The 531,363-nt window shown below is 40.1% G+C and overlaps 2 protein-coding genes and 1 long non-coding RNA gene across 8 annotated transcripts in view; all 3 read right to left on the bottom strand.

Moving 5' to 3' along the window:
* LOC125899206 (uncharacterized) overlaps nucleotides 1–41,202 on the bottom strand; it is a 60,531-nt gene extending 19,329 nt beyond the window's left edge. The window contains exons 1-2 of the mRNA XM_049593306.1: nucleotides 40,973–41,202; nucleotides 33,124–33,226 (exon numbers count right to left, since the gene is read on the bottom strand). Of these exons, the coding sequence (XP_049449263.1) occupies nucleotides 33,124–33,226; nucleotides 40,973–41,202 (333 nt within the window). The remainder of the gene's footprint in view (nucleotides 1–33,123; nucleotides 33,227–40,972) is intronic.
* Nucleotides 41,203–49,561: 8,359 nt separating this feature from the next.
* On the bottom strand, nucleotides 49,562–382,235 carry lrp1bb (low density lipoprotein receptor-related protein 1Bb). 6 transcript variants are annotated; one of them, XM_049594030.1, is made up of 92 exons: nucleotides 381,958–382,235; nucleotides 293,366–293,488; nucleotides 266,942–267,079; nucleotides 236,605–236,724; nucleotides 235,848–235,976; nucleotides 233,743–234,000; nucleotides 232,552–232,714; nucleotides 220,835–221,057; nucleotides 219,134–219,326; nucleotides 218,836–218,979; nucleotides 217,367–217,603; nucleotides 216,531–216,711; nucleotides 212,676–212,895; nucleotides 210,090–210,279; nucleotides 208,734–208,856; nucleotides 208,260–208,403; nucleotides 205,600–205,725; nucleotides 204,581–204,694; nucleotides 198,752–198,832; nucleotides 198,435–198,605; nucleotides 196,545–196,727; nucleotides 190,811–191,011; nucleotides 187,099–187,344; nucleotides 182,899–183,096; nucleotides 181,965–182,169; nucleotides 176,260–176,424; nucleotides 175,664–175,908; nucleotides 165,245–165,376; nucleotides 164,794–165,021; nucleotides 164,230–164,404; nucleotides 163,828–163,922; nucleotides 160,618–160,767; nucleotides 151,885–152,025; nucleotides 151,644–151,769; nucleotides 151,306–151,437; nucleotides 147,110–147,244; nucleotides 146,642–146,771; nucleotides 145,347–145,473; nucleotides 145,035–145,186; nucleotides 144,198–144,322; nucleotides 143,592–143,963; nucleotides 137,524–137,713; nucleotides 134,216–134,420; nucleotides 131,767–131,956; nucleotides 128,314–128,439; nucleotides 126,779–126,907; nucleotides 126,472–126,591; nucleotides 125,463–125,576; nucleotides 125,117–125,266; nucleotides 124,783–124,905; nucleotides 120,648–120,767; nucleotides 119,599–119,727; nucleotides 119,059–119,181; nucleotides 117,507–117,647; nucleotides 117,083–117,270; nucleotides 115,472–115,655; nucleotides 115,294–115,379; nucleotides 109,097–109,219; nucleotides 104,962–105,143; nucleotides 104,519–104,718; nucleotides 103,387–103,575; nucleotides 103,098–103,246; nucleotides 102,777–102,870; nucleotides 102,394–102,510; nucleotides 101,590–101,709; nucleotides 100,640–100,759; nucleotides 95,442–95,558; nucleotides 94,225–94,331; nucleotides 90,592–90,724; nucleotides 89,533–89,639; nucleotides 89,271–89,403; nucleotides 88,711–88,833; nucleotides 88,403–88,525; nucleotides 84,857–84,997; nucleotides 84,431–84,565; nucleotides 82,463–82,582; nucleotides 82,029–82,270; nucleotides 81,435–81,658; nucleotides 80,556–80,662; nucleotides 76,833–76,949; nucleotides 76,374–76,547; nucleotides 72,450–72,575; nucleotides 71,442–71,606; nucleotides 64,469–64,630; nucleotides 63,714–63,888; nucleotides 63,241–63,345; nucleotides 60,385–60,498; nucleotides 58,334–58,410; nucleotides 56,427–56,517; nucleotides 55,926–56,076; nucleotides 52,454–52,528; nucleotides 49,562–50,772 (listed from the first exon to the last, which is right to left on the bottom strand). In XM_049594030.1, exons 1-92 carry the CDS (start codon nucleotides 382,046–382,048, stop codon nucleotides 50,632–50,634), a joined length of 13,929 nt encoding a protein of 4,642 aa, XP_049449987.1. In that variant the 5' UTR covers nucleotides 382,049–382,235; the 3' UTR covers nucleotides 49,562–50,631. The 6 variants fall into 6 exon arrangements, with proteins under 6 accessions (XP_049449987.1, XP_049449988.1, XP_049449989.1 ...); XM_049594031.1 differs by having other exon boundaries at nucleotides 89,533–89,636; XM_049594032.1 differs by lacking the exon at nucleotides 52,454–52,528.
* A 19,137-nt stretch (nucleotides 382,236–401,372) lies between these two features.
* LOC125899606 (uncharacterized) lies at nucleotides 401,373–401,976 on the bottom strand. Its single transcript, XR_007450739.1, has 3 exons — nucleotides 401,822–401,976; nucleotides 401,664–401,709; nucleotides 401,373–401,554 (listed from the first exon to the last, which is right to left on the bottom strand). It is a non-coding gene; the product is annotated as an uncharacterized LOC125899606 (long non-coding RNA).
* Nucleotides 401,977–531,363: the final 129,387 nt, after the last annotated feature.

Below are 531,363 nucleotides of genomic sequence, written 5' to 3'. Positions count from 1 at the left end.
CAGGTCCTCTGAAACTCTGCAGGACTTAAGCCTCCTTCACACAGAACTTTCGCGGCGCCCACCGCAGGGTATGGCACAGAGGACAGGATTTGGGGGAGTACAGGCTCGTTCAGGAGCTACAGCTCCATGGTGACCGTTTCTGGGTCTACTTCAGGCTCTTCTCTGCTATTGGACATGCAGCGCCCGAGGTGTCGTCACAGCGCGTTGCGGTGAAATTAAAAAAAATTCAATTTCATTTCAATTCGAACGCAGGCTGGCGGCGTACAGATGCCGCGACATGCGCCCCCCTCGCGCGCCTCTTGCACTGCAGTAACACATACACAATGAATGGGTTCGTCGGCGGAGGTCTGCGCTTTGCGCGCTCTGTGTGAAAAGCGCTTTATTTCCACCCTGCCCAGCAGCGGTACCGTGGCAAACGGTCCATAAAGGCCTCTACACATGATCAGCTGTAAAGCCGCTTTGCGCTGGCTGTCCCATTGTTTGTCTATGGAGAGGGCAGCAACGGCACCGCTACCCTTGGTGTCACGCACCGCTCTGATTATTTGAACTACGGGGAGAACGGAGCAGGCTTCCCCGGAGATCCACCCGGTCCATCTCCTCCACACTTTGACTTAGGCTATTTCCACGCTGCCGACAGTGGGACTTATATTCATTGTGCCGACAGTGGCTTGGAAAACCGCCCATAACTGTGTCACACGGGGAAGAGGGAAGGCGGCTGGAGTTTCTCCAACATTTGCAGTTAGATTATCCTACTTTTTTACTGACAAAAATATAAGCTGATTCGGCTGATTATTTCATGCGCACGTGTGCCTAAATATTTTTTACAGTTCATACACACCTATTTTTAGTCGCAAATGCGAGTGAAACACTCGCACTGTCGAGCCCTGACGTGACAACGCCTGAAGGCAACACAAACTCAGCACGAGTGCCGTGCTGCGCTGCTGTGCCAGCAGCTGTTTGTCTGTGCGTAACAGCAGTCTGTTGGTGATTATTTACACAGTGTCCATAACAATAACTTTGTCAGCTGACAAACTGCACCGGGCTCGGGGTCAGGTTTGGTCAGGAAAATGCGGCCCGAGCCGCTCTAGCATGCTCACCTGTGTGTGTGTGTGTGTGTGTGTGTGTGTGTGTGTGTGTGCTCTTACCAACATATCTAACAGTGGCCTTCCACGTCGTTACACACTCACAAACAGTGGACTTGACGGCCAACAGGGGACAATTTTTAAGTCCCCTTTTGGTCATGCTTTAAATCATGATAAAATCATGTCTAAACCCCTCTGGTAAATTTTTTTTAACTTTTGCCAAGAGGGGACCTGAAGGTGTGTGAGTGTTTAAGCGCATACTCAGCAGTGCCTCTGCTGGCTGGAGCCGGGATTTTAACGCCTCAGTCACACACGTCGCTTTTTAACACTCCCCATAGTGTGAATGGCTTGCAGCCACAGAAAGTCTATTAGTATGTAAATGGACTATTAAACTGGCAACTTGGTGAAGCAACTAGTCCCCTGAAACATGATTTTTTACATTATGTTTTTGTAACAAAATATAAAGGCTAAGCTTTTGGAAGTTTTATGCTCAACACTATTAAAATAAAGGGCTACCCAAAAGGCAGCACAATATTTATGAATCTAAAAAGGATGAAAAATAGAAAAACAAAACAAAACAAAACAAAAAACAACAAAACAATTATGTATGAAATGGCCAGTAGTAATCCTTTCATTTCACTTTTAATTAATAACTAAAACTAATTTGACATCACACTTTGACTAGACCTGTGAAGTTTAGTCCAAAAATATTCACCTGACCTCATTTTCACAGGCACTCAATGTCAATAATTTTTCAATACAATTGTACACCACTTTACATTATTTTCAATAATCACTAACTATTCAGTGGTAGAAAATTAAAAACTAAAAAAGAATGTGATGTAATTTTGTGCTCACTCTACACACATATGATTATACTTTATGAAACAACACAAGTCCACTATTTGCTGGCAAAGAATGACACAAGTTCCCTCTTGGATAGCATAGAGCGATAATCACACTCCAGCATGGATGAATTAATGAAATTAGTCAAATTAGTAATACTTATGAGAAAGATATAAAAATCTCTACATAATAGCCTCTTGAACCATGATATGTTTTAATTTTGTAACAAATCATGAAGGCCCAACTTTGGTGAATTTGTTTACTAACTAATTTCAAGGAACACAAAGAAACACACAAACACAAAGGAAAAACAACCACAATAGTCATAGAAATAAAATAGCCAGGCTTCAGACTTTTATCAGACTTTTAGTGGACATCAGAGGACATTTAAAACTTGTCAGTCAAAAAGGCCCGGGCTCCTCTTCCTAGTTTTCCCAAGCACTGGATGTCAATCAGCTCAATTTTTGAAAGTGACTTTGTGCTGACCTACAACCATAGGATAACAGAATAAATACTAAAAAATCAAAAGAAAGGAAAGTTTTTTTTAAAAGCAGTATTTATAAGAATACACTTTGTTTTGTATATTATTACTTTATGAAACAACAGGTCCACAACAAGTCCACTATTTGCTGGCACAGAATGACACAAGTTCCCTCTTGGATAGCATAGAGCGATAATCATACTCCAGCATGGATGAATTAAAAAGTCAAGTCAAATTAACAATACTTATAATACCCTCTTGAACCATGATATGTTTTATTTTTGTAGCAAATCATGAAGGCCCAACTTTGGTGAATATCCTTTACTAGCTTCAAGCTTTAGACTATATTAAACTGAAGGGCCATCCAGAGAGCAGCAGAATAATAATCAGAATAAAGAAAACAACTAGTATAACTTTTATCAGACTTTAAGTGGGCATCAGAGTGGTCATATAAAACTTTTCAGTCAAAAGGAAAACCTTCCTCTTCCTACTTTTCACAAGCACTGGATGTCAATTAGGTCATTTTTTGAAAGTGACTTTGTGCGTATCCCAAATCTATAGGATAATAGAATAAGTACTTAAAAATCTGAAGAAAGGGAGACTTAAAAAAAAGCTGTATTTATAGGAATACACTTTGATTTGTATTTGTATGTTTGTATTTGTATGAATTGTGTATACAATGAATTTTCTTGAAAATACACATTATATAGAAATCTTGCATTGCATGAATCTATCTTGAAGAGAAAAACTAATCTATTTGGGTATGAATCACAGATCCCATACTGTAGTCAAAATGTGATATTTACACTAACTGCTAATGCCTCTCTCAGATCCATCATAAAAAGACCTCATAGGGTGCTGAAATATTCAGTGTCTTGATGGAGTTAACCTTAATCCTCTCTCGGAATCAAAACAACAGGATGCAGACCTTTAAAGAAGACTTCATTTATGGAATCTTGTTTTGAAGTTTGACTCTATAACAAAAAAGATAGATTTTATATATTGACTCAAGTCCCCTTTTTTCTTGTACAAAATGACACAAGTCCCCGCTTAATATGATGCAGCGACATAGACACTTCTTCATGGATGTGAATAAAGTGTCTGGCTCCTGTGAACAATATTGAAGTTAAAATGAATGACTTAAGATGTAAGATTTGCAGGAAATGTCACCCAAGCCTGCATGACCATGCAAGTTCAAGTAGACCACAGACATTACATCAAATATCAACCTGGAAAACTTAGGTCTCTCATTTTGATAAAAGTCAACTCTTTTGCTCGAAATGACACTGACTTACAAAAAATACTGTCAAGTTCTTAAGTGTGTTTTCCATGCAATATCCCCACTTGAAAAGGAGAGAGGCATCTACCAGAGGTCTTAACTGGATTTCACTCAATGACCAGGCCGCTTTTCCTTTTCCTTCTTTTATTTTCAGGTGCAAGCATTTTATGCCATTTGTCATGTGTAGGTGGAAAACCTTTCAATCAAAGAACCACAAAACCAGAGAAAAAAGTTCGATCAGAATCACCAACAGAAAATAAGTATACAAAATACCAGAAAATAAACATTTAAATATTGTGAAACCCAATTATTTTTACATTAAATTACAAATCAAGTGCAAATAAAGTTACCCACTGCTGTAAATGGTTTAGCATAGTTTCAGGTAAGTATGAATTTCACTACTTTTAAATATTTATTGTTGTTTTAAATGTATATTTTAATGTGTTTTAACTTAAATTGTCTCAATTTCTGTATTTTACCATTAAATGTATTTTAACATGAATTACTTCTTAACCTTTCATTACAAATTTTACAGGCTTTTTAACCTTAATTTTGAAAGGATTTTAACATTAATTTTATGGTAAAATTTTATTAAAATGAAATTCCAAAATTACACTATCACAATTACAAAAATGCTTACAATTAAGAGTATGTAAGAGTATAAATGCTTGAATTGAAACTGTTGATATGAAATGATTCAAATCATGTTATATTCAAGTTGCTCTCCCAACCTACTACTAATTAATCCAGTGATACACCCAATACAATCAACATACATTCATAATTCACTAAATGTCGAAGTGAAATACTTTTAAGATGTGCTCAACACATACCAATTTAAATTTACACACATCACATTCAGTCAGGAGGGAGATTAACAAGCAATCAGCGCACACAGACAATCAATTACCAAGCCACGCGTTACTGGGCGTCCGACCCCATGGCTAAGCTAGCGTTAACACAACCAGTTAATCACAATGCACTACCTCCGTGCAAAAGTCTCCTCATTAAACAGTTCAGTGTCTTACCGGCTGCCTTTCTGGTGTTTAGATGCTCTCACTCTGCATTGGCATTGCGAAAGATGAGGGAACAGATATACGCCTGCTGCCTGTGTACCTTTGTTCGCTCTTTACCTGTGATGATGTGCGCCACATCAGGGTTCCTCCTTCCGGTTTATTGTGGAAGTGGATTCCTCGGTTTTGCTTGTCTTTTAGTTACTGTTCAGTTCTTTATTTTATTCCAGTTTGACCTGACAATTACTACTTAAAAGTTTTCATCTTACAACGTATCTAATACAAAGGATGGAAAAATATTATTGCAGCATGTCAGTAGAAGAAAAACAAAGTTCATTTTCTTAATTGAAGGACCGTGTCAATTAAATTGTGTTGTGCTTGAAATAATGAAATGGGCACTGAAATATTCAGTGTCTTGATGGAGTTAACCTTAATCCTCTCTCGGAATCAAAACAACAGGATGCAGACCTTTAAAGAAGACTTCATTTATGGAATCTTGTTTTGAAGTTTGACTCTATAACAAAAAAGATAGATTTTATATATTGACTCAAGTCCCCTTTTTGCTTGTACAAAATGACACAAGTCCCCGCTTGAATATGATGCAGCGACATACACACTCCTTCATGGATGTGAATAAAGTGTCTATGTTTTTTATTTGTTTTGAGGAAATGAAGAGGAGACACACCAAAGGGAGGGATGTCTCGATACACTAATACTGCATAGATTATTTTTTTTTCCGATTCACGTTCATTTTTTTTTTTTTTTACAGATAAAGGCTGTCTGAAGTGATGCACTCACATCTTACATTAAAGTCTGATGCATGAGTGAATCTTTACACTCTATTGACATTGACTGACAACAGTTACTTCTGATATCTTAGCGTATCTACTACCAAGGACAAAGAAATATTGTTGCAGTCTGTCATTATAAGAAACACAAACTTAATTTTCTAAATTCAGGCACTGTGTCATTTAACTTGTCTTGTGTTTGTGTTATGGTAATGATGAGCATTGAAAGGTTCAGTGTCTGTCATGATGGAGTTAACCATTGTATAGATGGACTGAAGTCCCCTCTTTGTTTGAACAAAACGACACAGGTCCACTGTTGATTACTATCGAGCGATATTCACACTCCCTCATGGATCTAGATCTGAAATATAACAGAGATGATTTTTTTTTTTTTTTAAATATATTTTTGGGGCATTTATGCCTTTAATGCACAGGACAGGTAAGTATGAAAAGGGGAGAGAGAGAGAGGGGATGACATGCAGCAAAGGGGCACAAGCTGGATTTGAACCCGGGCCGCTGCGGCAACAGCCTTGTACATGGGGCGCCTGCTCTACCACTAAGCCACCGACACCCCAACAGAGATGAATTTTATGAACATACTCCAAATTATCAGATATTTAAGTATATGTGTTTAATACCTAGCTGTCTACAGGTTTGATAGGCTACATTATGCTGTCAGAGAAAATGATGTTTTGCCATGGGAATATGGAAAATGTTTGGTCTTGTTTGCTATGAGCAAAATTTGCTAAAGTTTTTTTGTAATTAATTAATCAATTAATTGATCATTAATGTTACCAGTGTTCAATTGAGGAAAGTGCTTAAAATTGTCAACCCTAGTCAATAGCCTGCTACAGTGCATCTATGCATGTAGACTCTTTATTATATATTTACATTTATGATTACACATTTCATCCAGTAACATTCACACACTGCTTTTTAGGAAGTTACACATGTTTTAATTTCAGTTGATGATGTGAACATAAAACTGCCTCTGATCAGTGAATGGACTGGTGGGTGCTATTCTGTGACACTGAATCTCTGACAATCAGTATCAGACCTGGATTGTCTGCGTGTGGGGATGGTCTCCTGTTGTGAACGATGGTCATTAGAGTCTTTTCACCCTGGGCTTCAGGTTTGTTAGCTAAAATATTATTTATTCTCAGTTGCTCATTTGATGCTCAACAATGGGTATACTTCAAAGCGCTTTGGCCTTAAAACACTAGCCTCTCATAGACAAGATGTTGTTTCTGATTCAGAGTGACTAAGACATAGGCGATCAGGTGCATAAGGTGTCTTAGTTTAAGATATTGTCTAGGTGCTGTGGAAATTTAAGTCTCCAAACTTTGAAGACTTGGTTGACTTTAAAATGGTACAAATCATGTATGGAGCAGAAAAGAAAAAATAAAACAATCAAACAAACAAAACCAATCAGTTATTACATGGAAGCTTCAGGCCAAATCTAAAGTGTCTGTCCAAAAATGTATACACAGAAAGTCTCGAGTGCATATCCATATTAAATTCATCATTATATATTTGATCCTCACCACTGAGATGAGTAAATATATATACTTAAAATTTAAAACACCATTGTCGTGAGGAACTGAAAACATGTAGAACATTCCGTTTGTTTAAACAAAGGTTTAAAATAACATGCTGCATGGGTCGCCGGTGGCTTGGTGGTGGAGCAGGTGCCCCATGTGCAGGGCTGTTGCCACAGCGGTCTGGGTTCGACTCAGCCTGTGGCCCTTTGCTGCGTGTCACTCCATTTCTCTCTCCCTTCACACTTGTCTGTCCTATACATTAAAGGCTAAAAGCCCAAAAATATCTTAAAAAAATAACATGCTGCATAAATATGACAATAGATGATGAGAGAGTAACATTGGCATAGTGAGGGAAAGGGTACAGAAACTGCCAGGATGTATAGTGTCTTTTGTTTGTTATAGTTTTCAGTCACGTGACATGCGTGGTGACCTGGAGGGCAAAACAATGGGCCAACATAGCGGCTCAAACTGGAGTCTCCATAGGCACGCAGCTCAAGCCAGTACAATTTCCTTATGTTTCAAGCCACAAATATTTGAAGAAGGGCTGTGGCATATCATACCATCCACGATAACCATGGTATAAATTTTTATTTCATAGAAAAGCTAAATGGAATTTTAAAAAAGGCATGGACAAAAAAATTTCTCAACTTACACTGCTGCCAGGATGAAAGCATACAAAAGTATGGACAGTCATACGTATTTTCCTGGATGGATCAATTGTGCTGCTGTTTGGGAGTCAAAGGACAAGAAATTCTTCAGTGTTAAAGCAAAGGGAGTACTAATTAATTAATGTTAGCTATCTATCAGTAATCCAAGAATTATAGTTAATTTTAGAGACAGCTGCCACTGTTTGCCCTCCAGAGACAACATGGTATGTTTAATGGCATAAATCCACAATCTAGTCTTTCCTGAGTTTTCTTTGTTAGGCGGGATTCTGTAGAAACACATTGAGACTGTTTCATAAGCAACTGAAAACTCCTTGTAGTTGTAAAATATCCATAAAGGTAGAAGTTTGCAAAATCAGTACTCAAGCTAGTTTTTGAAGCTTACATGCTCCAATAAATACATTTAGTTATTTATATGCTACGTCAATATATATTATTACTATGTTTTCATTTTGCAGATCATTCAAGTTACACATGTTGTAATTTCAGTTGATGATGTGAACATAAAACTGCCTCTGATCAGTGAATGGACTGGTGGGTGCTATTCTGTGACACTGAATCTCTGACAATCAGTATCAGACCTGGATTGTCTGCGGTGTGGGGGATGGTCTCCTGTTGTGAACGATGGTCGTTAGAGTCTTTTCACCTTGGCCTTCAAGTTTGTTAGCTAAAATATTATTTATTCTCAGTTGCTCATTTGATGCTCAACAATGGGTATACGTCAAAGCGCTTTGGCCTTAAAACATGTTTGGACTTGTGTTGTTGCTGTGTGCACTGGAACACATTGCTATATCAGTGATATTGGAAGATGACACTTTTATGAAGTAAAATTTATACCAGGGTTATCATGGATGGTATGATATGCCACAGCCCTTCTTCAAATATTTGTGGCTTTAAACATAAGGAAATTGTACTGGCTTGAGCTGCGTGCCTACGGGGACTCCAGTTTGAGCCGCCATGTTGGCCCATTATTTTGCCTAAATGGAATTTTAAAAAAGGCATGGACAAAAAAATCCCTCAACTTACACTGCTGCCAGGATGAAAGCATACAAAGTATGGACAGTCATACGTATTTTCCTGGATGGATCAATTGTGCTGCTGTTTGGGAGTCAAAGGACAAGAAATTCTTCAGTGTTAAAGCAAAGGAGTACTAATTAATTAATGTTAGCTATCTATCAGTAATCCAAGAATTATAGTTAATTTTAGAGACAGCTGCCACTGTTTGCCCTCCAGAGACAACATGGTATGTTTAATGGCATAAATCCACAATCTAGTCTTTCCTGAGTTTTCTTTGTTAGTGGGATTCTGTAGAAACACATTGAGACTGTTTCATAAGCAACTGAAAACTCCTTGTAGTTGTAAAATATCCATAAAGGTAGAAGTTTGCAAAATCAGTACTCAAGCTAGTTTTGAAGCTTACATGCTCCAATAAATACATTTAGTTATTTATATGCTACGTCAATATATATTATTACTATGTTTTCATTTTGCAGATCATTCAAGTTACACATGTTGTAATTTCAGTTGATGATGTGAACATAAAACTGCCTCTGATGAGTGAATGGACTGGTGGGTGCTATTCTGTGACACTGAATCTCTGACAATCAGTATCAGACCTGGATTGTCTGCGGTGTGGGGGATGGTCTCCTGTTGTGAACGATGGTCGTTAGAGTCTTTTCACCTTGGCCTTCAAGTTTGTTAGCTAAAATATTATTTATTCTCAGTTGCTCATTTGATGCTCAACAATGGGTATACTTCAAAGCGCTTTGGCCTTAAAACATGTTTGGACTTGTGTTGTTGCTGTGTGCACTGCGGAACACATTGCTATATCAGTGATATTGGAAGATGACACTTTTATGAAGTAAAATTTATACCAGGGTTATCATGGATGGTATGATATGCCACAGCCCTTCTTCAAATATTTGTGGCTTGAAACATAAGGAAATTGTACTGGCTTGAGCTGCGTGCCTATGGAGACTCCAGTTTGAGCCGCCATGTTGGCCCATTGTTTTGCCCTCCAGGTCACCATGCATGTCACATGACTGAAAACTATGACAAACAAAAGACACTATACATCCTGGCAGTTCCTGTACCCTTTCCCTCACTATGCCAATGTTACTCTCTCATCATCTATTGTCATATTTATGCAGCATGTTATTTTTAAACCTTTGTTTAAACAAACAGAATGTTCTACATGTTTTCAGTTCCTCACAACAATGGTGTTTTAAATTTTAAATATATATATTTTCTCATCTCAGTGGTGAGGATCAAATATATAATGATGAATTTAATATGGATATGCACTAGAAAATTTCTGTGTATAAAATTTTTTTGGACAGACACTTTAGATTTGGCCTGAAGCTTCCATGTAATAACTGTGATTGGTTTTGTTTGTTTGATTGTTTTATTTTTTTCTTTTCTGCTCCATACATGATTTGTACCATTTTAAAGTCAACCAAGTCTTCAAAGTTTGGAGACTTAAATTTCCAACCTGAAGCCCAGGGTGAAAAGACTCCAACGACCATCGTTCACAACAGGAGACCATCCCCCACACCGCAGACAATCCAGGTCTGATACTGATTGTCAGAGATTCAGTGTCACAGAATTACACCCCCCCAGTCCATTCACTGATCAGAGGCAGTTTTATGTTCACATCATCAACTGAAATTAAAACATGTGTAACTTCCTAAAAAGCAGTGTGTGAATGTTACTGGATGAAATGTGTAATCATAAATGTAAATATATAATAAAGAGTCTACATGCATAGATGCACTGTAGCAGGCTATTGACTAGGGTTGACAATTTTAAGCACTTTCCTCAATTGAACACTGGTAACATTAATGATCAATTAATTGATTAATTAATTACAAAAAAACTTTAGCAAATTTTGCTCATAGCAAACAAGACCAAACATTTTCCATATTCCCATGGCAAAACATCATTTTCTCTGACAGCATAATGTAGCCTATCAAACCTGTAGACAGCTAGGTATTAAACACATATACTTAAATATCTGATAATTTGGAGTATGTTCATAAAATTCATCTCTGTTGGGGTGTCGGTGGCTTAGTGGTAGAGCAGGCGCCCATGTACAAGGCTGTTGCAGCGGCCCGGGTTCAAATCCAGCTTGTGCCCCTTTGCTGCATGTCATCCCCTCTCTCTCTCCCCTTTTCATACTTACCTGTCCTGTGCATTAAAGGCATAAATGCCCCAAAAATATATTTAAAAAAAAAAAAATCATCTCTGTTATATTTCAGATCTAGATCCATGAGGGAGTGTGAATATCGCTCGATAGTAATCAACAGTGGACCTGTGTTGTTTTGTTCAAACAAAGAGGGGACTTCAGTCCATCTATACAATGGTTAACTCCATCATGACAGACACTGAACCTTTCAATGCTCATCATTACCATAACACAAACACAAGACAAGTTAAATGACACAGTGCCTGAATTTAGAAAATTAAGTTTGTGTTTCTTATAATGACAGACTGCAACAATATTTCCTTGTCCTTGGTAGTAGATACGCTAAGATATCAGAAGTAACTGTTGTCAGTCAATGTCAATAGAGTGTAAAGATTCACTCATGCATCAGACTTTAATGTAAGATGTGAGTGCATCACTTCAGACAGCCTTTATCTGTAAAAAAAAAAAAATGAATGTGAATCGGGAAAAAAAATAATCTATGCAGTATTAGTGTATCGATACATCCCTCCCTTTGGTGTGTCTCCTCTTCATTTCCTCAAAACACCTAAAAACATAAAATCTATCTTTTTTGTTTGGTCATGCAGGCTTGGGTGACATTTCCTGCAAATCTTACATCTTAAATCATTCATTTTAACTTCAATAATGTTCACAGGAGCCAGACACTTTATTCACATCCATGAAGGAGTGTGTATGTCGCTGCATCATATTCAAGCGGGGACCTGTGTCATTTTGTACAAGCAAAAAGGGGACTTGAGTCAATATATAAAATCTACCTTTTTTTTTTGTTATAGAGTCAAACTTCAAAACAAGATTCCATAAATGAAGTCTTCTTTAAAGGTCTGCATCCTGTTGTTTTGTTTCTGAGAGAGGATTAAGGTTAACTCCATCAAGACACTGAATATTTCAGTGCCCATTTCATTATTTCAAGCACAACACAATTTAATTGACACGGTCCTTCAATTAAGAAAATGAACTTTGTTTTTCTTCTACTGACATGCTGCAATAATATTTTTCCATCCTTTGTATTAGATACATTGTAAGATAAAAACTTTTAAGCAGTAATTTTTGTAAGTCAGTGTCATTTCGAGCATAAGAGTTGACTTTTATCAACATGAGAGACCTAAGTTTTCCAGGTTGATATTTGATGTAATGTCTGTGGTCTACTTGAACTTGCATGGTCATGCAGGCTTGGGTGACATTTCCTGCAAATCTTACATCTTAAGTCATTCATTTTAACTTCAATATTGTTCACAGGAGCCAGACACTTTATTCACATCCATGAAGAAGTGTGTATGTCGCTGCATCATATTCAAGCGGGGACTTGTGTCATTTTGTACAAGCAAAAGGGGACTTGAGTCAATATATAAAATCTATCTTTTTTGTTATAGAGTCAAACTTCAAAACAAGATTCCATAAATGAAGTCTTCTTTAAAGGTCTGCATCCTGTTGTTTTGATTACGAGAGAGGATTAAGGTTTACTCCATCAAGACACTGAATATTTCAGCACCCTATGAGGTCTTTTATGATGGATCTGAGAGAGGCATTAGCAGTTAGTGTAAATATCACATTTTTGACTACAGTATGGGATCTGTGATTCATACCCAAATAGATTAGTTTTTCTCTTCAAGATAGATTCATGCAATGCAAGATTTCTACATAATGTGTATTTTCAAGAAAATTCATTGTATACTCACTACAGATTGTACTAGAGGGTCCCCTCTTGTACTGTCAAAACTGACAGAAGCCAACATTTACACGTAATTATTCATGAGTAAGAACACAAGAGCAAATCAGCACATTATCCTTAAAAAAAAAAAAAAATTTAGAATTTTTAGAATTTCATCTGACCTCATGAATGAGTCTGAAATGAATGCCCTGAAGATGCCTGAACAGCCACAGCAAAGTGTAGTAGATGCATGCTTCAAAACCTGTCTTAGATTGACAAATGTTTTTTCTCTACTTACATTATTTAAAGGATATACAAATAAGATATAAACCATAGGAGGAAGGGAGCTCTCTCTATAATCCATCACATACAGGTCATAAAAATGACCACAACACAGAAGAATATGAATTCCCCCAAGAAACATTTAGAAATTGAAATTAAAAAATGTCTTCATGATTGTTTTAATATGTGTATCACAGAGAAATGTGTAAATATTGATAACATTAAAGTGAAATCTGTTTTTGAAAGAAACAAAGAAAGTCTTTGCAGTAAACAAACACTGTGAAAGACTGAGCACAGACAGTTACAGTGAAGCATATGGAGGTCCCCTCTTTGAGAGGTAGACATCGCTCAAGGATAAAAGTCCCCTCTTGGCAATTTCTTTAAAAAAAATTAAAAAGCACATTTGCAGTAATATTATGGTAAAAGAGCTTAAAAGTTAATGTTCAATTCTATTTTTGTATTTTTAAAATGCCCAGAAACTGAAGTCCACTGTTGGCAAATGTAACTCGATAGTGCACTGTTGGTCAGGTTTGCTTGTATGTGTGTGTGTGTGTGTGTGTGTGTGTGTGTGGCGGAACTCTGCTGTGCGTGATACAGAGAGCAGAGGAGAATTGTTAACGCGTTACCATGTAGAGACAGAAATGACATGATGACTTAACACCATAAATAGTATATTGTTATGTTATTATATGAAGCGTCTGTCGTGCAAAATAATATCTATGGGGGCTGTGGGCAGGACATTGTTACACAGCTGTGCCTGTGACTTCAGGCAGAGAGACCGCTGCATCAGAGCAGAAGAACACGTTTTAAAATACATTTATTTTATCAATTAGTTATTAACTTCTACTGTTTTTAGCAACTTGCCTGATCGGGCAAGTGAGTTGTTAGTTTACATGCCCAACCTTGAGTTTTACTTGCCCCGGGCAATCGGACAATTGTTATTGTTGAGCCCTGTATACATATACGTGTATATATATATATATATTAGGGCTGTCAATCGATTAAAATATTTAATCGCGATTAATCGCATGATGGATCATAGTTAATCGCGATTAATCGCATATTTGTAATCTGTACATTAAATGGATTTTTTCAAATTGTAATACATGAGAATAGACAAATGCTTGCTTTATGCAAAAAAGCATGTTTATTGCTACAATGAGAAATACTCTCAGTTCAAGTAAGTAACATGTGCAAACTGCATAGTAATGTTTATTAACACAGTAGTGTGTTGAACTTAACATTCGATCTATTCATCCCCATTTAACACAAAAGAATGCCCCTCAATGCACTGCATAGCAATTTGCATCAAATTCAAAACAAACAGGGTGATGCACAAAATAACTTACTAATAAATAGTGTGCATGAAACATGTTATAGAACATGACTCAAATGATAGTAGTGGCTCGACTAGGCAGTTCGTATGTCCAGTCCTTGGATGCAATGCGGATTATTTCTCGCAGACCGTCGTCCTCCACAATACTTATCGGCCTGCACGCTGTAGCCACCCATTTGGCGACTGCTTTTGTAAGTTTGTGGCTTGTAGAGTCGTCCAGCTGTTTCCCTTTCAAATTATCCAGCGTGGTTTGCTTCATGCGAGGAGGGGGCGCCGGGCTCTCTGCATCCGCTGTGTGCTTGGCCGACAAGTGGTATTTGAGACTCGACGTACTCCGGTGATAAGTAAATTCACGGTGACAATAAATACAAATTACTTTTGTCCTGTCAAGAGAGCCATCTGGCAAGACTTTGTAGCTGAACTTGCCATTCAAAATACTATCTTTTTCCATTACTGTTCACGGGGTTGTAGTTTGTTTGCGGCATCGACCTCGGCGCATTGCTTCCTGTTTTTCCGAGCTACGGAGTGATCCGAGGTTCAAATGCTACTGCGTTAATCGCGCATTAAAAAAAATAGTGCCGGCATGTTGCGTTAACAACGCGTTAACTTTGACAGACTTAATATATATATATATATATATATATATATATACATACACACACACACACACACACGCGCACACACACGCACACACACACACACACACACACACACACACACACACACACACACACAAGTCAGTGCATGTCTCTGTTAAACCATATAATGCTGCAGCCATAAACTCCATTGCTACCTGTCTTTCGGCAATACGTAAAAGGATGAGCAACACTTTTAAAAAGTTAAAGAAAGACAAAACGGAAATCCTGTTAGTGGGCCCTAAAACAAAAACAGAAATGATGTTTAATAATCCGGGGAATTTAACTCCCTGGATTAAATCTGAGGCTACAAGTCTTGGTGTGATCCTATATTCAGATCTAAGCTTCAAGCCCCACATTAACAAGGTGACTAAAACATAATTTTTCGACCTCAAAAACATAGCTGAAGTACAAGCATTAAGCAGATGCTGAAAAAAATAATTTATGCCTTTATTTCAAGTTGACTCGACTACTGTAGTGCATTTTTTTTTTTTTTGAAAGACTTCAGCTCATTCAAAACTCTGCAGCTCAGCTTTTAACCAGAACCAAGAGGAGAGAGCACATCAGGCCGGTCTTAGCTGCTCTGCACTGGCTTCCTGTTACATGATTCCTGTTAAGAACTGATTTCAGGGTCCTCCTCCTTGTATACAAAACTCTAAATGTGCTAGGACCGTATACATTGCTAACTCCCTTGTTAACTATTTGCCTTTAAGAACACTGTGCTCACCTTCTTGTTATTCCCAGAAACAGCGAAAAGAAAATTGGGGATGCGGCCTTTGTCAGTTGCGCCCCGAAGCTATGGAACAGACTTCCTATAGATATCATGGGAGCAAGCTCACTAAATGTTTTTTAAAAGAAAGCTAAAAATGTATCTGTCCACTGTAACCTTTAACTAGCTCTGACTTTCCTGACAAAGGTCTGAAACTTATTCTTTTTACACTTCACACTGCTGCAGTTCTTTTAAAACTTTGTATGTTACTTGGTTTTATAATATACGATTTCATGACATTATGATTGAATTATTTTATGATTTTAAGATTCATGGTTTGCTATGATAAGTGTGTGGTGGATTTTAGGGACAAAGACTGTGGTGAGCTTTACTTGATCTACAGCACCACAACTGGTTGGTAGATTCTGGAGCAGCTGAGGGATGTACCTGACACAGACAATATCTGCAATGAGGTTTACTCTTGTAAAGGCAATCTGGGGTTAGCTGAAAGATGCTTATTTCGGTTAATAATTATTTGTTGGTGAGTCTGTGTCTGTCAGGAATTATGGGCTTTGATTGTTGCTGACATCGAAGGCATAGAAGGTGCTGAAATAAATTGTGCACACAAGCCAAAATACTTTATGAAATTTTGATTTATAGGATCTTAAATCGTCACCAGTGTAAATAAAATTGTTGTATCACTTCAGTTTTTATTTAAACTTTTTAAAAATGTCCTTTTATATTGAAATGCCTTGTTGGCCTGTTTTATGTTTACTCTGTCTACTTTTATGTGAACCAATCAGTACTTATAATGCCCTTACTGGAAAGCACTCTGTGCTATAAGCATTGATAAAATTCTAACAATACCCATCCCTACATGTAGAATGTTCAGGTTTCTCATAAACAAGATGAGGGCTTATCAAGGTTTCTGAAAACAGGAAATTGTGTTTACATGCTCAAACAACATTTATATTATTTATATTTGTTAAAATGCACTCACTCTATTATGCACATGGGCTATCTCTGAAAAGATTTTTGTTTCAGTCAAGCAACAGTATAATGCAACAGCAGCCCCCGATTTATAGCAATCTAGCTATGAACCTCTTAGGAACCCTTATTTTTAATGTGTGTTACTCCCATGTCTCGAAATGTGTAAATTTACATGATATTTCTTTTTCTGCAGCCTCAATTTTAACATGGTGGTCTACTGATCCTCAAAGGAGGATGGGATGAGATTCATCTATTTTAGCAAGAACTTAATTTTCAAGGTTATTGGCACATAACATTATGATCCAGCCGATTCACTCTTCAACAGTGCACTTTCTGGATAGTCATCTCCTTCCTGCAAATTAATGCCATCCAAGCATACTGTACCTTTTCAGTGCTTTGCTCTCTGAGGTACCAAATGCCCTTGATAATTAGTCTTCTCTTCAGACAGAACTGAATTTGAGGTTGGTATTCTAATACCAATGGGCTTTTAAGGTTCAGTTTCATCAAGTGGCCAGCAGATTCAGAAGAGGGCTGATGTGTGAATTGGATATGAGGTGTTAATGCTCAAAGGAGAATATGCCCCAAATTTTGAAGTTGCTTGCTAAAATAGTTACCACTGGTTTGTTTCAAGCAATAAACACCAGTGTAAAAACCACTGTGGAAGTGTAAGAAGTGCCAAATCTGCAGTGAAGTGTATTTCCATCCATCTCCACATTTTCAGTTTGTGCACAAACAGTCTAAGTGAATACAACATTGTAACCATTTTCTTAAAATCTGAACAGGATTTTTCTGTAAAATGCACTAAAATATTTTGAACGGTGCATACAGTATATTACTGTAAATAACAAAGCATTGTCGGAAAATACTGTGGGAAATTTCTCTACTGTAAATCAAGTTACAGCTCTTGGTGTTGTCCATGCTGGCTCATTGGAATAGCTTACTGGGAATGAGTCATTGTCAGTTTAATCAGTTTCACCTGCACATCTTACTAACATTTGTGTCAGTGGGTTGCAGTGCCTGTGCATTTCTCTTTCAGTGGCTCAGCACTCAGTCTTTGGTAACATCATCATATTACTGTGGCTAAAAAAAAAAAAATTATTATTAAAAATTATTTATTAAAATAAACAGTAAAAGTAGTGGAAATGGAAATACTGTAATGATACTGCAAATGAAAATACAAAGTTTCTGTAAATGAAAAGACAATAATGACACTGAATTAAAATACAGTAGTAATAATGTGAAAAAATTTACAGTAACATCCAGCTGCCAGTAATTTACTGTAAAATTTACAGCAACCTTTCTTGCAACCAGTTCTTTCTTGATGCAAGAAACCTTTTCAAGCACAAAGGTGCTAAAACCAAAGGTAATTTACAACCTCTGGTCCAAGCTACTTATTTCAATCACTCAAATTTTTATCCACTGAGCAAAAGAGGACACCTTTTATTTTCGGTACATTCTACGGCAAGGTCAACAAAAAGCTGGGAGCAGCTTGTCACAAAGCTTAAAAGTTGTATATTTCAGGGCGTCTCTGTTGCCTTGAAATATAGCTACAAATGCCTTCATCATTAGCTTGTATCTCAGAATCACAAAAAAGACAAAAAAAATTTTTTTATCACTGCTTTGTTTTTCTTAATTCATTATAAATCTGCAAAAACGGGGGGAAAAGACATTTTTCACTTTTGAACATTTAATAAAAAGGGACTCATTAGCTAGGAAAATGATCATGACTGCCTCACTGTCTCCTTCCCCTTCTTGTTTTTACTTTTATGTGATTTGACATTCTCAGACATTTCTTCATAAGGAAGTTTGAGGAAATAAATGACACTCAGGTAATTAAGACTGACAATTGAGATTTCCCTCATGATGCTGTCACTATGAGGTGCTTTTAACAAAATTCTCTTTCTTGAAACCGGACAGACTGTTAGCATCACGTTTACTGTGTTCACCATCTTAGTGTAGCATGTTAGCATGCTAACATGTGCAAATTAGCACAAAATAACAAGCACAGCTGAGGCTGATAGATAGTTTTTGAGCAAAAATATTTGGGTACCCTGGTGACCCACTGACTAACCAAAATTGCCACCATGGCTGAAAACTACTGATTAACAATGTGAAACCTGAGCAAATTGGCTAATTGGCTTGATTTCTTTCAAAAGCATGGGAAAAATGCAATGAGCATCAAAAGAGGAAATGACCAAAAACAATTAGCAAGAAATTAGAAAAAAAAAAAAAAAAAAAAAGAGGAAAAGAGAACATTAAAAACAAGATAATTAGTTTAAAAAAAAGAAAAGAAAAATAAAGTAAAAAATAAACAAACAAACAAAATGACATAGAGAAGGAGCTTAAAGTTATAGTTCTGTAACATAATTTTAAATATACAATAATGATAATTCTAAAAGTAGGTTTACCTTAGCTTTTTCACAGTTTTCTAAATCTATACATTTTATACAATATCTGGAACATTTCTTACCAGGTTGCTCATCATCTTTTTCCCCCTGCACAAATTTGCTCAGGGTTCAAAGGTGTGAATACTTGCGAAAGGTGTTTGAAAGCAGCACAAGAAAAGTGATGTTGCTCTGGGTTTCAAAGGGTTAAATTCTGATGAAACTTTGGTATGTAATGTACCTTATGTTATACATGCAGCTTCAGTATGTTCTGGCGGTTTCAGGATTACATTTAATGGAGGGCTACATTATTTGTTTGTTCCCACACAGTGATGCAGTGTCTCTCTCTTTAGTTTAACTTACAGTTTAGTTCTAATAGTTAAAGTGCAGAGTCAAAACAAAATGTCCTTATGAATTTCTCTGTGTGGGGATCATTTGTGTGGTGTTGTCTTTTGTCTTGAAGAAACAGCCAGCATTGGAGGTCTCATATCCAGACAAGATTTAAAGAGACTCTGTCAAGCCTTTGTTCCCAGCAGGGTGGACTATTCTAATAGTCTCTTGCCTGGTCTTCCCCAGAAGGTCATTAGACAACTCCACCTCAGTCAGAGCTGGAGGTCTAACAAGAACGTAGAGCACTGAGCACATTATTCCTGTTCTTTAAACACATAGAATAGATTTTAAAGTGCTGCTAGTTTATAATTCACTCAGAAATCTTGCACATAAAATACATTTCTGATCTCCTTGAAGAGTATAAACCAAGTAGGGCCCTTAGATCTTTTGGAAGCAGTCAACTGGTAGTGCCTTGAAGCAACACTAAAAAGGGTGATGTTCCTTTTAGCTACTGTATGCTGATGGAATCAACTTCCTGATGCAACTAAATGTGCCCCAACCCTAGCCACTTTCAGATCTAAATTAAAAACTCCGCTGTTCTCCTGTGCCTTTGATTGATTCGTTTCTCTACTGCACTTCTGTTTCTTTTCTTGAATGCAGGTCAACTTACAACATAACTACACTGTAACTGTGCTATTTCTGTATTTCTGTTCTTATTATTTCTGTTTGTATTTTGTTTACATTGTATGGCACCTTAATTTATTTTATTGACGTTTTCTTTGCTTAATGTTTTTGAATTCAAACATTTTTCTTTGCCTATGAGAAGCACTTCCTATTTTTGAAATGTGCAATATAAACCATAGACCGCGGAACCTGGGGGGTCCAGGGGGGCCATGGCCCGGGTAACTTTTGTACTCTGACATAGAGGGCTGCATTGGGACCCGGCAGGACCCAACGCAAATAGTAATAGTCATTTTGATCCACACTCCACCAGTTGGTGGCGGTAATGGGCCAATTCGCTGTTTGCCAACCGCCATTAAACCGTAGAAGAAGAAGGAAAACTAAGAAGATGTAGCCTAGCGACGGGATGTCAACACAGGAACTTGGTGCACATGCATGAGTGTTTCCACTCCATATTTATTCATAAATGGACGAATATGCCCTGAACCAGCTTTCATACCAATTTGCAGCTTGCTCCACCTGTCTGTCTGTCTGTCTGTCTGTCAGCTCCATCTGTCATGAGACAAACATGAAAGAAGACGTGCAGTTTATTGTGTTTCACCGACGACGAGCTCTCATTACACGTGACTATTACGCACGTCTGCGCGCTCTTTATAACTCACTGTGTGAACCTATGCTGCATAATAAAGATTTGCCCCCTCGTAATTTTTAACTGCTCCCTCAGTAACTTCATCCTGGTGCCAGGCTTGCCTTAACCTCAATCACTGCGTGATTATATAAAGGTAGAAAAATAAATAAATACAGAGGAGGAGAATAGAATATGAAACAGCCTTTATTTCATTAAAAACTAAATGAAAACAACGAAATAGGAGCGCTATTCTTGACCAGTGCGTCAAAAGACATGCAGACCAGGGAAATGAACAACCCCATGAATCTCTTTATTAATAGCCTATAAAATGACATGTTTTCTCCTGCGGGATGGGAGAAGACACAAAATCAATGCATCTCTATTATTGTGCAGGCATAAATTCTCAGAGTTTTGCGGGAGCGGGCGGGAGTGGACATAGCCTACACATTGCGGGAGCGGGCGGGAGTGTAACACACACGTTGCGGTTGTGGGCGGTAATGGTCAGAAATTCAGCGGAGCAGGCAGGAGCGTGATGAAGAAAACAGTCCCGCGCAGGGCTCTACTCAAACTATTTTATATGAATAAAAGCCTAAGTTGTAGCCTATCTGTGTTTTTACAAGCCAAGTCACCACACACCTTCACTCACTCTCACCAACTGCTGCCGATAAAAAAAACTCCCACTGACTGCTGCATACTGATTTGATATTAGAGTGCCTATCAAGTGCATTGTTTATCACTACGTCATGCATGAGCGTCGCGAGCTAACGGCAGGCACCTGCGATGGCTGCATCTGGGAAAATGAAGAGACTGACGTCGATATCTGATTTTCTTCAAGTAAACAGAAAAAACAAAATGATCAAATTACTCCAGCTTCCACTGTGGCCTCATCTGTGCCTTTATGTGTAAATAGGCTTGGCCTGTTGCGTGTGAATGTTAGAGTGGGATCAGAGGGGTTAATCTGAGCAAGCATGTGTTCGTGTTCATGCGTGTACTGTAGATGTGACTGTGCGGCGTCGGAATAAAAAAAAGTGCTCTGCAACGTTATTTAATACATCAGTAATATTGTCTGTTTCAATGCATATGCCCCCCCACCCCCTCCGCGTGACTTGAAATTATGGCCCCCCCTTGTTCAGATGCGTTCCGCAGTCCATGATATAAACAACACCTTCTTGCTTCCACCTCAAAAATTACGGCAGCTCCCTAGCTTTAACCTATGATGCTCTAGGTACCCCTCTTGTGAGAGTTTTGAATGTGTCAGTTCCAATGTCATTTTCTGTTCATTACATGCATAGTATCTCTTCAAAATAAACTTCTGAGCTTGCAGGAATTTTAGTAACATCAGTTTTGTCACCATAACTACAGTAGGTTTAGGCAACAAAAGTATTCGGTTAGAAAAAAAGATCATGGTTTGGATTAAAGTACGTTTTTTTATGCATATGTTGCATCAGGATGGTCTTACCAGGCTAGCTAAAGGGTGCCTCGTGCACCAGAATCAGATGCTAATGACCACTGACTAATCTGCCGTATTTGATGCTGTGGGAAAGAGAGCTAGTTGAAATAAAGCTGCTTGACCTTTGTCTCTTCCTTAACTTTAACTAGGGTGACCATATTTTGATTTCCAAAAAAGAGGACATTCGGCCGGCCACGACATAGCCTACTTAAATGATACTCGCAACTTACACATAGATGCCTTATCTTTTTAATATATTTAAAATTTATATGTATGGATAGAAAATTCAGTTATATTACAAAATAATATCTCTCAAAGACAGAAATTCAGATAGGCCCCAATAGGGGACACATACACACACTAGAGTGTGGCGATCTGAACCCGATGGTACCCGACGGGTCGGGCCGGGTTTGGTCAAAAATATAGCTATAAATTGTATTCGGGCTCGGGTCGGATTCGGTCAGCTTTCAGTGAAAATGTAGTGTAAAAATAAATAAAATCCTATTGTCTGTCCTGTTTATTGCTTGGGCACTGTAATTTACGTGACAACACCTGAACATAACACACACAGACACACATTGGCTGTTTGTTTCTACCTCTCCCCTCGCTGGAAGTCTCGGACCTCCAGCCACCCGCCTCCGCCTCGATTAAACGCTGAAAATAAAATAAAAGAGGGAGACAGGTTTTTCCTATTTTATCTTATTTTGTTTTATTTCTCCCTCTCGTCTCGCTGGAAGTGTTGGACCTTCCGCTGCCCGCTCCCATCTCAAACACGGGGGTCTCCCTCTCCGCTGAGCACGCCCGGCCTGTTAAATAGCCTGTAACCGTAACAACTGTGTGACACAAACTCAGTGCTTTGGTCATTAAATAATGTTGGGCTCGGTTCGGGTTTGGACAGAAATATGCGGCCCGTGCCGCACTCTAACACACACACACACACACACACACACACAAACACAAACACACGGAAAACCGGACATCATCATCAGTTTATAAAACCCCCCTGGACGGGACGTGAAAAGTGGACATGTCCGGGCAAAAGAGGACGTTTGGTCAGCCTACTTTAACTCAGCATAAAGTCCAAGTTTGTACAGAAATAATTCAAATACTGCATTAAGTTAATTGATGCACATGCAAGTAAAAAATGTACAATAATGTTCATTATAAAGGTAGGCCTAAATAAGGTCAGAGTATGTTAATTAGAAATGATGTTTTTGGATTCCTCAGATCAACCTTAAACATTAATTGCCAGTGCAAGTTTCAACATTTACATTAAAACTCTAATACTTGGGGCGTCGGTGCCTTGGTGGTGGAGCGGGCGCCCCATGTACAAGGCTGTTGCCGCAGCGGCCTGGGTTCGAGTCCAGCCTGTGGCCCTTTGCTGCACGTCATCCCCTCTCTCTATCCCCCTTTCGCACTTGGCTGTCCTGTCCATTAAGGGCAAAAAATGCCCAGAAAATATCTTTAAAAAAAAAAAAAAAAAAACTCTAATACTTTCAGTGTCAGGAAATATTAAAGAAAAAAAGCATACTTTACTATATATATCTGGACACCACTGTGCAGAATCTATAAAGTAGCTACAGGTTCTGTGTACAACCATACTTATGCAATTTAGTCATTAAAATCCAGCCTAATGCAGCAGAGCATTTTCCTTGGCTGAAAATGGCCATTTACTGTAGACAAGATAACACTCTTTTCACTGTCTGAGGAAATGACCAGTGAAAGAGACTTTTAATCATTTAGGTCCCTTGCAGCTTTTCTTTCCATCACTCATATTTCAGTTCATATTCCAGCTGATGAGTTCAGATTTAAATCCAGATTCTTGGATCTTACTGACTTGTGCTAGATGTGAGTACAATATAGTGCCAAGTCAAATACAAATACACAACAAAAGAAAAAGAGAAATCCAAGACCATTCATGTATCCCATATGGTGCCTGAGATGAAATATGCCATTTATCCAAATGATTGCCTAATGTCTCTTTGCCACCATATGCCTTGGTTGTCATGGCTGCTGAATTAATTGCACTAAGTGTTGCATGCTCTCCCTCTCTGTGGTAGGGTGTTAAGTTTTCTAACATGGATGAATGTTCGGTTTGGAAGTGGTGTCATAAATTAGCTCATATTATGATTAATTTGGGAGTTAAAGGTTAAACTCAAACATAATTAAAGGTTAAAGTCTGATAGAAAATTGTCTTCCTGGAAAGTAGTTCCCGTGACCTTCAACAGATGTTTGTTTCTTGGTTAAGTGGCTCCCCAGTTAAAGGGCTATTCATATTTTTTCCCCCCAAATCAAATTACCTTGTTTCTACCATTATAATGATTGATGAATAATGTTGAAAATTTCATCAATTCATTTACTGCTGATCTTGATGTATCATCAGTTTACCCAGAATGCAGCTGTGCAATAGTTTCAGTGTCCATCCTTAACATACACAGATTTTGACACGCAGAAAATAATCTGCTGTGGTTATCAGGTTGTTCATCCAGCAGAAAACACTACAATTACATTATTGTATTTTTTATGAATGTGAACAGTGTCCCACTAGAGAAAGTTATTCTGACTACAGTTATGGATGTGAACTGTTGTCCAGTCACAGGGACAGAGCACAGTGGGACTGTAGAGAAGAGGGCATAAGAGCAACTTTTCTATCTCAGTCAACTGGGAAAGTCTGGACTATGACTGCCTCACACCAAATCAGGCATTGCTGTGAAAAGACAACGTGGCCACAAGGGATGCAGGAACTAAAATGCAGCTGTGTGTGGAGAAAAATTGAACAGAATCAACTTCTAAAGTAACGCAACCTGGTATCACACTGCAGTGGCCAATCACCTAACCAGTAAACAGACCTTCCACAGGGAAGCGTTATTACAGTCTCTATCGATTGGTTAATATTTTGAGTAAAATAAATAATTTATTTATTAACAGCTTGGGTGCACTATCCTACAAAGGAGAGCACTTGCTTTGTTTTTGTGTACGCACATGTGTGTGTGAGTGTGTGTGTGTGTTATGTGGCAGTAAAAATTTACTCTAGATGCAAAAGTGCTTCAAACCAATTTTCAATGGAGTGCTTACTTTCAGCACCCGCGTTAACCAACTAGCCAGTTTCCACTGGACACGCCGTGTCTCTGTGATCTGTGGCTTGCAATGTGCTGTGATAGTATGGTGGTCTGGTTAATTTTCTCCACAAGACGCAACTGAATTTGGCAAGAAAAACACACTGATAAGTAGTGTAGTAGTGTGATAAGTAGTAAGTCCATTAACTCACCGTTCGGTTTAACACAATGTAGTGGTGTCACAGTTCGGTGCGTTTTCACTGAAGCAAAAAAACAGAAATGCCAGATAAATTTCCTTACTTTTGATCACTTTAAATGTATGAAAACTAACATAATTTGGGCTTTAATTTTCTTTTTCTGTTCAAAGCAGGAATTACCGTTTGGCTGAAATGGGCTTGTTAAAATCTGGGTAAAGGAAAATCAGTGATTTCTTTCTGAAGACATACATGTTAGAAAATACTTGTTGAAAACATGCGAAAGACTGTTTTTCGTCATTTCTGTGTCCAGGATTTTTTGGGTGGGCCTAAAATCATGCTCGATGATGCACTGGAACCATCTTTAACATAACCCCTTTTCCTGTTGTGTTGTTGTTATTGCCCACTGTGTGTCAGCGGTCAGTTTGTTACGTCCCACGAACTCCCTAAGCTCGTTCCGTCTAATAAAAACATGAAAAAACATCTCTGTTAAATGCCACAGTCATAAAACCACAAGCTAAACAGTCATTACTAATGTACGTTTTAGACTCTCTGGCCCAACCTGCTACCCTGCTCATTGCTGTGGCTGTGTGCTTTGTGCTAATGTTAGCTGCTAAACGAGGAGGTATAGCCACACAGCGGCTCTCATTCCCTGGTTCGGGATGTGTGTGTGCTGTGCAATCAAGTGTGCTGCTAGCTTTGCTGCTGAGAAAGACTGTTGCCGCAGAGTGGCTCGTCCTTCACCTCGGGGATCGTGTATGTTACTGTGCTACTGGGTTAGCTGCTACAGCGAGTCTGTTGCTGTGCGGTGGCTTGACCTTTGGCTCGGTGTATTTTTATTAACCACTCTCTCTCGCCATGACCCTCATAATTCACAGCGAAGCCTTTGTGGTTCCAAACTGCAGACCTGTACGTTATTGGAGGATCCTCTATGTCGAGACTGGTGATGCAACAAGCTAGCTTAGCGTAGTGTGCCTCCCAGTGTGTCTCACTGGAGCAGATTGTTTTGGTTTAGGGGTGGGAGGCAGTGTTGCCAGATCTCGCGAGACAAATAAGCAACCAGGCCTGTGAAAACAAGCCCAAAACAAGTGACTTTTTCTACGGAGCCTCCCTAGGTTCCGAGAGAAAATTAAATAAACTGTGAGCACGGTTTTACAATCCAGGGGACAGATTTTAAACTGTGGGTACAGATTGTCAATTTACATCCATGTGGACAGATAAGTATACTGTGCGCAGTTTTGCAAAACTGTACCCATGGTACACAGTTTATTTATTTTTCTCCCCCCTGAGCTTCAGGACAATGACTACAAGAGGGAGTTAAACCACCATTTAACATTATTTAACATTAGAAAACAGATGGGATATCAAATATAGACTGATGTACCAAGTACATTATATACACAGTAAACCTCTGATAATTAAAATTTGCACACACAAATAAATACCATCCTGAATTCACAAATTCTTCATTTATTATTGCTTTTTATGCACTCATCTAACTTTTTTCTTTTAGTTACAGGACTGATGTTTTCCTAACCAGAAAAAAAATACATTACCCTGCTCTGCCTCTGATTGGCTAAGTACTCGTTGCCATCAGGTTCAGAGCCAATTAGAAGCATGATGTGGGTGGGAAAAAACTCTGCTGTCTCCTGTGTGTATGGAGAAAGGGGAGGGACAGAGGGAACAGGCAAGACAAACTATTCTACGTTTAAATAACATATCGAAAATATCTGCTTGACAACTTATTATGGAGCTGGGAACAAGCCCAAATAAGCAACTACGCTTTAGAAACAAGCCCCCCCAAAAAAACGCGACGCGCAACTACCAATATTTGTAAGCGATTTTACAGAAAAACAAGCCCAAAGTCGCTTATAATAAGCGGACTTGGCAACACTGGTGGGAGGGGCAGACAGGATGTTGCCTGTTCCATTGTGTGGGCTGTCTTGTTGAGTGCAGTGGTACTGTGAACATTATGTTAAACACAGTTTCAGCTGCATATTTTTTTTCCCAAATGTATAATAGAATAGTTCAATGTATGGTTCCATTTGTAATGTGTACCAAACTGAAACCCTTGTACGGAAAAGCTCAATATGAATACGTGCATTGTTACACCCCTACTCATAAGCTATTATAGGCTAGATATTTAAGGTTATATTTGATATGATACAAATGATCTGATCTGTCAGTTATGTCGAAACAAGAGAGCGGAAGAGATGAGCACACACACACACACAAGCAAGCAGACAGACAAAGTGCTCACATTTGAAAAGCAGACAAACAGAATCGCTCGCTGATCAGCACGAAGACGTGTTTCTGATGTGACCAGCCAAGCGACTGCTCGTGCAACAATTTGTAAGGGGTGCCTCAGCGTCCAGTATGAACATGGCACAAAAGGAATTCTACCAATGTTTTAAGCCAACATAAACAGATTTATCAAAGACAAATACTCTGTTGCTGAGATGGGCAGATTGGCTTTCTATAATAGATTTCCACTTTTTAAAATGCCACACAACCTTGAGGCTAATCACCACAATGCCTGACTTGGTGTGAATACCCCCCCAGATCATCAGTGAAGAGTTCACTTTGTGTTATGGCAACCACACTGCTGTCAGCCAAGAAGTTTACTACAGAGTGCTGCAGATGAACCAGCACATCACTGAGTGTGAGCTTCTCTCCCTTTACAACATGTATACCAGCCATTGCTTGAGGAAGGCCCAGAAGTTCAAAGATTGCAGTCACCTGAGCTACAGACCTACAGGCTTCAGGTCAGCTGAATGCCTTACAGCTGTTTGGGGACCCGGTACAACAAAGACTCTTTGCATGACAAACATCCCAATTAATGCAATTTACTACTCATATTCACCACACCAACACAATTATCTAGCGTGTGAGATTAAATTCAGTCATTCTTTAATATTCCATTGTATTGCAACCATATTATACACCAGCACGGACTGGGATTTGCATCTTATTGAAAGGCGTATTTAAGAAGCACAGTATGTATACACTGTTCTATGCATAATGCCTATTTGTTCAGTACCCTGAGCCTCATCCATAGCAGATCAGCTGCACTGTCTGTAATTTGCATGTAAGACACACAGGGGGGCAAATGACACCACCCTCATTATGATGAACACTGGCCATTTGCTTTTCATTAGCACTTACAGATTTGATTTTTTGATTTCAGCTCTGCTTTTAATGCAGTGCAGATACGTTTCTGCAAAGCCTCCTGATCTGACCGCCCACAGCAGGTTTGCTGTAAAGATGTTAGATTTGAGGAGAACAAGGGTGCTTTTTATGAACATTATTATTCTGTTTACACAACTGCAAATACAAATACAGGATAAAGGATTCAAGTATGACAATGATGTGACTATAGTCGGTCCGTTCCATCAGAATGACAGCTGTATTTACTTTGTCAAGATCTCATTCACACTGTATGGAACTTAACAGTTTCAAGTATTTAGGAACATACACTGAACACAAACTACATCACAAACAAAAACAAAGCCTGTGAGATGTTAGAATGAGGTGAGACCAATACGATTCCTGCTCTAGTGGGACGATGCTGTTTATTATATTTATTTTTAACAGAATGATTCATTTAATAAAAACATACTGTACTTTCCACATGATGATCATATTGTTGTCAATGTTTCCAGTTATGGTTTTAACACAAAACTAGTGCTGCACGATTTGATAAAAATGTGTGATTGCGATTATAGTGGACAATATCGTGATTTGCGATTGCGATTACAATATAATTACAATATACAATATAATAAATAAATGGTATCATGAGTCTTTTTGCTTGATTCAGTGTTTCCCCTACATTATATTAGGGGGGCACTGACCTGACCTGACATAGTTATTGTTATGGACAGACAGTGTGTCAATGACCATCAACAGACTGAGCAAAGTCAAACACACTGCTCACACAGCAGCGCAGCACGGAACTGTACACACAGCAGAGCGAGCCTGTGTTGCGTTCAGGCGTTGTCCCATAAATGACAAATTCCCGCACGCCATAGCACAACACAGCAGCATGTCAAGTGGGCCGAAACAGAGCAAAATTGCTCAATTTTTCATTTGTTATGGAGTCCATGATTTCCCTGTGACACTTACAAATGTTTGCTTAACTGTGCTTGGATGTTGTTTTATGAGGCTCTGGCGGTTTTCAGTTGTCTCTTTAACGTTACACGGCTCGGCTTTCTCTCGCATGCACTCTTCCTACTTTTCCCTGTGCTGTCTCAAGTGTTGTTATAGATTGGTCGTGTTGCCACAGAACGTGGCGACTTTAACTTTTAAACTTTTACACAGCACGTCTTTCTGTCCAACGTCGCCATACCTGAATCCAAAGTATCGCCATGTAATAGACGTTGCGTTTTTTTCGCCACCAACTCAGGCTGTTCTAGGTCGTGCTCATGCTCTTCTTCAGCGTCTGTGTTGGTCACTGCTGCACACTGGCTGCACGCACCAGGATAGCTTGTGGGCGTGATGTCAACAAACTCCACACACTACAGGAGAGGCAGTCACATTCACAGGCACATTTATTTACATTAAATCACAAATCGCAGCCTTTTATGCGGTTATGTAATTGCACAGCCTGACATCGCGATTGCGATTAGATTAATCATGCAGCACTACACAAAACCCATAAAGGTTGTTACAGGGGTATATTCGCACCGGCCAACAGCTTCTGAGGTGACCTGTAGGTGGCCAGGAAGTCCAACAGTGGTGTGATTGTTAATCTTTCCCTTTTCACTCTATTCAACAGCTCTTTTCCTTCGAACGAATATGCAGAAGGAGCGAGTTCACACATTAACAGTCCTGAGTAGTCATGTCCTTAGGTGACTGACCAACAAGAACCCTAGGTAGATGGTATTTCTGTTTCATTGTGTTTAAGCTCCATTTTCTTATAGTACAGTAGTAAAAGTATGCTTTAGAGTACAATTTGTCAGCTGAGTTGAAATTTTGATCAGTTTTCAAGCAAAAAGAGAAGTGGATTTAAATTTGCTGTATATAATGCACACTTTAATGGAAAGTAGCATTTGAATTTGATTAATATGATAATACTGTTGCTCCTGAGGTTTTATGAATAATTTCTATTGATCTAATATCATAGGCTTCATATTGGGTTTACAAACATTATATGGAAATGGGAATTCTGTGAATAACTAATTCAACAAGAGAATTATGTCAGTTTAGTCACAAAAACACATACATTATGTTACAGGCGTAACATTTAACCATTTAAATATGGTGAGACAGTTTCAGTTTAAAGAGTTAGATGGCAAAAGTGAATAACACTGGACATGTGACTGCACTGACATGGAAAACTGTGAGTAAATTGTTGGATTAAAACTTCAATTTAAGGATTTTCGGCTTTAAATGTATTATTTAAAAACATTGCAACAGGATTATAATTTTTTTTTGATATCCAGATATGTCTGTTCAGTTACACCATGTATTAATCTACTCGGATGCTTTCTGTAGAGCTCATAAATTCTCCTTAAGAACCAAGTGTCCATCTGTCCATTTCAACCCATTAAACAAAGAAAAAAAAAAAAGGAAAGGAAAATCGAAACATCTTGAATCAAGGTTTTTTTCTGTCCAGGAGACTGCTGGATTGTGCAGGATTAATGCATTTAGCATCTTTCATACAGTGAACAGCAATGAAATCATGATGTATCACACTTTCTGAATCATTACTTGCCAACCCTGCCTGTCATTTTGGTCATTTTTCTTATTATAAATTTAGAATATCAAACCATGCACATCAAGCTCAGATAGCAAGGCTCAAAAGACACCAGACAAAACAGCATTGTTTCTAAGTGGCACTTCAGAAAGGATATCATCAGTGCACTATGCAGGTGGGCAAAAATAAAGCCATTATCCCTGTATGTGCAATTTGATATTCATTCTTTACAAACACAATGTGACCACTGAAACTTGTTTGTTGTATGCTCGGTTCATTTCCAGGGATCTAGAATGTGTACCCTATTTAGGGGTTGCAATAACAAAAACCATGCACACATTCACATACTGCAGATGAAAAAAAGCCAACACCATGAGTCCGGTGCACGTCACATCAGGCTGGCAGTCTCCTGCCTCCTACTGCATGTCAAAATGCCACTGCAAAAATGTGCAACTATTTAGGGAACATGTAATTAGCTTTTCCCTATAAATAATTACACATTTTTAAGCAGCACTTTATGGTAGATTATGCATAAGGTGGGAATGTTTGGGGAAATGCACAAAGTATAATGCATATAATGTAATCACTGCACTTATTTCTTTCTATGGCATATCAAGACTGAATAGCCAATATGAAGGTCAATGATTATTCCTGACATCTTCTTCACATGCAGAGCAGTTGCTATATATGCAAAGCTGTAAACTGACTTCAACAACTTTTTAAAGATTAATTTATATTTTCCATTCATTAACCAGTGGAAAAAAATAGAATATGCTGCACCAGTACAAAACTGTGCAGTGCTGTTGCTGTAATATGACAAGTAAAACTTCTTGTGAAACAACTCATAAGAGTGCAAAGTTAGTGCAGTTGTTTTTATAGACTACACTGACACTTACTCAACAATTAGCTGAAATCATGTTTTCAGTGATGCTACCAGAGGAAAAGTGAACATCTTTGGAGCAGTATGGTAACAAACCATACAGGCCATAATTTTGAAAATATCCGTTACATATTTATGCCAGGCAGGGGGGTGGATTTAAGGTGTAATACTGTGAATACACTTGAACTAAACCCACACGAGGTGCCCTGTGAGCATGATTAGTATTTGTTAGAATTGTGAAAAAAAATATCTCTTGCTGGCTTCTATTTGCATTATATGATTATGTGAGGATTATTCATATACAGTATTTACATAACGGTAGCACCAGTGCTACCAGTGTTAATGCTTGTGCTTATACAGTGAGCAAACTATATTGTGTCAGAATATTAAGACCTATAATTCTACACATTTCATAGAGGTAACTGTGGGATCCAGTACAGCAGGGTTTCAACTGTATAAGCAGCAAGCAATAAGCACAGGAGTACTCTATGTGCACGTTATACATGTACATTTGATTATAACTTATATGCAGCCACAAAAATTGACACAATTCAGGGCCCAGTTATACCAGAGCAACCCTGCTATACCTAAAATGAAGATTTTCTTTACTTAAAATGGAAAAAAAAGATTTTCTCTTTTGATTAAAAGGTGTCCTGTGGAGTTCCCATAGAACTTATACTTATATTCAGTACTTCTTATTACTTCTTATTTGAAATAATACAGCATATAAATGTAGCCCCCTCACTCAATTCCTAATTTTAACACAAACCTTGTGATTACACACTCTATACTTTAAACACTTTTTTGCATGAGAGAAGAATAGGTGATGGCTACAAATATAAAACTGGGAGTTGTGTACAAAAATATGATTCAAAACCAAGGTGCAAAGAGGCAAAGTTAGCTTATAATTAGGGGTGTAACGATACATTGATCCACATCGATTCATTGATTAACGATCCGATTATATCGATGCAAAATGAAAGCTGAAGGAAGAAGAAAAGCTCCGTCCACGTGCAGGAAGTCCCTGGCAGCGGCAAGTCCTGAGCACCTCTATTGCATCAGCATGAGTGGCAATGTCCGAAGCACACTAACATTAAAAGTCAAAACCTCAAATGAATATACTGTTGGAAAACCATAAATGTGCATAATTTTACAGGTCACAATATCTATACTCCCTCAGAAACTTGTAAATAAACCCAGGCTTCCCCACACGCAGCCTGACGCAGGTTGGCGCAGGCTGGTTAGCTAACTTTAACTCAGTTTCACGTGCTAACAGTATCAGCTAATTTAGCAACAGTACTCACTCGAACGTCTCCCAAGTACGGCTCACACTCCCGCCGGTTTAAGTTACACACAGTCACAATCCCGCTGGGTCTTACTTCTTGCAAAATACTGCATTTAAGATGACTAGAACAAACTTAAAATCGCATATCATCCTCTCTTGCTGTCCTCGGTGTCCCCTCGCTCCGTCTCGTCTTGTCTGAATTAAGTCCCGCCCTTCGCAGAATCCGACAGGTCACAATCCTCACCCTAACTTGATTGATTGACACCTGTCTATCCAATACACAAAATGGACATGAGAAGTTCAAGGTCTGCTCTAAATGTGGGATATTTGAACACCTCCAAATAAACAAAACAAACCTTAACAAAAATACACATTTTTCCATATTAATGCAGAAATCAAAAGAGATAAGTAATAAATGAGGTGGTATTTCACAAAATCAGCATAAGGATAGAACTACATCACAAATATCCTACTACAGTATGAACTAAAATTAGTAGGGCACTACATAAAGATATAGTATTAAACATTTTTTAAAAGTCTATCAGCTAGACCTATGTTACACATTTTCTTGAGCTGTGTTCTTACATCATCCCAAGTGTTTCTGACAATCTTCAAACCCGGAGAAATCTGTCATTTTCTCCATGAAATTATGTGTTTAATTTGGTTGCCTGTCAGTGGCATCTTATCCCCTTTAAACCATGGGATTAAAAAGGAAAATGCATACAGCAATAGAGGTTGGTCCCATTCACTCCTATGATAGCTGTTCAGTGGTGCATGAAGCCAAAAGACTTCCCAACATCCTTAGTTAGTTTAATAGAAGTTACATTTGTTACATACGGGACCTAGTTGTAAAGTGACGTAACATCATGTAAATACGTAAAGGACATCATTACTTAAAACTAGCTAGCTACTGTGAACAAGGTAAGCACCATGTGGTATGACTCACTCCGCGCCTAGGAGACTTCTTCACCGTGGAAAGTGCGCCGCAGCTCGTAAGGTAGTACTAGTACTCCAACATGTTCATATCGCCATAATTATTACATTCATCATTAAAGGACATAAGTACTTAAAGATAGCTAGCTAACTTTAGCTAGGTAGTGCACCATGTGGTCCCTCTGACTCACTCCCCTCCTAGGAGACTACTTTGCCGGTGGAAAGTGGGCCACAGCTCTGGAGACTGACCTTCAGTCCAGCTGTAGCAACTCGCATTCAGCCAGCGCAAACCCTAGTGCTGGGGGTTCACAGTGGGCTGGTCGTAAGTGACAGCACTGAGTCTGTAACCTGTGTAACGGCAGCAAAAGTAAGTTTGCTGACCTGGGAGGGAGTCAGAGCAATCTGGAATCAGATGTCCAGGTGCTGGGTTTGATTGGTTGAATTCGAGGTGCTTTAGGAAGCTAACTAAAGGTCTGTGTCCCCACCCTGGTCGACTATCATCAAAAATCTATTGGTTAACAAAGTTCCTTTTAGTATGATTGTTTTGACCGTAAAGAACAACACTTGGGTACTTCACTATTGAATTCACCACATAACTGTTGAAACGTTTGCTACAGTAGCTGTATGGGTAGTCGCTCATCTAATGCTAATGGTAAGTTAGCAAGTTAACCTTACGTTAGTTGCAGTTGTTTCAATAGAATGAAATGCCATAATGTGAATAAACACAACGTAAATAAAACTTAACTATTTCCTTGTCCATGAACATGATTTCTGCCTGAGTCATATCAGATGGATGTTTATCAGCAATGGTGGTTATTAAAAGACTAGTCCATACCCATTGAGTACAGCATACCATACCATGACTTAGTCATACCAAAAATTAGAAAAACAACAACATTCGGCCACAGGGGGAGCCACAGCGATCAGTCGCATTTTAGCCATTTTTAAGCATTTTTCTGTTGTTATAGCGCCACCCAGTTGCCAATTAGAGTTAAATTTCTCCAGTCACCTTGAGGCGTCCTGTTCTACATATCTACCAAGTTTAGTAAAAATCAATATGGCGGTTAGGCCTAGATTAGAAATTAGCTCTCTAGCGCCCCCATTTTGTTTGATCAGGTCAATAATGGAGGGGTCCCCTCAGATTATGTGTGGTCATATGCCTACAAAGTTGCGTGGTGATGGGTGAAACCCTTGAGATGTTATACACCTTTATGTGATGAGCCACGCCCTCCCCAATATTCCTTCCCTTATAGAAGCTCAGTTTTAGTAAGTTTTCCAACTTTTGCCAAGAGGCAACTTCAGATATTGGTCCCTAAATTATGTTCACAGAGTTTCATGCAAAACGGTCAAACTTCCTAGGAAGAGATCGATTTTAAGTGTTTTTCAAAATGGCGGAAAATCTATATAACCGGAGGTTATGGGTCATGGGTTATGGGTTATCGAGAGGAGCCAGTTGAGGTGGTTTTGGCATCAGGTATGGATGCCTTCCTGATGCCTCCCCTGGGAGGTGCTTCCGGCATGTTCAACCGGGAGGAGACCTCTGGGCCGCCCCAGGATACGCTGGAGGGATTACATCACCCACCTGGCCTGGGAATGCCTCGGGGTTCCCTCGGAAGAGCTGACAGAAGTGGCTGGGGAGAGGACTGTCTGGGCTTCTCTGCTGAGGCTGCTGCCCCCGCAACCTGGACCCAGATAAGCTGAGGACGACGAGTACGAGTTATGGGTCCTTGAGGCAAATTTGTTGCGCATGAGGAGAGGCATCTCTGTGCAAAGTTTCATGTCTCTACGATATACGGGGCATGAGATATGCCCATTCAAAGTTTGCGATTTCAGTCAGTTGCTATAGCGCCCTCCTTTGGCCAATTGATGTAATATTGCTTCATTCGCATCCTCCCATGACCCTCTACCACTGTGCCAAATTTCACATGGATTGACCAAGTCAGTGAGGAGAAAAACATGGAACAGACACACACACAGACACACACAGAGACAGAGTTTTTGTCATTATATAGTAAGATAAAGGCAACAACTCCCAGGATCCCATGCTACTTCACATCATCAGACTCTGTCTTTTGCTACTCTTTTAACTGAGAGACCCCTAGCAGCAGAGATTGAAGGAGTTTGTAGAAGAGTATTTGTGACACAATACAGAGGCAAATAAATTACTATATTGTCACAATACCACTCAAGTGTTTCCTGGACACAGCAGGTTGGTGACTCAAACCACACAAGTAGGCATGGATTCAGAATGGCCTCTCGACTGCTTAGCCCTGTTTGACACAGCAGTCACCACAAGTTGTTGTCCCACACCACACATGACAAATCAAATCATACCAAGCCACCAAGTCTTTCCAGTTGTCTACTGAAGTAGGTTGTGAGAGGCGAAGGTGAGTTTAGCCACTTCTCATAACCTCTACTTATTTTCAGGGTCCTAGTGCAAGATAATGTATTCTGTGCTTCCTCTCACATTTTTTCCTCCTTTATTTTTTTGTTTCTTTCTGTCTTTGAAGGGAGAAAATTAAAGGTGCTGTATGTAAGAATGTGGCCAAAACAGTTACTGCACTCAAATTCAAAGGCATCGCTGTGTCCTTGATCTGCGGTTTTCCAGCGGACCGTTCGAGCAAGTCCGGCTTCTCTGCTGCTAATGCTGCTGCCGGTATACAGCTCATGAGGAGCCGGCTGCTAATGCTATGTACCGGGACACTGCTAATGCTGCTTGCCGTGCTGCTGTAGCTTAGTCGTAACTGTAACTGATGCTGAGACTCTACTGACTGTGTGACTGGTAGACAGCGGTGGGTGGCGCAACAGGCCAAAACACAAATTCAAAACATAAACGTGATTTGCAGACCGTAAAAATGTTTTTTAAATGCAAATATTCTAGCTGTACTATTGTTGTTGGTGAGATCAGTATGTTATATGAACATTATTCCTTAGTCTCTGTGACATATTAGGAGGATTTTATGACTATTTGGTTTAGATTTCTTACATATAGCTCCTTTAAGGAATCTCTCTTTCAAGCTTGTAGCCATGACAATAAAGGCATCATACAGGAAACTACACGGTGAACAACCCCAAACAAGACAGACATCTAAACTCAGTGGGCTTTAAAATGAAAATGTGCACATTCACATCGACAGATCCCGAAAGATCAGAAGAAGAATCCTGAGTTTTACCTGTTCATTTAAGCCCAGAGCTCTAGAGACAGATACTACGTGCATTGAGTTCTATGAATTTGAGGAGTCATGGGCAGGAATCACAATTATCTAGTATCCACGCTGCCCCGCCACAAAATTGAGCTGAACTTCCTCTGACCGTCACCCCTCATTCCTCTCACAGCAGAAAGGGTCAGGGGCTCAGGAGCTTCCTACCATGCTGTGGGGTTCAAATAACACAGAAATGCCATGAAAAAAACGCTAACATATCATTTCCTCAACATCTGCCATCACAGCAGGTTTTTGCCTCCTGTAAGCTGGCAGGGCCTTGTGCGACTGACATGGAGTGGATTTAACCCAATAGTGCGATTATTGCTGCAGCCAGACAGAGCTGGGACTTGCCAACTGTGACTATAGCGCAGAGAGGCAGGCTGCTGTTTATGATCAACCAGACACTTCAGGCCACCGTACAAGGTTCCAGATCACGCCGCAGACAGGCAGACAGAAAACGACCAATTTGGCGCTGAGGAATGAATAGATAAAGGCGAGTCCTGAGCCACTTTTGCACGTTAACATGTTTTTTTTTTCTGTTTGGATGAATTTGTTTGTGGAGAACAGTACACCACATACTACAGTCTGCTAGTAAATATCCATCATGCGTAATGGTCCATGGAGGTGGTCAGTCTGTGACTAATAGGTCAGATGTGTCCACTATGAGTATAAACCCTCCAGCCATGCATATCTGGCTGTATCAGAACAAATAAGGTATACCGACTCCTCTGTTCCAGTCCACTTATTTCATTTCCCATCCACAGACTATATTGCTGAGGTAAGGAACAATTGTTCTGCTTCATACCCCCTCCTCTCTCCACTTTGCCTCTCTAATTCAGTACATCTGAGAGGTAGTCTACAGGGAGGAAGCGAATGAATAGAGAGGTGGAGACTGGGGCTATTTTCAAATGCACACCATGGCTAATGGCTGTGGTTAAGATTGCATTGGGATTAAGTTGGTGACATGAACCTTTCATATCTCTGTTGCCATAAATAGATAATATATATAATGTCTAACTAAGTGATCTGACACAGCAAGGTATCCTGAAAAGATAGAGGCAAAGTATTGTGTTACACAGAGTGTGGCCACTTACTCAACCACAAAAAGGGACAGCTCTGTTCAAACGTCCTTTCATTTCTAAAGTTTCTTTGTAGTCAGTTCATTCCAGACTAGTTTAATTTCACCACTCAGAATTGACTTGCGAAGTAGCATAGACATAAGCACTGTTGCTAGGGCTACCTGCAAATATTTATATAGTGCTCAGTGAAAACAGTGGTTAAACTGCTGACTACCATATGTTTAAAGTTTAAGAGACATCTGCCAGCAAATAAAATGATTTTTTTTATTCTGCCATAAAGAACAATCAAACAAAGGGGAAAAAATGGAACTGCAGATTGTCAAACTTTCCATTATTATGAGCACTTTTAGAACCTCTCGACTGACAAAAACATTCAAGGTTCACTTAGGCCCCAATCAACTCCCATTTTCCCATTGTCCAGTTGGATGATTTGAGAGGCGGGCCTTCTGTGGTGGTCACGACAAAATATTAACAGTTGGTAAACAATGGAGGAGAAACTGGTGGTAGAAGTTACTGGATACCCAGAGCTATGCAGCCTGCTGATAGACAACAGGTTGTCAGACTGCCCCTAAGTCATCCTAAAATATGCCTGGAAATGGCCATCATCGAGGCGAAGCTCCTGGACCAACTGGTGGTACTCCTCATGATCCACCCTCTTTTTAGGGGTCTCATGTACTAACACAGATCCCCACTTTCCTGGCATGTTCAAAAGACTGGTACAATAGAACGCTCCAGAACTGATGTCTCTTAGGCAGGCAGCGATTAAGGGCTCAGTTATGGTCAATGTTAAATATGTTTACAGACATAGACTGAGCCTTCTGTCCTTACTCTGTGTTAATTTTGTCCATATTTGTGCACATTTTCTGAAAGCTTACAGATACAGACAAAACAGGGCAATACCACCGAAAATTGTGGGGGCAGTGTAGCATAGTTCAAATGAGATAAGACAGTGGGAAATAACAAAGACATTTAAAAAATGGCAGAACAGAACGAATCAGTAATATAGTGACAACAATTCTCCTTCCACATGTTGCAATGTATTTAATGGCTACACAGACCAATGCCATCTACAACACTGCCTCAGTTAAAAGGTACATTATTGTCTGAAATTTTTGACTCTGCCTTCTAGTGCCATCAATGGGCTGTTTCTATGCCATCACAAAGGACATAGAGAGTATGAGAGCAATGGTGTCGAAACATTTAAAACAGATATCTGTTTTCGTACCTAAAGGGAGTATAAATGAGCCGTAAGAATGCAGAGGCCCCTGGGCCTACAGTGTGTGGCATTTGGCATACACAAGCACATACTGCCACCACCAGTACAGTTCTATGATTCAGATTCTTCCATCAATCAGACACACATGCACACACACATGCATACCCACACACAATAGGAATTAACAACCAGTATTCTTCTCTTCTATAGATTTACTCATCTTTTAAGGCTTAAACAGAATATAGACAGACAGGCAGACCTTATCTAAAGGGACAGATGCTTTAAAGCTGTGAAACGACAGGAAAGTGACGGGACAGAGAGAAACAGAGCTGCAAGCCGCTAACAACTGTTTTTACGCACTTCCCTCTGCTGATTTTGACTTGCCTGGCATCATACAGAGTTGTCAACTCATTACACTCTCTTTCCATCTTCAATCAGTCAACTTGAACTCAGTGGAGTGAGTGGATTCAAAGGTCTGGACCCAGGCAATATTTAGACAGAAAATCATTCATAAGTCCAAAAACATTAATTACTACTGCTCGTGCCTTGTTCTTATGTGAGAGCTGTGTTCTGATTAATAAATGTATTCTTTAATTTCAAATTAGCAGCCTTATGCTGTTATTTGGCCCTTCTGGGGCTATTTGGGTACTTCTAATGAATTATTTTATGAAAGAAAAAGCCCTTTCAGCATTGTAACAGCCCTCTTGGTCACCATTGGTGCCTGGCCTGAGTAGTTAGATAAAAAAGTGAGCATAGCATTAGTTCAGGAATGACACAATGTCAAACTCAGCTCACATCCCAGCTACATCAGTTGATCTCAAACAGCCCAATCAACTGAAGGAGCAGCTGATACATCACGATTCCTTTCTATGCAACCAATTGGTGAATCTCATTCAGGGCGCCCTATTTAAACTACTCTGGCCCGCTACTGGTGCTGCTGCTTCTTTTTTTTTTAAAGATTTTTTTAGGGCATTTTTGCCTTTAATTGATAGGACAGTCAAGCATGAAAGGGGGAGAGAGAGGGAGTGACATGCAGCAAAGGGCCACAGGCTGGAGTCGAGCCCGGACCTCTGCGGCAACAGCCTTGTACATGGGGCGCCTGCTCTATCCACAAAGCCACCAACGCCCCTGGCGCTGCTTCTTCTGCAAGCCGCTTTGCAACCTGTCTCCACCCCAGCTCCTCCTTTTCATGCTGTATCTTAGCTGCTGCTCTCTCTGCCTTAGGTTTTCCATGTAGGCGCATGGAAGAGGCTTTCTGTGTAGGCCTAGGAAAGACAGAGAGGCCCAGAACAGAGCCATACCACCAAATATAATACTGCAAACGGAAATAAAGTTTTGTTTGACTAAAGTGTTCCTGACTGAAGTATGATTAAAACAGATATGTAAACAGTAACAGATCTGGGTCTGCTAAACTTGCAGTCTACCCAGCGGCGCCACCAGGTCTTTGCCATCAGCTTTGGTGTCACCACCAGGCCGCTGGGTGGCCACCTCAGCTCGCTGTCAGACTCGGGTTCAGATGCAGGGGGTGAGGTAGTTGGCTGCTGCAGCCAGGCTGTGGTTCTCTGCCTCAGTGCCCTACTGATCCTCTTGGATGCTGTTGGTGGTTCATGTTGAAGTGGGACAGTGCCAGGCTCTTTACTAGAGAGCCCACAGTGAGTTTCTTCCATAGTACAATGTCTCTGCACTCCTTTTCTTTTTTAGCCTTTTGCCTTGCTGCTCCACTGCTCTGCCTCTTTTATCATTGGTTATTTGTTCTTGAATGCCTTCAATTCTGTCTTCAAACTTTTGCACTGTTTCCACAATCCAAATTCCCACAGTCACCTAAGTCATCCTTGTTATCATGATACAGACACAGCCAGTGAACCGATCATAATATCTATTATATGTACATATATATTAATTCAGATAAATTAACTCTGCATCATTGGCTCATATTCCACCAGACACACAGTATTATTAATTCATTTGATTTGATGAATGAAAAGAAGGAAAATTAAAGCGAAGACAGGATGAGGCCACAGTTGGTGGGGTTTTGGAGCCCCATGAGGTTGGAGGCCCCTGGGCACCGGCAAAGTCAGCCTGGTGGATGATCCCCACTTGTCCAAGGTATAGAAAGAACTGTCAAGTAAAACCTATGACACATGATCTCTTGTGGTTCTGTAAATAATATATCTTTAATCTGACTGGTAATACCTTTTTTAATGTATCTACAATACACAGCGATGCACATATGGTGTCCTCTGATTTGACCATTTTCACCTCTCACTTCCTGTTGCTGTTGTCGTGTAAATTCTAAACTTGTTTTTTTGTCTCTCACCAAGAGAATAAATGGACCTTTATGTACAGTTACTTTATTGAATGTTCCATAAGCTATATGGAAATTGGCAGAGAGAACGCAGTAACTTCTCCAGCTCTCATAATCATTATCACCACTTTTGCATAAAAGGTTCATTAATGCAAAGATTCTACGTAATGCCCAGGAAACACTGCCAACTGAGACATTCCTAATGTCCCTTATGCACCTACTCAGAAACCAATTGCCACTTTAATGTATCCAATTTGGGAATCCAGGGGAGAGCACTTTCTTTGGGCCCAAGTTACTTCAGTCCCATCTGATGTACCATGAAAAAAAAGAAAGATAGAAAAGAGTGTTGGTTATGCGATGCCCCGCGACACCACATTGGTTTAGTGCATATCAGTTGTTACCGTCCTTATCACAAGCTTTGTGACCAAGCACACAATCCTAAAATAGAATCCATATTGAAATTAAAATTGAAATTACAAACTTTATCTTGCTTGAGTAAATAACATCGGGTAGGGACACAATCAGTTGTTCTAGCAGCTTTACTGATGAACTGTGAACACACTAACAACCTATACATTCAGCTAGACCAGCCAACTGTTGTATCTTACATCTGTGTGCATGCCCATAAGTTTATCATCTCCGCCAGGCGTAAGCCCAAAGGGAATCATGCGTTCAGTCTTATGTGTGAATCTGTCTGCAGCCATGGAGCTATAGACTTAGAAGGCATAAAGATAGGTGGGTACTGGCACTGGATCTGTAATTGTGTTGAACATGTATGTCAATTCAAGGTTCTTATTATTCATATTACCGAGACCAGAGATATGTGTACATTTATATGTATGTATTCATATGTATCATAACACAGATATGTACAGTATGTGTACATTGTCTGTATAAATCTTTTCAAATTACTTTTTATATATATCTTTGTGTCTTCAGGAAATGAAACCAATATATCATATGTGTTATTGTCATGATTGTTTGTCATGTTTCTTGGGAAAAAATCCTTTGTATCCTGGGTATATAATAATATTGAGTCAACTCTCTAACATGTTTTTACATAAGAACACCTACAAGGCTGTGTGAGTATCAGGGAGTTACACAAGACATAAAAGAGGGTCCACAAAATTGAGTGTAACTACTTTTATGCAAATAGGCATGTTATTATTGCTGTGACATTTATGTGTTAAAATGATACTCGGAAGAATGGGTTGGCTTAGAGACTTGTTTGTCTTGTATAATCATGTCTTGTTTGTTTTCTGCTACTTTGTCTTTTGTCCCTTTTGTTTTGCTCTCAAAAAGCACTTTGTAATCTCTTTTATATAAAAGTGCTCTAAAGTCAATACACATGTCAAAGTGTCAGAATAAAGGGGAGAAAATGTGCAAGTACCCATCAGCATGCGGTCTTTAGCGCTGCAGGCTGCTGTGATCAGGGACAGAAGTGTTGCAGAAACACAAAAGCTGCCAAAGAAAGAGTGGACCCTCCCACAGATTTATTGGCCAAGCTTACTGAAAGTGCAGCTTTCACCGTGGGGATTACAATTCAGCCCCATTTCCACCCTTAATCCGGTCATTAGTCAAGGTTTGCGAGGACACGGAACATCCTCCACTTCGGGCCGTCTCTGCTGCATGTAAATACGGCGACTTGTTGACCAACATTTTGAGAACAAAAGACCCATTCTTTAGTAAACAGCCTTTAGAAATTAGATAGATGGGAGTGGGCTGTAAAGCTTACGAATGTATTTCACAGGTCGTTTTAGGACAAAGCTGACGCGTTCCAAAAAGCTTGGTAGTAAAACTGATTCATGAACGGTGTCAATGTTATAATTTGTTATCTGTGATTTCCAAATTATTTCTACAAGGTCAGCACAAACCCTCCACACCTAACCTCCTGATATACGATCTTAGCTAAATGTAACTCTTCTTACTGTTTGCTGTGTACTCTAATATTGAACATTATACAAGCTATAATGGCAACATTCATGGCCCTAGAAAACATTTGGGTTCCACAGCAATATCCATTATTGTTATTTTGTATAATAAAACAACATGAGGTTTGATAATTGTTGCTTGATATTACTGACATTAGCAGAAGTGCCAAAAGAAACACTGTGAACTTTCAGGCCACTTTTTTTTTAATTAAGCCTGAAGCTGGCTGAGGAATGTTTTCAATGAATATTTCCACTGAGCATCATTTTAGTCTGCAAATTTTCAAAGCTTTATAAATATTCTGACGCCTGAAACCTTGTCCCAACAATCAGCAGCTATGGGCTCCTCTAAACAGCTGCCTAGCCCTCTGAAAACTAAAATAACTGATGTCCACAAAGCAGGAGAAGGCTATAAGAAGACAGCAAAGTGTTTCAGGTAGCTGTTTTCTCAGTTTGTGAAGTTTGTGAAGGTCAAGTCTGGAAGACCAAGAACACTAAATGAGAGAGCTGCTCCTAGGATTGCTAGAAAGACAAATCAGACCCTCAGTTTGACTGCAAAAGACTTGCAGGAAGATTTATCAGTCTCTGGAGTGGTGGTGCACTGTTCTACTGTGCTGCAACACCTGTACAAATATGACCTTCATGAAAGAGTCATCAGAAGAAAACCTTTCCTGCGTCCTCACCACAAAATTCAGTGTCAGAAGCATGCAAAGGAACATCTAAACAAGTGAAATGCTTTTTGGAAAAAAATCCTGTGGACTGATTTGAGTTAAAATACAACATTTTGGACACAATGAGCAAAGGTATGTTTGGAGAGAAAAGGGTGCAGATTTTTGCAAAAAGAACACCTGTCCAACTGTTAAACAGGGATGTGGATCAAACATGCTTTGGGCTTGTGTTTCAACCAGTGGCACGGGGAACATTTCACAGGTAGAGGAAAGAATGGATTCAGTTAAATTCTGGAAGCAAACATCACACCATCTGTAAAAACGCTGAAGATGACGAGAGAATGGCTTCTACAACAGGACAATGATCCTAAACACAACTCAAAATCCACAATGGACTACCTCAAGAGGAGCAAGCTAAAGGTTTTGCCATGGATCTCACTTTCCCCCAACCTAAACATCATTGAAAATCTGTGGATAGACCTAAAAAGAGCAGCACATGAAGACAGCCCAAGAATCTCACAGATCTTGAAGCCTTCTGCAGGAAGAATGAGCGCAAATCTCCCAAACAAGAATTGAAAGACTCTTAGCTGGCTGCAAAAAGTGTTTAGAAGCTGTGATGCTTGCCAAGGGGGGCACGACTGAGTACTGACGATGCAGGGTGCTCGGATTTTTGCTGCAGGCTGTTTTCCTTTTTGTTATTTTGAAACTGTAAAAGACTGAAATAAAAACAATAAATCTTGTTTAAGAGATTGAAGAAAAGTGTCATCTATAACTTTTTGCCTTTTGGAGATCAGGTCATCTTTTACTTGCTTAGCTAGTCACAGTGAAGGTGATTTTGACCAGGGGTGGACAAACATTTGTATGCAGCTGTATGTGCTGTTGTCAGTCAGGTGTCTGCACATGACAATCACACATCAGCCATCTCTTCCCATAAAAATCATCACAAAAGAGTGTGTGTCATGTTCTTCACTGTCTAACAGTGAGAAGTTCATCAGATTCATCATCAAATCATCAGTAAAAGATGTTGTAGCTACATTAGCTGGGGGTTTGTAGTTGTTTCCATCACTCCTTTCTTCCTCTCTTAGTTCCTGTTACAGTCTCCCCCCCTCTCACCCCACACGGAGGAATGAGCAGCTTTCCTTGGTGCAGGCTGTAGCATGAGTATGCAGGAGCTGTTGTTTATAATGTGAATACGACTCCTGCTGTTATTGATTCTGTCCGAGAGATGAGCCCTCTGGGTTTTTCTGATGTTTATGCAGGAGAATGGTGATGCTTGCTAAGTGGAAAAGAGACAATAAATCAATAGGCAAGGTGAGGGGAGGGGAGAGCCAGGCATCTCTTAGTTCAGAACGAGTTTTCAAATTTCAGTTTTTCTTTTCTTTTGATACACTTTAGGAGCTGAGTGAGTGGGCAGCAGCCCTTTCCTCATTTCTCCCAGCGCAGCTGTATTCTATCAATGCTGAGCTAGAGGTCTCAATTAGTTGAAGACTGTTATATGAAGAAAGCCTGTGGTGAATTACAATTGACTCTACATTGCAGAACACCTTCTCTCATTTACTCTGCATATTTAATAATTTTGATTTTTTTTTTGACTACCAGTGTTAATAATTAACACAAAAAATGCAAAGCTGATGAGAAAAGAACAGTCACAGAGTCATCTGAAATTTTTACAATACAATGCAGTTTCCAACATCTTTAAAAAAAAAAAAAAAAAAAAAAGATGGTGGTTGAATTCAGCCTCAAGATTTCATTATTCAGTGATCATTCTTGACGTTCTTGACATTTTTGAAGTTTTTTGGAGCTTTATCATCAATTGTTATCAAACAATTTCAATTTGAATAAATTTTGCTGCACAAGAGCAGATAACATTGAACGGGCCTCGTGCAACAACATTTTGGGATCCTTATCCAAACTTCCTTTGAGGTTTACTTGCTGAGTGATTACTGAACAGGTCTACTGTGCACAGGCCCAGGGGCCTAAAGTGTCAGGGGGCCCACCTGGCCTTCACCTGTGTCACTCAAATTAACACGTACCGACCAGGAAGAGGCTCAAAATGACCATAAAGACACACAAACAGACCACAAACAGACGCAAAGGAACTGCAAAGAGACAAATAAAATGAGCAAAACAACCACAAAATGACCACAGAGATGCAAAATGACCAAAAAGGGGTGCCCATTAGCTCAGTGGTTAGAGTGGGCATCCAATGTACAAAGGCATTGTCCTTACCGCAGCAGCCGTGGGCTCAATGTGGCCCTTTGCTGCATGTCATCCCCTCTCTCTCCCCCTTTCACACTTCAGTCTGTCCTGTCTAATAAAGGCAAAAGCCAAAAAAAAATCTTAAAAAGAAAAAAAAGAAGACACAAAATGACCTCAAAGAAACAAAACAAACACAAAACTACTGCGAGGATACACAAGATGACCTCAAAGACACCCAGAACAACTTCAAAAAGGCACAAAACGACTACAAAAATACACAAAATACTGTATATAGAGACAAAACCCAGCCAGAAAAGGATTTAAAAACAATCAAAGAGAAACTAAACGACTTCAAGGGTACACAAGACGATCTCAAAGAGAAACAAAATGACAGCTGTACAAAAGACACCAAACATTGGCCCATTGTCCACCCATGTCACAGTCAGATTCCCTAGACTCTTTTAACTGCACAAACTTGTTGTAAAATCATTCATTAATATTTACACAAATATTACCAAATTGTATATAGAGGAACTTTACACCATGGAGCTTCAAGTCCAGCTGTTGGAAATCAACAGACAACAAACATATTTAGCAGTGTCAGTAGTCGTATTGGGAAACAGGCAGTTAAAATATTAATACAGCTGCCAGTGTCACATCATCAAAACAGAGCTGTGATAGACACAAGGAGCGAATGGTTTGATGTTAAGGTAGATGCTTAAAAACTTGATAAAACAAAGTGGTCCAACAGTCAAAAAATATTATATAGCAAGCAAGGTTAGACTTATTGTGGAGAGGATGTTCTCGCAAGAGTGAGCTCTAAATTAACCATTAGATGCACTATCAATTAAAAGAATCAATTTTCCTGATAAATATAATCTACAATTTTAACTGCCATCTATCAGTGACCAGTAGGAAACATACCGTCTCTGGCAATGTCCTGTAATTTGCACCAATTAAAGGCATAAATTATGGACTCAAATCAAATCACGTTTATGATAGTAAAAAGTGAGAGTGGTTATTATTCTAATCATTAGTATCAATAACTCCTCTACAGGCAATCATTTTATGTTTGGGGAAATGAAAAAAATTATGAAGTGCACCTTTCCTTGACCTATTCCAGTATCAATAGAATACAATAGAACTGCTAATCATTTTTAAAAGGCTCTCGGGTCTGTATTAGAGGATGAGGTATTTAAGAACTAGCAGGAAACAAAGACATCTGAAAACTTTGAGTTTGAAGATGCTCTTTGCTTCTGCAGCCATATGTTCTTTACCATTTTCACATCACATATTTAATGCTTTCAGTTGAGTTATGTTGATATGAAGGATTTTGTTAAAAAGAGGATGGATTCAGAGAACTTGCAAAAGAGCAGTGAAACATGACTATAGTATCTACAGTATACTGCTAAAGTCATTAGTTATACAACACTACATTCATGTTTCATCATCCTGTGCTGCATGACTGCAGTTCTAATATGTTTCATGGTTTGCAGACACTCACGGATGAAATTCTCTAGGTATGAACTCTTGATCATGTCAATGGGCACTTTGCTGTGTTTACATCATTGATGTTAACTTAAAGTTTTGTTGTTAGTTTATGTCATAACAATCTGTTATAATTTTTTCAATGTTGTTTGCATGTTTCTTTTTATCAGGTTGTTGTGGCAGATGATTGAATACTATAACCATCAGGCTTGTTGTCATGGAACAGAATTCAACAGAACAGTATTTTAAGCCCTGTGAAGGGATTTTTCTCACAGATATGCTCTTGGGGAAGTTGTAGTTGACTTTTCTCCTTGTGTTTTTATGAACAAAGGCTTGTACTCTGGGCATTTTTAAAAGAAAACCAGATATTTTCCAATGGAGTAGCTCATCTTTTGTGCTGACAATTTAACCAGGGGAGTCTCATGTCAATCCAAGCCTTGGAAATGCACCAAATACCCACAATCCTACACTGGTTGTTTTGTCAATTTGTTTCCTCCAGAACTCCACGTCCATAAAAAAACTGGACGTGGGACAGGTGTCATCTGGTTGCCCTTGTGTCCCTTGTGACAAACCGCAAGTTACCCCCATAGACCACTTTTATAAAAAAAGTGGAGATATACATTTTGCAACAAGCTCTCCACACAGAAACACAAGAAAGCTCAATCAAATCAAACATTCAATTACTTTGACTCAATTCAGTGCATTTCATTTCTTAGCTGCAGTTGTAGCAAAGCTTTTCGCAGCGCTGCAGAGATTCCTCATTCTCTTAGCACATCAGTGAGTCTTTATCAGAGACATACATGTCCAATTACAGCAACAAAAGCTTTTAATTTGTAGAAAATGGGCTTATCTATTAAAAAAATAATATGGACATTTAACATTTTGGAAATGTCCTGTGTCATCACAGCAGATTTAATAGGCATCCTCATCGCTACAAAGGTTTACTGTGGAGGACAATTAAGGAAGCTGGAAACGGTGGCATCTATTTGTATCATCATCAAAATGTGGTGGGCTGGGTGTGCTGGCAGATCCAGCTGATAGTACAGACAGATGGAGAAAGGGCAGGAGTGCCGCTGCCTCCTCTGGTTGCCATGGTGAGGGAGAAGGTGAAGTGTGTGGAGAGACAGCCATTGTAAGTAAGGTAAAAGGAGACTGAATTATCATTCAGCAGGTGGCACAGACACTGTGTCACCACCACCACCAGGTAATGAATGGTGTTGGCCTTCCTGCACACACAGGGAGGGCAATAATCTCCCATCAGCCACCTTCCTCTGCGCGGCAAGAGAAAGACCTCACGCTGCTGATTGACTTGTCAGGTCAGTGGCCATGTGAACCGTAGAAATATAACAACTCTGCCAGTTTGATCAGGGGTTGAATATGCTGTGTTGTGATCTGCTGTGGCCTCAGAAATGGACACAAAGTGGAAATAAGCCCCCTTTATTCAATATCGATTTACATTTTATATAAAAATTACTTACATTTAATACATTTCTTCAAAATACAAGCAGCCAAACAACATACAAATCAAATACAAAATTATAAAATTTCTTATATTTATCATCTTCCTTTTCTGAAGTAACAGATGTGTTTATAATAACTCTTAATAACCTTTTTGTAGCTGTGGTAAATCTCTTCCTTGTCTACATCTTTCATCCATCTGTTGATATATGAGACCTAGAAAAATATGGTATTCACTATCTGTCTTTTCAGTGTACAGTACAGGATCTGGGAATCTGATCGGAGAACATTCAAGGTGGGCTTCAATCTCTTTCATCAAAGGATAGGTGCGTGTGGTATAATACTGTAGAAAACAGGGCGGATGGAGCTGAGAATCCACGGAAATGGAAAAGACACAAGACCTATGGAATAACATATTGTGTGAGAAAAGATAATGTTGATAGTATGGCCTTCACTGGAAATCCAGTCAGTAGATCCATCAGGTACCGAGGAGAAAAAAAAGAGACAAAACCTCAAAAATATCAAGCCTCGCTGCTCAGTTGTGAAGCTTTGTGGCCTGCACATCTTATGAAATGTTTAAAAAAAAGAAAAAGCCTTAGAAACAACCCACTTAACTCTTCTCTAAGATACTTACATTTGTTCAGAAAAATTGAGCCAACCTTCTTTCATTACCCTCACAAAATGACACACTGCCCGTATTCCACTGAAACTAGAAACAGATATGGGTACAAATTTTAGCACTGCATTTTAAGGTTTAAACTGTGCACAAGTGTGGCTTATGGTGTTAATAAAGTTTTTGCAAATCAGCAGCTTTACTTCAGTGTCATACAGTATACAGTATAGCGCTGTATAACTTATGTTTGACAAACATTAGAAAGCAAACAGTAAATGGAAAATAAATCTCTTCAGCACACCAACAAGGACATTATGCTGATGCTAAACCGGTAAAACCTAAGAGCCTCATAGGAAATAGAAAACTTCTTCTTTCCTCCTTCATATTATACATTGTACACTGTGGTAAAAAAAAGAAGTACAAAGTGTAAAGTTAGGCTATGCGGCGGTTTCATGAATTGTCCCCTCTAGTTTCTTTGGGAGTAGCTCTCTCCTCTCGTCGATACTGATGACTGGCTTCCGGCAGTTTTGCCCGTCGATATAGATCTTTGCATACACTGGGTTGGAGTAGTTCATGGGCTGCACAGGAAGGAAAGAAGATGGAGAAAAATTAGTATGTATTGATATAAATGACTATAGAACAGTGGGAGTCTTGAAGCTGCATTAATAGTTTTTTGTTGTTGTTTTGGAACAAGCTGAGAACACCTCTATTGGATTGTCTTACGTCGTTGTTGATGCAAAAATGTCACCAAATATTTTAATAAAAGCCAGCAGATATGAACAGTATTAGCGTTCATCTGAGGTCACATTTTGTACTGATGAATGTTGAGTCAAATATTCGCTCTTCTTTAAGCTCTGTTTTGGTCTCCACCAACTTATGAGAAAAACACCTAGCCATTTAGCTGCTAAATGCTTCACTATGTTGACCACTATAGTTAGCTGCTAACTTTATCCATTTGCTAGTGGCCGGCAGTTAGTGTACAGCTGCTTTACCAGCTGCTGCATCTGCAGAAAAGGTTGATTAGGGCAGAGTTTTCGCAAAAACAAAACATAACAACAAACTAAAAGAGACTAAAAATCTCTGCATAGCTGAAGGGAACTGCAGAGTTGGGTAATACTTCTCTGTGGGTTCATCACTACAAGCAACTTCCTGTTTCACACTACACAGGGCCATGTAAGAAAAATATAAATTAGTGCAGCTTTAAGGAAAGTCCACTGTGATTATCAAAGTTTGACAAAATGGGTTACACATCTAAGTTCAGCTTTATCCAAAGCAGTACAAAGAAAAGCACACGACAAGACTCATGCATATTGTATTAGTAGATTGTTATTCAGCAAGCAACAATTCAGTAGCTAGGGGTGTCACGATTCTGATTCTAAATCGATTAAAATGAGCTCAAGATTTTGCATCACTGAAGTCAAAAGCAAGATCTGCGATTCCCCTGGATTCACTGTGAGTTATGGAAACAATCAATGTGTTTTTAGGAAAAACTACAGTTTCTAGGACACGCTAGTGACGTGAAAGTGGCTTTTTGCAGGTGAGGGAACTCAAGTTGTTGTGGTTGAGTACCCATCTGCCATCTGGTGGTGGCTGTTTTTGCGTTTAATAGTTTGTTCAACTGTCTATTATTAAACTTTAAATAAATTATTTGAAAGTTACTATATGGTCTTAGTGTGGTACATTCCAGAAAAAATTTGGCAGTTACACCACACCATGTACCATGTTGCCTATCTTTTTAAAGAACAATTTGAAAATGTAAATGAGAGTTGTTAGGGCATAAACCACACAATCTGTTGATCATTACAAATCAATACCTGATGGTGTAACAATGGCACAGCCTTTGATGCTGACAAAAAAAAAAGAAAAAGTTTAAATTGAAAATTTAATCAATCATCATTTAATCATCAATTCTAACCGTGGATATGGAGAATCGTGACACTCCTGCTGGAAACAGACAGCAACATGCAGGAATCACAAAGCCATGCAGTCTCACTGTCTACATTATAAAGTATAGAACAGTAGGAGCTCTGATTTTTTTGGACATTATGATATATGACCTTAGGTGCTGATGTAGGAAACAGCTATAGATGACTGTGGATGTTACCATGACTCACTCTGGCCTGATTTACATTTGGTACAGGTAATCGTATCAGCCTGTTGAAAATGTTTGCCAGGTAACTACACAGTGCACACTGTTTGCCTACATGAGTGGATTTATTTTTCGGAGGGAAAACACGAACTGAGGTTTGGAAAATTCACCTGTCCAGGGATTACCTCCTTGGGCACAGAATTGATGCCCAAGGTGTGAGGGTCACTGGATTTTACACACCAGCCCTGCAACACAACAAGTACCACGTCTGTTCACACTGCAAAGTTAAGTTCACTAATACAGCTCACAGTTTGAAGCATATTACAATGCATGGCCATTTACTCTTTTATCCATCTTCAAATTTTATAACCATTTCAGCTGTTGGGTTATTTTATGTTTGTTTAACTCAGAATAAAACAGCACTGAATTAAAGAAGTAGGGAATTGTAGGGGACCAAGAGAGTGTAGCAGAATACAGAAGCTAGTTGAGATTCAAGCCAGAGAGCCTTTGCTGAAAATACAGCCAGATTGGACTGACAATAGCAGATGTCAAAGTTGGCAGGGCAAGAAGCAATAGCATTAGGCTTGAAGCTCTAGCAGGTAAGTTAGATAACAACATCAGTGAAGGTGTTATGATTCATTTGATATGCCGAGTGTTAGTGTGAGGTTGAGGGCCATGAACAGAATAAATCACTGGCCAGATAAAAAGTCCCCCCGGTTCATGGCACATGTACATTCTGCACACTACTGCAGACAGCTTTTACTAAACCTCTGCGAAACCTGAAGTAATTCCATTTGATTTATACCGACACCAGGCATCACATTATCACAGTTATTGGAGCAGAGACAAAGAACACAACACCAAATTATTTTTTATAAAGTTGGACAATATTTGGTTGGAGTTGGTGGTTGGCATCCTCACTCCGTTCTGTAATTAAACACAAAGTTAGACTTTTCTTTCAGGTGACACAAAGTTAGTTGCTTATACCCCTGGACCTGCATTCTTAGATACAGATGTAATGAGTTGAAGCAAAGGCAATTATGCAGGTTCAGTTGGGTGTGATCAACAGGGTATCACTGTTGTCGTGACTTTAGATGCTGGTGCAGCAGTGACACTTCTGCAACAACATAAATAATTAGCAGGTGTGATAGGGATTGGCATCGACCAAGGCCAATCACAGCTCCTCTTCTCTTCCTTTCCAAGCACTGCATTATTTATCAGGGATGTGTTAGAGGGGTAGAGACTTAGACAATATAGATTGAGTAATGTTTTGCCTTTATTCCTAAGACGTGACTAAAAAGGATGTAACTTGCTTCAAACTCAACAAATATTGCAATATTTTCTCCAGGTCTCTCTAGCACATTGGGTAGGTTTTATGGTAGTGTTTTGCTGCCACTTGGACAAACAATATATTCTTGTTAGAACATTTTAAAAAACTCTCAATTTAGACCCATCTTATAAAACAACTTCACATTTGAGTTTGACATAAGTCTGGCATTCAGTCAATACCTAAACAGACATAGTAGCTTCAATCCATCATATACAGTAACATGAACTGTCACATAGATTGATAGATCATATACAGTGGTGGAAAAAAGTTTTCGGACACCCCATGCATTTGTGAAATATTGCATTAAGAATCACTCTTAGGTCTTCAAGTGCAATTTCTTTTAGTACAGTCACAGCCAAAATACTAAATAAATCCTAAAAAAGCCATTAAAAACTTAAAATTGATTGGTTCCATAAAAATACATAAGAAATTCTGAGTATTGGGTCATTTTGGTACCAGTGATGAAGGTCGTTGTTTTTATTAAAAGACACAATTTTTGTTGCCAAGCTTCGTGTCTACATAAAGCCAGCACATTTGAAAGTTCTTCAGACACAAAAATGGCTAAAACAAGGAACCTAACGCAGGAAACACGCCTGAAGATAAAGATTCTCAGCCAGGAAGGGTACAGCTGCCGCCAGATAGCCAGGAAGTGCAGATGCAGTCCTTCAGCAGTTGGATACACTCTGCAGAAATACAGACGAACCAACAGCTTGGAAGACAAACCAAGATCTGGGCGTCCAAGGGTTTCTTCAGCAAGAAATGACCGCATCCTGATCCGCATGTGCAGGCAAAACCGCCGAATGACATCACAGGAGCTTCAGCAGCAGTGGTCAAACCAAACTGGTGTCCAGTGTTCCACCTGCACTGTACGTGGCCGACTTTTAGATCATGGCTTAAGGTCCTACAAGGCTATCAAGAAGCCCCTGATCAATGAGAGACAGAGGTTAGCCCGGTCAGATGAGTCCAGTTTCCAGCTTTATCTTCCTCCTACTAATGTGAGGGTACGCAGAAGGCCAGGCGAAGCATTATATCCAGCATGTACAGTACCTACTGTCAAGCATGGTGGAGGCAGTATCATGGTTTGGGGATGCATGAGTGCTGCTGGTGTTGGTCATCTCACTGTCTGTGATGGCACATTGAACTCTACCAAGTATTGTACCATTCTACAAACCCACATGCTCCCTTCTGCGCGTGCACTGTTCTGTCGAGGTAAAAACTGGATGTTTCAACAAGATAATGCCCCTTGCCACACATCCAAGGCCAGTAGAACTTGGCTGCAGGAGCACAGTATCCAGGTCTTAGAGTGGCTAGCTCAATCCCCAGACATGAGCCCCATTGAAAATCTGTGGTGGATTATCAAAAGGTCTGTTTCAAAGCATAAACCAAAGAATTTAGAAGAATTAAAAGCAGTAATTCAAGAAGAACGGGACAAGATTACCCCTCAACAGTGTGAAAGGCTCGTGGGGAACATGCCAGCCAGGATTAGAGCTCTACTACGTGCCAATGGCAGGACTACTAAATATTAATTTGATGATGTGATGGTTTATTTATTTTTTGTTCAGTTTTGAACACATTCTCTGTTATTTGTTGACTTTGATACCGACAATGTTGAGAACTGACATATTGAAACTGTCAAGAATTTAGTTTTGTTAGTTTTTCTTGTAAACAATAAACAAAAAAATATAATTTGTATTTGTTTGTATCTGTCTAATGCAGCCACACCTTTTGAAACACAAAAAAGATTTTTCCACAAATATTTCATGATAATATTTGAGACTGTGTAAAATTTTAAGGGTGTCTGAAAACTTTTTTCCACCACTGTCGATAGATCAATCAGTTCTAACACAAGATTGATCAATCATAGCATTGACCGAGTCATGTGGAAGGGTGTCTTTTTTAATATATTATAGCTGTGAGCTGTTTTCGTATTGTTTTATAAACCTCTGCATAATCACTGTGTGTGGATTTAATGTCAGTGTAGATTAATTATCGTAAAAGACCAAGCTTACAGTATTCTAAGATATAACGAGATGAAAATATATGTTATGAGCAGAAAAACTTCTTGTTAACAAACAATAATTTGACAGGTAGTAATGGTGGAAACATGAAAAAGATCCTGTTATATCATGACAAGGATCTTGTAAAGACAAGAAACTTTTCTAGAAAAAAAATGAGAAACTGAGCATGTATTTTTTGTCATTATAGCAGCAATATGCAGCTGTTCGTTGCACTGTAAGAGCTAAGACAAAACCTAAAGCTTTAGTTTTTTGTTGGCACTGTGGTTGATTCAATGTAGAGCTCTCAATTCCAACCTTGTGAGGGTCCAGCGTGAAGTTGGGTCTCAGCAGGCTGCCTGCATCAGCGTGGTTGTCATGGTCCACTTCATACATGTTGTATGACGGGTTCCCAATCTCCACGTTTATCCCTCCGTTTGTCATGGGCTGCCTCTGAACACGTTTTCCCCTGAGGTGATGCGGAGCCAGGAGTCATTAACATGATACACAACATGCAGGTCAACATGCTGTACAGCTTCGCACGACTCCACACAACAAATCACATCAAACTACTTGGCACACTTGGAGTATATAGCTTTGCTGGGCGAAGCTAAAAGCTGAATTATAATCAGAGGCTCAGTGCAGAGATCAGGTGTCCTGCTGAACACGTTGGAACAAACAAAAGCAAAGATATTCATTTATAAAGCAAAGATATTCATTCATTTTCAAAGCTGGGTAGTGTTGGATCTCTCATCATCTGTTGCTGCTTACAAGCCTCTTTGTTATTTATATTTTTTATTTCTTTATTTATTGACTTACCTTTGCCTCCGTCTGCAGATGTAAACACCTGCTACCACCATCACAATCAAGATTACCAGCAGGACCAGAGGCACAATGATAGCTATGCTCCCTGAGAGACAGACAGAGGAGAGATGGTGTGGAGAGATGAGTAACGATTTAAAGGCCCTGAGATGGACTCAGATAGCGACACATTGTGTGTCACCATGCCTGACTGTCACCTCAAAAAAGGCCATGTTTTTTTCCCCTTGGGCTTGACTGAGTGCACACTTTATTCTATTTACAGAATAGCTGTCTGTTACGTTTGGACAGTCATATTTATATAAATTCGCAGATTCTATAAATAATAATAAATAATTTTAAACACCTGCAAAGATTTTAGTTACAAATAAAGACTAGAAGAAGTCCCACAGGTAACAGAGCTCAGAATCAGAATGAATTAATTCTTTTTCTTTTACTTACTGAGATTTGACTGTATTACTTAAAATGAATTTGAAGACAGAACAGTCACATAACCAAACTGCGATGGGCTGACAACAGCAGCTCCTCTAATTCAAAAGAGGTAAACCTGCTAAGGGAAGGCTTTTCTGTTCAAATACTGCAAACTGGCTGGGTTGGATGGTGTTCAGTAATTGTTTCGTTAGGGTGCCAATCAGGACACAGTCCAATTGTGCGGCACGGGTTGGATTAAGAATAAACCTGTCTGAAAAAATGTGTGGATGTTTAAAAGTGTGATCATTTCGATAAATTTGACTGAAAAGGAATAGGGACACTGTAGAAATTCCATATATGCTATTATTCCAGCCAATTCTTATTCCCAGGGCATCAAATACGGCAGCTTGGTCATCAGGTCTAATTCCAAAACAACAGGCACCCCTCGGCGTCTGCACAAGACTTACCAGGCTTTCAACTAACTCCAATGTAAATCCATCTGTGGTAATGACATAGCATAAAGAGCAAGAGAGTCTGAGTAGAGGGGGAGGTCAGGGTGGTGGATGGGTCAAACAAATGCAGGACTGTCACCCAGGAGACAGCTGCTCCTGTCCTCTGTGAAACGTTGAGGTTTTTTTTAACTACCTTATATGTTTAATGTCACATGACATACATGTCATGAGACATACATCAAATACATCATTTGACATGTACGTTAAGTTACTTGAGTTATGCAACATCAGTACTTACTTAACCTAAACCACAATCTTTTTTTCTAAACCTTACCATGTAGTTTTGTGGCTTTAACCTTAAGTAGTTTTGGTGAAAAATTATGTTTCCTGTGAACATGGAAGTTTGTTTTTAAAAGAGAGAATATGCTTGTATTAGTGGTAATAGACACACTGTTCCTGAGCGTCTAAAACTGATGCTAGAGCGGTATTTAGAACGTCACAGTGTACCAAGCTGGCACCAGATGACAATTTGACATCAGAGATGTTGGACTCTTAAGTTGGACAGACGTTAAATTTTTGGTGGAATGAAAATGGAGTTGATGATATTTTAAATGTCTTATGGTGTTAGAATTTGTGGAATTGTGTGGATGTTAACATTATGACGTTTTGCAAACATTGTGTTTTGGTTTCCATACCTCACAACTAAAAGTCATTATGCTACATCAAAATGACGTTGGAATGTGACATTTGGAAGACATTGGATGTTGTTCAATGGTTACCAACAAAATATCTACATCATCTATCCTTAGTATTCTATGTCAAGCTGACCTTGGCGTTAGACACTGCCCTGACAATGAATTTTGGTCACTCGATGTCACGACCTAAATTCAACCGACTATTAACGTCTAACAATGTTGGTGACCAGCTGGCGAAGGACCACTGACCAAGCTGCCATACTTGACCAGCCGGGAGTGAGAACGTGCTGAGTGTTCACGCAGGAGATTTCAAGGTTTTATAATAAGACTTGAATTTCCCAGAGCTCACCTCCACTGGTGTTGTCTGATCTGCTGCTTTTAGGGGCGGGTCTCTCACACTGTGTTCCTGCCCAATTGGCTGAACATCTGAAGAAGGTCAAAAGAGAGTAAAAATAAACTGTCATTAGAATATGTTTCTTTGCAGAAATAAAAACCGCTGAGAAAACACCTTTACAAAAATGAACTACATTATGATGTGACCGTGGCTTACATAAACAACACATTATGATTCAGTCTTGCTATGGAGTGCTTTGATCCAACACAAACAAAACACCACCTGGAGAGAGAGCACTATGTATATACATGTTGTGTCCATAAACAGTGTGAATTTACATGTTGAATATTCAGTGTAGAAAAATATCAAAAGGATGACAGCGGGACAACAAGTCGTCATCTCATTTGTGTTCCAATGGGATCCGATGGGTGTGATGTATGACCCTTGTTAGAGGAGGTGATATCTAATTTCACACGACTGACGCAGATGGGTCTGTAAAGCATGAGTGATCTGGTGGGTGCGACTGCATGATGACAGAATGAAATTACTCCAAATTACATGCACTCTAAGAATCAGAACATCAGGCTATCAAAAATAAGAATGCAGCCCCATACATACGGGAAATGAATCACGCCCTCGTTGAACGAAATGTCACAGCAACATGAATTTTAATGGGAAAATTGGAAAAAACAGGGAGTTTGATCTCCTTTGGGAGGCGTAAACCATGAAAAGACTAATTCCTTAAGAAACGAGGAAACTCTCTTAACCTCTGTTGAAGGCACTAAAGATAAACACTGATGAGAGGTTCAGCCTAGTAAGTTATATGCTTATACATAATGATTGGTCAGTAACAAACATATTCAACTTGCCATCATGCAAAGGTTGCAAATGCACAGACTGACGCCCACATCACACAGACAGTGTCATGTTTTAGTCCCCCCTTCACCGATTCCTGTGTGCTGGGTGACGACTGCATGAGATGGGTGGATGGGTGGCAGTGAGGGGCAGCAAAGGTACAGAGTCATGCAGCAACTGATAATGTAGTAAGTGCCACATCAGCTAATACCTGGACAAAATGTGATAAAACTTGTAAAAACAGAACTCCAAATAAAGTATGTTGCTTTAATATAACTGAAATGTCTTAACAGTGCCTATTTGCTGCAACTACTACCTCCACTAATACTGATTAAATTGATATAAAATAAACAGCTTGACATTTTGGGGAATAGGCTTATTTACTCTCTCCAATAGGTAGATAAGAAGATCAATACCACTCTCATGCATGTCTGTGCGGTAAATATGAAGCTACAGTTGGCAGATTGGAAATGGGGGAACACAGCTAGCCTGGCTCTGCCTAAAGGTGATAAATTCTGTCCACCAGCACCTTCAATACTCGCTAACATATCTCAGAAAATCCTGGTTCAATAAGGTTTCCTAAAAAAAATAATAACACGGACATAATTTGATAATAAAATTCAGTTACAAAACATCAGTCTTGAGGTAATATGTAATTTTACCTGAAATCAATATAATAGTATTACAGCAGATATAATAAGGGAGTGAGAAATCATTTTCTCTCCTGTTTACATGGAAAGTTGTGAGCAAAAGCTCCAAGGACAACACTGTTTGACAACAACTTTACAAGCTCGCTAATTAGTTTGTCAGCTAACCTGTCATCCTTGGAACCAGGCCAGTGTGACAAAACACATTTCAATCAAAATAGGAAGTTACTAAGGACACACTTCAGTCACATTCACGTAGCTATAAATGATTTAAATAAAGACACTGAGCTGTGCAAAAAGCATTAAATGTGATCATAAGGCTGTGGAAATAATAATGTCGTCATTATGTCTTTCAGTTCACCACATTATTTTCAACCTACTTTTTGACAAGTCTTTACTTTATCACACTTATTACATGATAAGTTGCTACAAGGCAGCACTGTGACAAAGAGCCCATATACTGGACTGAGGCTGAAATGGAGCCGGATGGAGTTGGGGTGGGGGGTGTGGACAAAAGGGGGTGAGTGGGCTCTGAATACAGCTGGAGAGGTGAGAAGGACCTACTTGCAGCGTGGTTTGTTAAGAGCTGTTAATGTGCACATCCCCTCATTCTGACAGAAGTAATCGCAGGGGTTGGCCAGCTCATCACAACGTTGGTTCTTGAACCCTGACGTGCAGCTGCAAAACATTGTGTTGGGAGTGATAAAAGGGCCCAAAGAATGTATATTGTTGAACTGTTTGCTGCTTGATGAATGGAGACTGACAGTCTAATCCCTTTCAGCAGTTTCAGTCATAAAATGGAGTAAGTCAATGTTGTGTCTGCATCAAGCAAATCAGCAAAATAAATAATATGAACACAAATCAATTTCACTGCTCACCAAGTGAAGTGGGGCATCTGCAAGAGAAGAGTCTGTTACACTGGTCACACCGCTGAGATGTGCATTTTTTGAGCAATAAGTGATTGTAATAAGAAGACTATTAACAAAGATCTTTGGTCAACTGATTACTAAAAAAACAAACAAAATAAATAATAAAACAACGCAAAAATTATTTCACTTAATTCCAGCATGATAACGACAATATATATATATATATAAGATATAAATATCCAAAATATCAAAATTTATGCAATTTTTCAAAAATAGTCATACATGTACATTGTAGAAGCTACAATACTTTCAATATAACATCCTTCCATAAACACAGAAAACAAACACAATCATGCTGTAATGTTGACAGTCAGTCAACATTTTCATACTTCTTTGTATTTCCAATATTTAATTACATGCCTCTGTATTAAATAAAATATGTGTTTATATAGAGAGCCGAAATGAAATAGGAACTTCCGGGTCCCGTTCCAGGGGTAAGAAAAGCTTATTCAAAAACAATTGGCATTAGTAACAATGCTAATAATAAAAAAAAAATCCCATCTTGGGAACAGAGCTCCGACAGTATGTTCTCTGGCTTGCTTCATATATTCAAATAAAGATAAAAAAAAATCATATTCAAATAAAGACCGTATCTTTTTTGAAAATCATTGTTCATTATTTCTGTTTTTCTTGGAATAAAAAAGCAACCCCCAGAGCATGCTTCACTTTTTTCCAGAAAGACAAATGAGAATGAGAAATTGCCTCACTGAGTAAGACAAACTTGTGGAGGTGAGGAGGCCTGCCCGGAAGTGATAGCATGACTTTGGCTCTCTATAATTGCTTTGCAGTTGACAACTGTTATTGAAAATGCTGCAACCTGACCCTTTGGAAACTTATCATTGTAGAAAGATTTGCAGTATTTCAAGGGGAGGATTGTAACAGTAAAATATAATCTATATCAGGAAAGAAGGAGCAAAATCCTTATTATCAGGATAACTCTAATCCAACTCTGATAATGAAGCATTAGTAATCAAATATAATGTCATTTAATTTGACCTGTTCAAACTGACGTATATTGGATCCTGTTTTGCCAAACCTGCAAAGACAATCTTAAAAAGTACTGTCGTAGCTCGTCTGGAAAGAATGTTATTTAGGAACAGAATGAGACAGAAAATCAAAATGACACATAAACACTGTGCCACGTCAAGAAAATCATTTCATCTGGGCGAAAAAAAAAAAAAAAAAAAAAAGTCCTGCTGTTGTGCACGCAAAATCTTAAACCAGCCTCACATCAGAGATAAGTTGTACTTCAGATGAATCTAACTACTGACGTGGTTTACTATTGACTAATGGAAATTTATTTATCTGACTGGCCAACATAATTGTTGAAGTAAGTGAGATTTTCTGCACTATGGGAAAGAGTGCTCTTGTATAGCTGAAATGCTTTTCAAGAAGAATATTTACATATCTCTCAGTGAATAACGTGGAGGGCTTGGATGTTTACCATGGCTGTCTTGACTCATGCATTTTGAAAATCTCTTTAACCTCTTTTTTAGTGTTTAATGCAAGAATTATCTTTGCAATTGAAGCAGTTCTGCCCCGCAAGGTTTTCGCTTTGGAAAGGCCTGATGAAATATGCATTTACTCAGAGTATTAAGGGCAAACATTATGATTTCTTGACACAGACATATCCATCATCTCACATAATCTCTGTTCTTTGCAGCAAATAATAAACCACATTATCAAGATCTGTTAACCTCATCGAATAAGATGGGATCATTTGCATAGAAATTGATTCTATCCCCTGGAATTTGTGAGTGATGACCGCAAATTTCAATTTAACTACAGTGGACAATGGGCAGTAAAAAAAACTGAGTTTGGCTTTTGAAATGGATTTCCAATTTCCTCCTTGGAGAGATTTTTAAAATAGCACTGCATGTGATTATAGTTGAGGTGGTATTAATCTATGGGCAGCGCTTTGAGTAGTCTTTCACAATAAGTCCCTCGTGTCTGCCAGTCAAGCTTTTGTCTGTTACAAGTTTGTGTCGTTGGATTTCATGGCATGTTCTACCGCTGACACGTACCTCAGCTTCCTTTTTTAGAACTTCTAAAACCTACTACTGAAGAGAGTCAGAGAGGCCTGACATCAGCTCTTAACTGCAAGGAGGAACAGTGTGATATGTTCAGAATGGCAAGCTTTGAAGGGGCTTTGAAACCATTTTTTATCTGCCTAAAAACCTTAAGCCACAGTGAGGTGTCACACAGCATAAGATGGTGTACTGGCACTCAGCCCCCTGCTGTGCTATGGCCTCCACATAGTGACATCAAACCTTCCCTCAACTTAAGGATTTCTTTTTCCAGAGGAAGACATCTATCTTGTTCTCAAGCAGAGAAATGGTACCCCTTGGTGAATTTCAGTGTTGCCTCTAAGGCCAGGTTTTCTGGGGCACAGAGCCAGCATTTGAATGGAAACAGTAAGAGTGTGAATAATAGTGGAGAACATTTAAAATTTTTTTCCCCCACTTCCTTCACCCATTAAGCAGTGACTTACTGACAGAAAGGCAGGTTGGTGTCGGGGTCCAGGTGACAGGTGCCTCCATTGTAGCAATATCCGTCACACAGCTGACAGCTTGGCGCTATTCTGCCATTTGTGCAACTGGAGGGTGAAGAAATAATGGATACTAGCGACAAGCAGAAAACTACACTTTTACAAGAAGCAAAAATGAGTCCGTGGTGGATTTGTCAAACACATGCATAATTCATATAAAGTGGGAGAGTTCACCTGGCTTCTAATTCACTGACATTACCAGAACCTAAATTGCTGTAGGGTGTGTGGCCCAATACATTTTTCAGATTTAATCAAATCAATTCATTCAGTGTGCAGCCTGCGGATACACCAACTGAGACCTGAGGACACACTGTAGAACTAATTCTCTTCCATAAATGCAGAGAACTACATAAAGTCCTAGCATTATAACAAAAAGCATGAGGGACAAAAGAAGTGAGCAGATACCAAGCACTCACTTGCAAACCACATCTCCTGTGTCCTCGTTAATGAGGCATGGAGCACCGTGGCATCGAAGACACTTGTCCACCTCACACTTGTTCCCTTCAAACCTGGCAGGACACACACATTCCACGTAGCCGCTACTGGATAGCGTGCAGGCCTTGGAGTTCACACAGTAGTGATGACAGATATCTGTTCCACAGACACAGAGAGATAAAGAGAGAGAGAGAGGGGTAGTGTGTAATGAGCAACAGGGAACATAGTTTAAGCTGGTTTGATTGGAATTGTACAGGGCTTTAATGGGACTTAATTATCCACATCAAATGACATCTTAGCCACAGATGAAAACACATCACCCCTTGGGCAAGCAACGGTAGGAAAATACTAATGATGTGCAGTTGAGATTGTTTTCCCACAACCCGTTATGACAAAGCAATGCAAAAGGAAATACATTATCACTTCAGCGCAGAAACACCCAAAGGTTGTTTGATGGCAGTATTTTGATTTTGTTTATCTGCAAATAGAGGCAAATGCTGTGTTTGTGGAAAGAAAATACTTCAGGGGATTGTTTTTGTTCCGCACTCTGCGTGTGAACTTTGAAATGCTCGCTTCTATAGATTTTATGCAGCATAACTGAATTCAAATCAATGCTTTGTTGTGACTGTTCTCACGGCTAGACTTGAAAGGCTAATGTCAATCACATGGAGGCCAACTGCTTGACGGTAATCATTTGCTGTGTTTGCCACCACCAAGCAATGTGTGCAGGACTCACGGTAAAGACAGCGGTCCCCAGTATATTCTGCCATACAGCGGCATACTGGCTGGTTCCCCTGAGTGACGTCGCATGTTCCTCCGTTTAAACAGTAGTTGTCACAAATCCTCCTCTCACAGAAAGGCCCTGAGAAACCCACAGGACAGCGGCAGGTAGGCTTACCTGGACAAAAACAAGAAAGGAACAATTAGAGAACACGAAGAGACCGAAACCAACAATGAATTGATCAGAGTCTCAAGTTTTGTATGTGTAGCATCAATGCAACACATCTATACTGTACATACACCTTTGCATTGAATGTCATGTAATACTTTGTGTCTACCTCAAATGCACTATCCTGCTGCTGTAAGTACTCTCTAACACTTAAGGCCAAAATAGTCCCCAGCAAATGCACTTCCTGTTTAAGTAAATCTACATGGCCCAGCTGCTTTGGAAAATTACTAAGTTCTAAAAAAAAAAAAAAAAAAAAAAAAAAAATCAATCAAAAAAACATCAAACTATGACGCTCTGGGTTTACCTCCACCATCAGTTTTGGACAGTATGTCTTGTTACATGCATTGTGACTTTTCAAAATAAAACTTCAATTTTCACAGGAAATATAATTTCTGCTTGTTAAATGCATGTTAAATGTCACTTTTCAAAATAAATTCAGAACATAGGTTAAAAAAAAAAAGGAAAATGTTTTTAGGTATACTGTCTTAGGATTAAACAACAAAAGTACGTGGTTAGGTTTAGGAAAATATACCATGGTTTAACTTAAAATAGGTACATTTGTTGCTGTTGTAATGTTTCGTCATGTCACTGTCACATACTAGCGCACTATGTGGTTATCAAAATAACTCAAAAGACTTTTGCTTTCACATTAGAAATGTACAGCAGAGTCCTGGGTGAAAGTCCAGGGTCTGTTTGACCCATGCACCTCCCCTCACACTTGCCCTATATGGACTCTCTTGCTCTTTATACTAAGGCAGTTGCTTGAAGCATCACAAAAAGTCAGTGACTGGTGCAACTCATCCTGCCACTAAAGGGTGCCTCCGTGCATTGGTATCTGACATTAAAGGCCACTGACTAAATGTCAGTATTTGACGAGCTGGGAGTGAGTCTGGGTTGCATTCTCGTGACTTGTTTAAAAAAAAAAAAAAAAAGAAACAAAAATCCCTAACTTACATCCCTTAAATACTTATATCCCTTTGCTTACATGCTTATGCTCGTGTTGGTTTAAATTACCCAACACTTGACAGTTTATTTCAGCTCCAGTGCTCAACTGGCCGTCAATCTGTCAATCATAAGTTGCATGGAAATGATACTCCCATGGTTGGCGAGACAGGTGCAAATATAGTAAAGGCAAAGATCTGTCCTCCCAGCCATCATTTCTACACACATATTCATGTATGGGTCAAGGGTACAGCAGATTGGCACCTATGGAGAGAAGCTAAGGTGCCCTTCGTATCAGTTATGTCCTCCAAGTCCATCTAGGGGATCTCAAATCCTTCACAGGCCAGACATAATATGCATATAATTCCTTCAGCGCGGTCTGTCCACACTTTTCTTCCTTGTCAGACATGTCTGGAATATCTCTAACAGGAAGGCGCTCATGAAGCATCCAAATCAGAGTGGCTTCAGCATGAGGAATCAGTGGTTCTACTTGGTGTTCTTTTTTAAATATATTTTTAATTTTCTAACAAGTTCTTATACTCTTCTATTTTACTTATTCTATAATGCGCACTTGAGAAGAAAAGCCAACCCTTTACCAGGTAGGGTACCTTCACGTAAATACAGCTCTCGTGATTGTGGATCAGATACAAACCAGTAACACTCCCTCAGTGTTTGCCGAATTCGGCTAGTCTAAAATCACATGAAAATTTCATAAATTAATTTATAGTCACATAGGATTTATGTGTGACAACTCTTCCTCTGCTTTTTAAATTTGCACCCACAAGCAGTGAACTCCAACACCATGCAAAAGAGACTTGCTCTGGTATGCAACACCCAAGGTTTGTGTCTGTGACCTTTCGTGCGTGTTGACTCTTTCTATAACTCTGTTTTGGTCACAACCAACTCCTGTGGGAAGGTGACTATGATCATTCGGTCACTAGGCTGATAGTGTACAGGGGATGTATGGGAGCTTTTTTGCTGTAAACAGATGTGTGCTGTGGCTGAAAATGAGGCTGATTAGAGTGATAAAAATGAACCAAATCAGTAAAGATAAAAACAAAACAATGAGCTGAAAGGTGCTGAAATGAGGGAAACTTCAGTTGGAAGTTTGGAGTCAGATGATCGTTTTCTGTCTATCACTGTGAATGACACTTTTTACATACACATAGCGATTTGATCCACTGTTGATATAAAAGCACTGATTATTAGCTTTAATGTCACTAAGCTCATGCCTCTACTGTTGGTGAGGGTCTGAAAATAGACTGATTTATATTGCATACTATTGAGCTTTAGCTTCAGGCTCAGCTCTATATTCACCATAAAGGTCAGAGGGAAAATCTTGCTGCTGCCAAAATCTTTCTCTCCATCTCATGCCTAATTTGAGCCTTGGTTATGAACATGACCCTGAGAAAGAAGTAGAAATGCAAACCATACGCTTGTGCCACAGGCTCATTTAAGTATGTCCCACTTATTTCTGCAGTTTTTGTGACCACAGTATTGAGCACTATAGAAATTCTACTTTTATATAAGCTTCCTGCTGTGCCCCACTGCACTGTTGATGTTGAATGGGTATGATTCATTGTTAGTAGTAGTAGCCTATTATCAGGGGGTGGATATTTTTTCAGTCCAATCAGGTGTATACATTCCCTCCAAAACCAGTGCATTCCACTCCATCATAACCTCACACTTCCATAATGGACAGACAAGAGTATCAAGGCTAGTTTGAGGCATGTTCAGAAAAAACAACAATTGTCACTGCCCAGGCGCGACTGCTTGCTTAGTATACAACCATGTTGCCATGGATACAGGTCTTGCCATGTAGGTCACACAACACTACTTGGTAATTTCACACCCCACAACTCTGTGGCTGGGATAATCTGGGTTTGAAATGTCCAAAAGACAATCATTCTGCCTCCAGTTACTCCTCTGTTAACTCAACAGCTGCTGGGGTTTTAAGCTTTCTAAACACGCACTATTTTTTATAAGAACCTATTATGCTTTTCCTTGTTTTCTGTCACATATATATATGTATTGTTACAATTTGAGATTTTCATATTAAAGCCAAAGTTTAAATAATGAGGTGAACTTATGTACTGTGAAAGTTATTTCTGTGAGCAAAAACCTCAAGCTTCTGATCATTCTGAATACAACCTGAATGCAACCTCAGGGTATGAAAAATGAAGCCAATGCAGGAGTGGCATAAAACTGCAGTTGGCCGGTTTATAGAGTGAGTCAATCTCCATAGACCCCCATGTTAAAATGCTCAACTTAATAGCAGAAATAAACATGTCTGCAGCCTGGTACAAAAAATATTTTGATCTCTATAGCTAATTTCCCTGTTCATGGCAACTGTACAGGAGGTGATTTTTTTTTTTTTTTTATATCTCACCCGTTTAAATGTTATTAAGGCCTGATATTATGCAAACTTAAGGGTGTAGCCACTTGTAGTGACTGGTTGGTGCCATCAGCTGATAAGATGCTACCATGGTGTTGTGGTGTTAGTTAGGCAACATGGCGTAACAGATTTACAGAGTACAGATGTCGGTGGAGCTGCAGCTGACACTATTTTAGTGTATTTTCAGTTCATGAAAGTTAACTGTAATGTTTTGATGGCATAAAAAGTCTTGTTCAGCATTCAATTGTACTAAGAGATCCAGTCAGATTTTCAGTTTTCCTGGGAAGTACATTTTGTTTTAATGATTTTAAACCTGTTTTTTTTTGCTCGTGAGAATTATCATTAGCATTTATATTATGAAAGTTAACCGTAGTGTAAATGCACCATGCTAACCACACTTGCAGCTAGAGTTAGAGTAATCCTGACCCTCTCATCCAAATATGGGCACTTCTGGCTCCAAAATTTCAAGATGGCAATGGCCAAAATGGCAAACTCTGTGCTTCATAACAGGAATCTAATCTACAAACCAATGACTGACATCACAATGGCTTTGTCCATTATTTTACACAGTCTATGATGTTTACATGTAGCATGCTAGTGTCAGGGAAAATGTAATCTTTGTTGCTGATGTTGTTAATTTTTCCCTGACTTTGGATCTACTGGAACATGTCTGCTTGTGTTTTAAAAACTTTTAGTTGTATTTTTTTTTTGTTGTTGTTGTAGAAAGTGTCACTTTTCTTCACTACAATTCATTCCTCAGCTGCAATAACAGTGCAGAGATGCCAAGATGCAAGAGACCTAGAGATGCTGACCAATTAGAGCAGACTGGGCTTTATCAGGAGACTTAGAGAGACAGGCACTAAGAGGATGAATACAGACAGTATGAGGAAATTAAGATGTTTTTGACCACTGAAGCATATGACATGTATTTAGGATTTCTAATAGAAGGTATGAACCTGCAAATGAGCATGACAGATCTTCTTTAACCTAAAAAAGCCAGAAATTAAGCCGGAGAAACAAGGCAGACAAGCTGACAGATGCTTAATGGAGGCCCTTCCTGGTTCAGATAATATTTGATCAGTACCATCTTCTTCTGCAAACACAGGGGGTGACAAGGACTATTTTACATTACTACACAAATGCACACTATATGTGGAATGTTAAAGTATAAGTATACTTTTTTAAATCAAAGGAACTAGCTACCATCAGATGCAGTAGATCCTAATTGGCTTCATCTCACATCTGGTTACCTTAACAGGTTTTTTAACCTCATTCATTCGTATTTTACATTACCCCAGAAATAATGGGATGAACCAGAAAGTAGCAAGAACATCTGTTTTCACACTGCATCATCTTCCAAGGTCTCAGGTATATTAATTACTGTTATAAACAGCAGGGCTGAAATCAAACGCAAGTGACTTAGTTTGAAATATACTTTGAGGAGGTGGTTTGAGCATGTTTTTATAGCCCCTACTGTCAGAAACAATAAAATGCAAAGTGGCAAATCATGATTATTAAGGACTTTTGCTCTTGTGAACCGGTTTATTTACTTTTATGCCTAGCTTTTTCTATGATTCACATCATCATCTAAACACATAGTAGTATAAAGACATTTTTGTTCCCCCTTTATTGTCATAAAAGAATTGCAAAACAGAAACTGTGTGTCTATGGTTTAAGTATGTCTTTTGTTGCCAAAAGTTCCATTAGGATGTAGGTAAACCAGTTAAAGGAACAGACACCTTGTGTTTTTATAGATAAAACTGGATAATTTCCAGCCTCTAATTGATTGTGAAGTTGCCTTCAGTCCCTTTTTTTATCACCAAAGCTGGGACTTTAGGAAGCCCATTTGACTATATTCGCTTCCTCGCTCATATTTGGCCACTCATTTAGACCAATATTCTTTTGCCTCAAGGACATGAGGTCAGTGTAGCAAGACCTATAAAAAAAAACAAATTACCAAGCATGAATGAAACAAAAGGCAATGTATTCCCAGCAGCACAACACATATCACGACGCACTCATTTCCCTCTCAGCTGTCCACCATTAACAAGAATACAATTCATCATCTTGCGTAGCATGTTGGCTACATCTACTGAGCTGGTGAATGAAGAACAAAATAAGACTGACTGTCAGGAATAGTAGTCCTGTATTCTCTTATTCAGTCATGAAGCTCTCCTGCAGTGATCCTACAGCAAGTTAAATGACTCTTGGGCTGCCTTGACAGACAGACTTCATTTTGTTTAATGAGGAGCAGTGACCATCGTCTTTGTATGTCACGTACATCTGTTTAAAGAATCTTGACAGAATTTGGAAACAAGATGAAAACACTTTTTTTCTCTTTTCAAAAATAACAGTTTACTTCATGTTGGGATGTTGGGTGGACGTGTTATCCAAAGGCCAAAGGAAACATAAATAAGTTTATGCTTCACTTTACAAAGATCAGCAGAGAGTGAAAACTGGCCTATTTGAAGGAATAAACATTTAATCAAAACTTTTTGTATCAAAAAATCAAAAGCCCACATTTTGATCTCGTTAACTTTGGTTTTCTGTGACTCACATAAACATACGGCTTGGTTTCTAATTTTATTTACTGAATGTCATTCTATGAATACATCTTTAATAAATTCAAACCACCACTTGAATTAGGCTCTGCCATTATAGAACATTCATAGGGGAACACAAACCACACTTTTTGCATCAGGGCTATCGCTCTGGTAAATCTTTTTCTTTTCATGACAAATGGAAATGAAAATGTTGTGGGTAATTGCTGTGATGGGAAGATGATGCACAGGCTTGTAAATCAATGATAGCATTTTTAATGGGGCTGTACATCCTGATTCAATCCTGCCGCCGACATCTCAGCAGCATACTCATAAACATTACCTAAATTGTGGGGTAGAACCGGTTGTTCCAAAAACCATGAAAGCATGAAAGAAGACCTTGAATTAGAAGAAGGTTGATATTTGAGGCTTGTTCGACAGGAGCGTCAATGACAAAAACTGCTCAACTGGCAGACGTAATGTGGCAAATGTGAGCTGAAGTGAGAAAGGCGTGGAAGTTTAGAGGAAGACAAATGTGGTTGAATGCCATCAAGTGCTGGGTCAGTGTGCAGGAGAAAATGGGCGGGCGACTCTGAATTGAAAATGTCTATCTGTGGCAGCGACAGGTTTTCTCAGCAAATCTGGTCTGCCAGGAGCTGAATATTAAGGATTACAACACATGAACCATCTATACCAACAGACTAGGTTCTTATATTTTAGTGTGGATAATATCACAACCTGTTGATGCATATCTGTCAATATACAGATAAATCAACACAGGGTGGACACGAAGACTGTAACACCAGCGAAATATGCAATTGCAACGAGAAATCAGACTGCAGATGTTGTTTGACAGTGTTTGACATTTCTGAAGTAGACTTACCCAGGGGTGAGCCCATGCAGGTGCCTCCATTTAGGCAGTAGTCTGTACAGTGGTTGACCTCACAGCGCTCCCCTGAAAAGTCAGGCCAGCAGTAGCACCTCCAGTCTCCTTTCTCATTGGCTAAGCAGCGGCCTCCATTCTCACAGGGGGGACGGCACAGTTCACCTTCACAACAGCAAAGCCCATATTGCTTACTGTGCTTCAGTGTGTAGCAGTCAATCACATCAAACAGTGCTGTGCTGCTAAAGTCAGACAGGAACAACTGTAGAGGTGTGAACCTGAATTTTTGAGTAGATGAGCATCAACAAAAACTGCATGTAGGAGGTGGCTTTGTTCAGCTATGGATGTCTGCTCCAGTTTTATTTTCTTATTCTGGAGCAGTGACCTCCATAGTGCATTCTGACACCTTTGTTCCTCAGTATAGTCGAAGACTAAGTGTACATTTATGCGTAAACATTTAAAAAGTCCTGCTGGCAAGGTGAGAGCAGGACCAATTTGGTCACGTTCCCTTTTCTCTGTCTACATGTCAAAACTGACAACGTCAAAACCAGTTTTGCATTAGGTCCATTTTAAGTCACCTAAAAGGCAATTTGTGTGTGGATGAAAGGCCAAAACCCAAAGAAAAAGGTATGGTTTCAAATATACCTGTGTAGGTGTGGACTAGACCTGTTAAATATATATTGAAATCTCTTCAAAAGTAAAAATCGTTTCTACTATCACACCGCAACCCACTAGGGCTGTACCATGTATCTGCTTTTTATCATCATCATAAAGTTACTCTGCAGGTCTGAGTCAATTACTGAGTATACTTTGATATTTGCTTATTTATTGCAAGTAATATTACTGTAATATTCAACAACATCAGCGCAAATTGCATATTTTGCTCATATCATGTAGCCCTAGTTTCTATGTATAAGCCACACTGCACCCACCATTATAGCTGCTGCTAAATAATACATCAACAGGTCATCTAAACTATATGGCATGCAGATGTGAGAGTCCGCCTACCTGAGATGATCGCATCACTACAGGTGCCATTGACCAGTACCTTCCCCTCTGGACAGGTACATCTGGCACCGGTTGGGTTGAGGAGACACATGAAATCACAAGACATTCTCAGGCATGGATTTGATGCTGTGAAGAAAGTAAAAAAAAAAAAAAAAAGATGAGAAAGACCTGTTTGCTTGTGAAAAGTGTGTGTGTGTTTTTTTCTCAGAGTAACACTATTTATTTCAAGTGTTTTAATTTCTGTTTTGAAGAGTGTTATTTTCTTGAAACCCAGGGAGGCACAAGGCTAAAGCGTATGAATAACTTCACACAGGCCTCGTCTCCAGATTGAATAATCAAGGATTGCGGAACGTGTCAAGAATTTCCCGTTGTCTAATTGATTAGCGGCACTTTGAAGTGCTCTTCCCGCTGCCGCCTACAGTTGGTAGTCTAATTCATGTAAACATCTCATGAAATAGTGCTTTGAATTAATCAAAAGTACAAACACTTCTACAAAGGTGTTTTTTTTTAGGTTCAATACTGATAATCAGCCTGTGTAAACTTGGAAAATCAGTGTTTGAAATTAAAGCAAAAAAAAGACATCTAATAGAGTGCTCAAGAGGCCAACTGTGTCCAAAACACTGGTGTATTACATGTCAAAAAAAAAGAAAAAAAAAAGAAATTGTTTTAAAACCACATTAATAAAATGGATTTTCAATTGTGGTTTACATATTATATATATTTACAGGAAGTTATTTTGTGATTAAATGATATAATTATGTCAACCCACTTGATGTTTCTGACAAGTCATTAATGCTTACACAGTATACAGTAAATACTAAAGATAATCAGTGCTCACATTTCTTACACAAGCATGAAAGGGATGAAAGCGCAGAACAAATCTAAATGGTTGTTAGGGTTTTGCTGAAGATATCAGGCAGTCATGTCATAGCATTTTGCAGGCTGTGCACATCTTCTGCCCACAGACTTCACACCACACACTACACGGCTGGCCTAATGAGTCTCTGGGGAATGGAACAGCTGCCCTTTAAGTGAAAAACTGACCAAGACTGAGCTGTCTGATGTTCTATAACCATTAACACCAGAGATGTAACAAATAACTGAAGCTGGTCTACTACATGAAGGAAGTGAGAGGACATGGTTGTATTGATTGACTGTGTCCCAGGAGACAGATGGGTGGTTTTTATGTCGCACACCTGAAACAGTAACATGTCTCGAAGAGAACTTCAATCAATCTTAATCTGACAGAATGCGTGCTGTTTCTTTATGCATTGTTTTACCAATAGGTATAGTTTAATTAGATATAATGCAATTTAATTCATTTAACACCATTAATTAAATATACTGTATGTGAACAACTTTATACAGTGTATTGCCTTGTGAGCTATACTCAGTGTGGGCAGTCCTCTGCCAGTGTTTATTTTGGCCCAGCTTGTCCCTCCTCACACTGAAGCCTGTTTATGCCTGGTATTAACATGTGTGTCAGTGATCTGGTGCGGACAGCTGAGACACATCACCGTTCACACCTGTGTCTATCATGCATCTCCAGCTGACCATGTGTGTTCAGACTTTGTCACTGCCTGTGTCACTTACAGTATAAAGTCAGATGATGCAATCCATTGTACAGTCATGACTTGTACAGTCATTCAATTTGGAATGCCAAATCTGAAACAGGCAGAATAAATCTAGCCCAATTTTGTCAACATAAACACATATGACATCACAGCAACACGATGGTGCACACAGTGAACCAAGCAGAATTACCTTTCCATCAATTTTTACTTAATGTAGTGTTTATGTGGTGTGCAAAATGGATGTACACGAGTTCTACAACTTTATGCTTTTGGCGGTGGTGCTTCATACTACTACACTCAGCACCAGTCAACACAGTTTTGAGCTGTTTTACATTATCAGAAAGAGTGAAGACGAGCAGCCCAGTTAACTTATAGTTAATTTGTGATAGTGCTGTGGTAATTGATGTAGGTCTTCTGTAGATGCTTGTGATGCTCAATAACTTCCCACACAAACACTGGTTCGCTGCAGGTGTCCATGTTTTCCAAAGCAGATGTACACTGACGTATTTAGATTGGAAGTCAGGAATACCCACTCACAATTACTTCTGACTTGCAATGGATTGCAGAGAAAGGGCTCTGTACAGTTTTTATGTGCACTCTTGCTGGCTGCTCGCTAGTCACGATAGCTGGAGATATCACTGTCAGCAGATGTCAACACATCTCCTTTCATAGGGCAAAATGATGGAAGGTCACGCAACACTTCATACAACAATTGCAAACATTTACACTACAAGAGATCAGCTGTGTCCCAGCCCACCTTGGCAGCTGGTTTCAGTAAACGCATCACAATGCATCCTGGAGGTTACCTCCACTTGTAGCGCTGTCCACTTGTGATTGGATCACCCAGGACGCATGTTAATACCAGGGTTAAACAGGCTTATTATGTCCTCACATATATCTGAATTTACAAAACTAAGACTTCAATAACACACTTTAAAGACCAATTGTAAGTACTGGTAAAAGAATACTTCATCCCCCAGGTAACCACTTATCAAAAACATCCTCCTGTGTTTCACTGACTTTGTGAAGGAAACATTTTTCCTGTGTGCCTCTGGTGAAGAAGAATCCAGAAATGAAGAAAATTCTTGATGATTAGAGTCAAAGGGGTCTGTGTTTGTTAACAGCAAAACTATACGTGTATTTACAAACTCTCATACACCTCATGCAGTATAATCCATCTTTCTTTTATCCACTCGTATGTTCAGGTGTTCCCAAACTGATAGTCTTTCTGATGGGGAACTGAACTGAATGTGGAACTCATTGATGCTCTCCTTAAAGCCAGACCCATTGACAAAAATGGTAATTTTACTCGCTGAACACAGGAACTGCTGGTCCACCACTGACTCAATCAGTAGTTTGATTGCATTATTGGTGACTTTGATGTTTCAAAGGGTTAGTTCAGATTCAGCAAAGTCATACATAGAAAGAAACACTACTGACCTTCTCTTAATTTGTCAATAATTTTGCAAATGGTTATTAAGGGGATATTAAGTATTCCTATAACATTTTCATTTTTCAACTGTGGAAAAAGCCCTTTTCATTCTTTTTTTTTTTTTACTCAAGTAAAGCTTATCTTATACTTTCATTCTGCATTTCTATATGTAGCTTGACCCCTAGCATCCACAATCGCCCTTTATAATCCACACAGGGACACATGAACCACAAGGTATTCAGTCGATGAATCCTTTACAAAACGTTTCGTATTCGTCCCAGTAACTGTGTATGTTGACCTTCAACAAACCTTGCCCACATAAATCTTGTACAACCTTTTGTTAGGGTGTTTATATATATATATATATATATATATATTATATGTACTTCGGTGAAAGACTGTCTACATGCAATTACGTGCCATGGCTTTCTTTGGCAGAAAGGTGTAATGTATTATTAATTATTCTTTATTAAGTGATACTTAATGTATCACTGCTGCATTCGTGATACTTAATGTATCACTGCTGCATTCAGTACAATGTATGTGGTTGGCCTCAAGGTTGAATGTTACATGAATGCCTGTTCTGTTCAGTCATCGCCGATGAATACTGTGTGTAGGTCAGTGTATGAATACACTTCATAATCTTTAAAAAGAGAAACACATTTTCAAATTTCGATTTAATCTGGCCTAAGAAATGAAAATAAGAACAGAACTTATCAAAGTATAAATGTGACAAATAAGTGGTTGAAAGAAAATAAACAGTGAAACCAGTCAAAGAAATCTAAAAAACTCTACATCCCAATACATTACATCCTTATTCTGTAATTCATCAAAAAAAAAAAGATGCATATAGCATGAGCACTTGTTATTTAATACTATGTTAGAATAAAAAAGAGGCTGATTGTCAAGACAACTTACCATCTTGCTGTTTATAACGGTGGGAGATCAAAACATTAGTGGACTTCTCCATCCCCAAATTGAGAAATTCCACCGACTGTTTGCCATACTTGTGAATCTTGAAAACCTCATGTTTTAGTCCAGTTCCGTAGATGTAGTCTTCAAATATATCAATTCTGTATGGTTGAGAAATTCCTGCAAATCCAGCAGACAAAGCAGAGAACATGAACTAGCCCTTTCAGAACACTCGCAGCCTTGGGATAATGAAAGTTTGTATCCTGTGGCAGATACAAGAAGCAAGAACGTGCAGTGTGGGCAGATTGTTCTCAACAAACATTGTTTAGAAGCTTATCCTTCTGAGACACACAAGCAGTGCTATTGTTGCGATTATTTGATAAAAAGTTGAGGAGAGCAAAAGTGCAGCATGAATGTTATGTATTTGAAAGAAGAAGTTGTGCTTTGTTTTCCAGTTGTCTTTACCGTGTCTGTCACTGATTGACACCAGAGGGTCCGAGCCATCCAATCTCACGCTCCCTATCTGTGAGAGCTCAGGATCTGCCCAGTATAATCGCTGGTTGAAATAATCAATGGCCAGGCCTGTGGGAGGATGAAGGAAAGAGATTTATTTACCTGACAAATTACACAGATCATTGCGGAATCCCTCAATGCCGGAGACCTTTAGGTCAGGATAGTTATATGTATGTAGCAGATGAACAGAATGTGGAGACAGGGTTTCTCTTGTTTCTATCTTCCTCTGGCTGTTTGCATTCAACATTTGTTTTGCTTGTGTCAAAAGAAGACAGTAGATAAACCATCTTGGTGTGCCTACATTACAATTTCAAATCAGTGACTCACTTTACTTTCTCCCAAAAGTCTGACTGGATAATTGAGCACCTGGCCGGGGCGTTTAAATAGGTTTGCGTTTTTCCACAGATGATGAATTCCTCTTTCTGTGACCGAGACAGTGTATGGGTCTCTTGAATTAAAGGAGGCCAAAGCAGCTCTTCAAAACTAGATCAGCACTAAGTGTCTCCCTACAGACACACCAACAAATTCCGAGTGGCTGTAAAGTATTCCTTACTTATATATCTTGAGGCTTTGACTTTAAAGCTGTGATTGCACTGGCTATACAATATTAAATACACAGTATATATGGGATGTGGATGAACCTACAGATATTCACCATAGTTACACAATGGTATATGGGTCATAACATATTCCACACGGGGGCTTATGATGACACTTGCTCCTGTGGGTATCTATCTGGTACTACAAACCAATGCATCTAATGTCATTTAATGGGATACATAATTACAAAGCAGGTTATATTTTTCTGTGGATTTTTTTAGTTGAAAGTGTGAACTTGCTCTTGTTGATGCAATGTTTGCTAATTAGGTTGTCAGCCAATTTAATATCTTACATGGCTTTGTATATTCAGTGGCTTGTTATGGATTACAAAGTCATGCATGCAGTGCATCAAATGTGTCACAGAGGTTACCATGGTTTCATTACTTCTCTTCAGTTCTTGCGATGGAATGAAGCCCTGGCTGTGAATTACAATGGCTGTTCTATTTCATTTCTATGGTATGGACATATACTGTATGTATGACTGTTCCTTTGTGCACAGATTAAGAATTTCAATCAAACAGTGTTATAATACTGTACAATTTGGAGGTGCCAGTTTTTCAAAGACAGATCAACAAAGTTTAACTGAAATACTTAAGTACTGATCCAACCAAAGCAGTCATTCATGGCAAAGCATTGTTAATCTGAAGGAAACAAAATACTCATGTGCGGTTCGCACAAGAAAATAGACCAGACGCTGAAACGATTGCTGCAGCTGCAGTCATCCACACCAGCCGTGCTGCGCAGCTCCGCGGCTGGTGTGGATGACACAATCAGTTAACATGGGCGCCGAAAGGAAACTGGCTGCACTTCGAGGCTATTCGCAGTGCTTCCGCGTCCGGTGTGGCCCTGGTGTAAGTCACCATTTCTGCTGCAGCACACCATCTTCTGGAACATTCCAAAGGTGCTGACAGTGGCCTAGTACCAGGCAGACAATGGCAAGCAGCCGAGAAAAAGACAATGGGAATATTTTTTGGTATTTACTCATATCGATCACAGGCCCCTGAATTAAATTCAAGGCCCAGTGTGTAAAATGGGTTGAAAACAGTGACATCAGTGGTCAAATTCTAGATTGCAGGGCTCACTTGCTCACTCCACCCGTCGGGTAAATGACGGTGGCCTCGTAAGGACAAAAAGCCTTGCGCACGACTTTTTCAGGAGTAGGTCTATCTAGCGACGAGGTGAATGTTTATTTAGAAATCTAAACCATGTTACGATATTGTAATGAATCCCTCACGAGCAGGAGACCAGAGTAGCATTTGGGGAAAAGGCCCGGTTATTTGAGCACTCCAGAAACTCCGGTAACACTCCACTCCGTCCCAAACTCTGACTCTTCTAGCGTAACAGACACACTTCATAACTTTACACACACACTCGTTTACCATACCGAGTGGGGACCCCCCTCCCCTCCCTGCTTCGCCAATCTCCCGCCCGCACGCTGACTGACAGCGTAGCCGGTAAACAGAGCTCAGCTGTTTCTTTAGCCTAGCGATATCTCCGGACTATAGTAGCTGCAATGGACGACTTTGAACGCGATTTTGAAGAGTTTCTTGTAACGGACACAGACCCAGAGCCATACCTGTTTGAGCCAGAGTACACAGATGAGGAACTCCATGTGTTTGATGCTGAGCGGGCGAGAAGAGAGGCTGAATGCACAGAATGGGATTCAGTGCTACTGCTACCATCGCTGGGGAGATATATCATCAGGAGGAAAAGTGCCGCAGAGAATGCATCACAAGGAGTGAAGTTACGTCTTCTTTTCCTCGCAGATGATGGTTCGGGTTCATTCTCTCCTGTTGCGTGCTAAGTGTGGTCCATTCGCAAACTTTATAACTAAAAAAACTTTTAACTACTCTCTATCGATGAACTACTAACACTTTCTGCTGTTTCTTCCTCCTTCTTCCTTCCTTCCGCTGTCTTCGTTGGTTCATTTATACACGTGAAACGCGTTCTCTGGCAGGCTGGATTGTCCGCTTGGTCTGCTGTACATACATGGCGGCGCAAGATGGCGACCTCTCTAAAGCAAGGCCCTTGCTATATATATATAAAAGCATAATTATAAGGCTACGAAAACCAAATGAATTTTATTTTATAGCGATCATACACTTGTATAAACATATTAATGAGTAGAATATTCAGATTCAGATTAAGACTGACAATAAACCATGCCAAATATTACACACTGGCCCTTTAAATCAAAATTGTAATCTGACAGACTTCGTGATATCAGCAAAAATTGTATAATTGTCCGAAGAATTTATGTAATATCATATCTTGATTTACACCCCTAGTCACTGACTTTTAATTAAGATCAGGACAGGTAAGTTTTGAGAGGGGGAGAGAGAGGGGATGACATGCAGCAAAGGGCCACAGGCTGGAGTTGAACCCGGGCCGCTGCGGCAACAGTCTTGTACGTGGGTCGCCTGCTCTATCCACTAAGCTACAGACGCCCCGGAAGAGTGTCTTACTTAACTGTTTTAAAATTACAAATAACAGTATGAAAATTAGGACAGGTGATCAAACATACATGTGAATACACAGAATGTAAAAGAGTATCAAACTGCATATGCAACTGAAAGTATACACTAACAAAAGTATCCTGAAAAGTTCTGACAACCAGCAGCACTATTATGGTTTGTGGGTATGTCACCATTTAGTTGTTTTTTATGAACTTACACGAGGATGTATATGCATGCGCACAAGCCTTTGATGACCCTACTGCCTTCCTGCCAGTGGTTTCCCACTATTCTACTGATTGACGGCCGGTGGCAGTAACATGCCAAGACACCTTGCAAAGCGCCAGCAAAGGCAGAAAAAGATGACTGCTTGTGGATGTTAACAATGAATGTTTCAAAATATTCCAAAGAATCTGCTTTGCAAATGTTTTATGAGAAAGGAAATGCATTCAACATTAGTATTCAGTCTCAAAGACACACACAATGAGGAATGAGGAACACTGAATGTTTATATTTGTTTTCATGAAAGCCCCACAAGGTACCCTTAAGATACCAAAGTAACGAGAAGAAAGAAATGTACACCAATATAACTAATTTAGGGACTTCAAAAAGAAGTACCTACCGCTGGGTCTCCTGAGATTTTTTTCCAAGAGCACTCGGCGTAAAGAGCCATCCATGGCTGATTCCTCGATATGAGAGTGATCGCCTATTACGCTCCAATACATCATCCTGGAACAGAGAAAGAGAAATGCTGTACCTTCCTGACACCATCTGCCTGTAGACAGTATGCATCAAAATATACCTTTGAATCTACTGTATATCAAAATAAATTAATGCATATAACTTTCATATAGCCTGATAATTTCCTATTGTATCACAGTAACTGCAACACATTTGGTTTTTCATAGCATACTATATTGAGATGGTGGTGCGACTGTGAAAACATTTGGAAAGCCTCAAGATTCAATGTGAGAGTGATGTATTACAACCACATGTAGGTGTGGCGGCTTTGTTGTTGTTGGAGGGCACCTTTAATGGAGCTGGTGTGATATAATAGGTAACTAATTAAGCTACTTCCACTGCAGCTGAGTAATTAATAAATTGCTTCCTTTCACCATTAAGCATTGGGTGCATTTTCCAAGTAACACTGCTTTCCTCAGGTATTGAAAATGGATCCACTGACAAAAAGTGCCCAGAAAAGGTTCATAGGTTGATGTTTTTGTCACTGCAATTAAGCTCACTGCTATCTCAATGGCCAAGGGAGCACTTGGTTTAGCTGCTTCACTTTGCAGCACTTAGCTAGTAAAGGGCATTCATTGTGACAGCAAGGCATGTTTGGCAAGACATGCTGCCTATTGTTAATGGGATAGATAAAATCCATGATAGTGAGAAAAAAAAGTGTCAGATCTATCAGGTTTTTATCAAATGTAACACACTTGTCTACGGGTCACAAGTCTTGAGACGTCAGTAGGAAAAGACAATAGCTATGTGCACAACTTACCCTCTGGCTGGGTTGACAGCTATGGCGTATGGCTCTCCTGCAATGTCAGTAATCAGGCGGGTGCAATTTGGTCCCTTAAGTTGCCCCACATTTATGGAATACCGTAATTTAGTCCAGTGGGCTGTGTAATAGCTGAACCAGTGCATTCGAGAGTGATCGGTCCAGTAGATGTTGCCTGTGATCCAGTCAGCAGAAATATCTCTGGGTCGACGGAAGTCTGAACACTGCAACCAATAATAGCCAGAGTCAGGCTCTCTGTATGACCTTTGTGCATACATTCACTTAGAGTGGCATCTCATAAAAGACATAGTATGGAGACATTTGGTATAATGGTGTACACTGTGTGAAAAAACTTCACATGTATGTCAAGCACCTTACTTTGAATTGACAGACAACATGAGCAATTGGCAAGTTAACTTAATGCTTTTAATATCTTAGGGTATAACTAGACATGTTAGGGATTATTTTGACACATAATAGATCTTATAAACAAGCTTGTTTTTTTTATTATCTCAACCCATTTTTTACAACCAGAAACTGCAAAATTTGCTATGATGTTTGGAAAGAAAAAAGTATCACAGTAGATATACTTACAATGTTTCTGACATTTGTCTTAGTTTGACTTCTCTCTAGATTGTCTTTGTAAAAAATTCCACCAGGGTTAAATTGGGTGGCCCAGATAAACTTTTGGTGGTGAAACAGAGCATCCATCCCAATAATGCGGGCATTGTCCTCAATGTGAGTGAGCAGTTTGTGTCCGTGGCTCTGGTTAAATGGATACACAAAACTTCGGATTTCAGTATCATTAGCTATGTAGAGCACTCGATCTTCTGGTCCTGCCCGGTGAGTTATTAATATGTAAAAAAAAGAAAACAAAAGGAAATTGGCTAAATTCCATTTTGGGTATTAGACAACAGTTTAAGCACAGTACATACAAATACAGTTCAAGTTAACAAGGAGGTCACATCAAACGAGTATGTTTGCAGAGTACACTAAAGAATTTCTGATATCAAACTTTAGGGTCATACCTTTTGCAATGCAATTGCCATTGATCTCCTTATAATTTCGATCACATGTGCACTTAAAAGATCCTTTAGTGTTTGTGCAGTAATGAGGACATGCGTCATACTGCAGGCATTCATTTATCTCTGAAAAAAAAGAGACTGATTAAATTGGGAACAATTTGCTTTAGAAAAGGAAGAAAAATGTTTATATTTTTATCCCTAATGAGATTCTTGATACACATTGAGATATGATGAGTAATAAATGACAAATACATTCTAGCAAAGAACAGTAAGGCCAAGGCCAAAAGTGGCTATGGTCAGGACATGCATGTATAAGTGAGAAATGCAGTGTAAACCTTATTTCAATTTTCTCCATGATAAGTGGTGCCCTCAACCCATTAGTAAAGAGGAAATTATATGCACGTAGTCAATGACACTTTCTCTTTGCATGCGGGTTATAACTACCACACAAAAGCCATCAAAATGGGAAACAAGAACTGGGTCAACAGGTTGACTGAATAATCATAACTATCATCTCTTAAGACTGCAACGATTATATTCAATATTCTTCATCTTAATAGTATTATTTCAGTGGAAACAGATAGCAAGTGGGAGAGGAGGCCAAAGCTGTAACACTTTTAAAGCAATTATCTATGTTTTTGTTTGCAGTCTTAGAGTATTCCTAAAGTAACCTCAGTTGCTTTTTGTTAAAGCTTATTGAGAGTTAATGATGTTTTTGATATCAGCTTAATACTAAAGCTACTAAAGCAGTCCAAACCTTTTTTAATGTGAAAATACCTGGGTGCCAGCTGCTTCATATTAAATAAGAATAATATAATTAAATAGATAAATAAAATCGCATTTTATTGTGACACAAACACAATTGTTTCATCTTTAAGTGAAAAAAGTATTCAACTTTCCACCACTCCTGAAAGTGACGGCCCTCGCCTTTATGCTTCTTTGCTGTGGCCATGTCTGCCACCTAACAGGAAATATATGCTGTTCTTTTGCTTTTTGACCATCTGACTATGAAACTGCATTGGTCCCACCTGTGTAGTCCCTACTTGGTGCATGTCCATAAACTGTATGATTGTCCTGCTACTATGAGGTGAATGAAAAAAATAATGCAAAGTGACCTTGCTTAATTAACCAGTATTGCATTAACCATACAGTATATTTTGAAAGACAAACCGAGGGCCATTTAAAATGGGTTTGAAGCCCACAGTGGGCCCTCAGGCTAGACTTTGGACATGACTGTACTAAAGGGAATGTATGTCTGTATGTCCTGTCAAGAGGTTCTCCACATAATTGAAGACTGCCAGTTTATTGTCATGAAACAAGAGGCCTTGGTTTGATATGTTGTGACATGACTTAATACTGAAACAGCCACATTACATTACTGTACATTGAAACAATTTTCATTGATAAAAACTGGCTTGTCTGGTTTCAGCAGCTGTTTTATACATCTAAATATTAGTTATAGAAATTCTAATGGTTTTACTCATAATAAAACCCCAAGAAACACCTTTTCATATGTGACACCTGACAGTATTCGCAACAAAAATGTAATAATTGCCACATCTTAACCTGGCTGAGCTAGTGAAAATAAATTGTTTATTTAACAGTCTGAAACAAAATGTTGTAGTGACTGAACCAGTTACTGCTGTACTGTTAAAGGAGCTCCTTATATGATTCAGAGATTCTGCAAATGGCTCTCAATGTGGAGACAGCCAAGACAACAGCTAGCAGCTAAAGATGCAGGCAGCTAACAGTGCACCAAAGCCAATGGTGCTAACAATGGCAACATTGGTGGCAGAACTAATGGTGGTAACTTGGGAGAAACTGGTGGTTGGACGCTTCCACAACAATACCATTCATTCATATGAGCACAGTGCTAAGCAGTCAAGATTAGCAAGCCAGTGGGATACATGTCTTAAGGAGCTCCTTTAACTGTTGCAATGTGAAAAATGAATAAAACTGATTATGCATTACCTTCACATAGGCCTGTGTGTTGATTCCTCTTAAAGCCAGGTTTGCACTGGCATATAGCATTAGCATTTGTCTGGTTGCAAATCGCATCCTCTCCACATGGATTTGTTTTCTTTCCACATACATCTCCGTTGGAAACTACAAATAAAGACAGGACTTTGATTACACATCAGTCCTGCGCGTCCTAGACACCTGCTGTGTTTTCCTTTTGATGTGCAAAAGCTGAGAGGGCATCATCTCTTTTCATATAGTACACAGCAACACGTCAAACACGGGCATACATATATTACCATAAATAATAAAACATCACATTTAAAATGAGGCGATTGCTGAGCTTCTTGATAACATCATTGTGACATTCGGAACTTTTCATCTTTTCCGAAACACTTCTTTGATCTGTTTACTCGAGCCAGCTGGTGCAGTACTTACAGGCCTTGCAGTCTTGCTCGTCTGAGCCGCCATCGCCGCAGTCGCTGAAGAGGTCGCACTGCAGCTGGATGGGGATGCAGCGTTGGTTACTGCAGGTGAACTCTGTCTTTCCACAAGGTCGAGGTCTTCCAGCCACCACCTCTGCTTCGGTACACACAGTGTCAGTTAAAAAGACAACAAAAACTCATAACCTAACTCATGTACTGCCAAAAATTCAAGTGCAAATATGTTGCCTTTGGTTTTAAAAGCTAAGTAAGTACAAATAAAATTTGATTAAAATTCTGAAATCTCCACCATTGTGGACAGAGCTTATTAACAATTATATACCTATCTTATTGCTTTCACTTTAACTTGACTGTGTTTAGAAAATAAATTTGATGTTCTAAGGTCCTAGATTACTTGCTACTTGTTACTTGCTGCAGGAATGAATATTTTAACTTTGGTAATCAATCTATAATTGTCAGTCAATTTTCAAAACAGAGAATATACACTATTACAGAGCTGTTTCATAAAATGTTACTTGATTTTGTTTTGAGTTCTCAGTGAACAATTTTTTATCTTTACTAGAATAATATACCGAGAGTTTGACATCGTCCCCATAATGGAGAGAAGAAAGGGAAAAGAACAAAATGAAGTGATAGAGGGTGGATGGAGGGAACTGTAGGATTAAGGTGAGATTTAAGGGATGGATAGAGGACAGAAGCATACAATGGTGAGAGGTAATGGAGTGAGGTAAGAGATGGATGGACATATCAATGGAATCAGAGAGGAAGATGAATTGAGGACAAAAGGAATGAAAGAGAGAAGGATGAGAGAGGTGATTTGTCCCTTCCTGTCCTGTCTGCTCTATGCGATCGTTCACACCAGGCTTGTGTTGAGCGAACATGTCAGGACACTATATGAGAGCCGGCAGCCATTATGTCTTTGGGCATATCAGAGAAAATTTAAAAAAATAAAAAAAAGAAGAAGCATGAAACCCAAAATCTAAACAATGTAAAACAAAAAAACCCAAATCAAAGTACACAAGGTTTATAATGCAGCCTGTAAATCTCTCATTTACACAGAGTTGCAAACACACCCCCTGCCTTCATTTATCAGCAAGTCATCACCCTTGAGTGGATGATACGCAGTACATGCAGCCAACTATTCGTATTTAAAGAAATGTTAAATCCCAAGTATTCTTTTTCATAATCACTAAACCATGTAGGATTGTATGAGTGCACATACAGTTCATACAGCTCATAATATACGAGGCTCAAGGCCAAGAATTAAACATCAGAAAACTGCTGACCATGCTAACATTTATCAACCTGGTCAGTGTTTGGTCCCCCCCCCCCATTAAATATGAATGGAGGCCCCCACATGCTTGAGCTTTACACTGGTGACTTTTATAATCAGAACAGACATGTCCTGTGATTTTCAGCCTTCCTTGATTCTATTTACCCTTTACAGCAGGCACATTCTGACAGCTGAGAATATTACTGTCAGGTATTGTCCCCCCTCTATTAAATATGAAAGGAGGCTGAAAATCACAGGACATGTCTGTTCTGATAATACAAGTCAGCGGTCCTGAAATGTGTGTCTCTCTTCTATAATACAAATTCTACATCTTGGAGGCGACGTCTTTTCACATACAGGCTTCCTTCGCCTTTCAAACGGGGCAGAGCTACGTGGGAAACTGTAGGAGAGACACAGCCCGAAGGGGAACCAGGATCTGACACAACACCAGAGGGAGAAGCAGGTCCGTGGAGCTGTGCACCAGATGAAAAAACAAGTGTGTTGCACCGAATGCACAACGCTACAGCGTTGCTTTGGGTTGGGAGCGTGCATGACGCGTGTCTACATTGAAAGTAATGGGTTTGTGCGTGCAAAAGACGCTACATCGGGACGCCCCCCATGCACACACTCATGCTTTAACCAAGGTGGCGGCCAAAATCAATCAGACGGGCCTGCCTTTGTCTTAGAAAGGCAGGGAAAACCCAGGACAATAAACAGGTTAGAAAAGAAACATAAAAAATAAATAAAATAAAAATCCTACTACACATTCTTTTTCTTTACTATGGATAGATTTACCTCAACAGCTAAAATGATTTCACTTAACCACCCAATCAGGATGTTATCAGTGCATTAAATGGTCATTATCTGTGGTTATAAGCCTCATAGGCAATTTTTTTCTCATGAACATGGGACTGTATCAGACATGTTCTGAGAGACTGGAGATACTGTATTTGGTTTAGGTAAGGGGTAGCCATAGGTAGAGCATGCAGGAGCCAGGACATTAAGCAAAAGGTACGCTTCAGGAATCAGAGTATTTTATTGATGTAGCTGGTGTATAATTTGGTCATAAAGAACAGTCTCTTGCTGTTCATTTAATTTCTCTAACAATTTCAGTTTCGGCCCTCACAAACAGAGGTTCCCAAATCTGGTCATCTCTCCAGTTAGACATTTTACATTTTTCATTGGCTTATCAGTGAAAATGACCCTTCTTCTCCATCCTTGCATGCTTGTATGCTTTTAGTTTTGCGCCAGTCACATGATAGAAATGCCATTCGCTCAATGTGAACTATCCAGACAAGGACCAGCTCTATTTAATGATGGGCTCAACCACAATGGAATTGTACTAGGGAGCTGACAGGGTAAAGTATGTTTAAGGTCCAAGCCAACTGATTCAGACATTTGCATTGTCACATACAGCTCCTCTACGTAATGTCTAGTTAAGTTTAGAGTCGCAGTGCATGTGTGAAAGGAATACACTTACTGGAAGGTTCAGAAGGCCATTATCAGCCCATATAGTGACTGTTACCTGTTTGTTTGTTGTTTCACTTCAACTTTCCTTAGGTTTTAGGTGCCAAAACAACATGGTAAGGTTTGAAAACAAAGATCATGGTCTGTTCTGTTCTCCTGGTTGAAAGTCCTGTCCAATCCAACACCCCCACCCCACCCTTTCTGGTACAGAGTATCATTTCATGGCTTGACAATGGCCCTCTCAACCTAAAAGTAGGTGTGGAAGGCCCCTACTTAGTTATATCTGTAATACTTATCACTACCAATAACGGCCGCTTAATAACCCAATAACAGCCAAATTGGCTGGTTAAACTATCTGAGAAAAAAAAATCACTAATTCACTCAAAAGTTCAGCTCATACACAGGCAAAGTGTGATGAGGCGACAGGAGTAAACAAGTAAACATTGCTTCTTTTCAGGGGTCATGAGCTAAAAATGTGAGAGCCACTGGTTTTGAGGACAATTTACTTTTAAGTTTCATTATGTAATTTCCTGTCTCCGTCAAAAACCAACAGTGTTCATGGGTTTGCCAAGTTCTGCCCCAGCCCCAATTAATGTTTTAAGCTTTCTATCAGAATGAAACGATATCTACACTTCTATGGGTCAAGGACACGTACATCAGGGGAGCATGGTTATCAAATAATAGAAGTAGAGAGCTGCGCTCTGTTTAATAAACTGACCATAACTTTAATTGTATTTTCACAGAAAAGTTTGCTTGGTGCAGATTTAATATCAGATCTGTATTGGTGCACTCTGTACTCACCACACTCTTCTTCATCCGAGTTGTCACCGCAGTCATCCACTTTGTTGCAAACTTGGTCCGTGCGCAGACACACATGATCATTTCTGCAACGGAATGGCCTTGTAGGAGGGCAGGGAAGTTTTGCTGGAGATGAAAAGACACGAAAAGTTAATGGATATGTCTTTCAAAACAAAAAAAAACAACTGCATGCAATCTTGTATAAAAAGACAGTGAAATCTTCCCTCTTGGAAAATAGAATAGTAGTGGTTTATAAAATATGTATCAGCTGTCTTCAAAGGAAAGCCTTGTGAGTGACACTTTCAACCCACCACACATGTCTGTGTCCTCGTCAGAGTTATCTCCACAATCGTCCTTGCCATCACACACCCACGTGTGGAGTTTGCATAAGGTGTTGTTGCAAATGAACTCATCGGCCCGGCAGAAGAAAGCACCTGCAATTACACACAGATAAGTCCTCAGGACTTAAAACTCTTTAAATTAGGGTAGAAAAAAACATCCAAGGTTGTAGAAGATATGACTGAACAAACCATCTATGACAAGATTACAATGAGAGATTATTTAATATAATGATACAGGCAGCCCTGGATCATTTTGCCTCACAAAAGCAAAGCTGAATCTGTTCATCTCATCTCAAATCTTTCATTCCTACTGTATGTGAAATCCCTTCCTCTGCCACCTACGCAGCTTACCTGCCATACATTGTTCTCTGTTGTTCTGTCTCCTTTATATTAAATGCTTTGAAATTCACTTGCTGTTCAGTGATATGTTTGCAGTGTAGAGATTTGAGCTAGTACATGAGAATCTTTTTTTTTACTGCCTTCAGGGATTAAAAACTCAAATAACAGTCCGAGGTCACACTCACACCTACCCTGGCTGCAGTTTTCCTCATCACTGTGGTCCATGCAGTCCAACACGTCATCGCAGCGCCAGCGCCGAGGGATGCAGTGGGCACGATTCAGGCAGAGAAACTCATCTTCTCTGCACTCCTTCACACAGCCGACCTGTCAGCAGAGACACACCGTAAACCATCAAAACTGTCCATTCGAACACTGTTGTCAGCTGCAATCAGAGGAAACCAAAACAAATTATTTTTTGGTTGCTTTTTGTGAGTCATGTGAAGCTGCACTGACCTCATCTGAGCCATCCAGACAGTTGTCATGTCCATCACATCGCAGGCTGGCTGACACACACCCTCCACTGGCACACACGTATTCGTTCATGGAACATGAAGGGGCTACTGGAAGAGGGCAAAGTATATCAGTCAACAACCTGTCTTTTCTCAGCTGGAAATCACTCAGGTGAGATTTTTTTTTAGTTTCTTGCTCTATGAACAGGTGAAAAAACTCCACGTGGAGCTAATGCTGGCAGGAAAATGCAGTTTTTATGAGGGGAATTATGGGAGCTTGTCACTCCATGATACAGTATGATGTTGTCCTGCAGGTCAAAGAGCTCATATTGTTTACTACTTTCTGCTCAACGAAGTGCTTCACAGTACTTGGCCAGTAATGAACAGCTGAACTCAATCGAGCAAATCAGCAGAACTGCGGCCATTTCTACTCCTCCACAAAATTAGAATCAGAGTGATTTATTTTCAAGATCTGCAATTTGTGTGGAAGTACAAAGAGAAAATTTAGTCACTATCGCATACAAACTCTTAAACTCATATTTTTTTTTTTTTTTTTTTACTTTTTTTCTTCATAATCTTTAATGTATACTGCACAGATCTTAAGGACACGATGTCACACTTCCTTCAACCACTTTCTATGAGTTTATGTGTTATGATAATAAAATCAATGTAAAAAAGAATATTCCTAACTATGCCTATTAAATGAGGGCTACATTCTGTTTAAATCTAATTCTAACCTTGATATGGGGACATTTTTATATTTGTCATGGGTACGGCTTTGACCTTGTTAACTATTTAGGATAGCAATGACCTCACACAGGGCAACACTGAATCTTTCACTCACTCACACTCAGTACCTCCTCCAGCTATTGACATTGAAACGATAACCTTTTCTTTCACCCTGCTACATAATACAAATTATTGAACTGTTTGAACTCCGCTCTTACAGAAAGGGAAAAACATATTCCAGAGAACACAAGGTTTAGAAATAAGTAATGTTCTATCAACCAAGTGGTGCACAGGAGTAACACTCTGTAGCACTTCCTAAGAATTTGTTTTGCACCTGTTTCCTGGCAGTTTTTCTCATCTTCCCCCATCTTGCAGTCCTCTTGGCCATCACACAGCCATTTGAGCGAGATGCAGAGGTTGTTGTGACACCGAAACTGGTCATCTGCACAGCGCGCCTCACAGTCTTTCTGTAAACGAACACAGTAAAACATACTGTAAACATGTGGTAGGCAATCCCTGTAATAATAACATTATTACACAGTCAATGTTAACTGTTAGAAAAAAAAAAATCAAAAACACTTTTAATCTGTGAAATATCAAAACTGTTAAGTACTATGCTCAAGTCAGGGTTCACTGTTCACTGTCTTCTTTTATCAGGGCTTGAAAATGTTGAATCATGCTTTCTGTGATGTACCGTAAATCCTCTTTTAAAGATGATTTATTTCAGGACTGGACCAGTCGCCTTTCAAACATTTTTTTTTCTTGCACTTTCCTTTCTACTCACCAATCATCCTCAACAGAGGTCATGAAATGTTGGATTTAATGTGAATATAAACGCTGTGACATTACTCCTCCTAATATCAGTGGTGGGTAGAGCAAACAAAAATGGTACTGAAGTAAAACTATTGTTATTTTACAATTGGCTCAAGTCAAAGTAATACTTGAGTAAATAAGTATCACGAAAAACAATTCATGTTGTGAGTAGGTATGGGTACCGTGAAAAATTCAATGAGTACTACTACGTTTAGCTCTACTCTTGTCGTTCTTTTTCCATTTCTTAATAATTGCTTTTTAGAAAATAAATTGATCTAAAAAGAATAAATTCAGAACAGGATTATTAAATATTTTAAATATAAATGAATGTTGTTTCTTGGGCAGCTACAGTAATTTACAGTAAAGTCATTATATAATTAATATTCCTGACATCACAATACTCAGTGAAGTTTAGTATTTATTCCTCCTGTCCTCTGTCCTGCTCCCTCTCTGCTGATGTGATTCACTGCAGGTAACATTTTTGCTGGCGGAGGGAGGAGGAGGGGCTGTTTGTGTCAGCCAGCAGCTTAGTTTTAAAGAATTTGCCCAATTTTAAGATAAGTGCCAAACTAAGCTAAACACTTAGACTACATACAGACAGCTGTCATTTTAGTGTATTTGTAACAATTCACTTTTAACTGAACTAGTGTGCTGTGCTTGTCTAAACCATAATGTAAGTGGCCGTGGATGAGAGACTGCAGACAGAGCAAAATGAAATATCACTGTTTACATGTTCATGCTTGCTGAACACGTGTACCAATAAGGTATTGACGCTTACTCACAAAGGTTTAATTACATTTACAGAAACGTCAACTCAAGTAATTTTTGAGTTATCTTCACTTTGTTTCCACTGCAGCCTCTCTGTTTCGTGTGGGTGTGTGTGTATGTGCGTGGATATGTGTGTATGTGGAGGAGGTCAGCCCCGGCACAGAGCGTGGGTGAGAGGCTGCAGGATGATAGTGAATTAAACCAAAACTTTAAAAAGTACCCATAAAAGAACCGATAATGTCAGAGCTTATCAATATTACGGTCTTTGATAATTTAGCCCTGGGGCTCATTTACTACCAGTTTCGGCACCCATTCCTGGTTGTGAGTAACTTCATTATATGCAAATTAATGCATCAATATATTATGTTATAATAGGTCCTCAACAGGTAATTAGAAATGCAAGGTGCATGTTAATTGTCATTAAAGTGCCACATCCAGAACCAACAAATAACAAATGACATAAGCATCCGCTGTCAATGTGGAATTCTTGAAGGTCAAGATGTCCACTTTTTTGGGTTGACAAAGTAGGCAGCTCATAAAATAAAAGTTCTTCCTTGCCCTTGGAAAAGCAAACAGGGTCTGGATGTTGGGCCAGGAATGTGCAGGTGCCTCTTTTCAAAAGGAGATGAAGGTGTTTCATCTTCTGCCATGATCTTGAACTGTAGTCAAATAAAGAGAGGTCGTGCAGGGGGTAGAGCCACACCTCCGTTTCATCTGCAGTGCTATGACTGGCTATTACACTATCCTTTCTTGTTGTTGGATATTTGCTGTTGAGCTCAGCTAAATACAAATTGCAAATATGCATGTATTTTATTGCACATGTACTTGAGTAATAGTAAAAAATGTTCTGCAAATAACTACTCTTAGAAGTTAGTTTACTAAAGAGTTACTACACACCACTGCCTAATATACACACTCCCTACTTTTATATAGTAAAGGAAATTTGCTGTAATAACTATAATAGTTAGATGACAAAATACAGACTTCTGGTCATCAAAACAACAAGATGTTAAAAAGAAACAGAAAAACAAATAGAAAATATAAACTTGTAAGTATTGTTGAAAGCTTAAAAAATAATCTTAGTTGAATCTGTTTATGATGATTTACTGGTTTGGAGAAAAAAGTATTTTTGCTTTGGTACAGACAAAAGAAAAAAATAATGTATTCCAGTTTTCTTCCACGCTCAGGTAAATATTGAAGCCATAACAGGCTGGACAATCTACTCCATGATGGCCACTATGAATAACTAAATTTAATAATCACATTGTATTATAAAGCTGATCGAAAGGCGGCTTTCTTTCCTGAAACTATTCGCCTGCATTGACCCAGAAAGTTGGCAGTGGGGAGACACATAATAAAGGGTTAATTAGGGTTGCGGTGCTTTGCATGGAGAGGGATTACATATAAAAATTGCTGTGCAAATTTTGAATGGAGCAATAATTTAACAAGAATAATGAATGGTAATAACAAGCCTTTGTCCTTGAATTATGCATTGCACCGCATCATTACCACTGATTGAGCATTCTTTGTATGAATCCTGCAAAAAAATCTCCTTACACCGTGCAATGCTAGATAAAGGCACATTTAAGTTAATTTCTTCACGTATTACAAGAGCGTAAAATTACAAAGGCAATTTGAAGCTTCATAAATTAAGATATTCAAGCATATTTATAAACAAAACAGCAGTCTTTGTTTTGCTGAAAGGCATGGGGGATTAGGATTTCCAGAAGCAAATAAACACAAGGTATTTTATGCGCTAATGTACTTGAAGGTACAATAACTCATCACAGTGCTATTTTCTGTCCAGCACTGTTGGATTGTAGCTACCATGACGAGGATATTTGGATCGACACAACGAATTATGTCTGGAATGGGGTTATTTTCTTTGCAAGTGGCAATATACTCATCCAATTCATCTCCCTTTCCAATTGGGATATTTAAACTGTGTTTGGGCTGCAAGCTCAGATACTAGGGCACATTTCCAAGAGATCAATTACAGACTAAATCACAGAATCCATAAGTAAATACTATGATTTAGTCTGTGTACACTGTAATTTTAGGTGTCTTTGTAGTATTAACTTTTGTGTAAACTGACCTATGATTTTCCACAGAGACAGGCATTGCCACCCTAATAATATAATAGATTGGCTGGCATGTAGTTATATAAGCAAAGTGCTTGGAAAGACCATTGTGCTAGAAATGGCAAAATGTCCAAAAAGTTGGTGTTCAATTTAAAACAGTTCTTCTTTTGGGGCTTTTTTGAAGTGTGCAGTATTTTATTCTTAATTTAGTGTCTTGCTAATATCTGCCTCATTAGCAGCACTCATGTGGGTTTACCTTCCTCTTTGATTTATAAGTAATTGGTGCACATATCTCAAACACTAGCCTCATCTGAATTATCCAGGCAGTCGTAGTCTCCATCACAGCGGAATCTGGAGGAGATGCAGTCTCCGTTGGCGCAGGCAAAGTCCTTGTGGTTGCAGGTGACTGGCTCTAAGTTGAGAAAAACAGATACAGAATGGTGCCAAAGTGATTCTTTATTCCAGCATTATACATAACAAACATACATCCCCTGATGCAGTATTCGGCCAAATGCTCTGTGTTGGCAAAACCATCGTTTTAGCTAATTAGAGTCATTTTGTATCAGAAGTGGAGAAACTGGCAAAGCTGATCAAGATGTAAATACATTCATTGCTGCTCTCACAATGGAGGGGGGCAACATATTTTCTGAAGCCAAAAAGCTTGTATCTGCCATTTAGTGCGAGTCTGTCCCCGAGGACAATATTAGGGCGCAGCTAAACAGCTGCATCAGATCCAATGTCTGGGCCCTCCCCTTGTTATCATGGACTGTTAGCTAACGCAGGGTGTGTGTTATGAGTTTGTGCTGCAACAGAGACTCCCAGCAGGCATTGCAGCAGAATCTGATTTGTAGCCTCTCCACTGTCTGCTGGTCCACCTGCTTAATTCTTTGCTATCCAACACTTGATTGGCTTTTATTTGCATTTTAAGTGACATTAATAGGTGTGAGGAATAAGCATCTAATAAATCACGTAAATGATGCATACTCAGCAAAAAGCACACAGAAGGCATGTATCTGCTCATATGACGTACAGGCAAACAATTCCACTCACACACAAGCAAGAACTTGAATGCACAAAAGATGAGGAATCTAACGAAGTGGGTTACCAATGTCATTTCATGAGTAAATAAAAGTTTTCTTTCTAAAAGTGATGATGCATATCTAAACAAAAGGGAATAGAGCTTGGTAAATTACTGTGAATAGATGGTAACAAGAGCTCAGGAGTCTGAGTCTCACATTATTCTCAGAGAAAGAGCACAGATAATTAGAGAACGCTTTAAAGAGAGAGCTGAGCCTGGCTGAGTTGATAGTGGGAAACATTACCCAGGGTGTACAGATATAAGGATGTGTGTGCCATTGTGTGTAAGAGAGAAAGAGAGGCAGAGGTGGTTGGGTGATTGGGGTGGTGGGAGGAGCACTCAGGTGCCTTCAATTCTTCACTGCCTAAGTGCGTGTGGGACGTCAACAGTGTATATAAACGAACAAAACTGAGCTGCCAGAAAGTGAAGGAGTCAGGTACTCACTGCAGTTCTCCTCGTCTGAGTTGTCTCCGCAGTCATTCTGGCTGTCACACCTCCAGTGGTCTGGGATGCAGTTGTTATTCTCGCAGCGGAATTCATGAGGTCCGCAGGTCTTTTCATCTTTTTCATCAGGAGCAAACAAACATGAAGATGAAAATGGCTTCAAAGAGCATGAATATTAATAGTGTGCTAGCTATCATATTTTCTACGTGTAATCATCGTTTCCTCAGGGTTTCCCTAAGCAAGTCTGACACTGAGTTCAAAACACAGTACGCACTCCAGAGGCTAACACACCGTAAGATGAAATACCTGACTGTGCTACCAATCATCCTCAACAGAATTTGTGACAGGGAGTTGGCAAAATTGAACTTTCTTCAAGAAAACATCCAAGAGAATTTCAGAACACAACACATGCTGAGGCATTTGATTTTGGCTTTGCTATATACCGCACCCCAACTGTGTTTCTGTTTCAGTGCCAACAAGTGCAAGTACATTATGACAGAGGTGTATTGATATTTAAATGTCATCTCTTTTAGACAGTGACAGCAGCTTAGTTACTGGTCTGGATATCAGCTCACCACTTCTTTATCTTTAATGTTACTTGTTTGATCACAGTAAGTATTGCTTAAAATGCCAAAACTGATATTCAGTGACAGATACCTCAATTTTCTCTCCAACAAGTGTTCCAAGCCATACGACTACATAGGTTGTTTGTTCCTACCCTCTGATACAACCCACTGGACTGTATCTCACGTGACATATATCACATACATTATGTGACATACTACATTATGTTTAGGGTTGCCTTCTGAAAGTCGAAGAATGAAAGTTAACTGAGATTACTTTAACTCAAGCAATAACTGTTTTTTGTTGTTGTTTGTTTTGTTTTGTCAGTCTGTGTACAGAGGTGACGTTTTCGCCCCAAGGAATAGCTGCAGAGTGAGTGCCCCTTGCTTTCACGCTGCTCTCTGGTACAGGGAGCTGCAAACCCAGACTCAGGGTGAATATAGGTAAGACAGAGGCAGCAGCCCAGAGGACAAGAGGCTTTGTCCAGCGAGGCTCAAAGATAATGTTATCTTCTCTCTTCTGCTTAGAAATGGTAAATTGACCGCTCACAGCAACTCAATACAATACAGTTTCTGGCTTTTGTTTGATATCTAGTGTCGGCAAAAAATTATGTTGAAAGAATCCAATCCATCGCTAGCGTTGTTAGCATATTAGCTGGGCTAACTTGGCTTGTTTACTTTATTACATAAGCATCATTGTCACCACAAATGTCCCACTGCACTCTCAAATTCTATGTGGAAATAAAGACACAAATAGTGAAGCATTCACACTGAGCAGCCAAATCGGGTCCAACTCACTGAACTCTGAATTGGGTACAGCACTGGTAACATTGTTAAAATAACAGGACATGAACTGTCTCCTGCTTGAAAGTCCTGCATGTGTTTGACCAGTACACCTCACCCCCCTCCCTACTGCCCAACCTTAATGGATTTTCTTTGTACTAGTTACCTCACTTACTCCTTTGCTCCTGTCAATTAACTTCTATAGGTCGCTGCCTAAAAACAAACATAGATATGGGTCATAATTGCTTGTCAAAAGAACCTATATGGTCATATGTTGGGGGGGAATCTCAGATTTTCTTAAAAAGACCAGACACTTGTTTTTTCTTATGACCATGTGCTCATTATTTTTTAACATGTTTCCTGCTGCAAGAGGACACAGATGTCCAGTTTCAAGTGAAAGATTTCCTTTTGTGATGATAACAGATTAGAAAACTTTTTTTTTTTTTTTTACATAGAAAAACAAAAATGATGAGCCCTACTCATCTTGTACACAAGGTGTGAAAACAGTATACTTTTAACTTAGAAGCTAAAAGTTAACTGGTCACAAGACTTGGGTTAAGACCGAGGTTATGTTCCTAATGATAATACCAAGCCTGATAATCAGCCATAAAAATTGAGAGATGTAGGCAGCGAGATATCAGGATCCAGGCCACAAAATGTCACTCACACAATGCAACAAAATGGCATGTGAGAATCTGACTGTGTTTTGACTCTATTTACGTATTGTATATGCTGTTTGAAGTGACTCTGTCTGAAAGTTTGGTGTGTGTGTGTGTGTGTGTACAGTGGCTTGCAGTTGTGGGAAAAATTATTGAGGGCCTTAAGTGTTTCAGCCTAAAACCGGCCATTCCAGTGTTAAACATTAATGGCCAGAGATAGACTTATCCAAAATATCTGCATTCATTTCAAAAAGAACAGATGCTTTGATATTTGCTCCAGCAATACTTCCTCAGAATGGATCTTCAAAGTCAAACTGAGAGCTTCCTTTTAAAAAGTCATTTCAGTGCAGACATCATCAGGGATAATGGCCAAGGTAACGCTGTTATCAGTTAGGGAAGAGATGCGTCAAAAGAGGAGGGTGGCAGATTCTGCCTGGATCTCTTTCCAACATGACAGCAGGAGGAGAGAATCAGGAGGGAGAGCTGAGAGCAGCAGCGGAAGACACAAGGCAGCAATTCATTAGGAAGCAGCTCAGTCACTAACAGCATATAAAAGATGTGACATGGGGAAAAAAAAGCCCAGCAATATTTTCCTGCTAAGTCAGAGCTCATTACAGTGCTAACAAGCAAAACTTCCTTAAACAGTCTAAGGTAATTCAAAGTGAAAATAAAATAGCTATGAAGCATTATCTCTTTCAAGTGCTCTGAAGTATTGAGAACTTTTTTGGTGATGAATTATTGGATGACACTGAGAAACACTACAAATAATACACTTTGAGGGGCTAAAGTCAAATATCAGTAAACTACACACAGTGGGATAAACATTTACTCAATATTGCATCAGGGTCTTCTCAAGTTAATTGACATTAAAGCACCACATAAAACCAACCTAAAATTACAAAAGAATCTATTGAGAGGAGGTGTGAGGCATCAAACATCAAAGCAAGCGTGTCCTTTTAATGAAACTCAAATTGCAATGTTGTGCAAGCCACAAATACTGACAACATTACCCACTTTTTATTCTTCTAATGTCACATCTATAAAGCCGCAACAACTGGCCTAAACAGAGACACACACACACACACACACACACACACACACACACACACTGGGGGGTGACTTGTCCAGTGCTTGTGCAGGCATATATATTGTGCAAAAGTCCTGTTGTGCAACTATGTTCACGACCATATAAGATATATTTGATCTCTTTTTGCTTTCCACAATATCTCAATTCAAAATTTAAGCACCATGAAATACAGCATTTTACATAATATATAACACAACTTAAAATAACTGCTCTGACACAAAATACAGGAAAAAATCCCATCAAAACAAGAATGCTCCTCCTGTCTTAACAAATCGTTCTGTATAGTATATTTATTGCAATAGATGCAAAATATATCGGGTATTTAGAAGAAAAATAAAAATTCTACAAGTTCGGAAACTGCATTCTCCACAAAATGAAGTCATTCACTTGGTCATCTGTTAAGTCTATATCCTTAACGTAATTAATAAATGGCCTCCATATATTTTCATATATGCAATTTATCCTTTCTAATGGAGGGCTTGATAAATGCTGTTCCGCTCTCTAAATTAAGTCAGTAAAAAAAGGGTTAATGTGCATTATTTTTGATAATAGAGAATCATTTTTACTGAAATATATCAAAATAGACACACATTAGAACACTGTTTTGTTTACTGAACATGAATTACGAGAGCTTCTCTCCCATCTTACACTTTTCGTAAGCCCTTGAAAGTAAATGCTGTAAGTTGTTATTCATTTAGAAAGTTAATTGACAACTACAAGTGATGTGGGTTCACTTTCTACGTACAGAATTAGTTTGTTTGTGTGCGTTGTTATTACCAGTGATTTACTGTGGCGTTTCAGTGACGCTAATTTACAGTTAGTATATGATATATGATTGTATATAGTATATGATTTACTTTTAATGTTGTTGTTGGCTAGCGTTAGCACTCATTGACCAGCTGTATTGTTGTTTTTAGACCGCAACTTTGCTCTGCTAATTAGGACACATTCTAAGTCTTTTCTGTTGTCTGTTAATTACAGTTTCATTCAAATGTTTTCACCTGTCATGCGTGAAGATGGTCAATAAAGGAGCAAGGCCTCGCTTCCTGGCTTGTGAAAATCGAGTTTGGCTGGCTGTTTAATTATGTTAACATACAAGTTAGAGTAGAGCTCAGTCTGTGAATCTTGTTCCATAACAGTGCAATACATTTTTAGGTGTAAAGCAAACTGAGGTCGACAAGTGCACGTTCATTTTTACTATAATTTGTTTTTTCTGGTTATGAGCCCAACAGCAAAAGACTTAGGGTCAAGTAAGATTAGTCTTTGTGCATATTTCTTGTGTGTTTTTAAAATTATAGTTGTGTACTGGCAACAATCTGGTGATACGATACGTATCACGATACAGGGGTTAAAATTCTATATATTGTGATGTATTGGGATACTGTAAGCAAGACGATATATTGTGATTTTTTTTAACATCTAATTTTAGGATTTTGTGGTGCGCTCTTTTCAGTTCTGCCTGACTGATAGGCCCGTGTTCTTTGTGTTTACGTTAGCAACATGTTATATTGGAGTGGAAGAGCTGAATGGCTGAAGGTACATTACAAAATGGAAATCTTGGCACATAAAGTATCGTATAGTGTATTTTCTTTATTCTTACTCATGATATATTGAAATATTGGATGTTTTTGACAGGATGATTGGTCTGACTACTTCTTTCTAAGACTTTACAGAGCTTTGAAATACTATGAAGTTGTCTTGTTGAAGAACTTTTGCTCTTTACAGAGGCATGTCTAGCAAATATAATTTTGGTGCATAGTGCTTTTTCTGTTGAAAAAGAAAGAAAAGTTCTCAAGGTGCCCTGCCCCAGTAATAATGGCTTTTGTATGTGGGAGGGCAGCATTTAAACACTGACAGCTGCTAAAAATGCCATGCAAACTGAGATCATAATGCGGAGCTCTTATTGACGAAAGGGACAGCTGTCCTTCACGGCATTCTCCCTCAGCACACCGTGAGATAGGCGGTGAGAACACACAGAAGGACTGAGTCAGACCAGAGTGAAGCCAAGTGTAAAATTAATTCAGATTAAATCAGATTCTTCCCCCCTTTAACTGAAAAATAAGTGAAGAGGTGTGATTTATGGTTAAGTGGGTTTCCACAACTCACCGCAATTAGCCTCATCTGACCCGTCTGCGCAGTCAGGGTCCTCATCACAAACCCAGAGTTTGGAGATGCAGTGCATTGAGGCCTTGCACTGGAACTGGTCTGGGGAGCAGGTGCTTTCAGCTATAGCAGAAAGATGGGCAGTATGTTTGGATTTGTAGAAATAACTCAAGTAATTTGCGTGCTCATAAATCCACAGTGATATCAGAGCCAACGATGCAGCCATTAATTGCTCCAAAACACTCGCATACCTTTTCAGTGTATTAATATGGCAAGTGGTTGTTTGTTATAAAACCTCACATTGTTTCTGATAGCATTTTAATTTCAGTAGTGCAGTGCTTATTACAAAAGTGCATTCAAAACCACATCCAATCATTGTGGAAGTCTAAGAAGGGGTGAAGTAATTAGCTTCACTTTAATTAAAGCCTTTTTTTTTTCAAGCCGCTCTTTCTCCCCCTTACTTTCTTGCATTCTCTCCCCCCACTCTGACCCCTCTTGCAATCACATGCAAGACAAATGCAGCACTCTGAAAGACTTGAATGGACTGTGATATTCTGATGAGTTACATCATGGCAGAGAAAATCTGTTCTTATCCTCTGTGTGATTCAATATCTAATCCCTTTTCACAGGAACAGGCTCATGACAAGGGCTGCCTTTGGAATACCTAATGAAGCCTATGTAATGTTCATGTCGTCATATAGTCTGTTCAAGCCGAGAAGTAAATGAACCGGATGAATACAGATAATTAAGGTGATTTATTTTTAATCCACTAGCTTATATCTTTAAAACAAAAACATTGAAAACCTTAAAATAGCTACTTTTATCTAGGTTTTTGCATCAATGTTGGGGCAGACTGATCAAACGGGGGATATACTGAGACACTTCCCAGTCTAAAAGCTCAGTAGAGCCATTTCTAAGACAATAAGTCTGAAAGTAATAATGCAGTGCCTTACGGCAGTCTGTCTCATCCTCTCCATCTCCACAGTCGTCCTGACCGTTGCAGCGCAGGTTAAGAGGGATGCATTTCTGTTTCCTGGTGCACTTGAACTGGCCCGACAGACAGATGTATGTCTCTGAAAGACAAAACGGGCAGGGGCAGTGGGAGGTTGCATCAATATGAAATAGGACACCAGACAAAGCTAAGCATCTATTCTATGACTGTTGACCGGTAGTGTTACAACCTACAACACAGACAGTTTATGCAAAGTCCTACATTTGTGTTAAAGGTTTTGTAAACCCACTGTGCTGATGAAGTATTTCTTGTCCTGTAGTTTTAATTGAATAAAAAAATGGACATGAAGAAAACAGGATAAGGGCTGCATCTATTTATGATTTTCCCACTGAATGTTAACAAACAGTGCAAATGTCTCACCGATCATGTTCTAAGAACCCAAGGTGACGTCTTAAAACTGCTTGTTCTGTCTGACAAACAACCAAAAGCCTAAAGATTTCCAATAAACATGATTTGGCACGATAAATTATTTAAACAATGAATCAATTATTAAATCTGGCCTTGATTCGTGTTCTGGTGATCAGCTAATTAATTCATTGACTAATTGTCTTAGCACTAAATAGCACCATCGATAGAAAATACATGACAGCACTGGACACACGGTTTAATTGATTCTGTAATTGAGACAGGTTTTCTGCAAATGCAGGAACAGCACAGCAATCAGCAAAGAGCAATAAATAACAAAAAACTCAAAAGGAACCTCTTAGATTTTCCACTTAAACAGTAATAGCGCTCCCATTCTTACCACAGTTAGCTTCGTCTGAGTTGTCACCACAGTCATTCTCTCCATCGCAGATAAATGGAGGGAGAGCACAAAGGCCAGTACCACACTGAAAACGCCCGGGCTGACATTTGAATTCAGCTGTTGAGAAGGATTATAACTGTATCTCAGGGTTTATACTTTAAGAGTTCAATCAGCAGACATAGAGATCGCTACAGAGTGTTAAATGCTAAACACATTAACAACGACAAGAAGAAGAAGACATTACACTGAAAGCAAATCAGAAGCAAGGACAGTAACACAGTTCAAATATTCGATTTTAATATACTTCAAAGCTTACCAAAATAGCAGTTGACTTCCTCAGATATACAATTTTAAAGCCAACCTTTGAATAACACGACACTCACGGCAGTCAGCAGGTTCATCGGATCCATCTCCACAGTCATCTACCGTGTCACACTTCCACCAAAAAGGGATACACTCATCTGTCCCGCAGCGAAACTATTAGTATCACAGACAAACATAAAACATAACGCAGAATTTAAAGTCAACATGAATATTTGACTCTCGGTTTAAGCTTCAACAGTATTCAAAGCCAAAGTCAAAATCAATACACAAGCATTTCCTTGGACCTACAGCACATGTCAGAAGAGGAAAGCATATGAGAGTAAAGCAAATTGCCCCTGGGGTGTACTGATCAGGATAGAAAAGCAACAACATGCTCAGACCTGACTGGAGGTGCAGTTGGAGAGGCAGGTCTTATTGTCAGCAGCCAAGTAAAAATTAGTGGGACAGGCACATTTGTGCTCCCCACCGGGAGATAGAAGACACAGGTGGCTGCATCCTCCGTTTGCAATCTGACACTGGTGCTTGGGTACTGTACAGAAAAACAGAAGTATCTGACTGAGTTCAAACTATACAACACAAATCATTTTCTTCTTGAAACTAAAGGAGGCCCACAACAACTGCACGGCATGGGAGGACTGCATGAACACGAGCGCCAGATGGACTTCTTACCTTCAGGCTGACGCAGGGAGTGGTAGACCTTGATGGATTTGATGGCTTGCCAGGAGTTGAGGAGCTCCATCCCTTGAGCGCCGGTTGTCTTGTGAGCACGTCGTAGTGATTTGGATTTCCCATCCGTCCAATACACAAAGTCCTCAAACAAAGTCAGGGCCATTACCCCTTGGATGTGATCATAGGACACTGGAGAGGGACAAATGGCCATGGCAAGCTTCAGTTAAATCATTTTTTATTAAATCTAGCAACCAGGGATTCGCAAACCATGTGGCACAAATTTCATTGGCAATGTCTAGCAACAGGGGTTGAAATTTCCAATCGGCACACCCACAACAGGGCCATTTATCAGGTTAACTGATGATTTGTTCTTCTAATACCCCAATACACCAGCTTTCTTTTTTCTTTAAATTTACAGCTGTAGTTGGTAACTTTTATAAAAGTTACTTTTTGTCGTATTTGCTGAAAGTGTCCCACCATGTCTGGATGAAACCTGCCAATCAGAGCCGAGGACTCTCTAACGCAGCTCTTAATCATGTCAGTCACTGATTGTGAACTTCGGTCAAATTGTCAAACCAGGCAGCGCAGATCAAATGTGAATCAAGATTCTGTTACTGCATTGCCTATTTCTCACCTCAAATGTTTTCAGAAACATAGTGTACTGTTTAGCGGTAAATGAGAAAGTTTGTGAGCCAGCCGGTGAGCGGTGTTTTGTTTTGGCTTGAGTGTTTACAACATGGCAGCCTGAGCAAGCAGTGATTGACATGATTTGGCCCTGATGGTTGTTTACGTGACTTGCAAATGCCATTAGAAGCACTAAGAGGAGGCAGGATATATTCTTTCCATAGATCTGCCTTATGTACTACTGTCAGGAAACAGTGACAGTTACAATTTTTGTTATATTTGCTTTAAAAGCTTTCTACGGTAGCTTTTAAGTCAAACTATGGGAATTAGAGTTTATTATCTACAACACAAATAAACGATCAGATTTGAAACAAGTAGAGCTCGTCTTTGTGCTTAGCTAAGCTTACCAGCTGCTGACACCAGCATTACATTTAACAGACAGATTTGGGATGGTATCAAGGTGTACTTCCCCTAAACTATTCCTTTAACACAAACACCTTAGTCTCACCTTTGCGTCTTTGGGTGCCATCCATGTTGGCAAGCAGGATGTGGTTGTCGTCTGCCCAGTAGAGCCTCTTGTTGGTGTAATCGATAGTGAGTGCAGTGGGGCTATAGATCTCTGTGTCAATGATAACCGTTTGCCCTCGGCCATCCATGCCAATACGCCCAATGTACGGGGGTTCACAGCAGTCTACCCAGAACACGTACCTAGTCATAAGTATAGCACAGTTCAAAGACTTAAATACAACAACAGGCAAACGTGATGGGAATAAAAAGTAGTACTGACACAAAATGAAACACCACAAATGAGAGCTGGATCTAACAGTTTCCAAGTTAATCATCTGAAAAGAGTAACTCTATCCCTGTTCTCCCTCAAGCTGTGAAACCAATCCTTATTAAGAAAACACTAAAGCATTATGGTGAGCCTTACAGTAATGATAATATGCTTACCCTGTCTGAGGGTCCAGAGCTAGATCCGTGGGGTTCTTAAGGCCAGAACTGATCAGAACTGTAGGGTAGAGGCCATTTGCTTTGGACACTTCCAGTGTCTTCCTTTCAGCATCACACCAGTACAGATTTTTTCCTATCCAGTCCACTGCTAAGGCGCTGGGCACTGCTGTTTTGTGGACTATCTAGTAATGCAGGGAGAGGGAGGTCAGTTAAAGAATGAAGATTTGCCTATCTTATCTAAGAACTGCTCTAGATTCTTCCATGAATAGATGTAAATAAATTGATGGCATTTGAACCAAATTGGTTCTTTCATTAGTTTACTGACAAACATAAGAGCATGTACAAAGGATATGTCTTTCTCTGTCAGGCAGGAGCAAATTATTTCAACCCTGACAGATATAAAAAGATCTGAATCACTCAGAACCCATTTTTTGCGTTTCACAGACACCAATCTAGAGTGTTGAGTATGTGCTCGGTGAGATGCGATATTCTCTTCCATCAAATCAAAGTGCGTCTATTCTTTAACCACATTATACACAAGCCCTATTAACATCCAGAGCAAAAGTGAACATCCACGTGATGTCTTTGGGATCAGATCTACACGTGTTGCCATAGTAATGGCTACACATGCATTTCCTTTGTGACGCACAGCTGCCGAAGGGTACTGCAGGACAGTCATTAATGACCATAACTGCAGACCAGAAGCTGGGCTCTTTTTTTCTAATAAATGTTCCATATAGAGCACTGTTCTGGTGTGATTAAATATAGTATATGTTGTATAACTGTAAAGTAAGTACATCTTCTGTAACTAGTATGACCATAAAATGTGTCTGTGTTTGTGTGTGCACAGTATTGTCACAGCTGCTAACATTGTTGAAAATGTCTAATTAATTATTAATAGTCTATTTGAGCTTCTTACATATTGCATAATTTGACTTCCCATAGAGTTGGGCCAAAAAGTTGAAAACATCAAGACATCATTAAAGTCAGAATTCAAGTTATGCCTGCTTTTATCTTAATCATTTCGCTTGGACTTGTGAAAAAGTTTACTGGTGCGGAGTGAAGACAAGCAGTTAGTGCACGTATTTAGTCAGATGGAGAAGCTGTGTCTAAAGATTTAACTAATTAATTAAGGTACCAGTGTAGTTTGACCCATGCATAATTATGCATAGCACATTTCTCAAATTAGAGGCTACAGATGGAGGGCACAAATCATTCCTGCTGCTGTATGACAGCTTCAGTATCGGCTGACATTACTAAGAATATAATTAATCTTACTCAGTCAGTACAGACTTGTAGTGACTCTTAATCACATACAAATTGTATTTTGATATGCATTTACAACTGTACGAGCTAATAATATAGATCAAGGGGGTAAAGTTAAAATCAATGTGCATAAAACTGTCTTTAAAGAGGCAGGTCCACCAACTATACTTTTTGTGAGTATCTGTTAGCTGTGAGTGTAAATACTGTAATTAAAGCAGATAGGATGAAGGGCAGCAGAGAGACGCTCTCATTAATGCTCTTATTCATCTGACTGTGCTAATATGAGTGAGAGATTTGGTTAAAATATATGCAAAGGTATTTGACTGATGTAAACAAAATCCAGGAACTATCTAGGAACTCCATCAATATCCCCAAGACAGTCTAGGCTTTGAGTTTGAAAAAGCAGTTGTTCAGAATAAACAATTATTGTGCCAGCTGGCGGATAAAGCCAATGCCTTTAAACACCCCCCTTTTACAAAAAAAAAAAATAATAAAATGCCAGCACCCATCCAATCTGTCATTAAGGAACACGATGTGCTTTGAGGACTTTTCTGTCATCGTTTGCAAGAAAATATATAGTCTTGGCAAAAGACTAGGCTTTCTCCTAAGCGGTAATTTGGACAAAACTGAGCTTGAAACAGTCACTAAAGTATCACTCATTGTACAGTATTTTCAAATCACAACTGCCCCCTCCAGCAAAAAGTAGTTGAGACTCATTACATGAAGCCCTCCTGGTTGACTGCATCCCTAATATCTCACTATTGATCAAAAAGATCGATTCCTGTGGCACCGAAGGTTAACTTGTGAGGAATGTCAACATTTGGATGTGGTAAATCAAAACATTAAGACCAGATGAATCCAGGGTATGTTTGATCCATGCATAAAGTTGTCTCACAGACATCTGGCTGTGTCCTAAATTCCACACTGACATACTATTTAGTAGGTTGAAACAGTATGTGAGATTTTCAAGTATGTCTAAAACCTTAGTTTAAAACCATAGTATGTGAACTGCATACTATTTCCGGTGAAATTTTATAGTATGCAAACTCTAGACACTACATCAGCATAAATATCCCACAACGCAATGCAGTAGAGGACAATGTACAGCAACCAACACAGCCCAGTCACGTAAATAACACTTTAATTTAAGTGTAAGTATAAAACAGTGTAAGATTTTTTTTTTTCATTTAATGTAGTTTCAAACTTATTTCTAAATTACTGCTAGAGCTTAGGTGGGCACAGGTTACCATGGTTACACATCTTCAACCAGCAAGAAGTCTCTAGAGAAGAGACATGGTGATTATAGCTCAGTGTGTCACATACAACAGTTTATTTATACAAAAGTACACTTAAGTACACATACTGGGTATGTATTGCATTGTATGCAATTTTTGTACACAGACTTTTCGATTTTCAACCAGCTGTGTATCAAAACAATGTGGGTAGTATGTGTAAATGAACTATGGTAAACTTCCCTCCATCTAAGCAGTGCCTAGATAACCCTCCTCCCCCCAGCGAAACTCAGACAGATGGCAAAAAACATGTAATTCAGTGGAGTTTTGCTGGCTGTCTGGGCTGTTGCTCAAAAGAATTTACATCTTTCCACTGCATAGATGGCCTAGTTTTATGTGAGGACCCTCTTTGTATCGGTGAAATACTTCTTTAATTGTAAGTGTTGACAGATGAATAAACAGCATTTCTGGCGCTATAGCAACATGTAACACTGACTGTTTCAACAATAATAGCTTAGCACCAAGAATACACGTGGATACATTTAGCTTTGGATGTTGAAGGTAAACACAATTACACAAAGGCAGAAAAGTACTGCTGCATCTCACCTTTTGGGATATAACCAATCATTAATGTCACAGTGGATGTTTTCACTCATCTATTGTATTACCTGCTGTGACATCAGTGACTATATCTCCAGAAGTGTTTTAATCAAAATCAACCCACAGAGCCCAGTGCAAATTAAGTTTACTCTTAAAGAACGGATGGAGTAAACAAAGTGAATTCTCAAATCTATGATTATCCATTGTTTCAATTAAACCATAGATTTCAAATAATCTTTGCATTGGTCAGATGAACTATCTTGGCAGAGAAAAAGTCCACAGAAATACTCTCCACTCTCCGATCTTTTCCTCCCCATATGGCAAGTCGATAGTCGGTAGCACTGGATATGAGTGGCTCTTTTAATTAACCCAATGTGAGAAGCTCCCCGATCTGTGTCTCAGACAGTTTGTCCTCTTGCTAGGCTGTGGCAGTGGCTCAAACAGAGAGTGTGGGAGTAATTGAGCCGAATGAGCCTAATACCCCCACACACCAATGCTAATGAGATGTGGAATGGGGGCTCAGCAGGTGTTCTACTGACATCCCAGTGTCCCTTGTGTCTGGGCTCCTATCCCATGACCCAGACAAACCTTGGTGATTACACCAGAGAGCACTATTGTGTTATTAGGCTTATTACATTTATCTGAAAGCCATTGATGATATTCCTATTATCATTAACATACACTCATTGCTGTTAAGCTAACAGGCTGTTGGCTGCCGACAGAACAAATCCATTATGTTGACTATATAAAGTGACAAAGGGCGCCCACCATCAGCTGAGCAGTGATAATGAGCCACTTAATCAACATAGTAAATGCTCTAAATTCAGACAACTTGTCGTCACAATCAACAAAGTTGTTGTTGCAATGCATTTTGCCAATTCAAATAAATTAGTAAAAAAATACATCTGGATAGAGCATGGAAAGATTAATTAATACAAGTTGGACAGGGACCAAGCAAAGTAAAGCCAATGAATCTTGGGTAAAGTGGCACAAGGCACCATATGGCATGCAGTCACAGCAACTAAATCCTGTGGTACCTTGAGGTCACTCCCATTGAGGCGCATTCTGTTGATCTTTCGACCACTTGGCCTGGTTGAGTCCACCCAATAGATAAATTCCTTCTTGTAGTCAAAGTCTATGTGGATTATGTTGTTGAGGCCCTGAGGATACAGAGGAGAAAGAGAGAAAGTATTTAACACTGGTGCTTTTACATCCAATGAAATTTAAATAGTAAGAGACCTTCAGTGCCTTGGGATGGTGAAAAACATATAATTAAACACACTTTCTTTGGTAATAAAGGTTTAGGAAAAAGTAAGCAATAATCAAATTCCACCCGGTATTATCACAAAAGTTACGGTAATATGCAGGTGTTTGAAATAATTGTTACTTTCTCTTTACAGCATATCCAGGTTTAAGGAGCAAATATAAACACACACACACTGTTAAAGGAACGCTTCATCCACATAATAATCATTTGTAAATAAATCAGTCATGCAGTGTTACCTTGAATTCATGAAAAAAAATCTACTCTTGCATGCCTCCACAAAAGGCAGCAAACATGGATTGATTCGGGACCACGCTTAAAACAGTAAAACTATATCAAAACATGTGTTTAAAAACTCTCGCACAACTCATGCAGTATAATGCAAGGCTCATTTATCCAGTTGTACGCTCAATACTTCCCAAACACAGTTTTAAAATATAAGGGTTTTAGTGAAAATGCATGCATGAAAAAGAGTTTTCTTCACGAATTTAACGTAACACGTCGTGACTGACTGATATACAAATGGTCATTTTATGGGTGAAGTATTCCTTTTTAATAGATGGATTAATAGAAATGCTAGCAGCTTCAGCTATGGTTTCAGTCGTTTGTCTGACAGATGCACTCCTCATTAAATATAGCTGAATATGCAGGTGGTGTAATGGCTTTTTCTCACATTATGCATGTTAACGCAACATGAATTGTACTTTCACGTTTCAAGTCTATTTCCTTCTATTTTACACAAGTAAAACCCATGATTGTGTTATAAGAGCTGCCAAAAATGCAGGTGACCCATAATACTGAACACTGCCTGCTCACCATCTGTGTAGGTAGACACTGACAGAGAACTGAAGCTGTTGTACTTGTCAAACTGATTAAACCAATCTAGTAAGATCAAGTTTAATTCATTACTTGAAATGCCTAGAGATGGAAATACCAACAGGATGAGAAACAGAGTATAGAAAAGGCCAACCTCTACAGTATCTGTGTGTGAAGTGGTATTTACTGTACAAGCAATATTGATTTAGGTGGTTTTCCCATAGGTTCCAATGCTTTCAGCTATACAGAGCATCTGAAGAGCCAGTGAAGTCTTAAATGTTCTGTGAAGTCATAGTCCTATCAAAGCCGAAGAGTGAGGTACTTCCCTACTCTGTCATGCTCACAGGACCCCACTGTCAGTCAGACACAGCCGCTCACCAAACAAGTGCCCCCACCCTGGTGTCTCGCACTGTGGGTGCCGAGAAAAGGTGTCAGATAATCTGACAGGCGAAATGAGACATCTTCATCAGATCATCAACACCCTCACAGACAGGCGCCAAAGTGTCCTGGGGGAACCCTTCTCCACTCCAAGCGTCAGCTATAGAGATGAAACCCGCATGCTCCTTTTATCAGTGTCTCTATCCAGAAATATGTCTCCTACTCATTTTCCCTGTGGACAGTATAGAAACCAACCAACTACAAAATGAATCACAAGCTTTTAACTGTTCTGAAAATGGATATGAAAAAAAATAAAATAAAAATAAAAAAATTAAAAGAGATTGTATAAATTAGAGTTGGGCGATCTTGTCCATATCCTATCGTCCTATCGCCATCTAGTGAAATCGCCGATGAACGATGTCATCGCCCGGGGGGTGTGTGTGTGTGTGTGTGTGTGTGTGTGTGTGTGGAGTGGGTGTCATTACGCGTCGCTGCTGAAACGTTCACTTATAGCCTCTCTTTGGCGTTTGAGCAGCTTTATAAAACTCTTGAACATGTAATGGCTCCTTAATTAGCAAGTTGACTTTACATAGACGGCATATCTTTTCAATTTCTCCTGACATTGTGTTGTTTGGTTTGTTCACCGCTCCGCGACATGCGCATTAAGGCCCGAACATACTCGGGCGGAACATACGCGGAACGGACTCCGCGGAGGTCCGCGCGGACTCAAAGCGGAAGTCCGCAAGCCCTGTGCACGCAAAGCTGAGATTTTACGACCGCGCGGACTCCGCTCCGCGCACCAGTGACTGCTCAGCATGTATTTTTCACATCGCAGGGATTTTTCACGGACATTTTTACAGGAAACTACAACACGGAAGTGCGCTCGACTATGAAAGCCCAAATGACTGCGGACATTCCTCGCAGAGTCCGCTCCGCTTATAGTACACCCGAGTATGCTTGTGTCGAGGGGGCGGAGGCGTTGATCTCTTCCCCCCCCACCCTCCGCTCTCTCACTAAGCAGCCTCCCTCTGTCTTCTTCTCACTCAGCCTCGTTCAGCCTCGATCTCGTCAGCATGCTCCACACACGCGCTGTCTCCCCCTCACACCTCGCGATTGCATCGTCATATAAAAAAGACATCGTGAAACAACCCTTCTATCGCCGATGGGCGATCCGATCGCAACCGTAGTATAAATAGTATAATAGTGTGTGTGTGTGTGTGTGTGTGTGTGTGTGTGTAGGTTTTTTAAGTGCAAGCATTCAAATCGACATCACTGTCAAATCACCATTGATTTCCTGTTCCACTATTTTTCTTTCTAAAATAAGACATGTCTGACAGTGAAACCTTATGGGTGGTGGATGCAGTCAAAGTTTTTATTGCCGATTGACTTAAGTTTGATTTAGCTTTTGGCTAACGATCCAGGCTTTAAAGGGATACTTTGTAGATCTCCAACCAGCTCTGTATCATTACAATGTTGGTTGTGTGTGTAAATGAATTATGTTATACATCCCTCCATCTTGCCAGTGCCCGGATCTCCCTGCTCATTTGCCAACGAAAACCTGCTGGATGACATGAAATGCGTCATCCGGAGATTGTCCCTGGTTCTTGTGCTGTTGGTCGAACTATGGATTGTACTTCCTTGGGTGCCATACTGTTTCCTGTGTTGTGTAAACTAAGGCTGAAAAAACTAAGATCAAACGTAAAATTAAGCTACTTAACTAAAAAATGAACTTACTGCATCACTTTTAAAACGTTAACAGACATGGTTTTCTACCTCTTGACGACAATCAAAAGCCACAGCCCTTTGTCTTTGTTTTTTTCTGGTCATGTAGCACCAAATTCAAAAGTATTTACATCTTTCTACTGCATAGACAGCCCAGTTTTATGAAATGACCATCAGCAGGGAAATATTCATTTAAATCCCCACTTTCGAGGTGTAGAAGTTGTAATTTCTACAATAACAGCCACCACAGTCATCAGCTGCAACATGCTAAAACTTACTGATATTGTACTTAACGCAGAACTTTGTAAGTAATTTCTCAGTACTACAGTTGCCAATTAATCTGAGAACATTTTGTTGAAACTCACTGATTGCTTTCCATGAGTCATTTTATCGGACAACTCATGGAAAGCCTAATTTACTTAATGCAAAATATTATCCCAGGTAATCACATTCCCTGCTGAGCCAGAGCCTGATGTTTGAGCTCTAATTAACCACAGCGAAAAAGTATAAATTAAGTAGGAGAACAGGAACAGAGCAGCTCTAAAATACATTCAAAACTACAGTAGCAATGTTTTTAAAGATAACTTTGTCAAATTTGCTAAAAACTGTCACTAAATCCACACAGTAGTACATAAGACAGATAATCTGTGGAAAAAAAAAAAAAAAAAAAAGTTCCTCCTCTTCCTTGTAATTCTAATGCTAATTTGCTAGAATCTACTGGGGCTGAAGGAAAACAACCAATTAGAGCTGAGGAGTCTCTAATGCAGCTGTCAATCATGTCAATCACTGCTCGTAAACTGCAGCAGGAGGTGCTTTGTTTGTGCTCAAGTGGTGCCCAGTCAAACTTTCTCACTTTACAGCAAAACAGTACACTAAAATATGTTTCTGAAAATATTTGAGGTGAGAAATAAGTAATGCAATAACATAAACTTGATTCATATTTGATCTGCACTGCCTAGTTTGACCACAATACACGAACAGTGACTGACATCACTGACCGCTGCGTTAGAGATTCCTCGGCTCTGATTGGTTGTTTTCATGTGTTGTGTGTATGTACAGTACTACTGTGTGGATATAGTGACAGTTTCAGCAAATACAACATTTCTTTTTAATAAAGGTTACCAATTACAGCTTTAACGGGTTTAAACAATATGTTAGAGTGATATAATAATACTGCGAGTAACTCGTGTATGTGGTGGGAAGATAAATTTATGCTAACAGCAAAAGCATTACAAAGGGAGAATGGATCAGATCATTTTGAAATTTACATATCATGAACATATAGTCTGAACAAGGTATGTAATGGCATGGTAGAGTGATTTGAGGTCAGTGAAGTATCCACCACCACTTAGTAAAGGTGTGTGCATATTCCCCTTTCTAGCTTCCATTAATGGTAACATGCAGTGATTAAAGTGAGTTGTGGCTGATGAGAACTCCAATACAGACAGTACACAGAGTCGAGAGGTTAATACGGCTGTGAGAGGAGATTGTAGGATACCCCATAGGTTGATTTACAGTAAATCACAGCCAACCATTTGTGATAATCAACAGCCAGATTCAAACATTGCCCGGAGCAGCTGTGAGGGGACTTAGGTATGATTGAAATAGCTTTTCCATGGGGTCCTCTATAGGGTGATTTTGTTCTCTGCCAATCAGAATGGCCAGTTTCCTTTGCCCATGTGATGGGGGCTGGGAAATAATGATGGACGGCGAACATCTCATTTAAATGGAACAATATTTTACAGAGGTTGTGCAGTATTTTCAGGTTTAATCACAAAACTTTGCAGTGAAAATTATTACTTGAGACTGAGGAGTACAATGACGTAAGCACAGATTTTTTTTTTTTTTTTTGCTTTACCCAGTAATGCTGAATGTCTTTATTTGAGATGACACATAATTTTCAGTGAAAAGGGGGCTTGTGTAGCTGAATCAGATGCTTCTCTGACCAAGGATAGCTGACATCAGAGGGTAAGTAGACTGGAGCATATTGACTGATTTGAAGCAGGCTGCAAACATTCCAGCATTTATGCCTTTTTTAATACATAATTTCGTTTATCTATCATAATGTTACAACTTTATCCAAGGACATCACACAGCTTACATTTTTGTTCATCATTTCTGCAATTCAAAACATTGCGTTAAGTATTCAATAAGGTATCACTGGTATTATCTTCCGATGCTCCCTGCAAAGGTACTGTTTCCTCCACACATTTAGCATTTGGCAAAATTACACTGTCTTTCATACAACAGCTATTTAAACACATACGTCCTCAATATATAGCTGACAGACTGTGTACAAGAGGCAGGGAAGAATAAGAGGACAAGATAGTAGTTTGATTATCTGTTGATGCCTCTTAAAATGCTCTGAGAGTACAGGAGATTTGGACAGGGACCTTGGTTGGTGCTGATGTTTGCCTCATATTACCTACTAATGTGCAAGTTTTACAGCTCTAGGCTTAAACCTTCTAAACTGCTCACAGCCGCATTGGGGCCGCCCAAATAATTTCAAACATGTTTGAAATTATTTGTGGAGTTATTGGAATTATTTGTCCTTCAGGCTAACGTTAGCTAGCATACTACTGTTGACAGATATTGAAACTGACAGGTAAAATCTCACCTCCATTTCTTGCTGAAAAATAGACGACCTGTATTGACAATTAACTATTTTCTCATCCATACTCCATACTAATTTAGCCTTCTGTTTTTGTTTTTTTTTCTCATTGCAAAGCATTACTTGCACCATGTCTCTGTTTTTTTTAACATCTGCTTCACCCTAGGATCATTTGAGGTGGTGCATTCATGCTCCTCCTGGCATAATAATCTTATAATACTCTGTAGTGTGTGATGCACCATCATTTTCAAACCTTGTAGTGTGTGCGTGTCTGAGATAAGAGAGAACATCTGTGAAGTTTCTTTTCATATGTGCGTGATGCAACTCCATTTCAAAATTGGCTAGGGTTTTAAAACTCCTGTAGTTGTGGGCCTGGCTTTAGCAGTGTGTCAATCTGATAATGGTGAACACTTGTCCTCCTCAGATATGCAGATATTGCTCACCTGTTTTAGGATGGTGTAATTTGAGCCATCCACACTCAGCTTCCGGATCTCGTGGTGGTCAGCCATAATGAGAAAAGGCTCTTCAGCTAAAATGAGGAACATGCAATGTCAAAGGTCTGATGGGACTTACAGTAACAGACTGAAACTTTGCAAATTAAAAGATGAAAAATCACCTGACCTGACAGAGCCTTGCATGTATTGGGGTTGCGCTCCAAGGCTTCATAGCCATCCACACACATGCACTTAAAGGAGCCGTAAGTGTTGATGCAGCGCTGGCTACAGGGAAGGACAGTGGAGCATTCGTCAACATCCACACACGTCTTTCCATCATCCTTTAGGTAGAAACCAGGCCAGCATTTACACTGATGATATAAAAACACAAAAAATGGTAGAGATTTAATCATGAAGGTAAAAAACATGCAAAACAAGACTGACATTCTGACACCCCCACTTAGCTATTAAAAAGTTAATTATGAAACAGATCATTCAAGTTTTATGTTCTGACTGGTGTAGGCATGTCTGAAAGACCTTGAGTTCTTTTATTACACAATGCTTCATTGTGGCTATGTTATATAGGCAGTGTGCTTAAAGAGGATGTGCCTGTACAGTTATTTTAGATCAGTCAGTAACAGCAGACAATATATTTCAGACTCCATTACATTTTTCTCAAAGTACTGAAGGTCAGGAATGAAAATGTTTCAAAAATCTAACATCAAACATATATGATGACATCAAAGCCGTGATATAGACATACTATGCTATGGCTCAAAAATTCCATTGCATTTCAGTGACCAGCCCCCCCCCTTCAAAAAAAAAAACAAAAAAAAACACAACCTCAAAGTGCTTGTATCAGCTGCTATGGACCCACAGCAAATCCCTTTCTTATCCACAGTTATAACCTTGAGGGCCTTTCTGCTGATCTCCCTGTTCAGGCCACAAATGGATGAGCTAAGGGCCTACATTGATGTGCTCTCTGTCCAGCTCTGCCCCTCACATGACAGGGAAGAGAGGTTTTTCTGTGCTTTCAGCCAGTTTTCTGATGCAGTGAGCACCGTCTTATGGAAGAGCAGGAGAGGGGAACCCAGGAACGGAGGAATAAACTGCAGCAGGCTGACAACAGTGACGGCCACCGGAGCACTCCAGCGGACGTGGCCTTGACCTGGATTCAACCCTAACATCACACGCCACCGTTGCCAGGCACTGCACAATTGCCCGGCACAGTGAGGGAGCACAGAGAGTTGTTGGCATTTCATTAGACTCACCTTACAGCGATGATCAAGGTTATCCAAAAAATAAAGGAGAAACTAAATGTATGTATGCTCTCCTTTATCTGTTTAATTACGTGCAAAGTTAAGCTTGATTCATTATCAGTCATTTATTATTAATGTCCACGCTATTAATAATATTACCTGCAGATTTCACCTGATACTAATGATACTGAAGCTTAGAACTGTGGGTCAGTTAAGTCTATGAATTAAAACGTCAGACTTTAGTGATTTAATAAATTGAATATTATGATGCCACACACAGTCACACTGTAGGAAGTAGCAAACATTACAGCTGTGACTCATATTTACAAATGAACACTGCAGTGCAATGGGTTCACTGACATTCGGAGAGGTGACAAGTTCGTTGACTATTTTTTCTTCCATATTTTGCCATGTTTCCATCTGGTTAAAGCTTTTGCAGGATGAATTGGGCTTTAAGGACCAAGTGTAGTCAGCAAGTAATTCTGAGAAAGAATGGACTTTCAAGCTACTGAACCGTGACTAGTCCTCTGGTCACTTACCTTGTATCCCACAGGAAGATCTTGGCAGTCCTGTGTGCACCCACTAACTCTGCGATTCAAACATTCGTTCACATCACAGTTCCTCTCATCCGATCGGTCTCCACAATCATCTCTCCCATCACAGAGGTTCCCCTCCGAGATGCAGCGACCATTGGAGCACATGAAGAAGGAGCCATTGCACAAGCTTCCTAAAAAGAGCAAGACATGACTGTCACTGGCACAATGCCCTGTAATTTCTCAACAAAGTTGGGGGATGTTTTTGACCTGACAATGGATCTAGACAGATTAATTCCTTTCAAGGAAGCTCTCCTGGTTTTAGCGCCTTTTGTTTCCGCCATATGTCCCCGCCGATTTTCCTGGGCAAGTGGTGCTGCTGCTGACACTGATGAAGAGATTCCAGTAGCGAGCCAAACAGCAGTCTTACCTGCGGCCAGACATTTGAGGTTCAGAGGCAGTTCGTCAGAGTGGTCGGGACAGTCTGCGTAGCCGTCACACTCCCATTGAGAGCTGAGAAGACAGCGGCCATCCCCGCAGCGAAACTCCTCTGATCCACAGGAACGATACACTAAAGAAAGAGAGATTGACACTTTTTCAGTGAGTTACACTTAAGCTCAGCAGTTATACAACTTCAGTTTAGGGTGTGACTTTGGCAGTATTAAGTGCAAATAGTGACAGATAAAGATTCTTATGGCCATTGTTCATACTGCAATAAACGAGCCTCATAGTGTGTATGAAGTCATTGCTGATGAACAAATCAAGCCATCTGGAGGTATGATCATGTGCACAGCTGCTTTGGACTATATTTCAAGTACAGTATAAATGTTTCATCAGCTTAAGTCATCACAAATCACGGCTGTGACAGAGAATTCCCTCTAGTTGAGGGACCAAAAGTTGTATAGGCCCAAATTAAACCTTGTCATCCATACTTTCACAAGTCACAAATCATAACATCAGATTAAACAACAACAGGGAGCTGACACTGGATGTTAATAATAATACTAATAATAATAACAACAAAAACACCTTATTAACATAAACCCAGACCAGTTCGGAGGAACATGGTCTAATCTATAATAAACCAACCAATAAATATCAAGACATATTATTAAGATATGATTTTATTTTATTTTCCTTTTTATTTTTAAAATATGTTCTTATTTATTACTTATATATTAATATATTGAACATGTTCCATCATTTCAAACTATGTTTTTCTAACTATTCAGCATAGGAAATTGGCTAATGTTCACGGAATGCAATAACAATATAACACACTGCCCTTATTTTTTTTATTTATTTATTCTTTTCATTGTGCTTATATTTAGTATTTGTGGTCTCCCATTGTGTCTTTTACCAACCTGCCCAGTTGCCAGACAAACATGGTATACATTTCTGAAAACCACAGATTTGTTACATTTGTATCATATTTTATTATATCAAAGTGACGTAGTATATGAGCTGACTTTGTCATCAAGAGGTGGAGGAGATGGTGGATGGCCTGACAGCTATGTGAAATGGCTGCCTAGTCGCAAACCAATATTCAAGACCAACAAACAACAGCAAAGGTTGTTTTTTATTGTTAACCAATCACTATGTTTCCAGGCTCTTTTGGCCAATTGTGGGTGTTACAAGCAAAAACGTGATCTTTTCCTGACAATAACCAAGTGCTTTTTGTGCCTAAATATAAGTGCACATTAACCGCATAAAATTGAAACATTAAGAAACGTAAAGTACATTCTCTAGCACACTGTGGCCCCGCCTTTAAACTGAACTTAATTCTGAGTTTCAGTTCATACCTTTTAATACCTGTCTACTACCACAGAGAACCCTTTTATCAAAGAAAAATGTGCAAATGGTCAAATGATAAAAGTAGTACAAGGAAACAGGTACACCATTGCTGTTTTTTTTGGCATAATGGCATAATCATTTGCCACTGGTGAATATCAAGAGCAAAAGAGCAATGTAAATCAACTTACCACATTCCACTGACTCGTCAGACCCGTCTCCACAGTCGTTGTCATGATCACAGACGAACCGCTGGGGGATGCATGCTTTGTTGCGGCAGCGAAACGAGCTGTCATCACATGTGTTGTTGGGTGCTAATGCATGAACATAAATGGTTTCAAAGGCTCATCAATAAATAAGCTTTTCTTTCTAAACAAGGCATGGCATGCAACATGTGTAACGTAAACTTAAGTGAGCTTCATGCTACTCCTCTGGTCTCTGTGTTTTCAAATTTGTTCCTATTTTTTATGCTTGAATCAAGAAGAAATAACATTTAAATAGTCCGGGACCAATTTGTAGAATCCAGATCACACTACTAAGAGAAGAGTGCAATTGTGCAAAAACTAATAAAACTTGCAAAGGGATTTACCCTTAGGTGTTGAGTGGGTTTCATGTTCTGTGGGCTATTGATTTGCACAATGAAATTCTACAAAGAGTAAACATGCACTGATTAATTCTGACTTTCTTTTATAAGTGCAGCGAGCCATTCAATGTGTTAAACTAGAGTTTACCACAGCCAGCTGCAGAAAGTTCATCACTCCCATCAGGGCAGTCCCTTTCACCATCACAGAGCCAGCGTTTCGGAACACAGGCATACGACCCAGGGCAGCTGAACAGCCCTGGAGCACATGTCACTGAGCCTGAGAGGAAAACAGGACCACATGTTCTATTTCAAAAGCCAAGGAATGCAAATGGTCAAATGAACCACAGAGGAGAATGAGTACAAACGACATTGAACAGAAGCAGATGCATTTTGTTTTGTTAGGATGGTACCTTCTGTTATCAGTGATCATTTACCAGCAATTCCAATTAATAAAATCACTTGTTCTGCCCTTATAGTTGATATCAGAATATATTACAACTCATACAATAAAGTTTTTGGTTCTGGTTTTAAACTGATACCCCTTTATGACCTAAACAAACTCTAATTTTCATTGTGCAGCAGTTCCCTTTATGCAAGCTAACAAATAATGACTGTGCTGTTGTAAGTAACAATTATTTACTTGAATTGTGTAAGTCAGCAATACTCTCCGATATTTAAGGGCTGCCCTTTAAGGAAAAAGAAAGCAGTAGAAAAAATGGTTGCACTGAGAAATAAAGGTTAATACAGAAGTTCAATTAGGCATGTATAGCTAAAATGCATATCTTGTTTTTGACAAGAATTGTGCCTGGGAAACCTTTGGGCCATTTCATTAATATTTCCTTGACACTCCATTACAATCCAATTACACAACCAATGTTCACAGCAATTCTTGTCTCTTTATTGTGGTTGGATTCTTTTTATTTTATTCTAGAATTCATTACACACACATCTCATTTGCCCGTTGAAAAAGCTGTGCCTCTCGGGCCCCAGTGATGAAAAATTCTATTTGCCTCAGCGCCCACTTGAATCATCAGGAATGCCTGCAGCCTCATTTGTTGTCTCATTAAGATTGTTTCATTTCTGTCCATTCATTTCCAGCTCTGCTAGGGGAGCACGTGGAGCTGTCATGCGTAACAGATCGGATGCGACCTTTTACGCCAACATCAGATTTCTTATGACATCTGAAAGGGCACTAACCACAGATCTGCACGCTCTCGTCCAGGCCGTCCTCGCAGTCGTTCTCCCCATCACACAGCCATTGTTTGGCGATGCACTTGTTCTTTGAGCAGGCAAACTGGTTCCACAAGCATGACGAGTCTGCAGAGGGCAGTGGAAAAATAATTTCAATGCCATAAATCAAACAAAGTGAGGAGGAAACAACAGAAGCGGCATGCCCTATAGAAGGGGCAGAGTGTTTTTAATCAAAATACAACAAGTGGGCTGGCTTCTATTTGCCCCATGGCTTGCTTGTTTTTCTCTATTGTTTTTCTGCTTAGCAGCATGCATGGGTGTAGCTGCCACACAGAGGACTATAAATATATGTTTTTTCTTTTGTCTCACGTAAGAAGACATTTTGATGAATGCTCCAGGTTTCTGTGCAAGGAAGTAAAAATATCAACTGAACACAAATCAATTGTCTAGACTATATATCTTATCAATATCAAAGGTTTATGTCTTCTTATTATGTTTGATGAGTAAATGTGCTGCTCAGGGTGATGAGAAACAGTTGTGTGTTAACTAAGAGAGCACTCTGCTGTTCACGGTGTAAAAGCTATTGTGTAAAATGTGGATATATTCATAATCTGTGCTGAGTTTGTGTCACTGAGCCACCCACTCTCCCTGGGGAGTCGTTCTGTGGTCTCTCTCTCAGATGTCAGGCTTGGCAAAGTCTGCCAGAGCTTTGATGAGATGTTGAGAGAAGGAAGGGGGATGTGTGCTCCAGGTCATACCACAGCGCAAGGAATTATGGATCAGGAGGGAGGTGAGGTGGGGGGGCTGTCTCTCACACTGGGTTGCTTTCCTTCCTGTCAGACTTTGTACATCACACCAGCTTTACGTGCCTCGATACGATGATGTAAGATTAGGATAAGATAAACATGAAATGGCTAAATCTGGAAACCATGATTATCCAGACTTTCTGTATGTGATACTAAATTTGCACTTCAAATGCTGCTTCTACAGCTGCTTCAAGTGTCTAACAAAATAGCAGGTCTGCAGCACATTAAATGTATCAAAGAAAGTCTTTCATGTCTCATTTTCAATAGTGTTTCACACAGTAGGAAAGCGCATTATGCATTGTGAAGTGACAAATGACTATTTCGTCTAATCAGATGTGGAATTTGAAATTTCTGAAATGTAATGACATTTTCCTCAAACCACTTTTGCTTCGCAGTCAGATTATCAGTGGCTGGAGCTTTTTATATGGTAATTAACTCAGAGGAATGGGAATATTGTCTATTTGTCCTGAAAAAGCTATTCAGAACATCTCAAAGAATTGTGGCATAATTCATATCAGCTCTGATATAAGCACATTTGAAGCATGGGATGTTATCATTCCACACAGGCACAAATGACATTTTTCGATAAAGAAATGGAAATGGTGTTCATGTGTTATGCATCTCTCTAACAACATTCATGGCCAATTTACAAAATACATCAGCTAACTGGAAGAGCATTAAATATGAAAACTGGATTGCGCTGAATTGCCTTCCTCTATATGCTGCAACTGAAATGTGAACAAAGGTGCTGCTTAATTATACAGGAAGAGCAAACCAGACAAGTAAGAGATCTGCAACATCTGAGTCAAACACTCTCAAAGGAAAAGACATCTAAGTTCTATGACCTCATTTGATTTGTGTTTTTTCCTCCTGAAATCCATCCCTGGTGTCATCAGTCCTAAACTGCTAGGGCCTGGCTCATTTGGAGGCAAAATAAATCACACATAAAAAAATAAAATTCCGCAGCCATGTGAATCTGTACTTAGGCACACCGGAGCTTTGAGCTAAATGCTAACATCAGCATGCTAACATGCTTGTTATGACAATGTTAACATGCCAATGTTTGGCAGGTATAATGTTTAACATGGTCACCATCTCAGTTATTCTGCTTGTTAGCATTAAACACTAAGTACAGCTGACATCTATGGTAATGTCATTAGTTATAAATGCATTTGGTCATAAACCAAAGTATTAGACAAATTTGACCTAATGATAACAACTTCAGCGATTAACAAGTTTTTACAATCCATCCTGAGGGGCACATGAATGTGTGTACCAAATTTCACAGTGATCTATCCAATAGTTATTTCAAGATTTCACTGGAAAACCAACAGATGTCAGACTCATGGTAGCACTAGAGAAAAAGTCAGAGAATCACCAATTTCAGTAGGATGCGTCGCCTAAATGTCTGTACAAAATTTTCCACAAATCCTTCAAGGTCCATCATGTTGAGATATTTCACTGGATAAGTGCATACGAAATCATATTATTACATTATAAGTCTCAAAACACCTCTCTAGCATGTTACTACATGTTCCTAAATTATCTAATGTAACGATAGGCTACGGGTGCTAGTATCACAGTTGAAATTATTGGCCTGTTTTATTCATAGAGCTCATAGTAAACACAGCAATCACAGTTTAGGCAAGGGAAAGAAAAGGTTCCATTCCAAGAGAACAAGTGACATCTATGTTCATCTAACAAAAATGGGTTCAAATAAAAGTAGTCTGTCTTTGTAACGAAACCAGAAGATGCATAACTGACCTTTATAGTGATCCCAAAATCACTCAATGACATTGTTTTAGATGTCAGTGCCTGTTATTATAAGCATGGCAGTATTCTTTAGAGACAAGAAGAGGAGTAGCTAAATGCATAGATTGATATCTTTTGGTCACTGTGGTTACTTTCACAAAAGTTTGTGGCAATCCATGCAACAGTTGCCAGCAACTTCACCAGAAACTACAAATAACCTCATGGTGCTGCTAGATATAAAGTCAGTGGATCATCAAAGTCATAAGGATTCATCCTCTGGAAAACATGAATGTGCAAAATACATAATAATACACTGAATAACAGTTCATATTTTTCAGTCTGGAATAAAGTGGTGGTCTGACTGACCGACAGACCAACATTGCCAACCATAGCGCCACTGTTGGCAAAGATACTAAGAAAGAAAAACTGGTGAAGGGGAACTCAACAAATTCCTCATCATGTTTGTGTGGATGTGGGTGTCTGTGTTTGTGTGGTGTGGGATGTGTTAGCTTTCAATAATTGTAAAAGTTGTATCTCTCTTACCTTACAGAGAATTGCCTGCTCCAAGTCTGCACTCAGATGACAGCACTAACTGCCGACTGCTTCATGACTTCTTACACTCTAATAGGTAAACCATACAGTCTTGACGATACAATAGGCTGACAACTTAAATATAGGCAGCCAGTGTTTTGACACTGTGTGTGTGTGTGTGTGGACTAGTGCATCAGCTCTAATTATCTTGTGCATGTGTGTGACGGTGATGAAGCTTAACAGCCACTCTGACCACCTACATTAAAAGCACCCAGTCCGTTTTGCTTTGGTGCCAAAAGCAATGACATGTGAATGGGTGCGCGTGCGAGCTATTGGTTTTGAGGGCAAAATTATATTAATCTATACCATGACTTAATTATGGCCCTCCTATTTAATTGGAGAGATCTTGACTTTGTCGTGGTGAGTTCTGCATACATTAGCATGGATCAAAGCCTAGATAAGAATGCACTTGCTGCCTCTGGTGAGGGAAGTAGAGGAGTGGCCTTGTAATGTGTAATCCTTTCATATGTCGCCGCTTTCTACTGAAACCATATTTCCATCTTCACTGTAACCATTTCAGTGACTGATGGCTCATTAATTAATTGTTACACTGGAAGTGCTGTATAATATAATTCAAAGAGAGAGGGGGAAAAATGTGTGTCCTCAACAGCCTCACTCTAAATTCAGGGTTGGAATTAGACTTTCAAACAAGCAGCAACACCCACTTGAGAAATCTCAAACACACAATAAGGGGGCACAAAACAAAGTGAATAAAAATTGCCTTATGGCATGATAAACAATCATCTCTTGTCTTTCTGTCTCCTCCTTATATACTGTATGCAATATTTGTTGCAGGCCTGGATCTATTCAAATGACAAAAGCATTACAACAAATAGCTTCTTGTTAATGGAAAATAAATATCCTTCCAACTGCCGACAGTGTTGTGTAGTGCAAACAAATACCTCATCTATTTCTACCCGTTAGAGAACAAAACATCATTTCAGTTTATTGTGTACGAGCTCTTCCATGAAGGGTAAGATTTGTTGGTTTACCACACTGGAATTCATCTGCTCCGTCTTCACAGTCTTTTTGGCCATCACACAGCCACACGCTGGAGATGCAGTTCCCACTTGGACAAGCAAAGTGGCCCTCTTCACACTTCTGCCCATGGGAAACTGGCACGAACAACAAAACCAAGTCAGTCCTCTGGGCATTAGCAATGATTGAGGTCATTATCTTTTCCTAAGCTCTCTGAATCTCTTATTCCACTGTCATTATCATCTCCGAAAATGAGATCTGTCTTAAGTCTTTTCTAATTGAAGCTGGCTTCCTTAATCTGTCTCTGAATGCACACGCAAAATGTGCATGTTTGTGTTGGGTGCTCACCCTGGCAGTTGGTCTCATCAGCGTAGTCTCCACAGTCGTTGGCACCGTCGCAGATCCATGATGGGTGGATGCACAGTGAGGTGGAGTTGCAGCTGATGAAATCCTTTTCTTTCACCCCCAGCTTGTAAAAGTGAGAGCAGTCGGTGTGGTCTGAATACAAAACACAGCACCACAATGATTGTCTTGACACAGTGGATGTAATGGTGGAGGCAAGGGTAAGAAGGGCAGGAATCAATCTGATCCAAGCAGTTACTGGATCCATGTGATCTGATACAGGGTAAAGCTGTGTGTTTACATTTCCATTTTAACCTTAACGGCAATGCAAAACACAAGCTAAAGGACTTACTGCAGCTTTTCTCATCTGAGGCATCGGCACAGTCAATGACCTGGTTACACCAGGCTGAGCTGGGTACACAGCTCCCATCCTTGCACGGTGATTCTGATGAGCCGCACGTGACATCTGGGGGAGAGAATTAGCATTTCAAACAGATAACAGAAACAGCACTCAGAGGCAGTTACAGGTACAGCTCACAACAATACTTAAAACCTCTTTCTGGGGGTGGGTTAAAATTAGCTCCAGGTTGCAAACTGGCTGACAGAAAAAAAGGTTTGTGATGAGTCGGAGTATCTGTGCAGGTGAAATGCCTGTGCTATGAAAGCTGCCAGAATGTCATGACCCTGTTTGTGCTGTGCAAGAGTAAATGACACATAATATGCAAGATGGGCATCTTAGCATTGTTGTTCATTTACCAGCTACTGCACAATGGCTCTGGTCATTCACCTCTCTGCATTGCATTATGAGCATATAACACATCATACTATAATCATATTTTCTAATGGCAATAAAGCTATTGTTGATGTCCCATTAAAAAGAAAATGCTGGAGATGACACACCACAGTGAGATAAATTTCTTCCTGAAATCCCAGACTGCTGAGTTAGAGGGTCCACATTAATTATGAGAAACCCACTGTCTCCTTGTGGGCTCAATCAGCTCAGTACAGTATTAGTCTAGTTTAATATTAGTCTATACACCTTGATATTTTCTCACTGTAGTCCAATTAAAAGCAGGGAAATGTGCACAACTGTACTTTTTATTTGAATACTTCATCAAGGTCAAAACAAAATCTGGCCCGACTGAAGAAACACAAAATATTGTCCAGGCAGCTTTTAAGGATAGACGTTTGGGAGCCTCTTTGAATTTCGGCACTCTTTATGATCTTGGGGCTCATTAGACAGTGAAGGCTTAGCACAGCATGTGGCCTAGCGTGGCGTATTAATATACGCATTAGTGTCGCCGGATCCTGCCCTCAGAGGCAGGACGGATTGAACGGGAGATCAAACGGCTGTGACTCACTGCTACAGAAAGCCTCATCAGAGTTATCCCCACAGTCATCGATCCTGTCACAGAAACGACTGTTGGCCACACACCGCTGGTTGTAGCAGGGCCTGTAACCCTTCCGACAGCTCCTGTTGTCTGAGCACAGTGAAATTCACAAACATGTTAGAAATGACCAAATGCTTGCCACTGTTAAGCACCAGAAATGTCACTGAGAGGCAGTATCCAGCAATTAATTATTTCCCCAACGGTTTTAAATCACACCAACATATTTTTCTGATACATTCTTATCTGAATATGCTGCAGACAAAGTTGCGGTTCTTACCACAGTATTGCATCTTCTCATCTGATTTATCTTTGCAGTGGGCTACGCCGTCACAGGTTAGCTGGTAGTCTATGCACTCGCCATTCCCACACTCAAATTCAGTGTGGATGTTGCAGGAGGAGTTTTCTGCTGCAGAAGAGGACAATGAGGGTGATGAACTATGACTGTCAAAATTTCAACGCTCAGCTGTGCATACTGAGCAGGATTCAAACATACAGGTGAGTTCAGAGGCAACATTTCACTGCCTGCTCAAGTGAACAACTGAGTCTCTTCAGCAACCCAGTTTTGGGTCAACATTTATAAATGTCATAACGGCATTCAATAACCCCATTACCCTTGAACTTCAACCAGAGGGGAATCAGGCTGTGAAATACGTGGCATATTCTGATATTTAGTTGTAGGCTTATTCTCATTTGATCTAGTAGACTGATTTATAATAATACATGTCAACATTGTACTTTTAGTGAATTCCAACAATAAATACCTTCACAGACCACTGACCAGTGATACTCTACTCATGGTCCATTTGATAGGGTGCTGGGTAGCCTGGTGACAGTTTTCTAACTCACAATGAAAATAGATTGATTCACACTTTTTTTTGTACTTTGTCTGTAAAAAAGGTGCCAGACTGCTTAAAAAGAGAGCTTGTTTATCCAAAAAAAAAAAACCCAAAAAATTCCAAGGAGGGATCCCCCAGATCTCCAGACAGAGGTCCAGACTAATTTTTCATAAATTAATTATTAACATTTCTTTATTAATTGGCCCCTAGCCTTCTGTCATTTTGCAAACGGGGCCCCCAGGCAGAGCAAGCTGAGTGTTCCTGCCTCAGACCAATCTCTGTCTCTGCTCTGCTGCTCACAGCCTCACAATCTAAAAATACAAAACTTCTTGTTGCTCTAGTAATGAGCAGAATCGGGACTGTGGTAGAAAAAGCCTGTCATCCTCTACCATGACATCCAGACTACCATCCAGCTCTTGTGAGCCACTTGCCATGTTTAGTCTGGCCAAGCCTCCCTCGTTTGAAGAGCTCCTCCCACCTTATGGTCTATCCTCACATTGCATTTCAAATTCAACCAGCAATCTGTCAAATTAGGAAGCAAGACACCATCAAAATGCTTTTGTCATGTGACTTTAAGCAGGTAGCTCTGACACCTTGTGCTTTCAACTTTGTTTTTGGCTATCTGCTGGCATGAACTTAAAGTCACACGACATGATAGCTTTATTTTTCCTCAGCAGTATTGACCATGGCTACTGGAATCATTACAAACTTACTGCTCAGTCACAGAGGAAGAGACAGCAGCTGTTCATGCTTCCCTGTTTGTGTGTGGTTATGCTCAAAGGAATCAATTCAAAGATATCAAAGGTTCATGTAAACAGCACACATAAACAAGAGCTTAAGTGTAGACAGAAGCCAGGTGACACTATGCATATAAATGTGTCCATAAAAAGTGTCATTAAAATCAATATCTGGTACTGAGAATGTTTGAAGATGTAGCATTGTGACTTAATTAAATCTGAAGCTCCTCGTTACTTACACACACATCTGTTGTCGTCTAACAGCACACGTTCTCCACGGCAAGTGCAGTTGACCCTCCCATACGGGGTCAGGAGACAAAGGTCACCGCATCCTCCGTTCATGTGTCGGCATGGGGACAGCTCACCTTTAATATAAAGCAAAGAGATCTGATTAAGCAGTCAGAAGCAGTCAGAGGTAAAATCTTCCCTGGGACATACCCTTTTCATCAGTTTAAGATGTTCACTACACTCATGGACTTATAATGTAAGCCCCTCGTATACTGTATTATTAACTAATATTCCAAATGAATCTTAAAAATCCTGTGGGACGTTGGCAGAGAATTTGGATTCTCTGCGCTTACTATAGGAAGGATGTGTTTCCTAAACGGCTGGTAAATCTAGAAAGGAGCTCTAAGCACCTGACAGCAAACCTGTTCATTACTGTAAATGGGCGAGATAGCAAATATAGGTTTTCTCCTTTAAAATTCAATTACAGTTGCGATCGAAACACCTTAATGTGATGCGCTATGGCACGCGATATTTAATAATATAAACACAAACAGGGATAAGAAATGCAATACTAAGCTAAAAGCAGGTAGGAATGCACCGATTGTGACATTCTGGGCTGCAACCGCTGTTAAAAGTAACAGCAGGTATGAGTGACTCAATGCGACCTTTGTTAGCTGTTAGTTGTCCACCAACTGTTAACGGCTAACAGCTAATAACTAGCTCTCCTCCTTCAGATTTCAACACAAATCTGTTGTTCACAACGTAGCATCATCAGGAAAACAATGGGTTGTGTCTGCTGATGCGCAGATGGTGAATTTACTGCCTCATTTTCCCAGGGAAGATCTCTGTTCTTCCCAAACATGTTTTTTTATTGTCCACGGGGCGCTGTCTTGAGCCCTGCTTTTTAACCTGCGTGAAACTGATAACAAAACACAAAAACATCGGCCTCTATCATTGGTGAATGTCATTTTATTTATAGATCGGCCGACAGCAGTCAAAAAGGCAAATATCGGCCAATAAATTGGTGCATCCTTAAAAACAGGAAGAGGAGTTCTTTTTATTCAAAACACATTTCTAGAAAAGATGCTTTTTGTTTGTTTGTTTGTATTTTATCTTGGGAAGATGCTGCATTTACATTTGGTTTTCACTGAAAGGCTCAGTATGGTCAACATACATAAAAAGAGGCTGCTCTATTGTTAAATGCTACCCCTCTCCTCACTGACGGGTAGTAAATGTTTTACAGTGCTGCATATTTTTTCTCTCTCTGCCTGGGGTGCTATGTGAAGAAGCTGTGTGTAGCTCTGTGGGAATCATGTATTGCACTAAACCATATGCCCAAACTGCAGACATGACCCCTGAATGAAAATGAAAGTGCTTGTCCAGTTCTGAGAAAAAAAAGTAGAAAAGTAGCTTAGCAACAAGAGACGTAGTGCTAAGTGCAAGTGTTCAGAGACACGCGTGTCCACTGGAAAACCTTTGTGATTAGCTGCCCTCCAGCCATGAATATTTTATTCATGAGAGAAGAGAAGCTGCTTCTCTGTTCTGCAGCACCGGTAAACCATTTGTATGATTATCTAAATTCAGGATATTCATGGCAAGGAAAATGCAATAAGAGGTTAACAATGTAAAGCCCGAAAAGGATAAACTGATTATCAGATCAACCATGGATGGTCACTGCACATTATGCTGCAGACTTGCAGCTGTGCCCACGCAGGTCAAAGGATGTGATTATTTCCCATGACGAGATAAACGAACAACAGTGTGGCTCTCGGCATCAGAGTCCAACCAGTGCGACTTGCTTAAGCCCACTTCCCTTTGTCCTACTTGGAAATAAAACTTTATACGACACTTAAGAGAGTCCCTTTACAACACAGGCTACTTTTTTATTAATTACCTCTGAAACTTAAGTTTCTAGCCATTCTAAATAAGACCACATTCATTTATCACACCCACTGTTTCTGTAAGCCTTTTTAAAATATTTTGCTTTTACTCAGTGGAGCTTGGATGATATACCAGTCAGCCGATATTATCTGCCAATATTAGTATAGAATTATTACTTTTATATTGAATATATTTTATTTATAACTTTATAGCTATTAATTATGATTTCATGAAGGTTACATTCAGTTTACTGCTTTTTTATTTATTTATTTATCTATTTTTGTATCTTCACCTGTATATAAAGATTGTACTGTATGAGTATATTCTGCCTCAATGCATACCCTTGAAATCCTTGGCAAAAGAAGTTTGGTGGTCAGAAACTAAGTATTAGCTGATATTTTGCTTTCAGATGTCTTCATTTGAATTCATTTCCATCTGTAGTACCTGGTCAGAGGCCTAGTGATGAGCAGGTTGATGAAGTAAAAGTTAAAGCGAGTTATGGTAAATTAAAACTTTACATTTTGAAAAAACCTTGATAGAAGTTTTGGCTTCAAATAGAGAGAAGAATCAGTCTGACTTTATTACTTCCCCACCGAGACAGAGCAGGGTAATTCTTCTAGAGCTCCAGCCTCGAAGGTTTTCTCAAAGCCCTGTTCTCAAAAGAATATAATCAAGTAAATGCTTGGCCTAAAATTCAATAAAAATATTGAAGACCACATTTATTTTGTATTGTTCGGTATCCTTTTTTTGAAGTTATAGCAGCCCAGATTATTATGGCATGGATTTGTCAGCTAAATATTTATTCTGCGAACTCTACTCCAGCATAGTACAAAAATAGCTTTCAAGAATGGTAATAATGCTGTTTACACCAAAGTCCTACACTACTTAAAAAAATAGTAACATCAGAGCGTGTTTTCCTGTTTTTAGGTAGTATTAGTGAAAATGAGTCATCCTCAACATCAGTTGCGTTCGGGTTTCAGAATGATGAAGACAGTTGGAAACAATTAGATACAAAAAAGGATGTAGGCACGACAGGATGATTTTTTTTCTTGGCAACTACCATGTTTTTCCTCAATTGATGTACTGATTTTTAAGCATTCTGCTATCTCAAATGGCTTGAAAAATAGTGCATATAGCTGCTGTACATGGGAAAAAAATTTACCTGGGGACAAGCCCCTGGACCCCTCTTGGGTTAAGCTGAGCCCCGAATGTTCACAACATCTGGCTCCACCCCTGCTTCCCAAAAGAGGTCAAGCCAGTGGGGGAGGAAACAGTATGCATGCCTCAAAAACAAACTAAAACAGACAAGTGCATGCAAACTGTAGCAGTGGCACAGATAAGCACAGCTCCCTCTAATATTCTTATTCTGCTGTCGACAAAAGTACATACAGCAACATATTTATTTTGGTCTTTTGTCCTAAACCACACTAACATAATAAATATGCACATTTGTTAACTCCTGCCCATGAGCACACATCATCACACAAGCACCTGCACACACATAATACACAAATATTTGCAGACACAACACTGCATCCAACGGCCATTAAATCAAGCTCATCTCCAGGTGTTTAAATACTCACAGTTGTTTGTGTCCCTGGCCACAGCTATAATTCCCATTGGTTGATGAGGTATGTCTGCTCGAAGTACCTTGGTATCACCGCCCGTGTACTTGTTTGATCGCAGCACAGACCTGCGGGCCCAGTCTGACCAGTAAATGAAATCTGCGTAGATGGCGAGCCCGTAGAAGTTTCCTGCTCCTTTAATTATGACCTAAAAATTGTAAAGCAAAGCACTTGTGTTAGGACTGATTTCTATCACACTTTTCAGATTTAAGGCTTGTGCTGTCAATGCCACTCTATTACTCACACCTTTACAGTGTATGTGAATGATTCTATATGCCAGAATTGATGATACAGCAATAACAGCGGGATTCATATATTTCATGCTGTCAATATTTGCACTTCCATCTACAAACCAATAACTCTTTTCAAGATTTGGCTGGAAAAAGCATCGACAGAATTTTGAGCGCAACCCTTGGAAAAGATGTGGAGGATAATGTTTCGACTCATTAATCAACACATCACCCCCGCCGCCCACATGACTGCTTAACCCAGATGTTGGGGGAGTAAATGACAGTGTCATTGGCAGGGAGGCAGGAATCCATCAGATGCCTCCTTGTGGGACTCTCCAGGCATGTGGGGGGGGATCAGGGCCTCCAGCAGCTCTGTAGTCTCAGCCATTAGTGGGACAGGCTTGTAAGCAGCATCACATTAGCCCTGTGCCATACTGGGATTAATAGGACAGGTGTTGATTAAAGGAGCCCAGCGTGTGGAAGCAACAACTGGCCATCAGGCGAGTGAGCGACAGAGGCAGAGAGACAAAGAGAGGGAAGTATAGAACACCAGATGGGGTCGGATGGAACATATTGATGGGAAATTAGATTTGGGAGACATTAAGTTTACCGCCAGCAACATATTACATTCATGCCAAAACCTGTGTTTTGGATAAATGTGAACATATTTCATACGTTCTTCTCACTTTCAGTATTCAGCAATGTTATAATAAGGTACTTCAGTTGCTAAGTCGACACTCTCTTCACATGGAAACATAAACATGCCCAGAGACACTGCCGACATTGAACCCAAATGACACTAACTATTCCCAGACAGCTCTCAAATTATATTCCCTCTATTCATGGTTAAAAAGGGCATCTTTTCGCTGCTAAACATGCTGACATCTTCCCTTATCATGCACTCTGCTGCCCTTTGTGAAGCACTGCCTTCATTAACAACATGGGTCTCCACTCTCAAAATGGCACGGGGGAGTGAGCCATGCCACAGCTCTTGTTCGTCTCTGCCGCCAGCCACACTGTCAGCATGTAATGGCGCTGCTGCTGCAGAGAAGAGGGGAAGCTGGGCGCTTGAGGACACTCCATTGCCATCGAAGTCTACAATGGTGTCCAATAATATTGTATCTATTCTAAGGCCTGATCCATTTTTTTTTTATTCTTCATGAAATTTTGCATCTTTTTGCAATTTTGCAAAATCAGAACACACTGAAGTGACAAAAAGCCTTCAGTTTACATCTCTGCAGAAAGCTTCTTGTATATAATGGATGGGTTGTCTTAGGATTTTCACAACTGCAGTTTGGGTAAGTGCTAAGGTTGACAATCAGCTACCTCTCTTTAATTTACACATTTTAATTGGAATGGTGAATCTGCACCCAGAGCGGTCTCACTGCAAAGTCTTCATTAGCAGGACTGCACTGCAGCAAGGGCAGGTGTGGGACCCAAAGGTGAAGACATTCTGAGCCTTCTGACCCAGCTTAGCAAACATATGGGTAACTAATTGAGATGGGCCAATGTGCTGAACCACTGAGGTCGTGTCAAGCAAAAACTGAAATCCGTAGCAAAAAAAATGGGCCATCTTGTCCTGTGATCTCTTATATATTCAGCTGGGATTTTATACATTATACATCAACTTTTCATGGACAAAATGAGAACTCCCCTAGCTGAGATTCTTTACTTTACCAGGGAATGACTTCTGTGATTAAGGAAACCATCTGTACCCTCAGAACTGAAATATCAGAAAGAACATCAAGAGGCATTTCAGATCCTATCCGCTGTATAGAGGATCATGTTTCAGGAGCTCAATAGGGATGGGAGATTAAATGGAGGAAAAAAATGTATTTCATTTCAGGAGAAAAGGGCAGATCAATCCGACATCCTTGTTTCTCTTATGTTTTGTAATGAAACGTCTCCATCACTGACAAAAACTTGTGGAAAGTATACTCTAAATAGTGAGTTGGTTTTCAATGAGACATCCTTTTGATTTCTGGGAATTTCAAGGGGTATGATACAAAAATGTGGCACTTTAATTAAAATCTTGATACCTTGTGTAATGACAGCAATTAAAGAGGGTTATAAAAAACTAAAATCTAATACTTTTACAGAGGGATAAAGGTGCTTGAAATTAGGCAACCACAATTAATATCCTTTACTTGGTTGGTGGGGATTATTTTTATACTCACATATCTGCTGGAACCATCGTAGTCACATCTCTCAATTTTGCCAAGGCTTCCATCTGAAAAGTAGAGCTTCTCTGCTTTGTGGTCAATAGTTAGTCCATTGGGTGTCAGGATGTCAGAACTGATGATAATCCTCATGTTCTTGCCTGCTAAAGTGGATCTCATGATGCTGGGTCGCTGCTCATTCCAGTTGGTCCAAAACATCAGGCTAAGATGGGAGGAAAGCCAAACCAAACATTTCATTACTACGGACTAGTATGGAAAACACAAAAGAAAAAAACACATGGACCTTGTCACAAAATAATGAGAAAAAAATAGGAACAATATGAATTTAAACCCATAAAGCATTGGTTTTGGTTTAACTGCGCCTGCAGAAAGAGAGTGACTTCCATCAAGAGCAGGACTGGGCTTTCTGCCTGAACAGTCCCAATGACTTGAGATGCCAGCTGCAGTGTTGACATACTAATATTAATGCCATCCACACTCTGTAACATTAATATTTCCAAGTGTTTCATACCAAGTAGGAAAAAAACAGATTAAATATGATAACACCATCATTGCCCACTGTTTTATCCTGTAGCCTAGGTTACCTCTCCCAAAGGAGCACTACTTTACCGTAGCACTTCTACAAATTGACACCACATGAGCAAGAACTATAAAACAAATATGTGTAGATATGTGCTGTCTGAAATGGAAGAAAGGAGCAGGAGTGATGGCTTTTTTTAAAAGACCTGCTGTATCAACGTCTCAACCAGGGAACTCACTGCCATGCCCGGCATAACAAACCCTAATGAACGGGAAATGTTTCTTCTCCGAATTAAATTGCTGGAGGTTTATGCAGTGTCAGTCAGTTATCAACATGTTGCCAAGACCTCCATGGCCTGTCACCGGCTTCCCATTTTTGCCTCGAAGGAACTCATCACCGATAAAGTGTAGCTACATTTCAATTTAAAAGAATGGATTAGCATCACACATTGTGAGATAGAGGTCATTTATTCATATTCTCCTGTGTGAGGACTTCTAAGAATATGAAAAACATAGATAATAGCAACGGAGTAAATAAATGAAAGATTTATATCTTAGTTTATATGGGTTTGCAAGATGGATGGTGCACATTTTAAATCCACAGTTATATGCAGATAAACCACTGGAGAAAAAAAAGGTGGTTATGTTTCTAATTATATAAAAAAACACCTTTCTCAGCTCCTGGGCTCTCACTTCATACTATGATGAAGTCATGGAAGTCCACTCTAGTGAGATAATAAGGATTCCGGTCAGAAGTCACAACCAGGGACTGCTAATTAATCACTTGTGTTTGAATGCTAATTATCAGACAGTGCTTCTGGAGCGGGGTGGATATGGTGCCAAATTGCCAACCAAGGATACAGTCTGAGGTCAAGAAATTAATTTAGTTAGTACAACAGGAGGAGCAAGATACTCACTCATTTTAGACTGCTCACAGTCACTTTTTTATATTCATGAATATGCAAGTGTTAAAGCTGAACTAGATGTGACAGGAATACTGAGGTGTTGTTTTTTACAACAACAGTAAACACCTTTTCCGAAAGATTTTTTATTTATTTTTTTAAACTGGCACAAATGAAACTGTTAAAACAGGTACTCAAAAAGCTATGAGTGCAACTCAGAATAAATCAGAACACTTACACCTTTTGTGTAGAAAATCTAACCAAAACACAATCTTCATCTCAGACTATAGCTTCACATAGCATAATGCAAATGTAAACTCAAAACACATCTCTTCCCATCAGCATTTTAACCTTTCTTGCCCTACACAACAGTTATCCAACTTATACTCATTGCATGTGCTCATGATTACGTATATGATCTCCATGTTGCGCATTTCTCTTTTTGTAATGCTTTGCATGTAGTTTATGTCACTTATACGTACATATATTTTTGTGTGTTTTGCTTATGTTGCGCATTTCTGTTTTTGTTTGACACATGCTTTGTGATGATGGGCTCTAATTAACTTCGACCTGACTTGATGTTAGGGATGCCACTATGAGAAAATTTTCTCACTGGTTAATAAACTTGTGACAACACCAGCGTTACAGATCACAAAAGACGTTTTACAAGAAAAGATAATTCTTGATAATGCTCAATATCTGTAGAGTGTTCTATCGACTTCCTGCTGATGCAAACGATCCCAACACTTCTTACTACCACAGCTTCACAGTAAAAGCATTCATCTGCTGAATCATGAGATGACTTTTATCATGAAATGCAACATGTTTGTCGGTGAGATTAGCACTACCACTACTTGTCATCAAAAATGCACCAACAAAACAACTCAATGATCATTTTTGGTATTTGCTGACAGCTGATCAGTGTGAAATAATACACGAAGCAATGGAACAAAAGCAGCAGCCATAGTGAGCTGTTGGATGAAGAGCTGCAGACAAAAGGCTGCACAACCCCAACTTCTTTTCCCTCATTAATGTTATCAGGTTCCATATTAGCACTGAGTTTAAATCCCAAATATTGCCAAATAGACGCTTTTGCTTTGACACCAAATCCAACAATCTTGTATATCAGCTCACCTAGCTCTTGTCATACTGTAAGTGAAATTTGACTCCTGTTATTCTGTGCTGCAACTCTGCTGCTGCTGCTGCTGCTGCTGCTGTAAGGAGTAGACATGTTCAATTTATAATTTAATGTCCATTGTTTGATGGAGCAGACACTTGCAGTTTATAATTTAGCATCGGTTGTTTGACTAAGTATTGATTAAAAAGCGAAATGATGGTGGAGGGGCTACAAATAGATGAAAATAAATTGTTCAGAAATGCATGCACAAACATAGGAACATTGGATGTTTGTTTTGGTTGCCTTCTGTGTTAAGTGTCATTTATTTATAGGCTTCCTGGAAATTCTGAGAGCAATGCACTGTAGTTGTCAAGCCTATTTGTAAAAAAAAAAAAAAAAAGTATACACAAGCTTTTTTTCTGTTCTTTGTAATATTCTTTAAATGACAAATGAGTGCTGCTGTATTATGCCTTCTGGACCATTTTTCTTCATTCGTTCTAAAAATGGCTGGGTCAACAAAGATTGAAAGCTATATAGAGCATAGTGTCATCAGCATAGCAAAGAAGACCAATACTGTGTTTGAGGATGATGACCCCCAAGTGGTAATAAAACTGAGAATAGCTCAACATTAATGATATATGAATTTAAGTGTTGTGAGTGACAGTATCTAAAGCTCAATTTAGATCCAGACCTTTCTGGATTAATTGACAATAATTTGGAGAGAGACTGACCGGGAAAGTGTTTAGAGACTAAGAGGAGTTACTGACTTTTGACACTCATCCAGGGCCAGGACGTGTGGATGGTCTTCCTCCGAGAGAGTGACCACGGCCTGCCGACCAAAGCCACCGACTCGTCCCTGGTCCACAGTTTGTCTGGTGATGGTGGAAGTAGTGGAGCTGGTCCAGTACAAGGTGTCCCAGGCTCGGTGGTAGGCCAGGCCCTCCACTGAACCCACATCTGAAAGAACAGACACATAAGACCTCTGCTCAGGTTCCAACCAAGTAAACTAATTCAGACACCACACAGAAGCATGATTTCATGAAAACACACACAGCCTGAAGGACACTCATGTTCGCAACTGCACTTGACAAGATCTTAATATGGAAAATGCATCTGTGATACATTACATACAGTCTACATCACGAGTAATGACTGCAACAAAGTGTTCTGCACCCTTTGTAAGTAAGAAACCAACTGAAACTTGAGAGTAAATACGAAACATATAACAAAATTTTTTCTTTCATAAATTTAGGCTTGCGGTGCACATACTGATATCATATTGTTTGGCCTTTGGGCAATAAAATCAACCCAAATTAAAACAATTAAGTTATCTGCTATTGCAATCTGGGAGCTGACTAGTGCAGATTTAGGTAAAAATATTGACTTTGTTTGTAACAGATGGCAAACTCCAACTGTGTTAGATTCGGGATTATGTTTCCTTGGTGATTGACAGGGAAATGACTTCATGCCTCACTACACTGGACAGACAGCTATTTGTTGATGCGACAGTCACTCTGCGACTGAATATGTTTTCACTGCGAACCAATTTCCTAAACAGAGAATATGAAAAGGCCTTTGACGCCTCCCAGGATGGTGCAAGAATGTGAGTAACAGGGAGAGAACCTCACAGTGATCACAGACAAAATCTGGCCATATTCATGTTTAACCATTCCCTGTAGATTTTGTTTTATTTTGTGGCAATGGTTCCATAAATGACCTATTGAATATGACCTCTACTGTTTCAATAGACACACGCTTCAATCTGAATAAATAAGGCCAGGATAACTGCAGTAATACAGTGTCGCTGAGTTGTCATGTACCCATGTACATGAATATGACAACTGCTCCCCATGGACCACCGTAGGGGATTTGTGGAAGCCTCTGGATTGTTTTCATTATGTTCTTGGAGATGAAAATTAAGAAAATTGTTTCTTGGGGGGAAAAACACAAACACAACTGTACACACTGTGGCAGAAGAAATGTTGACACCATGCAAAAAGCAACAGAAAATATCAAACCAGCACAAACAACAAAAAAATATGTAAACTCCAAACATAAATGGTGCTTCTGGGTACAATAGAAACCCCACAAAGTTGAAAATATCCCCCCAAAATCAGATAAAGGAAGCATTAAATTTCCCTGGAAAGAAAAAAACAAAGTTTATTTCTCACCCTGATACAGTCCATTTATTAAAATTCAATAAAGCCATGCTCTACAAAGCCACTGGTCCCTAAGCTGTCAGACCAAACAGTCTGCCAGCCAGAGAGGAAAGCAGGTTTGTTAGAGCTTTGAAAAGATTACCTGCGTAAATCAGCTTCTGTGTGTGTGTTTGTTCACGTGTACTTCTTTTGTGTATATTTGTTTATGTGACAAAACAAGAGATTATCATTCCTAAGTAAAACACAGATAGAAAGACTAAAGGAGTACCTTTTCCTCTCTTCTCAACTCACTAGGAGTGACAATATTGATGACAACAACACAGTTCAAAAAATAAATGTAACAATGCCTTGGCATTCACATCACACTCATTAATTTGGCCTGAACTCATCTCTTTTGTAACCCTTTCTGTCTCGCACACAGTTTCAACTGTAAATGCAGCCCTTAATTTGTCTTAATGGTGAACATGTGGCTGATGCTATAGAATTTGACCGTATCCCTTTATCTAAAACCCATAAACTGTACTGTGGAATACTACCTGAGTCAGCCGATCACTAATTAATAGTTTGCAATAAAAGGCGTCTGGCAGCTTGGAGTTTCTCACAACTTGTTGGCGGGGCGATAGAGTAATTAATGGGGGACATGGAGTTTAATTAGGGAAATATGGATGATTAACATCTTCACCTTTCCTCAATGACGTGATGCAGGCAGAAACTTTTAGAGGAAAATTGAAGACAGTCTTGCTTTTATATACAAGGCGGGGTTAGAAGATGTGTAAAGGTGGTGGTTTCATCAGAAGAATTATGGACCAGATGGACATACTGCTTTCATTAGACACCAAATAAGCTAATTGAAAACAAGGAAGGTCAAGGTATACTGGCACAGTTGTATGCAATTTAACTGGATACAAACAATTTGCTGACCTTCTCTAATTTATTCTACATGGGCATGTATTATGGACTCAAACATTTGAATTGTACTCAAATAATTCTTTGCACCACTTTGATTATGCATTTCACAAGTGCTTAAGTGTGAAGGGCACTTACAGATCTTGACAGAGGGTTCTTATTAACACTTATTCATTTCTAGTAGATAAATAAATAAGCAGGAGGCTCCCTCAGCAGGGGTGTGGGAGATGAGTCGAGGGGATGAGTGAGAACACTCTGCCAGACTCCCAGTGTGAGGAGGGGGTGGGTAGGTGCTGAGCTCTGCTCCCAGTAGAAACTTCACAGAATGGCAGAGGATGCTAGCCGAGCAGAACAGAGGGTTTTGCTGTTCATCTGACTCCAGTCATGCTTATCAAGACAGGACTGACTGGGATTTAGTGAAGGAATAGAAAGGGATTGGTCCCATCATTCAATCTGTGACAGTCAGTAAGCAGAACCCTTTCAAACACAGGTATTATACCCTACAGATTTAGTATTAAATAGTCTTTTCAAAGGAGTAACAGCAGCAAAAAATTGAGGTGTGCAAGAGGAAGTGGGTGTGTCGAGATAAACACTATTAATGCTACGCTACATACCGACATGCTATTAATGCTATGCTACATACCGACATGCTATTAATGCTATGTGAAAACTGTTTTCTTAACAAGGTTGTCCCATTTGTTTACAACTTAAACGAAATTAGCACCTTATCTACACAACTGATGTAATGAGAACAGCGCATCACAGCAGCTGCAGCTGAATTTCAGTCTACAGCAGTAGATTGGCAGCGCTAAAATCCCATTATGCAACCAGTGCAGTTACAGATAAGTCAAAAGACAACAGACTTGGAGCTGGACATTCATGTCAATCGTCCAGATTGTGATTGTGATTCTGATGCCATTAGCATATCTAGGGGAACTGCCCATTGGTTTGACAGCCCATTGGTTCGACATCCCATTGTTCCGACCATATTAAACTCATTGTTCTGAAGTCTGTTCTGAAATCACCATGATGCCCTGTGGTTAAGGTCTGGTTAGGTTTAGGCACAAAAACCACTTGGTTAGGGTCAGGAAAAGATCATGGTGTGGGTTAAAATGAAAAAGAAAGTGACAAACAAATAAGCCATGAGCCTGCTCCACCTCAAGCCGGTCGTGGCGCACCATACGCCCGCCGCGAGCCGTTCAGCACCGCGGACAGTCGGACTAATGGGATGTCGAACCAATGGGCTGTCGAACCAATGACATGGACCCCATATCTAGCAGGATTTCAATCAGAATTACTGGCCTGTGTTCTTTGCAAACGTGTGGGTCTGTAAAGCCTTTTCAGACGGCATGCTGAGATTCAAGGCTCTAGGTAACTACATCAACATGAACTTAAACTTGCCACAGCCATGAGCCTTTGGCTTCAGTAAGCAGAAGGCTAAACCACTAGCAACATTTTCTCTCACTCTCTGAAATGCATTAACAATACTATACAATACCATAACACGAGTTATCATTAGTTAGACATGAACTTCACTGCATTTACTGTCAAACTTTCTTTTAGACTTTCTTTTTGATAAGTCTCTTTCTTTTCTGAGTTGCTTTGCAGCGTAGGCAGTTGTTGCTAATGCAGGAATAGCAGTTTTTTTCCACAGGATTTTCCACTATTGAATCAGGCTTTCACCATATGGGACGTGCATGTGCATTTGCAGAACAGAGTACAGGGGCACCCTCTCTCTGAAAAGATGAAATTGGCCAAAGGCTCTCATTGACGGGCTATATTTTCTGAAGCCTGAAAATATAACCAAGAGAGGGTGCAGAAGTCTATTTTTCAGACCACTTCCAGACTACAAATATTGGTAGAAGAAAACATACCACAGAAGTGCCTCTTTAACATGTGCTCACATTGTGCCATGACAGAGGAGAGAAGGAAAGAAGTGGTAAGAATTTGCTGCAGCCTGTGAAATCACCTGTAACTATGCTATATGCTATAGCTAACTAGCTCACCACTGTAGAGGCTATTTGCAAGCTAAAATTAGCTACTGGAATGTTTGCTAGTAGCTTACAAGCTAACCATATGTTTGAACTAAAGATTTCTAGCTTCAAAAATCACATCATGTAACAACTTATATGAGGTGAGCTAGAAATCTTCAGTAGAAATATACAGTGTGTTTGTAGGCTAATAGCATACACTCAAGAAGTTAACGTTAGCTTATAGGTCAGCTAACCTTATTTAGGATCGGGACAGCGGTTAACTAGCTAGCTAGCCAGCTATAGCATAACATATAGCATACTTATACTGGGGATTTTGAAGACTGCAGCAATTTCTGTCCACTTTTATCTCCTTTTTTAGCTATTAATCTTGTAAACAGTGACCCTGAAAGATCCTCAATCTTTGCAAAATCGTATGCGATTAAAAACTTGTGACACATTGTGTTCAGAAGTGAGAGGGTGTCAGACTCAAGTCCTTTAAAATTATTTTCAAAGTATTCTACTGTATGATAGACATTAATCACTTACGATGCCTCATAGATTCTTTTAAATACATGAAAATACACGCTTTACTCAGCACCAACAATGAAACCTTATGATAAAGCATACATCATTATAGATGCATCAATATGTACTTCACTTTACATTAGGACTGACCCAAAAATTCGAAGCTTCAGCACTTTTTTTCCGTTTTTGGGGGGGAGGCCTTAAACGCAACACTAACCCCCACCAGTCCGATACTGACAACGAGCGCACTCAGAGCTGCAAACATGTCCAAGAGGTCATCAGATGTGTGGTTGCACTTTAAAATATGCCCCAACAATCCCCTGAAAGCAGAGTGCCAGATTTGCCAAAAGCAATTGGCATATCACAACTCAACAACAAATTTGGGAAATCACTTGAAAAACGTAAGTAGTAATTAAAAAAGAAAAAAATCTCAGACAAGGAAATAGAAAGCCCAACGTACAATGGCGACCTGCTATTATCCTGCTTGAACACAGACGACTAAATTCTTTCAACAATGTGACTCAAAATAATGATAAAATAGATTTTAGTGATGTAAAATATGCATTTTCCAGTTCCACCGGTCCGCTCTGAGTCTGGTGTCAGAGACACTTCTGATGCTCTGAGTTGCGCATCTGTTTGATTGTGTTGCAGTATGCGCCAAGGGTTTTAATTTAGTGTTCAATCAAAAGTTAAACACTACTTATCACTGACCATCAGTATTTTTTCGTTTGTGAATATTTTTATGTTAATTCTAGTGCTGGAAGAAACTACGTTTTCGCCATAATTTATTTATTTATTTGACACTTATAATTCATGAAAAGTCACATCCATAATATTTAATGATTGTTGATATAGTGCATCAGTAAGCATTACGTGTTTATGACTGTAGTCATGGAGCATTATAAATGCACTATAATTCTCTATAAATGCTCTCATAACGCATTACAGATGTGGTCTTCATAGAAAGTGATACCCAAATATCTTTGCTGAGACGTTATTATGGATTTTGGGCCAGTAAAAAAAAAAAAAACACAAAAAACTGCCAACCCTAGCTTTAAAGCACAAGAAAAGTATGACCTGTTACACTGCTATTCAGACAGCTGTATACATGTGAAGTCAAACCTTGCCACCAGAACACCAGTAATACTGGAGCTTCAGAGGTGTGTGTGTGTGTGTGTGTGTGTGTGTGTGTGTGTGTAATTGCAGATGTATGTGTTTGGTGGGGATATTTGGACTGTAGACACATGGTGTGGGAGTGTGAAATGTACTTACTTTCTGCAATAATAGATCTTCCTGTCCAATCATCGTTAATCATCTGGATGTTTCCAAAATGGACATCACTGAAAAAGATGCGGTTGGTCCTTGCTGTCTTCTGACTGTAGTCAAAAGCAAGGGCTATGACATTCTTGAAAAAAGCAGGATTTTCAAAAGGCTGAACAGGTGAGTTGAGGTCATTCTCATCTGAAAGGTGGATGCTTTTCAGTATGGTCCTCTCAGAGAAGAGCAGATAACCTTCATAGCGCTCACAGGCGAAGCCGTCCTCTGCCAGACGGCCATGGGCACAGGAGCAAGTCCGCCGACCACTACCAAGGTGGAAGCACAGCTGCTGGCAGCCTCCATTACTCCTGGCACAGGGGTTTGTGCCTTCAAAACACAAACAAACAATATGTTCAGTTACTGATTTGCCTCAATCTCTGTCACCTTGCAATTATGTTTAAATTGTACATGACTAAACATTACATATGAAAATTAAAGATGCAGTTTAGCAGCCACATACTATTTGCAAATCGGATTTTATTACAGCCTTTCAAAACAAAGTATTGGAAAAAGCACAGATAATTGTGTGAATCAATAAGACACTTAAATTGAAGCATCTACCTTTTTCTCTGCCTCTGTTGAAGACTGTCACATCCTTCAAATTAACCCCCAGACCACTCCTCATGGTCACAGCCTCATTGGTATCACTCTTGAAGCCACGTCGGATTGAACCATTGGAGTGAGCCCTGAAGTGCACCCGGAGAGACAGGGGGCAAAATTACAGATCTAAGTTTCAGAGAAGAAAGCATACTGTATTCCCTGAAGTCAGATAGATTTAAAGATGGATAATTTCATTTGACAATAGTAAAGTGATATCCAAGACTGTAGTCACTCGGTCCTGACATACAATTCAAGTTGTTAGAGATAAAAAAAAAAAAAACACAATAAAGCTAACAGCTTCTTTCCATTGTGGCCCTCGTTGTAAAGGGAAGAGAAAGAGATGATTGATCTCCAAGTCACGAAAGAGAGGTTAAAAACATGAAAAACAGACGACAGACCAAAGAGATGTGTGATTAATTATTTAACATTATTTGTTCACCAATAGTTTAAAACCCTTCTCAGTCTGTTGTTCCTTCAGAGATCCAACACTGTTCCAAACAACTGCAGGCGTAAAAAAAAAAAATGTACCGAGCAACCAATTTCGTGAAAAGAAATAAGGCTTCATTAAATTTAACTGTGTGCTTCAATTTACAGAAGGGCGAGGAAGAATTTGCCCTTGCTGATGACACTGAATTCTGCCTAGAGTATTTACAAAAATAGGCAGTGACCCTCACTATGAGAAAACACTGTTCTTAATATTTTCATATGAGACCTTTGAAGGAAAGGTTATTGTCAGGTTAGTATTGCAGGCTTTGCAGGGCATTGCATGTGTGTGCATTTATGAAAATAATAAATTACCTGTCAGACCAGTAGATGTAAGGCCCAAACACAGCAACTGAGAACAGGTCTACGTTGGCCACTGACAGTACAATCTCCCGGCTCTCACCTGTCTCAAGGTTGATCCTCTCGATCTTATCTGTGCGGGCGTCGCACCAGTATAATGTATTTTCCTGGAAGGTAATTTCAAAAATGCACATCACAAACTGAGCCTCTTAGGCAAAGTCATATTTCAGCCATAAAGGAGATGAGGTAGGAAGTACAGTATGTAGGAGTGGAGTGGAGGGGGAAAGAGGTTGGTGACAGTGTTTGAGCATCTGTGTGCGACTGTACCTCATAGTCTATGGAAATTCCATTGGGCCACATGATGCCCGAGTTGACCAAGGTAACCTGATCTGAACCATCCAGGCGGGAGCGGCCAATACAGGGGTTCTGGCCCCATTCAGTCCAAAAGAGATATCTGGCAACCACAGAAGCATCGTACATCACACAAAAAAATGATTAATGCACATGGAAAACTTGAATCACTGCCCCGCAATTGTATGCCTCCCCGCACCAGTCAAGTTTCTCTTACAGTTTACACCGATATCTGTAAAAAACACAAAGATACTTCACACACCTTTTCCCCCCGACAGCACAAAAAATCTGTACCACCAGCACAGTTTCAAGGTGGGCAGCCAAGATTAGTGTCACCAATTCAGTATCTGACCAAATCTTTTCCCTCCTGTTCCTGAGATATGACATTGAGTAATGGCCAGAAAAGTGTTTTATGAAGAACATCATAGCTGCTTGTTTTTAACTGTCTTGTAAGGTGTCCTTCAGTGCTTTGAAAGGCCCGTATAAATAAAATGCACTATTATTATTACTGTTGTTATTCTTATAATTATTATTAGGATCATTGTTATTATTATTATTATTATTATTATTATTATTCATGTAAACCATGGTGCTGGTCTAATACTAGTCTCTCTTTACTGTAGAAAGTTATGATATGGGGGCAGGTCACCTTTCATAAATCCAATAAACAAAAGAACACTAGCCTTGATCTTTTCTAACTAACAATTATTCATGTCATCTTAATAATATGTCGGCAACCAACCAATTACCTTTCCCAATAGTACCACAGGAATAAGGAAGAAGCAAACCTGGTAGACGCTGGTAATCTGGCATTCAGGCAACTCCTGATGATGTAGCTATAGGTTTGCTGGTTAGCTAGCGTTTTGCTGAGATTAGCTATTAAATTTGTTTTTGTTTTTTTTTCATTGTAATATAAATGATCCTAGCACATAACTTACTGAAGTATAACCAAAGAGGAAAGTTGACAAAGATTCTGTTGTATTTAAAACTTGTACAACTGTAATTGGAGCACAGAGCGAAAAAAGGGCGGGACTTAGAAAGAGCTATTTGTCCACCTGAATTTGCCACCAAAGAGCCTTATGACACCAGTTACCATAGTCTCTGGTCATTAGCTGGTTTGTTTTTACAGTATACAATATTAGAGCTTCTAAAGGCAAACGTAAACATGTCCTAAGTCTACAATAGCTTTTAAAACCATTGCACTACTGTTTTTAGGGGTGGTACTGATTACAGCAAATTGTGACCTTAACATAATAAAACCCATGGCCTACCCCTTCTGTGGATGTACAGCAATGGCCCTGGGTTGATCAAGTCCTTCAGATATGACCACTGAGCGGTATGCACCATTCAGACGAGAGATTTCTATTAGATTGAAACCATGGTCTGTCCAGTATAGGTTTCCTGTGTGGAAAAATGCAATAGCCAGGTGAGTAAATACAGCAGTGGTTTATTGATCATCATGGGCAGAGTATAAAAGAAGGTCTCATCATGAACCTATGCATAAATTCAACCAATAACTAATCTTGCAGGTACATTTGCCCTGTAAATGATTTTATGTGGGGGATACCCAACTCTATCACTAAGGTTCTAGCTTCTTTAACAATTCCAACCAAAACAAACACATGTACTTATTGCCATAGCTAGAAACAGTGCACATAAAGTGAGAATTTTCACAAATCAATACCAACTTCACAGCCTACGGTAATAGATTCCAGCTCCTGGGGAGAGACTTTACTAACCAGCAATCCAGTCAACAGCGATGCCTTCCACCCGGCTGATGCCGGTAGTAATGACGTCCTCCCTCCAGGTCTGATCACGTTTGGCCCGCGATATTCTGTTGAGGCCCATATCTGTCCAGTACACGGTGTCATTTGCTGCAAAACATACAACATACATTTACTGATGAGATAAAATGGGATGATGAATGAGGTCGCCACAAAAGTATTTATGCCCACAAACAAAGCAGCTCATGAAACCTCATTTTACTGCAGCATGGCCCATTTCACCGAATGTTGTGTGGGACTATAAAGTATGATGGCGAAAATACCCACACAGTTCATCCACAGCTCTTGGTTGACATACAGTGCCTGAACAAGAAAGGCAGTTGTCGGCCAAATTTTACAGACCAGTATATTGCTTAATGCAAAACACGGTGTTGGTAAAACTGTTATGGACCCTTTATGATTTTAAAGCCCCATTACATAAGCATATAAAATAGTACATAATTTATTTATGGTGCAGTCTTCAAGTGCATCTCCGTGCATGCTGGTAACTTTGGCTCTCCACAGGTTGTTAGGAGGCTGGGTGGCGTTATATGTTTATTTGCACTTTCTTGTCTCTGCTGCCTTCACACTCTGTTAACACGAAGCACACATATGACAGAATACAGCTGTGGGGCTTTCATCTGTTCTGCTCTGGCAGCCTGGCTTCTGTGATGACAAGTAAATGATGTGTTTGAGCTATCAGCTGCTGCTCTTGGATGGGGTTAGTCATGCATTTGCATTTTCACCTGCACAAAGTAACAACAGGGAGGGCAATCTTGTTCTTTAATTTGGCGATTTGTCTTGGACTCCACTTTTTTTTTTTTTTTTTTTTCTTTGCAGAAGCCATAGTAACATATCAAATTGCTGGTTTTCCTGAACTTTATGACTCTATATGAAAGAGAAAGTCTGTATGTAAAGTGTTAGTCCAGTAAAGTGCAGTACTCACATTTGATAATATATGTTGGCACAGTGGGTATGTACATCCCTTAGGGTGGATTTATAGAAATTACAGCAAATTTCAATCATTAACAAACAATTATTTAATGGCCTTGCACATAAGATAATTTTAATACATATCATCATGACTAAAAATCTATAGCTATGCTTGCAGCTGTACCTAGTCATAGCAGTGCTTTGAGCTAATTGTTAACGTCAGCGTGTTAACATGCTCACAATGACAATCCAATCCACATGACTACTTAGGTCATGTGTTTAAACATGTCGTTCACATTGTAAAATGGCTGCAGTTGCACCAAAAGTACATGCTTAGGTTTAGATGAAAGAACACCTGGGTTAGGTTTAGAAAAAAGTTAATGGCTTGGCTTAACATAACTGCGTTGGTTACTAATGAAATGTAACATGACGTATCTCACATGACGTACATGACATATGTCACACTACAGCATACTATGTTATGTTGTTACAATACGTCAGCATTGGCTTTTGGTTTCACATGGGATATGAACAGCAGTCTCCTGGATGAAGGTTCTGTATTTGTTTGACTCATCCACCTAAGCAGTCTTTGTCACTCTTTATACTTTGTTGCCTCACCTTCTCTTATGCTCCCATCATAATTACTACAGCCACCAGACAAACTAAAAATAAATGTACATATGGGTCAAAATAAACTGATTGTACAAATGATGTGTGTGGTCCTATTTGGAGAGGAACAGCCTCTGACAATGCTAGCATGCTGATGTTAATAAGGATACTATTCACTTTGTTCATGCTAACATGCTAAACTAATTAGCACTTTGTTTGTAAATTAGCCCTTTAGTAAATATGATACTTTTTAATCAAACGTACAGCTGAGGCTTGGCAGCACTTATGCATTAAAGAAATAATTGAGCAAATCATTCATTCATTCATTCATCTTCTAACCGCTTCATCCTCTTGAGGGTCGGGGGGGGGGGCTGGAGCCTATCCCAGCTACATCGGGCGAGAGGCAGGGTACACCCTGGACAGGTCGCCAGACTATCACAGGGCTGACACATAGAGACAAACAACCATTCACGCTCAGATTCACACCTACGGACAATTTAGAGTTATCAATTAACCTAGCCCCCAATCTGCATGTCTTTGGACTGTGGGAGGAAGCCGGAGTGCCCGGAGAGAACCCACGCTGACACGGGGAGAACATGCAGACTCGAGCAAATCATTGGACAGATTGAAATTTTGATGTAATGATAGCAATTTTTGATGAATTATAATGCATTCAGAGGAATATCCATCCATTAGTTGTTGAGACGTTTCCCTCAAAACCACAAATATCAACCTGTTGGGAGGACCTGGAGGAAGTAATTTTAATTCACCATCTGGGTACCATTATTATCTGTACCAAATTTTATGGAACTCTACCCAGTAGTTGTTGAGATATTTTAGTTTAAAGTGGTTGATTCACCAACTCAGTGGCTAAAAAGAAACATTTTCTGACTTTCTGACCATGAATGGCCATGCAGATCGTTTTTATGGTTTTTTTGTCAATAGACTTCTGTCGACAGATATATGAACATAATTTCATTTGTGGTGTTTGTTCTGGTATGATTTTCTCCCTTCTCTAGATAATGGTCATTTAGTTAGCTGGGAATGTTAAATCCGTATTAGCAACCAATTCCATGAATTTTATACTCAGAATTTTTTTTTTGTAAACCTGCTTGGGGAAGTCATAGAATACATGTGGAATTACTGAAGCATGCATTTTTTTTTTAATCTGGTGCTGCTTTTAAAAAAATGCTATAAATCTCTAGTGTATGAACCCTTGTGTGTATGCAGTTTGTTTCTGTTTCCAGTTGTGCGCATGCAATTTCCTTTACATAGCTTCTGTTATCATGCTTCAGTGGCAACCTATTACATATATGGAGCTCTACCAGCCTGTAGTTTATTCATAGCATTTGTTGTTGTAATAAATCTATCATTTTTATCATACAAATAATACGGTGAAAGGAAGCAGGGACGTAACAAACGACAGCAAGTGCTACTGGGTTCATGTTTTGCAATGCACGTTATGGTACCTTCATTTGATACAATATCTTGAGAATTGCAATATATTAGGATTGTTTCAGAGGGTTGTGAGGAAATAGTTATTCATGCTGAGGTTCCCCTGTAATGTGAAGTCATTACTACTCCATCTACCATGCACTTCACATGCCCACAGAGCATTATTCAAAAGGTTTAAGCCTAGTATAGGAAATACCATTTTCTCCCTCCCCTCTAACCCGCTTACTTAAAGATTGAGAAGGAAATATTCGTGCTGTGGGATATAAAGGAAGGGAAGTTTGTTGTGTAATCAAATAGTCATTTAACAACTTCAGTATCAGTGAAGTATTGCTGTCTCATGAGGTACACACTTTTATGTTATACATCAACCATTATATACAGTATAGGCTGCATTTGACTGTGTATAGTCAAGTATGAATAGAAACAGTAAAGGCAATCATATCCACTTGACATTAGAAAGACCACTACAGAGCAGCTTGCCTGGAGGGATTCTATGTCTCAGACACTTAGGGAGAGCATGTGAATGGCAACATTGGTCTTGAACCTAATCATGTAGTTGAAGGATGGTGTGTGTAGTCAATGTGAAACTCTATTATTATCATCGGGGTTTCATATAAGGTTTCCACATTATTAAACTACATTATAATTAAAAATGCAAAGCTGCACTAAGAATTCCTCTGCCATTTCCACGGGTGAGAGAAAACTGGAGGTCTATTGCTTTCTGTTTTTGTGTTAGTAGTTATGTTCATGCATAGATTGAACGAGTAGAGGTTTAGATATGTGCCTGCCCTTTTCAACAAAATGCCTTGTGAGTGTATGCGACATTAAAGCCTTGCTTTAAAGTAGACGGTTGAAACAATACTGGATTACAGAAGTGACATTAAAGACCACATTCAAGCAGTCAGCTTGGCATCTCAATGAAAATAAAAGTTAAAGAAGAATAATTTCATCTCAAATTGCAGGTAAACCAAAGGTCATAGCCATTCATAAGCCTGCAAAACAACTTCACATTTCTACTTAAAAACACCACAAACAACATGCAGCATGTACAGCACATTGAACAATATCTCTTCTCTAAAAAAGAAAAAAAAACCTCTTCAAGCTTCAGTGGATCCCTGATATATCTGCACCTTATATTCTGTACCACCAGCCCCTCTGTGTGTTACATATCATACCTGCATGAAAGTCAACTCCCACAGCAAACAGTGTTCCTGTAATGGGCATGAGGGCTTCGCTGTTGTCATTTGGGTCAAGAGCAATTCCCCGGATTCCCTCGTGGATGGAATACATCAGAAAGGAGTCAACACCTAGAGACCGATAAATGGCCTGTTAATACCCTAAACACAGGTATTAAAGCACTGTAAACTATGAATGTTCTTTGACCTGTCATAGATTAATCACATTGCTTCACATTTAGAGTAATGGATGCAGAAGAATTTCAAAGAGGTGTGAAAAATAAAATGCTTATAGGAACATATCAGCAGCTCTAGAGAACATATTTTGGGAAACGTACCCTCACAAGACATGCGGTCGCTACGCAAGTTGTAGCCAACGGTGCAGGAGCAGCTACGGGTGTTCTCGGAAGTGGGGAAGCAGAGCTGTGAGCATCCTCCGTTGTTTATCTGGCACTGGTTTCTTCCTGGAGGTTAGGCACAACCAGCAAAAAGCAAAAAATAAGGTACCATTAGTAAGTATGTGTGGGTAGTGTGTATGCGTTTCTGTGTCTTTATCTGTGTGTTTGTGAGCATGGTTACCTTTCTGACCCTCCCTATCGTACACCTTCATATGAACCACCCCACTCGTTTTGTTTCTCAGGATCACAAGGTTTCGTCCGTCTCTCTTGGTTACTGTTCCCAGTTGTGCTGATTCCTCATCTGCCCACCAGAGTTTGCCACCTGTAACCAACAATGTCATTTGCTGATACTGATATAAAAAAAAAACATTTGGCCACAGATACAGATCCAGTAGAACTGCAATGCAAGGGCAACATTTTATTATTTGCTTCAGGTAACACTGCACCTATGTCTTCTTCACTAAGAAATGTATGCAAATCGTACTGTGATGCAAACAAGCATTCAGAAACACTACAGCACACTCAAATACCAATTCCAAGTGCAAACGGCGTGCTTCAGCTTTCACTCTAATCCACCAAGGCTGGCACTCTTATGCCATAAAACCCATTAATAATTGAAGCATTCTCTGAGCTGATTTGAGGATACCCTGTTCCCTGCTCTGCCCACTTGCTGCTGCTGATGTGTTCATCTTGCAGCCTTAAAACATAGTTACTTTGATGTTACAGAAAGGTTGTCAGAAAAACAAAGACTCTTCTCTGCACTTTCACAATTTGGGGGAGTGACTATTATGGAGTGACGTGGCTACAATAGTAATTTTCAGTGTCTACAATAGAACATGAAGATTTGCACATAATCTATACATTTATGACTTCATCATGCACATAGAATGTCTGACCATTGATATTTGTCAGATTCACTCTCATTGTGCATGAACAGCAGTCATAAATGTCAATCTAATTTGGTTATTTTGGTATGCAAAAAAAAGTGATTCTGTGACAGCAACTCCTAATCTTTGATTTATTTATTTTACTTTATAAGACTTCATGAGTTAAAATTCTCTTTCATGAGTCAATCTTTGAGCTTAAAGCAAAGTGATAGGGCAACTAAGAGCACGTACTGTAGTTGTTCTGTGTCAGGATGTTTCACCATCTACTCCTTGACAGAGTGGCTGGCCTGTCTGGCTCTGTGTGACAGTGAACCTCCAGGCTTCAGTAGTGCTGCCGTCGTGAGCATAAGTGATGAGTGTGTCTTTCTAAGAGGCACATGCACAATAGGCTCCTGACCCCGGCACACCCAGCCGCCACCACACTATCCTCCAACCCTCGTCTCTGTCCTCAGATGAAATCAGTGATGCACAGTCCAGGCACTTTGCCACAGACTCGACAGACGTGACAGGAACTCTCAATTTTCAAATCCCACCGTGCAAAGTGGAGAAGAGTCAGGTGGCCCCTCTTGCTTCAAAATAGTCACTGTAATCAGGGTGGAGATGGACCTGATATTAGTCCTTTTTGAAAGGGACAAAATTGCAAAAATGAACCATTACTTGGTGGAGGCATGCTTTAAAAAAGGCAGCATAATGGAAAGGAAAAAAAAATCATATTTATAAAGTAACATCAAAATTGGCTATTTCAAAAGGTCAACGTCCTCAGAGAGTAAAACATAAATTAAAAAAAATTGTGCCTCAGAAGCAAAGCAACCCTCCACAAAAGCATTACTCTGCAAAGCAGCAGCAACTGAAGCAGTGACCACTTATGAAAGGACTTACAGGTAACTGGAATTCTTTATGTTTTGTTTTAATTCAACCCTTCTGAGCAGCATTGTTGGTGCAAACAAACTGACACAGTTTATTACTCTCTTTGGCTACATAATATGACAGGAGCTACAGTATTAAGGGAACATAATGTAGATTAGAGAGGCATCATATTACAGTCAATACAATATGGTGCTATGATATTGTTACTTTGGCAACATATGTGCATTTTCAAAAGACAACCAAAACATGTGCCCTGTATGTTCCATACCAACCCAGTCACCAGAATGTTTACATTGTACCTTTCAAGGAACCAGGGGCATTTTACATTTATATGTTTTAGTATTGTCACAATCCTGGATCACACACACAATCAATGAACTCAACCATGGAATGAACACATATTCTGACTTTACGACTAATTCAAAGGTGGAGGTAGAGTCTCTCTTGTTTACCTAAGCCTGTAAATCTGAATTAATTACACTTTGGTTCTCATAGTTTCAGTAAAATTAACTAAATGATTAAATTGTGGAGAATTTAAGCAAACTAACAAAGTTTTTCATGCCTATATTGACAAAAGTTTAAACATTTATATCTGTATGCACGATCTACGCAGCTTGGCACTAGCTCAATCAGGTAGCTGACGACCCAGTGGACTTTAAGAGATGTGATACATCCAAAGAACCAGAAGCAACCAGTCCTGACTTCTAATTGAGACCTGCATTAATTTGTCAAAATTTGTAGCCACACCAGGCTAGTAAAAAAGACTTGACATTAAATTGAGGCTGATTGTATTAAACATTAACATTAAGACAGAGCGAGAAAGTGCGGCCGGTAGTGGTGTATTGATACTGCAGAAAATTAGTAATGAAACCATTTCAAATGTTCAGAATCAATATGTATTAATAAATCAATATTTTTGACAACACTAGTATGTTTCAGGGTGGCACGGTGGCGCAGTGGTTAGCACTGTTGCCTCACAGCAAGAGGGTTCCTGGTTCGATCCCAGGAGGGAGCCCTTCTGTGCGGAGTTTGCATGTTCTCCCTGTGTTAGCGTGGGTTCTCTCTGGGTACTCTGGCTTCCCCCCCCACAGTCCAAAGACATGCAGATTGGGGACTAGGTTAATTGGAGACTCTAGATTGTCCGTAGGTGTGAAAGTGAGTGTGAATGGTTGTCTGTCTCTATGTGTCAGCCCATGGCGACCTGTCCAGGGTGTACCCTGCCTCTCGCCCGATGTCAGCTGGGATAGGCTCCAGCCCCCCTGTGACCCTTGAGAGGTTAAGCGGTTTCATATGTAGATATATTTAAATTATATTGAAATTTTAGATTTCTTTGTGTTTCAGTTTTCAATTTATGTTGACAACATTGTGGTCAATGTGTAGTCAGGGTTAGCCACAAAAAAAAAAAAAAAAAAAAAAAAAAAACTGTTAAGATTAGGAAAAGATCATGTTTTGGCTTAAAATACGTGGTTGTTGTCACCACAAACACTGCTGGAAATATCACGACGTGTTGTCTGAAAGCATGGCTGGTCATGAACAATGGTTGGCAGCCATATCGCCAAGGTCTGTCATCCACAACTCCTACTCCTGATGCCTCAGATAAATGTAATCTGAACTATGTCACTTTAGAAACATCTATACGACACATATGAAATGTACAAATACAACTAACATATCAATGGTTTGCAGAAATGTACAATGCCAACATTTCTTCTGGTGACAGGGCTGATCACACCATCAATCAAGTGAGACATTGCTTTGTTATCTCACCATTTTTGATTTATCGAGATTAAAAAAGAAAAAAAGAAAACACACACACACACAAACAATTCCCACTTGCATTAATAGCTTTGGGCTCAATGTCATCCCTAAAGGGAATGTAAAACTCGTTTTCACAAATCAGACAAATTCCCATGAGTGAGAATGACAGTCTACATGCAGTTTACAAAACATTTGACCCTGGAGGGCATGCTAGCCTAGATTAGCTTTGCACCCAGTGTTAATTTGATGCCGTAGGAACTGCTGGCTAGCTGTGATTGCTCGCTTGTGGCACATCATATTCAATTTCCACCTCAACTGCTTGTTTGATTCCAGGCAAGTCAAGGCTGATGGATCACCCACACCTTCTAAATAGAAGCCCTCACCTCTCCCTCAAGCCAATCCAATTATTACGGAGCCCTCGATCTGAGTGGATCGACCTTGTGTCACTAACAGTGCCTTCATTATATCTTTTCACAAGCAGTTTGAGTAATCACTAAGGCATGCACACAAAATGAAAACGCCAAAAGGAAACACGAGCACATCCGCATGTTTGTTTTAACACACTGCTGCGTGCTGGTCAAATGAATTATCAGTTCAATCGATTATAGTCATTTTGCTCTCTGAAGCCGACAGTCAGGGTTTAATTTAACCCGTCAATTGTGGATGTATCATTACAACACCTTCAGAGAAGAAGGTAATATTTGATTCTGCAGCAATATGAGCAAAATGACTGCCTGATACCTGTCTAACACAGCACAGATACCACTGCAGTAGAACAACCTTTGCCTTTTCCATGGTCGTGAGCTTGCCTCATCCAACGTGGGAGCTGTAGATCCTGATAAAACTCAAGCTTTCCTAATGCACACACACATTGTTCGGAGTAACCTTAACCACTTCAAACACAACTAACAGATCGATCGAGCTATCGCAGACCAGATGAGAGAGCCTGACAATTGTTAGATTGAAGCTAATTAATGTTGATTGACTAAACTAGCAGAGAGGACTCAAGAGCCCTTAATTATCTATAACCACACTGCAGTACCGAACATGTTATTTCCCTAACAATGCAGGTTGCACATGCATTTATCTACATATTCATACTGTAGGAGGAGAACAGAGTTGGTTGTCACATTCATTGGATCTTGCTCCCTTGAGGGCACTGTTAATTAAAAACATGCTACTGAAATCTTCAGAGTCAGAGTCAGAGGTCACCTACAGTGTTATTTCAGTAGCGAGACAAATAACATTAAGGTGAAAGTACGTTTAGCGTTTCTCCAGTCAAAATGTAAATATCCAGCTCTTCTATTTTCTCTTCTCTGCTTTTATAAAATGGGTTTATCATAAAACAATCATAACCGTTAAATAGTATGAAGGGAGAGCTACGGGTTATAGAGGTTATTTCTTAGCTTGACTACAACATGTGGTTGTTAGCGAAGTCACAAGCAAAAATCACAGATGGGAATGTTTGTCACATTCTCTTAAGGATTGGTTGTCACAATCATTGTTTGTAAAATGCACTTATAGGAATGTTTTTTCCTATTTATGCTCTCTCAATGCAGGAGATGTGTTAGCTTGTTGCATTTCAATAAATAAAATTAAACTTCTTTAATCACTTTTTGAGACTACCTCCATTTTTTCCCCATTAAGGTAACATAGGGACAACCAAACCCATAGTGTATGACTGCCAACCCCACAACTGGGATGGTTGTCATAAGTGCACAAGGTTCATTTGACAGTCCATATCTTTTGAACAGAATAATCTTAAAGGAGAGTAAGGTCATGCCATTCCTACCTGACACTCTGGCTTATGTCAAACATTGAAAGGGAATCTATTAAGGACACAGTTTTGGGGGACTGAAATGAAAGTAAAAAGTGTGATGACCAACCCTGTTCTCCCACTAAATCTAACACTGTACCATTCCATTAGGTATCTAATCACAATTTGCTGAGCTAGTAAGACACACTAGAAACAGAGAGGAGACATCGAAAACTTAGTGAATGGTCAGCAAATGCACTTAATTGCATCTTTCACCATGGAGACAAACAACAACATCTGCAGAGGGGACATTTCTCTGTAATGGGCATCACCGAGAGTCTATTCACTTGTCAACAAAAGAAGCTCAGGGTTGGAAAACAGCATGTTTGGCTGCTGTCCTGCTGTCTTTCCCCAACCTTATTTTCAGCTGAGTGTATACATTTAACAAGTATATGCTCAGTTGTCTATAGCAAAGGAGGGAGGCATGGTGGTGCAGTATGAGAAACTGTCCAACAGACAACAAGCAAGTGGACATTACAAGAAATACAATACTAATCTCAGGCTAAGAGGACATGTAATTGAGCTCTTTGCTCAGCATTTGTAATGTAATGATTAATGTTGTAGTGTTAAATTGGTACAATTTGTTTGAAATACATGTACATAAATGGCTCATCATGAAAACTGTTCAGTTATTGCTGACATATAATCTGGTAAAGGGGGAAAAGGGAATATGAGTTGTTTATGTCTTATTAAACACTATGCTTAATATTATGAACGTAATATCTTTAACATCTTTAACAGATCAACATCTACAGCTGGCAGTGGGCGAAGTCAATCATCTCATGCCTAGATTATTAAAAAAGATGTGATATCTCATTAGAAGAGGTCTTATGAGTATTAAATGTACGTTCATGCCTGCATGAATCCAAATGTTAATGTACAAATCCACTAGATTGCTGTTTTCAATATGAAGTAATTCATGGCCATGCAATAAATGTACTGTTGAAGCAGTGTGAAATTTCTCTGTTTAAGAAAGTATTATGACAGTACAATACAGGGCTGTTCATTCTACCGTTTCAAACAATTTTCTCAACATAACAAAATGTCATTAATTGTGATTGATGGAGACCTGCAAACATCATTTCACTGTTTTGCTGTACCTGCTACTGTGCAGGAACCAAGCCATTAGTCTTTGTCACCTCTGGTTTTATCTCCCATTTATGAAATGCAATAATGAAGTCTCCATTGTCCATATAACAGTCATCCATAGTCACAGTCTTTATTGTACGAAATGCCTATAAAAATGAACCAAAAAGATGTGGCTTGGAGATGCAGAATGCTAACAGCTAACAAAACAGTGGGACTCCATTCTGCCACTGCTGTGATATTCTGCAACAGTGTGCTTATGCTCTCAGCACATGCTGACAGATACCAACCACACATGAAACCGGGGCCTGCCATGATTAATGACAAGCTTCAAGAACACAAAGTATCACCCTGACAACACTCTTGATTTTATTTTTCCCTTAAAAAATAAAAACTACACTTTGGTCCACACACACACACACACACACACACACACACACACACACACACACACACACACACACACACGTGCACACAACCAACAAATCTCTGTTCAGTATGTTTGCTCCCGTCTCATTACCAATCTTGGCAAGGGAAATGCATTCGCATAGCTCACTGGGAAGCTTCCCAGTTGTCAAGATTGCAGTAGTGTGGAAGTGAGAGAATTTAAAATTCTAATCCTGACATGAAAGGAAAAAAAGCACTGAATGAAATTGTATTTGTTACCTATAAAAGTATACAGGTAGAGCCAAAATACCTATTTGGTAAATACACCAATAACTAGATCCAAGCACACACTGGTGCAAGGATCCTATTTAAGTACCAAGTTGCTGGAATTATTCTTGAAAAATTAATCACACATTTGCAGAGATGTAGATGGTGGCAAACTCATGAAACTTGGCACGTACATTAAAAGTGGCAAAACTTTATATTTCATATGGGTCTTGTGTGTGATTGTAGAGAAATGGCTCAAAAGCATCCCTTAAAAATTTTAACAAAGTAGCCCTCACTGTACAATTCACCTAGATATACAAAATTTGGTAGTCACATGTATCACCTTAAGATTCAATAAAAGATTGCTTGAGGCTGTGAGTTTGTTTTTCCTGTCATAGTGAGGGCATGACCTGCCTTATTTTACTCTGCCTCTGACTGGCCTCCCCTGATATCCAGTCCCTGATAAATCTCTCTCCTCTCACCTAATCATACCCAATCCAACCAGTGAAGGCAACAAGTACAAGTCAATCTTAGGGAGAGTGGGGCGGGTGATGCCTTCACCACCCATGAAAAAATGATATGCCTTGAGGCCATGCCCTGAAACAGAAAGTCAGCCATTTATAAGTGTGACATTTACTGTGCAATTTAGGGACATTCTTTGCCATTTACTGGTGTTGTACTTTACAAACTCCGAGAGATTTAACCCGATCAATGTCAAATGTGTTGTCTTTGCAATGGTATGTCATTACGCTTTTAAGATTTTGTGGAATATTGTTGCCAGGGTGGCCATTTTGTGCATTTCAACATAAAACAGTTTTTTTTTTGTAAATTGACCAAACATTGTCCAGTCTTCCCCAGATTTCTGATACACGTCCAGGCCTGAGGAAATCTACATGCCAGTACTAAATTATGGTCAAAGCACCACCAAATGGCAACAGGAAGTTAGCCTCATGTGACAAACATCATCCAATCAACATGAAATTCAGATTGAATGGTTCACACTAGACATACAGCAACAAACTGTATAGTTAGTGCATCTTCTCCAGCGCCACATGGTGGGTGCAGGGAGTGATTTACAATACGTCATTCCCAGCGCCACACACTCCACACAGATAACATCTAAGTCGTGTGCACAGTGGTTGATTGTCTTAGAAATGTACGCCCACGTCAATCAGTATCCTGCCAGTGACCCTGACGTACAGGAAGGCAAGAGGACTCATTCATTGCTGCTTGCAGCTTTTATTGAGGTTGATTTCTGTACTGCGTGGTACTCAGTGTTACTGTTACTGCACAATGCTGCTGAATTTCAGCAGCTTTGCACACTGTTTGTATGGTGTAATTGTAGAGTTAGTATGTATTTCGGATGACACCGACATAAGGTGTTAATTGGAAGCCTGTATGTTTGAGGAAAACCAGAAAAAGCTGAAAATGGTAAGAGCTAGACCTTGTGAATTAACGACTGTTGTAATGTGAGTTACAGGTGCAATTTCTTCCTGGAATATGTTGACTTAGATTGAAGGAGATTTCTAAATGAACCTATGAGTTGATGGATGATGTGACACATTGGATTCAGCACTGATAGAGAAAGAAGAATCAACACATAATGAACATCCTCCTCCCTTTTCATTACGAAAGGGGTGAGAAAATCAATCATCAATCACTGCTGCACTGTGTTTTAATTATCTAATGCCCCAGCTACTTCACACAAAGTGAAGCACAACTGTTGCAAGGGCTGGCTAAACAGTTCTATTCTACAGCCACTTAACTGGTTAAACACGTAATCCCTCCACACTCTCTGACTAATCCTCAATGGCAATCTGATGCACTCGTGACAAGCTCCACTCACCCATCACAGCCAGAGCTGTGCCTTTGGCTAACTCCCTCTTTAGAGTCTCCAGTACTTCCAGCCCATTGCCATCCAGATTGCACCTGTTGATAGTGCCATTGGCCGAGCTTATCCAGTACAGCTTGTTGGCAGTGTAGTCTATTGAGAGACCTGAGAGGACAAGTGAAGAGAGGACACCTTGTTAGCACTCACTGTGCTAGGATTCACAAGATACTGAGGCCAAAAACTAATTAGAGACATACAAAATAAGTAATAACTGGATAAGAAAATCATAAAATAGTATTAGGCTGCAAAAAACAGTAGATTAGACATACTGAATGATTATATTACATTTAAGACATTACATTAAACAAACAAGATTGTTACTGAAAACAATTCTGACTCAACTATCCATTGTACTGTATTATGTTCCATCAGATGAGGAGATGACTATATCCAGTTACAAATCCTACCTACACTGAATAAGCAATATTCAGAAGGCACATAAGGAATATGAGTTTCCTTTTGATTATACTTGAACAGTATTGCAACAGTACATTTCGGAACTGCATTACCATAACATTAACATACTGTAGTCCCTATGCATTAGGTTGAGTGAGGGCTAATAGAAAGGTTTATGTGTTTGCTGGCACATATTTGTATGGGATCTGTTTATAAGAGCTCCAGCTGGCATGAAAAGTGAACAAGCATGAGACTGACTGCTTTTAAATCCATTTCCTGGCTAACATGATGGCTTTTCATAAAATACCACTGTTAATGGCAGAAAATGAAAGCAATTTCAATTGTGGACCTCTGGACAACTCAATGTCTCCCACCATGTGTTGGATTTATGCCTGGCAGATTCACAGTCACAATGCGTCATTAATTTACGCTTGTCCCCAGGTCTACCCCATAATCATAAATGAAGCCGGTGAAATATGGGTGCGCCCTGCTATCTGTACCGCTGACAGGCCGAGGAGAATGAAGAAATACAGTGAAGACAATGGTGCTGTTTGTGTGACGAAGTGGGAGTTTGACCTTGAGCTGTGTGACAACAGCTACTTAAAATGAAGACCAGCTGATTGGTTTTACCAAAGCTCTCTTAAGCACGCATCATGTGTAGAAAGAGTTTACACTCAAAGAGTGAGAGGGTATGATGGGTAACACATTATTTGGATAGCCCACCTACAGATAGTTGATAGTATTTGTAACACTTCAGCTTATTAGTTGAGATAGATTTTTATCTATAGAATATATGACAGTTCTAGTTCTTACGGTCAAATTAAAAAGTTAGATGATGTACTTCAAATGTTGAAAAAAAAAGTAACAATATGCATGAAAGACGTAAAATAATCAACATATTATGAAAGTATCCATTTAGTTTTCCTTGGAAAAAAACTTGTTTATGGATGTGGTAAATGTATACCTGTGCTGTTGGTTCTGCTATCCTGATTTGCGTGACATTAAATAAATAATATATAACACTACTTCCCATGTCATAGCATTTTGAAGACTTTTAAGAGACTGGCTTAAGACCCAAGTAAACGATGGTTTACTTTTAGAAAACGTAAACCATCGTTTTCTTTTTGCACATGTCACTACAAACACAAACAACAGCACCTTCACATCCACACGCACACATGCGTCTGAGTGCCATAAAAGATGATACAACAGTCAGTGAGAAGGACATAATTGTTGGAGCCAGGAGGGCGGGTTTGAACATTGCTGTAGAGCTGTTAAGCTTTTCAAAGGCAACAATCTCAACGATATACAATAGGTGAACCAGAACACTAGACCTCATCATGCTCTGTGGCAGGCAGCCCTTGACAGATGGAAGTGAGAGACAGTGGGCTTGAGCAATATGTAGTCCATAGTAAAGCAGTTATCATTACAAAGCATGTGTGGGGTACAACCAACAATTTTGGATATTACAATGTGCCATGGTGTATCTTTTCACTCTATACCTGCAGACTGATGTCTTGAGGAGAACATATACTGTAGCAAACCAGGCTCATTCATTCAGAGCTATTATGTTCCCCCAAGGGGATATATATACTTTCTATTGTAATAATTCTTTCTGTTATCATACAAGATTAATCCAAGACTGGTTCAACGATCACTCAGGTGATATTACATAAAGAATGTGGACACCATAATCTTGTATATCAATCCATGAAATGAATCCCTTGGGGAAGAACACATACGGATGTCATAAGAGCATCCTTAGATAAAGAAGCATCCATCCATCAACCCTGAAAGTCGTGTGAGGCAGTGATGTCTATTCAGTTGGCTCTAATACCAGAACACTTTCAGCAGCAAAATTGTCATTTCTGTTGCAAACTGATTAAAAAATGATTACTGAATGATGACTGGTGAAGCATACAAGTGTGCACAGGTAACATGTTTTTCCTGTTTACCCTTTTGTTTGTCTAGGCACTAAAACTTTAAGTTTTGCTTGATTTAGCAAGCTTTGACACCGTGGGACTTGAAGCCAAAAAGTTGCGTGACTTTCTTTGATGTTGCCTGTTGAGATAACATCACCACTGAGAATGTGGGTGTTCCGTCTGATTCTTGCTGACATTGTCAAAACAGAGAAAATCTCAACATGAGTCCATTTGTAACAGTCAGTGCATGTACATGCATTAGAATAAATTCATTAAAAACAGATTAATGCAAACTGATATTATCATAACTTTCATTTAAACACCTTTATCAGGTTATCTTTGTCAAATTACGGTTCAAATGGGGGAATTACTTCAAATGAATTTGGAATGGAATGAGCATAGATGCAAAGAGGTGCATGCAGCAGCACAGCTGTTGATGCTGGAAAATTTAATTGAATTAAATTACCATAAATTGAATCCATAACCAATGAGTACTGACAAATTCCCTCAATTTTCTGTCTTGTTTTGTGGTAATAAGATGTTTGCAGTGGGCTACCGCACATTCTTCCAGACAGAAGTCCAATAATCAAACATATCAAGTGCACATGGATTACTGATGAAACTGAGTTTTTGCAAATCTTGTAAATGCTGTAATCAGGTAATTTCTATCACAATATAATCATTATAGCATACATGTTAACATAGTGAGTTTATGTAAACTGAAAAGACAGAGCTGGAAAATAAATATCATTTTTAATGATGTATGAAAAAAATGGCTTGGTCACCTTTGGGGTTCAACTGCATAGGAGGTCTAATTTAATATGCTATCTATAGCTCTCATACTGACCTACAGGATCCCTCTGATTCTGGTGGAGGACCTTGCTGTTACTCCCATCCATGTTGGCCATGTTAATGGTATTGCCATCTGTCCAATAGATTTTTCTGTGTGGGAAGATGTGAGACGAATTGTTAGTGGCCCAGTTGGGCACGAGATATAATGAGCTTTAAAACATAGTCAATGAACATCACGTTGTTATTAATTGGAAATGCAATGTAAGCCAATACATTTTGTTCCACCTGACGACCTTGTAAAGATCTGCACAAATGATTCAAGCTTGTATAACATGTTCTCTTTACAACAACAGGGCTTTGATCCCTCGCACAGGTGAGGTCTGTAGTCAAGTTTCATAATACTATGCATAGGAGGCGAGCTCCTGATGAAGTGCACACACTGCTCTAATCTACTTACCCCTTGGCGGGGTGCACTACAAGGCACCTTGGCTTATCAATGCCGTGGATGATGGAGGTCTTCAGGGAGCCATCAAAGCGAGCCACATTGATTTGCGACTCGTCATTTTCGGAGCTGAGCCAGTATAAGTTCCTGGAAAGCCAGTCTAAAGCCAGACCACGGCAGTTCACTATGTCTGTCGAGAGAGCATGGCAAAAATAAATAAACAAATACTGCCTGTGTGCTATAATGTAAAAAAAAAAAAGCTCAGGCTACATTTAAAACAAGCAAAATAAAGGTATAAATGATTCTCAACAAATTATTTTGCTACTTCTCATATATTAGTTGTACATTGTGATCATGTCAACGAAGAAATAACAGCAATTAATTAATAATTAGAACAATTATTATAACAAATAACAACTACTCCATGGCCAAGAACAGTGCTGCATTTCACTCTTGCAACAAGAGTAAATGTGTACCTCCAACTAATCATTAGTCAGAACACACATTCACATTCACTGTAGTACATATCGCTGGCAGCCTTGTCTTTGTATTTTGTATGGATGTCTGGAATGCACGCACCTGCAGAAATGATGGTCTCTAGCTGGGTGCCATTGATAAAGGCCCGTTTAATGGTTTGGGTTTTGATGTCAGCCCAGTAGATCCTCTCCTCCTGGGCATCATAGTCCACCACTGTAACATCGTCTATATCCGGCACCGTAAGCGCCGTCATGACGTTCATATAAGGGTTGTCAATGTCCACACCCCGGATTTCAGACCGCCGCACATACAGGAGGAACCTTTTCAGTGCTGGTGAGATGATTAAGAAATCAATCATTCCAGAGAGTGCACAAGTTGGCTGAACTTTTCTGTCAGATCCAGGTGAGAGTGTGATAATAACAGCCTGACGTAAAAGCTGATGTCAATCAAAGTGAAATTTATACATTTAGCAAAACAGCTGTGTTGTTTACATAGCTTCACTTTGATAACATAAGGAGAAAGTATGAAAAATGAGGGAGGTGTTCACGCTCACCAAAGCAGGATTGTTTGTTGGGTGAAAGCTTCATAAGGTGTGGACAGGTGCAGGACGCAGTGCGGTTGTAATTGATGAGACACAGATGTGAACAGGGACCCCGTCCATCATTCCCTTCACATGGGTTAGAGGCTGATGGGAAGGGAGGAAAGAGGAACATTTCAGAACACTCAGCATGAGAAGTTGAGATGGCAATCAAAGAGACAGGCTAAGAAAAAAAAAATAATAAGGACTGGATGTGAATAGGACTCGCTGCCTTTGCAACATGGCATTTACAGGCCTGTCTGATTGTTCCACTGACAGCATACTTTGAAAGTGACAAGAAAGCATTGCTTTAAACAACTATAATTAAAATATTGTTCTTGCTGTATAATAAGGGAAATGCAATACTGCTTGAAAGCATGAGACTTTTGAAAAGAAATATTAAAAACGCTGGCAAGTAGTTTACAACAAATATCACAGACTGAGTTAGTGTACGTTCAAACCAACAACAGAGGCCAGCAACCAAAGCTACTGGAGCAGTCCGGAGGGGAGTTAAAACTCGTTTAACTTTATGGTAATGACCTCTGACACGGTTCGGCAACAACCAATCAGAATGCTGACGTGCTTTGATGAAGTGGGTCCCAGAGAACAAACCATGGAACTTTGGTTCCTACAGCACACTTGTTCCGACAATGGATATTGAGAAGTACACTACTTGCGTTTGCACCCACTCAGTCCTTTATAATGTGTCGCTGTTCGGTTACAGAGACCAAAATATCGTGGAGGTAGTTGGTTGGTCTGGTGAGTTTTCAAGTATGTAATGTCAGTAATAGAGGAGATAATTGCAGGCTAATGTTGCGACATAGCATGCAAGTCTTCCTTGCTTAGTTTGAATGGGCTGACATACGTTTTCTGTTTTCATTGACCAAACATAACTTTCTGTAGGCCAACTATGAGCTTTTTGACTGGACAACAGCAAGCAGCAACTACGCTGCTTTCAAGCTTTGCGGCTCCTTTAAAGTGATAAGCACAAACATTCAATGATTCACGTGGTGAGCGACGAGAGCGACCAAAGCTGCCACAAATATTTTTGACAGTCTGCTTCTTGGGTGTCCGCGACAGACTTTGCCAACAGTTTTGTGTCATAACAATATAGACAGTATGTGTAAATTAACTAAGGAAAACTTTGGTCGTTTGCCAGAAAAAAAATCCACCAGATCATGCTTTTTTTTGGGCAGTTGCTTGAACTACAGATTGTATGTTATGTCCTCATTTTTATGTATTTTTAGTATTGAAGCGGATCAGTACCGACTCCCAAACTCAGATCAAAATGTAAAACTAAGCAGTTTGGCTAAAATATGAACCAAGATTCTGTTACTGAATTACCTGTTTCTTACCTTAAATGCTTTCAGAAACATATTTTAGCTTACCCTTTAATTGTAATATGAAATTGTGTGTTACCAGCCTGCTGCCATATTGTTTCCTGTGTCAAAATGGACAAGTTTACATTACATCAGCCACCAGCAGAAGTGTTTATTGGTCTGGTGCGGCACTTTGCATTCTGGTAGTTGTAGGTTTCCAACATCTTAAACAAACACAACACTTTGCCTCTGTTGTCTCTGGTCATGAAGCACCAGTTTTAATAGAATTTCTGTCTTTCTACTGCACAGACAGCCCAGTTTTATGAACAGATCATCTTTCCAATCCAGCAGTGAAATCCTTCAAGTGCAAAGAGAGAACATTGGGTTTGGAAAAGTTATGCTGAGTTTGACTGATCTCCTTTTTTTCCTTTGCCTGTGTGTCCTTGTGTATCAGTCTGTGCCACCTCTCTAAATTCTGAGGTTTTGTGGGTTCCTGAGAACTCTTTTCCCCTCTGAAGCAGTTTGTAGAGTTTTAAGTTGCTTGGTGGATAATTGATCCATGATTGATCTGTGATCAGAGCTGATCAGACTGATTGATGGTTGAGAGGAGCAGCTGTTTGTAAATTAAGGCAAACTTTCAGACCCAGCACAATGAAGAGTTAAGTTTCACTTTCACTGTGCCTGGTGTTCTGCTGCGCCGTCTGAGTGTACTCTGCACTGCGAGAGTGTGGATGAAAGAATAACCAAGGGGTACCAACACTGCTCCTAATTAACAGTCCAACTTCAGAAAATACAAAATCAAAACGCGGAGGTAGATGTCTTAATCATCGCAGGCTGCCACAAATAATTGAATATGTGGGAAAGCCTGTTTTTTGGTTTGTCTCTTGTTGAATTTGCTCTTTCGAGTTTAAAGGGTAACTTTGCCCTTTTTTTTAAACAATAACTCAATCTATCTAACTTTGGGGTATAGTGTATTTCCTTCTTGTCTCACATTGCAATGTTCACCAGTAAAAATGTCATCATTTATTTAGGAGTGCAGATGATATTATGTACAAGGATATTTTTTACAGTATATTAGCTGACTGAGATATTCAGGCAGAGTATTTATTTGACCCATCTGAAAAAATGCAGCTGAAAGCAGCTAAGGCTGCACCTGAGCCATATAAGAGGGCACCGCCGGCAGGGCACCATCCACAACCTGAGATGCTGAGAGCAAAAAGCAAGTGGTGGTGCCTTTGCTCAAATTACTCTCTGAGGCCAAAAGAAACGGAATTATTCTGCTGCACTGAATTTCAGCGTGGGCAGTTTTTGTTGAAGGCTGTCACCAACTACAAACCAGAGAGAACAAGGGTGTGCGTTACTATGCATTAAAGTTTTATTCTGCACTTGGACAGAGACTATGGTTGGACTACTGGACAAATATTTTGAAGTTGGGCTGAGTGCATGGCCATTTGGTCATTTTATTTTGCTTCTGCCGCCGAAGATTGACTGACAGCCTCTGCTCTGCCGTGAGCTGAGAGACAGTGGGGAAATACATTGTCTAGATTCAGCATTCACATCTTACTCGGTAGGATTAATTACGACCAAACCAGAGTTGGTGATTATTTGGAAGGTGGACTAACCAACCCTGACAGTTTTAGTGAGTTTTTTTGTTTCTGCCGAGTTTGAATAAAGAGCTTAAATAAGTTAGCAATTACCGGTTGTTGGGCCAACTGTGGTCAGTTGGAAAAACATCCACAGCCAGCAGGGCTGAGAGGGCAGATGATCACTGAGTGAGTATTTCTGTCACTTAATGCTATGTTTTGGCCAACAAAGTGAAAGCTTTTGGCTGTGGTCGTGAAACACAACTTCCTGGCACTGCACAATAAAGCATGTTTGTTGCTGATAACATTCTTGTCATGTTAAATTTATGTCTTTTTTTTGTGGTGTTCTAGTCAAATAGTGAAGTTACTTATTTTGGACGCCTTGAGTTTTTGTAAACAGAGCAGTCTTTGTGATGCCCACCTCCTCATGCTGGGCAGGTTTGGGGAGTATTTGGGGGGTTGACTGTTAGGTGCTCAGGCGCAATGCATCGTTGTATATGTAGACACTGCAGTAACGGCTGTGCAAGAAGGAAAACTCAGAAAAAGTCAGCCTCTCTGTCAGTGTGGCACGCCAGTGGTGGCCCTTGAACTTTGGTGCCCTAGGCAATCTTTACAACATTTTACAAGATTACATTGAACACATCATGAAAAGGTTATAATTTACCTTCGCCCGATACTCATTTTTACTGAATAGAGCTTGAATGCTTCAAGATGTAAATCAATACAACCTCAGTGAGCTGAGGTAACCTAAACTAGCTTTCCTCTGATTCCGTCGATTTCACGTTCTTTCTCTAGTGGTCGTTGAGTGGGCACCAGAGAGCTTTTGTCATTTTGACAAGATAACGATAAGGTGTGTTTCAGGGTTCACATGATGTCGGATAATTTGCCCATCTCCACCAGAGAGCAGGTAAAGTGTAAAAAGCTAGGGAGGGGGGCAGGTGGCAGCAGGAACCCAGAAAAAGGCCTTTCTATTATTTAGTAGGCTTTGCTATGTAGTTATGTTGTTGTGGCCTTATGTAAAATTTCAAAATAATAGTATAAATAAAAAATTGCAAAAGATAAACATTTTGATTTCGTACCTTGCCTCTTTTTGGGTGCCCCCTACAAATGACAGCAACCTTAGCATTCGCCTATACTGCTTAAGCCACGGGCTGGCACTGTGGCATGCACTGAGGGATGTATTGCTTCAACTGACTACATTTACGATCACAGATATCATTGTTTACTCTGTCACTCCACAGAAATTAAGGGTAACATTATCTCAGTTACCATTTTACTGTAGCAGGATATCCAGCTCAAGACCCCATGCTGCCAACAGTTTCGACGAGACAAGCTGAATTCCAAGCTGAATTTCAACAGCTTTAAACTGACCAGCTATCTTATAGAAGCAATACATTTGAAGGAAGCTGTTTACATGTTTTTATTTTGTACTCTACCCTGTTAAATAATAAATCACCTCAGCAAAACTAAAGAAAGTCACCCACAATTATTTCCTGTCATGCTGCAATCGCATTTCATGCGTCAAACACATCAGTTCCTCCATCTACTCTGGATGATTCATGTCAAGCAAGCTCATTCAAAGTTCATTTCCTGGCTCCTACAGCAGCACACTGGAGAGCCCAAATGCATCGCAAATGTGGCTTATTTAAAACAAACAAACAAAAAAATTCCAACTCTGTCTCTGTGAGCTGGAAACAGCACCCAGCTGACTTGGTATGCTAATAGGGAGACATCTGAACAGCGCTGCATTCACCTGAATCATGCCGTTGAGGGATGACAGGCAGCAACAACAGAGCCAAGGTGTTTGTTTGCTTTAAACTGTCAGATGTATTTGCAACAAATAAATGAAGAAATGAGCCCACCACTATGCTAAGGCAGTGAAAATAGTGGCATTCCCTTAAAATAAAGAAAAATGAAGAAAAGCCATATTCAGGGAAGGCCCAATGTGGTGATGATACAATTTAGTATGCAAGTGCCTCTTTCCACTGAGAGACCTATATTTGTTGTGCTTATTTGTTTCAAAGCCGATCGTATTTGTCATGATAATACTGCTGACACAATTACAGTGCGGTTTGTCTGCCTGCAAATAACTGTGTTTGCTCTAAATGGCATAAATATTGCATTGCTTATGTAAAGCTTTGCACACATTGGATCCCAATTATGATGTATGTAAAAAGATCAGACTGAATTATCCACAGCCACACCTCTTTTTCTCCCTCATCAAATGAGGAAACTATGACAAATAAAAGAAATACAAGGAGAACTATAATCACCACCTTGCAGTTGTATGCCTCTGTCAGCCACTCAAGTTGCAGTTTACATCCATGTCTGTCCAGACTTATATATAGACATGATGGTAAACAGTGTTTCAAATGTGGAGGTTGCTGGAGACAAGCTATAAATTCCAAAACATGGATGCTTCACACATATATTTGGCTCAACAGCACAGATGATCTATACAATCAGCACTGTTTCAAGGTGGACACCTAAGATAAAGTGGGATTTATACTTGTGCGTCAGCTCTATGCAGAGCCTCCACCATTGTGACCATTTATACTCATGCCGTGGTGTGTCTGTGTCACTCTAAATTTACAAAACACTAGGGGTTTCTGTGAAGTGCTGGAAAGTTAAGTTGATTCAAAACACATTTTGCTGGACACATTTTCCCCACAATGCAACAAGCTAATGTTTTTAGCACAAGCCTATTACATTTTACATTATATAAATTAGCCTAGCAGCTAGCAGACTTCTTCTCTACTCAAACAAATCCAGAGACAACGGCAACATTTAAAAAAGGTAAATTACGAAATTCAGTTCCATTATAGAACAACTGTCTTATATAAACACTTTTCCAAACAAATATCACATGCTAACGTTATTAGCACAACCCTATAACATTTTACATTGCATTGCACTGTATTACTCATATGAAGCTGGGATAAATCCTTCTACAGTCTATGGATAAATCACACACAAGACATAAAATGCTATATTGCAGAGGCTTTCTTGTCTTCACATTTTATTGCTTCTTATCTGTGAAATAAAAGTAAATAAAAGCTTCATTTCCACTGAGGGAAATGGTTTCAGCTTACAAAAACAGACAGGTCTGCGTCGCTGCAATGTGTAGTTACATTTCTTGGGAGGTGCACATCAGGCTACGGCTTAGGATAAAGCGTAGGTTCTATGCTGACGCTGAGCCTACGTCGTAGGTACAGCGTCAGTTCGATGCAGAAATATAAATCCCACTTTAGTGTCACCGATTCAGTATCTGACCAAATGGCTCCCCTTCTGTTCCTGAGTTATGGCATTTGAATAATGGCCAGAGGTGTTTTTTGCAGTACAATATGATGTCACACTGAAGTTGACCTTTAATCAGTACATCCTTGAGTCTAAGTGGACATGTGTGTAGGCGAAGCATAAGCAATGAAGGGTATGTAGTCATACGACCACTAGTATTACTGAAGACCGCATAGTACCAGTATGTGCAGACAATCACAAACTAATTCCATGGTACAGTACTTAGGATGGAGAATAGCTGCTCAAAGTGTGGCCTGTGGGCCAATGGCAGCCCTCAGAAACATTTTGTCTGGCCTCCATACACAACATAAAGTCCATGCAATATATTTTAATCAGCTTACATTCAATGTACTATTCAGCTACTGCATCAGTTTCCCCCTAAAGTGTGTGTGTCAGATTAAGAATGACAACTTTTAGAAAACTACTGGTTGCATGGCAACTAATGACGCCTGGAAAGTTTCACAGAGAAAATGTTGCATGATTGCAGAGAAAAATAGATCAATTTTTACTTTGCAGAATCTCAGGGGACAGACAAAGTGATCTGGCTTGTGTGTCGTTGTGGCGCTTAATTGCCGCTTTCACTAATCACCCCAGTCTCAGAACATATGATAAAACATACTGTTTTCGAACCACCCGTGGGAAGAATGAACATGTAGGAGTCTGTTCATGACTGATTAAAAGCTCTGTTTGTGCTTTTCTCTCTTTAGAACACGCCATGTGAAATTACTTTCCCCAGACTCTCTTATTTCTCTGACTGTTGTCTTTCAGACACAGATTTGATTGGCTCAGTAGCATCACATGAGATGATTTACTGCATGCAGTTTCCTGGTTGCTAAACCAGTGTGACAAATGCTGTACCAGTTAAGAAAGAAACGCTCCATTAAAACGGAATAATTCTCACTAATTTAGCAGTTACAAGTCTGGGTCTAGAAAGGATGGCACCTGGGTCTGCACCCAGGGATGTCAGGTCAACAAGGGGGTGGAATTTTGGTCTCTTTGCTAACGAGGTGGATGGTGTTCCCCCTCTGCCCACCTCAAATCACCCACGGGTGGTATCTTACAAAATTGCTAAGAGTAGTAAGCTGCTCGGTCATGGAGAGTTTGTACGGGGGCCATTAATGACTATAGCTATAGCTACTGCTATTTATAATGGTGCAATGGATATACATGTAGGTTTCTGTGTGATGCTCTGACTGTAATCAGCCAATTATCTGTTATAGTTGTGAGGCCTTGGGACTGCCAATCTGCATCCTAATTTGCAAATGCTTGTTACCCATTCTAATATTAAAACACACCCTTGCCTTTCAAGTGACACATAATGTATTTACAGGCTATTTATGCCCCCGGTGGAGCTCCACTGTGGCACCTAGTGAACAGCTCCTGAGACCAGCTGCATATCGCTGTTCAGTTCTCCCTTCTTTTCTTTTCCCTTTTCTCTGGTACAGATGTTCGAGGTCTAGTGGAGCAACACATCTCTAGGCCTTGGTTCTGGCTAGAGTGGATAATAGCCAGCTCCCCCCCTGTTGAGCTTTTTTTAAATAGGATTAGGCATGCTTACTGTCTTCTTTGGAGAAGCAGTCCCATTTGCTCACACTTATCTATGGTGAGCAGCCATGAGAATGCAGATACAGGAAGGAAACAAGCAAATTAACTCGTGACACTTTGGAGAAGCAGAGAAATCACTGAATAGATGCAAACCCGATTACCACCATAATAATGCCCATTTAAGGATGGTGGCTTACGTATGAAGAAAGCTGAGGCGGATAAATTTGAAACTTGGCAATGCTGAAAAAGGCAAGTGCAATAGAAACTGAACCATCAATCAAGCGGTCTTGGCACGCATGTCCCAAATGTTCCATAATCCACTGCTTTTTTTTTCCAGGAGTTCTGCTTGACGAATTAATCAAAAATCAATTTCAAAACAACTTATTTACGAAAAAAAAAACCACAATAGAGTAAATTGAAAACAGATTTTATGTTATTAATTTGTGCTTGGCAACACATCTTGCAAGCTGATCTGCATATCAAATAAAGACTGGCTTACATATGTAGGCTTTCTGTCAGACAGCACATCAATTCACCATGTTTGGGCTTGGAATCATGGCTTACTTGGCTTCTGACAAAATTGATTACCTATTCCACTGTGACAGATACAGATTCAGAGGCGTTCACTGAAAATAAATTGCTGGCAATATTAATGAAGTTTCAGAACTATTTCCTATATTTCATGTCACCTCAACACATTACTCACATTACTAATTGATCTGATAATTGGATACGCCACAATTATTCATTGGCAGATGCAGTTCTCTGTCTGTAGCCCTCTTTATTCACATTCAGAAAAAAAAAGGCTTAATATAGTGGTATGAGCCAATTAGAATATGTGGATGGTGAGAAAAAACATTCAGGGGTGGCATTGACTCAAGCTTGCTAATTCTCTGCATGAGTACCTTTTTCATCCAGACACATGCGTGTTGATTGACAGGCCAAATGAAGGCAGAGGCAGGAGCTGATTTAATAATAATTTATATTATGCTGCATTTTTTTTTCCTTTTACACCATGAGAATGAATTGTGTTTTGAAAGATAATGCATCCGCGTTCAACATCCAGTGTTATGGGAGGATTATAGCCGAATTCCATGTGAATCTTTTTTGTTTACTTAAAGGGTGTAATATGAAAGGATGTGATGAGTTCGCACTTGAAACTCCTTAACAAGCTCCCCCTTCTTTGTGCACAAGCCTTAATATGACATACCCAAAGTGAAATGGTTACTGTTCTTGAACCTTTTCAATTGTAGCTATGATCCTGGTTTCTTTCAAATGGTCATTCTTTGGAGTTTACAACCAAGAGGTCAGAACTAGTCTAACTCATGTTGAATGTTTGCAGAGGTGCAAGCATGATAAATTGTTTCATATTACCTTTCTGTTTTCTATGCATTCCTGTTACGAAATGTCAAACTGATAGTAGGATCTTAAAAATGGTTTATACTAACCCAATCACCAGAAAAATGTTGGCATTGTACATTTCTGCAAACCACGGCTATGTTATATTTGCACGTTTTTATGGAGTAGATATATTGAAACTTCATGTTTCAGCAATGCTATGGTTAACGTCTGGTTAGGCTTTGGTATAAAAATGCTTGGAAATGGTGGCCACTGGAAAAACAACGATGGGTTGCTAAAAAAAAAATTAAAAAAATCCATGTTTGGTGCCTAAAAAAGCTGCTGAACACATAGCAATGACACACAAAATCACAACTGGTTTTGTTATTTTTTGGTCTTGAACAATCCAGCTTGGCAGGTGCCATCCCCACCTTTGGATAACAAAGTCAGCTCATATATAGTCTCGCCACCAGACAATCAGAGATCTCCGCCTTCTGATAGTCTGGGGACACTCCTTTCTAAAGTGTGTTTAACACACCGGAGAAAGAGGCCGGCAACAAAGCAACGCCTCTTGCATTTTTTAAAAGGACACGCCCTCCCAGAAATGTGCACTCCTCCTTTTCTCGTCCGCAAGGAAACAAACGCATGGCTGCTGAGAGATTTAACTCCGTTTTATCAAACGTGTGCTCAGTCCACAAGATTGTGGAAATGAAGGACTTACAGCGACTTTGTTTAAAACTTTTAACGCAGTCAGACTATGTTTACGAGCACAAGAGTTCAGCGAGCCACCGAAGGACCGCCCTGCGGATTTACCATTGGTTCTGCAACATAGGGAGTTTTTTTTAAACTCTGAAATTGTATCCACCCATCTAAACACAAAATCGGGGTGAAAGACATCAGTCTTTAGTTAAGCAAAGCGTCTAAAGACTGACCTGTGAGTCTAGCTCATATACTACATCACTTTAGAAACACTGATATGATATGAATGAAATGTGACATGTTCGCAGTTTGTAGAAATATATAATGCCAACATTTACCTTTGGCAACAGGGCTGTATACAGATACAATTCTGAGGCTCTGTGCTTTCAAACAATATATGGTTAAAACTAGTCCCCATGCTAAGTAAGGTAAAAACCCTTCAAAGCTTGCAGTGGCCACAGTGCTTCATGGGACTAAATGTCCCTGCTGTGCATATCCTTGAAGAGCAAAACTGACAAATTATATTTAAACCTGGTTCCAGCTAACATACTAAAATGTCCTTTTTCTTTGAATGTCTCATCTCCAACAGTAAAGCCAGAAATAACTACCCTCACCTTGTGGCTGCCTGCTGGGGTGGAAGATCTGCAAGTCAAAAGGCTGAGCACTCGTCTTTTGGATGACTGTGACATTGCGCCCAGTCCACTTATTGGCTCTGGCTAAAGTGTTCGTCCTCCAGTCTGTCCAGTAGACGTTGCCTCCAAAAAGAGACACAGCAAAGGGATGGGACAGGTATTCGTGGCCCCTGAGGATCTCAATGACCCCACTTCCATCATAGAGTGCAGAGAAAATGGCATCGGAGCTGTTCAAAAGAGACCGACACAAAGGGCCATATCAAAGTTTCAACTGCTCTCCAAATGCATAAAAAAAGGGAGCAGTAGAAGTAGGCAGATCAAAGTGCAGCCCACCAGTCCACTGATGGAAATATTAAATTGTTCAAGACCCACTTAAAACCAAATACGGCCATTGTACTAAGATCTCTAAATATTACATGTCCTCCATTATTTAATGCCCACTGGGGGAATAGAGCTTCATGTTAAATTTTTACTCAGGGACTGGTGAATCCTGCACAACATATAATGTCATACATGGACTGGAAGTTCTAAAAGGTGTGAATGCTTCTGCTCAAAATGTGAAAACTCTAATGGTGTACCGTGCATCTGTCCAAACAATCCTCTTTTCCAAATGATCCAGAGTCAGTCCATTAGGCCAGGCGCCGATTTCCATATCCTTGAACACAATGTGTCGACCTCCCCCACTCATTGATGCAGCCTCGATGCGAGGGAAAGTAGCATCCCAGTCAGTCCAGAAGAGAATCCTTAGAGCAGAAATCCAAAGGCAACATTTAGTATTGATCACTGTCTGTTGTTTATGAGGACAAGCAACAATACACACAATGCACAATTTTTCATAGATCCACTAAAAAGGGCTGTTTGACCTCACAGCCATCTGAGAACAATGCCTCAGTCATTTGTGCTTGTCAGTGTTGATACCGAAAAAAAACACAGTCATTGTATTTTCAATGCTTTTGTAACTGCATTAACACGGAGAGTGGCAGTGATGACTGTCCAAGAACAGCACCAGCGATCCAGTGCAACCCTTAACATCTGCGACATGCCTTGAAATGGGAGGCCATCTGTTTTATTATGACTTTTCACAGCTCAATGAGGCCTGAAAATGAACACTGTCATTGATGTGACCATCGGCGGTACCCTGAGTCCTACTCCAGCTCAGCAAACATCGCCTCTGTCCTGCCTTGGTCCACAAAGTCAGCTGGAATGAAGGAGAAAATGGGTGCTCAAGCTTAAATCACATACTGACGACAACGAAACAGTGTTAGGAAGAAATATCCTTGTCCAGATCAATAGCATTATTCACTTGATAAGGCCTCCCTGATCGATGACCCACTCCTTTGAGTGGATTCAAGTAATTAGATTAGAATTATTGCCCTGGAATGGAAATGCGCCTTTAGGCACCAAAAGCACCCATTAATCCTACTCTGTACAACCATGAAATGTAGTCATCCTCACAAATGTGAAAGAGTACTATAGGGGAGAGTGCATGAGCAGATTACTCATTTCTTAAGAGTGTTAAATTGATTTTAGGAATGTCTGGGTTTTGCTTTAATCTGAAATATACTGGCCGCAGTATACAACCACTGGCTAGTTCTCAGATGCATTAACCCAGAGATCCAAATATGAAAAACTAGCAACACACCAAAAACAGAGAAAATAGGTTGTTTCCCATATAATTTGCACTACCATATATCATCTGAACACAGTATATATTCTGTAGATAGGTGGAAATGGGGTAAAAATTCCCAACTGTGTTTCCAGCACTAAGAGAAGGTGAACAACTACTTGCTCCAATTAATAGCTAATAACTTAATATGTATCTTTAAAAAATTCAATTCTATTAAACTTGAAAGTACCTGCATGGACCAAAATTCACCCTCTAAGCAATACATTTTGTAGTATAGTCAATAAACATAGTGTTATGTTATGTCACATATGGGCTGATGCAACACATCTGGGTGACAGCCTGAGGGCAGCTGTTGAGATGTTGAGTTGTGCTGAGATGGTCCCACTAGGGTCAACTGTTTTAGTTGGTTTTTGTTTGTTTGTTTTTTCAATACAATAAATATAACCTGCCTGCACAAAGAGAGGAGTGGGGCTGCAAGAGGCCCACAGGCGGAGGTAGCTCTACTTTTCACAACATAAAAATAGGAATTTGTTTTAATTATAGCCCTTAAGGCATATCCAGCATGCATTGTTAAGATAATACAACCCATTGACATCATTACAAAACTGTATAAAAAAGCCTTCCTTTACAAATAAAATATTTGGCATTGCCTCAAATGGGATCAAAATACATAGTATGTTTGACACACTATTAAGTACGGGCCTGTAATACCTAAAACACAGACTACAAACAACAGCATAACTGTCATGCACGTTTACAATTTGCAATCACTCCACTAAACATTTATTTATTCTTCACATCAAAGACATAATAATTTTTTTTTAGGCTTAGTGTCAGGCGGCTGCAACTGCAAAGAAAGGTTAATATAATCGTACTTTCAGCTGCATAAAATCTCATGCTACCCCACCCACATCCCACCCGTCTTCACCCAGGCTCCTTGACCAACCAGTAGTCACAGAACGGTGATATGGACATCACCCTTCACCAGCCTCCATCACCTGTTTGCACCGGCAAACACTGACAGCTGTTTTTGAAGGGGCACCTGGCCAAGACAGAGGCATAGCTGCCGGGGGAGTGAACCTGGGTCTCTGCATTGGTAAGTGAGTGCTTTTTCCCTACCACACTCAGTCGCCCCTAAATTGTTAAAACTGGCAGGCTATCTCTCCTTTCAGAACTCATTTCTCCGTCTTACAGCAGCTGCTGCTTGGCAACAATTGTCTCCTCCGTGATATAATAAAACAATATTCAATAGTCAACAAATGGGATGCATCTAAAAAAGCATTCTAATGCTAGTGACTTTGTTATTCTGAAAAGTAACTCTAAGGTAAGGTATGTGGACATAGCTGCATGTGTAAGAACACACATACACACACACATAAAAAAAAGAAAAGAAAAAGAAAAGACTAAACAAAGTGCAAAGGTTCACCGATTGCCTAGGAACTGAAATCAACCTCTGGAAAAACATAATATGATAAGCAAGAAAACAATAATGCAGATAACAGCATTGTCACTATTTCAATAAATACATTATAAAAATAACCTTGACTTTTTTCCATGACCACCGCAGTAACAGTGTGCACACTGGACAGAACATCCCCAATTGTGCACATTGCATCACTTATTCTTCCTGCATTACATGTGATAACCAATTATATTATAATAATGGAATGGAAACTGAAAACATTGTAGAAGAAATGTGAAGTACAGTTAAACTTGTTAAAATGATACTATTTTCAGTGAGGGATGATCCGACACACACAAACAAATGTTTGTGACTGCAAATAAGAGCAGACTTCATGGCAGTTTATTCAACATGTTAGTACTGATGCCCCAAGTTTAAAATACTGACAGTACTGTCCATCACGTCTGTGTAATTGGTCAGTGCTCTTGCTGCACTTTTGTTTTATCTGTGTCTTGCACAATTGGATAGTGGATCGATGGCTGCTCTGTGCTCACATGAGGACATCACGAATCACTTGGGACAAAATGAATTCTACCAGACTTTCAAAGAGAAAAAGAGTGAGACTGTGGTAATCTTTGAAAACACTGCCTGAATGGATGTAACAGTATGCATGCACTTCGTTAATTATTTTTTTAATCACATTTTGTATACATAACATAACAGAATACAACAATCATCTAAAGATAAATTCAACGAATTCAAATCATTTCATCAGCAACCCAATGCCAGAATAAATGCTGGCATTGTTCATTTCTGCAAACCATGTTATGTATGTATGTTTTATATGTATTAGATGTGTTTAACATTTGTTTCTTTACATTACAATTATCACTTCCATGTTGTGAACAATTTGGTTAATGTGTGGTTAGGTTTGTGCACAAAGAACACTAAGGGAAACATCATGTTTTGGATTAAATAACTGATTTGGTCACTACAAACACTACAACCTTTCCTCTGCCATTTGATGATTGATGAGTTTTATATCACCAGTTAGAGTTAATAAATGCAATTGCAAATGGCAGATGGACTTGGTGTCAGAACACCGACTTGCAGTGAGACTACCTCTACATTTTTTTTCATCAACTTTTTTACCACTTTGTTGGTAAAAACATTCAAACAGACATCTGTTAAACATGATATTAATTCATTACATTACACAAGAGAATGATATATGATGCTATGAATGATATGAAAGAGATGTAGTAAAGAGATGTAGAGCTGTAATAAAAGTGTCTTGTAAAAGTATGTGAAGGGATTTCTTAAAATACAACTATGTTTTTTAATCATTTTTATAAGGCTTAAAAACAGCCATCTGAAAGCACAGAACACATGCACATGTGTGCACATCATCAGAATAGTACCGCCTCCGCCTCATTTTGAGTCAAAAACACCCCCCCCTATGTCTTGTCAAGGTGTCACACATTCCACTCCCTCATCCTCCTCCTGGTGGGAAAAGGGCTCACATACATGTAATCTGAACTAAAGTCCTATGTATTGGAACAAATGTAACATATCCAGGCTTTGCAAAAACATACAATGCCAAGATTTTATTCTGGCGATATGGTTGTTAGTTAATTTTATCACCCTCTGCACTTATGATCCTAACGCTGGATTAAAGCACTTTCAGTCCTGAACTATCTGTGATCAGAGAGCCACAATAAAATCATATCCCTGCACAACCCACTGTGAAAACTTGCACAAATTTAAGGCCATGCCGACAGTGAAATACTCGCAAGTTTTTATTTGCAGTTACCTACAATGACAAAATGCTGAACAATTATGATGCATTTTAATGTGCTTCCCACAAGGCTCTATAAAACCTTTCACCACTCAGTAAATCTCATTAACAGATTAAAAAGTAGGGAAAAACATAAATAGTAAAAACACACATACAGATTAGGGAGTAGCTCCCAAACATACATACACACGCCACACACACGCAAACATGCAAAGCTTGTACAACAAAATGTGATTCTTATTATAAGGACATAAACCAGTTGGTTTGTTATAACAAAAACAAAATGCCAATATGACATATGAAACATGTATGATATGTTAAGGCATCTAAGATACCTGCAACCTAAAGCCCAGTTTACACTAAAGATTCGCGATCAGACAAGTTGGGCATAAGCACATACAGCAGGCAAAAGCAGTGATCCACTGTCCAACACCAACACACCATGAGGAGGGAAACAGAGCTCGGCAGGGATGATTGGCTGTTAAAACAGGTGATGTGCTTTACATTCAGATACCAGCCATCTGCGATTTGACTAACTGAGTTGCAGATGACACCATCAGCTGGCTTGAGTCGAGTTCAGACCAGCCAGTGAACACTGCTGCAACTTTCTAAAATGGTTTCGTCTCAACGCCAATCTTTGGTCTGAACTGGGCTTAAGAGCCACGCCTCTGACGGGAGGATTTCCCTCTTGGTCCCTCGTGAATTTTTCTTCTTTAGGCAGTTCAGTTTAATTTCAAAGGGTGGATGGCAAAGTTTCAAACTGTTAAACAGTCCAAAACAACATACACTATCAAAGCCTCCCAGGGGTGTTGCATCAGTGGCTAATAACAAGCCTGTTGCCCCCACTGTGGCGTGGTCCAACAACCTAATTTAACAAATCAAAAAGCTTATCATAACACCTGTCATACCAAGAAAAGGAAAGTGTAATCAATGCACAGTAATGGATGTTTTTCAAGTCTTGCTTGCTGACTGGGCAAAGGAAAGGCTGCCATTTCATAGCCACAGATCAGTCTACAAACAATCTCTGCATGCATCCCAGCAGGATAAACAACCATGATTTTGAAATAGCCCTGAGGGGAATGATGCACAAATAAGAACAGAGCATATTTTGGGCTTCTTATTTGAAGGTCTTGCTTAAAATGTTTGAAAGAAAAACATTGCTTGGAAACAAGAGAGAAAAGGCAGTAAAGCGTGTAAAGTCAAAGCAATGGTTGGGGGGGTATTAGCTACATCAGTTGTCATTACTGGAATGGAGCACACAGCACCGTTATTGATGTACTCTATATCTGCTGCTTTAATGGACCTTAACACAGCAGACATCTTCATACATCAGGGCAGATGCAGAAGTGAGAAATACAAGGAGGTTGTAATTTTACTTTATTCCAATAATCTCTGTGCCTGATGGATGGCACAGCTACCAGCAGGCTCTGCATGTGGGAGTTAGTGCGTAACATACCCCTGCCCTGGATCGAGAGCGATGGCCCGTGGATGCTCCATGCCTCCGGCAATCAGTGTGGTGCGCATATCTCCGTTAAGTTTGGCCACCTCGATCTGGTCCAGATTGCTGTCGATCCAGTACAGCTTCCCTGTAATCCAGTCCACAGCCAGGCCCTCCGGGGTGGCCAGGCCATGCTGCACGACCACCTCAATCCCCGTCACGCCTGAAACAATATCAACACAGTGATAGCATGAGTATGTAGTAGTGACTTACCTTGCAGTCAAGGGGCAGCATTGGTGATTGGTGTTTCTTTACAATGCTCAGGAAAACCTCCTCAAAGCAAAAGGGCACAGTCAGAGAACTCTTGAGGAAAGCTCTTCCACATAAAGAAGATTGCTTTCTACAGGGTTCAATTTCACATGGTAAAAGGGTTTTCCCACAATATTTATAATGTAGCTGTTTACAATTATTCTCCGATGCTGAGGCTTTTATGTGCATCTCACAAAAGGGTGGACTGGGTACAGCTAAGAGGCGTTTTCTACAGCTCCGCAGAGGGAAATAAAGGCAAGTGAACCTAGTGAATGTACTGCCACCCACAAAAATACAGAGCGAAGGAAAAGTTCTGATTCATCATTTTATGAGGGGGAGACACCGTGATACAACAGCCCGAGACTTCTGGTCCTGCAGTATTTTTCAGCGTTGGACAACCTGAGATAAATCTGCAGGGAGGGACAATATCAACTCACTGCATCAGACCTGAGTATGTGTAAAGACAGTACAGTAAAACAGAGCTTTATATCTGGCAGTGTCTCAGACTTTCATTACAGCTGCTGAAGCTCAGATGAGCCAGACATGACTCTCTTTAGCCAATACATCACAGCGGTCTTTAGATATATACTGTAGCGAATGTTTGTGTACGTGGGTGTATGTATGTACTGGCGTGTACGCATACCGCCAGTCTCTGAGAGCCGTCCTCTGTAGATCTTATCCTCCACCACATCTGTCCAGTAAAGCAGGCTGTGATTAAAGTGGAAGTCTAGCGCGATGGTGTTCCTCAGCCCCGGCACCAGCAGGCTGTAGTCCCGCTTGTGAAGGTCTATTCGTCTTATCTCGTGCCGGATTGAGAAAATGATGAAAGCCTCAAAGGGATCTGGCCAAAGAGAGAGACAGGAAACAAGCGACGTAATGTTTTTTAGGAGGGCCACCTCTAGGGTTCAGCTGGGTTTCGAGTAAATTGTTGACGCACAACAATGTGCAACATCATGCACAGCATTGGACATTCTGAGATTTGCACTGGCTAGTGAGCTGTGACGGCCCACTTCTTTTACAGGAATGTGACCGGAATGTATCATAACCACTGTAAGCTCTGGCACATTTTCTGAGGAAAATTACTGTCAAAGTTTAAAAAAAAAGTAGAAAAAATGAATAAACATTTGACAATATACCATGAAAACTTCTTCTAAAAATCAACAATGGAATACTGAATGTTACTGCATCAACAGATAATTGTTAGAAATGTCGGAGCTTGATCTAAGGTATTGCTGACAGTGATCTCACACCCATCAACATTTCCACGCAAACATAAATCTACAGGTACATTCTTTTACACAAACATATTGCTTAATTTACTTACAGTATCAGCTATTGACAAAAGGTGCACTCCAAATTAAAGTGAAGCAAACTGTCACCTATGTTTGGTATGTTCTCTGTTGTGCCTTTTGTACTCATTAAAAGTTTGTTTGTTTTTTTTTAATTCCCTTTCTGTGTTTTTTCATAAGTGCTGGTTTTGTTTGGTCACGGTTTGTTGTTTTACACTATGCTTTTTAAACAAATTGACTTGAAGCCAGGCTAAAAAAAAAAAGGCAAGGGGTAAAAGAAAGCACCAAATTGTAGCTTGCATTACTAAAATTCATCCAGCTATACTAAAAGATCTAAATTAGCTTGTTGACCTAGCAACCAACAAAGCTCTACCTAATGCTAGCCAAAGAAAAAAAAAGTGGACACACTGCTGTAGTAATTGTCCTCCTAATTAAACATGAAACATGAATTCGCAGAGAGCATCTCTCTTTGAGGGGTTGAATAGCAAGAAGCAGTTTGCAAATACAGATCATCTAGCTTGATAGGCTAAGAGATACTGAATTCTGAAAGTTCAGGTGAGGTACTTATACATACAGGCATACATCACTGACATCTCTTAATCTCACCACTGGCAGGTGTCCTTAAAACACTTGTGATTCCCAACCTTGGAGGGTCTCTTTCTGCTGCTGCCTGAGTTGGAGGCTGAACACCACAACTTCGCTTCTAATAACATTTAATTGGATCAGAAGCTGAAAAGTGAATACTATGACTACTATTACCCCTAAAAGTAGGAAGCACAGGACCCATATAATCACAAGTGAACAAGGTTTCAAACTGCCATTGCACCTATTTCATATTAGCTTGACAAAGCAAATAGATAAGCTGTACTTCAGTGCAGCCTGCATTATTGAAAGGCACTGGCGAAAATAAATTGATGATGGCTGCATTCTGTTTAGCTGCTGTAGTTTCAGGGTCCTGGTGCGTGTTGGCTCACAGTCACACCGTCACGGCTGACTGGGGCACTTGTATAGAATTAAGCCATTATTAATTTCATCAGTAATACTGTGCATACAAGTACTGTACTTCACTGATACAAAAAATAAATGAAAAACCATCATGAATAAATGGAAAAAAATAAAAACAATTAACAAGAAATTAGAAATCAACTAACTAAACCGTCAGCTCAGATAAAATAAGGATATGCTTTCCGATAAAATTACATTTTTAGAAGAGACTTAAAGGAGGACACTGACTCAGACAGCCTTATTTTCTCAGGCAGGTCATTACAAAGCCTACGGGCCCTGATTGCAATGGCTCTGTCCCCTATAGTCTTCAACCTGGACTCTAGAAGACACTGAGGACCTCTGCACAGAGATCTTAAACCACACAAAGGTTTACAGGGGCATAAAAAGTGTAAAATATAATGTGGAGCCAGATCATGATGAGCCTTAGACGTTTTGTATGCAACATTGATAACATGAATGTCTTGAGCAAAGAAGGAAGTCACGCTACCTCTGTGTGTGATATAATCCGAGCTTCTCTGTGGTTTGTTTTGGTGAGTTTCAGTTTGGCCGCATGTTCATTTTAGTGTGTGTGTATTCCAATGACTAGGTAATCACTGCCGCTTACAGTGCTCACGATGGTTACCACTGATATCAGAATGGCACTGACATGGCAGCACAATGCCCCCCTTTTGTACCCCCATGGTTAACACTGTTAGCTTTGTTAGCACTGTTGCTGTTGTTTAGCACTCTTTATGAGTTAGAACCGTTAGTTGCTAGCGACCACCTCAGCCATCTCTAGTTTTAATTCTACATAGAGCTCCTTTAGAGGTAATCGATAGATCTTAAATCAGAGAGCCGATTCAAAGATGCTAAAACAGGTGTGGTGTAAACATCCCATTTGGTTCCAGTTAAGTGAAGCAGAAGTGCTCTATACAACATGTAGTAGTTTAAATTTTTTTAGATTAAGACTAAAGCAGGGTTATACAGAATGAAATTCAATGTATTAAATTTATTACAGTGGTTAGTTCATATCAAGTAAAATCTGCAGGGAAATTGAAAGAATTGATCTTAATTTAGTTCCATATATTTATTTCACTCAGTTGCTCTCTGTCTCTCTCTGTTTATCTACTGTGCAGAGGACATATTTTCAAACACATTCCACTGGTTTATACCACCATGTAGTGCAAATATATATATGCATCAGTTGAAGCCAAACCAATTTGTTGCCAAACACTTTGGGAATCAACACATTACATTTTTCCATTTTCTGAAAAAGTAGATACATTTGTAAGTGATGCCTTGTGAGAAATACATTTTGCAGGGTCTCTAAGAAGTCGCCAAATCTACTGAGAAGTCCTAGAGCTGGCAACAGCACTTGTGTACTGAACTTCTCTGGCCTTGCCCACTGAGGTTTAGTTCAATCAGTAAGATTATTTCTGCTTCTGAGAAATGTTTGCACAACTAAAACTCTCTTCACAACACTCCCAACTAAATCATACTTTAGGGAACGGAACTGTAAAAATGCAATTAAAACGGTGTCCTTGCTTCAATGACACATTCCAGTGTTGCAACAAAACTAGCAACAATGCTACCAGAGAGAAGATTTGTACTTGCAAATCTTTTATTCCTGAGATGTGCAAAGGAAAAGGAGGAGTGGATGTGTGCTCAGGACTTCACAAAGAATCCAATAACACCTCTCTCAAGATTAAATTGGACTGTTTGTGTTTGTATGCAAAATTTGATTTATGATGAAGCTGTGGAATTCTGATCGGCTTCCAGAGAAAATTGTGTATTCTTTTCCTGTGTTAATGTAAGATTAGGGCTGCGACTGCCATCAATCTTGGAGTGAAATAGAGAAGCGAGTAATCAAAACGAGGTCCATAAATCTGAATGTGACAAGCCAACAGCATGTGTGCGTAACTATTGTATTCCAAGCGGTTACAGAGCGGTCTCATCAAATGGATTATTCAATAACAGAATAGTGGAAAGTTCGAATTTATGATGTGGTACTACACTGGCAAAACATTTGTGTCTGAATGGGGTGAGGCCTGAGGTGAACTTGTGCGCAGCTGAATGAAGTTACAAAGCTCTGGTGGTTTGAGGGATACATGCTTCCTTCACTCAGCATCAGTAAAGATAGAAACAGACAGGACTCATCGCCCAGATGTCTCTTCAGATTTGAAACTGATTGAATTTGACCTGACAGCACCCTAAATCAACACCTATTACTATTCAGACTAGCCTTCCACTTCCCCAGCACTCCAACCCACTAACACAAAAACCTTCCAATACCATGGTCTGACTTATTTTTTTTCCTCTCCAGTTGCTCTTATCCACGGTGTGAATCTTGCATTAATAAATGATAAATACAACTCATATTTTTCATTAAAAGCACCAACACTGCAGGAATACAGTCAGTGATTCCAACTCAGAATATAAGGTTTTAGAGTTACTGGTATGCCCTGGGAAAAACTTTAATTACTGCAGACACAGACCCTCAGGCACACACTGCCACGGCAGCTAACAGAATCACTAAAAACAAACATTAAAAAAAAGCTAAGGTCTGTTACCTGTGCTGTGACAGCTGTCTCCGTCTGGGTCGAGCGTCCATCCTGGATAACAGGAGCACTTCACTGTGGTCTTGTACTGCTCACACACCTGGCTGCACTTTAGGTGACGGCTGCAGTAGTCCACCACCTCACACGTCTTGTTACTGGAGTCCAGGTGAAGCCCAGGGGGACAAAAGCACACAACCCCTTTCCCTGGTGCCACGGTACACTGGTGACTGCAGCCCCCTCTGGCTACAAGACACATATCTGGGTGAAGAAAGGTTGAAAACTCTTAGAAACTGCACAGACACTGGAAAAGAGGCTGAGATTTAAAAGCATTTGACTCTATAGAATAGTAGCACATATAGATCTGGATCTTACAGACCCACTAATTACCAATAACCACACTGACTCTAAAAGGTTATATGATAAAACATCATGTCACAAGGAAGGATAATATATTTTCAACTCAGAGCTTGAGATCATAAGGCAAGCATAAGGAATGTGTTCACAGTCTAATGAAGATAATGGTGTTGTATAACGAGATAGCCTTCACGGAGCAGGTTCTCTAGGTTTTCACCTGGGAGACAATGTCTTTTATTTCCATCACTGCTTCAAAAACGAAACAGGAAAAAGAACATTATGCAATGTTCGTCTTGAAAGTTCTATAAAGACAGACATTTCTTAACGTTGTGTTCTTTTATGTTGTTGTTTTTCTGCCCTACACAGCTGTTTTTTGTTAGCAGCTGCCAGGGCAAGATGGAAAGGTATATTGACGAAGATAAAACTGATCCAGCGTCTCTTTTCCCACCGTGATTAAGACTGTCTTTTCAAGGTGGGCAAGAACAGCGCTGGACTCTCCCAGCGGGAGGGAAATGGAGAATGTGGTCACAGTTGTTAATGGCGGGTGTGAGTCCTGCTGAGCTGGTGCAAATCAATCAGGCTCTCAAGGTCTCTCTGAACACATTATTGTCTATGAGGAGGCAGAGGTCTTCTTTTCAGCTACGATAACACAGACACTCAAAGGTCCTGTAGGGCCCCCCTGAGGCTTAGTTAGTGACGCTCTCGAAAATGAACCTCCATGTTTACACTGCTCACTTTAAGAGATTAGATGGCTGGGACTTGTCACATGAGATCTGTTTCCTTCCTCTGAAGGCTGCTGGACAAACACGTCCACATCATCGGGTAGGTGGAGTATTACTTCATGTTCTGTCCCTTTGGACTCTGAGACAACACACTCTGGTTCCTCGTCAAGCTCTAAGCTGATCTATTTGAAGGAAAGGATGTAGCAGGGCCCATCTGGGAGGTGTTCTTCAAGAACCCATGATATAATATCAGATGAAAAATTAAAGTGCGAGTTAGCAAGAGTGCTGAGGTGCCTCAGCAGGTGGCATGTCCTGAACCTCTACAGTGAAAATTGGAGGAGGTGACAGTGCTTCAACTTTTAAAAAACCAATTAATTTTTCTGCAACTCTGCAAAGCTGATAAAAAAGTAAATTGTGAGGAATAAAGAGCTATATATAAATAAAGAAGAAGAATGTGCTGCAGTTTTCATTTGCAATGTAAATGTGGTTTATTAATTTGTCACTGTTTTCTTTGTTTTCTCTTCTCTTAAGCTAACACAACCAACTCCAATATGCCGGTCCTTGCAAGAAATGTCAATCAAAGAGCCTCAAACACATTGGGAGCACTGCAACAACCAAAATGCCTAGAAGTCTCTGGGAGTCATTATTTTTGACAGGTTTTCTTGGGCCTCTTCACTTTAAAGCGATGCTTTACCCAAAATATATCTTCTGAGAATCAAACACTCACCCCCTGTAGGCTTGAAGCATAGCTAAAAAAAGCTCCAAGGGAAGAACAGCAGATGTGGTCAGCTTAAATTTTGTTGGTAACAACGGAGTCCAAGTTTTTATAACTTAAAGTCAAAAAATCAATATACACTTCTCAAACTTCTCAAAGTCGTACTTGTCAGTCCATTACCCGCCTCAGAGGTCAGAAGTTCAGGAAGGAGTACATTCAGCCAAAATTGTGACTGGTTGGGACATACTGATGTGCTACGTCTTACAAACTTTCAAACCACCAGGGAATAAGTGTTTGATAATCTATCCACATACTTTTCTGTACTTTTGTCAGGGGCTTTTTGGAAGGCTTCTTAGTCCCAATTTTTTGAAAATACAGCCCTTTCCTTTATGAACAGGGACAAAATTAGTCCAGTTGCCAAAATAAAATGTTGGCATTGTATGTTTCTACTCACCACAACTATGTTAAGTTTTTACAATTCCTATGTATCATATTAACCTTTCTGAACTGACATAGTTCAGACTGCATTTAAGCTGAGTTTCTCATAAGGAGGAGGAGGGGATGGTGGATGATGTGAGACTGAGGCGAGACACCTGCCAAGCAGCAGACCACAGTTTGAGACCAACAAACAACTAAAGGAGACATTTTTAAAGACATGTCCCAGCTGTAGTTATGCAAGAATTTTATGAGTCAGTGAATGCAGCACAGGCAGAACTCTTCATAAATGTGTCCTCAGCAGTAGTTTGTTGAGTTTGAATCACAGGGTGGAGAACTGACTGGTTAACCAGTTTGTGGTCAGATTGACCAGCCCCATCAAGTCAGAGTGATCGATTAGAGGAACAGTTGCTGCAGAGGTGAGTGAAAGCAAACTCTGCACTGGACTGTGGGGTCCGCAGTTTCCAAGGGAAGTTTAGTTTCATCTAAAGTAGTTTAGAAAAAAATGGACAACACTAAAATGAGAGCACTGATGTTCTAAGAAACAGAATATTCTATTTCCATATAAAATAATGAACAGTTAAGTTTCACTTTCAATGCACCTGGTGTCCTGCTGCTCCGCCTGTGCCCAGAGTATGCTCTGCACTCCTAGAGTGTGGTGCTCTGAATAACAGAATGGTATATATATATTCCGACCGCACTTCTAATGAACAGTCCAGTTCCAAGAACAGAAAATTAACATGTAGCAGCAAATGCTGACATCAAATAAATGAGTGAGTGGGAGACTCTGGACACATTTCCAGCCATGTTTATGGCCATCAAACTGAGTATTTTAAGCAAAAACATGATCTTTCCCTAACCCTAACCAAGTGGTATTTGTGCTTAAACCTAATCACACATTAACCACAGCTTTGCCAGAACACAAAATTATAAAATTGGAATGTAAAGAAGCAAAAAGTTTCAACATATCTGCTATATGAAATGTACTTGTAATATATCCGTGGTTTACAGACACGTACAATGCCAAAATCTATTCCAGCCACTAGGTTGGCCAAACAGAGGGAAATACTGTTTGAGCTACCACACTTAGCCTGTTACCACCCTCACCCAGTCCTGAGCAGCTGAAAATAGATGGTTGAATGGAACACAGGAAGCCAGGTCCCAAAAGAAAGGTTTTTTTAAGGAATGTTGAAATTTGACTAGCCTGCAGAGAGCCCTGACCCCATCCAACACCTCTGCGATGAACTGGAATGGTAGGTCAGTACCTAACCTTCAAAATCTTGTGGAAAACCTTCCCAGAAGAGTAGCAGCTATTACGACAGCATATTAATGCCGATGGTGGTGGAATGACTTTTGCAGCAATTAAACGTTCTGGTATCCACATACTTTGGCAATGTAGTGTATTTGAGAAGAATACACATTTTAGCATCTTGCAGGATAACAAAACTAAACAAACAAACAAAAAGAGAGATTAAATACACAGACAAAACAAACATACCACAGATGGGGCCTTCATCCGAGCGGTCCGCACAGTCCACTTTGCCATTGCAGATCTTATCAGGTGTGAGGCAGACAGAGGTGTCGTTGGCACAAGGGTACTTGGGTGGCTTACAGACAGCAGACTCACAGGACTCCTCATCTGAGCGGTCCTCACAGTCAATGTCTCCATCACACACCCAGCTCTTTGTGATACACTTGCCTGGAGAGAATGAAATGCGGAAACTGGCAGACTTTTTAAAACTTTTTAAGCACTTAAAAAAAAAAAAAAGAATTAAAAGTTTCACTGCAGTAAGGGTGATTTAATTTCACTGTAGTAAGTACTGGATGATACGGGCTTCACATAAAAAGTTCCCTGACTTAACAGACTGAAATTTAACTGGTACATTCAGTGCTTGCATTTTCAAGTTTTGGATGAGACAAATGTTTCATTACTCAGTTCCTTAATAAACACTAGATAGCAAAAATGCCACTGGGCCTCAGTCAACAACAGAGTCGTTCTCAGTTCTGTGCTGAATGTTCAACTTGATGAAAAATGTCCACACAAGATCAATAATTCTTGCACTTATTCCTCCACTAGAGTGTAATTTGTAATTCCCTCACCATGCAGGTTGGAAAGAGGTAGGTGGACCTACTAAGGGGGGCGAGGAAGAAAACAATTCAGATACCTGGATGTATCTTTTTTTTTTTTTTGCAAGCTCCCAGTTGAAGCCTGGATCGCAGCATATTCCAATTTACACTTTTTCCATCAAAGCTACATCATAGGGTTTTGGGATCCCACTGGTTTATGCTTGGTGCCGGATCAGTGCAAACCGATGTGGGAGGCTGGAGCAACTGCTGTGGGTGTGTAGATTTTGTGTGAGATCAGGTGTATCTCTCTGTGTGTGTGTGTTTGGCTTCACATCACTTCCAAGCTTTCCAGTTGTCCCTACAAAAATAGTCAGATGACACTTTTGATTTAGCCCTCCATTTTCTAAATGCCTAATACGATGCCAGTGCAGCTGCATGTGAAAATGAAAGCTTATGTACTATTCAAGTACACAAGCTTTTCATGCGTAAAATATGGATGACACTCGGGGCACAGAAATGTTCATCAAAATGTGTGTTTGTGGTAATGCACACGGACAAGGAGGTTAATCATTTGTATAACTGAATTAGCCAGTCTTGAGTCTGGCAATTTCACCTTGAATGACACTGCAAGAAAATCTCACAACTTCAACTCTAAGTTTTATGAGTGTATGTATCTGTAGAAGCAAAGAAGGGGACAAGGATGTGGCTGGAAAAGGAAAAAACAACAACATGATTTAATTCAGGGAGTGGGAGGCACAAAAGGGAAGGAGTACTTCTGAGAGAGTTTATTAAACATAACCACTGCTTATTATTTTGGGTAGGAAATATATTTTTTATATTCTCTCTGAATATAGAAAGGCTCAAACATCTAAAAGTTTCATCTTTTATTCAACAAAAAATGCAGCATATCCACTGATGGATTTCCTACAGAGATGGTAACTTTTTTTTATTTATGTTGGTCCCTCCTCCCAGCATGGCCCAAGATCTATTTTAAATAAATGATGAGTAAATTTATACTTGTTTTACTTTGCTTATCGTTTGTGTTTCTATACTGACAAGGATCTTCATGTTTACTGCCATTCTCTGCATGCTTTTTTTTAACTCAGAAGATTACAGATAATTCTGTACAATGCTCTGGTATAAGGAGGTATTTCACTGCTGGAAAGATGGTCTTTTCATAAAAATGGATTTTGCTATGTAATAGAAAGACAAAAATGCTTTTGAAATTGGTGCTACATAACAAGAGAAAATAGAGAAAAAGGGCTGTGGTATTTGCTCTTGCTCAAGAGGCAGAAAACCTACAACTCTCTGAATACACTGCAATGCACCAGACCAATGAACATAATGGTAGGTGACATAATGCAAGTCAGTTTCAATTCATCCAAAAACAATATGGTGGACGGCTCCTAAAATGATGGTCTTGTATTACAGTTAAACAGTGCACTAAAATGTAACAGTCACATAATCTTTTTAAGCTTCTGCTTTTGCCATACAGGAAACAGTAGGGCGCCCACTTCCTGTTCACAAATTCTTGTATGACAGCTAAACAGGGCACTAAAATATGTTTCTAAAAATATTTTGGGCAAGAAATGTTCAATACAGTAATACGGCACTCATTCAGTCAGATATTGTTGGCAAAGGAGTTAGGAGTTCCATAAGCTGACAAGATGGACGGAATAGAGGGTTTACCACAATTCATTTACGCACAGACTACACACACTGTAATGATACAAAGCTGGTTAAAAATCAGCAAAGTATCCCTTTAAGTTTCAATCTTTTTGATTTAGCTAAATTTTAGATTTGACTGATTTAAATTGTATGTTTAGTTTAACAAACTGTGGAATTTAATGCACTTGTAGATGTTTATCACAAGCATCCTTCATGCTACATCCTACATCATGCATCTTCAGCATGAATTAATCATTTCTACGCTGACCTGACAGCAGGGCCGTGCAGAGACCTTTAGAGGGGCAAGTGCTCAAGTTACAAAGGGGCACATTTAACAATATTTTAATAATACCACACACAAACATAATTTACAGCATAATGTGTTGAGTTATAGCAACCCATATTGAAACAGAATGTAACATGGAAGAGCAGCATTTTATTGTCAGTAAAACTGTAAATGTACATCCATCCCATCCATCCATTTTCGTAACCGCTTCATCCTCTTGAGGGTCGCGGGGGGGCTGGAGCCTATCCCAGCTGACATTGGGCGAGAGGCAGGGTACACCCTGGACAGGTCCCCAGACTATCACAGGGCTGACACATAGAGACAGACAACCATTCACGCTCACATTCACACCTACGGACAATTTAGAGTCATCAATTAACCTGCATGTCTTTGGACTGTGGGAGGAAGCCGAAGTAGCTGGAGAAAACCCACGCTGACACGGGAAAACATGCAAACTCCGCACAGAATAAAACCATAAAAACCTTAGTATGGTTATAATCAGGGTCATCCTTTAAGCTAACCAATGAAGAAAAGGTTTTATGAAAGGTCAGAGAATACAGTAGATTAATTCATATGTAATTTGCCATACAATGCCGTTTCACTTTGGCATAACAAATGTAAGAAATTATTGCTAAAATATGGGTCTTTTTTTCTCAAACACCCATACCATAAAAGAGAAGTATCAAAATTCAAGCGTTGGCTGGCTTCACAGTAAGAACCAGCAGTAAGGACCACTCTTAAACTTATGTTGCATAACTGATGCACAATTCTGTATATGCTGTAGGCTGTATATGCTCGACCACTCACCTCTGCAGGAGAGTGTGTAGTACACAAAAGTGTAAGACATAGACATGGTTAGAGGCATACGTAGCCAAACCTACTAGAGATAGTCATGGGTTGGAGACACTGAATATTCTAAAACCCCCTCCATTTCGCCTGAGGCAGTGATCCTGGACTGAGCCTGTGAACACTGGATGTTCTGCAACCCTGAGAGAGGCCCTGCCAGATTGAACACTGAGCACATAATTGAGAGCCTGAAACACGAGCTGCTCCTCCAAGAACTGACATCTGGCCTATTGCCCCATTTGTCAGACATAGGCCCCCCAATTTGGAGACCTAGACAAGGTGGTAGCATTTCCAAATGACCACAAAAAGGAAAACGTACAACAATACAGCCACCATATCAAAATGGTTTGGAGTTTTTCACAGTACAAACATATCTCTCAAACCAACACTGGGTAGGCAGGCTGAACCTCCATTTCTCAATACCAAATAGTGAATGTTATACTCTTTCAATTGTTTTGTTCAAAACCAAGTACATTCAACGCCATGGGTAGCCCAAACTCATTTATATGCCAATCTACAGTTGACTTCAGCACATCTCTCCTTTAACTAAAATGCAATGGAAACCTTTAAACTTCACCAAATCTGCATCAAATCCAAGTCCTTATTTTACACTCTTGAGCTTAAGGTGTCCAATTTAAACATTTTAAAAGCCTGTTTTTACAGGAGTCACTTAATCTCTATTCAATTAAGAAACCTTTTAAATTCCAATACATTTAAGAGGAGAGATTGGATGGTCCATTTCTATAAAATGCAGATGGAAAAACTACTGGATGCTCTCTGTCTGCTAAGCTATTCTCTGTTTGAGTTTTCTTGTTTTTCCATGCATACTTTTTTTTCCAATTGGACATGTTCACAAACAAACCTATGCGGGGGTGGGCTAGCCCAGTTTGTTTAGTTGTATTGTTGCATTGAGCCCAAGCTCCACATTGAAAATTCCTTCTTTTCTAATCTTTGTTTGGATTGTATCTTTCACATGTGGAAATGCATCCATCCCCAAAGGTGGAATGATCAAGAAAAAGCATCCGTGTTTCCAGCATTCAGACTAGGCATAGGTCTAGAGTAAGTCTCATATTTTTGTTTAATCTTAGAAGTTAAAAAGAAAAAACAGAAATGCGCCTCTGTCTCCCTTTAATCCATCGTAACTCATAAGATGACCCGCTTACAAAAACCCTTTTGAATACTGCTGGAGAGGGCACTCCGTTCTCCTGAGGAGGACAGAACAAACTGCACCAGTGCACAGGGGTGTGACACTGCAGAATTAAAGTGAATAATAATTGTGTGGTCTAACCAACCCTTCACCACGCAGCATTGCCTCCGTTCTTGATAATACTGTCAAGGGATGAGCGGAAAGCTGCGGAGCTAAAGACAGAAAGCAGCTGAATATTTCTCTGACCTTCTCCTTTCAGCTGCTGAAAGAAAGTGGATGCTGGGTTTGGGTACATGGGGGGGTTTATACAGGCCATTTAAACGGTCTATCCTAATTGGTCGAACAAGTACATGCAAACTTCACTGCACTGCTCTAAAGTGGAGAATGGTTAAGCCTCTGGAGCCTGTCAGAGAGTGAAGCCTTTATGAAAGGAAAGAGAGCAATTTGGCAGCTTAATTTATAACTGATACACACACACAAAATTTTTTTCATGAAATGACTAAGATACTTTTCTCCTCTTTTAAGACCCGGGCAAAAGACTGGAGTGAAAATGTTGAGGAGATATTGTTTATTACAAATTTCAATGTGAGGGTTAAGTGCTGTGAAAATCCAAGCAGACAAACTGTGGTTTTGCTGTTTAGCAATAGATTTTACAATCTATTCATGAGAATAAAACCTTAGATGATTTTCTCAAACACGAAGAAACAAAATAAGGAAGATCTGTCTGTACTCCATTTGGCAATAATCAAGTCAGCTGATTTGGCTTTTTCTCTGTTGCTGAATGTTGCTGTCCATGCTTAAATTAGTTCAGCCAGGCTGCCACGGTGCTAAAACTATAACATCTGTCTCAGGCGAATGATGCAAGATTTACTCACTGAACTCAAATGCAAGCTGAATTTAGTTTTCACGCCTCAGGATCAGATTTTATACCAACCAACATTGTCAGCGTCAGTTGACTAATGAAGTGTAAAAATCAACACCACCACAGTGTTTGCATATGTCAGACTTTATCTAAAACTTCTGGAAGATATTTCGGCGCTTTATAACATCTGTGGGCATCAATTATTCATTGACTACTTCTTGACTAAAACACGATTCACAGTAAAAGTAAAAAGGAAGCACCACCTACGGCACATTTTAATGCAAACATAGCTCTTGTCACTGTGTCTTTTATGTCTGACCTCAGTGTGTTGTTTAGCAGTGCGCTGTATTCACTACCTGTATCTTTGCAGGTGAACTTGGCCTTGGGGTCGCACATCCTCTTGGTGCCCTCGCAGTCTTTCTCGTCACTCCCATCCTCGCAGTCCTTGTCTCCGTCACACCTCCAGCGCTCTGGGATGCAGGTTCCATCTGTGACACAGTGGAATTCCTCTCCGCTGCACTCGATCACAGTTGGCAGCACTGGAACAAAAGTCATTCAACAATTACTGTTTCACAGATCCGCAGCACGCTGTCATGAGCAAAGGCACTACGGTATGGGACTATTATTTTACGAGGCATCTTTTGCTGTTTACAAATATTTATCTTTGCAAGCGGGGCACTTGGCACCAGTAAGAGGTCAGTTAGTTCCAGAGAGGCAAGTTATTTCACTTCCAGCATTTAAGGCTTCTGTCTGTAGGATGTTTCTGTCTTGTTTAATGACTCTGGTCACTATTTCTTTCTCCAGCAGGGGTTCATTACAAAGAAAAGAAACTGGTGCTGCTACACTATGATGATGTGTTGCACTGCAGTTATCAGACTTACTGAACATAACCTTTGATGAGAATAAAGGTATAAACTGAATGGCAGTGCAAAATACATCATGATTTTTATCGCAAATTTAACAATATTTAAGATGTCTTCGTTAGAACAATTTGACACTAACTAAGAACATAACCTGCCATAAACATGCCACAGTAAGCCTACATACCAAACTTAAACAGACTATTTAGCTTTATGTGCTAACATTACATTAAAGTGTCATGTGTGGTTGGTTTTGACACTGGCTGTGATGAGACCACTATAACTGTGTTATATTTTCCTTGATCTTAACTACAGTGGCACAATTTGGACTAGCCATTAAAATGTCATTAAGTGTTATTTTACAGGTGTTGTCTGTACAAAAAATGTGCATCTTTGCTAATGTCAAGTTTCCTAAAATAGCAAACAATGTCAACTTTACAATCAGAATTACATAACTGACTGATTTACACTTAATGACAACAGTCGTACGCATTCATAAAGACTCCTTTATGGTCACGACGGTCTCATGTCAGTCCCATGTACACGCTTTCAGATGTGTTGGCATATTAATCAAAGATTAGATTCTAAACCAAAAAACACAAAGAGAGCTACAATTACACCAAACAGGTTCTCACAAGTTTTGTGATACATTCTACAATTTTCAGCAGAACATAATAAAAAGCACTTGCATTATTTTAAGTCATGGCATTGTGAATTCAGTATAGATGATTTGCTTAATACTTAAAAGTCAAACCCCCCAAAAAAACATTCCCTCAACAGCCGAGGCAAAGCTAAGACAGATTCAATCCCCCGGGGTAAAAGCAGAAGCAGACACGGGGGAGTGGAGAAGCCTGCAGTTCCCATCAGGAAACGGTTTGATGAATAGTCTACACATTCTAGTGACAAGCAAGTGAGCTGTGAGTTTCTAGGAGCTTTCTGTGGTAATTAGATTAAATGATTCAACTCCTGATGGTAAAATTCCCCCAAACAGAGACTAGATAAGATTAGTCACACGTGAGTGTGAAAACAAAGTTATTGGACTCAAGCTGATTAATTGTTAAACTTGTAATTACAAGACCTAAATTTAAACATGATTTGAATTGCAAATAAAATAATTAGCACACTAAAACAGATATAAAACCAGCTACACTCTCGTAAAGGTGCTAGCAGACAACTTGGCTGAGAGGCAGATCTTTTAAGAAACTAACAAATGTGCAAAATACAGTGATGGGCTGATTATAAATACATTACCATGACACAACTAATATTTTTATGCTGGACATGGATAACAACAAGGGTCATCTTATGTTGCAGGGGATATTAGTTTACTTTTTAACTACCTCTACCCTCCACAGCATTTATAAAGGGTAATACAGGCATTCTTACGTGATGATCCACCTCTGCAGGTCGTATTCTCATCACTGAAGTCTCCACAGTCGTTGTCACCGTCACAGGCCCAGTGGTCTGGGATACAGCGACCACTGGTGCACTGAAACTGGGTGTTGGCACAGGACTGGATGCAGCCCACTTCATCACTACCGTCTCCACAGTCGTCATCTATGCACATGCACAAACACTCATCAAAGACGAGAGCTCACAAACACACAAAGATTTCACTGATAAATGCAATAGTGGAATCAACAGAAAAAATCATTTACAAGGAAGCTTTGGCACTAAGTATCTTCCAAAGTTTTTGTTCTCACCTGAATCACAGTGCCACTTCACACTGATGCATCGTCCATTGGAACAGCTGAACTGGGTGAGGGGCTCACAGGTTGGGAAGGCTGTAAAGGTTTGTATACAGGTACACGTTAAGTACAATTCCAACACAAGCTCAACAAATACTTAATACTGGAAACTGCCACAGCACCATATCCTACAACCTACACTATGCCAATGTGATCTATTATTCATTTTTGTAACTGTTTATCCTGTTTGGGGTCGGGGGGGGCTGGAGTCCATCCTAGCTGACATTGGGCGAGAGGCGGGGTACAACCTGGACAGGTCACCAGACTATCACAGGGCTGATGTATAGAGACAAACAACCATTCACAATCACAATCACACCTATGGTCAATTTAGAGTCACCAATTAACCTGCATGCACTGTGGGAGGAAGCTGGAGTATCTGGAGAAAACCCACACTGACACGGGGAGAACATGCAAACTCTGCACAGAAGGGCTCCTCCACGAACCTCCCACCCCGAGTTCAAACCAGGAACCCTCTTGTTAGCAAGCAGAAAACAGTCTTGACATTATTCAAGCTGTATGGTAGCCTGGGAAACAGACAAATCTGCAAGCTCATGTTTTATGTGCTCTGGTAGAGGTATCTGGTCCACACTTCCTTTACACTGATTTCCTAAGATGGTGGCACTCACTGTCATTAATCTAATATTGGGCATGTTTGAGACAATGACTCACAACAAGAAATACAAGATGTCGTCATTTGTGGCTTGCGCACCTTGCGCCAGGGATGCTGAAGCTAGACCAACCAAGATGGCTGCAGCTAATGTAGAACTTTCTGTTGAAGTACTGTCTTTCCAAAATTCTGATGGAAAAAAAGCAACACTCGCTCACAGACCTAATGATGCTTCACCGTCACAGCCCTTGTCTGCACGCTGTAGTCGGTTTACATCTGTCTGTCGCTCAGCACCACATCACATCCAATTGCATCAAGAGGCATTTTGATTCACGGCCATTGCAAACGCCCCTTGGAAAGCCAAAATGAACTGAAAGGTTCTAGACTAACTCGCATTCACAATTTTGAGAATGGACAATCAAATGTAACTGAGCAACATTTTCTAATGAATAGAAATGAAACCATCAACTCCAAGCTTTTGAAGGAGGACATCATTTTCCACATCATTTAGATCATGGTCAATGAATAAGATTTTGAAACAAGACATAAAAAACAAACTGTAAAGTCAGCAGCCATGACATTGGCTTTGTGGGGTCTTGCTTACGCAAATATCTGTACCAAATTTCATGGCAATGCATCTAATACTTGTTGAGACGATACATATAAAAACTACAAATATCAACATCATGGTGGTGCTATAGGAAAAACAAGAAATTCAGCAAAGTCATCGTGATTGAATACTGGGAATCATGAATGTCTGGGCCGAATTTTGTGCCAAGTAGATGTTGATATTTCACAGAACAAGTGAACATTGTGACCTGCTTGTACCACCAGTGCTAAATCTTCAGCAATACTTGTCAGCGTTAGTGTTATAGGCGCCTCTGGATGGAAGAGGAAAATAAAACCTGGGAATAATCTGGACTTCCTTTCTTGATTAATGCTCTGTACTACAGGGAGCCTTGCAGGACAATGTGAGTTGCACAAAGAGCTACAAGAGTCACATCATTTCATCATTTTGAGATTTTCTTTAGGGCTTTTTTGACTTTAATCAATGGGGCAAGGGGGTGACAAGCAGTGAAGGGCTGTGGACAAAGCCTTTACACATGGGGTACTTGCTCTACCAGGTGAGCTAATGGGCACCCCAGTCTGATTTGATCTGGTCTTTATGCAGATGATACACAGTGATAAACTACCTTGAGTTGAGTCCACATTAGGGTTACATGGCAGAAAGGGAAAGATAAATGATGCATTACTTTGTGCTTGTCTTGAGATATTTGTGAATATTAAAAAAAAAAGTTTGATATTTTACAAGCACTACGCAGTGTCAGACTTTTTTATATTTCATTTCTGTATTTGTTTATCTCCTCTGACAATGCACCCTGTGCAAATCCATTGAAGTGGATATCTCAAGTTTTCACATCCCTATTACAATTCTCTGTGTGCTGAGAGGTTTTAAGTTTTTAAGTTTTTGCTGCTGATGTGGGCCTATACAGAAAATTAAGACAATACACATGTATGTGATACACTACGATAAATATGTGTATAAACTTAACTTGACAATGTAAGTGAGTGAAAGCAAATCACCACCTCTGTTGTCAGCCAATGGCCGATCTAACATCCATCACTGCTTTCAAGGAGACTTCATGAACTAAATTGGTCTACGTTGAAGCATCAATATTCTCCAGCAGTGCTGCGGTAAGTACAGGAGTGCAAACTCTAGTGTATTTTGTGGACTGACGACAGTGTCAGAATTGACATTTGTATTCCTATCAGATACCATTCTTGCCTCCAATTTCGAGATACTGTATATACAGTACTTTTCACATATCCTTACAGGATGCCTGAAATGTTATTGACTCCAGTATGAAATGCAAGTCTACATTTGCATTGATTTGTTGGCATCTGCTGCTGCTTCTGCTGCCTGGAATACCTTAGGCTCTGTCGAGAAGACATATTGTATCTTTATCAGACAAGTGTCTTCTGTATTTCCCACAAATGCGTTAGGTCTCACTGACAGCACATGACTGGTTGGAATTTAACATTCATTAAAAATGAAGCACGAACATCCATAAATAATGAAGGTTTCAAGTAAACAGTGAGCCTGGCAAAAAATGGAACACCGGCATCCATAAATAATGACAGCTTCAAGTGAACAGAGAGCCCAATATGAGACACTGTGTGACAACTACTAAACTACTGACAAACAAAATCCAAATTAGCATCAATCTCTAAGGCGGCCACCACTGAGCTTCAGGTGTTCCAAAACCCACAGTAGTTCCACTGAAGCTAAGTGAGCTGCCAGAGCTGCACAGTAGAGTGCCTGCAGAGAAGTAATGCCTGAGGAAGCTCAGACAACAGTAAGGGAGAGAATATGTTTTGCTGCACAGCTTGATTATGATTGAATGAAGCCGAGCATGAACTTTAATTACTGCTTACACCCTGGCTGTTTGTGACTGCGTATTGAACCAGCTTAGGACACACAAAGGGAGGCTGAGGCGATACAGCACAGTGCAGCGTTTGGCAAACATCTATCACTGTAAGAGGCTGATTTAATACAAATAGTGATTAAAGGGGAATCCTAAAACCTTTACCCCCATCTTTTAAATGTATGCTGCTAATTCATCCAGTTCAACTCCACTGCTGAAAACATATTCTACAGCCTAGAACGCTCTTTTCCATTCCACAAAAAAAAGGTTAAATACATCTTCAAAGGACTCCAAAAAAGCTCAGGCCATCATGGCGTGCCATTTACTTTTCTCATTTATGTTTTCCAAGATTAATCCAGACAGCCACTTTTACTAACTGAAGTTGGCAGTTTGTGTAATACCACTGAGACACGACTTAAGTACAGCGAAAAGCTGCACAAAAGTATGCAGTTTATTCAGCACCACCCCTCTAAGCTGATGCCATCAGTGAGGGCATGTCGGGTTCTTGGTCCAAAGAACACAGCATCAATAATTCAGCTCCTAAAACTCTCTTAATTGTAGAAAGTAATGCATGTGGAAGAGACTTGCAAAATATTCAAGAAGTCACAAATTAATGATAAGTAGCTGTGATGGTATTCTTTGTTTGGCAAATGGGCAACATCAACAGCTGGAGCAAATTTCATGGCAATCCACCCACAGTTTTGAGGTACTATGACTGGGCTACAGCAGTGGACTGACTAAAAAGACCAAGCAAACGGTAGACATATCACAAGCTGGCTAAAAGCTTTGGCTCTACTTCATGTTTAAGAACATATTGTTGGATGTTTTTACATTTGTATTGCGTCTAGTCTTCCGACCACTTGAAGCACTTTTGCACTACATTCCACATTCACCCATTCACAAACACATTCATACAGTGGTGGCCAAGACTGACAGAAGGTCCCACCTGCTCACCTAAACATTCACACACACTTATACAGTGATGGCATAGGTATCCAGGGTTCCGACACATTTGGAATTTCAAAATTCCATACTTTTCCACACCCTAATTTCCAGACTTCTCTGCATTTTTTTTTCTTCCAGAGAATACGCAACATCTGAGTAAATATATCTGTGTATCATATTTCACATCATATTTAATTGTTCTTAATAGGTGATTGTAGCCAAGTACCATAATGGCATGGAAATAAAAACTCAGGTAAGTTCAATGTCTGGGCTGAGGCAAAAAGGTGGGGACTCTGGGTGCAAGCGATGCAGTAAGCTCTGTGTGTGAATTGGGAATCCAACTGGCCAAACAGTATTTATATACGGTATTGTCAAGCCATCCAGCCAAAAACTTGCATCTACCCATTGTGAACCACGTGCAACTCATCTTCTTGTCGAAGGTGCAGTGCTGGAGTGAAACTTGATACCTGGGGGGGCTGGAGGAGGGTCATGGGGCAGCGGACTGGACATACCACTTGTCAATCAGGTAAAAGGGGCGGTATGTTTTCTGAGACGTTTGCTCTCACACAAACTGTGCTTGGCCCGGCATGAAACACGATCCGGATTGATTAAATTATTTTTGAAAATACCCAATTTTCTATTTTAGAAAACAGTATTTTAGAACAGTGGTAACAGTCTGGTAACATAAATATTTTTCCATACTTTATTTTTCATTTTCCATACTTTTTAATACCTGGAAATTGATCTAATGTATTCCCATACTTTTCCATACTTGCGTCGGAACCCTGGGTATCAAGCACATGTCGATTTCTTGGTCCAAAGAACACAGTATTATTAATTCATCTACTAAAACTCTCAATTAAAGAAAAAAATGCATGCAAAAGAGACTTGTAAAATATGCAGTGGGTCACAAATTAATGATAAGCACATGTGAATAGTATTCTTTGTTTGGCAAGTGGGTTCCATAAATATCTGTAGCACATTTCATGATAATCCATCTTATAGCTTTTGAGATATGTTGTCTTGACCACAGCATTGGACCCCCAGACAAAACCTAGAAACACGCAGACATGTCACTAGTTGGCTAAAACCAAAATCCTTTGCCTCTTCTTCATGTATCAGCACATACCGTTATGTGTTTCACTGGTGGACACTGCAACACTTACGTAAAATGGAAGCATAAATAGCAAGTGTACAGGTCCAATTATTCCCACCGGCTTAGTCTGGAAGTCATTTTTCGTGGTGTGCTTTTAAAGACATTATGTTTAAAAAAAAAAAAAAAAAAAAAAAAGAAGAAGAAGAAGAAGTGTGTTATTGAAATACACAAATTATTTGAAATTATCCAGTGTGAGTGCCGTTCAGCACATATTTACTGTGTTTCCGTTAGCGGTGAAACAGTAAATGTTGACAAGTTTTTGGCAGACTCAATGACATAAATTATAAAGTCACATTTTGGGAGTGCGGAATGTAAAGTGAGTTGTGAAATTTCACTGTCTGATGATGTAATCATTGAATCACCAGTGTGAACTGACAACCCTATCGCCCCTCAGAGACATCTTCTAAGACAGGAGAAAACATCTTACTCACTGCAGCTTTAAATATACCTCGATTAGGCATAATGTTTTTAACTGTGAGGGGTAAACAACCACTGAATGCACTAAATGCTCTTATTAGTATTCGATTCATTCACCGAGCTGGCCTACTTTACATCTTGACCGAACAGAGCAACACAAATAGCAGTAGCAGTTAAATCCGCACAGAGTTACATTTGAATGGCGTGGTAAATAGCCATGTGTGACTCACTGCATGATATTTCATCAGACATATCCCCACAGTCATCCTCCCGGTCACAGCTCCAGGGTTGCGGTATACATCGTCCGTTCTGGCAGGAGAACTGGTCGGCCTGACAGGGCTGGGCTGAGAAAGAAGAAAGAAGCCACTTAATTCAGTCACACACGCATAAGTCAATGGAGGATGTGCACAACAACGCTAATGATCACTACATCACAGGGATGTCAATGTCCGCCCAGTGCAAACTTTTTATCACTCAATCACACAGTAGAGCGGGGAAGGTCTGCGCTGTTGCTTGATGGGCTGTCAGTTACATACACGGTGAGCATGCATGGACAACAGACACGGGGTGTCTGGCTGATGTGGGATATGCATGTCAATCTGACAATGAGGGACCATTCATCATCCACTGGCTAATGCTCATTGATTGATCCTCTAAGGATAAAAAGCTCCTAAGAGGCCCCATTGAGGACATGGGAGGCAATGTGATATACTGTAAGTGTTCCTGACATACTCTTGCCTCTCATAGGTGCTAAAACTCTTTGATACTGGAGAGTGCTCTCACACAGTGAAATTGATTGCATTGTACTGAAGCTGCTCGAGAGCCACAAGGCACAATGGTGATGGCAGCCTTGACAACAGACTTTTTATGAATAAAACACATCTGAATCTTATCAGAAGATGCTTGAGAAAAGCCTTTTATGCCTTACTGTACAGATGAAAGGCCTTTAAATCTTACAGTCTGCATTACCTTGATCGAAATGTGTAAGTAAATTAATTTTAAAAGAACATCAGTCAATTGATCCTGACACACAAAATGTTGTTCTGATATGAATATTTCAGAAAATTACATGACAGCAATTATTCATAGAATAAGTTATGTGCTTTTTAAGGCAAACAGAATTGTGCATAGATTGAAGGTGATGACAGATTTTGCCAATAATACACAGGTGATATAATTGTAAAATGGTCAAACTGCAGCCAAAGCTACACTATATCTGAGACAAACATACAAGTGGTACAGCACATACCTGAGCATGTAGTGTTGGCTTCGTCTTCACTGTTACCGCAGTCATTTGTTCCGTCGCAAAGCCATCTTTTGGGAATGCAGCGATTGTTGCTGCATTTGAACTGATCGACAGGACAGGTGTGATTGTCTGCAGAGTTCACAAGGAAGCAAAGTCAGTGGGTGACCTTGCAGCTCCGACATGATAGATAATAAATAATATAATCAAACAGAAACGACAAAGAATATTTCACAAAGCCTTAACTGAATGTTTAAAACAAAACATGTTTAAATTCTATAGCCACAGCCAAGGTTGCTGAAATGCAATATTTTTCTAATTTTAAAGAGACAGTTCACCCCAAAATCAAAAATGCACACTTCTTATTATTACCCATAGAGCTAGGTTAGTGTGAGTTGCCTTGTGTTCTCATGGATATAATTACGTAAAAAATGTAATCATGCATAACTAGATGGCACTTGGCTTTACAAAACAAAAAAAATATTAGAAAAAAGAAAAACTCAACAGCAATGTCTCTTTCCAGAAATGATGACCCGGTCACTCAGGATAATCCTCTGACCTTGTTGTGAGCGGATTCACATAGGAACTATTTTCTTGTCACCAAACTACACCCACCAAAAGTATTACCAGGCACCATTAAGCTAACTAACAGTATACTCTCTAAAAACAGATACCTGTATGTATATGTATACCGAATCTTAGATTTAGTATCACAAGCATTCTGGTTTCTATTTATTGTCAGTGTATTGGCCAATCACATTTGATTGGCAGGTAAACTGTCCGCGTGGGGAGGCGGAAGGCATAGGCCAAAATGCAATCTCGGAGCCTTTCAGCTATCGTCCAACAACAATTTAGCTTTACATGAGCTTTCTAAAAAACTGATCTGCATTCACATGCAGATATCTAATTACAGAGAAAAGCCGGAAAGACCTGCACACAGAAAAGGAAGTCAAGGACTCAAGGATTCTTTACTGTCATTCCAGCTATGCAAATACATGAAAAGAACAAAATGTAGTACTCAGATGTCAGTGATCACTAAATAATAACATATAAAAACACTTTAACATGAGTAATCAACTAAACATATAGGTAAAGTGAGCAGTGCAGTGTGCAGTTAACGATAAAATCATAAAATTGCAGCATGCCCAGAAGAATAAAAACATTCAAAATATGATTAAAATATTAAAATCCCATTAAAACATTGAAATCACTTGGTTTCTAATATCCACTGGCTAGGCTACACCAGATCTCTCAAAACATTTGCCATTGCCCCCAGAGGCTAACTAGCATCAAACTGATAGGCTAACATTACAGCTCAGTCAAGGGGGACACCATTAATGTTTACAATTCCCGCTATCATGAACACAAGCCTCTTGTGCACAGGTAGATACACACTTTACATCAAGATATTATTGGTGAGTTCTTCAAATATATATTTTTTGGCACTTTGAGCACCACAAGCTGAGTGCCATCTAGTTCCATTATATTACAGAGAAGGTAGACATCTCTACTGCTGATATCTCCAACACTTGACAACTCACACCAAAACAATCTGATTAAATAAATAGCACTATAGGTAAGAGGAAAAATATGTAGTTTTCATTTTGGGGTGAACTGTCCCTTTAAGGCTTTATTAATTTTCTGGCCCTGATCTCTCTCGGTCGGGAAAGTTCCATGTTCACACAAAGTATATTCACAGCTTCTTAGTGGGATTTCATTCAGTCCATAGTTCAACTAATCTTGCACTGATAGACCAGCATAAAAGGAAATGATGTTTCAGAGGAGAATCTCACTCGTGTTCCTCCTTGGTGGTTTGTCCTTTAATTGAGAGTAATGGTCTCTCCATAACATTTTTATATTGGTCTTAAGTATATTTGTTATGTGTCTTGAGGGCTTTGATTTTTGTTTTATATAAAACCACTTTCACATAATTACTTCACTGGAACTAGCAACCGAGCTCCTTATTTTCTTCTCAGTCAGGTCATTTAACTTTAATTACACGGTGACCACTCAAACTTGTTAAGCCTCGCCATCCATAAATCAAATTCAATTACCGTGAGCACATTTCTGTGTGGATATTGTGAAACTACTCCATGTGCATGATAAATTACATTTGATTTTGAGACAACCTGGTGTTTGGAAATGCCAGATGTGTTTATTCAGAACATGACATTCCCCTTATACAGCTGGAATCCATATTCATCTATTCTAATATGATAAATTCTCAACTGTATTCCCACTAAAACAAACTAAGTCAGTAGAATGTAAGTGCTATTGCAGGGGAGCAGATAATTGATTTTTCATTTCTGATAATTCTGGCAGAGGATTATGTCATGGCGCTTTAATTCTGGAAAAAAAAATGAACCAGCATCCAAGCGTCAAACATGGTGTTTATCTGACTGATTTGTTAAAGAGCAAAACTGCCTCAGCAAGAGCAAAAGGGGAGACAGCAGTGTGGAGGAGGAACACTTTTCACCCTTACTTCAGTGACATTTAAGAACATAGAAGTTGACAGCAGGAGAGAATCAGCCTTAAAAAGCTTGTGCTTTTTCTTGCTTGGTGCATGGTGGTGCATGTAAGTGCATCAACATGTACGGTTTCTATGTATTTGTGTGTTTGCGTGTACTGTGGTGGCCTGCAGCTCAAACAAATTTTAACATCCTCACAGCAGCTGTGGCTCTCCTCGTCACTTCCATCCAGGCAGTCATCATCTCCATCACACTTCCACAGGGCCCGTATGCAGCGATGATTATGGCACTGGAACTCATCACTTTTACATCGCTGTGGCTCCAAGCCACTGCTGGAGGGTTCTGGGAGAGAAAGTGGTGAAACAAAATCAACCAGAGACTTCTGATGAAGTATGTGTTTAGGGGAAATTATCGGCACAGCTATAATGGAACATAAGACATGTTAATAATGTATCATGACCCTATGTGCAGCTACTGGGAGTTGGCTTACATTTCAGGAAATCCATTGGGATAATCTCCCACCTGTATTTATTTGTTTATTTGCAGATTTGCACGTGAAAAGATAAGGTTGTTATTTGATCTTTGTCCCAAAGGATGAAGCCAGGATTACAGTATACTGGGACAGGATGATCTTAGGCCTCTCGCTCTGTCTGATTCATTATGTCCTCCTACCTGCACAGGTGACATTGTTCTTCTCCAGAACCTGGTTGTCAGCGCAGGCACATACTCTGCCTCCTGGGATGGCAAGGCAGAGGGTACCGCAGCCCCCATAATTCACACTGCATGCGTTGTCACCTGGAGAAATAGATCCCAAATAAGGTGTCTTGCTCATTTAAAGCTACATTTTCTAAAACCCATACCAAGTGCCACAGGTTTCTGTTGTTGTTTTGTCTGTTTTCCCTTTGTACAGTAAACTGCACAGGTTCAGAGGTCACTTAAAACCCTGTAAAAATGAATCATCTCATTGACACAAAACTCATTGCCTGTCTTGGAGAGACACGAGGTGTACGCCACGTGATCTATAACCACATGTCAAGTGAATTATTAGGAACACTGTGGGTGAGAGACATTTGACATTTTTATCTTTCTTGGAGGAATAATTTGTCTTTCTGGACAAAGAGGGGGAAAAAATACTGTCACATATAAAGTTAAGGCATAAGACACCTTTGTCACTTTCATTTAACAGGGAGCCCAAAGGCAGTGCCTGAGCCAATGAGATAAAGCGTTGGGTTTTGTACAAGCCAATCGCTAATACTCTGAGGACTGGACAGCCAATTAATCTATTCAGTGACATGAACAATGGGGAAATGTCCAGTAAAAATTCTCTGTATGGTGTGAACAAGGCTGTGCATGCAGTAACCAACCATTCATCTGCATCATATATTTGGCATTGTACTTTTTCCCACTCACAATCCAAGGCTTTAAAGTTGAATGAAAATTATTGTTTTGAGGATGGAACAAACTCACGTCATGGGTGTAAAACCACATCACTGGACTGTATTAAATTATATCTCTACATTTAGAGCAGGAGCTTCGACCTCCCCTGATTGTGGAGTGGGTGTCTAAACACTGTTTTTACACAACTATTATGGGATAGAAAAAGACACGCCTGCTGTGAGGGCCAAGGCAGTTCTCCACTGTCAGCCACATCCGACTCCTCTCCTCCCTGTTCTTTTCAGCTTTCTAACAGCATGAATCCATCATCATTTGTTACAGAATTGAGCAAACCCTTTCAAGCCTTGGTCCCCTTATTTAACTTCATAGAGAAGAGCCCCAAGTGATTTTAAAGTCACTGTCACTGTTGATCAATGCACCGGTTTACACCATGAAATTTGACACAGATAGGCATACAATCTCAAGTGTATATATCACATTAAGTGCTTTGCATTAAAGAGATGTGTATAGGGGATACAAATGCCTGGACACGCTGCACAGAGTGCTTCTATTTTCAGTGTAAAACTTTCCCTGTTAGGGAAGCTATGGTTCAGTGGCACTGGATGGGGAGTAAATGAAGGAAAAGCAGCCAACCTTGCTGACTCTGTGCGTCGTAGACACGAAGGCCAAATAGTGGTGGTCTCTCGCTCCGCAGCAGAGTGACATCGCCGGTGGTCAAGTCCAGCTGGAAGACGGAGGCATTCATGTACTCCGTCCAAAAGATGAAATTACGATAATGAGAGATCCCAAACGGATGGTTCAGCTCTTTTCCATTGTACACCACCTGGAACATGAAGCAAACATGCAGTGTAATCAAAAGATTAGGAGGGCTACGGAGAGACACTATCAGCAACAAAAAAAATCAATCATCTCAAACAGCGTTCTAGCTGTTTGAATATGGGCTTAGAAATTATTTGATCACAGTATATGATGAATGTGATTCAATTTCTTTGCACAAATTTATTCACGGGCCCTGTCTGCTTATAATAATGTTTGCTAGAATCTTGGCATTGATTAAATAGCATTTGCAAATAATTCATTAGCTTATGCCAGTACAACTACAGTAGAAGGGAGCAGTTGGGGATGAAGGGCTGTCTTGTTGGCAGTTGTGGAGGAAAGAGAAGCAGTTTTCAATCATTTTACTGCTTTGCAGATTAACATTGCAAAAATACAGAAATCAGTTTGGGACCCTAAAATTATCATTGATCTGAAACCGTCAACCACTGATTTAATCTCAAATAAATTTTGCAGCTTACTCAATCAGTGCAAACAAGGGTTGCCGCCTTCGTCTGGCTCAAAGCCAAAGTGTTGCCATAGTGGCGCATTCCTTGATTTCATCGAGACTAAATTGTCCGCCATTATTGACTCCCCGTCACTATTAAACAAACTCCAGGCTACAGTAGAAGCGCATGCGCACTCGCACCTCCTAGCTCAGTCCCCACCCCCCTCTCTCCTGCTTGCTGGTGAAGATGCAGTCGCAGGTGTTCACAGACTCGGGCTTACTATAAGCGGAGCGGGCTACGTGTAAAAATGTCCGTGAAAAATACATGTCGAACAGTCTTTTGTGTGACACTGGTGCGCGGAGCGAAGTCCGCTCGGTCGTGCTTTGCGCGCACAGGGCTTGCGGACGTCCACTTTTACCGGGCGGACCTCTGCAGCTTCCGCTCCGCGTACGTTCTGCACGAGTATGCGGTCCGGTCGGTCTCAAAAAATAAAACCCGGTTCAAGACGGAGTACCGGACCGAATTGGTATTACCGAGAACCGACCCAACTCTAATGGGGATCTGTCAGTAAAACACTCTCCTGGGTTGTGGCACATTTTGGAGCTAGTTTCTTTCAATAAGCACCAATTTATCAGCCGAGCATTGTCACCTTGTTGACTGCAATCAGCTTACAGGTGAATAAGATGACATTCAAGATGGCAGTGACCAATGTTTTTCTGTTGTGTCACATAAATGTTGCACAGGCTAAAGAGACACGGCTGAGACTAGTGGCGTCCCAGCTTCCAAACTGAGATCTTCCCCCCAGGACACCTTCGAGACAAATGGACATCGTAAACTTGCTATCAACCCGTCAGGGGCCCTGATAGTGCTTCTTTGTAAACAACAAGTCCTTGCTAAAATTGGCAGGAGGAGCTTTAGTTAACGTTTGCTTTTAGTACCCGGTTGCTGAGACGAACAGCTCATAGAGGTTGCATAGAGTTACATTATAATGTGTTCAAGGTCTGTTCCGTAAAAAAGAGTACTGAGCAAAGGTAAATTAATGTTCTCATCATGTGTTCTAACATAATCTTGTTTTTTGTTTTTTGTTTTTTTTAGTTTTTTTTGTTTTTAGTGAAAAATTATTTGATGTTTTCACAGCAATATAAAATAGATATCACGGAGGGAATTAAAATATATGGGGTAAAATAAATCTACATAACAAAAAGACTTTTGAAACATGTTTTGATATGAAAAAAGATCATATTAAAGGTTGTCTGATAAATTTGCAGGATTTAATTTGTGCTCATTCAAAGAGCGTGTAATGAAGGGCTGAATGACTTTAAAACAATTCAGTTATTTCTTATAAGAAACGTTTCTTTGTTTCCCTAGCACAAAAGGGGGAATAAATAACAACAACAACAACCTAAACAACAACAGCATTCAACATTAATATTGGCACTGGCTATCAGCCCATTTGCTATCTAAATATCTGTAACAGTAGTGGCAGTATCACTTCATCCCTACTCTAGATATGACAGTAAGTTGGACATGACTATTGCCCATCAAATGACCAACTCATTAAAAAGATGTCGAAGTTCCTCTATCGGGCAGAAAGTCAATTTCTGAAACACAAAATAAATATCTATTTCTGAGAAAGAATCTGGAAAAGAAACAGCTGTAAAAATTGCAATTACATTCTTTTGTGAATAATTTTGCTGCTCTCTGTGTTTAGTGAGCATTTAAGGGTGTAAAACTACTTCAAGTTGTGCTGTTGCAATAAAATTAGCACATTTAAATTAACATGTTTATTCGGTGTTGTTTATTCAGGGTATCTTGAATCCCACCCTCTGGCCCTCTATTAAAATCTCACAAGCAGACTAACCCTCAAGTCTGCCAGAATCACAACTGAAATGATTCTTGCAAATGAGTTTTTGCATCATTTAACTACCCTGCATGATCTCTACATATTGAAACTCACCATTCTTCCAGTCCCATTGAGATGAATCTTCTCGATGTGATCATAGTAGGCGTCACACCAGTACATGGTGCTTGTGCTGTGGTCCAGAGTCAGACCATTGGGCCACAGCATGTTGGAGGTGACGAAAATGCGGCGGTTGGATCCGTCCATCCAGGCTTTCTCTATCCGCCCTATGCTGTCATTCACCTCATCCTCTTCCCAGTCGGTCCAGTACATCCAGCTGTCATACATAGGAATACACACAATTATGGCACCAATAAGCATAAATAATAAGCACCGCTGCTTTAGTCCAGGCAAGACCTATAAGTTATCGCCAGATCCAGACTAACACTGATCACATCTCACATTCAATCTAAGGCAGTTCATTTCAGCTGTCTCCTCATTCATCCCTGCCCCAACTTGTTGACACACTGATGTTGGATGGTTGTGCTTGTTGCTCCCTTCGTCATCTTCCCCCAGCTTTGATTTCTTATCAATCAATGCACATGTGACAGCATGTTTCTGCAGGCTTCCCTCAAAATGATGTATTCCATATCACTATGAAATGTGTCCTGCGGGTTGTGTTCTGTACACCCATGGGAAGGCATGACTGAGCTCCCCAGTGAATCTAACACATACTGCTTTGATTCATACAGGAAACATTACAGAGAACACAACCTGTACTGCAAAATACAACCATATTACCACTAGTTCAGAAAAACTATCATCATGACAAGACTGTTCCCGACTGAAATTGAAATAAACTGGAATCCAGATTTCCCATATGTAAAACCAAATAATCAAACATCCCTGGCAGTCAAAAGAGAGTGCATCGTTGCCTAAGAAATTATTCAGGCTTATCAAGTTAAAGTGCTGCTTGACTGCACATCAAGGCAAAGTTAGAAGTCTCATATTCCCCACCAAAAAAAGAAAAAAAAAGTTTTCAGTTTATCTCCTGTGTGCCGAGACTGCAACTCTCAGTGGGCCTGTGGTATTTGAAACGTGATTGGGTCAACGATTTGACGTGATCTGTTCTCTCGTAACCATGCCCAGGGGATTTGCTCTGTTTGAGTGCTGCTGACTGAGCCATGTGGCCCCCTGTTTCTCATCAATGATAGAGGGCCGGCTAAGGGAAGATGAAACAGAATGGGATATGGAGGTGAATGAAGACTCCCTCTGTCTTGAAGTCATCTTTGCGACCTCATAAATTATTCAGCAATCCTCCACACTCGCAAGCACACACACACACACACACACACACACGTTACATGCACACACACATGCATAGACACTACCTCAGATGGACTTATGGACACCATGCAGTTGCATTGCCATGCTAAGTGAAATGAAAATACGTCGAGAGGACAGGACATTTCCAGCTGTGCTTGTAGTGGTTAGACTGGGTATTTTAGGCTGAAACAGTATGTTTTCCTAAACCTAACCAAGTGTTGCTTTTTTGAATTGAAATGTGAGGACATGTAAGTGTTAACATATCCGCCATATATCATATGACATATCCATGGTTTGCAAAAATGTACAAAGCCAACATTCATGCTGGCACTTGGGTTGCATATATACAGTAAAATCCCATGTATAAAAGTTGCTACAAAGCTGCATATACCAACACATATATACATACACGCTGTCCAGGCATCCAGAGTTGACTGAGGTTGAGTAAAGCACCACTCCTACTGCTATTTGTGTGTGGATTTCTTTTTTCTTTTTTTTTTTTATGAATACATCTATGAGATTCCTAATGCAGCAAAGATAGAGAGGTATGACACTGTTAAGTTGACACTAGTGGTCCTTATCATGTCAACACAGACTAGAGCCGGCAAACAGAGCAGAAAATGAGGTAGCGAGAATGCAGTCGAAAAATCAGTTGGAGAGGTGCATCCATTTTACCTGAAGAGACCCTTCCAGCAGAGCAGATAGAGATCAAAAGGACTGTCGGGTTCAAGCTGAATGCTCCCTCTGAAGCCCAAAACTAGCTTTTCTAATCATTTGTGCTGTCAGCGGGAGGGTCGGGGTAAAAGTTATTAATCCTTATACAAAAAAGTGACATGATATTCCCCAGCCCCAACACTGCTGCTGTGGCATATCTGTCAGGGCGGAAATTCTGACAAAAGGCCAGCATGCTATTTCCTCATTAGTCTCAAAAGTTTATGCATTCTCACCACGGTTGTTTCAATTTATTTTCTCCCCTACACAAGCCATAGGCAGAGATTTGACGTTTTAAAATCTGTGTTTCATTTCCTTTGATATACAGTCTGCAGCACTGTGCCATACTGTATATGTGACTTGGATTTTAATATTTGAGTCTATGTCATTGTTCGGAAAGAAAACCAGACAGCACATGAAAATAAGCAAAATAGTGGACTTAATTGTTATTTAGGACTTGATAAATATTAGAAGCGGAAGGGACAAACATCATAATAAGTTCTGGGTTCTGGTTTGGTGTATTTACCTACAGCAGTGAAACAGCTGTGTATGGCAAAATGTTTGGAACAACCCTCTTGAGGCTTGAAAACTAATCTTTGACTGCTATGGATTTGGTGTGTGCTAATACGATTTAAGCCTTAAAGTGTTAATCCTTAAGATCCTTAAGACGCTCAATGAATTTGAGCTCTGCAGCATCTCCTCTATATGTTAAATACCATCTCTGCTGGTGGGGCCCCCATATACCCATATATAAATCTGTGCAGGAATGTGAAAGAAATGATGTATGAGGGCCACGCAGAACAAGTTAATTGTTGCTAATGAGCTAGTAGCTGTGGTTTAGGTTTGGGCCACCACATGAGCCATAATTTTCTTTAACCAAAAAAAAACAACAACCAACAAACCAAAAAAAACCAACCCTGTACTCATTAAAGCAGCAGATGTTCTCTCAGTAACCATGCTGGTTTGCATGTGCACGTTTCCTTTTGAAAGGTGTGTGACGTGATCATCAGTCAAAGCAGATGTCTGCTAAAACAGATGATCTTCAGGATTAACATTTGAAGCAAAGTGACATTTATATCTACAAAAAGGCACAGTGGTCTTTGCTATCTAAGAGCAGAACCATACTGTAGTTTAGGTATTCACAACAACAAGGCAAGAGGGGGCTCAAGGCAGATTTTAGTATGCCACCAGATCCACTGTCAGAAATCTGGATGCCATGAATCATCCCATGGCACACTACAGAAATATTCTCCCCTCAAATAACTTTTTCCTACTTCATGCTTTATAGACAAAATCAGTTGTGCTTGAGATCTGGCTTTAAAAAAACCTGATTAAATCCCCACATTGCTGTCAGAGGTAAAAATATGCAAAAACAAATGTGAGAACTGCAGTGGCATATATTTTATAGCAATTTATGGATTTACATGTCATCTTGAATTTGTTAAGCCAAAGTTTGAAGTCCTTTTTTTTAGTTTAATGTTCAGTTGTAAATTCTATCAAACATATGCCTAGTTTGATTTATTTATTTAAAAAAAAACTAACTAGATACATTCTACTGCAACACAATGCTGAGCTCAAGTGAGATCATACAAACCATAGCAACCTTTTTTTTTATTCTAAGAAAAAAAGTTGAGTGGCAAGATAATTGTTTTTTCCACTGACTGTCAGGGCAGAAAGTACAATGGTAAAGATTATGATAAAACGACTGCAACACTAGGCTTTTTTCTGCTTTCCTTTTTTCTTCTTAAAACCTTTTTTCACCCACAGCCCACCCGCAGGTAGTTCATTTACCCATGCTTCTACCTCTACGCCTACTTTAAAGGTTTATTTCCCCCGTTATGAACGTTGGTGGCTTCGAGCTACTGACCGTAGGATTTTCAAAGTGTCATTTTCATTTACCACCATCTACTGAGTTTTCTTTTTTCTTCTTCTGACCTGTTAAGAGGGTCGACCACGATGGCCCGAGGGTGCGACATATTCCCTTCCAACAGCGTCTTCCTGGTCTGGGAGGCTCGCTCAAGTCTGGCAACGCTGATTGTCTTCCTGTAGCCATCGTTGGTCCAATACAAATTATTCCCAATCCAGTCCACTGAGATTCCTTCAACATTGTCGAGTTCTACAACAGAATCACCAAATATATTTTCTAAGGTTTGTATAAAGAAAACCTTAATGCAGTGCTGTGAGTGTGATTGGTTGTAGAAACAGGAATATCTGTATTTAATGTGAAATGGGACTGCCAGAACAAAGGCACTCTCATAGTGCTGTGCCCAGGGAGCCACTCAGGGAAATTATTATAAACGCAGTCATCAAGGAAAAGTATGAATAAAATCAATTTCCAAATATGCAGCTGTTTCCTTTGCAATGTTTTCATTTACTCACTTGGACAACTGTTTGGTGAGAAACTGTATTGTCATTCAGTGACAGCAAATGTTTCTTTAACATTGAAGTGTGTTGTGCTTCATTACTGGCAAATTGCTGTTAAAATAAATATAAAGAATTGAGAACTATTTGTCTACATAGCAGTATTTTGCCAGACTAGTAAAGCCAGTTTAAAAATCTTTAAACTGTTGTTTCTTCTTTTCCAGATGAGGTACAACAGTAGCACATTTTGAGTACACTGAGTGTGTTTTGTGTAGATTAAGAGCATGTGAAATGGCTCTGACCTTACATTAATGTCAGGAAAAAAAACTAATATCAAATACTGCATACAGTCAGGTTAATTTATTCTAGGGAAATGCCGCAGTGAGTATAAAAGAACAATTTAGACCTACCGTCTTTGAGTATCGTCTCTCTGCTGCTTCCATCTATTTTTTGTCGCCCAATAAGGAAACTGGTGGTGTCAGCGAAGTAGATGTGTCCCAATTCTGCGTAGTAGTCGATGGCTCGAGGGTTGACTAGGTCTTCGATTGGCACAATGTGCTCATCGCTGGACTTGATATTCATATCCAGGCCTCTGATGACCCCTGGACGCCCCTTACCGTAGAACAGGAAGAGATCGTTTTTGGGCTCTACAAGGCAAGAAAGGAAGGAACCTTTTTTACTGTTATTGTCAATTAATTGGTCTAATTCATCAATGCTGATCCCAGCATTAAACCCTCTTACCGGCCACATTGTTCTTATATGTGAGCCAGAGCCTGGGCCATCCATTCACCTTAATGGAGCCAGTAATCAGTGCCAATGACTTTACTCTCCCCCTTCAATCACGTTCCTGCTACAAAGCTGCCTTGACAGTAGGAAAAGGAAAATGCTTGAGCAAACAGACAATGGCAATACTTACCTTGGCTGTGAACACTGCTTCTGATCTAAAATAACATGGTGTCTGTGTAGAAAGGCAAACAGAGAGGCCTAGAAAGCTGAGGCAGCTCCTCGGCGGCCCGCCAGCCGCTCAGGGGGCTGTATGTTCTCGAACCCTTTGGGATCCTCCGAAGAGGCAAGAGGAGGAATGAAGGAGGGCTTCCAGTGAGAGAATCAGACCTCTCCTCGCTCTCAGCCCCTACCCAAGAGACTGGGATGCTGGAGGTGAGGACCACACATGCCTCACTTCAATTTATCATTTTGTGAGGGAGACCAACTACCCAGGAGACAATTAAGCATTGCAAGAGACCCAGATATCAAACCCCACGGTGACTGCTGTATGAAGAAGCACTACCATTTAGCACCGAATCTCATTATGCTTAGGGAGACGGAAAGCTCGAGCAAGAGAGAGATAGCTGGTGTCATCAGAACATCTATGAGGGGGGAATAAATCAAATGTGTCATGGCTAGCCTCCCAATGCTTCGTTACCCCGATCGAACAGTGGTGGGCCCTCAGATTGTGTCATCAATTTGATCTTCTGCTTCTGTTGTCAACTACACAATGTCCAGCAATTGATCAGACCAGCCAACAAATGCAGACAAACTTAAATCCTCATTATAGCAATAATCAATCAGGCTGGCGACAGGTCGATAACGAAACGTCACTTTCACATGGGCCTGTGTCCACTAGCGCTTATCTTTATCATTGTCAGTCTATGGCCGAGGCATGTGTGGCACACCCTCGACTGTAATATGACACACGACCTTAAAGGCTCATGTCAATATCAAAAATAGTGCTGATGCAAAATGTCCTTTTCAGGCATGAGTCAGGATTCTTGTTCATTAAGAACAGAAAATACTGCCAAAGACATGTCTGTTTGAAAATATATGTACTAAAATACACAATGATGCACCCATTTAGATCCAAGGCAAAATATGTACTGACTTTTACAGGACTGTCCATCTGAGCCCAGGCTGTAGCCAGTACGACAGCGGCACGTTCTGGACTTGTAGCTGCCACTCAGGAGGCAGATATGGGAACATCCACCCGGCTTTCCAAATGAAACTACTTCACATGCGTGACTCCTGACTGTGGGCAAAATCAGAAAGGACAGAGGAATCATTATGAGCCAATGATGCATCCTTGTTCTGTGAGTACACAGACTTGAGCTTGTGAGTCACAAGACGGGGAAGATTCTGACACATACTTGCACATGTTAACCTATCTATAAAATGTCCTTTACCTTTTGGCTGAGTGAGTTTGTGGTAAACACGGAGTCTTCTAGTATTCCCCAGGCTGGCTAGTGTCCTGCTCTCCGCTGTGATGTTGAACCTGTGGATCTGTAGCAGCTCCACGGAGGAACTCCCTTCGGAGGGGTCAGAGTGGGTAGCATAAATGTAGTCCTCAAACACAGCTAATGCATAAATGTACGACACCTGAAAAGCAAGAAGAGAAATGGTTTTTTTCCCCTTTTTAACATAATCCCTGAAGCCAAAAATAACTAAAACCACAAGAGGAGCACAAAGGAAACAATAACAAATGTGAATTAATGAGAGGACTTTTATCTTTAATCATGCAGCAAGCGTGAGGAGGGTTGGGAGAAGGTGGTGGGGCTGTCTGTACATTTGGCAGCCCACACGGGGTCAAAAGCTGGACTCCACGGGGAGGACACTGGCCCTGACACCACAGCCTGCATGCTACATTTAGCAGGCTGACACCCACACAAAGCGACATGGCTGGATGAGCTGTGTTCACAGGAAGTACACCGAAGCTCACTGGGTCACACCTTGACGTCAGGGGCACCAAGAAACATGCGTCAGAATAAATAAATAAATAACAAAACAAACCACTCAACCATCTCCCTCTATGGAATTTGGCCTTGGCACTCGACTTTTACATGAGAACTTTCAAAGCTACCTCACACAGACTACTAAAAAGGATGTGTGTATACTGTACTTGCATCTTTGCCTACGTCATATGGAATGCATGCTATCTGGTACTTGCTGGAATGAACATGAAGGAAAACTTAAAAAAAGCAGGACTGTGGTGATTAAGAGATGAGACGTTTAATTAGATTAGGCTGAAATGACTGAAGTCTTTCTTTCCCACAACACTGTGCTACAGCAGTTTAAATGTATATATTTAAAAACTGATAAATGATCAGCTCCAAATGTGAAAATCTTGTTAAAATGTGAAAAAAATGGATGTACTTGACATTAGCTATATTTGGAAAATGACATATAAATTGCATAGTAATTAAATGAGTATATAAGTTGTTACTTCTGACTTCGGACCACTGACAGCGACAGCTGGCAGGGAAAAAAAACACATATACAGTTTATGCAAAAGATGTACAAAGGGCATTTGTCATTGTAGATGCAAGATCCTCTGTCTAACGAGGCTACAAGCTAGTGGTGGAGGCAATATTATGCAAAGAACACCTGCATACAAAATAAGGTGTTTGAAATGTACGTTTTTCCTTCCCTCAAAAGGGTGAGTATCTAGTCCAAGGTGCTTGAAAAGGCCTTTTAATGAATAGTCATAATCTGGGATGAAAGGCTTCAAGAGTGTACTACAGGAAAGAGACTATTGATATGCTCATTTGGAAGACAGCCCCACATATGCCTCAATTCCTTCAATTTAATAAACCATCTATTCCCCATTCAAAAGACCTTTTCTATGAAAATGAGGAGTGAATTATAACAACAAGCAGTGAATAAACCACCTGTCTTGCAGTGATAAAGCATGGTGCCCTAAATCAGAAAATTAGAAAGCCCCTCTCATGTAACAATTTGGAGTCTCTCAAATGAAGAGGGAGACAGTAGTGATAAGAGAAGCCAATTGTCTGTTCAGATTCCCACTGACGTTTGTCCACAATGGCTCCTTATGATGTGAAGCCCATGGAAGACAAAAAGCAGCGCTTACAGTGAAATATGACACTCACTTGGCTCCCATGGATAATTGTGTGCCTGTTTCTGCCGTGGTAATCCACCACATCGATGTAATCCAGGTAGGCGTCTGCCCAGTACACCAGCTTCTTGACCACGTCCAATGCCACAGCAGTGGGCTGCTCAATTTTATAATCCACCAGCCGAGTCCGGTTGGTGCCGTCCATGTTGCAGCGCTCCACCTTGGCCACGTTCCCATAGTCGGTGAAGAAGAGCATTCTGCAGAGGGTGGGAGTGTTTGAATGATTAAATGTTGGAAAGAATGTTGCCTGCTTTGTAGCAGAATCTCATTCTTTCCTCCACATCTTCTAAGACCTATTTCATACAACAAGTAAATCACAACTCAGTGTTTGCCCTACACATTTGTCATTTGTGATTTTTTTTTCCTGGCTTGATTCGTGTGATGGTGCTTTTACGTCAAGCCATCTGATAAAACAGCATGACACTTCACATATATAGCCTACTATGTTAACTCAAACTGCTACTGAATCCCTCTGCTGAACAGCCCATGTCCTATTGTAGCTAAGCAACTGAAACAATACACAGCAGGTCTGTCAAGCTTTTGATTTGTCCATGTCATGTTGAAGCAGTGTGCATGGGGCTGTGGTAAGACACTGCACATTTTAAGAGTTTGTGGGTGAGGTGTATTGTTAAGCATTAGTCACTGAAGGTCTGACCCTTAAATGGAATCAACTACATCAATTTACTTTCTGAATTAAATCACTGACAATACTAGTTGCATGTATTTACATGATAAATAAACGAAATTTTATCATTAAAACACATTTCAACATGCCATTTTATACTCCCAACCCCCCATAGGTAGTGTGAAATGGTGCAGTCTATCTGCCATGGGTCAGGTGAGCAATGCGCAGAACTCACAAGTGCCCCTTGTGTAAACTTGTGAGGCAGGCTACTGCCTGATTAGCAAAGTCAGAATGATTCACCAAAAATCAGGGACTCCTAAAGGAAAAGCCAGGGTACAGAGAGAACAAGAAAATGAAAGGAGTAGAGAGGCAGAGGACAAATGTCTGACAAAAAAAAATGTGAAGAAGCAGCAGGTATGACAGGTGGAACTGAAGGTGAGAAGTGAGGCAGAGTAATTTTTAGCAAATAAAACCTGCTGCATCAGGCTCACTTCTAAAGCCACAGTGAAGACAGTGGTATCATATTAAACTAAAGGACCTACATCATCCATTGGTGTCAATCATGTGATGCTATCTTGTTAGAAAGGGGCCAATAATGCTTCAAAGTTATGTTTAATTTTGGCGAGGGAAAAGGGAACATTGCCATTTTCCTAAATGGTGTATTTAAGTATTTCTGCATACTGGGGTCCATAAACAGTTTTGAAATTCCATACTGGGTATGACTAGAAAACTGCAAGTTTAATCTTCACACTATCTCAGTTCTGCACAAATTCTGACCAATATTTAATTAAAGTAACACTCAAGATTTAATGAATAAATGAAGAAAAAAAATTTGTTTACTCCTGATGTGATCTTGTGATTAAATACCTTGCAGTAATTTCCTTAATCAGGTGATGATGATTTGACTTTTCTCTTTTCTATTCGAGGACATTTTTTTTGGTCCAGGACACACAAGACTACTTCTACTTTTCAAAATAAGAAAACAAGGTCTTAACAGTAGATGCAAGTAGAAGTAGATACAAATACATGTGGAAATATGATTAATTTGATTATGTTCGCAGGAAGTATAAAAATGCTAAGGATCCCCCACACCCTCTTGGGTGTGAATGAGGGGACCTACTTTTGAAAATGCTGTCCCATTGCCCGTATTTCCTAACAGCTGGTCTGTGTCCTCTACATGGTTTACCACCTGGTGAAGATGCAGACTTCTTTTCTAACTGGCACCTGTTAGCTTCATTCTTTTAGCATGAAATGCTAGCGGCTTCATGTAAATTGGGTCATTTTACATGATTTTCATTTTTAAACAAGTCAGCTGCAAAACTGCCATTTTAAAAATAGAAATTAGAGACTTGCTTTTGTTTGCCTCTGCTGGTAATCAAGGAGCTATTGTTTCAAAAATTAGCAAGAATTTTGAGTGGTAAATCTGCCCACCTTATCATTGCTAACTGCATATTTGCTGCGCAAAACCAGAGACTGACAGGCGTAGCAACAGTTACTAAGGATGAAGGAGATATGTCTTATAAAATGGTCTATTTTATAAAAGTGTCACTGATTCAATGAAAAAAAAGTTTTCACGCTGGCATTGAATATGTTATTATGCCATTAAGTACATGAAATTATAACAATTACCTAGCTATAGAAAGTTTTGGTGACCTTTGGTCTAATCTACATACATTCTGTTCACAATTTCAGAGCAGGATACTTAATCTAATAAAAGAATATTGTACGAATAGACAGATGACAACTACCTGATAAGATTCTTGATCAAATAAGATCAGCCATGTCATGAGATTATCAGATTCTCATTATGATCAGGTGTTAACATTAGATCAGTAGCTATATGCCAACAGAGCTCCACCCACAGTCACCCCCCAGCATCCAGTCACAAAGGTTCCAAGCCCACACTCGTCTCTCAAGAGGAAAGGAGAGGAGCTACAAAACAACAGCATGAAACTCCTGCATGCACCTCTTTCAACTGCACCTGCTGTGGGCCTCCTACAAACATGATAAAGAATAGCTTCTCAGAGGCACCATTTTTACTCACATTTAAGCCCCTTTGTGTGGAGCATTTACATGATTTCTGATTTTTTTTATCAAATTATTTTGATGAAGCAAGTTATTGCTAGTAAAAGTCCTCTGTTGTGACAACCTCCACCAAAAATTTGATGTATTGCTTTCAGCCCATTCATTCTCAGTGTGAACAAGGTTGCAAGGTTCATTGTCATTCTACAGCACAGGGTTACACAATGAAATGCAAGTCATAGTCCCTTTATGCCACACAACAAAACAAAAACAATTTTTTATGAGGGAGCATGGAGGGTGAGGTGAGGAGTCTCACAGCCTAAGAAAAAAGCTGCTCTGTAGTCTGGTGGTATGACAGCAGATACTTCCGTATTGCTTGCAAGGGGGCAGCAGGGTATTGCATATTATCACCACGTTAATCGGCCGTTATCAGTTGTTAACACTGCCATTGTTATGTAAACAGAAAACTGCACCTATCAGTAGGCTAGAACGTGCAAATCAAATGTTCCAAAACAGTTTTGTTAGGTCTCACTTTCAGTTTTGTTAGGTTTAGGCAAAAAAACAATGTGGTTGGGTAAAGTAAAGATCGGGTTTGGGTTAAAATAAGTATGGTTATGACATTACATGAGTTGACTTCATATGTCAGTTCAAGTAAGTCAACGTTTACTTCTGGTGTCACACAGATGGTGGTTAAAATTATCTGTTTGCCATATCAGTGCAACCCGACCACCTTCCTGCGCGGACTTTGTCGATCTTTATACTACGACGCTTAACTATCTCCTTTGCTTCCATCATAATTACTACAGGCACTACAGGTTGCTGTCTGACGGGAAACAGATGTGAAGGAGGTAAAAAAAAAATTTAATATACTTTATTAATCCTCCTGAGGGGAAATTAAATTTTTTCACTCTTACTGTCAATTACACACAAGTCCGAAAGACACACACATGCACAAACAGGACATATACATGCACAAAGTGGAGAGATGTCAGAGTGAGGGGGCTGCCTTGGTCAGGCGCCCCGAGTGGTTGGGGGGTTCGGTGCCTTGCTCAAGGGCACCTTGGCAGTGCCCAGGAGGTGAACTGGCACCTCTCCAGCCACCAGTCCACGCTCCATATTTGGTCCGGACGAGGACTTGAACAGGCGACCCTCCTGTTCCCAACCCAAGTCCCTATGGACTGAGCTACTGCCGCCCAAAGTAGAGCCATTCAACTCTATGCACCCAATTACAACTGATAATGGCCATTTAATGGACTGATAAAATTCGAAATGGGTGGGTAAGTATTGCTTTTCAGTATCCTTTGGGCAAGCTCCTCACCCCACATACACCACTGATGCTTGGTAGAAGGGTACCAATGACAATCTGGGCAGTTTCAGACCCCTCCTGTCCTGGGTCATATGCTACCTGCCCAGCTCAACATCAAATTAAATCAAGTAAGAACCAAAGAAGTCGATGATGAGGAAAATTGGGGATGTGTGTGTGTGAATATTTTTCCTTACATTCATTTGCTGGCACAAACACAACAGTAGTGCTTTGTTTATGCTTGACAGGTGCTAATTGTTAGTGCTAACAGGCAGTTATGGAGAACGTTTGCTACGGGTTGCGCATTTGAAATACTTATTACTGCTCAAGGTTATGTTATGTCACATTTGATTAACATGTTAAAGTCAATCTGCACAATACAGTAACTAGTAACAGCTGCAGTAGGAGTAAAACAATTTAGTACCTCAAATTAAAATTAAACACAGACCTGGTGTAATGCACTTATTTCCCCCAGCTGTTTACAGATAAGCAATACCAAATTCATTAGGGATGCATGATATTTGATTTTTTTTTTTTTTGCCAATATCCAATATGCCGATATATAACAATTCTTTTGGCCGATAACCTACATCAATATATCCATATGGAAAATAATGCAGCTTTCTTCACCAAATCACTTGACTGAATATACTTCTTTATGTCCATGCCTGTACCCTGGTTTATCTTTATTTCTATCTGTATTTTAGTGTATTTACCTATGTAATATCCTGTTTCAAGACCATGTATTTGTGTATGCACTGTGTAGTGCTATTATTTCATTGTCCGATTTATATGCGTTTAAAGAGGACCTCGGGAAAATAACAATTCACAGCCTTTTGTTTTCTAAGGTTGTTGTTTTACTGTCTGGTGGTTTAAGAAATTTGTAAAAACAGAGGTTACTTAGTAGAGTTCAAGATGAATGGGTGGTAATTTGCCTTTTAAGCTGTTAGCCTATTACAGGGGGCGAAGAAGAAAAAAAGGGTCAGACCTGGCAACCCTAGAGAGAGGGCAGTGTGGAGGATAGCAGCCAACGTTTAGTAGGAAAAAGTACTAAATAGTGAAGTGTAAAGAATTGTTTTGTCAAAGAGCCAGGCCAGAAGAACTGTGTGGATGGTTTAGCCCGCTAGCATCTAGCTACCTACTTTAATTTTATTTTAAATTTTATATACTTTATTAATCCCTGAGGGGAAATTTTCAATTTTTCACTCTGTTGTCAATTACACACAGGTCCGAACACAAACATGCACAAACTGGACATATACATGCACTAAGTGGAGAGATGTCAGAGTGGGCTTTTCAGAGTGGCCTGCCCATGACAGGCGCTCCGAGCGGTTGGGGGGTTCGGTGCCTTGCTCAGGGGCACCTCGGCAGTGCCCAGGAGATGAACTGGCACCTCTTCAGCTACCAGTCCACGCTCTACATTTTGGTCCGGACAGGGACTTGAACAGGCGACCCTCCGGTTCCCAACCCAAGTCCCTATGGACTGAGCTACTGCCGCCCATTCATTCATTCATTCATTCATTCATTCATTCATTCAATCAATCAATCAATCAATCAATCAATCAATCAATCAATCAATCAATCAATCAATCAATCAATCAATCAATCAACAGTTTGTTAATACACTTAAAAGACAAACTTTTCTGGATGCCGGTTTATTTTATCTTTATTTTATGTATTTATTTATTCTATTTAAATGTGAATATCATCTTCTCACGGGGGTATCAGCATCACATACGTTTTCGTACATTTTTGTAAGTCCTTTGCACCAAAAAATTAATCACAGAATCATAAGCACTTAAGTCATGTCGTCTTTGGTTAATGGCCCTTTCAGTTTATTTACAAGCATGCCAGAGTTGTCATTTCTGCTTTGTTGCTCTGGCGGTAATTAACGCAGTACCAGCCAACTGTGAAAGGGTTACGCTTATTTATTTTATCACCTAATTATCTGTCTGTTATAAACGTTTGTCATCTATATTCTTCATAAATACTTGTATCATAATTGTATATTTCTCAGATATGTTGTTTTGTTATTGTGCTGTATTATTTACCTGATGTTTTGACCATGTTCACTTTGTCAGTTAAAAAATATACATGGTTTGTCATATTGGCAGAAATCAGCATGTTAGCTGATTCCAATAGTTTATTTTAAGTAGTATGAGGGCTGCATTCCTGTGAATTTGTTACAGTTTTTTGTCCCCTAGTGGTGATAATTTGCTAAATTTAGATTGAAAGGAACATTTTTGTTTTGTCTACTTCAAAACTTCAAGTATTTGTTGTGTGATTGATGACATCTTAGTCTCCCTTGGGAACAGGCTTCTAAAATGTACTGAGTAAAAGTAGCAAGAGCAAATTCAAAAAAAAAAAAAAAAAAGAAAAAAAAAAAGACTGCATTGGTTGTTTTCATATGCCAAAAACAATGGTTCCATTTGTCACACAAGAACATCAGATAACTCTTGTCTATCAAAAGCAAATAAAGCAGTTGTGTGATGTTGCTATAGCACCTCATTGCACAATGAGGTTGAAGTGAATAGTTGGATCAACAAAGCAAAGCATCTGAACACTTTAGGCCGCTGTTCACAACCTATTTCCTACCATTAGTAAAAGCAGATTTTAGATGTGTACAGTCTTAAGAAGTGTCCTAACCTGAACTAAGTAGTTCCAGTCTCTGAAGGCACTGACTAACATGCCAGTTCAGAAGACACTCATATGAGCCATTTTTTGAAAGAATAATGCACAAACAACTTAGTCATTAAGATGTGGGGGGAGAACCTGAAAAAAGCTCTAAGTACATAAACACAGGACATCAGCAGATAATTTCAGGAAAAAAATTAAGTTTCACAGCACTGGACAAACAGCACTGTTTATAATAAAATGTAATAACATTTCATATAATGGTGCAACAGAGTGGTGGCTTACATAATGAAAACAGGCACAGGGATGACAATAAATACAAATAAATTAAAACAACACATAAAAGGAGTTTAGAATGAATATTAAAATGAAGCAAGATTTCAAAACACTGCATCACAATGTTCTGAAATGTCTTCTAAAAATGCCCAGCGAGGCTGCCTCTTTGATACATTGAAGCTCCATAACCTGGAGGCAAAAACAATAAAAGCAGCATTTCCCATTTCCTTCGTGGTAATTTTGGGGACGTTTAGAAGGCATGCTGCAGAGGACCTCAGGGTATGTGAGTAGACATAAATGATAGACAACGTGTGATGCGCAGAGGAGCCAAACCATTTAGTACCTCAAAAACTGAGAGGAGGGCTTGAAAATCAATTTGAAAAGACACAGGGAGCCGGTGGAATGTAAGACCAATACTGAGCATTCATAGAAAATAGGTGTTACATGTAGTCTAATTTGTTTCTAACAATTGGGACTGAATTACATCGGACAAATAACTGAAATGTCCTTTAACAACAACTCTCACAGACTGTCACTTTAGGTAATCAAAACTGCTCAGGTCTGCACATACAGTAATTAACATGGAAGGCTTGTCATGCTGTCTTGCTGTGGCTCTGTGAGGACCGAGCTCCAACAACCTCCAATGATAACGAGCTACAGCCGGAGAGCGGCGGGAAGCCGACTTAATCTGCACAAGTCAAGTCAGGGGAGAGATGGGCTGCCCTTTGAACCCTAGTCCAGGCTGCGCTGAAAAACTGTCAGCGTCAGCAAGGAGCCCAGCTCCCCAAACAGGTGCACCTCCACGTGGCATACAAATGATAGCTTTCTGGGATTAGGATGGTGCTGATGCTGTACTTGTGCATTCTGCAGCTACAATGAGATCCATGTTGGAATTCTAGAAATGAGCACCCCTGATGATATAAACTGCATGGGACTGCGGATAATAGTACCTGTCTTACAGTAAAACAGAAGACTGAATAGACAATGTTACAATGAAAGACTGTTTTCTGATTCTTCTTTCAGTAGTTGCTTTCTGTCAATTTTGTACAGTAATGGCAGGAAATAGTTTACTTCCACCAGCTGCTGTGTTGAGATTTGCAATTTCCAGACTGTAATGCACCTTTACCATAAAACATCTATAGTAATCGTCAAGGTCTCTGACCTCGTGAACAACTATAAGTATCCCCTGTTGGTAGCAAACTGCATTTTAACACAAATAAAAGAGAGCCTTTGACAGAGAATGACTGCATTTCATTCTACCAAAGGAAATGAAACTGCTATCATGATTGTAAAATGATGACCTTCGATAGATTAATGTTAATGGCTAATGCAATAATGTAATAGACTAATGTAATTCCGCATGAGTTGTATTTATGTATTTATTTTCAGTTTAAATATTTCTTGTATTAACATGAATGTAATGTCAAAGTTCTTAGCTCTCTGAAGCTTTCAACTGTTTGTTTTGCTTACGAAAATACAAAAAATTTAAAATTTAAAAAAGCTGCCTGATGTTCCCCAGACACTGGATCAATCTGACATTGGTGACTATCACCAATGCCACCATGAAGGTGACATTTTGGGGTTTAGTGAAGCATCTCAAAAAGAATATCAAATGGATTGCCATGAAGGCGGCACGGTGGTGTGGTGGTTAGCACTCTCGCCTCACAGCAAGAGGGTTGCTGGTTCGATCCCGGGCGTGGGAGCCCTTCTGTGCGGAGTTTGTAGATGTAGATCTCCCGTGTCAGCGTGGGTTCTCTCCGGGCACTCCGGCTTCCTCCCACAGTCCAAAGACATGCAGATTGGGGACTAGGTTAATTGATAACTCTAAATTGTCCATAGGTGTGAATGTGAGCGTGAATGGTTGTTTGTCTCTATGTGTCAGCCCTGCGATAGTCTGGTGACCTGTTCAGGGTGTACCCTGCCTCTCGCCCGATGTCAGCTGGGATAGGCTCCAGCCCCCCCGCGACCCTCAAGAGGATGAAGTGGTTAGAAGATGAATGAATGAATGGATTGCCATGAACATTTTGTTGGAACATTCCTGTTTCCCTCAGGATGAATTGTAACTACCTTGGTAATCCCTTAAAGTAATACTTCACCCACAAAATGACCATTTGTATATCACTTACTCATCCCCTTGTTGCGTTGAGTTCATGGAGAAAACTTTCCATCCCTCAATGGTGAACAAAGAATCTCAAAATGGAGAAAATTCTTCATATACTGAGGTGAAGGGGGCTGCGTGGAACAGCAGCTAAACTCTATCAAAACATCAGTTTACAAACTCTCACACAACTCATGCAGTGTAATTCAAGTCTCTTGAATTTTGCTAAAATATTACACCTCTGCAACAACTGTGCTGGTGCACTACTTATACGTGCCTTAGACTGTTTATGAATGTTGAGTTTTAGCAAAAAAATTGTGTGTTTGTGAAGTACTGAGCATAGGACTGGGTAAACAAGACTTGGATTATACTGCGTGAGTTGTGTAAGAGTTTGCAAATGGATGTTTTCATATAGTTTTGTTGTTGTTAAACGTGGTCCTCTATAATTTAAATTAATCAAGAATGTTTGTCTTTTACTGGAGTCTTTGTTCACCATGGATGCATGCAAGAAAATCAGAGTTTTCCTCCCAGATTCAAACACAGGGTTAGGCAATTGCTTTACAAATGGTCATTTGGGTGGCTTAAGTATTCCTTCACTGTTTAATCCAACACTTTCATCAGATCAAAATTGTAATTTGCTAAATACTTCGTTCTATGATCAAATATCTGCAAAACTAATGATATTACAATCAGTAAAAAGGCTTGACAAAATGTTGAGAGGACAACATAATCTAGGTAGTAACCATTGTTTTTGGCGTAACAAATTAATATTTAAACTTAATTTACAAGGAAAAGAGTTGACTCCATGGCATAGTGCGGAATCTTGACTCAACCTTTCATTTTCAATATCTTAAAGGCTTCAATAGTCTTTGCAAGTGTGACTGTATTGGATTTAAAAAAAAATAATTAAAAAAAAACAAACCACAGAGTACATCCTTTCCAGTCAGCCACATTTACACAATTCAATGTATACTCAAACTAAAATGGGACGCGCAGGTAGCTTAAATTTTAGCTGATGAAAAAAACCATACCATCAATCAAACTCTTCTCCAAAAAGGTATTTTAAAGAAAAGAAGAAAGGGAAAAGAAGAAAAGGCTTTCTTATAGCAAAGTAAAAATGCCTTATCCGACAGTAAGAAAGGCAGACAGACTGAGTGAATCAAATAACAACAACAACAGAGTGCCAAACCGGAGCATATTCTATAAACACCGTTCCTCACACTGTGCTGCTATCTAACACCTCCCTGATTTCTTTTGTTTTCACTCCATTGCTCCGGGCTGACAGACCTCTCTCAGGCTCGCCTCTTCAGAAACAGCTGTACCCATATCTCACCAATTAGAGGCAGGAACAGGTCTTGGAAAAACTTCTGTGTCTTATACAGACAATCTAGCCAGCAGCCTGCATGTCCAGCTCCCTTGTGGGCCAGCAGACTCCACAGCCATACAATCATCCCTCTATGCACACAACAGAATTGGCACTTATGTGTGTGTGTGTGCGTGAGTCATGTGTGATTACGACAAAACCGCTGAAAAACCACCCTTACTTACAGTGTGTCTGAGGTGACTCACAGGGAGCGAGCTTGAATAGAAACTCCAAGGTAAAGTATATTCTCTTATAAGCCATATTGCTTTCCAGTGGCCAGCCAGCGTTTAATGAGAACACAGAGGGTCTGCCAACCAGATCCAAACGGCCCTTGTCATTAAGAAACCAGCAGCTAATTATTTTGATTAGACCCAATGGTTTATGGAGGTAGCACAAGCTGTTAAATAAAGCACAATTTATAAACTGGAAATCCACAAGAAGCAATGTAGTTCAGACTCAATCAAATTAATTATATGTTAAGATTTAAAGTTTACATTGCCTTGTCCTTATGGGGGCTGGGCATGATGCAGATTAATAGAATTGGTGCACAGCAGCAACATGCTCCCATTGTTATTGATGTTTGGAGGTGGTCATTACTGTGCTTCAAGATCTAGTGCTAAAAAAAAGCTGTATCACTATTATTAGTGTATCACTGTTTCTTAAATGTGTGTACCATTATAAATGTGCTCTGAGCTTGGTGTCTGTCCTTGTGTCTTCATAATATAATGGCCCTGCTCGTCTTTTTCTCACAGGAAATACGAGGGCAGAAAAAGCTTTGAGCTACTGAATCTGGTTCAGGTTCTGCTACAACTGCTGCATGCAATTTATTTAATTTCTTTTTCTGTTTGTTTTGTTTGTCTGCATGGTGACACGGGAAACTGCTAAGGAACCTACATAAGTTCTGTGTGACCATCAACCACATGCTGTAAATGTTTTTTCATTGTGAGCAGTGTGGGGATATTTTTTACTCCACAGTTGCTCGACTTTCTTTTTTTTTTTTTTTTGTGATCTCTACAGAGACAAAAATCCTGTAATGGAAAGTCCTGCAGGGGCCTATTCTACTGAGGGATGTGGGGTGAAATCAGTGAATACAAATGAATGTCTCGACAGTAGAAACTGTCTGAAGCATCACCAGCTATCCACCAAATTACACAGCTCAAAGAGAGGAGGGCTGAGTCGAAGGACAGGGAATCATTTAAATCCCTTCATTGTAACTCACTCACATTCTTCCAGACAAGTCAATTGTTATGCATAGTGATTTTTTTCTCTCTCCCTTCGTCCATTTTTTTTTCTTTAACAAAAGATGCATGATGATAAATGAGCCTTGCGGTACTTTCAGAGATGTATTATATAGGCTGCGGGACACTTACCCCATGAGAGGATCCAGAGCTATTCCTTTAGGATTCAGCAGGTCTAGTTGTAGGATAGTAACACACGTGTCCCCAGCATGGTTACAGACAAATATCTTGTCGGTGACTCGGTCAACAAAATAGAAGTTGCCTGTCAGCCAGTCGATGGCCATGTGCTCCACATCTGCAATGGCAAGTAGGTGTAAGACTCTTGTGTTAAACTGTTAAAATGTAAAGTATACTTGAATACAATTTTCAACAGTGTTCATGACTACCACAGAAACATTAAAAAAAAAAACACTGGAGAAGCAGAGGCTGCCATATCCCTCTTTTTACATAGTCCTTAGCCCAGTGCCAAGAACACTAGGTCCTTCACCTCCCATAATGCATCTCAACAGCATGTTTTTTTAAGTTCCTCCCTGCCTATCTCCACGGCCCAGATTTATGAAGGTTTCTGGTAAAAAAAAATATCCAGACTCCAAGCACAAGCTGCAATAACCCTTATCTTAAAAATACTATCAAAGCTTCCACTGAGAAGTTGTAGTCACCATGTAGCATAAACTGATCTTGAAGTGTAAAATTGGTGCAGTTCTACTTTAAATTTAACCATCGCCGCTGGGAATTTTGATTGGCTGGCAGCTCTCCACTCAAGGACAGTATAACCTGACACCTCTGATGCAGGTGTTCTCAATGATTGCACCAGTATTTAACTATAGGCGACAGTTATAGGTTAGGCTTTGACTGAAGGCCTATAAAAATAGCCAGCGCAAACTATGCACATTTAATAGCAGGTCCGATATCTGTGATGATCTTGACCGGATCTGACTAAAAAGGAGGGAAAGGGAGCACTTTTGAAGAAGAGAAGCTGGCATCGCCTCCAGGCTTGAAGGACAACTGTAAGGGAAAGGTGAGCGGCCAAAACCGCTGAGGCTAACCTGCCTTCAACCGCACTCATAATGAAGAGATATGAGAGAGCTCACAGGTAAGAGTGTGAGAGGGAAAAAAGGAGAAAGAGAAACAGAAAGGGGGTGAGCATGTTTGTGTGACAGAAAAGAGCATTGGTGATGTATATCTCGTCTCACCGCTACCCTCCTGTACTGAGAGTTTTCACAACTTCAGATCGGATTATCACTCAAATTCATCAGCAAAGTAAGGAGATGAAAAGGGGTATGAACTGGAAGAGAAGGGAGCTATAAATGGCTGAAAACATACGTTGCAAACTTTGTTGCGTTCTTATTTCCTTTTCCCGTGTGAATCCACGCAGATTCCTCGTTTCAGCACAGCGGAGTTGCCCAGAGGATTCTGTCGAGAGAGCCCAGCATACGCTCTCCTGGTTGTGCTGGAAATCCAATGCCAGTGTTCCATTTACACTCAGAGACCTCAGGGGCTGGAGGCCTGTTCCATTTAGATGGGTGATGACAATACGATCTGCACCACCAATGACTAGCATTGGACGGCTGTCACCAGGATCTAGAGTGAAATGGAAAATATGGAAGGTATTATTTTATTTTGCCTCAGTGAGAAAAAAAAAGTAACTGTCAGAGGTAAAAAGCATGAATTGCATTCAGACTCAAAGAAAGAAAGAAAGAAAGAGAATATTCTCCCTTTTGGTTAAACGGCACCAAAACAATGCAACAAAAACCGATTTCCCAAGCTGATTGATTTGAAGTAAAACAGCAAATTGAGAAACATATGTCTAGTTGAGGCAGGACTGTCCGCGGTGGTAAAACTGAGATAAGCTGCTTTATGGGCTTAATTGAGCGTGCACATTCTCTGACATCAGTTTCACCCCCTAAAAAGGGCCCTTATTTATCCTGATCTTCCACAGAAGTTGAAGTCAGGGGCTACTCTCCTAATATAGGCAATAAATCAGAATGTCTGCTAACATAACTGCTTCCCCTTATCCCTCTGAATCAACTTTTAGTAGTCGGACATTTTTCTCCCACATGAGGGGTAGATGGGGTTTTGACCAAGCTCTGTTACAGAGGTCTACCCTGAGTTTTAATCTTGGGAAATGTCAGCTGATGGATCAAAAATGACAAAGCTATTTTATAACACATCATCATAAAGTACATTTCTAGATTATGAACAGACAAATACTATAAGGGTGTGTTTGTATAGAGTATATTTTTGGATCATATGCTGACTGACTTATCCCCTCCACAATGAAAATACACAATAATACAGTGAGCAGTGATGGGTCTGTTATATGGAAACACATTCCTGCCATTCATTGTATTTTTTAAGTCCACAAAAGATATTTTCTGCAACATGTATGAACCCCAAACCTCTATAATCTACAATTTGCAACTTAACATGAGTCAGTGAAGTGCATTAACAAGCAGACATGAAAACCATCGGGGTATTGTGAAGTCAGATTTATGCTCGGAATACAAATAGAATAAAAAAATTATTATACCTTTCAGTTTAATCTGAGCCAAATGAGAAGAGATTGAATCAAGATTAAATCCCCAAAAAGAACATTTGTGCTGCGGAGTTTCAACTTCAATCTTACACTCAACACGTTAATATGTTTTTCATTCCCTGCTGCTCCTCATCTTCGAGCCTCAGAGAGCTCTATCTGAAATTTATATTCATGAGCTTTTACAACTAATGGTAACCCCATAGTTATCCCCATACCACTATCGCTCTCTGCTAAATTAATATTAATGCATGTGAGCATTGGGTTCAGTTAAGTTTATGGGTAATCATATTCAGTTTATTCCTGGTAGGACACCAGTCACATTGATTAAAAGCTGCAACTGTGGTGTTCTCCCCTGCTAGGTGTGTTGGGCCTCCAGCTATTTTCAACCCATATATGCCATAGTGACAACACCCTTAAAAAAAATTCTGTTTCACTTTATGGTTAAATGCATGACACAAAAACATACCGCACAAGGTTAAGCTTGTTTACTTGCATCGGTGGACCACCAAAACACAATACCCTCTTCGGTTGTTTTATTTCTAAGTAGGCTGTTTTACTCATCGGGACAGATTTCTTACCAGCATCGGGCATTAACATAAATCAGGGTGACGCTGGGCATTGTCTCCGCACAAAATACTTCAGACTGCTCCCACTTAAAATCTCATGCTCATTAATTTTATCATTATCCTGCCTGACCATGTCTACCCATTCCCACATGGGTGATAGATGTGGTCACTGCTAAACCACATTAATCTTGCCCTACCAAAGCTACTGAGCACCGAGGCTGACGATAAGCAGGAATTCCACTCTGGATGAACAAAACCACCTTGTTTATTATTAGAGATGAAACATACATACTATGCAGATTATGTTGTTTCCCAATGCCGCTCACCTTGTTTGGCTTTGCAAGATGTCCTGTCAGGCTGCAGGATGTATCCCTCTGTGCAGCTGCATCTGTATGACCCATAGGTGTTCGTGCAGGTTTGGCTGCATGCGCCATACATGGCACATTCATCATGATCTTATGGAAAAAAAGAAAGAGAGTCATTTGTAACAAATTAGGTGTGCTCAAACATGACCCAAATACATAAAGTATACTTAATGTGGCCTCACTCTGGCACCTCAGGCATAATTACTTTTATAACCAATGAGCCTTTTTTGGAGCTGCAGTATATAAACTGCTCTCTCCTGTCTTCCCCAAACAGGATCAAACTCAGGGAAGCGGTGTTACTTTGTTAAACCCCTTCCTCCAGCATAAATATGCAATTCTGTGCCATGTTCTTGGTATAAGGTATGTGCAAAGTCCAAATAAGACACTACAACTCTGGAGGCACCTTTGACAGCGAAATACTGTCTTCCTCACTGGCTGTCAGAAACCAGGCCGGTGGCACATATGAAGAGAGGGAGAGGAAGAGACACAGAAAAATTGCGTGTCGTATACTATAGGTGTGTATGCATGTTTGGGTGTAATGCACTGTACATGAGGCCCTGCCTGCAGACAGATGGTTCTCATATACCTCGTACCTCCTGCTTATTCATCTGAAGGAAGTCTAGCTGAGGGCAAAAGGAGGGATTGGTGTGGGGAAGAGGGAAGGGAGGGGGGGGGAGCTCCATGGCAGGAGGCCCCCACCAACGCAGCTGAATCCTACCTCTGCAGCTCGTCCCGTCCTCGCCGACCTCAAAGCCATCAGCGCAGAAACAGAAGGTGCCATTTCTCGTCATGACGCAGCCATAGCGGCACCGGAGCTCGTGGCAGGCTGACAGGAGCTCTGCAGGGGTAGAGAGGAAGAGAGAAAAAGTGAGATTTGGAGAAAAAAGGTATGAAAGGGTACGCAGAGTGGGAAATTACTTTTTGATTTGGGAAATGACTTTTCTGGATTTTTCTCTTGTCGTGGCCCTTTCAGTCACAACTGCTCTGCTGTCGTTTGGCAAACAGATCTGTCTAACCTTCAAGAGTTTCAAAATCTTTGTGGACAAGGTATGAATCACCACAGAGAAATGAAAGTGGTGTTTGTTTTGCAGAAAAATCAGAAGTTTAACTGTTGACTATAGGACCATGACAGGAGGGATGTGAAAAACAACTGTATAAATGTCACCATGTTAATTAGTAAATGTCACAGGATAGAGACAGGTGGAGAGTAAAAAGTCATTTTTATACTATAAAGTTTAAATGCCATATACATAATGCCCCGGCAATCAAAGACTTTTGATCAGTACAGTTAAAACAGATTACCAGCCTCGCATTCTAAAGCCATCATTTGACACATTGATTGACTGGTAGCAGCCCACAGGAAGTGCTAACATTGTCATTTCCCATGTACTTTCTGAAAATTGTGATTGGTGATGACGGTCTGTATAGCACTAATCTTTACACAGGAAGGAACAAAGAACAGCTAATTATGGCATGATTAAAGTTCAGTAGAATAAATAGCACAAGAGAAAGTATAACCCTAAACACAAAGCTTTTCTCCTTTGCACAAAGATTGATATGCCACTGCTGAACATTAATTAATGTCAACTTACGGCGCAGAAGATAAAAGCTTGCATTGATTGTCCTTGGTCTTTCCTGTGCTAACCATTTCAAGACATTATGAAATGCTGCAGCAGCAGACCAAATCATTTCTTGACAGGATGTATTTACATTGAACAGTGTAGTGGGAACTGAATGACAATCAAAGCTTCAGTTATCACTGCCTTCTGAATGAAAGCGCAGCATTTGGTTTTGATCTTTAAGAGCTGGAATTATGTGATGCCAGTGGATCAGATGCTTTTTAACACTTACTGAGTTTTCAGAAGTCCATTTTTCATTAGAGTGTCTAACTTTCTTGCTTGCTCACTGACACATTGAGATGAATGGTGCGATTGTCTTGTTTGGAGAGCAATGTATAAATCTCACTGAGTGCTTGTTGGAGACCAATATGTCAACTTATAATCATAAGAAAACAGTTGTAAGTGGAGGATATTTAGCAATAATGTGTGGTGAGTAACTGTTGACTAACGGGGAAGAGGCATTACACACACACACACACACCACACTGTTTCTTAAGATCTCAAATCGTGAGAACAAAAGTATGTACAAAGTACTGTTATTGATATTAAAATATTCAGGCTGTAAAACAATGGCCCTTTTACCTCTCACAGCTTCAGAGAGGCCTGAGATGGAATTGCGGGGTTAAACTTCCCATGTATTTGGCTTTCATAAAGCTCTCAGAGGAGTTTTGACTGACAGGGGGTTGAGTGGAAAATGACTGAATTTTCATTTCGGGGCAAACTATTTTTTGAGGTGATAAGAGAGCAAGCAAACACTGCAGTATTAAAATGGTGAATGCCCAGTAGCTTTTGGTTTTCATTGACCACAGAGAGCCTGTTTGGATATTTATTAATACTCCTCACTGGCTCATAGGGGTGAAATGACTTTGGGGTAGCAAAGAGCTGGAGCTCGATAAACTTTAAAGAGAATCTGGAAAGAAACTATTACAGAGAGGCACAGTATTGCTTTCCTGTGTTTAAAGGATGTTGTTAAAATTAATAATTTGGTGGCAATTCTTTACCCCATTTATTCACCCAGTGGAAGAGTCTGGCTGTTGGGCACAAATAGAGGTTTTGCTGCACTGTTAATGTGCAAACATTTAACCAAATTTGCCATGTGAAGTTTTAACACAATAGGTGGTGGACAAAGGAAGACTCTTCACTAAAATTTAATTTGAACCCATGGTCAAAGTGAGTAGAAGATGAACTGAAATATGCTTTTCAACATTTTAAGAAAGGTTAGTGTATTATTTTTGTTTTGTACAATTTTAGAGTAGAAAAAAAAGGAAAAGAGCATGCAAAAGTTTGGGCACTCAAAGTCATTTGAACAGTGTCTTGGACCTTGATTAGCTTGGTAGGGCTATGGCTTGCTCACAGTCATCATTAGAAAAGGCCAGGTGATGCAAATTTTCAAAGCTTTATAAATATTCTGACGCCTGAAACCTTGTCCCAACAATCAGCAGCCATGGGCTCCTCTAAACAGCTGCCTAGCCCTCTGAAAACTAAAATAACTGATGTCCACAAAGCAGGAGAAGGCTATAAGAAGACAGCAAAGTGTTTCAGGTAGCTCTCTCCTCAGAAATGCCAAGAAATGGCAGTTAACAGGAACTGTGAAGGGCAAGTTGAGGTCTAGAGGACCAAGAAAACTTTCTGAGAGAGCTGCTCATTAGAAAACCAAATCAAAACTCCTGTTTGACTGCAAAAGACCTGCAGGAAGATTTATCAGTCTCTGGAGTGGTGGTGCACTGTTCTACTGTGCTGCAACACCTGTACAAATACAACCTTCATTGAGTCCTGTGGACTGGTGTTAAAATACAACTTTTTGGACACAATGAGCAAAGGCATGTTTGGAGAAAAAAAGGTGCAGAATTTCATAAAAAGAACACCTGTCCAACTGTTAAACAGGGAGATGGATCAATCATGCTTTGGACTTGTGTTGCAGCCAGTAGCTTTGGGAACATTTCACAGAATGGATTCAGTTAAATTCCAGCAAATTCTGGAAGCAAACATCACACCATCTGTAAAAGAGCTGAGATGAAGAGAGAATGGCTTCTACAACAGGACAATGATCCTAAACACAACTCAAAATCCACAATGGACTACCTCAAGAGGCGCAAGCTAAAGGTTTCGCCATGGCCCTCACAGTCCCCCGACCTAAACATCACTGAAAATCTGTGGATAGACCTAAAAAGAGCAGTGCAGGCAAGACGGCTCAGGAATCTCACAAAGCTAGAAGCCTTTTGCAGGAAGAATGAGCTAAAATCTCCCAAACAAAAATTGAAAATTGAAAGACTCTTCGCTGGCTGCAAGAAGCATTTAGAAACTGTGATACTTGCCAAAGGGGGTGCTACTAATTACTGACCACGTAGGATGTTCAGACTTGTACTTCAGGCCCTTTTCCTTTTTTTGTTATTTTGAAACTGGAAAAGATTGAATTAAAAAGTAATCTTGCTTAGAATTTTAAAGAAATGTTTCATCTTTAACTTCATGCCTCAGTTCCCAGTTAATCCTCTACTTACAGTACAGGCCAAAAGTTTGGACACACCTTCTCATTCAATGCGTTTTCTTTATTTTCATGACTATTTACATTGTAGATTCTCACTGAAGGCATCAAAACTATGAATGAACACATGTGGAGTTATGTACTTAACAAAAAAAGGTGAAATAACTGAAAACATGTTTTATATTCTAGTTTCTTCAAAATAGCCACCCTTTGCTCTGATTACTGCTTTGCACACTCTTGGCATTCTCTCCATGAGCTTCAAGAGGTAGTCACCTGAAATGGTTTTCCAACAGTCTTGAAGGAGTTCCCAGAGGTGTTTAGCACTTGTTGGCCCCTTTGCCTTCACTCTGCGGTCCAGCTCACCCCAAACCATCTCGATTGGGTTCAGGTCCGGTGACTGTGGAGGCCAGGTCATCTGCCGCAGCACTCCATCACTCTCCTTCTTGGTCAAATAGCCCTTACACAGCCTGGAGGTGTGTTTGTGGTCATTGTCCTGTTGAAAAATAAATGATCGTCCAACTAAACGCAAACCGGATGGGATGGCATGTCGCTGCAGGATGCTGTGGTAGCCATGCTGGTTCAGTGTGCCTTCAATTTTGAATAAATCCCCAACAGTGTCACCAGCAAAACACCCCCACACCATCACACCTTCTCCTCCATGCTTCACAGTGGGAACCAGGCATGTGGAATCCATCCGTTCACCTTTTCTGCGTCTCACAAAGACACGGCGGTTGGAACCAAAGATCTCAAATTTGGACTCATCAGACCAAAGCACAGATTTCCACTGGTCTAATGTCCATTCCTTGTGTTTCTTGGCCCAAACAAATCTCTTCTGCTTGTTGCCTCTCCTTAGCAGTGGTTTCCTAGCAGCTATTTGACCATGAAGGCCTGATTCACGCAGTCTCCTCTTAACAGTTGTTCTATCGATGGGTCTACTGCTAGAACTCTGTGTGGCATTCATCTGGTCTCTGATCTGAGCTGCTGTTAACTTGCCATTTCTGAGGCTGGTGACTCGGATGAACTTATCCTCAGAAGCAGAGGTGACTCTTGGTCTTCCTTTCCTGGGTCGGTCCTCATGTGTGCCAGTTTCGTTGTAGCGCTTGATGGTTTTTGCGACTCCACATTTAAAGTTTTTGCAATTTTCCGGACTGACTGACCTTCATTTCTTAAAGTAATGATGGCCACTCGTTTTTCTTTAGTTAGCTGATTGGTTCTTGCCATAATATGAATTTTAACAGTTGTCCAATAGGGCTGTCGGCTGTGTATTAACCTGACTTCTGCACAACACAACTGATGGTCCCAACCCCACTGATAAAGCAAGAAATTCCACTAATTAACCCTGATAAGGCACACCTGTGAAGTGGAAACCATTTCAGGTGACTACCTCTTGAAGCTCATGGAGAGAATGCCAAGAGTGTGCAAAGCAGTAATCAGAGCAAAGGGTGGCTATTTTGAAGAAACTAGAATATAAAACATGTTTTCAGTTATTTCAGCTTTTTTTTTTAAGTACATAACTCCACATGTGTTCATTCATAGTTTTGATGCCTTCAGTGAGAATCTACAATGTAAATAGTCATGAAAATAAAGAAAACGCATTGAATGAGAAGGTGTGTCCAAACTTTTGGCCTGTACTGTACGTAACTACAGTAAACAAAATTCTGACCCAGGGTTGCCAAACGTTTGCATGCCACTGTATACACCGATCAGCCAAAACAATAAAACCACTGTCGAATGAAGTGAATAACATAATTCAACTAATAACACTGCAATGCTCTGATGGGAAACTGATTGACATTCATGTGGATGCCACTTGACATGCACCACCCACCCAAACACTGGACCAACTACCCCCCAACGAACATTTGCATCTTTTCTACAATTAAAAGCCACAGTATTACTTATTATGTACATTACATGGTTATCACTTTAAAAAATGAAGTTAAAAAGAAACATGTTCTTAAAGATTTTTTTTGGCCATTTTGCCTTTATTGGACAGGACAGGTAAGCGTGAAGGGGGAGAGAAAGAGGGGGGATGACATGCAGCAAAGGGCCACAGGCTGGACTCGAACCCGGGCCGCTGCGGCAACAGCCTTGTACATGGGGCGCCTGCTCTGCCACTAAGCCACCAGCGCCCCAAAAAGAAACATGTTCACTAGCTTGCATTAGCAGCCTAAACCAGTAGTTCCCAACTGGTCCAGCCATGGGTTCAGATTTCCCCTTCATCATTAGTTCAAGGTCCATACAGTTTAATATATTATTCAGCCTAATACCACGTCATACTAAGTATGAGCATGTCGTTGAGCTAGTTTGCTGTCTCTGTCAAGTAGCTATATCTAACATATCTCATGTGACAGACATACTATGATGTACTGTGTTACATTGATTAAGTAACTCTACGTTGACTTTTGGTCTCACAGGGGACATGGACACTGGATAAAAGTCCTGTGCTTGTTTGACCCATCCACCTCCCCTCACTCCAGCCCTAATTTGACTTTATCACGCTTTAGTATACATCAGCTGACTCCTCCTTTGCTCCAGTTTCTGTAGCCACTAGAGGTCACCACTTGACAATTAAAAAAACAGGGGTCGTAATTTCTGCATGCAAAAATGACCTATATGGTCATATTTTTGAAGGACAGTCTCGATTTAGTTGTTGTCATGTGTTTGTATCAAAAGACATCTCGTCTTTGAGGATTTCAAACTTGTATGCTGGTCTTACTCAGTGTTATAAAAAAAAAGCCAAGTAATACTGTATGGAGCCAAACTGTTTTCAGTTGTTCTCTTAACTGCCAAAACTACCCCCGCTTCAAGCTACTCAAAAAACAGAATGCATGCTGGAGAGATTTTCACCAGCTAAGTCATTCTGTCCCTCCCAAGACACACAGGCAGACCTTAAGTCACCTTTTGGAGACAAGCAAACATCTTTAATAGAGAGTTTTCAAGGCACCAAACAAGTCTGAAAGGTAAACAAGATTCTAATAATTCTAAAATGCCTGCATGAAAGCCTGCAAGAAAATCTCCTTACACATGAAAGTTTCTGTTAGGGAGCTTACTACACTCATATAACCAATGGAGATATAAACCTGTCCCCTAATCATTATGCTCATATACAACTAATTTGCATTGGCTAATAGGTTTTGCAGGAAATGTAATGCTGCCAGATTATGTATTTTATTAAAGTACAGACAAAACTTTTACGTGGATGGGAGGGAGTAACATTTCAGAGCAAAACAACAACTGAGTCGGAATGCAGAGACAATTTCTTTGATCCAACTTTGTGAAAGGCTCAAAGGTGATGTGTATTCTGTTGATAGCCAAAGTTAACTGAGTGCCTACATCAGTACTGCCTTGCAGCTCTCCTTGTTTGTCTGCAATCCTATGGCAAAAACAACACATTTTCAGGATTCATTAATTCACTCTATTTTCATGTAAGGAGAGTTGTTTTTAAAAAAATATGTTTTTTTATGACAAAAATAAATAAATCTATCAGTTGTGCACAGTAAAGCAACGTGCAGAAACACATACATGTAACGATACATAGTGTGTATCATACATGCATGCAAAAATACACAAGCACTCTGATAAACACACGGCTGTCATGTTGCGGCTGTATCCATAATTTCAAAATACATTTTCAGCTCAATTTAACAAGGGATCATTAAGTTTCACCCTCTGAAAATGACTGCAACCCCCTTTTCACTGTTAAAAATGTCGTAATGTGGCCAGCACTGACATTATATGCTGCTGATTATGACATAACATAAACTGTTGCATCTATCTTGTTTTTCTCAGTTCTGAATTACTCATGTTTAACTAGTAATTACCAAACAGCGGTAAACTAAATGAGAATCATGCAGTGTAAAAGCATTTTTGCCATGCAAATGAATTTCTTTCAGATTAGGATACACACTGCATTCCAGCCTGAGCTTGCTTTTTCTATGGTCTTAGACAGTCTGAATTAAACGTTTAATTACATTTACTTTAAACCTGGGCCATAATGTTTGCAGTTATCAGAAATATTAAATGTTTTTAAAGTTTATTCACTGTTGAGCTACTCTGTAGCTGCAGCTAACAATTAGAGTTGCCTGCCAATTACGTTAACAAGGCCAAACTGGAGTCAAAGCTGAAAAGTGGATCACACACATCCTTTTACACAACAAGAAAAGCCACATATTAAAGTTATTTTAAAGCAACATAATGCAATGCTTGGTCTTTTTGTGATCTGGCGCCCCTACAGCTTCTGAGTTATACACCAGTATTGTAAATACAGACCCTCAGTTACAGAGAGCAAGAGCAGGGCAAGTAGGGGCTGGGCAAATTAATGGGCTGTGCGCAACTCTACAATGAAACAAGATTTCATCCATTTAAAATAGTGAAAAGCAGAAAAGTAATATGTGGTGGTCAATTTTGATATTGTAGCGGGCTGCTACAAATAAATCAGTGTATAGGAAACACTAGATATTGACAGTGATGGACATTCTGCTGTCAGATTGTTGTTGTTTTTAGACGTGAGACCGAACACTACAGCTTATGTCTGGACAAAAAAAACCATTTTGCAACCCTGCCTTGTTTTGCTTTAATATTAAGTATAATTCATGCATTGCTTACAGTGTGTGATGTTTGGAATTTTACAACACGTCTTCACCTCTGCGATGATGTCTTTTCTAAGACGTAGATGTGTGTAATGTAGTTCAGTAAAGTATTACGCAGTTCCTCCAAGAAGTTACATGGTGAGGGATCGTGGGGCGTGAACTGAGAATAAACTGAGAATAAATAAGGCGCAGTTCTCCCTATTACAAGTCACTGTACCATCAAAATGATTTTGAAGCTGTTATTTTAAGGTAAAAGAAGTTGCATAATGTTGCTTTCAGTGTGAGCACATAGTGTTCCATAGGTTACTTCATCTGATGCAATCTCCAAACCACATTTTCTGTGAATATGAGCTGCTACCTGGGAAAACATTCAGACGGCGAGGTTGTGTTTTTGTTATTTTGAGGGTAATATTATGGAGTGAGATTCTGCCGGACATATTGAGGTGGACTCGCAGTACTCCTGGAAAAGTGGGGCCACATAAAGCTCTATGAAATGACAAAACATTGAATGCAATCAGTCATCATGATGACAATGGCCAGGGAAAAGGCGCAGGTTGAAGTAACCAGAATTACACACACCTACAAAGAGCCACATGCTGGTAAAATTTGTCTGCTTGGATAGATACATTGTCATTGGCTGCTATCTTTCCGAGACATTAGCATTTGAATGGCTCAGTATAAACAGACTTTCTCTGCCTTCTCTGACTGCTATACTGTATGTCAGTCAAAAGAAAAACAAAGGCTTTGTATGAAACAGGTTCCTGAGTGGCTCCCTCTTATGATGGCCCTATAGTGCAGGGTTGAAAAAGAAGACTCTCTCATAAAATCTGTATTTCTGTATGAATTATCATGCAGACCAAAAGCAGAAACTAACAGGAAGTACACAACGATTGACTAAAGGATGTGTAATATTGATTTATAAATTTCCCAATTTTGTTACTGCTCCAGTTGGAGCCATATAATGAATCTCTGTATGGTAACATCCCTACTAACCCTTTCATATCTAAAAAAAACATACAGTCAAACTCACACAGCATGAAAATGTGTATTAAAATGCTGTCTGGTAAAAAATATTTGGAGGTACAAAAAGAAAAAATTGTCAGCCCTTGACAGGCAGGTCAAAGACTGACGCTGCTTCCAGCCATCTCTGTTTACTCGCACTCAAGCTTGTGTGTGGACCCCATGTGACCTGTGCATTATTATTCATCGTGTGGTACGGTAACTAGCGTGCTTCCCTGTTGTGAGGCAGTATGCAAAATGACTACATGCCGGGCTGGAGATATTCAAAGCTAATCCTTATATCTGCTCAAAGACGCCAGATGATCAGCTTTCCCTTTTGGCAAACACAGAGTGCTGCAGGGAGTGTATATCTGCCACTGAGCCCGCTTGATGCTTTTCACATATCTAGAGCTATGCAGTGCTACCTCTTAAAGCATGAGTCAATAGTGAAGTGCATGTAGTAGCCTTGATACTATGGTTTTCAGATATACTGTATGTGGAAGGAATATGCTTTAGATACTTAGCAAAAGCTTTTCATTTTCTTTAAGCTGTATTCTAACTACTTAAATTCCAGCATTAATGACAACCTCTGTCTTTTATGCTGTCCTCTGCAAATAAAAAGTAAGACAGCTGTAAAAGACGCACTTTCAAGGAAAGAGGACACTCAAATAATGAATTGTAACTGCGAAGACGTTGTGAGAAGCAGCATGTTTAATTTGTTCTGTTATCTTCTCCAAAAAGTATCCCAACTGCACCTTAAAGGAAGCTACTGCTGAAGTTCAGAGCACATGCAGAAATATTCATGAGCTTCTGAGCAAACAGGGCATGATATAAGCCACAATGTAGAAAACTGGGATTTGTAAAATGTTTGAATTACTGAAATATGCGGTCAAATGTTACTCATGCTGATACACAGAGGCATATGCATTCACAAGAGCAAGCCCGGTCTAATTTGCAATCTACTGCAGTCTAATTTGCTCTAATCAGATGTATCAACAGAATGATTCTAGCAATTGCACAAAATTAATTCCATCTGTTTTCACATTATGCTTGGTGAAAAAAAAGAGAGAGGGGGGAGGGGGGTTAGACATGTGAAGCTCGGATGAGGTTCTGCTGCCTTGTCACTGGTTTGATGTATTATCAGAAATTATGAAAAAGCTTTGATTTGCTACATTTCTACATGTGATCTGTTAAGAGAAACCACGAGGGCCGGTTTTCACAACATTGAGGGGAACAAGCTCAATTTAGAGCACAGATACTGCTGAATTGCAAAATGTAGAGAATGGTGAATTTATCATATACAATTATATAATAAGAAATCTGAGTCAGGGCATGTATTAATTTAAGTAAATGTGCTGATCAACTAATGCAGGCATGGTAATTTTATGTTGTGAGGTGACAAAAACCTTTTATATGACCATTTATATCACAGATATATACATATCATACGTACTTGTTGTGACTTGTGTACTTTTTTGGCCGTCTTCACGACTGGATTCATAAAAGAGACACAGCTAACGCTAGCTAAAACTGAGATGTGCAAGACTTGCCAATGACTCAGCAGGTGTTAATACAGACTTAGGGAGTTTATTAAGAAGGGTTAATTTTAGCAAGATTCCACTCTCTGGAGGCTAGTTAGCCTGCCACGTGGGCTCCTCCTTTCTGAGAGAAGTACCAATTCAACCATAAAAAGGGTCCTCCAAAATGTTGAATGTTCTTAAGGAAATCACTGACAGTACATGCACGGTTAGAAAGACTGCCTTGCGGTTATATGCCACAGCCAACCAGTCAAGTTGCAGTTAACATCCATGTCTGTCCAGACACATATGTGGCCATGACAGTAGACAGTGTTTCAAATATGGACATTGCCGGCGAAGCTACAAAACTGATGCTTCACACACACATTTAACCCGACAGCACAGAGGACCTATACAATCAGCACAAGGTGGTCACCTAAGAGAATCATCACCAATTCAGCGTCCAACCAAATGTCTACCCTCCTGTTCCTGAGTTATGCTGTTGAGTAATGGCCAGATGAACAGTGAATCTGACCTTTGACCTTTTAGATATAAATTGTCATCACTGTCATTATTTTCTATTAGACATTTGTGTGAAATATTGTGAGAATTAGCACATACATTCTTGAGTAATGGCCAAAATCATGTTTTGTGAGGTCACAGTGACCTTGACCTTTGACCACCGAAATGTAATCAGTTAATTAAGAAATCTAAGTGAAAGTTTGTGCCAAATTTAAAGAAAATCCCTCGAGGCGTTCTCAGGATAAAGTGTTCACAAGAATGGAACGGATGAACGTATGGAAATATAGACAGATGGACGGACAACCCAAAAACATAATGCCTCTGGCCACGGCTGATGCTGACATGGAGGCATAAAAAAGGGGAAAAACACATCTTGTATCAGCCTTCATAGGCTGCACAGGGTTATGATGTGCTCTAGTCAGTAGTGCACCACAGAGGTTGACAGCACGTCTCCTGGAAACAGCAGCTCTCATATGTCAGTCAACATGAGGGATGCCCACCCAGAGGCCTGAATCTTAAATGCTGTTTCCACAAAGACATCCAAAAATTGGTTTACCCTCTCTAGAAAACTGAGTAATATGCACATCATCAGGAGTATCACAATAGTTTGCATTACCTTACACAAAAGTGAGGAATATTTAAACCAGTTTTACTTTAAATTTTTAGTTTATTCAAATGATTAGCGCTGAATTTCTGCCTGTTTGAGACATAAAATTCACTCTACAACATCCAACGAACAAAACATCACATCTGTTTTGCTGACTACTTAACAAGTTTCTCAGACATTCCACATTCAGCCACACAGATGGTAGAGTATGAATGGTGAGTGTGGCACTGTTGCTCTGCCAAAACAAACAAGAAGCCTCACCATGGACGAGAAAAAGACTAACCCAAGGCTAACACTCAGATTGCCCCATCTGGCCTAATTATGCTTTCCCTTTAGGGATGGCCATGGCCTTTGTCTGTGAATAGCCAGTCATTCCCCAAAACTCTGTTTGCAGTCAAGGCCTGTAATTAATGTTGGACCAAATTAAGATGCATACCCAACACAGAGGCTACACCGATGGCTGGCTCAAGGACCTTTAATGAGTGGATTTCCCACCCATAAATTAGGAGCTTAACCCGTTCTGTAGGTGTGTAGCTGTGGTTGGTATCCTCTGGGTGGCAAGAGTGACAAGATTGATTTCAAAAAGATGAAATTGGGTCATAAATTCCCCGGGGTTCAAACATTCAACAGTTTCCAGAAGGGTGTGCAGGGAAATATTATTTGTACAAGATGAGCGATGATTGCAGTCACACAATTTATTGACAAGGCTTTAGAAAGTTATCTGAGAAGCTTAAGTGTGTCAGCTTTGATGTGACACAGAGCTGTCCGGACGGTCTAGAAGGTACAATTTTCCCAAGAAATTGAGAGATACATGCGCGTTTACATGTAGTTTTCAAGAAATGTAATCCTGTAGCTCAAACTAGGGCTCAAATGTGACAGTAAATGTTGTTAATCCCTCAAAGCACAATTCGCCTAGGGATTTGAGAACTGGTGCACTGCCAGGCTTCTGACATGCCCTTAAATATTGGAGGAAACGTGGTGGGTGTGGGTGTCGAAATCTTCCAGCAAACAATGAAATTTTAATTCTAACCACTCCTGAGGAAGAAAATCCGCTGTAATAGGATTTGATGACACCAGATTGTTTCCTCATATTAGGGAGAGTAATGATATGAGTGACAATATCTTGCCAGACTGTGGAACAACAAAGTAAGATGCATGAAATATTGATTGCCAGTGTCTGCTGTTATTTATATAGTGTGTAGTGGGGCCTGGCAGTCAAATATAACCAGGATAACAGGACCTGGAACCTCAACTCTTCAAACAGCAGAGCAAAATCTGACAGAGAATTTAAATTTAGATGAATTTAATCTGTGGTGTAGTGATAGTTGATGATGTGAGTGTACTGCTATGTAGACGGGCAGGTTAACAAAGGGGGAGTGGGTATACTCTCTTATACATTCTAATAGCTTTTTGGCTGATAGTTGGGTACACTGTAAATGACCAGAAAAAGAGGTGGGTTTACCCATGGATGAACTACTTAACTGGCCTACCAGGCCATGGCTCAGGGGCCCAAAGTGGCAGGGGTCTCCCTGGCCTTCATCTTCATCTTCATTTTGTAGATGAAGGCCAGGGGTCTCCCTGGCCTTCATCTGCAAAATGTTGCTCAAATAAAGACACAAAATGACCATGAAGAGATGCAAAGGAAAAGAAGACAAAAATGGACACTGAGAAACTTCAAAAGGTGCACAACTACTAAAACCACAAAAAATGACCCCAAAGAAACACAAAACGACTACAATCAGACAGTTTCATTTTTTATTCTTTATCTATCCTTTATTTAGCCAGGAAGTTCCCATTAATATACAAAATCTCTTCTACCAGTCCTAGTCAAGACAGTACAAAAAAAGACAAAAAATGACCTCAAAGAGACACAAAATGACTACACAGAATGATCTGATGAAAAATCTTATCACAGATACAAAATAACTTCCAAGAGACAGAATATATCTACAAAAAGACCCAAATGTCTCAGAGAGAAAAAAATTAACAAAAGAGACATAAAATGACTTCAAGGAGAACCAAAATGACTACAGACACAAAATTACTAGAAAAAGACACAAAAGCCCCATTCCAACCAAACACTTTCGGTATGGTACCTTTGGAACCAAAAGTAACCCTTCAGACATGGTACCTAGACCCTAAGTCCACATCGTGTTTTGTTGTCACACACTGCTCGGTCCAGCACTCACTGTATTTCCTCACTATCGATCACACAGATTGAAGTCCGGGCTTTGTTTATCGTCCACAGGACAGGGTTGCATGCCGACATTTTCAGAACAAAATAAAACAGGCTGCATATATTTGGTATATTTAAAAACAGTGGGTTTATTCATTTAGTCCTTCTAAGGCAAGCTTGGGGGTTTAGTGTTACCAGAGACCACATGACGCTCCACGAGTGAGGATCAAAATATATACAGTTCACATAATTGGGTTGAAATTAATATATATGAACGCTTGAAAATCCACTCATCACTAAAAGTGTATGTTATATAAAAACTAATGCAATGGTCAAAGTTGTCACAGTGAAATTTAAAGTGTGCTGATGGATTCACATCATCAACTTGTGCACTGAGTAACATAAAAAAACATTCCACCTTAAAAGTTGCTGGCAGTTGGCAGAGTGAATTAAGTAGCTATAGCTGCTGCAAGAGGCAGCAAAACATCCTTTAATTTTATAGTTACAGTCTACTAATAAAACTCTCCATGGTAAGAACAGTGGTTACATGAGCCTCAAAACCAGCCACAACTCAGCCCTGAACAGAGTAACTGTCCGCTATTGACCAATCAACGGACTGCACTGTTCACAGTTCCACCTTTTAGTACCAGATCCGTGTGCTCAGTACCCCAACAGAAGGGGAACCAAAAATGGGGACGGTGCGGAACGGCTCCACTTGTACCATCCACAAGTTTTCATAGTGGAAATGGGGGGAAAAAAGCGTACCGAACCGAACCAAACCATGCTGCTCGGTGGAAATGGGGCTAAAATGACCTTAAAGACACACAAACTGCCTGCAGACACAAAATCTCTAGAAAAAGATACCAAACGACCTCAAACATTAACAAAATGTCTATAAAGAGCCACACAATAACCACATAGAGACCCAAACAACAGCAGACAAACAGCAAGGCAAAATCTGTGTGTCTTGCGCCTGTGTAGGAGAGGTGGTGGTGCCTTTTGCTTATCTGTGCCCAGGGCTCCATTGCCTCATGATCCACCCATGGGTATATCCCATAAACCAACATACACCTTCCACTTCACAACTGGATTTAATACATGTAATACTTTGACAGATTACTTGGAAATGACCTTTTCAGAAATCAGAAGCATCTGTATTGAGAGCAGAAGCAGGAAATACAACACTATTGGAAATTACAACCTCATCTTCTCTGGTAAAGTGACTGCAGTGAAGTAGAATAACACACTAAAAAGCACAGCACAGTGCAGAGTACCACCGGAGAGAGGAGAGCGATCACTTTGACTACTTACTGTAAATGTTCCATCCATTAGAGGAGCAAAAATTTAATAAATATGCTAATATGTTACAGTCTACGAGGCCGGTTGGCAGCACATTTTCAACCTACTGAGAAACACTAAAAAAAATCATTGAGCTGTATTCATGGCTAGTCACTTCGGAACAAGAGCATCACTTATCACGGGCTCCTTCACTCTGGAGAAAAGTGTTTGTTTGTTTGAGTTGTCGTAATGAAAAGTTAATCAAGTGAGATAATTGAATGTTGTTCAGAGACAGAGGGTGGGAGGGAAGGTGCATGTTTGACATTGTTTATATTTCAGAGGCTTCATTGTTCAAAAATAAAGAAAAATATATACTGTTTAATGTATTATTTTTAGTGTCAGTATGTCAGCGTCAGAAAGTATTAGAAAAAAATCGATTACAGTGTGTGTTTGCTAAAGAAGATGAACCAAGAAGACAATACTTTCTCTCTGCACGTCAGTAATAAGATTTTTTTTCCTGCTACTTTTCAACCAATGAATTCAGAGCTATAATTCAAATCCCCAAATAGCTTAAATCAGTGCGTTCTCTGCAGAGGGCAAACACATTGCCTTTGACAAGTTGTGCTATGACATGGAAATCATCCCTGCATAAAAGTCCAGATTACCCTTACGTGGCAGAAATAGATCCATATATTTTGGAATCAAATACATTAGAGAGCCTGTCAAAGCAGAGTGCTGGGAGAGGCAGCCGCACCTCACCACTGTAACATTCAGCGGCATTCAGAGGATTATTTTTGCTGACGATTTTCTGTTGGAGTGAGTCAGACTGGCACAGGTTGACTCCAATCATATATTTAATCACAACCAACTATGCTCTCTAGGAAGCAATTTGTGACAATGTTTGCTCGTTCATCTTTCCTCTCTGCGTCATAAACCCTGTTATTAATTTTACAAGTCTTTTTTTGCAGATAGGAGCCAAAATATATCCTGCATGTAATATCTAGTTCTCAATGAGGAAACACAGATATAGTTAATAAACTTTTTAATCTTTCAGTGTGTGGTTGCTTTCATCTGTTTTTGTGACTGCATGTAGAGTGCTGAATCTGTACTTAACCATATAAATTCCAAGGGGAAAAAGTGTGCTTTTGTACCAGTTTGATCTTTCATCCTCTCAAATAAGTTCAAATATGTAAGCACTGAACTTTTTTTCATGCTAACCAGGGATATTTCAAAATGAAATGAAATTTTATCTGAAAAGTTGCTGTCAAGATTTATGGTGGATTATATACATTCATTCACAGGGTGTCATGTATGATACCTTAATACAAAACAGTACTTCAACTAATCATGCGACAGCTGGTAACTTTATCGGGGTTGGAGTGATCCCATTGCAAGATTATTCTTCTACATCCCTCCAGTTCTTTCTCTGAGATTACACAGCATGAAATGTTTAACATTTTGAACTTCATGAAAAACTGTCATGCTAATGATATATATAGTTTAAACATGCATTTCTTAAAGACTCATGCTCACAGCCTTACGCCTCATCTGATCAATCTCTATATCAGGCTTTCTGTCTTTGCCTCCATCTGGAAAACAGTCCAAATCACCCGTTTTTAAAGTGGAGGATCCAACCCTGGTTTAAAACTACAGGCCAATATCCATTCTCCCTGTAGTATCATAATTATTGGACAAACTCTTTTCCAACCAATTAAACCAATTAAATACTCACCTCAATAGCAATTATCTCCTTTGTGGCTTTCAGTACGGTTTCTGCTCCACCTGTTCAACTATGTCTGCATTATTATTTACCGAACAAATATGTACCTAACTCAAAGGTCATGTCACTTCAGCCATTTTTTGTGGATTTTATCAAAGCCTTTGATACAATGAATCATCAAGTTCTGCTGTATAAACTCATGTCATTTCAACTCTCACCCTCTGTGATAAAAAGTCTCTCCTCTTATCTGTCCAAAAGATCTTAAGTAGTTACAATCAATCAGGTAACATCTCCCCCTCTGACTTGTAATATGGGAGATCCACAAGGCAACATTTTGGGCCCTTTACTTTTTTCCTTTATGTCAATGACCTTTCTACAATGTGCATATATTTTATTTTTATTGTTTACCATATGCAAATGGCACTGTGATTTTTCTTTCTGATCCAAAATATAATCATTTAACTATCAATGTCAAGAAAACAGAATGCATTTATTTTCATTTCCCTAAAAAAGTCTATGTCTGACCCTATTCATTTTGCAAATCAAACACTAACCATCACAGACACCTACAAATATCTTGGAGTATTCCTTGAATTAACATCTCACTCATTAACACCAAATTTAGAACCAAACAAAGAAACTCAACCAGAAATTGTATAATAAGATCCGGCCATATCTCACCCCTACTGTTTCAGACACATACATACATGCAATCATTCTCTCGACAATCTCCTACAGTCTCCCAAGTTGATCCCTCATCATAAAGGAAACCATTGAATCAATAGCAAGACTATACAACAGAGCTTATAAGATCCGTGGAAACCTCACTCGTTGGACTCACCACTGCACAGCACTCTTACATTCTAACGCCCTGTCTTTTCAAAACTACAAAAATAATCAAGCCATTAAAGTTTACTTTCAGATCAAAAGCAACAATTCCAATCCTACACTTACTGCTCTACTTCTAAGTCACAAAACAAGACAAGAACGCATCACTAGATCAATTTCACATGCACTTATTCTTGTACCGCCTCACAAAAACAATTGTGGTTAGAAATCATTTTTTCACACTTACACTGGCCAGCTCTGATCAGATCAACTGATCAATTATCAACCCCATGACTCAAACTGTGCAAATTGCTGCTGAGAAAAAAAATAACTCATGAAAACTTCCATCTCTGCTACATTCATGGACCTGCATAAACTTAGAAACTTAGTGAGGGGACACAGAATGACCTCAAGGCTCTCTCTGTCTCTCAGTTCAATTCAATTTACCAGGCTCTGTTGGCATGACATTTAACGTGTTGCCAAAGCACAAATACAATTAAAAGGCGGTGAATAAAATTTACAACTGATAACACAAATGACAATAGCCAACGGAGCAAAATAGGTAATTAAATTAGTGAGCAAAATAGAAAAACATCTATTCAGTACACATACTGACATATACATATATACATACATATGTCATATGTCTCATATGTTTACCTATAAACACTTCTTCAAAATTCAAAATCTGGAGTAGTGGAATAAATAAAAAGCAGACTGTGAGCAGGGGGTGTACCTTGCTTAAGATAATAAAGAAACAATTAACAACAATATATTACAAATTGATGATACAAAAACATAGCAGAAATTGCAAAGACAAAAAACTTGTGAAATGTAGGAGTAAATAAAAAGGCAGAGTGTGAGCTCTGAGGAGACAAACTCCAGCTGTTATATGTTGTTCTGTTGGTTGTCCCTTAGGCTGTGACATGCAGTCACTTATCTTGCTGCATCTACATTTTCTCTGAATAGATGTTGCATTTTAGTCTGGTCAGAGAATGAATCAAAATCTTGTAGTTTACACTTAATTTTTGTAAAGGAACTTTGTTCTGATGTCTTCACATGTGCTACACTATAGCAGGAAATGTTGCTCTGTCTCCACCTGTCTCTGTGGAAAGAGCTGACACAGCCAGTCTTCTCTAGGAAGCCAGGTATCTCTTTCTGTCTCTCTTTTATACCAGTCAGTCAGAAAAGTCAACTTTCAAGTAAATTTGCCTGGTTATCTAGAAATACTGACCACCTTAGCACACATTCATGTGAACATGATAGCTATACCAGACATTACTCAAATTCAATCAGGACATTTAAATGTGTCATTAGGCAATATTAATTCTGACAGCTGCATAGTTGGCCGGTCATAACAAATTGCTGGCAAATCATGTCTGACAATATTTTGATATCATACTGACAACGGCTAATAATAATGTTGACAGCTGTGCACTGTAGCGGCTTAAGCTAATCTTAGCTGATGTTAACTTCACAGACTGACAGGACAAGCTCTTTCACAACTCTGAAACCTGAAGGTCTCAATTCGGAGCTTTAAATGTGATAAACTGAAAATGATTTTATGATGTGCTGTAAAGTTCAACTGAGAGATTCTGACAACACTTTACACCCAATAACTGCTGCACTACCCGCTAGCTAAGTGAAGGGTCAACACAGGCAACTGTTTATGTAAAACTAGAATTACCGCACCAGTCAGTTTGCACTTACAGTTTACATCCGTGTTTGTGAAAGCATGGATACTTCACACACATCTTCCCCACAGCCAAACAGAAAATCTAGACAATCCGGACGGTTTCAAGGTGGACACCCAAGATTAGTGTCACCAGTTCATTATCTGGCCAAATGTTGCCCCTTCTGTTCTTGAGATTTGACATTGAGTAATGGCCATAAAAGTGTTTGTGCTTAACATTATGTGGTTATTATTATTATGTCACACTGAAGTTGACCTTTGACGTTTGGATATAAAATATCATCACTTCATCATTTTATCCTATTAGACATATTTTATAAAATGTTGTCATAGTTAGCATATGAATTCTTGAGTTATGGCCATAAGCACGTTTTGTGATGTCAGTGACCTTGACCTTTGACCCTCAACCAAATTCTGATCAGCTCATTAAGTCCAAGTGAACTCAAGAATATTGCATTCATGAGAATGTGACAGATACAAAGTCACAATGACCTGAATCACTGACAATCAAAATCTCGGATCAGCTCATCATTGAGTGAATGTGAACGGTTGCGCCAAATTTGAGGAACAAAAAAAAAAAAACACACATTCTTGAGCTATCACCTTCTCAAGAATCAGAAAGACAGGGTCACAGTTACCTTGACCTTTGACCACCAAAATCTAATCAGTTGATCACTGAGTCAACGTGAGTGATTGTGCCAAATTTAAAGAAATTCAGTTTAAGGCCTTCTTGAGATATTGTTTCTCACGCACAGCCAAACATCAAAAATGATAGAATGGTGATTCTTCTTCCTAATGACATTCTTTGGCAAGCATAAATGATACAGACACCAGCATGTGCAAAGCATATTTACCAGAAAACAGCCAAGAGTTTATTTGTTGTTTGGCTGACAAATTTAATGTTAATTAAGTACGGCTAAGTCAGTTTGCTTAGACTATGGTCATGAAAATTAACAGTCACTGGTTTAATCTAAAACTTTTACTTACTACAGCCTATTATGACAGTACTACATTGTTGTTGTTTTGAAGTTTTGATCAAAATTGTGGTTCTTGCGTTCACACCAGTCAAACCATGTCACTAACCTTTTCTTAACTTCATAAAGGTAAAGGGTTACATCTAGAATATGATATATTTTCAGGTAAAATACCCAGAATGTAATAAAGGTTTTTACTTACAATAGCAGTACAGGGGATCTTTACAACCTCGTCTCCCACTTGAGAATTTTGAGACACACCCAAACTGGCAATGTTACTTGGATCACCTTAACAACTCTGAGGGATTTGGTTGGGGATTACAACCAAGCCTTATACTTCATTCTGCTTGTGAGTCCCACATCTACTGATGTGACATCTGATAAAACAGCTGGTTCAAATACTCAAATTCAAACAGTCATAGCACACAGAAAATTACAGTTTATTCAGACATCGCACGTTAAACAAATTTAGACTGAGTAGATATTAGGCAGATGCAAAACACTGATCCATTTTCCCTGAGAGAACACACTTGCAAGCTTAGCACAAAGAGAGAGGAGAGAGATCAGGGAGCAACAAACTTCCCCACTAGGGGAAAACCTCAGAATCAGAGCCTACAGGGGGATGAAATGGAACAGTGAGCACTTGCAATAACTGCAGCAGCTATGGTTGTATTGTGAGCAGTGTAGCAACTCTTTCATTGGCAATGAGAAAGTGAGCACATGCATGACAGCTTAAACAGAACACTATATTAGAGTAGGGCTCTGGATATGTGTATACAGTGTATCCTGTGTGATTTTTACAGTGCGACACAAGCTGTCTGAACTGGCTCCACAGGCCTCACCCTGTTTAGGCTGGAAGGTTAACAAAGCATGAATTATATCTATTGTTTGCTGTTTTTGATATTCAATTTGATGCATTTTCTGTGTGAGGAGGATTGCACTTCACTTCACTATCAACAAATGATGCTGACCAATTCTGCAGTAAATGTCAAGTTTCTATGAGCTATTACCAAATGAGGCTTTTAATGATGAATGTAATGGTCTGGGTCGAGCTCATTCAGGTATGAAATTTCTATCTGAAAAATACCAAAGTACTAACTAATGTGTTGTCTAAATGTCAGTAGAGGTGAAACATTGTGAACTCTATGTCATTCTCATGTTAGCAGTAAGCTTTAACATGTTCACCCAATACAATGTATCTGAATTAAACATTCACTCTCAGCTAGTAAGAGCTACAGCAAGGAAATAATTAACTGCATTTCAGTTTAGATGAAGAGACCAGAACAACCAACCACGCAACAGTATTAACTTTCATTTAAAAAAAATCAATATAAGCCTGTTGATTAAGGCTTTGTGCTATTGTGTCAATGAAAACTAAGGCATTTCCATACTACTCCAATGTCAGTATTTAAAGTAGCTTAATACTAGCAATTCTAGCACTGAAACAAACAAAAAAAAGATCACAACTCATCACAGCAGGACAGCTTTTTCTCTTCAATAAAAATAAAAACTAGAAATATATATCTGCGTTTAGAGGTATATTAATGGATTTTTTGTTTGATCTGAAGTACAACACAAAGACATATCTGTGTTCAAATGATACCGACATGTGCTATCACTCTAAAGATTGCATATGCAGTGGCACCACCATGGGGCGGCCAGTCGGGGCCACAGCCAGCCCATCCCAATACAATCGCTGACCCCCCCCAAAGAAGCATATATACCAGCATTCCTTAACTCTCATATTGGCATAGTTTTCAACTAGCCTATACGCTACAACAGCCAGCATAACAGAATCCAGAGGCCCCATCTGGCTATCCATATGGAAAATTTCTCAGGGTGCCACTATGCACACAACCCATTTACGACAATATAACGTTGACGTTGTACATACAGATACATTACATTTGTATGTTTCATACCTATGACATAGTTCATAGTTCTTATCAAAAAAAGAACAGGATGGTTGATGGCATGACATCTTTGTAATATGGCTGCCATGGTGAAGACAGCAGCACACCACTGTACAAGATAAACAAAAGCAGGACCAACCTGGGTATTTAAAGCCAAAACATAAAGTTGTCCCAACCCTAACCAAGCTGTGTTTGTGCTCAAACCTAACAGTGTGTTAACCACAATGTTTTCACTAAGTAAGTTTCCCCACATCTACTACATACGAAACATAGAAGCATAACATATCGGTGGTGTGCAGAAACACATAATGCCACCATTCATTCTGGTGACTGGATGTGGATACAGTTATTCTGGTATTTCTTGCTATAATCATAAGTAACATGTTTCTTTAATGGTGCTATACATGCAATTACTTGTTAAGTTACAATATACATGACTCACTTTTAATTACATGTTCTCCGACCTTTTCACCATGTGTGCTGAGAAGCACATAAAAATACCATATGAAAGCGCTGTAGGTCATGACAACAATCTCATAGCCCTGCTTATGCCAGTATTCACACTGCCATGAAAACTGAGCCCAGACTATGCTGTTTTTTTTATCAGCAGTGTCTGACTCATAAAACTTATTGCTGATTATCTTTCTGGGCATTCATACAAAAAACCACCGTATTCACACTTTGCAGTGACACAATATGCACAGAAAAGGTGCGTGATATGATATAGTGTCAGTACACATGTAATCAATGCCAAAATGTGAATTCTTTAATGTGAATATAGCATATTTATGATACATATAAAGCCATAGAGCATACTCTGATGGCACAACTTTTTGTTAGTGGGAAAAGTAGTCACAGATAAAATTGTTGCAGTCTATCCCCCACTACTATCATAATATCACTACTGGGGAAAACCAAAGTCAGAAGCAATAGGAAGATAAAATTCAATAAATGTAGCTCAGTTGTTTTAAGCAGTAGAAGAGAGGATCTAAATTTAATCAAAAGTCATAACCTGCCTAATTCAAAAGCAATTTCCATACAAAAACTAAAGCTATAACTAATGTGAAAATGGATAGTAAATTAAGTGCACAGCAAAATATCACTGGGTTTTTATCATTAGTTATGTAATTCCCTGCACTATATATAGTCAAGGCTGCAATGCTGACGTTCACTTTGAGACAGCAACGTGACAGTGTTGAGTTGGCTTCAATCTATCACTGATCTTGATGACACTGCTGTAAATGTGCTGTCATGACACAGTCTCTCATAAGATTCCAATGCTGTCTCAAAAAAAGCAGAATGCAAACTCCAGAGCTTAGTACTGAAAAAAATATTTATATTTCTGTTTAATTATTTTCTCACGATAACTTGTCCCCACAACCAAAACTGATGCTTTACTGAGCCTTGCTTTCATTGGCAAACATAAAAATGGTGACTCTATGAACCAGTATTACTTTCCATACAGGATGACAGTACATGTTCTGGTTTAGAACTGATAACGCCGCTTTAATATGTAACACATTTTGGTGCGAAAGTGAAAACTTTGAGTAAACTGTTTGAACAAACATGGATTGAGCCTGGTATCACAATTAAGCTACAAGAGACCACTGCCAAGACATACAGAGTGACAAAGTCTCCAAATTCAGTTTCTAAGCAGCTCCATGCTGTTCCTTTCATTCACCATGTTCATTTGGGAGATATCTGTTTATGTTCACTTGCTGGGACTGCCCTAAAGATAACATATGAAGTCTGAAGCTGAACTGTGTTTATTTAAGTCTGACATTTGTCTTCCTCAATGCAAGCAGTAGAGACTTCAGAGATCCCACGGCACAGTCATGAGCATGCGATTAAGAATGAGCAAGTTTCCTGAAGGTGAACGAAAAGAGTTTGGTGGTTTTCCATCTGGGCACCTTCATATCAAGGCCTCTCGGGATGTTCAGCATGTATATTCATAAGAGGTAGGGAGGAAAGAGAGGGGAAAAAAAAGTTTTGTAAGAGACCCAGCTGGTTGCCTAAAACTTCTCTTTGGTGACCTCAATTTCTCCTGCTTCCCAATGAGTTTGGTCTGTCCACGTGGGACTAAGCACACAGTGCAGTGTGTGTCCCTGAGTGAACTTAAGCAGAAGGTCGGCAGCACACAGACTGTAATGACCATAATGTGTTATCTTTAACATCACATATGTTTAGAAAGTCAACAAATTCAAAATTTCTTTACGAGTAATTTATTCTTCAAAACAGAATCAATCTCGCTTCAGACGAGGCAGTCAAAGCAGCTGACTGCAGTCTTGTATTATGAGCTGCATTATTAGCATTCAGGTCACACGTTCTTACACATCAGACAGTGCCTTTTAAAGGAATATAGAACACAGCGGTGCCATGTTACCTATTCATTGACAAGGGATGTGTGAAATGACATCAGGAAGACAAGGAAAGTGGATGTATGTGGTTTACAAGGTTAAAGCCGGACAATGAAGATGAAGCCAACACGCTGTAAATAAACCTGTGATACGGTAAAATCTCTTTGGGTCTGTACAAGGCCAATGTGAGATTATTAACAGGACTGATTGTGAAAAGTGAACACAAAAGCTGATGATGTTTGAGTAATGGCAGCCATAAAGCCATAAAGCCAAATCCAAAATTTGTGCATGGCACTTAATGGGCCAATAAAACCATTTTTCGGCAAGACAATCTGGCTTGTTTAAAGTACATCTTGATTCAGATGTTTGGATTAAATGCTGCAGGAAGTTCCTTGTGTGGGTGCATCTATTAACAATAAAATCCTCAATTTCATGGTTTCCATGGAAATATTTTAAATGTTTCCTGCACAGCCCAAAAGGGGATGGAGTAATGAGGGCTAAAACCTGGAAATTAGTAAGCATTTTTGCATTTCCAGTTCCTTTGTCTTAAAGTCAGTGGGTTTCTTTGAAGAGACTTTTGGTTAGACGCCTGAAATAAGCTCTATTGCAACATAAAATACATCAGTAAATATAGTTATTGTGAATTTTAAAGCTTCAGTGTGTCTTAAAAAAGAGGTTTGCTAAATAGAAGTGGCTAAATGACACTACCAAGGTTGTTGGGGACATTAAACGTCATCTACTCACTAGTCTGCCTTTACAACATTGTGCTGTAGTTTGTTTATAGCCAAACTTTGCTGAACAAAAAGTATGATTATCACAAACTTTTGTTTATTTTCACCAGTAATCCAAAAACCAAAGGAAACATCTCTTTGTTTTTGTTTTTTTTTTTTGTCAAGGCAACCAGGGTAACTCTAACTTCTGGGTTGTCCACAAGTCAAATTAATGGTGGTTAATTAGTGGTAAATACTGCAATGACACATTAAGTTGTCCTTCCTGTGAAACAAGGTATGGGATGTGACACAGAATGAAATATGCAGCAGATCTCCTGTTTGGTAGTCGTGGGCTTTAGAACACCTGACATCCTAACCCTGACGCTTTGAACAAAACATTTTAAATGCAAAGCAGTACACCCAACTGATGCACAGGTGCTCCTGGATTTATGGTTAATTCAAGTGTGGCTCTATCCTTTGTCTAACTCGCTGCACTTAAAGTTAGAGAGAAAAATAATTTTAGGTGGAGATTGGAGGTCTTGAAACCAGGGTTTATGAAACCACTTAAAGCTTCAGGTTCACCTGTGAAGAACAAATACATTATACTACCAGCAAGTACAGCATACAGAACTCTTCACACGAGCGTATAAAAATGAGGGGAAAAAATTAAAGCTATCTGGTCGCTCATTTATTCAAAAAAAGAGATACCAAGTACTAACATAAACAGATTTTAAGCACTAATTATGAGATACATGAGAACGGTTTCTGAAAAAAGTTATATAATTACATGAACATGTTGTTTCATAATAAAAGACCCTAAAAAAGATAATATCTTTTATCATTTATTTTACACCGAGGTCTATGAGGTATCCAATATGAGGTTGGCTTTCAAAGTAAGAAGAAAAAAGTACAGTTTTGTGCTATTAAAGCCTTGTCATTTTTTCTGTTCTCAGTCTCTCTTTCTTCTGATTTACTTTTTGAAGAGATTCAAGGAAGTCTGTGTGCCGTTGCTTTGTCTCCAAAAATACAAAAATATTCAAAATAATATAATTCTATTCAAAAGAATTTCTGAACTTCTTTCTTTCTACATGTCTTTTACTTTCTCTGAGAGACTGTGGATTGATTCTTTAGTGCTACCAGCAAGATAAAGCAAGGTGAGTCTGACATCTATCATATTTTAATTGTGTGCTAGAACTATAGTAGAATGGTGTCTAATCATTTTACTTTCGGGGGATCTGTAATAGAGTCATTTACAAGTTGCAAGCAGTGAAGGTATTATCATGATGGCTGCTTGCTGTATGTGTGAAGGACTTCTTTCCATGACCAGTAGCTGATAACAGATTTTAATTACCTTGTCCTTCCAGCATCAGGGGATATGCTGGCATTTTTTCTGCCTGTTTTGACACACTTTTTCAGTGTGGCACATGGAATGGGATATCTGAGCGTGCAAATACTGCCTGTGTGTTCTACCTGAGCTGACTTTAGCATATTCCCAGGTGGAGTTTTTCATTTTTGTTTTCATGAAATGAACACAGTATTTGCACAAAATGTGTAGATCTCCTATCCTGCTTTGCGGTTTAGTTGGATGAACAGATCTCAGCCATCCTATTACCCTTGGGGTCAGATTGACCCAAGCGGTGATCTCCAGGGCTGAAAAATGCTGTATTTCCTCTCATGGCGACTTGAGGCTGGCTCCAGAAGCGAGTAGATCCCCAAAGACACTCATGTTAAAATGCCCAACTTTACAGCAGAAATAAACATGTTTGCAGCCTGGTACAAAAAAAAGGTTTTGGTCTCTGCAGCCATGTTACCCAAACATATCTGACACTAAGGATAATGTTAAGGAGGACTCTGATTTTAAAGCATCCTGCTCTAATGAGAATCAGACCTCTAGGGTAAACTCTCATGTCGTCTCTCAACCACTATCAGATTCTGTTCTCTCATCAACCCGGTCTCACTCGAAGTCATCGAAATCTGGCGCTTGCGCAGAGACTTCAGCCATCAGACACCAATGAAAAAAATAAGTCCTTTCACATCGGCATGATACACAGCTGGTCCCTGTTATACTTTAACGGTGTCCTGCGGCATCGGGGGAATCGCAGCAAGACAAGAACAAAAGTTAAGGCAGCGAAAGTCCAAAGGTGGGTTGGAGGGATGGGTCCAAAAACCACCAGCTTTCACCCAGGAGTGCAGTTTTTACTTCCAATAAAATTGTAAATTCAAACACTGTTCTTTTTTCCTGAACTCCAACTATGTGCCTTTGTTGTCTAAACCCAATGACATCAGTGTTTCCCCTACCATTATATAAGGGGGGGCCGCCCAGATGCGCACAAACACACACAGACATGCGCACAAACACACACAGACATGTGCGCGCGCGCACACACACACACACACACACACACACACACACACACAGACACAGGTGAGCACACTAGAGCATGGCTCGGGCTGCATTTTCCTGACCGAACCTGACCCGAGTCGGAGACAATTATAACAGAGCCCGGCCTGAATCCACAACGCGGCACTGTACACACACACTAGGGCTGTCAAAAGCACCATGAAATTGAATTTGAATATTTTCGAATTAATTTAGTAGAGTTCGAAAAACATTCAAATTTATTTATTTTTTTTTTTTTTTATGATTTTTTTTTTTTTTTTTTACAAAAAAACACAAAGAGTAAGATGCTTATTGCTGGCACAATATGAACATGACACTAAGATGAAAACACCCGTTTTGACCTCACTTAAGTGCCAGGTATGACCAACTTCTGCCTCGCTATTTGAGCAATGTTTGGATACTTCAGTGCATAGTTTTCCACCACAAGCATGGATCCTGTTCGGCTCGTAGTGGTGTCTCATTCTGATAACGTTTCATCTCTTCTTCAAAAAGGGTAGGCGGGGAGGCAGCAGGTGCAACACTCTCCCTGTGTGTCTCCCCCAGCAGGTCACACATCACAGACAGCGCAGTGGGTGGTGTTGGTGCAGCGGGCTCCTCCGTCGGCACCTCTCCCTCCGTCACTGCGTCCCTCTCTAGCCCGGCTTGTGCGCGAGCCATCCCCGCATGACGGAGTTCGCAGTGATATACAACATTATCAAATTTAGGTTCGAACTTATAAAAAATATATATATTTGAATATATTTCGAACTTCGAATTTTTTTGACAGCCCTAACACACACTCAATGGAACGGAGCCTGTGTTGCGTTCAGGCGTTGTCATGTAAATAACAAATTCCACCACTTGAATAGGCCATAGCACAACACAGCAACATGTCAAGTGGGCCAAACCCGAGCAAAATTTTTGATCTGTTCCACCTTTTTTCCTCGGATCATACGTTTTGTGACAAACTCACAGTGATATGGGATGTATGGGATAAGTTGGTCCTGAAAAAGATTAACCTTTCTTTACAATTCAAGCCCTCACTGATCAAGACTGTCGATGAACGTCTTATTGTATTTCATGACTGCTGTCCATTCATACAATGCATACCCAACAACCTGGACAAATATCAAAATGAAGACATTGTGTGATGCACAGCCCAGCTATGTCTGATATATGTAGGTGTATGCTCGGAAAGTCCCAGAGGAAGCACCTGAAGAGAATCAGGGCATGAAGGTTGGAAGAGGCATGGCTGGAGAAGTGTATGGTCATAAAATTACATTACCATGTTGGGAAAATGAGAAAAAAAAGCCAGAGAGTCTGTATGAAGCAATTAAAACATCAAAAAGATCTTTCTTTCCAGTGTTAGGTCAATCACTAATTATGTGGTCATGTAATAGGTATTGTTATTCTTACTAAGGTTGGCTAATAATTTTAATTACAATCATTTTCTGAAGGTTTAAATTGCTGGGTTCAGACTGACCCCAAGGATAAAAGATGTTAGTAAATTGGAGGATAAGAGGAGGGTAAAGGTATTGACCCTGAAGACCATTTTGTAGCTCGAGAACAATTCAGCAGATTTGAAAAACAGCCAGAGCAGGTTATCAAATTTATGCTGCAGTATAGTTCTCTGAACCACAGGCCTCAATACAGCCCTGAAAAATGTTGTAAACATTTAATTTATCCATTTATAGGTGATCTATAAACTTAAATGGAATTTTTTAAACCAAAGCAGACACATTGCATACCACTACTATGTCTACTACTTCAATCAGTTTTGATTTAATTCCATTCTGTGATCCCAGGCATCCTACCAAGTAAATCCATCAGTGTAAGCAACAGTGTAGGGAGTGAGACACTGTAGCAAGAGTTGTTGTTTTTTTCCTCTGTGCCAACAAACAGGCATTCAGACTCTTCACAGCTGTGAATCAGAGGCTACCATATCCTTGCACCTAGCACTCATACAGAGACAAAGCCCAGCATGACTTTTACTGTCTTACAGGTCAAAAAAGGTCGTGATGTCTGCCAGACAGGGGCTACTGTGGTGCCAAGACTGCAGCAATCACGGAGCAGACGCTGCCTTATCACAGAAGCCAGGTGTCCATAGCAGCTTGGTATAGCTGCTAAAAATGCGAGCAACAACAAAAACTTGTGTACAACACAACACCTGGTGCTACCGTCCTGCTGCGTCTCTAGTCTGCTCTGACAGGAAGGATGATGAGAAGTCACCTTGGCAACCAGTTCAACCAGAAAAGTTTGAAAGTGCCAGCTCATGCTACCATTTCATGAATTAACATTTCTATCATCAACCATCACGCATTGAGAGTTGAATTTAAATGTAGAAAGGAAAGACAGATTAAGCAGTGCTTATCTAAGTGAATGTGAGAACGATCCCTGAACTCCTATAATCACCAAAGAGAACACTTAGGATGAAATTTACTTGACTAAAGTTTGGAATAATGAATATCTCTATTATTAACAGGGAATAAAAGTAAAGCATTTTCCACAGCTATATATTTTACAAATGTAATACAGATTTAATGTGTAAAATAAATTCCACAATCTTAATAATCCAAATAAAATGAGCATAATCTGTTTTTACATAATAATGAGAATACTTACTAATTTATGTATTCGAAACCCAAGGCGAAAAAAGAATCAGGCTGTGAAAGCGTCATTAACTCTTACCTCGACAGTGAACTCCTTCATCGTAGCCGTCTTCACAGTCTCTGGCCCCATTGCAGAGTTTATTGAAATGAATACATTTTTTTGTCCCGATGCACTGTATGTGATTGAGAGGACATCTGATCACCACCTCCTGCGCACCTAAAGAAGAGAAACAATCATCAAAAAACTATCTCCACCCCCCCCCCCCCCCACCCCCCACCTCCCCAACATTAATAATTCATGAACTATATCACTTCACTGCAAAGCCATATCAGCTTTAACAAGTTTTTTCTTTAAGCATATGGAGCAGCAATTACATTGGGAGACCATATGTGAAATAAATTTGCATATTTCATTGTCATTACCGTTGGTACTTTTTGCAGGTAAACACAATTCCTCCAGTGTTTTTTTGACTTCCCTCTCAAAGTGCTGATATTTCAAGACCTCCATAAAAGGAAGTGGAAGAACCTATGCATATGCAAATGTATTTATACTTCACACCGCATTGTTCTTTACACACAACAGATGTTCGCCACACTGCTCTGCAGACGCACTGGTGAAGTCCTATAACAAACTGCCCGACTCTCCCCGCCAGCCAGGCAAACAGCGGAGAGCAGCTGTTTAAGGATTCATGAGGCACATAGGTGACCCTCATTCATGTGGCAGCCACGAGAGCACATAAAACACAGCTGACCAGTGCACCAGCACTGTAAATGTGTCACATCTCCACCTTAACTACATTGATATCAATTACCAATGTGCCGCTGCAGCCACTTAATGGGAAGATTTATTGCCCACGTGATGGGGTCTGTAACAATCCCCGGAGTTATCCCACCCCGAGGAACTCACATCCAAGAGCATTTGGACCATCTTGATTGGGCGGTTACTTATTCACAGCATCCATTTGTACTTCGAAAGGTAAGAGATGCAGCAATTAATGTGGCTATTACAAAGAGGCCTGTCATCCCCTGTTGATTTACAGAAGTGATATGTCCAAGTAGTTGTGCGTCTGTATTGACACAATAATGACTTATATTAGTTTCTCCTCCCAAGCATTTTTATGGCTCTAAAAGGTGTAGCAGGAGAGGCTTCTTCTTTAATGAGTATTTCTTGGCTATCTCTTCAAGCCCCAGTGATTCACACTATTTCTATGCCATATTTAGGTAAGTCAAATATAAGTGACCTTGTCTCTGAGAGTTCATATTTCACACATGAGCAAACTGGCAGCCTCATCTGCTGGGCTCCGAAATGTCTTCTCATTTCTCTTCCAGTTCTTTTAAGGATAGACTTTTGGTATATTTTTCAGACATCATGAACAAAAATCTATTTTTAAATCCATCATACAGGAATACAGTATATATGTGTTTAAAAAATGTATATTATAAAGGCTTAATTTGCTTTCTAAATCAGGTTTGGGTGACTGGATAAGAAAGATCCATTTGGATTAGCAGCATAAGGAGCACTCGACATACATTAAAAACAAGTTAAATGACCATTACTCCATAATCAGAAAATAAATATACCCTGAGGATCTTCAAAGTATTGCCCATTGCCTTGAAAAGCTAAGTGTGTACACTGCATTTACACACTTGACTTTTATGTCAGTGTTCATTTTTGAAAAATCACAAGGAAAAAAAATCCCTTCGGAAACTGCTCGCACTTCACACATCTCTCACATTTGGAATCAAACTCAAATATGTGGTGGATCCCACAGTAAACATAGATCCTCGTGTTGAACTGTTACACATTTCAAAATGCACAGGGAATTCTAACTTTCTTCAGAAACAGACACACCGTCATAGAAGATTCCACCCAGTGCCACACCATAGTACATGTCCATTTGGCAAAACGTGCTATTTAACACAAAGCAGTAAGGGTCTCTGACGAGGTAACAGCGTTGTCAGCCTCTCCCCTTGCTATCTCGCCACATGGGTTCTAATCTAATGTGATAAGGGGAGGGATGGTGCATGAATATTCAGTGGCTCTGATCTGTCATGCAGGGGTACACAGATGGTCTCTCAACGGCTGAGGTATTCAGAATTCCTCTGTCAATTCCCAAACTACTGTACTATGTTGGATGATTGCTCAAAGTTGTATAAGCAGGATAGCACACCGCACCGTATAACACATTCTCCGACAGCTATACTGAAGCTTCTCTCAGATTAGATTCCCATTCCAAGGTGCTGAATGATGCTTTAACAGAACATCCTGCATACTGCATGCGCCTGATCAGTTCAGGCACACATTTAAGATCCTTCTCAGCAATCCGCAGAGTACTGAGTTTAAACAAGGCTGAAATCACTGGTACAAGAAATAGAACTCCGAAAGAATTAGGCGAATGCACGAACAATTACAACTCCCTACAGGCTGTCAGTGATGATGAGCTGTGATATGAGCATCTTCAGGAGCAATTACATACAATACTGTAAGTACAGTATGCATTGAACTAAACAGTTGGATATTTCATAGCTGCTCTAAATGAACACTGTTTCAATAAAAGTGATGAAAACCTTAACAAAATAGTCATCTACAAATGTATTCTTCAATGAGTTCATGCATATTTAATTAAAACTGCCAAGCAAACAATGTTTAGATCCAGCACACAGTGGCTGTAATTGCTAAATGTGCCTCTTAAGGTACAGTTAGCAAGTTCAGTGTGACAGAATTGGCATGTTTCACAGCAAACAATTTAACTCGTTTGTTAACAATGGCTCTGATCGATACCAAGACCCTGAAACTCAAGTAGCTAAATGGAATTTAGAAGTGTAACTTTAGTTACAAGAGCTTTTTCATTGATTAGTTTGACTGCTCAGGTTGAGATTAGGCCTATACTAGAACTTATGGGAGATAACCAAATATCATTACCTGGTAAGAATGATGCAGCGACACTAACAACCAATAGTGTCTAATCAGCCAGAATAAGTGACAACACTACTGTAGGTTTACCATGGATTTGAAGAGGCTTCAACATAATAAACCGTAGCAAGTTAAGCACAAATGCACACAGTGTTAATGAGAACATGATCAGAGGATGACAAATTCAGGTTTGCTAATGGAGGCTTAAAGTGAGTTGAGGACGCATCCATTTAATTGAAAATGCTTCTTGTATAGAACATGTTGTAAACAGATAAACATTATCAGGTCCCTGTTGTATTAGGCAATTGCTGATGTATAAATCTTAAATTATTTTAGATGAAAACTGCACAGTCCCGGTAATGGGTTGATAAATGAATAATGTCCAGAGATGAAATGGGTAAGCGCACTTAAATACCAGTTTAATCATAACACCTTGAGTGGAGGACAGATGTTCCCCTGGTAAGCTAAGAAAAAAAATGTGATATGCTTATTCAGGTAAAGCGGGAAGCATTTAAGTTAATCATCAATATTTATTAACATCTTATTCTGCGATAACACAACCATAAATTAAACTTGAACCTTCCCAGTCTAGTCTAAATACTGCTTATATATTACTGGAACTTCTGCAAGCAAACCCACGTTTATGTTGTAAGTGCACTGAATGTGAGCTTCAAACCGAAAACATAATTTGCTGCAAAGAATTGAAAACAAATAAAAAAGATGACTTGTGTGGTACAGCACATCGGTTGTTGTTTTGTTTGTAGCATTATACATCCAGACCCAGAAACCAGGAAAGCATTAAGATCAATGGGCAAGACATCGAAGATGTAGACAAGTTCACATACTTAGGAGCCACCGTTTGTAAGGAGAGAGGTGGTATGAAAGACCTGAAGAATAGACTCACAAAAGCAAGAGGTGCATTCATCAGACTAAAAAACACCTGGAGCGCCAAAAGCATCTCAAGAAGAACAAAGCTCAGACTGTATAAGACACTAGTAGTGCCAGTATTACTCTATGGACGTGAAACTTGGAAAATGAATAAGGGAGACAACAAAGCAGTTGATGTGTTCCACAATAGGTGCCTACGAAGAATACTCCGTATACATTGGCATGACCATGTCAGTACTGAAGAGCTGCTAGAAAGGGCTGAAATTAAACAGTTGAGCAAGGAAGTGAAGCTTTGTAGATGTAAAATGATTGGACACATACTAAGGCAGGACAAAAACAATGACTGCAACATAGTAATTAGGGCTGGGTATCGATTCAGATTTTCCAGATCGATTCGATTTTCAAGGACTCAATTCGATCCAATTCACGATTTGATTCGATTCAATTCAATTCAGTTCAGTTCAATATCGATTCAGTCAAGTATATTTCAATTATGATACAAAATTTGCTTGGATATTAAGATATTTTCTGAGAACTAACGAAGTATATTTAACAAGGAACCCTCTGACCTGGTGCATTACTATACCCCAAAGCAGTACATTAGTCATCATGTACTTTTATTTAAAATTACCTGACCATTACCTGGGGCAGCAGTAGCTCAGTCCATAGGGACTTGGGTTGGGAACCGGAGGGTTTCCTGTTCGAGTCCCCGTCCGGACCAAAATATGGAGCATGGACTGGTGGCTGGAGAGGTGCCTGTTCACCTCCTGGGCACTGCCGAGGTGCCCTTGTCCTATACAGTCTGAGCTTTGTTCTTCTTGAGATGCTTTTGGCGCTCCAGGTGTTTTTTAGTCTGATGAATGCACCACCGAACCCCACAACCGCTCGGGGCGCCTGACCAAAGGGCAGCCCCCTCACTCTGAGATCTCTCCACTTTGTGCATGTATAGGTCCTGTTTGTGCATGTGTGTGTCTTTCAGACCTGTGTGTAATTGACAAGCAAGAGTGAAAATATTGAATTTCCTCTCAGGGGGATTAATAAAGTGAATAAACTTAAAACTTAAACTTAAACCAACACATACAAAATAAATATTTTAAATTAAATCTAATCACAAGGCAGAAAATTTAAATGAAGTGGCTACAAAAAAGGTAAACATCCACAAGCTTGCTGCCTGTAACCGTCTTATAAAGCTTTTGTGCAATACACTACAGTGGTTGTGATGCACACATTGACTGTATCAGAAGAGAAACAATATACGTAGGTGAAACCTGCAGCACAGTGAACCTTTTTCCTCAGAGAGGATCTTTGCCCTGCAGTTTGTTCCTGGCGGCAGAGCAGAGTGAACCGTCTTTCTTCTCAGAGGATCTTTGTCCCATGAGAGCAGGCACTAACAGCTCTGTGTCCGCAGTGGAAACAACGTTCGCTGGCGATTTGACGGTCACTAGAAGCACATTATGACCCTTTGTTAAAGTTTCTGTGTGGTACCTGTGTTGTACATGAGCTAACGTTAGAGGCTAAGGAAGGACTGAGAGGCTGTCTGGTGTGTGTGTGTGTGTGTGTGTGTGTGTGTGTCTGAGGAGCATCAGTACGTTAGCTTGTTAGCCGTAATGTTAGCCTTGCTGTTTGTCATGTTAACGTTATCGTCGGCAGCCCTGAATAGCTTGTAAAGCTTTAGCATAGTTAGTTAACACATTTGTTATCGGCCCATCTGTTTACTGCTACAGAAAATGAATATCTTTGGTTTATTTGCACAACGTCACCTCTCTGCCGTCTTTTATCTCGCTTGCTAACGCTAAGTTAACTTTACCAGCAGATCTGTATGAGGCACAAACTGAGGCTACAGTTAGCAGTGTGCTGACGCTTAGTGGTATTTCTTAATCTTTTCTGTGAAACTGATGTGCATTTAATAAACATGCGTACATTATTAGCATTATATTTTTAGGGGAAAATGCAAGTGAAAATACTTGCACCGTAGACCGATGCTTTCAGTGGACGCGCTCCCACCATTGTTTGCTGCTCTGTCTTCATTCAGTGTCCGGCCGTCTCGGGAGATCTCTCGCCATGACCTCAGGTGCTAAATGCCGATCTTGCGAAACTACTTGGGTTGATAGTACCGCTGCTGCAGTCTACTACCAGTAGACAACAACACGTACAACACGTCCACGGAGGAAAATAGTTATAGTAAAAGATCTATTTTTTAATTAATGAATCGATAGTGCCATTTAAAGGAAAAGCGTCTCGCATCGATTAAATCGATTTTTTCAACCCAGCTCTAATAGTAATGACTTGGGCACCAGAAGGAAAAAGAAGAAAAGGGAGACCGAAGACCACATGGAGGTGTTCAGCTGAGAAAGAACGTCAAGAAGTGGGATGGAAATCATGGTCTGAAGTAAGGACTGCAGCAGCTGACTGGGAAAAGTGGAAGCGCTCCGTGAAGGCCTTATGTGCCACAAGGCACGAAGTGGATAGGTAACAAGTAACATTATACATCCAAGATGTGAACAGACACAATATCAACAGGTTTTAAAAAAAATACTTGAAGTAGGTAGAATGTTTTTCATGCTCTTCAGAGGATGAACCTTTTTCATTTTGGATAATTCAGGACTGTCCTCTTGCTACACTTTACATTTTGAGCCCATAACTGATAATGTCTGCTATAGTAGCAACTGTTGTTCATTATGCTCAACACTGGAGATTTTAATGGACATTGCAGACTGTAGGTGCTGCTGCAAGATTTGAGATTTTAGGATATGTTAATTAAAAATCCTGCTGCTATTTGCCCACTTTGAGGAGTGAATGAGGAGGAATCAGCTGGGCCAAACTAATACCTCTATTTAATGTAAAATGAGAGGCTTCTGGGGGGGGGGGGATTGCAGCAGCTATGTTCATTATGATAATCATGTTAATCTGAGCCGGTGCCAGTTTGTGCGGAATAATGAATTCCTAAAAGAAAATAACAGGGAAGCTATCAGCAGGGGAAGCTCCTTGAACTTGTACGTACAGGGATTCATCATATCTCTAAAAAATAATGATTTCATTTTCTGAATTTAGGGTTTGAATTGATGATCAAAGTAGCATCCTGATTCCTGACCTGAGGCATCGCCAGTGTAGACTTCCCATAGTGGTTTTATAACAGTAACAGGCCATTTTGTGGTGAATCACACAATCACATTGACATTAGTTACAGTGTGCACTCCCATTGCTGCTATTATTACAAAGCAGTAATCTAATCATAAGCATGATGACAGTGCAAAATCATTTTGGTGTATCTGAACTTAAGCCAAAATGTCAGAAACAGCAGAGACAGCAGTAGCTTTCAGTTGCTGCAATGTGCTTGGGTTGAGCTATTTTGCCTGTAGGCCAGTAAAGACCAACCATTTGACATATAGCCTTATACGCCATTACAAATTCACCTGGGTAGATAGTAGAGACTACATATATTTTCCACCTCACTTTTACAACAGTGTAGACATTTTTACACAGTGACCATAAGTAGTGCTTATTGCTGTTTATTTTTCAGTTTATGCATATGTAACTGTAACTAAACCACACAAACAACATATTCAAACATGTGATTACTGTACTTTGCCTTTGGGAGACGAACATTGTTAATTACTGTAGTAACTAGTAGCTACAGCAGTGTTAACTTTCACAAGCAGTCTGCAAAAACAAACCATGACATAGGGGAAGTTGCCAGGAGTGGTGCAATGTTGTTAACATTAATCTCTGGGCTGATAAGCAGTGCCACTGGTGTGGAAGAATACATTTAAAGTGTAAAATGCATGAATATTTTAGTTATTCTGCTTGTGTGCCTCTTTGTGTGTGTGTGTGTGTGTGTGTTTATGGAAACTGAAGCATCAAGATCTCATGGAAAACAGTGAACTCTTCACCTTTGAATGTAGTCTGTCTGTCTGTGGTGAAGTCATTATTGTTGTCATACTTAAAGCTGGAGGATGTTTGGGTTATAAGATGTCTGGGCTCTGTGATGCTGTGGCTTAACTTGAATAACTGATAGCAGGGGATGATATATTTATAACTGTCATGCAACGGCACTGCTGTTCAGCCATTTTCCGCGCATCTCAGCTTGATTTGAGTACATGAGGCTGTTTGTATCCGGTTGTAGGTTCATATCTCAAAGGCAAACAATCCTTGGACAAAATTCTGGAGATGTGGCAGTACACTACTTATCTCTCTACCTGTCATGAACAACGTGCGTCATCCAAAATATGTGGAACTGTTGGAGACCTCCATGGCAACAAAGTGAAATGTAAAAATGCATGCAGATGAAGTTCAATGGGGTAAACAAGAGCTGAGTTTTGTAACATTATGGCCGCATTTCACCAATTGTAAACTAAAGCTCTCCCTGTATGTTCTGCTTTTAAGAGGTGCAGTGGTCTAAACATGAAGGGCTCTTTAAAAGACTTATTTTCCTCTGTGACCTTTACATCCTTGCCATTTGAAATGATGTACTCAGCCCAAAGAGCTTATTTCGCTGTATTTGTCTGACCCTAGACACACAGGCAATATTTTCCAGGAGTAGGAACCTCCAAGGACTGAGATTCTTCACAGACGGTGAGAGAAGCTTACTGTATGACCACGGGATTAAATGCTGCGATTTTCAATACATTTTGAGAAAGATGTGGATGCCATATGAATGACTATGTATAGATCTTGCCTTCTTTTCTCAGCATCAACAGGACATTGAGCAAACATTTGACTCCTGACTAATCGCATGGAGCTGCTGAGAAGCAGCCAAAGGCACAGTATGAACTGGACAACTCCCTGGTGGGAAAATGTGTATGCCTTTGCATGTTTTGGATACGCATGTCCAACATTTGGTGATGCTCTGCCAGGCCTGTACTGCAGCCATCTTCGGTTCTTGCTTGTTTCGGCAGCTTTACACCTTCAGTCTGGTTTTCAGCACGAGAAACACATGCTGACTTGGACAGTGGCCAAGCTGACACGGACAATCAAGAACATTCCAATGCCTGTCTCTAAAACAACCCAATAAGCAAAAAAATGCTGGCATTGTGTACATTTCTGCAAACCACAGATACATTGCACATTATTAAGTCACTGACATGTTGAAACAACTCTGTGGTTAATGTGTGGTTAGGCTTAGCCACAAATACAGCCTTATTTATGGTTGCAAAAATATAATATTTTGTGTGAAAATTTCTGGTTTGGGGGGGCGCAATTCCCGCAAAAAAAGCAGCAATGTCTCAGTAGAAAACGACTGCTTTTTGTGGCACTATCCCCAATGGAAAAACAGCAATGAGTTGCTTTTAAACACCCATGTTTGGTGCCTTAAAAGCCACTAGGAATTAGGGATGGGCAAATGATCAAAATTAATTACTCAATCATCAAAAAAATTTATGTCCAATTATCGATTAATTGATAAGCGAGTAATTCAAAAGAGAGAAAACACAAGAGTGCAGTGCAGACTGTCTCCGCAAGAGAGCGCAGCTGCCCCAGTTTTGAGCTTCAACCCCAGGCCAACCCCAGCCAGGGGTTACAGGCTTCAGTTTTCAGCGAAACCTCCGTCTTTCAATGGCGTAGTGTTTTCAGAGGCGTCAAGGGAAGCCGCTGAGGCTTTGGACAGCGATGAGAGCGTCCGTCTGTTTGATTTTTTTGCCTGGCATAGGTCCGGCGGGGGGCCTCGTAGGCACGGCAGCTCACCGGGCCTGTAGCATTGTAGGGGAAACACTGCGACTATCGAGCAACTAGGAATACAGCAATACTTGCAAAATCACAACCACTTTTTGTACGTTTTTTGGTCTTGAGCAGTGGTCTGCAGCTTGGCAGGGGTCTTACCTAAATGACACACCATCCACCACCCCTTCAAACTACCGATAATGAGGTCAAGTCATACACTATGCCAATAAAGAAATGCTGACGTCATCTGTATGAAAGGTGCAAATGTATCGTTACCGTTTTTTGCACAATGCCACCATTTTCTAGCATCTGGGCTGTCTAAAACCTTCCCTGGTTGCTTTGTCTGTCTACTAAGGATCATTGTGTTTCTGTATTGTACTGGCTTCTACATTAGCTTCCTGTCCTATATAATGCCAACCACAAATGTGAATACCCCAAATCACCCTTAAGGCCCATTTATGCTCCCTTTCCGTACGAAAATGTATAAGTCCGTTTCAAACAATGTTACCGTCACTGCCCACATACTTCCATGCATTGGCATGGATGTTAACCAATATATCCACCAGGGGCAGACCAGAGTCAAAAGTGTATGACAACAACAAACTCAAAAACTAACATGACAACTGTGGAGGAGATATTGATAATGTACCTCTTGCATAAAAGACAAAGTCTCTAGTACTGCCGATGGGAGAAATTAACAAGCGTCATTTCCAGTACTTTAGGATGTCCACCGGGGCATTCGATAACCGCCATTATTATTTCTTCTTCGTGTCTCACTAGAGCTATGTATCGGGTAGTGACAGCAACACTGCCCCCACGGTTTCCGGTGGTACTGCTCCGTTTGGCCCGTATCTGTAAGCTTTATGGAAACGTACAGAAATACGGACAAAATGAACGCGGAGCACGGACAGAAGGCTCCGTCCGTATCCAGATCCGTATTTAACGTTGAGCATAAATGGGCCTTTAAAGGCTAAAAGTCACTTTCATTAAAGTTCAGCGTATTACTTGAATGTACTGAACAGCTGCAGGTACTGTAGTTACAACACTAACGTTAGTTAGATTAGTAGTTTTTGCTCCTCAGGTGTCTTTAATTACCTTAAAATCTTAAAGGGTCTGTCACATCTGTAAACCACACATTGTTCAACAAAAGAAGATGAACATGATATGCCAATATATCACATCAATATGATAAAGTCTAACATAGGCAAAGATGCATTGTATATGACTGCCTTTTGTATATTTTGTGTTGACCCCCTCCACTATTTTCAGATGAGACAGTTCTACTAAAGACAGAATACTGAGTGAATACGCAATATGTTATGACAAAACAGCATTCACTTAGATCTATAGTTTATTCCACTAACACCAAAGAAAGGATCTGTTAGCCTTTTCTTCCTGATGTCAACCTTGAACGTTTCGCCCCACTCTGTCACATTATCATTTTAAAATGAGTGATTTGCTCCTGCATAATACATAAAATCACTCAAAATCGATTGGCCACCTTAGAAATGCAAACTAATATTATTTGCTACATGTTAATGCACTCTGTGCAGTAAATGAGAGCAATATCAGAAAGGTAATAGGCACAGAGCCCCTCCGACACCTAATTTCCTGTGTGCAACTGCAGCAGCTTATTATTAGCTGTAAATTATGCTGAGTATTCAATCAAATCTATCTGAAAAGGAGAAGAAAAGTCCCCACTGTGCAATGCAATGAGGGTGGATGTTGGAATCTGTGACAATCTGGCTGTACTGTATAATAAAGAATCAATGCATCAGTCTGCAGAGAGGAACAATGTAGTAAAGCTGCACTTCAGAAACACCACAAAAAAAGAGAAAAATGCAAAAAGCCAATTTATCAGTATTTGGTAAACAACGACATAATTAGTCAATAGAGATACTTTTGTGACCAACCATTATGCAAATGTTCCAATCTAATTGTTCTGGGGCCAGATTCAAATGAATAATACATACAGTATATTGTAGTCAGAGAGGCTAAAACCAATATTCACAGAGAAGAATGATCTCATTAGCTGTATAATATACAGTGCTGTGTTTAATGCTGACATTCTTTCATCAAAGAAATAAGTACACAATTGTCATAATGCCATCTAAATTAATGCCATTGACAATGAGACTGTGATGTATGTGAACTGCATGAACTGAATTATTTTTTAGTGTCAAATTCAAACTCCATATTTGGCATTCTAAACTGATGGCTCTTACACATGTTTTGTATCACAAATGCACAGGCACATAGATACAGACCCCAACTTGATCCCCACTTGATTTGCCTACCTCAGATTGCTGAAGCCTCAAGTTTTTTGCATGCCGAAAATTACCTACTGTAGGTTCACATTCAACAAAGCATTTGACTTTAATACAAGAGACTGGTGTCTGCATCCCATCCCCTACCAACTGTCAGTGTTTCTTCTAAGACCAATTTTGAAACCCTAAAAGCAGCTTTGGGACAGCTGAAAAAAATAAACAAAATAATGACATGTTATCATCTTATAAAATTGTTACAGCTAACATGTTAGCATACAGTTGCCTATATTTGCGTCTAAGATTCACTTTTTGGCTCTTTTTTTGGTCTCAACCAATCCCTGTGGGAAATATCTGGCTCTTTAGCTGCTAAATGCTTCACAGTATTCACAAGCTAGCCGCTAACTGTGTCTCTCTGCTGTTTGGTGCTGAAACGCTGCCTACAGAGGAGGGGGGGCCTGCATTGTTGGATGATAACCCTTTGTTGGTTCATCACTATGAGCAACTCCCTATCCCAAAGATGTCGTGATAATATGGTCTTTATCCAAACCTTGACCAAGCAATTGTACTTAATCTTAACCACAGTAGCATAGCTTATGTACTATACTCTCTCCAGTTTATACTAAATGTTTCCTCACACCCAGCAAATGCTTTTTGTGTCTATTTCCTGAGTGTTGAGTGTAAGCAGGCAATTTCCACCACAAATAACAAACATTTAGTTTGGAGGATATGTGATACAGAAGTACATTGCAGTACTTTCTTTACTATCTATATAAGGGGGCAACAGTGACAACAGTAAACAGACCGTCTTTTTATTTGTCAAACAGTTTTTCTACCTTACCACTACAAATAATTGTTTTGTTGTTACTACAGTCAAGATTTACCGACGTCTCTGATCAAGGCAGGAGAACGAGCTCTTCATATTGCGGTTTGAATTTTATAGGAGGATGACACTAAGAAACCAACCCTATGTCTTTCAAATAAAATGGAGGAGCTCTTATATCCCGTGGCCTTGGATTCCTCTATTAAATTATAATAGTTTCAACACTGACCTTTGCCTCTGTTTATATTTCCCACTATGTAATGAGTTCCAGGGCTCAAACTGGTGTGCCGGCCTTTAGTGTAAATCAATTGATTATATGCGAGTAAATAAGTCTCTTTTTTTTTGTGGCTTGAAGGCTTCTTTAATGAGGACTATGGTTAGAGTATAATACTGTACACACAGCGAGTGGGAGGGCATGTATTTTTCTCCAAATATCCTCTGGCACTAGACCAGCTCCCTTGAAATAATCATTGGACTATGACCATGTTTATAGAGTGGCTTTAAGAGAAGGCATTTCACTATCTATTAGACTACCCATTATTTATGATTAATAAATAAATAAAAGGCCAATGTCACTGATTCATGCTCATTGAGAGTCAAGTCCTGGCTGCTGTGTAGCTGTGAGACGAACAGCACTCATCACAGTGATGGTACAGGCTATTATTCTCATTGGGTGTCGTGGTAAGTATGTGTCACTATGTTTGCTCTGAGTTAATGCTCATATCGCTATGATGCTTTGTTCTGTGCTGCAGCAGCAGGGAGATAATGTCGACTTCAGTACTTTAATGCCACACTGGCTCTGTGACAGCAAGCATGTCAAGTTTTAACATATGCTTTTTTCCTTTCGTTCTTCAGGTGACAAGCTGGGATGCTGTCCTTTACAATGCTCATACTTGCAGGGAATACAAAAGGGGAAATGTGTCAGTGCAGTTTAACTGTTGAGTCGGGGGCTGTGAGAGCAAAGACAAAGCTGCGATGTGCTCCTCCCAGTGCATCACTTCTGACATGGATGAGACATGGCACGGGTGCAGGATTGTCACCAGGCAACGAAATTCATTCCCACACTAATGGTTTCGCCTAAGATGAATGCTCAAACATACGGGAATGTGTTAAACTGCAGAAACCAGGGTAATGCAGCAAGCACAGAACTGAACATGAGCAAATGATATGTTGAGGGCAAAGAGGATAACTTTCTTTTTAAATACAACTATCACACTTTGACAGACGAGACAGTCTTAATCATAGAGACTTAAAAGCACACAGTGCCTTCATGGGAATAAATGTTTCCAAGCACACAGACACACAAGTACACACAATATTTGTTGTGTCTGTTCCCCGCCTACTGAAACTACTGGTAAAACAGATGGCACAAGCCTGAGGAAGTGTACATAAGTTCTGTTCCAAATGTAGAGAGGAAGAGGGAGAGAAACAGTAAATTAAAAGGCTCATTTCAAAGCCTCCTGCTGCAAAAAACAGCCGATCCCGATGCCTGAAAACATGATACATGTGCAGCAGGTTAAATACCTTGATAGGAAAGGACAAAGTGGTGCATTTGATCCTAAATCAGGTGTCAAGACGCAGGGCTGAGGATCCAAACGTAATATCCAATTAACTTCCGCTGCACCAACACTCACAGTCATATTAAATGTTGTAGCGATAGCATGATGACAAAATAACCTGTGAGCTTTCTAATGACTTTGACAGATCATTTAAACAGGCGACAGCAATGTGAAGGCAGGATCATGCAGTTTTAATAGCCTCATAGACATTCAAAGAGTCTAACACTGTCAGTGAATAATTCTCACAATATGCAGAAGTGATGCTTGACAGCAAACATGCTGCATTTGTAATGATAGCATGTTTTAGGTTTTTTTTTTGATGAGTCAACAGAAGGGTTATGAGTCAGCAGGGAGGGAGAAATGGAGTGGAGGGAAAATAAACGTTACATAATGCAAAAGGCTCTGTCCTTCAGCTCAATAACAAGGTGCTACGCTACATTACCCCCTAAACCTCCATCCAACTGGCGCCAATTCTCATGGGAAGCCGACACATTTGTGATACATTTATTTCAATATGGGACTTGCCAGATAAAATACCCTGCAGGATGTTGATAGGCAGCCTGAAATACACTGACTATAGTTACTTCAGCTTCATCACAGACATGCAGATCAAATATTCACTGCACTCCTAAAGCAGTGTTTTCAGACGAGCTTTGTCAGCTACTTCCAAATGTTTAAATGGAAACATACTTCACAATCAGAATTAAGTTTATTGGTCGAGTATGAGTGCGGAGTCTGGCTGTGATTGTCAGAGGATCACACTGTACCCACATGCAGAGCCAAAACATACAAACATAGAGCCACCAACCCTAAGAACAGAAAAAGGAAACAGACAATTCTGCAAAAACCCCACCTAAAAACTTTTCTTTCTTCTTTTCTTTTCTTTTCTTTTCTTTTCTTTTCTTTCATACTTTCTGCAATAACTGTACATGACAACAAAGGCATATGGTTAAGGTCAGGGAAAGATCATGTTTATGTCAAATAGGTTTTGTTATGGTTACAGTTGCAAACTCGAGTCCCCTGCATTAATGTCTGATGTCGAACATGACCATCCACCATTCCAATTTCCAAATGCTAACCTTGCTATGGCATACTGCTCACTGCACTGGCATTGAATGTATATGCCGATTACTAGGGCTGGGTATCATTACTTTTAGGGGAATGACCGTAACAACCCAATACCAAGTAATAAAGAAACGTCTCCAGTCAAACTATACTTGCATTTGATCCGTTTTCTTGGACCGCCCCAGCTCCCTGCCTGATCAGCAAACTTCCTGTTGCTTCCAATTCAGTCAGCTCAATGTCTGCAGTTAGCAGGAGCTAGCACAGCTGCAGTGGCCAACTTCCCACACCAAGCTATTACACGCTACCAAGAAACTCTCACCGACACTGAAACAGCTTAACTCTGTCTGTTAAACCTGTTAATAACTGTTTGGTAAAGTTAGCCACTTGATGCTAAAAGTTAGCCTCGTCATTGTGTGTGCGCAGCCAGGCACAAAGCTGACTGTCTCTTGCAGCAGCCACAACTCATACAGTCTGTGGTGTGGTGAAGTCAAGCACAGTTGGTGGCAATTCAGCGTGCCAAGATGCCACCAAAAGGTTGAAAAGTATGGCTAGACTCCATGTGCAACTGATCAGATGACCCACTCTCAGTCACTATTTGGCTTAGACCCGCAATTATTTTGGCACTGGCGAATATAAAACAAGAAAATCAGCCTCCACAGCCAGCTCTCATTAACAATGCAGCTCTGCATGTACTGAAACAAAATAAAACAAGCAGGGCTTGCTGCAAATCAAATTGCCACTCCTCCTGGATTAGCTGTGACTCGCGGCTAACAAGCTAATAGAGTAACGTTAACCTATGAAGTAACCTGCACATGTACTTGCTCCAAATACATCTCCAACCACCCAACATCATCACAGAACATCAATTAGTGTTTTATGGCCTATTTATGGCAAACAAAACACTCTTTTAGCCATAAAAAGTGAAGTATTTGGCGGAGCTTAGCCGAGGTCAACCTACCATGAGTCCAAAGACAGCCGACTGTGTAACAGCGCACGCGGGCGTATCCGTCTGCATGGCTCGTTAGTGTGGCATTCAAGTACACACACAAAAAAAGAAATCTCTGTGGTAACTAATGTAACACAGCAAACAAAATAAGACAGTAAATAAATAGCATAATAATGAAACAGGTAAGTTTGTACCAATAAATTTAAATCAGCGCACCTTTCACAATGGCAGTTTGTAATGGTAAGGGGGGAGGGGGTCATTTAGGTGAAGCTTAAACACAACATTGCCATATCATTACCATTTAAACTTGTTATGGCAAACATTTTAGCAAACTATTTACACATTCAGCAAACATGGTGCAAGGTAGTGTACAGTCTTTTGGGAACAGGAGAACAAAACTATGAACTTAAAGGGTCAGTTCACCCCAAAATCAAAAACACATATTTTTCCTCTCACCTGTAGCGCTATTTATCAGTGTTGGTTGTTTTGGTGAGAGGGTCCAAGTGTTGGAGATATCGAGCGGAGTGCTCAAAGCACTCCAAGCTGATTGCCATCTAGTTCCATAAAATTTGAGAGAGGTCAGACATCTCTACAGCCGATATCTCCAATACTCAGCAACTTACACCAAAGCAACACTGATCACTGATAAACAGCATTGTAGGTAAGAGAAAAAAAAATATGTAGTTTTTTGATTTTGGGGTGAACTCTGTAGAAAAGAAATCAACTGTATTTCCAATACGATCAAATTCAAGCATTCTAAACACATATGATGTATAAAACAAGTGTTGAGACAAAATGGTTTAAATAGAAGAATTCTAACAGATAGGCCATGGCATAACTCCCAAGGAAAGATAATTTATCTAAGACGTCCCCTAGCCTAACTAAAATATGCTGTGGCTAAGTGGCATAACCATGAGATAAATACCCCCAAGTTGGGTCCCCATGCTGCTTGTTTTCAGGCTCTCTGTAAGACACTGAATGAGCTCAGTATAGAGAATCTGAGGACTTTAGATGAAAGCAAGGGGAGACAGGCCCTCCCCTGTTGACAAAGGGGAATAAGTGCAAGAACCCCAGAGAGATCTTTCTTTGAACAGTTCTCATCCCCCCGTGCCTCGAGGACACCAAGATCAACATCGGTGTTGATTGGGTCGAGTCAAGCTACAGCCATGAAACACAGCTTCTGTGACCATGTTTTTGAAGTCAGCCACTGACCCCTTTTATTGTCTTTTCCTCTGGGAGTGACAATTCAATCAAAGGATTCACTGGTCTCCACGTCCACCAGATTCACAAAGCTCCTCATGGCAGCACTACTGAGAAGAGCCAAAAGTCCATGAAATCCCTTCCTGAAGGATTCATGAAGGATTTAAGTTCTAAGACAGTGTTTGCAAGCGTGTAGCATCAGTACATAGAAGGCTGCATGCTGACAGCCATTAACGCCAACAATTATACTAGAAAAGATATTTACAGGAAGTGAATTATGGCTGTCCCACTTTATCTCAAATGCACAGAAAACACCAGATCTGTATGTCCCCAGACAGCCTTGACATTTAGACGTCCTTGCAAGTATGATACAGAAACAAAGAATGTGATTACCCTACTCTAGGCAAATTCTCAATCTTTCCCCTTTAACTGTCACCGCACAAGATTATGCCCCATAACAAAGCAAAGGTTTGACTCTTTATTACGCAGAAAGCGTTTGCTTGAACCGGGCACAGTTGGAGAGTTGCCATTTTGCTGGGTTTTCTTTAGACATTCCTGAAGGCACACTGTTTTCTCAGCTCCATGAATAACTGTCGTCAGCTGTCCAGTCCCGCGAGGCCTGCAGCGGAGCGGATAAACCGGTGCCTCCTTTTGGTCTCTAGGTATTGCAATCCAAGGCCACCTTCCCTCCCCTCCTCCCCACAGGCCCTGAAGATGCAGTGATTACATCTCCCTGACCGAGCCAGAGCAGGCAGGAGAGAGGCCATCAGTGGCACCAACATTTTTATATTTCTAGACAGGAGGGTAATGTATTACCTTTCCTTTTTCTTAAGATGATAAATTCTTGTGTATAATGCCCAAAATATTCACAGAGAAATCAAAGTACTGATGGCTTTACACCATAAATTTCTTCTGCTTTTATTTTAATCCTCTATGGCTTTGCTCAGTGGGTATCATCCTCTATAAAGGATTCTTTTTTTTATAGGTTATTGCAGCCCTTGCTATCATTCAAGAAGGCAAAATACATTCCAATCCCGTCTTCTGTTTGCAGGGCAAAGCTGATCTAATTCCCCTTTCTATCAATACATAATCCATGATAATGAGCTGTGCCAAATTCCTTAGATGAATATGCAAGGTCTTCTTTCTGCAGGCATTGTAAATAAAATGGAGCCAACATTAATCGAAGTGATAATTAATTGTCTTCTGGAGATTATATGACTTGGCCCACAGCTACCATGTAGAGGTTATATTATATCTTTTATATTTAAAATGTGTTTTACAAAGGAAGAGTGGCAGATCACAGGTGGCGGAAACCAATCAGAGAGTATATCAGAAATTAGGAACTGCCAGCAGGGCCCAAGTGTACCCAGTTTTACATACAGTAAAACTACATTAGACGAATACTTCACCCACAGAATGACCCTTTGTATATCAGTCATGCTGTGTTACCTTGAATTTGTGAGGAAAACTTTGTTTTTCTGCATGCCTCCACACCCTGACTTAGTGATTGAATGGGGACCACTTTAAACAACAGCAAAACTATATCAACACATCCATTTCAACACTCCTACACAACCCCTGCAGTATAATCCAAGTTTTATTTATCCCGTCATAGGCTCAGAAATCTTCAAACTTTGGAATGTCTCTGCTGAAACACAGGAGACATAAAACTGTTTTTACAAGCTGAGTAGAACTCCTCATGACAAATAAACTGAGGTCCATGTGTAAAAGCATTTGCTCCTCTAAACACACCTAGACAATCTTTCATGGGAAAACAATCTGCCCCACAGGAGGTGATGCCTGTGGAGTCACGAGAAAAAAAAACTTTCAGTAAGAGGAGCCCAAGATATTAAAGGTGGACTGATATACGTAGCAATGAGTATAACCTGCAGCAACTCACTTTGTCAACACAGCATCCAGGGGAAAAGATGCAACAGTAACAGGCACAATATCTACTTTTGCTTTTGCAGTCTTGAGGAAAGACTATACATCACTCCATCTTTTTTCTATACCTCCTGACTTGTATCTAGGGCCACAATATACCTCTAGGCATGCAAGCAGCTGTGATAATACCAACAGCTGGTGAGTGTCATTATATAGTTCTGATATAAGCAGTGTGTACCACCACACTAGTAGCCTACTTGATACATGACCTCCTACACAGGGCATTAATAATTATTGTGCACTGTGGCCAATTTATGCACAGATGTCACTGCCAAAACTATAAAGTCCTAATTACACCCAATAACTCACACTGATGAGGAACCTGGAGTGAATGTTAATAATTTGGTGTTGTTGCCTTCTTTTGGCTGTGATAGACCGTGTGACAGTGACAGCCTCATCATGATTTACGAAGGCTAATCCAGCTCATAATAACGTAAAATTACTGCTCTGTTTATCCATTAAAGGAAATCTATGTCCCAAAAGTGTGTAAATAACAATACTCAAGAGCACACATGCCACAGCCTGTTCTGATGTGAAGGACGAATGAAGGTTTACATGACTGCAGTCGGATCTGCCAAGCAGATCCTTCACAGCACAATACATCACTTCCACTTGTTCACTGAATAATACAGCACTCCCAGTAAAACCCAATTTTCAACATGACTGGTTGTCTTCTGCTTTATTCTGAAATGATGAGCTTATTTTTTGTGCTGTCCTGCCCTTGGAGGTAAGCAGTAGTCAAATAGATTCTTTCTGGATAAATACGTACCTGATCTCTCCAAAGTGCAGTTCAAAACATCTTGGAATTATGCACTTAGTACCAAACGCTGAAATGAAAAAGTTTTTTCCAAGGATATCAATTAAAGTACATTTTGCTGGTGAAGATTCTCATTCATCCATCGTCATGGTAATTCTAGGTGCTACATCATAGGCAACTGGACCTGCTTGAGTTTCTTGTAGACATTTTACCTCTCATCCAAGAGGCCTCTTCAGTTCTTACTGAAATTGCAGGCTTTAACCCTTACATAGTTGTTGAGGTCACATGTGAGCTCTGAGTTTCAGAGTTGTTAAGGTGACCCACCTGGCCATCATGTGTTTCATCAGGGTTAGGGTTAGGGTTAGGGTTTCATATCTGTTACTGCGACAACCTAATTCCTTTAATCATTTCCGTAGTTGGCAAATATGAAGTATAATCAGTAGGCTAGGTCATTGGTATTTGATTTCCCACAATCACAGATCATATATGGAGCTTTAGAGCCAGTATGAGATAAATAAAATACATTAATATATAGGTCTCAGGTGATTGGCCTGTCACAGTTTCAGCTGCTCAACTACAACATAGGTTTCCATAGGTTGCCGGATTAAGTGTTGAAGTTGTTTCAACAAGTATGAGACCAATAGTCAGCATGGTGTTACATCACCACCGTGGCATCAATCACAGTTTGACGTTTTACTTTAAATTAGATGAGCTCAATGTACTAGACGAGAGACACAGCCCATTTTGCTGAAAAATGTATCATGGTGGCAAGAGAATAAGTGCCTCAATCCTCAAGCACCACTCCATCATGAAAAAATGGGTGAAAGAGCTATTCGACATGCAATTGGTATGAGGTATTGATGGCACAGCATTTGAAGAAATACAAAACATCAGTGACTTGCTGTGCACCTCGTAAAATATCATCAGATTTGGTGCCAGAAGACCTCATTGGACTGTGTTTAGGGAAACTCTGCATTCAGCATGACTAGCATTGAATGTTTAAAGTAAAAGTGCCCTGTTGCTCACCAGATAATATGACAATAGACATTAAGAATGCAGCAAAACACTAGGATTACATGCTACGGTTGAAATCAATAGACACCAGAAAAACAGGTAGATAGGGTTAAACTTTTAACTAATAGATATCACAGTGGAACTTCTCAAGTTGATTGCTTTCCATTGCAATGCTTTCCATACATTCCTGGAGCAAAAATCTCACCAATGGATAAAGCCAGGTTCAAAGTTCTCTTCCATTTTGTTGACATAAAAGGCTCAGAGGTTTTAACAGAGATTTTTGGATTTCTCATCTTATCACTCCAAAAATCAGAAAATACTGTCAACAGCCATAAAAAAAACTCAATTTTCACTATGTTTTTAGAGATAAAATGTTATACACATGAGGCTATGAATGATAAATGAACAAATCCCTCTGTGAGAACCTTCAGAATATAGATAGAAATAAAACTGGAAAGTTTGGTGTATGTAAGTGCTACTGAAGGGGAGATTTCTGGCTCAGAGTATAAGAATAAACTCACTGTAACAAGATGGCCTTGAAAGATATCTATTATGGAATTCAATACATTTTTAGACAAAAAATAGGGTACTACAGGTGTGAAGGGTAAAAATATCAACTAATAGGTACACTGTAAAAAAAAAAAAAATCCTAATTTTACGGTAAATAACTTTAAATTTTTACAGTAGTTTTCTGTTTTTTAAAAATAGTATACAAAACTGTAAAATTATAGACATTATCTGTAAATTAACAAACCACCTTTTTTAAAAGTATCATGCCAGTAATGACAAATATGTTTATTTCAAATTTTTTTACGGAAAAATTACTGTATTAATTATACATTATCTTTCTGCTTTCTTAAATTACAGTCAAATTTATGTAAAATGACAATAATTGTCTGTAATTAAACATGTGGCACATTATATTAAGGTTTATTTCTATACTAACAATCTAAAGTTTTTCTCTGTAAATTAACGGTAAATCTTTTTTTATATTCATCTGTACTTTTACATTCAATCTCTGTACTTAAACATGTAGCTCATTATATTACAGTTTTTTTCTATACTAACAATCTGATGTTTTCTCTGTAATTTAATGGTAAATCTTATTAGTTTTACATTTATATGTACTTTTACATTCAATCTCTGTAATTAAACATGTAGGTCATTATATTTAGGTTTATTTCCATACTAACAATCTAATGTTTTTCTCTGTAAATTAATGGTAAATCTTAGTTTTATATTTATATGTACTTTTACATTAAATCTCTGTAATTAATCATGTAGCTTGTTATATTTAAAGTTTATTTCCATACTAACAATCTAATGTTTTTCTCTGTAAATTAATGGTAAATCTTCTTAATTTTATATTTATATGTACTTTTACATTCAATCTCTGTAATTAATCATGTAGCTTGTTATATTTAAAGTTTATTTCCATACTAACAATCTAATGTTTTTCTCTGTAAATTAATGGTAAATCTTCTTAGTTTTATATTTATATGTACTTTTACATTCAATGTCTGTAATTAAACATGTAGCTCGTTATATAAAGGTTTATGTCCACACTAACAATCTTATGTTTTGCTCTGTAATTTTAAGGAAAATTTCATTAGTTTTATATTTATGAGTACTCTGTAATTCTGGATACTAAATTTGCAAACTTTTTTCATTACATCAAACATGATGTAAATAACGGCAGAGTATGCAGGATTTTCCAAATAAAACATATAGACTTACACAAATATAATTCCTCTCAATCATCACTTATGACCCAATAGAAGAGTGTGGTGGTCTGTTTATCTGCATTTTCTCTTTGTTTTGGTGTGTGGCTGGGCTCCTTCTGGGCGGCGCCCTTTGGGCAGGATGTGTGTTTATGTGTGTGAAAAAAATCAGAAAATTGCGTTTTAATCCTCTGTTAGATTCTGCCTAGCAAGACTGCCTTCCTAATACACACACAGGCAGCGCAGGGAGCAGGAGAGAAGGAACGAACCTCAAGTGTATACCCAAAGTTACTGTGCTCTTGAGGTTGACACTTTCAGGTATGTTGCAACCCTGGCCGGTCAATCAGTGATGTCATATTGAGTAAAAATACATACATGCTAATGAATCTAGTTAAAGATGAAAACTGTGGTTTCCAACTTTTTTGTCTTTTGACGTCTTACAAAAAGCAGCGTGTAGTCGAAGTCACATTTCACATATCATATGAGTTGTTAAGCTCCACCAAATAGTGATTTTTCCCTCTAAACTTCTCACATGGTTTCATTTCAATGAATGTTCAAATGATCCAATATTTCACCAAAAAACATAGATTCGAGGAAAAGTCCAGACATTTGTGAATCAAAAATATGTATTATGTCTACTTTCCTCTCCCATTAATCGTCTTCTAACCTCTCAGATGTATCTGCTGACCCTTTGGAGGGGCCCAACCCATAGGTTGGGAACCACTGAACTATAGCTAACTGTATAAAGCAGTGTAAACTAGCTCCACCTCCAGCAGCTACAACAGTAACATGCTGCTCTAACATTGATGCTTCAGTATTAATAATCCAGTGATGGGGTTAGGGTTAGTGCCTGCTCTTCAAGGATGACCTTTGAACCTTGAACCTGAGGTAGGTTTGAAGGCTTACAGGGCAGCAACAAAACATGCTACAGACATGGGGTTTTGGAAAACTCTTGATCTACTTCCATCTCTACTATCATAACCGAGGGCAAACCAATAAGGGGAGCCACCGAGTAGGATCAAAAACAGGAGAAAACATGATTTCACCCTCTTATCATTAAAAAAATAAAATCTGACCAAACAGGTGTACTTCCCAACCCAAAAAACCTACAATAGGCTTGCAATGTTCCTTGTCACAATTTCACATAATAGTGAAAACACACCAAAACTACAAATATAGGACACAGCACCCTACTGTGTATTTCAACTCCAGTCAAATTGTAGTTCTTGTGTCGTTCTTCCAGGTTAGCCACACCTCCTCTTAGGGCGCCTTTGTGACCTGAAAGTCAGCAGTGGCCTGGTCCTCTTCATCAGGGAATATTTGAGAGACCAACCCCAACGAGTCTGCATTAAGAACTGCCTCTCTAACTCTCTTGTCCTGAACACGGGTGTTCCCCAAGGATGTGTACTATCCCCTTTGCTTTTTTCCATATACACAAATGAAATACAGTGCAACAGCAGTGACCTCTCCGTCATTAAGTATGCAAATAACATGGCCTTGGTCGCCTGCCTTCAGGACTTAAACAGCTCTCCCTACCTACAGTATATCAACACCCTGGCTACATGGTTTGACAGCAGCTTCCTGGATCTCAATATCAAAGTTGGCTAAATGCGACGCTTGGGCAGTGACTTCCAGCACCAGACACCCATGAAAAAAGCCGTCCTTTCACATCGGCAAGATACACAGCCAGTTGCCATTATAGATTAACGGCACCCGGCAGCATCAAGGGGAAACGTGGCGGGACTAGAATGAAAATTAAGACGGCAAAAGTCTAACGGCAGCGGAGCCGATAGGATTCAATTCTAGTCAATGTGTGTGTTTCCACCGGCTGCGGCTGTCCTGCGTTCCAGCTCCGTCTCAGCTCCGGCACTCCGGAGCCCTCTGCAACAGATACGCAGGACTTCTATTTTTGCCGGATGCCGGAGCACAATGCAGCAATTTAGCACAGAGCAGATTGTGCGGGGCAGGAAGTCGTGCACAGAAACAAAATAGAAACATCTGGTTAACTTTCAAAATAAAATACACAGTGTTCACGGCAGATCATATTTCCCTGCACTACACCTTGAAAACTACTTAATGGGGAGATGCAGGCCTGAAGTCAACAGGTCAGAGGTTTTCAGACGTCATTTCACCCCGTTGACACCATGGACGAGGAGATATTAATCATGGCAGTGCACCGAGATTTCTTCCGGCGGAGCTGCACCGCTCCGCACAGCAAACGCAGCTGGTGGGTATTGGTATTGACGGACGGCGGAGCACGCAGCGGATAACCAGCGCTGCCGTTCCGCAACGGACACGCATTCAGTGGAAATCCGGTGGGTGGTTTGGAGGGTTGGTGGATGCTTCCAACAACAACCGAATTTCACCTGTTAGGGTGGTGTTTGCTTCCCATAGAATTGTAAAGCCAAACCCTGTTCTTTATTCCTAAACCCAACCACGTTTGTGTGTTGGCAAAACGTAACCACGTGCGTTTCTTGTTGAAGGAAAAAAACGTCAATTTGCAGTGTTCTATTGATGTAGTGCATTTATTTTGAAAGAGACTGTATGTAAATGGTACATTTCCTGTGTAAACATAAGTGTATTTTGAAAACAGACAATGCATGTAACAGGCAGAACTTGACCCGGGTCCCAGAACATTAACAACCAATGCATCCAAGGTACCTTGCAGGTTGTATCTGGATGTGGAAAGTCCATGACCAAACATTAATATGTGACAGGGTCAGAGTGAGAATATGTTGGCCAAAACTCTAGATCTGAAAAAGGTTTGTGAGGTGGGGGGTAACTTCACCTGATTCCTCAATAGCTTCCACTTTAGTCTGGTATGGTGATACCAGCATTATTACACAGGAGAGGAAAAATGCACCTGTAGTGGCAGTGAGTAGTAGACTGACTGAATGTGGAAACACTGAGACATAGTGTTGAAATTGCACTTATTATTCTTTAGACATCTCAGGCTGCTCATCATCTGTTTTGTAATAGGACAATTTCAGAATGTACTTCTTAACACTAAAAGAGAGAGAAATGTTTGAAAGTGTTGTTATTTATAGGTTATCATGTAGTGGTTTTACAGGTCTGACCCACTTGAAATGAATTGGGCTGTATGTGGCCCATGAACCAAAATAAGTGTGACACCCCTGTACTAAATAAAAAAGTAATTCTTTCCACCAATTTCCTGTACCTGCTTGTCCTGTGCAGGGTTAACAGAGGCCAAAGCCTATAACACTTTACAGTGGGTGACTGGTGAAGTAGCACAGCAGCTGTGGTTCACCTAGATTTATGTCAGTTACTCTGTACTACCATGCTGACCATTTTACTAATAGGAAAACATAACTAATGAAACGCTCATGGAAACTTTTCAAACAGTTCCTGCAATACAATCCTGCTGTCCACCTGAATGCCAAGTATGCTTCAAACACTCATAGTTTCACCAAAGTATACTTAAACACACCGCTTTGTTTGTAGCCTGGTTCCAAGGCAGCTACAAACAAGATCTAAGTGAGATTCATGTCTTCAGATTGACCGCAGCCGTGTTCTATGTGAAAGAGGAAGCCGCAGACTTCTAACACATTTTAAGTCTATTGATAAGGGAGTATTAGAAACTAAAAAGGACACCTTTATGGTGGAACATCACTTAATGCATGTTAACACAAATCTTTAAAAAAGTGACACTTGCTGGCAAATGAGGCACCATGGCACAATTCCATATGACAGTTTTGCATTAGTGAGCAATGAATGAATGAATGAGTGACTTACAAGTCTTGTCAGTCTCGTCTGAGTCGTCGGGGCAGTCAGGCTCGCCATCACAGAGCCAGGCTTCGGGGATGCAGGTTTCCTGGTCGTGACAGTGAAACTCCCCTACGTCGCACAAGATGGCTTCTGGGTGGCATGAAGAGAGGGTGGGAAGAGAGACAGAAAAGATGCAGCATGAGGTGATGGTAGTGAACAGGTGGATCACATGTTTCGCCAAAAACATGTGCACTTGAACATGAGTGTGAGTGGAGAGAAGTGGCTTTTCTTGATTTTCTTTAGAGGCAGATGCAGTAAATGGATGTGAGAGGCACTGACGTCAGAAAAAAGATCATTATTGTATCATCAATGGAAAGCATGAAGCTGAATGAAACGTTAAAGCCAATGTTTTTAAAGACGCTGCAGCTCTATAGTGGATGTACATTGGTTGACAATCAATATAGCGCTGTGTGTCCTTTTGACAGTGGCATGTCTTTGCAAACCACCGTTCTTTGTCAGAACAGGAAGCCATGCATTTTCTCCCACAAGATTAAAAATGCTACCAAAAGAGGCAGACAGATGCTGCCCAGGCATTGTGATTTTGACAGCTACTCTCCTTTAACAAAGACATGATGTCCTTCGCGCCTTGGCAAACTATTACAAAGCAGTTTGGCAAGTTTGTTCTTATCTTTTTTGCCTCCTTGGTGTTGTGCCTTCATTTGATGGTGAGACTGGGGGAGTTCAGTGAAAGCCCAGTCAACTAAAAAGTCATCATAGCCTTTCAATATAGCAAGCATCCGTCAAAGTGTTGACATGTTTCCTGCCGGTAGCTGTCAGAGACTCGGCTCAATCATTCTGCAAAATGACACCGGCTTTTGCTAAAGATTTGACACCACGTTGTGACCCGCTGCTACCTCTCCTTGGTGCTGAGGCGAAAACGGTAATTTGTTTCTAAGCTTAACCCACAGACAATCAGACAGAGCCTAACTCCCCCTCCCACTCACTCTCTATCTCCATCTTTTTTTTTCCCAGTGTGTTCCTAACCCATTAGTGGTGGGAGTGGAGCAAGTGGGAGATCAGGTCTGCAGCATTTGAACAGTGAGAGTGATAATTCAACGCACCGCTGCTCCCTGCCCCGGCACCCTCCAGCAAATTCACTACCCAGGGACAAATCTGAAAAGGTCAAACATCTCATCCATTCTGCCTCTCCTATTCCCTCTGATGCAATATATCTGAAATCTTACAATTTAAATCAAGGTCTCTTTTGAAATATTCAAAGGCTTCACTTTTTTCAGGTTTAAAAGGGGACATTCTTAAAAATTGCACACCAAAGCCATCGACCCTTTAAAGAAAAAAGAATTAAAATGCATGTAATGTTGAGAAGTGAAAGGGGTATCTCAAGGTAGCCTCATACGTGAGGAAGAGGCTCATTATTTTGCCTCTAAACAGTGGAACACTACCAACATGAAAAATGGATCTTGCCAAATATTTCTCAAAACACTGTTCGCTTCATAATAACACAGACTATTTTTTATGCAAAGCCAAGATACTTGGCTGCAGTCAAATGTGCTTCTTTAAACCGCCATCAAGCAACAGAATATAGTGATCCTCAGCAAAACATGCTGTCAACCTCGATGCATACTGATTATCACTGCAATAAATATTAATGCAACACCAGCCTTTAGTACTATGATGAACTGTGCGTGATTTGACAGTTAAGTGGTAAAAAAAAACAATTAGGGTCACACAATTTTGTGACATTAATTACTACCAAGAATTATTTTACATTTAACTCTATGTCAAAAACAGTAAGTTCAGTGCAAACACTAGCCCTTTAAAAACACAGCGCCCATAGCATGTAATCGCACAGCTGAATATGTTGACTACATTATTTACATTTCTCCTCAAAAAATAGCAAAGCATCAATAAACACACGCTGGGCCTGGGGTTGGCAGAAGCATGCTTGGCTTGCTGAGGTCTCTGAAGGGATATCTCCAAGCTTTTAAAGCTGAATTGATTGCCACTGAAAAGCAGAAGGTCGGTGGCAGAAGGACCATTTCCTCAGCTTGTGATGGAAGCCATGAAAGAAACTGCCCCTGGACCTCAGAGCAGCCAAGGTACCTATTGATGTTCTGCTTCCTTTCATGCCACTTCACCTTAAAAGCTAAAGGGCCAAATATGAGGCAACCAAATGACCTCTTATGTCAATTCATCTTTCCCTTCTGCTTCTCCAAACAGCCACTCCTTGACACGGGCTGCACTGTCGCTGCAGCTGGAGGGAGACAATAATGGGACAAACACATGACTGAGGGAAAGTAACCGCTCCGATGTTCTTTTGTTCCTCTTCTATATAGCGCTGTATTTGCATGAGAAAGATACATGAAGGTGTTGTTCTACACAGCATTATGTATTTTTCAGATAATTCTATACAAACATAAAATGAGAGGCGAATAGCAAGTCGGAGAAAAAAAAGGGCAGCAAGCGCATGAGTGGATAGGAAAAACCCAAACTGGTTCCATTACCATAACAGTGGGAAACACACAGTGGCACTCAGCCGGGCACATTATCATGAGCTTCATTGCTGACACCCAACAGCCACCACTGGCACAACACTGTGCCTCATTAAAGCCATTGAGTCTTTGAAATGTGCCAGATTTTTAGCGGAACAAAGAGTTATTAGGAGGCAGGCAAACAGGGAAGACGCTTTGCAAACCTGCTGAGGGAGGACCAGCCAGCACTCCTTACAGAATATATTTTGATCAAGTTTGTTTTGCTTGAGATGAGGTATAAATTCTGGAGCGTTGACCCAATTACTGAACGCGTCCGGTATACTGCAACGTGAGCACTTAGACAGCGCAACAAATCTCTTCATCCTGCATTTTGCAATATCGCACCCACTCCCCTATTTGCTCAGTCCCATTAAACTCTGAATTACATGAGAGCGTAGGTCTTCATTTATCTTTCTAAACAATATTATATTCCAATGAGGTAAGCTACAAACCACTAAGGCATTACAATCCCCTGAATTGCATCAGACACACAGTTCACAATATGGTACAGTGGATAAGTCGTAAGCCACAGGCCTATTCAAACAAAACCTATGTTATAAAAGCAGCAGTGTGGTGCACAGCTCAGAGTGGTGAATTAAATGTTAGCTAGGTTGTACAGCTGAAAAAAGCAGATCTGAGAATACTCCCTAGTCTGGCCTATCTTACAGCTGCAGGTTGAGGAGGAGCAGCTTCTTGAAGAAGCTATTTGCAGCTCATCCAACTTGTCAGGGCACTGATAGTCCAGTGCACCTATGATGCATTCAGGGGGCTCAAGGTTACCCAACAACCAGTTTGAGAGAAAAGAGAAAATAGTTGTTGAATATATCTGAAAACCACATAATAATGTGCATAAACACAGCATAAAGAAACACATACTGACACACACAAAAGCAGCATAAAGGGGGAAAATGACCTAAAAACAATTGTCCAGCAATGCTAAGGTTTGAGACAAAAATCTGTAATGCCTTGGTTTTGGAATCAGAATGAAAGAGTAAAGACTTCTCTCACATGGAAAATGAAAACTACATTTTATCAAACAAATATTGGTAGACAAATAAAAGCTGGTTCTTGTTGTTGTTGATTATTGGTCAGTGACATTTCTCAACATTATGAGCTGATAAAGACTTCCTACATACAAGTGGGATCCTGAATCTATGTATTAAAATGAATATTTTCTCTTTATTAATGTGAACATGATGACTGGTAACGCATTGAGGAGAAGTTTTAAGGAGTGGGCAGCTGTAGCTACCCAACATGCATGTACTAAAACAGAGAGTCACAAAGAAAATGACACCATATATTTTTTTAAGGTATCTAAACTGGAAAGGTTTGATACGTTTACATTTATCAACTTGAAGGAACCGATTATGTAAATCGATCTGACTATAACTAAGAAATACAAGATTTATTTATGCAACGCACTGAGACACATTTTGTTTTGAGTAAGCAGTGCTTTATTTTTCCACTGCCGTTAAGCTCCCTACCTACAGTATGTGTAAATCCAAAAGTTGCATGCGGCAAGTTTACCCTCATTCTTTGAGGTCTTCTTTAAAAGGTATTTTGAAAAACCTGTGAAATGCCTATCTGAAGTGGATGTAGACAGACGGGATGGGTGGAGAGAAAGTGGGTGCTCCAAAAACAGTAAATCAAAATGCTTCATAAGGAAATAACTCGGTGCAAGCACCGAAGTCAGGCTGATGATATATAACAGTCTGAGCGTATGAGGGTGGAATATTCTCCTCAAAGTTACATGGATTGTGTAACATAAATCAAACGTACAGGTTAAAATACATCACATATAAATGTTTCACAAGTTATTGAGGACAAGTGTACTAGGGCACAAAAATTCAAATATACTTGGAGAGTTTCTGTCTGCAAGTGCACACATACACACACACACACACACACACTCACACTAGAATCCCACCTCCTTCCATGTACATGCACATAGATTAGCGATTTTAAACCCTCTCACACTGTCAGAGCAGACTTAGTGTCCTGGCCAGCTGCAGGTCATATGCATTATGGATGAGCATAGGGCTATGAGCCAAACTAAGCAGGTTATTAAGTATAACAACAGTATAATGCGGTCTCTCCCTTAATCTTCATATCTTTAATCTGCCACAAGACGCAATGTAGAGTGATGCATCCCAATGACGCCTTGCACCTGCATAATGAATCTTTATTACACCCGTATCTCTAGAAGTGACATGTGCCATGTGGTATTTAGACTTAAATGCCATCCACGTCAAGTCTGATCAGAATATGAAGACTAGAGAGAGAACCGTGACTCTGCTGACTGATGAACGATTTGAGAATGTCACAGCACTTCTGGACGCATGCCCACAGTTATATGTGCATGCCAGATCTGCAGCACTCTAACATCTCCTCCCCTTAGATCTTTGAAAGTTCTTAGAAATCACTAAGCCAACGCAAGATAGTGAGCTGTTATTTAAAAAGAAAAAAAAGGAGCAAAAAAATAATGATGTACTAAGAGAGAGAAGTAATTGTGTTTACAGAATCCGAGGTAAAACTGACTCTGGGAAACACCAGCTCATACCCGGGGCCATCCCCCATGGCAACGCTGAGCAACTCTGCATTCTAGCCATGAATTGGGTAAGAAATCAATGCTGTAAGACTTTGGGGCCTTCATTAGATGCTGCCTGACCTACACCACAGAGTGAGGTCACTTTTATTTTCTCTACAACAGCAGGGGCATGTCAACAAATTATTAAAAGGGAGCACCATATGAAAAGTTTCAGAAGACAATGCTGGGATGGCCTCGTGCTCCTTGGCATAAATCCCTGCACCAATAAACAATGAATGATTCATAAGACTGATCTTCAGCTATATGCTGTTTACTGCCCTTTTACTCCACATGCAAAGGATTTAAAAAGTCCTCTGGTGTGCTCTTTTGCTGAGCTTGTCCACACCTGATCTGATTAAGGCTTCAGGTGAATGTGCAGCTGTTAATTGGATCAGATGGAAGGTAAAGTCTGCAGCAAAAACATGCAGGACAAGTGGGTCTTGAATACTGAGCTAACAGACAGTAATATTGAGCATATTTAAGAAATAATTACCAGGTGGATTAGTATGTTGGTGGCTGAGAAGGCAGTAAGAAGTAATCTTCTGAAATTTAACAACTTAAAGGATCATTTTAGTTATTTTCACCCCCATATTTTCGTAGCATTTGCCATTATAATGGTCCAAAATTTTAATACTCCCAATTCAAGTGCAGCTGCCTCAATACACACATACATAGGCAATTCCAAGGTGTGATCAAAGCACATCTTGTCAACACAGAAACATTCGCACTGCAGTTACACATGTTTAAATAGCAACGTTTCCGCCAAGACTGTCCTTTTGATACTTCTTTCACATTTTTCAAAACCACCTTGTTTATCCTGCTAGCTTCTGTTCACCCTGTTCTTCTGAAGAGCAGCATGTAAGTACCTGTGAGTGACAGCAGTTTACTCGGTCTGCTTGTTGGTACAGCATGCAGACGTCAGAGCTCATATCGATCTATAAATTTATAATCAACCATACACAAACTATAACAGATATGCCTTACTTTTTGCAGTTCTCTGTGCTTGTAGGGAGCTATAAATAGCACCAATTTCTAGTATCTGACACCCAATATCAGATGATTTTGTGTAATGTTTACTACTCTTGTTGACACATGCCTGTGATTTGTGATGCCAGTTGAGATATCAGTGTCGTCCCCCCCCACCCCCCCCCCACCCACACACACATCTACCTGTAAAACTAGTTGATTGACATAAAAATGCATTCCTCAGCAGTACGTCAACTTGAGAGTCAGCATACAATATACACTACCACAATAATATTGTGGTATTATGCATATTTCAAATGAAAAGATGTCCATCACCTTTTTATGTGCACTTGTCAGAAGCAGAAATCCTGTGCTGTGACATCAGTCAACAAATCAGTCATGTTTATCATGTTTACCACATTCCCAATCCTTCATATCCTACCTACCAGGGGCTGTTCAAAGCAGCAGGTTCTGAGTTATCTGATAAGCTCTGCTGAGTAAAACCTGTGACTTCAGAACTAAAACAGGGTCTGGAAAACCTGCTCCAGCTTTTACTCAGCACAGTTACAAGCTGAAGATCTCAAGTGGGTTAGCAAAGTACCAAAAATAATTTAAAGACTGAATCAATAGTTCCAAATTCTTTATTTAGCACAGCTACCATTTTTGGAATAACATCTGTGATAGGTACTGTATAATCCACAAGGAATCATGAAAGTTGCTACAGCGGGACCAAATCACAGTCACTCTACGGGGTGCTTTTCATTATGCTAACTTATGCTTCCTTGTGCCTCTTTCCTCCTATGACCCAGAAATCGTTCCCCCTACGCCATCTTGGAGGGTCTTACAATCCCTTAAATGCACCTCAAGAAAATGAGGAGCAAGGAGAGAGGAGGCTTCTGTAGGAGTTTACACAGGTGTATGCTACATGTCTTGTCTTTGCATCTTTCTCACATCCTCATTGGGAGGAGCGAAGACATGAGAAACAGTGGCAAGTGAGAGGACATGTTAGCATAATAAAAAGTAACCCAGGTGACTGGATTTAAATACTTCAACTAATGAAAGTAAGCTTTAACTTTAAAAAAGAAAACTAATTGTGATGTCAAAATCTTTATTTGTCCCATGAATGCACGCAGTATTTAGACTATATATCCAGAATGTTTCCAAGTGGAGTCATTTTCTTGCAGGGTACACAGTGCATGATGTTAAACCCCTGAGGGTGTGATCATTTAAGATTTTGGGAGCTTTAACTCAGTGTGTGGGCAGCACTTTCTTTTAATAGTTTTTGACTCATCAAAGTTATCCAGAAAATGCAGCAAACCTGCTGCTTGGTGCAACAGAGTTCACACACCATAGCTGATTAAGGCTGATAAGACCATTGACTGAGTGGTAATGTATACTCCTGTAAGAAACTATTCAACACATTTTTAAGGGCTCTGAACTGTTCACTGGTTTGAGTGTACCCGACGTATGTGAATTTAATTTGCATGAGAATGTGTCATTATACTGCCAATGATAGAAAAGTACATCCCCCTCAGCCTCCCCTCGCCTGGCCCTCTTTCCAAGCTCCATCCAAGGTCACCTAATCACCGTGTTCCTTCAAAGACCTCTATCTTAACCAGCAGCAGTCTGAGGGATTTATGCCTCACTCCATGTCATGATTACCAATCAGGTGGAGTAATAGCTGCTTAAGCAGATGGAGGTTTTGTCATCACTGAGGGGTGAAGCACCAGTCAAGGTTTTCACTGAGTTTGTCCAATGCCGGCTGATACTCTGTGGGGCATGTCAGTGCCTTGGGTGTAGCCTCCAGATTAAACTGCATTATCGGAGTGGAGTGAGAGCTGTTACGGTGAGGGATCACATCCTCCCTGGCTCCCACTGTACCACACTGCAGACACCAGGTAAGCTGTCCATTATGAAACAACTATATCCAGACTTCAAGGTGGACACCTTGAAGCCTCAAAATGGATTACCTCATTAAAACTGTACAAGTAAGTTTAAATCTAAACTCTCAAATTCAGAAAGCTGCATTGGTTCAACTTAAATTACTACAGTATTACAACAACTAACAGAACAAACATATACTTATTGAATTAAACCACATCAACAAAGATCATTTACATATGCAAACTGAAAAATAAGAACATTGTGGCCCTTATGGGAATGTGATGTAAAATCTTCTATAATAAAATCAAAGTTTAATGAGTGAAATGAAATAAGAGAGGTGGTACATGAGAGGGAGATCTTCCAGATCAACCAAATAACTGTATCCTCCCATATACAGTATGACTACTGGTTAAAAGAAAGCACAAATAAAACAGCACAAAACAGAAAAAAGATTTTGTTACATTTATATTCTTCCCCTATCACCCACTGGAGTTGATTTTAATCAAGTATAAATCCTGAATTCATCATGCTGCAGGCCTACTCGTTTACATCTTTATGAGGCTCTTCACAAGAAGTAACAACGGAGCTAAACTTAAGAAAAGGCTGAATGAGACTGACAGGAGAATTTTTTGAGACTGATTTGTCATCCAGTATATGTAGCCATTTGCTAAGTCCACAGGAAAGAAACCTTTTTACTATGCAAAACTGTCTATGAATGTAAAACACAAGTAAAAGGTATTCAATGAACATTAACAAGCTAAAATGCAATGTTTGATAAAAGGCCAAAAGCAGCAAACAACACCCTGGTTTAACTGTCTATATGGTGTAATAAACCACTTGGCATTGCTAATGTGACATTTCTGTCTCATTGCCTGCCACTGAACCATAGAAGCATATGATCAAGATGGACTTGCCCTTTATTTAAGTTTTTCCACTTTACTCCTCAGTGAATTCTGCAAAGTTGCACAGCTGGGAGTCAGCTCACACAGATCTGATTAGCTTCGTTTCATTAGAAAAGGGGAAACATGTCTCTTCCAATGTGCCTCACAACACAAACCAGCCTTGTTTAAACTGTGATATGAACCAAGAACTGGCGACCATCGCATTGTTCATGTGTAAGCTGGAATTTGTCGAATAAATGTAATGTGTACTGTGATATATAGACTGTCATCCCCTGTGACAGATGCTGACTATGGAATTTAAAATGATTTTGACGCATTTTCAGAATACATCACTGGATGAATAAATAATAGCCTACACTTACTTGTGCCCTTATTGCCTAAAACAGGCTTTGCAGTTATAGTTTATTAAGAGTCACAGACTGTAACGCTTTAGAAATTTCACCCTGTATGGTCTATGTCATTCTGTACTTACTGCCCTTACAGTTGGATGAATGTGGGGCTGTACTGTATATTCCACTGGCCTCATTAAAGGCTCAGGAGGCTCTAAAGTGGCTTATTCAGATATAACAAAGATGCAGTTTTTACTGCAGTTGTATACATACTACTGCTGCTATTCATTTGCACCATCAGCACAAGCAATTGATTTGAAAAATTACATTCAGTACCAACAGGTGACAAAAGAGCCCTAGTGACAAGGTGTTTGAAGAACTGTGTTAATTTAGTAATTTAGTCTGTATAACTTCCACAAAACAAGTGCAGTAATTACATTGCAAACATGGAACAAATTTAGACTTCACGCAATTATTCTGTATCTCCCTCTAATATTACACAGATGAACCTAGACATCAGCAAAATATCCTTCTCCTCAAATACAATCCTATGTGTCCAGCATTTTAGAGCAGCAGATTTTCTTAAAGCTGCCGTGCTTATACTGTAGAGCCAAGGAGTAAAATATTTCATAGTAGCCCATGTGCAGGTTTAGTATAGCTTCTAAAACTCCCACACATAAATGCCCCGCAGGATTTGTGGAATTTAAATTAGATTACCTCGCAGATGACTCAGGAGTGAACTTCCATAAAGCAGGTGTTGCATATGTCAGCAATATGACATTTACAAATAAAGAAAGGTGACTTGACTCCACACTGCTGTACTGTGGTTATAGCACAAAATCAAGCATAAATGTTACATGTTGAGTCCATATCTGAATCTCTTAAAAGTGACAAAGTGCCTCCCATTATTTTCCTTACATTCTATCATCATCCTCGTTATGTGATATTTGACAGATACACACATGGCTTCAATACTTAATCGAATCAATGGAAGTTTGGGCTTTTATGCGATAATATCACAAACAACGATATTTCCATTTAAGATCCACTGTATCAAAATTGATAGAAAAAATAATAGTCTTCATTTATCATTGTTGGGGTCTAAGGTGATCCTTACATCTTTTTTAAAACTACATTTCATCAACTAACATGTGCATCATATGTCTATGGCCTGATACCTTTTCCTCTAAATTTTTTATCAAATCTCAACAGCTGTTGCAAGTCTCGAGTCTCTCTGGCCAGGCCAGCTACGGATTCCAAATCTGTTTAAAGTTTAAAGTACTAAATGATTATGAATAGCCAACTGCAGAGTAGCTACCCTGTGGTGAAACATATCAATGAATGCCTGCTTAGACCTTTTATTAATGTTAATAGGTTAATTTAGACTTAACAAACTGTGTTACCTTATGCTGGTCCAGACAGATTTTTTTATTGATTTTTTTGTCTCAAAAAGGCCTGTCTTACAGTGTAGGTTGCTGGGGTATGCAGGAATTGAATATAATATTCATAATTATGTTTTCATTTATATAATCACCTGAAACTAAGAGTCGTGTTTTCGTTACCTTCGAAGGAGTTGTTTATATCTGGAGCATGTCTTCTTCCATGGAGTCATGTAGTCTCTACAGTAGCTAAGAACAGACTAACCAAACTCTGGCTCTAGATAGGGCCATTTGTGTTTTCACATGGCCTCTAAATTTGCCATAGACACTTAGCATACAGAAGAAGTTTCCCACTGCTCACCACTAGATGTCACTAAATCCTACATACTAGACCTTTAAGTGGGTGACTGCTAAACTGCTGTCTTTTTTCTCTTTGGTTACCATCATTCAAGGAAATAACCTGGCTATTCTATTCACTTGATGTGAAACTGAAGTACCTGCTTAAGGTCAAAACATTAAGTACAACATCTTGTGCTGGCTTAGTACTGACATAAATTTAGAGAGTATGTAGTTCATAAAGTATTAAATACCTGAGATCCAAGGGTGTAAAGAACTCTCACATACCAGAGATGATTTAAACACTGGACTGCTCTTTTAGACAGCTTGAAATCTCAGCTGCTGCTACTGATCAGCAACATAAATCAGTGTGTGCTTGCTGATCTGTGTGGTTGTCTTATGCAAGTGTCCGTTTAACTATGTTTAATTACACTTGGGTTGCATCTACAGCTGTGTTGTGGATTGGTCGTTACAATGTTGCACTCACCAAAGTAACCGCTAATGTCTTTCACCATATAAGATAATCAAGTTGTAAATAAATCTGCGAGGTTGGTCACATTTGAAGCTTTCACGCGCAATGAGGAATTATATTATTAGTGGCTATACTTTAGGTTGGAATCTTAATAAAGAGGTAGCTAATCTGGCAAACTATTGGCTTGTTTACAACCTGTATTATCGTTTTTTCCTGTTGTGTTTGTTGCCCTGTTGGCCCTTTTCAACAGCAGTGTTTAAGATCTCAGCAATTACTTTGGTGAGTACAATGTTACAGCTGCAACAAGGGGTGATGCAATGCAAATAAGTAGTAGTGATAAAGAGTAGTTTTCCTCAAACAGGGAACAGAAGCATGATGGAAAAATGGTTTCCATTAAGATAATGCACTTACAGTCAGCATTTATAAAATAACATTTAAAGATCCAGACCACTAAATGGATGCTTCTATCGAAATGGGACAGCAACCATACCTCTTTTCTTATGTTTCTTGCTCTCACATGGTAATTGTTGATGATTCCTACTCATACCCACTAATGTCCTATACATTATAAATTGAAATGGTGGGGGTGTTTGCAGACCAATACATATGCATTATGTATTAACATGCATATGCGTATATATGTGTGTTTAGTATCCGCCGCAGGTCCCAAAGCTAATAAAAGCAAGGAAATGATAAGCAACACATATTACTTGTTAAACAAAGCTGAGAACAGAGTGCTTTCCACATCTCGGCCTGAAGCAAAGACTAATCTGACTCCATTAATACTTCCTAAAAGAGAAAATATCTAAATTCCTCTCCAAAGCTGTGGAACAGGAAGAACAGTCTTTTTGCCCTGCAGATATATAATGTGATTTGTATTATAGGCTTATATGCAAGCCCCTGTAGGATTCTGAATGAACCAAGGATGTAAAAGCAAACCAGATATTTGTGGTTTCGATCATGACCTATGACCACTCATTAGCTTTTTTTTCCCACAGTCTTTGTACAAACCTAGCAAGGACTTTCTGAACACAATGGAAATTTTTATTTTAATGTGGAACTATTGTTTCCAAAATTCAAAGTGCTCACTTCAGCAGTTTAATCGCTACTGCCCTTTTTTTTTTTTTTTTTTTCAATATTCAGGTTGCACAAAAATTTCTAAAGGGACTTAAAACCTTAATGTGATCTGAAGCAGAAATAAAAATAGACAAAGGGCAACAAATGATGGACCTGATGGGTGTACCTGCCCTTTAACTTTGCATAAAGGTCACATTTTAAAAATGGAAATTATATTTCCATGAGGGACTTTGAATATTGCAGCTCAGGGGATTTTCTGTCAGCCTGCTATATGCAAGTTTGCTAAAGCCTTTAATTCTGTAACTTGGTACTTTTGTGAAATAACAGAGAGATGGAATATAAGTGATGGCTGGTGGCACTCTTTTCCCTGTTTTCATTGATTGCTCAACAAAAACACAGGGCTTTGTTTAGGATCTGGTACAACAGCTACAGTTTCAATCAACTCTAGAGTTAGATTTAAAACTCAACACATCCAACTGTTACAAAAACACAGCAGAAAAAGACAAACTATTTACAGTTTCATTTCAAAGCGTTAACTCACATAACTAGTCCACTGTCAGTCTAAAGATTTAAAATGACAACTTCCACTTTTGATTGTTTTATTACATGGAAATTATCCTCTCACTGAGGCCATTGGAGAATTAGTTTAAAACTGTTATCGATAATATTCTCTACTTTAAGGAAATATCAACCCCCAAAAACCTTTGTAAACACCACCCCTAATAGTATTTTTAGTATTTCCAGCTTTCCTTCTGCAATAGGCTATTGATCTATTGTCACCAAATGTCAACACTTCTTCTTAAAACGCACAGGTGCTCGTAACATTCACCTGCCGATTTCACTCAACAGAGTCACTACTTCATGACTCCTTGTGGTGGCACTTTTCAAATCAATGAGGGCAGTGGCGTAGGGTAGTTGCAATGGGCCCCAGTGCACCCTATCATGATAGGCCCTAATGCATGCTATTGTGTACATATAATCTCATCACATGATCAGAGACTTGACCTTGAACAACATCAACATACATAGTACCCAACAATCATCATTGCATATCTGTATATGACAAAAATTCCAAAGAAAATGGGGAATTATTAATTCTATTTAACAATTTTGATCATTTATTATAGTTTATTTGGAAAAGCAATATTCATTCATTCATCTTCTAACCGCTTCATCCTCTTGAGGGTTGCGGGGGGGCTGGAGCCTATCCCAGCTGACATCGGGCGAGAGGCAGGGTACACCCTGGACAGGTCGCCAGACTATCGCAGGGCTGACACATAGAGACAGACAACCATTCACACTCACATTCACACCTATGGACAATTTAGAGTTACCAGTTAACCTAGTCCCCAATATGCATGTCTTTGGACTGTGGGAGGAAGCCGGAGTGCCCGGAGAGAACCCACGCTGACACGGGGAGAACATGCAAACTCCGCACAGAAGGGCTCCCACGCCCGGGATCGAACTGGCAACCCTCTTGCTGTGAGGCAAGAGTGCTAACCACCACACCACCGTGTTTATTATTATTTTTTAACCACATGTATATTTTCAAAGTTGGCAATCACTCACAAGGGCTAATCCTCCGTCAACTCTCTCTATGGCCCCCCTCCACCTCACAGGCCTCTGTGCAACCACACTGCCTGCACTGTCCCATTTATGCCCTTGAATGAGTGCAAATTGAAATAACTTGCAGTGGAGAAGAGACTTACAGGGGGTAAATGGCAGACAGTGCAGAGTCCTGGCATTTGCTCCTTGTGTTCTTTATCACTGTTTTGGAAGAAGGAAACCAGCTCCAAAAGCAATGCATTGTTTTTATCCTAACAAGTGTTGAGTTGTGGATCTAAGTCATGTGAAGAGTGGTTCAAGTGGATTCTAAAAAGTAACAGAAACATATTTGGAAATAGAATTTTAAGTGTTAAATGTGAGAATGTGAGAGTGTGGTGTGTCAGCAGGTGGTAACGGCACTATGCCAGGACTTTCTTTTGGTACATCGCTCGATATCAATCGTCAAATTCTGTTAAACTGACACTAAAATGCAGTGAATAAATACATAATCACTGTGTCCTGATACTGTCCTTATCGTGGTCAACATATCGTGGTAGTATCATATCATTAGTTACTCTGAGGTTCCACACCTCTATGGTCAATGAATCAACTTGCTGACATGTGTCATGAGATCACTTATGGTGTGAATTGGTGCCATGTAAATACAACTGACTTGACTAGTATTTAGATCCTATGAGCAGCCACTTACTTACAGGAGTCAAAAAAAATAAACATAAAAATGAATAAAGGTGTCTGAGAGCAATGCAGGTATGTATTTTTCTGAGCTCCCATCAAAAAAAGGCTTATGTTAACAATTTCGGGTATACAGGTATTCTCTTCTTGAGCAGCTCAGAGAGACAGGAATTAAAGGATCAAAGTATTTAATGAATTAACTGTTGAAACCTCACAGCAAACACCAATAGAGCACCAGTCTTCTCTGAATGCTACTAAAATGAGAGAGATTGTCCGTATTGAACAGGGCTATAGGCAGTTATGAGTGAAATCCATCAGGAAAGTCGATCAGGTTGGCCTCTTTGGGGCATGAAAGTGAGTCAACAGAGGGAGGATCAGATCTGCTTTATTGCCTGATTAAAATCAATTTGGTGTGTCCGATGCTGAAGGTGGAGGCATGGGATGAGCAATGTGAGATTGTTAAGCATCTCCTCCTCTCTCACTACTGGCTGAGTACTGCGTGAGGGTGAGAGCTGGTTGTGACAGCTCCATGACTCTGATTCATGGCACATGGCACCAGGAAAAAAAAAAACAGAAAGGTCATCAGATGTGCCCCGTCATGCAAAGCAGACAGATATGATTAAAATATTATGAGACGACTATTTTGACATGGCCTGGTAATGATCACTCCCATATGAAAACGAATAACCCTTCATTTTGTGCGCTGCATGCAAAATCAAATTCGCTTAATCCAATTTCATGTTTTCACTCATTTTCAACAGCACTATAATACTGTTATACGCAATGAGCTGTCTGGGCTTATTACATTCTTTATGAAAATGATAAAATACATAGAAAACAATATGCACTAAATTTGATTGGTTAGCCTATATCAACCAGATGGAGAAATATGGTACTATTCAGCATTTACACTAACTGATGTCAAATGAGAGCTGTAATTTTTCATATGTTCTCCAGTCTAATTAAGTGTGAAAATAACAGCCCCACATTGCTGGTCCAAGTGACCAAGAACAATGTTTAGTTGTGGTGGAATTGTATAACTCCCTCCATTACTTGGTATGTGACCTTTTCACAGCTAATTAACAGGGTTGTCACCTTAATATGTGCAGCGCCATACATGCTCTCTTTGCCTTGTTAAACATCCCTATTAAGCCAAACACATCTATGAACTGTACTGTAGCAAAGCGCCGTGCAGCCTCAACAGGATGTAAGAATCTCATTTTGCTTAACCTTAGAAAACCAAACAACATTAGAGTGAGCTCTCTAGCTTTGCCATATGGACACCCAAGGTACCTGTTAGCAGTTTGCAGAATGAGAAGTGTGTGTATACATATTTATGGAACACTGAGCAGAATCAAAGTCCATCTTTGTGTTTGTATTGATATTTAAATACACTATGCAATTTTGAAACGTAGCAATATCTTTGGTCATGGCTCTATAACGGTGGTCCTACATCGCACAGTGAAAAAAGTTCAAGGCTGGCCATTGTCACAATCTTGCGATCAAAGACAGCCTGGGATAAAAATTTTGACAGGGACCACCTCACAGTGTGCCTGCTGTTACGGCCTATGGTTATTAACCAACCAATAGAAGTGCAGCATGAAATGACGCACTGGCACTAAACCAAAACGAACAGACGGATTGCAGCTAGTCATGGAGGCAAAACACGCTAAAAGAAATGTGTGGGGTTCCAGCAGAGAGTAAAACCTTGTGGAATTGTGGCAGCAGAAGCCTTGCCTATATGATGTGATGAGGACAAGGCATGAAAGGAAAGAGCAGCAGAGTTGTAGCTGCCTGGTGAGTAACCTAGCTGCTAGCAAACACACACACAGACACACCACAGTATATAGTTACCACAAAACTTAAGTTTATTTAATAATGTGACCCTGTATGTTGTGCTCCACAGTTAGAGAAGTAATAACCCGTGCAGTATCCTCAGTATAGGAAGCATTGTACATCGTAGCCCTCAATTCAGTAGGCGCTGCTATTGTACAGTCATACATCAGACTTGATGTCATACCCAAGTTTATTAGACTCGTGTCGCACAGTATAGTTTGCACTAAACTTAGAAAATTGTTAAAATTGTACAGTCTGTAGGAGGCTTTAGAAAGAACTGTAATGACTGCAAAACACTATAACTCTGTCCTCTGTCACAGTGATCCATGACTTAAAACAAATGTGGGCTAAGGGCATCAAGTTGGGTGGCCAATGGCTCCTTCCCTATTTTCTAACCCCCTACTTCCAGCCTCCTTGCTCTGACCGCACCCATCTCATCTCCAAACTCTGCCTTAATTCTGATCTCAACTACACACCTGTTTCCTGCATCTTGCGTGGTTGTGATGCTATTGGGGTGACAAAATCCGTCCACAGACATGAAGATGGACATACATACTATAAACACATGTCAAAATGGCTTCTGTGGTAGTTCCTACAACACTACAATGGGTATTTCCAGGACAACATTTTGCCATGATGACACACTCACACAGATTCAGTAGGCGAAAACAATACCAGCCATTATGACGTTGTCATGACTGGTTATAAATCAGACCAATCATGTTATCGTATCAGGTTATTTAAACTCTAGCAATTACAAATTAGAAGTCCCACGGACATGACTTATTTTACTTTCACCATATCATCTAATGGCCCCTTGGGTGGAGCCCTGGGGGGTTGTCATATGGCAGTAATATGTTGTCATGGCAACATAGAGCACAAATTTGTGGAAGGAGCAGTCTGTTACATCTGAAGTGGTATGACCCAAAGAGAGCGAGATAATCTATCAACGCTGGGACTTAAGATATTGCTGTGAATTACATGGCAGGGACGTGACCAGAAACTCTGAGGGGCAGTGGATCAATTTAAAGGATAACATCCCCACTTATCTCTACATACATACACACACTCATACACACTTGTGTCCTCTAATTATGTTAACTGATCTGAGGATGTGGTTACAGACTATAACATCACTGCGTTGATTAGTCGTGACACTCAACCACATGCTTGCTTCACAGTTCATAAAACATGCTGACTTTCAAATTCAACAAAAGATACAGATTTATGATCATTCAGCTTTTGGCCGACACTGCTTTGAAACCAGCGTGAAGCTCCTCCTTCATCAGCTCTTTTTGTCTCTGCATCTGTCATCTCTCCAGAAAGGGCACTGTCATTCCTTATATGAAGCTTCATTCATAATACCGCATTAATGTTAGCTCTCCATGGCTGATTACGGTGTTGACCAACTGTGCTCTCCAAGATGTCTTTATTCTTTATTCAGGATCCCCATTAGTCGTTACCACGGTAACGACTACTCTTATGATCACATTAGGAACAAACCAGTTCCACAATGAGTGGGAATACTTCTAATTACATTATAGGAGTAGGGCTGCACCTTATTGATAATTATTTTCTCAAATTTTCTAACGATTATTTTTTGGTTAACCAATTAACAACTAATTTATTAATCAGAAACGAAGTAGTGGGAGTGCTGCAATCTGGGTCAGGAGAGATGCCAAAATAATTAAAGGATTTTTATTACATTTCAGTCAGAGTGCCTCAGACTGCCTTTTTGGCTTCAGCCAGCTCCTTTATTGATAATTTATTGATTATTCAAAAAGATTTTTTTTTCATTACCCCATTAATGTAACAATGAATTTACCCAAAAATAAATATGAGAAACTTGGCTCATGAATATTTAAATGTTTTCATTCAACCATCTTCCCTAAAAACAATGATAATAGCAGCATATTTTGAAATTAGTCTAATTTCCATGCCACAGCTGTGTTATACCACCACCAACAACACCAACAACTCCAACACCAACTACAACAATTATAATAAAAGACTCTATTTGTCAGGTGCCTGATCAGAAAAATAGTGGACATCCGACTCAAATGCATTGCTATGACACAAACATTAATTTAATCACTGTATATCACAGCAGCCATTTCTCTGAAATGGAGAATCACTACCTTTTCTTAAGTAGGCTACTTGATTTAAAACTTAAAACAATGAGGAAAATAACTGAAACAATTTGCAAACTGTAACAACAGTCTGACGTTAGTTAAAGCCATTTCCTTACTCGTACATGGCCATTAAAGTAAACTGAAGATATAAAAAGTCCAAATAACAACATAAGGTGGTGCAAGGTCTCACGCTAGCGGTGGTGCAGAAAGTTAGAGTGACTGCTGCTAACAGAAACCTGTTCTGCATGTTGATAATCTGCATATCATGCTTGGATGGGGACAAGAAGTGAACAGTGTAGATGATGGTGCTGTCATGCTGCCATCCTCACAAAAAGCTTCGGGATGCTTTCGCTTCTGAGTGGCTGTGCATAGCAGTTGTACTCCTGTGATAAGCCATTAAAGCCACAGCCATGGGCTGCAGCTTGTTCTTCGGAAGAATCCATGCTTTGAGCGGGTGTGGCTTACTGTATTGCAACGGTATAATGGCAAATCATGGTATTCCCATAATCAATTTCAGCATTTAATATATGACCATTTAAAACTTTCCTTATTACTAAACAAGCATTAAGAAAATATAATATTTCACGCCCTTTTATTAATACAAAATATAAGAGGTGAAGTCTAATATCACCGAGAACCAATGACATTAGAGGTGACAGACTGAAAAAGTGAGGCTGATTGAAGCACAAAATAATGACCTTAACTGTTTACCTACAGATTAACAGCATAACATTATTTTAGCTCAGTAAAGTGAGAGTTTACTTAAAGAGGTCCACCAGTCCTCTGATGAAACAAATCTCAGCTATGGCCCAGTTAATCCAGGGGAAACACTGGGTGCAAAATCATCTTAAAATAAGGACCCTACCACATTTTAAGATTTATGTTCACAGCATATTTAATGATTCAGTTTAAATGCTTTGTGCATCATAAATAATAATTAAGTGTTAAGTAGCTGAACAGGTTTTTAATCTGAGTAACTACAGTCATTCAGTTTGCCATGTATCATATCCATGCAACATTTATTTGACTTAGAAAGTACCTCAGTGTTTAATGGACTTATCTAAACAGTTAACATCACTGAAACTTTAATATATCACTATAGTAACTCATTAAATTAGTTCATCAGAATTTATTTTATCCTTTTCAGTCATTTCTTTTGTCATAGCTCATTAAGAATTTTGTGTGAGTTTTAACGTCGTGTCATCTTCAGAGGTTTTCTAAGGGAAATATATGTAAGCCAGTTGACTGTTGTCATGCACTAACTAGCAGAATACTGACAACAAACCCACAGTAGGATTGCTGGATATCACAGCACATCCATTCTGAATGTTATCATGCAATTTAAATTGCCATTAGCTACTAAACTGCCACTGGCAACTTCTATGCGTTTTGTGGTTTACGTGTGGTCATGTTTAGGCACAAAAAACACTTGGTTGTGATTAGGAAAAGATCATATTTTGGCTAGAAACATTTTGATGTGTGGATAATAAAAAAAAAACAGTGTTGTTGGTCTGCAGCTAGGCAGCCCCCTCACCTAGATATCAGGCCGTTCAACATCCCTTTCACTTCCCGATGACCAAATCAGCTCATATACACATTGCCGCAGAACAACAAACACAGCCTTTCAGCTGATAATGGCATTCTTAATATGCTAGTCAGTGTAGCAGGAATCTCCTCTAACCCGAATCTACAACACTGATAACCACTACTAATGCCTATTTCATAGTGATAACATTCAAACCAGGTGCACAGCAGCACCAATGAACAGTGCAAATGGAAGATTCAGTTATCGCTGGAGTGAAAGCTACAGCCAAACATTTACAACACACCAACCACAGAACATGTAGTCACCATGCCAAGATTACTTTACTGTATAATAAGACACTATAAAACAATCAGCATAACAAATGCCTGAAGGCGTGTGCTTTAAAATGGTTGATTACAGCTCCTTAAGTGTACAAATCAATGAATACAAACACTAATGTAATCGGCTGAATGATGCAGATATAACATGGGCTTTTCAACCTATGCTTGCCTTTTGCTATGCTTGAGTACATGTTGATTTTTGGCGCATAACAGGATGTAAGAAGCATTTTTTTAATTACATCCAAAAAAGAACTAGAAGGGCAATTAGTAAGCTCAAACTCAGCCAAGGCCAATGGTTCAGTCTTTTATGATATGCAAAATTGCAAGTACAACCACTTTATGTCTGGATATATTTCCAAAACCACAGTATTACATTTATTTCAAATGAGCGCTCCATAATGACTGCTTTCTGTATGACGTTTGAGCAACTACACATGTAAGGTGCCCCAGAGGATTACTGGTACCTGTGAATGCAACTTGGGTAACACTTTACAATAGGGTACACAAAAAATGAGTAGTTACTAAGGAACTAATGAGGAACAATTGAGTTACAAACCATAAATTTATGGTCAGATCCTGAGTAACTCCCAATCAAATGTCATACAGTAACTAATTACTGGATTTTAAAATGCATGGCATTCATTCTGATTAAACCAAATGCCATATTTCACAATGTTAACAAAACTGAAAAATCATTTGGGTATCCGCCCCCTTAATTTGGATCCGCTCCAAAATTTAATGGGTTCTTGCTTGACCTATGCTACCACTATGTTTCATAAAAATTGGGCCAGTAGTTTTTCCATAATTCTGCTGATAAACAGATAAACCAACAAACCACACTAAAAACATACCAAAGGTAATGAAATGGTCCCATGGTATGAGCTTAATCGCAAGAAAACTTGAAAATTAGGCTACCTGAGAGCCACATCAAAGACAAATTTCAATTGCATTGTGATGGACGATAAAGAAAGACGACAAAGAGGAAGAGAAAGACTACTCTTATTCAAAATATTTCTTAGGTATGCAAAATATTGTAAGGAGTGTGTCTGGATATTTCATTGTGGTGTCAGGGGTTGACTGTCACAGGGCTAACACAACACACTGACACTCATGTGTACATACTGTCGTAGCAAATATGTACGTCAAGTCTTCCTGACTGTGTGGACACCTACTTGGAGACATAAGCTACAACCATCACACTGAAATCAATAAGAAACATATGCTCAGTCTGTTCAGCCAGCCAGCTATACAAGCAAATGTGAAAGCAAGATATTGTTTATTGTCTGATTAGGCCGATCTTTTTGGCCTCGTTTTTCTTCCCCATACTCTCCATTGACATTTTTTCACCATTCTGTCAGAGACTTTTTCAGCTTTGTCTTGCTTATTGTTCAATGAATTATAGCAATTCCTTCATAGAAAAAAGAAGCTGAAAGCTTTAAAGCTCTGCAAGACAAATGATAGCAATTCCTGCTCTTGAAAAGATGAGAGGCTTTCAAGCTTTCAAACATGACAGGTAAAAAGAGGGTTTGTACTTTGAATGGGTACTCAACTTATTTACTGTGTGGCAACCAGAAAAATACTATAATGGCACTTTGATGCAAAGTTTGGAGGACGGCGTTATGGGGGGGTCTTTCTGAAGGTTCTCTAATTACTTTCCTGTTTTAAGCAGGAACTCATAACAAACCTTGAGTTGCTGAAAAATTGGCTGAAAAAAACTTGTGGAAATGTGAATGAAAAAATACTACACCCTTTGATATACATCTATTATTAGGTCATATCTAATTAATAAGATTGCAGGAATGTTTCTAAACAAACAAATGGTTAGACTTTGTTTTTATGAATTTGCATGTGCTGCATGTTCCTCTCAGCGTCTCCCTTCTTGGGACTGTTTAGAGCTTGGCTGTCAGGGATGTCAAAATGTAAGCCACAGGTTATTTCACAGCAGCTTTTCAGAGGTACAAGATAGCTAGTAGCTGTTTTGTGAGGCTTGAATAAGGGCTGGCAGTTTGCTATACTGCCAAGACACAGTTGCGGTGCCAACGCAGTGCAAGCACAGTGGGGTGCTGGAACGAGACATGAAATGGTCATTCAAAATTGAAGTTGTTCAAAGTGAATTAATGTGGAAAAAAATTAAAAATAAAATAAATAAAATTGAGTACAGATACATCCTCCTTGTGGGCGATGTTGCCTAAACAAAAAAATGATGATGTAATAAGAGATTTAAAAGGAATAAAGTTCAATATTAAATGGTTCAAGCACATAACATATTCTTCACTGAACTCCCAAGGCAACATTATGTCAACACCTGATTTTAAGCTTATACATATTTAATAAAAGGCTGTGGGAATGTTGCTTTGATAAAGACCTCATTAGGTACAAGATGTAAAAACCGTGTTACAGCTCGTGCACTGACAGTCTAAATGATTTTGGCACAGAGAGCTGTCTCACTTAAATCCTGTAGGGAAAAAAAAACGCCCTACAGGTAATGTATATTCACGTTCAGTGTGCAGAACAACGATGACTCATTTTCACCAAATGTCTGCACAGGAAACAGGTGTGGTGCCACCAGACTCAACACATGACTTCATTTAATGAATAACTTTGGTTTCTACCACTGGACTTTCCAACTTGTAAGCCAGTGTAGCTGTAAAGTAAATATTTTCACAGTGTGCTGTTGGGATCCTGCAGATACCCCCTGTCCAATTCCAGACTTGGTAAGAACACCAGAAAGATGAAAACTGGGGTGCCCAGTAGCTCAGAGTGGGCATCCCACGTACAAAGGCAATGACCTTGCTGCTACGGCTGTGGGTGTGATTGCAGCCTGCAGCCCTTTGCTGCATGTCATCTCGCTCCTGTCCCCATTATAAGCTTAAGTCTGTCCTGTTTGACCTTTGCACTCCATGGATTTTAATATGCAGTACACTGTGTTACTTTAGTTAAGTGTTGGGTGGTGTGTTCCTTTTAGGGCTGTCAGATACAGCATCCAACATTTTTATTAAGCCAAGTATGAACGATCAAATTAAACATCAAGCCAGTAGTAAAAAATAAAAAATCTGAGTCTCAGTCCTTGAGGCAGCTACTGAGCTTTGTGAGGCATGAGAATGACATTGTACTGACTAAAAGAAGCAGCCCTATAAGATGCAGAGTTTTGAGAGGATGAAAAAAGATATATATTTACAGCCAGAAATCCATCATGCTTAGAAACCCAAGTGCAACAAAATTCAAGTAAACATAGGAAACAGAAAAAGTCCATCATACTGGAATTAAATTATAAATATATAGCTGTGTGAACATAAATCAAAGGATTCTGGACATGCACTTAGGACTATACGAAAATAAATCAGATATTAGCTGGCAGATTTTTTTTTTAAACTCAGCACTTAACATTGAGGGTTTCTCTGTGATTCATCTGATTATTTGGTCAGGCAGATGGTGATAGTTTTAAAGCTGCAGTTAAATAAAGTGCTAGTCATGCCTTCCTTAGGAGTTGAGCTCTTTGTGGTTGTGCTTATTCTATAAAGTACAAATGACATTACAGACTTTTCTCAAGCCACGCAGCATTGGTTCCGAAAAAAGATAAAATGTTTTTCACGACAGAAACCATTCTCCGAGCAGGACGAGCCTGTGCAGATGTGACATCAGGGGCTCTAGTTTCCCAGCGCAGCGCAGGGTGGCGTAGGGTGGCGAACCCCGTGCAGAGCTAGTTTCGAGCAGCTATCTGCAATCAGCACATAAATGCATCTCTATATTGACTGTCCCGTCACCTCTGATGTCAGATCAAAGGGGATTTTGGCACGTTTGGCACGCGTAATGGAAACCCAACCTGATTTGATTAACACAGCCTGCAAACTAATGAGTTCACATCCCTCAAAGAGAGTGCGCACGCGCACGAGAGAAACGCAACATTGATTTACAATTGTGGTGACCTCCTCCCAGGCTACCTTTGCATCATCAGCCAGTGGAGGTCTGCTCGCAGTTCCGTATATTTGGACACTGCGAGCAGACCTCCCGGACCAAAACATCAGTTTCCTCCTGGGAGAAGTTTGCCCGTCTGACGCTGCTGCTCTCTACTGCCATGGCGAATTGAGTAAACTCTCATTACGCCTTCACGCGGCGCATTTAAGGACGAGGAGAGGGGCTCATTTGATTGGTCTGATGTGAATGGGCTGTGTAAAACCCACTCCACGCCTTCTCTCCTCCCTCTTTCCGACTTGCGCCGGTAGGAGGGACGGAGGTGGGCTAGAGCAGTAGTTGCGCCAGAGCGCACGGTGTGCCAAACTTACAAAATCCGCCTGGCCACACACAGTTGGCGAAACGCAGGTGCGCTGCGCCTCTGCCGCGCCTGGTCTGTAAAACTAGAGCCCAAAGCCTTCGCGCGGTGCATTTAAGGGCGAGAAGAGGGGCTCATTTGATTGGTGTGATGTGTGTAAAACCCACTCCACGCCTTCTCTCCTCCCTCTTCCAACTTGTGCAGGTAGGAGGGACGGAGGTGGGAAAGAGGAGTAGCTGCGCCAGGCGCACGTAGTGCCAAACTTGCAAAATCCGCCTGGCCACACCCAGTTGGCGAAGCGCAGGTGCGCTGCGCCCCCACCTCGCCCTGTCTGCGAAACCAGTGCCCCAGGTCAAATCAATCCACTGATTCATGCTGTTTATGCCATAATATGGCCTTCCAACATGACCAGAGGCAGTGTTTTACATGCGCGATACAGTGAGAAGGAGTGGGGATGTGGGGGGGTGTATTTGTTAAAGTAGGTGATTTCTATATAAATGATACTGCATATATATGGTTCATAATGATTCCAGATTTCAAACCACACGGAGGAATTTCTATTCAGTATTGTTATCATTATTATTTATTTCCACTGAGCCATTGGTTTGCCGCAGAAAATAATACTCAAAGACACCTAAAAAGAAGCAAGGGAAGACAGGGTAGAAACAAGTCTTATCCAGATGCAACCGTACAAAGCTCGTGCATATAAGCTAACAATTAGCCATGTTCAGTAACTAAGAGGCTGACAGATAAAGGACTGCCAATTTCTTTGACCTCATCTTACGCAGATGGTGTTCAACACTACCAGAGAGAGAAATTCATCATGGGGTGGAGAGTCAGTCTGAACAGTCTTTTGCAGAGCCCGTCTATTTCAGAGCTCTGACAGAGAAATCCGCCTTGCCACTCTGATCTTGCAGGCCTGGTCAATAATGCAGTTCAGGGCATTCCCACGTTTGATATCTGAAGTTGTAAACCAAACAAATCATAGAAAAACTCACAGCTGGCTCAGTAAAAGATGTACGATCAAGGAGGTCAATTCTAAGGAAACGGAGCTTCCTAAGGCAATGCAGTCACTGCTCCTTCATATGGGGAATAAGTGTGTGCTTTAAATGACAATTTGTTGTCAGGGATGAAGCCAGAATACTTAACTACAGAGAAAAACATCGATTCCCTTCGTAATGCTCCTCAGTTGGTACAGGGCTAATGTTTTTAAAATGATAAATGACGAATATGACATGATTGATAGTTGATGACCAGCATCATCAAACAATTAACAATGTCATGTTCAGTCTAGGGATTAAACTCACAACACACAATTTGCTGCCACATTCACCTGTAACAAAATATGCAACAAAAGGGAATAACAGCCCTGTGGTCAGTGGCATAAGGGAGTTTCAATGGGCCCCAGTGCTCACTATTATGACAGGCTCCAGTACATGCTATTGTGAATGTATTGTGTAGAAGTAGAGACTTGACACTAGACAACGTCAACATACATATTATCCAGCAATCATCATTGCATACCTGACAAAAAAGCATAAAAGCAAAAAGAGGATGTTTTAGATAGCTACTGGGCTGGCTATTTAAAATAAAAAGAAGGAAACCATGATGCAGATGGGCAGGGGCGGAAATTGGACAGTGGGGACATGACTCCCCCTTCAGTAAAGCTGTACCCCCCTATAATCATTTGAGACACAATTAATAATTTTTGAACAACGCGGTAGTATTTATTGAAAGCACAATGTAAGCAGTGCTCATTATAATCACACAATAATGTGCTATTTAAATCTTAAAAGATTTAGTCCCCCCCTCCCATTCCTAGTAGTGGTATATCCCACACTCTTTCCAATGGGCGGGGCTGCTTGGCAGCAGTAGCACATCACGCATTGCAGGGTAAGATGTTCACTCACACAGACACAGTTTAACTTACACAAGTTACAACACATCCCATTTACTGTTACAACAAGCCCCAGGCCCAGGCTGATAATGTAAACTGTCTGCAACATTTCTCCTGCATTGTTCAAAAGCCTACTCAATTACGAGTGCTGCTAAGCTAAAAGCTAATGATTAAGCTCAGAGTTTAGTGAAAGAGAGGACAGGAGAGAAAGAAGAGGGAGAGGACAGGACAAGAGCAGTCAGTGGCGGAGCAATGGGTACCTGTCTGTAGGCTCTCCACCTGTCAGTGAGACAAACATGAATGACGTGCAGTCTAACAGACAAGGAGCAGTCATTACGCGCGACTATTACGCATGGTTGTGAGGTGCGCAGCAGCAGATCTCACAGCACACTGTTTATAAACCACTTTACCAGTTTAATTGCAGGAAATGTTTAGTTTTAGTTTTAGTTTAGTTAGTATAGATATTCACTCTGCCTGTTGGAGAGACAGAAAGAAGATAAAAGCGTCAAATTGTGGTAAAAGATACTGTATAAAAGACAGGCTACAACTTTTTTTACTTGTCCCCCCCTGGAATTATTCTCTAAAATTTTACTGTTTATTGTCCCCCCCAACTATGAAATGGGATTTTTGCCCCTGCAGATGGGTTTGCCTTTTTAAGATATTTATATATATATAGCAAATGGTAGAGTTTTAAATTATTAATATTCTTTTTTTATTATCTATTTATGAACACAGGTATGTATTTCCAAGATGACAATCTGAATCCGCTCTCTTTACTTGCCCCTCCACCCCAGGGCCCCCAGTGCAATTGCACTGCCTGCACTGTCTATATGTACACCCCTTGCCTTTGCAACACATACGACGTGCAAGGTATCCTGGTGCTTTGGTTGTTGATGTTCTGGGACACCGTGTCGAGTTTTTTCTTTCAAGATACACTTCAAAAAGGAAGCAATAGGAAGCAGTTAGGTTTAGGAAAAAACAACAAGGTTTGGCTTTAGAATCTAACAAGACACGAACACTACTCTTTGTTGGACCCATCCACCACACCTACCGCCCACCTTAACTTTTGTCATTGTCCCACCGTGTTTCCCCCTCACGCTGCCGGGCACCGTTAAACAACAACAGCAGCAACCAGCGCTGTATCATGCCGACGTTAAAGGACGCCTTCTTCCGTTGGTTTCTGATGCCACAAGTCACTGCCCACACTTAGGATTTCGACACCTGTGGTGTTGCAGTCAGTGACATTAACATAGAATTATAGTTCTACGAAGACACACAAAATTTCTCAGTTATATTCTGCACAACAACCAAAAATAATATAATCAGTTTCTTGTTATGCAAATAAAATATGCAAATCATTAAAAGACATGCAGCTACACAGAAACACTTCAGAGTTGAACTAACTTCATGTATCTGCATCCAAAACAATACAGAAGAAAATGCACGTCACTACCAGTGCATTAGAAACCATCACTATGGCGAAGGACAAAGCTGCATCAAAGTATTTTGAATAAGTTAGATTATTATTTTTTGGAAAAAAAAACTATTGCAGACATTAGTGTTTGGTTACAGAGCTGTGTGGGTTATGTGAGTTTTCTGATAATAAAGCAAGAAAAAAGACTTTCAGACATTTCACAGTGTTCACAGTTGGGCTTGTGGACTGCTGCTGCAGGGGTTGTACGGAGCAGGCAGTTTTAACAAAATGGAAAAAGGCAGGTGTTCATAATGTTAATTGTGTTTTAGTATTTGTCACTAAACTTGTTGAATAAAATGTGACATTTGACTGGTGTGTTAGGAGTTTGAAAATATTATAATAATAAATACAGCATGCATCAGTAATAATATCCAGCAGTTTGGAAATATCTGTGCACTTAAGCCAAGTTTCTAAGGTCATGCTGAATATTGTTCTACTCGTCACAATCACTGTATTGTCAGGGTTAATAACCAAAAGGATTAAGCTTTTAAAACTCTTAAAAACAACATGCATGCATCAGACATGACATTATAAAGTCTAGCCTCGACTCTGTGTTTCCTTCTCACAGCATCACTGTATTCACCATTAACAATGCACCTGAACAATTTGATGTTGTACGAGATATCATTGTAATTCTTGACCTTCAAAACATAGGGGTAGACATCACCTATTCTTTGTTATTGTGTTTGGTTCTAGAGAAATGATGCAAAATACGTAATTTGGTTAAAGCAGAAATGTCCACAATGGCTGCCACAATGCATTTTTGTGATGCCTCCATTTCTGAAAATGTTCAGGGCCCCAAACTGTACAAGTGTATTGAGGTTCATATGAAAAGTGAACATCATCTTTTACATATCTCGTAAACTAGTACATAAAAAGCTGAAACTACTGACATCTAAAGACATAAACAAGAAAGCTATTACATTTTGTGTTTAAAAACCTTGTCGAAACAACAAGAAATTGTGGGTGGGTTACACACCTTATATAGGGTATTGCAGACATTATGCAGTGGAATTGGTAGTCAGCAATTGGTAGCATAGCATTAGCTTGCTGGTTAATAGCTGCTGTGGGAATACTGATGATTTAATGTTTCCATTAGGTAGGGAGCTTTAGGTAAATAACTCAGTGCCAGTTGGATTAGACTTGGTCATCATGACAAGTAACACCATTAGTGAAAGCAAAAAGCAACCATTTTTACATTTAAAAAGATAAACATACTTAAGAATTGTAATAATATTAAAGTTTTTGTTTTTTGGCATGTAAGTCAGCTTTCAGAATCCTCTCATGACTTGACCAAATTTCAACAGATTCATTTTGGGCAAAAGTTTTCATGTTCAAGCTTTTAGTTTGGCAGAAACATCATTTGAGCTCACAAACACTTTCGGGGCTATCCTAAACCATAACAACAAAATGTGTGTAAATTTCTTACTGCATTATTTTGCATTCATTTTTAAAGGATTTTCTCCAGACTTTATCAACTTAAATCCCTACTGTGTTCCAGCCCATGCATGTTCTAATTCCAGTTGTAGTTTTAACCACAAATGTGCAAAGACAAAAAAGGACAGAGGGGAGGGGAGGAAGACATGTCTAATACCTGATTGGATTTGTCATCCATGCACATGACCACGGGCAGAAACATGCTGTAGTAATTTCACACCAAAGCGTGGCTGATGTTATGGCACTTTGTCACTTTGGGGAGGGTAGGGGAGATTTCCAGTTCAGCAAGACCGTGCTTACTATGACCAAATCTGCCCTATTTTCTCTTGCCTAGTTGCGCTGACCTCACATGATGAATGCTTCCCTCAAGAGAGAGAGAGAGAGAGAGAGAAACAGGGCCTGTTGTTATTGATGTTCTCAATTAATAACCCCACACACCACCGAGGATTCACACATGCTTCGTTCAGCTCACTGCAGCATCTCAGAAACAACAGCTATCAGACATTGTGTTGGATCTCCCTCAAACACCTATACAGTCAAGCGGAAAGGAAGATAGTTTTTATGCTGGAATAGCCTGGTTTATTACAAGGAATAGCTCAAAATTATTCGTCATTATTCATATTCATGATCTCAACTCCATCTTATTTTTATAGGCAAAAAGAAAGACATTGCTGCACATTGCAGCTGATGCTCTGAACCATGTTCCTTTTGTCCATTTTTCAGTTCTTAGCCTGATTGCCATCTGTTACTGTAAGAAGTCAATAGTTAATAATCAATAATACAATTGCCACTCTGCTATAAGGCATCAAATGTCTCAAACACCTGTCTGTAATTAAATATCAGTTCAGCGAATGTCCTGAATGCAGGGTAGAAATATTCTGATAAGATTTCCATGTTCATTAAAAGACTGAGGCCAAAAAAAGACGTCCCTGTTGGCAGCATGTTCCTGCCACCTGCTCTGTGTATGAGGCCGAGCCTGTGAGCACCAGCAGTCAAAGTGTCTCTCCACCAATGGGCAAACGGCCATCTGAAGGTGATAGACTCCAGTGGCCTTGGGCCAGCATGAGTCACTGGCTCTGTGTCCTCAGCACCTAACACCAAGTTACTCCAGAAACTGCACAAGTTCAGCCCCCCAGGCAAGGTGACTTTAGTTTCCGTTCTTCCCGCCTGAAATGTTTTCCCACCTGGCATCTTGAACCCTCTGAGTGACTACAGTGCAGAGCCTGAATAACAGAAGTGTTTAAAGGAATGCCCCACCGCTTTGATTGCGAACATCAGGCAAATCTTGGCCATTATATGTCTTTATAGTGGCAAAAATCATTCAAACACAGCCAGCATTGACTGACAAAAAGTGTTTTGAGTTAACAGCCAACCTTCTATTTAGGCAGGAATAAGGTGCTATTGAATTCTTTAAAAGCCAGTGAGTGGACCTTTGTGCTTAGATTATTTTGCTAAATATACTTGTTTGAACCTACCAAACAGTATCTCTCTTGAAACCCACCTCCTAATGTTTAATATTCTTGTATGCTTACATCTGTGTCAAAGCAACTGTACCTTTGAGTTTGTCTTACAAATGTGTATGATGGTACGGTGGCAAAAGCAAAATCCTGACCCCTGGCTTTTGATAAATAAATAAAAAACTACAAATAGCCCAGATCCATTGATGTTTCTGTTTTGTTTATTCACGCACGGTTGCATGGTGTTAATTGGTGACTGGAAACAAGGGCTTTATGTACACATCTCTCTATACTCGGCTCAGCCACCTCCAAATGAGAAAAGTTCTGAGTTGATAAAAAAAAAATTGGTATGCTCATCAAGTTGGCCTTCAGTCATTACTGCCTGCCCACAGCAGTGAGCTTAACAAGCAGTGACCAGCGCTCAGACTTTGTCACCCTCTGTTTTGACTCTAAGGCTACAGGCTAAAAATGTAGTGTGACCTCTTGTCTATGTTTGACTTTGTGCAATTTTCAGGGTGGGAAAAGTCATACCACAAGATTTTTTGACATCACTGCATCTTGTAGTCAGAAGTGTTGAAATGTTAATTTCTTTGTATTGTAAAAGGCTGTCAGTTACTTTCCACTATGACCTTGATATGATAAGCTTAAATCATATTTTAATTCACAGTCAAAATTGTGTGGTCCTATGATGGTCACCTCCCAAAAAGACATAAAAATTTAACTAAGTAGTGAAGGGCAATGTTCTTCTAAGCAAAGATGCAGCTAGAACATTACCTGTAATTAAAGGTATAATATCACAAGTTTATTTTCTAGTGTATAATCACCTGCAAATAAGAAGCGTTGTGTTTTCCTTAACATAGTATGAGCCATTAAAGCTACATAGGGATCAAGTACTCTATTATGAAGATCACCCTGTTCTACAGAACCCAAGAATGGACAAACAAAACACCAGCTCTGGACAGGGCCATTCCTGTTTTTGCGGGAACTGCCCATTGGTTTGACATCCCATTGTTCTGACCATATTAAACTCATTGTTCCGAAGTCCGTTTCTGAAATCATCAAGATGCCCTGTGGTTAAGGTCTGGTTAGGTTTAGGCACAAAAATCACTTGGTTAGGGTCAGGAAAAAATCATCGTGTGGGTTAAAATGAAAAAGAAAGTGACAAACATATAAGCCTTGAGCCTGATCCGCCTCAAGCCGGTCGCGGCGCACCATGCGCCCGCTGCAAGCCGTTCAGCACCACGGACAGTCGGACTAATGGGATGTCGAACCAATGGGCTGTCGAACCAATGACATGGACCTGTTTTTGCGGCAGTCATTGCACTTAGCAGCCCATCTGCGACAAATAGAAAAATTCCGAAATGGAAAAACACTGATATACACATATATAGTACAGGCCAAAAGTTTGGACACACCTTCTCATTCAATGCGTTTTCTTTATTTTCATGACTATTTACATTGTAGATTCTCACTGAAGGCATCAAAACTATGAATGAACACATGTGAAGTTATGTACTTAACAAAAAAAGGTGAAATAACTGAAAACATGTTTTATATTCTAGTTTCTTCAAAATAGCCACCCTTTGCTCTGATTACTGCTTTGCACACTCTTGGCATTCTCTCCATGAGCTTCAAGAGGTAGTCACCTGAAATGGTTTTCCAACAGTCTTGAAGGAGTTCCCAGAGGTGTTTAGCACTTGTTGGCCCCTTTGCCTTCACTCTGCGGTCCAGCTCACCCCAAACCATCTCGATTGGGTTCAGGTCCGGTGACTGTGGAGGCCAGGTCATCTGCCGCAGCACTCCATCACTCTCCTTCTTGGTCAAATAGCCCTTACACAGCCTGGAGGTGTGTTTGGGGTCATTGTCCTGTTGAAAAATAAATGATCGTCCAACTAAACGCAAACCGGATGGGATGGCATGTCGCTGCAGGATGCTGTGGTAGCCATGCTGGTTCAGTGTGCCTTCAATTTTGAATAAATCCCCAACAGTGTCACCAGCAAAACACCCCCACACCATCACACCTCCTCCTCCATGCTTCACAGTGGGAACCAGGCATGTGGAATCCATCCGTTCACCTTTTCTGCGTCTCACAAAGACACAGCGGTTAGAACCAAAGATCTCAAATTTGGACTCATCAGACCAAAGCACAGATTTCCACTGGTCTAATGTCCATTCCTTGTGTTTCTTGGCCCAAACAAATCTCTTCTGCTTGTTGCCTCTCCTTAGCAGTGGTTTCCTAGCAGCTATTTGACCATGAAGGCCTGATTCGCGCAGTCTCCTCTTAACAGTTGTTCTACAGATGGGCCTGCTGCTAGAACTCTGTGTGGCATTCATCTGGTCTCTGATCTGAGCTGCTGTTAACTTGCGATTTCTGAGGCTGGTGACTCGGATGAACTTATCCTCAGAAGCAGAGGTGACTCTTGGTCTTCCTTTCCTGGGTCGGTCCTCATGTGTGCCAGTTTCGTTGTAGCGCTTGATGGTTTTTGCAACTCCACTTGGGGACACATTTAAAGTTTTTGCAATTTTCCGGACTGACTGACCTTCATTTCTTAAAGTAATGATGGCCACTCATTTTTCTTTAGTTAGCTGATTGGTTCTTGCCATAATATGAATTTTAACAGTTGTCCAATAGGGCTGTCGGCTGTGTATTAACCTGACTTCTGCACAACACAACTGATGGTCCCAACCCCATTGATAAAGCAAGAAATTCCACTAATTAACCCTGATAAGGCACACCTGTGAAGTGGAAACCATTTCAGGTGACTACCTCTTGAAGCTCATGGAGAGAATGCCAAGAGTGTGCAAAGCAGTAATCAGAGCAAAGGGTGGCTATTTTGAAGAATCTAGAATATAAAACATGTTTTCAGTTATTTCACCTTTTTTTGTTAAGTACATAACTCCACATGTGTTCATTCATAGTTTTGATGCCTTCAGTGAGAATCTACAATGTAAATAGTCATGAAAATAAAGAAAACGCATTGAATGAGAAGGTGTGTCCAAACTTTTGGCCTGTACTGTATATATATATTGTGAAATTGCTTTATTTATTGTATTCACTAGTTTAAATTACCAGGTCTGTTTGTTTTGAATAGGAAGAGACCTCCCCAGATACTTTGGCTTCAGGTGAAAATCTCCTAAATGTCTGGATCTTAACTTATCAGAGAGAAAAAAAGGGTGAGCACACATTAGCATGGCATGGGTGAGCTGCCCATCTCTGACATGCCAAACAATGTCGGAGAAACACTGATTTGTAACATAAAACTGCTTTTTAAACACTGAAGGAATCCTAGCCAGGTTTCAGGTGGCTGTAATCTGTAATCCTTGAGGCTAGACACCACTTTATCCGCCTAAATCTTACACACTGAACTTTTAAGTCCACCATTGTTTCATTTAAATTGAGTTTATGCAATAATGTAACACTTATTTCCATCACATTTTTAGCTATATTATTAGGTAATTATCATTTTAGAGAGCATGCTAGATTCATATGCATAGTTTTATAGGTTCAGTTTTTATTAAATTTATTATGTATTAGTTGAACCATGACATTTTTATGTCTGATATCAATACTACACCCTAAGGGACAGTAACAAAATGTACAATTAAGGGACAGAAATCAGCATTATATTACTTTAATGCAAAAGCAGTGTAAGTGCATTGAGCTATAACGTAATAATAAGATATTAGTGGACCCACTGTGGCTGAAAACAAATTGAAATTCACATTAATCAGTCTTTTTTAAACCTTATTTCCCTGCAGATTTCTTGGTTGAAATTTGTCAGCTCTAAGCCTTAGCAATGAAGAGTTTTTTTATTTGTTTGTTTCAAAGTTTTATGTCTCATCATTCTTATTCTAGTCATAGTACCTTTGTTATTATATGGCCCAAGGTTTATTCATAGAGCAAGTATTGTAACTCAGTTATTTCCCTCATTATTTGCTTTTCTAAAGTGTGTCATAGTTAACGAGATCACCAAGGTGTTTCCTCTGTACGCATACATACTGCTAAATAGCCTTCAGGTGAGGAGTGAAAGGAAATCCAGTAATTTCTAATGCACTTCTTCGAGTAACCTTTTTAGAGACATGTGCTGCAAAGCTCATGCAGAATATCTTGGATGTTGCTCTACCTGATGGCAGATGTTAGCCAAACACAGCAGACAATCCATGGAATACAAAATAATGCTTTCCAGCTTAATAATATGACAGCATATCCAATTTTCTACCCATGCAAAGCTCCATTTGGCCTTTCACTGCACATACATCAGACGTACTCGAAATGTGCAGTACAGGCAAGGCTGAGATGAAAGAAAACCCCTCCAGTCTTAACAAGGAAAATGTAGCTTCAAGGGCAAATTAGCTATGAGCATCCTCAGAGGGATGGATGGAAATGGAATGATAGAGGTCTAGAATTAATATATTCTGCATGTTTTAGTTAATCTCTAACTGTGCCAGTCCTGCGAGAAAACTCAAAGTGCTGAGACTAAAGTGACAATGTGGGAGTAATTGTTTTGGTGCCTAACAAGAAATGAGTTTGAATGTGTTTCGTGGGCTAAAGGGACTCCAATTCACTGCTAAATGACTCATTTGGACAGTTTTGCACGGCATGAGCGATGGGGCTGGTAGAGCAGGTCTGTCAAATGTGAAGATGAAATGAAGTGTTGAGACAAAACACACTGCCCAGTTTGGTAATCATCCCTATCCACTCCACACAGACTTGATGAATGGTTCTAATCAAGTGACATCCTCCACTGAAACAGCCCCACACAGACCTCACCTAATAACAGTGACGGCACACTCCAAGAGGAATATTTATACCTACAACATTCTTCTCTCGTCTCTCTTGTTTGGTTGTCATGTAAAACATACGGATTGTGTGTTACTTTTGGCAGTTTGCAATTATAAGGCCAGACATGTTCACAAATGTAATAACAGCTCTTTCACCAAAAAAATAAAATAAAATCTGGCATTGTTAACTCATCCTCACCCCGACCTCGTCGCATATTGACGTCTGGTCATGGACTTTCCATGTCCAGATATGATGTGCAAAGTATCCTGGGTGTGTTATTTGTTGATGTTCTGGGAATGCCGTGTCAAATTCTGCCTGTTACATGCATTGCCCTTACACTTCCATTTTCACAGCAAATTGACCGTTTACACACAGTCTCTTTCAAAATAAATGCACAATGATACAACACCAGGAATTGGCAGGTTTTTTTCCCTTAAACAATTAGAACATGGCTGGGTTTAGGAATAAAAGAACATGGTTTGGCTTTATAATTTCATAGGACACGCACACCGCTCTCCCAGGTGAAAGTGTTGTTTGTTGGACCCATCTTCCACCCGTCCTGTGCACCTTACTAGGACTTACTCCGCTTTAACTTTCATTCTTGCATTTCCCCCTGACGTCGCCGGCCACGGTTTGACGATAACAGTGACCAGCCACATATCACGCTGATGTTAAAGGACAGCTTTTTGGCATTGTATGTTTCTGCAAACCAGAAATACCTTACATTTGCGTGTTTCATGCAGACCACTGTTCGACACCGACAAACAACAAAAACAATTGCTTTTTAGCATTTTATTGTCGCGTTTCCAACAGCTTTTTAGGCACCATATGCGACTGTTTTCTTTCTTGACCCAGTACTGTTCTAACTGCATCTTTTTAGCCCTAAAATGTGGGTGTTATTTTCGGGACACGTGACTCTTCATCCAGCCGCTTTTCAGCCCCCAGACATGGGTGACTTTTTAGCATCGTGCAAAAAAGCGCAGGTGAGCAGTTGCTTTTTCCTGAGGCATTATTGCATTCCCTGCCAGGATAGTGGCATGAAAAGTGGGAACTTTAAGCCAAAAGTCTCCACGTATCCACTACATAAAGACATGCAAATGTAACTTATCTGTGGTTTGCAGAAACAAACAATGCCAACATTTTTCTTTTGGAACTGGGTTGTGCAAACAATATGACTAATACGTACCAGCAATGAATCCATGTATATGTTACCATGGTACAGGGAATAGCAAGCAACTATATGGCAGTGTGTCGTGGAGGAGACACACAGAGTACTTCAGTGCCATTTTTGTCACTTGTTTTAACATAGGAATGCCAATCACCTCCCACATGAGGAACAAGTCTGCCCATCTGTCACAAAACATCTGGAGCATCTGCATAAGCACATTCACTGCTATTCCCTCATTTAACCCAGGGTCCTTGAGGGTAATGGTTTACAGGGGAAAAAATACACCCAAACAAACAAAATATTTAACAAAATAAAAGTCTCAGTGCTCAGTAAAGATTCAGCAGCTCTATGCTTCAACCTTTGCTGGAAGAATAGCTCCAACACTGAAAGTCTCCCTCCCCATTTATGACATACACCCTGCCCGTTCCTCTCCACTAGCATCCACCATCTGGTAATGTCTTTCCATCTGGACCACTTGCCTACTTGGCAAAAGTTGTACTGTCCCCTATATTCAGATATGAAAATTGATCTGATGGTTTTATTCTAAGTTGTTAACATAACATTAAGGGTGAGGAGTGCCATCTGCTTCCAGTTGTCCTACCCTTAGAATACATGTTTCTTGGAAAATTAACTTCAATATCTAGAAATTCCGTAACGACATGTCAGTAAACTCCACTCATCTCACTTATTTTCTTTTTTTCCAAAGCAGCTGCAGGATGTAAAACAAGCTTCAGTGTTGGTGGGCCTATTTTTCCTTTGTATGCGCTCTGTCACAATGGTTTATAGAACAGTTTCAGATTTTGTTCTGAAAGTCACAAGGAAATAGCATTTATGCTTCCCCCGCTGCCTGCTTCTACTCAACAGCTCTGTATGACTGAAACATCCGACTGGTGAGAGTGCTCAAAAGCAGATGTGATGAACTGGAACGGTGATAACACAGTATAGTGGATGTAATATTTTATGTGTTACCTTGACGTGTCACAAATACCAGACTACTGAAAATGAAGGCATTTCAGCCATCATAACAAAGGTGGTTTGTGTGTTTGAGACAGGAGTTAGTGTGAGCTCGGAATTTCTGATTTGTTCAGCCATCCAAATATGTCTGGTGTTGTTATTTCCGTCGCATGGGGGGAATTGCCTACCAGTAAGAGCTTTGTTGGTGGGCTAATAATGGGAAGGTCGTCCTTCTACATGGTCAGCTATATCCATGAAAAATTGCGACAGAAAAATGGCCCCATAAAAGGCATGGATGAGATCAGTGGAGCAGTAGGTCAACTTTAACTTTCTTTCATCACATAAAGCTAAAACTATATGTGTGGCTAGACACATAGACCCAGTTTTAACATTTCATCTACTTTCAAGTGACAGAGTTCAGTATTTTCTCAATCTGTGACTCTGTTTTCTATCCAGGGGGCTAGAAATGACATCTCATTGCTCTTTGTATATAACCAAAGAAAAATACTGACTACAATAATGAAAGTAACATCCCAGAAAACAAATATAAGTGTTCGGGGGGGAAAAATGAAGCTCTTTTACATGCAAATTGAGCAAATATGCAATTTCTGGCTGGCATCTTTGTTTGGATTTGGCAACTGAGGAAATGGGTCAAAAATATTTTTATTTTGTGCAGCAGCAGGTTTTTTTTCATGCACAAGGTTTCAAGACTAAGAGGATTCTGGAAACATCTTAAGAAGAGCAGTGAGTTTTGTTGACCCTTTGATATGGTGAACTAGAAACATCAAGTCTGATTTGAATTAGCCTTATCGGTTTATCTCAACTCAGTTTCAGTTTCTTGACCGTACTCCATGGAGGCATGCAGAGAGCTCTTGTCTGTTTAGGAAATATCACCTTCAATAATTAACAATGCTAAGAGTGTCCTTTCCAGTGCAACCTATAGTCAATAATTCAAAGTTTAATTATTGTTATCTAACTCATTACCACTCCTCGCCTGTGTGTGATGATTAATGTTTATAACGCAGTATGGGAAAAAAGACATTGTTTACTCAGGTAGGCCAGTAATTAGCTACAGATGATTAGTATCACCTGAAGGTCAGTTAAGCTTATGAGAACGCTAAAAGGGACATAATGAAAACAGCATCTGTAAACACTGTTTCTTTTTGTTTTCAGTGTAGTTGTGTTCTGTTCTTGGTGATTGGAGTTATCTTCGACATGTTGCACATCAGCTTGATTACACAAGTTTGTTTTGATAAGCAGTACTTCAGCGCTGCGAGGACTGCATCATCCAGGACTTCAAAATGCAGTTGTATAAAGAAATGCATTATTGTGACAGTATTAGGAAGCTTTTGTTGCTATTGAGGTAGGTTTGTTTTGCCCTGGCCATCCGCAGATCCAGGGACACCCAGCTGTGGTGCATGACAGCGCTCACCAAGCCACTGCAAAACAAAGTGATGTACCGACGCAACAGCAAGTTCCCCACCACGAGATCAACCTATGTGTAGGGTAAACTCATCAGATGTGGGCAGACTGCAGGTCAGGTCTCAGTGTGTTAGCTCAAACAGAAACTCTTTACAACTTCACCCCCTGGTGTGAAGAGCTAGACAAGTTATGTTTCCCCATGCACTGCTGGACCTCGCCTGCAAAAATCTTCCTCAGAAATCCAGTGCTTCACTACTTCAAACAGCCTTTAATGAAACTCAATGTCACCTTTTTGAGCTGATGTAATAGTACCTCATTAAAATAAGTTCTTAACACCCTTTTGTCACTTTTATTTCACTATGTTAGGATGATAATTGGTCATAGAACGCTAAAACAGCTTTCAATAGATAAATGAGCTTCATTTGCCTGTAGTCAAGATCTCAAGTTATAAAGTGGAATCCTGAGCGTGAATCAGGACAAGGACCTTTGTATGCCATCATCTCTCTTCAAAAGAAAATCATTTTCATTACTGTCAAACTAAAACATGAAGCCAAAAAAAGGACATTTAAACAACACCGCCCTCGTGTTTGTTGTCAGCATCCATCAGGCAACATTTGCCATTAAGGGAGTCGGGAAATGAGCCATGCCTAACATCTAGAACTGCACCCAAAAGCCTAAAAAATGCAGGTTGTTTTCTACTACTAGAGTAATGTGCCTGTAATTTAGTTCATGGTAATTCTGCCTTAGGTCTCAGTTGACACATTAAAAATGCACCCCACGTCAAAAGGCATTTGCACAGCCCAGCGGGTCCATAGGAATCAGCAGAGCAGCAATCAATCCCTGCCACAGGGTTCTGTTGTGGAGATCGCAAAAAAGTTACCCTCTGATGTTCTGGACAAAGAAAAGAAATGTGCTTTTAGACATACAGTTTTACCATTGAGGCCTCTGAAAACTGAAAGAAGAAAATAAAAAAAAAGGTGGATGAAAGACTAAAAGCAAGGAATTGCAAAACTATTATGAGCAAGGAGGAGGGTCAAGCGGGTTAATCCTTACCCATTTTGCTCAGTTTTTCATACTTTAAGAAATTGAGCCAAAATATTGAAGAGAATCTGCAGTTCATGATCTCAATGGTTCCAATATCAATAGTGTAATACAAGGGATTAGATAGTATGTCGTAACGCATTCACTAATGCACAGTCTTACAGCACTTGGTTTTGGCATATGGTGTGATTAATGTGCAGACAGAAGAAGTCACTGAAAAATATATCTTTCCATTACCGGATTGGATCATTTCCTTTTATTGAAGACCAGCACGGATGTACTCAAAGTCACATTGTAGCAGCATCTACGAAGAATAAAGTCGTCACACCTCTTAGCAAGTCCCCCGGGTATATTGTAAGGAGTGCACTGGTGCCTCGCGGGTGTGGCTGCAGGCTAGCTGGGTCTCGGAGGCTGCTTTGGGCATAAATGTTTCATCCTGGCCTCCCTCTGTGCATCAGCACTAATCACTGCTCCTCACAGACACAAACAAGCACCCACACTCCCAGCCTCCTAACAATCTGATATCACTTTGGCTCCAGAATTGCTACAGTGCAGTCTTGATGTTTGCTGCATTAAGAATACCAATCTTTTTGATCTCAGATGATAGCAGCAAAACTATTTTTCAGCTCAGCCACAGAAATCGCCCATTACCGCTGTCTTTTAGCCAATCTGTATACAAAAATATCAAAGATCGGATATAGTCACCATCCCAGTAACAATAATTAAACTTCTATTCAAAAGGCTTGCAGTTGTAAACAACACTTGGCAGACAACAATCTTTAAAAGATATGGAGGATATCTTGCCATTTATAGGAGAGTGATGGACACACAGCATTATCCCTTGGTGTTACAGTGGAGAGACTAAGTGGACTCTTGAAGGGCCTCTAACACTCTCAGTATTACACTGATGTGTCCTGATATAACCAACTAAAGGGTAGATGGTATCATTGTATTAAGCACTATTAACACACGGCTTCTAACAAGGATGTGCCAAAACCTGCAGTTCTTCTAACGGCCACTTGAGGCTGGCTCTAACAGTGTGTTCACACCGGGTGCAAGTAAAATATTCACCTCGCTCTACTCACGCTGGAATATTTGTTTTTATTCGCAACATTCACATGAGTCATTCGCGCGAGCAACAGTGTGTTCACACCGCTAGTAAATGAGACAAGTATGCCGGCCAGAAAGCAAGCTATATCGGTTGTGCTAACTGGGGCTAATGGTAGTGCTAACTTTGTTGATAGAAACGTACAGCCGATAGTTGGAATCAATTTTCAAAATTTACCAGGCAGACCGACCTCCTCACTCACTTTGCTCCACACCAGGTCTTTCTTGGTCCGAAGCTAATAATTTGGGGACGTAACGTCATAAAGCTCAGGGTGGCCACAAACAGCTATTATTAGCTTGTCTTCCATTTTCGGAACAACGTGGGGCAGTTGTTGACCATTGAGGTCCATCCAGATGTGGCAGAGAAGTGTGTGAAGGCTACCTGCATTCTCCATAACCCAGACACCTGCAGTGAGGGCGAGCATCCCAGTCGCCGTCGGTGAAGTGGAGCCTGCATTGAATATTAGCACCAAAATAAATATCTATCTGTCTCCGGTGAGTTTTTTGCGTGTGAAAATCAATAAATATTCACTGTATCCGGCAAGTCACATGTCGCCTGAATGGATGTTGTTTACTACAGCGAGACATTGGCAGTTTTTGGCGTGTGAAAATCAATAAATGTTCACTGTATCCGGCAAGTCACATGTCGCCTGAATGAATAGTTGTTTACTACAACGGCAGCAGCATGTCAGTGACGTCGGTGACGACAGGAAAATCTCAACGCTGATAGGCTGCCCCGACACAGCATCAAGCGAATATTTCGCTCGAGTTCAATATTTTGAACTTGCTCAAAGAGGTGAATGACGCAAATTTCGCGTGTTTGCTCCATTCGCGTCGCGTCATTCGCGTTGCGCCATTCGCGTCATTCGAGCCGCCGGCACAAATTGGCGTCTATTTGCGTCTTTACATTGACTATGTATGTAATCTTATCGCGCGAAAAATTCGCCTCGCGCCCGGTGAGAACACACTGTAAGAGTCAATCCCAGTGAGTCAATCCCCATAGACACCCATATTAAAACTTTTCAGCAGAAATAGACACAGTTACAGCTTGAGGTGAGGCTTCAAAACAGGAGTGCACAAACCAGTGGGGGACATCACCGTGGCTACATTGACATCTACATCCCTTTTTTAAACTGTGTACGGTCTATACATGTAGAGTTTGCCTCAGAAATGTGTGCTGTGGAAACTCTTCCAGGATCATCAGATGGCCTTCCCATCATGCACTGCTTCAAAAGAGAGAGGGGAACCTATGTCACTAGCAGGTGGGAAGGTAGCAACAGTTGCAGCCTTGGCACAACATCCTTCATCATGTCCACCGTTTATGCAGCAGTTGGCAAGGTGGGCAGGCCATGTGTTGGCTTTCAAGAGACTCAGTGCAGTGAGCATCAATAGAAATAAGGTTCAAAGCCATTACTTCAAAACAACGTACAGTCAAACCCTCGCAGTGAAATGACACTAATGTCATCTATACTGCGTGTAACTATGACAACTTTGCTGCTTAGTCAGATGGGTTTAACACATTTTGAAAATAAAGTCTTATAATCATCATCACAGAGACTGTGAGTAAATGTGGTTTAGTGATGTTTTTTAACAAAAATGATAATAAGATCATTTAAATTTGAATTCATCATCTGAATGTTTAGATGTTATGAAAGCCTTACAAGGTAAGGTGAAAAGGCATTAATTCTAACTCACCCAGACAATGTAATGAATTGTTTGGATGAATTGTTATTTCTTTTAAATGAGGACATAAATCATAAAGAGAGAAAACAAAACTGCTGCCACAATTCTCCCATCCTTGTGCAATGCAACCCAGTCCTTTGCTTCAGCACCACGGACAGCGCTTTTATCACATCAACCAACATCTGACATAAGTTGAGCTCTGTGCTTTCTGTATCTACTTAGTCTTCATTTTCATTCAGCACCTTGTCATGCACAAACTTCACTGACATGCATCTCTGATCTTCATAAACAAAATATCTGTGAAGCCATGCGGACACAAAACAGGTAGCCAACACGAAACAAAATGACAAAAAAAAAAAAAAAAAAAGATCAAATTGGTGTTGTGTCAGAGTTCCGAAACTTGACATTGGTCTACATGCACAAAGATAATCCAATCAACAATGTGATTAAAGCGGTGATGTGAGTAAGATGAAGTCCATGTAAACATTAGACTGATTATGTTAATGTAATTATACTCCTAGCTAGTCGGATTAAGCTTCAAGATGTGTGTACTTCCATTATAGTCACATCACTGAAGGGCATTTTAACCATGTAAATAATTCAAGCATGACTCTTTATCTGAGTTTTCACCACATTTGGTGACACAGCTACTTGAGGAATTCTGATGACGTTCTTCTTATTAGACACTTCACTCCATTTTGTCATTTGTGAATACGCACCAAAAACTTTCAATCAATGTACAAGCTCTACTATTTTAAACTACTGCTAAAATGATTCTCTGAAAATATAAAAGTGCACCAAGTGCTGTTGAAATTATTAGGCTACATAACAGACAAAAGAATGTACCATCATAAGACAGAGCGGAGGATTGTGTTTGAGGTTAACAATTGGAGTGTAACTGATGTAATTGAAGAGGCATCAGCGTCTATTTATCCGACTATGTTCTGCAGTACGGAGGCAGGAATACTAAAGAAACAAAGCCAACCATTACCTTTCAAATGGCTGCATTGATGCAAATGTAAGCAGTCAGACTGTTTTCAAAAAGAAGATGTGGACCACATAACAGGTTTTTCTGTAAAAGCACTTGACCTTCAACAGTTTTATGGTATCGACAGCCCAGTTGAGTCTATGGATGCCTGAGGCTGTGCTAGTATACACAGATGTTACAACTTCTGTGCCGTAAGTGTCTCAATCCAAAATCAACAAACACATATCCCTCTAAAAAAGCTGACATGTGCATTGAAAGCTGACAAAGACAAGGTTTTAGCCATTTTTCTCGGCCATTTTACATCTGTGCTCACATGATTTAGGTTGACACGGGGGTTTTTTTCTCATTAAAACAACTTAATTCACCCATACTATGCAGCAACTCATTGAAAAGACTTTTATAATTGTCAAAAAGGAAGGAGAGTCAACTTATACAAGGCAGGTTTGGTTGTATATTAGCTATTTACAATGACAACACTAATTTGAGCCTTTATTGGTGCACATGCAGATCTATAAGTGATTAATTGGTAATCAGCAAGTAATTACGTCTAAATTTCAGTGATCATTAAGGCTTTATTCACGACTTTGCAACAATAAGTCATGGGTTATCAGCTTCAATTCTGCTTTCTGCCCAACTTTGCTAAACACGAGCCAATTTACTTTAGCCTTATCTAAAGAAACCTCTCTTGTTTCCTTACAATTCAATTAGCTCTAATTCTGTACAACAGAATGGTCTTAAAGATACACAGCTCACTGCTAATTTCACATAATGGTTCTCACTGCAGATGTGACATTTTATAAACATCTTTTGACAAGGATAGCAATACGGATTTACTTAGCTAATGAAAAATTAGCCATTCATTTTCAACATACATTTTCAGACTTCTGACATCTCTTTCCTACAGCCATGCCTGTGGTTGCACCAAGATGACTATTGCTGGACCACAGGCACAGTATGTAATAGGAAAGCTAATGGAGCAGTGAAGTGAAGTCTCTTAGAATGGTCTGTTAATTACAATTTATTGCAGCTGATATTGGGACTCCTTTTTAAACATTACTGGGTTTTTTGCAATAGCTTGTAAGTGCCCATTATAGTGATTTACCAAATCTCAGTAATCATAGTCATCATCTTGAAGGGAGTTCCCAAGGTGCACTGTCACTGCTGCTACACTTTACAGCAGGAAAAGGCTTTGTTTTCTCAGTTGTAAGGTCATTATATATTATATTTAAAAGCTGTTACACAAACCCTTTTACTTGAACAGTACAAAAATAGTTGGTACTTTAATGGCCAGAGAATTTAAAAATGTTCTGCCTGGTATCAAGCCCCTTTTACACGTTGTTATTCCCTCTCACCATTCTGTATAAAAGGTACAATTGTGGAGCAGGGGCACAGTGTTGTCTGGCCTCTCAGCTGGCAGCGGAGGTAGTAACAGCACCAAAACAATGTCTGTGTAAATGGGACAGCCAGCAGGACAGAACAATGGATGAGATGGGCGTGACGCTTTGACGAGGTATTGTGCGTGTGACCCACTGCCAGGGGATTTAAAAAGCAGCTGATCGCAGTTAGCAACTAACTCAAAAAAAAGCAGCTGCCAAAAATGTTTGTAATTTGGGAAAACAATGAGGTCCAGGAGCTCCTTAGGCAGAGAATGAGATCAGCCGCCATATAACAGGGACGGTTAATGACTATCTTTGCCAAATTAGTGTCATTGCTATTGTTTATTAAGTGTTGCCAACCTGTTTGTTGTATGCCATACTACAGGCCGATGCTGTTGTGTAGTCTCTTTTGCTTCTGTGATGCTGTCATGCTGTCTAAAAATCACACACTGAAGCGTCATGATGTCTCCATTGTTTGGTTCTGTGTAAAAATGCAAAGGCTACATAAAGAAGACTTTGTAGCGGCCCTATAGCATGATGTCTGTGTAAAAAGGGCTACAGACACATTCTAGTTGAGAGCATTTAAATACATTTTTGGGCGATCCAGCTACTTTAATCGCATAAAGCTGGTCATTCAAAACTGCAGGTCTACCTTCAGTCTAACAGGATCAGTGAGTAATTCGGAGGTGCACATTTGGCTGTCAGTTTGCCACCTCCACATTTTCCAAGACATGACGGATCCTAGTGCCTTTGTTCCGCCTACTTTTGAACTCACAAATCAACTCCCTCCTGACATTGAGTCCTGCCACAACTCTGTGTTTTGTATGGATTTAAATGAGAACATTGCAATTCTATTTGCCATTTTATTGTACTGTAAAAGGAAGTAACTAACAAACTTGGGCAAAAATTGCTTACATTTTAAAAGGTGCAATGATGTCGGCGTTTAGTCAGAAGTAGCTTGGCCTTTCCCATTAAAGTATTTGTAGGATAACCAATTAAGGTCAAAAGCATGTCCTTTCTCTAACACCTTCATTGTAAGGAGGGCAACTATATTAAGACTATTTATACAGAAAGAGAATCAGAGCTGCATGACCATGTGGTAAATGTCCCGCTTATTGGCCTGAGGGTAAACTGGCTACTATCAGGAGGCAGTGTAGTGTGAGTGGGGGGCAGCGGAGGAGGTGTGTGTGTGTGTGTGGTGGTGGTGGTGGTGGTGGTGGTGGTGGTGGTGGGGGGGGGGGGGGGGGGGGCACAGCAGGTAGCGAGCTCCCTACTGTTCAGCTATGTGACCTCTGGAAGCCATCCAGCACTTCCTCTGCAAGACATAACATGACCTCACCTTTCACATCACTCTCAAAGGAAAATCCCACAATAACCATCCACCAGCCTATTAAAAAGTTATGCATAATTTATCATGTCATTTGCAAGCACAATCAAATTGAATATGATTTACTGTTAATTCTTGGGAACTGTCATTCTGCAAGCAAGGACGGAGGAGGAACTTGTAACCTGATTCTATCCTTCACCTTAAATATTATCCTCTACTCACTTAAAGGAAAAAAAAAATCACATATGGCTGGACTCAACCACTTTTGCTGATATAGGGAATGCAACCCCTCCAGAAATGTGATGGTAGTTTTTAAATACAGGGCCATTAATGACAAAGCTGAAAAAATCTCACATCCCCATTGTGCAAGGCCAGCACAAAAGACGCATCATGCCTGTGAAATGAAAGTAACCTCAATGGGAGTGCTATCCCTGACTATTAAAATTGTGGCCTAGGGGTGAAATCATATTACAGAGGCAGCCAGAGATTCTTATTCTTTCCCACTCTATTCTTAGCAAGCTGAAGGCAGGTAAAACACATCTCCTTCATCCTCGGTATAAAATGACTCTCCCGTTCCTCCAATTAAAAGATAGCAGTAAAATACAGCAGACGCGGAGCTGCGATAGCGTAATTGCCCACTACAGTCGGCACACGGTGCGAGCAAAGCTTGTCCGTTTTAAGCCTGAAGGGGCACAGCAGACAGAGGCAAGAATGACACGCACAGGGACATTAGCGGACATCTCTCATGATCCAAATCCTCTCTTTTGCTTAACAGCTACAGTTTAATTGTCACTACCTCTGCCAATCATTCGGTGCACACACTCTCGTTCCTTCTTGTCCTTGCTACCGAGATAAATCCGTGGGACGAAAGCCAGACATCTCAATAACTAATGCACCTGTGGCTATGTACTACTTGTTTTTTTTCCTGTACAGAAACACACACACAATCACACTGCAACAAATGTGTCACACTAATAAACACTAATGTAAAATGTTCAATGTCATTTTCGTACGTCAGTTTTCTTCTGATTAATTTCTTTTCTGGGCAGTCAGACAGTAGATGGCATTAACTAAAGGGAATAGGCAGGTCTGGGGATACAGTTAATTGTGAAGGGCTGAGCAATGTATCATTCTATTAATCTCCACGAGGGCAGACAGCAAATCATATCAGCTTACTTTCACTCAGTCAAAAGTCAATTTGAGTAAGTCCAGCTCGGCTGGGTAAAAGCAGTGTTTTGTAGGCTGTTTGTATTGAATGCCCCGAGCCACCCACTGCTTAATGATCAGCTAATCTCACAGGAAATCAACTAGCAGTTGTTTGGCTCCTAAAGACAACCTTCTAAACTCCACTGCAGTGCGCAGTGGATGACATTTTGCTGCAGTTTTGTGCTATTTAGCAAATATGAAGTTTGATACCACAAAGACAAGCATGGCTTCAGACAGAATCTTTGAAAGTTTATTGTAACTTTTGAAATTTTGCAGCATGGTGGGAGTCAAAGAATTCTTGCTATTTTATTGAATTACCTCAGTGTTCGAATCATACCCAATGTCCTTTGTAGACATGAGAAGCTCGCTGTCTATTCTACATCCCTCTGTAACCAGCATGTTGGCCACGTCTCCTCAGTCATTTAAAATAGAGCAAAAAAAAGATCGAACTGTCGCTCTCTCCCTCTCATCAGTGCGTTAGTTCCCAGAGTCAGCTACGCCACATTTAAAGCAATTTTCTCTACTTTAGTGGAACACTGTCTTCTATTCTTTATGCCTTTGTAATTCTCAGTTGAGCAGTCATAAAAGTTTGCCCCTTAAAAAGGACACACAATCATCTCTATACTCTCATTTTCAATTATAAACCTTAGATGGAAATTATAACCGAAAAGAAATGACATTTAAGTTCTAAATTCAATCAGGCACTTGTTCCATTGTCATACTGTATTATACTGTGTTCATGTTGTAATTGTTCAGTGAGTAGGGGAGTCATTTAATTTGATCACCCATATTTTACTTCCTCCAAGAATGAGACCCATCAACGTCCATCAAGATTGGCAGCATTCCTGTATCTCATCACATGCCATCTTATCATTATATGGTATAATTGTTTTGAAAAAGTAATTGCATTCGATGATGGGTTTAGTTTATGTCTCGTAAATACATTTTCTGTCTGATTGTTGGTAGTCTTTCCTGCTGTGAACATTACATATACCAACACTTATTTGGGGATTGTGTTTATCATCTTTGAAGACGGAGGTTCATGAAATTGAAAATAAATGTGGCACAGAGTTGATGAATTTAGCTTTGCTGATTCTCCAATGTCCACAAATGAGCTTTTCAGTAGGCATGCTGTCAGTTAGTAGAGTTTTGTGGGAAGCTAATGACCATGTGTTTTTCCTCCCTCAATGCTAGAGTATATTGAGAGGGACACCCAGCCAGACAGTAATTGAGCTGGCCAATTGACCAGTGTTTTCACTTAGGCAGCAGACAGACACACACACACTCACACACTTAACTGCCTCCAGCCAAAGAAAAAAGAAAGATGCCATTAGCATATCCTCACGACATCATATCCTTTAGAAATGTCTTAAGTTCGGAAAGAGAATCAAGAGAAGTACCTTCGTCTTATCAAGGTCTTAAGCACATAAAAACAAAATCCCGACACAAAATAAGAAAAGAGCACAGCATTAACATTGAATGCTAAAAGCAAGGTTAGAAGTTCCATTCCCAATGGGTCCATGTTTATAAAAAAAATTAAAGTACTCATTTGCAAGGTGCTTTTGATAAACACATCCGCCAGCTGGCATTTGGCATGTTGTGAAAGCTTTTCACCTAGTCCCAGATACAATCAAAGGTTACCTCACGTCAGGAAACATCCAAAACAAGTCTCATACAATAAGGGACAAGCTCCAGCTAGCAACCAAATAAACACATAAATAAATATTGAATTAAAAACTGTATTACCACTTACTTTACCTAATTTATTAACTTTTATTTTTGAATCCCCAAAGCAGAAAAAGTCTGTTTAAAATTTTTTCTCGCAATTTCTACCTAACTGACACAAAAAATAACTCCCCTATTCAAACACATGTTCTGCTGTATATGTATATTTGTGCATTGCTGCATCCGTTATATGCCAGACACAAAGCAATCTACTTTCAGTCTTTACTTTGCATGTCCCCTGATGAAAGTCTTCATATACTCAGACACTGTTCCCCAGTGTAACGGTACAGTCGAAGCAGTTCTGCTATTAAGATTATGCTCTTTGTGCCAGATAAAATACAGATAAAGCAGGTCTCCTCCCTCTGAAATACTACTGTACCATTGTGGTGCCCCAAAGCAAGACACTTATTGAATCTGCCACTGCTCAAGTGCAGCTGCTCGGTGACCAAAAGTACAAGAGTGTGGTTTTGTTGGACACTGTGTGAATGTGTCTGATGGATTTAATTTAACAGGAGCAAGAAGAGAGCTAAATCACCATGGCATGTCCGTGGTTTTAATCCAATCCACATCTGCCAAAACACAGAAGCATAACATGGGCACAATCTCTGAAACAGAAGCCATGTGTGGTGCATGACGAGGGTGCAACCAAAAAGAATTGAGCTTCAGTCACACACTGTGCATACGCCTGTTTGAACCTGCCTACAACTGGAGATAAAAGTACTCTTATGATCTTCACTTTTATATGTGGCATTATGAACCTGTTACCGTCATTACCTGTTGTTTTGCAGTTTAAGTATGTATGATGAATCAGGCTAATGCATGTGATAATGGCTTGTATGTTTAAGGAAGATTATCTGCAGTGAAGTCTTGCAAATACACCTGCAATTGCTGCCCTGATTCATCATGGCTGTACATTGACGGCAACAAGAACAACAGCAGGAGCCCATGCATTATACATGTAGATATCATCTGTCTTACACGATAAATGGGAGAGAAATTAGTCGTAATCAAATTTAGAATACTAAAAGCTGTATTTATCATATATAGTAGACACCCAAAAACAATTGTAGTTTTGCTTACAGGCTAAACATCTAGATACAAAATGCAGAACACCCTGCAAGGTTGCAGAGTTAATTGCATGAGACACTGGGCTGCGACAAACAGCATTCATTTCACAAGTAAAATATTTGATTAAAATGCATTTTTGACTGTGATGAACTGCCTTCAGAACATCAGAGGGATGTGAGACGATCACAAAAGATTATCACAGTGTGTAGCACACATGAAAACAGGGGAATATCTCCAAACCACACTGCTTATCTGTTTGTCTCCTTGTCTCATTCAGGGGATAAACATTAATTGTACTTTTTTGTCTATTTTGTCACCCTTAAAACAATAAGCCGGGGTCAGCTGTACTCAAACTCATGATTTTGTTTGGATTGTTGCAAGCCACCGGTGAACAAAACATTCTACAAACATGGATCACAAAAAGGGGGGACAAACTGGATATGACATTTCAACCTGCCGGTTACATGAAAATGTCAGGTTTCAGCAAGAAAAACTATTTATAAGGTTAAAAGAAGCTCATGGTCATGTTGAAAGGAGAGAACCTTTGGCTGGAAATGGAAAAAAAAGAAAACAAACAGAACTGAACAGACATGAAATTGAACCTTAAATTGTCAAGATTGAAGAATTTGATCTACTGCTAGAAAATTCTCTCAATTATAATGTGTTGTTGTTGAGAAAACAGTTTGATGGAGATGCTACCCTTAAAGGTGATCAAAAATTGCTTTTTGCTTTGTTTTGTTAAAAAAAATCTCTCTCAAAACAGTATGGGAAAGGAAGGCTGGTTCACCCTATACCTCAACTGAGACAACAACTGCATGCTACAGCCAATCTCCAATGAACATCCCCCTCTTTAGGGTCTGGGAGTGGTTGTAGGATTAAACTCACAATGGGCCACCTCGCCACGTTAAGTGTCTGGGGTCGATCCAAAGCAGGATCAATATCAGTCACATGTGAAAACAAAATAAAATGATGTTTGATGAAATGATGTTTCTGCTATTAATTCCAAAATGGCACCAATAACAATCCTGACCCTGCTGACCCATTCTGCAGTTCCTCCATGGTCCCCCGATCCCACTTCCCTGCCGGTGGCCGAGGGCAGACATCCTGCTGGCTCTCACACTATCTTAATCATAACAGTAGTGGTGGCAGTAGTAGTAATAGTAGCAGTACGAGTAATAGTCTTCATATTATCATTATTAGTAGAGGCAACTGTTATGTTATAATCAGTCACTCGTTCACTTTTTGTATTTACACGTACAAAAAGTAATGCATAAGTAATTGATATATAAGCCACATAATCCTGAGCCAGGAGGCCGTGATCACATGGCCTACACACTGCAGGCTGTCCTCCGTCACATGATGAGAGTGAAGGAGAAAGTTAGGTCAGGTAGTATAAAGAGGTCTCGGTTAATTTTTACACGGTAAGAATTACCGTTTATGTTTAAATTAATTGCATTATCGCGGTGGATTATTAGGATACGTAATAACAGCCTCATTCAAGTCTCGCGATGCAGGTGCTGCATGAATGCGTAAGCATGTGTAAACACAAAATGAAAACATGGCGGAAGGTGGTGATAGCGGCACTCAGGACATTTTCCCTTGCAGCTAAACGAACAAAGTGTGAGGTCTAGGCGTACTTTCGGTTTCTGAAGAATGCCAAGGGACAGCTGGTGGAGGACAACTATCCTGTGTGCAGAACACGCAGAAATAAAGTTGCTGCGAAGGGTAGCAACACTACAAATCTACTGGCTCATCTCCGTGACCATCATCCACAGCTTTACAGCCAATGCAAGTTATGCCATGCAAACATCAGTTATTGTGTGAGGGACTTCGGTTTTACTAAGATTGTCATAATGTGTAACTCTCGATGTATACGGGACATTTGAGCCGTATCTGTCCTCCTAAACGGCGACTAGGTTTTCCGTTTTCGTTTAAGACACTTAGGAGCTAATACTAGCTAAGTAGCTAATAGCCGTATTAGCAGCTATGTTGCTCAGTGTTTCAAAACGAAACGGAGCTGAAAACACTGAGCGGAGCCGACAGAATATAAACCAACATAACGTAACGCTAATTGAGATCAACTATGATTGAATCACTGTGATTATGGTTATTGTATGGCGAGCTAGAATCGATATAGACGGCCAGTTATGCTTTCTCGACATAAGCTCAAGGAAACAACATAAAACGCTGCCGTGTTAACCTTTGACCAAGAGCATGCACTCCTTTTCTCATACAGGTAATCCTCTGACTCACATGCACACTTCTAATGTGTGAATTATTCTGTGTAATGATGACCATTGTCCTTAGGGCTTTTTTGGTTTCTCCTGCACATTTGTGATATCTATTCTATATATTGTATGTTTTTTGTTCTACTCTTGCATTGTTTTGTTTTATATATATTTTTCCTCTCATGCTAATAAATAAATATATAATATATATATAAATAAATATATAAATAATTAATATATAAATTGTTTACATATTTTGCTGACTGTTAAAATGCAGCAGACAAATAAGCTTTGCTCCTGTAATGTGTTTACGTATTTTGTTAATTTAAAATAAATTTTTCTGTTGCTGTGCCAATCCCTTGCCCCTTTAATGTGAAAGTTTCATTTTAATATAAGATTTTGGCTGTTAAAACTTTAGTATGATAAGGAAGTTACAAGATTTAGTGAAGTTATTTCAATGTATCTATTTTTTGGACATTTTACAGCGCTTAAAAAAATATTGCAATATTATCGTTTACCGTGATAATTTGGTCACTATAATTGAGATATCAAATTTTCCATATTGTTACATCCCTAGTATGGAGGAAGGTTGGGTTGGTAGATGGGTCAAACAAACACAGAACTAAGACCAAGAAGACCAGGGTTCCTGTCCTGTGTGAAACCAAAAGTAAATGTTGAGCTATTTAAAGTTATACATACAACATCATGTCACATAATGTGACAACACCCAAACGTGGTAGGGTAGCTAGTCTGCAAGAGATCATGGTAGAAAATCCTAAGATATCATATGAGTCGCTGTAAGATAATATGTTGCATTAGTTTATCTAATTTACTTTTTCTTATGCTTTCCCAACTCCCTTTCAGTCTCTTCTCTCCACCTTTTATATGTCTTTCTAGTCTGATGGTGTGGAACACAAGTGCACAAGCAGGCATGCACAGGCACACACTGACATCAAATCAGACAACACCAGACCTATATTCATTGATTTATCTTCTTCAGCTTGCCCTATTATTGTTCTGTCCTTTGTCTTGCAATGAGGGAAAGAAATGAATAAAAACATGAATAGTAAATGCATCAATAGCTGTGAGATGTATAGGGGATAATGCATAGAGGCTTATATTCTGTTTAAGGCTAACCTTGTGTTTATCAAAGACAGAACTGCTGGTCTAGTGCAGTGAAAAACGCAAACTGTCCAGCGTGTGTTTACCAAATCTGTTTCTCTGCAGCATGAATTGGTTACAACGAGGCAGATGGAAAATTGGTAATGGGATGTTAATGTCAGGCCTACCTGATTTTCCTTCCCACCAGAGCCACAATCTATCACACCGCCAGCCTTGCTAATGATCTCTGACAGATTGACAAGGCTTCTCTTCTAAGAATTCTCATAAAAACAGGCATGTGTATTGATCACTGGGTCTCCAAATAGCATCCAGCTGATGCATATTTTATTAGTTTGCACAAAACAGAACAGACGTAGAACAATCTCATTTCCAAGTGCTTACACACACTGAAATTGAAATGTCTCTCAGCAGTGATCGCAAAGGCCTGGACAATGAATCTAAAAGAAACATGACAAAAAGGCTTTAAGCATAAGAAGTTGTTTCCCTTTAAGGCTTTGCTTTGAAAGGGGGCGAATACAAAGAGGCTACTTGCTGTTGGACATGAATTTAATTGTCCTCAAAACTGTGCTTCACTCCCCCATAAGAAGCTCAACTCTGAGGTCCGACACAATGAAACACCAACAATGACAACCACATTTTCACACAGCATCTAATGGAAGGTAGATAGACAGAAATCCAAAAGTAAATATGTAGGATTTCCCTTCATACTCGGTGCCTCAAAACCTGAGCAAAGTCACTTCAAGGTGATACCTGGGAGAATAGGATCCCAAGACCTATTGACTTTGTTCATTATTAATTCAGTTTCAAGCTTACTGCAGCGGCAGCATCATTTTCAGAAGCAGAGATGAGAAATTGGAACAGCTGGAGGTGTAATACTGTGGCTTTTCTCTCTGGCCTACCCGTCAATACCCACACCAAAAAAGATGGAGGTTGCAGCCCACATGTCGGGTCAAGACAGAGTACCACTGGAATCCAAATTTTTTCAATGCCCATGAAAACAAAGTATAAAAGAAGTTTTTGAAAAGTTGTCACTCAAGCAAACAGAGCTCAGGAGGGGATCCAACTACGCTTCCTCTCGCTGTAAGACATCTTATTATTTACCATTCCTAACACAGAGGAGAAGATTTCGGAAAGCAAACAATGCAATATGGCTCAAAAAGTTGACGGCAGAGAAATACATTATCATCATGCAATTAGATGTTTTCTTTTTTGGGGGGGGGAGGAGGGGTTTTTGTCTACTGCCAGAATGTTTGGTGCCAAGGCGTTATTAAAGACTGTAGCAACAGCTGCCACCACAAAAAATTAATGTGCCATGCGAAGCCATAGCTTTGATGTTGGGAATTGAAGTCTTCCACTGGCAGCATTGATTTCACACGTTATCAGGGAAAACATATCACCGGGAAATGCAAGACACTGGCTCACAGCAACCTGTGGCCATAATGCCCACTGAACAGAGAGCAAACATTAATGCAATTTCAGCCAGCTGTGATAAGAGAGGAGCAGTGTGTAATGACTGCCTTGGACAGTCCGTCAACAGATCTATAAAATGTTATTACTGCTCAAGATAAAGCAGTGTCGATAGGAAGGGACAGATGTGCTGCTGTAAGTATGTGTCAGCTTTGTTCCACACCCCTGTTTGTCTGACAGGCCTAACCTTTTACTGCAACACACCTGACAGCCTAAATCTGCCTACTTTCCCTGGTTAACCTGATGTTGCTTTTCTACTGCAAGAGACAGTAAATCACTAACAAGCTCAGCCTGCAGGAGAACCTTGAGAAACCGCTAAATCAGTTTGGTAACACTCTACTGTAAAGTCATGTAAGTCATGTAAAGTAAAGACTACTTTGAAAGCATAGCTTTGCAAGCTACTAATTAGGCTACTTCACACAGGAGGAAGTTGAAGCTACCCCTGGGAGAAATCTAGTTTGTTTAACTAAAGCCACTTAGAAAAAGTACGTCAAACTACCTTGTAAAAAGTGATCATATTTACAATGTACATGTATACGTAATTCTAACAGACTACAATACATAAAAGTCACATGCAAGCAAAAATGCCAATCAATAGGATTAACTGCAAAAAGTGCCCATTTGTTCACAGGTCATAAACAAACCAAAATCATTAAGTAAACAAATAAATAAATAGTAAAATACCCCACTATTCATAGGGGAGTGCAAGGAATGTCAGCTTTGGTACTGTACTGTATACAATGTCCATCAGTCAGACACCTCCTAGAGTCCAGATGGGGGTATCGCCCTAAACAAGATTACTCAGTTGGCCAGGTAACTTTTAAAATAGCATACAAAGACTTCTCTGAACATTTGTTAATAAACATCAGTAATCAGTACTTCTGACTAATTGACACCTAATACATTCAAGTCCAGTTTCACATGTTCTGCAAGAAGAAAAAAAATGCCTGGGTGCCTTCACAGATGTCAGGGTGAAAGAAAACAGGAGCACCTCTTCCTGTGAGCACCCACAATTGAGGATGGTAGGGTTGGGCAGGTGCAGAATTTTTCACAATGGTTTGATATTAAGCCAAACATGGCACTGGAACGGTATCCCGAATTTTACCAGGTGTCACACTTCACTCCTGTTCCACTCCTGAGTGGAACATAATGACATGATGTCCCAATAGAAGACAAGCATCTAACCATTGCGTTGCATCATGTGACATCGGAGCTCTCTGCCCTCACTGAATCTCTCATATATGCACTTCTGTTGTACTTCATGTAGGTAGACTATGTAAATACAAGCTGTGTGCTCAAGATCAGACTGGAGACATAACCACTTAAAAGATAAGTAAGTAGCCCACTTGTTGTCTTCCTACTTTGTATCATTACTTTTCATAGCCATCAGTTAATAACGTTAGCCCAGCTTGTTACTGGCAAGGGTCATTTAGCTCACCAGAAGCTTTCAGCTCTTTCACAATCTTTCTCCAGCCAGCATTCACCTTATTTAGGTTTTTGTAATAAAATAAGGAAGCTTCATGTAGATAGTTCCTCATCTTATTCTCATAAATAAGCTGTTCCTCGTCGATTGCAAAGCTTTCAAAGCCAGCAACAGATATAAATAGAAACAGGGGTCCAACAAAAGTTCAGCTCACGACAGCAGCAATGCGTCACTCTTGGTTATTTAAGAGTAAGACACCTCTTTCTTTGGTTTCAAATCCAAAATGATTCCATACTGGTGCAGGTTAGTTTTCTTGGCATGCCTCCTTGGTACCCAAAAACACATGAACTTTGTCGTAAACAAACACAGTGTGCGCCGCTCTGCCCCTCCCATCTATTGAAATTTGATGTCCTCCAAGTTGCTGAGACCAGCCACGGCTCACAGCCAATCAGACACTAATGGCTCCCTTAGTCCATTTATAAACAAATTATTATGTTTATCATGTTGTCATAGTGCCTATTACTACTGATTTAGCACCTTGACACTGTAAGCACAAGTTGCTGATGTAAGCTACATTTTTTTTAATATGCCAGATCTGTTATAATGACAAATGCTAGTTCAGCTTTTGCAAAAAAAAAAAAAAAAAAAAAATCAAACCAATTAAAGCTGGTTAACTGGACTGGAGCAGCAAAACCAGAAATCTACCCAACACTAGAGGACATGCGTATAAATGACAAAAAACACAGCTGTAAATATACAAAATACCGCGAAATACGTTTTAATTGTTGATGAATACTGCACATTAACAGAAACTTTAAAATGTCTTGTCTGTGCTTTTAACTACAATTTGTGAAACATGTTTATACTGATTACAAATGCTAAATAGGGGGACTTGAAGAAAAATATTACCATGACTGGGGTTACAAATGTGAGAGGCATATGAGCCATGAGTTTGTAATGCTGCTGTGGTGTGGTCAGCATTAAGTAAGCAGCATAACTGTCAAGACAACTACTCAATGCTCTGTTAAGATGTTCCGCCGCAGAGACATTCAGAAGACGTCAGTGATGTGAAGATTACAGTCCTTGTTCGAGGATGACACTTTTGACAACTCTGAAGTGACTCTTTTGTCAAAACACATCTCATAAATATTCACTGAATAGCTAATCTCTTTTGAAAAGTATTCTGCTACGAGGTATAAAGTTCAACAAAGAAGAAATTTATGGAAATTTTTCATAACAAATAAATATTAAAGGAACAAGGTGGTGTTAAAAAAGATTTGATAATCTTTTTGGTAACAGATTTTTCTGGCATGCACTGCATTCGAAGGAGCCACTTTGTAACACAAACTACTGCTCATGCTATTGTGATGTGTAAAATCATACAAATTTTTACATTATATATTTTAGCTTTCTTGTATGCTTTTATTGTTCATTTGATAAATTAACTGCTATTCCTTATTCTGTGTGTTCATACTGTATTCTCTTTTCAATACCACTAACACTGTGAAAATACAACTAATGTTCAACATGATAATTTTGTTAACAAATATGTGACAAAATAAATATATGTTGACAACACCTATTTCACAAGAAAAAATGACTAAAAATGTACTAAAAATATTGAAAATGAAAACTCAATGAAAATAATAATATAATGTGAAAAATTACTGTTTTATGGCCTTATTGCATCCAAAATCCCCCTGATAGTTACACAAGAAGCAGAACAACAGAGCTGAAAGAATCTACTAAACATGCAGGCCAGCCTGCCGACATTTTTAAAAAAGTAAGCTTACATTAACATAACATTATCTCGGACTGCGGCTGTAATGTTGATGTTGCTTTCAGTCTGCTATCTTTTGTGTTTACAGGCTATCAGTGGGAATGAGTCAGCAAGAATGATAGTGAGTGAGCAACTATGTTTGAACAGTCAGAGTTAGGGACTGACGTCTGCGTCATCTAAAGAGAGTGAATCAGCGCCCATGTCACGAACTGTAATAACAATGCCATTTCCGCTAACCTAACAATCAACACTCATGACCGTGGTGGCGACAGCTGCAGCCTCAGAATGCTTGGAAGACAAAAAAATGCAATGATCAAAAATGTGATAGACACGAAATCAAAATCAAGTCGCAAAATTAACAGTGGTTCAAATCAACCTCCACTGAGTCAATCCTGTCGATATCATGACAAATGTCAATAACTCAGCAGCAGCCTCCTACTGCAGCTGATTAAATCAAAGTTAAATTTCATCCTAACATCACCACCACAGGGTTGCATGACCTCTGTGCCATCTAGAAAATGGTGTGACATGAGCACAATGTAACCCCAGAGAGGTACTCCATCACAATACGTCTGCAGATTAATGGCTGAAAATGTCACGGGGAATAAGGTCACGCGCCAAGAGACCTGGCTATGAAGAGACATCTGAGCACTTCCAAGTCTGAGTTGCAGTTCCATGGTCCGCTGAGAAGCCAAATGTGCTGCTGTCAAGCCCTGCCTTGCAAACACACATACACACACACACTCACTTAACACCAGCATAGTGTGGCCTCTGTGATGAGGGAGGACAGGGACAGGGTAGACTCTTACATGGGACATTAGACATGATTAGAAACCATTCTCTGAAATGCCTCTGGCACTTGGATGGCACAGCATTACAGCCAAGGCACCGGAGATAGTGAGCGCGTTCCTCACTGCAACACATGACATAACACAATTTAAAAACTTTGCTGATGACACCACGAACCAGTGTTTTGGTTTTTATATAACACTGAGCCTTACCACATCCAAAAAAACCTCTTCATTGAAGAAAGAAAGAATCTACATGTGCCAAATTACAGTATTCCATCGATATTTTAAATAGAAATGTGTTAAAAGTATTCAACGTAGCACCAGAACATAATTAGGTGATGATTATCAGTCTGTCAGTCCAATCAACACTTCGCTCCAAACAAAGACATCTCTACAACAATTGCAGATCCTATTGTCAATATTCTGAAAAGGACAGAAATCTATTTTCAGTCAAATTTGCAATTTGCTTTTAGAAAAAGCCATATTGTTCGGTTTCAGCAATTTTGCTGACTTGGGCCTTGCCTAGGACTCCATGTTAAAGGTTCTGTATGCAACATTCAGAGCATTAATATAGCAGCAAAAAACTATTTGCAAAGATATAGCGAAGTAATTGTGTCCTGAGCAGAAAATGAAGTCATGCTATACCTCTGTGTGTTTTATAATCCGAGGTTCTCTGTGGTTTGTTCTGGTAAGCCTGTCCAGCTGTGTGTGCCTGTTACTGCATATGTGTATCCTGCTGGCTAGCTTTATGCTGCCACTTTGAGTTCACACGCCCATTAGCACTGATATCGAGACGATGCAGTCATAGAAGTCTAACGCTCACCTGCCAGTTACCCCCTTTAAAAACCATTAGCACTATCAACATTGTTGCCACAGAGCGGCACGGTGGTGTGGTGGTTAGCACTGTTGCCTCACAGCAAGAGGGTTGCCGGTTCTTCTGTGCGGAGTTCGCATGTTCTCCCCGTGTCAGCGTGGGTTCTCTCCGGGCACTCCGGCTTCCTCCCACAGTCCAAAGACATGCAGATTGGGGACTAGGTTAATTGATAACTCTAAATTGTCCGTAGGTGTGAATGTGAGCGTGAATGGTTGTTTGTCTCTATGTGTCAGCCCTGTGATAGTCTGGCGACCTGTCCAGGGTGTACCCCGCCTCTCGCCCGATGTCAGCTGGGATAGGCTCCAGCCCCCCCACGACCCTCAAGAGGATGAAGCGGTTAGAAGATGAATGAATGAATGAATGAACATTGTTGCCATTGCTTAGCGTTGTTTCTCACCCGAAGTGCCAATTTCCAGAGCTATGACTTGCCAAGTATCTTTCTGGATATTGTTTTTATAATGACAAGATTGTGAATTGTTTAGCTCAGGATGTTTCTCGACCTCAACAACGAGCCTCTCTTCATCTAGTCTTCGTCACACACAAAACAGCAAGTTCTCTTTATGCATCAGTGGAGAGGAGAAGGGTCGAGCTGCCATAGAAGCAGAGAAAAGAGCTGCTATGGGAACTGTACAAGCAGAGAGCAAGTAGGGGAATAATGCATTTCAATCCAGGGGCAGTGAGGCTGGAAATAGGACAGTGGTGTGAAATGCTGTGGGGCGGCACAGGAGCACTGATGCACGTGTGGCGTTGTACATTGAAAATAATAGGGTGACATTTTTTGACATGCCCCATTCACCATTGAGCCTCTCTTTAAGGACTTATTTTGTGACTGATTATCTCATTATCATCAAACACAGGGAATATTCCCTTAAAATTCTGATGTAACTAAATATATAACATTAAATTAAAAAGCTACATTAAAAACTGCTGTAAGGGTTTTTGTTATGTGCCGCTTCTCACACTATCCCTGCTATAATATTGCTATCGTGCCTTGAAGCAGCAAATGGACCGAGCGTTGAACAAAATGTCCTTGCTCTTGTCAGATAATGATGGAAATGTGGGTTTTTACACAACACAATATAGTATTTAGTTGCTCTGTGTAAAGCGTCTTTGAGTATCCTGAAAAGCGCTAAATAAATCTAATGTATTATTATTATTTGTGCAGCACACATACACAATGTGACACTTGACCTGTAAACCTCCTGTAGGTAGTATGAATAACCTTACATGGCTCTAAAACAAGGAGAATGTAAGGTTTTTCCTCCAACCATCCCCGATTTAACTCAGAGCATAGCCTTTTGTGTGTCTGTGTGTGTCCATGAGGCTTATAGCAAAGTTAAAGCAATACAAACTGCCGAGCTAATAAGAAAGTCTGCTCGCAGTGGAGCGAGAGCAGCAATATTCTGTGTTTTATTTGGCACGAAACAGGGGCCAAGATATAAAGGCGAAGTTTGGAAAAGAGCAGAACAATTTCAGTCTGGTGTAAAAAGTGTGAAAGTCAGTCTGAACTCTCTCACACTGATTAATATGCACTTTCCTCTCAGTCAATGTTGAAGACTCCTCGCCACCTGCTTCTGTCCTTATGGCATGCCACCTGGGACATCTAACAACAGGCTTCAATGTCAGCTGCTGCTGGTTTCCTTCAGAAAAGCACGAGAGACTGTACTGATGGACAGAAACAGGGATCATTTATAGCTGGGGAATATTCAGTCAATATCAGCAGTTTTTAAATCTTTCACTACCAGGCATTTATAAAGAGCCTCTCACTCTGAGAATATCACTTTTCTTATAGAATCACTTTCATGTACACATTATCTCAAACAAATAGTTTATATTGATGCATTTTATTAAATTAAATGATACAATGCAGCCCAGAGCTTGGAAAAGATGGCTATCATATCAGGTAACATGATAGGGTGGTCAGACTAGGATGGGCCGACTGAGAGGAAAATCTGTCTTTTCCTAAAAAAAATATATAAATTTATGTGATTTGTACTAATTATGTTGATGTTCAGTTTGACAAATATTTTTTTGTTGAAACATCTTGGATTGCTGCTGAGGAGCAATTTTCTCAGAGCCAGAGCAGGAGCTTTATCAATAGTTCCTCTTTGATTGAATTCTAGCCTCAACAACCTGCAACAAATCAGCATTTGCAGACACCCACTAAGCAACACCATAATCATGTTTGGACTGAGAAAATCAAATTCTCAGTCAATTATCTTGGCCTCAATGGAACTGATAATGGTTGCTTTTAAGCAGTAAATTGGCACCGTTTAAATGTAAACTCAATGTTTCACACTGAATGTGTTGGCTCAGTGTATCAGGTTTCCATTTTCTGGTCCAGGGCCACTTTTTCATTGGTGGGCACCGGTGGGGGTGGGAGATGGGCCGCTGGTGTACAGAGCGCTTCTTGGACTACATTAACATTATCAGTAAATCCCATCATAGGCACAGAGCAGTAAGCTGGATGCTGTGGCAAGGCCCCAGCTCGGCTCTCCGCTGGCATATTCTGGAGCCAAAAATGATGTGATGAAATCACAAAGGCTGTGTCACAGCACAACTGAAGACGATATGTTGTCTTCCAGTCAGTCAGGATGACAATGGTATATAGCATGACACCTACACAGTCTTAAAATACAGTGCCTCGCTGTCAAGCGTAGCAACAGAAATCATTCCATGTCAAAGTTTTCTGAATATGAAAAATTCGTGGCATTGCTGCACATGAGGTAAATGCTAAATTCCACTGGTAAGACATTCCCAGTGACAGAACAGTGGCATTCAGAGGCTGAGGCTCTGCTTTTTCCAAAACACCTCTTTTGTTTCTTAAATGCTATACCTTCATATACAACATAAATATTAATGAAGTTTGAATTTGCACATTTTAATTGAGAGATTCTGAATCTTAACAAATTATTAATAGGAGCAATGATGCAACTAATAGCAAATGTTCATGGCTTTTTTTTTTTCTTTTTTTTTTTTACTGTTAATGCAGCCCTGGTGCAATGTATCAAAAATAGGTACCATGCTTTTGCAATTTCTGAAGGATACTACAAGTTGAATATATTTTCAATTTCTATCAAAAAAATATACATAAATAAATAAAAGCCCTGCCATAACATTTCTTCAGCCAAGACAGCCTTTAACAACATGCCAAGTGAACATTTCACTATAACTGAGCAGCAATGCCATGACATGCTGTTATACATTGGAAAATGAAAAAAATCTATATTATGACATGCTGTTCTGCTGACAGACAGCAGCCCTTTTTGAATGAACAAACATGCAACATCTGATGTAACTGTGTAAAATAAGTTCATAATTGGTTGCTGCAATCATTGGTTCACTCTACGTGCTGATTAAGCCATGTCGAAACTTTATAGGCGATCTTTTTTTTCTCTCTCTCTCTCTCTTTGACCATTTGATTAAAGTCTTGCTCCTGCTGTTGCCGTATCCTGCTGTTGCCGTATTCTCTTGAACAACTATGACACACTGTTCTGATCTTACTTTCCTAAAGCAGCAAATAGCCCAAAGCTACAAACCACCATCTCTTCTTACGGTCAGTTTTCACTAGAAATAATGAGGCTTATATCAGCCAGGAAGATGGCCGTTTGACTCATCTGTCAATAGTACAGCCTGAGGATCACTCACATGTTTTTTCTTGCCATGCTACTCTGTGTCTTTGTGTCTTGTTTTTTCTTCCAAATGACCTACATCTTCAATAAATGACCTGACCGAGTTTAGTGTAGAGATGCCCGAAACATGAAGGCAATAAAATATCCAACAATGCATACATACAAGAGTTGTTTGGTATTTCAGAGACTGGGTTCTTGAACCTCTCCTCAGCATGGGCTAGTGTTTTGTGCTCTTCATAGGAATGTAGATAAGCACTACTCATGTTGAAAGCATAAAACACTATCCTTATTCAAAGAAATGTGAAAAGTTAGACTTTTCATGCCAGCAGCAGGGTTTTGCATGATGTTGTTTGTTGTTATCACTGCTGCACATATTGCACCGATCTATGACCATGTTGAATTTGGAAGTTGCAGTCTCCTGCTGCTCTGGGCTGATTGAAATGGTTCACAATGTTTCAGTACTCTCTCTTCGGAGACATTTTTCACCCCCTAGTTTCCCATTTTACAGCTTGATTCCAGCTGTTCCAATGCCTCTCGCCTGGTCCTCAGAGTCGCTTGGTGAGATTAACAGTTGACTGCACATCCTATGGAAATTATGATACCATATGGGGAGCGTAGGACTCTCCTGAGCTTATACTGTACACTCATTTTCCAATTCACACAAGCATTACTGTGCATGCAAACATGCAGCAACTGGACAAATGCACATATATAAAACAAAATGTGCAATTACTACCAAAATATCTGGCTCAGCAACACCAGTTGCAACAAAAGCATGCCTTCAGATCATGCCATGTGCCAGACATTGTGACAGACAAAGTAAAAATTCAATTTTCTTCTCAAATGACTGCGGTCTATGATCAGTACCAGTCAGAGGTGCCAGGTGAAGGTCCTTTGCGAAATACAACCAGCTATTAAAATGAAATATGAAATGGTGTAGCTCCCCACGGGGCAAGGTGCCTTATACAGTCTCTCACTTTCTCCTTTAATTAAAAATGCAATGGGACAAAGAGTACAGCCGAGTTTCCTTTCTCCAGGTAAGAACTGCTTTCTGCCCAAGACAATCATATTCTCGTGAACAATAGCAGTGAGATATAACGCTCTCAAGGCTACCCTTGGCCTAATGGTGACCTTGAGTAGAATTTGACTTTAACTAGGGCTGTGCAATACAACGAAAATAAATATCACTGCACGTTTTAAACAAACACCTCAATATCAATTACAACAATATTATAGTGTTGACAATAAGTGCTTTAAACAAAAGAGTAACACAAGGAAATTTTTGATGAATCACTTTCAGTAACGTGGGTATAATGACTAAGTGGGCCAAGGCAAATAATGGGACAGATAAAACAGCCTGGTAAGTTCAGAAAATTACATCACTTTACTTTAATGCAGCCTTTAAAACCAAGAAAAGACACTTACAACATTAAACATCCAAAATCTAAGATTATATTTTGTCTCATTTCACATGATAGGACTAAAAGATAGAATCAGAGGTGTAATAGTGGCAGGGGGCTGAGACTGATTAACCAGGGCCCAAATGGGAGGGATGGCCTCCACAGCCTGGAATGGAAAGTTTAGTTTTGTTTGCAGTTCTTTATGTCTAATTATGTATGCCATAACAGGATTAAAATTGAATAAATCAGTAAAAAGACTGGACTTTGCATTAAAAAATAAATCGTGGAAGTGCTCTGAGGCCTGTCCCACCCCTTAAAGGTGCAAAATGGTTTAGTCTGCCCCTGCGCTAGGATTAATCTCTAAACGCAGCTAGAGCCAAGGAAGCGACTGGATATAATATCAATATATTACCCAGCTCTAATTTGAACTTCATCATTCATCACCCCACACACAATAAAGTCACAGTTTTATTCGGGGATGTTTTTAAGCCTTTAAAGTAATCTAGCTAGCTAACATTATAAAATATCTGGAGACTTAGCAACAGCTAACATTGTGGCATGCAGTGGGGTAGAAAGCTATTGCTCACACGTTAGCCAAAACATCTTACACTGCAAAGTGGAACAGTTATTAAGTGTGTCCAGGGTTTCAGAAATAAAACTTCTGCAAACATTGAACAGACTGCCAAACTCTGCCAAGCCTTTTGGCCTCTCTTAGTTCATAATTTGTTTTAGGGCTCACAAATTTACTATGTTCAGACTCAAAACTCATCGCTGGCTTCCAGCAGAAAGCTCTAGAAGACCCAATGAACACTGAGATTCTCTTCCTAGCACCAAGCAGTAGACAATTTAGCCCAAATTGGCTTAGTCAAACACTAGCTGCTATAAAAACACAGTTAGGAAGTCAGGAAATCAAAATAGAGCTATAATGTTGGAGGAGAGTGAATATTGGACTTACATTAGCCAGCTGGTCAGAAACATGACTCCAAATGTGTGCTAACGTTGCTCTATGTCCGCCGGGTATGTAAGTTAGCAACCATTTGCTAACACTGTCGGCAGTATCAACTTCATAGTGTTACAAAATTGAAGAGTTTTGTGCGTCCAGGGATTATCCAGAATTAAAAGTCTCACTACTAAAAAAAGTACAAAAAAGTGAAAGCTACAACTAACTGTGAGCAGTTTCGAGCAGTTTGTGGCATTGCCTAGTTGTCTGCACAGGTGTTTTCACTTTGCCTGATTAGTCCTCCTCTGAGATTAAAATTGGGTGGGGCATCATGGGAATCACATGACATCACCAAAGGTAACGCACCAATAGGAATGCTAGATGCAACAGGAAAGTGAAAAATGTCAACACAGCTTGTATACACACACACACACACACACACACACACAGGTCTAATTAGTCAAATAATTAAAAGCATATGAGTTAATTGTAATGATAGTGCTGACTAGATGCATGTTGGTTGGCTCAAGGGCATTTTAAGTTAACTGGTTTAGCTGGCCTCTAGGGTACTGATATTAGTATTGGATGAACTCACAAAATACCATCCTTTCTTGTGTTTTCACTCTAACAAAGGAAACTGCGTGCTCTGTACTGGAGGCAGCAGGTCCACATTTGACTAATATTATGACGATAACTTTTCCATGTACTCGTGGGTGCGGAAAAGGGTTGGATGTCATTTTCCAGACTGTAAAACATGTCAAGTATGCAGCAGACATAAAATACATGCACATGGCCTCAGGCACCCTCCAAGGACATGGTAGCTGACATTAAATATTGAAACTGAAAGCTTAATAATATCGCTTCATACACTCTTTATTTCATACTAAGTCAATGTCAAGTAACCTACCCATAACGAGGCAAGCTCTCAGTGTGTATTAACTATGCCTGCACTGGGGCGTCGGTGGCTTAGTGGTAGAGCAGGTGCCCCATGTTACGGGGCTGTTGCCGCAGCGGCCCGGGTTTGACTCCAGCCTGTGGCCCTTTGCTGCATGTCACTCCCCCTCTCTCTCTCCCCCTTTCACACTTGTCTGTTCTATCCATTAAAGGCAAAAATGCCCCAAAAAATACCTTTAAAAAAAAAAAAAAAAACTATACCTGTACTATTATACTGGTGATTAGAATTCTTTATTTTCTTGAGCTACTTCTAGTGTAAAGTAAGCTCAGTACACAAATGCTGGGCTGATAAAAATGCATCCAGATCAACAAAGACAATTAAAAAACATCCAGAACTGGCTAAATTGTCAGTCATAAAATCCTCCTATATGCTCAATGAATAACCATCGGATGCTGCCAAGATTCACAGTCTTTATGCATGACATACATGTCTATGCTCTGTGCATGAATGTAGGCGTTGGCTGAGCCACTGACAACTTCTTCCACTTCTGTTTCATTTGCATTACTATTGTATTAATGTTTAATAGTGAGTGATAGGTAACATCATAAAATGTAGTGTGCAACTATCAGGGGTTGGGATATTAAGATAGGAACCACAGAGACAAAGGCTGGTGCCATTTTGAGGGAAAAACTATATTAAAATAATATTTGCAAAGTAATAAAACGGAACTTTTCTTTCCTGCATCTTACCTACTATGTGCAGTTTCATTTTAGGGCAACTATCATGGGGTAGTGCTATATAAATAAAGATTTACTTAATAACAGGATGTTCAATTTCAACATTCTGAACCAGCTCTGGAGGCCTTTGAGCTGTGCCTCTCCTCTCAGTAATAACATTTCTCAGTCACAGTCGCACAGCAGGCTTTTCAAGAGTTATGGTATTCCAAATAACACACAATATTTTAAAAAGAAGAAAAATTGTGGTAGACTTCAGCAATTTTTTTTTTTTAAAAAATCTGCTTTTTTGTGATACAAGGCCATTCAAACCAAAATTTATCAATTGAGCTACTTATATGCTGCATGTCTAGTTGTGCAGGCAAAACTGTGCTGATACCCAGTGTAGAAATACAAGTAAAAATGTAATGCAGACATGTCTCATTACACAGCGAGAGTCATTATGATGAAAATTACATACACTGCTTTAGGGATTGATTACAGAGCGATGCATGCATCCAGACGAGCAACAATTAATAACTTTATTGTGCAAAGCAAATGGAAGTGCTCTGGGGGCTCCGCACTGCAGCTGATATGAAAGGTGTTTAATATGTAATTCATTGCAAACCTGGTAATGAAAAAATACAAACACAACACAAAACAACTTTTTTTCTTAGCAACACAGCCTGTATTTCAATATCTTAAAATAAAGTTACATATATGAATATTTTTACATTGTGCTTGTGAGAATAAACTGCAAAAAATAATGGATTAACAACTGATATTGTTTCAAATTTGTCTTTATATTGCTTGTGGTTTCATCTGAGAGCAGCAACATTATGTCACAGCAGAAAAAGAATATGTTCAAAGACTTATTGTTAATGCTTTTGCAGTGTGACATATTTTTCAAGAGATCTTAGAACGCCTTTACGAATATTAGATTGATGTCCTAAAAACACCTTCAAAATATTCAGTGGGTTCCTTTTGTGAGCTCCCACTTAAAATAAGACTTCCATTTAACAATTAAATGAGCTAACAGGATGTTAACAAAGAAACTTTGGACTGAAATAGATGTTGCCTCTTTCATGTTAATTGCACAATCACTTAAAAGACACTCATAGTCTTTCTTTGTGTCAAGTTCAACTTTAGTTCTCTGCTGTGTGTGTGTGTGTGTGTGTGTGTGTGTGTGTGTGTGTGAGAATACACATCAATATTTAATGCTGCAAGAGGCCAATCGCATTTTCTCATCCCACCAATTGGTATAAAAAACAAGGATGCTGTGACTTGGCAGCCATTCCAGAAGAAGACAGAGAAAGAGCAAAACAGGCATGAGCCTTAAACTGTGACTCCGCTCTCCAGAAAGTCATTAGGTCAGAGAAGTGTGGAGGATGGTCGGCGAGGGGCCTTTAATAATGAAGAGCTTGTGTTCCACAGGGAAACACCGCCTGAAGCAGACATTCGCACTGAGGCGGCTATGGAAATGAAAGATTTTTGAGGTGCAGAAAGGTCCCACCACGCCTGTGAAAGAAGCTGGCTGGCTAACACTCCTTAAAGTGATAGTTGTTTGATTTGGTTGACGGCATTTTAATATCCGACAGAATCACACCCTAAAAGCTATTTCTCATCCCTCACCGTCTGAGAATCACAGATTATGTCCAGATACAATTTTAATTTCCGTGTTTATAGAGAGCTGTGAAACTTATCAATAAAACCTGCTAACTACCGAAAAATATAAACAATACTCTGTGAACCAAAATAAACCACATAGCAAAAGTTCAGCATGCAGTTGAAGAGACTTTATGCTTTGGCAGAAAATACAACAGTGAGGAATTGGGCACACCAAAGTACTGGGCAGATGCAAATCCCCTCTCGAGACTCCCAGGCTTTGAATGAACATCCAAATTTAGGCCTTGGTAGCAATTTAGATGAGAAAACTAGCAGCTCCACTGGCTGCTGCACACACGGCACATTGTATATTCTCAAACAGCTCTACAGCAGGACTAAATTCATGTCGCAGTGTGAGCGACAGGGCTTGACTATCAGATGACACATTCATAAGCTTCTATCATACTCCAGCTGACCTGCGCAATATGCTTCTTTTTTAGCAATAAGAAAGCAACACCATTCTTCTTCCTTTCAGTTTCATATCTCTGACAATAAAACCAGCGACTTGTCAAAGCATTCACATCTGCAAAGCATACTGTTATATTAATATTCCAGTCTTTGTCACCAGGGATGCACCAATTCCGCGTCTTTTCTCACAATACTCCCAGGTTATTGCCTTTATAGAGGGCTGACCATTTTCTTCACTGTGTGGAAGTTATTAAGATTGTTACTACACATCACTCCTGAACATTTGCACACCTATAAAAGAAAAACACTGAAGAAGCAGCATTTAAAGGAATAGTTCCTTAGGGAAATACACATGCTGAAAGTTAGATGAGAAGATTGATACCACTCCAATGTCTGTCTGATGAAGCCGCAGCCAGGAGATGGTTAGAGACTTCAGTTAGTATAGCGGCTGGTAGCTTGTTTAATTTGTAAAAATAAAAATAGAAAAGTATAACAAAGAACAACCATGGTTTCACAGGGAGCTAAGTGCCAGACTATTTCTTGGTTGGGTGCAATAACTTCCTGGAGTGTTGTCAAAACTCCAGGAGGTGTTGCTTTCTTTCTTTCTTTCTTCCTTCTCTCCCTTTTTTTCTCACTTCTGTAGTCTTTGTGCTGAGCGAAGCTTAACAGCTCATGGCAAGGTTATTATAGTTAACTAAGACTAGGTGTGACAAAACATTTTAGTTAAGTGGTTCAAAAATAAATACTAGACTTAAGACAAAAAAACGGAACTAACTGAAACAATATTGTGTACTTACAAAACTAACTTTGATAAAAATATACGGGAAATTTGCCATCACAACAAGCATGAGGAGGCCCTGGTGCATGTTTATTGAGACTGGGAGGCCACATGACAGAGTCAGCTGCCTTTACAAAACGTTTTGTTTGTATTGTAATACCTCAGAAGAAAATCTTGCCCCAGACAAATACCCTCCATATTAAAAAAATAAAAATCATCCAAAAAAAAAAAAAAAAAATCAAACTAAAGGTTTTTCAACAATAAAAATCAAACTGAAACCAGATAACTCACTTTGGCAACTAACCAAAACTGAAAACAAAAGTTAAAAACAGAATAAAATTAAAAAATAAATGAATTAATAACTAATAACTCTGTCTCGCAACTGTAGCTTTATATTAACAAGACAGATATGACATTGGTATTGATCTTCCCATCTCTTGCAAGAAAGTGAATAAGCACATTTCCCAAAATGTAAAATGAGTCCTTTAAAGCTCCAGTGTGCAGAATTTAGTGACATCTAGTGGTGAGGTGAGCATGGTCTCACTCCAAAGTTGAAGTTGAAATCTAGCGTTTGGGCAGTGACTTGCAGCATCAGAAACCAACGAAAAAGGCGTCCTTGAACACTGGCATGATATGTGGCCAGTTGCTGTTATAGTTTAATGGTACCCGGTGGCGTCAGGGGTAAACATGGTGGGACAAGAACATAAGTTAAGGCAGCTAAAGTCCGAGTGGGGAGGGTGGGAGTGTTGGTGGATGGGTCTAACAAACCCCAACTTTCACCTGAGAGAGCTGTGTTTGTGTCCTGTAAGATTCTACAGCCAAACGCTGTTCTTTTTTCCTACACCTATCCACGTTTTTGTTGCCTAAACCCAACCACGTGTGTTTGTTGTTGAGAAAAAAAAAAAAAAAAATTCAATTCGCAGTTTTGAACGGATGCAGTGTGTTTATTTTGACCAAGACTGTATGTTAACGTTAAATTTCCAGTGAATCTTGAAAGAAGAGAACTAGACACGGTGTCCCAGAACATCAACAACCAATGCACCCAGGGTACCTTGTACATCGTATGTGGACTTGGAAAGTCCATGACCAAACATCAATATGTGACGAGGCTGGAATGAGAATGTGTTGGTGAGGTTGCAGAGCTATAACTTCTCCTGTGTGCCAAGGGCTTAGGAGAGCGATGGTGGCTGACGCAAAAACAAAAATTCACTGCAAAACTGTGAAACTGCAAATGGTTCTATCTAGATCCAGTGTTTGATTTCTAGGCTACTAGTAGTGGAGCAAAAAAAAGATTGCTCAATATGTAGATCGAAATGGCTCATTTTAAGGTTAATCAATATACATATATTTCTTATTTTCCGATAATTATAAACTAATGAACACATAGTTGTGAATATTATGTACCATTCTGCCAATAGATGCCCCTTAATCCTACACACTGGACCTTTGGATCCAGTGAATGTGGGAATGTTGAATGCGAAACTTTCACATTTTATATATGCCCAATTTATTTAATAAGATTAGTATCGCTGCCAGCTCTGATTCATTATAATTTCAGATCTCTATTTAGCTGTTGTCAAGTTCGTGTTCAATTCTGGCAAAGACATCCCCCTGAGACCTCCTTAGGGATACTGTAACCACAGAGATAAGCGACGTGTCCTCCTGTGTGAGGAGTGTCTCGGGGCAGACAGATGCTGGAACCTGACCTCCGATAACTGTGTCAGGGAGCTTGGCGTGATGGCAGAGAAATCGAAAAAACTGGTGCACTCTGAAAGCCCAGGCTGCCCGGAAACATCTCCACAGACTTCATTTCTGGATAGCAGCTACTACACCGAAGACTTCAGGGAGCTGACGTGCCTTGTCCTGACCGACTGTTATGAATGATGAATCAGAGCACTGAGGTAAATTTGAGTCAGACATGAAAATGTTGGTTAGCTGAACAAGACTAAGGTCAGGAAGAGAGTATCTAAAAATGAGAACTGTCATGTCATGCTTGCCACAACTGATGATGACAGCCCTTGAAGACACTCTTTATACAAGTCTGTTTATTTTTAGAATTGATTTTTTCTTTTTTTTTGTACTGTAGTCACTTTTAAGGAGCTTCACAGAAAAGACACTCCTGACAAGAAGACGTACTTGTCAACACAGTTAATAGGCTGCTTTGGTGAGCTGTATCTCAGGAGAGGTCGCTCTGTTATAGAAGCCACTTGTCAGGTAATTTCTACCTCTGCATGAGAGATTAGGGGAAGAGTCACACAGCCAATTACTGTCATTACAATGTCTCGCGACATTAATGCGCAGAAGACAGATCCATCTTGATTGTTGTATGATCCTGCAGGTTAATAACAGGGGCAAATTGTAATTGCTGTACATTTGATTGAGCCAAACTCATGAGCCAGGAGATGAGGCACTTTAAGAACAATCGCTACTAAATCAAACACTCTGTCACATTAGTCAACTTGGTCATTGTGGCTTTTGGATTTATTGCTCCAAATAAAATGTAAATGTGGAAAGACGTTTAACGCTTGGGTGATTTATATCTGCGAGTAACCTGCAATATTGATTAGAAGGATAGGCTTTGTCCTTATACTGCATGTTGGTTTGCTTTATTCATAGAAAGTAAATAGTCTAAAATGTCAGCAGGGAACTCAAGCTGAAACAATTAGCCACTTAATCGATTATTTGATTGTCAGGAAACTAATTTCAATAAATAAGTCATTATCAAGACATTTTATAAGCCAAAACATATATTGATGAATAAAGAAATCAAACGCTAGATTAAACATCTTATCATCACATATTACATATGCTACAGGCATGTATGATGCTTGCTTTTAGTGTGCACAGCTTTATTTTAGTGGCGCATAATGCATGTTGTGGAGACTGCTCAGAGCAAAAACGATGTGCAATTGCAAACTCAGCTGTAACCTACATGTTATTTATGTTGTTCCTTAATCTCGTGTTTTAATGATTTATTAATGTCTATATAGGTCTTCAAACAGGATAAAAAATGTACCCCTCAGCTTGAACTTGAACTGGCCGTGTGTGTTGCACTGTGTGCTTCATGAGCATTCATGTCAGAGATCAAGGTTCACACAGGGCCTCGCACCCACCCTGCCCCGGCTCACATCTCAAACGTTAGTTTTTTGTGACTTTGACTCAAACACTGCTGCACTGACTCAGGGATTTTACTGTGTTTTTCCATCGTCAAGGTAAATCCTTACATGCTCAGGTATGGTCTATGATAGGCATATGCTAAGGCCTAAAGTACCCAGGGCTTGAACACCTTTATTTTGTTACAGCATGCTATTTTACTGAGGTCTATGACTAATTATTGATTAGTTCGATCAAATCTGTCTGTGTTGTTGGTCTTTATAATGCCACTTTGCAATGATAAAGTGCATTTTATTGTAAATACATTTTCTTAAATATGACAATAAACGAAAAGCACAATAAACCATAAACCTATAAAAGTCACAAAGGTAAATTTTTGTTATGATTGGCTGTCTAATTGTGACCATAACACTGTATTTTATTGTAAAGTAGTCCCTACTTTCTCTATTGGAATTTCCATGGTCAGTAGGAATTTAGTGATTCTCTAACTCATTATGTATAATTCATAAAATTTCACCACTATAATTCATCCACCTGCCACACAATGCATTTAGAATATGTACTGGTTATACTTTTTCATAAGTCAGGTAATATGGGACATTTTTTTAGTACATTACCATGAAAACCGCCAACAGTTCTGAAGACAACCTTCACTTCTACTTGTAGAACTTCTTATGAATCTCTGCTATATTCCCATTGAGAAAATATATTGCCAAGTAAAACATTTTCAGCACATCAAGAACCCCAACCCATCTCCGATGATATGTCCAGGTAAACTGGAATTGTTTGTTCTTTAAATGGTTAAATCCAATTATCAGTTCAGTCATTAATTCACTAATTCATTAAATCATTTATGTAACCCAACTATTTATTGAAAAGATTGTCCAAGTGTTTTGTCATGCTGTCTCTGTTGTTTTGCTGCCTGTTTCCTGTGTGTGTGTGTGTGTGTGTGTGTGTGTGTGTGTGTGTGTGTGTGTCATGATGATGGCTAATTCTGGACTAGTGTTGCTGATATAAGTCACTACTTCATCTTTAGTATTCTTTTAGTGACAAGAACACTAAAAATGTCTGAAATATTACAGGATGGCACACAGTAACATCAGTGGCACCTGCTAGTCAAAAAACATGCTGGTTTCACTTAAGAAAAATGTCCCAGTGTTACCTGAATGCATTAAAAACTCACTCAAAACCCTTTCCCACAAAAAGTAAAGCGTATGGTGACAATATTTTTCATCCTACAGCCATTTTTTTGTTAAACCCTTATCATTTCGGCTGCAGTACTCTTATTACCAAAACTGAACTGCAAGTTCTGGGATCAGTGATTTTTTGACTCATTGCTCTGCCTATCCTAGCTATCTCAGAACAATCAAAATTATTGTTTTTTTGGTGAAGGACATTTGACATTTGGTGACTGGCTGCTAATATCTTAGAGGTCAAGTTGTAAAACCTTATTTATCCCATTTTACTTCATGTCCCACATTACCTGACTTCACTCTATCGTGTCCTGTTGCATATTTTAATTGTATTTTATTTTATCTTATTCTATAGTTTTCTATTCTATTCTTTTTTTCTATTTGCTTTCTGGAGATATGCACACTGCACATTGTACTGTGCATGATTGTGTGTGTGACAAATAAACTTGATTTGATTTGATTTGATTTGATTTGATTTAATGATCAGAACAGATGCGACGTCTCTGCTGGGACATATACAACACAGTCTTTGGCTTCGAGAGCTTGAACAATCAGAACTGACAACGATTCATCAAACATCAAAGTTTTCTTTTTTTTCAAACGGAAGAAACTGCACAGTAACTGCTGTTTGTACATCAATGTGGACCGTTTCAAACTGTTACTTCAAAAAGCAAGCAAACAAACATGGAACAACACCCACGACAACAGCGATAACACCTATGTCACCAAACAACCCTCGTGCAATCTGTTGCTTCAAACAAGTGCGCATACATTATCGTCATAAATGTCACTCTAGCGTGGAGAGTTGCATTATGAAGGTTTCCATCACTTGAAAGTGACTAAACATTTCCAAACACTATTTCATTGCTTTCTTCCAACATTAATATACCTTTCCAGTGCTGTCTGTGCTGCCTTCTGTTCAGATGGCCCCACCAAACTCTAAATTTCCTTCAATTATGCTTCTGATTTTATCCAATGAAGGTTATTAATTCTTTGAACACTGATGAAAAGAGGAACACATCATGAGAAACAGAAAAAAAGACAGGCTGATGAAAAGATTTTGCATACTGAAACAATAACAGAAGCCTGCAGTGATGAGACAATAATGCCAGACAATCGGCCAGTCCACAGTATTAACCTTACAAGTGCCCCAGCTAAACACAAACCAGTCTGCAATTATTGGATTACATAAAACAGGTCAAAGTTTAAATTATGTTCGGTCACTGACTATACAAATGTTACCAATCATATTAAAAATGTTTGAAAAGAGCAGCACTCAGCATAATGGTTGCTGTTGTAGAGCAGTTCTCTTTAATGTATGCAAACTGTAATCCATTGTGACTGGACAGTTAATTGCCATAGTAATACCTACAATCACTGCCTTTGACAAGGTTAGCAAAAGTAAGTGAATATTGTCAGGTACAGCATGTTCCACTATTCTTAAATAGTAATTTAATCTATATGTATTTTTAGGCTTAACTGTTTTTGACAATTAACTAAACCTCCTTTCTATAACAAAGCATGACCTCAAGTATAAACTCTAAATTTTAAGCCATCATCTCAAAATGTCTGTGACTGTGAGCTAATGTGTTTCCAATAGTTGGACACTATCCTGGCGTGACCTTTACTTGATAATTTTCTACCATTGATTGGCGACCTCCTTCTGCATGAAGTTCAATTTACACCAAATTACAGCAACCCACCTTTTCTTAAACACAATGAGGGATCATCACACACACATATCTGCACACTCATGCATGCCTGCATTACACACACAAACACACACACAGATAGCTGGCAATATCTCCACACAGACACATTTAGTTCCCATCTCTTGAATTTAGGTTTTTTTTGTTTTGTTTTTTTTTATTTCACTTCATGCAGGTCAATGCACTCAAAATATTTCACACAGATTTCTTAATGCTTTGTGGCTAAGCGGCTAGCACTGTCATCTTGCACTTTTCATACTGGAAATGGCGGCCGAGGACTGTGCGACTGGGAACGTTGCTGCACTGTACAAATGTAAGTTATATACTTGTCGGTTTTTTTTTTACTATATATATATATATATATATATATATATATTTTTTTTTTTTTACTATATTTTTTTTACTATACTGTTGTCTGATATAAGCCAGCAGTATGTTTATTGGGTTAATTTAGCAGTCTGTAATGATTTGGTCCCGCAAACGATAACGCAAATGCTAGTGCTAGTTTGCTAACTAGCTAACAGCTGCACATTAGGCATTAAAAGAAGAAGAAGAGGTAGAATTTTGCGGCCCTCATTTCCGGTAAGTGCACAACGGCCGTGTTTGGTTTGAGACAACACTATGGCTGCCACTCACGATTATTTTCATTGTCGACTAATCTGCCGATTATTTCTTCGATTAGTCGACTAATCATTTCATTGAAAAATGTGTTAAAATGTTGAAAAATGTCGGTCTGTCTCGCCATAACCCCAAAATTACATCATCTAATGTTTTGTTTCATACTCACGCCAAAGGGTTTTAGTTCACTGTCATGGGAGAGTGTGTAAAGCTGCCAATATCTGAACGTAAGAAGCTGCAATAAGAGTATTTTGGGGTACTTTTATAGTACTTTTCTATGAAAACTGACTCAAACCGATTAGTCGACTACTAAAATAGTCATCGATTATTTTAATAGTCAATTAGTCATTGATTAGTTGACTAATCGTGGCAGCCCTAGACAACACTACCCTGTCGGAGCATCAGTAGCTTAGTGGATAGTGCCAGCGCCCCATGTATAGAGGTGATGCCTCGCTGCAGCGGTCGTGAGTTTGACTCCGGCTTGCAACCCTTTGCTGCATGTCGTCCCCCCTCTCTCTCTCTCTCCCCACTTCACAATCTTCACTCTGTACTGTCCATTAAAGGCAAAAAAGCCCCCCCAAAAAATCTTTGAAAAAACACTACAATGTCGAAATTCCCGCGCTACGCCAATAAGTACATAGTGCACATAGTATACTACATGGAGGTGTACTAACGGAAGTACTTGATTTGAGACACAGCACTTGTTGTGAGCTGTTTTTTTTCCTTGTTTTTTTTCACCCACCAACTGTAACAACATGCAGAAGGAGGGGTGCATCTACAGTTCACGTAGCACCACTGAGCCAGCTAACATTACAGCTCAGTTGTACACAGTGAAATTGTTGGCGGAAAAAAAATAGTTCCTACATGACACTGCTCACAACAAGTTCTGTGGATTATCTTGAGTCATGATTTCTAGAAAGCGACATTGCTGTTGACTTTTTCACATTTTTTTGGTGCTTTGAGCACCACAAGCCAAGTGCCATCCAGTTCCATTATATTCAAGAAAAAGCAGACATCTCTATGGCCGACATCTCTAACACATAGCAATTAAGGAGTAATGAATGAAATATGGTGTGATTTATCTAAAAGTATGAGTATAATCATGGTATATGTGTTTGTAAAAGTAGGTAAACTCAGCATTTAATGTAACAAAGAAAGATAAAAAAAAAAATGAGCAAGAAAAATCCAATCATGCTCCAAAAAAAAAAAAAAAAAGGAAAGAAAAAGAAAGAAAAACATGTGGGCACTAATCTTAGATTGTTGACTTGTCCAAGGCCACAAAAGCAATCATAAGAATGTACTCTCTAAGAGAAACATATTAAATCTCAGTAAGTCCACAGGGCTTTTTATTTCTCTGGTGTTTTCTTCTCAGTAAGGGCTGATTCAGGAACAAGTGGCCCTTATCAGGCACTGAGCAGTGAGAGATACCTGTGACAGCCGACATGTTTGAGGCCCAAGTGCTTAATCTCTGGTCTCTGCTCCGGAGCAGTGAGGCACATCACTAAAGCAAGAGGGGAGCCACTGCACGCATTTCAAATCAGCCGACACAAGAAATGGAACGGGAAGAAACCACGTAGCACAAACACGGGAACACTGCTCTAATCGTATCAAAGACTTCTACAAACAAACATGGGTGAACTGTGATTGATGGGAACGCAGTTAATAGGACTCCCAATCCAACACTGTGTGAAAAGGGAGGGTGGCGGGGAGCAGAGATCAATAGCAGCTCGGAAGCATGTTAGGGAATCATACAGAATCAGATTGATGACAGCTGGTGGTGATGTATTTGGCAATCTAATTTTAACACGAAGTAACTCAGTGGTAGTGCTGCCACAAGACTGAACTCAATCCTCGTGGGCCAACAGTATCACAGCTGTTGAGAGTGAATCGTGCTCCTGCTGCAGGTGTAAGCAGGGGCAGCAGTGCGGTTTTTTTTATCTTTGACTTTCAATTCATGCACTATGCCATGAAAGTGCATTAAATTATTCATCCTTAGTAGCAATCTCACAAATATTTTAGGCCCCAAAACCTATTTTAGTGCAGTGTCAGGGTTGGACATAGACTGAGGCTGGCTCCTCCAAACTGATATTGAAGGAATCAGACTGGTAGATAATCTCAGTGCAGCCCATAGCAGTTGACAATAAACCGACTGCACATTTGATGTAGCCACTCGTTGCTTTGCACACAGGCGTGAAAATGATGCCAATAATTCCTCTTTCTATCCTCCATCTAACTGGACTGCACTACAGTGAAGTCTGCCATGGAAGCCAGCCACGACACAGACAGGGCACACACATTCGTTTTCAGAAAAGCTTAGTTTGTGTATGTGTTTTTGTGTGTGTTCACACGTCTGTATGCATGGTCTACAATGTATACTGTCTCTTGTTGTGCAAGAGAAATGTGCCTTTGGCAAGCCTGGTAACGAAGAAACCTCTGATTCTGTGTGTCTTATGTAAATACTGTACACCACAGACTGCCCTGCATCTTTATTAAAGATCATTTCATTCTGTGTATTCATCTTCTGGTTAATGGCTGAAATATACTGCAGCTCTTTAAAAGGCAATGGCTTGTGTGAATGACTGAAAAACAAATCAGGCAAAAGGGAAAATATTCTGGTTCTCTGGTTAGCGGTTACTGCATAAGCATTTTATGTTTGAATCCATAAAGGAGAATGATGGATTATTACAGAGGTGTACATTAAAATGAAACACCTCGACAGCTCAATATTTCTTAATTGCTCAGTGCACCAATTTTTCTTTTAAGAAGGACACAGCGTAGCATCACCAACTGGCCTTAGGTTTGTCTGCTGAATGAAGCTTGTTGGGGGATGGATGAATCCCTCCCCTGTTCTGGTTTTCTGGGCCAAGTCTGCATGATGGAGCCCTGAGCCTTCGGTCTGTGCCAGGTGGCAGCTGGGAGAGAGAGTCCCCGGCCAGGCTTCAGCAGCCCTCACTCTGGTCCTCTGGCCACCACCGTTGCCACTCGGGGCTCGACACCAGCACTTCTGACCTGCAGATTGGTCACGGCCCGCCTGCAACGGCCAGTTTGTCTGAGCATCTGCCTTTTGTGCACAATTTATTTGGTCAGCCAATAATGTCAGGTGTGTCCCACCATTCACAATTTTATGCTCGACAAGATTTTTTTCTTCTCCCCGCAGAAATTCCCTGAGCTGATCACTTTATATCACAAAGTAGTGCAGCAACATGGCAGAGCATCCATCTCCAGTCTATTCACCTAAATTAAATTCTGTTATGTCTGCTTTGGACACTGGCAGGAAATGTTCTCTGCCCACACAGAGTGATGAATCAAATCTTAAAGTATTAATCAGTGAGATGCTTGTTGTTGGGGCTGGGCCATAGGCTCATGCGCATACAAGTGCCTACATTAACCAGGGGATCTCCATATCGCCAGTTTAATATTTGGATGTGACTGTGCCAAGAAATATAACAGCTTCTTCAAACAACAATGAGCAAACTCTCCATGCAGGGCGAATTGCTCCCTCCAGAGATGGCTACCTCTTCACCACCTCACACACGGAAAAGGAAAATCCCCTTTTTAAATTAACAGTAAGCTCAATAACGTTAACTCTGGCAGCTCATAATGCTAATATCCCATTTTCTGTGTCATTTTGTCTGTCTGGAAACTTCAGTGAAGTACAGAACAATACAAAAAGACCTTCACTAAAATGACTCAGGTCAGCCAACTGCATGCCAACCAGTCTGCTCATCAATCAAAGAAGCTTTGTCCCTTTTAAAAGGATAGACAACAGACATCAGTGACAAAGACCAGCCACTCGAGCCTGAGGTTAAACCATAAAATAGTGAGGTTAATGCTCAAACTCAGTCTTGCTATATATGTATATATATATATATATATATATATATAGATAGATAGATAGATAGATAGATATATATATATATATATATATGTATATATATATATATATGAATACAACCTGTTCCCATGGCAACGCAACCTCTGTAGGAAAGGCCCCTGCCACTTGAGTATTTAGGTAGCGGTGCATGTGTTTATCAATAGGTCAAAAGCTAAATAAACAAAGTTAAAGCTACAGCTGCAGTTCCTCTAGGCCAATCTAGACAGAATGGTGGAACAACACAGGAGCCATGGATGGATTACTGAAGTGGGTTACTGGGCATAGGCCCAGGGGCCAAAGCTTCAGGTGCTCCCAGGGCCTTCATCTGCAAAATGTTGTCAACCAGGAGACTCAAAAGGACCACAAGGGGCACAAAATGACCACAAAGAGATGCAAAACAACACCAAAGAGACACGAAACAGCCAAACGGAAACTACAACAGACCACACTCAAAAAAAAAATATGAAAAATTACCACAAAGGCACACAAAACTACTTAAAGATGCATAATGACTACAAAAAAAACATAATAACACTATAAAGTCTGTGTGTCATGCTCCTTTTGTACGAAAGGTGGTGGAGCCTTTTGTATACCTGTGCCCAGGGGGCCATTGTCTCATAATCCGCCCATGGTAGAGCAACAGTACAATCTACAAGGATCCACTGCTGCTGTATTGAACGTTGTCAAATGCTGAGCACAGAACGTTGGGCAGGGGGGGGCATCTCCTCGGGGTACCGCCTGCATCCAGCTCGCAGCTCACCCTTTCAAACTGACAGGAAAAATGGAGACACCCCCTCCGTCCTTTGAGACACTTCCAGAGATATGTTGGCTCACTTTAGGCCTCACTTTTCACACCCAGTTGCATACTAACTTTAACCTTAACTGTCCAGCCAGTTGATGCGTGTAACACTGGAAAGATCTACAGCACAAGACTGTTTTGTAGTTTGAATTTGTGTTTCAGCAGATGGCCTCACTTGTGCATGTGCATAGTTTTATGCCACCCTTTCGCAAGGCGCATTACATCACCCGTACATTTCATTTTATGATGCATTCTATCTTATCCATCACCCACTAATGACCTCTTGTTCAACTCGACTTGTGAAAGGAGCGGTTTATCCCGCCACTGCCCTTATGAGCCCCATTTTCATTAGCATATTTGGCAATAAAACAGTTATGCTTTCCCCCATTAATAATTTATCTACACTTTTTTTTCTTTTTTTATCAAGCAGCCATTTCGGTATACAGCTGAGCCTAGCTCTTGGATTCAACTACTGCAAGATGGGGCTTCTCTGAAGAAAGACTTATTGATTCATTATTCACATTCTAAATTATGTAACATTTTGGAAATATCTAATAAGAAATCCCCATGCCACCCACATAATTAAGTCTGCCTGGAACATCATAACAAATCGATCATGTGGGTCAAAAATGTAGCTCCTCCCGCTATTGGTAATCAATGCCACAAGTCAATCTACAGCCAATGGCTTTCACAACCTGAGCAAATCCATTGCTGATTCAATTGCAACCCATTAAGACTGTGAGAGGTGATATTAAAAAGGTGACACTATCAAAATCCAATGGCTTCATTCAATAACTTTGTTCTACGGGAGTCAGCCCGGCTCCACCAGTACACTGCGTACCGTAATGAGACATGTGGGAGGCTGGTTCACTGCTGCCTCCTGTAGCTTGAGGCCACACTTCACCTCTGCCCTGAGATAGATGTAAGAGCTCAGTGACAGCAACACTTAGCTGACATCACCAGATAGATGTGTCAGCTGTTCTAATGTCTTTTCATAGCTTGTAAAAGACCGAATGCAATCCTGCAAAAGTGCTGTATAAGCACTTGATTCGCAGAAACCTCACAAAACCAGTGATGGCTGGTGGGATGTTTGAAGTACTTCTGGGGAAGAAAACTAAACATTGAGGTTTGATAGAAGTGCTTAATCTGCTCATGTACAGACTGGAGCTGACCTTCTCAACATATAACCAGCTGATAGGCTGCTCTGACGACTTGTCTGGTTTTCCAGACAAGGCAAACATGTGAAGCAATAGTCAATAAAAGCACCCAAGTGCATAACATGGGACGTGAAAGCCAATAATAACACCAGCCAGTGCCCACTCTACAAGTTTTCCTTCCCTGTGCTGAATAGTGCATCACCTCCTCCTCAGACCAACCTCCCCTTCATCCTGTTCCTCAATTTATTTTCTCTTTTCAAAACCAGCTTTAACTGGAATCTACATGTGGTTTCTCCAATCACTCGGCGAAGACAGCTTAGCCGGGTGAGCGAGAGCCACCTTCCGTCCTGAGGATCACCTATTGCTGAGGTGGACACTTTTGCTGCCGCGTCAGAACAGGATGTGGACAGAAAAATGGAGCTACAAAGGAGGGCCTCGCAGCTGGCGGTCTCATTTTGTGTTAATGCCTTGCAGAAAAAGACGTGAAACAGCTATGAAAACAGACTTCAGTCCAACCTTTGAAGGTCAACCGTTAGTCACTGCCCAGCAGTTCCCTTACAAAAAACGACATCCTGATATTCATATAACACGAACTCGGCGTAGGCTGAATGCCGCAGAAGGGCCTCAGGACCATCAGGAACAGTATGCATTTTTTGGTTTAGTGTAGCCAAAGGCAAGTGATTTACATAATCTCCATTTGGTTGCAATCTATCATGTCCAACTGCAATTAAATGACCAATTTCCTGCTTCCAAGCTATCTATTAAATGAGCAAGGATACAATGGTGACATTAAGTAGAGTGAACATTTATTTAACTCAGCAGCACTAAGGAAGCAGAGTTATAGATAGTCATTGTGCAGATGTCAGTGATTATTAATGTCCAAATCCCTGAAATGTGGCATGGTGCCTCATGCTGTAACACCAACACTCTGGCTTTCATTACACAGTGATTCAGTGGAATTACTACCTTAAAGGTAGGCAGTAAATTTGTGACATTATCTTGATGTATGAAAAAGGGGCATTTGTAAAAAATATTTCTGTACCATTGCATTACTTACAATCACATTACTTTTACTAGACATATCAATATTTGAACTTTCTGTTAGTTTTATCGTGCCCAACACTAACCCTTTCCCACATGGTATTACAAAAATTAAAACATTTGTAAGCCATCTTCTGGTTACAACAAAAACATCACTTAAAATAGCATGTGTACTTGTATACACCTCTGAATAACAAATATTTATCTGTAAAACTCAAGACATTGTACAGCACATAGCAGAAGAAAGAATTTAAAGGCTACAGCCTAAAGTTTATCCTGAGGCTTTTTTTCCTCTCCTCTCTCAGGCTTTTCTCCAAGTAACTGGCTGACTTTAAGCGGTACTCCAGTGATGCACTTCTATAAAGTTAGAGGACTCACAAGAGACAGATTTAAAAAAGAATGGTCAAAATCGAAGCAACACAGCCTGAAATATCCTGACTTATACTCCCTAGTATGGGTCAAGTTCCAAAAACACTGGTTCCTACAATTTCCATAACGCAACCTGAGGCTATCTGTCAAAAGTTTACGGCACAAGCCGAAGCAGAGATAACCCGAATGACATCAGAGCTTTCAGAGTTTAGAAAGCTCTTTCAGAGCCACATAAGACATTATAAAACTGTTTTTACAAGTTGAATTACACTCATCAGTGAAGTGGCCTTTGAAATGTTTTATATTTGAATAGCCAGCTCAGTCTTTGTGCATCGTCCATATAAAAAAGTTTGTTTTTGTATCTTACTGAACAAAGCCTTTATTGGATCTCTGTAAAAAAAAAAAAGAAAAGAAAAAAAGAAAAAAGAACGATAAAAGGACAATAAAACAAAAACAAAACTCATTTTCTAGATCATTTAGGTTATACAATGAACTAATGAGAGTTTCTTTCACTGAGTGGTGAAGTACCAGATTTCAACAGGGCACATAAAGTTCCACTCTTCACTTTGATTAAACGCATAAAAACTCATCTCTGTTCATCAAAATTACATATTTAAAAAAATTTTTGTCCATGAAAAAATCCCTTCATGCCTTAAAATGGCTGAGATCTATCTCTATACTTTTGCCTCATTAAGTATGCACGGATCTATGAATATGCAAACTAGTCCCGCCCCTTATCCGTTGGCCCGCTGCTCAACCTTACCTGCTCACCTTCGACTTTGGTCATCACTCTCTGCAATGTTAGAAACCTAACAGTAATATAATAACACAAGCCTTCGACTTCACTACATTATTAAACAGCTAATGGTGTGATGCTAATGTTAGATAAACCTTGTTACCAACTGCCAGCTGTGACAAGCTGAACTTAGCTTGCAAAATACAGACACGTAGCTATCTCTGAATCCATGTTTTTGAGACTATCATTAGTACCCTGCACTCAAAGGCGGAAATGCTCAGCCATGCGTTGACTGCTTATACGGCTCACATCTTGCAGCATGCAAAAAGCACCATGAGGGCATGTTTACAAGGTTAAAAACTTGATTTTCACTGGAGCTTTATGATCTATATTTCTTGAATAAATTATATGCTGTACAACATAGCTCTCTGTACCATATTTATGTTCTATGATCCTAACCATATAGTGTTTTGGTTTACTCCATACGTTCTATGTTGCCAATATGTTTGTTTCACATGTGTAAAAGATGAATTTGCAAACACCATTTAAAGGGATGAAAAAAAAGAGAACCTATTGACTCCTGATCTCTGCTGGTCAACATATGACCATCGAAACTTCTCCATCATCTACATTCAATGCTGGCCTTTGCACCCATACACTAAAGCACACAGGCACTCTGCGATACTATCTCACTATCTCACTTAATTAGCTCCTAAAGGCCGCCTTCCCTGCATTAGTGCAGGGACCTATCTGTGTGTTCCACTATACTATCATCTTTTAAATGGGGTATACATTTCAAACAACCTTGGGCTGTTTGTGCTTGATGATGCTTATCTGGTGCTGAGGTCAGGTCACTGACTGAGATCAAGGGTATGTTGATTTAAAAATATATATATAATAAACAGGCAGCAGTCTGGTGTACCTAAACTTCTCAGGCCTGTCTTTCTATCAGATCACCAGTGTGCCGCCACGCCGACTCAGCCAGGTCAGCCTGCTCAATGTTAGATGGGACACGAGTGATAAGGAGTGGGACACAGTGGAGGGATTTCGAAGAGACAAAGCCATTCTAAGAACGAGCCCTGGAAATGCCTCAAATTCACGCAGAGAAAACCACGGGCTCACTACTTGGCATTCAACGTAACAATGCTGCTACCACAAAAGCAAATTAATTTTGGACTAATTAGCCTAACAACCGGCTTTGGTGTTGGAAGAAATACGAAACACTATTATCATTAGTGTCCATTTAGACACAGCTACGAGACTTGTCATTTATTCTCGGTGCAAACGCACAGGAGCAGGACAGTATTAGCTTCCAGACAAAGATGCAGGTCCCAACTATACTTTCGGATCCGTGCGTGTGTCTGAATATATCTCGGCTTAACTGTCCTCAGCTCGTTGTACAAGCCCATCGGAGACTATCCAATGGCATTGTAATTCTTCAATTTGATTCCAGCTTCGCTAATAAAGCTCAGGGCTGCAATGCTGACAAACACAAACTCTCAAACAGTCTTTAAAAATGTTCAGATAGGTATTTTCTTCCTCAGAGCAAGGGCATCCTCAGGGACCTCGAGAGACAAATTCATCTGTTCATTTCATGCGCAGAGAGAGGTAAACACTGGTTTTCTTGCCTACTGTGATTGCCAGGCAAACTCTTACTCCCTGTTTTCCACGCTGTGTTGAGGGGGGGGGGGCATTTGGTGACATTTGGGATGGCCTCACAAACAGCCAAGCAGGTCTCGACACTGATTGCTATGCTGGAGAACGAAGGAGTGAGGCAACTATGGCCAGGAGAATAGCAATGAATGGATACACTATGTTTCAGAATACCATGTTTTCGTGTTTTCAGAAACTGCCTCATGTAGCTGCAATTATTCTGACACTATACAGTTGGCAGGTACAGTATGCCCAGTGCCCATAATTTAGCAGGTCTATACTCAAATGGCAGCCTTGGAAAATGAAAAGGAAGGCAAAAAAAGTGAAGGGTAAGCATAAATATAATGATTTAAGCAACAATTTACATCATAATTAAGTTGCCTACTGATTTTTCCTCGTCAAGGGTCCACGTCCTATAAAACTTTCACCCGATATTTTCGATAAGTAGCTTTCTGCAGCTGTGGGAGATATACTGTATGCAACATTGCCTGAAAATGTAATTGAACTAAATATAGAAATAAGTGAATCGAGTTGATCCATACACCCCATATGACACCAGGAGGAAGAATGCTGAGTGAGAAAGCCCTGTGAAACAGGGTAACTGTGCGGTAATTGTGTGACAGAATTGTAATTCAGACGTGCAACAGTCAATATGCTGCTCATAAACGAGTTCCCCGACATCACTATGAGGTTAGGCAGGTCTAGAGTTGACCGTGCACAACTAGTCCTATCAACTGCGTCTCCATCCGATGTTGTGACGACCCCACGGCAGAAACACAAGCCACAGCTCGGGGGAGAGACAAAACACACTTTGGCACAGGGATATTTTTCACCTGCTGCACTGTAGGATAGCGCTGCTACGCGCATGCAGTCACAGCCACTGAATCTATTCAAGCTCCCAACTGCCTCGCGAATATTCCTGAAAATGCAAAACAATAAATGCCAAGGTCTGCTAAATGCACAGGGCAAGTTCAATGTGTTAAAATGAAGGTGGTGTCCCTTTTGGGGGGTTTATCAGCTGACATGTATTAGCATATAATGCAACATTTTAACATCCTGAATGATAACAGAGAAGATGCAGACTTCCAGAGCATCATCTCACACTGGACAAAAAAGCATGACGAGCAATTTTAGATGATCAACTCTTTATCATTCATGAAGTGTGGCTTTTAAAGAGCATAGAGGCTTATATCCATCAGCTGCACAACATTTGGCGCCCGTAACAACCCCAGACTGCACTAAAACGGCCCGTGGTGCCAAGTTTCATCGGACTGCGCATTCCCGACGGCCCGGTTCTTCCTTACCTTTCTCCTCGCCCGACACCACCGAGGGCTCGGCGCATGGAAATAATCCCGAGAATAGGGCTAGAAAGGCGAGTAGAAAAAACTCGGACATGTTTTCGGAGAGCGGGCTATAAAGAGCCACGGTGCTTCTCCCGGTCCTGCTCCTGCTCCTGGTCCGGGTCCAGTCTCCCCCCTCCACCAGCACCCGGTTGTCGAGCGCCGTTATTCGGTGGTGTCCAGCGGAACCAGTGCGCAGAACAGTGCAGCGCTCCCCCCGCTCCGCGACACATGCACACCGCCGCTCTACACAGCGAACAGACGCACCGGAGACGGCAGGCAGGAGAGATGAGAGTCAGAGGCAGGGGGACAGAGGGAAGGAAGGCGGGGTGGGAGTGTAGGAGTATAACGAATGAGTACGTTTCCTGTCTTTTCTCAATGATTAAATGCCGTCAAGGTGGCGCAGCTCGCGTGAAATTCATCATATTTGTTAGCTGTACTCTCAGTGCAGTGGGTGTCGGTCTGAGGTCCGGGGGTGGTGTGAAGAAGGGGACCTGAAATAAAAAAACAAAAGAAGAAAGAGTCAGAGAATGTGGGATGAGCCATGAGTAATCTCAGCTCTCACTGTTGTCTCCAGTACACTCAAGTACAGAGTTCAATAGTCTGTCATACAAAACCCTACAGAATTAACTTGTAGACAGTATGTCTTGTGAAACTGAAAAGTGTGCACATGTGGAGACCCAAACCTGCCACCCATTGGACCACACAGAGAACAATGCAATCTGGTTGTTTAGCTCAGATCTAAAGAAGTGGGAACACATAAATACATACCAGTAATTTAACACATCCCTCTTATACATATTACAGTTGCTCACTTGGTCTGTGTGAGATGCTGTGGTCATTTGGGTGGTTATAGTCTAACAGTGCACCAGCAGTTCATGAACTGTAAGGCCACTTTAAAGTTCAGCTGGCATGCCTTGCAAACTGAGTTAAGTAGAAGTAAGTAGCAGAGATGACTGTCAGGCCTTTAGTTGACCATGAGTTGACTAATTGGCAGCAATCATTTCAATGATTAACCTGAATGATGCTGCCTATGTAAGTGTGTTTTTTGACAGGGTGGAGACATTGACATTGACATTGAATTCATTAGAAGAAAAAAGCATGAAAAAAGCTGACATAATGCATGTCTTGCAGGAATTTTGCATTACCACAAAGTATATTTTAAATCTGTTTTTAGGTTCAGACCAGAGGTCTTACAGATTATTGCGAGAAAAAGTCGACCTTCACCAACACTGGCTAAAAGACTCTTGAGATATTTTCTTCACAAATACAAAAACTCGAAAATCATTACAGTCCTTGATAGTCCAAAATATTTAATAATTTAATCTTTTTGAAAAGGTCAAATTTATTTGGACTGGGTGGTTTTTTAGTGAGACTACACCAAGGTTAGTAAGCTGGTCTGTGGTATTACCCATTCGTTCACTGCACAGGAAACTATGAGGAGTTAAATCTTATACCAGTAATGTCAGTATACTACACTACATTATATAATTCTAAATTCTGGTTAAGTAAAATTAAAATTTTGATTTGCAGGTATAATTTTCAGTGTGTTCGTAAGTGTAAGGAGGGCACTTTTTTCAAAATTATGGCAGATTAATTTCTTTGCTATCATGATATATATTATTTAAGGACTCTACTGACAGAGAAAGTCAGCCATATAGAGAAGAGTTACTGCAATAAAACTACTTTTCTTTGGCAACAACTAACACATATAAGCTATTTATTGTACATGATTTTCTTCTTACACCTTGTTTCATGGAAGCAAAATGGAGTTTTTGACCATGGTTGTGTTGTGGTCCCTGTCGTGTGTGTCAAACCAGTATGAGCATTTATTCCTGCCAGCTGCAGAGAGCTATTCTTTACAGATCTCACGTTTACTCGTGCCTTGTTACATTTCATGGCCATGAGATGAAAATCTCTTGGATTTGTCACAATGCCATTGTCTATTCTAGGGTATATTACATATTTACCCTAGAACATACATATACTGGGATGCTTTTATGCTGTGGATTGCTTTTCATGGCATTCATTTAATGTTCATTCATGGCCTTGGAATCAGCAGAAGGTCTTGGTCACTGTGAGGGATCAAGATGGCAGGCATGAGAAGTTACGGGATTAGAAAATACATAAATAAATAAAGACATGCAGGTTAATTTGGGACTCTAAATTGTCCGTAGGTGTGAATGTGAGCATGAATGGTTGTTTGTCTCTATGTGTCAGCCCTGTGATAGTCTGGCGACCTGTCCAGGGTGTACCCCGCCTCTCGCCCAATGTCAGCTGGGATAGGCTCCAGCCCTCCGGCGACCCTCGAGGATAAGCGGTTACGGAAATGAATGAATGAATAAAAATATTTACCCCAAAATGAAGTAACCTATTTACAAAATCTGTAACAGTTTGTTCTAGGCCCATAAATTAGATAAACTAAACAAAACTTAACAGTAACGGATGTAACCAACCTGACAAATACTAAACCAACCCAACAAACTTAATCCAAAGGGGAACACTGAAATCATGACTGATCAGACTAGACACACACTAAAACCTGAAGTACAAATAAATAGTCCAGTCACCAGAATACAATTTTGGCATTGTTAAGTTTCTGCAAACCATGCATATATTACATTTGAATGCTTCATTTGTACCATACCAACTTTCCTGAAGTGAGTTAGTTCAGATTACAGTACATGTATATGAAGTGGAGGGGATAGTGGCTGGCATGAGACAGCTGCCAGCAGCAGACAACTGTTTGAGACCAGCAGAAAACAAAATTGTGTATTTTAAACAACACATCAGGACATTTCCAGCTGCGTTTGTTGCAACAAAATAAGGTATTTTAAGCCAAAATGTGATTTCTCTCTAACCCTGAACTAGTGGTTTTTGTGACAAAGCCACACATTAACCACAGTATAGTTGTTATGATCTGATTTGCCACTTCCTGTATTTCAGAGCTTTGCTTGAGGGGGTGCATCTTTTGCTCCAGCCTGACAAGATGTGCAACACGCTCAGCACGGGTAGGCAAAGAAACAGAAAGTGGAACAACTTAAGGAAACTTAAGTGTGACTGTGCATAAGTTGAGTCAATGCGAATGCTACAAATAGAAAATGATGTACTGCCAACAGTACCAAGTATTTTATGAATCTGATGTATGAAACAAAAGCTATGAGTCTCCATTTATCTGTTTGCTGATTTGGGTGCAATGTGCATGAAGTCAAAAGGTCAAACTCAATGAGAAGAAAATGGACCATTAAGTGTAAACTTGTAACTAATTGAAGTCAACTTTTTAAGTTTTAATTCTCCCCAAATCAAAAATACACATTTTTTCCTCTTACCTGTAGTGCTATTTGTCAGTCTAGATGTTTCAATGTGGGTTGCAGAGTGTTTGAGACCTTGGCTGCACAGATGTCTGCCTTCTCTTGAATATAATGGAACTAGATGGCACTCATCTTATCGTTCTCAAAGCGCAGAAAAAATACATTTGAAAAACTCAACAGCAATGTCTCCTTCCAGCACTCATGACTCAAAATAATACATTACAGGTCACCCAAGGAAGTCGCCATTAATGTTTACATATTGCACTGTCATCAGCTTGAGCCCCTTGTCAATAGATGCACAGGGATACAGGTGTGGGTCGGTAGAAATAAAATAGTTGAAACAGCTCACAGCAAGGTCTGTGGATTATCTTGAGTCATGATTTCTGGAAAGAGACACTGCTGTTGAGTTGTTTTTTTAATGCTTTGAGCACCACAAGCCAAGACTCATCTACTTCCATTACATTTGAGAAAAGGTAGACATCTTTACAGCTGCTATCCAACACTCTGCAACTCACACCAAAACAATATTGACTGATAAATAGTACTACAGGTAAGAAGAAAAAAAAGTAGTTTCGATTTGGGGTGAACTGTCTCTTTAATGTAATATGAATATTTATGAGATTTGATCGTCTACAATACTAAATCAAAAGAAAAAACTTCATCTGCTTATGTCGATCATCTGATATGATAGAAAGCTCCACAACTAAATTAACCTTGGGGTGAAATTGTTTTGCCATCTCCTTTCCAAATGTTTTATCCATTTAACATGTTTATTAGAGCTTATGAACACATCCAGTTTGTTTTACTGAGAAAAATTTATGATAAAAATTCCACAGGGCACTTTTCATTCCTTTTAGAAACTAGATCTCAAAAGAAAAAAAAAACATGTTTGGTCCAGCGGTGTGTGGTGTTTTGAGCATCAATGTTTACACCGATGGGTTGTAGAAAAGAAGATAAAAATCTTGGTGCTCTCTCCTGAACAGGTCGAGTGAATCAGAGGTAAAAGGTAACTAAATGTGCAGCCTAGTGAAGACTGCCCACGCAGCAGACTGCCCACGGCTGGGCCACAGTGTGCTATCATCCTGCTAGCCTCCCTCCCTCTAGAAGCACTGTCTGAACCTTTTGAAAGGTTTGTTATCCTCATTCATTTACTGCGCTGTGTTTTTAGTGATGAGAATGGTCTGTTTGTATGTAATGGATCCAACTCTAATAGGTGCAGACTGTTGCTGCTAAAGTCACTAAGCATCGAGTCTGTTAATAACTACCCCCTTGACCTATGGCACACAGAAACTAAGAACCAAATCACTGTAAACATTTCCTCTCTAAAGGCGTCTACTGGATGCATATGATACCGCAACACGTATTCATTACCCACTGATGAACCAAGCTGTTAGTGCTACTCAAATATAAGCAGCCATGTCCTGTCACACCGTTATAAATTCATTAAGCGAAACATTGTTTACGGTGACAAAGAAATGTATCTCAGATGAGATGGCAACATGCCTAACTTTCATGCGGAACGATCTGTCGTGTTTTATTATTGAGTTGTCACAAAGAATGAGGAAGTCCAAGTCTTCAAGGACATTTCACATTGAGCCTGTGCTATTTCTCGCTGCCAGGATTGCACTGTTTTGTGCTTCTGAAAAAGAAAGAAAGAAGAAAAAAGAAACAAATGAATAATTTCATGAGGCTTTCATTTTTTCCCCTTGAATGCTGGAAGCAGACTGCATTTTTTTCCATCGCAATCACAGCGGCTACACTTTGATTGAACCGCTTCAACTTTTTTCGGACCATTATAAAGTGCTCTACTTATGTTCTGAATGATTCATATGCACTAACACGAGAGCTGTGTTAGCTGTGGAAATGGTGTACTTATCTGCCTCTTCTTTTCACCTTTACCCTTAATTAGCAAAAGCCATCCACCTATACACAATCACATCGGCTCACATTTGAAGCCCTTCTGGTGAATGTGAGTGTTGCCATGCACAAAGAAGGCATGCACCTGTCAATAGGAGTGATGCTCAGTGTGGTCCAGCGGTTGGCTTCAGTGCAGATGTGTCAGAGAGCATCAGGAGATAGTGGCAGTCGTACCACTGAATGGCATAGGCTAAGGCAGCCTAATAACCACTCATGCATTACGTGTCAGTCACTTGCGGTACAGGTCCTGACATACAGGACTGGATGGGGCCTGGCCTGCCTGTCATGAGTACACACTGACATGCAGCTACACTGTGACACGGCGCACACTCTACGTGACCTCTGGGTCGCACATCTGTGTGGAGTGACGCTCTGCAGGTTGTTTTCTAGCACCGTGCCCTTGGAGCTGACTGACATTAGTGATCACCGTGCCAGCTCTAGCATCCAGACTGCACTTAGCTACTTTTGCATCAAATGGTGTTGCCATCCTCCAGAATTAGCAGCAGCTATTGACCCTGTTTGACCCTGTCATAGTTGCCGGCTCATTATCAGGCTGATAGCTCCGCCGCTGTGTTTTTTTGCCTCAGCTTATAGGCTCAGCATTCTTCCCAGCTGGGTAAGATCCCCCTCAGAAGTCAAAAGCAATTTTATAAAGTGAGGAATGAGCAAGGATCTGCCGGCAAATCTGGTCTGACGTGCGTTTTGTTTCTTTTGACAGTTATTAGTCGGAAATGCACTCAATGGAGTTTGGGTCCGTCTTGTTGCGGAGGGCAAGCGCAGTCCTCCGCCAGGGCCATAAAGTGATGAGGATCCACGGGCATCCCCCAGGGTCTCTGTGCTTGTTAATCAAGCAGTGGGATGACAGGCCATTTGCTGCATGAATCACTGCACTCTCATCATGCTGAAAATGACTTGCATTTTTTGAAAAGGCGAATGTAAACTGCACCTTTTGTTGCACTCTGTCAGGGTAATGTGAGGGAAGAGCTGTTTGGCATGTGTGTGTGAGAGTGTGTGTGTGTGTTTCAGCCAGTGCCATCAAACTGATTTAAGAGTCTTCACTCCCACTAGTAAGCCAAAACTAAGACAATGGCGTGTTTCCCGGTCCAAATATGGTTGGTTTTTTTTGGCTAGATATTACTGTTTGTCTCACGCAGAAGTCATCAGCAGCCAGTGTCACTGTAAACAAACATATGTTATTGTACAAGAGTTGATAGTTCCTCAATGCAGTTTCATGCACATCTCAGAGGAGATGAACATCATGCATTTAATTCTCACAAATACAGAGTAGCTGTGATGCCATTTCCTGTGCTGGTACTAAGCTGTTTGAGGAGCAATTTCAACAAAGCAATTTCAAGTTAATTGCCTTCGTGTGGAATAAAAAAAAAAAGAAAGAAAAAAAAAAGCTTCCGCAATCTCTATTTATTCATGGGTGAAGGAGACACCCCAGTCCTGTAAGTGAGGAGCAGCATGGCACCGAGACTATTTTGAAAATACTGTATCTTTTTTTCTTCTATTATTACTTGTTTTTTAAATCTATTTTTGAAATTATACCAACACGCTTTATCAACCTCAAGGGAAAACAAACAAGCAGACACACGCTCACACACATTCAAAGACACAGTCTTCTGTGTGGCAACAGAGCACTGACTTACTACTGCCATCTAGGGATACATAAGGACTCTGGTTAAATGCTGCTCCATGTGTACACCATGTTCACATCAGGGGCACTGCATACTCTATATTACCTTGAACCAGTAAAATTACAACCTAAAAAAAATGACAAATAAAAAGTACACTCAGTTTGATCTTGTGTTCAAAAAACGAAACCTTCCTTGAGTAGAGAGAGAGCCAACCCTCTCTATTAGGCAAAAAAGCCCAAATGCTTTCTGTACATTTGTGTGTGACGGCTAAAATCTTCCTCCTTTGCAATATTTTGTGCTGGCTCCCAGCGGACGGCAGGGTTGGAGGAGCCACAACACAGAGAGAGCAGCTCGCCATCTCTCTCTCGTCTCTCACAGCTGGAACCCACTCCTACTGAATAATGAACTCAATCTCAGCTCTGCCTCAGGGGGGGACCTTGGAGCCGCCCTCAGCTTAGTGCAAGGCTTTGTTGCCCATACGCGCGCGCTCGCAGACACGAGCACGCACTCACACAATCCCCGCTCGCTGTCACTCTTCCTGCCACAAGTAGCTCTGAGAGAAATGCTCCACTGATTGGCAGTGGAGAAGAAAAAAAACAGAGAGGGAGAGAGAGAGAGAGAGAGAGAGAAAGAGAGAGAGGAGCAGAGCTGTGAGACATCGAAGGATCGTGATAGTTCCAGCTTGGAGGAGGGTGATATGGAGGCAGCAGGAGAGAGGTGGGAAGGCTGGAGTGTGTGTGTGTGTGTGTGTGTGTGTGTGTGTGTGTGTGTGTGTGTGAGAGAGAGAGAGAGAGAGAGAGAGAGAGAGAGAGAGAGCTGTAGGGGTTCAATAGCAGTTTCCCAGCAGTTCGACCCTTGTATCTCCGGGGGTCCATGGAAAGTGTTTCTTCTGAGGAAGGAGAAGAAAGACTGGGAAAGACGGGGCGGCAGTTGTGTGGCGGTGGGCATGTGAGGTGTTGAGATGAAAGAGACAGCCGCTGGATACCGAGCTAATGAATGGCCACGCTCCCCATCCCTGATTGAGATTTAAGAGGTGTGGGTAGGTAAAGCTGAAGGGGGGTAAGCAGCAGTGGTGAGTCAGCTGACCTTTCAGAAAGCCCTTCACCTCAGCAGCCTTCACGTGGAGCCCATTAACCGCAGAAATATGACAGCCTTCGATTAAATCCACCGTAATTACCTTAGACACTAATGAAATTTGTGGACTGCCGTATGTGGAATCTCAAAAACAGCAACCGCAACATGAAGAAAACCCACAATGTCAGAGTGTGAATCTCTCTGCGCAGCGTTTCTGTTTCTGTGGCTTTGATGGTTCAGTTTAGTGTCCTGTGCTCTTTTTTCTTTCTTGGTGGCCAGCCATCCTGCGTCTCTAACTCATAGTGACAGATCCACTTCATGGTGCTTCTTTTCACAAGCAGTGGCAGAAGGCCAACACACGCGCAGGAACACGCACACACACTCACACACACACATTTCCTCAGCAACCTCTAAATAGGTAATTATCTGACTCGTAAGAGTGGGGATGTGGCAGCCAGTATGCTCCACGTGATCAGCCCAAAACTAAAGCCTCTACTCAGCAAAGGAATATTAATTGCCTTTTTCCAAGTCGACAGGCGGTAAGGCAAAGAGAGGGAGAGAGAGTTGCCTATCAACAAGCAGCGGCGACCAACTTCCCAGCAAGGTTACTGAATAGCATCATTGTTGCCGTCTCCTTGTTGGAGGGAACAGCACGCCAATAATGTTGGCGGTTATGTCTGCCCCAACATTGGTTTTCTGTCTGTCATACCTGTAAAGACATGGGATGTTTGTTCTGCTCTGAATGGGAGAGAGAAAGAGAGCCAAGGAAGGACAGAGAGGGAGAGGAAACAGCAGGGGAGAAATAGAGAGGGAGGAGTTGCAGGATTTTGAAGGTGGAGAGGAAATAATCTATTATACTCCAGGGTTTTTTTTATCATGCCTATGTGAAAGGGTCAGAAATCGGTTTCCTCTGATCAGCAGGGGAAATCAAATACTATAGTGATCTGGAAATGTCCTCCCACAGAGCCTCCCAGGTACTGACATCAAAACAGCCTCACTGTGTAGAATATTAGCAATTTGCCGCAGGAACTAGATTTTTACTTCTTTTTTTTTCCCTTTGCCTGGGCTCATTGATATGCACCATGGTTCTTACACTGATAATTGCCTGCTGAGCTCCAGATCAATTCTGTAATTTGCTATCAAAACTCCATGATATCATGTGTGTGCAGTCTTATCAGACTTAGGTAAAAAAAAAAAAAAAAAAAAAAGAAAAGCCATAATAGACAGGGACGAGGGAGAAGGTGAAAAGCAGTGACTACAGAGTAAATGGGAAAGTTAAGCTTTTTAGTTCAGCTGAGGATGTTACCTTATTAACTACCTTTGCAGTCCAGCGTTTTCACCGTTAAACAAACATTAGAGTCTCAATGGCTCTAGAGACAGAAATAATACATGAGCAGAAAGGCTCAGCTCACAAACACAGCTGAGGCCTGATGGGTCCAAACATAATATCAGGTTGCAGGTTGCCTCGGGTCATAATAGTTTCATGCTCGGTTCGAGTTTGGTTATTTCTGAATGTAATTAAAATAGCTATTTTCTCCCTTACTCTCCTTTCTTTGTATCCACGTGTGTCATGTGTTGCTAAGGAATAGGCAAAAATGCCCAGCAGGACCGGAGGTAGACTGAGAGCATGACTGTAGCTTTACATTGTTCTCAGAAGCTAACAGGCAGTAATGAATGAAAAGCACTAGCTGAAGGGAGAGTTCTCAAAATCTGATCCGATTAGGGGGAGAGCTTCCTCACTGTGAGAACATTAAGGCCTGGTGTGACCCATGAACGTTACCTGCTCTCTAAGTAGCTCTATTCTGGATTATGACTGTTGGAACATTTTAATGGCTTGGTAGTAGTCCAACAATAACACAGACGGCTGCTTCATTCATGAGGATGAGCTTTTATCCATACCTTTTAACCATGACTGGCAGTCAATGGAGTTATTATGATAGACTGAGTTATATATATATAAAAAATGCACACAAGGTTTTCGATAAGTACTGTACTGGTGAGAGGTGAAAGTACATTGGTGTGGTTTGGTAACAGTGTAACTTCAGGCCGATTAACTACAAAGAACAGCAAAGAACACCATTTTTTTCAGTGCAGCAACTGTTTTGCACTGATGACTTTAATGTTCATCATTACCCACTGTAGCATCATCTATCCCGAAAATGAATAGGACTCCAATGCCAAAATGACTCCTTACACTTTGCTTTAAAACGGCCTCTGTCAGGGAATTTATTTTGCCATGATGATTTTTCATTGACCTTTCTTAAAAACTATTAAAAAAATGATACCGTGTATTTTGAGTATCTCATCAGTTTAAGATACAACAGTGACTGTTTTACAACAACCAGAGCTTCCATGAGTCTTACTCATAAACAGGCTATCACAACTTCCTCTGAGCTGTCATTGTTGAATGCTGAGAAAACAAGGTGATGACCTAGCCTTGACGGTGTATGAACTCTTCACATAGTGCATGCAGTTCTTAACTTCACAGCCAGTGAACCCAGTCAGACTTGTGTTACACCGATTTGCTCTCTAAAGACAGGGGAATTCATCTAGATACACGATTTGTGGCCAATTTGTACTATTGTTTTTGGCCTAAAAATGAACTCCCAAAGCAGATTTTTGACTCATCACACTGTAGTGAGAAAAGCACAGGTGACTCCGTTCTATTAAAGTGTTCCTGTAAAGCACGACCTGTTTGGCCCTAAAACTGGAGCAGCCAAATGTTATTCAACCATCATTACTTTTATTATTTACACCTGTGCTTTCTCTTCAGTGGCATGTCAAAATGTTCCCTGCATACCCACGGGTGTTACTTTTCCCCTGGCTTATTAGACCTCTGCTCAGGTTGAAGCTCAGAGAAGCTGTTCTGGGGGTTTATTAAGGTTATCAAACTCTATTAACCAGAAAAAATGATAAAGATTAAAGTCGCCCCGCTCTAACAGGTGCAAAATAAACTAATAGGAGGGTGAGAGAGGTGTCAGTGAAGCACCGGGTCCTTTTCATCATGTTAACTTATGCTTTCTTACCTCGTCTCTCCTGTACTGACCCAGAAATCATTAACTCTACACCATCATGGACAATCTTCCAATCCCTTGAACGCACCTTCGGAAGAGAGGAGGGTCAGGGCAAGATTTCTTTTTCGTTCAGTGACTCATAATGCAGCACCTCCATGACATTTCTTAGTCACACTTTATACTCACATCACTTAACTTGTGTCATGTATAGGGATCTACAGATAATATAATACAACATAGTTGTATGGTGACATGCAATATAATGCTCCCCCACCTTGTGTGTGATAAATCTAACACTGTAGAATATATGTACAGTAATTGCAAGTGTGGTGGCATCACACATAGCAGCAGTTTATTTTTATTTATTTTTTTACAATACAGTTGACGCACACACATTCCTACGCAGTTATGTAGTGTATTATTGTGCAGATAACAATAATGCAAGTAAATAAATTGCCTAATTAAGCAAGGATTTCTTTTCTCTGACCTCGCATTTCTTCCACACCTCCTCCTCTCGCATCTCCAGTGGGCTTGACTAAGACATGAGGAAAGGAGGCGAGTAAGTAAGCAAGGAGTTAGCATGATGAAATGCACCCACATTGTCTGTATTCACCCCCACAGTTTTAAGGAGTCCTATCAAGCAAATGAGAGGAAAACATCTGTGTGAATGTAGCCATGCGCAGATTTTACCCTGGAGGTAGTTAGCTGAAGTTGCCCAGTAAATACTCATACTTAGTTTGGACTTAAACTTGACCAAAACTGCGTCATTTTATCTTGTGTTATTATGACGTCTGGTTATTGACCAAAACGAGGCTATAATTTTAGAAATACTTGAACTTTTCGTATGCACAATAAGACTAAAATGAACAATTGAGATAATATGACAGGAGGCTGCTAGCCTTACGTTGAGGCTTTACAATACATTGTTCTTTGGCTCAGAGAGTTAAAGTCAAACAATGAGGTCATTTTTACCTCAACAGCATTCTGCCTCTTGGAAATATTTACGATCAAAACTACAATCTGCAGTTGGACTCCATGGTTGCTATCAGCCAGGATGTATCTACAGACAAGCACCACCTGTTTATTGACATTCATTCAAACTTGAAAGTCAGTCAAAAGGAACCCTTGAGATAAGGAAAATGATCTCCATGTTGCATCAGCAGTGGCTTACGCAACCAGCCATTCATAGAGACTTCATCTCTAGATGACCATTTCACATCCAGCTCAGCCATCAAGACCCTGCTGAGCTGTCGTTGCTCTGTCTTCTCCGTTGCTGCTCTCTCTTTGTTGTTTGTCTTGCATGAGTTGTGTTGATAGCATTTATGGAAGCTGACAGTTTCTGGTTGTGGCTTGCCGCCCCTCCTAATGGCCTACTACGGTATGATTGATAGAAAGCCAGGGTCAAATTTGACCGTGTCTGGAGTTTCCTCTCCTCGTCCTGTCTTTCCCCTCACCCTTTATGCAGCATTAACCTGACTCTGAACAAGGTTGATCTATCAAAAACAATATTGGATGAATATTTAATTCTATTTCACAAATTTTGGAGTCAATTCTGCATCAGTGTTTCAGAAGGTGTTTTCTCTGCACAGATGTCATTATGCACCGATCAGATGAGCCCTCTTGCTGCAGGTTCATAATATGACCTAAGGGAAGGGAATGGCTGGCTTGTCCGAAGCAAGCACCCTTCATATGTACTTCTCATATTTCCCGTTCCTCTTTTAGACTGAGGTCAGACAAACAAGTTTCGACATGTACAGCTGAGACTAAACAACTGCTCTTGAGAAAATGCTTGGCATGCTGTTGTGAAGCTGTGCACTCAAGAAAGCAAGGGTAAGAGGAAGATGCAAGATCACAAAATACCTTCTATAACACTGACTCATCTTCACAGAGCAGCTCAATACTATTATAATTACAAACCCATTTTACAAATAGTTCTTGTTCAGTGGTGCAAAAACCACTGTGTACACACAGTATTACTATTTTGATATCATTATGAGGAAAACACTGAGAGACAGTTCTTCATGAGACTACTTTCCCTTTATGCATAAATACATGTATGCAACATGATCCAGGTACATTTTATACTTAAGTCTTTATACCAACTGAGACTAAACACCTTGCGTGTATGAAACATTAGCCTCTTTCCCTTCTCTCCCCCATTCTGCAGTGTCTGTAACGTGTTAGATTAATAGCTACAAGTAGCTGTCGATGATGGTCGAATAGCTGTAGTTATAGCTGTAGTTATAGTTGATATAATAGCTGTAGTTGTATAGCTGTAGTTATAGTTGATACCAGCTTCTCACGCTTACAAACACAGCCAACCATTGCAGCAGCAGTGGTTGTGACACACAGCTCATGGAGGCAGTTAAGCTTCTTAAGCTTCTTCTGAGGGTGCTTTCACACCTGACCTGTTTGTTTTGATTAAAACGAATTCATGCCTGTTTTCCGGGTTATTGTGTTTCATTTGTGCTGGTGTGAAAGCTGTCAGTTGAAACTAGGTGTGGACTAAACGACTGAACAGACTTGGTGCGGTTCATTTGGGCTTCTATAATAGCAGATATGTCATTTTAGCATCATTACAAGTTAAACTTCTAAAAAATAAAACTGCTGATTTTGAGATCATTCTGTGAACATAGAATGGATCCGTTTATAACCTATTCATCATGTATATAATCTATCTATGCTTATCATTTGGTAACCATGGCAACACATATGCACTTTAGCGTGGGTATTTTCTCTGATGAATAGGTCAAAAGCTTCTAAAAATGCTATGCTTGTATCTGACTCTGTGTACTTTGCCACTTCATTAAGTCCATTAAAAAGTGTGTGACAGAGATCCCACAGTAATAAGCCCTGAATAATTACTGTACAAGATGCCTCCTTTTCATTCTGCCTCTACCTGTTAGTCATTATTCACAACATGTGGTCAATTTGCAGTCTAATATTACTAACAATGCTTCTAGTTGTTTCTAGCTCAGTTGTTTCTTTGTGAGCTCTTTATGATGCCAAAGAACATAAATATACACATCAGAAACATGGATGGATTACTGAAAGGGCCTACCGAGCATGGGCCCAGTGGCCCAAAGCGTCAGGGGCCCCACTGGCTCTCATTTGCTTGTTTGTTTAACCCAAACAATGCACAATGCAACTGCAGTTGGATCGGATCAAGGTCAGAACGCGTTCTTGCCACAAACAGAGCGCCAGAGTTTGTTTGTAACCGGACCGAGACCACCCCTTCAAGAAGGTCTTGGTCTGGTTGTTTTGGTGTGCACCTGAGTGCTATTGCTGTGTTCACACCTGCCCAAAGGAGCTGCACTTTGGGGGCAAACAAACTTGAGTTCAATTGAACCGAATCGAGCTGGGTGGGTGTGAAAGCACCCGTAGTTTCTTTAGCATGGGGTTCTTGGACCATAAACTGAACTTGTCCCTCAGATTTAGTGTTAAGTTCCTGAAAGTTTTTGCAACACTTGGTCATGCACCTCTGAATTTTTGTAACTAGGCGCCTCCTGCGTGCACTGTGTTTTTCAGTTCAACATGGACGCCTTCGAGGGAAGACTGGCCAAGCCAGTTTGTACAGACATCTCAACCATTCATCATTGAGAGACCACGGGGACAGGCATCTGGCCTTGAATTCTTGGAAAGAAACAGTCACCACACTGGGGAAAGAAAAGACTTTTTGCTGAAGGCTGTGGAAGAACAGGAGAGATCGCTGTAAAAACCTAAAAAAAAAACCCCCCAAAAAACAGTCTCATCTAGAGAGTGTAGAGAATAAAAATAATTTCAGCTTGATAAGTGACATTAACTATTACAGTTCACAAATACAATGTTTGGGAGTACATCAGTTTTTATTACTTTTGCCAGGTAGCCTACTTTAATGGTAACATTCTTCTGGTAACACTCTTTGACTTCTTACTTATTTACAAAATATTTTGTCTGTACGCTGCCTCATGTTTCAGTGCATACTGCAACAAACAAAGCATTAAGCATAGACACACCTTGTGCATGCTTTTAGCTTGCACGCTATTTACTGAGGCCTGTGCCACGGTGTCTTGCACAAGTGTAAACACAGCTTAAGTGATGGGCTCTGGGACCATATGAAGCTTCATTTATACTAGTGCGAGACACCGGGGTACAAGACTTAGTAGACTTTGTAAGGTCCTAATGTTGTCAAACATTTCTAGGAACAATTTGAGCCTCATCCACTTTTTGTGGATGTAAATTCAAGGTGGATGTTTGCCCGGAGGGACCGCATTGAAGCAGCCTGTTTTACTGCTGCAGCTCCAGTGGTCTCTCTCAATACTGGACCAGTTTCAAAAATTGTTGCCTCCATTAGTCACTTAGACACAAAAACATGGGAAAATAGGGTCCAGGCTGAAAAAATACGCGAGTTTTCCATTAACTTTGCTCCTTCTCAACCTGAAGGTTGGTACAGTCTGGTGAGTGTCACATTAAACATATATGACTGTTTGGGTGTTATGTTATTTTCTCCCACTCATTTTGTGTAAGAGATGTTGTTTTCTTGGTAAAAAGGCAAGCATTAAAAAATGTTTGAGTTTTTCTGAATCCCTGTTGCACTGTATATCACTTCTGAGTCAGTTAACTTTCATAACCTTCATATGTTAAGACACCTGATCCGTGATTTTTCTCCTGTCAGGACGCTACATGACTAATCACATGAAGAAGCAAAGTTGGATGATCATGCTGACTGCTGGCTCACATAAATATTTAGAGGTCACAGACAGACAACTCATGCCTCTGACTGTGTGTGACGCCTGCAATCAGCCTACATCCTCTACTCCTGAAGAGGACAACACTGTCACATCATCAAACTAACTGGGACACCCTGGTAGCTCAACTGGAACAGCATGTGCCCCACGTAAGTAAGTCCTTAGCAGTGGTCTGAGTTAAAATCTGACTCTCTCTCACTCTCATTTAATATCTACCTTCCTTATTGAATGCAGGTGGGAAAAATAATCTTGAAAATAATTACTGACTCTAATGAGGTTTGACTGTACATTTTTACCCACAGTGAGCCCAAAAACATTTTGAAATCCTCCAACTCTGTACTGACTGTAGTCTTTTGTTCTCAGATGTAGAGCAGGCTGGTGATGGTGGGACTCCAGTGATGAATGGCAGGTGATCTAACCCATGTGAGCATCCACAGGGACTCCACAGGGAAGCCTTTTTTTTCTCCCCTGTTGCAGGTGGTGAAGGCAGATTTTCAGGATGGACTACCGGCTCATTTTGAGGCCTGAAGAAACAGGAATTCTCCCAGCCATCAACAGCCAGGTTCGTCATGATGTTTCTTCCTGTCACAGGGCATTTTTCCTCGCCTCTGCATCTGTTAAGTAAGTAAGTAAACAACTTTAAGAATGACTCATGTGTCAGGTCTTTTTAGCTCAGCAAATGATACGGCCCATCACTTTCTAAACATGCCCTGAGTGTTATGTTTGCTTAAAGAACAGTGAAAGAAAAGTAATGAGAGGACGAAGGAATGAAAAAAGACAGACAGAAATAGTACCTGCACACAACTCTGTCTCCTACAAATTATGTTTAGATACAATCAAAGGTATTTATGAGTGTTTTATAAAATGAGAAAATACAGTAAAATCAAAATATAAAGCAAGGAATCTGTGTGTGTATGTGTGTGTGTGTGTGTGTGTGTGTGTGTGTGTGTGTGTATGTGTGTTCATATCTCAAGATCCAATCTATTTCAAACTTGGTGGGTGTATTGCTTGGGACCCAGTGTCGAATTTGGTCTGATCTGAACTCGAGACATGTTTAATATTAATAAACTTTGAATTAAAAAAGCAAACAGCGCTCTGTGTCTCAGTGCAGCAGGTTGGGCAGAGCTCCAAGTCTCTGCAGAGAGTTGAGCATTTTTTATCAACATAAGCAAGGACTCTCTGTCATTTGCTACGATAATATTACAACAACAACAACAGGTAAAGAAAGAGAGATGTTACATTCTAGAAAACCCAACACTTCAAGCATCAGCAATGAACTTTCGGAATGGACACTTTTGTTCCTGGAGTTTTGTTCCTAGTGATTTGGGAGCATCGTCTTGCTTTACATTCCACCCTTTCTCTAACTGGGATTGTTGGGCTATTGGCAGTGGCAGAAGAAGTGCACAGAATTTTTTTTTTCCTGAAGTAAATGGTAAATGGACCTGCAATTGTATAGTGCCTTTCTAGTCATTCGACCACTCAAAGTGCTTTTTACACTACAAGTCACATTCACCTATTCACACACACATTCATACACTGGTGGCCGAGGCTACCATTCAAGGTGCCACCTGCTGCTCAGTTTTTGACACACTCACACACCAGTGGAACAGCCTTCAGAAGCAATTTGGGGTTCAGTATGTTGCTCAAGGACGCTTCAACATGCAGGCTGGAGGGGCCGGGGATTGAACCGTTGATCCTCCGATTGGTGGACGACATGTTCTATCTCTGACTAAAACTAAAAACTATTAAGTAAAAACTATTAATACTGCACAGTCCTACAAATCAGCATTCATTCTTCAAGTGGAGACTGAAAGAGGAATTATCAGCACATTGTACTTAAATTCACTTAACATCTGTTCAAGGTGGGGCTTTAAATTCTAGTATAATGTTGGGTAGTGTAACTTTTCTCTGTCGGGTAAATGTGGTAGTACACAGAAGTAGTACACAGTAAGCAAGTAGTATACAGTTGATTTGTACCTTTTAGGTGCTTTGGGAGGCTTTTGTTTGTTATTTTGCTGCACAGTGAGTTAGAATAGCAATAAAATAATACATTTAAATCTATAACTGTTGGGACCCAGGGAAGCACAGTGTTGAGTGTGATGTTTGTATGAGCAATTCTGAAGAAAGCTGCAGGTGACAATACCACAGGCCAAACATAGCTTATTCAGAACAGGCATGTTTTGAGCAGGCACTGCACGAGTAATTTAAAATTTGATTTTGGTATAGTCAGGGTTGTTCTGAAAAAGACTCCACTGAAACTTTCAGCAAGTCTATTGAGGAAAAAAGAAGACATCTGAAATATAAAGGAAGTGTCAGTGTTTTAGAATGTAAATTGAGCTCGCTTTGCCTTTAAATTTTGGACAAAGTCATGGGCAGGGTCATCCCAAACATGATAACATTAAACATTTCAGCAAACCTCTGCAGTATGTAGAACACTGAGTTATTTAATTTATCTGAGTTTCGAAATGAGGACATTTTCAGTGTGTTATGATATCAATTGAGCTGACCTTGCCTGTACAGTGATGTACAATGAAACCATATAATGGAAACTGTTTCATCAAAGTGGGACTTCTTTGCTGACTGTTTTATTAGGTATATAAAATGTGAGATATTATTTGTACAGTATGGTGTATATTAATGCTGTATTGTCTGAGGAGACTAAAACTCTGGTTAGCTGTGGGACTTTTCTGTCTGATGTATTTTTCTGTGTATTTTTACCTCTTGCAGGTCCTGGTGTTTTGCATCCTGAACACCATGGTGGTCTTCCACAGGGAAACTGTAGCTTCTTCCCACGCTGGCTGCAACTTCCTGAAGCAGCAGGAACAAACTCCTGATCTGATCCAAGGTGGTTGTCAGGAACTCGTCAGTGTTCACACACAGAGATGCACAGAGGGTTTTATGCACAGAGAAGAAACTACCAAGTGGAGATAAAACACACAAAACTCATCAAAGCAGCTGCCTCACTTTTAGTGGTGATTCTGAATCTCTGGCGTCAGGACTTAAAGGGTCCTCATGAACACAGAGGCAGCCCCAAATGTGTGGCAGGCATTGATGGAGAGGTGACACCTTACAGTGTTCATGAACGTTCTGCAGAGGGTGAGAACAAAGTAGTACCAATGAGTTTCTGCTATTATAATGATGTTATTTCAGTTTGGTCTCCAGGACAGTGTGTGTGTGTGTGTGTGTGTGTGTGTGTGCGCGCGCGCGTCTATCTGTGTGTGTTTGGTTGCTGTACATGATCAGTTCAGCCACAGGCACTGTTACAAAGAAAAATCAACACCTTTGTTTCCTAAGTCTGTGTGTTTTTTCATGCTGATCAACCTGCTGACACTCCCTACAGTGCTGGAGGCGGTGCCCCTTTTATTCCTATGAAAGATGTGCTATGGCACATGAAGCCAAAATGTTTGACTGCTAACTTGAACGGGGCTAAAGACTTTAGAAAAGTTGTCAGACCTCATGGATTAAATCCTGATTAGTGAACCAAGTCATTTGCACGGTGGTTGTGACACTCAAAAAATTGTATCCATGATTTTACAGACATCTCAGATTTTGGGACTGCTACAGACAAATTTCAGTTGCAAAAAATACACTTTCAGTCCTTTCCCCTACTCTCGTTATGTTTGTTTTTTTTTTAAATAAGATGAATAAGAAGAATTAGAAACCATGACTGTAGTTGTGGACTGACCTGACCTGAGGGCAAGTCCTAGTTGGCCAGTATCTGGCACACTGCCTGGACCATTAAGGCACAAAGAATGGACAGTCCGGCCTTCTTCTCGTTGGCTCACTTCTTCGCTTTTTTCTCCTCTTCTTCAGTGGGCGCTTTGAACTCCACTACTTCATCAACCTCCTCTGCACTCCCATCTGGAGCTTTGATAGGGCTGCAACATGGAAGGAGAAACAGGCTGTTATTCTTTAGCTGATTTTATTTTTGGCAGAATTTCTGTCTTTATGTTGAACAAATGTCAGTGATGTGAAATTAGTTTTTACCTCCTGCTTTCAGAGGGCCTCTCTGGCCTCCCTTGCAGAATATTTTCTTTGTTGGAGAAAACAAAAACTTTCAAGGTTCAACAGTAGAGTGACATACTTCTCTTTAACTAGTAAATGTGTGGTTAATGTGAAACACTGAAACTTTATGTGAAACTTACTTCACAGCAGTCAGAGACTCTGCACCTCCAGCAAGTCTTCTTCTCTGGTTGTTGGTCTCTTGCTATTGTTGTGGAGGCTAGAGCGCCTGAGGAGGCCTTAGCAAAATGCATGTGCGACATACTAAAGTCAAGCAGTTGGTCAGCTCAATTCAGACTGAAATATCTCAACTGCTATTTGATAGATTGTTATAACATTTTATAAAGACATTCATGTTCCTCAGAGGATGAATCCTACAGGCTGTAGTGATCCCCTGAATTTTCACCAAGCACTACGAGCAGATCAAATTTTTCACTTGTCCAGTGAAATACCTCTCTACTAATATCTCCCTACAGGAGGGACTGGCCCAAAATACTGTAAAGACATTCATGGTTACCAGAGGATGACTCCCAGACTTTCTTCTGCCATCGCCATGGTGTGAGTTGCCGAGTGCTGGCAATACCAGCCGTAGAGATGTCTGCCTCCTCTTACACCTGCTAACCCTATTACTGCATAGAAGGATAGCTTAATGATCTTTCCAGCTAGAGCAAATTTGCAAGCAGCAGTTATTATTTCGGCAGTCGGTCCCATTGTTTCAAAAATTACTATAAATTTCAGTCTTAAATCTGCCTCTGCTAACTGCATGTGATGTGCAAGAATGGAAAGCTTGTAAGTGAGTAGCAACAGTAAGTACTCCCATCTTAGACCCCTTATCACTTCCTCTTACCCATCCCCTGCTTTTGAGTCTCAATTATCAGTCAGTCATTTCAGAAAGTGTTGACAAAATCCTCATACTGTCTGCCAATTAGACTCATATGATCAACAAATGATCATCCTCTGGGCTGCTTCGTGCTGCCTGAGTGAAAGAGCCCACAGCGGCTGGCTGCTGCTTCCACACAGACCTAATGGAGGGACAACTGGAAATGGATGCCCTCTGTCATTCTCCCATCGAGCATGTTTTGTCCACTTGCCACGCTGAGAAAAAAGGCAGACTTTAAAGAGTTTAATCTGTAACCCCAGTAATTGGTTAGTCAGGAATCTGCTGGAGCCGTACAGCAATCTTTTCACTCCTTTGTACAATTTGGACAGAAAATGTCTCCCAAGGCTAAATCACCACTGTAAATGGTGCATAAAGTAACTGAAAGGATTTAACAGTAGGATTTTCAGAGACATTCCAGCATGTATTTGGGGTACCACAAAGATGTATCCTTACCTAAAATGTTGCAAGAGATGCACAAGCACTCTCGGTGGAACAGATGTCTGGTGCTATTCAGTTGGTATTCAGTAACATTACGATGCTTTGTCAGCATTGTTTATCTCCTATTCAAGCCACAAAACCAATTCAATTGAATTAATTCCTCATCAAGGTTTTGTATCACCAGTCTATCAGTCTGTCCTGTCCCCGGTCTAGGGGACTCCCCCTAACTCCCCACTCCTCCCACTCCTGAGAAAGGCCGGCTACACAGTATTTCAGACAACAAAGTTAGCAGTTTATTAGTCTTCAGAGATGAGCAGTGCCCAAAACAACAAACAAAAGTATATTCATTGAGCCGAAACTTACCTAACAAAAATTTCAAATGTGAAACAAAAGACAAGTTTCTAACCTAAACTCCTGCAATATGAAACAAGAGAAAAGAACAAGGCAATGCCAAACAAAAAGGGCTTCTCATGTCTACTTAAATTTCTTAAAGTAATCACCAAACAAAAGAATGACAGAAATCTTACTAATAACACAACAAAGTAAACTGCAAAACAAAATGCAATTCACAAAACCCAAAATTGATCAAAGGGCTCTCCTAAATAACAAAGTGAGCAAGTTGCAAGCTAATTTATGAAACCAAGTGGTTGCCTGCAGTTACTTACAAACAAATTTACAAACTCAGTCTAAATGTTGGCTTTTGTTGGCAGTAGTAGAGGTGAAAGGAGGAAGGAGCTCTTCTTCTTCTTATAGGTTTTATGGCAGGTGGCAACCAGTGTTAAGGTGCATTGCAGCTACCTACTATGCATGTAGATCAGAGTTATTAATCCTCCCTACAAAAGAAAAAAAAAAGTTCTCATCGTGCCCACTTCTTGTTGTATTGCATACAAGTGCCGTCCTGTGTTTCCAGTGTCCCAACTGTGCTGCCACTCATTTATGATGTTTCCTTTGATAAATCATTTTGCTTCTGCTTTATTAAAGCAGCTGTGCGGAACTTTCCGTTTTCGTTGATTATAGCGCCCTTTTGGTTGAAGCGGTATGACACCCACAGCCTGGTGTCATAAAATTCCGACTGCAGCCTTCGGCTTCATTCGTAAAATCTTGACTGCAACCGGCAATTACCACATGCATTTGTTTTGGAGATCGAGAGGAGAATCATAAATGTTCTGGTGTAGCTCTGAATTTCTTATAAACTGAGGACAACTGCCTGCTGTATATTTGTGTTCATGGTCACAGTCACAGATCATTTGTGGCTTTTGTTGTAACGTTACTGGACAAAAGCAGTTCACATCAGCTAACATTACATTTAGCTTGCTTATAACTTCCATGTCGTCATATATTGAAGTGAAACAACGTCGAACAAATGCGGTATATTCTCTAAATAAAAATAAAAATTACATACCTGTCGATTAGGAAAAGGGCCAACTCGGGATCAGTTTTAAAACCTTTCAAATCTCTCAGCTCTCTCCACTTGGTGAATGTCTGACCGAGGTTTACACACATTTGGGCTCGAGCCCTATCACTGTCCCGTTTAGCCTTCTTCTGTTCTTCTGTTCTTTTTCCTTTAGATGGTGCTCCTTCTTTATCCGCTATGACATCGAAAGTACAACCAAGTCCTTATAGATACATCTGGTAAAACTGTTACGCGTTCAGCAATGCCCATTGCGTACCACTTACTCGAAGAACACTCTCTGTAAACACAGCTCTTCTTCTTCTTTCAGTTTATTGAAGGATTGCAAACAACTTGAACTTGAACAAGAGTGTGCAATGTGTCCGAAAACATTCACTACTCCCTACTACATGTCATTTAGCATGTTTCTTAAATCCTACTTGTAAACACGGCTCCTTCTTCTTCTGTGGTTTAATGGCTGCGGGCCGCTGCGGGCGTGCAGAATTACTTCCGCCTCCGGGTGCCGTATTCTGTTTTGCTGACTTCCGCTGTGTTCGACCTGAGCCAGGCTACGCTAAACAGTCATATAGAGAAAGGCTTTTTTGTCGCTGTTGGGTTCAAATAAATATGCGGATCTTCAAGGGGGGGGTGATACGAACTAGGGACAGTTTTATAAATGCTAAAAAGTTCCGCACAGCTGCCTTAAGTGAGATGTCCATAATATTTTCATGTTTCAGAGCCTGTTTAACTAATGAATCAACCGTTCCATTGCCCTTAACTCCTCTGTGAGCTGCAATCCACATAAATGTTAGAGCAATATTTGTATTATCAAGTCTGCACAAAGTTTCATATATTTCATTACCAATATCCTGCCTACTAGATGCAAATTGTAATGTCATCAATGCTGAACATGACTCTGGACAAAGAATGATCTTTTTAATTTGTAACTCCTCTGTCATCTGTAGTGCTGTTGCAAAAGCCATCATGTTAACTGTATACACTGACAAAGGTCTGATATCTGTCTTTTAACAGAAATTTGCAGGACTAATATACTAACAGTAAAACCTGTTCTCCCTGTGTTAAGCCTAGTTCACATTACACAATTTTCACCGCGATTTTGATGTCGCAGAGGATCTTGAGAGCCACCTTGGATCAAAGGTGAGTCGCAGATAGTCTGCCACGACGAGTCCTCATGTATGAACAAGCCTACGAGCAAGTCCCCCTCATCTGTGACTGGGACTGGATATCTGGCATGCTAGAAAACTGGAGATGTCTGACACGACTGACAAAAAGCATCAGCCAATGAGAGGCGGAATACGTCCCACGTCAGCACGCAGGAGGATGGAAGAAATGTGAGGAGGACAGGCTGCAGGGTTGCCACTTGCCAGGTCTGCTTATTAGCCGCGACTTTGAGCTTGTTTCTAAAGTGGAGCTGCTTATTTGGGCTTGCTCTCTAAACGTCGCCTTTCTATATATATATATCCATCTAATAAGTTATTTAAATGCATGATAGTCACTTGTTTTGGGTTTGTTTCCTCTGGTTGCTTGTTTCTCTCCCAATATCTGGCAACGCTGTCACGCTGGCAAGCAACAACAACAATGGCGGCGTCCACAGGATCACAGGGAGCACACTGTGTTTGGACCCAGGCCCTGGAGACACATCTGATTCAACACTGGGAATAATATCCATGCCTTTACGATGTGTCGTCTGCAAGTTTGGTGATGTCACCGTGTTAAATGGGGCTCTGTCGGCAAGGGCTCGGTGGAGAAATCTTGTGACACACACACAGGTCGTAATGCAGTTGGCGAGACTCCCGCTGACAGAAACACGCGTCGCCAGGTATGAACACTCAAAAGATTACGATAGTGTCTGCGACGCAAAATCAGGGTGAAAATCGTGTTATGTGAACCCAGGCTTCAGGATCCTTGGATATATCAGTATAAACCTGAACATGTGTTTGTCTTCTACCAAGACTGCAGTGTCTCCAAAATATTTGTGAATCTGCTTTTTTCCAACATACAGAGATCAACTGTCACTGATGGACACAGCCAGGGTGGGGCTACTGGTGATGGCACTGTAGGGATGTATCTTTTCCCGCTTAATGTCATGTCTGTAGCCATTTTCTCACTGCTCCATGCAAAACAGTCCTGCAGGGCCCCTTCTCTCTCCCAACACTGGAGGAGTACTTTTGTAGTAGGATGCCTACCTTCAGAATGCCCTTGAACATTTGCCCAGCAGTTCATCACTGAGGGGGGAGCTTCTGTCAGCTGGAGTTGAAAAAGTCTTCTGTCACACAGGACCAATCCAGTGACAGCAATCTCCTCGAATGATCCAATCAGCAATCACCAGCTGCCTTGCATCATCCACTCACACGCACACACTCTGTTGGACAGATCACAGCAGAAAGATCCCAGCACATCAATACAAAAATGACCTGGCTCATAACAAGTTACACAATATTACTAACTTTAACATGATGTTTGTTGTACTTGTAAACAGTTTATCATAGTTGAATTAAGAAGCCATGCTGTATGGTAGCCTTTTGTTTTGTGCTGCAGAGCACATATTCCTCTTTCTCGCAACATGTTGTATCCACTGTAGACCTGGGCAACAAATATTGTCATGATAGCCGTCACCCATCCCCCACATTTGTCTCCTAAATTGGCCTTAAGTGTTTGTGAGTCTCAGCTGTGCCTAAGACAGGTGACCCCCACTGACTTTTTCAGTGTGAGCTGAGCATGTAACAGTGAAAGAAATGCTGGAGAAGTGGGTCCCTGAGAGCTGCAGCTCTCCAGAGGCATCTTTGTCTCCAGAGACACATCATCTCCCTGATAGTTTTTAGGCTGAGTTTTGGCCCTGCGACAAATGATGGAGAGAGACACCCAGCTACTCTTCCTTCTGTTCAGGAGGACAAACGGCTGCATGTACTTTATTTATCTTATATGTGTGACTTCCAGTGTTGGGCAGTAGCGTCACTACAGTAGCGGACGTCTGTAGTTTAACTACATTTCTCAGTAGCTTGGTGGTGGCGTCGCTGTTTTCTGAATCAAGTAATTTCTCAGTAGTTAAGCTCTTTTATTGATCACTAAGCACGGTAGCGTCCACACAAGCTACATTTCCAAAATCATTTCTGAAGCTCAAACGAGGCGGGGATTTCTGTTATGGACTGAAATAAAACTGTCACCGCTACCACACAGAGTCACTTCCGCATGAACCTGACGGGGGACAGCCCTCCATTCCGAAACACCGCCGTTCCGAACGACCCCCACTCCGAAATTGATTTTCAAGTCCATAACGAGTTTCCTGCATCAAACACTGCCGCCCGCTCTCCGGCCGCACTCGCACAATTCTGAAACTCGTACTACAAAAGCTTGAAACGAACGTTCAACTCATTGTTTTTTATTGAAAATATGTCACTGTCTTCATTTATTAGGCCTATGTATAATTTCACTAGCAGCAAACACATTTAAAGGAGACGCTTGTCATGTCTTTTTACGCGCACCGCCGTGGTGCTGAAATCCCCGCTGCAGCTGCCGCTCCTGCTGACAGCAGACCGGGGGAGAAAAAAAGACACATCTTTGCTCTGTGCTTTCAGAAAATAACCAGGGTTAGGGTAAGAAAGACCAACGGTCTGTACAGCAGTCCCACTGTGTTTGCCAGGGCATATCAGGCTGTGTGATTATGCGCAAAGTTTGGTTAATGCATTGGAGCAATTTCACACAATTTCGGACATTTAACGTGATAAACTAATTCAACGTGATCATTTGCTTAGAGGATTCAGCTGAAGCATAATGAGTGTTACATGTCATTAAGATGAAGTATTTGCTTGTTTTGTGGTTAATAATGCACATAATCCATTTGACCCCATCATGAATGGGATTTATATTCGTTCCTGCAGACAGAGGCAAAAGGATCAACGTGCAGCCTCCGTTTCCTTTGCGTCCGTCTCGTTCATTCAAACTTTGGTTGGGGTTTGTAGGGGACATACATGTGTATGCTGCTCACTATAAAATGTGTTTACTAAAATGTGTTTACTAGCCTCATTTCTAGTCAAAACAAATCTCTTTACACTTAAAAAATACTTGTTTCAAGCAAATTTTCACTTGAAATAAGTATGAAAATCTGCCCATGGAGCAAGTTTTTTTGTTGTTGCTTGCAATAAGAAAAAAAAACTTGCTCCATTGACAGATTTTTTTCTACTTATTTCAAGTGAAAATTTTCCTGAAACAAGTGAAAATTGTCTAAAAACAAGTTACTTTTTAGGTGATGAGTCTTATTTCAACTGTAAGATTTGTTTTGACTAGAAATAAATATTCTTGGAAATATTTTGAGTTTTTGCAGTGTACATACACATACATACACGCATGTATGTTTTTGACCATGTTGTGACTGTTTGAAGCAGGTCTTCATTCTTGCTGTTGTGGTTTGAGTCGTGTTGGGAGTTAGTGAAGCTCACTGTTCAATAAACAGTTGAACTTAACTTTTTTACCTGCCTATCTGTTTGACTGACAGTTTTATTGATCAGTAAGATAACGTTGACTTGGCACGAAGTTGGTTCAATTTAGTAAAAAGCTCGGATGTAGTTGCACTAGTTACTTTCATTTTGCTGTAGCTTAGCTTGCTACATTTCTGAGGGTGATAGCTTTGATGTAGTGAAACTTCATTTAATATTAGAGTAACTAGTAGCTTAGCTCACTACACTTTCCAAGTAGCTTGCCCAACACTGGTGACTTCATCAGTGAGTGCCAATATTTGATTTTACTGCTGATAGTCGTGACTGTAGCAGCTGAGCTCCAGATAGACATTTCACGCTGTTAGGTTAACACATCAAAGTCCTATTTTCGCTGTTTTTTCCCGCTATATGAGGTCAGTTATGGTGGTATATCAACCAGTCCTGAGAATCCCACGTGTTGATAATGTAGTCCCAGGGGTCCTGTCGAGTTTTCATTATGCGTTCATTATGTCAAATCATATTTAAACTCTCCACTATAGTGATAGATAAGAAGTGGTTTCAACATTCCTCCAAGAGGCTTCAGTAGCTCTAGCCAGGCATGTGCACTTTTGCTGGTCATTGATACTATGCTGTTGTGAGTTCTTAAGGTTATGGAATTGATGGCAGTCAAAACTGATTGGAACAGAGAAACCTGGTCAATAGTGTTAATGACATATTACAGAGCACAAGCTGCATGAGAGTAAACATTCATTGAATGTGCTCATGTTTTTGATTAACGGTGAACTGAACACTTCTGTTTGCACCTTGTGAACTTGAATGTGAGCATCGTTCACTCTTGTGACAGTTAACAATACAGGTACCGGTACTGCTGAAGCCAGTTCATATGGATATTTTAAGGACTTTATGAACAAATCAATAAGTTACAGAATCCAATGAAAACAATCTCACATGCAAATTGCACAACAACTCCAAACAGATCATTACTGAAACCCAAATTATGTCACCAGCACAATAAGGCAGTGCCTGTGTCCAGGATATTTTGGCTTCATTTTCTGCACAGTGGGAGGAGGTGGAGACGTGCTGTCCGTCTTTATATACAGTGCAAAGTAGCACCTCTAATTCTAGCTCCTCATTGGCATGAGAAAAACCAACGGGGGATGTGGAGACTGCACATTCTGCCACCAGATGCTTTACACTGTACAGTACATTTAGTTTTTCAGCAGATGTAAGATTTAATTATGATTGGTCGTGCTAACTGAATTCAGTATTACATTATTAACCAGCTTCAATATTTACTGATAGTGATAACATCTGAGCATATGCTCTCAGCCACACAGGTATGGTACATGTGTGCATGTTAGTTCATAAAATTAACCAGCTAATCAGTAAGTGTGCGTAGATTACATCTTTCAAGCATTGTCCAAAGCACTACTGTCATTAATGGTCAAATCTTGATCACTGAAAAAAAGAAAAACGTAATTTAGGACTTTGTGCCACTTAAATGGGAACTGAAACCACTCCATGGACTTTGATGATCTTCTGTATTTGTTCGACCACCAGAAATACGGAGTTCAACCTAGAGCTTACACTCTCTTTTCAATTTCCTCTGCAGTCCCAAGGCTGACACCAGAACCAACGATAGCTCCGGGTATTAACATCTGCAAACAGCCAGCTCCATTGCAATAGCAGCATGTGTGCATTACAAGCTACTGACTTGCTAGTTAACATTACATTAGTTTAAAGGACTAGCAGGATTTAGCGGCGTGTTGTGGTGAGGTTGCAGATTTGAACCAAATGAATACCCCTCCTCTCACCTCTCCCTTTTTAAGCATGTAACAGGAACTGACAACACCCTTCGCTTCAGTGTTAAAAAGGCGACAGGCCTTTTCTAGAGTCATTATTTGGTTTATCCATCCTGGGCTCCTGTAGAAACACGGCGTGCAACATTGCAGAATTTGTGGAAAAGAACCCGCTCCCAACGTAGATATGAAGCTACCGGAAACCCAGCAGATCTTAATTGCAGGTGATCATACACTAATGAAAGATAATAGTTAAATATTATAATCCACTTCTGACAATTTATCCCTCTAAATCCCACCCTGCTGCTTTAACTGTGTTAATCTGCTGCTGGTAAACAAGAGGTTAGCTCCCTCCCAGGTACTCCCTCCATTTCTGATTGGTTCAGTGGGCCAGTTCCTCTCTCGCTATTGCTTAGCTTTTATTTGAAAAACAAAACAAAAAAAAAATCAACAATGTGAAAGTAATTGGTAACACAATGCAGTGTAAGAATGTAGAGTTGAAAACAAAACCAAAGTACACCAAAAATGTACCTAAGTACATTACTGCCACTGCCAAAAAGAGAGACATGAGTAATTTTGCCTGACTGCTTTCCAGAGCCAAGGGCACCACAGAGATGGACAAACTGGAGAGAGAAAGTAAAGATCAATGTGAGTTGTCAATGAGGGGAAGGGAGTGAAGAGAGGCTTACCCAGCTGGATATTGACATTGCAGCCAAAAAAATTTCAAATTTGCCTTTGCAAGAACCAAACACCGCCATTAAATTGGCCATCCACTAACACACAGTACGAGGTATTTTTGAGTAAAGCCCTCTTCAGCCAGATTACAAACCTTACAGCGCAGGAGAAGAGGGCCTGGCCTTGCATCATATCCTCTTAACTCAACTAAACACTGAAGCAAGGCTGTACCAGTATCTACAAATATGTTATTTTTAAAGTTATTTAATAAGAGTTTGTTTATCAGTGCAGTAACCTTTACATAAAGTCAAATTAATGCACTTTGATTAATGAGTGCTCTTGTAATTTTATATGTCAGCATCATGTGTGGGGTGTGCAAACATTTTTTTTATTTCTTTAAAGTTGATCTGGCAATTTTCCCACTCAAGAGTTTCCAACTCAGGTGTGAAAAGCACAGCGTTGCTAATTGATACAAAAAGCACAAGGTTACAGCATTGAACTTCATTAAACTGAACATGTGTGTACAGCATAATATTTGTCCCTTGCATAAATAGTGATTTTACCCTCTCTGGCATTAAATGGATATACAAACGTAAGACAAGGGCTTAAACATCTCTTGTGCTTTTATGAATCACTTGTGTATTGTTTGTTAATTAATACAATAAATTAAAAGTCTGCATCGTTATCGTCGTTCAGTCGTAAAATGTTGACGTGCCCCTGAGCACCTTCTTGGCTTCAGTTGATATGCTCTTGACAGCGCTGTCAGCAGAAGCGGCCATCACTTACCTACAAGCAGTGCCAGGGTATTTTCATGAACAATGTACACAGGAATTTGACTTGGTGATAGGGTGCTATGCCACAGGGCGTAATTCTGAGCCTGAAATAGTCTGAAAATATCTCATTGGACCAAAAGCCCGTTTGTACAACAGCCCGTTATCTCGAAATCAAACATCCATTGCTGCAAAGGGCTGTTTCTCCAATGCACTCTCCCAGACAGAAGCATATGGCTGATTATTACACAGAATGATGTCACTGGACCTTTACACCATGTTGAAGGCATGAACCACCCTACTCTCCCTCTTATCTGTTAGTCCTAGTTGCCTTTGTTGGTTGGGTTGTTAAGTGTGGGCCTTTATTTACCATTATAGGGGGTCCGACAACTAATTAGCCATGTGTTAGTGTTTAGGAGAGTGTATAGGTGGAACTGGCACTTCAGTACAATGCACGTTTGGGTTTTTGGTCCAATGGCCTCGAGGGACGTCTGGGGTTACACTGATTTCTATACATTTTTCATCTCCCATTTCCTCGCTTCATTACAGTTAAGTTGACAGGTCTGCTCTGGGGACTACACAGCTATTCAACTGCAAATTAAATTCCATCACTTATGCATTATGTGTGAGATCGCAGAATCTTCTGGTGGCATGATTTTCCAACTCCCCACTGCTGTCATGCAGTACTGCCACTACAATAAACAGAAAAAGAGCAATCTATCTAGAATGGTCGTGTCATAAGTGAGTTCTTCCATGCGAGAGATCTGATGGTGAGTACAAGAAATCACAAACGTAGTGAATATTTAAAGCACTTCAAAGCTTCCCTCCGCATGAGATACATCACAAGTGCTATGTCCGTATTTTCATACTATCTATGATGTCACCACCATTATCACCCCAGGAACAGTACATGTAGAAACCTATATTATTCCGTTCTAATAGTATAAAGTCATAGAAAGTCTAAAGGTCTAATTGGTGACTACTTAGAAAGTCTTTGCAATGCTCCATTAAAAGCTTCCCGTACATTATGCCGAGTTCTGCGCACCTCTCTGACATATGATAAAGAGCCTTCCCCTAGCTGCCGTGTGCATGTGAAAGGAAGAAGAGAGGTTTAAACATTTCCTCCTCTCAGATGAATCACCTGTGCATTGTTTCATAATTAATTAGCTCATAAAGAGACTGAACAAAAGAAAAGGAAGAGGCGGCATCGTGTGAATCCACCAAGGTAATTAACATCCCTCCCTCAACCTGTAACATTGCAGCTTTCTCCAAATAATTGCCTCTTGCACCCACGGGGGCTAGGTGGTCCTGTGTTTGCCTGTTTACTCACAGAAAGGTAAGACTGAGTGAGTTATATTTAGACCAGGACTTGATTTCAAAGGCTCGGCTGTATTTAACCACCTTGTGGAAAAAAAAGGTGAAGTAGAACTATGGTGTGTAAATCTTCTGCTTGTGTGTCTCTTTGTTTAAATTCTGACCAAAACATTTTCAAAATGAGAGCACTGGATGTCCTAATCATACATACAGTATTCCAATACACTTTATTGTATTGTAAAAAAGTACTAAGGATGAAATATCACAGGGGCTTTCTTGTCCAATATGTTCATGTATGCAACTATCCAGCCTCTGAAACTTGTATTTGTCAGCAGCCCAGGGAGAGTTGTCAGAATGAAATGGTTTAATGCAAAATAGATGCATCCCCCATGGTTTGTTTAAAATAGCAGCAACCATTACCACGTAGGATACAGCCGTGGAGCCAAGCCAAGCAAAGATCAAGGGAGTTAGCAAGTTATCATCCTTGCACCGCATTCTCCATTTGGATACACATGGGGCGCCACCCAATGAAATATGGCATAACAAATTCAATCTAAAAATATGAGCTCCAAAGGCAAATTTGATGTAGACAAATTAAATATTGATGGGTCATTGAAAAAGCTGTGCTTTCATATTTCTAAGTTTAATGTCTCAGGGTGTGATTTCTGTATGAATGATGGGACACAAAAAGCGCTAAATAATGTATTTACTTATTTTTTTGATGGGGAGATTCATAAATATTAAGGGACTGAAAAAACCCAAGTGTAAGTGATTCAACTTTTACATCTGTGGAGTCTTTAGACAGGCACTAAGAAAAGAAACAACACTTTGCTGTCAGACACAGACAGGCTGTTGAATGAGGCCTCAAGGGAATAGTTATATATTTGGGGAATATACCTAATAGCTGTCATGGTGAGAGGTTGATGTCATGTCTGTATGGTGAATACCAAATTACTGCTAGCTTCCAGTTAGCTTAGCTTTGCACAATGACTGGAAAACATGGTCAGCAACTACCCCCAAAACCAACCTCTAAAGCTCAGTAATAATATATCTAACTTGTTTGATACCTATGAACCAAAGTGCAAAAACCGTCAATTTGTGTTTTTATGAGGGGTCATGTGTGGGACTTTTGCGCTACACTAAGCTAACCAGCTGCTGGTGGTGTCTTCATACAGGAGGTGTGGACTAAAGTGAGACTCGCGTCACAAATTTGACCTGACGAAAATAAACAATACTCGCAACTCAACTTGGATTTCAACACCTATGAAGCGTGACTTGAACTTGGGTCTTTTGACCTGAAAATACTTAATATCTTTACCCAAGCCCAAAAACAGTATGTTATCTAAGAAGTGCGACGCAATCAATTTTCTTTCATTTTCTAAGTCAAAGAACATTAACGCTATTCTAAGCAATTTGACACTTAATTTTTCAGATGATCTATGTTTTTTAAACGAATCAGACAGCATCCAATCAAATGATCAAATGTAAGATCAGAACCTAAGACCAAAAGTTACATTACTGGGCACCTGTTGGGAAAAAAATGATACCAAAGATATTTTCATTAGTGTACAAAGGTACAAGTTGTCAACAATAAAACAAACTGCAGTATGAATAATGTGCTAGTCAAACATTACAGACGGAGATGCAACAACTTCACGCAACCTTGTTTTAACAAAACACGCCTTTAAAAGCATTCAGGATTTTTGTAAAAAAAAAAAATGTATTATTACTCTGTTGTAAAAATGGCATTACATTTGGTGAAGAGTGCATTATGACTGGTTTCGGACTTGAAAGTCAAAGATAAAACTTTGGGACTTGACTTGATCCTCGCGAGCAAAGACCTGAAACTTCCTCATGACTTGCAAAACAATGACTCTGTCCTGCCTCTGCTTCATACAGTGCAGACATGGGAGCAGTATCTATCTTCCCATTTATATATCGACAAAAAACTGTATTCCCCAAAAGGCCTAATTATTCCTTTAATATAGCAGAAAAATATCAAAATTTATTGTCCTAAAAACTGCATGGTAAAATTATGCTCAATACATATTGAGCTGGCCTTATTACATCTGGGCTTCTGTGCATACAGTCCTTACCCAACACTTGGGGTATCTCGATCAGACTTTTAATGAACATTCATGTTTCTTGCCTCAATCCCCTGCCACCCCTTGCCATGCACGAGTGAGAGTGAACAGTCAAGGTCAATAGCTGATAACACTCTTAACCTGAGAATGACCTCGTGGCGGCTTGTTTCACTTGAGGGACCTCGCTGCGGTAGAGGCAATTTGTCATGTTCGCAATGTAACCGGCAATTACCCTGCATCCTTATAGGCATCATGTATCATTGACTCTCAGCAACTATCTGTGGACCTCACAAATCCCAGCTGATCCAAATAGGCCAAACATAGCCACCATATTGGAGTTTGACCTCAAATATGGATTTTTTTTTTTCTCTGAATGGAAAAATTAAGAACATGCCAGACTGGAGAGTGTATTCAGCAGCATAACATACCCTAACAGAGACTGACAGACTTTTTCTTTTTTTTTTTTAAAGTCTAATATTGAGGCATTGTTATTTAGACCCACGGGGCTCCGTATTTGGTCAATAATTCATTGCTCTAAGTCATTACATTTTTAATATTTTATTACTGTCATTAAACCACATCTTACTTGATGTGCTATAATCCCAAGAAGAAGTGTAACCATCCGTTCATTGAGCTGCTGTTGATTAAGAAAGAAAGAAGATGATGATGTGCCCAACATGATAATTATACACTGGCAATAAACTTGAGCAATTAAAATTGTAGGAGGGAAATCCGAACAGCTTTCTCCTCTTACACACCTTCACGCCGTGCCTCATTCCTTCCTCACCAACATCCTCCATACATCACCTTCACATATGGGTCTAAAGTGGGTCAGCCTATGCTTCCCTTGCTCAGTGGGAAAGAGCATCCACATTCATCATTGTGGTGTAAGCTCTTTGTTTCTAGACACAATTATCCCTAAACAATGGCACTTGCACAAAGATTTCTTTGGCTTTGGAGCATTTACAATTTCTAGGATATATAGATGCCTGGCTCAGAGTGAACTACTTTTTGACTTTTGCACAGGTTGGAAGTCCTATTTGAGTTACTGAAGCATGCAGCACAAAAACTCATAAACAAGTTGCTGTAATAGAATGCAATCTAAAATAACAACACTGACCAATTATTCACAAATTTTCATATTGAACTGACACCTTTAATGCGCATTTTCAACAAAAAGGGAACAATTCTAACTTTTTCAAAGGTATCCGATACCATATTCAGAGCATTAATATAGCAGCAACCCATTTGCTGTGTAAAGATATCGTGGAGTAATGGAGTCCTGACAATGAAGTCATGCTGCTCGTGTGTGTAATCTGAGTTATTGAGTTAGATGGTCTTGCAGCGCAAACATGTTAGCGCATGTAAGTGTGTGTGTCCCTCCGGACAGTAACCACTCATAATAGTTCCACCCCAGTTAACGCCATTTGCTCTGTCAAAACTGTCGCCATTGTTAGCACTGTTTGTGCTCAGTCTCTGTTGTTAAGAGCTGTGTGCAGATAACCTTTTAACAGAGCATATGATGCATTAACCTCAGTAGTTGGAGGTTGGAGATGGGAATGACGTCGCACCTAAAATGACCATGTTCCTACAACAAGTAGCAAAACCAACTGTGTGTCTCAAATCACATACTTCCGTTAGTAGGCTACACTTCCATGTAGTATACTATGTGCACTATGTACTTATTGGCGTAGTGTGCAATTTTCGACAGGGTAGTGTTGTCTCAAACCAAACACGGCCGTTGTGCACTTACCGGAAATGACGGCTGCAAATTTTGACCTCTTCTTCTTCTTTTCATGCCTAATGTGCAGCTGTCAGCCAGTTAGCAAACTAGCATTAGCATTTGCGTTATCGTAATCATTACAGACTGCTAAATTAACCCAGTAAACATACTACTGGCTTATATCCAACAACAGTATAGTGATGTTCAGTGCAAAAAACACATGTATGACTTACATTTGTACAATGCAGGGACATTCACGGTCGCACAGTCCTCGGACGCCATTTCCAGTTTGAAAAGCACCCCCCCCCCCCCATACATAGCCAAGATGGTGACCATTGAGGGTGAGAAGTGTCCATAGTTCCACACTCAACTTCTTGACCGTTTTGAGTGCACCATCCAGGTATTCATAGTGCACTGCATTTTTCCATACTTCTCAGTGTGAACGCACTTATGCACTCAAAATATTAAGTGTAAGTACAGAAGTACGCGATTTGAAACACAGCACAAGATATTGTTTGCAATACCAGTTCTAGGTTAGCCAGGGTTAGTAAAAATACTTGATTTTGTTCTTACAAACACCATAGCCACATGTGCAAAGATTTAAGTTGTACAATATGACTGTTCTGAACAGACACAATGAAGACAGATGTAATAGACAATGTGTTACTACACTTTTCACTACTGTTGTTGCACAGAGCAGCCATCTTGGCTTTTGAGGCTGGGGTTTGGATAGGTTTCTCTGACTTTCCAAGTTGGAAATCAGACTCTAGGACTTTAGTTTCAACTGAAATTTATGAGCGGGAACTTGGAGATTCCTATTTCCCAGTGCCAAAGGAATGCACCAAAAGATTCAATATTGTATGAAGCTCCTTTAAGGTAGTATTTTGTATTGATCTGCATGCAAAAAGGGAACTATTAATTGTATACACACAGAAAGCTGCTGGAGTTTATGGTAAGTTACTGTCAGTATTTGACACGTGATGCCTCAGATGCTACTGGTTGAATTATGACGAAACCTGCAGAAATTATGCCTCTCTTGACTGTGTCCAACAGTAGCACTGCAGTTAGGTTTAAACATGAGACCATAAAAGGGAAACTGAATACACAGTGTTTTGGTTAGCAAACAAAACAAGTTTCTGAGTTCCAAAATCCTGACCTCAACCTGATTTTGTCTGTGTCTGAGAGAGATGTCTGTGAGATTATCATATAATATACATAAGGAAATTTCCTTGTCTCCTTTGTTTCATCAGAGCTGAGCCAGCAGTCTACCTCTCTGTGTAGCTCCTAGGGGGTGGGGGTGTTGTGTCTTCCCAATGCTGTCGTCATGCCTGGCTGTGAGGGAACATTTCTTCTGAGACAGAGATCCAATCTGAACCGCAGGGGGAAAATCACCCCAAGGCTACAACACCACAGACAAGATGACAAAATGGAGAATGTGCATCCATAGTGCAGAGGCAGTGTTCTTCTTTTTTTTTGAAAAACAAATGATACCAGTGTGCCACAACTGGCAGACTTCGCTCTGTTTCCTGCTCACACTGTGGCCTCCCTGGCGTTGTGTTTTTTCATTTCATCTGCAGTGCTCTGAGCAGGTCCTGCCTGGAACAAAGAATTGAGGATTTTTTTTTCAATTAGATTTCTGACATATAAGCCGGGAGCGTTTTCAACATAAATGTGTGAAAATGGAGATATTCTGACAATTTCCACTTGTGACCTTCATGCGGCCCTTCTAATTAATGGCATTCAGTCAACATTAACCTTTCTCAGTAAAGACATGACATAATTCTGTTTGAATGTGATGTCAGGGTTTTATAAGACTTGTCAGTGAGGCTTGCCTGCTCTAGTTTCTTTTTTATTGAGTTACCATGTGCATTTGAGTGTTTTTGAAGCATCTGTTGGAGCAATAATTATTCTGTTTTTACTATTACACTTCATCTCAGAGTTCCCAGCAGAAACACATAGCTTACTATGATAGATTTTGATATGTTCTTTATCTGTACTTGATGTTGACAGTATTTTTTACACAGCATTACTGCTCCCAAATCCCACATAAGTCTATTTGGATTTTGTTGTTGGGAGTTTTATGACAGGTTTTTATATGAGATCTAACAGGGAGTTAGGCCTCTCTGGGGTCTAACTGCCTCCCAACATTCATAGCTTCACTACGTAGTGTTACACACTTTAAATTTATTTGTCTGTGAATGTCTTTTTAGCAAAAAAAGAAGTTTATATATGTTCATGAATACCCCATATAATGTATTATACATTAAGTATTTCCCTATTTGTTGTGAAAGCAATGCTTCATGGTAATTTCTGCATTGTTGCACCTTCAGCAAATGTGCAAGGCCAGTTTGTGGCAAAGGAAAGGTTACTACTTCACTACTTTCCTACATATTGGGTTTTAAAGAAAGAAAAAAGTATATATCAATGGGGAGAAAAGCTTTTAGTGATGGCTGCAGGACATTAAACAATTAGGAATTTAATCAATTGTCCACAAAACACGAGGGTTTAATCCATGTCCCACTTTGGTGCACTGTTTGTATTTTCAGGCAGACACGTGGGATCATAAACATAGAACCACTGGTATTATCCCTTCTCTCAACGCTTTATTGAGTCTTAAAATCCTTCCTTTTGGATACAGTAGCAGCTTCTTAGTGTATAAATCAGCTGAGGCGATAAAAGCACCTGTAGTGTAGCGAAAAATTAATATACATCATGGAAAACATTGTCAAGAGAGGAGCCATTGCCATAAATAATACAGAATGTAGTCTTTTTTGCTGAAATGCATCAAAAACTAATACAAAGATACATGGAGCTCGAGTGATCAAAACAATCTGCTCTTTATTTTCCAGGAAGTAAGAGATAGAATTTAAAGCTGAGGACTGACTCTCTCATTAAAATTAGAATAAAACCAGACAATAAAAAAAGGCTGACAGCCTCATAATAAAATCTGATGTTAATTGTTTAGGAAAGAATATGCACCTTAAGGCATTCTCATGCAAACTGGGTACAATAATGAGGCCCGGCAGTTATTTAAAGTAACTTATTTATTCAGAACCATAAAAAGTTATGATGAACATAATTTTCAAGGAGCCCTCTAATAATTATTCAACCTATTTGCACATGGTTGCATCAGACCTTGAGTGACACCTTAGACTTCTAAAACACTCACGCATTGCATTTATTCCAAGAAGTCAACCATTTAAATAGACAATGCAGCCTGGGAAAAAAAGGAAGCAGCATTTGGTGACAGTAAAGCCTTGCAGTGACAGCTTAGTCGGTCTGTATGGTGTGTGGAGGGTTCAAGTAAAGAATCAAAACTGTATGAAAACCTGAAAATTGGAAAATAGGTTCCCTAATGTAGAGTCATACTTTATTGTGACTCCACTTCCTAAACAGCCCTGTACACCTAGAATGAAATTTATTCAAACAGTCTCATTCAGTGCACATCAATTTGATGCAACACTGCAGCAATCATCCCTCATTGACATTCAGACAGTTTCACGTTTCCATCTCTAACATCATTGGCTCTGACAGTTGAAGCCTATTTCTGTAACAGATGACATCATATGACACAGATGACTTAACTCCCCAACTGGGAGAGTTCAGCATACTGCTGAACTAATGCGCTAACACATTTACACCCGCAATATTGGCTTATTTCTGTCCATTTATTCCAACTGTAAACAGGTCGGTAAGTGAAAGTCAGTCCTAATGGGGTTTCATGGCATGTCAGTCTCAGGCTGACAGAGCAACAAAGTCTCAGGGGAACTAAATGTGATAATCTAAATGATTTAAGTTGTCATCAGCGCTGCCCATGGCGGACAGAAATGCCTTGAAATATAATTACAGGGTTATTGACAGACTGACACTCCAGCTATCACCATTTAAATACCTTCAAAAATGTAAGATAAGCAGCAATTTACTTGCAATTTGTGAACCTTCAGCATCATTTACACAAATCGTTTTCATCCTAAATCCAGTTTTATGCTTAATAATGCTTGATTTATGTTAAATCATCTTCTGTACTGAAAATAAGGTGCTTTAGTCATTAATGTTTTGAAGCTGGAACTTCACTCAGGCGTAACAACAACGTTGTGTTGAAGACACATTTATGTGTAGCACTGAAGAGAGGTAGAGTTTTGAATAGAGACAAGAGGTCACCTTGGACAGTATGTTCAATGCAAGGTAACAGGTGTGCCATCAGCACTGCCATACATTGGGTACTGAACAAACAACAATCTAACTGCATTCACTCAAATTGTATAACTGTAATGGAAGTGTGGAAACTGTGAAAACACAAATAGCTCAATAATACAAAAGCAGGACCACAAACACAAATACTTAAGTCCATGTGTGTGTGGTTGTGGTCAATTGTTTGCTAAGGCAGTTCATATTTTTCCTCGCTATTGCCGGTTTTATCAATTTGTCTTTGTACCTATTATGGCTTATTTTATCTGGAGAAAGATGAGTGAATCAGTGAATGGCTTCACCTCAAGGCTTCTTCCATTTGTTCGGACTAATATTTGTTCTGAGCGTACTGTATGTGGTCAGTAGAGCCAGGTAGTAGTGCTATTAGATACTGTAGGCTAACTTGTTTAACTTGTCCTTGTGATATACTTTGAGGTGTTTTTTGTGTGATGAAAAGCTATGAATAAAAAACAAACTTAAAAAAAGCAATAGTTGGGATATAAGATATTTTTGGGGCACGTTGCCTTTAATGGACAAGAGAGACAAGTGTGAATGGGAGAGAGAGAGAGAGGGGATGACATGCATCAAAGGGCGACAGGCTGGATTTGAACCCGGGCCGCTGTGGCAACAGCCTTGTACATGGGGCGCTTGCACTATCCACTTCTAAATGCAGCTTAATATACAGCCCAGTCACCAGGACAAAATGTCAACATTGCTCATTTCTGCTACAAAAACAGAGTGTTTTTTAATGAGACAACAGCAGCATTTCCAGTGGTGACTGTCCCACCAAAACCGATGTGTTTTTGGTGAGACATTGCCACATTTCTAACAGAGGCTGTGTGACCAAAACTGGGTGTTTTTTGTGAGACATCACAGCTTTTCCATTAGCGTTTGTGCCATCAGGAGTGTTTTTTTTTTTGTTTTGTTTTTTTAGCAATACATCAGTGGCATTTTCAGCGGTTAATTTGCCACCAAAATGAGGTGTTTTTAAGGGAGTAATCAGCCGCAAATTCAGTGCCACAAAAAGAAGGTGTTTTGGTAAGATGTGGCATTTCCAGCAACAATTGTGTTACCAAAAGTGGGTTTCTTTTTAATGAGACAACTACGGCATTTCCAGCTAATAATGTGCCACCAAAACAAGGTGTTTTTTTGCATAACATTGGTGGCATTTTCAGCTGTTATGTACCACCAAAACTGTTTTGTGTCAAAATATGATCTGATACCATCCATGACTATGTTTTTGTGCTTAAAGAGGCAACAGATAGCATCTTTTACTAAATATATCATTATGAAAATATTGTGGGTTGCACAGTGGCCACAGTAAAATCAGACTATCAGCGTTTACATAGGTTACTTAGTGGCTGTGCAATAAGCTTCTGCCACCAGTGCTGAAATTTCGTGGAAAAAATCTGCTTTATGGCAGGAAACGCGTCATGTATTGCGAAATTGGTTGGTCAGCCAATCAGGGACTGGAGTGGGTCCTTATGAGGAGTTTGGCATGAGTGAATATATCCACTACATAATTACTTACAAATGTAACATAACGTGGTTGCAGAAACTTACAATGCCAACATTTATTATGGGATGCAACAAACACTTAAATTCAACATATTTATATTGTTTGTAGTTTAAACTAAATGTTTGTTAATTTGGGTTGATTAAAGATATTTCAAGCAGAAGTTACATAAGCAACATCTTTCTTTAGCAAAACAAAGAAGAATCAAACTGCAGTATCTCGACAACACATGAAAAAATGTTAGGACAAACATGTACGCATTCAAATTGGCTCATCCTGTTATGTGTACATCAAAGAGGAATCATTCTCAAAGTCACAGTCTGGTACATGCCTCAGGACTGGGGTTCTGTCTATTTTAGGTATACTGCTGGGAAACAAAGTGGCACATAGGGCTTGACGCATTTAGGGCCGATATGAGCTTTTTCTTAGATCTGACAAAAGGCCATCAGTGTGGTCTATCTCTAATATGACGAAGATGATGATGCTGGACTAATACATATTGACTGAATCGACGAGTGCTACAGTAGGATGCCGTCAAACTGATCTGATTCTGGTGCAGCATCAGATACAAAAAGCACTGAGTCATTTGTGTTTCCACCCCGTACAGATAAATTACAGAATATCATTAAAGGCGCAGGCATGTGTTGGTGCAGATCGAACAGGGGAAGAGCTTTTCAAGGAGCTTCCTCTGCTCTCACACCAGAGATCTATGAACATCAGGGACTTTAATCTTTATTCTCATACCCCCTCAGGCCAACTCCGCGGGTTATCTGGATAACCTGCCGGGCTTCTTTCCATTTTGACAACGTGCAGAATGCCCTTATTCAAAAAGCACACAGATATTCTAGCACTCGGTCACTTCCAACATGCAAAGAACAAACAAACAAACAAAAAAAACAGACTATCTCAGTCAAATGATATATAAAGATGAGAACACTGTGACATTTTAAGGAATGGAGTCATGCACTGTACCATCATTAATGTACAGTTTACAAATCTTAAATCTATAGCACTACACAGAGCAGGGAATCTGGACAGCATATTATTGATAACAAAATATGGCTGATAGATTTTTAAAAAAATAAAATCTCTGGTCCTGAGTATTTTCAAAGTCTTTTGTAATCAATCGATTTATTCACTTTTTAAATGTCTGCATTAATATATTCTTTCTGCTGTCTCTTGGCCCAAAATTGATAAAAGTAGCTCTAAAATACTTGGTGCTGTGCTGTGTTTTTCTTTATTTAATGTCTCTAAAAATGTCTGACCTTGACAATACTGACTTGTATCTGTTCAAAGCTTGGCACTAGAGAGGTGTTTTCACATTCCTCTTCTGAAGAGGGTGATCTCTGTGTACTTCCCTAAAATCTGGGAATTAAATGTAGCCTACTCCAGGCAAACTAGATTAGGTACGCCACTAATACAAATGTCTATAATACAGAATACAAAAATCAACAGGAGAACATACTTAAACACAACAAAGGCAAAGAAGCCTGAAACCTTCTTCACAGAGCAGACTTGTACAGTACAGACAAGAGTTAACATTAGCACAATGGAAGTTTCAAGCAAAGTGTAGAGTTTTGGATGTACAGTAGACCCTGGAGCTTCCCTCCACTATCCACCCCAAACCCCATTGTAGCAGATATTATTGTTTCAGAAGCACTGTGTCAGCTACTGCCAGTTACAAACTAACAAACAACACAAACAAATAAAATATGCTAACTACACATAGCATTCTGATAGAGTGAACTAAGAAATGAGATCACATTTCTCCTGCTTTAGCTTCTCTGAACTGGCTACCTGTAAAATCCAGAGCTAAATTTAAAATCCTACTTCTAACTTATAAAGCTCTAAATGGTCAGGCTCCGTCATATCTTAGAGAGCTCATAGTGCCATATTATCCCACCAGAACACTCTGAGAACGCAGGGTTACTCGTGGTCCCTAAAGTCTCCAAAAGTAGATCAGGAGCCAGAGCCTTCAGCTATCAGGCTCCTCTCCTGTGGAATCATCTTCCTGTTACGGTCCGGGAGGCAGACACCATCTCCACATTTAAGACTAGACTTAAGACTTTCCTCTTTGATAAAGCTTATAGTTAGGGCTGGCTCAGGCTTGCCCTGTACCAGCCCCTAGTTAGGCTGACTTAGGCCTAGTCTGCCGGAGGACCCCCCTATAATACACTGAACACCTTCTCTCCTTCTCTCTCTGTCTCTGTCTCTGTCTCTGTCTCTCTCTCTCTCTCCTTTGCTAACACTCATGTCCTGTTACTGCGTGTCTCTAACTCTGCTCTACTGCATGTCACTAACTCGGCTTCTTCTCTGGAGCCTTTTTGCTCCACTGTCTCTCAGATTAACTCATATTGCAGCGGTGCCTGGACAGCGTGATGTGTGTGGTTGTGCTGCTGCTGTGATCCTGCCAGATGCCTCCTGCTGCTGCTGCTGTTATCATTAGTCATACTTCTACTGTCATTATACACATATGATTATTGTCACATTCATCTACTATCACATATTAATATGTACTTTCAACATGTTGTACCACAATAGCTGTAATTATTATTATAATATTATTATAATATTTATTTAATTAATGTTGTTGTAAGCTACTGTCATTACCGTCTGTGCTGCATCTCTGTCTCTGTCTCTCTCTCTTTCTCTGTCTCTCTTTCTGCCTCATTTTGTCATACGGATTACTGTAAATGTATTATGTTGATCTGTTCTGTACAACATCTATTGCACGTCTGTCCTTCCTGGAAGAGGGATCCCTTCTCGCTCTTCCTGAGGTTTCTACCATTTTTTTACCCCCATTAAAAGGTTTTTTTGGGGAGTTTTTCCTTATCCACTGCGAGGGTCCTAAGGAGAGAGGAATGTCGTATGCTGTAAAGCCCTCTGAGGCAAATTGTTATTTGTGATACAGGCTTTTATAAATAAAATTGATTGATTGATTGATGCTACTCGCCGATTTTGCTGCACAACGGACTCCTCATCTGAGTCTAGGTTTGACTGGCTGGGGATGTACATTGCTCTTTTTATTAGACACTTGATATCAAACAAACGCCAGGGACTGTGTCATATTAAGTATATGTGAGCTTTCAATTCACCACTTCCAAGCAGAAGAGAGAAGATAATGTTGTCTTGGAGCCTTACAGTGGAAGGATTCTCCTCCTCTGTGTCACGGCATCATGTCTGGTGCGGGAAACCCAAGTGCAGAACACAGGATGGGAATCAAAACCAGCTCTAGCCATTTTGGTGCCCTAGGCAGGATTAGGGTTTGATTAATCCTTCACTAAGGATACACAATGATTCACAAATTACAACACATCCAGTAATAAACACATCTGAAGCATGAATTATGAATAACGGTAGAAAAGTTCAATTACATGAGTGAAAAAAAGGTCGAGAATCTAGTTTTACTTTTTTTTTGATGGGAATAAGCTATTCTAGCTTTAATTAATATTGATAGTTGCACTCTACTTTGATTATAATTCCCTCTGTAAATTGTATTTATCATCAGATATAGGCTATTTTATTGTGCTACTTTTACCATAATAATAGAAGAGATTTTAATAATAGATACTGTTGGTATTCTTGAATGGACTCCTTTGAAAAAAGTCAATATTGTGGTGATATTGCATTCAGATGAAAATTGGGGTCTGTGTGCAAGCTACAATTCCCATTGTTTTCTGATGCTACGGAGGTTTAGAAATGTTTAAAGGCTCAGCCAACTTATTGGAATAGTAAAAATAGACTTTCATAGCCTCCATGTGTGGACAAATGGACAAAAACATTCCAGATGTACAGGCCAGAATGAGTTGCATGTGTAAGTGATGTGAATATTGTGATAAGAGTATTTGCGAATATCTGATAGAATTATACCAAAAATGTATCTGGATTTGGCCATATGTACATTAGAAACATGACTGCAGTGGTAACATACTATTACAGAACTCACCTGCTTCAAGCTGTGTCTCACTGAGGTCGTGAGGTAGTGAGGTGGTGTGCTGAATCCAGAAGCCGTGCTTCTTGTTGCCTGACTTGTGGCTGTATTCAAACATACAACACATCCATACTGTTACACCACTGCATTAAGTCTGTTGTGTCATTCTACTTCATATTTGTCATATTTTCTCAATGCATCTGGACAGATGTAGAGTAGATTTACCTCTTACTGTACAGTACAAACAAAAAATGTAGCTGCAGCAGACAGAGTACTACTTGCACCAGTTATGTGTTGAACATAACATAAATTATTATCTAGTTGTGATTATGCATTACTAAAATAAAAGAGGTTGCACTACAATTATATAGTCACACATTGGTTTTACAGTTGTCCCTATTTGTCATCGAATTTCAGCACAATATCCAATGTGCTAAGTAAGAGGAAGAGCACTAAACAGCCAGTAGATAACCAGATTAAACAGCAATAAACCAGCTCAGCAGCATAACTCAGTCCTTGGCAGCTATCATAGCATAATTATCGACAGTAGTGTTATTAGGCAACTTCACTTTATTTCAACTTCGCAAGCTGCTAGCTTGTACATATGAAAAGTCAAATAGCATTTTTTAATGTCATAAAAGACAACATACCTCTATACTGGGACCTCTTTTCTGCCTCCTCTTTCCTCCGCTTTCTGCATGTCACACCCCAGGGCTTGGATGGTCTTTTCATGATTCTGGTCAGACTACTTTCATGATTTATTTTTTCTTTATTTGTTCTTTTTTTATTTTCATGACAGAGCATGAGTAAAGGGCACCAGTCAGGGCTGCAAAATATTAACATTATTTATTTTGTTTTTTAATTCATTTTTTGAGGGCTTGCAGCAATCTAAACTCTGAAAACTCCTGCTCTCAGATTTTAGCTGTTAAGTTTCTAAAACATTTAACCTGAGGGCCTTACTGGTGATTTACAATCGCCCTCCTAATGTTAAGTAGGTGATTACGGCCCTGCATCACAGCGCAGCTGGTCAGTTTCATTCGCAACAAATATGTTGGCGCTGAAACCTGCGCTTCAACCTGCGGTTCAAATTCTGCATTGTTCATTGTTCATCTGATGCCCACCCTTCAAGATTCCTCTCTGGGTCAGACTCTGGACCAGAGTCAGGTGGTGGCTCAGCTGGTACAGCTTCTCCTCTGTTGCGATGTCAACCATGTTGATGGCCACGACAAAGTGGCAGAGGTCTCCATCAAAAATGAGGCCACCACCCTCCTCCAGGCACCGGCCCGCTTCTCCTCAGGGAGAGACAACAACAGACCAGGCACCAGGATCATCTTGTTGCGGTGGTGGCAGCAAAACGCTCACACACTGACGGTCCTCATGGCTCTCTGATCTCCTGCACAGTGTCACTAGTCGTGCGTAAAAGCGCAGTGCGCCTTTATTGAACAGTGCTGAGAGAGGGAGGGAACGCCCAGAGAAACCCAAAACTAATCATTTTATCTCTATATAATGACTTGCTATTTTCACTGTCCACGTGAATGAAGTGACGAGCGGAAAACAAAACACACAAACACACACACACACACAAAATATATAAATAGAATAAAAAATAAAATTTTGTGTCACTCCGAGCTACCCTTTAGGTTCATTTTGTGGCTTTTGTAGGTTAGTTTGTCTTAGGACTTTTTGTGTCTTCTGAAGTCAAGTTATGTGATTTTAGTCATTTTGTGTCTGTCTGAAGTTATTTATTGTGTCTCTGAGGTCTATTTGTGTCTCTTTGAGGTAATTTTGTATCTCTTTGGGGTCAATTTGTGTCTTCTTTCTTTTTTTGTGTCTGTTTGTAGTTGTGTATTTTGTAGTGTTTTTTTGTCTTTTGTAGTTCCTTAGCATCTTTTTGTGTTCATTTTGAGTCTCTTCCTGGTCAGTACGTGTTAATTTGAGTGACATTTTGCAGGTGAAGGCCAGAGGGGCCCCTGACACTCTGGGTCCCTGGGCCTGTGCCCAGTGTCCATTTAGTAATCCATGACTATAAGTATGCTGTCAGAAAGCTTCCAGACTCTGAGAAGGACAAACTGGGTTTAGAAATAACATAACTATTGTGACTAAATAAAAGGCTATAATTTGAATTAGTTTTCAAAAGTAGATTGTGACTGTTAATGTTACACTTAATTGTACTCTGTACACTCTTTTTAGCAGTGTTGACTGTGTGCTAATGGGCCAATTCAATATGTGATGTGACACATTTTCTAGAAGGATAAGAGGTCTCAGAGTTGGATTTGTTTTTCCCTTCAGATGGCCCAGGGCTTCAAATGCGACAGCCGGACTCCAATCCCGTTGAGCTCCCCCAGTGACTCATCATCTGGCTCGAATACGTCCAGTCTGCTGGGAGACACTGTAAGACACTGTATTCTGACCTAATCTAGTCTATTGTCTAACATGCAGATAAAAAGAAAATGTGTAGTCAGTGCACAGTCATAACACATAGTGTTAGAAACTGAAACAATGGAGCTTAATTGAAGTTGTTAACATGATGTAAAGCTGTAGTCTGACGGCTGTATTTGTTGTTACCCTTAGATGGACAAGGGCTACACGTGGACCACGTGGACTTTCAGTTTTAAACTCTGCGTTCCAACTGCAGCAGCCATCTGCTGCCTGACCTTCACCAGCAGTTTCCATCAGCTCCACCATCTCAATGTCCTGAAGACCAATGTTCCATCTGCACCTCAATCAACCTCCACCTTCAGCTTCTGCCAGTAACATGTAGCTGTTGCCTCCACCTGCATGTTTTGGCAGAAAGCCTGGTCAAACCCCCATCTACAGCCTCTGTCAGCAACCTGCAAGTGTCACCTCCACCTGCAGATTCTAGTAGACAGCTGTGGCCATGCCTCCATCTATCACCTCTAAGGTGTGCTGCTCCACCGTACACCAATAACTTCTCACAAGAAGTTTTAGTTTTAAACTGCATTCGAACTACAGCAGCCATCTGAAATGTTCAAACTAAATGTAAATGTTCAAACCTCCTCCAGCAATTTCCATCAGGTCCACCATGTCAGAGTGTTGAAGACCAACGTTCCATTCGCACCTCTGTCAACCTCCATCTAAGCCTCTGTCAGCAACCCTGCAGCTGCCACCTCCACCTGTAGTTTCTGGCAGACAGCTTGGCCAAGCTCCATCTACAGCCCCTGCCCGAATCCTGCAGCTGCCGCCTCCACCTGTAGTTTCTGGCAAATAGCCTGGCCAAACCTCCATTTACAGCCTCTGCCAGCAACCTGCAGCACTGCCACCTCCACCTGCAAGTTCTTGCAGACAGCTGTGGGCAGACCTGCAACAAAAACTTTTGTCAACAACATGCAACCGCCGCCTCCACCTGCAGAGTCTGACAGACAGCTTTGCCAAACCTCTAACCAGAGCCTCTGCCAGCAACCTGCAGCGGCCGCCTCCACCTGCATGTTCTGTCAGACAGCTTAGCCAAACCTCCATCTACAGCCTCTGCCAGTAACCTGCACAGCTGCCACCTCCAACTGCAGGCTCAAGACAGCTGTGGCCAGACCTGCAACAACAGATTCTGCCAGACAGCTCAGCTCCTCCAATAACAACCTCTGCCCGAACCCTGCAGCTGCCGCCTCCACCTGTAGTTTCTGGCAGAGACAGCTTGGCCAAACCTCCATCTACAGCCTCTGCCAGGAACCTGCAGCCACCACCTCCACCTGCAGATTCTGACAGACAGCTTTGCCAAACCTCCAACTGCAGCCTCTGCCAGCAACTTGCACCACTGTCACCTCCACCTGCAGGTTCTTGCAGACAGCTGTGGGCAGACCTGTAACAAAAGCTTCTGTCAACAACATGCCGCCGCCGCCTCCACCTGCAGAGTCTGACAGACAGCTTTGCCAAACGTCCAACTACAGCCTCTGTCAGTGACATGCACCTCTGCCACCTCCACCTGCAGATTCTGTCAGACAGCTCAGCTCCTCCATCTACAGCCTCTGCCTGAACCCTGCAGCTGCTGCCTCCACCTGTAGTTTCTGGCAGAGACAGCTTGGCTAATCCTCCATCTACAGCCTCTGCCAGCAACATTCAGCTGCCACCTGCACCTCCATGTTCTGGCAGACAGCTTGGCCAAACCTCCAACTGCAGCCTCTGCCAGCAACCTGCACCACTGCCACCTCCACCTGCAGGTTGTTGCAGACAGCTGTGGGCAGACCTGCAACAAAAGCTTCTGTCAACAACATGCTGCCGCCGCCTCCACCTGCAGAGTCTGACAGACAGCTTTGCCAAACCTCCAACCAGAGCCTCTGCTATCAACCTGCAGCAGGCTCCACCTGCAGATTCTGACAGACAGCTCAGCTCCTCCATTTACAGCCTCTGCTAAAAATGTAATATGAGTGTTTCATAGGGCACATCATTGTGAACTGTGGTTGTTTTAGTAAAGTGTTGATATGTCATTAAAAAAAGTCATAAAAAGTTATAACAATTTTATTTTAAAAAAAGCATAGTTCAGTATTTTATGCCTAAAACTGACATAAAAAAGTCACTTTTCCAGTGCGATCCTCAATTATATGCTGGCTTCTTAAAATGGCACTCAGCCATCTAAACTCTGAAAACTTCTCATCCAAGATTTTCCCTTCAAATTGCTGTAAAATGGTCAGTTTAGCTGTTAAGTTGATGGTTATTTGCAATGGTCCCCCCCAGTGATAAGTAGGTGATTACGGCCCTGCATCACAGCGCGGCTGATCAGAGTTTCATTGGTCATCCATCTCAGAAACCGGTAAAACTGCACATTGCTCATCTGGAGCCGTATTCACAAAGCCTCCTGGTGCTAGGAGTTGCTCTTAGTGATGAAATTCTAAAAAAATTGTGATGTTTTCTTAGATTTTCTCCTTAAAGTTAAGACTAGGTCCTTGTTAAGATAAAAGTTATTTACAGAACATATTAGACCTTAAAATAACTCCTAAGGTGAAACATTGTTAGGAGTAGGGGCGGAGGACTTTTACGAAGCTTAAGGGCCCTATTTAGATGGTCTAAAGCGGACGGCGGAGGGCGCATAATCCATGCCGCAAGTGTCATTGCTATTTAGATACAGGCGCAGTTGTCATTTTCACGCCCTGCGCCCTCGTCGTCTAACTAGCAAATGAACTTGCGCATCTCTGGGTGTGTTGGTCTGAAACTGAAGAGTGGTCAGGTGCAGTCATGGCGCCTTGCTAGTTAGATGACGTAAAAAGCAAATGCGCCAGTGACCAACAAAAACTTGGTCTAAAGTCAACTGCGCAGTATTTCGCTGTTAAACAAGTTAGTAATACGCATCTCTAGGCAGGTGCACAACGTGCGTGCACTCTGCTCAGACACACATGGAGCAGCCACACATAGGCAAAAGATAACAAATAAAAATATGATTACAATGTGAAAGGTTATTATTGTGCACATTAAAATATTTATCAGATACACATCTTAATGGTCAGTCATTAATCAGAATGATCTAATCGCAGTAATAATGATCATCATAATCCGGGAGGTCCAAGCTGCAGTGTCCGAATATACGGAAATGCGAGCAGACCTCCACGGGCTGATGATGCATAGCCTGTAAAATGAACTTGTCTTTCCCAATTGAATTGTGATCATTTTGGCATGTAAATCACAAAATCAAAGATGTGAAAATGTTTGATAAACTTTATTTTGACATAAACACAACAGTAACCTGTGAACTAAAAACGTAAACTTATAGCCCTACAAATAGGCTACAAATGTATATGTAAAAAAAAAAAAAAGAAAGAAAAAAAAGAAAACAGCTTTTAGAACGTAAAACTGAAAATCATCTTGTCAAGAGGAGGAGGAGGAGGAGGAGGAGGATGACCCCAGCTCCGCAGCCAGCACGCAGCCAGCACGCAGCCAGCCTTCAGGCAGGGGGGTTCAGGATGCTGGAGAGGGAGCTGGGCTCTCTAACCTCCCGGGTTAAAATAAAATAAATTGAATAATTTACAATTTGTTGACATTGTTTCTCTCGTGCGCGCGTGTGCTCTCTCTTTCTCTCTCGCAGTCTCACTCTGTTTCTTTTCTTTTGGCTTTTCTAAGATGACAGATGCTGAATATATACTCCCTATCTGATGCTGTGGCTGTTTGTGGCTGGCTGAGAGGGATGTGAACTCATCAGTTTGCAACTGTGTTAATCAAATCAGGTTGGATTTCCATTACGCGTGCCAAACGTGCCAAACGGTGCCAATCCCCTTTGATCTGACATCAGATGTGACGGGACAGTCGATAGAGAGATACATTTATCGTCTCCTCAGCTGTAAAACGCTCACTCTTTCCAGTTGGTAGGTCTGCCATCTCACTAGCTCTCCACCGTGTGCCTCTTTTAAAGGGAATGAGAGGTGACACTCTGATTGGCTTATTGAATGATACGCCCAAAACACACCCATGACTAATTCACAGAGTAAGTCCAACCCTTTTAGACTCTCCGCCATGGCGCACAGTCTGAAAACACGCTGCTTAACTAGCAAGTGACTGGGACACGCCCATGCGCTGCACGTCTGGCGTTTTAGACCATCTAAATAGGGCCTTAAGAGTTTTTTGATCAGACAAGAAAATGGTGGATCGTTTGATGACGGTGAGTTAATGAAATGCTACTGATTAGATTGTGCAGGAAGTGTGTGTGTGTGGTCAGTCTCATTAGAGATATGCACACATTTTGCATCCAATGAAATAATGCTATAAAGCTAAAGGTTATATACATGGAAAAAACACACAGGAAATATAGTTACTAAGAACATCTTAGTTTGCCGTGAGGGACAGGGGGAGAATGACAGACAGGAACACAGGAAAGAGGAAACACAAGGAAACACTAGGAAAAACACAAGTTATGGCAGAGCTGTAACACTGTCTGTACTGAAGTGTAGCATGAAAGTCGAGAGTGCTCACTCCTTAGCTAAATCTGTGGAGCAAAATGTCCCCAGAAGTACACAGCATACTGACTAACCAAAAAAAAAAACCAAAAAGCTTTAAGCAATCTCTGTCGACTCGGGGTCTCTGGCTGACAATTTGAATCTCCGACTGTTAAGGGGCAGCCCTATCATTAGTATTATTACTGTTAGTATTAATATTAGTATTAGTAGTGTAAGTAGTGGCAGTCTAAATGTAATTTTTATTGTAAAATTCCAAAATGGAAAATTCTCTTAACATAAATAGATAGATACAGACTGTATCTATAGATGTCATTTCACGACCATAATTCAATCTAAATAAAAGCATCTAAATGGATTATTTTAATATTGCCTGTAACTTTAATACAGGCTGAGTTAGGCTACTTAATGTTTCCAGCTGTCCAGCATCCAGTACAGACAGGTGTAGGCTGGTTTTGTTTCATAATAATCATTATGTGGAAAAATAATTTGTTTGAATTTCTGTTATTAAAAATTATTTTGTTTTCTTTTTTATAATGGTAAAAAAAGAGCAAGAGAGAGACTCCCTGCTGTGATGCTAACATGCATGTCATTCAACACAGTGTTGCTCACCTTCTTCACTGGGACGGGGAGGGGTAAAGTTATGGGGAGACAGGGCTGCTGCTTCTGACTCGTCTGTTGTTGAGTCTGGTAAAAGGGGCAGGGACAACTGGTTTAATATGAATATCTTGCTAAACATTTACCTGCACTGATTTAATGTAGGTTAAAAAGGAGTGAAATGTAGGCTAACGCTAGTCTGTAGCTAGATTATTTCACTATGGACATTAAGCTAACAGGTTCATCTCTACCACTCACAGACTAAAGGCTACCCACCTTTCTTGGAGAAAAACTGGCTCACATATTGACACCCTTTCTTTTGCCTCTCCTCTCTCTCCTTGCTCTCTTTTCTTTCTTGAAAACCAGATTTTCTTTTAGTACTAGGTAGCATGATAACAACTGTAGCGTTCTAGCGCAACTGCTGACTGCTACCAGAGCTATTGGATAAAGGAGATACCCCACCGTAGGCTTATCCAATGTTAAGAAAACGGTTACTCCTCCTGTCTCCTAAGTGGGCGTGGTTAGCTCTCCCTCCAATCAGAGCCTGTTCTCCCCCCTCCCCACCACCGTGTTGAACAGAGGCTCTGTGGATGTCTGTGTATGCGGATCGAGAAGCAGGTGGAATGAAAATACATTCTTCCTATTATTGCAGCCTATTGTTGCACAAAGCTTGGGCATTTTTTATTTATTACTAGCGGTAAATAACTGTAAGCTAACTGTGATTTTACCGCCTGTTTATCAAGATCACAAGATCTCGCGAGAACTTGTTTTCTGAGACGGACAGGGCTCAAACAAAGTTAACTTTCTCTTGATCTGTGCAGATGAAAAATGCAGCTTTAGTGTCAGAATGTTGGTAAGATGTGTGGCTTATGGAAAACAAGCCCAATATTTACTTTAGTGACTACAGGGCGAAAGAATTGACCATAAATTGTGATCGTGTTCATTTTCCTCATTGACGACAATACATTCAGAGCTGCCGCAAGTCTCCTACGGGGGCGTGGCGCTGACGTCACTGAATCAGGAAGTGAGCTGAGTGGGGTATCTCGCTTTATCCTATGGCTTTATCCAATATCTCTGCTGCTACTAGGCACGGTCACCGTCAGTGTGCTAAGGCAGGACCAAACCATTTCATGCAGATATGGGGGTGGTCTGTCAATATGGATGGTTACTTTTTGGTCAGTGGGGATATTTAACTTTTACTGCCAAGTAAAAACAAGTAATAAGAAAGTGATTATTAATTGTATTACGATATTTGAAAAAAAAAAAATTCTTAATGATGATGATTTAATAATTTTATATTAATTTTTACCCCCTGTCAGTCAGTCAGTAACTTGTCCCCCCTATAGGCCACTGGTGTTAGTATTATTTTTTGGGATTTATCCCCCCTCTTTTTTTTTAAATTTACTTAAACTCAGGTTCAAGTGAGTTCAGGTATTCTACTCCTCCACTCCTCCATTATGAGCAAACTGAATTGACAGTAAAAATGAAGTCAGAGGATTAAATTGACTATTGATAGAAATCAGTTATGTTTTTGTAAATTCATTCTCGGCACAAGGCAGTTATCGCCCAGAACTGCAAGTTGAAGTTTGTTGCTGTCTGACAAGGTTCTTGACCCTAATAGAATTTCATTAGTCTGGGTATATTAAAACACATGGGCCCTCCATACAAACAAACATGCACACACACTTAATGCACAACCCACCCACAGACACTGTTAATATTCAATTAATGCCTGTGTCTATCACCATAAAAGGGCTTACAAAGTAGCTGTCCTGTACGGCTGCACTGTAATTTCCTGTTGAAAACAGGGCTGCATATCTGCGTCTGTCTTTCTGTCTGCCCAGTCTAACCTCTATCAACAGAATCTACTACTCATACACAGAAAACAGCCACCATCCCTGAGCAGTTTTGAAATGGTAAAATGGAGGCATAACAGTATCAAGCCGCCTGACTGTGGCTCCAGACACGCAGAGCAATCTCCCCTCACCAAATCCCTGCAGCGTAATTCAATTCCATATGCTGTAACTGCAGGCCAGGCCACCCTGACATAATCTGACAGCCATGAAAGGTTAGCAGGGCAGCATGCATGAGGATGCTCTTTTCAAGTCCATGAAATAAAGGCAACTCTTTGCATGCAGATCAATGGTTTGTTACAGAATAATAACTTACTTCTGTCATAACAAATGGCAGAAATAAAAATGTAACAAAATACAAATACAAGTGAATAAAATGAAATAAAATAACACCAAAACAATGCAAAATTAGCAGCAAAAATAATAAGCATACATGAAAGTGTTTTTTGATAAGTGAGATAACACGGCTGTTGCTAGTCAGATCTCCTTAGGCAGGGCTTTCCTACATAGCTCAGTCACCTCTGGTGTTTCCTCAGGACTGGACTTGCCAGGAGCCACCCTGAGGATGTGAGCCTGTGTGCTGTCCTGTGTGACATCAGCGGGAGCTGCAACATGTACTGCTTTAAGACCTATTACCTTTAAATCAAATGGAAAAATAAACATTCAGTGACAGGAGGGTGGATGGTCACAGTATGATCTAGGCTGTTAAATTGGAGGTGTAGAAATAAATCTGTATTTCATAGGTTCAAAGAGAGCTTTGCTTGTGACCAGATGTAAGAGAATAACAGGTTTCTCAAGGCAAGCCATTGATACGAAAAACTAATTGGAGGACAAAGTTAAATAAATAAAAGTTAGAGAAGAATGATGAGCTGTAACTGTTTGAAAGTAAATCAAGGTCTTTTTCTGTTCTTAGCTAATGAGAGCACTGAAAGAAGGTGTCTTGAAAAGTGACTGTACACAGATATATTCTTGGGGGATTTTTATGTATATTTTGGCGACATTTGAGCTTTCACTTCACAGGAGGACTTGGCTGTAAAAACAAATCCTGTATACTATATTTTTATGCAGTCAGTATATGGAATTGATAGAGTTTTAAGGTGGATATGAACTGACATGTTCAGACAGCCACTGATATGCAAGCATCTTGTTATATGGCATGCTGTCCTTGTATACAGAGCTTTTAAACCTTTTGGAATATTTTTTCATTAAGACTTTTTTTCTCTTTAAATAAGATTCATATTAAGTGAGTAAATTGTGTTATATGAGTTTTATCCAGCCCTTAATCCCTCGTCTCACAGAACAAATAAATATTGATTGTACCCACGATGCAAAAACATGTATACATACGGAAAGTAATTAGTGATTAAATATGGCTTATTTTCATGAAACCTCCATATGAGACGACTGGGAGTTTCCAAATAATTACAACCCAACTAATAAATGAGTGTATTAAAAATGTAACGCCTCTAAAGGAAACTGCTTTTCTGCAAGCACACAGCTGTACGTACCTCTGCAGTTGCTCAAATGCGGGGCGTGTTTTAACACCACTTCAGGGCTTGGTTTTGAGAAAATCAGGAATATCTCAAGCATTAATGTGTGTCTGGTCCCAACAGAGGTTTCCTCTGAGCAAGCTGCCCACAGCATAATAAGAGCAAGTTTGAGATTAAATAATGAATATTTAATATCTGAAGTGCCTTCAAACTTTAAATTCCTGTCTGACCTCACATTTTTGATGATGTCATGATGTCACTGGTGAAAGCAAGTTAATGCAAGGAAGTCCTAAATTATTTCTGTTTAATTTTGTTTTTGACCCTTCAGCACTATTTGCACTGTTAATTATGCACCTTTACCTCAAAGTAATTTAACTTTCATGGGCATGACAAAGAAATTCAACCCAAAAATATGTTCCACAGGGTCCGATGTTAAGGTTTTTTCCTACTACTACTTACTTGCCCTGCCTAAGAGGTTCTTTTTCTGGCTGTGTGGTGCATATTTTCACTCATGACTTATATCTTACGTCAGCAGAGATGCTCAGCCAATGGAGGCAGCAGCACATAAAGAAGCAGCACACCGAAACTGGCCCCTCTGAGGACAGAAACAGGAGAGGAAATACACGATTACAGGCCTGGAGTTAAGATATTTTTAGGGCAAGGCCACTTTGGCCTTTGATAAATACAAATTTAGTGGGGCATCACAGCCAAAATGTGGGTCACCAAGGCCAAAACCAATGGCGCAATAACAATATGTGCTAACTACATTGAATGAAGACAAAACAATATATGTGCTGAAAAACAGTACTGAGTTTATTAAAACTGGGTGTGCATGACTGGGGATATATCTCGTTTCTTGTTGTTTTGATTCATGTCCTTTATTTTTTAAGACTTTGAAATCTCTTTATTCTGTTGTTATCTCCTAGTTATTAAGAAATTATTATTAGAAGAAGATTCTTTATTGTCCTTTCTCAGCACATTACATACATTTGACCTCTGCATTTGACCCATCCTACTGTATACACTGGGAGCAGCGTCCGGGGACCAACTCCAGTTCTTTTGCCAATGCCAGTGGTCAGGGTCACTGACAGGAGTATTCTCCTAACATAGCCTACATATCTATATTATATATATATAATTATATTATTATTTATATGTCTCTATGTATATTTTTACATAAATCCCCAATATTTAATTTGCCTTTAAAAAAATCCTCTTCCTTCATTTAATTTGACAATGTTTATTGTACTGTATTATATGTATTAATTCTATACAGGATCTTGTATGTTCTTTAATGTGTGTTCAATTTATTAAAAGAAAAAAACAAAAAAACGTTTTGGTGAACCCTGCAGCAAAGTGAGCCCTCTTCCTCAGAGAGGATCTTTGCCTCCCAGTTTGTTCCTGGCGGCAGAGCAGAGTGAACCGTCTTTCTTCTCAGAGGATAATTTTCTCATGAGAGTAGGCAGCATGCTGTTCTTATCTATCGCTCTGCTCTCCGTGTCCTTTAAAACAACTTTCACTGGCGATTTGACAGTCACTAGAAGCACATTATGACCATTTATAAAAGTTTCTGTGTGGTACCTGTGTTGTACATGAGCTAACGTTAGCGGGCAAGGACTGAGAGGCTGTCTGGTATGTGTGTGTCCCCGAGTCAGTGCTGCTTGCCCAATCAGGCATGTCTGCGCAGGGTCTGCTGGCCCGCCGGCTATTTTTACTTGCCCCGGGCATTCGGGCAACCGTTAATGTCGGACCCTGTTCCATTTTTACCAGTAAGATTATTAATGCAAATTGTCACAACTAAACAACAAAGTAGATACTTGTCAGTATTGTATGGCTGTTCCCAAGGACTCACATAAGGTTTTCTGATCTGCCACCACCAGGGCCCCTCCCCCCATCCCAACAGCTATTGGATGGATTGTCATGAACAGACATTTGGTACATACATCCATGTCCCCCTCAAAATGAACTGTACAAACGTATTGATCTCTTAATTTTCAACAATTGTGCACCACTACGGGGTCAAAATTTGAATATGTCCAATACTTTTGTTCTTCATACATTCTGGGAGGTGGGGGAGTATGAGTATTAAGGACATGCACTTTTGTCCCCTCTTATAAAAAATTGAAAGTAGCAGAGGACTTTTATTTTGACAAAATTAAAGGCTTTTAAATCGATGCAGAAAAGGCGCTAATTGGTGCACACAAAAAAAAGTGGCTGATGCTCCAAATTTTCTGGCAGAGGACCCCCCAAACCATCCATTTCATATGTTTCCCCATTTACATTGAAACACAACCCTTGTTTTTGTTCATGTTCAAACACCAGAAGTCATAATAACATTCCCATCAGCATCAGCTGCACTTTGTGTTTAGTGCTAATAAGCTAATGTTAGAATGCCAATACGCCAAACTGAGATTAAGCACATTTTAAATGTTATAACTGCTTAACTTCAGTAAATATACCATCGCCACTGGTGTTAGCACTTAGCTCAATGCACCGCTGTGCCTTAGTATAGCATGGCTGTAGACTCAGCCTAGTTTCAGCAATGATGGTGATGCTTTTTACCTTTAACCATAACTGTATCTTATCAACCGGATAGGCAAACTAGGCAATTGCCTAGGGCCCCGAGCTGGAAGGGGGCCCCCAGAGACGGCTGATATTGGTCCATATCAATGACAATATGATGAAACCCCTATAGACACTGCAACAATGACAGCATGTTGGAATCCCACCTAATGGGGCCCCCTACTAGCTGCTGCTAGCGAGTGGCTAAGTAGGGTGACATCAAGCATGATTGGTTGCCACCCGCGCTAGCATTGTTGGAGTACAGTTGTTTCAAGACACTCTGGGGGCCCCAGGCAAGAGGCACCTTGGAGCCCCCCACCCCACCCCGCCTCTAGGATGACCAGGTCCCAATAAACCAAATGTGGGACAAGGAGTAGGTTTGTGAGGGACAATGTGGGACACCCGCCCAGCGCGAAGTTCAGTCATCAGAGACTTGTCACGGTACCAAAATTGGGACCCACAGTATGATACCAGTGAAAGTTTCACGATTCTTAGTATCACGATACCACAGCAAAAATTAGGTAGATGTGACTTTTGTCATTTATAAAAAGATAAATCACTTTTCTATAGGCCTAATACATCAATGATATCCTCTGCTACTTTCAAGTTTTTATTAGAGGGGACAAATGTACATGTCCTTAATACTCATACTCCCCCACCTCCCAAAATATATGAAGAACAAAAGTATTGGACAAACTCAAATTTTGACCCCGTAGTGGTGCACGATTGTTGAAAATTAAGAGATCAGTACGTTTTTACAGTTCATTTTGAGGGGGACATGGATGTATGTACCAAATGTCTGTTCATGACAATCCATTCAATAGCTGTTGGGACATGTCATTAAAAATGACAAGGGTCAACAAGTCAGGGGATCACTAAAGTCATCAGGACAACATCATCTGGGGAGAATGAATGTCTGTACCATATTCTGAACCAAACCTTTTGGTAAATGTTTGGATAATTAACTGAAAAAAATGCAAAACTTGCTGGTGGTGGTGCTATATGAAAAGTCAGGGGATGACCAAAGTCAGAAGGATTCATCCTTGGTGGATCAACCATGGACATCTGTTCCATATTCATCCATGTAATAGCTGTTGCAGTATTTCAGTCTGGACCAAAATGCTAAAGCGATATTGCCATCCTTAAAGTCGCACCACAAGCATGGCTAATGAAAAATATACTGTTGACTGTTGGTATCTTGGAGGTTTTTCAAGGCAATAACAGTGTCACACTTTAGCAGTGATTACTTGCACAGTCACAAGACTTTACTTGTTAGGAAAAAGTAAAAACAATTGTCTGAATAAACAACTAATGCTGTTGTTTTTCTGGTGAGGAAAGTTTCAGTTTAGGGCTTGTAAAATCAATGAGAAACTGGAGTTAGAAATGCTGTAATTGCATCACATCAATGATGTTCCTTTATATTGTGCTAAAGTTAACTCAGTAGTTTAAATTGAAGCAGTACTTAAGCATACTCCAGTTGCCTTGTGTGGACACTGTTGGACTAATTTATTAAAAAGTATTGTGTTTGCCAGAATCATCCAGTGTTCTGTTTCGTCAGTATGCTGTTTAAAAAAATATTCCTCTATGATGTTAAGGCACACAGTGCTCTCAGATTGTTCCCTCTAAGCTCATTTCTTGATCAAATTTTGAAATCTGGTGTTGCTATTGTGTGCTAGAACAAAATGTAAGAATGTGTCTTACTGTCTATTTTCATGAATCATAATTTGAACTGCACAGACGTACAAACCGGCAGTACTGTTCAACACCCCTCAACAGGCAGCTGCCCACAGTGGATCAGTGAGCACGGGCTCATGATGTGCAGCCAAATATTGTTCAAAGTCACAGAACTTCATTTTAAATTTCAGTGAAGATCCCAAAGTTTCCAAAGATACCAAATATGTCAAGTTTGATTTTGGCAAAATGTGTATAAAAAGATGAACAACGACACAGCAAAATTTTACTGACAGCAGTGTGCAGCCTTAAAAAACATGGAGACTTGGGTTTGATAATTTCACTCCGTGAAGACACCACGCAGCATCAATGAGGAGCTGACATAGAATATATTATTCAGTTCAATTCAGTTTTATTTATACAGCCTAATATCACAAATCACAATTTGACTCAGAGGGCTTTACAGCATATGACATCCCTCTGTCCTTGGACCGGATAAGGAAAAACTGGAACTGGAAAAAATTGGTAGAAACCTCAGGAAGAGCAACTGAGGACGGATCTCTCCTCCAGCATGGACAGACGTGCAATAGATGACGTGTGTACATATGGATCAACATAATAAAATTACAGTGATCCCTACGACAAAATTACACAAAAAGAGAGCGAGAGACAGAGAGAGATGCAGGGCAGACACTAATGGCAATAGCTACAATAACACTGAATTTATTGATAATAATAATAATAATAATAATAATAATAATAATAGTATTTTAGTAGCATTTATGTCACAAGTAAATGTTAGTATATGTATGTGACAATAATAATCATATGTGCATAATAATAAGTATGGCTTATAATAATAGCTGTAGTAACAGGCATCAGGCAGGACCATGACACCAGTGAAATCACGACCCACAATCCAGGCATAGCTGCGATTCAAGGGAACGTGCGAGACAGTAGAGCACAAAGGCTCTGGAGAAGAAGCTGAGTTAGTGACATGCAGTAATAGGATATGAATGTTAGCAAATGACGAAGAACCAACCTTTTAGAATCTGAGAGAGAGAAGGAGAGAAGAAGAGAGGAAGAGAAGGGGCTCAGTGTATCATAGGAGGTCCCCCAGCAGACTATGCCTATATCAGCCTAATTAGGGGCTGGTCCAAGCCAAGCCGGAGCCAGCCCTAACTATGATATACTACTGTAGTCATCATAGTATATATAAGACATTGCAAGACAGTACATTTGAGGCACAGATTAAGTGGTAAATTTTATGTTTTTATTTATATATGTGTTTTTATTTATTTATTTTTAAGCATGGCAATCATATACTGTAGTGGTGGTCCTGGACTTTTTAGAGATCATCTGTCAATCAAACAGTATTCTAAGTGATGTCTTTTCACACCATGTTGGCTATTAGTGGTAAAACTACCCAGATCATCTTTTATTAATTCCAAATAAACCACAAATGGCATAATTTCCTGTATTTTTCCAAAAGATCTACTTGACATTTATTACAGCAAATATAAAACCTTGCATCAACGAATCATAGGTTTGTAAAAGGTATTACATAAATCATATAATCACACAAAAATATTACCCATTTCAACTTTAACTAGAAAGAAAGTAATTTACATTTTTATGGGTTTGGAGTTTCAGAGAGATATTCTTTTCATATTTGTTCAACTGGAGGATTGCTGATGCAAGCAAGATCCCAAACTGTCAAAAGTTTCTTCTTTAACAGAGGGCTGATCTATTTCAACTCAGCACATTCCAATTTATATTTCTTCCACCCACATTGTGTCCTGTCCTCCCCTGCTGTCACTCTGCTGTCCGTCTTACAGTGCTTCTGAGCCGCTCATCCCTGTCGTAATGACCTCCTCAGGGACCTGGAGGCACTGTCTGCAATCCCCACGCTGTTTGGTGAAGGACTCTGCCACTTCATGTGAAACAATAAAAGAGCGGTGACAGAGCGTGCTGCCGATTGCCCTCTTGTTAAAAGCTGTGGTGGCAGAGTGCATACAGAACCTTCACACCAAGATGAAAAGGACAGTAACTTGCAGGGTGAAGCCCTCTCTCTTTGTGCGATAATAGGGCGGGATAGGAAGCAAAAAGTCCCCTTGATAGCAACTCTCTTTGACAGCCACTCATATAGGCCTGTGAAATATATATCCTTTGAATAGAAATTTGAAGCAAATTATGGGAAAAAAGAAGCAAACTGAGACACATGCTATAGTATTCAAAATGTCAGTGAGGTTTTGAATGCAGCCTTTGACTCAATTGATGATTATATGTGTGCAACGATAAAGCATACAGTATACAGTGAAAGAGAGTGGGACAGGTGCTTTCAGTCATGTCTAGCAGTACATCAAGTGATAAATATATCAGTTCCTAAATGTTCTGAAGATACAGACAGCAAGCTAGAGGACATAATGACATGAAAATATTAAAAGCAGACAGTGGAAATCTATTGTACTATGTGGCAACGCTCAAAAACAAAGTCCTTCACTCAAGCACTGTTTCATTCTAAAACTAATGTTTCAGTGCTGCAGGCCTTGCACTCTGTGGGGAACACTAAAACATTGCATGCCTGCTGAAGTAGAGTTTATGCAAGAGTGGTGTGTTGAAGGTTCCTCAATTTATGATATGCAACCTCGACTCTGGTGCACTTAGATAACCACTTTGGATGTGCAAATATTTCCCCGAGTCTGAGTCTTTGTCCCACAGCTACACCCTGACTTTCCAAAAGTGGCAACTCCTGCAAGAAAACACACACATTTTGTTCCCTCCTCTTGGTGCCCTTCTGTGATGATTAAAATCCAACAGAATCATTGAAAACAATTAGAATCACGTCCAGGCTGTCATCTGCCTGACATGTGGCAACCCCCTCTGGCTTCAGCTCCAGATCGACTGGTTTCTCTTATGGTAATGAAACTGTCTATTTTGGGATAAGGTTGTGACAGTAGCTCCTCATGCGACTCTGCCATCAGTCTGCTAGTTTGGCATTAATCGGTTTGGAAAACAACAGTGGTTGTTCAGGTGTTTTTTATGAATTATTGCTGGAGGTAGCTGCCCCTGTGGATGTGCTTATTTGTGTGTGTATTTGACATATTTCAAGGCGATGTTGAAACATGGGAGGATTTATTGGGATAGTTGAGATGCTGTTCCGGTTTGACATAAACCAGTGGTAGGAGAAATAATAAGATCCTTTACTCAAGAAAATGTAGCTATTCAACAGTGTTTAAATACACAAAAATGAGACAAGTCCTTATTAGTAAAATCAGCAAAATGTAGTATCAAAGTAAAAGTACAAGTTTTGCATATATCATACTTGACATTATTAGACACTATATCGTGCTAATGCTAATCCATCATTGTGTAAGTAGCATTTTACTGTAGTAGCTGGCTGAGATGTGTCCCGTTTCAGCTATTTTGTGTTCAGTTAGGTTAATCTGGTCTAGTGGTCTCCAACTGAGGCGCCTGCTCTATGGGCCACACAGTACAGAAGCAGTGCCGATCACCCAGGTAATTTTATACTTGCCAAGAAAAGACAAATCAAAGTTCTAAATTTGTTTCCCTTGTTTTTGGTGTTTTGTGTGGATAATCTAACCTCTTCAGGCCATCAGAAAACCTATAGCTTGTTCCCCCAGTAACTACGGCCACAGTCAAATCTTGGGCAGACAAAATGCACCAGATCCTCCAACATGTCCACTGCAGTGTCTTACCATTGTATGCTTGTTAGCTAACAAGCCAACCTAGATCTAACTCTTAAAACATCTAGCTTCCTGCTTCTAGCAAGTCTAATCTGTTATAACCCAAATTTGTGTAGCATTCTATGTGTTAGGGCAATGACAGTTATATTTAATACATTCAGTTCATTTTGTGCCTTCGACTGTCTGTCTGTTAGCAGGATTACGGAAAAACTACCAGCCTTATTTCCGTGAAACTTGTTGGAGGGGTATACCATAGACCAAGGAAGAACCCAATAAATTTTGGAGCAGATCTGAATCACTGGGTGGATACAAGAATTACTTTTCACTTTGCATATGCAACATTCATAGTCTTAGCCAGAATTGCACAAGGCTCTACCCCATACATCTCACTCACAATCAAACATGGAGGTGGCTAAGGTAAAATGGTGGTTGCTAGCAATGCTGTGCAAAAAAAAGGCAGTGCTGACAGAGCTAACATTGTTAATGGAGGTAAGCTCAGAGTCACTGGGGCAACCAGGGGTGGACCTGAGGCTGGGCGTTATGCTTTCATGACAAGGCTGTTGATTCTGGTGTTATTAGCATTGCTAACAGCCTAACAATGCTAACAACAGCAACGGTGCTGACTTAGTGTGATCATGCAGCGGATCTCCTTAGCACACTGGTGGCGATTTCCTAGCCAGTGGGGACGTGAATAAGAATCGTTTGCTGCTAAATCAACATTCTGAATGTCATATTTTGCATCTTCAGCATTGTGAGATAGGACATTTGGCCTTGGTGGAGGTCTGCACTCTCCGAGTGCCCTTCTAGTTCCCTCTGTGATGTAGAGTAGAGGTATAGAGTAGCATAAAGTTAGTATTCAAGTTAAGTACAAGAACCTCAAAATTGTACTTAAATACAGTACTTGGGTAAATCAGTTCTTTTGCTATTGTACCCAACTACTGTAAGAACAATAATGTGATGGGCAAAAACATACAAAAAGTAAATGATGAAATGTAGAGTAAAATGTAAAGAAAATGTACCAGTAAATAAAGAATGCCACTGACGTATCTATTACACTCTCCTGGAAAATATCTCTTGGGGTCCTTGTAATGTTAACACTGGGTTGGCATTAATGAATTATTCAATTTATGTGCACTGTGCAGTACAATAAACAGACAATGTATGGGTGTCTTAGCACTGTACCCTGTGTGTTTCGGTCAGCTGTTGAAATTAATCGTTTTGTAATTCAATGCAGGGGACTTTTCCCTACAACCAAACTCGAAGAGCTGTGATCTGGATGTTGTTTTGGTCCTTCGGACAAAACAGGAATCATGAATATGCAGCAGAAGGAGGAGGGGGAGAAGGAGGAGGAGAGCAGACCCTCCAGGCCTCATAAAAAGCGGCATTAAGCTCCCCTAATTAAACTGAACTCTCCCCTTCCGAACAGCGAGCATGACTTTGGAGACTTAATAGAGCCTCCTCGGGTCCTCTCTCAGCCTCGTATTGGTCTCCCGCACCAGCCTCACTGCTGGAACACTGCAGGCTGCAACAATCAATAAAGAGCAACTTCATGAATAGAGAATATCTCCTCCATTATAAACAGTTACTATTTTGAACAGGCTGGCCATGGTCGAATGGCTTGATTTAAATGCATTGAATGCTGAATGACACCACAGTTTACTGCTGGTAAAGGTAATCTGTAATCCTCTGTAATGGCCTGAAGAAAAGAGCAAGCATACCCTGATTAAATGAATTACACAAACATCCCAGTGCATGAAATAAGGACCATTATTCAACTCTGGCAAAGTAAATATTTTTCAGAGTGGCATATCACATTAATGTTCACTGTGTTCCCGAGAATGTTGCTTGTTTTCCATTCACCTTGTTGTGCTGCTGTGCTGCTGTGAGGGTAAAATCAACCCAAATTATGGATAAGGTGCCACATACGAAAAACAAAACTCTCAGCAACAATGTTGTATTGCGGTCTCTATGGACATTTCTGAGCTGCATTTCTGACAGCTGCGTAAAGATACTGCTTTGTTGCTGTCCCATTGGAATTCACATATAGTTGCGGATCCTTATGAAAGCTGCAAGTGAGGCCAAAGTGCACAAAGGCTCACTAGAATGCACTGAATCCTAGATTTTAAATGTCATGGAAATTTTCACTGGCATTGCATCATTAGACACTGCTTCAAAATTGTCAACTCTTCTGCCATGGTGGGTTACGTCTTTATTTTCAGAATAAAGAAAAACATTATTAGTCCTTCTCATTGAATATAAGCACCGTGCAGTCAACTTTTTTTTTTCTCGAAATAACTGTCCCATTTATAAAAAAGTGCGTTACGTCTTGCTAGTTTGTGAGACCATAAAGCCTTAATCAGAGCTTGCCTTGTGTGAATCTAAAGATCGGTTATTATCAGCTGATCAAGGGCAACATGTTCTCACTCCCGACCCGTCATATATGGCAGCTTGGTCATGCGTCCCACGGTTTAAATTATGACGCTCTAGGTACCCCTCTCGTGTAACCGTTGAATGTTCAGGGATGGCACATCAATTTCCACTTGTTAAAAGCTACAGTGTCCTTTCAAAATAAACTTCAGTGTTTCCAGGAAACATGACCACAGCCTTGAAACCTCTCTCCCTTAAGTGGTGGTGGCACATAATGTGTTAAATTACGTCATGGCATCATGGTTGGGTTTAAGCACCAAAACTACTTGGTTAGATTTAGAAAACAATTGTGTTAAAAAAAGTACATTTGTTATGAACGGGATGAAAGTACGATGTCAAGTAACTATGTAGAGGATATAAATACATAAAGAAGTCAACGCTGACCTTAAGTTTCACACAGGATGAACAGTAGTCTTCTGGTGAAAGTCCAGTGTTTGTTTGACCCATCTAAAACCATGACCTCCTCCCTATGCAGACTTTTTCGCTCTTAACTCTACTTAAAGGGTTGTAACAGCAACCATCACCCACTGACTGACATCACTGATTCAGGGAATTCTTGAGTGCACTGCGACAAAGTATTCTTTTGGCGCGTTATTGTAACACATTGCCACCATCAAGTAATGTGGTGTTAACAGGTCCTGGTCATGTCACCTATTTCTACAACACCAGGCTGCAACTACTTTAGTTTTAGGCAACAAAACTGCTCTGTGAGCTGTAGAAAGACATAATGGTTTGGGTTAAAATAAGTACATTTGTTATGTAACTTCACTCATGGAAGTAAATGAACAAGTATGATATGTGATACATAATATGTCACGTGATGTTAACACTGGTCTTCTGTGTTTGTTTGAACCATCCACCAACCCTCCCTCCCTATACCAAGTTTTTGCTCTTATGCTATTGTATTGCTGTGGATGGGTTTGCATTGGAGTTAGCTGGAAGCCTGGTGTTTCTCATACAGACACTAAAAGGGTGCCTTGTGTGTTGGTATCAGAAACCATGGGCCACCGACCAAGCTGTCCTATTTGACGCCCGAGGGATGAAAACAGGTTGTTAGGGGATGAATATAACCATCAAAGACACAGAAGATGATGCAAAAAAAAAAAAAAAAAAAAAATGTTTTCATATATAAGAAAAGCTGTGGCACAGACTCTGGATGACAATAATTGTGAGCCAAAGGAACTGTACCCGTCCATCCTGTCCATCTCTGCTTGCCAGAGGCACCACCGCTGGGATTTGGAATATTGGTCTCTGAGATGCAGGGTGAGTGTTTTTTCACTTGATGCACAAAATAAATCAATTCACACAGCCTACATTTATGAACCCCACAGCACAAAAATGTTGCTGGATGACTTCATATTGTTTCACCAAAGTGGTTAATAATGTTACATTCAATTACATTTAGTTGCATTCAGATGTGACAATAATGCCATCGTGCTCTAATAAACGGAAAACTATTAAATGAATCATGGCTCTACCGGTGCATCTCAAACACTCTCATCATTATCTAGCATTGTTATTATCTCATCATAATTCACAGTAATTAAGGAGTTAGCAAATAAATAAATAATGATAATTAGCAGTAGTCTCCCAAAGTCGTGATTTCTAAAAAATAAATAAATAATACTAATTTTGCGTTACTTATTGCTAAGGTGGGAAATAATTTTATTCCACAGAGCCACCATTACTAACACAAAGAGAGCAGCATGGCAGAAGAAAAACATGGTGCTCAAGTCATAACTCAGACCACGTCCTTCTGCTCACTTACAGATCTTTCTTGTCATTTCTGTGTGGAGCACTTAGCATTGTAACCTTGCATGACAAGCGCTATACGTAAAGTGATTTGGTTTGAGTAATGCTGCCGGTTGTCACTTTGGTTAATTCACTACAACATGCTGCTCAGCGGGTAAGTACATGTTGTAGCATGAGGTATTTTCTATCTGCTTCCCTCAGTGTCTACAGGAGCTGCTCCTCCTGCTGAGCTTTCTGATGTTTCTAAATGAGTCGCTGTGACTGAATCAAAGCTCCTATCAATTTGCCTGTACTGTTCCATATAATGTAGTTGTGCCACCCATGAACAGGACTCCGCAGCTAAATGCTCTTGGCTAGGTAGTGATCAGCCAACAAAAACCCAGCATTTCAGCAACGGAAGTGTCTGTCTGTTTCAGATATTTCCGTGTGGCTCTTCCTGGTGTGATTTTTGTGGTGACACTGGTAATTGATGCACATTAGATGGGGCACTGGGCTCTCACAAAGAAAAAATCCAGACTCCAACACTGAGTCCGTCTTGAGGCTGTTTTTAGGATATCAGTTGGTGTGGTCAGTGATTAAAATTCCTGTGTCATCCTGAGTTGTCCTTCTTTCATTCCCAACCAAGCAAGAGACCTCCATACTCCTGTGAGATTTCATTAAGTTTGCTTGGTGCACCCACAGTGCTTGACAATGGAGGGAGGGGAAGCTTCAGTCCCTACCGCAGCTTGAGAGGAGAGATGACTAAAGCATTGAAACTGTGCATTTCATCTTAATTTATGCTTTTCATAGTACTGTAGTTTGTATAAAATGGTTATATTCTCACAAGTTGTTAAATATATCACCCTTTCACCCATGTTGAAAATGATTTGAAATAGGCATTTTTAAGTATCAGTGTCAGGTGATGATCACTATGATGATAGAATGTCACATATTTTACACATAATTAATGATACTTCAGTTAAAATAAATAATCAGATTATATTTTATTTGTTTTGTAACATTTTCACAGTTGAAATAATGTTCCATACACATATACACACACATATATTTGTAGGAAAAACTATTAAGCCTCTGATCTTACGCATCAAAAGTGCTACATTTAACCACTTTCCTCAAAATATATTGGCCCAAAAGACATCATTGAAAGTATAGCCTTGAGGATATTCCACACAAACATGCTTGTCTGGCTGTTAACAATGGCTGTGTGCTTGCTGATGTGCATTAAATGGCAACAAATGTACGGAACACCATTGGTCTACATGAAAATGTTTGCTGTCAGAGATTTCCCTATAGCTCTGTTTCCATTGAGCAGTACGGTTCAGTTCAGTTCAGTTTGGTACACTTTTTTCTGTTTTCACTCTGAAAAGGTATGGATGGTACAAATGGAACTGTTCCGTACCATCCCCATTTTTGGTCACCCCTTCTGTTGGGGTAGCCTGGCGTTGCCAGACCCAATTTGCAAAACGCGAATGAGTCTGGACACGAAGTGTACATTTCTACTATTCCTGAGTGGCGTTATCAACGGCTGTCACTCAAAGTGCCCCTTCACACAATTGGAAAGACGGAAAACCAATCAGAGTAAACAAAACGTGTGACATAGACTAGCACAGCTACCACATCACGTGTTAACACACAGTTTAAAGGGCCAGTGTGTAATATTTGGCATGGTTAATTGTCAATCTGAATCTGAATCTGAATATTCTACCCATTAATATGTTTATACAAGTGCATAATCGCTATAAAATAAAATTTGTTTGGTTTTCGTAGCCTTATAATTATGCTTTTATATATATACGTATATAGCAAGGGCCTTGCTTTAGAGATGTCGCCATCTTGTGCCGCCATGTATGTAAGGCAGTCCTAGCGGACAATCCAGCCAGCCAGAGAACGCGTTTCGAGTGTATAAATGAACCAACAAAGACAGCGGGAGGAAGGAAGAAGGAAGAGGAAACAGCAAAGAGTGTTAGTAGTTCGTTGATAGAGAGTAGTGAAAGGTTTTTTTAGTTATAAAGTTTGTGAATGGACCACACTTAGCACGCAACAGGAGAGAATGAACCTGAACCGTCATCTGCGAGGAAAAGAAGACGCAACTTCACTCCTTGTGATGCACTCTCTGCGGCGCTTTCCTCCTGATGATATATCTCCCCAGCGATGGTAGCAGTAACACCGAATCCCATTCTGTGCATTCAGCCTCTCTTCTCGCCCGCTCAGCATCAAACACATGGAGTTCCTCATCTGTGTACTCCGGCTCAAACAGGTATGGCTCTGGGTCTGTGTCCGCTACAAGAAACTCTTCAAAATCGCGTTCAAAGTCATCCATTGCAGCTACTATAGTCCGGAGATATTGCTAGGCTAAATAAACAGCTGAGCTCTGTTTACAGGCTACGCTGTCAGTCAATCTAGAATTTGACCACTGATGTCACTGTTTTCAACCCATTTTACACACTGGCCCTTTAAGGAGTATATTTCCAATAACAACACCACTGTAAACAGACAAGAAAGTGCAAAAGATGAGCTGTAATGATGTCTAAGAAAGAGTGTTGCCGTCTTTTGGCAATGTCCACTACAGATTGCATTGCATGGCTGTGATTCCCAGCTTGGTCGCTTCCCTGACTTGCTGCTTCTCCATGAGAGCAACTAGTGGAGAAGCCACTGGGTTTTCACTGAGTCCCATCTTTTTCCCGATCAACGGAGCCAGTTGGTAAATTAAACTTTTACCAAACCCCGTAGGAAGGACGGCAAACACATCCTTTTTTTCAATAAAAGCTTTCAGTTCAGCCGTTTGTTCTGCTTTTAAAGATAATGTACATTCCAATTTGTTCAACACATTTACCATCGCAGTTTCAAAATCAGTAACCACGCTGGTTATTTACGAAATACATTCACTCGTAATAAACGGTTGTGATTGGCCCGGTAAGCTTTTTTTTTTTTTTTAAAGATACTTTTTGGGCATTTTTAGCCTTTATTTGATAGGACAGACAAGTGTGAAAGGGGGAGAGAGAGAGGGAGTGACATGCAGCAAAGGGCCACAGGCTGGATTCAAACCCGGGCCGCTGCGGCAACAGCCTTGTATATGGGGCGCCTGCTCTACCACTAAGCCACCGACGCCCCAGCCTGGTAAACTTTAACCGATGCCAGAATGCGCCTTAAAAGGATAGCGCACCCAAAAATTAAAATTCAGCCATTATCTACTCACCCATATGCTGAGGGAGGCTTTGGTGAAGTTTTAGAGTCCTCACATCCCTTGCGGAGATCCCAGGGGAGCGGCACTAGCAACACAACTCCACCTAAAGGAGACTGGGTGCCCCAGATTAAAATGTCCAAAAAACACATAATTGAAACCACAAAATATCTCCATACTGCTCGTCCGCAGTGATCCAAGTGTCCTGAAGCACCGACATAAAAAGTTGTTTGGAAAAACGTCATTTGAACTCTGTTTTTAGCCTCATTGTAGCCTGTAGCTCTAATTGCCTCTCTGTGGGCGCTCATGTGTGTGCGCTTGTGTGAGACTGTGAGACATGGGCACCACCTTCATTTGTGTTCACGTGCTTTCGCTGGTCTCACTTGCAAGAGCGCGCACGTGAACTCGGTGTACACAGAGGCAGTTAGAGCTACAGGAGTTTATGATCCTTGGATCACTATGGATGGACAGTATGGATTAATTCTGTGTGTTGAGATCTGCAGCCTCACCAGCGCTGAACTCGGGGAATAATCTGACGGAGGCAATAATAATCTTTAGTCTGTACGGCATATTTATTGAAGACCTCACATTTTCTTCAGTCATGGAGGGAATGAACTCCGACCTCTGACAGAACATGACTGGGCATGACCTAAACAAAAAACGTGATGACGCAGCATACTTGTAGACTTGCGCCTCACTGTGGTGACCACAAAATACTGCCCCTCAGTAAACAGCAGTCACACAACAGTCACATAGCAAATTCATTCATTCATTCATTCATCTTCTAAACGCTTCATCCTCTTGAGAGTCGCAGGGGGGCTGGAGCCTATCCCAGCTGACATCGGGCGAGAGGCAGGGTACACCCTGGACAGGTCACCAGACTATCGCAGGGCTGACACATAGAGACAAACAACCATTCACATTCACATTCACACCTACGGACAATTTAGAGTCACCAATTAACCTAGTCCCCAATCTGCATGTCTTTGGACTGTGGGAGGAAGCCGGAGTGCCCGGAGAGAACCCAGCCCGGAGAGAACCCAGCCCCCCCGCGACCTTCAAGAGGATGAAGCGGTTAGAAGATGAATGAATGAATGAATGAATGAATCCACGTTTGCACCTCTGCCTGCTTACAGGGTTTTTGGCTAGGGCGATTGTTCCCTGGTTGTCCTCATACACGACTGTTTGGTTGTATTTGTAATCATCAATACCTTCCAATAGCTGCTCTAGGTATATACACTCTTGCATAGTAGAGGCCAGAGCCATATATTCTGCCTCACAGGTTGAGAGCGCTACTGTAGGCTGTTTCTTAGTTTTCCATGAAACTAAAGAACTGCTCTTACTTAGGCTTACACAGTAACCGGTGGTGCTGCGCCTGTCTGTGGTGTCAGCTGCCCAGTCAGCAACACTATGCCACTAGGCCTAACGCCTCATTGTTGTTTTTTCTGAAACACAACTCCTTGTTTGTAGTTCCTCTGAGGTACCTTAATACATGCTTCACAGACAAAAATATTGTCATATCTTGCTTACCGCAAAAGTTAAGTCTGGGCGTGTACATGTTGTTAAATATATAAGGCTGCCTACAGCCTCTCTGTACATCTTAACATCACACATCTTAACATCATCTTCTGTGTAGCACAGTTTTTTGATCACAAGGAGTTTCTCTGGGTTTAAAGTTTTGCATATTAAACCTCTCCAATATCCTGTTGAAATATGCTTCTTGTGACATCTTTACACATCCATCAGACTAAGTGAAATCGATACCAAGAAAATGCTTAAGTCTACTTAAATCTTTCATCTTAAATTTGGCTGAAAGCATCTCTTTTACATCCTTCGTTACTTTTTCATTGCCAGCTGCAATTATCAAGTAACCCAAATTATCATAATTACCTTCCCATGTTTTGTCACTTTGGCATAGACACAGTGATCTGCTGGGTTTTGTGTGAAATCATTTTCAGTTGGACAATCATGCAAAATTCTATTCCAATTTTGGCCAGATTTTTTTAGGCCATATGAAGATTTCTCCAGCTTACACACCAGACCTTCCCCTTCTTCATAACCTTCTGGGTTAGGAGCGTGCAAATAAGCTGTTTTTACATCCATTTGGTGGAGTAACAGGTTCTCCTGTGCTGCTTTTTGGAGCAATACCCTCACACTTGTCAAATTGGCAAAGGTTTCACCATAATCAATTCCCATCTTCTGGCTGTATCCCTTTGCTACAAACCTTGCCTTGTACTTGTCTTTTCCTTCAATGTCACTCTTCACAGAATAAACCCACTTACCCTCCACTGTTTTCTTGCCCTTTGGCAAAGTAGTCAGAGTAGATGTGTTGTTTTCTTTTAATGACTGGATTTCTTCATCCATTGCTTTAACCCACTGTTTTGAGTTAGCTGACTCCATAGCTTCCTTAAATGTATGTGGGACGCCACACACTGCTCTGTAACAGTAATCAATGGTAGTATGAATCTCATCACTATCAATGTTGTCAGTTACAAAATCCTTTAAATGACTTGGCTTTCTCCTTTCTCTAGTAGGATACCTCCCACTGGCAGATTCATCACTTGTCTCATTTTGGTTACACTCTTCAGATGTACCACCTTGTGGATTTTTGTTTCTCACCTTCGGCTCTTGAGAGTTCTCAGTGCTCTCATAAACCTCCTGTCTGTCAGCTCTAAGCTGTCTCTCTCTGTCATGAACATCATTTGGTTCTGTCTCAGTTGAGTTTGCTTTTCCACGTTTACCTTGTTCACAAACCCTAACCCCCCTCACTCTGACATCTCTCCTGGTGGGGCAGCAGTAGCTCAGTCCATAGGGACTTGGGTTGGGAACCGGAAGGTCGCCTGTTCGAGTCCCTGTCCGGACCAAAATATGGAGCGTGGACTGGTGGCTGGAGAGGTGCCAGTTCACCTCCTGGGCACTGCCAAGGTGCCCTTGAGCAAGACACCAAACCCCCCAACCGCTTGGGGCGCCTCACCAAGGGCAGCCCCCTCACTCTGACATCTCTCCACTTTGTGCACGTATAGGTCCTGTTTGTGCATGTGCGTGTTCGGACCTGTGTGTAATTGACAAGCAAGAGTGAAAACATTGAATTTCCCCTCAGGGGGATCAATAAAGTAAATAAACTAAACTAAATTTCACAAGTCTGTGTTTTTGAACCTTTTCGGTCTCAGGGTGATAAACCAAATGGGCAGGACTGTTCTTATCGTAACCGACAAAAAGTCCCTGGTCTGGAATCAAGCTTTGCCTTGTCCCATATAGACCCAAACTTATGCATTTTGGACAAATTTGGCTTTTTATCTGTCAGCATTTGGTAAGGGGTCTTCCCTGTTCGCTTATTAAAGCATCTGTTTCGTACTACGGCAGCTGTTTGGACAGCATAGTTCCATAGACATTTGGGTAGCTGACTTTCAATTAGCATACACCTGCCCATCTCGAAAAGAGTACGCCAGCCCCTCTCTGCGGTACCGTTTTGGTGAGGGGAATACAGGGCTGATGTCTCGTGCTTAATACCATCCCTCCTTAACAGGGCCTGGAAATCCCTGCACATAAACTCCTTGCTGTTGTCAGACCTGATACACTTTACTTTCCCATAATGGGCTGTATCTGCCAGGAACTTTTCCGTTGCCTGTATCGTGTCACTCTTTGTCTTAAGAAAGTATACAAAAACTGCATTTGAATAATCATCCGTGAACGACTGCACATATTTGTATCCATCAATAGACTCAGTAGCTACTGGACCTGCCAGGTCTGTGTGCACCATCTGCAAGTGAGCATCTGCTCTTGTGTCAGGATCTCTATTTTGGGTTTGTGCAAACTTTCCCTGAATACACACCTCACACTCTTGATCAGGCCTAATTGTCTTGCCCTTAACATGCATACCATCAACCACATTTTGCAATCTTAGTACATCCTCATAGTTGCAGTGGCCTAATATTTCATGTCGTGTCTGCATGTCGTGACAGGTATTACACTTATCACTATCCTCAACCTCAGTGTGCAAATAATACAATTTGTCATACACATGAATGTTAAACCTGGTACCATCTTTATGTGTCAACGTGTCTTGTCCTTGTTTAAAGGTGACTGTTGCTCCAGATGTGGTGGCTGACTTCACCGAGAAAATGTCTTGGGGGTATGACGGTATAAACAACGCGTCTCTCAGTGCTGCTCTGCGTCTCTGTCCCGTGCTGTCAATCAGGAACACCTCTGGATTCCCCTTGCGTTGAGTGACGCCTCTGCACAGGGTGCCGTCTGCCAGCTCTACACAGTGTGACTCCGGCTTGAATGTGTTGTCGAAGCTCTTAAACTTGGCTACATCAGTAACGATGTGGGAGGTAGCTCCGGTGTTGACCATCAAGCCCTTCTCCTTGATGCTGCGTGCTGGTTGCTGCTGAACTTCGATGTTTTTAAGGAAGAACGTTAACTTGTAATGTTACTCAATGTATGAGGAGACGACGTCAATCAATCAACACACCTTAAATTTCACTGTAACAACTTTGACCATCACTTTAGTTTTTGTGTAACATACACATTCAGTGATGAGTGGATCTTCAAGTGTCTCAATTTTGACCAGGTGATATGAACTGCATATATCCCAATTCTCACTCAGTGAAAGAAAAAGCATTGTGGAGCATTGTTCCTGTTGGCTTTGGCAACACTAAACCACCAAGCTTGCCTTAGAAGAACTAAATGCACAAACCCACTATTTTTAAATATCACATAGAGAGAGACTTTCACTGCAGACTCTTCTTTTTTGTTCTGAAAATGTTGGCATGCAGCCTCGTTCTATGCACGGTGAACGAGGTGCAGACTTCCCAATGTGTCACCGGTGAAGAGCCAGGAAAATACAGTGAGTGCTGGACAGAACAGTGAGTGACAGCAACCCCGCCTACATTTAAGAGTACTGTTTGCGGTGGAAACGCTAGAGTCTAGGCACCATGTCTGAAGGGTTACATTTGGTTCCAAGGGTACCATACTGAAAGAGTTTGGTGAAAATGGGGTTTATGATGTAAACTCTTGCTATCTGTACTGACTAGTCCACTCTGCACTGTGGGTGTCAGGTTTCTTTGCTGGTGTTATGTCGAAGTGTGTCTCGTGTCAATATGCATTTCCCGAATAAGAAAGCAATTGGCTTTTGTATTAGTGACATACTTCACCTAGCTTGACTGGGATAGATAGATAGATAGATAGATAGATAGATAGATAGATAGATAGATTTTATGGAAGTGCACAGACATCACCCTCAGTAGAGGAATGTAAAAACACCTCTCTAGTGACTTTGCACAGATAGAACAGGGTCATCCCTATGTTTCCCGGGTTCTATGTTCCCCGCTCAACCAAAAAGGGTTCTATGTTTCCCGCTCAACCAAAAAGGGTTCTATGTTCCCCGCTCAACCAAAAAGGGTTCTATGTTTCCCGCTCGACCAAAAAGGGTTCTATGTTCCCCGCTCGACCAAAAAGGGTTCTGTTTCCCGCTTGGTTGAGCGGGGAACATAGAACCCGGGAAACATAGAACCTTTTTTGCAGGGTTAAGTGAGGAACACAGAACCCGGGAAACATAGATACACTCCCGATACAACTCAGTGAAGTCAAGGTCCGACATTTTAAGAAAAACACATTTTTACATAGAGGGGGACCTTGGGTTCTTTTACTGAAGTGTGAATATGATACTTCCTATTGCTTCAGCAGCTATTTGACATGTTTAAATTACATCATTTTCCATTCTGACCTGTTCTCACGTCACAGATGGAGCAGGGATGTGGAGGATGGGGACCAAATGACTGTCAATGAAAAAAAACAACATCCCAAAATGTGTTTCATATAATAATCCTAATACCAGTCACAATTCATGTCCATCACGCCCAGGAGTCACAGAAGGGACTTAAGCTTGTCCACTGCCCTGATGTGAATCTCGCACCTTCAAATAAGAAATTTATACAGAAGAAAGGGCAGAAACCATCTATACCTGAGACTACTACTCCACTTCTTTGTTCATTGTGGTACTTCTGAGATTGTACTCTGGGTGGTGTTGCATTGAATTGCATTGTATTTTAATGGTATCCCTAATAATTTGTGCGTCACACTGACATGTATGGAGGAGCACCGGTATACAGAGCATGAGGACATGAAAGAGAACAGGTCAGACTAGCAGATAGGCATCAACTAAAACTGCACATAATAAGGACAAAGACAGGAAATCAGATCTCACATCAAAAATCAGCAGTTCCTTTATTGTTGATATGAGCCCATTAAACCACTGACTTCTCTGTTTGGTCAGGTTTTCTCCGCCAGCACCTAATTACCTGCGGTGATTGTTTGAGTTGCCGGCACAATCATTGGTCGGAACTGTTTGATTCATCTTTGACTTGCCTAGAATTGAGACAGTTTTTAACCCACTGAGGTTTCACTGTTTGATTAGAGGATCTACGCTTGATACCAGGGAACCCAAGGCTAGTATAGCTGTTTGGTTTTTCATTTGATTTTTTTTTTTTATCTACCTATCTGAGATTTTATAGAGATCAAGGGCTGCAAATAGGAACTTGGACGAGAAATGGCATGTTTCATAGCTGCGCAATTACAAAATAACAGGACCAAAAAACATGGCGTAGGATTATTTTCACAGTCTTTCAGCTTTGAAGGAGCCCTCCACGCTGACATGTCTTAAAATAACACTGACCACTCTTTCTTGATTACTTTACACCTGTGGTCACGGAGCATTCACTACATGAAAAAGAAGCTCAGCGGGTCAAAGTAAAACTATGTGTGACCTGAAATTTCAATGGTTCATACATTAGAGGCCAAGTTTATCAGCAGTGCAATTCCTCTGCACATGCTTATCTCACCCTCCTGCCCTGTATCAGCTGCCAACATCACTTCACTGTGAAAAAGGGATTTCGAACTATTCCCATTGCTAATTATATTACTGGATATTCATCTACTAAAACTGAATTCTTTTAGAAGCGTGAAGCATAGCATCAAATTAATAATTCCCACCTAGAAATGTTTGTATGTGTGGAGCCAGGTTCCCACCTAATTAGGGCAGAATAATTACTTTGAAAAGTTATTTAAGTGTTGACGCTGGATCTATCTCCAGTGCTCAGGCTTCATTAAGAGCGTTGTCTCTTTGTGAAGAGAGACAATGATAGCACTCTGTAATCAAAACAACGCAAGCGTCTGTCAACAGTTACACTTTCCAAACTTTTGTAATGGTTGAGTTCTAAGTCAAAGACAGTATTTTCCTTAATATGCAATTTAATTGTCAGGTCATCACTGGCAGCCATGCTGTCTGCCACTGAAATACTTTGCACAGTTGCATACTTGTGTTTTCTGCTTATCTACCTGCAGTTGTACACTACACTAGAGCTACTTTACATGTAAGGGTTAATGCCCGACGAGGTGTCCATTATCAGGAATTAATGGACGACGCGGAGGCGTGAACCGTCCGACGCGAAATCCATTCATTCCTTTTAATGGACACCTCGAAAGGCTTTAACCCGCTTATACCGTGGTCACTTACTTACTCAGAAATAAATATTAAATCAGTTATTTATGCTTTAATGTGTTTTACAGTTAAAATCATGAGTTTTTCACAAGCCACAGCTGAGCGGACTATTTAATCTCTGTAGTTCACAGGCGTTGCCATGGAAACCCTCTGTGGCTGCAGTGTAGAGAGCATAGCGACTCTGATCAGTGAAGGGAAGTGAGGTGATGGCTAAACGTTACGTGATACTAGTAGGCCATAAGGTGAATCAGAAAAAGTCTCATAGAAACTGATTTCCGCTCCGACATCTGGGGACTACACGATCTTCATAAAAAAGATCGATACATGTTCAGCTAATCAGTGGGAGTTCGTAGTTCATAACCCCGCAAGAGTCCTGCGATCGGGGTCGTAATTCGGCACTTGTTCCATCTGAGCGTAATGATCAGTTCCACCTGAGCGTAATGATCTGTTCTGCCTGAGTGTAATGAGATTTGATACGCGAGTGGTGGCACGGCCGTCACGTGGTCGCGTTACACCAATAAGGTACCCGCATTTCGTGTCGCCATGGTTTCATTCAGCAGAAGAAAACAGACCCGGAAGTCCTCAAAAGTGAGCAGAAATGAGCTGAAATAACGCTATTCACATCGCCGTGTCCATGAAACACGATGAGACAAATAGACAATAAGGTGTACTAAGCAAAAATGTCTTAAAACACATTTGATTCAATACCTGGGCATAACCGACATATTATTACACAGACAACTGTCCAGTACGGAATACGAGAACGGCCATGTATTTTTTATTTATTTATTTATTTATTTTGTGCACTGTTATCTCATGATAACGACTTCTTATTTCGCTATCTCGATATAACAAAGATTGTTTTCCCGTGATAAAGAATTAATTATCTCGTTATCTCGATATAACAAAGATTGTTTTCCCATGATAATTGTCAAGTCTGATGATTGCGCACTGGTTAATGTGATCGTCTTGATTTCAGCCTACAAGAGCTGCCGTGGTCCTGCTAGATGCCTCCTGCTGCTGCTGTTATCATTAGTCACACTTCTACTGTTATTATACACATGTGATTATTGTCACATACCGTATATTTCCAAATAGTCGCCCGGTGGCATATAGCCGCCAGGCACCTAATAGCCGTAGCCACCGGGGGTTTGACCCCATTTTGTGTATTAAACGCCGGTACGATTAAATGCCAGGGCGATTATTTCCTCATTTATTGCCTCAAGGAGGGACAGCCCTGCAGGCAGGGAGAGGGCAGCTCGCGAGGGCTGCTCTCTCCCTGCCTGCAGGGCTGAGGGACTGTTTGCGGCCGGTGGTGAAGTGGCGCACATGACTCATGCTATGGACGGACAGACGGACGGACAGACGGACAACCACATATCTAAAACAGGAAATAGGCCTACATCTGGCTACATCTTTCCCACATTAAATATCCGTGATCACCTACACCCGCGTGTGTAAAAGCGCACACAATTCCGTGTCCTCTCACCGCAGATGCTGTGATTTGATGGCCCGGTACTCATTGTAGCCCACTCTTATAAGACCCAATAATAATAATAATAATAATAATAATAATAAAAATGAAATGAAATTTTGATGGATCAAGAGTATAAATAAATAAATTTTGTATGAAATTGTTTTTGAAAAACGTACCTGTTATACATCTTAATTTCACAGTAACTAGCTATTGTGTTCAGTCATTTGTAGTGAGTTATAGTTTGTTTGTATTGTTTGTGTTTTTTGTTGTAACAATTTTTATGGTGCTCTCTTGTCCAGGGCGCAGCCAGTCACCTGGGGGCAATCGAGATGTTTTGGCTTCACTTTTGGGAGCACAGTCTCACTCCGCAGTCGTCGAATCTGGTGCTTGGGCAGTGACTTGCGGCGTCAGAAACGACAAGGGCAAAAGTTAGGGTGGCAAAAGTCCGTTTGGCGCGGGTGGGAGGGGTGGTAGATGGGACCAACAAACACAGACTTTCACCCGAGAGAGCGGTGTTGACATCCCGTAAGATTCTAAAGCCAAACCCTGTTCTTTTTTCCTAAACCTAACCACTTCCTTTTGTTGCCTAAACCTAACCACATATTTTTTTTGTTGACGAAACCCAACCACGTGTTTGTTGTTAAAGAGTAAAAAATGTCAATTTGCGGTGTTGTACAAACATAGTGCATTCATTTTTAAAGATATTGTATATAAATGTAAAATTTCCTGTGAAAACAGAAGTAGATCTTGAAAGGACAACTTGATACAGTGTCCCATGACGTCGACAATCAACACACCCAGGGTACCTTGCACATCTTATGTGGGCGTGGAAAGTACTTGACCAAAACATCAATATGTCACAAGGTTGGAGTGAGAATGTGTTGCTTTTGAGGAGCTGTCATGTTGTCCGTCTTTATATACAGTCTATGAATAATTCATTCCACTGCCCCCTCAATGTTAGCGCATGACACATGGGCCAAACTAGAGATGAAAGTACACACCAAATACATTTTTCCAAAAGATGGTTTCTGTCATTTACATAAGTCACTTAGTTATTTCATGCCATAAAAGGTGGTTAGACATCATGAATAAAATCTATGTGTGCTAATTGGTGCGCTCACGATCAATGACGCTCCTCGTGATTAGTTGGACGTGTGTATGTGTAGGGACTGCACCGACCAAATGATGTCACCAGCACATGATGGTATCAGCTGTAACCGGGATATTTTGGCTTCAGTTTTGCACAGTGGGAGAAAGTCAAGTAGGCTTTGTTCATCTGTCTAAGATTCAAACCTTTACACCATGTCAAAAGAACTTGCTGTGGTCAGTTTTTACCAGCCTCATGACATAATTAAAGCTGCACTAATCAATATTTTCTTATGTCATCAATGAATCAAAGGTGTGAAAGGTATCGCTTGAAGTGATGAAGTCACAGATAAACATCACTGGACTCAGTTCTACAGAGTAGCTCGACTTCTTGAAGTGGTTTGGTCTGACAGCTCTTACTTATCTGCCTTGTTTTCAACCAATGAGGCAGCTGTTTTCCAGCATGAAAAAATCAAATAAATAAATTAATAAAAAAAAATAAATCAAATAAGCAGATTGTACACTACCTGTCCAGCGCAAAAAACAAAAATGTCTTAGGAATTGGTGCAGACCAAAACAGAGCAAAAAAATTGCGTTTTACTGCAGGATGTGTAAATACATAACAGTTTGCTAACACAATTACAATAATAAGGTAAGAATTTGTCAATATGGATTTTATAGCTTATTGCCCCCAAGGGCCCAAAAACAACAACAAAAACAAAACAACAACAAACATTAAAAGCTAATGCAGCTTTAAAGATGAGTCCACTTCATTGGTTCACATGTCTAATATCACATTCACCCAAAATTCCACATAAAACAATACACACAGCCAGCACACATACATTTATGGTGCGACAAGTAAAGCTTAACAGCTGATTAGTAGTAATATAATTGTAATAATAATAGTCGTAATAGAAATATGTAATATTATAACATAAAGCCTGACATTCAGCATAGAAACAGCAACTAAAATAGATATGGCCTCATACATTTACACCAATGAAATAGAACAGTGGTCAGCTGCATTTTGTTCATCACTGAACGAACCAGCATTAATATTTTCAGCGTCTGTCATACAAAGTAAGTGATAATCCATTATCACTTTTTACATTCCTCTTGTCTGGAAGATGAGCCCCTTTGGCTCATCCGTGATTCAGAATTCAAAAGTTCGCTGGCCTGTAAAGTGAAAAGTTCTCAAAAACAAATTCACCATCATCCTGGAAAGAAAGCAGAACATTACCTTGAGGGAATATTCAATCAAGTTAAGCCACAAGGTAAGTGTTTTATTCAGTTATTCATTTTTAATATTTTGTACTTTTTCTTTCAAAGTTGAGTATTTTCCATTCGGTCTTTTGTCTCTGAAGGACGGGATGTGCAGTGTGAATGATGTGCAGCTGAAGATGGAGAAAGCATGCACCAGTGACTACTCCTGCATAAATCTTTTTTGAGCATGAATAAAATTCACAAAAAAAGCATGAATGTGCAGTAATGTGTTCACATTAACAACTCCATAACCTTGCAACTTTCAATTTCAAGATTTCATTTGAGTGAAATCTAAATGAATTCACTTCATTTTCACCATGAAATACGGTACAGTATGCAAATGAGATTTGTATCTCACAACAAAAATACTACGTTCACTTACAGTTTAATCTCGACACGCTTGATCACCACTGGAAAATAAAGGTTATTGCATGTTTAGACCAAAAATATAACTACTTTACAAAAAATGCAAGAGACATCCAACACAGTCGTCTCATTTAGATCAGTGAGGGCGCGGCATTTTTGTCATGCAGTGCATATGGTGGTTTGAACGCAGCCATAAACAAGCACGTACTGCCAAGGTTTCTTTTATACAGACATTCTTTTGTACAGCACAGTTCAAAGAGAAATGTGATAGAACATATTTTAATGCACCACAGAGAATGGTAAGTCAGTGCAGCCACCTGGTGTAAATAGATTTAATCAAGGTAAACTCAGTGGACAACCTTGTGCAATGGCAGTTCAGCAATTCTTAAAGTGGAGGCTGGAGGTCTTTCATAGTTACATGTCCTTCTGCCTTTACATGCCACAGAGATCTAATTAACAAAAGGGGAAGGCTTTTCTCTCATATAAATTGGCTGTGGATAACAGACAAGACATTTCTGTTGCATCACGGTAAACTTTCATTTTCAATGTTTTGAAGCAGTTTCCCCAAGTATTTGTTTGCCCTTGCTGACAGAATTACCACTGGAGTGACTTGCAGCAGAGTTTTAAAAATCCTACCAAAGTTTAAAATGATGTTGCATCACACACCCTGAGTGTGCCTGGGCAGGCGTATGGGCATAAGCTTTGCTTGAGCGGTGTTCAAACACGCGTGTGGCTAGGGGAGCGTATCTATGTTTCCCGGGTTCTATGTTCCCCACTTAACCCTGCAAAAAAGGTTCTATGTTCCCCGCTTACACAAAAAAGGTCCTATGTTTCCCCGGTTCTATGTTCCCCGCTCAACCAAGCGGGAAACATAGAACCCTTTTTAGCAGGGTTAAGTGGGGAACACAGAAACCGGGAAACAAAGTAACCTATGTAAACGCTGATAGTCTGAAATTATTGTGGCCACTACCCTGTGCAACCCACATTACTTTCATAATGACATATTTAGGAAAAGATGCTATCTCTTGCCTCTTTAAGCAATGTAAAAGCATTCCAAACATGTAGGCCGGTGTCCCCCTGGCAAATTTTCTTTTCCTAGAATGGTGAAGGCATGACCCGCCCTACGTTCCCTCTGACTGGCTAGTACTCATTACCTCCATTGGTTGGATTGGTCAAGTTTAGGCAAGATGAGTGGAACAGGATAATGTTAGAGCGAGTAGACAATCAGAGGCAGAGTAAGGAAGAGTATGACGGCTCAGGCCTTTAACATCTTCGGAAAAATAAATTTGTGACCTCCTCAGGCCAATAGACCTTTCTCATGGCAGGCATTTTAACTTACACCTTACCTTACCTTAAACCTGTCTTTTCTGTAAAGCAGTCTGCAGTGAAATTTTTTCAACCCCTTTAGTCTATTTCCTACTAAGCATTTGTACAGAATTTCACCTTATTGACAATTTTCAAAGCACACCCAAGTCAGAGCATTTCCGAGACAGAAAGTTATGCAGGTTGTCATATAATTACAGCAAATGGAATAACGTTTGTTAATCAAAAGTTCATTGACCTAAGTGTCATTGCCTCTTCAATGCAATTAGATGACATTTAAGATATTATAATTAGTTTTGAACAGCAGTGAATTCGATGCTGTTACGCACCCAAAGTCTCTTCTGTCAGACTTTCAGTTCAGTACATGAATCTCCTAACTACAATTGTAAGATGACTTGATATTTCTAATGTTAAAACACAATGATTAAGTGACTTTTGTTCACTGAGTTGGATTATAAACATGCTCCAACAGCCTAAAACATTTCCATTAGGAAAAATGTGCTACAGCTTCAGAAACAACACCCACTGAAAATCACATACGAAAAGCCAAAAGCAAATAACGTACATAAACAGCAAACACGCTGCAAATACTGAAATGATGCAAAGTAAAAAAAAAACAAAACTGAAAATAAATGCAACAAAAAAAAACACTGGATATCCAGACAACACAAAGGACGTTCTCTAGGCCTCAAGCTAAGAGCAACAGCTTGATTTTCAACCTGTTTTTCTTATGGAAATGCTTTGGGCCATTGTAGTGTGTTCCCCTTTGTCAGCCACCGTTCATTACCCACCTCAAGAAGCTTTTAGGGGTTACAGGTCAGGCAAGTACAAATGGCTTACAGTCCTGAACAGTGTAATGGCATTTTGGAATTTATAGGCTTAAATATACACAAGTCTGGGAGCTGATTTATGTGTTGCGTTCGCAAGCGCTACCACGGCTGCAGTGGCAGAGTAGAACTGAATAAATTTACACTGACAGTGAAAGCAGAGATGTTTGGGTTAATCATGGTCAGACAGATTAAAGGCAGTCTGTGTGAATGTGGAAATGATTCAGTTTCCCTAGTCTGAAACTGGTTATGAAACAGGCTTTGAGAAAGTATGAAAAACATTTAGGCGCTACTTATGTTTGACCTGAAGTGTGGATGTGAAAGTGGATTAAACCCAGCAGGACTAACCTGTTTACGTGTGATTTCACTCATTGAAACCCATGATTGCATCCATTTTTATCCATCCATGATGATACAAAGCAAGGGCTTTTTGTAATAAGAAGATACACAATTTAATAAAGAAATTAATTTAAAGTCCTTAGTTGTTATTGAAACAGCTGATACGCGCACTAAGACTGGAATAAATTTTGTTGAAAAGTTTAACTTTTATTTCCATGCCATACAGTGATTAGATGTTTTACATATAACTGGTTCTACATGACCTGCAAAAGTGGTTAAAAGTGAACTTCTTTACAAACTCTACAGTATTATGTGTGGGATTACAAGTGCAGTTCCACAGCAGTGGTGGAGCCTATGAATCACATCTTTATCCAAAACTAATACTGTTCCAAAGTTCATTTCAGAAGTGTCTGCTTTTGCCCTGTATAGAGCACTTGCATGTTTTAAAACAAGCAAAGCATTTTTATTAGATATTTGTTATGTGAATGTTTTATAGATGACCAGCTATTTTAACAAGATATCTGCACCCATACAGGCTACTGTAGCGTTTCTGTGCTATACAGTATGTGCTTATGTGAATCACCAATGCTGTCTCCTTCTTGCTTTCACGTGCCACCAACTATGTTTTTGCTGGTTTATTCAAGGTTTAAACATTACCTATAAAATGAAAATCCTTGAAATGATCTGTACTTTTCAATCTCTGCCTCACTACACCAAATGAATTGCATTATCTTGTCTTATCATTATTACAAAAGTAGCAAGCTAATATGTGAATTCGGTGCTTCCTTTTTTACATGATTTCTACCACATTTCTCACTATGGCTGTATTGTCTCCTTGAAGCCTGCAAAAAGTACAGATATAAAGTCAGAAAGTTTGGAAGGTTTTCTTAGGAACTACAATCTGTCTTTCTCCCCACTGATGTATTTTATTTCTTTTGTGTATATATTTGTGTTCTACATGTGAGGGGTACTTCACTCACCCCACACTGAAAAACCATTCAGCTGTGACAGTGTCTGCAGTCTTGCTGATTGAACTAATATCCATGACCTCTAAAACGGAGGTCTTTAGTTTCCTGACTTTCCTGTCTTTTGCATAATGAATGTGTCCACAAAAAATAGTATTCTTTTGATTCAGTAGCTGTTAAGGTGTGTTACTGTGTGACACAGCTAAGACTGTAATCAAAATTAAGTCATTTCACTCTGGAATCATAACACCAATACATGGAAAAAAGTAGTTAATCCCTTCACCTATTCTCGATTTGATGGTTCAAATAGACTTTATTCAGGCTTCAGAGCATAATCACCCACTTTGAGGTTATATTACTATATCGATAACTCATAAGGCTGTTCATAGGCAGGTGTCTAGCTGGACACCTGACAGTCTGGTTCCTGTGCACCAAAACAACCTATCCTCACACAGTGGTTGGTATGATATCTTACAAACTCGCGATCCTACAGGCTAAATTAGGGTTAGGAAAATAATCCTGATTGTGACGTGACATAACATGGCGTGGCGAAAAAAAAAAAAATCTAGATTAATCTAGATAACACTGTTAGGTTTTGTTTTAAACTGCTATCTGATCATTATGTGCATGCTGCATATATATATATATATATATATATATATATATATATATACACATACATACACATACATACTAGGGCTGTAACGGTACATGTATTTGTGTCGAACTGTTCGCTACGCGACTTTCGGTTCAGCATGACCCTGTACCCAATTATTGGGCGCAGGATATTATTTTATTTTATTCTAATTCCGTTTTTGCGAGCCAAACCATTTAAAATATCAAGTTCCCCAACGGACATAATTGAGTGATGGACTGAGTCCTGTAAATCTCCACTTTCACTTTGTGCAGCGCATTCTCGCATTTTGACAACACGGCAAGTGAGCCTGACGAACCTGAAGACCCACCCGCAACCCTTAAGTCCTCCGTTTGGGAACACTTTGGTTTCAGGGTAAAATACGAAGATGGAAATAAACAAGCTGACAAGACAAAAGCAGTGTGCCGACACTGCAGAACAGCGGTCGGGTATGTACTTCGAAACACGTCTAACATGCTAACGCATCTAAAGCGACACCACCTGAGTTTGAACGTTAACTGGCATGACTAGAAAAAGCAATCTGGTGCAAACTACGATATTGTCGTTGTTTTGTTTTTTTTTAAGATATTTTTTTGGGCATTTACCTTTAATGGACAGGACAGGTAAGCATGAAAGGGGGAGAGAGAGAAGGGGGGATGACATGCAGGGCCACAGGCTGGATTTGAACCCGGGCTGCTGCTTGTTTAAAAAGACAGAGCGTTTCCCTGACCATCACGCTAAAGAAATAACCAACGCCATTGGAGTTGAGTAAAATTGTTTAAGCTGCACTTTAGATATAAGCATGTTTTGTTTACTGCACTTTAACAAAGTGGGAAAGCTAAGTAAGCTCCTAGTAAAACTGAATTTGAGCAGGCTTTAAAGCTGACCAGCTGCACTATACTTTTTATTTTAATTGAGTAAAATTGTTTAAGCAGAAATTTATATTTATATTTTTCATTCAAAAAATGTGTTAAAAAAACAGCAGGATTTTATTTTTCACTTTTATATTTCTATTTTCATTCAAACAATGTGAAAAAGCAGGATTTTACATATATTTGTTTCATTCAAAAATTGTGTAAAAGGACTTAACTGCTGTGGTGGTATGTTTTAATAAGGTTACCAATAAGTAAAAGATATTTAATAGTTGTCTATTTTTTACATTTTCATATCCTGAAAACTGAGCCAAAAGGTAGTCAAGAGCACCAAAATCTAAGCATAATTACTGTGTTGAGTTGCATTATCAATATATTACCACTGTGTTATCAGTACATTACTACTGCATCATTAATATGTTAACACTGTGTGAATTTAAAAGAAAGGCCAAGCAATATCCAAATATAATAATAGAATGAAGCCCCTATGGTAAAAGCAAGCCAGGAGAAGGAGGGGGAAGGTGGAGAACATAGATACACCAGGGCACACTGGCAGGCTAATAGACACCATAGTACATGCAAGGCCTGGGACATACACACACCCTGAGGCCAGTCCAAGCACCTGCAACATACACACCAACTCAAACTTTGATGATTGGGATACATCAAAGGGGGAGAGATCACATATGGAAGAGGTAAAGTGCTGGGTTGACACTTTTGAGAAGGAAGGCCCCGCAACCGGTTTTAACTGGTTTTAGGGGTCTGTCAGGGTTCAAATGACGTAAAAGTGATGTTGTGACATGCATGACTTAGAGAAAATACGGGTTTTCTACTCATATGATTGGTTAAAAACTTAAGAAAGTGAGCGAGAGAGAGCGAAAGACTAGGTATAAAGGTCAGTGCCCGAGCCTTTTGGGTTCAGTTCTTGGTCCGGACCACCAACTCACATGGGTTTATCTGGATGTTATCTCTGAACAAAGAATAAACCTTCTTGTATTGGACTTCTAATCAGCCTCCTGGTTTTTCTTCAGAGTGCTCTGAACTTTCTTTGATTTCATTGGAAGAAAGTTTTACTGAATTTAACACCACAGACAATTTTTGGTTCGAGGGCAGCAAATAAATCCACAACACACTACAAGTAAGAAGAAGAAGATTTTAGGGTGAACTGCCCCTTTAAAATAACTGATTTAGTTTTGGTTTCACACAGAACACACAGCACATGACAGCTTTTTACGTCACCCGATGTCCTCCTTTGCTCCCATCATATGAGAGAGGCCAAACTGCAGTGCATAATTCACATGATCACAGGCACCTGGCTCGCAGTTACGTGGGTTAAATACAAATTATCGGTGTGTTACTTCTTGTAGATAAAACTACAAAGAGTGACTGAGAACAGCCTGACCATAGTGCATCCTCAGCTCACAACATTATTCATGACACAATCATTCAAGAGCAATCAACATTAATCAAAGCTTTTACTGTGTATTGATTGTAATATACTGCATGTACTATACAATGTCATACTGTATGTGTAGAGCAGATAGATAGCTGTAAATCCACAGCTTTAACAAGGTTAATGAGCATCAGTTGATGAATGCAGTACCCCCAAAACAAACACAAACATTCACCTGTTCACATGTTCTGTAAACTTATGGTGAGAGTAATGCCATAAAAATGTCCCTGCAGCCATCGCTTTCTCAGTCCTGCATTAAAAATGTGAAAACTACTTGAACACCCTTAGAGGCACCCTTATAGTAAAATAAGAAATGAAATGCAAACGTCAGTGTTCATGTAAAATTAAAATTCTAATGGTACGTAAATGTGAGATGAATTCAGGACGTCAAAGATGGCTGGATAGGCTTTCTGAGATCCCACTAATTTAAAACTTTATTCACTTGAATTATCTTTGTACAGACTGGCCAATGAGGCACTAGAATTTGTGGCATCATAGCATCACTGCTTGCTAAACTGATGGTATATCTATGCGAACATGAACAAGACCTCCAATCCCCTGTTGAGCTCCATGGCTAATTTACATGCAAAGCTCGAGTGAACTCTTTTATACCCCCTCTATGTGCAGAAATGTCATCCTGTGGTAGTTGTAATACTTTGGATTCAGGACACTTGTGTTTTCTCGTGAAAAATAAATGCCACATTGAGTCCCTGAAGACGAGGGGCGTGCCTTTAATGTGGAAGTATAACTCTAAATCCTGCCGCTAATCCAACTTAATTCCACATTATAATCAATACTTTGCAACCGGTTGTTTCCGTAGAAATTCATTCCTATTCTGTGATAATCTTTTAATACGGTTTTAGAATCTCACCAGTGTACCTCCTTTGTTCTCTCCCATGTTGACGAAGTGAGTCATAAACTTTTGAATTTGCACATTAGAAATTGTAGCCGACACTGCATTTCATTTAAAGTGTTAGGAATAGTCTGAAGCTTATTGTAATCACATCCTCTAAAAATGAAAACAGGACGCCTTAATCTGCCCATAGTTGTCAAATTTAAAACCCCAGGTACTCAGACTAAAATACACTTTAAAGATGATAGCATAAATCCAGAGCACCATTGTGATGAATAGGCTAAAACTGAGAGTCAAGTTGTTCTCTGAGGATACAACTATCTCTTCCCCGGGGCTGGCTGGCCCTGTACAGAGTACACAAGATGCACAGGCCTTGATAAAGTGACACAGCATGACAGTATGGAATCTGCACAGCAAATTCCCTCAGCTGTGCAAAGGAAACAAAGAAAACATTTTATGAGAATGAATTAGCAGCCAGCAGGTCAGTTTGTCTTGCTTTTTTTAGTAGAACAATGTTGCTTAGCCTTTTCTAATTGTCTGTGCTTCAGCACACAGGTGATTTTAATTATTGTGGCTGTTTAGACCTCTTCTCAAGATTGTGTGGGTTTATAAAGCACAATGCTTAACTGAAATCTCCCTGACTCTCCGGTCAGCTTTGTTGCACCTTTAAGGGTGGGACAAATTACCCTTTTATTATTCTTGTCAGCACCAGTCCGATAACCTCACATAACCCCCATCATAGCTCCATTCACTGTCAACCTGAGCAGAGGTCTAATTAGCCAGGATAACTGAAAACACCTATGTGGCAGTGCAGAGTCTGAATTGTGTTTGGGCTTAATCTAGATAAATTATGCTAGTCAAGAACACTAAAATCAAAGTAAACTGTGACACATTCTGCAGCATTTGGAGGCATACGGTTAGCTCGAAATCAGTGTATTTGCTGAGTGCTGAAGTTCATTACTGTAAAAACAGCATCTTTACCTATACTTGTTTTATTCCAACCAAGTCACCAGAAGAAAATGCCACTGCTTGTGTTTTTAGCAGGGCCATGCAGAGACCTTTGGAGGGGCAGGTGCTGAAAGTTAAAAAGGGGCACATGGAACAAGACTTTAAAACACCTTATGACAACATAACTTACAGCATAACTAGCTGAATTATAGCAACCTATATTCATAAAGAATGTAACATGAAATCGCATCATACTATATCATTGTCCCCATCCCATTTCATAAGGTGGGGACAATGCAAAGCAAAAGTAGCCTGTGTTTTACCTGATGGGGTATACAGTTGCTGTTGAGGGGTTGCTGGGGCTGCTGCTGCTTGAAGTGTTGGAGGGCTGTGTTGATCTGAGACTGTAGACATTAAAACAAGCATGGGAGAGATGGTAGCTGATTAAACAAGTGTTATGTGATAATAACAAGATGCAAAGATTGCTGACAGCGCTTGGAACTGGCTCACTGTGACTGACCTGCTGTAGTGCTGATGGTTTGCAGGAGACTGGTTGCTGAGAGAGGCTGCAGCCAAGGCTGACTGCTGGAAGTAAACAGAAGGAGATGCTCACAGGACTGATGGCTGCTGCACACCAAGAACTGCTGCAAGTAGAGAAATTAAGACAACAGATTCAAGAAATAAACTGAAAAGAGAAATACTGTATACTATGGCCACAAGTTTGCTCCATGGTGCTGATCCAGAATCTGTCCTTAATTATTTATTCCTAGTGCTATAATAATAAAGTGATAATAAAAATAAGAACAAAGTAATAACATAATCAATATAACATAAGGTATTTATGCTTACATTCAATTTGTTTGACTATCCACTTTGCGCAAGGCAGAAAGCTAACTAAATGTTTAAATTACGAAGATATATATACATATATTTATAGATGTATACGTACACACAATATATTAGTTAGTTAAAATGACAAAAGAAAGACAGAAACAAGAAGCCGATCATACTCCCCTCCGCCCCCCGCCCTCCTCGGTTATCAGAATCAGAATCAGAATCAGAAATACTTTATTGATCCCCGAGGGGAAATTGTTTATGTTTATGTTAGCTAGCGGCTAATGGCCACTACTTGTCAAGTTAGTAACAGCAGAGTATCTGACTCTGGTAACAGGTAACGTCGCACACAGCATGCTCATTTCACTTCATCGGTTGCCTTACAATACACCAAATAACGTGCACATGCTGCAAACCCTACTTACCGGCATTTGAAGATAAATAACTCCTGTAAGCTCGTCAGTTCTTCTCCTGCAGAGTTTGCAGCATCCCGGTGTCGTCAGTCGCAGTCAGAGCAGGGAGGGCAAGAGAGAGCACGTGAGGGCGTGTCGGGCCATAGGTCGGGGCACGTCAAGGATGAACAAGGTTAAAGGTCATCATGTAACTGACGGCAGCCAGGTCATTTTATTTAGCTAAATTATTATTAATTAATTGTTAAATGTTATTGTTAAAGGGCACAGGCAGGCCTACACACACGCATGCACAAAAAAAAAATAAAAAAATGCTTTGACAAAAGGCCATCAAGAGGCAAAGGGGCAGGTGCTCGAGCACCCTTTGATTTCTTAGTGAGGCATCACTGCATTTCCAATAGCAATTGTGGTACAGCAACTGGGTATTTAAGCCAAAACATGATCTTTTCACAAACGTAACGACTACTCATAATTACTCTTTTCAAAGTAACTATTACTTTACTTATTACTCCCTGCCAACAGTATTTCTTTACTTTTCCATTACAGCCCACAAAAATGGTAATTGCAACCTTTCTCCTCAAAATTCAGACTTCTCATGTGCGCCTCTGTGTTAATGTCAGGGTAATTACCAGTAAGTGTAGCTAAGGATAGACAGCCTGCAAATGTTTTTTCTTTTTCTTCTTTTTTTTCACCTGAGGTCCTCAGTTGCCTGTTACCAGCATTTTCCCAAGGCTCTGTCTGAAGGACGGAGAATCAATTGTGAAGCAACATTTCATCCACCACATATCCATCCACAAGCAGCTTCATTAGTCCTTCGTAGCCTGCAGCTGTCTAAGATTAAAACCCAGTTTTGGTTGTTTAGCCAGTGTGGGGCTACAGCCAACCACCGCGGCCAAGGAGGGCTTACCTTTGGCAGCTTGTATTTTCTGGAGCTTCATATTGTTGTGCTGTTCTAGTGGGTGTTTCAGACCAAATTTTTGAGAACATGTTTTTCACAATGGAAAGAGTTTTAGTGCCACCACCTGCAGCAGTGGTGTTCTTGACATCTTTCTCAACGACATGTAGATCCTGCAAAAGAAATGAAAGCAGCAGCCACATGAAATGATCTTTGTCATATTTAAATGTCCTATAGTATGATTACATTCAGTAGTAAAATTGGAAGTGGCATCAAATTATTATTGCAACACAAAAGGTCTTATGTCTATGCTTCTGTTTTGATCAGTCCAACTGTCACAGCTTCTTTCTTCCATTTTACATGCTGCAATACAACGAGTGTTCATTGGACTCTGAGCGCTGCCAAAACATGGGTGACCTACACGCAACACTGTGCCTGTACGGACACAGATCGAAGACTGAAGTTGCTGCTCTGCTAACGTGTTGCTTCCACTACGTCACCTATGTAGACATGGTGTTACATTTCACCTTCACAGGCTGCAAAGTGAAAGCAACACCTCAGCAGCAGATTCAGTCCTCTGTCAGTATCTACACTTACTGGATACATTCAGCCAGACTCACAGTCCAACTCACCATCACTGGAGTTAACATAAAACACAATTAAACAGACCTCAGCATTCGGTTGCACTAAAAAAAGACCCTTTAAGGAGTTGGATGTTCAGTTTTTCCAACAAGGTCATTTCTAAACCTGTTTTTCCCTGGTGAAAATTAGCATTAGCAATATCATTGTAACCCATAGAGGCACACAGAGCCATATTGGCGAGCTAATCCGAGGTGCCCAATTTTCCGCCTTGTAGCGTAGACATATTGGCGGAACCTTTTTGGTTTAAAAAGAACGAGGCGCTCTTCTGCCACAGGAAGGGGCTGTTGATGACTTGTGGAAGGAGCTGTTGATGACGCCGCACGTGTGACCCACTGGCGGTGGATAAACAGGAAACAGCTGATAGCAGGAAATGAGCAGCTAGTACTAGTAGCAAGAGGGAAACGCAAACCTGACAGACACTACAGTAAAGATGAGCAACTGGGGAGACAAGAGATTGCGCGCCCTCCTTGCCCTCGTAAATGACGAGGCCATTAACCGTCAAATGACAGGGACGGTGAAGGACGGGACGACTTATGAGAGAATCGCCGAAGGACTAACCAGCCGTGGCTTCCCTCAGAGCATGTCACTGTTTACGTCACATGCTGAGCTACATGTTTTGTTACTTGCTCACGCCCCCCCATTGCCCCGAAAAAGGCATATTCTGTATAAACAGAAGCTGCTAGGTGGCATTTTGCTGCACTCCTAGGTTTTGTTTTTATACTGCCAATGCAGAAAGAAGAATGGACTTTCCTGCAAATTTGCACAATTCCTAACTTGAATCGGGATAAATTGATTTAATTGTTTTCAGTGACAAAGCTCTGAACTTTGTGCTGCCAAACAGCACCAAATGGCAGATAGACAAGGTTAGCAAGTGGCTGGTTACCAACAAGCTCATCTTCACCAAAACAGAGATAAATGGAGAATGAATACTGCATATACATTTGTCAGGTGGTCAAATATACAACCTAAAATGACTGCTATAGTTGCTTGTCACATGCTGGATGTGTAAATAAGGGAACTGCGAGTTGACCACATTAACTGAAATGTCAGTCTTGAGTTTCCAGTCTGTGTAGACTGTCTACAGTTAGCCAAAATATATGGTTTTCAAGGTTGATGTTGTTTTTTTTAATTTTAATGCACTGTAAAACAACCTACGGTATTTGGTTGGTTACAACTATAAGGATTTATGGCAGGATACCAATTCCATTGCAGCTCTCTTGGCAGATCATAAAAGATACAACAGTACCAAGAACTGCTTTAAGTTTTGAAATTAGTCTAACACACACACACACACACACACACGTGTACACTATACACAGGCATTCTCCACACACACTTAAATACATTCACACAAATGAGGTCATTGCATGTTGTTTGCTAGCCACAGTGCAACACAGCAATGACATTTCAGTTGTTTGTGGTTAATGAACATGCATGGACTGAAAAAAAATAGTGGGCAGACAAAAACCCACTTTTCTCCAATTTTCTGGAAGGTTAGAGTCTTGCTTAAACAGGAGCAGCCTAGGTGTATGCCATGCTTTTGCTTAGAATCGTTTAGTATAAGAACATGTTTTAGGCATACTTCTTCGCATTTGTAAGTCTGTCAATCATGCACTGTCAGGTGGGTTTATATTGGGATGAAAAATGGTCTTTTAAACTGAGGAGCTGGAATAGCAAAACAAATTTGACGTTATAGGAGAATAAACTTAGACAGAAGGGGTTAAGTCAAGCATTATCCAGTATGTGTTGAATTGTAGACTTCACATCAGCACTGGGGCATGGAGTGTGGCTTTTGACAAATGGTTTACTGAGTTGTGGGGCCCCTCTGGCAAAATTTTTCTGAGGGCCCCAGAGGGTCTGCAGTGGTCTCTATAGTGAACAGACGAAAAACCATTAAAGAAAAAACAGTGTACATCACTCATTCATTCCCCCTACTGACTGTTCTAATGCTCAAATGATGCACTGTTCACATCCTTTTATGGACTGAAATCCTTTAATCAGAAAACAGGGGCGATATTAGAGCACAGCTCAGGAGTGAGCTGCATGCTAAAGGAGTGACTACAGAGTGCAGTGACTTGATGTACCAGGTAGCTTTTTCTGTTCTGCGCTCATCCTCTTCATTTGCATTCACAGTGGAGCACATTCCTTGCCAAACAGCTCACACAGCGAGGCCAAGGTCAGGTATTGTCTTGCTCATGCACATCAGACTTCCCAGGTCCAAACCCCTCACACCTGACTGCCCCCACAGCTAAATGTCTTTGAACACCGCTGATGCATTGGCCACGACAGATCAACAAGTCGGGTGGGACTCACAAACCTTATCAGTGCAAGAGAAAAGACAGTCAAGTCACTGTGCAGAGGATGAGTGAAAATATAAATTTCAGTCTAATTTTCCGCAGCCTGCTTGCAGCACAACCTCTATGCAATACCAGCAAATTACAGAAGCAGATGTCTGCAAAGCGGAAAAGAACTTGCCCGCATAAATGACTGTACACCCAGTCTCTTTATTGTTCTGACAGCATAAAATAAGTAGCTTCACAAATGGATCCATCAGTTGGCAGTGTATAGCGATCAGACTCCATCATGTCTTTGCGAGGAGCTGCTCAAATATTAAAATGCTTTTTTGCCAAAAATGACACTGCACCATGCTGAGGACTGTTTTTCTGATGTCTTCTGTCAACACTTTAACAAAGTAATACCCCTAAAAGTTTCTAATGGTGTCAGAGAAACTTCCAAATGACCTTTGCACAAAGCTTTACAAGGCATATATTGTCAGGTAAGCTTTCCATGGCATATAAATGGCACATTTAGAGTGAATTAACGTCTTGAGCTGTTTTTAATGTCACACTTGCTTCGCTGTGACCTTGCATGAAACATTTCCTTCTCATCTCACTTTGATGATAGACTGCTGCATTTTGGTTTATGAGGATTTCATGCTCATCTTCTCCCTCGTATGTTATACCAGGTGGCAATCTGACAACTCAACGATTTTATCTCCATTTTTCAGACGCGCTGTCGCTACAGCTTTCAGCAAATTCTTGCCAACATCTTTTCCCTTCCTCCATAAAAATTGCGATTGTTTTACTTTCCATTTCTCAGACCTTCAACAATAACTTTGACCAGTGTATAAAGTCAGAGCTAATGATGCAGTGGAATTCATGAATGAGTCAATGTATGAATATGTTGCCGTGGTATTTTGCATATATTATAAAGGCTTTTGTGCTAGCATATGCCACCTATTTTAAATGAAATGAGCAAGTGATCCAGATGACTTACAAAGGAAAACGGGAACAGAGGGATTGTCAGAGGCTGGGATGCATATAATTGTGAATGCAATATGTCTCTCACTCGCCTGTTATGCCATCTGGAATTGTTTGGGGAAATGCTGCAAGGCACATTTTCTAAGCAGTAAGTGAAAATGAAAATTTAGTGTTTTTGTCCTGATCTTTTGCACTTCTTGTACTGTGTGTAGCTCGTGGAGCCAAGTACCAACACAGCCCACAACACGTCTATTTCTGTGGGGATCTTTCATTGTTTACTGTTTCTGCAAAGGTGCAATGTTGCAGAAATGAATCTTATATGCGCTGAACATTACATGTTTTATTAAAGATGTAATTGCCATTTGAATCACTACAAATATAATACATGTTAATGGGTTTAGGCAGGCTCAGACAAACAAAGCAAAACTGAATAATGTGCATATACTCTAAATCTGCACCTTACACACACTTCTGTCACTAAAATAAAATTACATTGCACTTTTGGTGAGATTGTTTCATCTATATTCATCAGTTAAAATAAAGCACACCAGCATGGTTGAGGCTTACTGCATACTAATGTTGATGCAATAACTAGTAATGCAACTGTGATTGGCTAATTGGCTAATGTTGAAGAAAAAAAAAAAGGCAATTAAGGATAGTTTCATATAAAACATGTATAGACAAAAGTACATGTAGCTTTTTTGTGTGTTGGTCTGGGGCTATTTAAATAGTTTGGGTTGAACCTCATTGTTTTAATTAACTGAAATCAATGCTATACTATGTGACACGCTGATGTTTTAGACAACAGTGTGCTTTTAACTTTAAGGCAACAGTAATGGCAATTCCATCCAGCACCTTTGGGATGAACTGGTATGCCAACTTCTGAACAAGCCTTGTAACCCTACATCAGTGACCGACCTCACAAATGCTCTTTTGGCTAATTGGATCAAATCCCTGCAGCCAGGGTCCAACATTTTGTGGAAAACTACCCCAGAAAAGCAGAGGCTGTATAGCAGCAGACTGATGCCCTGGTGATGCTCTTGGTGATGTAACGGCTACATAATGCAATATCAAGCTAAAAAATAGAGTGCGAAATTTAAATGGGAATTGCACCCAAAAAATTCTTGGTTAGATAAGATAGAATAAGATAAGATACACCTTCAATGATCCCACAACTGAGAAATTCCAGATCCTGATCTATCCTATCTATCCTAATCTGATCTTGATCATATGGTCTAAAGCAAATTTGTGATGTCATAGGGTACTAACAAAGGTCTGGAGCTGCTCCATAGACAATCAATTGGGAGATATGTTATGGTTAATTATGAGACGACCCAGGGGAATGTTCTAAGTGCATGGGTACATTTTCTGTTTCAGAACTGAGAACACTACAATAGGAAAAAGCTAATTTGGGTACTAAAAAAACAAACAGACATACTGTGGGTCCACAGAATCTGGTCTCAGTCCGAAGTCGGAAAATCCGGCGCTTGGGCAGTGACTTGCAGCATCAGAAACCGACGGAAAAGGTGTCCTGGGCCCTAGGCCTTTTTTGGGGTATTTTTACTGCCTTTACTTTTAAGCTAATATCACAGTCATTATAAAGGCTACATACACATGGAAGCTAACATATTCTGCCATATATGAAGAGGGGAGACTCTCTGGAATCTGGCAATATAAGAACCATGATGCTGGGACATTCTGTTACTTCACAGCTGTCCAAAACATGTGGTTTGTGCCAGGCGGACATGATTGCCAGTATTTTTTCATTATTGCAAGAAATTCCATTGACTCATTCACAAGTCAAAAATGTGTTTTATCTGAAAGAAACATGCAATATTTACATCTAAGATCATAGAAAAATAGTCAACCAAGTGCAATGATGTCCTCCAAGATAATATTTGCCACTTTGTTTGTGTGCCCCCCTCAATGTATATGGTGACTACAGCCCTGTCATGCATGCATAATTAGGCCTCAGTTGTCTGGGTGCGCAAAGGTGAAGTGGCTGGTCTTGTCATACAAAGTTTGATGGAGTGTCAACTGGACAATATGGAGATATTTGCATCTTGAAAGCCGGACTACAAATGTGGATAGACAGGGAGAAACACACGCAAACCCAAGACGTGGTAAGATACGATATTCCTCACTATATGAAGTGACTGATAACAAGATCTGTATAATGGATTGTAAAGAAATTTGTCAGGTTTTTATTTTGTAGACAATTAATCTGTATTTATAGCGTGATGGGATGACAGCACAATGATGTGTGTGGTGTCTCTGGAAAGCTCTGCTCCTGCACTTTCATGTGATATCTGTGGCATTTCTGTGCGAGCCTGCATTCGCGAGTAATCCATCCAAGAGTAGTGTGTGTGCAAAGCTGTATGAAAGCTTTGTTATACATAATTTTAGTGTAACTTTATCATTTTTTTTTGCTGTGAAAACATTGGACTACCGACAAGTGCTTGGTCTTGTCGGAAAGCTACAGTTCTGCTGTTTCACGTGATATGCCTGGCTTCTCCATAGAGAAGAACAGGTGTGAATTTGGACTAGTGCTGCACGATTAATCTAATCTCGTGATCTCTAATCGCAATCACGATGTCAGGCTGTGCAATTACATAACCGTATAAAAGGCTGTGATTTGCAATTTAATGTAAATAAATGTTAACGTGTGTGCCTGTGAACGTGACTACCTCTCCTGTAGTGTGTGGAGTTTGTTCACATTACGCCCACAAGCTATCCTGAGGGGTATTCCAGAAAGCGGGTTTAGTGAAAACTCTGAGTATGTTAACCCTGAAATGAGGGAAACTCTGGGTTTGCAGTTCCAGAAAGAGAGGTAAGTCAAACTCTGAGTCAATCACCATGACAACTGACTGTGAACCTAACCTGCTCGCTGGAAGGTTTTCTTTAAGAAACCCTGAGTTCACCCTGTCTCCTCCCTACTGCCGAGCCTGAAGCAAGCTGGCAGACAGACATGGGTTGTCCGTATGTAAGACATCCGATCGATATCGAGGCAGAATTAATTCACAATGCTTTACGCCATGAGAGGATCTTCAGACCCTGTTTAGATGTGCTGTCTTTCCCCAATTAATATTTGTTTGAACAATACAGATTTTTAATTAGACTCAATCATTTACCGGCCACACATATCAAATCTGACACACCACGGACGTGGGCTCTCATCAGAGCAAATGTGCATCGCTCTACGATATTTTGTGAACGGTAGCTTTGAAGAAGAAGAAGATTCTGCTTGCTAAATTTCACATGCCACCACTCTGTCCTTGGAAGCTTTAGCTGTGTCACTTTTTTATGAATTATATGTTCATATTTGCTGTAGGCATTCATGAGCACCTCCAATTCCACAGGTGTAAAATAAGTTGATCACTTTTTTTCTCCTGTTGCCATGGTGAGGTATCAGGGCTCCATTGATAATGGCTTTTTATTGTGGTTGTGAACGCGCTTAGTCTGGGGCCGTTAGCGGCCGTCTTGGTAAGGAACCGGAACCAGGGTGAGCGAGACAGGATCCGGAATTCGATGGATGCGCCTTTCCGTCAAAATAAAAGCACCAAGCTAATAAAAATGCGGTGAAACTTTTAATTTAAAGAATATAATTTACAAGAAAAGCCCCAAGCCATTAAGTTAATCGATTTTCTTACACCCCTCATCACCTCAAATCGATGGTGCGCCAGAATTTAAAGTTTTACTTTGGTGAATTTGGTGAATTCTGCATCCGCTCTTTAGACCGGAACCAGAATCCAGACAAAATTCAAAGTGAATAACGCGCTTAACTCAAGGTGTACCTACTCAGAGTTGATTGAACTAATTCAAATGAGCTGTACTGGAACCGGATACTCACTCAGGGTAAATCAACTCAGAGTTCAGGATTAGACTCGGAGTTTGTTGAACCTCCTACCTGGAATACCCCTCTGGTGTGTGCAGCACGCATGGTCCGGTGACCACCCGGCGTGCAGCAGTGACCAACACAGACGCTGAAGAAGAGCATGAGCACGACCAAGAACAGCCTGAGTTGGTGGCGGAAAAACGCAACGTCTATTATATGGCGATACTTTGGATTCAGGTATGGCGACGTTGGACAGAAAGACGTGCTGTGAAAGTTAAAGTCGCCACGTCCCGCGGCAACACGACCAATCTTTATCAGCACAGTGAAAAGTAGGAAGAATGCATGCGAGAGAAAGCCAAGCCGAGTAACGTTCATGACATAGAGACAACCGAAAGCTGCCAGAGCCTCATAAAACAACAACAAAGCACAGTTACGCAAACATTTGTAAGTGTCACGGGGAAATCACGGAGTCCGTAACAACCTATATAATAACAAATGAAAAACTAAGCAATTTTGCTCGGTTTCAGCCCACTTGACATGTTGCTGTGTTGTGCTATGGCGTGCTGGTCATTTACGTGACAACGCCTGAACGCAACACAGGCTCGCTCCGCTGTAGGTAGAGTGCTGTGTTGTGCTGCTGTGTGAGCAGCGTGTTTGACTGTGCTCAGTCTGTTGATGGTTATTTACACTGTCCATAACAATAACTATGTCAGGTCAGGTCAGGTCAGGACAGTGCCCCCCTAATGTAATGTAGGGGAAACACTGAATCAAGCAAGAAGACTAATGATACCATTTTTTTTTTATTATATTGTAATCACAATCGTGATATTGTCCACTCAAATCGCAATCGCATATTTTTATGGAATCATGCAGAAGTGTGGCCCATCTCAGCTTGATTCAGGCCGGCTGATGGTATCACCTGCAACTCAGCTTGTCAAGTCGCCAGCAGCTGGTAGCATCCTCCACTGCAGACAGCATGCTCACTTGCTGTGACACTGTCCCAAAACAACCCTCTATCGCTGCCAAGCCCAAGGCTATCTCATTTGCATCCCTGCAGTTGACATGTATGTCAGTCTCCCTCCTCAAGGTGTGTCTGGGTCAGATGGTGGGTCTCTGCTGCTCACTGTATGTGCTTATGTCACACACACATAGGCCAACTCACTGACAGATTAACTGCTGCTGGTTATTTAAGTGATTGTGGCATATTTATTATGAATATGTTCCATCTGGAGCTCAGCTTGTTTTTGCAGTTTCATCACTACTAAAAATGCAACTGTAGCAACTTTCTGACTGTTACTATCTTCATTCATATTTTAAGAAGCTACAAAATAAATTCAGCTACAAAATCAGCCAGAGCAGTAGCACAGAGAGTTGTTGCTATGTAGACTGTACACTGTCCTGTCTAGACGAATTGGTATAAATTGGCAGGTTTTCAGAGCGTTGCAGACCAGCACTTTCCAAGTAACTGAAAGTGTCAGCTCATCTTGTTGTGAATCTTTGATCAGATCTGGGCTTTACTTCTCTGGTTTCTGGCGTTGAGAGAGTAGCTCTTCACAAATATTGATTGGACTTTCCTCAACCATGGAAATTATGTATTGAAATTGTGAATTCTGAATGGTATTCCTCTTCAGTCATTTGTATCATTTCAGTGAGCAATACTTTTTAATTTGCTAGATGGTAGCCGAAAAGCAAATTAGGAACCATCACATATAGTTCTGGCATTACAGTCATATCTCATGGCCATCTTCACATAGAGTATAACCACTTGTTGCCATGTGACTTAAGCTCTGTGCTAAAGTCAGGTGATTACACCTGAGTTGAGATGCACCAATTGTGAAATACTGGGCCAACAGTGATATTTGCTTTGCTATTTTGCTATTTGAAAGGCCCTATATTTAATTTTGCTTTCAACACATCAACAACTTTCTCACTTATACAACTGTATTTTTTCCTCAACAAAACCTGAATGTCACAAGATTACATTTGAACACATCATGATATCATAATTTACATCTTTTTAACTGAATAGACTTCGAATGCATCATAATATAACTCAATACAACCTCCTTAGCTTGAAGCTTTGACCACCAGCTGCTAACAGCTAATGTTAACTAGCTCTCCTCTCCACTTTCAACACAGATAGGTTGTTCACGATGTAGCATTACCAGGGAAAAACAAGGGTGCGTCAATAGTGAGTTTACTGCATCCTCTCATCCCAAAGGTGTCCTTGGAAAGACCACTGTCGACCCCAAACGTGTTTTCATTTGTTTCCAGGACAACAGGATGAATTAGTCTCAAGCTCTATTGATGGGATACAACAGAAAAACATCAGCCACTGCCATCGATGAGTGTCTGGAAAAGCTGGTAAGTGGACCATAAGGTTACAATATTTTACCATGAACAATATTCCTGCTTCAGGCAATGACTGTGGGGGAAACAAATGTCATCATTGATCTTTTGACTTTAATTGAGAAAAGATGATGATTTGACCAGGGTCTAATTCGCTTATCTGCCAGGATATAAATCAATTAAGATGCATCGAACTTCAGCCTCACATAGTGATGTGCTTTTTGCCTCCATCTTATTTTTCATAGAGAATATAAGGACACTTTCTAATATATTAGTGTTTGCTTACCTTTGTTCAGATACGATTGATGTTATACTTTCTGATATGCAATAGTATCATTCATGAAGACCTCATTATACCGTATGAAATTCAAATCATCTGCAAGACCTTTAAAGTACTCTGTAACATCCGCTCTATGGGATGACTGACCCACATCTTAATAACCTGAATGAAATTAAACTTCATTCTTCAACCTCGGGGTTAAAATATACTGAGCTTTTGATATACTGATCCCATATTTCCAAGCTTGAATTGCTTCAAATTTATGACTGTCATAACACGGTTTGAATCCTACATGGTTGCACAGTTGGAAACGACTTTGTGTTTTATAATGACGCGCCTTGCAGATTTTCACTACACGCTATTGTGCATTCACAGTCACATTTGTACCTCAGTAATCTGCTTGGCTACATGTTGCTACATTATTCAGTTATGCCCTTGGTCTTTGGCCTTTGGAGCGACAGGGAGCCACATTGTAGAGAGAATGGTGTATTCACTCTACAGTGCACAAACATGCTCTATGTACCTCTGCCTTGGTGAATTAACAACTTCATTACACATGCAAGTTTCCCTGCAAATACAGAGCACTCACATTAGGTTGAAATACTGTAGTTGACATGCTTGAACATGAATGACAGATGTGCACAAAGCAGATCCATCAGAAAGTGACTGAACATCATGCCTCATGTGCCAAGGCTACAGGCATAATGAAGCCATGATAAAGTGGATACAACTGACAGGAGTTATCAATGTAGGGTTATTACTTTGTAAAATCTCATGTCAGAAATATTGCTTGGTTGACCTTTCACTTCGGTGTCCATGGGAGGATAATCCCTGTTTTGAATGAAGACATCAGCATATCCTTCATTTGAGGGCATCAACAAGAACTGTACGGGTACAATCCTGCTACCTGTGCAACTAACAAAATTTACTGCCACAGGGACTGGACAGTGTGATGTGCAGCTGGCTTTAATTAAGAGCTAATTCCTGTTGGTCTCAGGGGCTTTTACATTCTCCCCTTTAAGAGCACAGGGGAAAAAAACGACACCATGATAAAAGGTCAGCATGTCTGGAGCTTCTAAGTTTTGTTCGCACGTGGCCTGAGGCCTTTATTAAAATGAGCGGCATGCACTCTCTGAGGAGATCACTGCGATCATTGGTTTGCACAGGGCAGCCTTAGTAACAGAGATCTCAGTGAGAAATCATCCATTACAAGAGCACAGGAATTCATGTTTGGATTCCCAGACTGGAATAATATGACATTGGACAGGATAAGGTGTCTAAACATGCCAGCTCATTCATTCAGATGACGGCTGCTCACCCAGGGCATTCACCAAGAAAGCCCCTCCTGTTTCCATGCTCATAGCCATTCTTCCCCTTCTGGTGTCCCCCATAGACTTTATCTCAGAAAAAAATATGTACGGTAGTCAACAGAGAGGGACAGATCTTTATTTTTTATTCCGTTTGATTGCGCCATGAATTAAACATATGATGTCTGGCAATTTAAACAATAATTTTGCAAGTCAAAAAAGTAAAAGTTTGTTGAAGGTTTGTCATAGTACCATTTAATTTGTGTGAAACCGCTTAGTGAACTACATCTCTGGTCTTGCACGATATACACCATTAACACCAGCTACCTGGTAACTTAGCTATGTTCTGATGCTTTCATTTGCCTTTTGCATGTATTTGAAACTTTGAACCCTGAGAACCTTCAAACAACTTGGTAAGAAATGTCCCACAAATGTCGTACTCTTTCCAGGTCATTTCCTTGTCTGTTTACTTTGAACCTTTTTTCTTTTTTTTTTCTTTTTTACTAGTTTCTTGCTATTTTTTTGAGTCATTTTCTTCTTACATTGCTCATTGCCTTCCTCCCATGTTTTTAAATGACATCAAGCTAATAGGCTCAGGTCTCAAAGGGCTAATTAGCTACTGTACATTTTTTTTCCCACAGGAAGGTCCCATAGTGTTCCACTGGTGGGGAGGGACTGTGCTTCTTTCTTGAGATGTTTGTGATGCTCAGGACATTGTCTGTATTAACACCTTATTTGTACCAAACGTGTCAGCAATCCAATAAAAGCTGAATATATGAAAAAGAATCAGCCCTGATGTCATTATTCATTCAGTCATTCTTGGCTTTTGATGCTACATTGTCCTTATTAGGATCATTGTACATATATCTTCACAACATACTGTCTACTGTATATTTCAACATCAACATGAAACAAAAGAAAAGAAGTTACCTCAAATTGAACTGCGAGTATGAAGTCAAAACTCTCACAGCTGAACTGTACCTTTTTAAGATGCTGTCAACACTGCAGATGTCAGAGGAGCTCCACTTTCATCTCCATAAATGAAACTGAACAATGATAACAACGATCCCAGCAGATCAAAAACGGAGATGAGCTCTAGGAAGTTTCTTGCGTATTTCCCTGCAGTATCTCACCTTTTGCTGTAGCTGTCTGGCATCGCAGCCAGAAGGGAAAGTCATCACTAATTAACACGTCAGAGCTGGCTGCTGCCATATGAGCTCCAAGACACTGATTGACTCATGGCCTCAGGCCTCTAGCATGAACTATTCAGCATGCACTCCAACACATCTTCAGGCACAGACAACAATGCCACAAGGGCTCATGTACTATTGATACCACTTAAGCCATCTCAGTGTGTCATTGGTGACTCTGCACCTTTATGCTGGGGTGCAAGATCGGTGACAACAGTTGAATGGGGATCAAACCAAAAAAAGGGCGCGGTACATAAGTAGCAAGGTGATCCCAGTAGATATATAGCTCATGTGCATCCAATCCTTCACCTGCAGATTTGCTTGCACTGCTCATCTCCAGGTCATTTCCATTTAAATGGGCAGAGCTTTCAGTGTGAACTTTCTGAGACAGAAGACATGAGTGGATTAGCTCCACACATGGTTTCCTCGCTCTCACTGAACTATGCTAACATGAAGGACACACGTGATGAGTCTCATCAATCTGCAAACACCACACCACCACCCGTCACAGCACATCATCTGCAGACATTTAACACAGCCCTGATTAACCCCCCATGTAACAATTTGACACCATCACTGCTTGCATATGCAACACCGGTGTGTGTGTGTGTGAGCAAGCAAAGTCCTCTCACCTTCCTAAGTGCTAGCCAAATTAACAATGAGCACAAGTTCAGCTGTTGGATTTTAATATGATATAAGGAACAGTGGAAACATCACAGTAACCACATGAAAAATGTTTTCATGCTTAGCTGAATATAAAGTATGGAGAAATGTGCCACAAGAGGAGGCACAAATATACAGCAGTGTGGAGGAAAGTGCTTTGATTTCTAATCGCACTGTCAAAATCCTCTGTCCATTCATGGTCTACACACAGCCATGCAAATGTGCAAATAAATGGCTAATTTGTATTACAGATAATGAATATGTCCCCTCAAATTAATAATTCGTGATGCTGATGCTCTTAAACTCAGCATGTACATAGTATGTGGGCTGTTGCTTTCAAGTACTGGCACCTTGCTAGTCAAGCACTGCCTTACTGTACTTATCGCTGTGTGTTTCCCATAACCCTAAGTATATCATGAAAAATGTGGGAGCAAGATTCCCATAGTGCACAAATTACCCTCTGCAAGAGACATTTTTTACAGTGAGCTGGTGGCAAAAGCCTCAAACCAGCACCATCAACAATGGTGGAAAATATGTCCATGACCATTTCTGCCCATAAATACAGCTATTCATATTTCATTACTTTCAGCATCGTTAAAAAATGTTTTATATAGCAAACAACCAACAAATTTAGCTCCACTGCTACATCAAAGTAATTTGCAATCAATATCATGCATATGAATGCACATAAATCCAGTACCATTATGTAGCAAATTTAGCAACCAGCAGCAGTAGACATCACAGTATGCAGGCAGTAAAACCCCGACAATTCTTGCTGTAATAAATCGAATCTCAAGCGATGCCAGCAACAAGCACAGCATAAAAATACTACGACTGAGCAAATAGCCAGCAGCAACAGCAGCCTCAACGTTAGCTTGCTGACATTCAACAAGCTGAGGCAAAGGCATCACTGACTACATGGAGGCACAACCACAGTGTTAATCCTGTATAATACACCAACTGTTCACAGTCAGGATCATCACTGTCACTGTTTTAATGTTTTCTGTGCAGCGTTGTTATTTGATCTTAGCCCAAAATTATGTATGTCTATGCGTTTGTGGATTTTTCTATGTTGCATGTGATCAGCTACGCACTCATTGATAAAATATAAAATACTGGGTTACTTCAGAGTGCCCACAGGTGTGGATCCTGCACATACAAATGCAGCTTCACTGCACATTTTATTGTTTTGTCATGATTGTACATGAGATATGTAGTCTGCACAAAGCACAGCCTAGTTGTATGGAATATTAATATCACAGCAACCCATAAATATACTATGCATACAGCTACAGCCGTGCATGGCCAGGGCTAAACCAGAAAGAAACTGAATCAGTTAAGAAACAGAGAGAGGAGAAAACTCTTATAGTTTGGTAATACATTAAAGTTAATTTAATTTTGATAATATATTGCAAATTTAAATTTAAGGGTTACCTTGAAGTCATTTTATAGCAGCAATAGGTATGTTTCATTATTTAATCGTGCCTTGTTCTTCCATCTCCAGGGTTTATTGTTCTGCCAATCTATACCTACCTTGATTGGCTAAAAAACACCAAGGGGTATTTAAAAAAACCCCACAAGTAAAGCTGAGACATCCAATATTGTGATTTAACTCAATAAATGCCAGGCATGTTTTTTCTTTTTTTTTGTTCTTCTTCTTTTCTCAGTTACAGTGTCACAATTTAATGTCAGAACCTCATCAGGCGCTAATGGGCTAATTGTATCTGCCTGCTAGCTAAGGAAATTTTTTCTCTGAGTTTTTCACACGTCCTATTCAATCTGATGCAAATGGAACAGCAACAGCAGTGATTGTGAAGGTCATCCGGAGCCGCTGTGCACATATTAATGAGCCACAGTGGTTGCTAATGGAGCTACAGTAATAAATATTGACACTATTGAATCATTACGATGAATCCCGGGGTCTCGCGGCGGCTGTGCACTTGGTCAAGTTCATTTTTCCTCATCTGTTACTTTTCATCTTCTCCACTTTCACACTCCATTACTGCGTGTCTGTGTCTGGCACACAGGCAATTGCAGATCAATGTGGATACTGTGTCGGCACCTGCCCACTGTTGTTCCTCATCCTTCACACCCTTGCAATCGATCACCCGTGGAAACACGTTAGCCATCAATAAATATACCATAATTTCAAAGTTTAGAAGTTGCTTACAGGGAAACAATGTGAAGGACAATACATTCTATTGCAGTAGACTGAATTAACATTTGCATTGCAGTCAATCCCAGCATCATTTTGACACAGCAACCATTTCAATAATGGTTTCCCAATAAAATATGTTGTGTTATAGGCCTGATGTTTACCCAGTGTGACCTATTTCATTGAGGTAAATCTATACAACCTAATTACTTACAGCTCACTTGCATTTAGATGATAAGCTCCCCCAAAAAACCTCAGCATTACAAATAATAAATGATGTGTCTGCAATTAATTGACAAATGCTCTATTTCAACAGCAGTCTCCATGTGGCTGACCCATATACTGCTGTAACATTTATAGCTCATAACATCAGTAGAGAGACTTCTTTGATTAAGCCTGGGTAATGGACAAGACAGAAATGCATTGTAAAGCACTATCGTGCTGGCTCCTAATTGCCTGATGGCTTTAATTAAACTTCAGGCTCTTATTCTTGACTAATCACACAGCCTCACTGTTCCCAACTCTCCCTTAAAACGGTACTCGCGTGACTTTTTGCTGATGTCAGCATTCCGTTAAAAAACGGAGTCGGCTCAAAACGTGGCACTTAACGGGATTCATGCACTGTACACAGATGAAGCCCGAGTGTAGTTGAGTGAGACGATCTGTCAGTGCGACCATTACAATTTGTCACCAAGCAGTTACCATGAGGCATGAATCAATATGCCCTCAAACAGCCACAAATTGCATTTCATTTCTCAAATTAAGTATCAATTTATTGTACATTACTGTCACTCCATAATATCTCCGCAACATGTGCCGAAGCAGTAAAAGCCCTCTGTTCCGTGTGTGTAATGTGCCAACTACTAGGCTACCTATGTGTTTACCATATCTTCTGACAAGACTATGTGTGCATGCTTTGAATATTCAGATACAAACAGCTTCCCGCAGGAGCAGAAAGGGCACTCGAGGAGAAGCTTTTATTTCTAGGGGTCCAGGAGTTAATGCCATACTTATATATTTTCTAACCTTTAAAATGATGCCAGCTTTGTCACAAGCCTGCACACAAATGCATCTGCACTGCCTGTAACCTTTAGAAAATTGCAGACTATGGGCTGAAATAATTCAAATTACTCATCAAGTACAGTGTGGGTATTATAATAAGTTGAGTCCTGGGCAAAAATACACAAGGTGTGTTAGGTTGTATCATAAGAGTGTGCAGATAATCAACTGTAGATTAATTTGCTTTTGCAAATTAATGTTTTGCCTAATGCATGTACTAGTGTTGTACCCTGTGGATTCAGCAATATACAATGGAAATGAAATAAGTTGTACTCAAAAGTTATTTTGGCTTCCAGTTCAATTGACACTAAGGGAAATGTATGAATTTAGCAGGGAAATCTATTCAAATACACCAGCAGTCGCAGGCTTTGAAAACTGAGAGGTACACTAAATTAAAATCTGTAGGGTAGATTTTCAGCTCACTGCTGAACATCCATACATTTGCAAGTCATCGAGGAGCTGGGAAAGTTATCTTCATAAGGTATAAATAAGTGAATTAACCAAGAAGGTTTGTGCAATGATCAAATGTAATAATATATGTGATCCACAGTTCTAAAAAATATACTTCAGTTTCCAAAGGAGGAATACAGGAAGCAATCAAACATGATGTTTAGTGATCGGTGAATTTTAATTTGTTCAGAAGGCAGCAACATTGCTTTTCATTTGTAATTTCATCAGCAATCCACATTGGCCTCAAAAAAAGCTCCAGCATGCATTTATGTGAACCCAAGTGTTTTGGCACTATTATGTGGTAGGAGGCAGTTGACACCAGTTTTTAACTTGGTGAGATCAAGCTGAGATGAATAGTAATGTTTACTGTGACTTTAAAATACAGAAAGCAGACATTTCATCACAGGCACAGGCTGTAATTGTAAGGACTGGATCTACCTTGTGAGTTTCAATGCTGGCGTAGGTGAAGAGAGAAAAAAAAGGCTCTCCCAGCTGGAAATACACAGCAAAGATCAGTAATGGTGAAAGGAAAAGTGATGGTTTGGGCAACGCTCAACCTCAAAGACAAAATGATACACAGCTATGACATTTAAAGATCAATATCAACCAGCGGTTTGGTTCACTGAACACAGGAGGTTAAGTGAATGTTTAGAGATGGTGATGAGGTTTTGGGCTTTGACGGCGCGGGAAATCGGAAATTACAGAGATTCCAAATTTGTGAATGAATACTGACGGTGGAAAGAGCTGGAGAGGAACAGTAGAAACGCGTCAACAGATAAGGGGTGAAATGTGAGAGAAATGATCTTCTTTATTGAATTTTTGCAAAAGCCACATGACAAACTCAAACGGTCCCATTCTCCGCAGAAAATACCGCGGGATATCAGAAGAAAAGATCTGTGATCTGTGAGTCTGTGACATAGATATATTTGAGATAGTGAGCACAGGGCTTCAAGGTGCCTTATCTCTCCAGTAACAGGTAGGAGTCCAACCCTGAAAACGAATTGGAAGATTTATTTTGGTGCTGCTTTGTCTCCATGTTTACAGGTCGTGCAAAACTGCACCATTGCAGAAATCATGGCAAAATATCTTACTTTAAAGCCAGGGTAGGCAGACATCTGGAAAAGAAAACAGAAAAAGAAGCCAGAATTTGAAAATACACCCTCATGCAGCTCATGTCTCGCCCCTCTCTGTCAAAAGCCCCTCCCACCAGATGACCACAGGTTTCATATGGTAACCCAGTGCTTCCCATACATTGATTTATTTAATCCTATTTCATTTTACAGTTGCACATAGTTATTTCACTCAGCCCCTCCTAGCCCTGCTCTCTCGGTCTCTCTGTTTATCAGACCAAAAATTATACAAGAATTTGCTAGCCACCTCATGGTTCCTTCACCTTGCTCCCTGCAGCTGTGGACTGCTTCCCCTGGAAGAAAGTGGACAACAGCTTTGGAGACAGATCTTCAGTCGGTAGCAAAATTAGCTAATGCAAACCCCCAGTACCAGGTGTCCCAGTGGGCTGGTGGACAGGAGCAGTGCCAGGTCCAACCTGATCAAATCACCAGTTGACGATCCCCAGAACGAACCCATACCTGCGGCCAATCAGCGTGACACACCTGTAGTTATGAGACAGAGATCCTCACACATACAGAGAACTCACTCTCACACAATACTCAAACATATGAAGGACACAGAAAACTAAAACACATCAGAGCTGTAACACTGTGTGATGGCAGCCACAGAAAGTGTCCTGATCTGGTCCCTTGGCGATAGGGTTTGTGCTGGCTAGACACAGGTCGCTGTGACTGCTGACTGAGGGTCTGTCTCTGGAGCTGCTGCCAGCTCTCCTCATGGTGAGTTGGTCTGCAGCATTGAGGAGTGAAGCGTTGGACTCACTGTGATTTGAGGCTCTAGCTAATGTTGGCTATATAAACATGAAGCTGCAGTCATGAGCCTTTGGCTCAGGAAATGCTTTGCCGGTATTGACACAAGATATCGATTTGTTTAGGCTCGTTTTGTTAAGTCAGTCCTCCTTTTTGGGGTTGTTTTGCAGTGTAAGGATTTGTAGCTGATGCTAGAATAGTAATTTTATTTGCAGGATTCTTCACCACTGAATCACGCTTTCACTAAATAGACGTGCACGTGCATCTGCATTTGTAGAACAGCCATTAGTAACGCCCTCTCTCTGACATGACCTGTTATTGGCCAAAGTCTCCTGTCACAGACTTCATTTTCTAAAGCATAAAAACAACCAAGATGAGGTGCAGAAGTTTAGTTTCCTCTCAGTCCACTTGAATTACAATATGCTCAAAGTTTATCATTGAGATTTTTGCCCAATAAAGCCCAAATTAAACTGCCCACCCGAGCTTTAACTGCATGAATCACATGTACTGCAGCAGCCTGGTGCATTATCATCACAATGCTTTAGCCTGAGCACAGTGATGGTACAAATAAATGATTGTGTTCTGTATGCATATCCAGTGTCTGTCTGTACTGTGTGCCTTGTGTCATTTTTTTATTTCAGATGAGAGCACACATAATGGCCTGGTAAACCAGAAAAACATCACTTTTTAATAACAGATCATGTTTTCCTTAAAAGTCAAGCACATTCTGTATCCAAACAGCTGGCCGGGTCCATGCAGCTTGGAAAAAGATGACTTTCTCTGATGTTGTTTGCTTAAGAATAGCCGCTCTGTCTCATCAGCCCTCCTTGTTTTCGGGGGTTCAAAGGGAGATTTTGTTGAAAGGACATTAAGAATAACATCATATGAAAGTCCTCCACTGAATTATCCCCTCATTATTTCAGTCTCCTTTTCCATACTTAAAAACTGTTCTTTTCAATGTAGACAAAAACAACTCAGGGGGCATTCAAATTTCTCTTTAAAAAACAAACTTTCTGTATATAAACATAATTTTTGGGAGACAGGCTCAAAGTTCAGTGTTGCTCTCACCAGTGTATGGGGGATTATCTTTTGTTGGGTGCTGTACTGTCAATGCACATTCTCCTGTAAACATCAGGTATTGTGTTACCTGTGCAGAAAGCCGGTTCATTTTCTAACGCTGCTGTACTTTTTTTTTCTCCCCACTGTGAGCTCAGAAAAAAAGATCATTTATATCACTGCTTTCTGGATTGCTCATAAGGTACTGCAGTCAAGGCATGTGATTAATGAACTGCTGCTGTGTTTCTCTCCTTATATGGCCAACAGTTGGAAGGTTGAAAGTCAGGTTCGAAAAAATGATGTAAAGTAAAACCTTTCAACTCGGCTCAGTGGAAGACTCTGTGATTCCTTCAAGCTGTCGGGTCCCTGGAGGCACACAGCAGCAGATCAGCATGGAAGGCAAAAATGAGCATTTTCCAAAGCTGGGTGATTATTCTGAGCTAGCCAGTCATTACTAAAAAGCCTAAAGAAGAATGAAGCACATTCATTATTCGTGCCATTGCACAGCTCCTGACATCTTGGAGCGACGTATCACAGGAAGGATATATACCCTACAGCTTGCATTGAACACTCTGGCAGACTGGGCACACACTCAGGGTGTGAAGTCGTCTATCACACCAAATCTGACGGATGGTTCAGGTTATTGATTTTATGAGGGAGGCTTGGTGGGAGCTATCTACGGGTGCCATCAGAGACCACAGAAGCTCCTACTGCTTAACATTTATAGGTTCACTAACTCTGTGAAACTTCCTGTGGTTTTTTCCCTGTTCAGACCGTAAGTGTACTGTATGAAAAATCAATGAAAGACTTCGGGGAAGATTGTAAAACCTCTGTCAAGACTCAACAGTTTTGAACTCATGAACTTAATGAGCAGTTTGACAAAGAATTTTAATTCTCATTCATGGTCCTCACTGTATAATTGGGACTCTTTTATTATATAAAAAATCCAATATTGTTGTACAACCTCAGCAGCAGTAGAAGGTTATCATAATCACACCATGTTCTTTGCAAGTTAAATAATATTATTCATAACGCTGTTTAGATAAAAAGCTTTAGTTTCCATTATTAAGTAAATATATTCTCATAAAAATCTACACCATTAACATTGTCACTAATAGTTGCACAGTTAGCATGGCGTTTTTTGTAAATTACGTTTGTGAGAATCTTACCACAGGCGTCTTCAGTCCATCTAAATTAAGACCATAAATAAGTGTAGGACCGTGAGTCTGCCGTCACACTCCATAACACTGATGCTTAGTCTATTTTCCTTTTGACTTCCAGGGGGAATTTGCAGGTGAGAACCTCATTCCAGAGTGCCTTTGAGCTGTATATGCATGCATACAGGACACAGTATATCAACTCCTCTGTACATTTTCCACTCCCGTATCTTTAAATCTTGCTCTCCATACAATGTTTTGCACCTGTGCAATACTATACTATACATTTTTAAAGTCCTGCTCTTAAATAATTCAACTCGCTTTAAGATTAAAATCCATATCACACCATTTTGTCCTTCCCTCAGTAAACCTGTATACAGTATACTGTGTTGTTCACATGTTCATTAGAAATGAATTCTGAAGGGAACTCGACACACAACAGGGTCCACTGGCCTGCAGTCAGAAATATCAATAATTTATGCATTTCAGAGTACTATTAAAGTGATGAAAACTGAATCTGACAACCAAAGAGCTACCTCAAAATGTTTAATGAGCCCGCACTGTCAGTGATAGCTGTTGTTGACATGGATATACATTAATACGCACACACATATCACAAGGCTGTTCCAGGTAATTATTTGACAAGGCAGACATTTCTCATCTGTTGTCATATAAACAATGAACTGGAGCATCACAGGTCTCACAAGGCTGCTATCAATCAAGGAAGAGGGATTAAAGTGGATTTAGGTTAAGCTTCGATTGCTATACACCAGAGGTGGATATACTCTGTGGTTCTCTCTCACTGTATTTCTTTACTACATACTAAAAGGAGATGGACTCCCAGAGGTTGGATTAAATAAAAGTAGTGGTTTGAATTAGCCGGCTATGAATTATTAATATTATTATTAGTGGAAGTGTTGCTGTTTTACCACCTTGACCTCTACCGAACACTGAGAATGAGATGGAAATAAAGTCTCAAAATTAAACCAGTTATCTGTCATTGCACTTGAGGTCATTAAAGTGTAAAGGTGCCTGGTGCAGATTTAATACTGGAGTTATAAAACTGTGGTCATCCGTGAAAATTCCAGATGAATTTTAATGCATTTCCTCCGCAGTGCAGTGGCATTTTCATCACATCAAATTTTTTATTATTATTTTTTTTTTTTACTTTTATTTTTTTTCTCTTTACTGCCACCGTAGTAGAAAAACATTGGCTAACTTGCTGGCGGTCAGCTTGTGGGCTCGATGTCACTGGCTGCTGTTATAAACAATCAAAATGTTTGGCTGCACACTGCGGCTTCTTGCCTTGAGTGCCACAATGTTCCCTGAAAGTAGTGACAGAGTGATAGTCGAAAAATATAAACAGCACTTCTGACAGTCGGCTGAATTTATAAGCCAGAGCTTTTAGCAGCATGGTGCTGGGAGATGCCACGCTGCTCACAATATTTTGCACTAAGAGGTTTAAAAATATAATGAAATTAAACCATGATGCTGTCAGCTATACAGGTGTGGACAAAATAATAAAAACACTTAATGAAAAAAGAATCTCAGTGTCCAATTACTAGTAATTATTGATCCTACTGAATAGCTGTCATATCCTAGTGTCATTATTTTTACTGAAAAGTCTCATGTTGCACATATACATATGCTAATAATTCGAGTTAAACCCAGTGTGACCCTGCTTTTTTTGTAGCAGTATTTGTAATTGGGATTTATTGACTTCAAAGTTAAACCTGCACTGTTTCTATAAATTCTGAAAGGCAAATTCACGAAGAATGAATTGAGGCCACTTATGAACACCATGAAAAGCTTGTTTGCAGTCACATGACTATTATGACGTGCAAAATTCAGGTGGAGGGCAGGAAGTGATGAGTCCATAGAATGTGTGAACTGGCTATAGAGAAATGTGTCTACATGAAAGGGTGGGATGGAGGTATTGTCAGAAAATTGAAACTCGTGTTGGATGTAATCCATACAAAATGAAGAAAAGTGATTTTCCCCACAACCTGACTGATTTTGCCCTGTGCAGACACAACTGTCGTTACAAATGACCTCATCCTCCAGACCTGCTAACGTTACTTAATTTACACAGCGAGTCAATAAAACTGTACAAGAGTCAAGCGGACTATGACTATTCTGCATGCGGGTCCATGACTGAAATGACTGCTGTCTTGTTTTTGGCCAAATGAGTAAATGTGCTTGAGTATGACTATCTTATATAGTTTAACTCTGTACATGGATGCACCGCTGTCAAACTAACTTAAAGTTAACTACCTTCAGCTACTATTTTTGACCCATTCGGTCAACCCTTTCCAGAGGTCTGATGAAACAGGGGTTGTGCCTAAAAACACAGAGAAGTTGTTACAGTAAATTGTAATTGCATCCAACTCCAGACATGTTTAACTCAACCCTTTCATGTTTACATTTAAAACTGGTTGACTGCACTCCAGACTAAAATGTGAACTTTTTGATTCGTTTCCCTTTTACATTCCTCTATCTTAGGGACTTTAAGTGGCCTTTGTTTTCCCCAATTTGTTCAGTTGAAACAGTCATCAACAGCAGAAATCATAGGCATTCGTGCAGTGTTAGTAGTCTTAGCCTCCATTTGCCTGCCCTCCATCTGAGCAGAGCATTGATGTATAACTTCATATGCAAAGACGCTATTGTGCATCACTTGCAGTGACTGTCAGCCCTGTCTCAATGTCCAATTCACAAAAGATATTGGACTAATGATATCACAGTGCAGAGGCTCCCATTAAGTTTTACAGCTGACTGCAGTTGTCTATGTGGCAAAGTATCAATGTTGCCGTTGCACCAAGAGCACAGTAGGCAAAACAATGGCACAGAGAAAAAGAAAACTGAGGTTCTCAGTTTCTTAATATTCCAGTCTGGCAGTGCACTTCAGTTACCACCAACTCTCTGGAGGTGCATATGATTTCACTATTAGGGCTGATCTTTGTGAATTGGACTTTTGCAGCAGCATAGAAAGGCACCAGTTTTGTGCCAAATGCATGCATGTTAATTAATTTTGCAAATAGCACAGGAGCACTTTGATGCTATTTGCTGGAGGGATGCATTTCACCTATCACGGGTGCTTTGAGAATTACACAGTTTCCATAGTCATATTTGTGCAGGTTTAGCAGCAGCAAAAGCTGCAAAATTATTTAATGAATTCACCCATAAGTGTAATAGGCCCTTTTCACAGCAAATGATTCATAGAATTGTTAGGCAACAGCATCTACATTCTCGGTTTATTCTTATTCTTCCTCACTACACCGAATCCCCTTCAAGAATCACAACTTTAACATGATGGAGGGGTTTGCGTGTGCCTGTGATCCTGGGAGCTGGTAGAATGGAGTGTGAGATGGATCAGCAGTTTGGTGCGACATCTGCAGTATTGCAGGTGCTGTGCCAGACAGTGGTGGTGAGGAGAGAGCTGAGCCAGGCAAAGCTTTCGATTTACAGCTCCATCTACGTTCCAACCCTCACCTATTGTCATGAGCTCTGGGTAATGACTGAAAGAATGAGGTCCCAGATACAAGCAGCCAAAATGAGTTTCCTCAGAAGGGTGGCTAGGCTCAGCCTTAGAGATAGGGTAAGGTAGAGTAGAGCTGCTCCTCAGAAAGGAGTCAGTTGAGGTGGTTCGGGCATCTGATCAAGATGTCTCCTGGGCACCTCCCGTTAGAGGTGTTCCAGGCACATCCCACTGGTAGAAGGCCCTGGGGCAGACACAGAACACGCTGGAGGGATTACGTATCTTGTCTGGACTGGGAAAGCCTCGGGGTCCCCCAGGAGGAGCTGGAAAGCCTTGCTTGGGAGAGGGATGTCTGAAATGCTTTGCTCAGCCTGCTGCCCCCTCAACCCAGCTTTGGATAAGCGGTTGAAAATGGATGGATGAATTGATTGACTGCACTGAATTACGTCAACATAGTCCAGTGTTAGGCTCATTGAGGACATTATCAGAATTGCTTTTATTGCTTTTTTTGGTATTTTTCAGGATTTTTTTCAAATGAAAGGACAGAATGTTAAGAGTGGGTAACATCACACACAGAGTAAGGTTAAGCTGTTCAACTCTCCCTAGGAGTTTCTCTTCAACTTCCTCTTACTCCCACAATTTTTCAATTTGCTGTGTTTTGATAAAATAGGACATCCTATCTTATCGAAACACAGCAAATTGTGTCTTCTTTCAAACAGCGTAACTATCTGCGCAAACACGTAACCATTTTGCCTTATGAGACATTTAAATTCACTCTAATCACCACATTTTTGATACCACCAAAGTGTTCAGCAGAGTCCACTCTCTCACAGGGTGTCAAATGTAGGCAATAGCAACCATGCTCTTTGAATAAGTTAGATTTGATTGGTGCCTTAATCTCTATTAAATAAACTGTCTGTCTGACCCAGCAGTCACTCAGCAGTAACCGTCACCATGGCAACCATTCATTGGAGGTGGGGACACAGCTGAGTGTAATTGGCTAATTAGAGTGCATTTCTCAGTAGCTTAACTACAGATTAACAAACAAGTTAACATTTTAGGTGTAATTGTTATTTCAACTCCTTTTATTCTCATGTGAATCTCCAGACCCAGGATGCCAAATATCACATACATCTTAACATATTAAGTGCCAGCTGCTTTAACTTTGTGTTCATATACACTATAGAAGATACACATCCATGCATGCTTATGTACCACAACGCAACTCAACTCCATTCTGGTACACAGCAGTGCTTAAAGGGCTCAGTCCTCAGCTGATAGTTTACCCTAACTCTAGTTTAGACACTTAAATGACACCTCAACTCCTTTTCAGTGCACTTAAGCACATTTGAGTTCTTACACTACCACTCTAAGCATCAGCTTTTCAGCAGCTTGCTTTCCCACTGCAATTTCTTCACATCATGCATTCTGCAGATTGACTTGTCATAGTAGGAAAAGCACAGGTGTTGCTAATGGCATTAACGACACCTCTGTTCTATTGCCCCAGTTAAGCCGTGACATTGTGCTGTCATCAGCGTTTTTCCAGAGACAGGTGTTTTGAGTAAAAAATCTCTGATATAGCCACTACAGCAGAGAGGCAAAGTTAACTAAAGGCTCATTTACACTTCCTTTACATATGTCGCTGCCCTCATACTGCCACGTCCTTTATGTTGACATAGATTCATCTAGTAGATGGCACTAGAGGGCAGAGCCAAAAATTACAAGAAACATGGTGACCATGGAGGAGGTCATAATAATGTACCTTTTGACTGAGGCAGTGTTGTAGACGGTGGTGGTCTGTGAGGTCATTAAATACATTGTGACATGTGGACGGAGAATTTTTCGCTATATTACACGTGTTCCATTCTGCCATTTTTTAGATGTCCTCGCCAATTATCTCACTTGAACTAAGCTACACTGCCCCCATGATCTGCAGTGGTACTGTTCTGTTTTATCTGTATTTGTAAGCTTTTAGAAAACAACGCGGGCAAAATAACGCTGAGTACAGACAGGAGGCTCTGTCTGTGTGCATATAACATTGAGAAGAAATGAGCCATAGCAGAGCAGCTAGCAGTTAAGCCCAATATTTCCCCACAGGAGTTGGTGGTGAGCTAAAGGAGAAAGACTACTGGACTGAAGTTATTGAGCTGAAGGTCCTTTTGAGGTATTATTTGGTCGACCGCATATCAGTGAGCATTCAGTTTAATGACGCTCAGCGTTAATTCAATCAGGAAGACTTTCTCTGTGCTCATCCATTCCTAATTCTCTCCCTCCCTCTCCCACTGCGTCCTCTAATCAGCTGACTATTGGTGTTCACTCTTCTAGTTATCCAATCAAACTTCACCATGATCTCTATAAGCCCATCAGGATGCTACTGCGAAATTTTAAATCTGCTCTCTCCAACCATCGTATCCAGAGTCCAAGGACAAGCTCAACAAAGGCTCATTCCTCTACTCATCCAGATCATGAGTACTTCTCCATCTTCTCCACATCTTCTCATCTCGTTTTTACCACCTCTACCACCACCAGCATCTAGACCCCCACAGGGATTGCCTCTTCTACTGTGGATTCATCACCTCCTTAAAAATATACCATCTCGATGAGGTCTAATCGCCAAAGACTTTTCATTCTTATGTGCACAAGTAAATGAATATTCTTTTCACTGAGAAAGAAATGACTCTCCTGTTTGAATTAAACCCTTGAGTAAGGAATGTCCATATGCCTCAAATACTGCATGAAAGAAAATTCCCCCCTGTGGAAACACCAATAGATTTTGTTCAGGAGAAGTTTAAAAACAAAAAAGTTCTTGCTGTATCCTAACCTTGTGACCATTTTGATGTAGCTTAAAATAACGCTGTCTTTTTTTTTATTATCCAGACATTGAAGCTCCTCTTGGCAGAGCCTATTACACTGATTGGATCATCTGGAGTTCTATTTATAGATATGTTTACTATATATTTTTCTAAATATTTACCTCATATATAATCACTGCTCTTTGGTGATATATTTGTTGTGACAGCAGTTACCCTTTTTATTTTACTGCTGACATAATTTAGATTTGCTCTTAGACTTAGATTCTAGATCTGCACTTTTCTTCCCTTTAAAATATTTTTCCTCCCTTTAATACTTTTCATTGTATTGGTCTCTTTTGTAGCTTAGTTAGGTTTTATACAGTGTTGCCTCTTACTGAGGTCCTTATGTTGACACTGTTTGGTTTTGTTCTTTTTGAATTTTGAGTATTAAATGTATTTTTGATGTATCATTTCTTTCTTTCAACTATCTTTGTTCATGGTGATAATTGCTTTCAAGTCATCTGGATGTGTTGTACCTTGTTGATTGTCCCCAATCACACACATCTTGTGATGCTGATTACTTGGCCTGTGACTGGTTACTCCTGTTGAGTTGTTTATCATTTAAGTCTGCCTTGTACTCAGTGCTTCAACTCTGGCTGACGAAGGTTGTAATGACCAAAATGTAGCTGCCTTATCCCATTAAATATTTTGCAAGTTTGGCAACAGTGTGCGGGAATCTTTTTTCTTTCTTGACCTTCAGGAGAAGTTTAACATTTTGTTAAATTATATTTCAGGGATAGAGACAAACAGATCAATATTAATCTCATGTCTGTGCACATATGCAGTCAGTGTCAGAATGTGGCTATCTTAGCTTAGCATAAAGATTGGAAGCAGCTAGCCTGGCTCTCTCAAAAGGAAAAAATAATGCCCATCAAGCATCACTAAGGCTGACTTATTCACATGTTGTTAGGGGGTTACATGATGTACTTATAACTGCACACAGCTTCCCAGGGGCTTGTTGTCACAGTGAATTTGCCATGTGTGATTGCATGCTGCCTGTACCCACTGTGACCTGCATCAGAGACAATAACCTGTACTCACTGACCAAAGCTGGCAAGTCAAGCTTGATGCTGGAGACACTGCATAGACATACTGCCGGGTGCATGGATAAGCTGTTGTCCATCATGAAAAAGTTACAGATATTTTTGTCTGATGGATTAAATGAGATATAACACACTGATTCATAGGCTTTATGGATCTAGGCTGGCTGCTTTCACTCTTCTATGCTAAGCGAAGATACCACATCCTGACTGTAGCACACAGCCATGACATTGTTATTGATCTTTTCATCTCACTCTCAGAGAGAGAGAGAGAGAAGACAAATGGCTAAGCAATACCGCTTAAACAGGCTCACTCTTATTTATGTATTTTTTATTATTACTTAGATCGATTACTGAATGTCACTGGCCATGAGACCTGTGTATATTGTTCTAATTAGTCAATTTAAAATCTAGTATTTCTTTCAGGAGATCTGCTTTAGCAACTTGAACCCCTGAAACAGATGCCAGCTAAAGGTCAATTACCCAAGATTATCATTTGAACTAAAGACTCTCTTTCCACATAAAGACATTTAAACAAAGCGCTGAACAACAAGGTCAGCTTCTGTATTCACTCAGACCTGCCTCTTCTCTCAGCTCCATGTATTAATTGTCTCACAGAGAGGATAAAAATGTATTTTCTTTCTCCTATCTGATTGAGATGAGCATCCCACAGTGGTGCACAGGGTGTATACATTTTAAAACCTCTGGCCAGGTCTGATAGATTCATTGATGCTGGTTCAAGCTCTTTTCACTTTGGAAAGAGAATGTTTTATTCAAAGAGAAGGGAGTCTCACCTTTATAGTCATGGTGGCTGGCTGAAGAGAGCATGCACTACATCTTTTATATCTCCATCTCATTCTTCATCTGAGGCCTGATATTTTCTCTTCTATTCATATCATCCAACTGCCAGGCTCTCAAGAAAAGGACTACCTTTCTTCACCGGCTTGTTGATGACATCATTACCCAGACCTCTTTACTGTGTGCTTTTATAACGGTCTCACAGTTTGCCTGCTCTGCTTTCCCTATACACAATCTTGAGCATGAAACAGAGTTCACTTTTCGATTCGTTACACCTTCAAACTTGTTAATGTCACCAGGGTGACACATAAAGATGTTTGAAAAGGTGTATCTATCTCCATTTCCATCCCATTTCATCAGCAGCCAAACAAGCTTTGGATGTGCATTGGCGCCTCCAGAAGTGTTTCATAGGGATGGCCAAATGGGGCCACTGAAAATCTTGGGGTGGCATACCAAAACCAGAAGTCATAACTGAATTTCAGAATTGCATTATGCTGTTGTAGTGTATGGGCTAGTTGAAAACTACAAGTATGTCAATATGAGAGTTAAAGAATCACATACTGATACACCTTGGTTTCTTATCGTGCAGTTAACAATACTTACTGTATGATGTGCATTGACTAATCTCTGTACAGTTAACACACACACACATACACAATATTTTTGTGTGAACGCATTGTGTTTCTGTATCACGGCACGATTTTATGACTCCACAATCACACGATTGTGGAGTCATAAAATCGTACCGTGACATGTGACATAGTGACTTTCAGAACCGGCAGAAAAGTCGTGTGGTGTGTACCAGGCATAATGCAAGTCCTGAGTCTGACCTGTCTGTCAGCGAGTCCCCCAACGTTTGGATCGTGGGGATTTTACTGACGATACTGCGGAATGTTTTGGACTCCACCGTAGACAGCGGCAGCATTTCCTCTACCACGTAGCTTTTTTCGGACTGATAGGTTTAACGTTATCTCCGTTATTAGAACCAAAAGACAGTCGTTGCTGTTTCGGAGCTGAAGGACCAGCGTTCTAAAAGTAACAGAAGTAACTGATGTCTTGTTTGAAAATGTACTCAAGTATTTGATTACTCAAACAGCAAACTAATGTGTTAGGTTACTCGTTACTGCAAAAAGTAATCAAAATACTGTAACACGTTACAAAGTAAGAGTCATAACTCTGGCAGTGGGCAAGTAAGCGTCTTTCCTTCCCTTCATCCTCCTCTGATGACCACTCATAATTTAACCTAAATGTTTTTTGTGGAAATATGTTCATCTTTGCAGTGCAAAATTTGTTATAACAACCGTTATTGAAGGTTAAAGTTTTGCTTATAACATGCTACGTCTTCTTTTAAAATACACTTCCATTTTCACAGGAAAATTACTATTTACATAAAGTCTCTCAAAATAAACAGACCATGTCAGTACCACAAAGTGAATTGACGTTTTTTTTCCTCCAGCAACTCACACACTTGGTCAGAGTTAGGCAACAAAAGCACGTGGTTAGGTTTCAGAAAAAGAACAGGGTTTGGCTTTATAATCTTATGGGACGTGAACACCACACTCCCAGGTGAAAGTCAGGGTTTGATGGACCCATCCACCGCCCACATTACCCAGACTTTCACTGCCTTAACTTTTGTTCTTGTCCCGTCACATTTCCTCCTGACAGCGCTGAGCACTATAAAACTAGAATGGAAAGCAGCCATGTATCATGCCGACGTTAAAGGACAGCTTTTTCATCATTGTCTGACGCTGCAAGTTACAAGTCACACAGAGTGAGACCTGGTTTATCAAGGTGGCCATGGCCCCCCGAGCTATCCCTTGGAGATGCCGCTGTTAATGTGTCTTCAGAGTTTATCTGACCATATATATAGATGCACACACACACACACACACACACACACACACACACACACACACACACACACACACACACACACACACAACCATCACATTCCAGTGTAATCTAATGTAATTCTCTTGGAAGAGCATAAACATTTGCTTTACAGCAAACATTTCATGATAAAATGCCCACTGTCATTTTGATTGTATAAATGAATGACTTTGCTGTTGAGTGTGTTGGTGCCTGCACATCAGTAAATTCCTGTGTATGTCTGTGTGAGTGTGTTACAGTTCCACTGATGCTTTCTGTGTGGTTTATAGAGTTACAATGCTGCTGTTTAAATACACACCGTCTGCATGACTTAGTCCCACTGTCTCCTATCAGCCAGCAGAGATAAATCAGGGCTTGTTGGGTGCCTGCTGAAGCACTAACCGTGCCAGTTATTCTGATTCTCAATACATTTACCCAGCTTACAAGCTGCAACAGTTATTCTAATTCAAATCCCTCATCCTATGGATGAAGAGACATAGGATTTTTTTTGACATCTTTGTTCGGCAGAGTCAGACCCTCTGTGTTGTGGCTGATATGGAAAAAAGGATTGCCTCCTTTATTTAGGTACTCCAGTGGATAGGGACAATTTTGAGAAAACATCATATACTTTCATGCCCCATATTGTTATTGTTTTTTTTTTTTAAAAAAGTGACAATGAAAAGAAAATAATGCTGTCAGACTATGCTGTTTTCATCTTCATGAATCCTTCATTCCCATTTCAGTCTTTTCATACTCTCAGTGCACCTTGTGTGCTTTAAAAGACAAAATACAGTTAGAAGCATATTATTACCTAAGTCACAACACTCCTTTGTTTGTCACAGCCCCAAACCCAAAGCATTTCAGTCCATGCTTGACTTTTTTGTAATCATCATCATTATTATTATTATTATTATTATTATTATTATTATTACTATTATTATCATTATTATTACTATTATTATTATTAAACCACTTACTGTTTTTAACACCAAAAAATAGCATTCTTCTGATTAATAAAGTGAGTACAGCAGACTGAGGTATAACTATTAAGTTTCCTCTAGTTAAATTACCATATTGTGATGGTGTAACTACCTCAAACAACAAACATCGACTTATTCTGCAAAATCAGGTGATAAATTGGTTGATAAATATTTCTATTATGGTATTTTACAACATTATTAGTATAAAATGGCACTCAGATGGCAAGTGGCACCTGTGCTGTGGATTTATTAATGCGGGTGAGTAGACAAGGCAGTGCAGAGTCAGGAGTCAGCTCCACCTCACCTCTGCTGTGATTGTCTCAGGAACACACCTGCCTTCAAGTTGACACGTTCTTAACTTCTGAGGTAACATCTTTGTGAGGCAGATTGCAGGCACCACTCACCAGCATTTACTGCAGCGGAAAGACATTTTTATGGGATTAAAATGTTGCTGACATGGATTTTTGCTAATGTAACACTGAGCCTCATGCAGCAACATTTTATAAGGTTATATTTTCTCTTCATTTTCTGGCAAGAGAAAAAAATAAGAGAAGTCAACTGCAAATGCACTAAACATTCTTATCCATCCAAATCTGCTCAGGTGTGCAGAAGGATGAATCCCACTTGATCATAAGTAATCTATTACCATAACTAACACCCCTTACACAATATATGAGAGCAGGTATTGTGCTGTGTGCAAATATTCACATGCCCAAGAATTGGAGAGATGCCACCAAAAAAGACTATAAGAAAAGGAAGAACTTCAGCAGGAGTGAAATCGACGTACTATTGAATAAACTTAAAGTAAATGGGATTTGTCACTACTGGTGTTACAGGAAAATCAAAAAACCCAACAATGACAAAATATTTGCTGTGTCAACAGCAGTGGTGGGGGAAATATTCACATTCTTGTCTTCAGTAAAAGTTCTAATACGACACTGAAAAATATTCTGTTACTAGTATTCAAGTATAATCAGAAAAATGTATTTAAGTATTGAAAGTAAAGGCACTCATGCAGAAAAGTTTGAAGACATTTAATAAATAAAAAGAAAACTAATTAAAAGAAGCTGGAACCACAAAATATTTTCTAATGAAGCATTATTTATAAGATTATGAAAATGGCTACCAAATTTTCATATTTTTGGTTGATGCACTTAAGTACAATAATTCCCTCTGAAATGTGGTGGAGTAGAGGTACAAAATGGCATGAGATTAAAATACTTGTGTAAAGTAAAAGTACCTAAAATCTGTATTTTATTACAGTACTTGAGTTAATGTACTTACATTCAATTACCGATCAGCAAAACTGAAATTTCAGCATTTGGGATCTATGGAAAAAGTATAGTAGTATTTCTTCATTCCTGAAATGTAATTACTCTAAAACATCATCAAACTTGCTCATATGATATTTATGTGTTTTATAAATGCTTCTAAAATTAAAACTTATGTTTCCTAATTTTGGGCAACAATTTATGAACTGTGGAAATTAGATGTTTTCTTTTATCTTGGTAAGAGTGCCCTCGACCACTCGTAAAATGTTCTCTTATCTAAGACGAGCAAAAATAAGAAAACATTGATGAATCTCAGAAATCAGTGGGTACTAACAAAATAAGAACAAATGAGGGTGCAAACAAGAATAAGAGAACATTTGTTCATATATTGCTTCTTGCATGAGGCCTAATATGTCACTCCATCAAGATAAAACACTACACTGTTGTCACGCAGACTCTATGTCCAATCTTCTTAACTGGTTATGATTAATTATCTAACTTGGGGCAGCATGGAGATGCAGTTGTTAGCACTGCTGCCTCACGGCAAGAGGGTCCTGGGTTTGAATCCACTGGCCAGCCGAGGCCCCCTGTGTAGAGTTTGCATGTCAGCGTTGGTTTTCTCTGGGTACTCCAGCTTCCTCCCACAATCCAAAGACATGCAGATGAGGTTGTCTGTCCCTATGACAGTCTGGTGAGCTGTCTAGGATCTCTCGCCCAATGACAGCTAGGATAGCCCCCTTAACAGGATAAGCGGTTACAGAAAATGAATGAGTTAATGAATTATCCAAATTAATCTAAATTATCTAAAATCTGCAGTCATTTTCTGGAGTAAAAAGAAACGTTATAGGGTAAAGAGAAGTGACCTGCTTTTAATAAATGATCAGGCAGATATGTTTTTGCTGTATACCCCTACAAACACTGGATAAACAAGATAGACTACCAGGATGGTGAATTCACCACTATCCAAATACATATCTCTGAAGCAGTATGCTATAATGATTATGCTAGAATGCAAATCTGTTTATTTTTGAACAAAACTCCAGCTGCTGGGCCAGTCTCCATTGTAAGAATGCAGTTTGTGGTGTCAGTGGGGTGTCAGGAGCTGGAGACAGAGGTGAAGCTGGAGCTGTGTGGAAAAGATTTTGTCGTAGTAACCTGCGCTGTTGAACTTCCTTTTTCTTTCAATCCTCGCCAGTGTTTTACGTGTAAATGCAACTGAGTTTTGTGCATCGCAAAGAATCCCTGGAGCTGCAAGAGAAACAACAATTAAGCATCCCTAAAACTTTTTTAGTAACCTAAAAAAAGATGATAGTTTGTTGAGCTAAGTTAATGTGTTGGTAATTGATGACTACATGTTAAAATTTGTGGCCTACTTTGCTAATAAACAGCTACTTGTACTCTCAGAAGAGCTCCTTGGTGTCTCCTACACTTTCAAGATGGCAGAGGAGGAGTCACACCTGGGGCCTCCGCTTCCTCAGACATGATTCATCTTTGACATTTTGAAAATTTCAAAGGTGCACACTGCAAGAATTCAAATGCTAGCCAGTAAGAACTCGTGTCGCATTCAGCAGTGGGTTTGCAATGTTTCACCACAACAATGCCTCAAATGCCATGTGTATTAAATGAATATACAGTAAACAATCTTCTTACTATATAATGACGAATTCTGTGTGTGTGTGTGTGTGTGTGTGTGTGTGTGTGTGTCTGTGTGTCTGTGTGTCTGTTCCACGTTTTTCTCCTGACTGACTGGGTCAATCCATGTGAAATTTGGCACAGTGGTAGAGGGTCATGGGAGGATGCGAATGAAGCAATATTACATCAGTTGGCCAAAGGGGGGCGCTATAGCAACTGATTGAAATTACAAACTTTGAATGGGCATATCTCATGCCCCGTATGTCGTAGAGACATGAAACTTTGCACAGAGATGCCTCTCCTCATGAGGAACAAATTTGCCTCAAGAACCCATAACTTCCGGTTATATAGATTTTCCGCCATTTTGAATTTTTTGAAAAACACTTCAAATCGATCTCTTCCTAGGAAGTTTGACTGATCTGCATGAAACTCTGTGAACATAATCTAGGGACCAATATCTGAAGTTCCCTCTTGGCAAAAGTTGGAAAACTTACTAAAACTGAGCTTCTATAAGGCAATGAATATTGCGGAGGGCGTGGCTCATCACATAAAGGTGTATAACAGCTCAAGGGTTTCACCAATCACCACGCAACTTTGTAGACATATGACCACACATAATCTGAGGGGACCCCTCCATTATTGACCCCATCAAACAAACTGGGGGCGCTAGAGAGCTAATTTCTAATCTAGGCCTAACCGCCATATCGATTTTTACTAAACTTGGTAGATATGTAGAACAGGACGCCTCAAGGTGACTGGAGAAATTTAACTCTAATTGGCAACTGGGTGGCGCTATAACAACAGAAAAATGCTTAAAAATGGCTGAAATACAACCGATCGCTGTGGCTCCCCCTGTGGCCGGATGTTGTTGTTTTTTTCTCTCTAATTTTTGGTATGACTAAGTCATGGTATGGTATGCTGCTGCAACAAGGGCTAGCCCCACCTTTCCCATGTGAACTACCAGTGCGCCCCACTTTTAAATCAATACAACGTATAAACACTTTAACTACCTGCCTTTCAGCGTGCTACCTCAACTACTAATGTACAGTTACAGCCCACTAACTATCCCACTATTGGCAATGGTACTACTGTACTTTCAGTAAAGCAATCGTACTATCAAATTCACAAGAACTCTGTTTGAATACATTGCTCTTCTTAATGGGTTCAGTTGACTATTTAATCTGCAGTTTCCTATGACCTGTATCCCAAACACACACCATGTGAAACTGTATGTGGGCAACTGTGCACTCAATGGGTATGGACTAGTCAAAATAAATAAACAAAAATCTTTACCTTAAAACTTGGGAAATGCACTCTTTTTATTCAGTCTCATTCATTTTAAGCTCTGAAGGTTGGCAGTGGCTTGGTTCAAGAAGAGTGTCATATCTGTGTTGTACAAGGGTGAAGAGGAGCTTTTGTGAAAAATCCATGGGGAAAAATTCAGGGAACAGAAGGGCTTACTTTGCACTCAACAGTGAGAGCCTTACTGAATCATGTTTGTGAGTACATGTCACGATTATGTTACATTAAGGTCACTAACAGTTGAGATCCTGCACTGTGCTCAATGTCTCCCATAAAGCCGGGAATACACTGTATAATTTGAGCCTCTCTAAGACCCATTTTTGAGCTAAACACCTCTTTTCAGAATCAGACCAAATTCTAGCTTCATTGTGCGTTGTTTGTTGCGCGGTGTACAGGTGAGGAGCGAGGACCAATCGTGGCCTGATCAACTGCTCCTGACCAGCTGTCGGATGTTCGGATGAATTGCTGACATGTCTGAAATTTCCGTCGGTTGTCTTTAGGCTCTCTCACAGTTGAAGCAAAGCTAGGAGTTCCATCCTCTAGATCAGTACCTTTTTTCTCACTAAATCAATTGTGCAGTGTAAACTCAACTAGTTTGTTGGTGCTGTTAACTTGTGTATATGTGTGCGTGTCTGTGCCTGTATGAGAGACAGAGAGAGGGAAATGGAATCAAAACTTGAACTGGCCCATTTTTGGAGAGACTTAGGGTGCTTTCAGACAAAGAGTTTGCTTGCTTTGGTCTGAATCATGGACTAATTTTATTACAAAGTTGCATAATTGCCTAGAGTTGGTTTGTGTTCTCACGACAGCATTTACAAATGGACCAGATAATATACCTTGTGTGAGAAAGCTCCTCTTGATTGGTCAGAATTTGCATCCAGGAAAAATCAAGGAAGTAAACAAAACACTGAAGAAGGGTACACATGCAAGATAAATGCAACACTTTCTAATGTCACAATGGAGGGACAACTACGCAGGTTGATTTTAGTGCTGGTCATCGTGGACTATATTGCTTGCATTATCCATTTTAGGCAAACCACACACTTTAAAAACGAGGTGTGGCTCCAACTAGAAAACAATGTTTGATGCAGTGGATGCGTCGAATGCACATATTCAGGCAGAACAGGAGGAGGTGCACATTATAATCCTCTGGGACTGTAACATGCTCATGTTTGTTTAACCCAAAACAGCACTTAGGTCGTGGCTTGAAGATTGGACTGTACAGTGTGAGAAAATAAATTGTGAGCTTTGGTTTTACATCACAGACAATTTACTTGTACAGTGGGGTTTGGAAATAAACAACATTTCTAAAATGGGCTCAAATCTGCAGTGTATGCCCAGCTTACAATTCTAAAACTACAGGGGCCTAAGGAACGTGTTAAGATCAGTTCACTGCAAATTAAAGTACTGGCTGTGACTTTGAATGCATTACATTACTTATGCAAATCTGCTTTGATTTGGATAACCCTGGGATCAAAGCAGGGATGCACTACGAGGTCAAGACATACAGTTCGAAACCTATTTCTTCTTCTCTGTGTGCTCTGTAGATTTATCGTCTGCAGTATATGAAAGCCAACATTGTTCTATGTTACAGTATATTTTGCTGCATGATTAATGACTTTTTGGTCATAATAACATGTCTACTCAGATGTACTAGATGTCAGCATGAAGCTGGTTTAATTGGGATGGTTTTGACCTGCATGCCCAGTGGTGTGCAATGATGCATGGAGAGAAGAGGAGAGAACCTGTATATTTCATGGATACAGCTGGGGGGTAGCCTGCCCAAACACGTGACAATCACATTATTTTTTAAACTGAGTAATTAAGGTCACACAATTCAGTTTGAAGCCACCAATTATCTTTATTATCTTATTTTTGTTTTTGGTTTAATGTTTTGTCTAATTGTGCTTATACTGTGTTCATGCCATTAAGGACCTCCCTTGAAAACGAGATGGTACGTCTCAAGGGGTTATTGCTAATAAAGAATTTCCAACAAACAGTAGTGCAGATTACACAACCATGGCTTTGTTGTGAAATCAAAGTTGGGAGGAGTGTGTATTTTTATTCACTAAATAAAACCATATATTTACTCAGTGGATCCAGCTCAAAAGGTGCAAACTGAATCTTATGTGCTGCACAAAACCACATGTGCTAAAATAGGCCTGTCGATTGTACAATTATGGCCATGTACCTGCTATTGAGCTGCAGCCCACCCAGTCTCGCATGTCTCTTAAAAATCTTTCCCTGCCTGGTTTATTCCTCTTCATCTCCTGCTTTGAAAGGCAAAATCAATAAGGCATGATGGCTTTCACCTCTCTTTCATCTCATCAGTGACAAAGACAAAATGTCCTTATTGTGTTGGCCTATATTCAGTGCAATACATAACCATAACTGGATCCTGGAGCATCACATGAAAGAGAGTCGTAGCAGAAGGATGGAAATTGACTCTCTCCATACAGTATGTGTGTAACGTAGAGTTGTTTCATCAATCAATTTCATACACTATACTCTGCCTTCAAGCAAATTGTTTTTTGGTGTTTAACATACATATTTTTTTCACCATGCCTGTTATTATTTATTAATTTACTTATTGAAGGAGGGTTGCTGCATTTGTGTTATGAAAGTAATGCATGTCATAGTGTGTCACACACAAAAGATATTGTCCACAGGAAAAGTTGATATCAGTAACAAGCACATGAGAATCAGCTCTGCTTGTATGTTTACTCAGGTAGAAACTGAAGATGGTGGGTATGAAATCATACAAAAAAAAAAAAAAAACGTGTACAGGAGCAAAAAGTTCCTGCGATTTCTGTATAATCACCTCTGTTTCTCACAATGTAGCTTAGCTTCCTGTTGTTTGTGATTGCGACCTCAGCTTGAATAAGCAAGGCAGATTAGATGTGCAATTATGCTTCCTTCATCCCGGATATAAAAGAAGCAAAACTCACTGACTTGCCCTGAAAAAATATTGTTGCTGTCACACATTTTTTCATTATGTTCCCTCATAAATGTCTGCTTGTAATGTTTCTTGAAAAGCAAAAAGACAGACAGAGAGAAGTAAAATTAAAATATGGAGGTAACATTATATTCATTAATTGTGGAAAATTTGTGCATACATTTAGCGGCAAACACCTTATATTTGTGCTCAGGTAGTAGTCCAACGACTATGGAATTGTTGTCACGAGACCCCGAGGACAATGTTGAAATGTTCACAGCTGAAGCGCCAGCTGTCGACCCGAACAAGTGCTATATAAAGGTAAACAACAAGCAAGAGCTAAAGCAACGGATAATTAAAGCCTTTGCAAGGTGGTTATTGTTAACATAACATCCTTTTGACACAATTAAGTTGAGACAAACATGGCGTCTTCACTTCTAGTTCCAGTTATTGATGTCCAGACTTCAAAGAGCTTTGACCTGCCATGGTAGTGGCCATTAAAAAGTCTCCCTTCATTGCAATTGAAATGGTAAGCGCAGGTGTGAGTGTGTCTCCAACCAGCCTGCACCTGAGTTAAAAGACTCACATGTACGTGGAGATACAGTTTTTAAAAGTCATGATTTGCCCCTCGTATCAACATGAGCTCAAGGCTATTTGCGCTCTGTAAGCAGTGTGAGTACTTCATGAGCCGGTGAGCAGAGGTGAGATCCAACATGTGATTAAACTGCACATGGAAAGTCAAAACACACACACACACACATACACACACACACACACACACACACACACACACACACACACACACACCATCTTCCTTTTATCCCTACAGATGAATGGTTTCAGTCCCAGGACTCATTAGTTAGCCTTTTTTAATGAGAAAAACTAACAAATTAAAAAAATAAAATTAAAAGTCTCCACACTACAGAGAGTCAGAACTTGTGGTGGATTAGAAGCACCAAACTTCCTTCATTATTACCCGGCAAACCAGTTACAACACCTAATTGAATTGATTCATCAGACTGACCACAATGTCCCCAGGATGGAATTGGGACACACCTGTTGTAATAACATTTTACTTACAGAGTTAACATGTCTCAGAACAGCCATTAAACAACATAACAGTTTCCAAAACCCGGTAATATCCAGGACTCTGACAGCCTTCCCGCTGGAAAGTCAATTATATCACTAAATCAACACTTACAACTTATAAATTGACCCCTAGTTAAGTTGGCATGACCCTAATCTCCAGCTCACACACACACACACACACACACTACTTTACATGGGCTGGAAAAGAATTGACACATTTTTGTCACCTCTTTCATACCATTCACTTTAAACCCTTCAAAGGCAGACTCCATTCTCAAGGGTCTGGGAGTGGTTCAAAGTATACTACACAGGAATTGTTGGTTACCGTTTGTAAAAAGCATTGCTGAAAGTGAAAGTGAAAGCCAACCCCAAATTCAATTTGGAACAAGCTTTGTCCACTCTGTGTTACGCCTCGCTGTATTTGCATTATATGGATTGTGTCTGTGATTTTCCTACTTGGATGCGTGCAGCTCGCGATCTGGCACCCGGTCACTATTTCTTTATAAAGTCCTGACCTCACCTGTGCACTGCACTGAGGAACATCCTGAACACAGCAAAATAATAAGAAAGAAAAAAAAATACAGGTAGACGGCAGAGTCTTTGTGGATACATACACCGCCACACACTTCTTGTGGGTCAAAGGTAATGATTGCGAGGGATTACTTGTTTATGAGTCTACAAGTTGTTGTTTTTCAAAAGGAAAATCCTGCACAGTATATATAAAAAATAAAAGAAAAAAACAAGGAGAGGGGGGAAAAGGAAAGGGGGTGGACTTGGTTGATTGTCTCTATGTTATTGTAATGTTGCTGTTGTTGTCATGTATTTACTACTACTACACAAATTATCTCTATAAATGGATAAATGCATATGTATGCAGAATCTGTAGTGCAACAGGACATGATTCCGGTTTCTATTTGGAGTCCAAATACTATTGAACATCGTGTGGAGAGGTGGAATGCTCTGGCCAAAATGCAATTTCAGCTATTGTCTGATGACGCTTTTTAAAAAATTATCTGCATTCATATACAGTTATCTGTTTATAGAGATCAGCTGAGCGACCAGTGCACAGAGGAGAAAGTCTTGGCCCAGGAAATCCGCTTGCTACACCGGATGTCACGAAATATCAGGCTGTTGCCGATGGATTCTAAGATTACTGTCAATACTATTTCCCCTTCTTTCTCTCCCCCATTCACTTCATATTAATTACTCTTTACGCTGGCGTGTCCAGTTCACACACAAAAATACCGACACATATCACTGCCTCCCATACACACATGCACACACACATAACTCAGACTTTAATTTCAGACTCAGTATATATATGTGCACCACCTGCATCATTTTTTTGCGTCACTGTTTTGTCACATGATTTCACCAATTTAAAAAGAAAAATAGTAAGTGTTCCCTGTGTTATTTTAGGAGCTTAGTGGGTTTGTAAACAGGAAGTCCTTGGTGGCAGAGTGAGTAAAAATATCAGTGGTCCTCTCTGCACCTCTTGCTAACAAACAGTCACCTGATAGAGTAACCACTAACATGTTGCTGTGCAAGAAGCCATTGATGCAAATTGATGCGGTTGAGTCACTGCCATGCCATCTCTCACTGCTCATTAGTATCTGTGTTTCTGTAAGTTCCCCCTGACTTTCATTGTCATGTCTCAGATCTATAGAGGACAGATGTACAGCCATATGCTATGCAGCTCACTCTCACTCTATCCTCTCCCTGGGAATCGCCTGGTACAGGAAAGTAGACGACAAGGTACAATAAAATGACGCCTTCTCCCATTGCATAAAACTTGTGGTTACTGCTGTCCATATACTTTTGTCCATAAGTGTATATCAAATGGTTATTATACTGTATATTTCTGATGAGCATAACATTGTGGTTGAATGTCAATTAGATGATTCTCATACATAAGTGATTTGTGAGTACCTGTGATCTGGCTCCCACACCATCATCATGTGTCATGGATCTTATGCATGTTAGATAAGAGAATTTTCCTCTGCAGACTTCTGTGTTAATATCTGTGAAGTTTATCATCTGCCTCCATCTTCCCCACACCTGGTCCAGGTGTGTAACTTCACCCTGCTGTGTTCATCATAGAGCCATAGTCACTCAAGCCTGTTCTTTTTTTGTACGTAATGATACATAATGATACAGATTCAGGATAATGATACCTTACAGTTTGCCTCAGTGATTTACATTTGTGCTAGTCATCGAGTCGATATCAACACACACATAGATAAGTCACTGATAAAACTAGAGAGGCTGTAACATTAACTATCACTCACCAACACTATGGCCCCCTCTCCAAATTAACGTAGGACGTCTCAACAGAGATACTGCTGGCTAACGTTAGCTAAACAAAATGCACTGCAATTGAGTTCATTGATGAATAAAGTAACAAGTATTGGTAAATTACAAAGGTTATCAGGATAGCTGGCTGAAGTTAGCCCTCCTAAACATTACCATATATCATTAACAGTTCAAAGGTTTATTTACTGACAATCAAATACGTACGTGCTGTATGTATGCGCTACACAATAATGATCTGTGATCCGGTTAATTGCAGTCTGCTCAGTGATAACAGGTCAGACCTGCCCCGTTTAGACATGTATCATTATGTACTGGACCAATGAGCGTGGGTGAGCTAACTTTATATCAAAGAGCTTACAATAATATGCAGCTGATGGACAGAGTCAGGATTTGTTTGGAGACCAATATCAAGGCCAATATATCGCTGATGTAATTACCCTTCCGTCTTTTATAATTTCCTTGGTTCAGCATGAATGTGACTTTAACAAGCTGTACACCAATGGAATCCCTTACTGCACAGGCAATAATAAGGTGATGACATTTACATGCTGTTCTGTGTTGTGCTGTGTGTTCTGAGCCCACTCTGTTCTCTAATGTACCTCTTTGTACTCCTCTGTTATGTGTGTGGGGCCACAACAGACTTTTTTGTGTGTTTTTTTTTCCACATATGCCAAAGTACTCTCTGAGACCTGTAAACAGACTTTGATGTTTAAAATCAGTGAAGCTCCCCTTTGAAATGATCTCTGATATGCTAATGATGCTGTGGACTGCACTACATTGACACCCTTGCAATAGATTATTCTTAAATTGGTGCTTATCTGTAATTTTTCTTATTTGCCAAGATGCTTGCATCATGATAAGGGTATAGCCATCTAATGGTACAGGGCCCACACTGTATAGGACAAGACCAACACATTCCCACTACGGCCTCGTCACATATCGCTGCTTGGTCATGGATTTTCCAAGTCTACATATGACCTGCAAGGTCACTGTGTCAGCCTGTTACATGCATTTTGTCTTTTCAAACTTCCGTTTTCACAGGGAATGTACAGTTTGCATACAGTCTCTTTCAAAATGAATATACTACGTCGTTATAAGACAGCAAATTGACATTTTTGTCCTTTAACAACATACCCGAGGTATTTTCTCCGGACCATTTTACAGAAGGTAAAATCCGTAATGATTACAGACATGGCACGTTCAGACGGGATTAAAATCCCTGGTAATAATTACTTTACCCCACGTCTCCATGTTAAACTAATCTCATCCGAATAGGGGTATTGATATAGGAAGCAAACAGCAGCCTCCTGCGTGAAAGTTGGTGATTGTTGTACCAATCCACCGCCCCTCCTGCCCACCCTAGTCAGATTTAGCTTACGTTGTTGTCCAGGCACGTTTCCATTTGACACCATGTAATGTGATGTGTAATCTGCACTACTGTTTGTTGGAAATTCTTTATTAGCAATAACCCCTTGAGACGTACCATCTCGTTTTCAAGGGAGGTCCTTAATGGCATCACCATCATAAGACCAGGCTGACAAGACACGAGTAGACAGAAGTCAACGCAACAGGAACATTATAATACAACACCAATATAACATAGAACTGGACACTAGAAAGGATAGTTGACCTTCCTCAGATGTTATTTGATTTCTAGTTGTTGTTCCTCTCTCTACCTTCTTTGTTGGGGAGCATCAGATGACCACAGTGTCCCAGCAACAGCCTCATTGACATGGCCTTTGTTTACCAGGTACTGCTTGGTTGTTATGTTTGAGGGTACGGAGTAAGATTAAGAACTGAGAAAGACAAATAATGGCTGTGAAGACCAAGAAAATATTTATAATAAATGATAATACATGGGTAAACAGGTGTGGCATACAGTATGTAGCTAGTTTTCATAATCTCATAGTAGCAGTTTTCTCTGTCTTTTAATGACATTACAATTTAGTCCATTTCTTCAGAAGTCAGATGCTCACACTTACTTTTTGCGAGCATATTCAACAACAGTAACCTAGGTGGTTGAGTGCAATAAAGATTAAAAAAGGCATATTCGACCACTAATCTCTGTTCATTTATAATTACTTACTCAAAAAGTCAAACAGATTAAGATGATAACATACATTGCTTCCCCTAATTTATATTCAAAAAGCTCATATTCACCTTTTTTATCCAGTGAACAGTAGCAGCTCAGGTGGTGAAGTAAGACAAGAGAAGACAGGAAAGACAAAAACAGTTAGTAAAAGAGGACAAACTGGTTCACACAACAATATATATAACTTTCCCTGTCTCTATTATAGAGCCTTTTTGAAGACACTTTATGTCAGATACTTGTACTTACCTTCTTCGCCTGCACAAAGTAAATAGCCATCATGTAGGTGATCCCTGTTATATCCAGGGTTGATCTCCAGGTCCAGCAGGCCAAGGTTGACCTGACTCATGTTGACTTCTAAAGGAAGACATTTGTTTTTACATCTTTTTTCCCATTTTGTCTCTCTCTCTCTCACCTTGTGTGGAACAGTCCAGTCACTATTGTTCTGGGGAAGACCCACAGACAGCCACTTGCAAGCTTCACTAGGCGGTTACAGCTAACCACCAACCAGTTCCACTCTTGTGACTGTGCAGACCCCAGACCCCTCTTAGTAGGAGTCACTAGTAATTTGACAAGAAAGACTGTGTTCATTTGAACACAGGACCAAAAGGAAGGTGCCTGCCTCACCAGACACAAGGGTTACCTGGGGCATTACTGGCCCTGCCAAATGCAAAGACTAGCCCTTAGGATAAACGAAAAGTCGATACGGCCACTGTGCCAGAATGTGGAGATAGTTCAAATAGGCCTCAGTGCAAGATGCTACCTGGAGTGTCCTCAGCCCTGCCAGACGCAAAGGCTATCACTAGTCCTGCCAGAGGCAAAGGCCAGTCATCAGTGGTAAAAAAAAAAAGGCTGCTGTAGCCATTCTGCCAGATGCTTTAGTGTGATACCTGTGTGATAAAAACGGAGGGATAAATGTGAACATACTGATGGCTCTGATGATTCCAAGAGGATTGTCAGCCATGTAACTCACTGTGGAGTAACTCTGAGTCCCTCTCATCAAACCACCTCGGCCTCTTGGCAGCAGTCTGTTCCTCATCCCTCTCTTCCTTTCCTCTCCTTATGGAGGAGCTGAGACTGGACGTTGAGGAAGATACAGCAGCTTCTTCCAGAGAGATGCCTCTGCTGAAGAGTCTTGAAGACTGCTCTGTGGAGATCCCATCCTCTTCAGCCACACCAGCAAATCCAATCCAGGCACCAGTCCAGGAGCACCATGAAAGTCAGCATTAAAAAAGCAGAAAGATTGTCAGGAAAAGCAGCATAAGGAAAAGCATGAGGAGCAGAAACAGGAGCAGCGAGGGAGTAAGCATGAACGAAAAGATAGAAGGGAAAGCGAAAAGGAGAGCATAAGGTTCAGCATGCGGAATAGGATAATAAGCAGGAATATGAGCAGCCTGTTGGGAACTGCTGAAGTGGAGGAGAAGAAGGTCTGGCATTCCTGTCCTCTCTGTGAGGCTCAAGGACCTGAAGCACATTCTCATCATCCACACTGACAACGTCTTCCTGGTCATCAGTAGGGATCGGAGGATTGTGGCCACCGGAAAGGGGGTAAATGTGCAAGAAAGGTCACATTCTGCACTTCCCATAAAACAGGCTTCAGCAAAAGGCTTGAGGGCCTAATTACTCATTTTTACCATGTAATTGCATGTATATATTTCCATATATCTCATCATACCACTAACTGTCAATACTGTACAGCCCCAGGCGCATCACAAGCACCTTGTAGAAAAGCCACCAAGACACAAGGTGCTACTACCACATTTAAAAGTAATATCAAATATTGTGTTCTGCTGTTGTTATTTTGAACATGTGATAGAGTTATGTGATGCTGCACTCATGCTCAAACAAGAATCACTTTAAACACAACTTTTCCAATCGAAGCAACATTTCAATCTTGTTAGGCAACTGTCTTTGTGAACACAAAGCATCCAATATTTAGGTAACTGTCAGGGTTAAATCTCTGCAAATTATTTCTAAGCCTAATTACAATAGAATTTCATCCAAGAGTAAATCTAGAAGACTGTTTACACACAGCAGCAGTGTAAACATTAGTCCAGAGTCTTGCACCATCCCTGCATAGAAATACAGCCCCTAATGCACCTTATCAGCCCTGTGTGAATTGTGTGTTTCTCGGAAGATGTCACAGTCTACAACACTCCCTGGTTAACAATAAACTATGTAAATTATCAGACAGTAGCCTGATAATCAGACTTGAATTAGTGGTGGTAGAATTGTTCACATCTGCTAGTTTAATACATAGAGCAGCACCTCAATTTAAAAATCCTTAATTACAAATGAAAGCACTGCATGCAAAATCTTTCTTGAAATACATCACCCACAAAATGGCCATTTGTAAATCACTTGGTCATGCTGTGTTACTTTGAATCTGTAAGGAAAACTTTTTTTTCTTGCATGCCTACATGAGAAACGGCAGACATATTGATTTATTGATTGATTGGGGACCACCTTTAACAAAGTTTACAAACCCTCTCAACTTGTGCAGTACAACCCGAGTCTCATTTGCCCAGTCGTTCACTCACTACTTCCCAAACACATACACTTCTTGCTTAAACCTTAGAGTTTGGCACTGCAGAGAGCACAGACAAGTTTCAGTTCAGTTTTAAATAGTAAGGTTTTAGTGAAAATGCATATTTTGTCTGTTTTCACTTCATTCATGAAGTTATGAGTCACTAATTGAATAACTGAACAAATCAGAGATGGGGCAGTAGTTCAGAGGATTCAAATCAAGCCACATCAATATCCAAGAACCTAAGTGTGTGTCATTACTAGAGATGGGTACCGAAACCCGATATCAAACTGGCCCCGGGGCTAAATGATCAAAGACCACAGTATGAATAAGCTCCAACATTATCAGCTCTTTTATCGTTATTTTTAACATTTTGGTGTCATTTATTATCATGCTGCAGCAGCCTCTCAAATATGCAGGGGCTGAGCTCCTTCACACACACACACACACACACACACACACACACACACACACACACACACACACACACACACAACACAGACTGAAGTCAGTGAACATCAAGGCAGAGAGGCCACAGTGGAGACAAAGTGAGGATAACTCAGCTAGCTAGAGCTAGTTCAGGCAGTCAGCTGGAGCTGCACTGATTCATACACACACATCATACGTAACTCCCCATATGTCATCTACAAAACACACCCTCCAAATCTGGCGGTCTATTTAAGCTGCAAAATCTTCCCAGCCCCCCTTTGCATTGTCTATTCCGCCGCTGCCCTGCATCAGTACTGCCGCTCACTCTTTCAGCCCCACCTCCACCCCAGCATCCACCTGCAGGCTGCGGCTAGGGGGGAGATATTTAATCATCACTTCCCAATACCCCATGTAAACATATCTACGGGGAGTGATGAGGCTAGAGTCTAGATGCCAAACTCTAACCATGATCTGCTTTCAAATAAACATTTATACGTGAGTTGTCTGACTGAACTGTGCTCGTTACTGTAAGTGCAATTAAACCCTTGTGAATAATCCAATATTTAAATACACATGTTCAACAAGTATAAACATGTAGAAAGTGATATGACAATCTGCTCTGTCCGCCGTCTTTCATGTTTTTCATCTCTCATGTTTTACACAAGTACAGCTCAAAATGGAAGCTGTCTATTTTAGTTGAAAATAGCACTAACATGGTGTAAAAATACAAGTATTGGTCACTTAAGTGCATTAAAAGTATGAGCATCAAAATGTGCGTTAAATACCAAAAGTACTCATTATACAGGATGACTCATTTCAGAATGATATATATCATATTGTTAGCTATAATTCATTGATTTGTTAATGTGTTCATCATTATGATGACTTTACTGCTTGGTAGTTTAATATGTAGCCATAGAAACCTGACAGTATGATCAGCTTTATTATGAAAAAGAGAACAGGCCATGGTTTGTTTACACCTGTGTGCTCTGACATCCCAGCATTATCTCCTCAAAGTTCTATCATCTTAATGGTGTACATGAGAACCTGTTTGTTTGTTTGTTTGTTTGTTTGTTTGTTTTGGCATTATTTGAGAAATTGCCCATTTGCCATCTGTTTTCCCAAACTGCTGTCAACAGATTTGATAAAATTGATGACCTCAAACCAAAATGACAGTGTTTTCAAATCAATCCATTACAAGCAATTTTCACAGCAGCAGGTCACTTTAACAACTTTAAGTTTTCTACCAGATTCTGGTTCAGTTCAGTTCAGTTCAGAATCTTTTTCCAACATAAGTGTTCCAGGCAATCAGATATTCAGGAGTTAAGTTTTGTATTGGGTCAACTTGGGTCAAGTCCAAGTGCAAATGAGACATTGCAAAGGCCTGCAGCTATAATGTAGCATGGGTTCACGTCACCAGTCTGTTTCCATGACTTTCACTGATGCATGTGCTTATGGATGCACGAGTGAGAGAGAGATCATTTACAGTAAAGGGATGATATTAATTACTCGACTTGTGTGAGTAGTGATGTATATGATGGATTTTACTCGATGCACCACATAATCTTTCTCATCCCAGGCCGTCACATAACGGCGCTTCCAGGTCATCGAGAACCGATGATTTCTCATGCTCTCTGCGTGTGATACTCTCTCTCTCCTTACTTCACTTCACTGGTTAATTTTAGAACAGATTTTAGGATCTTAGACTTTTGATTTGACTGCTTAGATGAGCTCGGTTACATTTCCGATTCCACATGCAACCCTTGTCTTCTAGAAATTACCTCTGAACATAATCTAGGAAGTGATTACATTTGTCATGACAACATAATTGGTAAAAACAATTTAGTAGGCCTACTGTATGACTGTAATATCTTGGAGACAGAGTTGCTAAATTTGCTGGTTCACAACCCAAGTTGGTTTGAAATGTTTCTCTGACATGACATGACGGCATGTGTGCTGAGGGCTATGTAATACATCTGATCAGGCCAGTCTATTGCTTGTTTAGTGCAGAAAAACTTTACATACATGTTAAAAAATTATATATTCACCTTAACAAGAAAATGATTTTCTCTTGTGAGCCTTGCACAAGGAGTCTGTAAAAAGAGCCAGACGGCCTGAGGCTCACTACGCAAGTAATCACACAATCATTCTAAGGACAGCCTTCCTAAGGGCCTAACACGTAACTCACTTTTTTCTTTCACTAACGAGTTTCTTGAATTGAACTGAATAGTAGCAGTGTGCATGGTTTCCTATGTGTTGTGAATGCATCTTTTTTCCTTCTTTATTTCCATTTTAATTTCATGGAAAGCCCTTTGAGTATTTCCCTCTGTATAAAATGCGCTGCATAAAAATGCATTGCCTTCACCAATGTCAACCGGGCCAAATGCAACATGAAAAGTGTATTATTTTTCTGTAGTAGGATATGAACACCGTGTCTAACCTAAATCCAACTTGAAACCTAAACTGCAGGTGTGCTGTGTACATGTCACCATACACAGATACAGCATTTCCAATACACTGATTAAAAAGCATTACGGATGCCATCTTTAAACATGTACAGTGAGAGAAACACGAAAGAATCACTCAACAAAACATGCCTTATACACTGATGAAGGCCAAGTGCTACATTTTGGGGACCAGAGACTGATGTTTTAAAAGAGGTGTGAAGGAATCCATTACTGTCGGGCTGTGACAACCATCCCTCAGCAGACGGGAACTGTGACTTCACCTCTCCGTTTTTTAAAGCTCTGTAATAACATCTTTGCCCTAAGATTTCACAGTGATTCATATTCTTACATAACTCAAGCAACACTTACACAAGGGTGTGACCACAGAGGTTTAAATGCTGAACAATCTCTCCTTTCAGTGGAACTGATCGAGCCTCTGAAATGAACTCCGAGATTCTACAGACACAGGCCCTGAATTTAGTTTAGATTTTACTGGAGTGTCTCCATTAGCTCATAATGGTACATAAATACCACTTCTTCTCTGTGGTTGCCTTTTGTCTATAAGCTTAAATAATTAGGTTTACACACACAAAATACAAGTAATCTAATCTCTAATCTGTCTCTAGGGGATTTCTCTGTCCCTCTGGTGTTTTGTTGCCTTGGTGTAGCCTTGCCTGAGTTAGCCTACCTGAGTGAACTGTATACCACTGAGTGTTTATTTTAGTCCTCTGTACGTCTTTTGAATGGATTAGGCTACATTAATACTCTTATTGGCCGTTTGCTCACAGGGCTTCTGTTGCACTTAGGATAGGAGCTCAGCTGAGTGGAGAAGAAGAAGACAGCGGAGAGTTGGAGAGTTAACAGCAGCTGCATTCTTTGTTGCTGTGCATGAAAGCTTTGCGAGTTAGAAAATTCATGTTACTTGCCCAGTGTGGCAACACAGACACAGGGTCTGGTTGCAATTGATGCTGCAAAGCAGTTCAATTTTAGAGAAGTTCTTTGGATAGAGAACCTCTCAAGGCCAAGTCATCGGCTACCTGCTTGGGCTAACATTACTTAGCTGCTTTGACTGCGCATACAAATATTAATGTGAAAACTTCGTTAATGTGGACATGCTACACAAGATAGCTCATTTAGGTTCTTCACAATTCAATCTGTCAGTTAATTTCACTGAAACCATGAGCACTAAAGAAGACCATAACTCATTTAGATTTACAAGCTTGGTGAACAAGAAAGAAAATAAAAAAGGTGTTGAACCTACCTCTAAAGCAGTCATAATGTCCAAACATGTACATTCCTATTTATATTCCTTAAATCCGTAAGGGTTCACAATCAAAACAATCAACTTAATCCTAGTTGTGAATACTATTTTGAGAGAATAAAGAGTGGTGTTGCAGAGGTATGCTGAGTGCTGTAAACCTGTGATGCCAAAAAATGACCACAGTCCCACACCTGTCCACAATACCTGCTGTTTGAGTTCAGTTCCACTGAGTTGAGTTCTAAGCAAATAAAAGCCAGGGCTATCAATTAAAGTTTTTTTATGGTAAGTGACTGACTGAGTGACTGCTCACCACAGTCTGCAGTCAGAGACATTGCTTTTATAGACAGGCCAGGGTTGCTGACGAAAGCCGCCTGCAAATACCTCACTCTGCACTAGATCAGCCAATAGCAGAATTCAATTGTAGTAGGCAGGTTTCAACCTGTAGAGGGCAGTCACTGTGCATATTCATAACACAGTATGTAAAATCATGTCAAGATTCAGACCTGAATCAATTAACAGCCCCCCTCAGAACATATATATATTGGTTTTCAACTGAAAAAAGTGGCTTGGGGGTTTAATTACTATTTAAACAGTAAATATGTTTTTATATTGATTTTAATATAAATACTGTAGTCTGAATTATCATTGGATTATCATATCATACAAGACAGACAGCAAAACAGATCAATTCAATTTCTATAAACTATGGGCTGTAACTTATGAAGCTCAGCGTAAGTTCAATCAGGAAGACCTTTCTCGTGCTCACCCTTTCACATTTTTCTCCATCCCATTCTCACTACTTCCTCTAATCAGCTGACTATGGGGTGTTCACTCCTCTAGTTATCCAATCACACTTTTGCCTCGATCTCTCAGCCAGTCAGGATGCCACTGCAAAATTTTAAATCTGCTCTCTCTTCTGCTGCTGTCAGCCATCATTTTAGGCAGAATCTTTGCACCCTCCTCCACCCCGGTCACCTCCAGCCATCGTATCCAGAGTCCAGGACAAGCTCTCAAAGACTCATTCCTCTGCTCATCCAGATCATCGGCACTTCTCCATCATCTTCACCACCTCTACCACCACCAGTGTCTAGACCCCAGGGGGGTTCCTTATTTGACTATGGATTTATCACCCTCCTCAAATCAAACCATCTCTACGGGGTCTAATTGCCAAAGACTTTCCACATTCTTATTCAGTCATTCACATGTTAATAAATATTCTTTTACCATATTAACGTGTCTCTCCTGATTGAAATTAAAATCATGTATATTTTCTTTAAAATGATAAGAAAGATGATAACACATTTGTAGATTATGCATTTTCTCTAAAAAATGGGTTAATATATGTATGTGCATTTTTCGGTACTATCTATAGGGATAAGATCTTTTTGATACCTATACCATTAGGGATTCTGCTTATGGGTCTGATTCTTCATTGATTCCCTTATTGATTCCTGATCAATGAAAGAGTAGGCCTACACAGGTTTACAGTTTCAACACAACTACTTTGTCATCTCTGAGTCTGAACACTATCTAGTCATTATCTAAAATGGATAAAATGAAAGAATATTTGTACAGCATTTTCATTTGGGTTTTCTTAGTCAAAGAGAACATCTGCTGAGCTGTCCTGCGTGGCGCTAATGTTAGTATAACAGGATATTTAACCTCAGTAAGCTCAGCTGCTCGGTTGGGAAGCAGCGACATGTAGAGTGTCAAGTGCATGGCATTTCCTGGAATTTAGGCCCATGTTGCGTAGAAAGATGTTTCAGAGTGTTGCAGGTGTTTCCACCTTTACTTAAAATGATCTTTTAAAGACATTATAAGTTATCATGCAACACTGGTTTGCAATGCCCAACTGTCTGAAAAACAATGATAAAGAGAGTTGATAAAACTTGAAGCATATGATTCTGATGCATCACACAACTTGGAACCAGTTCTCAACTGGGACTGGTTCACGATTTCCATTAGCCATTGATGCACTGATAAAACAAAGGAATTCCAGCCTTTTTATAGGATACAGTATTTACTGGCCAGCCTGAAAACTCTGAACCCAGTTTTCTCAACTACACTTGTTTTGCACTTGTTCTGTGGATAAATTCAATCACACAAATGAGGCTTCTGAGTGTGGTACATGTGCTCTTATACAGAATGTGCATGGGCCCTGATGACTAGTCTTTGAAACAAACCAAAGTCATGATTGTTTGCTGTTCACTGAAACAGAATCTGTTCACGTATAATGATTCTGCTTGATGATCTGATTGAAATGGCAGCGTAGACATAAGAGTAATCTTTTTATTTTTGCATTCACTGCTCATTAGATCAAACAATGACTCTGCTGTGCATGACATTCAGAGCATATCTATGATTTAGAGTCTGGGCCAGGATTGGCTGCACTCAGCATGGAGGTGGCTGAACCAGGAAGCAACTAAAGGTGCTAACAGCGCTAACAATGGCAACAGTGCTGACAGAGCGGAAATTGTTTACCTGGGGGGAACAGGAGGGTAGTTATTATGCTTCCGTGACGACGCTATTATCAGTGATAATTGCTGTATGAGCGCGGTGAAGAGTGGTAACAATTAGCTAGCCAGCAGGATGCACACGGGGATTGTCATGCATGCACCACCAAACTGTCTATGATAACAAGCACAGAGAAGCAGGTGCCTGGGTTACAACACACACAGAGGTAGTGTAACTTCAATCTCTGCTGAGGAAACCATTACTCCACTACATGGCAAATAGTTCAAACAAAAGCTGTTGGGTAGTTTATGCCCACACATTCAAATCTACTTTATTTTGGCTTTTTTTTCTGACCATTGATTCTTCCCTGCCTTGTTGGGTGATAATGAAAAAAGAAGTCCTTTTTTTGGCAAAATGGAAACCTTGAAAGAGTAATTACCTTGTGATGCCAAATGGAATGTCATTGCTTCAGTGTGAGCTATTCTCCTTTGCAGGAAGCATCATTCTCATCAATTTTGTATTGAGAGGGAGAGAAAATAAACATTAAAATATGTATTGCCACAGAATTAAATCAATATAGTTGTTACATAGGCACAAAGCAGATTTAAGCGCAAAAGAACTCAGAACCTTGATAAGAAGGTAAGTAAAAAGCTTTTCCTGTTGCTTACCTAATCTGTCCTTGGGGAGGTTTTGCTAATTACGTTTTTGAAAATGTCAATATTTTTTTTTTTTTGGGTGGGTTTTATTGAATATTTGCTATATCTCTGTTTTTTTTTTTTAAAGTAGTTATTTAATATTAAGTGGATTCCTCCTCCCTACTCCGCCATTCCTTACATAAACAAACAGTTTTGTAGAGGCTTTTTCATGTCTTTCCACAGCCTGTCTGAGTCCCTAGAGCCGCTGGTGCATAAACGGGCAAAAGAAAGCTGAGAGCTGCATGCAGACCCAACACTCTCTCTCCGTCTCTCTCCATTGCCGAGTTCCACAGTCATTATGCCACACTCCAGGGAGACTCGTTAAAAACATTCTGGAGATGCAAACTTTCATTCCATTTGCAAGTTATCAGAGCAGTTTGTCACAGCCAAAGTGTTGTGATGTAGCTTTGGTGTTCCCACGAGGGCTCTGTCAAAGTGCCCACCCCTTCCCTTTCACTTTTTGCACAGCTTCAACTGAATACACTTGCTGTACCACCAGCAGTAGCCTGTTAAGCCCTGATGACGATGATTAGATGTGTGAATAATCAGTGGAAACTCTTGAATAAGCAACGAGAGCTGGAGCAGGTGAGATGGTAATGTATGCTCTTCAAGACGCCTTAAGAGCTTTTTCCTGCGGATATGGAGCCAGCAAGGAGCACGTAAAAAGCCGCCCTTGAGTCAATCATTCTTTATCAAAGTAGGCCATCCAGCCCTTTGCTCCCAGTCGTTTGTACACAGCTATTAGACCTGCGCCACTGAAGAGGGAAAAGGACAAGCCAGGAGAAAGTAATGATGTTTGTGATGAGCCTCAGTGTTGACTCAAGTCTAGCTGCTAAATCCCTGGACTCTCACAGCCAGGCCATTACACACACTCAGTGTGGTCTCCGTAAGCCGGTGGAGGGGCTTTTAGGGGGTGAAGATGCTCTTATTTGAGGCTGTGGTGACCGCCAGATCAATGAACCCTGTCTGCACAACTTGCACGTTCCACCGTTTCAATTATAACTCCTTTCATCCAATTTTGTAGTACTCACCTTTTTGATTCCACCATTTGTTTAGCTGTCTTGTTTGAGTTTTTTTTTTTTTTTTATAGGATAGCCGAGCCTTTACACGCTTCATCTCTGCCTTCAAATCCTCAGTTTTGAATAACATGCATGATCTGTTTGAAAAGAACAAAAGCCCCAGTTGGGACATTTGAAATGATCCTTCAGTCAATGTTTAAATTGCTGATGATCTCATCTCCATATTCTAGTGAAGACATAAAGGGATTCAAATGAAAAAAAAAAAAAAAAACACCTTTTCCTTTGTTGACATTACTAGGGTTAGTAGATGGGGTTTTGAGACAGAGAAGTGAAATGCAAAAAGAAAAGCAGTGTATTATGACACACCTTCCCTTGCGACTGCACCAATATGTCTCTGCCTCTTCTTCAACCACAATATATCTGTTGTTAACACGTTGCTTTTCTACCTGGCTCTATCCAGTTATGTTATTCTAACTCACACTTTATGGACGAGTTAGAATTTATCCTGCTTGCATTGTCTGCCAATTCAACAGATGTGACAACTACATGGGTCCAGATGAACTAAAAAGCACACACTTGTGCAC

Source organism: Epinephelus fuscoguttatus, linkage group LG13, assembly GCF_011397635.1.
Source record: "Epinephelus fuscoguttatus linkage group LG13, E.fuscoguttatus.final_Chr_v1".
NCBI classification, from domain to species: Eukaryota; Metazoa; Chordata; class Actinopteri; order Perciformes; family Serranidae; genus Epinephelus; species Epinephelus fuscoguttatus.
The sequence above is the reverse complement of the archived record's forward strand: the minus strand, read 5'-3'. Positions and strand labels throughout refer to the sequence as shown.

What these genes read in the sequence shown, in the direction of transcription:
- lrp1bb (XM_049594030.1), bottom strand. Translation starts at nt 382,048, where the DNA reads ATGTCCGAGTTTTTTCTACTCGCCTTTCTAGCCCTATTCTCGGGATTA. An exon ending in CTGCAGAGGTGGATCATCAC is followed by an intron (nt 196,728 to 198,434) that starts GTAAGAATGCCT and finishes CTTTTGTTCCAG; the next exon opens with TGCTGCCAACTGTGATCGAG. An exon ending in GCTGTCAACCCAGCCAGAGG is followed by an intron (nt 80,663 to 81,434) that starts GTAAGTTGTGCA and finishes TCTCTGTTCCAG; the next exon opens with GATGATGTATTGGAGCGTAA.